Source organism: Anticarsia gemmatalis, chromosome 20 (genome assembly GCF_050436995.1).
Source record: "Anticarsia gemmatalis isolate Benzon Research Colony breed Stoneville strain chromosome 20, ilAntGemm2 primary, whole genome shotgun sequence".
Taxonomy (NCBI): domain Eukaryota; kingdom Metazoa; phylum Arthropoda; class Insecta; order Lepidoptera; family Erebidae; genus Anticarsia; species Anticarsia gemmatalis.
Genome location: NC_134764.1, coordinates 8,358,056 through 8,934,771, shown reverse-complemented (window position 1 = coordinate 8,934,771; position 576,716 = coordinate 8,358,056). Strand labels below are relative to the sequence as shown.

Genomic DNA, 576,716 nt, shown 5'->3' with positions numbered 1-576,716 from the left:
AAAATAAAAGAACAAACAACGTAAAACGTAATTTATTATCTAGTAAAAGAGAACCTAGTGTCGTTAGGAGTTTAACAAACATACATAAAAATAACAGGTAAAAAGCATAAAGTGCCCTAAGATCACGATAGTTTATAAGTATTCACAAGCTTAGAGGAGCTCTTAGAGGAGCTACTAACATTATTCTACCTGTAGCTCGATTCTCTACCACTATCGACTACCGACAACCTAGCTATCCAGAAATTTTACACAAAAGCGTATTTAGCGCCCCTACCGGGCTTCGTAAGAACTATCTTGGCAGTACATTTTAAATGTCGAAGTCTCGATACTCGACAGAAGCGACTGTAGAGAATTGCACTACTGAACTCAGATCATAATTACATCGCTGAATTAGTACTGACATCCTCAAGTAATTATTCCAAAATTATTAAAACAGTGTTATTCCAAACAAACAAAATTAAATATTTTATACACTTTCTGGGTCTATCGTAAGCGGATTTTGTTTAACAATGTTTTTTTTTTACCTATGGCTCCCACGGTTGGGCAAAGGTCTCCTTCCGACCGAAATAAGGGTTAGGCCTTGAGTCTACCTTTGTATCTGGCCAAGTGCGGATTGGGGACATAAAATGCCTTCCCAAAATGTATTAATGAACTTTTTTGTATAGGTTCCATCACAATGTTTTCTTTCGTTAGAACAAGTGATAAGTCATTTCATCTATAATAATATTATAAAGCTGAAGAGTTTGTTTGTTTGTTTGAACGCGCTACTCTCAGGAATGGACTCTGGTCCAATTTGAAAAATTATTTCAGTGTTAGATAGCCAATTTATCGAGGAAGGCTATAGGCTATATATCATCACGCTATAACCAAAAGGAGCAGAGTACCAGTAAAAAATGTTACAAAAACGGGGAAAATTTTGACTCATTCTCTCTTATGTGACGCAAGCGAAGTTGCTCGGGTCAGCCAGTAAATAACATATGTATTATATAAGATATTCAATAATTATGGTTGAGGATGTCCAGCAAATGTCCTAAAAATTATATAGTAAATTAATCTACGTTTAAATTTCTAAAAGTTCCAGACATTTCAGTAAATTCTTCTTTATTCTGCCTTTTAGATTCATCTGTGACAGCTCCTTTCATTTCTTCTAGTAGTTTTGATAATTGTGGCGATGAAAATGTTTCAAAGAGTTTATCTGAAAATACATAAAAAAATCAAATATTATTCTATATTTACTGAAATTACTTTGATATTTTTATTTAAAAGAAATGGATATGTTGTTATTTTGGAATTTATATGATCATGAAAAAAATGAAAAAAAACTCAAGGTCTCTGTGGACTTTTTTATATAGTTTCCAAAATGCATGTAATTTTTGAAAACAAATAAGGTAATAAATGTGTAATCACGTGCAATTATATGCTGATATTTATGAAATATTACTTGTCTTTTAATACTGATTAAGTATGTATGCAGACACCAAAATTGCATCTATAATTTAAAAATAAACAAGGATTCTTTTAAAATATTGATGCAATTTCACGTTATTTTGCACGCGAGACCTTTACGCCAGACACAAAAACTTGTTTTGAGTCACTAGTTAATTATATTTTAGAAAATTTTATATATCATGTTTTATAAGGTTAAGGGTCCACGAATTAATTAATATTAAATGAAATAAATGGTTGTTAATCAGACGGGTCTTGATTTTCTTCCAACTATGTAGGAGTCAGCTTCTAGTATCATCGGAATTGAATACCAGTATTTTACATGGAGCGACTGTCTATCTAGACCTCTACAACTTAGTTGCGTGGGTTAGAAAACGATATTCTTCGGTAAGACTGGTTGACAGACTTTTAAGCTTCTGATTAGTGGTAACTGCTGTCAAAGGTCTTTGAAAATGACAGCGGGACCCACAATTTAACGTGCTTTCAGAAACTCGGAAGAACTAAACTGTTCCATAAATAATACGGTCACCCATCCACATACCAACCTCGGCGAGCGTAGCTTAACCTAAAAGATGGATCCGATATTGTTACTCAGCCACAAGCTTTTTAACTAAAATACATACCAGATAATTCTTGTAAAGTATTTTCAGAGCCTCCATATTCTTTAGGTAAGACGTCACCGTTCACAAGGTCCTTCAAAGCCTCTCTCGTGCCGATGGCATGGATCCTACTGCCAATCTTTGCGGAGTAGAAAGTCTTCATCACCTTAATAAAGCCTTCGATGAACTTCGAAGCAGTTATGAACACCAACCCTTTAATTCTGGCGCCAAATCCTTGCTGAAATGAAATAAAATTATTTAAGCCATCATGCCAGTCATTGTATACTGGGACTCTAGAGGTCTCAAGTTTGATTACCAGGTAAACTGCTCCTCGTCCTTCTTAATTTAAATCAGAATATTTCTGTATAGTATTCCGGACTTTGGTACCGTGCCCGGTAAATGACAATAGGCTCGCCTGAGTTTGGAAATCAATGGCTATAGGCTCGCCCCTTATTACATGGGATTAACATTGTTAGAGGCAAAACGTGAAACCATGAAACCTTGCATGCCTAACATTTGTTTAATACATTTATTAAGGACATGCAAAGTCCCGCTCTTGGCCAGCGTGATGGACTAGGCCTAACCCCTCCTTCATTTGGGAGCAGACCCTTGTCCTGCAGCGGGACAGTAATGGGTAAAAGGGTTTTTGTATGTATAAACTTTCACTCACCGTTAACATAGAAACAAACTGTTGCATTTCAGATAGGTTCATATGCGGTAATACGTTTGCGGGGCTGCTTTCAGAGTAATCAGATACTAAAATCATACCATTATTATAATCGTTATGCTTCAAATATTCTGCCGTCTGAAAAAAATAAAAAACTGAATACAGCGTGTGAAGGAAACACTACCACTACACTACGGAAAATAGTTTTAAAGACGTCCGCTAGGGGCGCTGATCAGATTTCCAAAGATTTTTTTTGATAGCTAGCCGGTTGTCGATTCTCGCTAGTAGTAGAAAATCGAGCTACAGGAAATGTTATATGTAAAACTCTGGGCACTCGATAATAACGACAAAGTTGTGATTATAGTTGCGGAAAAGCGTATTAGACATACTAATGCATTTATAATTTTAATATTTATGAATCTACCAGACAGAAAACAAAAAATATGATTAGCATATTGATGAACTGTCTTATAAATATTATTTTTTAGAATCTTACTGATATCATTAATGCGTTTTTTGATGTTTGAATGTCTGTCTCATGCCGAAAACTACAGAACGGGTTTTCATTAAATTTGGTACAGTCAAAAGGAAAATTAAGTACAGCCCCTGAATACTTGTAACGACTGGCAAAAATCTAGTAGTATATACAGGGTGTCGAGTTAATTACCTGCACTACTCCAACGTGGTGTAGTTTTGTAAGCATATAACATATTAGACGCAATTTTTCATTTTTATTTTTGCACTATCTCGAGATAAAGGGAATGATCATCATCACGAATTCCCACGAAATGCGATGCACCACCGCAGTTCATTGACCTTACGCGAAAAATTGAGGTATTATTTTTTAGCGATAAAGGTAAGCATGTCGTGGTCTGATTCACCTGCTAGAACAGAGGTTCTGAAACAGTGGCGTAAGTCAAAATTTGGTCCGCGAATGATTTTAAAATTTTAAATTTTCAGGATGATTATTACACTTTATCTTTAATATACGAACATAGTGGTCCCTGCTAACAAGAATAATAAGAAAGTGGTCCCGGACTAAGAATAGGTTGACAACCCCTGTGCTAGAAGGATGCCGGAAATTTAATCGGCACCCTTTTTTTTATCGGTGGGGAAAAATCCCTTCGGATACCCATCTTTCTTGGGGGAAGAAAGACTGGGTTATGTGGTGTAACCACTTAAAAACCACCCCGCGAAAACCAACCATTTGATGCGTGGTTGAAGAGGAACCCTGGGACCTAAAAAACAAACCAGTGCCCCCTACATTTGCACCTAGCCTCATTGAGACCCTGCCCTGGAGAACTAATCCTCCTGCATTCCCAATAGGTGACAGATCAGAATTGCATCTCGGATCGCTTCTGATGCCCGCAACCCCCATTGCAAGCTGACGGTCATTACCGCCACTAATCGGCACACGGTAGTAGTAAACATTGATCTACCTTTAGTGTGGTTTTAAATAAATACTTACAACAACAAGTAATCTGTAGAACAATATGAATTCCGAAGCAGTCATATGAGCGCCATTATTTATTTTCACGATTATAACTCTATAATTGTCGTCGGTTAATTTTGGTGCAAAGCAGAATGACCTGTAAAAAACATATTTTAAATAGAAGAAAAAATAAATACATCCTCTATTATTTATGGCCTCTGTGGAGAAGGAGTTAAGGTCTTCACGCCGCCGCGCCGCTACCATCGCGTCGGAAGGTCGTGGATTTGATTTCTACACGGAACAATTGTGCGATCCACAAATAATTGTATCGGGTCTGGGTGTACTTTGTGTCCGCTGTTTGTATGTTTGTAAAAGTCCCCGCGACTCAAGAGCAATTCTTAGAGAGGGAGTTGTCTTTTTAAATAAAAATAAATTGTACATCAACATCGTATTTCATCAATATTTCGGATAAACAGAATTATAACAGGCTTGAAATCTTGTGAACATATCACACCAAAAATACAATAAGTCGTGATATAACTCAAAATACAACTGTTATCAGAATTGACGAATAACTTGATTACTTCCTATTATGGGTACAAAAATACTTAATCCTCTTTGTGTGTTAGAAATGAAACGAAATGTTATTTTGATACTTACTAATAAATATAAGAACTATGGTATGGTATAGTTGAAGTTGTGGCGATGTATTAGGTCGAGGAAAGTCTTTTCGCATTACAGTAACTTAACCAGGAAAATATTGAGCATCCATTTTATTGATTGCATCGCTCAAGGATCAATCCATTCGAACAAATCTATACTAATATTATAAAGCTGAAGAGTTTGTTTGTTTGATTGATTGATTGTTTGTTTGTTTGTTTGTTTGTTTGTTTGTTTGTTTGTTTGTTTGTTTGTTTGTTTGTTTGAACGCGCTAATCTCAGGAACTACTGGTCCGATTTGAAAAATTCTTTCAGTGTTAGATAGTCCATTTATCGAGGAAAGTTATAAGCTGTATATCATCACGCTACTACCAGTAGGAGCAGAGTACCAGTGAAAAATGTTACAAAAACGGGGAAAATTTTTAACGCTTATGTAACGCAAGCGAAGTTGCGCGGGTCAGCTAGTTACTTCTAAAACTTCATAGTCCAAACAAATTGGTAGAGAGTTTTATATGCAAGGTTCACGGCTGGTAATAATATTTTGAGTTACTACACTATTGTATTATTAGTGCAAATATCATGCACCACTATCTACACTTTCGAGTATTATAAGTATGGTGTTATGAATAGATGTATGTGCTTACCCTTTTTCAAAAAGTGGAAGTAGTCCATCTTTGAGACCGGTAGATACGAAATACTGCGGCATCTGCGCCCTCATGGTACAAAGCTTGTCGATTTGTTGCTTCGCTCTCTCGATTGATCCCTTACTTGTTACTAGACATACTTCTAAGAAGCGTTTACCTGCAATCAAAATATTACTTACTTAATATTTATTTTTTGTTACAACTCCCGCACTAAGAATTGCTCTTGTGTCGCGGGGACTTTTACAAACATACGAACAATGAACGCAAAGTACAACCACACCCGAAACAATTATTTGTGGATCGCATAAATAATATAATTGTCCCGTGTAATAGTCAGTTGTGCTCACCAATCGGTAAACGATCTCTTAAGCAAACCTTGGCGCGGTCATTCCATAGATGGGTGACCGCGTAGTGGTATCTGAATTGGGCATCTCCGCACTTTGGAGGGCACGTAAAAAGTCGTTCCCGGTTGTCATCAATTAAGATAACAGTCGTTCGGTTGAACGACGGGGTTCCGTCAAAGCCCTTCGGATGGCTTGAACGACTTTGACACTAGGTTGACCACTAACCATACGACAAGAAGAAGAATACTTACTAAAATCTTTCTTCATAAAGTGATCTTGTTCTTTAATCCATTTATCAAGAAGAGCAACGGCCTCTTCTCGGTCCGCTTTTTTATCAATATTGCATGCCTTTCGTATTTCTTCTACATTTTTCGGTGTAAAACTTATTAGTCCATCTTTTGGTGCCCTTATAATGTCGCAATCCATTTTTTAAAACTGATTCTAAATTGTCAAAGAGAACTCGAAATTTTCAGTTTTATTGTTCAAAAACACTTTTTGCTCTAAGTTTCTTCTTAACAATAATTTGTTTAATGAAAATATTTCCACTTAATTAAAAATTTAAAAAGGCACTTGGTGTCTACGGAGACGTCACTCAACACCTGAGCTTCGAAGACCTGTGTGCTAGTAAAAGTCTTAGCAGCGACTATATTATAAGTAATAATTACTATGAATAGTCATAAAGAATTCATAAAATTGTCTAGAAGGCCTTGAGTTGTACATAGATAGTGGAAAAACTTTAGATATTTGGTTTTATTTACATAATAAAACAATATACTAATAATATAAAGCTGAGGTGCTTGTTTGTTTTACGGCGCTTATCTAAAGAATTGCTGATTCGAAACGAATGATATTGCTTACGTTGAACAGTCCGATAATTGAGGAAGACTATACCCTATATACATGATTTGACTAATAGGAGTGGAGCAGTGCTAAAAAAGTGTTATGATTAATCCATAGTTTTATATGAGTTCTTTACTAATATTGTATTTTCGTTTATTTGTAACGAATTTGTGGAATTAAAAGTTACTGGACGGATTTTAATGAAATTTGGTGTACTGATAAGCTTAACATATAACTCGGATTACATAGGATTTTAACCCAACATTTTAACCCGGAAAATATTTTTACTAAGCTAGTAGCCTATATTTTTTTGTCATGAAATAATCATACACAAAAAGTGTATTTATATACGTTTAGTAGTTCAATAGTTTACCGCGTCCAAACAAACAAACAAACAAAACAACTTTTTAACTCATATTTTATTAAGTAGATTTTTTTTTCTCCTTTGTTACCGCTTCTAATTATGTGTTCTTCTAATGTTTAAAAAAAACTAAATAAACAATTAAGTCATTGTCATAAATATTATAATTAAGTTCATAATGCGTGCTTAAACAATTTTTTTACCCGTTAAAAATAATTATGACGTAAATAATTTGATAATTATGGTCGAAATCTGTTTATTTTAGTTTTCTATTTCAGCCTTGAATTATAACCAAAATTATTTGAGTTACTTATATAGTTTTTATTTGAACGACTTCACGGACAATAAAATACAATTCTTTTTGTTATATATTTATACATCTTTTTGTTATATAGTATTTTAAAAATTATAATATAACGTCAAAATTGATCACGTCTACTTGACATGATAAATTCTGACAGCAAAACAACCTGTTTTAACCTGTTTTGTGCAAATATTTGGCAAAGAAGCTATTTTTGTACTTATTGATAAAAATACATTAATGTGTATATGTTTTTTGGTTGCTCTTCATTTTAGATCGTTTTTGTTAAGCTGGTTTAGATCGAGTTTGATGAGGTGAATAATAATTATATTATTTTTACGCTATACTTTCTCAGATAAACTGCTGGTTCGATTGCGATAAAAGGCATAAAAACACTTGCAAAACAGGGATAAAACTTGGGACTGTTTTTTTTAATATTGTAAGCGAAACTACAGACCTCTCGCTTTCACCTTCTTAACAAGTTAGTGATCGTCACTGAACATCGTGGCTTTGACGTAATGTACTGATCACCATAATATCTTAGGAGAGTAACAATACAGAATAGTTATTATCAAATAGTTGTCAACACATAGTGCACAACTGTCCCCCAGATCAAAATCTATGATACTTTTAACGTAGTTCGCACATTTGTAATTCTTTCTTCCCAGAAGGACTAAGCAGAACAATGTGAAATGATTAAGCTACACAACTGCCACGTTTTACTTTAAAGGTAATAACATGCTAAAAACATTGGTGAAAAGAGTGACAGGGATTCAGCTAATCATTTAAATACACCAAGACCATCACATCTTCTTACTGACTTTTAGAAAGGGTACGAAAAAAGAAATTGGAACCTTCTATGGTTTACTTGCCAAGTCCAACGTCACATGGAAGCAGTGGTAGCAAAATATTCAATACGCGCAACCTTTCTCAGCCGGCTTGAAGTTAGCAGCAATAGCTGCGCAAATGACATGTTTTAGAACGAAATGATGACATTACTACCTGTGCAAATGACTAATATGCTTTACTTCAAGCTGGTCAAGATAGATTGCGCGTATTGAACAATATTCTTCACAAAACGAGTGCTATCACTACCTCATAGTGAGACAAAACGTCTATTAACTTAGGGATTTGGCCCCGAGCGCACTGAGGAGGCATTTACCAGAATTTGCGATGCAAAATACCACTGCTCTGGAAAGATGTGCATATTTCTAGAATACTGTTTTAAGCTGGGTGTAGAAAAGCGAGGAAGGAATTTTGGTTTGTTTTCTTACGCCTTTTTATACTAGGTTTAATGAACGGATGAGTAATTAAGTGACGGCTAGAGAGTTACATGCCACAAACGACCGCATTTTTTTACAATCTATATTAGAATATTTTCAACAGTAACCTGAAAAAGAAAAACTAAATCCTTTGGCATTTGAGTCCATCAACACCTGACCTAAGATTCCTAGAAATTCTTTACGAAAACCAGCTTAAAATATATCAGATAATAAATTCTCCGGTATAAAAATAGGCATTAATGTGTAAAAGGTCAACGTCCTGTGACCTTTACGAACATATTTTTTTCTATTAAATTTTGACAAGCTCCGTACTAAATTAGGCCTAATTGATCATCTTAATTGTTTACCTGGAGGCGTTTGCGGGATTTCATGAAAGTAGACGTGAAATTAATTATTTTAATAATCCTGTAAGGAAGCACACAGCCTGTGTAAGGCAGGTTTGCAAAAATTACTGAGTAATCAATTCATAGAAACACGTAAATGAAACTTAACTCGCTATTATCCCCAGGATCCCCTCAAAAAATAAAGGAAGGACTATAAAAAGGCTTATAATATGTCTTCTGGTCTAGCAGTAGGTGTCATTCACAATAACAGATATAATCTATCCAATAGGTAAATAATGCACGAAGTATGAAACCTAAAAGAATAACTCTCAAACATTTAATTGTTAAACTTGCCAATACCTGTTATAATACTAATTCGAGGCTGAGAAACCAGCTGCAAACGCACCGCAAAATAGATAAACTGGTTCTCAAGTTTAATTAAAACCAGATCACATTAAAATTCACCTCAATACAACCTTCAAAAATACAACTAAAATTTGATAAGTAGCGCAAACATTTCAAGCAGAAGCACATTGAAAAGCTAAAGTACGCCTCATACGCTGTCATATTACTTAATACCGCACACTAGACTGCAAAATATAATTAATTCTACAAAATGAATGTGCGAGCGTTTGCTTCTAACACAATTTAAGCTCCGACACACCACTTTAACGTGAATACATATTAGCACGTTTTAGAGTTAAGAGGCTGAACGATAGATGTTTTAGTTGGTATTATGAAACTTTATGGTGTCATATTTTGATGAAGATGTTAAAGTATGGCCTCGTTGACATATTGAAGCGTCGTCTTGAAATGTTAAAGCTGAATTTCAGTAGCTAGATTCTCTAATAATATCGTCTACCGACAACCGACCTGTCATCGCGAAATTTTGTATGAAAATCTGATCAGCGCCTCGGAGGGGCGTCGTAGGAAAAAAATTGGCAGTACATTCTAAATGTCAAAATTTCGATAGCTAGCCGGTTGTCGGTAGTCGATAGTGGTAGAGAATCGAGGAACAGTTGTCGAGGTATTATCAGATATCGAATATCCAAAAGCCGAGTCAGAATCCAGAGTAATTATTTTTGGACGATTACATCACCATATGTAATTAAATACTTCTTTACATTCTCTTCTCTTCTCTACATCGTAAAGATCGAAATTGTATGAGCATGGTAAAAACCAGTGCGAGTGATAGAATCACTTGACTTGTGAACGGAAAAAATATTGCTTTACTTTTAACCTTTTAGTAGAAATATTTAAATGTGTCTGCTAGGAAGTGCGCTTAGACCACAGAAGTTATATAGACTTTTTGTCTTAGGTTGAAACTTAGATTGATTTTTTCTGCTTTAAATACAATTCATTTAAATAAAATTAAATATAATGCTACGGAAACACGTTCTGCATTAAACAATAATACGGAAACGCATTCCCAATTGTGCCAATTGTATTTAACGAAGGTAATGCTTATAATGATGATTCAATTTACAGAACCAATATGAAAATGTATTTTGAAATGTATCGATAATTTAAGATGAAATTATTGTATTGTTTAATAAAGACAAATTGTACAGGAATTATCAATAAAACTGATGTCGCAAAATATTTTGCTGCATCCTGCTAAATCCGAAGCCTGTCTTTTTCACAAACATTATTGGAAATTTTCCGTGCCTCGGAAAGCACGTAAAACTGTCGGTCCTGCGCCTGACCTCTAACTGGTCGTGTCGGTCATCTGTCTATCTCAACGGACTATGACAGTGAAGGAATAGAGAGTGTACCTGTGTATTGTGCTCACATATAAACAAAGTCTTGCACTGTTGGCCAGTTTAAATAAAACTAACCACTAATTATAAGTTAACTAACTTTTAAAACGTGATAGTAAGAGTAACACGAACGGTACGAAAATTATGCTAGGAAACTGTATTGGGAATCGTTTGTTATTTTTGTGTAAAGAAAAAGTATTTGTTGTTATTACTAATTACGAAAAAAGGGCTAAAATATTGTTATTTGTCTAAGACACAACTTGTCCACTGCTAGTGACAAACCTAAAATTATTAAAATAAATATTCTTTATACAATGTAGACTACCCCTTATCGCTGTGTTCTGGACACTATAATACTCGGCTTTAAGAGACTAAATGCGAATGTATTATTAATGTTTTACTATATTTATGGTTAAATTCACGAACAGAGTACAGTGTTATCTAGTACGGACATTTAAGGTTCAAAATTTGATATCAGAAAGTGCAATGTTATAGGCTACATTTAGTTTTTTAAATAATCTGATAATGGATCAAGAATTTTGGTTACTGAGACGCAAATTGTTGTTCTTTTATTTATGAACGTGAAACTAGTATCCATGTAATTTAAGGAGGAGTTATATAATATATGTATGTATATGGTTACTATAACGGCCCAGGCATTGCCTTCAAGTCTTGTATAATAAACTCTCAGGAATGAAAAGAATAACGATATGCCTTAGAACCTTGATCAAAAATTCAATTAAAATGGATACATTTCAGGTAAACTAAATCAAAATCTAAATTCAATTCAGTGAAGCATTTCAAATATTATAAAATATTATGTTGGTATCTTCATACATCTCATGCATACGCCCCTACAAACCCGGTCTCAGCTTTAATAGCTTCATGTGTGCATTATTGATATTGATCCTTCTTATATTTTCCACGCAATCCTTTTAAGCGTATAGATTATGAGAAAGCGTAGATACATATTTGTAACTCGTTCTTGATATTAATACACGAACTGGAATTTTAATAAAAGTGATAGATGTGATTCTTGGAATTTTATTAATGTTTTCTTTTATCTGTTTTTATTAAAGCCTTCGTAATATTCAAGAAATAAATTATCTCTGAAACATATACCGAACCGCCTGATGCAATTGTAATAGACAATTTGTTTTATTATTTAACTTTACGTCATCATAATAGCAGGCGTTCTTGTGTCTTTCCCTAATTATAAAGCTCAGTTAAAAATGTGTGACACTTTAGATTGCATACTACTCAAAATAAAATGTTAATTTGTTTGTATGTATTTATTACTTGCAATAATATCAAATAACGATAGGTATAAATATTATATTTCAACTCACAAATATTTTTTACAAATATTTAAAAAATGTAATCAGTTTAAAGCTTTTTACTCGATTTAACAACTTATCATAATTAGCAACGACTATCACAAAATAGATTACGTCTTGATCATGTCTACGGGAGAGAAAATCAAAGAAATATTCACTAAAAATCAGAAAGAATCCGGACAAAGGTGTAAAGTCATGCTTCGGTAGTCAGACACGTGTAGTACGAGGTGGAGTGCCCCAGGGAGGTACACTCGGTCCACACCAAATCTCAAGACACCGTATTGAACGTTCGACATTTTATGCTGAATTTCGTAAACTGAATGGAAGTAAAAGTTATATATTATAGCAGCTAACTTATGTTATGCTTTATCGTTTATCTTAGTCACTTATAGCTTGATTCTAGAAGAAAAAGATTTTGCATGATTTAGGGTCTTAGGCTTAATTTTTCCTTTGCCAAATTTCATCAAAATCTGTTCAAAGGTTTCAATGTGAAGGCGTAACAGATAGACGGATCTTTGTTTAGCAGTATAGTTCCAATACATTTATATTGCACTTAGTGCATACTACGAGTATTAGGTGCGGTTTTTCTTATTTCGTTAGTAACGTTTTAAATAGCAAGTTTGAGTGCTGTTACGTGCTCGGTATTTTGAAAAAGGCTCCCCTTATTTTAATTTAGACAAGATTATAATACAACTATCGATATACACCTGTGCCTTTAGCGAATAGGCGTGATATTATTAAAAATAGCCACAATAAATATATTAACAAGTGTGAGATATTTAATAAGAAAAAATAAAGCTGAAAATTTTATTTGAATTAAAACTTTTAGCATAAACATAATTCTGTTAACAAGGCACGTCTAGACATTAAAATTAATTAAATTCATATTATTAAGTTACTTTAAATTATATTTTGTAATAAAATAGTAATTTAAAATTATCTCGATACATTACATAAGAATAATACGTTAAAAAAATTGTGCAATACATGTTATCCATATTTAATATCGTCCATACTAATGCATGCATTACATATAAGTGTGTGTTTGTTTGTTCACAATATACGTCGAGTCTGAATGGGTTTGAATATTTTTACAGGATAACAGTATAAGTATATTTTCAAATTTTGCTAATTAAAAATAGTCTTATAGAAATTTTATAAAAATACTATTCCGAAAAGAAATATTGCTATCAACTATTATCTAGGCCGAAACTCGTGAACTCAAAAGTTAGTATCTAATAAGATTGGTATTCACTGAATACAAGGTAATACTCAATACTATTCAGTATTACCTAGTATTTAGAAGTATTAAACCTAAAGGTATTCTAACCACTTAATCGGTTCCATATTATCCGAGGAAGCGTCGTCGATATCTCATGAATTTTAAAAGGATATTCTTAACCTGTTGCATTGTAGGCAAGTTTAAAAAGTTTATAATGATAGACATTGTCTCTGTATTTTTACATTATCTTGGTATAATAGAGTGATTCTATTGTACGTTAATGCAAGTTAATATAATGATGCAGTGCGTGCAGACTGCAGAGGTAATTATTTTTTTGAACAATGTGTTTAAATTTGTGAATGTTAGTTTCGCCAAAACCGAACGATCAATAAAGTAAACGATTTTTTGTGACGTTAAGTTATATGGACTCAATTGGTTTATATAAGGTATATTTAAAATTTAATTTAAAAAATTGTTTACGAAACAAAAAAGCTCCACAATACACCAGATTTCGTTTAATGTGAGGCCTACGATAGGCAGGCTTACCGATGAATTTAGTTTAAAATAACAAATTAACGGCCCTAGCATATTATGCAAGACTGAAGGAAGTAATGACAAAACACTCGCTACTCAATAGTACCGAGTACAGTAAATTGCACTAAAGGCTTTCAAGCACTTATAATGGTACTCGTAAATTATTGCTTTTGCAACATAGACTTCTACCATTGAATGCATAAGATTGACATGTCAAAAGGGCTTAGGCAGCCGTCTATCTGTGTAGTGTGTCTAGAAACTTTCTCCTAATGAAAGTTAGCTTTGTGAAGGACCCTTTAAGGAATTGCTATGAGAATGATTCTTTGTGTTTATTTGCAATGCAGCTAGGAAGTGTAATAGGCAGGTACTTTTATAAGTAAAGATGGATACAATTTTTTTAGTTTCGAAATCGTTCCAATGTTCTGCGTAATTCGTATTTTTTGGAAAGTGGTTTTCAATATTAGTCGTTCTCTATATCATTATTTTGGTTATATAATGACAGCCTCTACTCCACTGATACTATTTTAGTAACTTACGTTATTATTCGTAAGAAAACCACTTATATAAGTAAACCACGACTAAATAAAAACCAAGAAAATATGTTAGTATACTCTTCATATTTCTAAACAAACAGATCATTGGATCAGCCCATAAATTCTTACAAACTATCATCTTCTAAGATGAAACAAAAACCCACTATCTCGACGCTAGCAATCTGAGCTACGATAAAATAAACTTAAGCAAAGTAGGAAAGGAAAAAAATTAAAATGTACTACTTTTTCTACGCGTATCACAAAGCGAGGAGAGTGCACCACTTTGCGTCACACCGGCCTCGAGTCGCTGTCCTAGGGAGGGGGGAAATAATCCCGGGAAACGGGATAGAGGCTAAGATTCCGTGATGTTTTGGTGGTGCGGGTGGATTAATGGTTACCAGATTGCATTACATGTGACTTAAGATAATCATTTAGTAAAGTTTATCCTGGGTGTACGCAGTGTTCACGATTCGTTTGTTAAGAATATTCTTTACGACTAAACATTTCATTTCTGTACAATTATTTTACTGTTACTAATAGAACCAATCAATTATGTTCAGTGTGCTTACCAATTGGATCAAATTTAGATTCATCATATTTGGTTTTCACCGTTTTCATAAGCTTTAATTTCGAAATAGTTGAATAAACTTTAAAAAAGAAAACCAGGAACGTATGACGCGATCTCAATGACCCACTTAAATTATTTCTAAAACAATCCCGGAGTCCGGGATCTGTCGCATCACTACTGGCTGTCTCGTTCACCAGGACTGTAGGGCTCTCGACACGTCGACGTTTTTCTCAAGCTCTGTTACACCCTCTCTCACTTTTATTTTCACAGAGCCAAATGATGCTTAATGCTGTTTTCGGTTTTTTTCACCTTTCCCTTTGTTAGATGTAAACAGGAGTGAAAATTTAAGTGCTGTGTCATTCCGAAGTACGATTTTGTTTTGAAAATGGAATAGAAATTGTTTTGCACGGAAACAAGGTATTATGATTCTGAATACTCACTGAGAGACGTGTAGCAGAATTCTCAGAGGCTTGACATAATTCTGGTAGTTGTGTAGATGATAGCTGGTCCCAAATACGATTCTCAGAGGCACATCAAATGGTACAGTCTTTAGAATATTTCACTGAATTGTGGTAACGTATTGACTGTACATTCTGTTTAACTGAGGTAATGCTACCATGAAAATTAACCCACAGTACTATAAAAGCTCTATCTCTCATCCTGAAAGTGTAATAATAATTTATACCGAAAAATCAATCAAGCACTTGTCCTACCTACCTACTTATTTCTATAGATACGACAAATTATTCTCACTCTTATAGTTTATCAATCCTTCCTCATACATTGCGGCAGAAGTCGCTTGCCCAGTAATGGCTTTTAAAAGAGCTTAGAAAGAAATCACACGTATTTAGACGATTAAATAATATAGTCCAGCATACCTAAAGCTCATATGTACCCAACAGACTTTTCGAACCACTACATCAAAACAAGTTTCAAAGCAGATGCAAATAAGATTGTAGCCTCACAGTGCATGTTGTTTATTTTTCAGATACCTCGGCCACTCGCAGAGGATTCTGACCGCTGATACTAAAAGCTCATTCGTGTCTCTTACAGCTTTTCTAAAGGAAATATTTTTCTTTATTCTTACTGTTAACGGTAGCGAAGAAAGTGAATTATTGAATACTTTTAGGCGTGATTTTTTTTATCGCTACCTGTCTTCGCTAACTCCAATGCTTCGGATAAAGTAAGGCGGATTTTTAAGTCAAATATTATTTCACGAACAAAGATTTTTGACGTTCCTTGGTAGAAATTAGTTCGAATTAAATTTGGTACAGGAATTGATTATACTTACTTATAAAACTTCTGGATACTGGCTCCACAGAAACATGACTGTAACATACTTAATAAAAATAAGCACTATTCTTATTTTTATTAAGCACTAACTGACCCGGCGAACTTCGTACCACCTAAAATATGCAAAATTAAATGTCTATTTTTCAATATTTCTGAGAGATTTTCTTAATATTTTTTTCCGTAAGAACCTTCTCGTAATTAGTCAAATCGGTCCAGCCATTCACGCGTGATGCCGTGACCAAGGAAAACGGGTTTCATTTTTATTTATATAGATATATCAATCTATCGCTCTAATATTATACAGCAAAGACATACTAATTTTAAGATCCTATACTACATTTTTAATAATAAACTACTTAACAAAAGTGCATGGTGAGTCAAACAAGCGAACTTCTAATGCACAACATGTTCAAGCAAGTTGCGTCGTTAGAAAACATTTTACATAATATATTTATAAAACATTATGTTGAAACATTTTTAAGTTTTACGCCTTGTTTGTGGCTGTTTTGAGTTGTATTTGACAGAGTATATAATTTTACGTGGAGTGAGGAGACATTTAAAACATGACTCTTTCATAGAAGTAGTAGATAGTTTTATGCTGAAATAATAACAAGCTTCAGTCCAGAAATTTTCCAAATTAGAAGCTTTCCTATGTCTTAAGTTAGCTTTCAGACTGATTTATTAATTTTACCAAATTTCATGTCGTAGTCGATTTTTGTATCGACCAAAAACAGCAGGGTTAGCAATAACTTTATGAAAGAAGTAAAATATTGTTCGTACATAAAACTATTGGTGTATACGTAATTGCTGGTCTTGAGGATCAATTATCGTCTCAGAGAACCTGTTTCTTTTAAATAAATCTGTTGTCATAAAACTAATTAATAGATCAAATAACAATAATTAATTAGTAAAGGTACATAAAAGTGTGTCATTTTAGTTTTTAGACATAAGTAAGTATAAAAATAATTTGATGAAATAATAACGGCAACTTTATACACTACCGTACTTATTACCAACTTCATAAGACAGTTAAAACTTCCTCACCCTTCAGACGAAGCAATGTATTTGAATAATACAAAGTTTTCAAACTTCATCGTTTGGTGTTCACAGATAAACCTATTTGGTTAATGGAATAATAACTTCGTGCCTTTGCATTGAATTTATTTTGAATAATAAATACTATTTAGCAACATTTTTGTAATGGATTGGTTTACTGTTTGATAAATTGTCGTTCATGCATTTCATTCATCGTTTATTCATTTTTAGCAACTTTTCAGGAGAGAAAAATTCAACTTCGTCTTCCAATTATCTAGCCAATGACATCAAAATGTCAAAACTGCCAAAAAAAGACTTACGTAGTGATCGAATTTAAACGACGATTTTTGTTATTGAAGTAATTTGTTGTGGGAGTAATTTTCAATAGGGTATATAATTTTTGTTTTGGTCTTAAGGACATAGAGTTTGGCGTTTGAACATGGGAGTCTCGCCAGCTCTTTTCATTGGCTCTACCTTATTTCTATGTTTATTATAAAAGTCAGGATTTGACCTAAATCAACAAATGATATAAAAAGATAAAAAAACGTCGAATCTGGTCATAACTTATTTCCTACTTACTATGTAATTCATTAAGTTGATCCGAACTATCTACCTACCGAAGAAATATAATGTATGCAAAGAGATATTACGTCACTTCCTGCAATCTTCAATATAAACAACGTTACTGTGACAGACAGACATTGCGACGTATCTTATTAAACAAACTTGTTAGGAGTTCGTAGCTATGGAACTCCCATAATTGCATGTTTAATTTTAATTACACTGCTTGTGAGAGGGTAGAGGAATTTCGGAGAAACAGTCTTAAAGATATGCCGACAACAATAGCAGAGAGACGAGACGAAATATTATGTAGGTTGGCAGGGTAAGAAAAAAGCATTCTAAATAGTGTTTATGCAAAGGTCGGCCAGTGAGATGATAAAAAAATATACTTATAAGAGACGTGTTTTAGAATTTTTCTAGTACTTTCTAGTACAGAAAACCTTCAAGTTCGGAAGCTAATTACGTCGGCACATTGTGACGTCATTTTACTTTGAACCCAATAGATCTCTGTAAGGTATTAATAATGTTAAAATGGATAGCAATGATTTTCTAAAAAACATGTCTGATATTAAATAACAGGATAATCTACTCAAATAGACCTAAATTGCCTTTACAAAAACCTTGACCCAAAATGGTATAATTTCCGAAATTTAGCAATCGTTTTCTTAATTTCAAACTCAATTTTCTTAACCTTTTCAATTTAACAAAAACTATCTTGAGACGAGAGTTATTAATTAATTTTCATTTAATGAAACCGAAACTTGTGAAGTTCAAAGCATTCGAGTTAGTTTATAGGAAATTAATTTTGTAAAGGGCAACGTTCAGTTTATTCACTCCTAGATAGAATTTTGAACTATCTTTTCTTTGGTAATTTTAGTTATTTTCTATATATTAATATTAACTGAATCACTTTGCAGTATGATTTAGATGGTAAAAAAATTAAAACTATGTATGCGGCTATACGTATATTTCATATCTATGAATTGTTATTTTTTAAAAGGTAATCCATAATCCATATTTTATGGGTAAGTACAGAATTCTATCCAATTTAATAGTGAAACTAATTCCTTCCAAATTCGTCTGAAATTATGATAATCATGTCTGAAATCGTGCTGGAAGAATTAAACAATAAGCAAAACGAGTAGGTCGTTTATGAGGTAGTAAAGGTTTCTTATTGCGTCGCTATTCTTTTTTGTAAAAATTCGCTATTAGAATTCTTTTTTAATCATCTTCATTAACTCTGACTGGCTAAATTGATAACAACGAAAACAAAAACACACAGTTCAATTTCATCCTGCTTCCCATCTACAAACCTACCGTGATATACGTTGCTTACCAAACAAACATCCTAATATCAAAACTGCATACATCATAATCAAAAATATATATTTCAAAAACATCCCCCGGATAAGCCAGGATTCGTTCCCGTTGGAATAAATGATTGTAATAATATGTTAACTTATTCGTTGCGGGTCAGATAGGGTTGCTGATAACACAACCCTTTGTATTTTATTATATTCATCGTTTGATAACGGTGTTTAATTTGAAGTTATGTGTTGTGTACTTTAAGGACTTGTTTGTTTTGTTTTTTTTAATGTTGTTAAACCACTTGGCGATTAAAAAGAGTGTCTAGGAGTTTCAGGCCAGATCTTCTCATTGGCGCTACCTTCCGAACGGGCGGTAAATTCACTCTTTGTTTTGTTGACTATGCTATCATTATCATAAGTGTCAGCATTTTACCTAAATGAATAATTGATTTGATTTTGATTTAGTTTTTTTCTGTAACGCCATGCTTCTTACACCCAATGGTGAAGTCAGAGGTGTGAATTATTTTTATGTTTTTCTTTTACATCGTTGGCCGGCTGCTTATCCTATGTACTTACTTATTAACAAAGTAGGTGAAATGCCTCTATTTTATATACCTGGCGTGTAGGGTAAACCCTATGGTTACTATAAAGAACGTTCCGACTGAAATAAAATAGGTAAACATATATTTAGGCATCTCTTTTCTAGAGCTAAAGCTTTGTTAAGTACTATAGTTATCAGACTGATATAAGTAATACATACTTATAAATTCATTTTTAACTAACCCGATTCACAATATACTTTGTGATCAATTTTTTACAGCCTGACAAAAAGCTTTGTTTGCGAGATGTACTTATAAAAAAAGTCTTAGTACATTTTCTTCTGTAAATAGCGTATTAATAATTAATTCTCTGAATAAGAGAGCGTAAAATATAATAATATGTAAAGTAAGTAAATTTAAAGAAGTCTTCTAAAAGATCAAAATAATATACATTTCAAAGGAGCTACATATTTTCATTAGGCTCTTGAAAATTGCCAATTTTGAGTGTAAATATAAGTACGAAATTGTAACATCAACTTATTTTTGTATTATAATGAAAGTAAAATATAAAGAAATTGTACCGTTGTAAGAAATAACAGTAGTTGAAATATATTTGATTATAATAATACAGAAATCAAACAAACCTTTGTACAATAATTTGTTTAAATAAATTATCCTCAAAACGAATAGGGTTTTCTATATGTTATTTCTAACTACTTACTACTTATTTCTACTGTTCAGTAAGATGTACTTATAGTTTTTTCTGTGGTATAGCCTTGCCCAATTGTTTTTGTACCATCATTCGATAAATTGAATATACTAACAGATTTCTTTATTTGCGAAGATAAATTGGAACAGAAAAGCTAGCTTTTACCGTAGGTTCAGACATCTATGTAATATAAGAAATAGCACACTCAAATTGCCATTGGTTAAGGTTGGGATGCCACTACCATTGCGCTAGGAGGTCGTGGGTTCGATTGGCAGACGGTACTATTTGCGCAATCCACAACCAGTTCTTTTGGGTCTGATTGTACTCTTTGTTCGTTGTTTGTATGTTTGTAAAAGTCCCCGCGATACAAGAGAAAATCTGAGGGCGGAAGTTGTCTTTAAAAGAACTTAACTTCACAGGATTGTTAGACTAGCAATTCTGTAGGAAGACAGACGATTCCCTATTCCAAAACACCAAAAACAGTTTTTAAACCCATTTTAAGACGTACCTTCTCATTGGAAAAGGTTAAAGAACTTTGAATCTATTATTACCTACATCACGTACATTTTCAAATAACCCCGTGAAGATATTTGTAGAATCTCCAGATACTGAGCTACTGATTTGTCAAAGTGTTACGTGCCAACCGTTTTTAGAAAAACGTGATAGGTTATATGAAGAACAACGCTGAAAATGTACTTTTTAGAAACAAATTACAAAAGAAAGGCTATTATAAAACTGCTTTTATTTATATTTTTCGAAGATGAATATAACTTTTGCATATTGTTATGAAATTCGTATTCCAGTCGGTACTATCGAGTATCGAAATTTGACTTTAAAAAGTACTGCAAAATAGTTCCTACGGCGCATGCTGGAGGCGCTGTTCAGATTTTCAGACAAAATGCCTCGATACATAGACAAGCTGCGGTCCTGTACGACAAGATATTAATGTGAACGAAGCAAAAGAAGTTTGTAAGGATTGTACCAAGTGGCGTTCTCTGGTCTATGTTTACCCCTATGAGAAGAAGGCGTGATTTTATGTATGTAGGGAAACATGCAATTTCTTGATACCTTTTTTTTCGTCAGGGGAACCCGTTGGGGTCGCTGAAAACGTTCGACCCACTGGCTAGGTCCCCGCTGCACTGGGACTGCACAAACGGGGTATGTAGTCCGCCGTAGAGCCCACTTAAAACCTGACGAGTGTCCAAACACTTCCGCAAAGACGTGCGCCGGGTAACCGCTATGAGCTAGTACCGCAAGACGCACGCTATAATTCCTTGATACCTAGCCGGTTGATAGTAATAGAGAATCGCGCTACAAAATTTTACACGTATAAATTTTTCACACCACAGTCATCCACAAGTGTCAAATACATCACATCTTAGCTCCACTCCGCTAGTTAAACACAGTTCCGTGGGAACTCGTCTGATTTGTCAAAGAGTTTACTCCGACACGTAGCACCGCGTTATACGGTGATCATACGTGTTCAATGTGACTGCCTAAGAAGAGGAAAGTTTATGGAGTATTTCGTGAGTAGGTTTTGATTAGCGTTTATTTTTATTAGCTGCATACATGAATGAATTAGACACTACTTGCTCAATATCGAGAAGAGACAAAAACATTAATTTCAGTTTTTTTATATAAAGGCGCGATGAGGTTGACGTGTCTGCATAGATAAAAACTCCAAAATAAAAGCAGAAAAAAATTGTTTGTGTGTTATGTTTCTAACTATAAAATATTGAGGGTTTTTTATGAAATTCGAATATTCTTATAAAATTGCCTACAGGTTAAGAGCGCTGATAAGCTTCTTATGCAAAACTTTGCGATAGCTAACGTAACGTGTATTTGATCAAAACCACATTATTACTACAAATACCGGCCAACCATCCAAATCTTGACTTCTTCAAAGTTGCTTCACCAAGTTAATTATACAATTTCACAACGTTCCCGATCTGTTAAATTCAAACTAAAACCTAGTAATATACGGAGGTAATAGATAGTAGTTTTAATCCGTAGATTCCATTTTGCTGGCGCTGGACTAATGAAAATTGTTTTTAAAGTCAATCCGTTAGAAAGTGTCAGGAAGATTCGAACTGTCGGGAGGTGTATTTTACTGAGGATAGTTGATAACTGCGGGTTTGCTCGATTTTATTCAGAAGAAATAATCGGTAATTCATTTTTTTTTTCAGAAAAATATTTATGAAGATTATTACAACACAAGCAAACACTCACCCTTTAGGACTCTCGTCACGTATAAGCACAAAGAACATAATTTAAAAATGTAGAGAGTAGACATACCAACGGATTTTTCAGGAATCCTGAAGAATATAGGTTCCTTCTTCTTTACATAAGCTAAAAGAAGGTGAAAGACATAGAAATGTTAAATGAATCGTAGTATTGATATAGTTTATGCCAAACTGTCTTAGGAGTTAGCGAAAACATTTTTTATAAGACATAAAATATTTTTAATAAACTTCTAAATAAACAAATATAGACGAAATGGCAAGAATAAAAATCATATTCAATATCACATAATTAAAAAAGTCACAAAAACAGACCCACAAATAATATTCATATTAAATAATAGTTATGAGTTAAATCGCTTGAATCTGGTGTGAATCATTTGAGCAGAAAGTTTCTAGCACTGATTCAGTTTGAATCTAATGGAAATACCTTAGTTATAACATTGGAAACATTCATTCTGTTGGTCATATTTTGATATTAATTCAAAAATCTATGTTATCAACAAAACTCAAGCCTTTTTTATCGATATCTTTATATATATAATTCTTCTGTAAGTGCGTATGTCACTGAACTTCTCTTAAACGACTGGACCGATTTTGATGAAATTTTTTGTGTGTGTTCAAGGGGATCTGAGAATGGTTTAGATTCACAATTTTGTCCGCTGGACAATGTTTTTTTAATTAATTTTTAATTTATTAGTAACCTGTAGACAGGACAACGTCTGTCGGGTCCGCTAGTTTACAATATATAATATAATACTACAATACTCATTAGTGGCGCAATGTGGTTAAAGGGATCTCAATGCTTGTAAGCTAACGTAGTAGATTTGAATCTTACAAGGAACCAATGTTTTTATAATCCTCAAACTTTAATACTTTTTTATTTATTTTTCTAGAACAGCTCCAGTATACGGTTAAAAAAAATGTTCCGGGTCAATTTGCTCTCTATAACCGTTGCGTAAGTTCGTAAAAATCTTTACGACTCAAGATTTTTTTTTTTAAATAACTTGCATCGCAATTCACAAAATTTTATTCTCCATAAGATTTTTCGAATACATGTTTTCTATTTCTGGTATCTTTTGTAAAATATTTATGTCTAAGTATTTGTATCTATAAGTTACATAGATACTAAGACACATAAATCGTAAAATGTGTATAAGTGTGTTGCTATTCCAATTCTAATAGGAACTTCTTATCTTCCCATATTCAAATTTACTACTACTTTATATAATACTATCTTTGCTGTATTTTAATAACTTATTTCAACACGACAAAACATTTCTACAAGTAAAAGCTCAAACGAGAACCAAACTTCATTACTTAAATACACCAACTGCTAAGATATAAACGTTGGACTGAACCATTTTCATAATTAAACTTGCTTGCGTCATTTCCGGGAACGTCTAATAAAGGTTTAGTTGCGGTGAAAGTGCTTAGTCACTGAATTTATGTTATTTCCGGGAATTGTTTGATGCTTTTATTTTGTGGAGTAAACTTTTGATATAAATAGTATCCTTTGGTCTTTTGCCCTCATGTAGGGAAGACCTTAATCTTATTCCATTATGGAACGCTTGTCAATCCTGGTTCTATAAAAAACATTCTTAAATAAATTAGAATAGATCCGGGAATCAAACTCCACAGCTCCTAATTGGCAATCACATACAATAATTATTATGTTGCCACTCAGACGATAGAGAACACACTTTCTTTTTATCGAAATCGAAACCACAACGTATCGCAATAGACGTAATTTTATCTTAATATCCTGGATATAAACTATTTATGTGCCAAATATCATCCAAATTTGTTCAACATTTTTGTGTGAATCTAATCTACTTGAGCCTACTAATTCGTAAAAAATGTATTAAACTGGATAATTATTCATACGAAAAACCGGTATGCGTAATATTAAATTATACTACAGACGTTCCTTATTCAGCCGTTGCTTATTTCGCTATTTATTTGCGAACTCAAGGTCATTACATAATGATTTATTAAGCATTTAAGATTGACGACTACTTGGTTATATTCGAATGATTTAAATTAAATCCACTATTAAATAAAGAAATCTCTATCACAAGTAACCACAAAGAAACAAATGTTGTAGAATACACTATTGTTTTAGCGGAAATCGAACTCATATCATTAAGCTCAAGAGTAATGCTCATACCACCGCGTACCAATTGCGTCATAAACACCTCATGGTTAAAGCAGCATTTTTAAAGATATTTTTCTGATAATTCTTCCGTGTTGAAAAATATTTTAAGATTTTAATTTTATAACATTGTATCTTGTGTTATTGACTAATTACATGCCAAATTTCATCATATGCCGTAGCTTTAGTTCGAAAAAGTATTTTTATACCGGTACCACTGGGCAACCAGTGTCTAACATTAATTCCTTGATCTTAAGTTATTATAGAATACACTAGAGCTGCTTCGCAGTTATTTATAAGAAGCATTTCTTTAAAAACAGCAGTGGATTCATGTTAGTAGTGGGAAATTTCGGTAGTGATACCATCTCAATTTAAGCGCCAAATCACCATTCGTTATTTATATAACAAGTATTGTTTTCTATACGAAACTGCCATCAATTCTCCCATACTTCTGAAGTTCACCACAACTAACATCTGTATACAAACTGCCAAGTTATTAAGTTCTTCACTTACCGTCTATAAGTTGAGGGAAATTTTAATTAGCTTCTAAAGTAGCTCGCGTTTCGAACAAGTCAATCAGTGTTCACAACACACTATGAATTGACGTTCGTTTATGTGAAGGAAATTATAACGATACGTTTAAGGAAGTGTCATGTTTAGAAGGGGTCATGTTTATAATAGACTCACTAGACATACCAATAAATAAAGCCGGCCTAGTACGGAAGGGCTCTATGCCATTCTTATCTTTTAAGTTAATTTTGTAAGTACAGGTCTTCAGTTGTCGTTATCAACCTTGTCTATTAAAAAAAATCACTCTGTAGCTATCATAGCTTATAATATACAGGCTGATGATAGACGACATCTCAGTAATAGGGTCCTGTTTTTACCTTATGGGTACGGCAACCTTAAAATACATTTTGTGCTTACCTATCTATTATTTAAACCTGCTTGAAAATATTTCCAGGGGTAAAAAGTACTAAATAAGTAATCCCATGTTAATACAGGATATAAACTATTTGGATTCACTAGTGGATTTTGCGTGAGAGAGTAACAAAACTTGACTATTCCACTACTGGGAACCAGAAAAGTTTCAATTTTTCCCCCATTTTTGGACCCTTGATCTCTTGAGTGGAAAGCGAATGCTTATTGTATATATCACTCGACTAAGGCATTAGTGTATACTGTATTGCCTAGGTGGATATGTAATTGCAACCTTTAAATATTTCTCAATAGTAGCAAGAAGAAACGTGCCTGGTAATTGGGCTTTATTTTATGGGACTACATGGGACATTGTCCAATAGCGAAATGTGAGTGAATTACAGCCCTGCTTACAGCTTTGTATGTAACAGTGTCATATTATGTTTAAGTAATATAATATGCAATAATTCATCCATAAATCTCGCTAAGTGATTAACTGATCACCTCAACACTGTTCCATCGGCATCGGAAACTAATTAGTGAAATAACATCGCCTTAATGGTTGTAGCAAGTTTCCCGTTCCTTGATTACGACACGGATTGTTCCCGGCCACTTTGATTCGACAGCTAAGCGATTTTTCATTGGTCGTGACGGAAGTGCGGATGAGAAATTGGTGGATCGAATGGTAAGAAAATTTAGGTATTTAGGTAACTGGATTGAAGCACGGAGTATTTCATAGGAGCCTAAAATCAACGGCGTAAATTTCTTCCTTTTTAACCGACTTTAAATGGAGGAGGTTCTCAATGCGACTGTATTTTTTTTATATGTTTTCTACTTCACTTTTTTGTGAAAAGCTGCATTTTTAATAACTAGAACAATACAACATTACTGCTGCATAACTTTAAAATACCCACAAAAATGGTATATTCCCAGTTGTCCCCTCTACATTATCACTCCGGGGTGACAATTGGGAACTTTCTTCGTTTTCTTCCTACTTTTATTCCCAGTTGTAACCCGGGGGGACAGTGTTAGAGGGGACAACTGGGAATATACACAATAAATAACTGAAGGCACATTTGGAAATTGCACTTAGTACGCGCTATTATGTGCTATTAGTTTAATTTTGTGATGTATGAATGTAAATATAACGTTTTCAGGATCTTAGATCTTTGGTTCTCTGCCGTTCTTTGGTCTCTGCCTGTACTCACGTGAAGGAGGCTTGAATGTATGTATCTACTTGTTCCCCGGGACCTAAGAATACTTCTTAGTAGGCACAAGAATTACTAGAAAAAACAATCATCCAGGCACCTACAGGCTTAACTACGATATCAATAATTCCCTGAGGATAAATAGCGGCTTACATGTTGTTGCAATGACATTTGAATAGCATTCTTGATTTATTTATAGAGGCTATGAATACTGAAATCCCATTATTATTAGAAATATTCCACAATAAAGTTTTCCTGCAATAATGACCTACACATTCCGGCATCGTGCGTTATCAGTTCACTGAAGCGAGACGGCACTATATTTTATTGCTATCTCGCTCTAAATTCGGCCGCGGTTCGGCGGTTTCCGGGCTGTTCGAGCCACTCGTTCACTATCCGCTACGATCGCTCATTCAGTGCGCATGGCAACTTTCTTCGTTCGCTAGTACGCATGCGCGAACTGTGTCAAACGGTGACGCGACTCTCACCGCTGCTAACATAACCTCTTACTTTTAACAACAAATTCTGTTTAAATTCATACAAAATGTGGGATATTATAACGAGAGAATCCGTGGCTTTACTGCTGATAGTATTATTGGCTATTTTCGGTAAACATTTGTATCTGACAGTGTATAATTATGCAGTTGGACCGGCCATTAACAAAGTGGATTTTAAATCGAAAGGAAAATGGGCACGTAAGTAATAAACATCATTTCTTTTTCATTGTAAGTCTTAAAGCCAGTTTTGCTTGTAAAATGAAAGTGACAGGTACTTCCTAAATACGTGGGTCGCTGACCTTTAGTCATAGACAAGTTCATCAATGCAGTTTACGATCAATATAGATATCTATGAAAGATATAAGTAGTTATGTATTCGTAACATCAACCTACAAGTTTCATTATACAGTCATTAAAATTCTTTTGAATTATTCAATGTCAATTTCGTTTTAGTTAGTTAATGCCTTGAACTTTGTAATGTGACATTTTGAATATTAACTAATATTCCTCTTTTTGGGTTAATTTAAAAAGATTTTATTACCGTAGTTGAGTTGATTTCTTCCGTGTTTTAACACGAAATATTAGGAAGCAAATAAATTTATGCATACCTCATGTTATCAACCGGTTTCTCTATTAACGGGTACTAGTTTGCTTATCTGAAGAATTTTGACAAATTATTTTTTATATACTTTGATGGGCCAGTTTATATCTCAGATATTATTATGTTTATCCGTATTTCTCATAACCTCCCGATAAGTGTTGGTTAGTTTATCGCCAAGTTATGACAGATCTACTATCTATACCACTTCCTACTCAGGTACTTAACACTATAAATGCGAAAGTTCGTGAGGATGTATGTTTGTTTGTCACTCTTTCACGCAAAAACTATTGTATAAAAGTTGTTTATAATCTGTAATATCACGTTATAAGTATACCTATTAGTTGTCTCTTAGATAACCATGTAACTACTTCGTCATCATCGTCACTCATCAGGTGAAATTGGAAACAAATGCCTTATCTAATACTGAATATAAAGAATATAGGTAGGTGGGTACTTTTTGCCGCTATATCTATCAACACAGACAAAATCACAGACATGAGTAAGTCATCACAACCCGTGAAAGTTTCCTACATAGTTGTAGAGAATGTTATTGATTCAGATTTTACGTAATACCTATAGGTAATACAGTCGTCTGCGATATGACCTCGTTCTTCAACACTTCAAGACTTATACTTCCTTTTTTAATATCCAAGAATATATTAAAACCTTGAATTGTATACGGGTACAGCTTCAATAAAAACAACTTTTTGTTTTTTCAATAACTGAACAGTTTTGGAGTAAATCTAGGTGTTTATTTTTGGAGCTGTAATCACACGTGTCAATGATTTCCTTGAGGAAGATATAATATAGATTTGTTTATAAGTGTTATAAACATATATATATTGATATGGTTAAGCTTATTATTATAAACTATTATCAAAAACTTGTGAAAATGGGGCCAAGTTCTCAAAATCTGAAGTTATGGCATCGTACTTGATAATGAGACGTCTTTGGCTGGAATCCCACCCCTGCCGTAGTGACGTAAACTCACGTCTTGCAAACTCATGCAATCGCAAAATATGTCCATTTTTTTTTAAATATATATTATTTATATTTCGTAGCACATACAAAGCCTTTGTTTACATTTCGACAGGTTTTTAAGTAGGTACTTTCTTTAGGTTGTAAAAACTTTTTCTCACAGTGTTGAGAAAGTTGTTATTTCCGATAATGGTTGAGTATTCGATTCTCAGTACAATCATTAGCAGATACTTAATGTGTTAATTGTTATTATGTGTGTAATTAAAACTGTTGTTAATGATAATGAAAGTGAGAGTCGATGTTATGTCGTAAAATAATATATTTAATGAATGATTTTTATGTTACGTCCTATATAGAAAACCTAACTATTATTCGTTCGAATTAATTGAGTGAGTGTTAAAATGTGAAATTTGACATCTGAAACTGGTACTACTAGAAAAATTAATTACTTTAAAACTAAACTAAAATTTTAACCGTCATTACAAATTTACGACTAGTAATCCATGCAAATATTATTCAATAGATACAAATGCCTAACATGCCGTAAATCTACGCTTGAACGAACGCCCTGAACTTGGCCTTCCAACTTGCACCGCCGTGCGTGCTTGTGACGTCATAACGTGCTAATACTGCTAAATAGAATACCCAATAAATCGTTAGTTGTCATGATCTGAATTTGTCAAATAAGTGGTCAACGATACAATTAGTAAATAAATTAACTTTGCTAATACAAGGTTGTAAGTTTAGTTGCGTTACGCACAAGACATTATGCGGTCAAATTTTGACGCACGATTTTTATTTTTTCACCAGTAGTAGTCGTTAATTTTGTGTAGTAATCTTTGTGCCTGAATTCTTCCTAATCTTGTCTTTTCCTAGTCTTTATGTGGATAAAATCAGCACACGATTTCATTTTTTAATTTAAGTTAGTATTTCGTCTTTGCGCTTGACCTCTCACAGTATTCTATGGTCACTCTCATAGCCTTGTAGGACGGTTCCTATCAGGCTATGAGACTGATCAAATAGAAAGTGTACTTGTGTATTGTGCACAAACTTGGCCCAACAAACTCCTGCTCAAATTACTGGTTTTAATAAAATTGGTCGTTATATCAGCTAGGAAGACATTATGTCATAAAATCTATTATGGAAGTCGGTCATACGGCTTGGATGATTTTTTAACCTTATTTAATGACCGTTGTCTAGCTTCCGAATCTGACTCATCATTTGATTTTAAGTGGGCAATGAATCTATGCGGGTTTTGAGCACAAGAACACAATTAATAGTGAAGATAGTATAAGATTTAAAAGCGTTATTTAAAATTGAGTGACATTTACTGTTTTTCAGCTGATGTTTTATTCTCTGTTTTAGCTAATTAGGGGTTGATATTTTGAAATTTATCTTTACTTGGGCACATTTTTAATCGATTCTAAGATTAAGCCATAAAAAATAAGTTCAGGCAGGTAGACGATTAATATAATATCAGACAAAATCCAAATTACCGAATCGGATACGGTATTGAAGACACAAAAAATGTGTTATCACTATTTTGGTAAACAAAAATACAATTATTTTAATTTTAATTTTAACGTTTGCAGAAAATTCTTGTTATAAGGTTTATTTTAATGTTTAAATTCAGTAAAATTAAGTTATAAGAGTTACTACTGCGTTAATTCTTTGGCTAATTTATTTTATTACTCAACGCTTGATTTCCTTAATAAAGCATTTTTTTTTTCATTACATAATTAACTAGACCTTTAGCTTCAAAAGTAAAATAAATTTACTTAACTTTTTATCAACAAACGCAGTTATTACTGCATATTTACATATGCAATTGTGTTTTTCAGTCTGAAATTACTGCAGACTTACATTAAAAATTAATATTTTGAACCCAACTTGTATTGTACTTAAAAATGCAATTATTAAATAAATTATGTATGCAATGACCTTTGATGTTAACTTATATTAATTCATATTGTTCGTAATGTTTTTAAATCTGTTGTTTATAAAAGGATTTTAATTTTTTCATTTAATTTGTATTCAGCTTCTGTAAGGATAAGCGTTATCTTGTACACCAGTCATCTTTATAAGAGCTTCTTTTGATCTTCGATTCGAAATGTCGTAACCTTACTTTAATTTATTTTTACACAGAGGCTTACTCTTTTTTCGTTCAAAGTTTTGGTCAAAAATGGGTTACAATTATAACAAATTCTCGTTTTTGAATCGTCGTTGGATTATAATACTTTAATACTACGTTTCTTGAAATCTTTTCAAAATAGTAAAAGTAAACTAAAAATGGCCATCTATTTATTAAAAAAAAAAAAAATAGGGAAGAGCTTTTAATTCGACCGAAAATCAGTCACTCCTTTTGATCGCATTGATGTCTAACATTTCCGTCACCAAAACCTGTTAACTTCAAAACGTTATTTTCTTTATATTAATGTATGGTATACACATCGATGTAGTTCAGTGATATCGTCTTATCAATAACGTTATCTAACTGATAACAGCTCAGATGACTAACACAACAAGATTCCGTGACTTACATGTATTATATGTATGTATATGTAGGTAGTCAGTACAGAAGGTTATCTTAGTGTTATATGATTGATTTAACCCTAACTAGAATATAATTGCACTATCTGACTATGGTTACGTTCGCGTATAACTATCATGGTGAAAAAATATTATAGAAAATGTAGATTAGTGTGATAATTTTCAGTCAAAATCCAGTATTTTCTGAGATTAACGCGTGAATACTTTCAGATAGTTTCTTCAGCTGAAGCTTCATTTTTAGTATAGTAATAATATTAAATGCATACGCCATTAATGCTACTTTTTCGAACAATGTGAGAAAAATATGAAAGAGGCTTAATTTTCTTAATGAACAGGTAGAAATATTTAGTCCCGCTTGAATGGAAGCATCAGGGCAGCTACAAATCTATCAATTATTTAAAACACAACTTTGTATTGACAAGGGACAAATGAGGGTAGACACAACACTTTTATTATGTAAAGGGTTCAGATTATAATTGTACCTTAATAGAACAGTTTGTATCACTAAGAGTTAGTTATAAATCAATGATGAGTTATTTAGTCCGTATTGATTTAGTAATGGTACAATGAGCTCCAAAAGTAGCTGATCATGTTTAATCTTTGGAAACCCTATATACTGAAGTGTGTACATTATTCCATGGAAAAAACATTTCCCATTGATTGAAATGTTTCATTCTAACTCATTATACCTGATTTTGTTGTGGAATAATGTGCACACTTCAGTATATAGGGTTTCAAAAGATTGAGTATGATCGGCTACTTTTGGAGCTGACTGTACTGATTTGATACAAAATAATGTGGTTAAATTGATGTTAATTGGTTTTACTTTTTTACATTTAGAGAGAAAACCTCGTAAGGATAGGTATCGTATTGTAGAAATACAACGTATAATGATTCCTTTTTAGATATATTTTGGTATTCAAATTCACTTTTATAAGTGGGAGATCATACAGACTTAATAAAACTCACAATCGATAAAATCTTATACATTGAAAACAAAACAAATATCAAGAAATTCTTATAAGACGATTCATATTCACATCAATAACTTTCACTTTATCGAAGAAAAGTTTAAACAAAATTCACTTCTAACTAATTCGGACAAGGTCGAATTTACAATGACGCAAAGATCACATCACCACAAGAAATGCATACGAATATAAACCCTATTACGTGAAGAAAAGGACAGTTTTTTAAAAGCAATTATGGGAGGATTTTTAAAAGCAACAAGACAGGGAAATGTGCATTTAAATATGTACCTTTTGCAGTTAAGACAAGGTACATTTTTCTTTACCATGAAGGTACACTTTAGAGAAAGTATCGTTGATGTTTACCTTCCGTTTTGTGGTCAGTGGGGTCTTAATTAATAGTAATTGGTGTGTGCCGTTTTATCAAAGGGCTTATCTTGTTAGCTTAGTGTAATATCGGTTACAGGACTTCTTAGGGTTCATAATTTACAGTTTCTTGCTCACCGATTTATGGAAAGAGGTACTTGTCACTCATTTAAAATTATTATATGGCTATGACTGCCTCTGTGGCGCAGTGTTTAATTTCATTACGAGTTTGATTCCCACATTATTTGTGCGATTCACAATTGCTTTTTTCTGGTCTGGTCGTACTTTGTGTCCGTTGTTTCCATGTTTGTAAAAAGCCAATGAACGCTACACAAAAGCAATTATTATCACGGTTTCAGAAAGTCTTTCTTATCTCTCTCGTCCTGGCTATGCGTCCCATATGGTGTTGGGGTCAGTTTTCCTTACACTCTTCGTCCAATTTATCTTGTCATCACCTCGTCTTCTTAACGTCGCATGCATTTATGTCTTGTCGCAACACTTCTGTCCACGTGTATCTCTTTTAGTCTTTAACCAAAAACCGAAAGCTCCAGTACCTGTTTGCCGACGTAATCGGGAGCTCAAAAAGTCTTACTAACCTAATAATAAATATTTTTACCTTCAGTTATTTATTTGGTCAAATTAGCTACCACATATTTTATTCCGACTAAGGGTTCAAAATAATGAGTAATTTTCTCTGCACCCACTTGATGGTACTCCAGGCTGCCATTATGGGTGGAGGGGTATAATTTATGATATTACATCATGTTCGTCAGCTGAGCACGGTGTAGTACACATCCGTATTCCGTTCTAATATTGTGTAGTGAAGTTTTCTATATTACTAGAGGTAAGCCGCGACTACTAGTTTTCATGTTTTCACAGCATTTTTTTATTGCTGCTATACTGCTAGTAGTCATAGCCTGGTCTTGCCAAACAATATAAAAATCCAATTCAACACAATGGAGATATGTAATAATTATCACTTGCTCTAACGGTGATAGTAAACATCGTGATGAAACCTTGCATGCCTAATTTTTTTTAATACATTTGTTTAGGGCAAGTAAAGTTCCCAACCCGCACTTAGCCAGAGCGGTGGTCTCAAGGCCTAACCTCTCCCTCGTTTTGGAGGCGATCCTAGCCCTGCAGTAGGACAGTAATGGGTTAAAAAGATATAGACGAATTCTTTTTAAATGGCTAGACCGATTTTAATATATTTTTTATGTTTTTTTTGGCAGTATCTGTAGATACCCACAAAACTTCAATTCTTCTATAATTTTACCATATCTCTACCACCAAAAAGCTATTTTACCCGTATATTCCGAGGGTATCCCCACATTAGATAATGCAACGTACCCGGAAGCATTATACGGCATAGTGTGGATAGTGCTGAATCAACACGGCCTCTCGCCTTCAATTTACATAATTTGTAATTGATATCGCGTACAGTCAGCTAGAAATACATTGTAACGTGTACATTTCCTTTGGGAATGGTGGAATTTGCAATGTTATTTTTTTGGACTGTTTAAAGGTGGTTTTAGTGATAATACTAACGCTGGTAAAAGGAAGGTTAAGCAAACTTTAGCGCGGACATTACATAGATGGGTAGCCGCTTAAAGGAGTTTTAGTAAAGTTTATGTGCTTTGGAATGCACGTAAGAAACCAATTAACAGTTATCACTACCAATCGTTAAGCCGTGTCAAAGGCCTTCAGATCTTGAACAAACAAATGATAGCAATAGATTGATCGCATATGTAAATAATTAGTTGTTTGTTTGTTTGTTTGTTTGTCGTATGGTTAGTGGTCAACCTGGTGTCAAAGCTGTTCAAGCCGCCCGAGAGGCCTTTGACGTGGCTTAACGACTGTTATCTTAGTAGACAACAACCGGGACCGACTTTTAACGTGCCCTCCGAAGCACGGAGACCTATCTATGAAATGACCGCGCCAATGGTTGCTTAACCCACAGATCGTTTACCGACCGGTGAGCGCAACTGGCTATGGGCGCCTCAATAATTATAATTAGTAATTGTAACATTTGTTTCGGAAGCTCCTGACATATTATTAATATAATTTGAAAAAGCATAGTTATGTTCAAATTCAAGTTCAGAATCATTTTTTTCGTAAACAAGGCACTCAAACGTATAAGAAATAACTAACCTACATAATTAAGTAAGGCATTTAAGCAAAGAAAAAAATGGCTTTTATAGACTATAACGCAATAAAATCAGCCAAAAAGAACACATTATAAATTAAAAAACGTTTAAAAATAAATACGGAAATGTCATAATTAGATTCAGAAATTTAGCAAAAACTTTGTGCTTATATGCTGGAACGAACAATATGGCTTGTCGAATGATGATTTACTAAAAATACTCACACATTTATTACTTCCTCTGTATGCTGAAGGATACATATACGACTTTAAAGGTATTATCGGGATTTTTTGAAATTCCTTTAAGTATATTCTCAATAGTTAATAATGTCGTCCCTTATTGCATTGGACTTAGTGCTTTGATAGGCACCAATGAAGATAAAGGTCGTTTAACCACGGCAAAAGTTTTCGACTGCTTTAACACCGGGTTGAGAGCAAACCATACGGTAAATAAATAATTCATAGTAGTTACATTGCCAATAGCAGTATGTAGGTGTAAGTATTTCTAGTAGCCCGCAGCCAGAACCTTCAGTATAACATTAAAATATAGGTCGGGGAAAAAGTCTTTTCGCATTATAGTATGTATGAACTTGTAATAAAATATTTTCTCTACACAAAAAGGCTCGATATTTGGGTACCTCACGAGCTCACTGAAAGAGACCTAATGAACCGTGTACTCATTTGTGATTCTTGAAGCCAAAGAAATGATATTACAAGTCCATACATACTATAATGCGAAAAGACTTTTTCAACAAACATGTAAAGGTAGGTACTGTTTCTGCTGACTGTACAGTGTACAAACTAAGTTAGTGCAAGGCGCTTATGTTGCACTTTACCTAAGTTGGTATGTTCACACTTATTAACATAATTGTAACTTAATAACTTGGGATCTAATTATATCGATAGTAAGGACCAAGCACTCTGAAAGATTGGTCTATAGTATAACAAGTTTATTTCCAAACTAGCTGACCCGCGCCAATTCGCTTGCGTTACATAGGCGTTAAAAATTTTCCCCGTTTTTGTAACATTTTTCGCTGGTACTCTGCTCCTATTGGTAGTAGCGTAATGATATAGAGCTTATAACCTTCCTCGATAAATGGACTATCTAACACTAAAGAATTTTTCAAATCGGACCAGTAGTTCCTGAGATTAGCGCGTTCAAACAAACAAACAAACAAACAAACAAACAATCAAACAATCAAACAAACAAACTCTTCAGCTTTATAATATTAGTATAGATTAGTATAGATTAACAATTTATTTTTATGGTGTTAAGTTTGTGGACAGTTTTTTAACGATAGGCAATAGATTTATGCTGCAACTTTTTAGTTAAACTATCATTACATATTTTGAAGTGTTTGAAATAATGATTTTGCCTTTATTATTACACTTACTGTGTTACTTTTATCAAACAAATACCATTGCATACACCTAATATTGTTTATTTTTTACCTCGTCAGACCAATTTACTTTTGGCATGTTCCATAAGCTGTTTGAAGTGTACTTATTGCTTTTTAAAGTTTTTTATAATATCAAATCCTTATAGTCAATTAATTGAAAAATACCTATGTTATAGGTGATCTGGAAACAGATTTTTTGAGATGAATATCTTGTTTAAAAAATATCTCTGTCTGGTTCGGTATTGACTTTTGTAATAACATGATGTTTTCTTTGTTGCAGTTGTGACCGGTTGTACTGATGGCATCGGCAAACAATATGCTATTGAGGTAATGTACCTAACATTATTTTTTATTAATTTTCTTTGCATAATACACTCTGTCTTACTAATAAGCGTTGTGTAAGCTCTGATTAGTTATACAGCCTATGGCAGCTTCATAAAACAATGTATCTAAATAACTTTACAATCTAACTAGCAGTCTCCACTTAAATATAATTATAATTTTGTTATAATTATATTAAAATGGATATTATAACAAAATTATAATTATATTTAAATGGAGACTAAATAATGTTATAATTAAAATAAAATGACTATTGAGCTTTTTCATTATTCAGATTTAAGTAGAGATATTTTATAGCGCTTTAATGGTAAATTGAAACTTTTCTAATAAGAGTAAATTAATACAATTTAACTAAATATTATTATCAAATTATTTATTATAACATTTAGAATAGTGCATTAAAATGATGCTTTTATTAAAACTACGTTATTTTAGATTCCAATTATGTTGCACATTTAACTTAGTTTTCATGTAACCCGATTTCTGCTTTCATAGTATTGTAAATTATTTGCTAAACTTTACTGGGTACAATAGGTAAAGATCATAATTTTTATTTTTTAAATCAAATTGTATATTATAATTTATTCCATGCGGAAACCGCGTATGTCGCTAATGGTAGTTTAAGTAAATACAAAGAAAATCAATATTAGTTTTATCGTATAAATATTTATGTATGAAGGGGATTAGCTTTAAGTAAATAATATTATTGATATGTGAACCTGACCTTGTTATCTAATAGGTATAATCTTTCAGTACATACTACTAATACAAGCTGAAACTAGTAGGTATGCTCGCGTTTACAGTGACAAAACATAGTAGCCAGTAGTAGCCACTTTCTTTTATTATTCCTTTTTTTGTAAGAAAAAACGGGGAACGATTTAATTGCGACCAAAATCGATTCGCGATCCAAATTATACCCAACATGTTCCTTAACTCTATGATACTATCGAGAATATTCCAACAGAAAATCAATTTAATGATATCTAGATTTTGCAATCGCTCTCTATAAACAACAGATTCAATCAGTTTAACAGTTATAGATGTTAAACACAATTTTCAATTCAGAAATCTGTCATGAATTCATGACCAGCAGTCGCATATGCTAGCACTTATACCACAGGCAAAGTAAATTTCATTGCAAATTAGTTCAAAGATCCGCCATAAAGTAACGAACATATTACCGAAAAGTCAAGAGGAAGGTGATTAATTTTCATAGATACTCACAATCCATTACAATATTAATAATTTACCCCCGAGGGCCTATCGCGAGCCGAGTCGTTTATCATAACTGCGTGCCGTCAGCGCAGTCAATCTACACTTGATTCACGGTTAATGAGAAAACCAGGCTTTTGGTTCGTTAGTTATCTGTGTTTATTTACTATCAAAGATGGTTTAAAGCCATGGTGCTGTTTATAGGGCCCTTTGTACAGTATAATGGAAGACATTTTTCGACGCGCCTAGGCTCAATTTTACCAAGATTTTTGGGTTATGTTCCAAATATTTAAATATTTTACCCATTAATGCCCCACTGCTGGGCACGGGTCTCCTTCTGTAATGAGGGAGGGGTTAGACCTTGAGTCTACCACACTGGCCAAATGCGCGTTGGGATGTTCCTTACAATAAAAGTTAAATATATTAATGCATGTTTTATTCAGTTTCTTAGGTGTGGATATTACCTCTTAACTAACTACAAAAAAGACTTTACATATAATATGCTATAGCCATTAAATCAGTAGCTTTTTCTTGTTTTGCTAAAATACTGCTTATATTTTTTATACTATGAACAATTAAAGTCATCCAAAACCAACATTATAAAGAGTCAGTAATTTAAACCTCAAAATAATAGCTAGTAGTAAAATCATATATCTTTTACATTACTAATACAGTATTTCCCTTACAGTTGGCTGCCCGTGGCTGTGACATCGTTCTAGTCAGTCGCTCTATGGACAAACTGAAGGCGACCGCTCAAGAAATAGGTAAATAGAACGTTTAATTATTATTACCTATTTGTATAATTAATTGTATTAAGTAAATGTATGTCAGCATGACTGGGGCATTGTGGAATGGACTGATTTAGATATTGACCTTTGAACTCTGAAGTAAAGTGAGGTATCTTATTATAGTCTATTAATGGTGGAACTTTTGAGCAAAGCTTCGGATAATATTTTTGGTGTCATATGGTATTCGATTTCCTAATAAATTATGGCTTGATAACCCAAATTTTGCCGTAAAGTGGCTAGAAAAAGAACGTTTGTTTCTAAAAATATTATGACCAACTACTACAGTCAGGAATCAAAACAAGGTGGCTGGAAAAGAAATACTTTTTTATTTTTAGACTTAACCTTTTAACTCAGAAATCAAACCAGAACTTTGCTATCGGAATTTTAGGATCCCGTAAATTATGGGAACTAAATCTACAACTACACTATTAACGTCATTCAAAAAAATTCTACAGATACATATTATCTTCTTTTTTCTAAAACTTATTAGATCTAGTTCAAAAAATGTCCAGCGAGAGACTTCTGACTATACCATACTTATTTCTCCCTTTGTTGCAGAGAAAGACTATAAAGTATCTACCAAGATTGTTCAAGCCGACTTCGGTGGAGAGGACATTTATGAGAAGATTGAGAAGGAAATCGAAGGTCTGGAGATCGGAACCTTGGTGAACAATGTTGGCGTATCTTACCCATACCCAGAGTACTTTGCTGAGGTCCCAGACTGGTAAGTCATTTGGCCAATATTGGTAACAGATATTATACAGTTCAGAGTCATTACTTTTAGTTAATGCCACTTGAAGTTCTTGCAAATTGAAGGCGCAGTGAACCTGTCATCCTTCCGCAGCATCAACACAGTATAAAATTAATTGGTGCCGTTTAGTTATTTTCGAATTCACTTCCACTGAATGCTTTCTCATTTAATAATTGAGAAACTATGTATTTTTACAGCTAAAGTGACGTACTGGTTTTCATAAGGTGTACCGTTGAAATAGTTTAAGGCCAGTGTCCTCCATAGGTTACTATTCTGAACCAAAAAAACAAACGTCTGGAGTCGCGGGCATAAGTATACAAAATCAGTAGTGTAAATTAACGTATGTATCTGTATATAATATACCATTGCTTTCTACGTATATTAAACAAACATCAACACATATGAAAACACAAATAAATATATCAATCTAACACCGAATGCATCGAATAATCTTTTCCGTTTTGAGATATTTTCAAGCACTTATTCCGACTTATTCCCACCTGCCTCAGACCGAGCTCTTGTCACGACCGTCTCGTTCAATTTCACAAACGTTCGACTTTCCAAGATATTAGCCCCAGTCAGACTATTCCACTCTTTGATCGCTCCGCCGTATATTTTGAGGGAAATATTTGATTTTGCAGATACTATATTTTTAGATTTCAATTTTGAATACGGACGTGTATTTATTTTGAGTCAATATTTGGAGGATGAATATCTAATTGCATGATATGGGTTCTGTACTTAGTGGACCTGGTTATTTAATTAGTACAAATCGTAGGTATAATTCATTTTTATTTTGAATCTTAAGCAATTTATTGTATACTATGATTTGTTTGGTGCTCGAAGGTGGCAGTTGCTCTTTTTGTCTGTTCAAAAGGCTATGCCATATTAGTGGTTTATTTAACGCGGCGTTTCGCAGACACAAAAATATATAATGCAATTTGTGTGATAATTATAACGGCCATATTTGTACAATATTTTATTTCTCTTGTATGTTTATTTTTTTAATTATTCTGGAAGCAGGAACTATCTTTTAAATTGTTCAAATTTCAAGGCTTGAAACATAAGGAATTACATTTATTTTAAGAAATTTAAGCATTCAATTTAATAAAAAATATTTTTAATATTGTTCATAAAACCTTGAAGGGCGCAATTAATTTGCAGCACCTTTTAAACGCAAGGTTTACAAAAACTGACATTGGCAACTATCGTATTAAATATGACCTCAGATATCCTTAAAAATAAACTGACCTACGCGACTTATATTCGACTAAAATTCTTAAAAATAAAGGTTATAATAATATTGAAAAACAGTAACCTGAGTAAAATCTGTAATAATTTGTATAATAACGGTTAAAGTGATTTTCGCTTTGTATATTAATTCAACGTGCTAATTACTGGAACTGCAAGTTTGATTTAAAAAAATATAATTTAAGTTATGATGTCTGGTCTATGCTCAGCAGTGAGTAGAAAAGAAATGGGCTTTGTATGTGTACGATGATGATGGCTATTCATGAGAGATGATAGGTTGTCCAACTTCGCACTACCTGCACGATTGGATTTATACTGATAAGTAGAAGTAAAACTACAGGGCTAAGCTAGTAGCAATATAAAGTAAAGTTCATTTAGATAGATTTTTGGGAGGGTTTTGTTTTCCGAAATAAGAGGAATCAAGATGGACAAGTGCTGTTGGGGGCCTTTTATCTATTTCAGGTCTCTTTTGAACCACCTTCATGCAAGGTATATACAACGTGAAAATAATTGATTACGTTTGCACAATGTAACAGGTGTAGACCAAACACGTTTTCAAGATATTTTTTCTTGACTCCATTTTCCAAATACCAGCCCATATTAGTTACACTAAGCAATCACAATGACAAATTGGGTGCTGATTCGAGAATTTCGTAGAAATGTAATAAAATTAGTATTACAGTTTTTGTTCGGAGTATTTGATTTTTTCTGCTGTCGTTGTGGAAAATTCTGCTGATATTTTGTATCGAGTTTTCAACTAATGTGTAATTCTAGGTATTGAATACAATAAAATTGAGGACTATTTCGAAACTACATTGATGTATCGAATGTTATTGATACATTTTGCACGTAAATTGTGTGTGCTTTTGACAAAATTTGTTCAGATTTTTTTTGTTGTCACAAAAGAATTTTACAAAATTGTGCACTATACTTAATTGATTTTTGTTATTGGTAATACTTAAATATTGCAAATGTCAAATATTATATAAGATAAACAGGTAAACTTATAAGGAAAGGATAATCTCGGAAATAGCTTCAGAAAAAATCGTATACTAGCGTGTGCCAGCGGCTATACCCGTGTGTTTTTACGAAAATCAAGGAAGGTCTTCAACTATCTCCTTGCCAATATTTACGAAAAATTATTCTGCTGTTTTTCAGTAAAAAAGTAAGAGGCAGACCAACAATTTCTGTCCGAACAAATAAAACCTTCGGAACACCATGTCATCATCAGCCTAGCCTTTCTTCCTACAATGTTAGAGTCAGCTGCCAGTCTTCTCAGTCTTGGTAACACCAAGCAGCATATTGTAAAAATAATATATTTCGCCACCAGGGAAAAGATGATCTCTACTCTGATCAAAGCCAACATCGTGTCAACCACTCGTATGACGAAGATGCTCCTGCCAGCCATGGTGAAGAGACAGAAGGGAGTGATCATCAACATCGGATCAGCCTCCTCCATGATACCAAGCCCGCTGCTCACTGTTTATGCTGCTACTAAGGTATGTACCTAAATCTTCAGCGTATTTTAAAAGTTTTTATTGCTAAAATAGGGCCAGAAATTAGTTACAGATTAGCGGGATCCTTTAAATGGTTATTCTTAGTATGTAAATGGTTCACTCTTAACTCAAAGGTTTTTACCATAGTCCCTTCATAGACTTTTCACAACTCCCTCTTTACTAGATCCTCTTATGTATGGATGAACTGAGTTTGACATTAGCTAAAGTACTATTAAACCAATACTAACTCCTAACGGACTTAGTCGATCTTTTTAGTGCTCATTCACGTTGACTCGCGGGCGCGGTGGCGGGCGCGGTCGCGAAATATCAAACATATGGCGATGTACCGAAGTGTTCACGTACAAACCGTTCGCGCGGTCTAAGTCGCGGGCGAGCTAGCGGCGTCGCGCGCGGCCCGCGTGGCGCGCTCGCGCCAATATCAAACAAGTGAAGATGTTCGTGTGTGTTCACGTCGAACTAGCGGTGGCGGGCGCGATTCACTCGCGACGTCAAGTAAGTTCAACCAGTTTGAGCCAGTTTGAGCCAAACGCCCGCCTGGCGGCCAACGTGAACACAAATCGCCACGTCCCCGCGCTCGCGACCGCCACCGCGCCCGCGAGTTCCAACGTGAACAAGCACTTACGTAATAGTTTTATGATAAATAAAATATTGTTAGTCAGTTTTGGAGTTATTTAAATAAATAAAATAAATTTTAACCCATTACTGTCCCACTGCTGGGCAAGGGTTTCCTCCCGTAATGAGGGAGGGGTTAGGCCTTGAGTCCACCACGCTGGCCAAGTGCGGGTTGGGGACTTTGCATGCCCTCAATAAATGTATTAAACAAATTTTTAGGCATGCAAGGTTTCCTCACGATGTTTTCCTTCACCGTTGGAGCATGTGATAATTATTTCTAATACACACATAACTTCGAAAAGTCATTGATGTGTTGCCTCGGATTCGAACCTGCGACCACTAGCGTGGGAGGTGCCAACTTAAACCACTCGGCTATCCTAATTTTATTTTTACTAAACGTTAAGAATTTTCTGTTTCGGCTTAGACTACCAAACAATTGGAAAAAGCAACTTCTACATATACACCATAATAATATAGTAGTTCCTAAAACTGTTATTACACAATCCTTTCATATTATTACATTATTACAAAACTCACAAACATACTTTACAATAACACAAGATTTTCAACTAAGCTGCGAATAAACTCATACAAACGGCTACAATATTTCACCCGGTGCCGCACAGGACCTAACTACCTGTCTCGCGGATATAAAAGTCTTCTGTCATTTACCTCCAGTTGCGCTTGTCTCCGTGTAAAGTTTTCATTTTCTCCTTTGAGACCTAATACAATTCTGTTTTGTGGAGTTTATTTTATTTATTTTTGTTATAAACTTGGTTAGGTATTTACACACTTGCACTATGGCATTAAATTTTAAAAGATTATGGATATGAATCCATATGTAATGGGGCTATGTTACTTTAATTAGAGAAAATGATCGTATTAGAAATGAAGTAACTGCGTAATGTGTTCGGTTTTTTATTTGGTGATAGATAGTTTTTTTTGTTACATTTCGGATCATACAACTAGTAAACAGCAATCGGAATAATAAAAGCGCTTAAATCTATTATTTGATCATATATCTATACTAATATAATAAAGCTGAAGAGTTTGTTTGTTTGTTTGTTTGTTTGTTTGAACGCGCTAATCTCAGGAACTACTGGTCCGATTTGAAAAATTCTTTCAGTGTTAGAAAGCCCATTTATCGAGGAAGGCTATAGGCTATATAACATCACGCTACGGTCATTAGGAGCGGAGTAGCAACGAAAAATGTTACAAAAACGGGGAAAATTTTGACCCATTCTCTTAGGTGACGCAAGCGAAGTTGCGCGGGTCAGCTAGTGTATCATAAGAGCAGTGATAGCCGAGTGGTATAAGTTGACACCTCCCACTCAAGTGGTCGCAGGTTCGAACCCGAGGCAACACACCAATGACTTTTCGAAGTTATGTGTGTATTAGAAATAATTATCACATGCTCCAACGGTGAAGGAAAACATCGTGAGGAAACCTTGCACGCCTAAAAATTTGTTTATAACATTTATTGAAGACATGCAAAGTCCCCAACCCGCACTTGGCCAGCGTGGTGGACTCAAGGCCTAACCCCTCCCTCATTACGGGAGGAGACCCTTGCCGAGTAGTGGGACATTAATGGGTTAAATTTATTTGTTTATTTATTATTATGTATCTCAATCATAATAACGTCTAGGACTACTTCCTTGTCATAAAAAAAAAACTTAAGTATGTCATCACTTTTATTACTTTATGTCTTCTAAAACTAACAAATTGTCCACAGGCCTACGTCGACAAATTCACCGAAGGCATTGACATGGAATACGCCAAGCACGGGATCATCATGCAATGCGTGAAGCCCGGCTTTGTCTGTTCCAACATGTCTGGCATTCGTCGCAGCTCCTTCTTCGCTCCTTCAGCCAAACAGTTTGTCAAATCGGCTATCTCCTTAGTCGGCACCATGAAGGATACTACTGGCTATTTACCCCACGCCCTATTCGTCAACATCATCAATGGCATCCAGGCTATGTCTTATACCTTCGGTGTCTGGCTCGTCACCCGGTCCATGGAGACCAGCCGCCGAAAAGCCCTCAAGAAGTACAAAAAACAATAATTTATTTTCAACTCTATTCAAAATTTCAATAACATTTTCTGCATATCTTGTTTCTTTCGCTTTGGACGCAGCGCAAGGGTAGACAAACAGTTTTTTTAGTATCAATTTTGATATTTTTATGTTGATTATCGGGTATAATTTACCTTAAGAGAAGAAACCTATTTTTGTTGTTTTATTTGTGTATTTAAATGTGACTATTCAGGTTCACTTATAGCAGATGCTATTTTATGCTAAAGTTGTTATTCAACAAGCAATGCATTATAATACTCACTTTTTCAATACAATTTAATTCTTAATTCCTTAATTTACTACGACATTTCTATCTACTAATAGAATTTTCAACCCTTTTAATTAAGTACCAGTTAGCTTATCACGCAGAATATCAACAGACATTTTTATAAACTTGTCATTTTATCTATCAAATATGTTATCCAACACTTATCTATAAGCTGAAACTGGCCCTAATTCTAACATTCCAAAGTACTGTTCAACTTGCGCCGCGTCTCTCTCGATATTAATACCAACTGCACTTAACCAAAGATAATTTATTAGTCATTGAGAGTAATGTTTTGGTATACTGAGTGTCTGGTGTCTCAATATAATTAAGTCGATAAGGTATGAGTATAACGCAGACTAACGACTAATTTCTTCATCAAAAGTAACAGCCAAAGTATAGGGTAACGTTAAAATTTAAGTCAAATTTGTTTCTTCACGAAACTGATAGTTTTATGAAGAAACAGATTTGCCTTTTCTACACAAATGTCAAGTAAAAGTCAATGGCTTTAGCGGTGCCTTTAGATATGTATGAAGATACTGGCCGTTATTGATTTTTCGGTGACGACATTTTCAAATTTCTTCTTTTCTCATAATCTTTTTGTCGCATGTCCATCGTGCCTACTGTGGTATTAGTACGATCAAATTTGTCTTAATGTTTAACAATAGATTCAGTCGCACCGATTAATCGTTCGTCTGCGTTAAACCTTAAGGTGTTTTACTAAGTCAATGGGTACAATGAAATTGTACAGTTACTGTCTCACTTATAAACGTTGTGTAAGCTCTACAGTGTTTTGTCTTTTTCACTCATATACAGTTTCAATATAGATTGAAAGTGACAAAATATCGTATAACTAATCAGAGTTTATAAAGTTTATTAGTAAGACAGTTAGTCACTAAAGTTACCAATTCGACTAATCAAAGGCTACAGCAAGGGACTGATATGGATAATTTCATAGACAGCACTATATTTATCTCTTTCTTTTGTTCTCAATTTGACATCGATAGAAAGAGATAGAAGTATATAATTGCGAATGTTTGTGAAATGGGTAAGTCTAGAGTAAGATTAATGTGTAGTGTTAGACTGGGTATGTATAACATTTTGGATTTTAAATAAAATTGTATTTGATGATTGTGTGTTTAATTAACCCTGGTGATGGTGACAATGTAAATATCGCACCTAGATTTTAAGAAAAAGCTTAGACACATTGAAATTTAGGTTTACCACATAAATAGTTGTGTGCCTAGTAAATAGGTACATAACATGTAAATAAAGCTTAAGCAGAATTATTTTCCACAGCTAATTATAAATTTGTTGGTTTAATTTTTGACACTGTCTCAATATTTCCTAGAGAGAATTTGCTTATTAAAACAAGCCAATTATTTTTGAAATATATCTGCTAGAAATGTATTGCTTGGTGCCTGATTGAAGCTTTAGTGCTTGATAGAAGATACGATACGAGATAGATAAGCTACCATAAAAAACAAGAAGAGGCTTGGATGAGTGACGAACAAATAAATAGATGTCTGATATTAATTAAATCAGTCAAACAAAGTGGAATTTAATACACAAGCAGTTAATCACAATTCTTGATTATAAATTAATTAAATCAGAAAATACACTTTATTAAAACGAATAAGAATCACATACTATAATCAAATCTTCGACGGAAAAGTTCTTTCCTTAAGGTGCTCGCACACAGCAGTTATATAACATTGTGTAACACGATAACAAAACAATTTTAATACAATTTTTGAACATTTTTTTTTAAAAACAAATGTTATAAGTCAGTTTCTAACGTTATGCCGTCAACTGCTGTCTGGGAGCACCTTTATGTATATTTGTGTAAATATTGGTGATACAGGGCTTGAGGCAAGACATGGTAAGTGGTGATGGTATTGTTTAAGATACAAAATGTACATATCCTGTAAAAATAGAGCTTTTATCATTTATTCCTTTCTAATTCTGCAAACTATTAGAATGTAGCCTAATTTCCTCAATATTGTTTCTTTTCCAGGAAAGATAAGCTGGAGGCTTGACGATTTTCAAATACTAGAAAAAGTCGTAGGATTATTTTGTAGAATCGTTGTTACAAATAATTTAATTTTGTTATTATTGTATTTATTTAATAAAATCGCTTTATAAAATGCCGGTAGTTGTACTTTACCAGAGAGCTGAACCTTATTCTTCTCATTCTATGCTTCGCCGTCGCAGAAAAAAGTTTGACATACAATTTGTGGCCAAAAAGAGACGTCTGTCAATTTTTTTCCTCGTTTTCAGCCACTATTTTCAACATCAACAATGTCAAATTTCACAATGTACATTCACTAAATTAAAAATAAGAAAAATTCAAGAAATATGATGAAACTATTGGCTTAGCAGAAAACGATTTCAAAACAAGTACAGATGTATGAAAATCGAGGAGATGGTACGGCACTAGGGTACCATGTTCAGTGCTAGTGGTTGAACTATGGGTAAAAAAGGTGTAACTAGCTGTGGACTCAACTTTAACTTGAATCAATTGCTGATGGTGATAGGTTCTGTCGTGATTCTGGTACTACTCTTCCTAATCGTATGCCACATCACCAACGGACGGTAAAAGTATGGGGAAATCCAGAAGTGTATGCTATAGTGTTGATATATTACAAGTATTGCTGATCGCTTTCGCCTTCGTCACACTTCTTATCGTATTGAGCTGGATGTGCAAATATTTCCAAGGAACGTAAAACATTGAAGATGGGTCGATGCGGTTTAGCTGTAAACCTCAACCAGTTTCTCACCATCGTTGGATCCTTGGTGATTATATTTGTTTTATTTATGTTCATATGCCATGTGATATGTGATAAAAGCTGCTCCGTATAATCAAAGAAAAATGAGTATATACAGCATTCCGATCCCGGAGGTGGATATTGGGTCAGCTATTATGATTGGATTCTCATTCATCTTGTGGCTAATGGCTATGAGATACCTATGTAAATACCTAGAAACACTACCTCCATAAATTAAAGAAGGAATTCCAAGATTATGTGCCAACCTAAACGTTCAAGATACCCAGGTATTAATGTATTATTTTAAACAGTTCATGTAATAAACACAGTTGGCTAATACGTTGGTTGTTTTCAATGCTAATTTTGTTTGCATAATCATGAGTTGTGAATGAAATTAATTATTTTCTGGTAATCTGGGAATTGTTTGAGCACGGGTAAGCTGGTCGCAATATTTGTGGAGCTCGTTTCACGGTACATTAAGTTCTATTAATTGGGTTAAATTGGAAACTAAATGGACGAGAACATAACTACACTACTCTTTGTTAAAAAGGGATAATTTATCTGCCCATTTCCGAAATTGTTTGCATTTCAGCAGCTGTAATAGGGGGCAAAAAATGTCGGGTATAAATAATAATATAACACATGTTTTTTATAACATGATCTTACACCACACGAGCGAGGTCATCGGCAGAATTCAACAAAATTTTAAACAAAACTTAAGACTGCTTGGTCCAGAATCTATCTTTGCAATTTTATTCTCCACTGCGCAACTTTGCATGTAATTACTAAGGGGTTTCAAAATATACAAAATTCTGGTCTGCTTTGTTTAGTCTAACTGAATTTGTGTCACATACTGACATGTCAATTGGGCCAGAATTAATTGATGTTATAAGCAATTGTAACGCACTACTGATTCAGCTGAATTGCTGCTTTATACAACTGCTAAATGCTGACACTAGGCTAAAGTATTATGCTTGGAGGCCTATCTTTTGTAACATTTATACGAATACGAAAGCACTTAGAGTAAGAAAAGTATATAAATACATTTAAAAATAATTGTGTAAAGACCGAGCTCTCCACTTAGCAATGAACCTGGGACTTCGAGATCACCAATCATTTTCTACCGATTAAACACGATGCTAGTAATTCATGGCATATTTACTTACTTAGGTACAAACTTTTCATATGTCGACTGGTATCGTATCATTGACTATACTTGATGAAATTCACGTATATTTGCAAAAGTGGCGCAGTAGTTAAGGTGGTCGCCATGCCACTACCATTGCGCCGGGATTTTGTGGGTTCAATTCCCACACGGAAAAAAAATATTTGTGCGATCTACAAATAGTTATTTCGGACCTGGTTGTACTTGTTTATAAAAGTCAGTGCGATGCAAAAGCAATTCTTAGTGCGGGAGTTGTCTTTTTTAATATAAAAAAAAATATATACATATATTAAAATCTTTTCCATTGCAAAGAAAAGTAAATATATACTGGTATTTATTCGTTTAAAGTTAATTAATTCAGAGTACAAAGAGCACATTGCGTCAGTGAAAATAAAATGAGGTAAGTTTCATTGAAATTCAGTTGATTGCTTAAATTATAGAGTCAAATGGAATACTGATTAATTAAGAAATATGTTTAGAATGCTAGTTATTTGAGTACCTAATTTCCATGGAGAAAGGCATGAGGGTATAGGACTTAAATTGATTGTTACGACATTGTGTAGTGAGTTCGATTTCTTTATGACACAAATATATTTGTATAATCTATTAATGATTATATTTGTAAGTAAAATGTACTTTATATGTGTTATTTCGTTTATCGTAATCGAATTATATTTTATTTATTTGTAAACCTTTTTCTCAACGTAATTTCCTTCCATTATTTATTTCAAACACCTACTTCATTTAATCTCTGCATCACCTGGTAGATTGGCAGAAAATGCATTTGGCATTAAGATCGCCTTCATACCTTTTTTGTATAAGAAGTTTAAATAAATAAATGAATATTATTAAGTAGGTAGAGGTACATAATACCACTAATTGTATTATTATATTTTAAAGTAAAACCAAGCAAAGCATATAAAACAAAAGTAAAAAATGTCTTTTACAACGATCCATTTATATGAAATATTCAGCAGGTCAGTTTCCAGTGAAAAACAATGTCAAAACCTGTGCCGGTCACTGCATTTTCTAATTAATATTAAAATCCAATTCTGCAGTGCTTGTTTTACGTAATGTAAGGGATTGTTTGAAATTCTAGTTTTTTGTTGGAAAAAACACTGGTTGATATTAAAAAATGGAGTTGTCTTTGTATGAAGCTGTGGTGTTGTCTGCTGACCATGAGGTGTCGGGTTTGATTGCTGGGCTGTTTACTATAGAGGACTGTTTTTTAGCGAGCATTTGTGTGTCCTCTGAATTTCCAAGTCAAGCGAAACGCTAAATTATGTTTTCAATTTCTGAAGAACTGCTCATATCTAGTTCTGATTGATGAAAATTATGATAATCATATAAAATGTGGAGTGGAGATCTACCTCTATGGCAAGCTGCGGTAAATGTCACTGATCATTAAGTCTAGGGTATGATTCCCGGTCAAGTGAAGGGTTATTGGTTTCAGGAAAATTTCATTGGATTTTTTCAGTAGCTAAGTGTTCAATTAGTTTTTAGGACTAAATCAGGTAAGTCTAGATAAAAAAGAGAACATAATAGAAATCATTTGATTACGAAATACAAAAGACAAACTTACTTGCATTTCAAAAATGTCGCAGAAATATTAGAAAGTTTTGCTGTGTTTTAGAATGCATAATCATGTTTAATATTCTAAAAATATTTGCACGTTTATCTTTATCTGCTCTAAAATTCACAATTTTATACAGTCACGTACTGTACGCATGCACGTATTACAAATGGGTCTCAATCTTAATCGTTTTTTGGAAAAACGATTAAGATTGAAAAACGATTAAGATTGAGACCCATTAAAAGATATCTGGACAAAAATTCATACCTTTTATAAAAAAATTACATTAAAAATTTTAACTGAGCAGTCATAATTGACAAACTATTATTAATAGAATACCTACTTTAATTACAAAATATTAATGTTTTCAAAATAACTTTTTGCTCCTTGTTTAATTCTAAAGAGATAAAGTTCCATGCACACATGCTAAAAAAGCCTGCTGCAATTCGACAAATACTTAGCTGCATGACTGTTGACGATGATCCTGCAATTTTCAGACATATAAGATTTTTATAACCAACCAGACTATTGACTATCTCACGACCAGTCTTCTAACTGTCTCTCCTAATTATTGGTGGCACATACCTTAGTTCATATTAAATATCTTTCCGCAGTCTGAATAGTAATCTGTGACACATGCCTTACTTAGTCAAGGTTAAAAAAAGCCCAAGTTTCACCCCAAAAGATTCCACCTTTCCACATTTCACCCTTGTATAGAACGCTACACGAGTACGCCTCCCCGTGGCCCAGATGCATGTATTTTTCATTCGTACCGCAGTAATCAGGCAAGCGATCCATTTGCCTGATCAAGGGGTAACAATCGTCGTAGGACGTCGGCTTAATGATGCCTTTGCAGTTTTGTTTGAAAAAGAAAATGTGAAGGGAAATCTTTGTTTTGTTTTTCTTTGTTCTCTTTTTAGATATTTGTCTTGGATTATTGGGACAATAGATGTTTTGTCGACTGTAGTTGAAAGATGGTCTGTAGTTGTGTGAAAGATAGATTGTCATCATGGTTAGCGAACTAACTGAAAAGTTAAATTAGGTGAACATTTTGTGATCACGTGTAATATCATGCAATGAGAAAACCTATTAAGTACCGGAATCCATGATATAAAATTTTACAAACCCTTTTTCTTAAAATGCCCATAAATGATTATTTTGGAAATTACAATATTACTGTATATGATTTTAAATGTAATCTATTTTATTTGCTATATTAACAACTTACGGATAACGTGTCTAATGAATACATTGAAAAATATGTCATAGTTTTTTTTTAAGCTTATCCGATACTTATGCAAAAGGCTGTAATATTGACTTTTATAAACAAAAATGTCAGCAATTTAATTTCTTTTGTTGTCTGTATTTAAATGTACCAACGCGATATTGTATTCAAATACATAAAATAGAACTAAACAAATGTATCGACGCGCTTGCACAAAAACTGCTGATTTTCTAATTAAACTGAATACAATTGTTGGACAGGGATGGACTTGGAAGGACTATGTTATTACAAAAATAAGAAGGTTATGCTAAATTTTAGGTCAAATGTTTATTTTAATTGTGGTTCAGTAACATACTTCAAAAGATCATTTGCTACGACTTCTACTTATTTATGCTGTTTTTTTATTAAAAAAGAAGATAATATTTGAATCAGCGCGGCTTAAGGGACTTAAGATAAAAAGGCTGTTTTCAAAAAAAAAATGACGCCTGATTACAACAACTTGTGTGTTTACTAAAAATAATGTTTCCATAACCAATATTCACATAGATGAGTTTAACAGTTTAGCTTTAAACTGCCATTATTCCTAACAGACAAACTTAACTTTAAAATAAATTCATTAGTATGAGTATATTTTACACCCAACTCCTTCCCTGCAGTAACAGGGCACGGAGTAACATTTTGCATATTAATATATGTAAATAATTGTTGAATGGAATCGACACATATTGGTAGTCGGCCGGCGACACACGACAATGCACTGTGATTAGAATCAGCCGCCATTGTTGCTATTACTATTAGGTTTATTAAAGGAATTTATTGAAGAAAGGCTGCAGTAAATTGAGTTTATATTCATGGAAATAGGTATTAAACTATTCTCTTATGTAAAGTTTAAAAATGGACCCATCTCGTGGGGACTTTTACATGGTACGAAAAGCGAATAAATAGTACAAACGGACAATGAAAAAAATAAGAAACAACTTGATATATTTTGAGCCCTTATTCATGTTAATATTATAAACTTTGGTAATGTGTAAGATTTACTGCTAAAAACTGTGACTCGGTTAGAAAATATTGTTGAGGTGTATTTTAAATTTTATACGTTTGATACCACCATTCGGTTCCAAGACTTTAAAGGCTAGTAAATTACACTACAAGCAAAATAAATTCTCTGCAGCGCAGTCATCTATGCACAATATAAATAGAAAAATATTTATTATGTACATATCTATATACATAAAATCGCGTCTTTTACCCATGGGATAGACCAGAGAACGTCACTTGGTACGGTCATTATTACAAACTTCTCTTGTTATATTCACATCCATATATCTTGTCGTACCTGAAATATTTGCATATCATCAGCGATATAAAGGAGATCATCCATTTTGGGCCTTTTTTCAAAGTGCCGGCCAACAAAAAAAAGTGGCATGTATCGATAGAGCTAGCCATTTGAAGCAATAGTTAGTATGGCACGAAACCGGTAGGATCGCTTTGAACCGAGTTATACAGGTTTGAAGATTCATAATGTTCAAACATTAATTAATTTCTGAAAGTGCTGTGAAACATAAAATAATGATTGATTTTGCTAGAATTAACTATCTAAAGCAAACGACCACTCTGAAGTTGATTTAAGGTCGTAAGCACACGTATCAACTCGGAAACGGGTCGTCACCGTATCAACTCGAGCTCATCAGTATTATTTGTATGTAATTCCCTACTGTAACACACTTATCGGAATCGTTATGTGATCGCCCCGGCTCACGACCATAGGAGTGGTTCGTATGCGCATTATGCATACACCAGCACCCAGGGTGGAGTGCAGGACTATGTGCAAATTCCGATAGAAGGGCGGGCATACCTTCTAAACCGCAACATGTGTCCTCATAACAAGGGCCCTCATCACAAATGGTGCCCGAAGCACAAAATATTGTTCCACATGCCGATGAGTCGGACATAACAACCCAACGGCAACACTCTAGGTGACCTCTTACCTAGACGATGGTTTGATAGTTGCACACAATCGAGGGTGCGGCCTCTTAGGTGCGAGTTTGATTCCCCCGGCGCCTCAATGCGTCGCAACTGGACTGGTCACTGGCGACTAGCGCAAGGTCAGCGCATCCTCCCTTAGCGAACCCAAGGGGCCGCACCCTCGATTGTGTGCAACTATCAAACCATCGTCTAGGTAAGAGGTCACCTAGAGTGTTGCCGTTGGGTTGTTATGTCCGACTCATCGGCATGTGGAACAATATTTTGTGCTTCGGGCACCATTTGTGATGAGGGCCCTTGTTATGAGGACACATGTTGCGGTTTAGAAGGTATGCCCGCCCTTCTATCGGAATTTGCACATAGTCCTGCACTCCACCCTGGGTGCTGGTGTATGCATAATGCGCATACGAACCACTCCTATGGTCGTGAGCCGGGGCGATCACATAACGATTCCGATAAGTGTGTTACAGTAGGGAATTACATACAAATAATACTGATGAGCTCGAGTTGATACGGTGACGACCCGTTTCCGAGTTGATACGTGTGCTTACGACCTTAAATCAACTTCAGAGTGGTCGTTTGCTTTAGATAGTTAATTCTAGCAAAATCAATCATTATTATATGTTTCACAGCACTTACAGAAATTAATTAATGTTTGAATATTATGAATCTTCAAACCTGTATAACTCGGTTCAAAGCGATCCTACCGGTTTCGTGCCATACTAATTATTGCTTCAAATGGCTAGCTCTATCGATACATGCCACTTTTTTTTGTTGGCCGGCACTTTGAAAAAAGGCCCAAAAATGTATGGAGCGTGGATGATCTCCTTTAAGCAAAAGAATCTCCTCAATTCTGTATAATATAAAATATTTTTTTTATAAAACTTACCACATAAAATACAGGATGTAGTTTTATAAACATTTTTACTACCAGCGGAAGGCGTGAAATCTTAACACGATGTATAGCAATGAGCTCTGGGAAGCAGTCCAATCTACGCAGTTTATGTTCACTGTACAAGTTGTGTAAAACAACTGCTAGTGCTAGCGTTAATAGTTGATTGTGGAACAGAATTGTACTGTATCTTCATGTAATAGGATCTGTTGATTGAAAAACTCGAGAGTAACGGTTTCTTACTACTGACTGTCGATAATGGAGCAGGAATTGACAAATTTTGTATGAATCAGCGTCTCTTGTGCATTCCGCAGGAACTACTTTTTCAAATCAGTAAAACGCTCGCGAGTCAATCGTAAATAATTGCTAAGGGTAATAAATTGGAACCGATCTCATTTTGAAATAAAATTGTAATTAATCTTGCAAGCTTATACATTCTTAACCATACTCTTGACTCTACTTTGACCAAAATCAACGATTGCCTGGAACTTAAATGACCTTTTTTGGCTTTTTTGAAGGCAAAATAAAAACTTCACTCGACCTTTAGGCTATACTCTGGGACCCCTTTAAACTTATGGATTGATGAAGTCTATAATTTATTGCCCAATCGAAAATTATGAACACTACTAATTCCTTTTTTGTCAATCACACAGGTGACTGTTTTGCAAATTAAATCAAACACCAATAGCGTAGAAACTATCTATTACAAAGCTTAACTATACCATTATTACAACCTTAAATTTCAGCAAGTTTCAAATAAAAACTATACTAATTCCACCACATCTCAATTAGTTAGGAACCCTTTCAGAATATAAATGTAATCAGACATATTTCATACGTAGTTGTGATTGTAATTCACGAGTACCGTCGTATAATCTAGTTAATTTATTTTTAAATTAATTACACCGTCGCTAAGGTAACATTGTACGCTCTTTCTTGAACAGAATACAATTTTATGGAAGAGACAGAAGATTTTTTGTAGATAGGTTCGCTTTTATGTTAAAGTACATAGATAGGTAAAGTATAATTTTATCCATCAGTAGCACAATTCTGTACCACAATCGACTATCAGCAACCGACTCCGTAACGAGAAATTTTGTATTAAAGTCTGATCAGCGCCTCTAGTGTACTCTTTAGGAACTACTTTTGTAGTACATTTGAAGTCTAAAAGATTTAGTACCTAACGTACAGAACCGCACTACTGTAGCGCGATTTGACATTGACGCGTCGTCGGTAGGTACTATCAAATATCGAGAGTTTAACATTAAAGCCAAAAAAATTTGTACTTTGGCATGTTGGTACACGCGTAGGTAGTCAGGCTTACTTCACAAATATTCGGTTCGGCATTAATCGGACTCGAAAGAACTACCCGATCAGCACAAGCCGAAAAAGTGAAATAATTGCTTCAAGTCGGTTTAGTTGTTCGATAACATGCGAACCGAACGTGCGATCCCGAATATGTGTGTGGCAAGACTCACGGGCAGAAGCTAGTAAGCATTTTCATAACAAAGCTCATCTAGTGCACTGAAAACACACCGTTCTTTCTATATTCACGTGCCTAACAGAGTCAGTGGCAAATTTAATTAAATCCGTTAGCGAAGTAAAGATTGATGGTGCTGAGGCGTCTTCACGTAACGGCGATATATCTTATTTTTAACAGTCATCCTTGCACGGGAGAACTTATTAAATATTGTTGAATGTAATTAAATATTTTAAATTTTTTGATGTGATTTAGTTTGTGATGTAGTTTCTGATTTCCAGCTAACTGGGTTTTGTATTGTAGTATAAAAAACAAAGGATTTATAGAGTAACTTGGATTTCTTGATTTATAAACTGGTATACTGGCGTACACTTAAGAGTTGATTTATAAAAATAGTAACTAATATTTGAGCCGAGGTCGTTAAATAGTACGTTACTAAACTTCAAAACCGATGGGAAAAAGCAAATTTGGCCGACTCGATAATGGATTTCAGCATTCTAAAATCCTCTATACACTAACTGACTAATATCCTAGTGCACAACTTAAATTCTTTTCATATTCACTGAAATAGCTCAACATATAATTATCATAAAATAACATACAGAAATAAAAGCATCTTATTAAACAATGATCATCTTTAAGAGTTCATTATTTCGCGTTCACTTTGTACTCAAAAGAGTTAGGTTCTTTGTACGGGAATGCTATTATGCGCCGTCTGTTTAGGGGTGAACCACATTGCGAGCGGGAGCATGACGTTTTATACGCGTGTGTCGCGCGGGTCGTCTGCGGGTTTATCATACGAACGCTGAGGCATTTTTTCCAAAACCCATCTTTGACCGACTGGATAATCGAATCCAGGAGTCTAAAACTTTCCATTGCCTACCTGACTAATATCCTAGTGCACAACTTATATAATTTTCATAGTGACTAAAATACCTCATCGTACGTAATATTATCATCATTCATCAAAGCTATCGCTAAAATAACATACAGAAATAAAAGCATCTTATTAAACAATGATCATCTTTAAGAGTTCATTATTTCGCGTTCACTTTGTACTCAAAAGAGGTAGGTTCTTTGTACGAGAATGCTATTATGCGCCGTCTGTTTAAGGGTGAACCACATTGCGAGCGGGAGCGTGACGTTTTCAACGCGTCTGTCGCGCGGATCTTCTGCGGCACGAACGCTGAGGCATTTTTTACTATAGCCAACGTAATTATTGAGTTTGTATCATAAAGTGATCACCCACTCTAGTGTATTCCACTAAAGCTACTTTTTGAGGTAATTTAGTTATAAGCTTGTTCTTCCATAGTTACGGGTATAGAAAATTAGTATGGCTACTGTAGCAATTGCTACAGATACTAAAACCTCCTCTTTATTTTGTACTGACTCACGACCCGCGCCCGCTTTGTGCGTATCGGACGTTATCAACCGTCCTTACTACTGTTCAGAATTCAACTGCCACTTTTAGTTTCGACCCGCTCTAGTCCCGCACTCGTGCAGTGTGTGTTACCCTTTATACTTTAAAATAAGCAGACATGCATTGTAAGGTTTTATAGTTTTGAAATATATTTTTGAGAAAGAGGAATTCTTTATAGTAGATCCTTGGGAATGCGAGAAAGGATTTTTATGAAAGAAGAATGTCTATATTAAATTGTTCTCAAATTCTGAAATAAGATAGGATTTGTAGAGGTATAAATTCCAATAATGATTGTTAAGAGAGTTTGGACTCTTTTATTTATATAGGAAAACCCCAGGTCGTTTTACTTTTATCCTAATTAGAGTAGTTCATATGATTCGTCTTTTATGCAAGACTTATTTGAATGAAAAGACGGTATTGTATTTTGTTTACCAAGGAATATTAGTAGACTAGCTGACCCGCGCAACTTCGCTTGCGTCACATAAAAGATAATATAATAGGTCATAATGTTCCCCGTTTTTGTAACATTTTTTACTGGTACTCTGCTCCTATTGGTCGTAGCGTGATGATATATAGCCTATAACCTTCCTCGATAAATAGGCTATAGGCTATCTAACACTGAAAGATTTTTTTAAATCGGACCAGTAGTTCCTGAGATTAGCGCGTTTAAACAAACAAACAAACAAACTCTTCAGCTTTATATTATTAGTATCGATAAGGCAAGGAATGTTTGTAAATATCGCAGCAGTGGCTTGTTGGTATCCTACCAATAAAAGACGTAATTTTAGGTATGTACGTATAATTTACAAAGATAAACATTTTTTTCTTTTATAAGATTGTATTTGATAAAAATTGGCAACTTGTCATAAATAATTTGATAAATTATACTACCTGCCTACCTAAAATTAAAATCTGCATCCAATAACAATTGCAATCTGTAAAGGACGAAGCACAAAAGATAAAAGATAAAAAGTTAAAACGTTCGTAGTATCGATTCGGTCAGCGCTTCTACTGTATTTAATTCTGCTTTACTTTAGGATTCCGTGAGTTACTGAGGGAAATACTGGGAAAATGTCCAGTGTAAATTGCAAGAAAGACCACTGTATTAGAGATATTTATTATGGGACCACGGCGAGTGCAACCTGCGCCGAAACGTTAGGCATTTTAAGGTAAAATGCGTGTTCGCGTTAATTCCCGTATTCTATTATACATTAAACATGCAACGCGAGAGTTTAAAAGTTATGGATAGAGATAGTTTTAAATTTTTCTTCTGCAATACTGGCAATGATTTCACTGTCTTATGATGATGAAAAATATAATCAATAGACACGAAACGACGAAGATGTAATTATTTTTCGTATCACACAACCACAACTTGTTGAACAAGGCTACCTAAGGAGTTTTCTTCGGAGGGAAAGCCATTAAAACAAAAAGTATAACCATTGGTTAGCATTCAAATGGGTAGTCTAAGCTGTTTATTTATTTAATTGTACATGTATTTCAGGCACGGAACCTCTAACAATATCACATATAATAATATTTTCATTTATTAAGTTAAACTGATAAATCTTCACTAATATTATAAAGCTGATGAGTTTGTTTGTTTGTTTGTTTGAACGCGCTAATCTCAAGAACTACTGGTCCGATTTGAAAAATTCTTTCAGTGTTAGGTAGACCATTTATCGAGGAAGGCTATAGGCTATATGTATATCATATCACGGTACGACCAATAGGAGCAGAGTAGCAATAAAAAATGTTAGAAAAACGGGGAAAATTTTGACCCATTCTCTTATGTGACGCAAGCGAAGTTGCGCGGGTCAGCTAGTTAAGTATAAAATACATAGATGACTACGGATAATACTGCAGGACGGATAATAGGCAGTTATATTTTTTTATGTCAACCTTTTCCTTTCATGTCATTTCTAAAAGAGGAAAATACATTTAATATGTACGGAATTGAAAGTACAAGTAAGTTGTGTATTGACTTGACTGTATATTTTTCAATATAGTACAATTTAGAATCGCGCAAAACAGTTAGAATACAAATAAGCTCAACGAATTGTGTTTACTTAGCGGGACCAGGGGAGGTATACTGTCGGTTCTCGATTATACACTATTTTATAGTTCTCGAACGATGCTCAAAAAATGAACGCAGATTTTTTAAAAACCAGATTGACAGACAGCTACGGTTTTGATAAAAATTATTAAAATTTAACATGTAATTCTTTAATCGAAATGTTTATAACGGTAAAAGAGTTATAAAAAAGTCGACACTATTAATTTGTATTCAACGAAACTTTTGTTATAGCCTTAACTGAATTCATATTATTTCAGAAAGGGATTTTATACACAAGTCCATGCTACGGTGCTTATTTTTATAATAGTGATTAAGTTATTTCTACACAAGGAAATAATAATCAGTCTTTAAAAATCTAACGTGCACTATGGGCGCATTATCACACGTAGTAAAGCAGCAAATGTCACGGAAATCTAGAATCATTCTCGAACTCAATTCCATCGAGAACCGATAGTAGAGAGTAACTTGACTCCCGTGATTCGCAATGTTGTTTTTATATCTCATGTTTGTTTGTTATTGAATTTGATAGTTGTTGTTCAAAGATACCGATTTACTACCTACTGTTACTGAATAAAATGATTTTATTTTGTTTTTACATTTATTTTATGAATATTGGACTTTGATTGTTAGGATTCTAGTTTTTTTGTACCTACGTGTATGCATACGTGTGTGCTTATTGAAAACTTTATTTAAAATAGTGATGATTCTCCGAAATATAAAAGTCTTGGATGAAAATCTATTTTTAAATGAGATAGATAGAAATAAATTTTAATAATGTTTAGTTACATTATTACGTGTAACATAGTTAGCTAATAGAATATCCAATGTTTCAGAGAAAAAATGCTTTCGTAAGTTATTGATTCAACATTTTCACAGACAAGAATTTCATCCTACAGAGATATAATTATATCTTCTTGTCACAAACCAATAAAAAACATTGTATTTGAAACAATAAGAATTTTCTAAACATTTCTATGTACACACATAATTTACAAAACTTCAAGCTTTACCCCAGCAATAAATTAGTTTCAAAACACAATAACAGAACTCAAACTATTAATTTACACCTATTTAACCTTAAAACAAAACTAAAACATGAAAGGTAGTAAATCAATAATGCGGGACCTTTCACCGTGAGACTTTTCGTTTCGGCGTGACAGAGGCTTGGACAAACAGGTCCTTTGGGCCCAAAAGGGTCAGTTATAAGCCACTAGACGTAATTAATTTCCACTTACAATTGTTAATTTTGTCTATGGGATAGCTAGGGGTAGGTCGTATGTAGTGACATACAGATGAATAGAACGACCAGCAATTTAATTTTGCACTTTTTATATTATCGATAAAGTCCCCAACCCGCAATTGGTGGGCATGGTGGACTCAACGCCTAACTCCCTTATTACGGGAGGAGACCCTTGCCCAGCAGTGGGACGTTAATGGGTTAAATGTATTTATTTAATATTATCGATATTAACATAATAGGAAAGCGAGCGCAAATCCCCATTACCCATTATATTCTAAACCAAGATTTTGCCAATCTGGAAAACTTAAGAAAGGGAGTACAAAGCTTCGATATAGCTGAACAATGTCGTTGAGATATCTAAGCCATCTATCTATCTAAGACAAAGAATTGTCCCTAAAAGTAAATAAATATGCAATTTTGGTTCCAAAGAGTTTAGCCGAATACCAATCGGAAGCATAATAAAAAAACATTGATATAATTTCAAATCAAAAGTTCACTACTATCGATTCCTAAGCTTCTGCTGACGTACACTACCAAATAAATTCAAATATCTAGTGTTACAATTTAACCAACAGGCATCCTGCTAATCTTCCAACAATGTAATTATATGAAAAATATAATATTATAAAGTTGTAACACTTTCCCACCCGCATGTCCAAAGTGTAAATGAGGGTAGTCGAACATTTATTTGAGTTTAATTTTGCAAGTGTCGTGTATTTGAGTTGAAAGTGGTCGCAACTTTGTGCCTCAAATAACTTGCTCGCAATATTAGAGAATGCGGGTTCGATTTCGTGTTTAATAAGTGTTGTTTAAATATTAATACGGATTTTAAAAACATTATTTTAAAAGTGAAACTATGTAAAAGGTGTTACGAACTTTGAACATTAATGTACATTTACAGTGTTAATCACGTGTAGGGCCGAGTCTTCACCGAACTACAGGCTGCTTTTAAGAATAATCCTACTAATATTTGTGAAGATAAAAAGAAGGTAAGTCATTCAGTACATTATTCTTTGTTCTGACACATATATACATAGTTTATAACTGGGATAAGGCTGTAGGATACTTTTTATCCTGTGAAACAGTATCGTATCTTTAACTAGACAGTTAGTCGATAGCGGTAGATTGCAATACAGGTCAATCACTATCAAAACACAATTCCCAATCAACACAGTGTCAAAGACTATTTACCAACGTTTGACGCCTAAGGTCCTAAACTCGATTCTCTCTCAGGTAAAGTGCTATGCGAGGTAACTGGCCAACTGTTTTGTGTATACTAAATATCGTAGACTCACTGATTTAGTGAAATTTGGGTAATTTATAAGGAGTCATCAAAAATCTTATGAAATGGAATTAGCGGGATAAAATTGAACTTAACATAGATGAAGCCGGGCCAGTCCGCTATTAACTAATCTATACTAATATTATAAAGCTGAAGAGTTTGTTTGTTTGTTTGAACGCGCTAATCTCAGGGACTACTGGTCCGATTTCCATCCATTTATCGAGGAAGGCTATAGGTTATATAATCATCACGACCACATCTACGACCAATACAGGAGCAGAGTACCAGTGAAAAATAATACAAAAACGGGGAAAATTATGACCTATTCTCTCTTATTACGCAAGCAAAGTTGCGCGGGTCATTTAGTAAAAACATAAAAATGATAAAATTTATCAACGAAAAACAAGCTGTAAAATTTATATCTTGCCTATGTACCTATATGCATATGATAGATCTGATACATTTTCGCGACAATATTTTACAATTTTCACGTTTACATTTCACTTTATATTCAAAGAACATTAAATATTTGAATAACGCGGTTCATTTCTTGGAAGCAGAAAAATATTCTTGTTTCTTTGATGTAAGGTAATTACTCTGGTATTGCGGTTCGATAGACCTCACACACCTTTGATACAACTTTACAAGGAACTTTGAAATGAACTTTTCTAGAAATGTTTTTAAATAAGCAATAACTAATTTATAGTTTAAAAAGTAGGAAAGTTAGAATAGGGATTCGAAGCGAGTTTTATCGTATTGCAAATTGCACTTTTATATTTTTTCTAGCTTTTCCCTCCGACTCTATCCGCGTAGACTGTAGCTATATTCTCATAGGCTGTAATAATATACTATTTTAGTTAAAATTGTTTCAGTTATTTTAGTGTAATCAAATACTAAGCAATACTTCAACCTTTACCGCATCACCTCGTACTAAACATTTAACATAAAATAGTACAACTTTTTCGGTCTTAACCTATTTTCCATGTAATATTTCCGATAGCACCACGAAGACAGTTCGGTAAGTCGATCACCACTCGATTACAACTCGATGCAAACTCAATAACAATTCGATTAGAACTCGATTACAACTCGAATAAAATCTGAAAACTAAATCAGTAGTGGTATAATCGGCTCTTTGGTCATATTTCCGGTAGATGTTATTAAATTTTCAAAGCGTGTCTGGTACGGTTTAAGGGGATTCTAGTTTCTCGCGTCATTTATGTCGATACTCTTTATGTATTGTGTTTATTTTCTATCGGTCCTATCGTGTCCGGAAATCTGGGTGAGTTTATGAAATATTGAAGGCGATTTTTCAGTGAGTTTGTCGAATTTTCCTTTTTATTGTTTTTGTTGATTGTTTCGATAGGTATTCTTACAGAGTTATAATCATCAGTGGATATTTAAGTAATAGGTAAATTCTTTTATAGCCGCAAAGTACGATTAGTTACCTAATTCATATTATTATGAAATTAGTTGTATTTACAAAAAAAATTTGGTTGAGCATTTTAAGTAAACTAAAATGAGAAAATTTTGGAAAGGTTAATAGTTTCATGCAATCATCAGTTCATATTCATTTGCAAACTTGAAGTCTTGATCTGAAAAGCTGCCTATAACTTTCCCTTGAGAGGAAAAATGCCAGAATTTCTACAAAAGAATATACCAGCATTTGCATTAGTTTCCATTTATTAAATAAACAAACAATATAAATAATGTACAAAACAAGAGTTTTAATGAATGCAACAATAATTAGTCGTTCTCTTGCTACCGGGAACGTTGCATGAAAACGTTTTAAATTTTAATTATCTTTGCTCTGTTCGGTTTTGTGAGCTTTAATTAATATTTTCTTAGTAATAGATAAATGAGCAAGACAATTCCTTCTTTGATTAAATTGCATTTCTCTCTTTGAACCATTATTTAATCAGAAATAATTATAGTCCTTCCAACGCAGCTAAAGTAAAAGTCTGTTTTCGCATTCGTATTAAACAACTATAATGTTGTCAATATTATCATCTAAAGTTGCTCAGTATTATTCACCAATTAAAGAGTAACATATTTTTTAGTAATGTAATATTCGATTACATAACAAACTTAACATCTATTGACTACATTCATATTATCACGCCTGTTATAGCCGAAGGTATAGATAGAGTGTAATAAATTCACGTTTTGCCATTAACAATGTTAGTCCTAAATTAAAAGGGGAGAGCCCAAACTTCGAGCTACTGTTGATAAATGCTCTAAAATAAAAAGAAATAACCAATAGAATTTCCCGATCCGGGATCCAAACCTGAGACCTCACATTTCCTAAATAGATAGAAGCAAGAGATAAATATTTTCATTTATTATTAATCACCTTTAAAAGAAACTTGCCGACTAAAAATGTTTGAAATACCAAATCATTTCACCTAAAACGGCACGCAAGGAATAGATATAGATTATGAATACGCTTGCTTAATCCTGCAGAATTCATCGCTTTTCCTTACCAGTGCACTCTCAAAGATATTATGTGATTGCATTTTACGATTTCTGAAGATATTTCATATCCTTTCGAAAGTTTTAACTTTAAGAAGATATTAAAGGTGCATTTGAAGTTATTTTTCAAATGAATGGATTCTAATGCTAGTCTGGTATTATTTTTCTGTTTATTTTGCTTAACGTTAAAGTATATTTAAAGACTAAATCATGCTCGCGACTTTGTCTGCATAGAAGTCGAAAATATTCCACTGCATCGCGACCCCAGTATAAATAGTATCCTATGTTTTATTCCACGACATAATATTCTATCTTTGTAGTAGTGACAGGGTAATGGGTTTGATTCCTACGCAAAACTAATCATTTGGTTTATCTATTTGTGGTTGTTCTTTATATTATGTTTGTAAAAGTGAGAAAACGGGTTCCTAATATTGTAGTTTCTCTTAGAAAATTATCTGTAGATTCAAAATATTTAACTAGGGAAACCCATAACATGTCAATAATGCACAGTAAATTATTTACGTAAATATTAAGTTCAACTTTGATATTGGCCTGCTTCAGGTTAATACAGCAATATACTTAGAATAAACTTCTCTTTCATACAATCTTCTTAATACTTATTTTATCGAATCTATAGTTATAAAATACCGCGACTACAAATCTACCATATACATATCTACCTATATACAACATACAACGCTGTTAAACTGCGCGTGCGGTAAAGCCATTAGTCTTGCGAGCCAGCAATGGACCTTGACGAGGAGTAATGTATCAATACACAATACATAGGTAGTACGTTCGAGCTTCATGCTCCGATAAAGAGGATATCCTGTACAAAGTGCTTTGGAAGGATTGAGTTTATTAATGCAAGGTATTGTTGGGAAAAATGTTTAGTATAATAATGAAGACTTCTTATAAAAGGCTATTTTTATCACGTACTAAAAACTCGCGCCTGTTTTACCCAGGTTAAACCTCGTTAATCTTCATATATTACACAGTTATACCTACATCGCGATTCAGTCAATATTATTTATTCAGTCTATGAAAAGCGCATGAAATCCGGCTAATAGTTTTTGAGTTTGTCACGAATAGATAGACAGACACAGCGTGAGGCAACATTGTTAATATGTAGAGATGATAGGTCAGGTTATATGTACAATTACTTCCTACCTACATATCATATAATGCAGTCAGTTTAATTAAAACCAGCCAAATGTTCACGACTCTGTTTATAGTATGCAAGTGTGTGCACAATACATTACACTCTGTATTCCAACAATCTCATCGTCCGGCGGAAAGGATAACTGACACGACCAGTTAGAGATCAGGTAGAAGACCAACAGCTTTACTGGCTTAATACGGAACTGATATACTAAATTAGAGCTAAGAATTGTAATAAAAATGCCACAAAATTAAACGAAATTCAGCTGAAAATTCTTGAAAGAAAATCTCTAGTTTTTGACCCACATTTCGATAGTGAGCAATAACACTTATTAGTTCGGAAGAAAAAGCTTTAAGACAATAACAAAAAGATTGATAAATGGAATGACTGATCAAAATGAAAATAGCTTGCGTTGCTCCAAAATTGTGCTTATACATATTCTGATGGAACAAAGCTACAGTGGAGTCGATCAGAACTAATATTATCTACGTTTTTTTTATAAAGAAAAGAACTCTCACAAAAAGAATTGCTCTTGTCACACAAGACTTACAAGCATACAAATAATACAATTGACGCACCGGTAGTGGCGTGGCAACCTCCATAGTCACTGCACCTCGGAGGCCGTTTTGATATAAATCAGCAAAGAGCATCTTATTTAAGCATTATCTTCAAATTCAATTGGCTGAGCCACGACGAGAACTTATCTAAAGTAGACACTTTAGTTTGTCTTCAGTCAATAGACACCTCTAAAATTCGATCGATTTATGTTTCTGCAAAGATAATTGATTTAACTTTATCTCGTTTAATAACACCCCCGTCATCAAAACACCCAAACAAGCATACAACAATCAGAGTCTTGTATAAAAAAAACTGTCATACAATTATTCTCATTCTAAGTCTACTCCACACCTCTCAATACAACATCAGCGCAATATGCGTTGGACCTCCCGAATGTGTGGTCATTAGTCAAACGTCGGTCGGCAAACTAACTTACTTTTTTCTCCTATTATATCGAATACTAGTGTTTTCGCGTGATCCTCAATATCTGCCATATTAATTTATGGTTCTACTGTACTGACTTTGATTAAACTAAAATTGTTACTTTGCCACCTGCAAATTGGTCCTGAAATCTGAAATAAAAAGTAAATCTTTGGATTCCTTCAAAAATATAGTTAGTTAAAACTCAGATAAATTGTGCTTTCGAAAAGTTATCTTTGATGAAAACCTGAAACAATTTAATGGTTTAAGTTATTGTGGTTTTCTCTAGCGCCATGCATACTAGAAATTGTGAATGCATACACTTTTCTTCATTTACAATATAATCTGCTACTGTAAAGGGAAAAATAAGTTAAATTATTTAAAATTATAACCTAAAATCTACACACACAGACCCAAAAATGTTCTATAACACAAATATATTCCCACATCGAACATTGCAATGATGCCAACAATCCAATGAGTTATTGGACACTTTTGTCGGTACAATGGTTGACCGTTTTGAGAAATGGATTGTTAGTCCCAAACTCAAAGGAATGAACCAAAATTTTGATGAAATTGTAACAGTAGAGGTTCCTAGAAGCCTTTTTAAGGCTTGTATTATTCACAAAAGTTTGATGTTACTATTAAGGCTAGTTGGGACTGGAAATTTCCCATGTTAAATGTAAAATATAAATATTGTGTGAATAATAATTACGCCTGTTGTACTCGGAAGTAAGGCGATGTTGTATTGAATATAAGCAAATTAAGATATCCATTATTATTTATAGTTTTCAATATGTGATTATTATATATTTATGATATATTTTTAAATATGTGATTCTCATCTCAAGCACGAGATTTCGAACTCAATGTGAAAATTCCATCAGTAGTCTTACCCCCGGTTTCTGAGTACATTTAACGATAGTTTATCTATTCAATAGCCTTTAAACACATGAAAAAACACTATTGAATAGATAAACTACCGCTAAATGTACTAAAAAAACAGGGGGTTAATTGTCTGAACCGATAATTAAACTAAAGACTTAGTGATTGGCAATCATAGGCATACTCTCTAAAAAAGCATACGATGTAGTTTCCTGAACAATGAATTGGTTTACAAATCAATTATAAGCAAAAACAAACATTACTTTAAAAACGTAAAACTTTTATTCTTAGTAAAAGTGCAGGTTTTTCTTCGGAACCTATAAAGTTACGTAGCGTATCGCTCCAAGTGATATAGAGTTCTCTATCGTAGTGAGTTAAACCGATTCTTTTGTAACTACGGATTTATACTCAAACTGCGGACTTGAAATTAAGATTGTGAAGTAATTTCAGTGGAAACTGTTTCTAAATGGAGACTTTTGGGTATATTTTTAAGTTTATAAGTAAATAAATATCAAATAAATAAATATTATCGGACAACTCACACTCATTTGATTCAAAACTAAGCAGAGCTAAGTGAATTAAATTTTTTATGCAAATGCATATTGCATAAAACAACATCACACCTGTTTTACCCAAAGGTGTAGGATGTGGTGTATTAATACACCCGCTTTTCAACATGTAGAATATTAGAACCATTCTATAAGAGACGAGCCCAATGCCAAACACTGCCCAAACTACCAAATTCGACACTATACGACTCGACAGTACGAGCTACAATTGATAAAAATTCTAATAATAAAATTGAGAAAAGATCTCTCTCTAAATAAGCTCTTTGCAAACAAGGCTATCAAATAATGCTGATCAGCCGTTTACACAACGCCCAGATGACAGAGACAGTCTTCCCATATAAAATAAGATAATTGAACGTACCTATAATAATTATATTCTTATTAATAAACCAGTGTACCAAGTGACGTTCTTTGGTTTCTGCCAACCTCTGTGGAAAAAAAGGTTTTTATAATAATATGTACCTACTACTAGAGGCCGCCCGCGACTTAGTCCGCGTGGAAGCCCTTCCCGTGTAAATTCCGATCCCTCAGGAACTCCGGGATAAAAAGTAGCCTATGTGTTATTCTTGGTCTTCAGCTACCTACATACCAAATTTCATCGTAATCTATTCAGTAGTATTTGCGTGAAAGAGTAACAAACATCCATACATACATACTCACAAACTTTCGCATTTATAAATATGAGTAGGATGTAAGAACCAGCAGAATATAACCTTTACTAACGGCATTCGGCAAAACAAAGGCAATACACTAACCAATAGATAGCGATTCCTTTTAAAAGCATCGCGGAAATATATCGCGAGTGATAAATATTTATAGTTTGTTTGTGGCAGGTAACGAGTATTGTTTATTGGCGAGATAAGACATGACGAATGTGAGAGAAATACCTGTGGTAGCTGGTACGGTTATTGTAGGTAACTTGATGTTATGTAGGTAGTGTTTTCGGTGAAAAAACCTAAGTTATAATTGAGAAAGTTATTTGGAAGCAGTCTTTTTCCTTTTCTTTGATTATGAGTACGAAAGTGGTAGGTAACTGGTACCTGTGGTAGGTTTTCTGGCTATTGTAGGTAACTTGGTATTACGTAGTGTTTTTGGTGAATACCTAGGTTATCATTGAGATTCTTCTTGATTTAATTATGAGTATGAAAGTAGATAAAGCAAAAAAGACAACAGAATAATATTGGGAAAAATATCAAATCAGGTAATTTTGAAAAATAATGAAACTTTTTTGAATTATTTACATCTATAAAGTCTTTTACGTTAAGTTTACGTGAATATAGTTGCGAATATTATCATCAATTTGTATTCGTACCTTATACATGATTTTTACAAATTTGAATAATACTTGGCTTTGACAACGAGAAATGTTAAGACTAGAATGTAACATTAAAATTATTAAACCAAATAAAACTTCAAAAAATTCGCACTATTACAAAACAATACTTCGTAAATACTATTCAAGCCCTAAAATAAAACGACTCGAACCACCAGCAACAAATTCACAAAACGCCTACACAAATTACAATAGCAAAAGTTATAACTGCGTATATTTCATTATAAGTCGGTACCTTTCTGAAGGCGTTAGTATAAGGTTCAATTATAAAAATTTAGTAGCCCCTAGCGAGCCGAGTCGACCGCTCGTAATTTATGCATCCCCCACTATGAGATGGTCTGAGAACGAATCTATTAAGTTCCTTTGTTATAATGTGATAGTTTCTAGTTTATTTGCACTAGAATTGAATTGTAAAGTGGCTGCAAAAATTGTTTGTGGGTTTAATGAAATTGAATTGTCGTGTTTGTGGAGAAATGTTTTAGTATTTATAAAAGTGTTTTTAAAATGGGTTTAGTTTCAAATTAATTTGAATACCTATCTGTGTCTCGAGTAACATTTTCCCCTGTTCCCCATATTCAAAGCTACATAAATAATTTATATGTTTTTAAAAAGCCCAATTAACATCTCTTACAAACGTAGAATTGCGGTTACACGTTCAAAAATCTTTTATGGACATATTTTTACATTTCATTTTACAGCTTTCCAGATAAACAGTGTAAAAATACGCATTCAATACTGATATTGTTTATTAACCTATTGCTACATTTCGAAAGAAGTACCCATTTATTTACCAACAGACCAAAACTCAATAATTTCACCTACAGATTTTATCCACAATACAGTAAAGCTTACAGAACAGCCAGTGAATGTCCACAATACCGAAAAATGTCGGTAGAACAAGTTAGCAGACAGCATGCGGCATGCCAGAGAGTTGGTCGTAAAACACGCACTTGGCGCTACACCGATAAGCACACGCCAACAACGCACGCTGCGTTTTATACGCATGCGTAGGGCTGCTACAATATGAATTGTTTTGTTCTGAAAAATAATTTAAATTATTTGGTTAATTGTATATGTTATTTGGTTTGTTGGGAGTTCTACATAAGCTAAACGATACTTATTTAGAAATATAAATATGTAGATACCAGGGTCTTTCTTTTTTGTTGTGTATATCCTAGCAAAATACCTACTACCTACTTTCAGGGACTTAATGTATTGGATATTAGTAAAATATGAAATGTAAACTAAAGTAAAAATTCTAGTCTGCGCCTACGTATGCGATATTTTAAACCACATACAGTCATTCATTTATAAAATTGCGTACCTATTTTCCTTTGAATGTAGGTTGAGACCAAAGAACGCCTCTTGCTGCGATCCTTACAAACGTCTTTTGCTTCAGACACATCCATACATATTGTAATACAGGGTGGTTACATAAAACACGCCGGTAACACTGAGGGCAGCTGGAAAAACTATCACCACTATAAATTCCACGCTATGTCAAAGCCTTCACAAAAACTTTCATACAGTTTACAATCCCATACAAAAAACAACAGAAATTCTGCTCTAAAAAACACACGAATAAATCCTTGTAAACTTTTCACCCACTATCCTTAACCGTGGAGGTCATGACCCCACCTTGTCTATAGTAAATCAACGAACTGCCAGACCTGTGTTCGTTATGGATGAACCACCATCGACAGAACTGACCAAGATGTATTGAAAGGCTTTTTCCCTGAATCTTCCTACTTCCTGCTTTCAGTGGAGTGGAAATGGAATTTTTTGGGAGAAAAAGTTTTCTTTGAGGTTTTTTGGAAGTTACATAAAGTATAGTAGTAGATAATGCATGAGACAAAATTCTTTGCTGAAAATCCCTGCAAAGATTTAAACAACTATATTTGTACTAAACAGAATAATTATTTTTGCACGGAAAATAAGATAAACAAATTTGCTAGCTGATGTTCTGTAATCGAATCTAACTAATAATAATAAATAAATAAATAAGTTTCTCGTATAATAAACGTTTTTCGTGCAGACGGAGTCACGGACAGAAGCTTGGTTCATGTTTTACTAGAGTGAAGGCTGTCTGCTACAGTTAATAACTTAACTAAGTATAAAACTTCACCTGTTTAGTTCAAATTAACTTCTTTAGTAAATACTACGCTTGGCTAGTGCCTGTTTAAAGCTAAGTAAAAAAAAAGGTTTTTCCAAACCCGAAGAAGTTGTAATACCTCAAAATCAATCAAGATTTTGAGAATTTTCATAATGATGAAATGCAATGTCCCACGTTTGTCTCTTTTACAAATATTTTGTCTTTAATTTCAAAAATATTTTTAGTACCTTCCTAAAAATAGGTATCTTGAAAGTTGGTAGAAATACTTTACTACGTAATACAATGTTTACAATAGTACAAAGAGCAACACATACATAAAACAAAATATTACCAAAGAAACAAAAATAATACTCAAATTGCACTCGTAGCAGCCCTACACCAGCTGTCGATATTGTCCACAGAGTAAAGATGAAACCCTCACACTGTCAGCCATATATCAACACGATATCAAGTTTGCACTTCGCGACTCCCCGCTGTAATTCTTTTATTATTTATTTATTTTATTTGTGTGAAAATAAAATAATATTTACTTATTTAAATGCTCATTTTGGTGTTTTATTGTTCTGGTTTTTAAATGATTGTGAGGGATGTCGCATTTTATATCACAGAGACTTTTTTCAATTGGGCTTAAAGCAAAACTTAGAAAAAAAATTATAAAGTTGAGGAAATATAAATGACTGATATTATTAGTGGTCATCATAATGTCAAAGCTGTTCAACCTAGTGTCAAAGGCCTTTGACATGGCTTATAATAGAAATGTTGCTAAAACTTTCTTACACGGCGAGTGCAACCTGCGCCGAAACGTTAGGTTAGGTTAGTCATTTCAAGGTAAAATGTGTGTTCGCGTTAATTCCCGTATCCTATTATATATTAAACATGCAACTCGAGAGTTTAGAAGTTATGTATAAACTACAAAAATCCTTCAAACCTCACCGATTCTTTTAAAAACGACTTCAAAATCCCTAACTTCTATAAAATGAAAGCCATTTTAAAATAACATTGGATTGAAACGATTTATAAATGAATCGTTATGTGAGTGGTGCTATTAGTTCAAACGTCTTGCTCGACCGATGTTCATTGCTCACTGCATCTCACATTCATCACTGACCAACTGACCCGGCTATTTGTATGATGAGATTTGGGATAAAATGGCGGAAAATATTTGGTTTAATTTAAAAAGGAAACGTATCAGTATAAATGTAAACAGACATATTGTGAGTAAATAAAAACATGAAAAGGGCTAATAGTGACGAATGGGGCTGGAGCGTACCCACTTAGGCAAAGATCTTAGTCAAAATTGGCTGAAAACAACTATTGCTTTACAAAATATATGATTTTCTAGGATTCAAATATTTTTAATATTCGTTGTAATAGCCATGACAGAAATAAATAAATTTATCATCTGTGAAAATTTCAACTGCCTACTTATCATGGTTCATGAGATAATGCCTGGTTACAAACAGACAGACAGACAGACACCGAAGTCTAAGTTATAGGGTCCTGTCTTTCCCTTTGGGTACGGAAAGAATTCTCTCTCTTGAAAGAAAGGCCAAGTTTAAAGCTGGCATAAAATCAGTGTCATAAGTCCACAGATATTTTCAAATTCAAGCGTACAATATCACCAGCAGCCATTAATCACGATTAGGTTTAAGCAAAACTGTGTATTAACTACTAAACGGGCTATTATCGTCAGTAATCGTGAATCCCGTATCAACTACCAGTAAGCAGCAATGATTTGATTTATATACCGATCGCCAATGAACTGTGAGTATACATAGATTATGATGGTTTGCAGAAAGTTAGTCAAAGAGTTTTGTGCCTACGAAGGTAATTTTTTTTATAGTATTGATTAGTGATCTTTGTTGATTATTGTTAATGTGCTATTATACAAAAGAAGAGATAAAATTGCAACTTGTATATAATAAATATTAGACCTGTCCGTTTGCTACGCTTTAACTAGTTTTAATAAAATTAAAGACAGAAATATTAAACTTTAACCGTAATAAATATAGATTTCATTGGACATGAAAAAAGTCGCATTAAAAGCGTATAAAATTACCAAAAGATCAGTATTATCAATATATTTCCAAAAAAATTAAAGAAATCTACCATCATTTTGACTCTCTAACAGTGCAAAAGTGACTACATTGTTAATAAATAATCGTATAATTTCTTTAATCTATTTGTAAAACATAAATAATTTAATATTTTAATATAATATATAATATATAATATTATAAAGCTGAAGAGTTTGTTTGTTTGTTTGTTTGTGTGTTTGTTTGAACGCGCTAATCTCAGGAACTACTGGTCCGATTTGAAAAATTCTTTAAGTGTTAGATAGCCCATTTATCGAGAAAGGTTATAGGCTATATATCATCACGCTACAAGCAATAGGAGCAGAGAAGCAATAAAAAATGTTACAAAAACGTGGAAAATTTTGACCCATTCTCTCTTATGTGACGCAAGCGAAGTTGCGCGGGTCAGCTAGTAATTTAATATATCCTGCTACAATACCCACACGGTCGCCAAAAGTGTCAAGATACTAAGTGGTGTTGAAACTTACATACTAACAACATTTCGTAGACGATAATGCACTCGCTAAGCATCGGCTATCGTGCCCGTTCAGTAATTAATGCGGCTAGTGGTGGCAAAAATACGAGTGTACTACGTGCACTTTCTACCTTATGGAAATTGCTTGGTTTTGGGACGGTAATGCAGTTTCGTGAATATGTTAGAAGGTGTACTGTTTTTTAAAGGTTTCACAGTCTGGGAATAAGTGTTAAGTAACCTATTTTTTAGATAAAGTGGTCAAATGTATGATGTTTGTTTGTTTTTCGTATGGTTAGTGGTCAACCTAGTGTCAAAGTTGTTCAAGCCGCCCAAGAGGCCTTTGACGTGGCTTAACGACTGCTGTAAATGTATGATAATCATATCAGAAACGGGCCTAAATAATTTCTAAAATAAGATAGTAGATAAGAAAATACAAATTTTGATCTAAGTATACGGATATCCATGATTAATTCTTATTATTTTACACAAAAACCATAAAAATGTATAAAGGGCGTAATATAACAGGCAAATGAAAAAATAAAAAGGGTCATTTTTAATGAGCAAACGGAACATTATAGAAAATAGACCCATGGTATTAACTCTATCCCAGGAGCCCTATATCAATATTTCCAATTCCTACTAATGATCTTTCGTTCTATCTAAAGTCCAATAAAGAGTAAAATGTTCTTGTGTGATGAGGTAAAAAAAGGAAAAAGTATGTGTAATGTAGGTATGCACTGTAGACACAAAAGTGCTTTATCTGCTTTTTAGTGTAAGGAAGGCTGATCCCACTACCATATAGGACGAATAGCCAGGAAGAGAGAGAGAAAGAGAGAGGTTTTTTTAAAAATAGGTAGAATATGGACTGTCACTTTTGTATGAAACTTACTCTTTGTATAAAACTGTAAATCAGCAACGTAACAACTTTGTCAGCCGTTCCGTTGTACTGAAAATCGTTCATGATTCATTGCGAGAGTTTCTTTTTGTACAAAGTAAAAACGTTACAATTTTTATACACCAGTTAAATAAGTTCAATAGATATTGGTAAAAGGATTAAAACATACATGCTTCTAAATACATACACGCAGAAACAGATTTTACTTCTAGGCTCAGAACCGATACTTGTGCTTATCTTCCATAAAAATGTCTTGAGTGGGATTCGAGGCCGCAAAATTATAAAAGCTACTGTAGGTCTGACTGCAATTTAATCTCTAAACATAAATATTTTTTTAAGCAGTACAATATTTCGCAGTACAACCACTAAATCGAAAATAATCCAACTAACTTACACCTCTGTAATCCGAAAATAAATTTTAAAAAGTCTTTAAAAATATGATCACACAAAGTTATCATCGTTTGTTACGAAATCCAATTTACCAAAATTATTGGAACAGTTCTCACAAATATAGAAATTCAATTTCATTTCTAAATCTATGACTTTGAATTAAGATTGAAACTAAATGCAGTCTTAGCATTTTATTTTGTAACTTTATACTATACTCGGGGCATTACAAACGTGCGAAATACGTCATTTCTCATTTGTATCTCCTCTCGCTCGCACTTATAGATCTTATGAACAATTTATACCATTGTCACCTCTCTCTTCATCTTTTCTTTTTCTTCTCTTGTCTATGACGTAGTTTGTACGTTTGCAATGCCCCGAGCATAGTAAAATATCCTGTTACGTAGTATCCATAGTACATATATGTATGTTTGTTACTTTCACAAAATACTGAAACTGAAATGACACTTTAATGAAATTAGATCCGAAAAGAGCTTTGAACCTGGATTAGCACAAAGCACACTTTACCTCGGGACATCTTTCCACGCGGACGAAGTCACGGTCAGAAGCTAGTACATATTATATAACTATTTATATTCAAACTAACTGACCCGCGCAACTTCGCCTGCGTCAATAAGAGAGAACGGGTCATAATTTTCCTCGTTTTCGTAACATTTTTATTGCTACTCTGCTCCTATTGGTCGTAGCGTAATGATATATGGCCTATAGCCTTCCTCGATAAATGGACTATCCAACACTGAAATAATTTTTCAAATCGGACCAGAAGTTCCTAAGATTAGCGCGTTCAAACAAACAATCAAACAAACAAACTCTTCAGCTTTATAATATTAGTATAGATAACTATTTGTATTTAAATTTATTATTATTAAAATAACTAAACTGCATAATAATCAAATGCAAATAAGTATACTGTACCTACGTTTGACCATCTCCTTTAGAATCCTAATGCAACATGTTTGAGCTCTTATGATAAGCTGGGAGGTATCTCAGAGAGTACATGCAAACAATATGAATAAAACTACTCCTACCTACATCATATATGCGGATTTCAATACAGGACTATATAGGGATGGTACTTAGTAATTTAGTGAGGAGGCGCTTGTGGCTCGTTGCACTCACCGGTCGGTAAACGATCAGTGGGTTAAGCAATCTTGGCGCGGTCATTCCATAAATGGGTGGCCGCATAGTGGTATTTGAACTGAGCGTTTCCGTGCTTCGGAGGGCACGTAAAAAGTCGGTCCCGTTTGTTATCAATAAGATAACAGTCGTTAAGCCATGTCAAAGGCCTTCGGGCGGCTTGAACAACTTTGACATTAGGTTGACCACTGACCATACGACAAATAATAAATAAATTATTTAGTGATTGTACAAAATACAATGAAATTGACACTGGGTCGAACTCTTCAAAATAATTGATTCGAAAGGTCCATTTCGAGTGAATCTAGTTGACTTAAAACTTCTCATAGCCATATTAAAATAAATTTTCAAAACGTAAAAATATCGAATTTTGAACTTTTTTTGCAAATTTTAAATGTTTTTCTTATCTTGAGAGAAAGGGTTATCTAGGAAAAAATATATGCAACAAAAAATGCGAGTACTGTGGTTGATTGGTCTTAAACAATCTATACTAATCTATACTAATATTATAAAGCTGAAGAGTTTTTTTGTTTGTTTGTTTGACCGCGCTAATCTCAGGAACTACTGGTCCGATTTGAAAAATTCTGTCAGTGTTAGATAGTCCATTTATCGAGGAAGGCTATAGGCTATAAATCATCACGCTACGACCAATAGGAGCAGAGTGGCAATAAAAAAAGTAACAAAAACAAGTCTTGACTATTCTCTCTTATGTGACGCAAGCGAATTTGCGCGCGTCAGCTTGTCATCAGTAAAATTACAATGTAATAAGATAAGAGATGACCGATGTGATATTCACAGCACCTTATTCTTAACTTCAATATTTCAATATGATAAAACTATGTGGTGGTAGCCCTGTTTCAAGTAGGTATAACCGACTTCGCTCGGTACAAGAGCGGTCGCAAGTCTCATGTAAAACTGATGCTGATTTTACAGAGAGCCACAACAAACCCTGTTTGCTTTCATTTTATTTAGAAACTACAATTTTATGCAAAGAACTCTTGCATTAATTGGACGAAGAAAATCAGCAAAGAATCTTTTGAAGCACGATTTTCTATCACTTTCAAGTTTCGACAAGCGGCTAACTGTCGACAAATTTTCTATGATTTTTGATCATTGCCCCTTGCGGATGCTGTAAAAACTACTTTATATTATTGTCTAGCTTTCGATACCTGATAGTACCGTCTAGAGAAAACGCTACTGCAGGTTATGATTAATATAAAAATACTTTAGTCATATACCTAATGATTCTCTGTGAACCCTAAGTTGAAACAGTTCATAAAGTTAATAAAATAAATAACTAAATATCATTGGACGAAGAAAGTTAACATATTTAAAAAAAAAAATCAGTAATATTATAGATTTACTTTTTTGCTATAGCTAGTCGAATTATAACCACGTAAATAAAGGAATTGCGTACAGATAAACATACAAACTTCGACACTTTCAACACAAGAATAAGTACTACGGATAATGAACAATTTAACTGATGTACGTATAAAACAGTAAGGTAAACACTTAAGAGGGCCACATAAAACAAACACAAGGCCTTTTAAAATCCTACGGGTCATTATGGTGTCGTATCCTTAAATTAAAGTAAATAAATAAAGCTGTACACCACTACGCCCTTAATTTGTACCTGCTTCTGGCATTTTACCTGGATCTAGAGTCATTGGAACAGGTATAAGGTTATAGTTAAATAAATCTATAGTGTAGTTTTAGTTGGCTTTTGAATTTGTGAGAGGCTGTCGATTATTCATAGTGTTATTTATTTTGCACTTTTTATCCATTTTTCATATACCCCCTTTTCGAGCCACATATTATTATGATTAATAGACAGCCTCTAAGCTTTAAGAATTTAGTTTTTAGCAGGATTTAAATAAAAAAAAACAGTTAAATAAACAAAAAATATTACGGCAAAAACAGTGATTGAAAAGATAATAGTGTAAAAAATATAGTAGTTTCGTAACAATGTGTTTATGTCTTCTTCGCATTCGTCCTGTTTCTGTAGAGTTTCTTCTAATGCTTATGACTCGTCAATGCTACTGTACTCTAAAATATTGCTATATTACATTAATTGTAATATAATCACATTGTATAAAATTAACATTATTAACAAATGCAACAATTTTTAGAATATACAAGTAAATCATTGACATACCAACTTACTTCTTTAGGAAATTCAAACACAGAGCTAGAAGTATTTATTTTTAGATGAACATACAGTCTCAATTCTGCTTTTAAATACCCCGAATATAGCTCATCTAGTATTCCTATATCTTTTAGGCTCACCACGGTACAATTCGCTAAGGCCGTAAATCGTCATAATTGGAGGGAACCGTAGACGCACCCTGTATAGTCCTTACATGGACGGTACTGCATCTCACTCGCACTTTAACCAATACTAAAGAGTAAAAGAGACATCAACAGTTGTATAAAACAAGAAGTCATTTGCAATCATTGACAGCAATTGAAGCGATTGAAGGAATTGATCAGTGATTAATGTTAGTATGTGGGGGTGATAATTGATGTTTGTGTCAATCTGAGATCAATTGATTGTGCTGTCTTTGTGTGGTTTATTAATGATGGAAGATTACGACAGTTTTACTAGTTTTCTGGTAATTTCCTTTTCTTTTTTAGGACTCGCCTGTCTTTCCTTAAAGGTAAACACAATTCGTTTGTATGTTTTAGTATAATTACTTTAGGTAAAGATGTCATATTTTTTTATAGTAAGTCTTTTTACGCTTGCTATACCCGAAAGTGCAGGCAGAAGTGTACTGGATACACCTATAATTCACGATAAATACTATTAGTCTTATGTAATGTTATCACATTGTCCGTCCCAGGAATCGAACTTGAGATCTCGTGATCAACATAAAGCAACAGGCAATAAGCAATAAAGTTATTTATACATTCAATAATTTGAGTATTTTTTAGAAACTGTGTAATAAAACCGTATAAATGCCCAAAAAACAATTGAATGCTATCGTTTGGCAATAAATGTAATCCTCTTATAGAGATGATCGGTTCAAATCTGTTGTGTTCATTAATTGAGAATACAAATAGATTTCGTTGTATTTCAATGGTTTAAATTTGATTTATTTAATTTTATATCTTTTATGATAGACTACAGAAAAATTTAAGATAAGTCTGCGTGCCACGGATAATAAAAGATTTTGACTGTGGGTAAAAATTATATGCCTGATTAGTAATAACTTTTGTTTGGTACTTAAATCTAAAGCACTACTTGTGTACTTAGTGCATCTATCCTGATGGAGCCCGTACATGTTTGTTATATATGTGACTAAAAGAGAGCTGTAATATATAACGTAAAATTTACTTTTGTAACCCAATTTACTTACTGACGTAAGTTTATTTAATCTAAACTTTTGTAAAGACAAAATGTAACGTAATCAATTCTTTAAATTGTATAAACAAACAATAAACAAAGAAAACACACCTGAACACACTGACTTGCAAAAACTCCAAAAAAACCCCGTTCAACAATCGATGCCATCTGATTATGTAAAGTTTCTTACGCAAACCACATCGAGAGACAAAGACGTTCTTCCCAACCATTTTATGAGCTCCACACCCGAATATTTTACCGATAAATATCTTGAAGACATTCCTTTACTGTTTATCTAAATTCAGCAGATTCTGTTAAACTTCTTCCCTTTTAAATGTTAGGCTTGCTACAGACATACAGGACGGCATAAATTGGCCCAGCCGGACGGTAAAATTAAATATGTGTCGATGATTGTTTGGAAAAAATGCCGCTCGACATCGCTGCGCCTAAATAAAAACCAGCTGTGACGATTAGACCCGTAAGAACTACAAGATCGGCTTAAGTAAAAATCTAATATAGTAGTTGTTACCGGTTGACTTATTTGTTCCACAAATACTGCCAAATCAACTGATTAGATGAACCGAATGGATAACCCGATCGGCATAAATACATTTGATACAAAGTACCAAGTATCTGTTATCCCATAATATTCAATGGGACTAGGATGACACTGCGTATGTCCCATTAGTCCCATGATTTTCTGCAACGGGACTTTTCCCACCAAAACAGTGGGACTTAACCCACCACGGGACTAGTGGGACAAAAAAGTGTCAGTTGTCCTGCCACGGGTCAAATAGGATAGACCCAAATCGACGATCCCGGCCCAAATACATGTGTATCAAGCCTTACGTATATCGTCTTAGATTGCGTAGCATTCAATGTTTTCAAACATTAATGGCGGCGTTTAGGCAAATTGGCGGTTTTTGTTTCGTTTACTGAAAAGATTTCAGGTATACTTTGCTAATATTGTTTGAATTTCTGTAGTCGTTTTCTTTAAAAGGTTTAATAACAATTATAGGTATTTGTATAGGCACTTAAAGGTTAAAGTTATAGCACTAACTATGACTTTGAAAGACATTTGCAGTCGCTAAACGATTCAGAATGTTGGGTAAAGAGTAGTCTATAAAATGTAACTGTTAAGTTGAACAGTTATTTTATAGTCAGCTAGACGATTAAATGTACAATATTCGAAAATAAATAAATATTCGAACGATTGCATGTGTAACTACTTTATAAATTCCCACAAGAAATGACGCTCTGTTCCTATGGGGATAGATAGAGATCAATTGAGACGATTTGCAACTTACTGATACTTCACATTAATGATGAGTGATCCAAAACTATCAACCTAGTTATTAGCAAAAAGCAATCAATAAACTTGAACTGAATATAATTTTCTTTATTTTTCATGTATTCCCTCATAAATTGCACAGTATTTAAACCCACCATCTATTTATTACATACTTTTTACCGTAAAGTACCTATAAGATATATTGAATGTGAATAAGAATAAACACCCAAAAATAATGGAATATTCAAAGCGATTTGGCGCTTAAATCTTTAAACGTATCAGTTATATGAGAGATGCAGATGCTTAGAATATAGAATAGACATTTATCAGAATAAAAGACTGACTGAATTCCTGAACTGCGGCAATTCTTATAAACACTATATATAATGGTATTGAGTATATTGCAAATTTATCCCGTTGATTATGTTCCCATAGTAGTTTTAATATCATCGATCCCATACAAACCCTGTCCGTACAGTTACAAACATATTTAAAAAAATCTAACTTTGTGCTGTTGTTCTGAAGTTATGCACGTACATACATTTTGGTGAACCTTTTTATTTACCTATACATATATTTAACTAAACGTGTTGCATTGCATGTCTGTTATTTCAAATTAATGCATTATATTGCTTGACGTTTCAGCAAGCTAATTAGTCAAATATAGCAACCCATATCCAAATGTGTAGATCAGAGCAATTGCTGTTCGGAATGTCACATCGTCATCTTTCTTTCATCATTCATTTTCTGTGTTTGATATATTGGTCCTAGCCGGTTTCGGCGACAGCGACTGCAATTGTGGACTTTGCTAGATACTGCCGACCTCCACATTCTTCCTATCTTTGATGTGCTCGGAGGTGAGAGGCGTAACCAATCTTGGTTACGAATGTGCGGTTACAACGTCTCAAAGAAGGCTAAGACCAGGCTGATTTTGATAAAATCCAACAAATTATTTTACTATGTACTCTATCTCTTCTAGTAAGATACTGGTATGTAAGTCGATAAACTGTGATGAGAAAGGTGTGAGGTCTGAGACCGCAGTACGATCGCTACGATCAAACGATGCATATTGATGACCCTGTGACGGTGAGATGGGTACTCTAATGACACACTGTAGAGCCAAATAAATAGCTTTTTGAGAAAGTTCTAAAGTATACATTGCATAAAGTAGAGTTTAATATTGAAAATTAGTGCTTTTGCAATAAAGTATTTTTTTCATCATTAACATCTAACTTGAAGACATGAATCTGATCAGTTGTTGTTGGTATCAATAAAGTTTAAGTTAAATGAATCTGAAGACATATCTAATATTTTTCAGGAAATTTAGAATATACTGAATATTCGATTCAGGTTTTCTAAAAATTAAAATTATATAATTTTGTTCTATAAATTTTTTTCGTTGATTTTTACCAACAATGAAGATTTTTAGAAATACAAAACCTGAAAGCTTTAATTATACTCACGAAATGGTAATATATAACAATACAATAACGCTAGTTCAAAAACATTTCGTTTTTTCGTTTCGCGTTATTATACCCCTATTTTGTCCCAAATAACAAAGGACACAAATCCAGGCACTTTAAATCAGTCCTTCCAAACTACCAAAAGTTCAACAATCTTCCTATCCATGTGTATCACATACTTATAAGTTATAACTTAAAATCAACTCAGAAATAACTTGAGTGAAACTCCGTCTCTTTCATGCGTCGTGCATATCTTCAAGTTTAAGTTGTGACTTATACGGAGTTCTACTTACTTTATTATTATTAAGTTCTTAAGTTTAAGTTCGAGGTGTCTGCGAGAGTTATTCTTTTGGGTTTCAATTAATATTATAATTGTAGGAATTAAGCCGTTGAGGAAATACTTGTGTAGTTAAATTACTTACTTTAGCGATTGAAATGAATTTTAATATCGTACGCACGTATCGGACATGTGTAAGTTACTACACATACATACATGTATAATATCAAGCCTTTATCCCATAGTGGCAAGCAGATACCAAAGAACGCTACTTGGTTAGTACCAAGTCCAAAGAAAATCATTTATCTTGAAAAAAATTAAGGTGCGGAGTACTCGTAACCGGTGGTCCTGTGGTGTAGATATGAATGATGTAATGTACTCCGCACCTTACTTTTTTTCAAGACATGATTTCCTTAAATTTTTGTGGCCAGCAAATTGATTTCAGGGTACAAAATAATTTGAGCAATTTCAAAATGTGTTACGTAATTTTATACGTAGAATAACTCAAAACTAATCTGCTGCCGACGCGTCAAACAATTTTAAAGACAGTTGCTGTTGGATTCGTCGGTTACCAATCAGGAATGTAAAGTACATTGCCTACAGTCGCAGCATGATGTTGCTGCCGTGCAGTCTCCAGTTAAATTCTTCACCCTACTAACAATAGTAAAATAAAGCCAGTTTCACAAACAAAAAGCTTAAACAGCAAACAGTGGCTGTATTCTCTCAATTTCATTAACTCCCGTCATGTTTCTACAAAACAATATTTAACGTTCACACTTGAAAAACTTCTGCTTTTAATCATTTCAATAGTTTTACTTGGAAACAAAGAAAAAAGCACTCTATTACTAAACCTTATAAAGTTGATTTTCAATTGAAGGTTTTCCACGAAATTCTCTCCTTAAAATTGATTTTAACCTGTCGCTAGCGTTGGACAAAATTAACAAGCACAACGACGAAATAAAATTAGTTATATTGTTCCATTTAGTAAGATATTTCGTTGAAATTCACTTGAATCATGGTTCATTAAACCTTGTGTTATTAAGACGCTCAAATCTGAGCTTTATTTCGATTTGAGAGTGATTTCTGAGAATAGTGAGATATCAAAAGCCTGGATTTGTGGTCTGATTGGTAGTGTATGCTGATCATGAGATCTTGACACCAATACTCGTGCTAGTGTCAGGCAAAGCACTTTTTGAATTTTATTATTGTCGGTTTAATATCGGTCAAAATATTCTTAACAGTAGTTACCTTGGAGTTTGCTGTCGTGCCTGGTATACAGCAATAGGCTTGCCTGGAACGAATTGCGACTTTATATGGCAAAACGCGGATGTATTTCATACGCCTTTGTTTATACTTTCGAGTGTGACAGTCGTGATGCCATAAATTGTATGGTCATCACCTTTGATATTATGTGCAAAGATTCTACAAAAAATACGGACTCATCTTCAGATTTCACGATACAAACATTTTTCCTATGTGCTAAACCCTAATTTACACAAAACGTTTTACAATTTAAAACGTTAACAACAGTTTAAAATAAGTAGCAGTATGTTTTAATATCACAGATTCGGAGCGCAATAACAGCTCAGAAAGCTATTACAACGATGCTTGGTGCAATTTGAAGCTATTCCGCTGTGAAAATCGCCGGTTTACTATAAATCCATATAAACCCGCTACTATTTGTTCTAGAATGTTTCAGGTGTTTTGTTTTTGGAAATGTTTTGTACTCATTTTAGTTTAGGAGCAATTTTCTTTGTGGTTTTATCCCTTCAGTAGTAATTAATATCTGATATACTTAATCTACATACTTTACTGAAGAGCTGAAACGAAGATGAAACAATGGAGATGTTGGACAATCCGAGATAAAAAAAATAGTCAACTTATTTTTATAAAAGACATCCTTTAAGGTACACGTGAGTGCAATCTCGCGGAACAGCAAAGGAGATCATCCACGGTCCATACATTTTTGGGCCTTTTTTCAAAGTGCCGGCCAACAAAAAAAAGTGGCATGTATCGATAGAGCTAGCCATTTGAAACAATAGTTAGTATGGCACAAAACCGGTAGGATCGCTTTAAACCGAGTTATACAGGGTTGAAGATTCATAATATTCAAACATTTATTCATTTCTGAAAGTTCTGTTAAACATAAAATAATGATTGATTTTGCTAGAATTAAGTATCTAAAGCAAACGACCACTCTGACATGCACATAGCCCCGCACTCCACCCTGGGTGCTTGTGTATGCATAATGCGCATACGCACCACTCCCATCGTAGTGAGTCGGGGCGATCACATAACGATTCCGATAAGTGTGTTACAGTAGGGAATTACATACAAATAATACTGATGAGCTCGAGTTGATACGGTCACGACCCGTTTCGGAGTTGATACGTGTGCTTACGACCTTAAATCAACTTCAGAGTGGTCGCTTCACAATCAAAATTGCTTTAGATAGTTAATTCTAGCAAAATAAATCATTATTTATGCTTCACAGCACTTTCAGAAATGAATAAATGTTTGAATATTATGAATCTTCAAACCTGTATAACTCGGTTCAAAGCGATCCTACCGGTTTCGTGCCATACTAACTATTGCTTCAAATGGCTAGCTCTATTGATACATGCCACTTTTTTTGGTTGGCCGGCACTTTGAAAAAAGGCCCAAAATGGATGATCTCCTTTGGTAAGTAGCGCTATCTAAGTTTTGAACTCTCAAACAATTAAAGGAATGCAAACCTTTTACTATCACTGCTACCAAATAAGTAGAACTGTATTTAATTTTCCATATTTTATTAGTTTAAGCTTATATCTCTACTAGCTGACTCGGCAAACGATGCTTTGCCATATAAAACAACAATTGTGTCACTTAGGTGAATGAAAAATAGATGTTGGCTTCTCAGACCTAGTCAATATGCTCACAAAATTTCATGAGAATCGGTCAAGCCGTTTCGGAGGAGTATGGCAACGAAAACTGTGACGCGAGAATTTTATGTATTAGATATTTAATACAACCATTAATTACGTACAAAAATCAAGATTCTAACAATACTTTGACCCCTAAACAAAAGGTATGGGTGTTCAGTTAGCGTTCACCTACTATTGGCTGATTTTCCAAATTGCAACATCGCGTAATACGTTGCGTATTACCAATTTGTACCATAATATTTTCTCTTTACATGACTTTACATGTACTAGGTATGACGTAAAAGTTTAATTACTTATGGATAAGTACCAGTTAGCTTATCTGGTGAAATTCCGACTGTGGATTGATAAAATCACCGCAAATGTATGAACAATGTATGAAATTATCTATTGGGTTGGTTAATTGACAATTATTAATAAGCTGTGAAACTGAAGGCGCAGCTTTATTTATACATATAATATACTGGTTTATACATATAATATACTGTGTACTGTACGATACTGCTTAGGAAAGTTAAAAAAAGTGATTTATTAAGTTGTTATTATAAAAACTTTTTTTTCAAATCTCCCCTAGGTTAGCTAGGCTAGATTGAAAAAAGTTGACCTAATCATAGAGAATAACAATAATGCACTTATGTACGTCCGTATACTTCCCGGCTAGATATATTTTGAACGGCTTTTCAGTAATGACCTACATCCGGCCAGCAATCGTTTTATTCCTTTACATTAATTGCTGTAAAAAATATAGGGTAGATTTGTTTTTTAATCCTGATGAATGCGATGCAATGGGGTGTTGGGAAAATAATGTTCGGTTCAAAGAAAAAACCATTAAATTGTGCTGTAAAAAAATTACGTGACGTAATAAAGGATGATCAGAATGTACTGCTGGTGTTTGGGAAATTGTGACGTATGAGGGACGATCAAGTAAGGCCGGTGATGTGTTGAAGGGTGGTCAAATTGTGTCGATGACGTTTTGAGTAAGTGTGACGTATTATGGGAGGTTCAAATTGATAACGTGATATTTGTTAAATGGAAATGCATTTGGTTTTTTTGCAGACAAATAAGAGCTATTATCAGTAATTAAATTGATATCTTCGACTACGTTGTTAATTGAAAAAAAAAATTTTAAAACCCATTGAAGAGGACTATTTGTGCGATTAGGAATTGAACCCCTAAATCGACAATTACAAATACTTTCGGGTTACTGAAGTTTATACAAATAAATGGGCACTTACCATTTCATACATTTTGAAAACCGTTACCATAATACTGTTGTCCCAAATCTTCTATATTACAAAACAAGCCATAAATCCTGATTAATGAAATCACACACCTGTTTTGTGTTACCCTTGTGTATGTATCGCAAGTTGTACGAAACATCTGGTTTTTGTCAACATTGCCGCAGCGGCGTAGTCACAGTTGTCGCTTTGTGATAATTAGTGAAATGCTTTCTTCGGGGTGTTTAAAATTATTTAACCTAATTCCATTAACCTAGAGACTGTATAATACTTGTGTGACACAAATCAGAACAACCATTTGGGAATCACACAAATATCTTTAAAGTATTGGAATCAAACCCATGACATCCACATGCATTGGTGGTGGCAACCACCTTCGTTTAAACGGAAACTCTGAGTATTCATAAAAATGCTGGAATCATAAAAATGTTGGCGTCGAATTGAGAACCAACTCTTTTCTTCGAAGTCAGTTCAAATTGTCACGAAATAACGTATTTCCGTTATCAATTAAAGAAAAACAGCTTCACCGAAATGTGCATCAGACCCTCCATTATTGAACATCCCTCGTTTAACAAAACAACGTATTATCGCGTTAATCATACACTGTACTTAACCCTCGAATGATAAATCAAAACACGGCTACAGGACAATGGCCGATTAGAACAGGTCATTTTCGGCCCGGGTCCAAAATGCCCCGGGTCTAAATGGCCGTCGTAATAACACGACCTCGCTAATTTCAGCAATCAATTTCGGTGCTAATGGATGATATTGTAAGGGTTTCTTGTGAATATTTTGTTTGTATGTATGTATGCTTTTTGTTATGTGCACATTGGTAACGGAAATATACGAGCTAGAATTGAATTGTAACACTTTTTGTTTCTGTTATCTTATGGTTAGTGGCCAACTAAGTGATAAATACTTTCAATATAATACTTATTTAGTTTGCATCAGTAGAAGACCTACACAAATGACAAAAAGTACAAAATAAAATTACTTAATTAGAGCAAATTAAAAGAGCAGTGATAGCCGAGTGGTATAAGTTGACACCTCCCACGCAAGTGGTCGCAGGTTCGAACCCGAGGCAACACACCAATGACTTTTCGAAGTTATGTGTGTATTAGAAATAATTATCACATGCTCCAACGGTGAAGGAAAACATGGTGAGGAAACCTTGCATGCCTAAAATTTGTTTAATACATTAATTGAAGGCATGCAAAGTCCCCAACCCGCACTTGGCCAGCGTGGTGGACTCAAGGCCTAACCCCTCCCTCATTACGGGAGGAGACCCTTGCCCAGCAGTGGGACATTAATGGGTTAAAGGACTATGCAAAAAATCGTCCCATATCATCAACAGATGCCAAACATATCTCATTAAATACATCTCGACATTATGATTATTTTTTACTATGGCGACATCACTGTAGGATATGGGGTTATCGTGCAATAAAAAAAAATATGTTATACTTATACAGTTTTATTAAGTATTAAGAACTGAATTAAAAATGTGCTATTTAACTAAAAAAAACTCGAGAGAGAACAGCCGTAAGACGTACTTTACCCTCCCTCCTTGTTCCTCTTGTGACGATGGAGGCCACCATGCCACATCTTGAGGACTTTCCAGAACTGACTGATGATGATATCATTTTATTCGCCTTGGGGACCTACCATATAAAACTTGCAAAATCCTACTGTGCGGAACATATTCGGAATGGAATTTATTATATTGAATTATTTCGAGAAAACCAGCTAACTGATTTGCCAAGGTATAATATTCGAGAAGATAATGTCCGGTTAATTAGAGGACGAATACAATCTCGACACGTTAGATCGCGCGTTTATTATTGTTACATATTAATAAACCGAAGTGAAACTGGCAGACGTGCTATTGAACAGTGGTATTGCACATGCCTAACAGGGGCGCGTACGGTTGGAAGTTGTGCCCATATAATATCAATTATATGGTATATGGGCAAAGGTCGACATATCGACTTTAATCTACCTTCTTCTTCTTATCGTATGGTTAGTGGTCAACCTAGTGTCAAAGTTATTCAAGCCGCCCGAAAGGCCTTTGACGTGGCTTAACGACTGTTATCTTAGTTGACAACAACCGGGACCGACTTTCTACGTGCCATCCGAAGCACGGAGACGCCCAGTTCAAATACCACTATGCGGTCACCCATCTATGGAATGACCGCGCCAAAGTTTGCTTAACCCACCGATCGTTTACCGACCGGTAAATTAATATTTTTTTATTTAATCTACCAGCGGCAATGTTATCGACTATTATAATAGATGAATAATATAACGTTATTTTTGTCTGGATAATAGTTCTGTTGTTATTATGTATCTACTTGCACAATTGTTTTTGTGTTATTAATACTTAAAATGTCTAGTTGAACAATTGCTTTCTGTAATTATCGTCTAAAATGTATTTTTTTATTTTAAAATAAAAATACTTTATTTTTGTCAAAAGTCTTTTTAAAAAAAAACCCCGTCGAATTTTGAACTAAAAATTGGTACTGACTTTTCATGGGACGTAATAATGATATTAAAATTTGTCCCATGTCTGTTGATGGGATGGGACACTGCCCATACATTTTTTTGCATGGTCCTTTATTAAATTTATTATTATTTTATTACCTTACTCCATTAGCTGTGATATTATGACTTAAATACTTTAGTTTTTGTGACTGTTCAGATTGCATTCTAATAAACATAAAGACATACTAGCTGACCCGCGCAACTTCGCTTGCGTCCAATAAGAGAGAATGGGTGAAATTTTTCCCCGTTTTTGTAACATTAATACTGGTATTCTGCTCCTTTTGGTCATAGCGTGATGATATTATTATATAGCCTATGTCCTTTCTCGGGTATCAAAATATCTCCATACCAAATTACATGCAAATTGGTTCAGTAGTTTAGGCGTGATAGAGTAGCAGACAGACAGACAGAGTTACTTTCGCATTTATAATATTAGTATGGATATTATAATTAAGATAGGCCTAAGGATGTGTTTTCACTATGGTGTATCTGCGGACACAAATGGACCAATCATATTTTTTCCATTGATGCGGAGTGAACATTTGGTACATTTTAATTGGTTGATTTTCGGTCCGCTCTCCTGAGCTTCACTTTAGTAAAACCTCTATCTGTAACTATTACTTAAGTATAACTTACTTTTCTTTGACGTGTTTCATTCCTCGGTCGATAGTCCTATCGTTTACAATGGCTACGACAAAATCCATGGTCTTTGTTTTAAAGTCTTTATTTTTCTATTTTAAAGATGTTATTTTTACATTTCATACAATTTCACAAATAAACAAACAATGCGTTAGAGCACTCTTACAAATGTAATAATACTTCTATTTAAATTACGGCAAACCTTTTACCTTTTTGTATTCAAATTATATTTCTTTTCTATGATAAATTAATAAAAACACACTAAGTTTGTTATCACCTCGATAATGACATTCAAAATTAAATTATCAACATTTATAGCTGTTACTCTATGGAAAATGCTTCGAATTAAACGAAAACTGTTGAGTCTAAGTTATTCATTATATGTTCTAAAAATACTTGCTTATTAAGTTAATTCCCATGTTGCAGAGACACCATAGCTTCTGTCATACCCCAAAGACTTCGTAAGGAGCTATATCCATATTTATTGTTTGAAACGGCATTCGTTAAACCAGTTCGTGTATTTATTTTGCATCACACAATATATTGTACTCACGTCCCATATAATAGTGAGTTTATGTAAACCAAAATTTGGCGCCCAATTACTTTTCTAGACCGGTTCTTTTGATCTGACACATAATTTTAATACCTGATTGCCAGTAGAGTGAACTTTTGCATTCAATGACTTCATTTCTTCTGGACTGTACTTCAGTGCATGAACTGACATTGTTAATTATTGTTTCACTTAGTTTAACTCGAAGCATTCTCTAGTAACAGCCAAACAGTCGTTAAACAACCGTTTTAATTTTCATTATGATACGCATTAAATATACAATCTATCAATATCATACTGTGTACAATATAATTTGGCATATTTCCATTATTCTAATCATTACAACAATACATAAATCATTCGAACGCTCTAATGTATAATGTCTACGTACAAAAAATGTCTTTAATAATCAATAAATCTTAAACTATTTAAATACGCTTTTATAACCTTAGCAATAATCTTAATTTTAACACGAGTTAATCCCTATACTTCTATTTCATTTATTCGACTAATTAAAATAATTAACACATATGGTCAGTCATTTCTTTACATAAATTTTGGTAAATATGAGACTGTTTGTCAAATCCGTTCTACAGTTTCATTAAATCATACTTAACTACTATTCGGTTAGAGGAAACAATCACTTGTGACGTCACGTCAACCGACCAATCACACACTCGCATGTAAATGACTTTTGTCAGCTGTCAAACATGTAACATAAGCGGTTTGAATCGTTAAGTGACTGGTTCTTCTAACCGAATTTCTTTAGGTCGGGAATGAAATAATGCCAACCTACATAGGAGTCACTCTTTCCGGCACCTTAATCTCCCTCAAAGTATAAATAGATCTTCGTATTGCACCACCTTCATGCCGGTTGGATACATGATGCAGAACCTCTGGCAACGATTCTCCTTCAGAATTAATCATTGTATCGTCAGTCAGATTGCCGCTTTCGTCTCGTCAAGATCTGTGAAGGAACTCCGAGGTTAGAACCTTTTGGTTATTCGCTTTTAGAACCTTCTCGTGGTGCCTTAACCGGTGGACAATTTCGTCATGGAGTACATTGAAGCACATGGCAGTGAGAGCAAGACCAGTCATGATGTATATTGAGCAGAACCATACCGTGCCAGAAGACGCTCCGTTCTTCTGCGTAGCTCCAGGAGCCAAATGTCCAAAACCAATAGTACTGAGACTCATAAAGCAAAAGTAAACCCCGTCTATCGGACTCCAGCCTTCGAGCTGGTACAAAACTAAAGCACCAAAGAAAATGTAAGTAAAAATCGCGGCCAAACATAAGGAGATTGGAGCCAGGATGGAGAATCCTCGCAGAGAGACCTTGGAGTCCGTATCGGTGCAGCTCATTGAATCACAGTCTCTTAGAAAGCTTAGACCTTGAGTTTTGTCCTTGATTGAATTTGTGCTGACGCTGTGTGCTTGTGACGCTGATATTATCGTCCCAGAAGGAGACCTCACATAGTAAGGCTCTTGAAGGTGCAATGTCTGGTGTCTGTAGTCATCCTGTCTCCTTACTTTTTCTTTCCTTTCTTTACTTGTCATAGTCCTTTCATCAAGGCAGCAGTAGCCACATTTAGTACATAAGCAACAACACAGAGCTCTGCTGAACACACTTCTGGCTAGCCGTGATAGAAGAGCTCCGACTACGGATAAGTAGAGAAGTGTTAGAGGTATGCCTATGACTGCGTATCCTATTGTGACTGCCTTGCCAAGAGCTGTTCTCGGTGCTACGCTGCCATACCCTGTAGAAATAAAAAAAATCGTTAGTAAAACACTTAAGTCACATTTATTCAGCCCGGAAAAAAACAGAGTACGTTCTATAATTTACTGCTTGTTAGTACATGTATAAGGAAACTAATAGACGTTTTTGATTTCTTGATAATTGTTAAAAAAATCATAATTAAATAAATTATCGACTATTAGCTAATCATATTCGTACTGCCATTTGTCGTTTCTGATTGCAAAAAACAATCCCTGAACATTCAGCTCCTATTATTCTAAAGACTTCTTACCTATAGTTGTCAAGACCGTCAGAGAATACAAAAACGCCTTAGCGAAGTTCCACTCGTAATCGTCCACCACCAAAGCAGGAGCGGACTCCAGCGCCCTCGCTCCTCCATACTGCGCCGACACATCGGCCGCCACCCTCGCCACCAGCTTCTCTTGAAACCTTGCAATCTCCTGCGCAGCCAGCCTCGTCCAGTTCTCCTTATACAAGATATTTAATGACACAGTTATCTCCCAAATACTTTCCACTGTCTGAGATCTTAATTCCGCACTGGCCTGACTTATAGTCCCGTTTAATTTGGCCAAAGGCGGTGTTTTCTGATTCTCATTAGCTTGATACGACGTAGTTGCAAGGGTCTTCTGATGGATCTTTGCTGCTCCGCCTTCAATAGCCAAGAATATGAAGGCACCCAGCAATGTATATGCCAGGAGTAATGTGAAAATTCCCAGGTTGGTCACACAACCGGCTATGAAGCTCTTTTTCTTACTCTTTTTAGTTTTAACGCAGAGGCAGCAAGTTGTAATAACATCGTCATCGATCCTATAATTCTCAGATTTGCCATTTTTCTTATATTTCCCGTTCGCATGGTTCTTTTTCTTGATACTTTTGTCCATGTTCGTTTTCATGAATGTCGATTAGACATTTTAGTCGAACCAGAATATGTACAAGCAAATACTGATGAAATACTCCGAGAGGGTAATTGTGATGAAGAAATCCATCTGTGAAAGAAAAACTAACGTTAGTTTGTATTTTATTATGTCTCGATAAAAAGTCGAGAGTTTTTATAATGCTGAAATCGGCGAAATAAAAGCCTTACTAGAAAGAGGCGGCGGTAATAAAGGAAAAGAAACTCGCTGAAAGATAAAGTAAGATATATTAGCATATGGTGGGAAAATATGGGCCAGGGATCTTCGCAGGGTGTTTTCTTAGGGTCTTAAGATCATAATCAAAATGTGAGAACACTGTTTATTTAGGATGAAGTGCTATATCAATAAAAGTTTTATTGTTCTACCGTGTATTTCGCTTAGAATTTAATGTTTTGTTCAGAGGCTTTTCTTTGAAAAGCTGACTGTTATTGCGGAGGGAACGATATTGTTTGTTTATTGTTAGTTTCTGGCTTACGTTATTTTGTTTTATGATTTTCGGTTGAGTTGTAAATCGGCTTTTGCTAGGTTTTATTTTGCTGAAATAAAATTAAATATTGTATAATACTTAGGCTTTTATAAGAACAGACATTTGTAGATAAAGAAGCGGGTATATTCTTTAAGGATTCAAATAGTTTTTCTTTCTTATTGTTATTATCTACTTACAAAAAACTACTTGAAAACTTTCCTTTTCATTCATTTAAACTGAGGTTTAACTGATAGAGAATGCATACCGCATTAAGTCCGCCTTGTATATCTTTTGTGTATGGAATATTAAACAAATAAAAAACGAAAACAGGACATTTTACTTTGACTCAAATATTCATACATTACTCAAAAATATCATAACATTTTGTCCTTCAATATTTACTCAAAGCTCAACAAATCAACAAACCTCCATTTTGTATAACTACAACCCCTTTGTCGTGAAATGCACAAGAACATGTACAATATACCACAATGGTACAAAACAGACTGTTACAAAACAACTGTATTGATTCGAAGTCCGCTCTCCAAGTTGCTACCGTCGTTATTGCAGACCGAACGTGTTGGGTAAAGTTTGTAGGGCTGGCTACTGATTGATCATTTCAGAAATATATTTATTTTATTTATCAAGTATGTAACTGTATTATATTGGGTCGGGGAAAAAGTCTTTTCGCATTATAGCATGTATGAACTTGTAATAAAAGCTTTTCTCCACACAAAAAAGCTCGATATTTGGGTACCTCACGAGCTCACTGAAAGAAACCTACTGAACCGTATACTCATTTGTGACTTTTTCCACGTCCTAATATTTTATTTATTACATAAGTAATTGTTTTATAGGTAAATCTGATAAATAATGAAGGATGGTAACAAATATTATGTAGTGTATTAATACAATATTATAATTTTTATAATTATTAAACAAAATTGAGTTTCAAGTAAAAAAATGTTTTTTGTCATCTTTTCGGTAGTGTGTACGGCGATCATAGCAATTTAAATAATTTGCTATTGAAGAGCGAGACCTCCTAGCACAGGTATATTTTTTACTTAAAAGGAGGTCTCTATGTAACATTTATTGTAAAAGTTGTACGAGATAACGAAATAAACATTTTTTTTTTTTATTTATAGCACTACGCCTGTTATAAGCAAAGATATGCGCGGAGATTTATCAAACACACTCGCGTTACGCCTTAGACAATTTTAGTATTATAAAATAAAGATGGAGCCTATTGCCTTCTAGGTCCCGGATTGAGATTTTTATTTTATTTATGTAAATATAAATTAGAAAAAAATATACTTCCTCCACCCGGGAATAAATTACTATGATCGCCGTACACACTACCGAAAAGACGACAGAAACATTTTTTTACTTGAAAGTCAATTTTGTTTAATAATATTTAATAAAATATTATCGTTCTATCAACCCTATTCAGCAACACGTTTGTTCTCAAGTTTGAGTTCCTCAGAGAATACATCTACATTAGAGACAATTACAGAACAATATATGATGGTCCACAACTTCATAGTCCACTGCGATTGCTTGCAAACTACTAATATTATCTGCAGAGTTCTTTGGACCGTTGCAGGACAACGACTTTGAATACAGTTTTTATTTAGAATATAGCTACATTCGCTTATGTTTCTATATAATAAAGATAGCTGTATGGGTAGAAATTTTAAAGTTAAAGATTCACAAGTATTGTAAAATATAGAAATAAGCAACCGTTTTCGTGCATTTAAATGATGGTATACTTGTATCCTATCATAAACTAGCTGACCCGCGCAACTTCGCTTGCGTCACATAAGAGAGAATGGGTCAACATTTTCCCCGTTTTTGTAACATTTTTCAGTGGTGCTCTGCTCCTATTGGTCGTAGCGTAATGATCTAACACTGAAAGAATTTTTCAAATCGGTTCAGTAGTTCCTGAGATTAGCGCGTTCAAACAAACAAACAAAAAAACTCTTCAGCTTTATAATATTAGTATAAATAAATAATATATCAATAGCATTCCCTACCAGCTAAGCAAGAATAAAATGTTAACTATTTTTTTGCATAGTTGACAACGTAATGACTTGCTGGCAATGGCTGACACACTCTCAACTCTGTAACTACATTGAAAGTACTACAATAAATCATTGGCTACAGTTAGTAAAACTGTAGCCAATGATTTATTGAAATTTAATACTCCACAAATCGTAACCACAATTGAATACACCCAAAAACTAATTAACGCCATTATTCAATGAAACAGAACGATAAATAAAATCCATTTAATCACTTTCCTAGTTACAAAAGGTATTATTTTCCAAGTTGTACCATTAACTTGCAAGGTCGATAAGACTTTATTCCACTACATTAACCTGAAGATAGGATTCCTTCGAGTATTTTACGTTCGGAGAATTTTAATTGATTTATTTCAATGGATATTTTTAATGCTTTCGGTAAATTATTGGGAGACGTCTTTGTTGTGGCTAGAAGTATAGAAGATAAAAAAATCTGTAATGAACCTAACCTAACTAGGTATTCTAAATGTGAGATATTGCTACGAGTCCAATTTGGACAGTGTTGTCCAATAAATCTTGTGCTATGTATGTTACTTGCGTCCAGACTCTAAAGTCTCTCTACTCTATTTTTCTTGGACTTTTCGCAAGGTAATATAAAACAAGACAAACGTAACGTCGTATTGCTCACAAAAAGAACCATGGAATACAATTTTGTTTCTGATTTACTGATCACATTTAGGTATTGATCCACAGAATGCTCACATCTACACCACTGTAACATTTAATCTAACTTAAATCAGCCTAAGAAATACATACATACTTTAGAAATGTTCCTCAACAAATCCACAATGTCTCTACTCTAACGAAAGGTCCAAAACAAAGCACAACACAAACCATAAGCCATGAATAGCACGCTGACATCGTAGTACGTAATTGCACTCGATAGATGGCGCTCGAGTGGACGGTCGGGAATGTAGCTAACTGCGGTGTTCGTACTTGTGGTCCGCTGACTCGAGACTCGAGAGCTTCGTGCATTCGTGTGTGGAAAATCATAGATATGTATAATTGTGTAGACATCTTTTGTTTAGATATTTATTGATTTCATTCATAATTTTAAACCAGTAGCCGATACTTATACAGCTTGATCCTGACTCTATGAAACTTTATGCTTTATTTACCCCATTATTGTCTCACTGAAGGGTAAGTGTCTCCTCCCAAGTTTATCAATCAAATACTAGGTTGTTAGGGTAAAACTTCGCAAAACAAATAGATCACTTTCTATACCATTATAGTAAAGTAGGCAGAAAAGGGCACCTATTTCTCACTAAGTCCCAAAATCTTAGTCATATAATTTCTAAAAGGCTCACAATTACTTAATGCAGACACTCATTATAACAATTTACATACAAAACCTAACAACCCAATTAAAAACGAAAGAATACCAAATGCAAACCCCAATTTACCACGCAGCGCAACACAACTATCCAAAAACATTCCGAAAAACATCTCCCCGGCAAAATGCTCCATTTTAAAGTTTCAACACAACACACTTGCGCACGTATATTGAGACACGGAGGACATTAGCACCCTCAAAAACCATTTTGTGCAAAGTATAAACAAGCATTTACTGCTACTAAGAATACCTCACGGCTATTGCAAACATTCCTTACTACTAGCGACATCTATTGAGAGCAATTAGACAACTCTCGCAAAGTACGGGTCATTTTTCCAATGGACATTACTTACAAGACACAAGAATCTACTCTAGGTGTATCTTTAAAAATGCAAGACTGTGCAAGGATGTGCAAGACTGCAAGAGTATTTTCGGAATTCCCAGGGACGCGTATTAAATGGACAGTAGCAATTTTCTACCGGGAAAATTTAATATGTAGTGAAATTCGTTGGTGCTTTTGTTCGAGGAAATTAAATTGTACGTTTAGTGGCGCTTTTCGTGAAAATAGCGGTGACAAATATCACGATGCGAGCTTTAAGTGTAGATCTGTTATTTGTCATTTTAGAGAGGATGAAATTATGATGTTGTGCGAAATAGAATCATAAGTTTTTATTACTTGTAATTATTATAACTATAAATAACTGCTACAGTTTGACTATCTGAAAGATCAAGACATAGCAATACTATGAAAAATTCTATCAAATTTCCACTCGTCGAAGTAATCGATTTTTGTCTAAAGGCCGGAGTTCAAATATAAGTAATAATTAAAGTTCTAATCACAAATTTTGTATAATGGGTTTGCTATATTTTGTTATTAATGTTGTACGTAAAGACTTTTTTAATATCTAGGTTATTCAAAATCCACACAAGTTGCATTCAAAAACGAATAACGTCAAAGAGTTGGAAATAATATCCATTAGATAAGTGAAGTTGAGAATATAATAATTAATTATTACGTTTCAACAACAGTTTTGTTTCCTCGAGTGTTACATTTTCATTATTTTAACACAAAACTGGGTTGGCAGTTACAAAGTTAAATACTTCTGACAGTTGGCTTTGTAGAAAACATTATTATAGTCATGATGGCTAAATTAATTTATTATACTGTTGTATTTTGCTGTCTTGTTGAAAACATGTGTATATTATATGATTAAGTAACTATTACTCTGAAGCTTTTTAATTAATAATAATAATTTAATATTTTTTAACTAATAAATGTTAATAATTTTCGCATTTAATTGTCTAATGTAGATTTAGTTTTTAAAACTTTTAAATACAGTGGCAACATTGTTTATACCAGTCACCGAATAATATAATCATGTATCGTCAGTTATGCTCGTCTTTTTGCGATAAACTACAATTGAAACATACTAGAACTCGTATTTAAGTAAAGATAAATAACATTGGTCATCAGATTTCAAACTAAGCAAGCCTTGTACTCAGGTAACCGGATAACTGATAAAAATAATTATATACTTCTAAATACATACTTATATAGATAATTCTCAACCAGACAACAGATACTCGTGCTCATCACACAAAAAAATGTCCCGGGTGGGAACCGAATTCATCACACGCGCTGCTACGATTATTGTGCCAAGATGACCTCGCTTACCACTGCACCAATCATACATATAGTTAAACCAAAATTATATTAATACAAGAGGCCGCCCGCGACTTCATCCGTGTGGAAACCCTTCCCGTGTAAATCCCGATCCCTCGGGAACTACGGGATAAAAAGCCTATGTGCTGTGTCTTCAGCTACCTGTATACCGAATTTCATCGTAATTGATTCAGTAGTATTTGCGTGAAAGAGTAACAAACATCCATACATGCATACATACATTCTCACAAACTTTCGCATTTATAATATTAGTAGGACTATAGGTACGTTTTCTGCACAAAAACTCAGTTCCTTATCACCTACCCTTGAAAGCGGGTCACAATAACTCACACGACGAGAAGGCTATTAACCGTTCCGGAGTGAGAGCCTCTTCAATAGAGCTTTATGATTGAATATGAGGAGTATCGTGTATCTGTGGCCGATGAAACACTGTATTGTGTTGAAGATTGATTTGAACTACAGTTATTGTAAGGTGGTTGATTTAGAATGCTCATGTCATTTTATGAACGTAATTATAAGTGGATTTTGATAGAAATTTTATAAACAGAAAGGTTGTTTACACATATTATTATGTATAATACATTTTATTATGCAGACGAAGTCGCGGGTACAAGTTTATAAATAAGGAATCTGAAATATTTTTTTTAATAACTTGCCCTAACAGATTAGAGTTCAAACACATTCAGCCTATTTACTTGCCTACAGGTTTGTAGTTCAACTGGTTAGTTCGTTCAGGGGGTGACCTTTGACCAGCAGTGGAACGGTAACAGGTTAATAAAAATATATTTAAAAGTATATTATGATTATAAGTTAAGCACAACTTTATTCGCAAATCAATAGTATTACTCTTAGTACCATAGGAATACCAACTTTAAGACGTACGTCATAAAGAGCAATTTTGTATAAAGAAGAAAATAACTTAAATGAAAAAGATTTTTAGAAAATCGTTTACCCAAATGACGAATTTGCGTATTCAGTATCTTTTCTAACTCAAATGATATTCAGAAAGGATGGGAATACGATCCCTAGTATTGTATAACCAAATGGGATTACTTAAATAAATATAAAAGACGTTTTTTGATAAAAATGCTCAGGTTTATTTTCGATTATGTAATTGGGTCCAAGCAGAAAAACTTTTCAATTACGTTATGTTGAAAAATATTTATGTTAATACCTAAATCTAATAGCATATAGGAGTTCTTAATAGACTATATAATATGAATTCTTTAGAAATACATATCAGTGATGGCATAAAAAGTAGGACTCACGAATTATTTTATTCAAAATCTTAAATCGATAAAATTTAAGGAAAGCAGAAGTTTTCATTTCTTCAAAAATACTTTGTCAAGACAAAAAGCGACGGTATTGCGTTAAACAGAATTTTTGTTTGTAGATTTTAAATATGATATCTTGAATCAAAGAAATTTTAAAATACATAACCTTACAATAAATCATAACACCACAAAAACAATCGACGAACCCAAATTCAAAAACCCGAAATCAATCGTCAAAGAGGAAATTCCTTAGAAAAATTCATCAGATCCCTTTTTCAGTAATGTGACGATACCCGAATTCAATTTCAGGTGACGCCGATAAAGATTTTACATAAATCAGTGATATAATCCAATAATACCGAATTTTAGCCGCCACCTCTTATAATGTCCCATTGAAATCTCTATTTCAATTTAAATGAATTATTTCATACATTTGCGCGGAGATTTCTAAGCGAAGTACGGCGAGGTACGGTGGGGTACTGCGGGGTACTGCGGGCATAAATTTTGAATTTGATAATAAAATTTTAGTAGCACCGCATTATGTGGACTGTTATTTTATGTTATGTTGATATGGGTATGTTTGTGAATGGGTTCTGTTGTTTAATTTATTGCTTTAAGGACATGGTTTGTTGCTTTTTTTGTTTTAGGGACTTTTTTAGACTGTGTTGTTTGTTTGCAATGGTTGACAATGCTAAAAGTAATAGGCTTGCTGTGTAATTGGTTTTTTTCACAATTGTTAAATCTTGGAATTTTTTCGATTAAAGAAAAATTAACGATATTTTTTTCGAATATATTCTGATTGTAGGGCTTCTGTTGGAAGAAATGCCAAAATGAAATATGGAAAAAATATAAATACTTAAAATAGATTCACTCTCTTTTATTTCTTATTTTTGAGTAAGTAAATTAACAAAAATAAGATCATGATATTTTACACCTTTTTTAATCAAAATAAAAATTTAAATGTTGGTATAAGCAAAAAACAATAACCGTACTTATTTCTCAATTATCGAGTACCAAATTACTTTCACAAAAGTGATCATAACACCAGAATCCGAGTACCGATCCAATCAATTCCACAACAAAGTATTTACAAACTTTTCTACACGTAACGTGCAAGAGTTGTGAATCTGTACGGAACTTGGCGATTAGTTCCGGGCTTAAATCCGGCCAAGTAAAAACACGGAACTGAAGACAAGTGCTCGCAAGTTGTGCAACTTCAACGGTTGAGGGTTTCATAACTAGTTCGATGCGGTGTTTGATGTACGAAAATAGATTGAAGTTTTGGAACGATATAATATGTAATACAAGTTTTTATTTGTTACTCCCGTGTGGTTTGGGGGTTTGGCAATTTCTGAAGGCCTTTGGGTTACTATATCGTTATTTTATTGGACTAATTAACTTAAATTGACGTTGCCCTGCCTCTTGACGTCTAACCAACTTAAAAAAGAGAAGTTCTTATGTCATCTGTATGTATTTTTGGTTACCTCAAATTTTTTACTGCGATTTTGGTGTGGTCCTTTTCATTGAAAGCTAGTAGTAGTCTCATTCAAACATTGAAATCTAATAATCTTTGTTTTATCCTTAAAAATGCGTGAATGCGTTTGTATCCGTCGATGAATTGGGCATGTTGAGATTTTGCGTAAAATTGTTTTTTTTTTAGGAATTGTAGGAAAAAATAGAACGTCAAAATTAGAGTGTGTATTCAATGTTTAAGTAATACCAAAAATGTCCTATAATGCAAGTGCAATTTGGAGTTCTACAATTTCACATCAACCTGTATACATTCACTAGACTAACAACATTATACAGGCTGTTGCCGTAACTACAATTCCATCTGCACAGTACGCTTATATACAGGTTGTTCTACTTATACACAGAGTGCTACAGTCCTATATACAGGCTGTTACAATAGTACTTGTGTATATACAGGGTGTATTCTGCTTCGCTTTGCAACGAGAACACCGTATTATGCATTCAAGATATAAAGTCTATTGTGTTTTGTGACATACCACTTCTTGACGCATCCTGTTTGTTTTAAAGAGCAAATTTTGTTTTGTTTTGTGGAAAGAGTGTAGCGCAAGGTATTTACTTAATTTTTGGGTCACAAATATTACTGTTTAGTATGTGCATGCTAATTTGAACAGTATGAAATTCTTAGCAATTACATTTGAAAATATTAGTTAGTACTTCATCTGACTATATTCAGATAATAGGGATACATACCCTTTAGTTGTTAACCATTATTGGCCCTTGTAGTATATGAAATTCGCATTAAAAATGAAATTATTTATTCAATTTATTATTTTATTCTTTCAGCGATAAAAAACTGAAACAATTTTTTTCATCAGTAAGATATAGTACTTGTTACGAGTCGATCTTAAAACTTTGTTGCAATATATGCGACAAAATTGGTCAAGCTACTATCGCATATTAAGAAATATAAATCTACAAGAGTATAATATCAAACATACATTACAGAAGTAAGTCACGTCCATTTTAATATTTTACAGTTACTGTGGCTGTAAAATACGGTAGAATTTACAATGGAATATTACAACAGTCACATTATTTTTGTGACGTACTTTAAAGTGCTTCTGTAGAGCAGTATGCATGCTATAATGATGCAGTAAATGTAAAATCAGGTTATCAATTACACATATGTAGGAATGAAACCTGAGAGGCTATCACCGTACCTCAGTTGACAACTATTTTAAAGCCACTATGATGTACATTGTTTTGTCCCTTAGATTATAGTGTTTAAAGTGTTACGTCAAAGCAGCAACGGACTGAATAGTGACTATCAATTTGACGTACACTAGTTGTCAACTGAGATACGTGATAAGTCCGCTGGGCAAAGATGTTTTAATCAATATTATAGTTTTACATTATATCTTTAAAAATCGAACTTTTTTGTCAAAACATCTTACTACTTACTATATCTGAAGAACAAAAGCCATCTCTTTTTACGTGACATAGGAATCATAACTTGAATAACCATTGATTTAAATGAATAAGGAAGCTTTTAAATTTCACATTGCCAGTCGCGCTCACCGGTCGGTAAACGATCTGTGGGTTAAGTAACCCCTGTCGCGGTCATTCCATAGATGGGTGACCACATAGTGGTGTTTGAGCTGGGCGTCTCCGTGCTTCGGAGGGCACGTAAAATGTCGGTCCCGGCTGTTGTCACTAAGATAACAGTCGTTAAGCCACGTCAAAGGCCTCTCGGGCGGCTTGAACAACTTTGACACTAGGTTGACCACTAACCATACGACGAACGAACGAATTTCACATAATCATTAGCTGATTATGGAAAGATCTCTATAAATTCTTCAGCATCTCCATAATTTAAAAACTATCACACGTTCTATTCGCTAAATGCACAAGTTCCGAACACCTCACGACATACGACGTGTCGGACAAGCAGTATGGCACGCAGACAGCATCTCGTTTAATTGAACACTGACTAGAGGTGCTACGAAATTGAATCCATGACTAGGTGTAACTTTGATTTTTAAAGGTTTTTTCCGCTTTATTTCATCGGTTGGATAATTATATAGAAGTTAAGTGATTCTGATTCTTTCACTGAAGCAGATGATGATAAATTTTAATTGGAAAAAGATGTTAATGAGGTTCCGAGGTTCCAATAAACATTACATAGTTTGAGAGCTACTTTCACGGGCCATGGATAAGTCTCGGACAATCTATATAGTTAAGATAAAGTGAGGTAGAGAAAGCTGTCTAATTTCCTCCTAATTTTTATTTTAACGTCTCTCAACTGATTAGTATTATTAAAATACTTCTCAGTTTAGAGACGTAATCACTATTATTATCTCGAACAAATCTTCAAACAGCGCCACTTAGTGAAAGAAATACTGAGAATCCTCACAAACACCTATTTACTCCATTCCAAACGTCTATTGTCCCCATAACGAAACCCTAAACACAATTGAGACACAAAAGCAATAATTAATTCAACCCTTTTGACATGTTCATTGTTAAAATTCAAACCATGTTCAAATTGTTCAACCTTCCGTGGCGATCAAAGGAATGGAGATTCTTGTTTGAAATTGTTAAGTGATAAGAATTGACGTACTGCCATTGATTTCGGATTTGAGGATTTGAACTTTTTGAGTTTGAGGAATACTTTGATAATAAACGTGTGGACTTAATAAAATAATGGATGATTTTCAGTAAGTAACGGCCTAAAAAGACTGATGTTGATTTCGCAGCGGCGCGGGCGTCTTGTCAATTATTGTATTCATGCACTAGGAACTTGAGGGATAACCAAAGAGTTCTAACTCTAAAAACCTCACATGGAGTCAATATCTAAGGTCTAAATCCTCTAATGTTAGGAGCAGGTTAAATTTAAATGTTTAAGCTCAACTGAGAAAAGAGGTTTTCAAGTTTTTCTATTGGGATATTTTGAAATCTCGACAAACGAACAAATTAAAAAAAAATCAGCTCCTGATCTGAAAAAAATAACACCTAATTAAACATGCGATTACTGCAGACTGTTACTACCAATTAACAAATCTCTGAAATGATTCCTAAGTATATAATACAATTAACAGAACAAACATTCTGCAGTTAACGACTCACTTTACGATCCACTCGTCTCTTTGTCAATAACTCGGATTTCAGCGGCCATTTTTATGGAGCGTCGTTAAACATATTCTATTTTATTCTTATAGGGTCGTTAGAAAGATACTCTATGTATGTTTTGACCCTAATTGACGGGGAAACAGGTCAAATTTGCTAAGAAGTTAAAGACCGTTTAGTGACAGTTAAATTAATTGCCAAAAGTCCATATCTACCTCTTAATATATTAATAAACAAAATCTTACATGACATTCTCATCATTCTTCTTATTTTGAGGTAAATCACTTAGCGATTGTAGAAAGTGGCCCTGAGCTTTTCATAACCCATCACTCTTTTTCTACCCCCTTTCCAAACTAGTGGTCGATTCAGTAATTGTAACGATTTCTCGTTGCAATTACTGAATAGGCTTAGGTTTTATGTTTAAAAAAAGCCGTTTGGTCGTGAATTTAAATTTGGACTATTTTATTATGAGATGGGAAAGCCTACCTATATATTTCGGTGGTTGTTTTATTGGTTGTGGTATTGAGAAAATTCTTGACCACAATAAAAGAAACTGAACAATCCAATTTCAATAAAACTGGCCGCCTAATTTAAATTAATTATCCCAAACACCCCAAAACTATCCAACAGCCTCCACCGGTCACAGAACCTGCGTAAATCACACAGTAAAGCCATCAGGCCCTAGTTTATTGCCCTAATGAAGTGATATTGGTTAATTTGGATCCGAAATGTGTGTAAAACGAGACGTATGCCGTATTATTGCGTTCTATTGCTTATTGAACAAGCGATTTATTTTATAGGCTTTCGTACCGGTAAAGTTTTGGGATTGAAAAGTTTTGACGATAATTTTTGGTTATGTGATTTATGGTTTTGGGGTTTTCGAATTTAGAGGTCTTGTAGAACTGGTTTTTGTTTAAGGTGTAGTGTGTTAAATACGGTAGGATTTTAAAAGCAATAGTGTAGATGTTACAGTATCCAAGCTTTTAAACAGTTCACGAGTATTTTTTTAGAGTGTAAACTCAACTTTCGTCTACTTTATAAAAAAAACCAAACCTTAACTTTGCCAAATCTAAAATCAATTAGAATGTAATTAAAAAATACCCACAGAGTAATGTGATCATGCATAATTTCTTTTGATTTTCTTGACGTTACGGCACTGGCCGATAACGCAAACCAACACGCATGATGAAAAACATTTCTTCAGCAATGTAACTCGAACAATATACTACAGTAATACAAAGCTATATAACAGTAGATACATCTGAAACAAAGGTAACATTGATAGCACGAAGTTTTCAGCTTAACCCCGGCCTTATCAAATGAACTCTCGCCCCGGATGTTCAAAAACGATTACGACCCTTCGTTACCGGGACTCTCACAATTGAAAATATTTTAAATTGTATTTTTTGGGAGATTTTATCAAAATGTCATGGTGTATGTAAATTTTTTGATAGATAAATCGTTGGTTATCAGTAGTAATAAATTCTGATGCATGCCTAGATTATTCTGTTTTTTTTTTTTATAAACAGAAACGTCATTCATATTTAATGGACAGTGTCTTTGTGTCGTTGAAATACATGTACATAATTATTGTTTATTTCTATTGTAAATCATCGGAGTCTATACCTACGTTTTTCTTTTTCTTCTTGTAATTTTTATTTACAAATACATACATAAACATGCCCAAAGACACCAGTAAGAGTTGGTAATAAGTAGCAGATAACTTATCTGCTGGATAAAGTGACAAATATATGGAAACAACCGTAAAATTCCGCCTGATAAGCTATCTAATAGTTATCCAGAAGTAATGAAACAGTCCTTAAAACTTTTAATACCTTTTAACGCCTTACAAGTTAAAATTACTCTAATATTAAACCCTTAAAACATGACAACAAAATACACAGACAAAACCTTTTGTTTTTAAATAAAACCCGATATAAGAACACAATCTATAAAGACCACGCCAGACATCCGCGAACAACAAAAGCGTTCGCAACAAAAACCCATTGTATCGACGACATCGCTAAAATAAACGCGAATAAATCCACCCTGTTCCTTCGAAACTCGTTTTAGGGGAAGGCTAAATTAATTTTATTATCAATTTCGGTCCATTTACTCAGCTTAAGGGCATTACTTTGGGCTGTTATGAAAGTCAAATTGATAATCTCTTACCGGTTGCGAAGTCGTTCAGATAGTCTGAAAGTGTCGTTATTTTTTATAGACTTACTTATGAGGAGTCTTTTAAAATGTATGGATGGATAATGTTAGGTATAAGCCGTTATTTTTATTCCTGTGCAGTAAAAAGCTGAACTTTTGCTGATGTGCTATATAATTTGAGGGTAAGGTAAGATTATATTTATGTTTTATTGTTATTGGATATTGATGATCCATTTCTTTTTCTGGAAATTCTTGATTGAATTTTTAGTAGGTTATGATGCCTGAAGCCTGAAGTGACAGACCCGGTATATGGCAAAAAACTCGCCCCCTAAATAGTAAATGGTACCTACTTAAATTATATGGCGAAATGCAAATGTATTTTATACACTTCAAATGAAGAGACTAAAAACCTACATAATAAATTATCAATTTTGGCAAAACACATTTTTTGTACTTACTCAATAGGCAAGAAGGCACATAAAAAGTAAGTCCCAGTTGTTGTCAAATAAGATAACAGTCGCTAATTCATAATGTCAGAGACCTTTCACTTGAACAACTCAGACATTAATAAAATAAAAATAAAAAAAACAACAGACACCAACATTTTTACCACAACAAACTTAGCCTTACATTACATTCTACCTTCATACAAAACTCAAAAATAGGATCTCAAAACGTCTGGGAAAGCTCAAAAGCTACAGGATTGAAAGAGGATAATGCAGGCATCTTAGACGAGACTCAGATCTTATTGAGACTGCACTCAGCGTGAGGTGGATCCATTACTGATGCTAAACTTATTGAAATACGTGTACATATTATTGTGTTGCTTTGGTGTGGTTAAAATATTGTAAAAAAAAAATGAAACCCGAAGATTGTGGATAGCCATATTGCGGATAAAGTAATTAACAAACATATATTAATTATATGTAACGCATTTTTTTAAAACTATAAAAATATAGTTTTGGCAAAATACGTTAGAGGCGCTGATTTGTTTCTCATACGAAATTTTTTGATTTATACTGGATTGTTGATACTCGATAGTGGTAGGAAATCGCGATTCAGTAGCTCAATTTTCTACAGTTGGAACTTTTGACAGCGTTTGATATTTAAAATAATTTAAAAAATAGCACACATGAACACGCATAGCAGGAGATAGAGAGGACTGGAAGAAAATGGGGGAGGCCTTTGCCCAGCAGTGGAACAATACGGGCTAACAAAAAAAAATAGTTTTTGTAGAATACACTAGGGGCGTTAATCAGCTTCTCATACAAATTACTTACTTGTTCGTCGATAGTCAATTGCCGATAGTCGACAAAGGTATGATAATCATATCGATTAACTTTTACTTATTTACTTCAATCTGTTTAATACCAAACAGTCCCGAAAAAGCATTAAGAACAGAACTACTCCATCATTCAGAATACCAATACAGGTAAAACATTGAGTTCTGAACTAAAAGTTTGAGTGTTAAAGCGCGCATTGACAAAACTTTACCTATTTGTTATATAAATGTGGATTATTATGAATAAATTGAACGGTAATGACTTCGTGTATTGGAAGGTTTGATGTCTGTTGTTGGTAATTATTGTGGATAATAGAGAATTAATGAAATAATAGGCAATAAGACAGCAAAGATCGTATGGGTATAATAATATAATGAATGGGATAAGGACGCATAATTTTTATTTATTAGCTATTTCTTTAATACATTTCTTGAGGGCATGCAAAGTCCGCAACCCGCACTTGGCCAGCGTGGTGGACCCAAGGCCTAACCCCTCCCTCATTACAGGAGGAGACCCTTGCCCAGCAGTGGGACATTAATGGGTTCATTTTTTTTTTAGTTTGCTCGTGTACTCGGGCCGTTACAAATGTGTTAACTATGTCATGCAGTTTTATCGGACCCTCTCGCTCCCACTTACACAGTGTCAATATTCATCAGTTACAAAAAAATATAAATAGTTCCCTTTTGTATACAACTAAATGTGATTTTATGTGAAAACCGAACCCACTAAATACATACGTTGTGTACTCAAGGTCAACTTGCAAAATTTGTGTTTTTTTTACCTTTGAAAATTTTTAATACATGCATAAAAAGGGATACAACATTTTTCGACCTACTTTATACATAGATCCCTAAACATATTGTAATCAAAAATTATTTTACTTAACATTGTATTATGAACAAAAAGCTTACAATTCACGGCTGAAGTAAACTTCTCCTACAAAGGATTTCATGACATTTAAATGACATTTAAGTTGAAAGGTGAAAAGATTTGAGTTAGGTCTACTTAGCACAATCATTTATTACGTCTGAATTTCAGGCTTAGTGACCTTTTCCACCTATAATCCCCTGTTTCTGTAAGGCTTATAACGTAAAAAAATATTGAAAAGTTGTCAAATCACTGTAATTATATATCTTTTTTATATTATAATACCGTAGTGTCTGCCTCTGTGCTTCTATCGATAGTGTATTTCACTGCTAGTCACGGAGTGTCGGGTTCGATTTCGGGGTCGGGGAAAGTGATATTGGTATTTTCTTATTTAATTTAGACTATATCTCAATAGCAGTCCGAAGTTTGGTAACGCGTCCACTATATGACAATAAGCGTGCCCTTTGCTACATGGGACTGACATTGTAACGGCAAAACCTATATTTTGTGATTTCATCCACCTCTGCCTACACCTTTGAGTATATCAGGCTTGATATCTGAATCTTATCACCTTGCAAAATTTTATGAAAATTGGTACAGCCATTTCGGGAAATGAAATTTTTCATTAGAGACAGATGGATAAATACACATTAAAACTATACAAAAATTATAATGTACTTTACTATTTATATTTACTGTTATAAAGAATGCTAACAGTAAAGTCACAAACATTTTCATTCAAAACCAATTACATTGCTATCTAAAACAATACTACGGAACGTCTATTCTAAACCATAAAACACTGCGCATTTTATTATTCTTACACCATAATAATTTATGTTCCAGCTCATTATTTCACTTGCTGAAAGGAACACGGATACTTTCATGTTGGTAATGCATCGCTCCCGAGGGAAGGGAGATAATAACGCGAGAGACGCCGCGGGATTTAGTTATAGTAACCACTATCTTTGTGTGATGAATGTGAATAGTATTAAATTGTATTAGTTTTAACGCACCATAATAATGACGTTTTGGTGTTACGTGTGTATCTATACTAATATTATAAAGCTGAAGAGTTTATTTGCTTGTTTGTTTGAACGCGCTAATCTCAGGAACTACTGGTCCGATTTGAAAAATTGTTTCAGTTTTAGGTAGCCCATTTATCGAGAAAGGCTATATATCATCACGCTACGACCAATAGGAGCAGAGTACCAGTAAAAATGTTTTAAAACAGAGAAAATTTTGACCCATTCTCTCTTATGTGACAACCGAAGTTGCGCGAGTCAGCTAGTTAGAAATAATTACTTGTTCTAACGGTGAAGGAAAGCAACGTGATGAACATGTACATAATTCTATCTGTGTGCCAATTTAAAAAAAAATAGCAATGTTAATTGTGAAAAAATGGTATATTCTAAGATCTCTCGCTACATCCTTGGGCATAATTGTCGTTAAGTTAAAATAGAACTATTTTTAAACGTAAAGATAAACCTATTTCATATTTGTTTCCACCTGAGGGTAGTTCCACAAAAGTATTCAGGTCAGAACAAGAGTCCATCAATGTTTTACAAAACAGGTTAATATCATTCACAAGCACCCACAAGGTTCGTGAATGAAATGATAATTTCATTCAGTTCATTCATAAACATGCGGGAACCAAACCCGTGACCTGACCTTGTACTAACTTACTGATAGTTTATTCAATATGAGTACATATATTTTTTTAGATCAAGGTTGAAATGGACCATCCATTGGAAAGTTCAAATTGTTCTAGCCACTACTAAGTAAAGCACGCGCCAAATAACTTTGCGTGTCTGAATATAGCTGCAAGACATTATTTGCTGTATTTAAAAAGCTTTAAATAGCCTTTCATGATATTCTTCGTAACCTTATAATAATTTGGTAAAACTCCAGTGTATTTCAATTCCTTTGGGTATGAAAGACATCAAAATATTGTAAGAACCGTCTCGACTATGACAACTTAAAAGAAACTCAAGAAAAAGGTTCATAGTCCTTTCGTTACGTTCGTTTGGAAGCTATGATGCCAGAGACACACACAGTCATATGAAACTTATGTTACAACACTACTGTTTACGTTGGGTAGCAGGGGTTTAAAAAAGTTCTAAATAAAAGGGACATACTTGGGTTTAAGCCCGAATCCTTTACTTGGACTAGTTGTTAAGTACTTCGCAACTATTACTTAATTTAAATATAAGCACTATTGGCACGTATAAAAAAAATGTGATCCATTTTTTTTAACACGTATTTCACCATGGCAACAAGGCGTGGTATTTATGTTTGTTTGTAAAATAAAATGGTAACTAATATATTTAATTGTCAATACTTTACACAATTTATATAAATTATTTTTTCTGGTTTACACTCGTCAACGTGGCACATAAAAGAACGCTATATACCCAAATACACACATTTTAAGCCACCAAAACTTAGGATTAATCTAAATATGATTAAATTCTTGTGAATTTTTCGCCATGTTGCTATCTGTAAACGATTTATAGGGTAAACAACACTTGACGCGGCTTGTTTATAGATGGGCAACCGCTACGTAAGTCATAACTGAGAATCTTCATATTCCTAAATTGCAAATGTGTTTTGTCTTATTAAAACAGCCGTACCTAATGTCTTTCAAAGCCTTTCAAGCGCCTTGAATAACGTTGACACTAGGTTGACTACTTGCTACGAAAGAAAGAAACCTAAATTGTTGTTTTGTTTCAAAATTGCTTGTTTTCATTCTCTGTCATGATACAAATACACACGAAAACTATAAGCTAATATTGTATGACGAAATTGACTGTCAAATATATCATAAATTGTTCATAAAATACGGATAGATGGCTAATCCGCAATAAAGCTATCACTATGAATTTAATACGTCGAAATTGTCAAATGCATACAATAAACCTAGATCATATTATGAGTTAAATACTAAAAAGAATAGCGCAAGGAATATTACAGTATTGAAATGTATGAATTTTCAGGATTTTAGATGATTATTTTCGTAAAAAACTTACCTTCTTTCAAGAATCGTTTGACCAGAAACAACGCTTCATTTTCGTTTCAGTTTTCCATTCCAATGATATTTTCACGATTGTCAGTTATTTATTAGTCCAAAATACAGATGTCAAGGAATGATTTCATTAAAACTTCGTCACACATTGCCACTGATTGCCAAAAACCTGTCAACATATAATTGTACGTCCACAAACCGTTGCCATCTTGTTTTCGATACACAAATCAATACACGCGTCACATTTTAGACTTAGAAAGGTGTTATTTTAAATATGAACTTGGAATTGCAATTAAGATTTTCCGAAGCAAAATATTTTTACTTGGAGATCGCAAATCTGGTTCGGGCAGCCATTTTATTTTAATTGTGCGCATGCGTAGAAGGGGAGTTCACGCATGCGTAGTGGGATCGGCATGAAATATTAAAAACGGCATTGTTTTGGTTACATGTGTATGAAAAATTAATTGTAGAAATGTATGAAATGAGCAGTCTTTTGTTGGTGTGTTTCTGAGAATTGCTGACGGTCATTTCATTAGTAATGAAGAGTATTTTTCGTGGTTGTTAAATAATAAATTATTAAATACATAATGTAGTAGCAACATAAATAATTATTATCTCTGTTGCCATGGGAGTAGATATAGGCGATCTTAACATACTGTTTTATGAAGGTAGCCCCGTGGTTTTTCTCCGATAGTCTTTTGTAACAAAAAATAGGATTCATGGCATTATTTTAACCAATTTTCTCTTTCAGTCATAGGTAGGGAGGATACGAATGATGTGCTTTTGAATAATGTTGGACCTACTGTCTAAGGTAATGCACTACAATGCCTTGGGCAACGCGGGTTCGATTCCTATGTGAAATTTATATTTTTAATCTAGGTACAGATCATTATATCGTTTTGAATGCATATTAATGCTTTAATAGTATCTAAACACATTTGTTTTTTTTTATCGATATACACTATACAGGTAACATAATAATTTGAAATATAAACTATTTTTAAAGCTACGTTATCAGTTTCACTGCCTCTGTGGCACGGTCGGTAGTATATGCGACTGCGGTGCGAGAGGTCTCGGGTTCGAATCCTGGGTCGGGCCAAAAAGTCTTTTCTGAGATTTTCTGTTAAAGAATTTCTTAGAGATTGCCCGGAGTTAAGAAGTTGAGGTCGAAGACCTCCGTGCCTCGAAGAGCACGTAAAGCCGTCGGTCCTGCGCCTGACCTCTCACTGGTCGTGTCGGTTATCCGTCCCACCAAACTATGAGAGTGATGGAATAGAGAGTGTACCTGTGTATTGTGCACACACTTGGACACTATAAACAAAGTCCTGCACAGTTGGCCAGTTTCAATAAAACTGACCGCCGTAGCCGTATTCGGCTAGGAGGACATTATTATTATCAGCTTCAAATAACATTTATTCAGAAAACATTTTCATACAACGAAGCCGTAGACACAAAATACGAATAATAATACAAAAAACTTATTAATTAACCCATAGTCATTTAACAAACACCTACCAGTATTTACAAAAACTACCGCAAAACGGACTCGCAAACTAGACAGCTATTTTTAAAGTTCAACCCTTCACAAAGAGCGAAAGACGTGTAACCGCATCTGTCCGCTTTGAGCAAAGCGACGTGGGTCTCAAACGTTTACGAATGGACTGCATGAATAATTACATACATACAAAACACTTTTGTATGTTTAGGTTACGTTATGCATGTAATTAGGTGAGTGTAATTAAAAGAGGGATTTTTTTGTTTGAAAGGGGAGGTACCGGAAGTGAGATGTTTAATTTATAATTCATACTTTTTTAACCAGATGCTGTCCCAGTACTGGACAAGGGTCTTCCAAACGTGGGAGTAGTTAAGCCTTGAGTCCGCCACACTGGTCAAGAGTGGGTTGGGGGACTTTGCTAAGAAATTTTGGGCATGTGAGGTTTCATCGCAATTTTTTCTTTCAGCGTTAGAGCAAGTGTTAATTATTTCTCATACACATATAACTTCGAAAAATTATATTATAGATGTGTTGCCTCGGGTTTGAACTATCGGCTAATTGCGTGGAAAGTGTTAATTTATATCTCTGCTTAGTTACAACGTGTTATAACCCAGGTAACTGAGTTGCGGAGGTCCGAAAGGCAGTCGCTCCATGTAAAATACTGGTATTTAGCGGCAGCCAGTGAGACTGGTCGACTCGACTCCAACGTAATAATATGTAGTTGGAAGAAAGGCTGAGCTGATAATACTAATGTGAAACCCAGTAATACATAACAATTTAAATGGAAGTAAGCTCAAGTGGATTTTTGACAATTATTTTCAGATATTTCTTGTTACTTTATCTATCGAATGGGTCCTATCCTACTAAGTCTTTGGTTTGAAAGTGAATATTGTGTTTTAAAAACACTTTTAAATAAATATACTTAAAGTTAAAAATATACAATGTGTCAAAGATTTCTCCAACATTTTGCCACAGTTATTTTTACATATGAACGCCTAAATCCTGACTTAGTGTGTTTGTGTACCCATCCTCAAAAAACTGAAAGTCGTACATTTACCCCCTTTAGCTTTTATTTTAAACCTAGACCCACGATCTAGCCTTGAAACGTAGACCTAACTTTCACTAAAACCGTCTACTTAACACGTCACAACGTAAGCTAACTATGTCTCGCGGTAACAACTTTCCGTTGTCATTTTATACAAAGGGCGGATTAGTTTTAAAGTTTATTCCTCGCTTTAACTAAGCCTCACCTTTATAGGCGTAATAAAAGGAAATGTTCCGACTTTCATATTTAACAGCTCATCTTAGGAGTGATGCTGGTTGAGCTGATGATTTGTGGCAGACTGTTTGCTAATTAAACTTAATTAATTTAAATTAGTGTAGATGAAATTTTATTAGGTTTTGGTTGCTGTTATCTAACAAATGTAAATGGATAACAAATTCAATAAGAGCTTAAGTTAAAACAATTTTTTATTTAGGCAGTGATGTGCTCAGATTTGAACCTGGCATAGTAAATGTGCTGCAAAATGGCTGTATTGGAATTAGTAACATCATAAATACCCTCCTGATTGCTTATTGAGCGCGTGTTACCTTTCGAACTAACAATTAATTTAAACCTAACTTTCTAAATCATAGATGACCATATTTTCTCAAATGAATAATTTATTTGACGTTGCAGACCATCTGCCGCAAACATTCAGCTGTATAGAACCACATACTAACAGTCCGTTTTGGAATTAACCTTGAATCTCGGGTTTATGTTTGAACCAGTGACTACAAAGTAAAATATATGTTGGGCTGATCCCTTTAATCGTTTAATGTGTTACCTTTGATCTTTCACACACCAGTTTTGTCTATTACTTCCGTTATATGAGAGTGGGTATAAAATATATTTTTGAGAAACTGTTTTAATTTCCACCTGTGAGTCTTCCCTCAAACTTAGATCTTGGGCTGACCTTGCTTGAAAACTATTTGTTTATTAGATCCACGTGAAATAATTTCCCGGGGTAAAAAGTATCCTATGTTTTAATCTAGGTTATAAATTATCTTTTCTTTCAAATACGTACAGTAGTATTTTCGTAAGGAAAGAGTAACAAACATACATACATACATCAATCCATCGTCATAAACTTTCGCCTTTATAATATTTGTATTTAATAGGATGCTTTTGAGAAACCGCTACTTAACTTTTACCATTCCTCGCAATATAAGACGACAAAGATCTGGCACCAATCATTAATTCGTCGTATGGTTAGTGGTCAACCTAGTGTCAAGGTTGTTCAAGCCGCCCGAAGGCCTTTGACATGGCTTAATTTATTTATATTATCTTGATTGACAACAACAGGGACCGAAATCTTACTGAGACGCTTAGCTCAAGCAATATGCGGCTACCCATCAGTGAAATATGCGCACTGACGTTGCTGAACTTGTGATCTTTTTCCGACTAGTCAGCTTCACTAGCTATCTAATTGTATCATTACATAATTATGCAATTTAGTTACCATTGATAGGGTCTATAATTATTTAATAATATAAATTTCATTGCGAATTAGAATGTGTTATAATGTAATTGATTTATAAAATAATAGTTTAATCACTAAATGTAATTATTATTTTAATGGACGGTTGCACTTAAAAGCATTAGTATTTAAATATAATCAGTTTTAGTGTCATTACCGATAAATATGTACATATGTTATAGATCGTAAACTAATTTAATGATCTATCTATCCAATTTCATTATTGTGAAAATTAAAATATACGTAGTATTTTATTATTTTTTTTATTTGCTGTCACCCGTTACAGGCTGATTTTTTAGGATAAACCTAGCCTTGGTTCGATTCTATGTCTTTATTTATCCATGCGAAATTTCATCTGAACTGTTTGAGCACTGAAGGCGTAACTGACATACTGAATTTCACATTTATATTACTATACAAGGTTTGAACGTATATTCATTATCAATATACTTTTAATGTATCCATATAAGTTAGATACATGTTCGCATCAGTAGCATGATTCTGTACAGTTAGTATTTTCGAGCATCGAAAATTTGACATTTAAAATGTACTGGAAAAATAGTATCTACGACGCGACGCGCGATAGAGGCGCTGAACCGATTGTCATATGAAATAATTTGATAACAAGCCGGTTGTCGGTAGTCGATAGTGGTAGAGAATTGCGGTATTGTACCGATATTACAATAATAAACCGAACAATGAACTACACGAAGCACAAACTACAATGTCACACAAAACAGAAACGCGTTTGCGACGCGGAACTGATTTGCTCGCGTCAATCTACCTAATTTGACATGTATGCGACGTCGCTCCGACGTCGTGACGTCGACGTGAGCATATTGACGTGAACTTACTGCTCGGAATAAAATATAAGTGTTGGGTGCACGAAATAGAATGCAGGAGGTAAAAATAAAGTAGGCTGAGGTTTAGCTATATTTGCATTTTCGAGAGCATGCATAGTCCCCAACTTGCACTTGTCTTGCGTGGAGTGCTCAAGGCACAAAAATAAATGAAAAAAAGTATGAATTTGACATTAACACAACCTATTAAAAAAAAATAACGATGGAACGTCTTTAGTTGCGTGTCGTTTCGCAGAACTTACTTCGAATGTTTTTGACTCTGCTCTCGTCACGGGGTAAAATTGGCTAATTTTTTTGTATAAATTTATTAACTTCACGTAGCTTAAGGAGAAGCTTCACGTTTAACTTTAAATGTTTTAAATATGTAACGTACTGCTATTTCATACAAATATGTACAAATATTGAAGTTCATAATAATAATATCTTGTGCTTTCGTGGTTGATTACTAGTTAATACAAGCATCTTTAATTTTAAGGCCTTTTTCTCGAAATAGACTACATCCATATTAGATTAAGTTCCATATTCTATTAAACCAGCTAAAAATGTACATATTGTAAAGAAAATACAGTGACCCACGCCATTGTGGTTATAAATCTTGTATCGAAGTCCACCTATCCAGCTGAGTAGGGTTGCGAACTAATATATACGCATTAAACACTTCTATAAAATAGTTGGGGAGTTTTAAGAGCTTTTCATTAGGCCTAAATGTAGGTTTAGTCTTGTACAATAATTAATTTGGGAATTTGTAAAAAACGTGTTAGATTTTTCTTCTAAAACCAAAGTTGTTGACTATGCAACTCTCAACGTGAAATTTGTAAGTATAAAAACATTTACGATTAATAAAAAAAAACAAATTATGTCACTTAATGAAGAAAGTAGCAGCAGCAAAAGCACTCCTACACCAAAATACCAACATATTGCTGTATTTCAGTGATTGTGTGTTTTAAAGCACACTATCGATGCAAAGCTGGTACTGATTATAGAATTTAATGACAAGAGAATCTTACTAGAATTTAAGTGCTTGACTATCATTCACTACACCGCTGCACCGGCAGCAAAGATTATGTGTCATGACCGTGGGCCTCAATCTTTGGTCACCACTAAAATAAACATTATTTTAAAGGATTTTTATCGATTATATTATTATACAGTATCAACCCTGTTAAAAGCCTAACGTCAGCACAGGAAGAAGTGAAAAGCCTCACTTGTGTACATAAAACATGTTATTTATATCACATTATCTTATATATCTGGATATTTATGGCTAAGGTGTTGTGGTAAAAATAACTGTTAGTTCAATTAAGGAATAATATCATTTTTAATTTTTTACAATTTTAGGCATTAAATTCATAGGAAAACATATCGTAAATTCGATTCACCATTTGTTTGTCTCGAGTCTGAGGCAAGGTTGATATTTATGTAAAACTGAAAATATGGTTTGTTATTAATTATTATATTATGTTTCAACACGCTCACCTGAATCAATACTGGTCCGATAGAAATTAAAGTAAAATACTATATCTATAATCCGATATATTTCTTTGTAGTTTTGGATTGGAGTTGCGCAAGTCATCTAAAATTTACTTTCCTGCTAATTCAACGCACTAATCAACAGTTAAAAAAAATATCATAAACTGATTTGAATTTTGATCTCATAAAGTGATATGAGAATGTTGTTGATGTATAATACGTGTATTATATACAGTGTGTTAAGTAGATGTGCCGGGTGAGATCGGATCGCGTTTGTGATACAGTATCAACACAATGTTTGTGAGGTGCTTGCTGCTAGCTTTATACAAAGATAGATAGCTTATGGAAACTCCTTATAGCAAGATTTCAGTAGCGCAATTTTCCACCACTATCGACAGTCGGCTAGCTATCAAGAAATGTTATATGAACGTGTGATCAGCGCCCTAGCGGGTGACTTAGGAACTACTTTTGCAGTATATTTTAAATGTCAAATTCTCGATAGTACTGATTATTGAGAGTCGCGCTATAATAATATTATAGTTAGCATCGGTTATAGGTTATATAGGATTTAAATTTTGATCTCATAAAGTGATATGAGAATGTTGTTGATGTTTAATACGTGTATTATACACAGTGTGTTAAGTAGCTGTGCCGGGTGAGATCGGATCGCGTTTGTGATACAGTATCAACACTGTGTTTGTGAGGTGCTTGCTGATAGCTTTATACAAAGATAGATAGCTTATGGAAACTCCTTATAGCAAAATTTCAGTAGCGCAATTTTCCACCACTATCGACAGTCGGCTAGCTATCAAGAAATGTTATATGAACGTGCGATCAGCGCCTCTAGCGGATGACTTTGGAACTAATTTTGCAGTATATTTTAAATGTCAAATTCTCGATTCTCGATAGTACTGACTATAGAGAATCGCGCTATAATAATATTATTGAGTATCGGAATATCGTAGGACGGTTTGCTTGACGTTTTGACACTAGTAAACGTTTTAATCATCATTATTCAATCACAAATAATTCAGTGTATTTGTATGTAGTCGCTAGTTCATTGTAGAGCTTCATCAGATGCAAGACTTTTCCTCATTTTGGTTTAAATGATCTCATAAAGTGATATGAGAATGTTGTTGATGTTTAATACGTGTATTATATACAGAGTGTTAAGTAGATGTGCCGGGTGAGATCGGAGCGCGTTTGTGATACAGTATCAACACCGTGCTTGTGAGGTGCTTGCTGATAGCTTTACACAAAGATAGATAGCTTATGGAAACTCCTTATAGCAATATTTCAGTAGCGCAATTTTCCACCGCCATCGACAGTCGTCTAGCTATCAAGAAATGTTATATGAACGTGTGATCAGCGCCCTAGCGGGTGACTTAGGAACTAATTTTGCAGTATATTTTAAATGTCAAATTCTCGATAGTACTGATTATTGAGAGTCGCGCTATAATAATATTATAGTTAGCATCGGTTATAGGTTATATAGGATTTAAATTTTGATCTCATAAAGTGATATGAGAATGTTGTTGATGTTTAATACGTGTATTATATACAGTGTGTTAAGTAGATGTGCCGGGTGAGATCGGATCGCGTTTGTGATACAGTATCAACACCGTGTTTGTGAGGTGCTTGCTGCTAGCTTTACACAGAGATAGACAGCTTTTGGAAACTCCTTATAGCAAAATTTCAGTAGCGCAATTTTCCACCACTATCGACAGTCGGCTAGCTATCTAGAATTTTATATGAACGTGTGATCAGCGCCTCTAGCGGCTGACTTAGGAACTATTTTTGCAATATATTTTAAATGTCAAATTCTCGATACTCGATAGTACTGACTTTAAAGAATAGCGCTATAATAATATTATAGTTCATCGGAATATCGTAGCTCGGTTTGTTTGACGTTTTGGCACTAGTAAACGTTTTGATCATCATTATTCAATCACAAATAATTCAGTGTATTTGTATGTAGTCGCTAGTTCATTATAGAGCTTCATCAGATGCAAGACTTTTCCTCATTTTGGTTTAAATGATCTCATAAAGTGATATGAGAATGTTGTTGATGTATAATACGTGTATTATATACAGTGTGTTAAGTAGATGTGCCGGGTGAGATCGGATCGCGTTTGTGATACAGTATCAACTCTGTGTTTGTAAGGTGCTTGCTGCTAGCTTTATACAAAGAAAGATAGCTTATGGAAACTCCTTATAGCAAGATTTCAGTAGCGCAATTTTCCACCACTATCGACAGTCGGCTAGCTATCAAGAAATGTTATATGAACGTGTGATCAACGCCTCTAGCGGATGACTTTGGAACTAATTTTGCAGTATATTTTAAATGTCAAATTCTCGATATTAGATAGTACTGACTGTAGAGACTCGCACTATAATAATATTATAGTGCATCGGTTATAGGTTATATAGGATTTAAATTTTGATCTCATGATATGATATGAGAATGTTGTTGATGTTTAATACGTGTATTATATACAGTGTGTTAAGTAGATGTGCCGGGTGAGATCGGATCGCGTTTGTGATACAGTATCAACAGTGTTTGTGAGGTGCTTGCTGCTAGCTTTATACAAAGATAGATAGATTATGGAAACTCCTTATAGCAAGATTTCAGTGGCGCAATTTTCCACCACTATCGACAGTCGGCTATCTATCAAGAAATGTTATATGAAAGTGTGATCAGCGCCTCTAGCGGGTGACTTAGGAACTATTTTGCGGTATATTTTAAAACTAGCCAACCCGCGCAACTTCGCTTGCGTCACATAAGAGGGAATGGGTCAAAATTTTCCCCGTTTTTGTTACATTTTTTATTACTACCCGGCTCCTATTGGTCGTAGCGTGATGATATATAGCCTATAACCTTCCTCGATAAATAGGCTATCTAACACTGAAAGATTTTTTCAAATCGGACCAGTAGTTCCTGAGATTAGCGCGTTCAAACAAACAAACAAACAAACTCTTCAGCTTTATAATATGTATTATAGTATAGACTAGCTGACCCGCGCAGCTTCGCTTGCGTCACATAAGAGAATCATAATTTTCCCCGCTTTTGTAACATTTTTCACTGGTACTCTGCTCCTATTGGTCGTAGCGTGATGATATATAGCCTATAGCCTTCCTCGATAAATAGGCTATCTAACACTGAAAGAATTTTTCAAATCGGACCAGTAGTTCCCGAGATTAGCGCGTTCAAACAAACAAACAAACAAACAAACAATCAAACAAACAAACTCTTCAACTTTATAATATTAGTATAGATTAAAATTCTCGATACTCTATCGATCTCTCGATTATGGGAATTTCTTAGCTCTGTTTGCTAGTAGTTTTGGCACTAGTAAACGTTTTAATCATCGTTTACCAATCAAATGAATCATATAATAATTCAGTGTATTTAAATATAGTTGCTAGTTCATAATATAGTTTTAAGAAACACGAATTTTTACCTTAAATTTTGATCTCATGATGTGATATGAGAATGTTGTTGATGTATAATACGTGTATTATACACAGTGTGTTAAGTAGATGTGCCGGGTGAGATCGGATCGCGTTTGTGATACAGTATCAACACCGTGTTTGTGAGGTGCTTGCTGCTAGCTTTACACAAAGATAGATAGCTTATGGAAACTCCATATAGCAAGATTTCAGATGCGCAATTTTCCACCACTATCGACAGTCGGCTAGCTACCAAGAAATGTTATATGAACGTGTGATCAGCGCCTCTAGCGGGTGACTTAGGAACTAATTTTGCAGTATATTTTAAATGTCAAATTCTCGATACTCGATAGTACTGATTATAGAAAATCGCTCGTTGATGATATTATAGATTATCGGAATTTCTTAGCTCTGTTTGCTTAAAGTTTTGGCTCTAGTAAACGTTTTGATCATAGTTTAGCAATCAAATGAATCATATAATAATGTATTTAAATATAGTTAGTTCATAATATAACTTTAAGAAACACGAAATTTTACCTTAAATTTTGATCTCATAAAACGACATGAGCATGTTGTTGATGTTTAATACGTGTATTATACACAGTGTGTTAAGTAGATGTGCCGGGTGAGATCGGATCGCGTTTGTGATACAGTATCAACACCGTGCTTGTGAGGTGCTTGCTGCTAGCTTTATACAAAGAAAGATAGCTTATGGAAACTCCTTATAGCAAAATTTCAGTAGCGCAATTTTCCACCACTATCGACAGTCGGCTAGCTATCTAGAATTTTATATGAGCGTGTGATCAACGCCTCTAGCGGGTGACTTAGGAACTAATTTTGCAGTATATTTTAAAATTAAAATTCTCGATACTCGATAGTACTGATTATAGAAAATCGCTCGTTGATGATATTATAGATTATCGGAATTTCTTAGCTCTGTTTGCTTAAAGTTTTGGCACTAGTAAACGTTTTGATCATCGTTTACCAATCAAATGAATCAAAAAATAATTCAGTGTATTTATATATAGGTGCTGTTTCATAATATAGCTTTAAGAAACACGAAATTGTACCTTAAATTTTGATCTCATGATATGATATAAGAATGTTGTTGATGTATAATACGTGTATTATACACAGTGTGTTAAGTAGATGTGCCGGGTGAGATCGGATCGCGTTTGTGATACAGTATAAACACCGTGTTTCTGAGGTGCTTGCTGCTAGCTTTATACAAAGATAGATAGCTTATGGAAACTCCTTATAGCAAGATTTCAGATGGGCAATTTTCCACCACCATCGACAGTCGGCTAGCTATCATGAAATGTTATATGAACGTGTGATCAGCGCCTCTAGCGGGTGACTTAGGAACTACTTTTGCAGTATATTTTAAATGTCAAATTCTCGATACTCGATAGTACTGACTTTAAAGAATAGCGCTATAGTAATATTATAGTGCATCGGTTACCTATAGGTTATATAGGATTTAAATTTTGATCTCATGATATGATATGAGCATGTTGTTGATGTATAATACGTGTATTATATACAGTGTGTTAAGTAGATGTGCCGGGTGAGATCGGATCGCGTTTGTGATACAGTATCAACACCGTGTTTGTGAGGTGCTTGCTGCTAGCTTTACACAAAGATAGATAGCTTATGGAAACTCCTTATAGCAATATTTCAATAGCGCAATTTTCCACCACTATCGTCAGTCCGCTAGATATCAAGAAATGTTATATGAACGCGTGATCAGCGCCCTAGCGGGTGACTTAGGAACTAATTTTGCAGTATGTTTTAAATGTCAAATTCTCGATAGTACTGATTATTGAGAGTCGCGCTATAATAATATTATAGTCAGCATCGGTTATAGGTTATATAGGATTTAAATTTTGATCTCATAAAGTGATATGAGAATGTTGTTGATGTTTAATACGTGTATTATACACAGTGTGTTAAGTAGCTGTGCCGGGTGAGATCGGATCGCGTTTGTGATACAGTATCAACACAATGTTTGTGAGGTGCTTGCTGCTAGCTTTACACAGAGATAGATAGCTTATGGAAACTCCTCAGAGCAAAATTTCAGTGGCGCAATTTTCCACCACTATCGACAGTCGGCTAGCTATCTAGAATTTTATATGAACGTGCGATCAGCGCCTCCAGCGGGTGACTTAGGAACTAATTTTGCAGTTTATTTTAAATGTCAAAATCTCGATACTCGATAGTACTGACTTTAAAGAATAGCGCTATAATAATATTATATTTAGTTCATCGGAATATCGTAGCTCGGTTTGCTTGACGTTTTGGCACTAGTAAACGTTTTGATCATCATTATTCAATCACAAATAATTCAGTGTATTTGTATGTAGTCGCTAGTTCATGATAGAGCTTCATCATATGCAAGACTTTACCTACATTGATTAAAATTTTGATCTCTTAAAGTGATATGAGAATGTTGTTGATGTATAATACGTGTATTATACACAGTGTGTTAAGTAGATGTGCCGGGTGAGATCGGATCGCGTTTGTGATACAGTATCAACACCGTGTTTGTGAGGTGCTTGCTGCTAGCTTTATACAAAGATAGATAGCTTATGGAAACTCCATATAGCAAGATTTCAGTAGCGCAATTTTCCACCACTATCGACAGTCGGCTAGCTATCAAGAAATGTTATATGAACGTGTGATCAGCGCCTCTAGCGGGTGACTTAGGAACTACTTTTGCAGTATATTTTAAATGTCAAATTCTCGATACTCGATAGTACTGACTTTAAAGAATAGCGCTATAGTAATATTATAGTGCATCGGTTATAGGTTATATAGGATTTAAATTTTGATCTCATGATGTGATATGAGAATGTTGTTGACGTTTAATACGTGTATTATATACAGTGTGTTAAGTAGATGTGCCGGGTGAGATCGGATCGCGTTTGTGATACAGTATCAACACCGTGCTTGTGAGGTGCTTGCTGCTAGCTTTATACAAAGAAAGATAGCTTATGGAAACTCCTTATAGCAAGATTTCAGATGCGCAATTTTCCACCACTGTCAAAAGTCGGCTAGCTATCAAGAAATTTTACATGAACGTGTGATCAGTGCCTCTAGCGGGTGACTTAGGAACTAATTTTGCAGTATATTTTAAATGTCAAAATTCTCGATACTCGATAGTACTGATTATAGAGAATCGCGCTATAATAATATTATAGTGCATCGGTTAAAGGTTATATAGGATTTAAATTTTGATCTCATAAAGTGATATGAGAATGTTGTTGATGTTTAATACGTGTATTATATACAGTGTGTTAAGTAGATGTGCCGGGTGAGATCGGATCGCGCTTGTGATACAGTATCAACACCGTGTTTGTGAGGTGCTTGCTGCTAGCTTTACACAAAGATAGATAGCTTATGAAAACTCCTTTACGTAGCAAGTCTTCAGTACTTTGAAAATTTTGCATAGCGTTTTTATTATAGGAATTGACGTGAATATTAATTTTACTTTGGATTGCTGGACGTTTCAAGATACAGTTTGCAATGACCGCAATCACCGGATTATCTATACTTATATTATAAAGCTGAAGAGTTTGTTTGTTTGAACGCGCCAATCTCAGGAACTACTGGTCCGTTTTTAAAAAAACATTTCAGTTTTAAATAGCCCATTTATCGATGCAGGCTATATATCATCACACTACGGCCAATAGGAGCAGAGTACCAGTAAAAAGTATGATCCATTCTCTCTTATGTTACGCAAGCGAAGTTGCGCGGGTCAGCTAGTATAAGATAAAAAAGTTTGCCCGCAATCGAAAACTCTCATTCTAGCCACAAACTGATCCCAATCCTATCTACCTATATTCGATCAACGTACAGTTTATATTCGATATCAATATAACCTAGACTTCATGTCAATTCATTCTCATAGCAAATCATTTCAGTTTACGAAATCAGACAATTATCACATCTAGTGATACTCTATATCATTCCCAAATTGTTTGTGGAGGATTTGATGTAGACGTAGTACAAATATTTGTTGCGTCTTTATACCAACGAAGATATTATTACGCGAGAGATTATGAGGAAAACCACTGAAATATACTCTCTCTACATTTTCAAGTAAAATAGGCTACTGGGTCAAAAATATTGATGGTTATTAAGACTGTTTTGTCAATAAAGTTCAAGATCAAAGAATTTTGACGTTTTATAAGCTTTGATTAAATATAAAACGATTCTCCTTAAGTTTTAAGTTTGGTAAATTTGCACTGAATTTATTTTTTTTAAGTATCTTTCTATCTTTCATACAAGCAACATCAAGCAGTACGTTACGTTTTTAATTACTAATTATTATTTAATTTAAAAAATATTTTGCGACATCAGAGATCGTTAATTTTAATTATACGCTAGAGGAGCTGGGCATGACCAAACCATAGGCGGAGCGCTGATTAATTTTAGAAACGCACTCCTTTAGTCTTTTCTGATTTTATCTTCGAGCATGTGTTCTTTTCCTTAGTTTTTAGGCATAAAATAGTTAACCCTAGTTAACACAGCACAACACACTTTATTTTTTTTTTAAGTGTCAACAGAGCGTCTCCCTAATCCGAAAACAATTAAGTATAATGTTATTATTGCTATCTACTTTAAAATGTGTCCATAATGAACACCTCTTAGTTGGTTGTCAATTCATCTGTACATATAAGTATATAAGTATGTTTATCAGTTACCTGGTTACCATATTACAAGCTCTGCTTAGTTTGGAATCAAATGACCGTGTGTGAGTGGTCTAATAATATTTATTTATACTTTTTACTCTACAGTATGTAAGTATAAGAGCTTTCAATCGATACAAATTAAAGTACATTACCACATTGACAAACACATTAAAAGAACACCGAGAAACCCAACACCTTTTAAACTTGAACATCGCTTTCAATGCGAATTATTTGTATCGCTTAATGCCTTCAAAATTGAAGAGAATTTTCTATTGAATTCCATCAATATGTACGGCAACGGTATCAATTACTGATATAATGTATACAATGATATAAATAGATGAAATGTGAGTAGCTATTTTTAATACGAAGACTGTTTTCTATAAAGGATAAAAGAGTTTTTAGCTGCTCACTAGCAATCTACATGATTGCTAGTGAGCAGCTAAAAACGAACGAAATTCAGTTAAGTTCCATCATGTTTTCGTTGATTACTATCATTCTTACTGATTTCTAGCTCATTAATTAATATTCGAACCTAAGTCATTTAAACCGCTATTATGGCATCTAAAATATCGAAATTATAATATTAATTACGCATTTGCATTACACTTGGAGTAACTGTAACTGAAAAGGTAATTTAATTTGTCTTTTAATTGTGGGTATTGCTTTTTATGCAACGAAATAAGAGATGTTATTTTTTTAAAGCTGATGTGTTTTATAAATGGACCGCCAACTGAAAAGTCTGCCATGGGCCCAATGCCAAAAAAATAATTGGATAATTAATGCTACTATAAAAAATACACATGAAAATGTATAAAATTTAGGAACAAGTATCATTATAAAATTCAATTAGGTCGTTATAAAAAGCATCACAATTTAAGATCCTGTTTAAAACATATAGATACATTGTTTAACTAACTCTAAATATAACAAGTAACTACTAAATCAGATAGAATCCCACTCGTTTTTGCCTTGTGAAGTTATTTGCACACAGTCAATAAGTGCGGTCCCGCATGCCGCGATCTTATTTGTGAACCGAGTGTTTTGCACCCCTGAGTATCACTGGGACATGCTAACTTTTAGGTGAAGCTTACAGGGATAACAAACCTTTTGGTTATGTAACATTTTATTTTCTTTTATATCTATTGTTCTACACGAATACCGAGTCTTATAGAGCTATATTGACATTTCCATCAATCATTATCACATTTCTTTCAACTTGTACAAAACCTTATTAAATTATGGACTAGAACCTTTTTATGCATTATTCTATCAGTGAAAATAGCATGAAAGTATGTACTTTAATGCATAACAACAAATGTTTTTATTGATTTTTATTATTATTGATCTCAAACAGACACACGAAACACATACGAACTAAATTTGAATCCCGCTATTTAAAATACTAGCCTACAATATTACTCACAGAAACTTTTAAGAAAAAGTTCCACCATTTAGGGCAAGCAGAATTATACAAAATTTTCATAAACAAACACGCCGTCGTCATTTTAGTCAAATCGTATTTTTTCTATATAATTTTCAGCTGAAAATCTGTAATACTTACTATGCGTTACCCTTTATTTTCTATAAAGCCCGCAGTCAAACGTTTATTAGTCAAACATGAGCGTTTTAGGTGACTTAGCGTGGTCAAATATTGATACTGCACATTCACATGTTTGATGCCACTATTCATTTGAGAATAAGGAATTTTCTATTAAAATAGAGATCAAAGGAACAATTCATTTTAACTTTTGTTAAACATGTTAAAATTTTAGGTGTATAAAATACATAATAATATCACGCGTATTTGATCCCAATATGTAGTGTAGTAGTCCTGTGTTTTGTCATTAACAATGAAAGTATATTGGACTACTACTAAGAAATATTTTACTAAATAAAAATTTAAAAAGATATATCTGGTGCACTTCGCTCGTCTCGGGAATCAAACCCAAGACCTGATGATAACCAATCGGATACACCATCAACCGCGCTTCATAGGCAGTAAAAATATCAGGTCTTAAAAAAGTGGATGGTGCCAAAGCTGGGGCGGGCCTAAAGTAAGTAACCAAAATGTGAATTAGGCCTTAGAAGGATAAAAAATAGGTAACATCCATTATATTTACGTCGGTTTCGATTTCCTCAAAACGAAGTCCCAGCTATTCCCTTGTTCGGTAAGTTGGAACACGGCTTTATACAATTGTTTTCAACAAACAAATAAGTAAGACATTTAGCAAAGCTGTCAGTTCGCTTGTACCTGCGAGCTGTCGGCGGAACTTGCGCGTTACCACGCTCCAACTTTACTGATAAAAATTGTTAGCAACGGTTTACAGATGCTGGAAGTGAATTAGCAATAATATAATTGATGGATCGACTCCATAAAGTAATATAATAAAAATGTATTACCTGTACTTAAATGTGTAACCTACTACCTACGTTTTAAAACTAACGCGGCTTGTATGATACTGACATTCACAATTATATTATTAAATTATGTACTACTCGATGTTTCGGACTAGTTGCATCGATCCTGGTCACGAGCAGGTTTCTTTTTAAATTTTTCTGAATCTTGTTGCCGACGAGTCAAATCTTGTGAGTAAATTTGACCACCAGATATCAGGATTTTAGAATCAAATTTTGATGTTGAAAGAGACTTGAAAAAAAAAAAGCCATAGGTTTTACTAGACTCAAAATAAGTAAAATTTTTGTGTTGTTTTCGACGATCACTCACATTTATCTTTTTCTTGATGACATTGAGAATCTCAACTTCAGCAATAGGTGCATTTGTCCAAAATTTTCAATCTCTTCCAGTCCCATGCTATCCTGGTACTCCCAAACAAATCGTGTCTTACCTCAAGGATAGCCAGGTGGTCAGTACGACGCTTTCCTTCACCTGCCACTCATTACCATACATTAACATTAATTCTACAAAGAGTTACATTCGCAAAGATTTAAACGAATACCAACGAATATTGTGACCAGAACTTTCTTTCATTTTCAGATTTTAAGGTATTTTTTGACCCAACTCCTCTGTTATTCTGGAAGTACCTAGTCCAACTGTGGGATGATAACAAATTATTCTTAAATTTTTAAAACGGATTAGAAAACGCTCTTTACTAGGTTGTTGGACTGTTGTATAATGGGAGTTAATAAGAAATTGTTATGATATTGACAGGTCTTTACTCAATGCCTAAATAAAGAGAAACTAAACGAAAACATCTCCATAAAACGGTATGACGTTATTATTAATTATTGATAGGAGTCTGCTGCAATAAGTGAGGCAGCCTTGAGTTTTCAATGAAGAGCGCGACTTTGCGAACTTTCAAGAGCTGATTTAAAACGATACACATGAAAAGTTTCACCACCACGTCTTCTTTTACCGTTGAGGCAAGTGATAATTTCTCGAAAGTATTATTTTCTACTTTCTTCTCATATTAACTAAGGCCTTTGAACCATACATCAAGGTCGTACTATCAAACTTACTAAACGATTTCCAATCAGACTGCAGCTACTATGACCTTAAACTTTGAAGTCCAATAACTTTGAATATTGGTGGTCACCCTAACGGTCACCAGCTGTCGTCCTGACCGATATTAATTAGATTCATCTCATTACCAACTTAACATGTCATCTTGATGCTAATCACTTTAGAACTTTCATTTTTGAATTTAGTTTTGAGAGCTTTTGGTAAAATTTTAAGACTGTAACTAGATTTTTGATAATTATAGTTCAAAACTTAGGGTTATTTTCATGATAAATAAAGCAGTGATAATTAATACAGCACGTATTTTTAAGCACATTTGCCACACGAGTAGCTATATAGCGTCTCTCTCTCTCTTTCTTTCTCTCTTTCATGCTATGAATCAAATGGTAGTGGGATCAGCCTTCCTTTCTCCTCCACTTCACTCTATTCTGGACCACTATTTTAACATCGAATATTTACATCACATTAACTAAATAGGTACTGAAACCAAATGAAAAGTATTCCGAAATTTTATTATTATATAATTGTACTAAACAGTAAAATATTTATAATAAATTTAACCCATTAATGTCCCACTGCTGGGCAAGGGTCTCCTCCCGTTATGAGGGATAGATTAGGCCTTGAGTCCACCACGCTGGCCAAGTGCGGGTTGGAGACTTTGCATGCCCTCTATAAATGTTTTAAACAAATAAAATATTTAATTCGTGGAAATTGCAATGATTTAAATATATGCATAGGCAACGCATTTAGGTTATCTAATGCCTATATTTACTTATATATTTACTTCAAGCACAGTTGGATACGGAACACGATTTTTAATCCACACCAAGCATTTATTCACGAGACTCGATTGATGTCCGGTTCTATTCCAGCCGTGGTTTTTAGTCTAATCTTTTTGGATGCGGTTGAATAAAACGCTTTACTTCTTACTTTCTGCTCTGGGAAGACAGTTTAGTTTCACGTGCGTCGTTTTGTTTTAGGCTTATTTGAGTGGACTTAATATAAGATTATTTTTATAGCCTATAATTTGTATAGGCCTATTTTTTAAAACGAGCCTTTTGCCATATACCATGCTAAGGACTTTTTTACGCAAAAGCTCAAAATTTCTTAACTCAATATCTTATAGCTATTTACCTAACCTAGAGATCTTATACTAAGCTACGATCATTATGATCCAACTGTAAAAGGATGAAAGCTACTTTATAATAGTACATAAAACTTTTCTGACTACTTAAGTAATATATTTTCTGAAAACATTCCTTTCCTTTTCACACAGTCAGACATACGTCAACAGAGTACCTTAAAAGTAAATAATATTGAAAAACTTACTGAAAATAGAGTGACAAGTACTGGCCTGAAATGCACAACGTTTTAAAAAACAGACATTTAAAAAAATACCCCTCATTCTTGTCAGACCAAACATTCAAGCTGAATTGAACTCTATTATAAGACGTTAAGAGTTATTTTACCTTGTTGGAATATGTTGGTAATGATTTATAAAAGCATTGGTGTATTATTTTCTTTCTTCTACGGAAATATTCAGTTTGCATTGAAATGTAATATTTAATTCACGGTTATTGGTTTTCTACCAATGGTTTGTGGTGTTTGTACTTTTGATGCTTTTTGCTCGTAAATACGTTTTTATTTAATGACCAGCTTATGTCTGTGGCTCCGTCTGCCTTGCTCTTTTTTTTGTAGAAAACAGTAGCATGCTTCTTTAGTCAAAGAATAATAAGCAAAACTTCTTTAATTAATATATAGGTGGGCCAGGTTTTATTCAAATCGCTTGAGTCGTTTTGTATTAAAAGACACACAATAAATGTACACTTACATTTTAAATATTTATAATAGGTTTAGGGTTGGTTCCGTAGTGCAGTAATAGTGAAGGCAATCCATAAGTTAGAGGTTCGAAATCATTGAGCTTAAATATTAGGTCTAGGTTTTCTGTCAAGAATTTCTTCGTAAGTGTCCAGGGTATTCATTTTATTTTAGTTTCTTACCTTTTGAAACAAACCACAAAACCTGCCATATGCTTCATAATAAAATAAAAACCTGGATTTAAAATATACAGACATTATCTTTAAAAAACACTTTAAAAACAGTATTCTGTAAAATTTACGTGTTAATTTAAAACACTTTTACATATTGATCGCGAAGGCTTTTAAGCACGAACTGCCACTTACACAACAATTGATGACAACGCGAAGCGCATGAAAATATTACGAATAAACTATTATTTTTCATTTAATATTGCATTTTTGGCAAAAGGTTGTCGATTTTTATCAATTGGATTTTGGGCATTTATGAAGACCCTTCAGCATACTATTGAGCGTATTATTGCTGATATTTCTTCTAAAACGTTGCCTAATTATCTTGACCTGAAATTACATGGCACTTTTCTTTATTTTAAACCACCTGTACGCGAATTTGCATTTGGGCCTTTGTGTACCTTCATGAACTTCAAACTGCGCAAGGTTTTATCACAATTTTGGCTAAGTGGTTAAAGTGGTCACCTCGCCGCAATTACTCAAGCGCCGCGTGTGGTGGGTTTGAATACCACCCGTGACAAATCTTTGTGTGATGAGCACGAGTATTTGTTCTAAGCTTGGATGTTAATATATCTATATAAGTATGTTTCTAAAAATATATCAATAATCAATAATAAAAAATAATGACCGTGTGTGAGTTGTTCAAAGATATTTACTCATTTAATGATATTTATCTACAGTGTTCTCATTCCCTGTAAAAGTTATAATTTATTTTTAACACACAGCGTTGTCACTAGTGTCACGCAAAAAAGTCATTGGTGTATTGCCTGGGACTAGAATCCTTGACCACTTTCGTAGAAAACGAATGTTACCACTCAGCCGTCAATGCTTCCGTGGGCGTTTCAATGCTTCAACAGTTTATTAAATTTAAAGGGTAATAAAACACATATTCATATTTACAAATACATTTACTTTGTACAGATCTTACAACTACGTAATGTTAGCTAAGTAAAGTAAGTCGGTTGTCTAAGTACGGTGTGATGGGGGATGATTTCCTTATATACGCTTCCACTATGTCGGCGTCTTTGCCCACTAGTTTGAGGTTACGACCGTATTTCTTGAGATCCTGGAATAAATACATTAATTTTGTTGAAAAACTTGAAAACTGTAATATCATCTTTGGTTTTCACACTATTATGGTCCATATCAAAGGCGTGGGCAGATCTTAGGCTCGTAGGGAGAACTTTTTAACATAACTATGCGCACCTACAGAATAGGTACAGGTCCAGGAATAGAAAAAAAAATGTTGCATCGCTTCTTCTTGAATAATAAAAGGTCAAAACGAATCGCGTACCCTATTAACAAAGTTTTCTTAAAAGTAACCATATTTCCCGGATATACGTTAGGAGAATATTCTCGTAACTTAATATATTGCCTAGTAGTGGGGCAAAGTCTTAATATCTATACTAATATTATAAAGCTGAAGAGTTTGTTTGTTTGTTTGTTTGAACGCGCTAATCTCAGAAACTACTAGTCCCATTTGAAAAAATATTTCAGTGTTAGATAGCCCATGTATCGAGTAAGGCTATAGGCTATATATCATCACGCTACGACTAAAGGGAGCAGAGAACGGGTGAAAAATGTTACAAAAACGGGGAAAATTATGACACTCTTATGTGACGCAAGCAAAGTTGCGCGGGTCAGCTAGTTATTTATAATTTACTAGCTAAATTAAGATTGTATGAATGAAACCTCACCTTATAAGCTACATTAGTGATAAAGTCCATAGTAATAAATTGATACTCTTCATCTGGATTGAGTTGTTTAGCTTCACCGCCAGATGTCACTAGCGCCTCCATCACTTCGCCTGATGTTGTATTCATTGTTAATTTTATACCTGAAAACAAGATTCAGAGTCAAACATGGTTCTAAGGATTGGAAATCAAATAGTTAAATATATTTTGGTTTGTACTGGGTCCTTTTTGCATTTATTTTTTTATGAAAGGTACATAGCATACTGGATAAATTAATGTTTGCAGGTTTAAATCTTTATCTTTACATATATATGAAGGTCTCTTTCTAAGATGGTTAAATTGAAAAATAAGAGATCGCATCATAATACAACACTTTCTCTTGTTTAATGATCAAAAAAGCAACTGTGGTACAATACCAACACAAATATTCTCTTTACTTTGTCTTTTGCCGCTATGCGGAAATCGAACCCGAGTTCTCGTGATCATCACTTTTAACCACCCCCATAAAGCTGTCTAAAACAACAAAAAAACTCAAACACCTTTCAAAAATAAATAATAGTGTTACCAGAAATCATAGGAGTATAAGGTCCAACATAAGGGTGTGCTCTCCAGGGGTGTTCTACAGACTTTTGCAGAGCTGTCAAGATGTACCGTCCTGGCACTACCAGTGTGACGACGTGGTTTGTAAACGGAGACATGTTGATTATTGCTCCTCTTGTTATATCTGAAATAATATGGTTATTGGCCATTTAAGTGTTATCGTTCCTGTACTGCCTCTCGTTTTTGTAAAAAGTGAGTTTTATTGTTGTAAAACCATTAAGTATGAAATGTTATAAATAAAAATACTTCTGTGCTTACTACAATGAGGTAGGAGGGACAGCTTTTGTACTAAATTCATATACAGATTAAGAAAAATAAAAAAGTGATTCTGAAATCTTGTGCAATTTAAAGGCATATGAATTATATGAAAATCTTACCTCCTTTTGGCATGGAAGCACGAATCATATTTCTTTGTAGAAACGATATGCATGGCAGTTTTGATGGATACATTTCATTGGCCTGAAGAAGAGAATAATTAAAAAATAAACGTAGTAAGTAGTTGTGGGATAGGTGGAGTGAATGTTGCATACATCTACGTTTAGCCTCTAATATTGTTGGTACCATGTAAAAGGAGGGAAGGGTCTGCTTTTGCCAGAACCAATTCCAAGAAATTCGCACACACAACATATTTATTTGTTCTTATCTAAATATAGTTAATAGGAAAATATGTATACTCACACCATCCATAATAGCATCAGCAATAAGATTTCCAAGTTCACACTCCTTAGATCCACAGGGATCCATCTTGAGAACATCTTTGGAGTAACCTACCACCTCTCTCACTACTTTGTGTAATTCGTCTGCGTATGGCTGTAGAAGAGCTTTGATTTTGGGATCTGTAACAAATCAAGGAGTATTCATTTCTACTGTTAACTTGCAAAAGTAGAAACTTGTAATGTGAGAGAGAGTAGATTTTGTGAATTGAGTTTTATTAAAGCAACTATGATTTCTGTTCTAGGCATTCGCACGGGATAATGATTTTCATATTGTGTTGCGATGTAATAATTTACTATTTCTAGAAAGACAACGGAAAAAGTAATTGTCTATTGCAAAAAACTAATGACTATAGTTGTAGTTTGTCTTTTTTTTATACTGTGCTGATTTGGGTGCTATATATTCTGCAAAATCAAATTAACAACCATGCATTGTTTTAGAGTGACAATCTTCACCTGTTTAAAATATTATAAAACATACCTTCGGGAATGGACCTGTTCAAGTATACAGGCGTTCCTTCGAAATGTTGCAGATCGCCTTTGTCATCGAAAAACACGGACATATTACCCAAATACTTGGAAAACGCCGATGCCGTCACTATTAATACCTGAAGTAGGATTAAAAAGTCAATATCTCTTGAACTCCACAAACTCTAAAGTGTGTTCCCTTGATGCAAGAATCGGTTTATATAATATTATGTAGAAGTAAAAGTTAATATACCAACTAAAATGTATTCTAACTCAAATGCAAATGTTTGTTGGTAACTCTTTCATTCATGCAAAAACTACTAAACAAGCTAGCCGAAACTTTACATCAAAATGTTGCATTGATAAGCATTTTTTTATAATCGAATCCTATTTTTTTTATAAATATACAATTTTATTCAACATAGAATACCACAGAATTCGGGGAGAATTATTTAGCAAAAGTAATAAAAAACTAGCTTGATAAATAATTAAAAAATATTTCGGTTAGAATTGACACACAATACACAGATAAATAAATGGATCAAACAATAGTAAGATAATATCAGTTCATTTGATCGTTGCGGTTATCAATTTTAATTAATTACCCATTTCCCTTACTTTAATCAAACGATACTATTAATTAACTGTATCGGATGACAGCTAGTTAATTCTAATTACCAATTAATTTGGTTTGTTTCTAATATTCAGTAATTATTGATGTTAATTGATATTTAGATAATATTATGGACACGTGGAGCAAATGCTGTGGATGGTTGCTATGGTGCAGTGGTTAAGGTGGTCACCAAGACCTTAACGACCTCCTAGCCGATATCCGGCTACGGCGGTCAGTTTCATTGAAATTGGCCATCTGTGCGAGACTTTGTTTATAGTGTCCAAGTGTGTGCACAATACACAGGTACACTCTCTATTCCTTCACTCACATAACCCGGTGAGACGGATAACCGACACGACCAGTAAGGAGTCAGGCGCAGGACGGCTTTACATGTTCCCCGACACTATCAATGTAACAGATTATATATATCCCACACCACATAGCAAAAAATTTGATGTGACTTACAAATAGTTTTTTTGTGTCTGGTTGTACTTTGTGTCCATTGTTTGTATGTTTGTACAAGTCCCCGCGATACAAGACTATTAATAGTGCAAAATATGTATTTTAAAAAATGCTCTCTTAATTGTCAGTTCTGAACTGATTGCTAAACCAAGAAACCTCAATAGCCTATTGCCCCACCCGAAAATCGAACCCAAGACCTTTCGATCAACAGTCGCATTAAACAAAATTATAAAATTACATATTGGTTACTTAATTATACAAATTAAGTAAAAATTGCGAGTCTTACCTGAGTTTATCTTCTCGCAATAAGATAAAAGCGTAAGGTTCATGACCTGATCATAAGATTGAAGGGATCACGGTCGGTCGTTCAATTAATCAATTCATTTTCAATTTAAATATAAATTGAAGCCTTTTTTGCTAACCATCATTATACACAAGACTAAAAAAGGCTTAAATTAGTTTGAATTTTTTGGTTCTTAGTTACGTCGAACTTTTTTGAAATGATAACATCTGGTATGATTTGGACTGTGATAGTGATGCGGGTTTGATTCCCAGTTGTTAAATACTTGAAGTAAATAGATTACTTGTTAGATGCTTTGTATGTTTGTAAAAATTCCCGTGTTATAAAAAAAATACTAACGGCCAAATATTGAAACGATACTGAATTTTAGTTGATGCTCGAAGTTACATCTATTTTCTCGTCCTCTGGTCTTCCCTGCCTACGCGGGCATGGGAAAACAGCGTAATTTTAAGTAAGTTCATAAATTTCAAATTTATTTGCACGTAGGTATGTATATGTTACTGTAAAAGCCCGAACTGTGGTAAATCCTAAGATTTTCCGGTAAAACCTAAGATTTACCAACTCTCAATGGTAAAAGTCCGAACAAGCCAGAGTTTAAAAACTATGTTACGATATATAAAAAAATCCTTCTTCATAACTATGTTTATAACTATTTCACGGTATAACTATATACTGTGACATACTTATAAAGAAGGAGTTTTGGGCAAAGCGACATGGGTAGGTTAGGTTAGAAGGCTAAGGTGGGAGCGAGCGAAGCGAAGCTCCCACCTTAGCCTTCGTGGTTATTTTTTTTTAACCACCCAGAAGGAGGAGCCCCGCGTAGCGGGGCTCCGGCGACATCTCGACATCATCAAGTGAATATAGGTAAAAGTTCGAAAGAAAAGAATTGTTCGGACTTTTACCATTGCGAGTTGGTAAATCTTAGGTTATACCGGAAAATCTTAGGATTTACCACCGTTCGGGCTTTTACAGTAACATATATAAAATACATTTAATACATTAAACAAACATTTATTGTAAGTTAATAAAGAACTCTACATTTTCAGGTTTCAGTCATGAAACTAAACTATAATACTGAAAATTGACTTGCCCTTGATATAGTTAGTCAAAGTTACAGACAGACTGAAATTATATTAACTAGACAGACTCAAATAGACACTTTTTAGTACAGTTTTTATTCGTGAGTAAAAATCAGGGGTTTTTGTACAAACTACTAACACAGTTAGACAAGAAATTCGGATTTTAGAAACTTGAAATAAAATTAGATAAAAATTTTAAAAAGTTTTAGTGATATTTTTATAAGCAATCGTGATTACTACAGTCTTGTAAGTCTCAGTTATAAGCATTCACCTCCTATTCAGGTGGTCGATGGTTCAAAACCAAGTAATGAAGTTTCTGAGTTATAATCACTAAGAACTTGTTCGAATGGTGAAGACAAACATTGAGCGCTGAAAATGATTATTTAAATCAATTCTAGAAATAATTTAAGGCCTTCAATTAGCTTGCGTCATGGATTCAAAGCCTTATGGTTCTAGAAATTCAGGAGAAGTATTTTGCCCAGCAGTAGCACTGAAACAGGTACTTTTTTAACTAACCTTATGTCCCGGCTTCGCTTCACTTTCGACGAGTACAGGATAGGGTCCAGAGACGTACTCCTTGGAAGGTGCCTCTCCGTTCCATAACAGACTGTGAGTATGACCTCCGACAATCACGTCTATGTTCTGACCCACTTGCTTTGCGATTTCTCTGTAAACAAGGGAAATAATTAAGATATTTCAAGTATCTGAGAATCATATTTCAGTCGTCTGGAATATTGTTATCAAAAAAGTTAAAATTCTTAAAAAAACAGTAAATAACTGTTCGTTATTTAGTCTCAAACGCGATTAAAAATTATAGGTTAGAATACCCGATCGAAACGTCGGGTAAACAAATAAGGTATTCTAACCTTTAATTTTCAATCGCGTTTAAGACCGATTTCATTATAATATTATGTGTACAAGTCGCGAGAGTTTAAAATCGTTACTTATTTAGTCATTCAGACTTAAGCTGTAAAAAGTTATAATTAAAGTAGCATCCGAATTTATTAAAATTTTACTATGTTTTAAATCATTGATCAAAAATTCTCAAATAACTCATAATACATAATTATTATGTTATTTAAAAAGAGCTGTATACGACTGCTAATACAATAGGAAAACGTTTAAAGATAAGAAATATTATAATATTTGAGTTAATGTACCTTAAAGCCGTTTATGTGCCAAAGAACTGCGGATTGGGCCGTTTACTTGTCGTTAAAATAAACAAATATTATGTGGATTTGTTAAAATGAGGACGTTAATAATTATACTTTCAACTGCTTTGGTACTTTCCAGACATATTTATTTTACTTCTTTGATAGAAACTCTTAATATTATGTTAGTAAAATCCTATTACTATGCTAATTTTGAGTTTATAGCTGTAGAAACCTTCTCCTGTAATAAGAGAAGGTTATAGGTCAGAGTCTACAAAGCTAACTAAGTTCACCATCGCATCCAAGATACGGATTTTTACAAATTTCTCAGTCGTATGACTCTATCTGGAAATAAATAAATATCATTGGACAACTTACTCACGGTCATGTGATTCCAAACTAGCAGAGCTTGTAATATGGTAATAACTGATAAACATACTTATATACTTTTAAATACAAACTCGTAACGTATAACAAATACTCGTGCTCATCACACAAAGATTTGTCTCGGGTTGGATTCGAATGTACCACACGCGGCTTTAAGTGCTTGTTCACGTTGGAACTCGCGGGCGCGGTGGCGGTCGCGAGCGCGGGGACGCGGACGTGGCGATTTGTGTTCACGTTGGCCGCCAGGCGGGCGTTTGGCTCAAACTGGCTCAAACTGGTTAATCTCACTTGACATCGCGAGTGAATCGCGCCCGCCACCGCTAGTGCGACGTGAACACACACGAACATCTTCACTTGTTTGATATTGGCGCGAGCGCGCCACGCGGGCCGCGCGCGACGCCGCCGCGCCGCTAGCTCGCCCGCGACTTAGACCGCGCGAACGGTTTGTACGTGAACACTTCGGTACATCGCCATATGTTTGATATTTCGCGACCGCGCCCGCCACCGCGCCCGCGAGTCAACGTGAATGAGCACTAAGAGAGGTGATCACTTAAACCACTGCGTCCAACGTACAGTTAAATCAAAATAAAGATCCCGTCCCCAATTACGTATTATGTATCATCATCATCACCATAAAGACTTCAACTTAAAACTTAAACGATAATCCATAAAATTTCAAACTATATTAACCCGAAGGAATCTTCGTAATATGAAGATTTATGCTGGAAAGGCCACTATCGAGTTACGGTCGATTTAAATGCAAAGGTAGTGGCTATCTAGTATATTTTCAAATAAACCTGTCGGTAAGGAGTGCATAGGACGGTTCCAATAAACTCGTGAGATGTAAAGGTTAAATCACATGCGAGTTACAATGGTAGTCGTTTTCATTTCTTTGATGTTAGCAGGCTTTTTATGTGTAGAGATATATGAAATACTCTATATTATTATTATGTCGACATTTTACAGTGATAAGCCCATACAACAATGGGCAAGCCTTTTGCCTTGTAACGGATTTCTTATCAAATCCCGCGCAGAAATATTCTAATATTCATTAGAAAATCCCTATAAAACTTTTCAGGACCCATGATTCGTACCTGAAATTTAAAATATCAGTCGCAAAAACTACCCTTCAGACCACAGAGAAGCAGAAAACAAATTATTTTAGTACATAACTATATTATTTCATTTATTTCACACGCTAGAACTAAGATCTACAGTGTATTTAACTTCTTTAAAATGTGCAGTGAAAGTGTCAAGTGTGCTCTTGCCCTAAGGCGGCAAAGGCTTTACCTGACGTATATTTAGTCTTTAATATCGTCTGGTCTTTGTCTAAGAATAATGCATGGTTTATGCACCCGAGAATATATGGTTTAATATCTATGTTATGAGGTAAATGCCTCCGTAGAAACCAGCGTTGAAAGGCATTTTATATTGTGTTCGAGCCTCTTTGAAGAAAAGGTGATTTTTTTGGTTAAAGACTAGCTGAAGTAGGTTTGGTCTTTAATTATATTTCCCAATTGCGTGATAAATAAATTATGTAATTAAAAAGTGTTTAAATATGGTTAACAGATCAAAAGGTGTAGTTTTTTTAAGCCTAGGGTAGGACAATGGTTCGGAGTTCAAGTTGGAAAAACTAATGAGTATTAAAGTTTGTTTCAAGCAAAGCGTTATTGGACTTTCTCAATTCTTTGTTTGAATACCATCATTCCAACTGTGGAGATTGTTACGAGCCGTTTATTTGGCTGTCCTACGACTTCAACAGTGAAAGCAATATGGCAAACACCGATATTTAATACACTTTCAATTATAACCATTGTAACCAGATAACTAATGAACATACGTATAAACTTTATTGTGCATATTACTACTTACTGATCAACATCCAGTCCACAATGTGACAGCACCACAATGATGTCCACGCCCTGGTCCGTCAGCAGTTTGGCTTCTTTTTCCACCACAGGAATTGGGTCCAAGAACGTTACTTCATCTGCTTTGGATATTTTCTAAGACAATTTAAAACAGGGAAGAAGAAACTGTTATTATTTTTGTTCAGTCTATTTATTTAAACAGTTTAATTTACAGCAAAGTTAGAGATTTCCTGATTAAAATTACTCTATTTCCGTATGGGACTGACGTGCCGAAAGGTATTATGTAGAGTCGTCGGTTCTTCATCACCTGGAGGAACCATGATAGTCGTTTTTTCCATAGTTTCCTTGGTAAAGTGAAAAGTATTCTCGTTTTGCGTATGGCATATAGTTATCGACTATCGTACATACGCATATCATAAATAGGTAAAAACCGAAATAAAGACGCTCTTGCGTGTAATACTATGAGTACGCACACTTTGCCCACTCTAAGAGCCCTGCCTTGTTAGGACGCCATGGCGGCGTCGCTGGCTACGTATCCAAGCAGTTAATATTGAAATGTCACGTAGCCACACCGTCGCCACGTGAGGTAGGTGACATACATTCAATATTGACTGCTTGGATACGTAGCCAGCGACGCCGCCATGGCGTCCAAGTGAGGCAGGGCTCTTAGCAACTATAAACAAAATTCTAGATAAAGGGTAATTTTCGTATTTAAAAATAAGTAATTATAATGAAAATACTAATTCTACACCACCACCAGTAACAGCTGGTGATACACACCCTCACCTGTGTTCTCTGTGTAATAAGTCCTATAACTCCTATCTTCTTCCCGTTCTTCTGTACAATTACATGAGGCTTATAAGTGCTGTACAACTCTGAGTCTTTGCTAGTGATGAGGTTGGCTGCAACTACAGGAGCTTTCAGAGCTTTGATGAATGGAGCGAGGCCTGGGACGCCGTCGTCGAACTCGTGGTTGCCTAGAGCCTAGAAAAGAGTTATTATATATCGTTATATATCGGTTGATACAATACATACATAGATACGTGAAGGTGCTGAAGTGTATAACTATAGTAATATTATAAAGCTGAAGAGTTTGTTTATTTGTTCTGATTTGAAAAATTATGGTAGTGTTAGATAGTCTATTTATGGAGGAAGGCTATGTATGTATATCATCACGCTACGACCAATAGGAGCAGACTACCTATATTTTTTTTTTACAAAAACGGGGAAAGTTCTGACCCATTCTCTTTTGCGTGACGCGAGCAAAGTTGTGCGAGTCAGCTAGTTTGAAATAAAAATGAAATAAGAAAAAATAAGAACCTTCTCTTTAATAAGTCGGTTACGAATAAATAAGAGTCATAATAACAATTATCTAACTAGATGCAAAGCAAATAAAAACAACAGGTAACTTGTACTGAAAACACAAGCATAATAATCGAACTATATCTTACTAATATTATAAATTGTGCTCATGTTATGTTTAAATGTTTGAACAGTGCTACAAAACAGATTTTTATACAATTAACGGATAAATTCAGTACACAGATCATTTATAATCTAGTAACACATAGGTTACTTTTTAGCCTGAGCCTTTTTTCATGCAGACGAAGTCACACGCAGCAACTAGTCTAAACAAATACAGTAGTTAGTCGAAACAACGCATAATCCTAACATAATTCACGTACAAAGCCAGCCAAATATCTAATATTTGATCAATGGTATTCCATCAGTGAATTTCCAGTAATTCCTCCTAATTCACAAGGCATATTAATTTGCTTTGTTCAAAGTGCAAATATTTACAGGATTTTACACACGTTAATAACATAAATTTATGAAAGTCTGTTTGTCTGTTATTCTTTCACAAATCTGTATCTCTGTGTCGGTACTGTATCAGACTGCGGTCCACATGACCTCGGGTTTATTTCCCGGGTTGGGCAAAGTGCTGTTGGTGTTTTTCTAATTTATATTGGATTGTTTTCAATCATAGTCCGAAGTAAGGTAATGTGCCCGGTATTTGGCAATACGCGATTTATATAACATACAATCACATATAAATAATTATCCATGAAACTATTAAATGCAAAATTTAGTCTGCGTACTATATTTTCACGCCTAAACTACTTAACCGATTTTGAAAGAATTTTGCAAGATGGTAGTTGAAGGCCTTATACGGATAATGGGCCAGTATAAACATAGGTTTATAAAACATTTATTTTCCCAAATTACACGTAAACAGACCAGCGTGATTTAGCTAGTAAGTGATCATCGTAATTGACATAAGCCTGTTTAAACCTCATTAAGGTCATAACTTCCTATTAAATTTCGTTTTGCAATAGACAATTAAATATCTATTATTGTTCAAGGTTCATTACTGATTTCCTTTATTAAACACAGATAGATACACAGTATTTTAAAAGAAAAAGTTTTGAGAGAAAACATTATGTATACTATACATTGACATTTTACTAACAGGCGTCATGTACTCTCTCTAAAATGAGCGAGCAATGGATAACGTCCATTGAGTATCTGACTGAAATGTAGTGGATCAATGTGTACAGAATACATTGACGTTTTTCTTATAGACGTCATATACTCTCTCTCTCATTGACCAAGCAATGTATACCGACTATTGAGTAACTGTAGTGAACAATGTGTACAATATGCATTGACGTTTTTCATGGTCACGGACTTTCTCTTTAAAGCTAAAATGCGAGTGAGGAATGGATATTGCCAATTGAGTAAGTAAATATGTATGAGCAAATATAACAAAAGATTTTAAGAATGAAACGAAATATGCAAATTTATTTCAGGTGGTTCTTTTACGCAAGCATTTAAAAGTTACTTGACATACGTCGTTTCTTGCTTGTTACATATTAGAATACTAGTACATTAAAAAAAATAGATATTTAGGTTTATTTTGAGTATTTTTGGGATCAGTCCCATGAATTGTATGTAAATTTCTTATACGGATAACTTTATTAGACAAATTTTTTTGAAGTATTCAGCATGCTAAAATGTCAAAATAATTTATTATTCAGTTATCAAACAATTAAAAATCAGCCCTTAGTTGCATAAAAGTCAACACACCCTACTTGGCTACTACATAAACCATTCTGTGACAAAACCAGGTACACCCCGACAAAAACATCATCAAAAACGACCCACCATTTTTCAACCAACAGCCCAAAAACATAAACTCACATGAACATCATTGGGAATCATATTAATGAACTTCTGCGTGACATTCCACTTCATAAGGGTGTACCAGTAGGTGCCCTGGAAGTTGTCTCCAGCATTGAGGACTAAGGCATCTGGGTGCTCTTCCACTAGGACCTGGATCTCGTGGTACAGGCGAGCGAAGCCTCCGACGCAGGTGGTGTCGTTCGATTTACATATTGGAAATGCTATTGAGGTTTCTTCGAATCTGTAACAAGGGTTTTGGAGTTTAGTGCTGAGAATATGAGTGAAATGTAGTTAAAGGAGTCGTAACGACATAGTCCAGAGGGGGATTTACTATCGACTACAGATATTGTCTGAAAATGTGATCAACGCCCCTACTGAGTACCATAAGAACGAATTACTCAGTAAAAAATCGTGCCTTAGATTTATTGAGCCGCGCCCGTACGGGACATGGCTTTTTCGTTATTATTTTTTGATATTTTGAATCTTTTGATCAGATTTTTGTTCCGTGTCTGATAGTATTGTGTGTTTTCTAAAAAATTCCGGTAAAATTAGTTGTCAGAGAAATAATTTAATGAAATAAAATACTTTTTGTTTTCTACGTGAAAATAGATCACTTTAGTAGTTCAGCTCTGAAAGCTTAACATATTATTATTCACAATCAGAAAGATTTACATGGATCGAAGCCATTTTTGTATTAAAATGTATACCTATCGATTGAGTTATTAACTACAATAACACTTAGCAACCGTTGTAGAGTTTTTTCCCGGAATGTTATGAATTATCACACATACTGTATTGATCGGAACATTGTTTGTAAATCCACTACAAACAGTTTTATAAACAGATACAGTTTACTTCATAACTGTTGAACTCATCTCACTTTAAGATCGTTCGTTAATCTTGTTGTTTCTAAATTGCTGTGACCCCGTAGATTTTTATAAAATCCTACTAATCGTACTTATATTATAAATGCGAAAGTTTATGTAACTCGATTACGTCAAAACTACTGCATGTATTTTGACGAAAAAATCGAATCGTTTATAAACTGTATTTACACATTGGATACTTTTTACCCCGAGATTATTTTCATTCGGACGTAGTCGTGGGCAGACTATAGCAAAAAATATATCTTCACTAGCAGACCCACGAACATACATCCCCTATTATATTTAATCCATTATGGATTGATTTTATATTATAAGTTGTCTTTGTTTAATCTTGAGTCTCCAAGCGTCTCCACAGCTCAGTGGTTTAACGGTGAAAACTTACATAAAAATTTATTATTTATATAGTTAGGAACTTTCAGGATTCCAACATCCAGAATTAAACATTATCTGCTTTTTTTTTAATTTTACCCTAAATATTTTGTATTAGGACGAAATAAGAATGGGTTGGGTTAGTAGTAGTTAATAGGTAGGTATGTTGTACCTAAAAAATGTGCATAATAATGCCCATATGTCAGGTAGCTTGCTAGCTTGTATGTCCATTTGTATACCCACTAAGGTAATGTATACAAATACATATAGACACATGTAAGAGGTAGTTAGCCTCGAAGTTAAATCACGTGCACACACCATATTTGTAAAGAACTATGTCACTCACATTGACATGAGAAAGTTAGCTTCAAAAACTGTTGTCAATATTCATTATTATTCATACTATTGTGATTTTAAAGGTTTAAGATGACTACATACTAAAAAGGAGCACTTTCGTTTGTATTCTTCCGAGTTGAGGAAATAAAGAAAAATTGTGTTTACTAATAATGGTAGGCAAAGTCGTGAGCAAGAGAGTTTTATTAACACTACATATTTTAAAACTGTTTTATAGTATTATTTGCAATAATGTCATTAAATGTCAAGTGCGTAGTACTCGTAATCGGTAATCCTGTATGACAAGATGTTTGGATGTGAATGAGGCAAAAGAAGTTTGAAAAGAGCGTAGCAAGTAGTGCTCTTTGGGCACTGTCTACTCTACTAAATAAGGTCAATTTGGGTAACATTGACAGTGGGAATATGAAACCAACACAATTGATATAAGTTTGCGAAACTAAAATAAACCTTTATCAATTGTGTTGGTTTCATATGAAAAAATAATCGGAACTAGTTCAAATTCCCACTGTCAACGTTACCTAAGTGATTGAAAGTTACCCAGGTTGACTGTATGTAAACTCATCAAATTACTGAAGGGTTTTTCATATAGATTTCCCGAAATGCATTGTGATGCATAAGGAAAGAAACAATCTCTACTCAGAGGATTGATGCATAAGGAAATTTAACATATTTATTTCGGTTAAATATTCCCGGGAATTTCCAATGCTTTTCGGAATCATCTTAATGGCAGTCTGAAGTTTGGCAACAAGTCCAGTATTTGGCAATAGGCTATATTAAACGAAGCGTTATATGAGCTTGAGATTTTTGCCGAAAATAGTGTATTGATATAACTAGGTTCAACCCCATTTTCCTATTCATTTATCGTCCTGATAAATCAATATTAAGTTATTTATGTCCTACATTAAGTTATTAATATGTTACAAGCATAAAATTACTATTAAGAAACAGTATACCCAATCTTTCCTTGACCACAAATTACGACGGTACTTTGTTTTCTACAAAAAACCATGATTATGTTGATAAAAAGTAATTCTATATATAAATAGCAACGCAAATGAATAATGAGAAATACCCATCATCTTTTTGTGTTTTAGTAAAAACTTTAACACAATAGAATATGTTCTTGTGTGAAGTAATGATTACACATTTTATTTGACCGTGGTTTAACGCATTATTTATAGTGATTTCTATACTAGTAAGAGGGTGAATACTGTTGTTTGTTTGTTTGTCGTATGGTTAGTGGTCAACCTAGTGTCAAAGTTGTTCAAGCCGCCCGAAGGCCTTTGACGTGGCTTAACGACTGTTATCTTAATAGACTATAACCGGGATCGACTGTTTACGTGCCCTCCGAAGCACGAAAACGCCCAGCTCACATGCGGTCACCCATATAGATAGAATGACCGCGCCAACGGTTGCTTAACCCACAAATCGTTTTCACCGACCGGTGAGCGCAACTGGCTATGAGCGACTCAGGGTGAATACTTATAAACTACTAGCTTCTGTTTGCGACTTTATCCGTCTGAATATAAGCCCCGGGATAAAAACTATGTGCAATCCAGGTTATAATCTGCTTTTTTGCTGTATTTCATGGATAACCGTTCAGTAGTTTTGGCGTAATTGAGTAACAATCATTCAAACTTTCGCATTTTTACTATACAAGCACGATATGGGTATATAAGGCAAATATGATTGTAATCAATTATATGCAAGGTTATATAAAGGTTTGCTTACCAGAGTCAGTAGGATAAATATATAATATTATACATACATAAAAATTATTTATCAGATGCAAAGAATTAATCTTATATTGCAATAGCAAGTTTTACTCGCACGGCTTAACTCGGGTAAAATAAACGATTTTTGAAAAAGTATTTTGAACTCAAGGAGGACCATAAACCAAAGAGTATCTTGCGTTTCGACACCAAAAAGGACCATAAACTATCTCCATACTAAATCAAAACTTATATTTGACTCTCGATCTCTCCAGTTTCCGTGCTAAATTTCACCAAAATCGTTTCAGTTCTTTAGTCGTAAAAACAAAACAAATAGTCAGACTTTAGCTTTTATGGTATTAGTACGTATATAAGTATAGATTCTTAACTAATAATAGTCCCCGACCTTGTTCACAGGTTCAAATCGTTTTTACTCCACAATATGAACAATGAACAATCGCGAGAGTTGAGGAACACATAAATACATACAAATAAGCATAATTTGTTAGTTTTTCTATCTATACCTACAATGTCACACGTAGAAACAAGTGCAGCATCTATGTTATATAAAAAAAAAATCCCCGAAATGTAGGTCTGTACGCGCATAACTTGTGAAAAACTAGTCTAAATTGGATCTTTTTTTAAGTTTGTTACCGTCGGGACAAGGATGTATGGGATTGATGGGATCAAAATTCCCACAGGAATGGAATCATTGGAATAAAATTATACTTTGCTCGGAGACAGACTAGTCCACTTGTTTTAAATATTTTTTTTGGATAATAATTTGTTATATCTATGTATGGTGAATGCGTATTTTCACACCTAAGCAGCAGAACCAATTGTAATATAATTTACATAGCAGTATATAATGATTTGTGAACATTTGCGTGTAAAATGATGAAATATATTTTGTATTCAATAACAAAATAATAGCTTTCTCGCTACTTATGTGTTAAATATTCCATTCGTTCCTAATTATATTCGTTCCTAATTATATAAGGTGGCTTTAAGCAACATAGTTTATTTGCGTGAAAAAAATATTAAATATAATATAAAAATAACTTTTAATTCTTTCAGCTCTTTTGAATAAGTGTCAAATATCAAATGGATCTTTGACTATTGTTTTAATACATTCGTTGTCCCGCCCGCACTTTCGTCCGCGGAAACCCATTCCGTGTAAATCCCAGTCGCCCAGAAATTCCGCGATAAAAAGCCTATTAGTGTTATTCTGGGTCTTCAGTTACCTTTATACCCAATTTCATCGTAATCGGTTTAGTAGTATTTGCCTGAATGAGTAACAAACATACATACATACTCACAAATATACATATTTATATTATTAGTAGCATATATTTTTATGATCTGTTCCTATTCTATTTTAACAGCTGTTAGTATTCAGTATCGGATAAGTATGCCTTTTATTCCTATACCATTGTTCATCCAACATTTTGTAACTGATAGAATATTGTTAAGAAAGAAACGAAATTTTAACGAATATTCGTTTTTGTTCATTATAGTAAGACTCCAGACATCTCATAGGAACATTGAAAAATGGAAAATAATGTACTTATTCAGGTGTAAGAAAACGAAAAAATATGTAATGATGATATGTAATTAGTGTCAGGTAGAGTAATTAATATAATACCATGCAAATGCCATTAAGTCAATGACTGGGCCGGATAAATCCGTTTTTTTTGTGCTAATTAAGCCGAAGCAAAAAAGTATAAGTAATTATGTGCACGTGTTTGTTTTGTTTACATATTAAACACTGCGGGTCTATATGACAAGATGTATGGATGTGAATGAAGCAAGGGAAGTTTGTAAGGATCGTACCAAGTGACGAGATCTGTTCTCTGACTACCCATATAGGAGGATGGCGTGACTTTAAGCATGCATTAAACTTTTTCGTGTTTAGGTGTTAAAGAAGAAAACTCCCGCACTAAGAATTGTTCTTGTGTCGCGGGGACTTTTACAAACATACAAGCAACGGACACAAAGCACAACCAGACCCGAAACCATTATTTGTGGATCACACAAATAATTGTCCCGTGTGGGAATCGAACCCACGAAGCACCCGATGCAATGGTAGCGGCGTGGCGACCTAAACCACTGCGCAGGCTTGATATCACCCGAGTAGTGTTTTTTTCACAGAATGAAAAATATCTTCAGTACCTACCTACTTACCACAAGTGGTCGATTGTCAGACATTTTTGAACACAACAATCATAATGACTGTTCTAAGTTATGTGTGTATTATATTATTTATCCCTTGTTAAAGGTGAAAGAAAAACATCGTGATCAAATCTCGCATGCGTGAGAATTCTTTGAAGGATGCGTCTTCAGACATTTGGCCAGCATGGTGGCTTCAAAAACTAAGTATTTTTTAATCTATACTTATAATAAATCTGTAAAGAGGTCAATTCTGTACATTGAATATATTTAAAAAAAAAACCAATGGGGGTGTTTAGTAACGGATACTGATACCGAATCTGCAATTTATAATTTTCTTTTCTGTCTGTCCTCCGTCTGTATGTGTCGCTATCACGTAAAAACTACCGGATAGAATGCACTAAAATTTGGTATATGCATAGAATAAGTAGTGGAGCAACTTCTAGTATTTAATATAGGAGTAGAACCATGTCCAGTATTAGGATAGAAATTGGTGATAAGTATTTATCATTTTATTAGCCATATGAGATCAGTAACTACGTAAACCTATTACAGTGTTGTAAAATGATAATTTTATTAATACGTATCACGTTATCATATTTCTCGTCAATTAAAATGACTCAATGTATTTTCAATAAAATATCTACTATTTATATCTAAGTGAGTGTCATCTGCGTATGATTTCATCCACGTGGGAAGATTTCCCTTGAAAATGTAAATTTAATTCTATATTGTTTAGAATAAATAACTTCTTAATAAAAAATGTTAATATTTTATTAACGTTTCTATATTTCAGTTGACAGGCTGGGTTCAAGCTTCCTAAAGATCAAATTTCTTCAAAATTGGGTCAACAGTTTTGAAGCAATAGAAAAGAACACAAATACAAAACATTTCTGTTTACGTATTTTTTGTTATGATGACTTCTACTCGCGAAATTTTGATTATTGGCTAGGTATTTAAATATATTCTTTCTCGTCTATTTCTTATATAAATAAAAATAATCTACTAAACACTCTTGTCTATTCCTAATAGTATTACGCAGATGGCAATGTTCCAATTTTAGTCATCAACCCAAGATACTATTTTAAAGGAATGTAACCTTAAAAAATAAATGAAATAAAAATAAATAAAGTCTTACCTATCATGAAAATCATTATAATGCACTATATCCAACCGATACAAATCATTTCTTAAAACATTTGCACTCACAACGAAAAAACACGCACAAAATAAAAAATAACAAAAGGAAACCATTTTGAAACTAAAAATAAAAAAAGAACTAAAAAATCACAGAATTAAAAGTAAATAAATAAAGTTTTATTTCTGGACTAACATTTTTTATGTCGTTCTTATTTTTAAATCGACGACATTCGCTATTCGAAGTTTAAATATGACTGACACAGGCCACTTTGCGCCTACGGTTCAATACTATCATCGGATATTTTGCATCTACATATTGAAAGAATCTTTATTCATGAACCTTATTCCTATAATAATAAGGTTGAAAATAACTTAGCATGATTTTGACAGCTACGTTAAACTATGCAATATTTATCGTCCATTGCAGTATCGCCATTGAAAATCTTTGATTGTCTGTCATTGAAAATGGCGCGTAAACTGTAATATCACGTGCAAAAATTGTGTTTTGCATCTTAACAAGATCAACGCGGACATTTTTTGAGATAATTTAGCATGCTATGACGTATATTTATTTCAGTATTTAAACAATACCTAAATATTACGTCAATCTGTCTGTAACAATCGTTACTTTTTTAATATCGCATAAATTTTGAAAACTAAGAGAAGAGGTGTATTTAAAAAAAATGACTTTTTTATTTTTAATAAGGCACATGTCTTACGGCTTCGTCATGTGAGTTGTGCCCTTTTAGAAATAGCATACTAATTATCGCTGGCTTACGTTCATTCCGTCAAAAATGTATGCACAATGTAGTTGAATTTCAACTTTTATGGGAGTAAAAGTACTTTCAGTTTTTAATGGCCAGTTTAACTACTTTTAAGAACTTCAAGATAATTTTTTGTTCACTGAGTACCAATTTTTGCTTTACCATCAATTTGTATTTTAGAAACTAATACTATGGCTTATTATTTTTAAAACATCACGACTATTTATATGGCCGAGATTTCTTTTGGTGATCATAACTGTGATGTCTTGCAAAAAGGTCAGGTGCGTAGTACGCGTTACCGGCGGTCCTGTATGACAACATGTATGGATGTGAATGAAGCAAAGGAAGTTTGTAAAAATTGTATCTAGTGGCGCTCTTTGGTCTCATCCTACCCCTATGGAAAGGCGTGATTTTGCGTAAGTATGTATGGAACTGCTGATCCGAATTCGATGAAGTTTATCAGTAACCAATGAGCTGTTTATGTCTGATGAAAGCCGTGTCAAGCAACTAGTATAACAACAAATAGTCAAGTAAGCAACCTTTTACCTATATTTTTTCCACAATTCTAAATCTAGTATAAATCTATTTATATCAAGCAATTTATATTTAATTGGTTTAGAGGCAAGTTAACAATTTATTTACGGAAACAGTTTTTACGTTAAATAATTTGTAACACTCGGTAACTTGGTTTCACTTTCATATTAGGTAACGTACTCACATGCGTGACTCACATAGTTTAAGACGTGTGCGCAGTGATTGTCACTTTGCACTGCACGTGATGGTAGTAGATTCAATTCCGATGTAAAACTAGCTGAATAGCCCGGCTACACTCGCGTTTCATTCAATAAATTAGTTTTTTGGTGCGATTTTCACGTGGAAATGGCTAAGCCAATGCGGATGAAATTAACCAAGGTTATAAAAAAAAACATTTTTTTGATTTATTGAAGGTTAGACTTACCTAAGCTGCGATGTTTACAAGTGGCGAAATTAACATAAGCTAGTTAATACTAGTACAAACTGATGAATTAGTAAAAAGTAAAACTTATTTCACAAACTTTGTAAACTTCTTTTTAAGCCAGTAGCCACGTTACTTGCAAACAAATGATTTCGATTCGATTTGATTTGATTTTTATAAAATGACTAGCGGACCCGACAGACGTTGTCCTGTCTACACGTCCTTAATTTGTAAAAATTAATTAAAAAACATTGTCCAGCGGACAAAATTGTGAATCTAAACCATTCTCAGATCCCCTTGAACACACACAAAAAAAATCATCAAAATCGGTCCAGTCGTTTAAGAGAAGTTCAGTGACATACACACTTACAGAAGAATTATATAAATAAAGATAGTTCCTGCACGGGATTTGTATGTTTGTAAAAGTCTCTATAACAATCATTCACAGGCTTGGCAATACTTGGCATAATAACAGACCCAGAATGTAGATTAACCAAGCCCTTTTCCGTTGATAGAAACTTTTAAAACTTGATATAATTAGTTTATTATTGTGATTACAAGTTATAGTTTCTAACTAGTACAACTTTCTAGAAAGTTGACACACATAAAGGGGTTATGGCTATGATTGATTAATTACCAATAATCATTTAATTATGATTAAAGATTTTTTAGGGCTATCAACTTATTTTCGAATAATTCTGTACCAATTTCTACCTCATTGGTTACTTAGGGCTTAACAGACCTTACCTGAAAATAATAATTAGGTACCTAATATTTTAAATTATAAATAAATAGTATTGTAATTCCAATGATTTTATGGTCGCTGCCTAAGTGCCTACCCTATGGGGAAAAGGCGTCATGATATCAAAATAAGATTTAAAATCACTATACACAGCGTATACATTATTAATCACGTCAAGTAATTTAATAAAATAACTAATATCTTAGTTTTTTATTAAATTACTTCGCCTTCAACAGGAAGAAGTGTCATCATTAATATAAAGTAAATATACCTAGGTACTACATTTCAAAATGTTTTTTTTAGTTTCTTTATTTTGGCAGCAGATCGCTCATGACAAAAATAAATATGAATAAAGTCATTGATTAAAGCGTAAAATAGCTATTTAAAAATACAACTTTTAACTACAGCCCAAATACTTTCAGGCATAGCCAAAGAATATACAAAAATATTTTACTTCTCATTTAAACCAATTTATTGACAACAAACATAGAATAAAGTATATTTTTTGCAGTGCATTGTCGGTTCACGGTCTACAAGGCATGTCATTGGTGTTTCCTAAACGCTTAAAATTCAAGGATCTATTAGAATGGATGCTGTGTCATTATTTGTAATTTTTGTGCCTTTTCAGAGCATAATCAGTGCAAGCTGTGACACTAATGTAATAGTCGGGACATTACAATCGTGCGATATACGTCAGCATGGAATGAATTATAGAAATGTGTAGACACAAGATGTTTTTTTTATTTATTTTAAAAGAAACAGCTCCCGCTAACACTAAGAATTGCTCTTGTGTCGCGGGGACTTTTACAAACAAAAAAAACGGACACAATGTACAACCAGACACGAAACAATTATTTATGCATCTCAAATAATTGTCCCGAGTGGGAGTCGAACCCACAACCTCCCGTCGCAATGGTAGCGGCGTGGCGACCTAAACCACTGCGCGACGAAGGCAGTCAAAAGTTACAAGTTACTCCATAATTGTTGTCACTTACTATATAATGCGTTCAAGAACTGATTTAAAAAAACTCTCAGGCATCACGCTATTTTTCTTCACCGTGAGAACAAACGATACATATTTTAAATACAGAAATAACTTCGAAAAGTCATTCGTGTGTTGCCGCGGGCGCGAACCCTCGACCACTTGTAAGGGAGGCGCATACTTAAACCACTCGGCTATCACTGATCTATTTAACACTAGAGGCCCCCGCGACTTCGTCCGCGTGGTAACCCTTCCCATGAAAATCCCCGATCCCTCGGGAACTCCGGGATAAAGATCGCAATCGGTTCAGTAGTAATTGCGTTAAAGAGTAACAAACATCCATACATACATACATACATACTCACAAACTTTCGCATTTATAATATTAGTAGGATACAGTCCGATACAGAAATAACTTCGAAAAGTTATTCGTGTGTTGCCGCCGGCGCAAATCCTCGACCACTTAAAAGAGAGGCGCATATTTAAATCACTCGGCTTTCACTGATCTATTAAAGATTTTAAATACACATTACAAAAGATATATGTTCTCACTAACTATTTATACATAACACTTTGATTGACACAAAACCAAATAACCTAGTATCACAATTAACTGTCGTTTGATCAAAGTTTGACTGTAGTTTGTCATGTGGTACAGTAATTAGTGAATTGACGCTATTTCGCGGTATGCTTTGAATTCAATTACGTCTAACGGTGACAACTTGACATTTAAACGTTAACGTATTTTCGAAGTTCTGAGAGTATGTGATCAAAAGCCTTATTTACGGAAGGTAGAACGCACATATATACTTATAGAAGCGAAAACAAGGCGAATGCGAAATTTATTCGTACTAGTGTTTTGCAAAACATATTATGTGTTTCGAATTATTTGCTTTGGTACTGATACATATTTTATGTCCGTGATGGTGCATTGTTTAAGTACTTATCCCAGATTCTGCTTACTGTTTGAGGAGCGCGGAGTACGTAAGTCAGATCGTAGACTTCTGTATCTCCGAGAGCTCATTCGGCGTTATGTCCTCTCGCTGGTCTTGTCTCAACGGGCTACGAAACTGATGGAATAGAGAGTGTACCTGTGTACTGAGCACACACTTAAGACTCAATAAAAAAAAACACCAGCAAGTTAGCTGGTTTCCATAAAAATGGCCATTGAAGCCGTATATCAGCTAGAAGGATGTTATAACAGACATACGATACTTTTTACCCCAAAGAATCCACGCAGACGAAGTCACAGGGAGAATCTAGTACTACTACATTCACATCCCATGCACCAAGGTTTAAAAGATTAAGACCAATCTGATAAAGACAACAATTAACCTTGACTATGTCGCCCTTCTATCCCTTCACCACAAAAGCTGTTGCAATGCAATGCACTTCCGTTTACTTTATGCAATATCCTATAAATAGATGTATTTAATTATTATCTTGTGCTAGACTAGCTGTCCAGTGCAGTTCCGCTCGGGTACAGTCATTTCCTATTCTAGTAGCTAGGGGGAAAGGTTAAGGAAATACTGTCACCTTTGCAGCCCTAGTCGTTATTCGGTCATGCCTACAAGGTTTATTACATCGAATAACGGCGAAAGATTTTGTTTATAGTGTCAAAGTGCGTGCAAAGTACGTACTACGTAGATACACTCTCCATTTATACTTCTATTACTGTCTTTAGATGGTGGAATCAGACGACGAGGGTTCGATCAGGCAGCAGACCAACGGTTTCAGCTGTTTTTTTAAAAAGCAAACAAAATTGCTTGCCTGTAAATCTAATGAGTATTTGACCGAATCAAGCTTCGTACCCGCGACCTCTGCGTAGAAGCCATAGACCTATGCACAAAGCAAGTTGAGCAATACATATAACACATTAATGTTAATTTAGGTCATAATATCTCTCTTAACAGAAAGACCAAACAAAGCTTTGTTATGCTCTTTATTTTTTTGATCGCAATTTATTTATTATCTTCAGCAAGGTCTAGTACCAAGGTTGATTTCTCTTCCAAATAAACAATAATATGATCTTTGTTGCGTCAAATTATCTTTACTGATTATGTTCGTGAAAAAATTCGCTTGTTTACGACCCCTTGAACTCACGATACATGTTATATTGCTATAATTGTAAATATAATAATGCATTATACTAAAATGTCGTGTTGAAACTTTGTTATTGTGTACATAACATCATGTCTGTTATGAAGGTTTAAATTGTTTCTTTCTGTAACATATAAGGCGATCACGAATATCAACTAATTATTTGTATTATTATTATGCCCTACAATTGGGCAAGAGCTACTAACAAACCAAATGCAGGTGTCAGATTTTATATCTATTGTCTATCTAAAAACAGGGTCTGTATGGTTTTCGGTTATCACAATGTTTTACTTCACTGTTAAAACAATAAGTAAGTATAAATAATCACTTTTCTATTTAAGTATATGTGGCTTCGAAAATACATTAATGTTGTCTTGAGCTTGAACTGTAGGGCTTGACTAGAGTTTGGTAACGTGCCCGGTTAATGGCAATAGACAAGTCCGCCATTACATGGGACTGATAATATTTAATAACAATTATACAGTCTCAGATATGATATAATATGACGTTATAATTCAAAAATAAAATTATTTCTTAAATACATTTTTACAATAACAGTTTTTATATGCGAGACATGTTTCAGTATAATTCGTATTGAAACGTATTACGCATCGAGTTTATCTAAGTTCAATCGGGTTATACCTACTAATATCGTATCTTCTGTGTTTTGCCAAGATAGATCGACAATTAGTAATAAAGATACTGTACATATACTACGTCATTATTGAAGTGAGTGAATTTCCCAACAGTTAAGATAATCTTCCCAATACTACACATGCGAAAGTTTGTGACGGCTGGATGTATGTTGATTTTTTCCATCATTTTCCCATTGTTGGGAAAGGTTCTCCTTACGAACGAGGGATGGTTAGACCTTAAGTTCACTACGCTGGCCAAGTGCGAATAGGAAACTTTGTATGCCCTCAAGAAATGTTTTGAACCACTTTTAGGCGTGCAAAGTTTCATCACAATGTTTTTCTTTAGCGTTGGAGCAATTGATAATTATTTCTACACACATAACTTTCAAGTCATTGGTGTGTTGCCTCGTGTTCCAACCGTTGACCACTTGCGTTAAAGGTGTCTGTGCTTGCATCTCTGCACTTAATTAGCCACCACACTGCCTTTACAAACTCATTCATTTGTTTTATGCTTTATCTATCGAATAGGTTATCTTACACTTATCCATAAGCCGTAATAGGACGTAGGATTGTCACCCACACGAGCCCATTGCCATTCGTCTCAATCACCACCATTCAATTCTAAGACTTTTGTATATTCCACCGGTTTTCCTTCCCCATTTTCAACAGCGCGTGATCGGCAAGCAAAAATGTCGGCAATGACTTAAAGATTAATATCTTATAGGAAAAATCCTTTAGGAAAATTCATTTCGTTCACAGGACGATAAAAGATTTTAAATCGTGTTTTGATGTTGTGATTATGAATTAACTGTTTTGGTTTGTAATCGGGAGTAAGTATAAATAATTTCGGATATTTTTTGTGAGTCTTTTTTCCTTATGTAGGTAAGCATTTGTAGTCAATATTTTTCTCCCCCAAAAAGGACTTATACTTACTACCTCTATCTATACTAATATTATAAAGCTGAAGAGTTTATTTGTTTGATTGTTTGATTGATTGATTGTTTGTTTGTTTGCTTGAACGCGCTAATCTCGGAAACTACTGGTCCGATTTGAAAAATTCTTTTAGTGTTAGATAGCCCATTTATCGAGGAAGGTTATAGGCTATATATCATCACGCTACGACCAATAGGAGCAGAGTACCAGTGAAAAATGTTACAAAAACGGGGAAAATTATGATTCTCTTATGTGACGCAAGCGAAGTTGCGCGGGTCAGATAGTAATACAAATAAAGACACGTGTAAAATCTAGTATAAAAAAAAGTATAAGTAACATAAAATTTTAGCATCATAACCTCTTTAACATACAATTTTAATTTAAAACCACATTTCAAAGCATTTCTTTATCCACAAAGGCTGATGCAGTTACGTACACAATGCTTTTAGCTCTCAAATAGGGCTGACAGGCTGACTTATTATTTCCAGAACAAATAAGTCTAGATGCTTATTTCTATATGATATTGTGGGAAACTTTAGTAAGGGTAGGTATACGCGTCTTTTTAGTGATGTATCTGAATTAAAACAAGCCAATTACGCAAAAGTTGAAAAAGTATTTTGAAAAGTAGTAGTAGCGTGATGGTATATACCCTATAGCCTTCCTCGGTAAATGGGCTATCTAACACTGAAAGAATTTTTAAAATCGGTCCCCTAGTTTCTGAGATTAGCGCGTCCAAACAAACAAACAAACAAACTCTTCAGCTTTATAATATTAGTATAGATGTGGTAGTGCAGGTTCAGATCTGCAGCATATTTTGTTGAAATAATACATGTTCTGAACCCAGGGTAGGTCTCACTGCTAGACAAGGCGCAGAGTCACATAATAATCCCGGATTTCCCGGCCACGTAGCAACCCTACCTTCTTTTACAGTACTTAAAACAAAATCACTATCTCTTGTTAGTAAATTACAATGTGTTTTTTGTATGTTTGTAATATTACTGATATGGTTACAAAGATGCTGTTTAAATAATTAATTTGTTATCATTTAGGTATCATTCAGTGAGTAATTTCCACTTACAAAAAATATACACAGACTGATAATTTACATAATCCATTTTTGTGTCATTAAAAAACTTTAAGGTTATAAGTGTGATCATCGAGTAAAATATATATTTTTTATGTGAAATAACTATATTTTAAGGGAATTTATTTAATAAATATATTTTAATGGAATGTACCAACAATTATTTCATTAATTGGGTAATGAAATAATTGTTAGCACTTACCTGAGAGAAATACTACGGGGCTGTTATTAAATACATGAGATTAAGGGTTGGTTTTCTATTTACCAGTCTTTAATATCGACATAATCTATCACTTTTCCTTAAACCGAATCGGTTCAACCTCAATTTTTAGGAGGGCAAACAAAACATCACGAAAAATAAGTATAAAACGCTTTACTAATATAACGGGCAGATCCGTTGAACTAATTATGCAACGCATTATGCCTGTTTAGATTTATTACACCATTATGAGGGAGCCTATGGAAATAACGTCTTAAGACCAAAGGTATAAAATGTATTACAGATTTTAATTTTATTATAGGTAAGGAAAGCCTTATGCATTTTTACTAAACGCTTTTGTAGAAAAAATGTATTTGATTTGAAAGTGAAATAGGATCAATGTTATGTAGGTGTTTTTATTAAGATAAAACAGATTGTAGGTACAATTATAAATAGGTATTCTAAAAGATATAAAGAATACTCCTCTAACTATACGTGAAGTTTTCCGTAAAATCTAGAAGAATGTTACTTATTTCGAAATGCTATCACCTTGTTATACATATAATTAAATTTAAATAATAAAATAGATAAGTTCATCCCGATATTATTATATCAACATAGGTAGATACTAAGTAATCATAAAACACATTTTTTAAGCAGACATAATCAGTAGGTATATGATTGTAGTTAGATATTAGGTAGGTAAATGTCGGTCTTCCTCATAAACCCAAAAATAATATTCCCCTATATTTTTCATAGCTCACGTCTCATTTCTTAAAAAAGCAAGACCGTATGTGTCAAATATGAATGTAGCTCACTCTCATTAGAGCGGCACACTCGCGCCATCTGCCTTATAGCTCTGTGTACTAAACAATATGGCCGACTTTCGGCGGCAAATTATTTTCTTTTTATGATTTTGTTTTTGTTTTCGTCATTATGTGTGATAGTTATGGTTGTTTGTTTATTTTTTGTTACATTAAAGTTATTTGCATAGTATGTTTTGTTTGTGTAAAACAGTATTTATCTTTAAGACCAGCCTAATTTATAAACGTGTATTAGCAGATATATCTTACACTATACTCACCTACTATATACTACACCTACTATAAAATGGCATACGCGCTTAAACGCAGTGATATTGTGATAGGAACCAGGAGACTTAAAAATCTAAGCGCCTACCAAAAATATATTCGCAATTCACATTCATAAAGATTGTCATTACATAAGCAGCAGGTGCTTAAGAATAACCTACACTTTCTATGAAGCTAATACTGCTACAACTTTGTATTTAAATTATATTATTATCTACAAACTATTTTCCAATACCTATCATATACACTTACTTTTAAAACTTGGTAATAAATACCACATACTTCATACCTTTATAATCAAACGAAAAATTCCAAACTAAATTCTTCTTCTAAACTCTTCTTCTAACCCACTCTTTCTAGATTTCCAAGACAACTGCTTGATAAAATAAGAGTAAAAACATTTGTACAAGCAACACTCTTATTCACATCATAACAAAATATTTTCAAGTTTTTACTACATTTTCGTTCCTAATTAAGTAGATATCTAACCTCGTATTACGCCAGTATATTGTCTTAGGAATTTTCATCTCGTGTCCGTACGTACTCGTAAAAATCCACATTCCTTCCAAAATTTAATTATATGTTGTAATAAAGAACAAACTTTTTCGTGAAGGAGGGGAGTTACAAAATATGGGGTGTTTTTTAACTGTGTGTATGTTGGGCTTGATAATTTAGAGGAAAGATTACAATTTCGTGTTTTTAAGGTTATTTATGATGGTACACTATATTTTGGAAGCTGAGGACTTCAGTTTTGATATGGCTATAATTTAATTTGACTTAACTTTTTGAGATCCGCCACAATTAGCGGAATATTCCGTTAATTTTAGCATCGTTAGATTAAATATACCTACCAGGAATCAAACGAGAATAAAATCTTTATATTATATTTTACAATGATATTTCACTAAGAATATATCGAAAACCTCATATACCATAGAATGCAATGTTATGAAAAAACGGCCGTACAAACTTATATTACAACTAGCTGACCCGCGCAACTTCGCTTGCGTCACATAAGAGAGAATGGGTCATAATTTTCCTCGATTTTGTAACATTTTTCGTTGCTACTCCGCTCCTAATGCCCGAAGCGTGATGTTATATAGCCTATAGCTTTCCTCGATAAATGGGCTTTCTAACAGTGAAAGAATTTTTCAAATCGGACCAGTAGTTCCTCAGATTAGCGCGTTCAAACAAACAAACTCTTCAGCTTTATAATATTAGTATAGATATCACTTACATAAGGATTTTAAACTATCGTAGAGTCTTAAATCCCAGTAAATCAAGTACTTAATCAAAATTCAAACAACATACACGTAATAACTACAAAAGCAACAAACAAAATAGAAATTAAAACCTACTTGAAAATGGCTGCAGACTTTTAAATTAGTTGATATTTTTTATTTCTGTTTTGGCAACGCGCTCGCGAGCACAATTTCTCTTAATGGTGAATGAATATTGTATGAATGTTGCATTCATGTTTGTGAAAGAGCCACGTATGGAGTGTACTGCTGGCGACAAAAATTCTACACATTAAAATTTTCAAAAAAATCTTCAATTTGCTAGAATCGGAAACGTAATTTGAAATGTGTGATACTCATAGTTTTAATTCAAGAGTAGTTTAGGTTATTAATAAACTAAGAACCTAAATTATTTAGATCAGATACGTAGGTACTATTGAACAAAATGAAAAGTTTAAATTATCTACCAAATGTACTTTTGTGTGTTATGAAATTTCAGTGTCTTAATTTAAAAATATTAATATAAGTGGTTACTAGCCTTACAGTCACTACTACGTATACGACAAAATATTTTAAGAAAAAGATTATTGTTACTTAACAATATACAAACACTATTTTTTAGTTATTTAGGTAAGTACAAAAATAACACGTATTTTTTCGCAATATATGAACTCAAACATAAAAATAAGTTAACATCCCTTTGGAGTCAGGGAAACAACCATCAACCAGTGAAATAAAGAAAACCAGAAAAAGCGACTAATGACGACGATGTTGGCAAAACAAACTGATAACCGGAAAAGATTAACATTTACTTACTGTCAAGGGTTTTAAAAGCAAAAAGGAAAAACCTAATAAAATATAATTGTAAGCTCACTTGAAAGGAAAGATGTTAGGACAAAAGGTTTAATTCTAGTAAAATACAAAGATAAAATCTTTTCATCTCGACAGGATTGAATAATAAGATCCATAAATATAAATCCAAACTTAACTGAATCGTTTTGGTTTAGATTAGAGGTCTACCATTGATTCTCGATTCGACGTTTCTAAAGCAAGAATGATTTGCACAGTTTCATCTTCGTACTTACTAACAAAATAATATTATTAGTTTATTACTACGGTGATGACGCATCCTATCTAAGTTATATTAAATTATATATTTGATACAATTAGCAAAACAACAGCAGTGGTAGCCATTTGACGGGTGATTGACATCGGGAAGATATAAAATCTTCCCGATGTATGATGCAACTGAGTTACGTGACGTTACTGAGGTCCACTCGTATTAGTTTTCCTTAGTTCATTACGAAATTAAATCTTTAAGCAATATTAAAAGTGATAGCTAGTATTAAAATTTACTGTAGGCACGTCTTTCTCCATACTTTATAGTTAAAATCTGATATTCTGAGATGTAGCGTATAACATTCGAGTCCGGCAGTCGAACAACTAAACTGAGTACGTCTTTCGAGAACCCATAGTAACTCTCAAAACCCCACGTAAAAACAAATGTTAGTGGCGTACTTGATATAAACGATTCTGAAGGAAATTCTTAAGAATTTGTTTCCTGTACGTTGCTTTTATGTGGAAAACAAAATGCTAAACAAAGACTTATATAACACGCTCGGAGGTTTAAATAAATACGGATCTCGGATTATATCGCCGCTTCAAAAGTAATAGGGTTTGCTGATGTCCTTATTTTTGTATGTACAGTGAAGAGCAAAAATATGCATAGTGTCATATTTTCAACAATATTTCATCAATGGCAATAGTAAAATTAATTTTTAGCTTTTTGGAGTGGCCCATTGCTGAGCAAAAGCCTCCTGTTTATGGCTCTCGGTCCTGTGCAATCTTCTATTTCGGTTCCCGCCTTCTGGCGTCCAATAAGTGACTCGTTTTGTCTATCAATCAGGATGCTATTACTACTTCTTTTGTATTTAACCCTTTGAACGCCACGGTCGACTATACTCGACAAATCAGAACCTGCTCACGACGCTATATTTTTGTCGACATTTGCCGAGGAAAGCGTCGACCGTGGCGGTCAAAGGGTTGAAAGTTATTTCACAATCACTGCATAATTAACAATCAATGCAAAATATCGCTATTGAAAATGTGTACTCGTAGGCATATATTTTTGCTTTTGACTGTACTGACTGATGTTGAAGGGTATTTTTCTTTTAGTGTCTGCATTATGTGGTAAAGGATGTTATTTGAAATGTACGTCTTCCTCATGCTTTGTCGATGTTGAATTTTGTCTAACTCCCGTAGATTGACATGGTCTCTTTGCATAGTGGCAAGTTAAGTGAAGGTTTTCACTAACAATATTAACGGTATATTTTTGTAGTAAGTCTATCATTGTTTAGAGAATAATTACATTTAGTTCGAGGAAGGTTTCAAATCTTTTGTAGCGTATTATTTGCTATGTTGTATTGATGAGGTTGCCTTAACTCAAGTATTAACATTCCAACTGCCTCCGTGGCGAAGTGGTTTAGGTCACCACGCTGCGTCGGGATACGCATACCGTTGCGTCGGGAGGTCATGGGTTCGATTCCCACACGGAGCAATTATATGTGCGATCCACTAATAATTGTTTCGGGTCTGGTTGTGCTTCGTGTCCGTTGTTTGTATGCGTATGTAAGTGCGGGAGTTGTCTTAAAAAAAAGATGAAAGACGAAAAGAACGTTCAAGTAGCCGGTGGGTAATAAACCTCGATGCATGTAGTGTATCTATAGGATCGTATCTGAATAAAACACTAACAAAAATTTCCAAAATAATTTATTATCAAATAATAATAATATCAATAAAGATAAAAACAATATAATTAAATATATTATCATCAAACAGTTGCAATTGACTACAATGGCACTAACTATACATAAAAAATAATTAGGTGGTACTTTAACGTATGGTCGACCAGCAACCAAACTAGAAAAGTATATTTTAATATAGCAACAAGCTGCTTCAAAGATAAAAAATAAATACAAAAGCCACTATGCTGTACATTGTTTACCCCCTTAGTTGATAATGATAAACACGTTACGTCAAAGCATCAATGTATTGCATAGTGGCTATCAATTTGACGTACACTAGCTGTCAACTGAGATACGTGATAAGCCCGCTGTAAGGCCTGTTCCCATCTATCGCAGATGATTCAGTCAGTTATATACCAATTCCGCTCGGTTCGGCAATAATCGGCTTAGCCGGGCGGCAATACCGAATATGTGTAAATGAACCCGATCGGCACAAGCTGAACAAGTGAGTCGAGTCCATTTTGTTGTTCGATAAATATTGCCGAACCGAATATGTGTGTAGCAAACGTCACCTGCACTCCTTATCTACCATGTCTCTTGTATTTTTCAAAGACCTTTCGTCTTCTGCTTAGCGACTTGATGCTATAATAAGACATACTAATCCGGCCGTCAGCGCAAGAGTAACCTAATCCTGAAGAAGGCAGACAGAAATGGCATAAACTGTTTAGGCCGTTTTCTATTGAAATAGTAATGCAAAAACAAATTTTGCAACGCCATCCATAGCTGGCACAGCTTGCGTTGGACGCAAAATATATAAAAAACTAGCTTAATTACGCGAGCTCAAATAAGTGCCAGTGGGCGTAATCCTTACGATTTAGGCATGATTTTGAGGGGTTGAAAAATTGAGGGAGGCTGCTTTTGCGCTGACAGGCAAAAATAAACCGTGCATATGGTCTAATACTACCAACAGTATTAAGAAATTTGCGAGTACAATATGCATAATAAAAATGACTTTTGTCTGAAATAGTCAATGATATGGATTTTTCTTCAATAAAACTTTAACGAGGCTTAGCCACTAAACAATTGAGATAGTTTAACTTGACTTATAATAAATATAGTGACGATAATAATATTATTTGGATTTATGCTGTCTACAGCCTCTTACAGAAAAACTTTTGAACAAGAATCTACTAACAACATTATCTATATCAATGAAAATTAGCGCGGTCGTCCGTGTACCTGACAGTTAATTACGAGTACCAGCGATCGACTCCCGGGTTGGACAAAAACTGAATATTTGTTTTAGGCACTCGCCCCTTATTTGATACCAACAAAAAAACTAAACTGTGACGTCACTATGTCGTATTTATATTTATATTAAAACGTGTTTTTGCCATTTCATAAAAAGTAGCTGATTTGACTGGTAATCAAGTACCTTCTAAGAATTTGGTGAGTATGTATGAATCTACAGAATGTAGACTAGTTTCAGATTCTCGTTCCAAAGTTTTTCTTACTATATTAAGTTGGGTAACTATGCACTATGTTAGTGTACTTTATACTTAGCTGTCTTAGAGTTTGAAGTTCTTAGTACATACCCAGTTTTAAATTAAAGAGAAAAGTTATTTGGTGTAAATAACATATCAATAAGTAATGAAACAAATCTTCCTTAATCGTGTCATTAATTAGAATTTTCAGGATCAGTTTCACAACGTATGTATTAGATACATTATCAGGTAGAATTTATACAATTGTTACATCTGTTGTCACTTTATATAAGGTACCTTTTATGGACTGAAAAAGGGTCGGTCCTTTTACAAACAAAAAATATTACAGCGTAACTTGTTATTTGTTGAGAACCTATGATCTATAATCCAAGTTCCATCAGTTTTGACGGCCCTGTGTGTAAGATTCGCGGTCGAAATATTCATACAAAATTCAGAATTTAGTTCATGCTGATGTTTGATACAATTACTTTATTTATCAAACATCATCATTTGGACACACAGATCTATTAATTATAATCTTAATAAGTCTCTACTATGTTGCCAAACTATAGCAAATAGGTAATCTGACACTCATAAGCTGCGAAACTGGCCCTAAAACTTTTCGCATTAAGATTTTAAACTAACTATACCATACCTAAAGAAATATAATTTACACCAAATAACCCTAATATTCGATATAATTGCTACATTACAGTTATTTCAGTCAACTGTCTATGATGATCCGGCCATCAGTTTTGATGTTCAGTGGCGTATGTTTCTTGATGTACGCCGCTAGGAGCTTCTGATCGCGCCCGATGTCTTTAGCGTTCTGTTTGTTCACTTTGAACATCTGGAAGTAAAAATAATTTATGTTAAATTTTGTTTAAAATAACAGAGCTCATGATTGATTTTATATAGATTTTGTTTATGTATCGACTTTTTGTTTTATAATATCATCGAATAATGGCGTTTGATAGATGCTGTTAACGAATAAAAATTAGACGTCTCGCTCTGAGTCCACCACTCTACCCAAGTGCGATTTGAGGACTTTGCATTCCTCTTAGAATTCCTTAACCGTTAGTACAAGAATTATTTCTAACACACACATAAGTTGGGAAAGACAATTGGTACGATTGGCCTATACCCTAACCTCTCAACCACTTGTATAGTAGGTGAATGTTTAGATCACTTCGCTATCACTGTGGCTCTAGGAAAGTCCAATAAAATAGATTAAATATAACATTATTCTTATATATATTTACCGTGAACCCATCCCCTCCATCAGCCAAGTACGCAGGCGCGACCACCGCGTACACTTGTTCATCGTTGAGCGGCGTGTTGCTGCTGTCGACTGTCACTGACGTCACGCGCTCACCTTCCGGGAGACTTATGTTGTATGTCACGTGGAGACCTGGGGCAAGAGGTTACAGATGAATATCTAGTATATTAAACATATGTACAAGGAAAGCTTATATTTGTGTGGGCACTATACAGATAGAAGGGTGAGAAAAAGTGTATTAAACTTCAGTCGGTTCGACTTTAAGTTCAGCGATTTATAAAAATCGATGTAAAAAGTTGATTTTAGTAAAAAAATATACGTATATGGTACTTTTTTTTCTTGGTAGATATAACTTTTTTGCGTTTTCTATTTGCTATTACTGCTTTATTTCCGAAAAAAAATTATTGATGAATATAATTATCCTTGAATACGATTAATATTTCATGACAAATGTATAAACCTTCTGCTGCAATTATGTTTTTATTCCTTCTACCAAAGATAATTTCGTCAAAATATTCAATTTTCTCGCAGCATTTTAATTTAATACATATAAAAAATCTTACCAGCAACTTGCAACAACCAGGGTCCTTTAAACGGGTTAGTATCCCAGGCCTCAGACACGGACCTCTCCAGCGCCTCCCTCACGTACTTGCCTTCCAGATCGAACAGTTCCACTCTGTCGTTGAATGGTAGTAGCTCGAAGAGAGAGCCTTCGGTTATTTCTGCAAGTAAATAAATGACATTTGCTATGATATATGTGTGTCTATATCTTTAAGATAGTGTATGTGGTTAAGAGAGTTTGATGTCTGGTTCGAAAAAAGTGCATTTACTGTTCACAATAGCAAATTCACTTATTATTAATTTGAAAGAAGAATTTAAAACTTTTGATGTTCAATGATAACTCAATATTGGACTGAAGTATAGGCACGTAATAATATTGTACCAAAATAGTAGGGCCTCGAATTTAACGTATATTTTTTAAGATCTATTTAAATAAAAATGTCAATCAAACATTACACAGTTCAAATAACTATTTCAAATACGAAACAGCCATTTTTTTGTTCTATTATTATAACAAAGTTACGTGGTACTCACCTCCCTGCATGATTGAAGATTTGATGTTGCCACGTTGAATGAACGATAAGCACGGGCGGTCAGCTCCGGTTAATGTTGTGCCCTGTAACCATTGGTTCCGTATGTTAGTAAATATGACTGCTTCTGTGGCGCATTTGATAGTGTATGCGATTGCCGCGCAAGAGGTCTCGGGTTCGAATCTTGGGTCGGGCCAAATCTGAACTTTCTGTTCAAAAAATTGTCAGAGATTGCCTGAAGTTACGAAGTTGAGGTCGAAGATCTCCGTGCTTCGGAGAGCATAAAGCCGTCGGTCCTGCGCCTGATCTCTCACTGGTCGTGACGGTTATCCGTCCCACCGGGCTATGAGAGTGGAGGAATAGATAGTGTTCCTGTACACAGACTTGGACACTATAAACAAAGTCCTGCACAGTTGACTGGTTTCAATGAAACTGGTCGCCATTTCCGAAATTGGCCCGGACGACATTATCTAATATTAGTATAGATATAAAATTCTCGCGTCACAGTTCTCGTTGCCATACCCCTCCGAAACGGCTTGACCGATTCTCATGAAATTTTGTGAGCATATTGACTAGGTCTGAGAATCGGCCAACATCTATTTTTCATACACCTAAGTGATACATTTTTTTTTATATGGCAAAGCAGCGTTTGCCGGGTCAGCTAGTTATTACTTAAGCGTCCGTTTAAAAAGGAGTATTTCTTAGTTATCTTTAAAATACTTACATAATCAGCGAAAGCATCAACGAGCATATCTCCGAGGGTACATTCACCAAACACGCAGTCTTCGAACCTCATAGTGCGGGTTGTTTGTCCGACCGGTACGTTTTCAGCTGCGTGCACTAATTTAGCGTATGGAGCTAGTTTTTCTTTTATTTCAGGATCTGGAATATAAAACATGATTTTTTTTATTTTAAGTTATTCGTTTTACGTCTTGTTTCGTGATGACAGGAAATAAATAAAGATAACTATTTCCTAGGCTATGATTCTTTTGAAATAATTAATGTTTGCTGGCTATTAAGCCCGTGTAAAAAGATTTCAAGGGATAAAATGAGGGGAGGCGCTCATAACCAGTAGTGCTCACCGGTCGGTAAACGATCTGTGGGTTAAGCAACCGTTGGCGCGGTCATTCTATAGATGGGTGACCGCCTAGTGGTATTTGAACTGAGCGTCTCCGTGCTTCGGAGGGCACGTAAAATGTCGGTCCCGGTTGTTGTCAATTAAGATAACAGTCGCTAAGCCATGTCAAAGGCCTTTCGGCCGGCTTGAACAACTTTGACACAAGGTTGACCACTAACCATACGATACATAAATAGATAGATATGAGGGGTAAAGAGTCATTATGTTAGTCAGTATCCTATATGTGAAAGATTGTGAGGATGTATGTACATATGTTTATGAGTACCTCATGCAAAAACTACTGTAATTAAATACAAGTATTTATCTGGATTGGACTAACACAGGATACTTATTATACCGGGAATCTTTTACGACGCTATATTTTTTGCAACATTTGCCGACGAAAGCGTCGTGAGCACTTTCTGATCCGTCGAGTATAGCCGACCGTGGCGATCAAAGGGTTAAAGAAGTCGCAGGCAGAAGCTTGTAAAATATAAATTACCTTCAGGTATAGACCGGTCTAGGTACAAAGGTCCTCCTTCCCATTTCGCGTAGTCACCACGAAAGTCGAAGTACACACTCAAATTGCCCATGTATTTTGTGAAGGCAGATGCTTGAACTATCAAGACCTGAAAGTAAGAAAATTATGTGCTAATATCTTGATAGTACTATTCATTGCAATATAACAAATTTGATAATATGTTTTATTGATTCGTCTTTGTCGTGAAAACGGCTAATCTGATTTGGATACAATTTTGTAGAATGATAGATTATTTCCTGAAGAACAGGCATTTTAGATGCATTTGGATTTTTTCAGACGTAGTATAATAGCTATACGACGCCGTGTATTGCGTTTATATATATTGTATACTGTATTGCGATATTCTCGGGTTCGCTTTCCGGGTTACAAATAGTGTGACAGTGATTTTTGGGTTTTCATAAATGGTAAATGCGTTCGTGTCTACATCTCTTTGACCTGTAAGTTTAACAAGAGTAATAATACAATAAGAAAGATCAATTTACCTCATGTTTGCTATCGTGTGTATTCTCAATGAAGACAGGGTAAGGTCCAGCCACCTCCTCTCCGCTGGGCGCGGGGCCGTTCCACAGTAGCGAGTGAGTATGACCGCCCACTATTATATCTATGTACTCGCCTACGTCACGAGCGATCTCTCTGAAAAAAGCAACAGATAACTATATAATAAACGATTTTGAACTTAAGACCTAATCCCTCCCCCTCGTTTGAGAGGAGACCCTTGCCCAGGAGTAGGACAATAACGGGTTGGTTGTTTGTCCTATGTGTAATTCATTTCTATTGATATCAATCTATTTTTTTTTATATATTTACTAGCAGGGTTTTGAGCCAACAAAAGGCTATATCGGCCTCACAGGGAAGTTCAAACATATCCATACCCATCTCCTAAATATATTATCCGTATACTACTCAAACAATTTTCCTGTATAATTTAAAAAGCATTAGGGTGATATAATAATTGCGTTTTCGAGAAATCAAATCGACCTTACAATAAACATCAATAACTCGTTAATATGCTTTAACGACAATAAAATATAATATAGTTTGTCGTTAAAGCGTAATCAATAGTACCTAATCATACATCACTATAAATTTCCTTAGAACCCACTATATCTATACAAACCTACATAATATCCTTCTATGTCATTGTAATATTCAACTATTCATAATCTATACTACTTAATATTATAAAGCTGAAGAGTTTGTTTGTTTGTTTGAACGCGCTATTCTCAGGAACTACTGGTCCGATTTGAAAAATTCTTTCAGTGTTAGACAGTCCATTTATTGAGGAATATAGGCTATATAATAATCATCACGCTACTACCAATAGGAGCAGAGTACCAGTGAAAAATGTTACAAAAACAGGGAAAATTTTGACCCATTCTCTCTTATGTGACGCAAGCAAAGTTGCGCGGGTCAGCTAGCACATTATATTTATCAGAGCTTTTTCCCCATAGGGGTCGGTAGAGTCCAATGAACGCCACTTCTTGTAATCCTTACAAACTTCTCTTGCTTCATTCCCATCCATAAATTTTGTCATAGGTACAGAACCGCCGGTTACGAGTAATATGTATCTGCCTATTAGCAATATTATATAATGTGTACGTATTTTTACACGTAATGCAAAATTGCTAGCAGGCAGAGAATTTTAAACTTTACGATACAAATAAATATCAATCAGAGAGCAAATAATGTATCGTAAAACTTAAAATTTTCATCTTGTTTAAGACCCGTTTACCAATTTGTATGAAATATTAGATTTCCGTGAAAACGTAACATACAGAATTATATTCGTATTCATAATATTATCCTTTATTGTTATGACATTCTTATCATACAGTTTCAATTAGTTTCAATGAAATGTTTACGCATGTAACCTAGAGCAGAGCTATTTATAGGGTCTCTGAGAAACTTGTTCAATTAATGTAGGCAAGAGCATAGATAAGGAATAAATGAGTCAAAGGTACATGATGCTTGTTACTGTTAATAAGGATGATGTTATTATTTTCGTCTGGTTTGGATATAAAAATTATTGGATACGTATTTTTCTTTAATTTTTGTTTACTGTCTCAAATACTCCTCCCGAACGAGGAAGGGGTCAGGCCTTGAGTCTACCACAGTGGCCAAGTGCGGGTTGAGGACTTTACTAGGCCTAATAAAATGTATTTAACAATGTTGTACGCATACCATTAGAGTGAGTGATTATTGCTGTAACGATGGAGGAAAACATCGCGAAGAAACCTTGCAGGAGTAGAAATGTGTTTAATACATTTTTTGGGGGCATGTTAAGTCCCCAACCCGCACTTGGCCCTCGTGGTGGATTCAAGGCTTAATCCCCCCTCGTTTGGAAAGAAACCCTTGCCCAGCAGTGGGACAGTATGGGTTAAAAAAATCCTACTAATGTTTCTCTTCATTACATTTAATAATGATGTATGAAAACAATGATATCGCAAAAACTCATTATATTTTATTACCTTTGTTGTGTTAATTAACTTTGTAGTTATTGACGCAAGACAAATTTTACGACTATTTGTTCAGTCGTTTTGAAGCCGCAAATTATCATGTTTGTTTATTCATTTTACAGGTAATCTACATGAATAAAGTGATGACTTTTTTTACAAATGCTGCGAATAATACGAGTATTTTACAAAGAGAATGATAATCGAACGCTTTGGTTGCTAAGCATTTTGTATTCTTCGTGGAGTTAAACTATAAATGCTTACAAAGTCCCCAACCCACAATTGGTCAGCATTGACTGGACTGAAGGTCTAAACACTTCCTCGTTCTGAGACGACTTTCGGAGCTTCGGAGACTCTCGCCGAGTTGAAAAAGATAATTATATAAGAGGCAAAATATTACGTTAGTGGTATGGAAGCCCCCCAAACTATTTCATTTTATTTTGTTTTTTAGTATTCGTTGTTCTAGCAGCAACAGAAATACATCATATGTGAAAATATCAACTGTCTTACTTTCACTGTTTATGAGATACAGCCTGCTTAAAGACAGAGAAGTCTCAGTAATAGGATCCTGTTTTAACCCTTTAGGTACGACACCCTAAAACAGGTTATCAAATTCGAAACCACAAGTTCCCATTAGATCTAATTACGAAATTATTTACAATAATATTAGCACGTTAACCAAGTGTATAAACAATCTCATAATAGCACGTTATTTGTAAATAGCATCTTGTTAGAACAATGCATTCTCACGATACAGAGTAGATAAGATCTTCACGTTGTTTCAATTAATATGATGCTATATGTACTGCTAGATTGTTATCTAGGTAGGAACAACTTTGTTAGACTAGTATCTCTTTGTAAGCATATAATATACCTACTAACTTCTGCTAGCGGGTCGCTTGAGTAGATTTTCTAGGGTAAAATGTGTCCAGGTTATAAACTATCTGTGTAAGTATTAAAATTTATTTAATTTCGTTCAGTAGTTTTTTGCGTAAAAGAGTGTTTGTTACTCTCGCGCGGAGTAGTGAGTGTATGATAAGTCTAATTAAAGTTTTCTACAATGTGGATTTACGGCAAAAATAGCTTTGTTTTTAACGAATTCGACCGAATTTCGAACCCTTAGCCACCACGAGTATTTTATGTGACAAGAGCGTAAATATAATATGAGGGTGTTAACTGTATATAAGTTTTCCAATATTTATTCGAATGGCCGGAGATGACCCCAGAGCTGTACTGAAATACAATAATTTGAGCGTTTGTAAAATCAACTATAATATCCTAATTGTCTAAAAGAGGTGGGTGATTTTCATCGATGAAAATTCATAGGCATCGGGTTAATTTCTAAGTCATTTTTTTCCCCGCACTAAGAATTGCTCTAGTGTCGCGGAGACTTTTACAAACATACAAACAACGGACACAAAGTAAAACCAGACCTGAAACATTTATTTGTGGGTCGATCATTCAGTACTTACTTGTCCATATCGAGTCCACAATGCGAGAGCAGTATGATGATGTCCACGCCTTGTTCGTACAGCGCCTGCGCCTCCCTGCGCGCCGCCGCCTTGGGGTCAGTGAACTTTACCTTGCCGGGAGACGATAGCCGCTGAAAATGTAGGTTTTATTTAGTACTTTATCTAGGCTAGTGAACGAATATAGTATGTGTAAGGTATTGGATTTGGATGCTGGACTGGCGCTTATAGCCAGTTGCGCTCACGGCAAAGCAAATAATCTATGCTTTAAGCAATGTTTTGCTTCGATTGGTAGCTTACTAGTCTGAACAGAAAGTCTCCATGTTTCGGAGGGCACGTTACAAGTCCCGGTTGTTGTCAATCCAAATTAAGAAACAGATGTTAAGGTTTTCTTTATAGAAAATCTCTATGGCTGCCTAATAAATAGTGCTAGGATATAAAATGGGCCTTATGACGTCCCAGAAGACATAATAGTGGCTTATCTCCTTTTTAACTGATAATCTCAAATGCTTATTTTTTGTTTCTCAAAGTGTTAGTAGTTACATGGTTGGTAGCCACTGGTATTCAAGCCATCAGCCAGAATGATCAACCTTTTTATCATTTTCATGAGTCTTAATAAAAAGGTATTTTCATTCCCTATGAGAACATATTTTTAAGACCATTTTCCCAGACGTTGTATTTAAAACACCGTATTATTAGAAAATTACTTACTTCTTACAAAGGTTTAATTTAAAAGGTATCGCATAAAAGACAGGTACTTAGGTATCTATTAAAATAAACGTTCTGATTACAAAACAATTTGAATACAACTCCAAGTCGGTTTTATCTGTAAATATGGAAATACAATGTAACATTCCATTTAAAAGAAGTAATTACTTTACTCATTGCGGTGTATTATCTCAACAGTGTTGCCAACCCCGGGTATTTCTCCCTAAATGTAGGGAGTTATTCGGTTGTATCTTGTATTGTTACCTTTACTCATTTTTTGCGTTTAGGTAAAATTGAAGAAATGTCTTGACAAATTAAGGTAGATATTTCACGATAATGTGCTGCCAATTAATGGAATATATTACCGAATTTTGCGGAAAAATTATTGACGTCATCTTTAGTAACTTTTCGGGGTTGATTTTATTATAAATATGGACATTTCTCGGAGGGTATATTAAAGTTTAAATAGTAACACTAGTTATCAGTACGTTCCCTATCTTATCTTTAAAGAGTAACATCAATAAAACAAAACCGAAACGTGTATCATTCAATTATCACTATCTGTTCATGCGTGTCGAATCTTCCTACTTAGTACTTATTACCTTATCTACCTGATATACATTGAACAATACTACTGATAACTGATAATAATATACATAATTCATGAAATTGAAATAAGTGTTTAATCAGTTGGTATTTTACTGCCAAACCATGTTTTTTTGGCAGAATGAAGAAGCGGAAATGAGCAGGTTGGTAGCTTAAACACCTCTTCAAGGGTAAAAAAACTATAAAGTACTCGGTTTAGAAACGTTTTTTCACGATGTTTTATTTCACTTAGTATCTCCTTATACAAATGCGTGTATGGTATGTTTTTACGAAAAATACGCTGAACTGATTTTATTCTACATACATTCATTTACCTTATAGAGCATTTTTCTTTATTCATCTGTAACTTAATTCAACCCAAACTAATAACCGCGACAGGATTTAAAAAAGAGTATGTGCCTTTATTTGTCGCTTCGCATGTAAGTAGCCGAACCGCTTCAAATATATTTCGGCAGACAGTAAATGTTATAATCATTAGCTTGCAATACAAAAATAGGTAGTAAACTTACCGCCGTATCAGGCGTAATCAACCCAATAAGTCCAATCTTGCGCCCCTTCCTCTTTATGACTGTAGACGGCTTGTACAACCCCTGCAGTGAGGGAACCTCACTTGTATCCATATTAGCGGCTATGACTGGTGCCTTTAATGCAGATAAGTATGGCGCCAGGCCTTCTGGACCGTCGTCGAATTCGTGGTTGCCTATTGCCTGGAGAAGATTGGAGTCATTAATACCTGGCTAACTTAGATCTAAATATTTATAAGTCAAAGGTAACTGACTGACATATTGATCTATCAACGCACAGCCCAAACCACTGGACGGATCGGGCTGAAATTTGGCATGCAGGTAGAATGGTAGATGTTATGACGTAGGCATCCGCTATTAGGGGATGAGGTTTGTATGAAAATTCTGTCTTAAGTCATAAACCGCGCGGATGAAGACGCAGGCAAAAGCTAGTAGATACATGAAATTGTTATACCGAGGGTCTTGTGATAAAGGTAAAATACATAGTAAACACCTGAAATAACTACACAAGTGTGAAGGCCACAAAAAGTTAGGCCTTCGTACGGTCACTAGTTGGTATGGAATAACTTGATAGTACCTATCTATTGATTTCAATCATGGAAAATCTCCACGTTTGAAAAATCTTATCATACAGGACTTTCGTACAGATAGTTTTCTTTTCTTTTTTTTATTTTACACCATACAAGTTTTTTGACTACAGGTCTATCGATGTAACGAACATTTGACTGAAAAATTTATCCATACGCAGAATGCGGATGGATTTTTTTGTAAATAGTCTTAAAAGTAATTAATAACTAGGTATTAAGGATAACAAAAAATCATGGCAACTAATGGTAACCTCATACAAAAACTTTGACGCCAACTTACATGAGCATCATGAGGAATCAAATTCATGAACTCTTGCGTAATATTCCACTTCAGCAGCGTATACCAATAGGTTCCCTGGAAGCTGTCTCCTGCGTTCAAGACAACGGCTTCCGGCTTCTCTTGCAAGAGTGTGTGGATCTCCTGGTACAGGCGAGGGAAGCCGCCAATGCAGGAGTTGTTGTTGTAGCGGCATGTCGGGGTGTCCACTGAGGTTTCTTCGAACCTGGAAAGAAGGAAATATGTAAGATTTTCCCGTTTCTGATCCTTAGAAGGAAATGAGAACTTTCTATCTTAGAAGCTTTGAACGAAGAGTCGGCTAGACTTAGATTATGCATTTTAATGTTCGCAAAAGGTTGGATCTTCTTATCGTATGGTTAGTGGTCCACCCAGTGTCAAAGTTGTTCAAGCCGCCCGAAAGGCGTTTGACATGGCTTAATAACTGTTATCTTAATTAACAACAACCGGGACCGACTATTTACGTGCCCTCCGAAACACGGAGACGCTCAGTTCAAATATCACTATGCAGTCACCCATCTATAGAATGACCGTTTCAGTGGGTAACGCATACCAATAAAAGTATTTTTTAAAAGGTAGCAAGTTGTTATGAGATGTATCTTAATTATATCTTTATTTAGTAACTCTTCGCTCTTAAAGTCGATTTTTTATACCTTTTTCCTTTATATTGTTACGAGAATTTCATTAAAACTGAACTAGTTGATTCTATTTTCACAAAAGGCTCGTAAAAAGCAAGAACGGCGATCGATTTCTTTGCGTGTTGAAGGAAGAAATCAATAACTTTGCAGACTACTGACATATTGCAAATATGATGCAATAAGATGTTTACTATTGTTTACAAATTAATCGGTAATGACGTCTTCTTGTAATAAGATTACCGAGTATTTTAATAACAAACTTCATGAGTTGTCAGAATTCATTAATCTACTTGTTGTTTATTTGATTGACAATTTAATTATCATCCTTGGTTTTTATTAATCATTGTTATTGTCGCTATAAAAATATTATTGTTTTTTAGTTTTAACTATCTGTTCTACGCGTTAATTTCAGAAGCGCTATTCTCTACAATAAATTGGAACCATCGAGTATAGAGAGTTAGACATTTAAAATTTTCTGCCAAAATAGTTGCTACGACGGCCACTAGAGGCAGTGATCAGATTTTCATACAATATTTATCGATAGCTAATCGGTTGTCGATATTCGATATAGTAGAGAAGGTTCAGTTACCTTGCATTATGTATTTACTTCTGAGAGTAAGATTCCAAATCAATATAGATTCGGCTGTTTCGTGTGTAAGCGGGACAAACACAGTATTATTATCAACTAATTATTTTCATGAAATTTTATAAGGAGGTACCTAATTAAAGAAATTACAAATTCAGGCTACTTATTTTTTTCCAAAAGCGACCTTAAAGGAGTTGAAATAAGGTAGGTAGGTATGAAACTTTTGAACGCTAGCGGAACCACGTGTTCAACCAGTATTATGTATGTCCCAGTTTATTTAAACGGGTACATTATATAACGCTCTTGCTATTAGTACTATTAGCTACGGTTTGCAATTTTCGTTCTAACAAATTGATTTGCGCCGTGAAAGTGTGAAAGAGTGGATCACATTGTAATAGTAGGATAACACATTTAATGTATAGCAGCATATTAGACGACTAGTTTTTTCACGTGACTTCGTACGATTGTGTACTAGATGTACATGATACTCGATACTTCAGATATTAGGTTAAAATGTGTATTATATGATCCTTAGTAACACCAAAAGATTGACGTTTAAGGTTAAGGTAATGTAAAATTTAAGGTTTCCACCTTAAATTTTAAGTCATACATCGATCATTGTAACATAGTTAGGTTCACGACTTCTCGACGGCAATTTCAAAGACAATACTTAGAAGAAGCCTATTAAAGTTATTTTATTTCAACGCTGTCAATGGGTTTCGGATCAAACATTTGTGGCATGTCGGTTACATCACAGATATGATAATTCTAACAATTGTTATATCAATCTTCAAAACGTGCCATTTCACTATGAAGAGTAAGATTACGTATTCTTATCGTGAATTGACATGTTCTCAATGCTATCTCAAGATTTCAAGTATCAAGGTAGAACGTTGACAGTTCGTCATATCCTCAATTTCAACACCCACGAGGCTATAAACTTGATATTATTCCTTGTTCCGTGTTGGAACACGCTTCTTGATACTTTATTAAGACAATCATTGCTAACTCCAATCACAGGACAGTGTACGATTTTCGTTTTTCTTGTTTTTTTCTTGTCCTTTCGTTAAGGTACAGGTGAGGCTCTGAACACCTAAAATTTGAATCATTTTAACTCTAATAAATGACAAAGCAATAGAGTATTTAAATACCAGTCAAATCAGCTAGTCTTAGGTATAGTGACGTCACAGTTTCGTATTTTCGTTAATATTGATTAATTACAAACAAACTAATAATTGAGTACTATTTCAACATTATTGACGAAAAACACATAGCCTGACCATTTTAGATGAACTATTTACGAGTACAAGTTTAATATTTTTTTGTTAACCCAGGTACAATCCTGAAACACAAAGGTCACCGACCTTCAGGCTGGCCGAGATATAATTGCAAAAAAAACAGTCTGGTCGACCCAAGCTAAGTATCCGTGGTCTTATCTTCTACATAATTATAATTTAGTGATACCCGAATTGCACACGATAGAAACTGCACGGGTCAGCTAAAAGATAACAATTTACATAATATCATGCATGACATTTATTTTATAATCAGAGAGAATGGTAACAAGGTCGAGTTTATACAAAGTTGTACGATTTATTTTGGTATTAACGTATTACAGACATACATACATATCACGCCTTTTATACCCTATGCTTCACTACCACTGTACACTGTATAAAACACACCTTTTTCTTTTTTTTTTCGTAAGGAAAATGCATTACTGCCTGTCCCACTCCAGGGAGAAAGCGGCGGTCTGTCGGGCTCTCCCGTCGGCTAGTTTCAATTTGGGCATACCGACTAAAAACCTGACGGTGTTCCTTCAACAGTCACCATAAAGTGACCAGGACGCGGTACCTCCAATTGGATCCACTTGTATGAAGCACACCTACATTTCACCTTTAACAATGTTAAATAAGAAAATACCAATAGTACTGTGCCCGTCCCAGGAATCAAACCCGTGTTGGTCTCCAACAGCCGGATACAATACCAAACTCACGACAGAGGCAGTCTAATAAAATTATGTATTCCATTATTATCTTAAGTTTAGTAATAATTTGCATAAATTGTCGTCAAGTGCATCTTTTTTATTTGTTGTCAAACAGGTATCGAATGTAGTCCAAGGTCTATACTACTATATGTATTGCTGATTTAATAACTAATGCTGATAGTGAACTTTATGTGACGCAAGTGAATGGCCACTCGATTGTGCGGTAATAGTAGACTTTGACGTTAATATGGGTTGTAGAAGCCAAATATGAGTGGAATACGAGTAAAGCACGATTTGAGCATAAATTTCTTTCAGTCCACACTTCATTTTCTTTTTTATTTCTTTAAAAAGACTACTCCTGCAATGAGAATTGCTCTTGTGTTACGGGGACTTTTACAAACATACAAAACAACGGACACAAAGTACAACCAGACCCGAAACAATTATTTGTGGATCGCACAAATAATTGTTCCTTGTGGGAATCGAACCCACGACCTCCAGACGCAATGGTAGCGGCGTGGTGACCTAAACCACTGGGCCACGGAGGCAGCCAAACACTACACGAATTTTGTTCGGCTTGAGCTCTGATCATGCTCGGCTTCTTTAGCGAGGACCCTTTACAAATCTTACACAAGGACAAGATTTCAAGAGCTCAAATCCCAATTATTTTACTACAAAAGCCTGGCAAGTGGATTCCACTGAAGTATACTATTCAAATCAAATCAAATAATTTATCTGCTTAAATATGGTGTACATGTTCCGTTACTTGTGCCTTCTGTTAGTTTTACCAGCTGTTCCACGCACATCAGGCTACGCTATAATATTATACAGCCAACGGATCTATCAAGTCGGATCAACAAATAAGCCATAATAACAAATAATACCTGTAGGCAGAAAAATGTTACGTGCCTACGATTTTTTGTGAATGCCATGTCCACTGCTAGGCAAGGGTCTCCTATCGTAATAATTGGCTACAGAAAAGTTATTCTATCGTCTCTATGATTATTTGTCCTTCCTCAAAGCATTAAATGTGGCTAATTAATTAACGATTTTAATAGATATACGTACTAAAGAAGCATTTAATACTGCGGTTACTTATCTAAAGTTTTACGAGTAGATGACCACAAGCTCTTTTATTAATTGTTTACGGTAAGTGCTATCAACATAACGGATCACTATTATATTATATGACGTTATGTTACCGCTATTACATAGGTACATGAGAGACATACGATCGATATTGTACGTAGAAATACATTCTCTCTTGTTTGGTCGTATTGATCTTCAATGCTGGACGAGACAGGTTTATTTTAGCAGCTTTCATGGTTAAATCAGGTGGTTTAACATTTTAATGTTTGTATGAGTATCAAAAACGATTATAAAATTAATCTATTAGTTTATTTTATATATCGAGATAGATGGTGAAAATAATCTTTTTCCAAAAATTACATGTAAGTGGCAATATAAGAAGTTTGTCCGTTATATTTTGACGAATAATGTAATAAACAGCTAAACTGATTTAAATGGCGTTTAGCAGATTTTTTTATATTCGGTGGTCATTTTATCCATTACGAGCCGGAAATAAAAGTTTGTTTTTCAAACATACATTGAAAACACACAATTTACTTACTTATTTAAATAAACAGTTTTTTAGTTGTCTTCGAAAACCGTGCAGTCTGGTTGAAGCTATTTCAAAGAGCGGGTGTTATCTGCATGCTTAAATTGAGATGAATTACACTCACTTTTATTCACTATATCTACCTACCTAGTTGTATTTAGGTACATTTCATTACGTAGTAAGTGAAAGTTTACCATACAAGTTTGCTAAAAAGTACTTAGACAAACATCATTGAATTTATCGCTAGTATTCAATAATGGGGATCTTATGTCGAGGTAAAGAAAAAGATTGGTCAGTAACTTGCATGAAGGTAAACGCTTTTCTTGACTTGGACACTATTCTTGACTTGGCTTGAAAGAAAAGAAACAGGGACAGAGTGAGTGACCTTAGAACAACATTGGCAGTACAGGACTCAGGAAAAATATCAGTCACACAGCCAGATCACTAAGTTATAATAAGTCTGACAATAGAAAAATCATTTCTTAACGGATTTCCTTGCTGGTAGCTTTTTTATATATAGGTACCTACTTACGAAACATCATACGCTGTTACCTGTAAACCTTTTGACCAAATTATGTTTTAGTTACGTTTTTCCCAGTAGGTATATGAGTACCAATAAATAGTGGTTAAACACGTAAAAGTCAAAGGTTTCTGCCCTGAATATGATCGTGTGTGGGCACACTATATACCTTCACGTTTAATTGTCTTAATACATGAACATTATAAGTAGGTGGTATAGGGCTATTTAAATTTAGGTCACACATGTTACGGCTATTACGGGTGATGTCGTGACAATAATAATATCGTATAAGGAAAACCTTCGAACGAACAAATTCACAAACAATGCAGGATAAAGACCTATATGTCATCGCTGATTCAGTCAGCCTGTGACCACGGCTAGTGTAAACTGCGCCGAAATCTCAAACATTCCAGGTAAAATGCGTATATTAGTCTAGTCTTTCTTCCAACTATGTTGGAGTCGGCTTCCAGTCTCACCAGATGCAGCTGAGTACCAGTATTTTACATGGAGCGAGTGTCTGTTGGACCTACACAACCCAGTTACCTGTATTATACACCTAAGCTCTCGGTAAGACTGATTGACCGACTTTCAAGCTTCTGACTACTGGTAATGACTGTCAAAGATCTCAGAAAATGTCAGTCGGCTTTCTGAAACACGTAGGAACTAGCTATGTATAATATAGTCACTCACAGAACAACCTCGCTAAGCGTAGCTCAGAAGAGATCTATCAGTCTGCACTGCTGTTGTTTCTTAGCAACGAGCTCCTCCAAGTAAAATGTGTATTCGTGTTAAATCTTAGGTATATTCTATTAAATATAATACAAGTAAACATTTATATAATTGATTTTTATACCTTCGTATCTAATAATAACATTGATATCAAAAGAATTTTATTATGAAAACAATGTTTAATCCGTCACACTGAATAATTTTATACAAAAGTAAGTACCTACGAACTCCTTAGTTTGATTCATTGATTTTGAAATACACGTACATAGATATAGTCCAACAACTAATTCAAGAGCCTTGCAATGCAAGAATTTACTAAAATATAATTAAGATTATCCCAACCCGCAGTTAGATGACTGAAGGCCCAACTCCTTCCTCATTACGGGAGGAGACCCTTGCCCAGTAGTGGGACATTAATGGGTAATTTCTATTTTTACTTTATTTATAATTGATATTATAGTGTATGTCGAAAAGAAGCAGGCGTAGCAATGAGTGACGATATTTTGTTTATCGATCGATTATCTGTCCGCCATAAAATTTTGAACAACAGTCAACTATCATGACCATGATAAATTAATAACTTTATTATTCGCTGGCAGGTCAACAAACGACCTTTCGTAACTGCACTTGAATTAAACCTTCATGACTAACTAAGGTTGCCAATCGTCGGGTTTCTTAAAATTTGTTCCAGTAGAAAGTAGAGGATGTCTGAAAAGCGAATGGGCGAGTTTTTTGTCAAAATTTTGTGCTGTTACGTCTAAAAATTTAAAACCCAGGGCCTAATAGTGATTTGGCACTCATCTGTAGGTACTATACATAACCAAAAGTCACCTTTTTAAATAAGCCAAATCCCGCATTGTGTACCTACTAATTTTATAGGTATTGCTTATGTCTCAGATGCCTCTAGTAAAGGTTTCAAAATTCGAGAAAATCTCAATTTTTGCTCTACGTCAGCCTAGCCTTTCTTCCAACTGTATTGGAGTCGGCTTCCATTCTCACCTGATGCAGCTGGACACAAGTATTTTACATGGAGCGACTGCATCCCCGACTTCCACAACCCAGTTACCTGGTTATAACAGGATACCCTTCGGTAAGTATAAGATGGTCACCTATCCACAGAACAACCTCGGCAGGCGTAGCTTAACCTCAGACATCAGTCCGCGCGGCTGTTGTTAATCCTCTTAGCCTAACAATTATTGCTATATTGCAGATTTTAATTTGAATAAAGGCAGCCCTATGTATAACCGACATCTATCTATCATTCTGTCGGTATAACTGTTACGTAAATGGCTTGCAATTCGCTTCATCCCGAGATAGCTATTGTATCTGCAGTGTGTTGATTAAATAATCATCTGGTGTCTGTAGGTAGCGTGATCCTAACGTGAGTTTATCGGAGAACATACCTACGAATAGGGTTGCCATCTCTAAAATGGAAACCAGCCAAGACGCGTGAAAACCCCGGATTTAAGAGTCCGAAAGCCGGGCATGTCAACAAGAAGAGCAACCGCGACGGAAGTCCAGGAGTGGGGGAACGGTGAATATACTTGGTTCGTCGATTGATCGTGGTGTGCGAGCATAGAGCGTGTCTCGCGGGCGGGCCAAATTTTTGTTATTTATTATTTTTTTAAAACCCGGTCTACAAATGAAATCTTCCCCAGACGCTCCCCGGATGCCCCCTAAACTAGGACAAATCCGGGGAAACCCGGACGGATGGCAATCCTACCTACGAATAACTTATCCCTGGTTTCTGAGGTACATTTAGCGGTAGTTTATCTATTCAATAGCGTTTAAACTTATATAAAAACGCTATTAAATAGGTAAACTACCGCTAAATGTACCTCAGAAATCGGGGGTTAGTAGGGAGTCCTGTATGAAAGGTTTAGAGCTCTTGAGGTACCTATACGAAGTTCAGAATGACGATGATGATGTTCCGTGTCACAGTGGTTAGGATCCACGCCGCTACCATTGCGTCGGGAAGTCGTAGGTTCGATTCCTATACGGAACAATTACATGTGCGATCCACAAATAATTGTTTCGGATCTGGTTTGACTTTGTGTCCGTTGTTTTTATGTATGTAAAAGTCCCCGCGAAACAAGAGGAATGAATAGGACGGTGTCGTCTTAAAAAAAAATGGACATCAGTGTTCCACAGGCTTCTGTTCGGTGGCCTGTTTGATATACCTACCTACCTAGTTTATTTTGGAAACATAATGCCTAATAATTTTGTAATTCACATAAATCGTGCATGCTAAGACTCTCTAATAAGTTGTCAGACTATAAGTGGTATTTTTTAAAAGATCGTGATTTTGAATCGAGTTCAAGTTCAATAGTAGTAATCAAATAATGAGTTTTGCGATCCAGTTATTGATTTTCGTCCTTGCTAGGTAGGTATTTCTGATTAAACCTCGGCGTAATTGAAAAAAACCTTTATGAATGATAGACATTTGTATGTCAAATTGTGCGGATTAGTTCAGTTTAGCAATAAATCGTGTAGGTAGTTAGGTAGGTACCTACATAATATGAAATAAAATTTATTTCTAACCCTTCATGCTAATTACTCTCCAACTGACGTTTTTTTTACAGGATTGACGTTTATAAACCTGATTTTATCGTTAATCAATTGATTAGTGCAACTGATTTGTTTTCCCCAAAATTAGTAGAAAAATGTTAACATAAAGATAAATAAATCGAATCTTGGTTGGTCGATTTTTGCTTCCATAACATAATGCCTATAATAAGTATAAGTTAGAAAAGCACCTACCAAAATAGAATTTAAAATCTTTAATGCCTCCTTGTTCAAAAGCTACCTAAGACATGGGCATCATGCTGCTTGTTACTTGCGATCCGTAAAGGAAATTGCTTATGTAGGTAGGTACCTACCTAGTAGTCAAGGTATCTTTAAATCGGGCGCTTTTCCTCTGGATGGCTGAAACTGAAAGACTACATCTCTGTAAAAATCTCTGAGAATTGTTGTTATAAAGGTCATCGGTTCTAATCTACTAAAGAGGGGTCAGTAACCCCTTACGCCCTTCTGAAATCTGTCTACCTATGAATAATAAAAAACGCAATTAAAAGCTGAAGCCTTGTTTGATGATGAACGAGGAAAATAAATAAACAATAGATTTATCTGTTTCTTGTAATATTATTATTCAACATTATCTCTATAATCCCTCCGAAATTAATTACACACAGTTTTTTAAATATAGGTCGTACCTATTTCAAATATGATAATAAACTCTTTGTTTCAATGACAATATTCACAATGACATTGGTAATAAAAATAACCAATCATATTAATTAATTTTTCGCCGTGCAGTAATTTAGCAGACAAAAATGATCTTAAAATGTACGACAAAAGCTTACCTTGCATGAAAATCATTGTAATGGATGATATCAAGCTTGTACAATCCCTCGAAAGGTAACGCAAATCCACTAATATATCCCACAAGAGACAAACAACACAATAAAAACAACATTTTGTATCAAATATTCGAGTTACACTATTATTTAAATAAAATTTATCACATTATGGGCGCGCGCGGTCCCAACAGCAAGTGAGCGGTGACTGACGTTCGGCGCGCCAAATCGCCTCGGCCGAATCGTGAGCCCGCGAACCAAAACAATTCGCGCGCGAAATGAAATTGACGGATTTGATTGACTGATTAAGGGAGTGGTGTTATTGCAAATTACTCCATATTGATGTAATTTACTGAGTTTATTGAGTAATATTTCTTATATTATCCAGTGCAACAGGTTTCATAACATACGCATGGACTTACGAGTGTCGTAAGTTGTAAAATCGATCGCTTGACGCCAACGCCTTTCAACTGAATCTCTGGAAATCTACCTGCCTAGCTAGAACTAGGAGGAGGCAGTTTTCCTTTGTAGCTTAGGATCGTTTAGAATATTCCTATTTTTTACCTACCTAATAGGTGTAGGTAGTTGAATTTTTGGACAGCAATTACTAGGTAAACTATTTAACTACCTATTTATTTTGCTGTCTAAAAAAAATAATTAACCGAACAACAAAACACGACTCGATTCGAGAATCCTGCAATTTGCTGATCACACATACATTTGCCGCGTTTCCAATGCCTTTTCGTTCACAAACTATCCTATCAGTAAACACTTCTACAATAATGTAACATTAAAAAATGTAGCCAACATCTAATTTACTACGATGTCACGAACATGAAATAAAAAGGCACCTTGAATCTGAACTCATTAACTTAACGACCAGTAGCGCAGAACGGAGTAAAGAAAACTATTGATTTTAAGTTTGTAGGCACTTCAATGTCGTCACGCGCTGGTAAATTGGTGTAAGTACGTATAATACTTAAAAACTACTGCAATATGGTGCAATGTTTTAAGGTGGACGTCAAACTATTACCATTGCACCGAGCTCTAATGCCAAACGGTCCGACTTTTTTTAAAGAGCGTGATACCTAAATTGATTGGTTTTTTGACTCCTAATAGCCATTCTGTATAAACTATCGTTGCTAAGAGATAGGCGAATTTTATTATAATTTTTCAGAAAACAAGCATTCCCTGCAGCGATTTCAATTACTGGACACATTATATCGCATGTACAATGCGCAATAGTAACCTTACACCCCACGGAACTGTTAAAAAAACACATCGAATTTTATCAAAAAACACATAGAAACTTATTTCGTGATAAAAAAAAACAAATACAGTCCAATAACTTCAAATTCACTTTATTTACAGTATTTACAGTAACATATCAAGCATCAATACATCTTAAGTCTATAATGGCGGCCATGACAATGTGACTTCGTTGTGGGCTGATTCAGGCACCCACTTGAGATATTCGTCAAGAAGATCTGTAACAAATAAAATTGTAAAAGGGACATCTAAGAAAACGAAATAAAATTAACTTCTAATATCTTACAAGAGACTAATTTACTGCAGTACATTTTTTTAAACTACTACTCCCACATTAATAATAATTGCTCTTGTGTTGCGGGAATTTTTAAAAACGGACACAAAGTTCATCCCGAAACAACTATTTGTGGATCACACAAATAATAAATGTTCCGTGTGGGAATCGAACCCTCTTGACGCAATGGTAGCGGCGTGGCGACCTTAACCACTGCGCCACACTCTACCCAATATTGTTTGATTACCGTTTGTTTACTGATTAGTTACAAAATTTTACAAATTTACAGGTAACATAAAAACATACATAGGGTACTATTTTCTTCTTCTTCTTCTTCTTATCGTATGGTTAGTGGTCAACCTAGCGTCAAAGTTGTTCAAGCCGCCCGAAGGCCTTTGACATGCTTAACGACTGTTATCTTAATTGATAACATCCGGGACCGACTTTTTACGTGCCCTCCGAAGCACGGAGACGCCCAATTGAAATACCACTATGCGGTCACCCATCTATGGAATGACCGCGCCAAGGTTGCTTAACCCACAGATCGTATACCGACTGGTGAGTACAACTGGCTATGGGCGCCTACTATTTTCAAAATCATGGGCATCTTCAGGTATAACCTAGTATCACATTATACTTACATTGACTCTGCTGTTCCCATATTTCTCTCAACGCCTGCCTAGTCCCCGCTCTGTTGGCTATCAGTGCCTTCAACAAGATCTCAGTTCTTGGCTGCAGTTTAGACCAGCTCTTCACCATAGTGGATGGAGGGGATAACAGGGAGTTCGTGTATTTCTTTAACTTAGGGAACACAGCGCCCTCTAGGAGGAAGCGGGCGAACCATCTGGAGGAAGAAAGTTAAGTTATAGAACAATTTTATTAAGGTTTTGGTTTATTGTCTTTGCAAAAAAGGTCATTTTAATGATAACTGTTAGTCATCATAATAAGGTGATAATGGAAGCCATATTTTACGATCTTAAACTGAAAAATATTTTCGCTATCAATAGGTACTAACTTTAATATAGACGGGAAAAGCGCATACTTTCTAGGTTGAATATTAAAAGTTGTTTTTTGCTATTTTAGTATTTTGCAGCTTTACTAAAGTTGTGCAATTAACTTCATTTTGCGCCTATGTACTATTACATTTAATAAAATATTCATTTTATTCTATCTCACATACCTGTATCTTTCAATCTTATCAGGGAAGTCGACTTCAGTCATAGGTAGTTCCCAGCCAGCTTTGCCGAAAGTACCTTTGAAGTGACACTTGACTCTGCCCGACTTCTCGTCAAACCTTGGCGGAGGATCCGATAGGGGATCACCTAAAAGGTAGGTAACACGTAGGCATTAATTTGGTACTTAATCGTATCTACGCTTATATTCTTGCACTGCTTTCAACGAAGTTTTTTTAAATGGTATCTAAGTAGGTACCTACTCCGTATGTTTTTTTTAAGTTTTATTATAAGTTATGCATATTTTGAAAAATAATTAATCGAGACAACAACGGGCCTTGCATTTCATTACGTGTTTAGTGATAAATAAAACAGTCATTATGTTTAAATCGGCGTGAAAAATAGAGAACTTCCAATATTTCCCTTCAGACTGATATATGGATATGACAGTTTTATTCAAACTAACCGGCTGCACTGGCGTTGATTATTGTTTTAGAGGTCAGAACTATACGTAATACACAGTAATATGTATCGGGTTTATTGTCTGACCCTTTTAAAAGCCGGTAACATGGAAAATCGACACATGATACCGAATGCCGCGAATTCTAATGTATAATTAAATAGCTACATCAAAACGAACTAATTTAATACATACCTAAATTACACAACTGTGGTACATACACCGGCAGCCACTCAGGTTCTATAGCGGTTACATTCCTCATCACCATCTTCCGTCGTTCTTCTGCGCCGGTCTCGTACAGCTCTTGAAACACTACCCATTCTGGTATGACTTTACGAAGAATAGACTCCGAGTGGAGATGAACTGGCTCCTCGAGTTCACCGCAGTGGTATGCGTATTTGAATTTGCGTTTGTCTTCACCTGGGTAAAAATAAATCCATACTAATATTATAAATGCGAAAGTAACTCTGTCTGTCTGTCTGTCTGTCTGTCTGTCTGTCTGTCTGTCTGTCTGTCTGTCTGTCTGTCTGTCTGTCTGTCTGTCTGCTACTCAATCACGTCTAAACTACTGAACCAATTTGCATGAAATTTGGCATGGAGATATTTTGATACCCGAGAAAGGACATAGGCTACTTTTTACCCCGGGAAAATAACACATTTCCCGGGAAAATTCAGAAAATTCAACGAAGTCGCGAAATATCAATATTATAATGACATTGAATTAACAAAGTTCCGTTGCCATGGCAACTGTTTTAATGGCGGATATGCCTTAGCGCGACTTCGTTATACTAAGAGATATAAATAATTTTGAGAATATTTTTCGTGAAATAAAAGCATACTTTATATCATCACGCTACGACCAATAGGAGCAGAGTACCTAACAGTAAAAAGTGTTACAAAAACATGGAAAATTCTGACCCATTCTCTCTTATGTGACGCAAGCGAAGTTGCGCGGGTCAGTTAGTTGTCTATATAAATAAAAATAAATCACAGAATGTTTGTACGTGCATAACTTTTCAACATCTAAACCAAATAAGATAATGTTTTTTAATGTGATTGTAATGGTCGGGACAAGGTTTGTATGGGTCTGGTATATAGATGGGATTAAAACTCCCATAGGAACGGAATAAACGGGATAAAATTGTACTATACCCGGACGAATTTCGGCCAGCCCGCTATACAGGTACGCACTACTTATTTTCATCAAAATCTATTCGGTCTACTATGCAAGTGGACCGAGGCTTTAATACTATCTTCTATACGATCTACTTAATTTATATATTTTAGTGTAATGATTAATTTAATTCAACTCATTCTTCATGCTTTTCAATTAGTAAAAACTGAAACTAAAGCATCTAAACCAGTTATTTCTCTGGTCGGTCTTTTTACGATACCTTACACAGCTATTAAGTGGACAAAATACACTATAACACTACCCGACACCCGTCACTTCCAGGTCTACTAATCTTCACGGTCTTTTCCGTCTACTCACCTTCCTTAACCTCTTCAAGCGCAATTTTCTTCCCGACCTGGTCTCCCAGCCCGCTCAACACTAGCTGCCTCAATAGACGAGCCTGGTTATCATCCGGCGGCTTCATCTCAGGGTCTACTGACACGTCCACGCCCGCCACGCTTAGGTTTATCTCTGATGTTAACTGTTTACGCAGTTTGCGGATTTCTTTGATTGCCTGTAAAGGATATTGTAAGTTAGATTGTTTTGTGGGTGAGAAGATAGATCGATAGAAGATAGAAATTGTTTTTTTAGAATGGGAGTCTTCCAGTTTTGAAAGTACATAACATAAAAACCTAGAACATTTTTTTTAATAAGTAACCTATTTCTGTCCCATTGCAGGGCAAAGGTCTCCTCCCAAACGAAGGGGTGGGGTTAGGCCTTGAGTCCCTCACGCTGGCCAAGTGCGGGTCGGGGAACATTATTTACTTTTTTCCAATTGTAAATTAACCTTTTATATAACACAGTTTAATTTGAAAGTTAAATATTAATGTACCTAAATGAAAAAAAAAGATTGCAAAAGCAGTAAAAACAATTTAGGGACCCCTCATTCAATTTCGCTTTTGAAGATATTTCATAATTTATTCCATATCTTATAAGTACCTCATACAAAACCACAATACCTTTTCTCTAAGTCCATATTTAGCACAGAACAATTCTTCTTCGCCTTTAACATGTGCGTATTCCGCTGCGCCGACCGCTCTCAGTAACACACCGAGATCTCCCAGTAGCAACGCGTGGCCGGTCGCCGGCCAACTGTCCGGTTTACCTGACATCACCTACAAGAAAAAACAATAAATTTAAACCTGGGAGATTTATAAACGGCCTCTGTGGCGCGGTCGGTAGTCTATGCGACTGTTGTAAAGAGATCCTGGGTTTGATTCCCGATTCGAGTAAAGGGCTATTGGTCTTTTGTAGTTTGGATTCCGCTTGGGTTAGCTTTAGTTACTAAAATCTAAAGTCAGTCTGGTAGTAAGAGGGTAAACTATTTATTTTTTGTGAATTTCATTGATCTGTTTAACCAATATCTTGAATATGGATATTTTTGTGAAAGCAAAAGTTTTAATAAAAAATAAAAATGGTATGATACAAGAAAGAGTCCTATCATCAGTACATATAAAGAAAAACAAACAACAATCTAACGCAATATAGAAAATCTCTATATTTATTTAAACTGCCAATATTCTTTCATACAATACCTCAGGAACGGTGAGAGCTGATACTAGAGCAATGGTATAAGCCAGTAAATTCTGCTGATGACTCAACGCCAACATCTTGCCGTAGCGAGGTAGAAGCGGGAAGGCTGACACCGCTTTACCTAGTGGTGTTACTTTTAGTATCTGTGGAACAAAAACATTTTTTTTTTTTCATATTTTAGGACAACTCACACACGGTCATGATTCCAAACTAAGTAGAGCTTGTATAATTTGTATATATTATAGATACATTAACAACCAGGCTCAGAACAAATACTCGTGCTCATCACACAAATATTTGTCCCGGGTAGGATTCGAACCCGCCACACGCGGCGCTACGGTTATTGGCTATTTTTGTGCCGTAACTGAATCGCGTTTGTATAACTGAATCTGAGCCCGTGGGCGAGGGCATACAGAGCATACAGAGCGTAGCGTCTTTATCGATGCTACGCGCATTGCGAATGCATCGCTACAAAAAGTCGCCGTGGGCGAGGGGCCTAAGTTTTATATATTTAGATTTAATAATATTACTATAACGTGGTGTAGCTGTGATATGTTTAAAACAAGCCATAGCGGGTCCATTCCACTCGCCGTGGAAACCGAACTTATCAACAACGAATCATGTATAAAAAAGTACCTCTTCATCATCTTTTCTTTTGGTCTTGTATTCAGGCTTCTCCAATATTCCGAGCACTTCAAGTCTCTTCTCGGCTAAACGTATCTGCATTCTATCAGGGGCCGTCGGGAATGGGAAGTTCACCACCTAAAAACAAGGAATTAAAGGAATTTAAGATTTTATAGGGTTTCTTAGTAGGGAGATTATCAGGAAAATCAGCTATACTTTATTTAATGTGTAAAAACATGATTTGTGTAGAAAATACAACATTGTGACGTCATCATGTCGTATTTGTATAGTACCTTCTCAATGCCCATACACTTCATAGTGAGCACGAGATCGTCGACGGGTCTCCGGCACACATCGGGCGGGTACTGCTCAGGACATTCGTGTTGAAACACGGCGCTGCTGTACAGACGGTACGCGTGGCCCGCACTCACTCGGCCCGCGCGACCCGCACGTTGTTCGGCCGATGCTTGTGATGTCCAGACGATGCGCCATGCGCTTGCGCCGGTTACATGGTCGTATACCCTGTAATAAAAAATATGTTACAATCAATATGTATAGAACTCTTCCGTTACGTGACTGAATAGCTGATTGACAACGCTCAGCCGAAAGTACTGAACATAGGAAGTTGAAATTTGGTATGAAATCCCTAGGAAGTATAGAAGAGTACAAAGAGAAAATTTTTGAAAGCCCTTACCGATGAGAGGCAAAGCTGCGGGCGAAAGCTAGTTGATTATATTTTAGGAAATACGTTTCGTTTTCATAATGATACGCACGCATGCTCACGTGTCCGCATGCGTGGCAGTGTACTTACCTAGCATGCTCTTAGCCTTAGAGCATGTTAGCATGATTATTACAGGAATTATGACAGAAAAGGATTTCTTGGAGATTAAGCGAATAACTAAATATGCGTACACGGCGGTTGCTAAGCGGTTCTTTAGGAGTTAAGTATCGAATTTTAGCTCTTCTCATTGGCCCTACCGAACTGGCGGTAAATCCACGCTCTGTATCATTGACTATCATAAGTGTCAGCATTTGACCTAAATTAATAGATTTGATTTTGATTTTAGTTTTTAATTAGTAGCAAGTGCACACTCACCGCATCTTCTTCTTGCCAGTATCAACGACATATCTAACAGCGGGTATCGTGAGCGAGGTCTCGGCCACATCCGTGCTCACCACACACAGTCTACAGCCGGCGGGCGGGGCGTCGAACACTCGGGCCTGTTTCGATGAGTTCAGCATGGAGTATAGTGGGAGGACCCAGAGAGGCTGGCGACAGGATTTTATTGATGCTGTTAATGCGTCTTCTTCGGTATCTGTGGGATACAAATATTGTTAAAGGTAAGCTGACTTTAGTGTGGATAGTTGGATGTATCAATTACTTTAATAGTATAGCAATATATCTTGGAAAGTAGGCTATAGTAGCTTACTATCCATGTGATCGACAGTCCAAACATTTGTCCAAAAAAATGACGATTAAGTTGCCAAGATATCACTCATTTACCCACTTGGGTAATAGTATCGCAATGACACCGCATAGTCGGAAATAAGTTAAGCAAAGAAATTATAGTTTTATGTGCTGTTCGAATGAGGGATTCCTATGACCTATAGGAACTCCTTACCTTCTTTCCTTATCCCAAGCCATCACTGAAAATTCCTGTGCAGAAATAAGAACAGCTTTTTATGTCCTCTTCACAGCAGTCGCTTTTGTGCCAAAAAGTCAGCCAAACTAGTTAATAACTGAACATCTTAAATCAGGCCATACATTATCCCAATAATTAAAAGTTTCAGCAGTGAAACCCCTACCTGAATCACTAAGATGTCCTTCGCTATCATCATCATCACCGACAAGATCTGCCTGTCCATCATCTTCCGGCATGTCGTAATCATCCAGATTGATCTTAGGTAATGTTTTAGACTTCTGCTTAGCCAACCGACGAGCTTTGCGGGCGCGTTTCATTTCTTTTTCCACCTGAAATATACAAGTAAAAAAACAGCCATTTTTATATACTTTTACAACAAGACTTTTAAAAAGAAAAACCGGAAATTACTTTTATATATATACTTTTATATATAATATATTATCCAACGAAGCTTATATGAAATGCCAATAAACTGCTACCCATCTATAGATTGTGCGCGCCACTGGATGCTTAACCAGCAAATCATTTACTAATTAGTACGAGTGCAACAATAGAACTCCACGTCACTTCTACGTTAAAAGGCCATTAGTTCAAAATCACGCGAAGAAAATATTTGTAGAAAAAACTTATTTTTTTAGCCTTCGGCTGTATCTGTCTTTTATAAAAGTCCCCACGACCATTGTTCATTAAGTTCATGAATAGAACATATATGAAAAAATGTCGCGGGAAATCTGTTTTACGTTTAGAAAAACGGAAAGATTGATCACAAACACTGTCATAAGCATTTAAAACAGGTCAATGCCTTACCTCATCATCATCAGATTCAATATCATCAGGTTCGGAGTCTAAAGCCACATCAGCATCAGTCACCTTCTTCTTAGTGATCATCTTGGAGTAGTCCACATCTTTACGGTACGGGAATGCTGCTCTTAGCTTACGTACTAGATAGTTTACCTGAGAAAGAACAGTAGAATTAACATAACGTTAATGAAAAGTCCTTGTATCAAGTCATTGGTAAAAAAAGACTTTCATAAACTTTTTAAAAATTAAAGAAGAACCTATGTTAATTTGTTGTTGTCGTTGCATAGAACTTAGAAAAATACTGACTCACAACCTTATTATAGGCTACTTAATCTGTTCGATTGAACCTTCGAACTAAAATTATTCGTCAACGTTAAGTTTATCCAATTACAATGTCTAATACAACCAAATTTGTTTACTGTTCAATTCCCTTACAGTCTTTGTGTAAAACACGCGTAAACGTTACTGTTCACGATAAAGTCACATTCTGCGTTCATTATAAGAAGATGTTTTAAACATACATGCACGAACGTATACACCCGTATACGTGCATATCGAGTATACACTATTAATAAAAAAAGTCTTACCTCTTGTTGTCCCGTAACAAATATAAGTATTCCACCCTCGGGTAGCCTCGTGTGTATTTTGACAGCTTTCTTATACGCCTCTTTCAAATAATCACTGTATGTTCGTTTGTTGAAGTGTATCGTCACTGGGAACTGACGCGAGTCTATCTGTAATGAGAAAAATCACCTTTAGTACGAATTACTTTACAATATTATTGCTTGTGTTAAAAGGGTCAAACTGACAAGTTCCAAGACCTTAAAAACATTTTTATTATTGTTGTTGTTGTTGTTAAAAGTATTACTTCAATAATAGGTTGACTTTAAATGTTTGTGAGTAAAATAACTGCAAGATATACAAGCAACATGTAAACTACTGTTTAAGATTATCGGTCAAACGAGTTTCAACATGCCTATAACACTTTCAATGCGATTTTCATGACCTTTCAACTAAACTTAAAATATTGACAATCTATATTAATTATCTTTATTATTATTAATATTATAAATGTCAAAGAAACTCTGTCAGTCTGTAACTCAATCACGCCTAAACTACTGATCCAATTTGCATGAAATTTAGTATGGAGATATTTTGATACCCGAGAGGCTACTTTTAACTCCGGGAAAATGACGCATTCCCATGGGAAAATTCAGGTGGCGGACGAAGTCGCAGGTAAAAGCTAGTATTGCATATATCCGTATGGATATCAGGCCTCAAAAGTATAGTAAGCTCCTAAAAGGTCGTTAATAAGAGCCTAGAGCATTATATTTCGTAAAGGTACATTTTTCACCTTAATAACCGGCGGTGGTTGTTTAAACAGGGTAGTATTCTCGGTGAAGTCCTGCACCCGCAGCGTGGCGGACATGACGAGCAGAGTGAGCGGCGCGCCGCGGCGCCGGCGCAGCGGCACGACCCGCGACAGCAGCCCCAGCACGATGTCCGTGTACACGCTGCGCTCGTGCGCCTCGTCCACTATCACCACCGAGTACTTGCTTAGTAGGAAGTCGGATTGGATCTCTTTGAGCAATACACCTGAAATGGTAAAGAATGTATTACTTATACACACAAGCGCATTAATCTTCCTACATTTCTATATTTTGCTACGTCATTTTAGGGTTATAGTTGTTGAAATTGTCCAAAGACTTTTTTAGAATTAAAACTATCGTTAAATGATAAGCTGCATATAGCTTAATTCGAAGATAATGCGCGCTGTTTAGATTTGCATGTCTGAATATAGCAACAAGTTACAGTACTGAAGGCAAAACATCAACAAGTATCCTAGGGGAGGAATGTGGGTGACGGAGACGTAACCGCTACGGTGTCCTTTCGTTTATTCATACCAACACTTAACACTTTAGCTGCCAAACAACTCACTTGATTTTCAAAATCAACAAGTTAATAGACTAGGGCACTGGAAGTGTTAAATCGGCCAGTAATGCATAGGATGACCATGCTAAAGTTTGCTTAACATATTCATTTATTAGCTTGGGTAATATACAAGTCATATAAGGTCAAAATTATATTACCTCTTATCGTTCAAATATGTACAACAATTTTAAAATGTCTTACCATCAGTCATAAACTTAATCTTGGTCTGTTTACCAGCATTTCCTTCAAACCTCATCAAATAAGACACCTCCTTGCTGCTCAAACCCAGTTCATACCCCACTCGGGCAGCCATAGCTACTGTTGCCACTCTACGAGGTTCTGTCACTGCTATCATTTTATTTTCTGCGTACCCTGCTTCGTAGAGGAACTGGGGTATTTGGGTGGTTTTACCACTACCTGTGGAAAATAAGAGAAGTCTAGTTATAAATACTTATAATATAATACATCACGCCTATAACCTCTATGTGTAGGCAGAACAACATGACATACACCTGTGTTTCTCCATTAATAAGGTTAGTCTCATATAACAGAAGGCGAGCCTATTTCCATAAACGTTTAACTAACTCCAGATTTAGAATATTCTAATGCGAATTCGAAAAATTCATTAGGACTTTGCCTGACACGTGAAATCAAACAAACCTGAAACCTCTCTATCAGCAGTATATAAATAATTGGAGTAGATAAAAGAAATGACATTCACAAAAACTAAATTACCTGTTTCACCAGCAATAATCAAAAACTCATTCTCATTGATCAACTCCATGATTCTCTGTTCTTCACCCAGAATCGGTAATTTCAACCTTGCCACCTGTATCTTAGGGTCTCTTTTCACATCTATATTGACAGTAGGAATTTTTAATACTGGCTTCTTTTCTTCTTTTACTTGAACAACATCTTTTTTCTTATTTTTCTTTTTTTCCTTGTCATTTTGTTCCACAATGATGACGTCATCGACTTTAGTAGGTACATCTGCTATCGTATTTTCGACCTTATTGTCAGTAGTTAAAGTTGAATTTTCATTAACAATTTCTGGTTCATCATCATCATCATGATCACTCTCTGATTCTGTACTGTCTTCTGAAGACTCTTCTAGTCCAACAACATTAGGGTCATATTTCTTCTTTTTCAATTTATCTGCATTGTCCAGTTTTAGCAGGCGGAGTCGCTTTTTTGCACCTGCAACAGATTTTTTAGTACTAAAGTAATTATGAGATTGAAATGATATGAGAAAAATATTATGAGATTACTGACTTCTTAAGAATGTAATTAGTATTTTTACAATAAAGTGACTAGTATGCTATTATAAAAAGGAGATCCTTTCATTAAATATCTGTCACATATCTTTGATTTATCACATATGTCTATTTACAGGATAATATTATGTACAGGAAAAACAAAAACTTTCTTCTTTTTACCGCATACACAAGAAGAAGTATAAATAATATATTTCTAGGAAGGATTCCTAGGGAGAATCTGCTTTAAGCAAAGGTGATCCATAGAGTGAATAACTTAGAATATGTATTTCTACACAAAGATTAAAAAAGAACGTACCAGCGATACTACTAAACTTCTTATCCCCATTGTCAGCTGCCTCTTGTGCTGGTAGTTCTAAATTAAACTCATTTAGCTTCCGAAGTCCAATAGTTTGAACTGCAGATATTGCAGTCATATGCCTGACCTCATCTGGTGTGGCTTGAACTTGCGACAGAGATTCTAAGAGAGATGCACGCTGAAAATAACAGAAAGGTGACCAGTATTACTAGATAATTTCATTGCATTGCAAAAATAATGAGAGTACTCTGAGATATACATTAAAAAGTAACTAAATTAATAACTAAAGTTACCATTTCAGATATATAAATCTGCTTGGGGTTTAGCCATGCAGAAACATATCAATTTCATTTCTGACTATTTGATCTCTGTTTATGCTGGGAAAAAATCACTTTTTTCTTTGTATGAACTAAAAATATACCACATGCTACAATCCCTGCCAACTTATTCAGATGGCATTATGCAATTTTATACACCAAATAGTACTCACATTTTCTTTCTTCTTTTTCTTCTCAACAATCTTCTCTAAGCGTTTCCTCTGTGCTTTGGACAAGAACCTTGTCTTCTCCTTCTTCTCTTTGACCACTTTTGTCTCCCTCTTCTTAGAAGGCAGAGCCAGCAGGTTACTAGTGTCACTTGCTCCATATTCATTGGTGGAGAATTCTAATTGTATCTACAAAAAATAATAAATAAAATTACTTTTGTCTCATTTGTTCATAGGGTATTGTTTTAAAACCAAGGTAACCTGGTTTTGGAAATTCGATAGGTAGTCGCTGCATATAAAATACTGGTAGTCAACTGCGATAAGTGAGACTGGAAGACGGCTTTCAACTGAGATGAAAAGCTAGATGGATGATAAACAAGGTTCTACTTTATGGTATTAAAATATAATTAATACTGCAGTTTTCTAGCGATAGCTCATTACATTTTGAACTGTAATATTTCAATCAGAGCTTAATATTAACTCAATGTAGAGGTTATACATGCATAGTATTTTGAAATGAAATTCATTTAAAATCTTATATCTAACTAGCCGATGTGCGATTAATAAGGAAACTAAGTAATACTAAACACATAAGATCCCAAAATAAAAGTATAATAGATAAAAAATGTGCTTTTTATAACAACAAAACATGTTTGTAAAGTTTCTCACCTCACTCGTCTGCGTGTTATCGATATTTGTCTTTACAACTTGCCGAGCTTTTGCGTTATACCGCGATTTACCCATTTTTAGCAGTTATTACAAATTTTAATGCATCTATATGTTTCTTTTACGGAATTTAATTTGTTAAATACAACCACAACATCTCAACGTGTTTTTGACAGTAATGTCAATTTTTGTTTTGACATTTGTTACTTTAAACTTTTGAAATCTAGTATTTTTAGGACTGACGGTTCTTTGAAAATTTGATTGCGTACATACAGATTTATAAAATTACTTGAGTGTTTGCTTATTACAATTATTTACAAAAACTTCGGTCGATTTTATTGTTTGAAATAAATCAGCAGTGGATGCCTAAACTGCGGAAAATAAATCTTGAATAACATGCTTTGTAAACTATCCGAGTATCACAGTAAAATTTCACCTCTGTCACTGTCATAACCATGTGTTTATGTGTGTGATTTGTGAAATGATAAAATAATAAACAGCTCAAGTTTACAAAAATGAGTCTAGATACTTTTTATGAAATAACAAAACGGACTATTCCTATAGCCAAAAATGACGGACTTTATTTATCATGGCACGATTCGGTTATAAACGTTCGTACCGACAAAGGCATGAATTTCTTTGAGTACTCCTACAATTTGGCGTGCCTGGAAAAACATTTAGACTTGGTGGAGTTCTCCATACCGTCCCCAAAAGACAGCCCGGCATCGGAACTATGCGAAAGTAAATTTATTTTCTCAGAAATGAAAAACTATGATTATACTGAAATGGTCATCGACCCTTCATTTTGGCCTCATAATAGGGGCATTACACAAGAAATGACCAGTGTATGTATGTCTCAGTGGTCTCCGAGACATTTTATCGAGAATAAGAGTGTTATTGCTATTTTGAATAACATTGGTGGTGTTGAATTTTTTATGCAACAAAATTATTACAGCTGCAATAGTGTTCTCAGTCTGTCTCCGTTTATACAAGAAGGTTTGGAGTACAAGAAGACTCCTCAAAACTTCGAGGAGTTGAAGGAAGCAACATATATTGTAGAAACATCATCAATTTGTTGGGCGCCATCACTAAATGAAGACAAATCATGTTATTTTGTCACTGCTCAGAAAAATGGTGTCATATTATTTTGGAAAGTGTTTAGCAACATTGAAGTTCAATTACTGAGTAAAAACATACAATCTGAAATGTCTGAAATAATGAATATGTTGTGGATACTGAAAACAGAGACAACTTTTTTGTTAATTTGTGCCGATTGTCTAGGACAAGTAAATGCTCTTGAAATTGAAATAAAAAATGAAGTATTTCAGTTAATTAAGTCTCATGTCATATGGGAATACAAGGACCGAATGATTGCGTCACATTTACATTATACTGTAATAAATGATCAGCTTGTTCTATTCTACAGCAAAAACAGACATTTTGTAGTCCAAGTGTTAGACAGTGATTGTAAAGTCTCATCACAATATGTCAATAATATTAATGATTATAGAATAACAGTAATTACTAGTGCCATAGATGGCTATTATTTAGGTACATTAAACGTCCAAATATTTAAAATCAACATAAATGTTGAGGGCAATAACGTTAGTGTAAATTTAACCCCGGTGATGCTCAAAGATTCTTATCCTACATATGAACTGTATAGTCTTGGCTTTTCTAGTAATGGTACGATTTGTGTTTTAGAAGTGGTAGATAGACGAGTGCTATGTAGAAAAGAGATTTTCAAAATAGAGTTGTTATTTCTCAGTACGGAAACTAAATTAAATTCTTTAATGCGTACATTACTTGACAATGAATCAAGAAAGCTGACTAACTATTGGGATTGTATTGAACCTTTGCGGTACAGCATTTGTAAGACCAAGACGATGTCCGAAATAGACATTAGTAACTTATACTCAGAAGCATCAAATGATATTTATAAACTAAAAATCTATTTAATAATCTTAGTTTTCTTTATAAACACGAAAAAATCTGCGAAAATTTGTTCTAAAATTACTCTACCCGAATTATCATTAGAGACAGTCAAAGAAAAGATATTACTACTACATGCACAATCAGTTATAAATACTTTATACCAAAAATACGAAAAGGACAAAGAACTTAGCCGTATAGAATCAGAAACATTCAACGGTTGTATGAAATACTTAAAATACTGTTCAAAGCATACATCTACAGTGGCTATTTTAAATGAAACTATGTTAAATATGGTGGAGAAATTTGACTATGTTTGTCAATGTTGTGACGATTTAATTACTGAAGGTTTTTCGTGTAAAAGCGGTCATTTGAACATGCATTGCATGTTAAGTTTAACACCGATTGAAAGTGACGATTATTTAGTATGTAAGGGCTGCGGGACCATTGCAAGAACGGATTTAGATATTGAGCACCCTGTCTGTGTGTTCTGTGATCAAACATTGATTATACCTGATTAGTTTTAAGTGTAATAAAATGTAATTTATGTGAATGTTGTGTTTTAATCGAAAATACATATTCCTCTTACTTGGTAATTGCTTTTGAAAACATTTTCTTTAACCTTGATAAATATGTGCTAGGCTTATTCTTAGGCTCAGTGGTTGAAATTGATCATACCGCGAGGCATGTCGGTTCAATTCCCACGGTGTTTTGGGTCTAGGTTGGAATATGTAGGTACATCCTTCTTTTCGGAGTTCTTGATAAAGAATATTAGAAAGTAATCTTCCTTTAATAAAAATAAAATTAAGAATTCTTTAGGTATTTACCTGCTGTTTAAGGATTAGTTATACTAAGAAGGTCATCTTGACCATCAATTTCAGGGGATTTTTGTGTTATCGTATTAAATATTAATATACCTACCTCTGAAGGTCTTGAGTTAAGGTTACGTCGTCATTCATTAAATAGGTAGTAAATAGAAAAGGCATTGATTAGCCTGATCTCCGTGCCTAGGGCCTTACAGAAACTGACTGAAAAAGACGTAAGCATGCCGCTGTGAATACCTTCATAATTTGTAATATAATATTCATATTGTTATAGAGTAAAACAATTATGTAGTTAGTAATACTGGTAATCAGAAGCTCAATTGCCCAAAGCTGTGGTATCCAACCTGCGATCGCGGGATCATATCCCTCCCACCCATTGCAATACCGAACCTAGGTACGTAATCCTTACACGAGCGTCATCTTATAAAATAAACTAGCTGACCCGCGCAACTTCGCTTGCGTCACATAAGAGAGAATGGGTCATAATTTTCCCCGTTTTTGTAACATTTTTCGTTGCTACTCCGCTCCTTATAGTTGCTGCGTGATATTATACCTACAGCCTAAAGCCTTCCTCGATAAATGGTCTATTCATCACAAAAATAATTTTTAAATTCGAATCAGTAGTTCCTGAGATTAGCGCGTTCAAACAAACAAACAAACTCTTCAGCTTCATACTACCAATTTGTAAAGAAAACTCAGCAAATTACACAAAAATGTTAGTTCTTTATTAAATCCTTTTGATTGCCTTAATCCTTAATACTATCTTATTTGATGTACCAGATACATGTACCTAGACGTAATAGACACACGTATCTAATCTGTGTGTCTATATACTTATCGTAATGAAATAGTCAGGCATGCATTTTTTTCATTTTTTGTTACAACTCCCGCAAGAATTGCTCTTGTGTCGCGGGGACTTTTACAAACATACTTACAAACAACGGACACAAAGTACAACCAGACCGGAAACATAAATAAGTGTTATATTCATAATAATTTATTGTCCCATGTGGGAACCGAACCCAGGACCTCCCGACCCCGTGGTAGCGGCGTAGTGACCTAAACCAACTTAATAGAAAGTAAATATTGTAAATAAAGCACATAGGAATTTGATTTCACCTTCAAAAATCGGGTAAAACCTCGTGGATTGTGCCAAAGAATTCTGTGATCGCGTAAACGATAAGGTAGCCAAGGGCTCTTTATCTTCTTGTCATCAATAGGGATTACTATTATTAATTATATTAATTATCAAGTAGGTTAGTAGGGTTGACGGAATTCGCACACTAGTGCATACAATCGACTAGATTGAGACAATAAAGATTGATAAAAGATCGAAAAATAAGATGTCTGTTAACGTCTAGCACAGAAGACCCAATGAATTTAAACATGTCTACTGTTTACAAATTATATTTATTTCGTGCCAAGGTGTTGCTGCTTACTGCTTCTCTAAAGAAACTACAAACGAGAAAAAGAGAGTAGTATTATAAAGTTATCTTAATTAACAAATCTAGGAACTGGATGCTTACCTGTAAACCTAGAACCTCCTTCCTTTCTTCGAAATCAGTAAAAAATATTTGAATCGCTATACCATTGTTTTATTAAAACCCTTATAAGGCAGTGTTTCGAACGATTCTTTCACTCAGTGGGCGTTATCCGTTTACCCAAATATGATAGATTGGGATATGGGTAGATTTCAGATAACAAGGATAATCATCAAAGTACGTAATTAATGTCAAGTTAGTAATTGGATCAACTGATATTTATGATAATAATATTTTGGTAAAGATAATTTCTAAAAAAAATGATATAAGTAGACCCTCAATTTATCATTACAGATCAGAAACTGAAAGTAAAGGTTCAGAATAGCCGTTAGGTTCAAGTGTTTAGTGCTTTTTTAAAATGAAGATCCCACAGTTAGACCCGCAGAATGAAAAATATCATTTAGGACATCTTTTCATGGATACGATGCGAAGTCGACCTGATGCCATTTGCCAGGTAAATTTATTCAGGCTCATTCGTCCTGAAATAACAATACTATTTTTTATTTTCATTCGAGATAAAAAGAGCAAACTGTTGCATCTGCACCGTCAAGCGCCAGTCGAATATTTGTAAAAATAAAGTCATAAGTCGTTGTGTTTGAACGAAAGAAAACGTAAAAAAAATATTCGCGAATGTGAAAAGTAGCGACTCTAGCCTATCAGCTTCATTTTAACTGGACTTCAGAATATTCTTTCCTTGTCTCACAGCTAGATGCAGCCACAGGTCAAAGCGAGACGAATGCTTCAGTTCTCTCTCGATCAGTTCAACTGGCTAAATGTCTTCGTCACTTCGGCGCGAAGCCTGGAGACGTGCTGGCTCTTGGTGGAACAAATCATCTGGACCTTCACATACCGCATTATGCTGCGCTGATGAACGGCATGCCTATTGCTGGAGTGGATCCTTTGTTTAAATGCAGTAAGTGGTAATATTGCTACTGTTACCTTGATAGTTTAGGCGTTTGTGTGGTTTTACAAAGTGGTATAAGATTTTTCAGACTTTAGTAACGTTCTCTTAAGGGTGATAAAAAAAAAACAGGCTTAGATTACAGTGACTAGGATTCTTATAAATTTCCATTTACTTACCCATAAAATAAAATAAATTAAACCCATTAGTGTCCTACTACTGGGCAAGGGTCTCCTCCCGTAATGAGGGAGAGGTTAATCCTTGAGTCCTATAGCGGCAATAAAAAAATGAAAGAAAATTATATAATTTATACATTTGTCATGGAAAAGCCATTACTTTTAATTAGATACAACAACATTACGTTCTTATTATTGCAATTTTTTTAATTCGCAGATGATATAAAAGTCCACTTCAGTCTATGTGAACCGAAAGTAGCGTTCTGTCAGAAAGAGCTGCTTGGAGACTATCTTAAAGCTATCAAGGAATTGGGCCTGGACACGAGAGTGATCTGCTTTGATGAAGGAGCATATTCTATGAAGAAGTTTATCCAGGAATTTGATAAAGATGATGTTGAAGAGTTTGCGTAAGTATATTATGGAAGGATCTACCTTTTGATTCTATTGACGGGGTCAAATAAAAAAAATACGTTGTGAAACTCATAGCGTTAATTACTAATGCAGCAATTGGACTTTGTGAGAGATTTTGAACAGAACTTTATTTTTTTACAGGCCCGCAATTTTCGACCTGGACAAAATATACGCCTGTCTAATTTCTTCGGGAGGTACTACAGGTGTAATGAAACTGATAGCCTTCAAGCATAGACTCTGGGTGAACAAGTTCATTGAACTACGAGCTGTATTCCAGAAAACTGCGAAAAAGTAAGTAACGAGCATCTTTATCCCACTGCGCAAGTGGGTAGGATAGTATAAGACTCTTAAAAATTGCCTGGCAATTTCTCCAAACTCAAAATTTTTCGTATGGCTTTTCAAGGATTTTCTAAACGTTTGTTAAGCTTACCTTATGGGTTAATGGAGTAAGTAATACTAAGAAATAGATCACACAAGATGTTGGAGAGAAGGTTTTACAATTAAATTACACCACTTGAAAATTGTTTTGACAAAAATATTTGCGAGATGTTTCATATCTCCAAAATACTGAAAAGTATCGTAATCATCAAGGCGCTACAATTAAATTATTATAATTACAGCAGTACAACAGATGAGAATAAACCAGCGTTGAACGTGGCTCCAGTGCAGTGGATATCTGGCTTCCTCAACTCGTTAGCTATGCCTTTACTACACATGATCAAGATACAAACATCTGGCCCTAGAACTACGGAACATCTTATTGATGTCATCAACAAATATAAGGTAAGTAATCTTTAATTCTACACTAATATTATAAAGCTGAAGAGTTTGTTTTTTTGTTTGAACGCGCTAATCTCAGGAACTACTAGTCCAATTTCGAAAAAATCTTTAGCCCATTTATCGAGGAAGGCTATAGGCTATAATAATATATTATCACGCTACGATCGTTAGGAGCAGAGTACCTATAAAAAACGGGGAAAATTTTGACCTATTCTCTTTTATGTGACGCAAGGTAAGTTGCGCGGGTCAGCTAGTCTTTATGAAAGTCTATTAACGTTATATCTAAACTACAGGCGATTTCCAAGGCACGATTGTCGTGGGTTCGATCTCTCTGTGAGCTTATCACGTACCTCAGTTGACAACTATTTGAAAGCCTCTATGTGGAAAATTGTTTTCTTTCTTAGATTATAATGACTAACACGTTACGCTCGGTTTTGGTTTTACTTTGTGTCTTATTGTTGTGTGTGTAAAAGATTACACGACACAAGAACATTATTTGAGCGAGAGTTATTTTTGTTTGAAATAGTGCCTTTAAGAAATGTTATATATATCTAGATGGACTACAATGTAAATACTTAGCATTTTTTTTATTCCAGCCAAAATCAGTATTAGTAACATCGATATTATTGAACTCGATCTTCGAGGAGGAGAAAGAATGTGACTTCAGTTGCTTTGACAGTCTTATGGTCGGTGGCACTAAAATACCTAAAGATGGACACATTGAATTAAAAGTAAGTACAATTATACAATACGTATGTTGATTAAGTAATAATTGCTGGCTCCAGCCTATTCACCTTTATTATATTTATGTATAGATAGTCCAAATAGATCCGATTTATGTTTAGAATTTGTGTGCATTACTTACCATTATATACTACGCTGTCACCCCGCGGTGACAACGGGGAATTTTCTTCCTACTTTTATTCTCAGGCGTCACCCCGGGGGACAGTGTTAGAGGGGACAACTGGGAATATACCGAACATGTGCCTACAATCGACAAAATATTGATATGATAATTTAATGGTAATAGACTATATATCTTCTTGAAGCATTTGCAATTTTCGTCCACCTCAGGTCGTGCAAATAATATTCTACAAATTGTTGATCATTGTTTTCATTTCTTGTGTCTTGCAGAAAAGAATGCGACCAGACGCAGTGGTGATAGAAACATACGGACAGACAGAGAACATGGGACCCGTGTTTATGCCTGTACCCAGACTACCTGTAGGCAGCTGTGGAAACGGCAAATATTCCTGGCATAAAGTCAAGGTGAGCAACTCAACTTATTCTATTTCCACTGCACAAATATAGCCCTTATTACTGCTGAGACAGCCACCATAAGATCAAATTGCTACCATTTGTATCATGCAGCAATCTGTGCCGAAACGTGTAGCTACAATGAATAGGTATTGATTAAGTCATACTATGCGAATACTTTGAAAAAGTTTTTAATCGTAAGTTAAATAATGACATGGAAGGTCTATATTCATTTGGATTCAGGGAAACTATGGATCGTCTAATAGTGATACTTATCATTTCAGCTTGTAGATATAAAAACTGGAGAAGAAATAACGAAACCTAACGTGCCGGGAGAAATGCTGACCAAAGGACCTTGTTTTTCTGTAAGTGCCATTTTTTAGACATATACCGGTCCTAAGTTAGACCCTAAGCCTTATACAAAAATCTATGTGGAACATTAAACAGAATTAAGACCTTAAACAAGAATTGTCAGATAGTTTGTTTGTTTGATTAATGTTTTGAGACGAAACACATTTTTTACATTTTTTTTCAGGAATATTACAATAACCCGGAGTTAACTGCCAGCATGTTCACCAACGACGGCTGGTACAAAACTGGAGACCTTCTGTACATAGATGAACACGACAACTATTACTTTGTAGAACGTATTCAGATGATGATCAATGGACAAGTAAGATTTATATTAGTTTCTTTTGTTGTGTAGAATACTGCAGTTCCAAAATTGATGAATGTGAGATGATATCTGCAGTCGTAAGGATAGTTGATTCTCTTAACCGCTGATTCACAATTATTTAATTTCACTCTCTGCAATTTTTTGCGAGTGCTAAAAACGTTTGAAGAACATATTATCCTTTAGAAAAGTATCATTAAAATTCAGAGGCTTAGCACAGAATAACGTTCAAAAATTTAATCATGAACATGTGACTAAGCTTTTTCAAACAAGTTCAATGTCTTCAACAATACTCAAATATAAATCTGTAATTTATTTTATTGTTTAATATATTTACAGCCAAGTGCTCCCGACATAGAAGAAGTAATTCGCTCTCATCCCGGGGTGAGAGATGTGTGCGTGACGACGGTGCGAGCGTCTGACGTGGACCAACATCCTGTAGCCTGTGTCGTGAGGAGACCAGGGTCTGCGGTCACTGCACAGGAGATTAAAGACCTTGTTGCTGGTAAGGCTTTTACTTTTGTTTATATATTGTGCTGCCCAAACTAAAAAGTATGTTTCCGTCATTTGAAATCGTGTGCCATCAGTCAGTTACACAAATCTCGAAATATGAAGTTTGTCTATAGTTAAGCAAGTGAGTAGTTTTCTGGTAAATTCGTGTGTGACTTCATGAAGTTCAGTTTGTTCCGTATTCCAATTTATGGTTATCAGACAGATACGACAGAGGCTTCTGGTTTCTAATAAAATATTATATGTACTCAGACTTCTAGTCTAGGTCGCCACGCCGAAAACCACTGCGTCGGGAGGTTGTGGGTTCGATTCCCACACGGAGCAATAATTTGTGCGATCCACAAATAATTGTTTCGGGTTTGGTTGTGCTTTGTGTCCGTTGTTTGTATATTTGTAAAAGTCCCCGCGACACAAGAGCAATTCTTAGTCCGGGAGTTTTCTTTTTAAAAGGAAAGGAAAGGAATTACCTATTACCTATTAGTCGCAGTATTAATTTTTTTTAAATCTATACGATTATTATCTAAATCTCATGGTTTTTTTTTCTAATTTCAGGTAAACTACCAGAGTCCCAGCGGTTGCGAGGAGGTGTAGTGTTCATGTCTCAAATACCGACCACATCAGCTGGCAAGATCGCTCGGGCCAAACTCAATCATATGGTGTTTACTGCTCGAAGAGAATAACGTATTTAAGATCTCTACAGTAGTCTTAAGAACAATATGACGAAGAAAACGGTAATAATGCTAATTCAGGTAAAGTTAAATTAAAATAATTTAAACAACTCTAAACTTAGTTGATATAAGTATTAGTTACGTGAGTATAATAAGATTTTATAGAATAAGTATATTAATTATTAAATGCGGTAATTAAAATTAAGCCTTTTTTATTAAAAAACAATAAGTATCTCCGAATTATTTCCACTCCACACAATTTTGGATCAAAATCTGCCGCGTCTTTTGCTTAACACGCTCAAAAGTCCCAAATAAAGTATCTTAATATGTATCATATTTTTACACATTAATTTCAATTTGTCGTTTCTAAAAATGTCCTAATGTTTTTAAACGTAAAAGAAAATGGAAATAAAAAAGTAAAGTATTAATAAATATTTATATTAAAGAATAATATTAATAAACGTATGAGATTAACTTAAATTAAGCCTTGTAGAATCTCTTCGCCGTGCCGTCCCACTTGTCTGCGGTGATGGTCTGAAACAAATATCACGAAACATTAGCTAAACCTGATTTTCAGAATATTCTTACTCTTTAAAGAGTCTTAAAGAGAACTAATACCCAATTATTTTGTATTAAGAAATTACTTTTACACAAAACAATCAGCTTTTCTAATAGAACCAGATCGGCAGAAACTAGATATTTTTCTACCTATAAAATTCAAAGGCATTGGTTATTGATATAAATAGGTACTTCAATCAATTTATCATTACAAAAATATATCAGTTAGACAAAACAAAAATCCCAATCCTATTGAAAGATCACAATCTTTAATACGGCGTTGGATATAATTTAAGGAATTAATATGTTTGTCAGGATCGCGCCAAGTGGCGTTCACTGACCTCTGTCTAAGTTCCTACCCCTATGGGAAGAGGGCGTGATTTTATTTATGTACATAATATAGGTATGTTGTATGTATAAAGATTCTCACCACAACGAGCGCATCATCGCTGAACTCCCTGACGAAGGTGGCGTTACCCTTCTCAGTGTTAATCTCCTGTGTCACTTTGTTGCCGTCTACTGTGTAGGTGGTCTTGATCTGAAATTAACAGTAAACTTGCAATGAGTTACATTGTTTTAGGTTTGTTGAAATATAAGAATGCTACTTGCATGCAGAATCTCGTTGTAAAATCAATTGGGGTAACAAGATTCAGGGTTCAAAAGATTATCGTTATTATCGAGACAAATTAATTAGTTAGAGAAGTCATTCGAGAAGAGAAGATACATTTACAGATCTATTTATTTTTATCAGATTATTAATTAATTTTGTCCCCCAATCGATGAGAGATGTAGGTACACAAGCATTGGCTATAATTAGTTAATCTATACTTGGTTCTAACTGTGCGTAAACATCACGTCGTTATAACATGAATAGAATCCCTTACAGGCTAAGAGAAAGAAAAAACTTTGTTTTTTAAAATTCGGCGGCACAGGTTTAAACCTACCTACTCATACAAGAGTAGTACGGGGGTACTTACGGGGAAGCCTTCTTTGATGACATCTTCGAACTCAACACCAGACTTAAACTTGGTGACCTTGGTGCCGGCGGGAGACACGGTGGTGTACACGTACTCGTCTCCGTCCTGCTCGATCTTGGACACAGGCTTGAACTGTAGGAACTTGGCTATTTCCTCATCGGGAAGACCTGGAATTGACAGACAATTATTAATTAGATATGTTCATACGTTTAATTGAAGGTTATATGGTTTGTGTTAGACATCAGCGTTCGTATGAGTTGATGATATAAGTAAACATAACATAATATTGTCTTTATGCAACTTAATTATTATTATTGTATATTGTTTTTGTGTGCTGTTAGTCTTCCTTACAATAAATAAATGAAGAAAGTTCGTAAGAAGGGTTCGTAGCGAGTGGTATTCCTACCCCTAATTTATATTTCTTGGTAAACTAATCATCATAAAATTATTGAATTATTTATAAACTACTACTTCCGCGAAATAATTAGAAAAGGAACAATAAATTGATCGTTGTAGTGATTATGTCAATTGAAAATTAATCTAACTCTAGCTATTTCATCCAAAAACGTGTATATGAAGTTTAAAAGTACATAGTACCTATCTATATCATCAAAAATAATACACGCACTTATACCTAATGCATTGGAAAGGAAAGTAGTGAAGTTAAGATAAGCCTGTTATTCCTACAAATATCGAAACAAGGTGCGGTTTTAGGGCGCCCATAGCCGATAAATAAATTGGGGCTTACGATTGTAAAGATTACACTTTGATATGAGCTATCATGCAGTTGCACCTTTATGACCTATATAATAATATATTTTAGGTAAAAAAATTATAGACTATATTTGTAGATAATTTCGAAATTTCTCGAATAACTACTTACAATAACGATAATATAAAATCTTTAACTTTTAGAATCTTAAAAGTGTCTTTCACACTGGAAAGGCTTGGTAAAACTTTTGGACTTACAATTTACATACAAGAAATCATTGGTGTGGGTGTATGTATTGTATCAAATGCATTTTACCTTTTGTTAAGTTAATTAAGCGATTTTATTGCCAAACACCGAAAACGTTCAAATTCCGGACTATTAATGAAAAAAAAAAACTAGTTCTATAAGAAAAGATCTATACCAGTTTGACCGACCCGAGAATCTAACTCATGACTCAGAAGGCGTATATACTACCGGCCAAATATATCACTGTACGCTATATCTTAGTCCAAATATAATTTACGGGGAAAAAATAATGACGTATTGATCCAAAGTCCAATAATAATCGTTTCCTTTTATCAGTATCTATGTGGTAATACAGTAAAATATTCGCTATCGATTTAATCCTTTATAATTAAATCATAACTTTGCAACCATCTTTTATCGTTGTATAATTCTTGAAAAGTTACGTTCCCATATTCCGAAGATGATGTAAAACAAAAAAAGCTAGGGAGTAGAGCTATAGAAGTATAAAAAAAATTCTGTTGATTTTATGTTGTATTTATGAACCAAGAAAAGAGTAGCTTTATTTTAGTTTTGATATACGATTATTTGGATTTCGAAATCGGTCTAGTAAATCGAAAGCAAGACAGCAGCAGACACTTGATAGCAGTAGCTTAAGCTATAAACTAGACTCTAATAACTAAATATTTTGTGACCGGAGAATCAAACCCAGATTACTTATCAGTAGCACTTGCTACCACTACCACTGAACCGCGATCTCATATTCTATACTGTCATATTAATACTAGTATTTCGAAAGCGGAAGTAGCTTTTAAAAATAAAGTTGTACTTATGCAAGGGAATAATTCTTCCTATGGCTCTTTTACTGCTAAATTAAAAGAGAAAGATTTACCTGGACTATAGATAGGTACTGATGACGGTGAAAAAAATGAAGACTTAAGATTTAAAGTGAAATTAAACCGGAAGATAAAAAACGATGTCGGTGAAAAATTGTAGACTTAAAATTTTTGGAAGTAAGCTAAGGATATACTTGAAAGAGACTTACCGACAGCCTTGAGGAAATCACCGAAGTTCTCCTCACTCTCATATTTGTATTCCTTACCGAAGAACGACATGTTGAAGGTCTTTCACTACGTCTGACGGACAATAAATCAATGTGTCGCGACTTAAGTCCTTTTATACCTGTATCACTAATCTAACTGATAGTAAACGTAATGTGGTGATAAAATTTGTGTACTCAGCGGGTTTATCGTACTTACGAATAACTGACGATGGCGGTTGAATCATGACATTTTTGGAGTTCCGCTGTCGAAAAGGGATTGTTAGTTTTCATCTGCCTTGGTATAAACAGGGCTTGGATTAGTTGTGCTGTGTTTTGTCTTTTTCTATCATGGTTAGTTGCAAACGTGATCGAAAGGGACAAACAATAGTTTAACGAATTTAAAAGGAGAGTCAGGTAATATAATATTCAATTTATTTGTTCCAATATTAAGGAAATAAATACTATGAATTTTCAGTATCAAAAGTCATTCAGTTCATTATTTTAAACCTGTGTTACCACTGGTTTATACAGGACCAGTCAGAATGTTATGTTTCACATCAGTTCGTTACCTACCTACAAATATGCTAAGTAACTCTACCATTTATATGTGACGTGCGGATAATGTGTGTATGTGTTGTTTTTTTTTTAAACCCAGTAATGTCCAACTGCTGGGCCAGAATCTCCTCCCAAACGAAGGAGCAGTTAAGCCTTGAGTCCACCACGCTGGCCAAGTGCGAGTTGGGGACTATGGACTGTGTTGTGTGACCTATGTAGATGCCAAGCAACTCTACTATAAGGTGCCGTGTGGCTTTTGTGTGTCTGTGTTTTTTAACCCATTACTGTCCCACTGCTGGGACAGAGTCTCCTCCCACACGAGGGAGGAGTTAAACCTTGAGTTCACCACGCTGGCCAAGTGTGGGTTGGGGACTTTGGACTGTGTAGTTTAACAATTTGAATCTCATACATTATTCCATGACGACAGCATTTGTTCGGTGATTTCAGGTGCACCTTATCTCTTTATTAGTCAGTTAGTTACGGAACTATTTTCACGATAGACGTAGCTTTTAATGTATCATGTTTTAGATTAGAATTATCATCGTTGGGAATTATATTCGTTATACTGATGTAATGATTTGATTCCAATATTTCGGTGAATCAACGACTTTGTGAGTTGGCATTGACTCAAATAGTTACACGTCATAAGTTTCACGTCATTTTTGTGGGTATCTGATGATTCCTGTATAACTTAACTGTTAGATAAAGTACTATTCAATGAAATCAGAAATCATGAAATCTCATACCTTTTACACGCATAATGTTAGATCATGAAATAAATAAACCATTGAAATAAATTAAAAACTATTTATTGAGTATAAACTTAAGCTTTGTAGTACCTCTTAGCAACTCCATCCCAGTCATTGTTTGTCATTGTCTGAAATAAGAAAATAATCTTTTGAATAGAATTATTAGTGTTAGTTAACGGATTAATAGTGACAGAAGGGTCTATAACCCTAGAATGTATCAATGGGAGACAATATCATGATAATTTCATAAACAGTAGCGATCTTCAGTACGATTGTGTATCGAAAACTAATTCTTTAAATGTATTTCAGCATTAGTACATTTTTTGAGAACAACCTACAATCGAAAATGAGTGTCTTGGGAACGGCCAAGAACCAAAAATAAAATTAATCGGAATCAAATCTGCCTTCATTTTGGAAGATTATGTCGTAATATTTTGTTATCTAAATATATGAGGTGATGTATTTAATCATACAATTCTGCTAATTGAGTGAGATAACAGAGAACAAGTGCATGATCGATTGAATGCAATCAGTTCCCAATCGATTTTTCTTTTAAAGGGGAAAGGTCAACTTTGGTTCGGTAGATACGGTAAACTAGGAGATAGACTTGCATGAGGGCGGGGGAATACAAGTAGGAATAAAATTCCCAGTTGTCACCCCGGGGGACAGTGTTAGAGGGGACAACTGGGAATATACCATTCTTTTGAGCTGAGGTGATGATGTTAATTATATACTTTTTGCAAATCTAAGCGTAAGTATAAAAAGAAAGACAAACAAAAAATCAAAGGAAGTGGCAAAAAACTGGAAAAGCCCGCAGAGGCCATACTAATTAATAATATGCAGACGACTTTAGTCCAAGAAGTCACATGATTATAAACATATCGGTAGATCTGCAGATCTTGGATACAGATTGTTTAGTACATTTGGTTATCGTAATATATAATTAGGTATAATGTACGTTTCGTACAGTGTTCGATTATAGAGAGATAAATAGGTAATGAATGTAGTTCACCGAAAACGAAGTCGAAAAAAGTGTGTGATTAAAAATTGTAGGCAACGCGAAGCTTGAGATTAGATACTGCACTGAAGTTTATGGAAAGAGTTATCCAGTTATCGGTAACTCTTACTTACTTTCCAGATAAATTGAGTCCTAACTAACCACTCCGTTTGAAAATTTGTTTCAGTTTTTACCATTACTAAACTTTCTTGCGCCTTTACGAAAATATATATTTTTTAAATTGGTCGAGGCGATTTTAGTTTAGTGTTTAGCAACACGGCGGTTTATTTTTATGTATGCATCGTAAAAGTTTGTAATGCTTGCCATTATTCCTGTGTTATGGTAGTTATTGATATGATGACTAGGTCAGATTTAATTTCGATACGATGATTTATACAAGTAATATCTAATGGTATATTAACCTAACTGCAGAAACCTCAACTAATAAACTATCAAAAAACTATAGGGAGCTATTATCATAGATTTTTGGTTCAAGAAAATATTACATGAGTGTATTAACTTACCAAAACCATGTCATCTCCGGAGAACTCCCTCTTGAAGATGGTAGTGCCTTTGGTTGACTTGATGGTCTGGGTCACAGTGTTGCCGTCAACTACGTATGTGGATTTGATCTGGAAATTATACAATAACATTTGAAAATTACTTTATATTAATATAACGGTGATGTCTTGCAAAAGGGTCAGGTGCGTAGAAATCGTAACCGGCGGTCCAGTATGACAGGATGTATGGGTTTAAATGAAGCTACAGATCTTTGTAAGGATCGTAGAAAGTGGCGTTCTCTGGTCTCTGCCTACTCCTACAGGAGGAAGGCGTGATTTTGTATATATGTTATTAAAATGATGTATGTATGTAATTACTTCAATTTAGTATAGGAAGACGTTATATATGTATGTGTGTACCTGTGTGAGATTATCAGTGTATGGGTGCGCCCCGGCGCATTCGATAAAGTTAGATTGTTGCTATGCAATAGTTCGGCGTGCCTGCATTTTTATGTATGTCCTAAAAAGATTCTAAAGGAGAGCCAACTAACGAAAGAAACAATTTGAGAAAGGAGCAACGGGCCACTTTGAACTTTGATATTAACAGTTACATTAAAATGGATTTTTCTTTGAAATGTAAACTGGATCAGAGTATTTTAATATTTCAGTATAAGTTTATTACGAATCGCGCAATATGCTATTTGTGAGCTAATACTATAAAGTAACTTGGACTTAAAACCCAGACACTGCAGAAACCCCATTAAATGCTGTCCCATCTACAAACTAACCGCGTTGAAGGTTGCTTTACTGACCGTTTAGCAACTGTCGAAACAAGCTCACTACAGCTGTTCTAACAAGTACTTACAGGAACTTTCTCGATTCCAATACTGTCTTCAAACTCCACGCCGCTCTGGAAGGTGACCACCTTCGGGCCAGAGGGGTACTGGCTGGTGAAGGTGTAGGAGTCTCCGTCCTTGACCAGCTTGCCGCTGGGGGCGAAGTCGCAGTACGCTGCTAGCTTGTCCTCGGGTACACCTGAAGAAGCCATAGAGAGATTTGTCTTAAAATATTGATAGTAGTGAAAAGGTATATTTATTACATGGAAATTGTTATTAAAGGTTCCGAAAATCAAGGGTCAGTTTTACAGTCCTGAAATGACAAGCAATCTAAGAAAAACTGCAAGTTTATCTCCATTTCCCTCATCAGGCCTAAATGGTAGCTAGTTGTGAACGAACTGTAATGACTTGACTACAAAAGTTTATAATAGCGAATGTGACTGGCTTAAAAATAACAACTGTTGACTCGAAAGTCGTAGATTCAATTTAAATACGAAACAAAAGTTCTTATTTAATCTAGAATTTAAAATAATAGGTTTACCAATGTTTGTAAACGAGACATAATGAAACAACATTTTTTGAAATCCAAAAATAAAAAAGTCTAGTCCACTTACCAATGAATTTGAAGAAAGCTTCAACATTTTCTTGCTTTACACAGCTGTATTCTTTACCAAGGAAAGCCATTTTGTCCGTAATTAACCTGTTACTACCTGCAACTGACAATATTTATGCAATCCGGATTTATATAAAGGCCGATATGATAAAAATACCTAATATTACATAAGGATCTAGATTTAGGATCTTGATTTTATTATTTAATTGCAGGGCAAATAAAACATTGATAAAGGCGGATCTTAAATATGAGTGCAAGAGGAGAATGGGCATCATTGTTACGGTTGTACCTACACCGAACACACGGGCTTAGGTTTACATGTCATCTTGCTTTATAAAGAACTAGCTGACCCGCGCAACTTCGCTTGCGTCACATAAGAGAGAATGGGTCAGAATTTTCCACGTTTTTGTAACACTTATTGTTACTCTGCTCCTATTCTATTGGTCATAGCGTGATGATATAAAATATGCTTTTTTTTCACGAAAAATATTCTCAAAATTATTTATACCTCATAATATAACGAAGTCGCGCTAACGCATATCCGCCATTAAAACAGTTGCCATGACAACGGAATGTTGTTAATTCAATGTCAATATAATATTGGTTATTCGCGACTTCGTTCCCCACCTGAATTTTCCCGGGAAATGCGCATTTTCCCGGGGTAAAAAGTAGCCTATGTCCTTTCTCGGGTATCAAAATATCTCCATACCAAATTTCATGCAAATTGGTTCAGTAGTTTAGGCGTGATTGAGTAGCAGACAGACAGACAGACAGACAGACAGACAGACAGAGTTATTTTCGCATTTATAATATTAGTATGGATATGGATAATAGTTATTTTATACGAAAACGTTGTTATTTGTATATATAGAAGGAAGAAAAAGGGTGATCTTAAACAAGTCATAGTGCCAGATGGAGGCAAATAAATTAATGGTAAGTATTTTAATAAAGATTTAAAAAAACATTTTCAAAATTAAATATATTGATACTTACCTGTGTTTAAATGATACGCAGTCATACTTTTCGACTGAAATCTAAAAACAGTTTATCTTTGAAGCTGCACATTATTGTTTTTTTTTCATCTGTTCCTGCATATTTATCTCTAGAAGTTACGTGTTGGACTTTTGTTTCAATATGGTTGCTAAGGAGTCAAAAAAGGTACTTAAAATATGTTTTGATTTATCTTATTTAATACCGTGTTATTGGAAAAATTCGACATAAATCCAGGATCGCCACCAAACTAATTCAGTTTTGTAATTTGCGTACAAATTTAAGGAGCTAATATTTTTTTATTGTGTATTGTGTGTGCCATTTTAGCCCTAACTCCTTTGGTTTATTTATTTGTACTTTATTACTTTACAAGTGCAAATATCACCTGACTTTTGCCCATCCTTGTTTTATTAGCACGAGTAATGTTGATTATGGGGTTCTTATCTTATCGTTCAATTGATAAATCGCGTCAGTAGCGGTAATTTTTTAATATATCGATATTATTTTAATCATGAGATCATCTCAGTCGGCGATTGGATAGAGAGTGGTGAGATTCTTGCCTAATTATAATATAACTTATTTTATTAAAAACTAAAGTATTAATTATAAATTATAAGTAGAGTAATGTGCATTACAGTTGATCTATACGACTAGAGTAATGTGCATTATAGTTAGTCAATTTCCTACCACTATTTACTTTTACAAGCGAGTAATTGTCGTCAATTTATATTAAAACTAAAAAAACATCAGCGCCTCTAGCGTGCTCCGTATGAACTTATTTCTCAAGTATATTTAAAATGTTGAATTGTTTGTACTCAATAATACGCATGCAGAAAATTGCATTGCAGTGCATGTTGTGTTGTGTGTTGCAGTAAGTAGGAAGATAAAGAAACAAATTAAATATTTATAAAATAGTATTTATTGTAAATAAATAAATTAATAAGATACACTAAATTACTTAAGCTTTGTAGTGTCTCTTAGCTACGCCGTCCCAACCGCTGAGTGTCATTGTCTGTAAAAGAAATAACCTTTTACTAACTTTGCTAAGAGTTTAAAAAACAAAGTGATTGATTCATGCCTAATGTCCCCAATTCAATTTTCGATTTTAGTAAAATTATTTTATATTGATTATTAATTTAGTTAGTAAAAACCTCAAGACTAAAGCCCTAAACTGCGAGTCGTAACTGGAGTTAACTTAACTACAAATAAGTCTCTTAAACACCAATGCGTAGACGCGTAAAAAAATATTTTAGCATAAGCTGACCCGCGCAACTTCGCTTGCGTCACATAAGAGAGAATGGATCATAAATTTCCCCGTTTTTGTAACATATAAAAGTACCTATAATTGAAGAACAAAGTTCCGACTCAGATAACACGGCAAAAAAAGCACGTACTAGAAATACATATATCGTGACCTAATTGGCGACATGGCGCCGACAATCCGGTGGGTTATCTCCACGTTACACGTAGTGCGGTAAGTCTTAATTTTAAGGGTACAATGTCCTAAAATGTTACAGGCTTAGGTTTTGTAAGACTTTGCTTATGAAATATGCTTGTCTATAAACTTGCGTGTTCACTGTGGAGGAACGAGGTGATCGTGTTCCTCCAACCAAAGGGAGGATCCTCCGACCAGGCGAGGTGATCGTGCCTGGTGGGCCTAGGCTGCCCAACTGTTGTAGTCGGGAACTTGTATATATAGTCAGTTGCAGTGCAAACTTCGATAGCGCGATCTAGGACTTGTGACGTCAGTAACACTGCGCGTGGTGGTTGGTTGCGCGCTGGTCCCAGTAGATGTCGCTGTATGTAGCGAGCCGCTACATCACTCCCCCTCAGACCGTAGGTCGATCTTCTCATCAGTCGCTCCAGTGCCATGCATTGATGAGTTCCAGTGAGTCGGAACTCGAATTCCGCTAGTCCCAGTGAGTCGGAACTGTATGCCGCTAGTCCCAGTGAGTCGGAACTGTATGCCGCAAGTCCCAGTGAGTCGGAACTGTATGCCGCTAACTCCAGTGAGTCGGAGAAGTGCGGTGTGCGGTGTGCGGTGAGCGGTGAAGTGTCCCCAGTGAGTCGGGGCGAGGTGCTTGTTGTCTGCGGTGAGTCGAGACGAAGCGTTGCGGTGCCCTGGGTGCGTCAGAGTAGCGTGACGATGATGCCCAGGTTGGATGCCGCTGAGGCCGTAGGGTATGCCAGTCATGTGCGTGAGCGACATGTTCGTGGAGTGCCCTGGTGTGGCCGAAGATGCTGGCTGGAGTTGTACGACTGCTGCTGTAGGAGTGAGGAGTGATGAGGGTGCGAAGGTTTGCTGCTGCTGGTCTGATCTTCGTGAAGGCTGCTTCCAATCACGTCGGGGTCACCACTGTGGAGGAACGAGGTGATCGTGTTCCTCCAACCAAAGGGAGGATCCTCCGACCAGGCGAGGTGATCGTGCCTGGTGGGCCTAGGCTGCCCAACTGTTGTAGTCGGGAACTTGTATATATAGTCAGTTGCAGTGCAAACTTCGATAGCGCGATCTAGGACTTGTGACGTCAGTAACACTGCGCGTGGTGGTTGGTTGCGCGCTGGTCCCAGTAGATGTCGCTGTATGTAGCGAGCCGCTACATTCACTAAGTACAAGATGTGCGAAGTACTTGCTGGCGACGCTTGCTAAATCTCATCAATGGAATTGCTTTGAGATAAAGCGGAATTTAGCACCGTTAATTTTATTCAGGCACTGCGGCCTGCACTGTGGCACATTCTTCGTACATACTCAGACTTACAGGGTAAATAAAAAAAACCGGAGCAAAGCCACTGGATCAGTAAGGTATAAGTAAAAAATGAAAAGGTATATTACCGATAAATATGGTTCGGTTGATCGATTAATGATATTCAATCAATGATTGCAATTAATTTACTCTGAACTTCTAATCGTTTGTTTATGTTGAAGTGAATTTTTATCAGATCTAGGTACAATATAGCTAATGGTAGTCGCTTGATAACAAAACCGAATAATACAAGATTAACTGAATAAACAAAAAATTAAAGCTAAGTTTAGTTTTTGATTAAAATCTTTCGCGAGAGCGAGTTAATTATAATTTTCTACTGCTCAGACTTGAAACCCAGGTTACGCTAAAACCTGCTCCATAGTTTTTACATCAGGCACTTTTTATTTAAATTTACAAGTCATGGTTATTGTCCTCTGGGTTTCTGAGTGTATAATATAATTATGTATACTATTGTATCCTGTTTTTTCAACCCACATGGTAATTTCTAAGCTCTTCCTCATTACGGAACCCTTTCCCAGCATTGGGATATTAATCCCACAAATATTATAAATGCGAAAGTTTGTGAGAATCTATGTATGGATGTTTACTTTTACGCTAAACTACTGGACGGATATTAATGAAATTTGGTACACATAATATAGTTTATAACCTGGATTAACGCATAGGATACTTTTACCCCGAGAATTCTTTCCACGCGGACGTGTCGAAGCTAGTAAATATAAATTTAACCCATTAATCCCACTGCTGGGCAAGGGTCTCCTCCCAAACGAGGGGGAGGGGTTAGGCCTTGAGTCCACCACGCTGGCCAAGTGCGGGTTGGGGACTTGGCATGCCCTCCATAAATTTCACCGTTGGAGCATGTGATAATTATTTCTAATACACACATAACTTCGAAAAGTCATTGGTGTGTTGCCTCGGGTTCGAACCTGCGACCACTTGCGTGGAAGGTGCTAGTAGATTATATTATTGAACTCACCAGAAGCAGGTCATCACCGTTGTACTCCCTCTTGAAGACACCAGTGCGCTTGCCATCGTTGATGGTCTGGGTGACGGTGTTGCCGTCAACCACGTAGGTGGTCTTCACCTGGAATTTTACGAAGGAAAAATTGTGATCACATAATAGATTTTATCAGTGCGGCTAAGAGAGCCAGTGAATGTAAATATTGAAAGCAGTTGAGGTTGTCAAAGAGATAAAATTATTTAAAAAACTTTAAGCTAATGGCTCATTAGCAGATTCAGGATGGAGTTGCCATTCTTGTGATTACAATGAAGAGTGAAAGGCACAATTATGGTCATGAGACATTTTCTTTAACTTTTAGTGCTTTTTTTTAATGTCATGTGACCGACTTTGTTGAAAGCCAGAAGATTATAAAAATATTCACACTTATATATGATTAGGGATGTTCAGATTATAATAATATTTGGAATGCTAGAAATTATCATAGATGCGTCGTCTAAGAAAAACAACGTCCACATTGTCATATCTAACGTGTCTGGACAGTTAACAAGTACACGAACAATTTTATTACTTTCTGGAGTTAGAATCCTCGTATCAATAATAACAGTTTTTCATTATCTTGTGCAGTTTTGCTATCAAATTTTTTATTTGCAGTTCTGATTTTTTATTTATTATCTCTACTCGCCAATATTTTTGATTTATTGTATAAATTTAGGCCATGAAAGATTAAAAATAATCAAATCAATTTTCTCTATTTGGGTATCGAACTGGGTATTGCTGAGTGCGGGTGACGTAGGGACTACTTCTGCGCCATTCCCGATACAGAATATTAAGTCAGGAAAGGTAGAATACAAAATCGGCTCTGCTGAATTCAGAAAACACCTTTGAAATAAATCTTTTTACAAAATAATAGCATCCCGAAACAAAATTTAGAATGAAATTCACTTTCAAATCTCCATTAATACTGTTTTCCTAACAAAACTCCCGCTACTTATTACGTGTTAATTGTTTGCTAAAAGGCGTAATTTATATAAGCATGTTTTTATGTATTAGCTAAGTTCCGAAGACTGCCCTAATTAAAACTACGATGACAAGTTCAAAAACCAGCTTATAAGCATGACTCGTCAGAACTTACCGGTCGTTTCTCAGGTCCGATAGCATCATCAAACTCGACTCCTGACTTGAAGGTGGTGACAGTGGGGCCGCTGGCGCCCCTGCTGTGCACGGTGTATGAGTCGCCGTCCTTCACGAACTTGATCTCAGGAGCGAACTTGCTCATCTCCTCGATCTTGTCTTCGGGGACACCTGGAAGTTGACCAGAAAATTGGGTTACGTCACTGCTATAAATTGCTGCGAATGTTTGTGAGATTGAAGGATGGATGTTTGTAACTCTTTAGGGCTAAGACTGCTGAATGGTTTGATGGTAATCAGTAATAATAATCCACACAAAATGTGAATGTATTGTGGGTTAAAGCAAGTGTTGCTATATTTTTTTTATATTGGTGCCCACTAGTTCTATCGTGAAACTGTTCAGTAGAACTAATGGGAACAAATCAAATTAATTAGTTTTAGATGCTGGCATGGTTATCTTATAAAAACCATTGAAAAAACAAAAAGTTTTTTAAACCGATAGGCATTGAGTAGTGAAAATGCCATAATTAATTAACATTAATTTACTCAAAAATAAAATCCCATCGATCATGCGATTTGATCACATGGTCAATGATGATTCGTTCACAATATCAATGGTGATTCTTGAGTAAAAAGAAGAGGAAAGGAGGGAAAAGGTCCTCGCTTAGTGGGACTTTCAATAGTAAGAAAAAAATCGAAGAAATCATATTTCACTTACCGACAAACTTGAGGAAGCCATCAACATTCTCCTGGCTGACGAAGTGGTATTCCTTTCCCAAGAAAGACATTTTGATTTTGTTCACTGCCTCCGTTTGTAAGCAACTGCCTGCCTAACCATCTAACGCAGTTTTTATATTAAAACTTATTCCACTAATCTCAGCGATAATGATAAATATGAAACAACAAAATTTACAGTCACGCGATAAAATCTGTATGGAATAGTAAATTAAAAGTAACCTTTAATAAGCATAAAAATGGATTTAAACGCATCCTGAATTGATAAGGGTTACAGATTTTTTTTGTATGCAGATTGTAGTTAAAAATATTAGTTTTCAGCTTGCATTGACCCTTCAGAATTCGAATTTTTTTCTTTATTTGAGACCAGCTGACCCGGCGAACTTCGTACCGCCTAAAATATGCAAAATAAAATGTCTATTTTTCATTATTTCTGAGAGATTTTCTTAATATTTTTTCTGTAAGAACCTTCTCCTAATAATAAAAAATAATTATTAAAATCGGTCCAGCCATTCACGCGTGATGCCACGGTATATAACCAGGGAAAACGGGTTTCATTTTTATATATATAGATAATGATGGTAAAATTTAGGTTGAAAATATATTATCGTACAACAATTTAGTAGGGGGCCTTGTTTGCTAGCTGAGATATACAAAATTTGGAATTAAGATCATCTATGACCCGCAAAGCTATGCAGCTGACAGCGGTCTGTTTAATATTGGTAGCCATTTTGTTTAGGAAGTTTCAGTGTTTAGCTAGTTTGTTTAATTTGAAGTATTAATTATAACCCAGATACATCGTGCTTTTAAAACTCTCTTCTTAGTTTACACACTATACTACTTCTTATTTGTCTTTCAACTGCCTTCAAATAAACTTAAAGTAAAGCAAAAGAAAAAAATATTTTAAAGTTAGTTACAAATCATCTGAGAAGTCAAAACGTCATAAGATTTGATTACTAAATTATTACCTGAGTTAATTGATTGAGTTATTCAGTTAGCTCAAATAAATTTTAGTTTTTTTTTACCTATTCCCATTATTATAAAAACGATGATGAATAAATACATAAGGCAAAATGATACCTTGATTACCTACCACACGTACCAGATTAAGCTTACCAGATTATGGCCTTATAATAAGTCATAATTCACTAAGGAAATCAATTTCCAAACAAAAAAACTGCAATTCACAATCACGATGATGTTATAATTATTTTATGAAGCGTTTTTATCTGAAACGTTTGCAAAACCTTGTTACATTCTGCTCTGATCATGACTATACTTGTAAAGTGACATCAAGTTTATAATTGTAAAAGATAACGTAATTGAATATATTAAATCAAAATCAAAATAAACAGTCATTTTTGTCCAATTCTGATATTGTTATTGTGACTCCGGAGATAGAGTTAATTAATTATAAGTGAATTGAGCAAAAACTGTTGAAAGGAGACCATAAAAGTGTTTTTTTTTTTTTTTTTTTTTTTTCTATAAGTAAATTAACTTAGGATTCATACAGGGCTGTCATTTACGTGTTATGCAAGGGTCGCGCCTGGCGGAGGTGTGCAAAGTAAACAATTTAGAACATCATTGAGACGCAAGCGTATGCTGCTGAGGGCAGCCTGTTAACGGCTACTTACTTCATTTTCGAAAAATACTCATTAAAAACCTTACTGGCAATATCGTAGGGCATGGCTAGGTTAAGGTGGGCCCGCATCTAAGGCGGGCTGTCACCGGCTGGGACGCGGAGTATCCAATTGGAGGTACCGTGTCCTGGCCACTTTATGGTGACTATTGAAGGAACACCGTCAGGTTTTTAGTCGGTATGCCCAAATTTAAAGCCGGAACGCCTAGCCGGCGGGAGAGCCCGACAGACCCCCGCTTCCTCCCTGGAGCGGGACATGCAGTAATGCATTTTCCTGACGAAAAAAAAAAAAAAAAAAAAAAAGGGCATGGCTAGGTAGTGCGGCGCTCTGGGACCCCAAGCTAAGTAGAACCCCGGTCTCTGATCAACAATTTTCCAAATTGTGTTATATAGTTTAGGTGTAGAGGATCCTAATTTAGGTTTTGCATCAGGACTCCCGACTAACTAGCAACTCTACTGCTTACTGTACCTCGATTCTCTACCACTATCGACTACCGACAACCGGCTAGCTATCGACATTTGACATTTAGAATGTACTGCCAAAGTGTTTCCTACGACACCCGTCAGAGGCGCTGATCAGATTTTCATACAAAATTTCTCGATGACAGTTCGGTTGTCGGTAGTCGATAGTAGTAGAGAATCGAGCTACTGGACTGCAGGTACTAAACAAACCTCTTGTCAAGGCAGGCTTGACATAGTCTAAAGGCGTTTGATCACTTATAACCACACCAATAACGACATATTATTAAACGGTCGCGGGTCAAGATGTTCTAAATTCTTAACTTTCAACACCTCTGCCAAAGATCCATAATAGGTTCATATAATGTGTTCGTGTTCCCATCGTAAGCCCATTGAAAATGTTAATTTAAAAATGCGGAAAGTGTTTATTTGTGTGATTTTTAGTGTATAACGTATGTCATGTAAGTGTTACGTACAGGGATAGTTAAGTGTTGCCTAAACTAACCCCTATTTAGGGGTGTATACGTTTTGCCTCACATAAAACATTTTTGTAAAAAAATATGTCTGTTTAAGGGCATATCGCTTTTTTTGGTGTGAAGTGTATTTTAACTTGATTTGCACTGTGGGGGTTTGTAGATTAATTTATAGTTGACCAAACCGTTGGACCTTTGGTATAATCCCTGTATACTACACCTACTCGTCATGGATACATCGTAGGAGCTTGAATTCAAAGATAAAGACATATATATTTGTGGATAAGCACGAGTAGTTGGTCTAAGCCTAGTTTTAAATGTCTCTTTTCATGTAAGTATTTACAATTATTTGCTTATCTATACTATATAAAGCTGAAGAGTTTGTTTGTTTGTTTGAACGCGCTAGTCTCAGGAACTACTGGTCCGACTTGATAAAATCTTTCAGTGTTAGATACTCCATTTATCGAGAAAGGCTATAGACTATATATCATTACGCTACGACTAATAGGAGCGGGGTACCAGTAAAAAATGTTACAAAAACGGGGAAAAATTTGACCCATTCTCCTTTATGTGACGCTAATGAAGTTGCGCGGGTCAGCTAGTTATTTATAAACTCTTTCTTGCACTATGTTACTTACTTGTTACTTACTTCATTCAATTTGTTTGTGGTCCTAAGATCCATCTTTCGTATGCCAGAACGCAGGTCTGCGCACCAATTTTTGAAGCTTCGGATCGGACCGTAGATCTGCGCCATATAGACGCAATGTGCGTTTAAAATGACGCGGCAGATGGGACATTCTTGACGCGGCTCGGGTCCGGCATACGAAAGGCATATTTTCATGACAGGACAATTTGTTCGGACCGCATCATTCAGCGATATGACGTTTAATGATATACAATCAATATGGTCATATTAATTGCTTGCTTGCAGTTTCTACACTATCTGAATCAATCTAATGATATATTATATTGTGATAACTTGATCTTCGAGTAATAAAAATATTCGAAATTATAAGATTCGAAGATTATGGCTCTCTTAGTAGGTATTTCGAATTCGAATTTAAATTCGATTGAATCAGATCTGAGGTAATGTAAAATCAAAGTCCTAAATTCTAAACAAGCGCGTGGTTGAACGTTGAGTTAAAGTGAAACTAACCAAAATACCTATTAATCATAATGTAGAGCTTCAATATTGTTGCTTTTGCTTCTCGAGTTTGGATATTGTTTTTACAGATTCATTGATAGTAAATTTTAGTGTTAAATAAAAAATATTTTTTTTCAGTGAACTTTCACAAGATACATTTGTAAAAAAAACTTCCAAAAATAAATAAACAATAGTTAAAATATGTTTTGTTTTATTTTTATGAAATAAAACCTCATTACCATATTTTTCAGAGTTTATTCCGCGGCCTTATGCTATCGTAAGTTTGATTCCCACTCAAAACTTCAGGAACACAATGAGATCATCACTCTAATTAGTGTGTATTACAACTTTGTAATACAACATCGTACTTAAGTCCAAACTAATTGATTATTTGGTACAAGTCATGATGACGATGTCCAGTCTTTATCTTGTAATTAGTAATCAATCCTAAATGATAACTATGTCTGTACCGTTTCATGAGCTACTGTGAAGTTATCAATTTGACAGAAGCTTAATATTCCGGTTTGAGTTCCGCAATAGAAAATACTGTAAATTATGCTTAACATAATTTTACACACATTTTTGCATAGTATGAAGCAAAGTCGCTTCCCGCGTTTGTACCTGTGTCTCTACGAGTATGTATCTACGTATATACAGGGTGTGGCGTCAATAATGGATAGTCCTTTACCAGCGAATGGGCAACCACCCGACTGATCTTAAATTTAATATTTATCTCTGGCATAAGTATCATAGTTTTTGAAATTTCGGCCATTTTGTGTGTGTTTTTAAGAAAGCGATTTACGCTCGTACTGGCTGAAATTTCAAAAACTATGATACTTATACCAGAGAGTAAAGGATTATCCATTATTTACGCCACACCCTGTATATTGGTATGATTAGATCTTTTAAAACGCGCGGGTCCACTAGTACTTACATACTAAAAATCATGCCTACTTCCCATAGGTGTAGGCAAAGACCAGAGAACACCACTTGGTACGATCCTTACAAACTTGTTTAGCCTCGTACCTCTTGTACAGCACCGCCGATTACGAGTACTACGCACCTGACCTTTTTGCAAGACATGAGACATCACCGATATGATCTGTGTACGTATGTGTGTAAACGATTGTATGCAAGGAAAATCAGACTAATCAATACAAAATATGATAGGTAGATAGTATGATAGGTAGATAGTACTGCCTCCGTGGCGCAGTGGTTACGGTCGCCACGCCGATACCACTGTGTCGGGAGGTTGTGGGTTCGATTCCCACTCGGGACAATTATTTGTGCGATCCACAAATAATTGTTTCGAGTCTGGTGTGCTTTGTGTCCGTTGTTTGTATGTTTGTAAAAGTCCGCGCGACACAAGAGCAATTCTTAGTGCGGGAGTTGTCTTTTAAAAAGAAAACAAAGAAAAGAAAGTACGATAAGAAGATAATATGATAGACTTATAGTAAAGTATTTAAAGACTTTGTTATACACAGTTCATCATTGTGTAGTTCCGCATGCGGTAATGATTCTTTCCTCAAATACATGCATACAGGTTAGATTCTTTAAGATATGATTAAGTATCAATCAATGTCATTTCATAAATGTATGAAGTCTGTGAAATTATATCATATATTATGTAATTAGAAGATAACAACTATCTACGAACTATCTATCTATAACTATATACGAATAACGAGAGTCGAGTTAGCTATCGAGTTTTGTATGAAAACGATTGAATTTTTTTTTGGGTAAGCGTGATGCTATCTATACTAATAATTTTATAATTCTTAAGAGTTTGTTTGTTAGTTTGAACTCGCTAATCTCAGGAACTAGGTACTGGTCCGATTTTAAAAATTCTCTCAGTGTTAGATAGCCCATTAATAGGAGCAGAGTACCAGTAAAAAATGTTAGAATAACGGGGAAATAATGACCCATTCTGTCTTATGTGAGGGGGTGATATTGTGCGGGTCAGCTAGTATATTATTATTATATATGTATCTATAGCCTTCCTTAATAAACTAACTTTTCAATGCAAATTAATTTTTCAATTCGACCCAGAAGTTAGTATACTACTGGTAGCGTCTTTTGGAAGAACTAAAGATACTAACATCTCAAGCACTTTTAGGACAGAGATTTTTTTGTATAAAAATAGAAGTAAATAATCTTTTGAATATTGTTACAGGTATTAAGTATAAAATAGGAAAGATGATATTAAGCACAAATCAGACTAATTTCAATTAAATAATTTATTAATTTACAAATAAATATTAGAATTAGGCTTTGTACATTCTCTTCGCAACACCGTCCCAGCCCTCAACCTTGATTGTCTGTGAAAAGATAAGATCATCTATTAATTTCGTTTGTTTGTTAGGGCATTACTTGGGAACGGCTGGACCGACTTGAACTCTAGTAATAACTTTACATTTTTTTTCAACGACTGCGTCGGTAAATTACTACTCAGTGAAACCTGGCCGAATTGCCAAAGGATCCGGGACTTGTCTAAAAGATTTTTTTAACCCATGACCGTCCCACAACGTCTCCTTCCGAACTAAAGAGGTCTTGACTCTACCTCGCTGGCCAAGTGAGAGTCAGGGACTTTACATGCCCTCGCGAAATGTTTATTTGCAATATGTTTCAAAGAGGCGTTAGTTTTGAATTGCTGTACAGATATTGGGAAAAATACACTGACTACCAATTGTTTACAGATGAAGTTTGAGTAAACTTTTTAATTAAACTAGTATCAATTTCATAATCATATGTAGGTATTTATGACGTAAATTAACAATCAACAACAAAAGGGGATGCCTTTTGTTGTTGCTAAGAAAGGAGTTTGATCAATTCTATCCCCGAGGGGATAAAACAGGGAATGAAAATTAAAGGCAAGTTTTAATATAAATTAGAAAAGACTAATATTACATTGCCCGGCCGGGAATCGAACCTCATGATTACCTCATAATATATGATTTGATAAATACTCACCAGAACAACCTCATCGCCGGAGTAGTCCCTGGTGATGACGGCGTTACCCTTCTCCGACTTCATCTTCTGGGTCACGGTGTTACCATCTACAATGAAGGTGTTCTTCATCTGTTAACATAAGTGGTGCCGTAGTAAATAATCATTATCTTGGAGAGGGGGGTCTATAACAAATAGTACATGTAATAGATTTTGAAGAATACCTTTACGTATACGGGTATGAAATAAGTTTGTAGGGTTTCTAGGCAGTAGTGTTCTTGATTGATGATGATGACGTGTTAATGAGAACCAGGCATGTTATATGCCTGGTTCTCATTATAATGGTAATATATATTAGGTATGTAAGCAGACGATTTGTTTTCGCAATGCTTGTTTGTCGAGGACTTTATACTTCGCTAAGAATTGTTCTGAAAACTCTTGCGTTTGGCAAAATAATTCTCTTTGGCTATTTTTAATATAGCACCCTACAATTTTGCTATAATTCATTGCTTAGACAACCCCGTTTGTATATCGCCAATAGCTATACTTGAACACAAACGAGAATATATTTGTGATCATGTGTTTTTTTGACATCAAGCTCATTGACAGATTTAGGCTCTATAAAAAATTTAAACGATTTTACGTTTGCAATTGAGACAAGCCTTCATATGTAAGCCTCTGAGTTCAAATTTCTTCTACGTTATGCTTACAGGCATTTTCTCAGGTCCTATAGTGTCATCGAACTCCACTCCAGACTTGAAGGTGGTGACTGAAGGGCTACCGTCAGGGTTCTTGGAAGTGTAGGTGTACGAGTCACCGCTCTTTTCAAACTTCATCGGCGGGGCGAAGGCGCTGATCTGCGGGAGTTTGTCATCGGGGACTCCTGAAAATTAAATATTGTGTTTTTGAAGACTTTTACAAATTACCTAACAATTTTTATCGCAAATTTATGCAGGTAAATTTGGGAGTTCCCTTTTCTGTGAGGCGCTGATTCTTTTAAGGAAGCTAGCTATTTGCGAAATTAGTTTTTATAATAATTTTACTAAAAACTGAAGTTAGAAGTCGTCTGTGATAATCGTGTGGTAAAAGCTGGTCTGGTTTCAAGGCCCAACCTCCTTTCGTTCCCGAGGAGACTCTTGTCCAGCAGTCTATCAGCATAAACGTAGCACTGTTTATTCACCATTACCGTGGGTCAGAAATAAAGATCAATTATATTATGTGGACTTAGCAAATCAAACTTCTTCAGGCCATTTCAAATGTAATAAAAAACAAATGTTTTACATACCGACAAACTTCAAGAACCCATCAAAGTTGTCTTGCTTCACAAAGCGGTATTCCTTTCCCAAGAACGACATTTTTTGTGTCTTCGTCTGTTTGCCTGCTTGCCTTTGAACTGAAGTGCCGTCTTAGACATCTAACTGAGTCTTATATTTGTTTCACTAATCAAATTAATTGATGCGATAAAAGCAAAATGCTAATTCACTTTTCTCTAACATGATATGATTTGTGGTGATGAAACATAGTCAAGAGGAGACGAGGGTAATTCGGACTTGAACAGGGAAACTGATAAATAGTATGTATGTACTTGTAATAAAATCTCTGTGACTCCAAGAATCACAAATGAGTACACGGTTCATTAGGTTTCTTTCATTGAACTCGTGAGGTACCCAAATATCGAGCTTTTTTGTGTAGAGAAAAGATTTTATAACAAGTTCATACCTACTATAATGCGAAAAGACTTTTTCCCCGACCTAATATTAAAGTCTTGTAGTTTGTAGTCTTTTAGTTTTTTTGTAGTCTATCACAAATTTAATAGCTTTTTGATAGTCTCTGCTAATAATTAAGTGTCTTTTGTTGTACAAAAATTGTAAAACAATCAACAATAGTTACAAAAATAATATATTGTCGGAGAAACTAGTAGGTATGTTTACGTGCCTAAAATAATAAAAAAGGAAGAAAAATATATTATATTACATAATTAAAATGAATGCTGTAGCTTTCTGGGACTCTATTCCACAAACGACATTAGTTTATTTTTATTTTATAGTTTTGTATGTAGGAAAATAAACATTTCTAAAAGTATAGTTACAGACCGGCCAAATCAGCCCTACAGGGGCTGAAGCATCTTATAGACTAGCGTGAGATCCTACCTAGATGTGTTATAAATTACTTTTAATCTAACAACAGATAATAACAGATTTCGGTAGTCCATATTGCCCGTTTCTACTCTAATTTATAATGACGCGAGCGACACGGATAAAATCAATTAAACACGCAATCCGAACCTTATTTAAGATTAATATTTTTTAATCAGGTCATACAAATAATAGTATTAATGCCAGATGATAGATAAATGCCTGATGAAACTTTTTCAGTTGATCGTGCAGCTTCTTGTTTGTACGTAATAATATTTATTTTTCATATTAGTACAATATGTTACACACATTATACAGTAAACATTTTTTAAATTTTTAACGTAAAGACTTAACTGATCGTGATTTGAAAATTGCCAAGGTATAAATAAGTAATTAATTATTATTGTTGTAAATTCTCAATAAATATAAAATCTGATAGGTGTTTTTTTTTAATTTTAACGTAAAGACTTAACTGATAGTGATTTCAAAATTGCAAAGGTATAAGTAATAAGTACTGAATTATTATTGTTGTATATATTTTCAGTGAATATAACATTCAGTAGGTGTACAGTGTAGAGCGTAATGGTTTCTTTTACACGACTCTTTGAATCCGATGGGATGCGAAAGATGGGTAAGAAAAATAATTTGAACACAGGTGATTGAGAAAGCAATCTGTATGTAGACGAAAAAATTTAATATTTATGGCTAAAATACACTTTAACATGGAAAAAATTTACCTTAGTATATAAGTTAATAAGTCCTATCGTAATACATAACTTTGATAAAGATTTATTTACTTGTTATCAATGTAAATGGGGTAATATTATTTTCTCTCTATCTTAAAACGCAAAAAAGTGGGCCTGATTTTTAGCTAGCCGTTCTCATAAGGCTCTATCCCCTTTACGAGCTAAGTAATGGTGAATTTAGTAATTCTAACTACTATAATGTCAACGTAATCTAAATGATTGATTTTTGTTTTATATTTCTAAAAGTAAATAAAAATAACATAAATATAATATTCGTAATTTTCCTTTCCTATAATTTATACCTAATCTAATGGTTTGCTTAAAAAGGATTAGTAGAGTCCGTTTAACTAACAAAAAAAGCACTAGGATGCACTATGCCGCGCCTTCTCGTTTATTCATAGTCATATTATTTTAAACCAGAATATTGGGTTAGTTAAAACGCATTTATTTTTAAACTTTATAATATTAGGTAAGCATTTACCTAATATTATTACTGGTATAACAACGGACAAACGGATTGACCTGTTTGGTTAAACTACGCCTACCGTGGTCGATGAGTGGATGGCTAACTAAATCGGACCAGTAGTTCCTGAGATTAGCGCGTTCAAACAAACAAACAAACAAACTCTTCAGCTTTATAATATTAGTAAGTATAGACTAGCTGACCCGCGCAACTTCGCTTGCGTCACCTAAGAGAATGGGTCAAAATTTTCCCCGCTTTTGTAACATTTTTCGTTGCTACTCTGCTCCTAATGACCGTAGCGTGATGTTATATAGCCTATAGCCTTCCTCGATAAATGGGCTATCTAACACTGAAAGAATTTTTCAAATCGCACCAGTAGTTCCTGAGATTAGCGCCATCACGCTATCACGCATATCATCACGCTACAACCATTAGGAGCGGAGTATTAACGAAAAATGTTACAAAAACGGGGAAAATTATGACCCATTCTCTCTTACGTGACGCAAGCGAAGATGCGCGGGTCAGCTAGTGATTGATAATTTTCACGTTCATAACCCAAGTGGCAGACAGTGATAGCCGAGTGGTATAAGTTGACACCTCCCACGCAAGTGGTCGCAAGTTCGAACCCGAGGCAACACACCAATGACTTTTCGAACGAAATTATGTGTGTATTAGAAATAATTATCACATGCTCTAACGGTGAAGGAAAATATCGTGAGGAAACCTTGCATGCCTTAAATTTGTTTAAAACATTTATTGAGGGCATGCAAAGTCCCCAACCCGCACTGGGCCAGCGTGGTGGACTCAAGGCCTAGCCCCTCCCTCATTACGGGAGGAGAACCTTGCCCAGCAGTGGGACATTAATGGGTTAAATTTATTTAATATTATTATTATAACACAAGTTGTTTCCACTACATACAATAAGCTGAACGGTTGTGTATATTCGATATTTTTATCTTTTTGTGAGTGAGTTTTTGGCTTCAGTAATTGGTTGGTTAATAGATGACAGTAACAGTTTAACTGCTTCCTTATGGTGATAACACACTGATTAGATCGTGAACTAGATTCAGGGCTGATGAAATCACTATGATGTTCTTTTTGTTTACTTTTGTTGTGGGAATACCTGAAGAGTTTCTTATCGTAGGAAACTGGACAATTTACTCACTAAATTAAATAATGAAGAATTCCATTTTCTTTGAAAATAAAGGGATAATAGACACAAACCAAAGAGAATTTATAAAAAATAATTTATTATAAAAATATAAATAAATTAGTACATAAATCTAAGAAAACTTAAGCTTTGTAGTACCTCTTGGCGGCACCGTCCCATCCTTCGGCGGTGATTGTCTGTGAAGATAACAATATTATTTATATACAATTTTTTATCATACATAATCTGATTGTATAAGAATTAATTAAGTATACGATTTTTTCGTGACTCGGGGTGTGATAAAGATCTCTATGGAATTTTTCAATATACATAATATCTTGCCCCAAAGGATTAGGGATATATAAATTACAGCAACGCTTTACCATTGACAATATTTATCCAATGTAATAGGGGTGGAGCTTATTACCATTTACCGGGCAACTATTGAGAAATATTCAAATCTAAATTAGAAAAGACCAATAGCACTTTGTCTGACCTGGGTATCGAACCCGAGATCTCTGAATGGCAGTTGCATCATCGACCGTGTCAGAACGGCTCAGCAATGACTTTAATCTGTTATTATTTATACATCTGTGTAGCAGGTTACTCACCAGAACCATCTCATCGCCGGAGTACTCCCTCTTGAAGACACCCTTGCCCTTCTCGGAGACCATGGTCTGTGTAACGGTGTCGCCATCAACTACGTATGTGTTCTTGATCTGAAATACATAACAGAAAGGGTTTTTTATTTGAACATATTTTTAATTTATGAGGGATACAGGAAGGATAAAAATTGTACAAGATTTTTCTACAATATATTTTTCTAATCGCCCCGCATGGGAGGAGAACCTTGCCCAGCAGTGGGACAGTAACGGGTTAAAAAATTGTTCAGCTTTATATAAAAGTATCGTTATTTTGAAAAGTAAAAATATCGTAGACAGATGAATTTAGGCTTAAAACGAAGGTAGTAAGTATCTACGCTTTCGTTGATTAGTTAAAAATGATCGTTTAAAAATACAAGTAAACTTTTGACCGAAAGTTTATAGAGTAATATGTTTTTTTTTTAACTTACGGCCATCTTCTGGGGTCCAATGACGTCATCGAACTGGACACCAGACTTGAAGGAGACAGCCTTGGGACCGTCAGGGTGCTTGGTGTGGTACGTGTAAGTGTCTCCGTCCTTCACGAACTTTGAAGCGGGGGTGAAGGAGAGGATTGCTGCGAACTTGTCTTCAGGGACGCCTGGAAAAAGAAAAATAAGAATTTAGTAAATGGCAACATTTTTGGTTCATGTTTTCTAATTATTGTTTAACTAGTTGACCGCTTGAAAAAGGGAAGGTGGGTTGTACTCGTAACCAGCGGTGATGTATGACAAGATGTATGGATGTGAATGAGGCAAGGGAAGTATATGAGGATCGTAGCGTCCGTTGGTCTCTGCTTACTCCTATGGGAAAGGCGTGATATCATGTATGTATGACCGCTCGCATACTAAGCTTATAACTATTTAAGCAACATGTGGTGGATTTTGAAAAAAAATACAGGTTTGTTTTCAGGTAAAATTACATTAACATTGGTTCCTCGTAATCGTTATGAACTACGAAAATAAAATCTGTTTTGAAACGTCAAGCGAGTAAAGTTAAAATTTATAGATGATCGCGTCAGATTATTTACTATAACATAGTTTTTATTTTTATTTCAGATGAGTAGTTAAGTGCTGCGATTCTTCAAAAATGATTATAACAACTACTATGAGCAGTGATACCGGGTTTAACTGGCATTTACGGGAAAATATGAACATATGTCTTGCAGCGGGTAGAGGAAAGCTATGAATGACGATGATGGATAACTGTACCGCGATTCTCTACCACTATCGACTACCGACAACCGGCTAGCTATCGACATTTGACATTTAGAACGTACTGCCAAAATGTTTCCTACGACACCCGTCAGAGGCGCTGATCAGATTTTCATACAAAATTTCTCGATGACAGTTCGGTTGTCGGTAGTCGATAGTAGTAGAGAATCGGGCTATTGAACAAATAACAAAACACCTACGTATAAACCTCAGGAAGTCCTCAAAGTTCTCCTGCTTCACGAAGTGGTATTCCTTGCCCAAGAAAGACATGTTGACTGTTTTGATATCGCCTTTGAATGCAACTGCCGAACAAATTAACTAACACACTCTTATATTCGTGCCGCTAATCTGCACGATATGATAATACTCAATGAGATTTCGAATTTTGATGACGTGATAAGGGCTGTAAAAGTTCTAATGTTTAGTAACCTTGAGTAAGCAAAATGCATTATCAGTTACTCATCGATGCAACAAGGGCTTATTTAGGTGTCATTTGACTGTGTGTTGTGTCATTATTGAATTGAGAGTCTTGTGCATCGTTGCAAGAAGGACTTAAGTCGACGTGATCACATGATGGTATGTTATGTCTTTCTTGATTTGAGAGTGAGGTCGTTTTTTACCAATTTCATCAGGTTTTTATGCGTCAGTACTGTGCTGATGTAAGTCTTAGTACCCTATTGTAACTAAACAGTGTTTTATTTTGGGCAATTGCCTTTTTATAATATTTTTAAGAGCTTGACCCAGGTAAATATTTTGTATATGCGTCTCTTCACAAATTCTTTATTTCTAGGTTTAGTTTTATCGTATTTCTGGAACAACTCGTCGGTAAAAACCGAGGGTGAAAGATTGTGTGTTCTGAATACCCCCACGTGTCTTATAGTTGTTTTATAATTAAGGGGGACATGTACTAGGTGTAAGTAACTGCTGATAAGTAACGCAACTACACCCCTTGAGTTTTATAGAAATTTATTTTTATTTTACTCGGACATCGAAGCAGAGTCCTCATGCTTCAATTAAACGACAATTTCTGTTGTGTTGTCAACGAAAACTATTTCTTTCTCTATTTTTATTTTTTATCTTGCCCCCCACGAACCAAAATTAATCCATAGTGCGGAAGTTTTTCAAAATAGATTAATGATGATTGATGATGTTAGGTGCAACCTATTAACTTACTTATCAATGTTGCCATATCGCATGTTAGCGCCTGAACGTTTGATTGTTGTATTGAAATGGCGCGGTTTCACTTGTATATATTGCAGTAACTATGTTTGTGATGCACAGGTTAACCATAGAAGTTTTCTATTCTATCTACCTATCGTATGGTTAGTGTTCAACCTAGTGTCAAAGTTGTTCAAGTCGCCCGAAAGGCCTTTGACATGGTTTAACGACTGTTCTCTTAATTGAAAACATAAAAATATTTTTTACAATATTGTAACTTTAAAATGTTATTCATTTTATTTTTTTCAGATTGCATAAGAGTTAACTGTTGTGTCTAAGGATTAAGTGAGAATAAAACTCCACCAAATGCAAGTCGTATATGACTGAAAAACATTCCACGCTTTGTATGATGCCTTTAATATCCTTTACGAGAAATAATTAAGTTTAACTATCCTTGTAATACCGTCCAGCTCCGTGATACAAAGGGGACGAGACACAGCAAAATTTCAGCTACAGAGGTTCTGAAATCAAATATGTAAAGAAGTAGAAGTAATACCAATCAGCGATTTTCCGTTACAACCTAAGTCCTTCAGTAATTAATATTATTTTCAGTAATACAGTCCCATAGTCGAATATCGTCAATCATCTAGCAGTGATTTTCCATTGCAACCAAAGTCCTTCGGTCAATATATTATCTTTTATGGTACAGAAATGATATGGTGACGCCGGTACAGCGCATGATTATCAGTAGTTCTTATTACTCACTATATTGGGTGGGTCATACGATAAATTGGCACCTATAGAGGTACTACATAAATAATTATCATCGTTGAAATCGGCTACCTTATCATTGATAATTTCGATACTCATCATGATGGCCTTTTTACAGTTATTACTAATAGCCGAGTGAAACTAGTGGCTGTAAGAAATTACATCATAGAGATAAGATGTAATGAAATCACCATCGTATAAAACACAGTCGAATCGAGAACCTCCTCTGTTCTCCTCCTCCTCCGCTGTTTTGAAGTCGGTTAAAAAGTCGTCTTATTTCAATCGTCCGATAATTATGGTCCTATTGCCGGCCTCCCCCAAGGCTTTCCACTGTAACCGGCTCTGGCGGTCTGTACCCATTCTGGATAGTAGAATTCAAGCTAGTCATCTTTTTTTTTTAAGACAACTCTCGTACTAAGAATTGCTCTCGTGTCGCGGGGACTTTACAAACATACAAACAATGGGCACAAAGTACTCCCGACGCAATGGTAGCGGCGTGGCGACCTAAACCACTGCGCCACGGAGGCAGTCAAATCTTTTATGGGGTCTATCTCACCGCTGCCTTATAATATTATTAATACTAAACATAAGCTCTTTGGTAGACGCTGATCGTTTTGGCAATAAAAGCAGGTTAAAAAAATATTCATAATTTTATTTCTCACTCAAGAAATTTTCTTCCGAATATTTGATTGTTAAACTGTAAATTAGTCTACTATAATTTCCACTAATGTACCTGTGTCAAATATGACCAGCTGAAAGATATGGCCATATACTAAATTATATTATTTGACACAGGTACTTACATTACTTCTGTTATTAAGAAGTTGAAGGAAAACCTCATAATAAAACAATCATGAATTTGCACTTCGATCAGCTCTATAAAGATATAAAAATTGTCACCTTGCACTAAGTAAGTCAAAATAATGTCTTTAAAAATATGTAATTCTACTCATTACTTGTCATGTATATAACGATTTTCATATTTTTACCACCCCACCGACATAAAAGCTATATTAATAACAAGCTGACCCGCTCAACATTGCTTGCGTCACCTAAGAGAGAATGGGTCATAATTTTCCCTATTTTTGCAACATTTTTTACTGCTACTCTCCTCCTATTGGTCATAGCGTGATGATATATATTATAGCCTTCCTCGATAAATGGGCTATCTAACACTGAAAGAATTCGGACCAGTAGTTCCTGAGATTAGCGCGTTCAAACAAACAAACTCTTCAGCTTTATAATATTAGTATAGATATATCTTTGACAGTCTTAATAGTTAATCTTTTAATACTGTCGTCAAAACTATGTAATGATGACATACAATATTTACTAAATGCATGACCAATCATATTAAGATTGTTCTAGAATGAAGTTGCAATTAAATATGAGTGTGTAATTAATGTTTCCTCCTTTGATAAGAGGTAAAACTTCAACACGCATTTTACCTTAAAATGCCTAACGTTTCGGCGCAGGATGCACTCGCCGTGGTCAGTCAGCCTGCGACCACGGCGAGTAGCGTTAGGCATTTTAAGGTATAATGCGTGTTCGCGTTATTTCCTGTATTCTATTATACATTAAACATGTAACGCGAGAGTTTAAAAGTTATCAAGTAAAATTTTATTCTAGTATGAGTTTTGGATGTGATTTGACATTTAGTTAATACTAGCGGCTGGCCCTATGTTAGCGCGGTTGACATTGCCTTAACCTTCGCAAATTCAACTCCACCTTTCTCGAGAATCAGTCCATCTATTAGGGAAAACCACATGAAAATCCGTTTGGTAGATTTTGAGTTTAATGCCAACAGATTGACAGACGAATCTAGTGTACTTTTTTATAATATGTAGTATTTTAACTGTATTGATAATGTCCTCCTAGCCGATATACGGCCACGGCGGTCAGTTTTATTGAAACTGGCCATCTGTGCAGGACTTTGTTTATAGTGTCCAAGTGTGTGCACAATACACAGGTACACTCTCTATTCCATCACTCTCATAGTTTGGTGGGACGGATAACCGACACGACCAATGAGAGTTCAGGCGCAGGACCGACGGCTTTACGTGCTCTCCGAGGCACGGAGGTCTTCGACCTCAACTTCCCAACTCCGGGCAATTTCTAAGAAATTCTTGACAGAAAATCTCAGAAAAGACTTTTTGGCCCGACCCAGGATTCGAACCCGAGACCTCTCGCACGGCAGTCGCATACACTACCGACCGCGCCACAGAGGCAGTATTGATAATATAGTTCTATCATCATGTCATTTGCAGTAAGAGCGAGAAGGCGTAAGACGAGGGTTGCATTATTTTGGCCATCGTAAGTTTACACAGTATATAAATAAATAAATGAATAATAATAAATAAATTTAACACATTAATGTCCCACTGCTGGGCAAGGGTCTCCTCCCGTAATGAGGGAGGGGTTAGGCCTTGAGTCCACCACGCTGGCCAAGTGCTGGTTGGGGACTTTGCATGCCCTCAATAAATGTGTTAAACAAATTTTAGGCATGCAAGGTTTCCTCACGATGTTTTCCTTCACCGTTGGATCATGTGATAATTATTTCTAATACACTCATAACTTCTAAAAGTCATTGGTGTGTTGCATCGGGTTCGAACCTGCGACCACTTGCGTGGGAGGTGTCAACTTATACCACTCGGCTATCACTGCTCTCGCAGTATAAAAGACTTGTCATATACTTAAAGTAAGGCCAACCAGACGAGATAAAGAATGTAAACAAAGTTTGTTAAACCGCTTGTTTACGGTTTTTATCTCGTTTAGTTAGCCTTAATTTACATTGCTTTTTTAATACGGAAAGGACAGGGCGTTCTCTGTAATGTTTTTAACTAACTGTATACAACGTGACACGCAAAGAGTAACTCTGATTTGCAGCTTACAATTTCTGGTTCGCTATTTTTTGTCAGAAGACAATTTTTAAACCCTAATGCCAATAATAAAATGATCATTACTGTGGGATGCAAGGTCTATTTTTGTGTACTCCTAGGTCGTGCACTTACCGGGATTTGAGCCCAGAAAGTAATAGGTATAATTGTCAATTTAACTATGTCCTGTATCCATTGTTCATTAGCGTTAATGTTCGCTGGAAATTTCAAGGTAAGTCAATTTAGTGCCCAACCCGCACTTGGTCAGCGTGGTGGACTCAAGGCCTAAGTCCTACCTCGTTTGTGAGGAGACCCTTGCCCAGCAGTGGGACAGTAATGGGTTGAAAAAAAGTCAATTTAGTTCGACAACCATGTACCAAAAATATGAATAAAACAATTAAAAATACATGTGCATTTTGAATAATTTTATTAAACTAACTACAATCTCAGGATAATTAATTAGGCCTTGTAGTATCTGTATGCAGTGCCCTTGTATTGGTTGCCGGTGATCGTCTGTAAACAAAACAATATGTATTAGTCACTATTAACACGTAAATAGAAAAAAAAACTGTTAAGTACCATTGAAAAATCATTCAGCAGAGCCAAAATAGATTAAAAAAGCTCGTCCCTTAAAATGAGATAAGTTTCGCTAGTGACGTGATTCTATTATTTCTATAAATGCGAAAGATTCTTGGATGGAGTTCTGTTACCACAACTTTTTATTGATGAAGCATCAATGTAGAGAACGATTCTTTGTAAAGTACAGAACTCAGATTAATAGTCTAATACTATAGGAATAGAGAAAGGCTATTTATGATTGAAGAATTTGAAACGTATGATTCCAAAACAGTGCATTTTCTGAATGTCGATGCAACGAAATAAGTTTGTGTTATGAAACAGGTGGCACGGGCACGTTAAATTATGAATCCTGGCTGTTATTTTATTTAAAGATCTTTGACAGTCGTTAACTGTAGTCAAAAATTTGACAATCTGACAACCAGTCTTACCGAAGGGTATCGTGTATAACCCAGGTAACTGGATTGCAGAGGACAGATAGGCAGTCGCTCCGTGTATAATTCAGCTGCATCCCGTGGCTGGAAGTCGACTCCAACATGGTTTGGAAGAAAGGCTAGGCTATTTTATTGCTAAAATAGAGGTTTCATCATGTCAGCCATGATATGAGCTAATTTATATTTAGGGCGAAACAAAATATTTTGTCAAAAGAAAAAAAAGTGAAAGTTTGAAACTCAAGTAGAGAAGACTGGATGAAACAAAACGGAAATTCCGACCTAAGGACAAAGAAAGCATATTATTATGTCCTGCGATGCATAAAAAAAGCTGTGAATGATAATGATGTTATTTAAAGTGTTTATCAGAATTTGAGTAATGAAAATATTACGTACCTCAACGAGTTCACTGTCGGAGTAGACTCTGACGGTGTTGAAGGTGGAGCCATCCTCGAAGGTCTGGGTCTGAGTCAGCTTGTTACCGTCCAGGGTGAAGGTGGTCTTGCTCTGGAAATTATGAGAAGAACATTAGTGTTTTTACTCTCTCATCTCTCTCTCTCTTTTTAATTTGTCCATGGAGATTGTTGAATACAAGAACTAATTGAACTGGTAACTATTTTTAAACAAAGTTGCGGGTACAACAAATAGACATTTTCTTATTTTCAATACAACAAAATAGGTATTTAGAGTAGTAAGTAAAATGAGAGTTATAATATGACTTCGTTTCTTCTACCGACTGGTTTTGCCGGTTCGGAAAAATGGTTTTGATTAGGAAAAACTGCGATGGAAAATGCGCCGCGTATTATCGTTCGCGTAACGTAGAACACAGAAATAGGTAACACGATAAACCTTACACATACATTTGACCGATGATGCGTTGATGCGAAGAACATACAAATTAAGCTTCTTTCGTCGCATTTACCATAAGATGAGGAACTTACGTTCCATAGAAACTCTACTTACAGTGCCGTCATCAAGTTTCTCATCGAAAGTTACACCAGGGGTGAAGGTGAGCTCCTTCTTATTGGTAGGAGTGATGGTGACGAGCGTGTACTGGGCGCCATTTTGAACCAGCTTCTGGTTGGGGTGGTAGTTGATGTAGCCAGTGGCTTGCTCGGGAGTGAAACCTGGAAGACCAATGTGTTAAGACCAATGAGAATATATTTACACTATAACATTTTTACTCTCACACACATCCCAGACTAGGTCGATTTTGTTCTAAATTAAAATAGATTAATAAATTTTAACCGTGGTTAGACTACTCTTAAATAATTATTGGTAGGCTGAGCAGATAAAAATATGAGTTATTTGTACATTTGTTGTTTAATACATTTGCTTTTACTTTATCTATCGGATAGGTTACCCGATCTTTATTTAAAACCTGTAAATAAAACGAGCCCCTAATCCGGTTTTGACAATTTCATGAAAAAAAGAAGATACGTATGTAGATGGGGATATGCTCAAAAGCTAGTAGTCACTCATATTTAAAGGTCTTTTTGCAGAGCATTTTGATTGACAAAAACCTCGATTCAAATCGAGTAACGTAGTAGATATCGACTACAAAATCGTACTTCAGTAGTTTACATAAAAAAACTGCTAGTTCTCACCCAAGGAGTTAACAAAGTCCTCGAAATTCTCCTGCTTGACAAAAGCGTATTCCTTTCCCAAGAAGGCCATGTTGATCGGTTGAGCTGTGTGAAGCAAAGTGAAGCTAACTAAAGTGTGAGATGTGATGGTACGGCTATGTCATTATATATTAGAGTTCAGACCTAATCCTGTTAAGATAATAAGCACTTTTAGACGTTAATGAGACATTTTATTGCACTCGAGATTTTGCTTTATTGGTATAATATTATTATAATGTTTGTTAAAGTAAACTAGTGTAAATATTTGCTGGGAAAATTGAATTTTGTGTTTGCACTTTGAATGGGACTGCCCAGCGGGCTTATCACGTATCTCAGTTGACAGCTAGTGTACGTCAAATTGATTGTCATTATTCAGTACATTGCTGCTTTGACGTAACGTGCTAATCATAGTGTTCTAAGGGAGAAAACAATCTACAGAGTAGTGACTTTCAAATATTTGACAACTGAGATACGTGATAGCCCCCCAGGTGAGAAATAATAATATTGTAAATGCAAAATTTTGAACGCGTTGAAGTTATTGTTAGGCTTGATTCACCCATATTTGAGTTGACATTAATCGAAACACGAATATAATCTAAAAAAATGTTCGGGAAAAATGTCGCTGGAATAAAAACCGAGTTGTGACAAGAAAACTGAAGATAATTATCTAGTATTCTAGTATTGAATAGGTGAACATGTAGCAAATCCTAATAAAATAATTATAGAACTAATAACATTGCTGAAATCTTTACAAAAAAATAACATAACATAATTTAACTTAAAATTATGTGTAATAATTTAAGAGGATTTTATGGAGGTATGTAAGAAAATTAATTTAATAATTGACAAATATTACTATGATAAGACTTAATTCTGTTTTAAGGATATAATTAGTAAGAATAATATAAATAAAACTCGAGTATGTTATAACAAGTCTTGGATCAACAGTTGTGAAGGAAACATACACGAGTCCTTACATGAAAAAGGTACTATTCCTTTTTATTGGCGATTAAAAAGAGTGGCCAGGAGTTTCTTGCCAGCTCTTCTCATTGGCCCTACCTTCCGAACTGGCGGTAAATTCACTCTCTGTATTATTGACTATCATAAGTGTCAGCACTTGACCTAAATGAATAAATGATTTGATTTTGATTTTATTTCCCACTAGCTGACGCGCGCATCTTTGCTTGCGTCACATAAGAGAGAATGGGTGAAATTATTCCCCGTTTTTGTTACATTTTTTACTGATACTCTGCTCCTAGTAGTCGTAGCGTGATTATATATAGCTTTTAGCCTTTCTAGATAAATGAGCTATCTATATATTGCAACCAACGCCATACAAACATAAGTTTAATTAATAATAATATATCCTCCTAGCCGATATACGGCTACGGCGGTCAGTTTCATTGAAACTGGCCATCTGTGCAGGACTTTGTTTATAGTGTCCAAGTGTGTGCACAATACACAGGTACACTCTCTATTCCATCACTCTCATAGTCTGGTGGGACGGATAACCGACACGACCAGTAAGAGGTCAGGCGCAGGACCGACGGCTTTACGTGCTCTCCGAGGCAGGGAGGTCTGCGACCTCAACTTCCTAACTCCGGCAATCTCTAAGAAATTCTTAACAGAAAATCTCAGAAAAGACTTTTTGTTCGACCCAGGATTCGAACCCGAGACCTCTCGCACGGAAGCCGCATAATCTACCGACCGCGCCACAGAGGCAGTTAAGCGATGGCCAGGTCGATCTATTTGTTGGAAATGTAAAATATTTTTAATTTTGGCATCACAATAACTTATGTAATAACTTAAGACAGAAGGTCCTTTCAGTAGAGACTTAATACATTAATCGAGTTGGTATTAGATAGATCTCACAACTTTTTACGGCAGAGAGACTGAGCTGCGAGACTTGGAGTTTACAGGATGTTTTGATGGCTTTATTTTTTCTAATCATAACTAATTCTTAGAAAGGATTCAAACTGTTTAAGTTTATTCTGGCTTATCGACATACTCATAGGAATGTCATTAATCAGAGACAATTCAAGTAAACTGAGTTCATCATGGCTTAGCCTTTCTTCCAAACTATGTTGGAGTCGGCTTCCAGTCTCACCGGATGCAGCTGAATACCAGTGTTTTACTGATACGAATAACAGTACAAGTCACGAAACACGTTAAACACTACAGTAGAATCAGTTCTAAAGTGGCTTCAAGAAAGTAAACAGCGAACTTGTCTTACAATTTAGTTCGACAGCTTTGAGAAAAATATGAATAAAACAATTAAAAATGCATGTGCAATTTAAATAATTTTATTAGAAAAACTACAATCTAAGGATAAATAAATTAAGCCTTATAGTATCTGTACGCGGTGCCGTTGTATTTGTTGCTGGTGATCGTCTGTAAACAAAACAATATGTATTAGTCACTATTAACTTAAAAAGACTGTAACCATTGAAGACGAGCAGTGATAGCCGAGTGGTATAAGTTGATGCCTCCCACGCAAGTGGTCGCAGGTTCGAAACCGAGGCAACACACCAATAGCTTTTCGAAGTTATGTGTGTATTAGAAATAATTATCACATGCTCCAATGGTGAAGGAAAACATCGCGAGCAAACCTTGCATGCCTAAAATTTGTTTAATACATTTACTTAGGGCATGCAAAGTCCCCAACACGCACTTGGCAAGCGTGGTGGACTCAAGGCCTAACCCCTCCCTCATTACTGGAGGAGACCTTTGCCCAGCAGTGGGACAGTAATGGGTTAAATTTTTACCATTGAAAAATCAATTCGTAGTAGCAGTGCCCAAATGGAAAATGTCGGTTCTGGCTGTTGTCTACTAAGATACCAGTCAAAGGCCTCTCGGGCGGCTTGAACAACTTTTTCACTAGGTTGACCACTAACCATACGACAAACTAAAACTAAAAGCAATATGACGTACCACAACGAGTTCACTGTCGGAGTAGACTCTGACGAAGTTGAAGGTGGAGCCATCCTCGAAGGTCTGGGTCTGAGTCAGCTTGTTACCGTCCAGGGTGAAGGTGGTCTTGCTCTGGAAATTATGAGAAGAACATTAGTGTGTTTTCACTCTCTCATCTCTCTCTTTTTAATTTGTCCATGGAGATTGTTGAAGACAAGAACTAATCGAACATTAGCAAACAAAGCTGCGGGTACAACAAATAGGCATTTTCTAATTTTGAATACAACAAAATACGTATTTAGGATAGTAAGTAGAATGAGAGTTGTAATACGACTTCGTTTTGCCGGTTTGGAAAAATGGTTTTGAGTCGGAAAAACTCCGATGGAAAATGCGCCGCGTAACGTCAGAACAGGGAAATAGGTAACACGATAAACCTTACACATACAGTTGACCGATGATGCATTGATGCGAAGAACATAGGTACTAATTGAGCTACTTTCGTCGCATTTACCTGATGGTAAAAGCGACGAAAGTATGGAACGTAAGTTCCTCATCTGCTGATGAGAAATTTACGTTCCATGGAAACTCTACTTACAGTCCTGTCAGCAACTTTCTCATCGAAAGCTACACCAGGAGTGAAGGTGAGCTCCTTCTTGTTGGTAGGAGTGATGGTGACGAGCGTGTACTGGGCGCCATCTTGAACCAGCTTCTGGTTGGGGTGGTAGTTGATGAAGCCGGCGGCTTGCTCGGGAGTGAGACCTGAAAGACCAATGTTTTAAAGAGTATAGACAATGTGTAGTTACTAGTAGTTAGGTAGCTAGATCAAAATATAGGTATAAGGAAAAATAACGTGGACATCAGATTGTTAACTATTCTACTATTTTTCAGTCATACTACAAACGATGAGTTACAGATCATCTTGCACAGGAATGACCTGTTTTTGTTTGTGCTATCCACCACCATTTGACACCCAGATTATTGCCGCAAACGTTACTATATTTTAAGCAAAATTTCAGATACTGATTACCGTACTTTGAACAGGTGCAAAGAACGGAAGATTTCAATGTCTGATAGATAGAGAATTGTGTAATATTTATCACTTTTTACATGAATCATATACATAATCTGACAATGTAGATGGCCTCAGTAGTTCATTGTGTCAAGATTAGCTTACTATACAAGTGTGTCATCAATAATGATATCAATAGAATTTGTGTCAGTGAGCAAGTTCAGGGTTTTACACAATTTTATCTTGGGTGTGAACGTTTTGACAGGTTTGTCTAAAATAAATATAGAAGTTGATAGAAAATGTGATAAGTTTACGATGGGAATTTGTGTTTTTCTCACAATGAGATGAGTCAGATGTAAGAGTAGGTAGGTACTGTTGAAAGAAAATCTGAAATATGTTACTATTAAAGTTATATACGTGAATTAAAACGATCTATTTGGAACATTAATTTTTTACACCCACACACACATTCCGGACTTAGTCGATCTTGTTCCAATTTAAAATAGATTAATAAACTTAAGCCGTGGTTAGACTACTCTTGAATAATTATATTGGATGGCTAATTAGGTAAAAAAATAGGAGTTATTTGTACATTTGTTGTTTAAATAATTTGCTTTTACTTTATCTATCGGATAAGTTACCCGATCTTTATTTAAAGCCTGTAAATGAAACAAGCCTCTTATCCGGTTTCGGTAAGACTGACATTTTCATGAAAAAAAAAAATATAAAATTGCACCAATGTGGATACGTTTTTAAGTAGACAGCGTAAAAAAGTGTACCTGTGTTATATTTTTCGCTATTGGACGTTGGACTTTGAACCTAATTACAACTTATTAGTACTTATCTTTGCAACTACAGCTTATCAAAAATCACAAAAAGATAATTCAATTTAAAATGGACGCCACTGTCATTCAATTGATGGTTCGAGAAATTTCTATCACTGATATCTTATAAATTTCATATGTAGTTTATTATCATTATTAAGGACTTTCTTAGAGTCGTAAGCGCTTGAATTAAATAGATTTTTATATAAAAAGATATATGCAAATCCCCCATCTGCATATATGCTCAAAAGCTAGTAGTCACTCATATTTAAAGGTATTTTAAAGGGCATTTTAAATGTCAAAATCCGCGATTCTAATCGAGTAACGTAGTATCGACTACAAAATCGTACTTAAGTAGTTTACATCAAAAACAGCTAGTACTCACCCAAGGAGTTAACAAAGTCCTCGAAATTCTCCTGCCTGTCAAAAGCGTATTCCTTTCCCAAGAAGGCCATGTTGATCGGTTGAGCTCAAAGTGAAGCAAACTGAAGGTGTGATGGGACGGTTATGTTATATAGTTCAGACCTAATCCTGATAGATAAATAAGCACTTTTAGTCGTAAATGATAAATTTTATTGCACTTGAGATATTGTATGTTTATTGGGAAAATTGAATGAAAATTAAATGCGAAAGTTTGTAAAATTGTATGTATGTATGTTACACTTTCACGCAAATACTACTTAACCGATTACGATAAAATTTGGTATATAGGTAGCTGAGGACCCAGAATAACACATAGGTTACTTTTTTATCCCAGAGTTTCCGAGGAATCGGGATTTACACGGGAAGGGTTTCCACGCGGACGAATTCGCGGGCGGCCTCTAGTAATATTATAAATGCAAAACTTATTACGTATTGAAGTTATTGTTAGGCGTATTTGGATCGGTATTAATCGAGCTAGCCGGGCAGTACAATCGAACAGAGTAGATGAATGTTCGGGAAAATTGTCGCTGGACATCGACGCGCTAGAATGTAAACCGAAAGAATTAAACAATCGGCTTAAACCAAAACCTAATGTAGTAGTAGTTACGGGTCGGCTTTTTCGTTACACAAACACTGTCGAATCATTGATTAAGATTAATGAATATCACAATTGGCACAAGCCAAGTGCAGTAATTCCTTTGAGTCGGATTTGTTGTTAAATAAATACTGCCTAAACGCCCATGCCCTCCCGAACATCTGCTTCTTGTCTCAAGCCTTACGCTTCCACGAAAAAAGTTTTGAATGGATTTGATGAAATTTGGCATACTTACAGTTGCCAAATATTATAACCTATGTTATTTATTTTAAGCTTTCATACATCAATATATGTATGTTAGAGCGATTAAATGCTAGTGATAGTTTATACCTTTCAACCACACTTTTAACTATTCTATCTTATGTAGTGATCAAATTATTATTTACAGGATGATTCATTGTCCCTTAGGCATTATTGGTGTGCTGGGACGCGGGGTATCCAATTGAAAGTACCGCGTCCTGGCCACTTTATGGTGACTGTTGAAGGAACACTCAGGTTTTTAGTCGGCATGCCCAAATTTAAAAGCCGGAACACCTCACCGGCGGGAGAGCCCGACAGACCCCCGCTTCTTCCCTGGAGCGGGACATGCAGTAAAGCATTTTCCTGACGAAAAAAAAACCCTATTATTGGTGTAGTGATGATATCATACTATCATCTAGTTTTATCAAAATATAAAAGCATGTTATTACTTTGAACTAAACCGAAATTATAAACCAAGAGGTGTGTCATAAGGGTGTGATCATCAGTCCCAGCCAAGCCTTAGATTTTACGATATTCTCGAAAATATAGGCCACGTATTAGCCACGTCACTTTATCAAACATAACATTTTATCTTAAAATACCTAAAAATGTATGTGTCATAAAACAACTCACTCAATTTATCAGATATTTGCAACGTTCATAAGCCAACAGATAAGTCTGCGGGAGTTTATCATCGATAAGAATTTATCAATAGCGATACAGCCGTTGTATAGATTGATAACTTTGACAAATACCCTTGCTGTGACTTGCGTTTAAGTGTGAGCAATTATATTTCGTAAAAATATATTATTAATGTTTAATTTTATATGTGATGGATTGACAAGAGGTGAATTTAGGACGATGGAAGAATGTTGCTATGTGCAGCTCTGTGCATTTAGAATTTTAAATTAATAATGCAAAGAGTATGGTATTGTTTTTTTTTTCCGAAACGATCTTAATTCATAATCTTTATATATATAATTCTTCTGTAAGTGTGTATGTCACTGAACTTCTCTTAAACGACTCGACCGATTTTGGTGAAATTTTTTGTGTGTGTTCAAGGGGATCTGAGAATGGTTTAGATTCACTATTTTGTCCGCTGGACAATGTTTTTTTATTTAATTTTTATGGCAAAGCAACGTTTGCCGGGTCAGCTAGTTAAGTATATTTTTCATTAGGTTGCCTAGTTTTAGTCAAAGACTGAGCAATTTTTGTTAATGCATTTTTATAACTAATGATTAATTTAGATAACTCGTGCATTTCAGGGCGCTCTACTAATTTGTCCGACAATAGTTCTGATAACCTAAAATACATTCCAAAAATACTACTGTCGCCTGTTCTAACGCCATTTTCCTTGTAAAATACTGAAATAATATTTGTACCGCTAATCAGCTACTGATCTTAGCTTTGTTATCAATAAGTGGCACAATCTGTTTAATATCTATAATTATATCGGTACAGGTGTATTATTAAACAACAAATATAATATTATTATTATCGTTGGTTGACTGTTGCTAACCGGCCTGCTATGTTATGATTATTTCATTAGACAAACTTTGGAACGTAAGCTAAGGCTAGGTAAATACCGATGTATTTAGTCATTTCATTGTACTACTATGGTACTCTTTTGTCGCGGGGACTTTTACAAACATACAAACAACGGACATAAAGTACAAGCAGACCCGAAACAATTATTTGTGGATCGCACATATAATTGTTCCGTGTGGGAATCGAACCCACGATCTCCCGAAGCAATGGTAGCGGCGTGGCGACCTAAACCACTGCACCACGGAGGCAGTCAAAATATATTATTATTATTTAATTAAACAAAGTGTTCAAGTGACTTTAGTATCAGTTCTAATAGTGTTTGCCAGATTTTGTAAAATGAGTTTTATTAGGGATTTTCTTTAATTAATTGAGTTGGCAAGTAAATAAGGAATACTGTAAGGCTGTTTTTTGTGTACTGTTTTCTATGAAATCAGCCTTGAAGTCTAACGAATAGTGCAAACATGAAAATCACCCTGTGATTCAAATTACTTGAATAGATTTTCTAATTACAGATTAACCATAGTCTATAATTTACACTGTGGCTAAACTATATTAACGAACGGCTAATTGGTAGTAGTGCCATCTAACGTATAATCATGCCAGTTAGCGATAAAGGAAATAATTACAGAGTGCTTTCATGTGCACCCTTTAGTAGAATACGAATAAATAACTAGTTCATGCGCACGGTTTCACCCGCGTATAGTTTTGTCGGCGTCAGATCCCATGTCTCACCACACCCACCTACCTCTTTACTAAATTTTATGAATGTTGGTTCAGCGATTTAAGGCGCGAAAGCATAATACTAGCAGTTCTTAATATTACTATAGATACATGTAACTAAATCAGTGCTTGACTAATTGTGTTCATTCTTTTGACGATACCTAAATAGGTAACACGCGATGAAAAACAAAAGATAGCAGGGATTACAGGGGTAATAAGTAACCGATAATAATGTGCCATACAACAATTTATTTTAGAAACTTATAATAGAAATTTCGTTTTCTTAACGTTATATTATAATATAATCTTTGGTATTTTAAGGCACTATTTCAAACATTCTTACACTTTTGCCCTCCCATCCCTCGACAGTTATGACCTGAAATCCGAAAGAATATATTGTATTTCCATTGACACACACAGATGAGATTTTCAAAAATTCGAAGTTGTTTGTGAATATTTTTTTGTTACGAAACGTCTATTTTTTACTCAGGCAATATTTTGTTGCAATAACTTGAAAGAGAATAAGAAAAAAGAAATATTATCGATTTTAAAAAGAATAAGAAAAGAAAATATCGCTGAGTGATTTCTAAAACAGTGTTTAGCGAGGCCATAATGCCTTCCTTATTTCGGTGGCCTGTCTAATTAAAACCAGATAACTGCAGGACTGTGTTCTATAGTAGTGTGTTGCACAGGCACACTTTATGTTCCTAAACACTCGTAATCCACGAGTGCATGTAGCACGACCGAGTGCTACTGGATGCCTCACTGATCGGTATCTGTCCCTCTAACGCTGTCAACCCGGGGTGACAACTGGGAATTTTCTTCCTACTTTTATTCCCAGTTGTCTCCCTGGGGATAGTGTTAGAGGGGACAGCTGGGAATATCCCCTCTGATCGCGTCGTACAAAAAGTCGTACAAGCATGTAAAGAACTTACGTGCTCTTTGACGCACTTTTAGAGAAACAAGGAGGAATTACTTTATGGGCCGACTCGGGATTCGAACTCGAGACATCAGCGCGACAGCATACACTTCCGAAGCGCCATAGGCAATTAATACTACTCTTTTTGAACTCGCCGCAGATCAACCAACTTTAAGCAATAATAATTCGATTCACACCCCAATTTTCTTTTTTAATTAGTTTATGTTTGTAAAAAAACAAACAGCCAATGGACGTGGTAATAGCTTATTTACAAACAGACTCTTTTCTCTAAAAATGTAAAGTCTCACCTCGGTCAGAGTGTCTGGGGTGAATGTAATCACGAAGGTGGTCTTCTTTCCACTGGCTTCAACCTGAGTGTGCACCAAGTTATTGTCTTTGTCCATCGAAATCGTGGATTTCACCTGAAACATTATACAAATAAGACTTAGATGACGTCGTTATAATTAAGTACACTTTTCTTATTTTTCTTATAATACCTATGCTTTTAAATACAAAAATGTAGGCCGAGGCGAATGAAGCAGACGTTTTGTCTATTCTTTTTAATGTATTAACCTCTGTTTGAGTGATTTTAAGCTTACCAATACAATTTATTTGAAGGAAAACCAGTATTATCTCACTGATCATTGGTGAGTTTAATTCCCGAGTCAGGTCAAAAAACAATTCCTGAGTTTTAATCGGAAATCACACTCATATCTGCAGCAATAAAATGGAAAAATTAAATAATGGCTAACCTTGGTCCCGTCAGGTCGAGTTTCATCAAACTCCTCATCAAACTTGAAGGTTACGATGAAGTTCTTCATGGGGGAGAGCATACTGAGGGTGTACCGGTCACCGTCACGAGTCAGTTCACATACTGGAGATAAAGCGCTTGCGGCTTTACGCATTAGCATTCCTACTCCTGGAAGACAAGAAAAGGATTTGTGAACCTCATGAAATCCTATAACATAATTACGTAATTTCACGCCTGTTATTTAAAACACAAATGGCCAAATGCGAGTTGGACTAGCGCACGAAGAATTCCTTGCCATCTATATAATTATATAAAACTCAAAGGTGACTGACATAGTGATCTATCAACGCACAGCCCAAACCACTGGACGGATCGGGCTGAAATTTGGCATTGGCTAAGAAAAGATTTTGATAAATTCTGCCCTTAAGGGGATAAAATAGGGGATGAAAGTTTATATCAATTTTCTTTGATTTTCGATTGGTTGAACTGAAATTAACCAAGATTCACACAAAACTTTTTCACGCAGACGAAGTCGCGGGCGGAAGCTATTTATTTGTTAAAACAATAAAAATCACGTTTGTTGTATTAAAGCTCCCTTAAATATCAAATATATTTCGTTTTTTAATATTTGTTCTTACGAGGGCAATAGAAATACATCATCTGTAAAAATTTCAACGGTCTAGCTATCACGGTTCATGAGTCTAGTGATAGCCAGACAGCGAAGGATCAGTAATAGGTCCCGATTTTCCTAAAATACTGCACTTTTCATAAAAGCTTACGTGAACAATGGCTGAAATTACCAATAGCGCCCAGGTATCCTTCGAAGTTGTCAGACGATTTCAGTTTGTACTTCTTTCCGATATAAGGCTCTAGCGCTGCGACAACCATCTTGTATGTAGTTTGTCCTTTCACGATCACCACCAAATTATTTTTAAGTTAGCAAGTTTTTTAGCAACCAATTTGCTAATTCTGGAACAGAACAAAAGAAAATCTAACTTTACTAAAGAATAAATAAGCTGGAGTGTCTTTTCAAAAACGCGTATTTCCAAAAATTGTCGGATGCTATTTTATATATATCTAGTCTATATGTACCGTTCAATATAGATCTAGATATTACCTAGTTTTGTATGGAAGGCTCTTAGAAGTAAAATAATCACCAGAAATGGGTAAAATCTCCGAAAATATAACTGCAAGACACACACTACAACATAAATAAAGTACGGCAATAAGAATGCATCTGTTTTCGCATTACCGTAACAAATATAAGGAAAATTCTCTTAAATTTATCAAAAGATCTGTATCATGATTTGAATCCAGATGTCGTGTGATGCATAAAAGATAATATTAATACACATCAGCATGTCTTAGCCTTTCTTCCAAACTATGAAGTCGGCTTCTATTCTCACCGGATGCAACTGAATACCAGTGTTTTACATGGAGCGACTGCCTATCAGAATCTGATCTCCACAACCGAGTTACCTGGTAAACGATACCCTTCGGTAAGACTGGTTGTCAAACTTTCAAGCTTCTGACTACTGTTAACGACTGTCAAAGATCTTTACAATTTAACGAGCCTTCCGAAACACGGAGGAAGTCCAAATGTATAAGATGGTCACCCATCCCCAGAACAACCTCGGCAAGCGTAGCTTAACCTCACAGATCTATCCGCGTGGCTGTTGTTAACTTAGCCATTATTAATACGCATAAGCTCCACAAATGGCATATCGATTTCGAGAAAATACTATTATTTCGTGAATCACTCGACACATAGAGGTGACGTCACTTGGTTTGTATTTGTATTTGTGAAGTATGTTTATTTTGATAATTTGTCATGTGAATAAATAAGATAACATGGGGAATTCTCATCATGATGGTGAGACAATTTAACACTTTGGACATTATTCTCTAATCCCTGTATTAATATTTTACAGTTGTTTATCTTTTTTATCTCATGGCTGGTTATATTAGTAAATAGTACCACATAATAAATGCAAACAAGGGAAACAAACCAAGTAAATCAAACCCACGACCCACGAACATTAACAAAAGCGCCACGGACGTCATCTTTTTTAAATTTATACTTGTTTTTTAACCCATTACTGTCCCACTGCAGGGCGAGTCTCCTTCCAAGCGAGGGGGAGGGGTTAAATTGTATACTAGTTGCTAATAACCGAATACCTGTAAATAGATTTAAAGGCCAAGAGCCAGTGAATGCCAGACTTTGAAGCTTTTGTTTTGAAGCATCTGGACTGTTTTGACAGTTCTGACCTCTGGCCAGACAAACATAAATATTATCTTCAAAACAGCGATTTTCTCAATCTTATTGTTTTTACTACACAAGCTTGCAGGCAAGCACGCTGTCAAACTTATCCCCTTTTGCATAAATTATGAAGTACTGGTGTTTTATACGAGTGTTAAAGACATGTGCTGACAAACTATCAGCTTATAATACCGAAGGTCTGGCTGTCCCTAGCTCTTAGACATTAACAGTAGTACGATTCTTTACGATTGGAACCATTGAGTATCAACAGTTTGACATTTAAAATGTACTCCAAAAATAGTTTCTACAACGTCCGCTGGAGGCGCTGATCAGATCATATAAAATTTGTCGATAGCTAGCCTGTTGTTGATTCTCGATGGTAGTAAAGAATCGGGCTACAGTTTTGAAGCTGAACTTACCAAAATGAGTATTAGCCGATGAATGCGTGTCTGCATCTAATGTCACACAATTTATCCTTTATATGTCGAAAGCATAATATACCAGGTGTTATAATAAATCAGAGATTACTATCTATATTATTATTGATACTGATTCATTAAATCGCGTGACAGTTAAGCGAAATTAATTGGTTCATTGCATAAACAAATAAATTTGAGTAGTGAGATATCAGCTGATTATTATGATAAGTATTCTGTTGGGATAACAGGGTTTAATCTTAGAGTTCTTGCAAGGGTAGAAATTTCACGGAATCGTTTTATTAAATTTTCTTTTATTTTCCACTTTTAGGAACCTAGTACTGTACGTGATTTCTTTAATATTAACTTCTGCCCTTCATTTTTCAACTTCTTTTGAAATCGTTCAAAAATTTTAAAATAGCTTCGTGCAATACGATTTACAGTTATGTTTATTATTAAGAATTAGTTATAGTTCCTTTTTAGAGAATTAAGGTATCATTAATAACAAATAATTAGAGAAGTCTTCAGCACTGGCCTAACATTTTCCCACCCTATATTTTAATTACATCTCGAAACATATTATGTATCGTCATACATTTTGTGCTAGACAATTCATATTATATTTATATTTTATTGCATCCCACGATTGTTGTTGGCATTTTAACTTAAGATGAAAATATTATTATATTTTATTCCATAGTCAAAAGCCAGCCTAATAATAATAAACTCATTTAGATAAATAACATGAACACTAACATACATGACATCATCTCATGGACCAGTATCATTTCAGATTAGATTTGTTTGATAAAAAACGTCTAAATGTAAATTTAACAATGACTTTTCACAATGTTTAAACGATTCGGCTTAATTAGTCATGAGTTTAAAATAAGTATTGTACACACCTGTTCCTTGGCACGTAGGTATTAAAGATAAGCTATTAATTAGGTCGGGGAAAAAGTCTTTTCGCATTATAGTATATATGAACTTGTAATAAAATCTCTTTGGCTCCAAGAATCACAAATGAGTACACGGTTCATTAGGTTTCTTTTAGTGAGCTCTTGAGGTACCCAAGTATCGAGCTTATTCGTGTAGAGAAAAGATTTTATTACAAGTTCATACATACTATAATGCGAAAAGTCTTTTCCCCGACCTAATATTATTATTTAGTTTTTAAGATTCCACACCCAAAGGGTAAAACGGGACGGGGTAAACGGGTACTATGACTTCGCTGTCTATCTGCCTGTCACCAGGCTGTATCTCATTAACTGTGCTAGTGTAGTGTAGTTCCATTATGCTAGACATATTTAATGCCTAAGTATGTTTCGTAAGGCCAAAAACGCTCATTGAGCTTCAAGCTTTGTCAACTTAACTGCACGTTTGGCGTAGTGGTTAAGGGTCTCAGCACACATATGGGATCGGAAAGGGATCGTCACCGTATCGCCTCGAGCCGTTCAGAATGGTTTGTATTAAACTCCCTACTGCAACGCACACTAATCGGAATAATAACGTAATCGCCTCGCCTCGGAACAGGCTCCGAACTTGAATTCCCGCGCTTACGGCTCATCGTCCCCGCGCTTACGTTTCTCCGTCCCCGCGCTTACGTCTCTCCGTACCTGAGCTCACATCTCTTTGTCCACCCTTTCCCCTTTCCCCTCCCGCGACTTGTCTGCTAAAGACGCCGCCAAGTGCTATGGCTATGATAGCCAACTCATGTATTGTAAACCAAGACATAACCGTGCGCTACACTCAACGTTTGGATTCAAACTGATCTGGTGCCAACCAGGTCAGCCAGGGGGCGGCGAGGCGTAAGCGCGGTGTCGCCTAGCCGTAGCCGAGTTGACGTACAGGCGCTGCTGATATGCTTTCGTTACGTGCATACGGTAGGTTGACGCCTGGTTGACAGCGAGGCGAAAGGCGTTACGGTTACGATCCCTTTCCGATCCCATATGTGTGCTGAGACCTTTAAGCGGTCACCTCGCCGCAACAACCGTAGCGCCGCGTGTGGTGGGTTCGAATCCTACCTGGGATAAATCTTTGTGTGATGAGCACGAGTATTTGTTCTGAGCCTGGTTGTCAATTTATCTATATTAGTATATATTTCGAAGTATATAAGAATGTTTATCAGTTGTTTGGTCGGTCTTGGTGTTTAGCAATTTTTCGCTTTTTGAGCGGATACTTCTTTTGATCGTAGCATAATATAAGATACAGGTGTTTTGTACAACCCGGAAGTAGCCGGGACGAAAGACTAGTCTCTACAAGAAGTTAAATTCGTTATTTTAATAAACTTTAATTCAATTAGTGGCCCTCATTTCTGCCCTTTTCAATCCTATTAATTTTAGGCACATTAAATACCTACGAAATTTTTCAGAAATATATTTCATTCGTGCTCCAAAAAAGCGAAGCGACGTCTGAATTCATTAATATTTAACCAGTTTTATCGAAAATTATGTGACATTGTATTTTAATTACAGCTTAAGGAATACTTGGAAGTAGCGACGAAGCTTAATGTATAATTTGTTTCGTTAGTGGTTCAATAATTACGGGGTGCTTTCAAATTCACCCTCGAGTCCAGCCCTTGAGTTTACTGTTATTACATAGATAATAATATATGAAGGTAAAGCAAAGCATAAGGCCATTGAAAGATGGTTCCCATTTCCTGGAAAATATGTCTATATTCAGGCATCAACTTAATTAGGAGTCGCAAGTCACTATGGCCAAGATTAGTCAAAGAAGTCATCATTATTGTGACTAATTTAATTGCTGCTTGGAAATAAAAGAATTACAATTCAAATGCAGGATTTAGGTACCTACAGGAAAAAAAAGTAATTTCGTTTTTGCGTAATACTTTTTATTCTACTGTTTTCCTAACCTGGCGCAAAAGAGTTATAGAATCCTAAAACACCAGATTTTATCCGGTCACTTATAATTTCTTCGCCAAAAAAAAATTAAGAAATTTTGGCTCCGACCCGGAATCGAACCCGAGATACTCAGTGGAACGGACACAGTAAAAACAACAAGAATTTGGCATAGAATTGGAATAGGTAAATAAAAATAAGTAATATTCCACACCTCCATTTATTTAAAAACATACCTGTATTTACAGATGTTTTATTACCGTAATTATTTACAAATTAAATTATAATATTGTACTAAACCTTTATTATTAAATACTAAGGCTGACTGTACATAGACCACTATTTTAAACTTCACTGGCGCGATTAAAAGTCGTCATTTAAAAAACTTATAATAAAGTAGTTTTTGCGGGGTACGCTAGAAGCGCTGATAAATTTTCATACAATATTTTTAATAGCTTAATTAGAGTATTACTCCTACAACCTATTAGAGAGTCTTGGCATGGAAGGTTTATCTAGTTTGTAATAAACACTGCTGTGTATTTCCACAATAAAGTAATTGTATCAGACCGACAGACAGCTGCATAAGCCCACAGGTAAAAAATTATCTAAATTCTGAATTTGATATCTCTGAGCTCTGACGTTACACCTTCCATACAAGGCTTTATACTAAGTTGTTGGACTATAGATACTCTTTAACTATTGTCGATACTTCGATAGTCGGTCATGACAAAGTTCGGTCTGCCTTAAAATAAAAATAAATAGAACTGGTATGCATCAAGGAACTGCTTCGTATATTCTTACACATTTGCTATCCCAGCCGTCTGCTGTTGTGACCTGAAAATAAATAAAAGCCTTAAGTAACGTGGACATAAAACTACATAAAACTTCTTCTCAACGGTCAATAAAATATTTTTTTAACCCGTGAATGTCCCACTACTGGGCAAGGCTTTCTTACGGAGAGGCTAAACCTCGAGTCTACCGCGCTGTTCAAGTACCGGTTAGGGGCTTTGCATGCCCTCAAAAAATGTGTTTTTGACCTTTTAGGCATGCAAGGTTTCCTCACAATGTTTTCCTTCACCGTTTACAGCAGGTGATAATTATTTCTAGTACACACATAGTCTCGAAAAATCAATTATATCAGTCAGGTAATTAGCTGACCCTCACAAAAACCTTCAGAGCTTATTGGAAACCTTCTATCCAATTTAAAACGTTCGAAACCATTAGTCTTATTGAAAAAAATAGAAAAATATACATACAGTGTTAAAGAAGTTAAAATCAATTTACATATTTAGATAAAAATGGAAAGTTGTTTCCTATGAGAATTGATTTTATTGAAACACAATTTAACGCCTGTTATCGCAAATTAAAAACCAATTAATGTCGGCCGTATCCTGCATGTTATACCTAATAACTATCAAATTAGTAATGTTAGAAATTTTATTATTTAACCGGTAATATTAATACGCATATCCTCAAATTTTAACATTGTTGATGTTAGATTTACATTTTAATTGTCACTAATGAGAAGTAATTTGAAACACTTTAATAAATCTATATTTTTTGACAAAATTAAACTAGTTTTGGTTTTGTATACTGACCTAGTAATATGCCTTTTTAATATTTGCTATTAACAAAAATAATTTACCTAATAGTTGGCATAGTAGTTAAACGCAACGCCTAACTTATTTAATCTAACAATATTTTGTTCATATTTATATCACAATGGAAGATCATTACAATCTTCTATCTATGTATGTTTGTAACTCTCTCACACCAGAACTGATAAATAGATATCGATAAAATTTCTCTGTGTCAACTTCGACTGCCCCCTGTCCCGGTAGTATATGCGCCTGTTGATTATAAGGCTCGATTCCCAGGACGGACATTGTACTATTGATTATTTGTAATTGATAAAAGAATAAAATATTTATCAATTAAGCCTGGAGTTTGGTAACGTATCCGGTAAATCGCAATAGGCGCACAATAATGGGAGTAACATTATAATTGTCATACCTAAGATGTACCTATTTATTACACCCTACACATTCGGCTAAAACATAATATTATGTATGTAAGTATATGTATTTTGTATACCTTCGCCAGCCGCGAACCTTGCATACAAGGCTCTCTACTTTCTTGTTGAACTAAAGTAATAAAACGTACCACAGTCAAAGTGTCCGGGGTGAATGTCCTCACGTGGGTGGACTTCCTTCCATTAGATTCAACCTGAGTGTGCACCATGTTGTTATCCTGGTCTAAAACTACCAACGCTGTTAGCTGAAACAACAATAAATAAGATATCTAAGAATATAGAATCGTTGAACATGATTGTAAGTCGGTGTCAAAGTTTGGACCGCGGCCTGTGTAACGCGGCTGAAACGTCTAGAAATCTGTTGTAAATTATTTCGTTCATACTCGGATATTATTCGTATAATTAATAATTATTATTTCTTTATATTCGGAATAGGTATAATTGTATCAGAATGATAATACAATCTGAGAAAATTGGTGGTGAATGACAGAAGTTTGCCAAAAAAAAGGAGACACACTTCATGTTGAAGGCACGTTTGTCTAAAAAATTACCGTCAAAATATGTCACAAAGATTCGACTGTATTAACTAATACAAAAAGCATCTTTGTCCCACAACACGTAAAAGTAATAAATTAACAAAAATACACCGAAACAAATTCATAGTAATTCCGCATAAAAGTAGTAGTAGTACCTCAAAGTAGTTCATAGTAGTTGTTGTCATTAATTTAACATCTGCGAATTAGCATTTTATACAAATTATGACAAGTTATACAACCATAGAAATGTAATTTATGAACCTAACACTTTCTCTCATCCGTTCTATTACTAAAATCTTAAAAACACAGTTATTGGGCTTATCGATTTGTCAATATCCTTATTCATATGGAAATTAAGAATGATGATTTTGTAAAGTCATCAATAATTTAGACTAGTTTTTTATAACTTTTTGCCTAATTCGTTATCTTTATGAGACAAAGGCCAACGTATAAGGTCCACGTTATTATTAATAGTTCCAAACGGTTTGTAAACCTTATTTTTAAACAAATATATGGAAAGCCTGTTTTATACGGATTAATGGCTTTAGTAAAAATCGCGGGCAGGTCAAATACAATAGCATCCTTTTCTAAGTCGGTAAAAGACAATGATTTGAATCAGGCAAACTTTTTCAAATTTTATATTCGTATAGCATACTAGATCCTTTTAAGGAATTAACAATAGGTAAGTACAGTTTACTTTGGATTGCCTAGTTGACAAGCGTGCGTTCTTTTTAATTATAAAAATCAAACGCCATTATACAAATATTGTCGTCTGTAATAAGCCCATAAAATCACTATTTGTTATCGATCTGATGCAATTTACTACCAGTAAGTATTGCTTACGAGTAACTGTTCAAATATTCAACAAACCAATTTGTGTACATTGCAATAAAAATGTCAATTGCCCACTTGAGGTTCAGTTTATTATTCAAGATATTAGAAATATAGGATCGGTTCTGATTTAAGTATACTTAGTTAAAAATTGGGTATATTTTATAGTTTTTTTAAATCCGCCCTGGATAAAAAGACTATAACATATTGCAAGTTTTAAATTAGTTAAAGATCATTTAAAAAAAATCTAACACGTCGCCTAACCTAACCTTTACACCTACCTAGTCTTTGGAATTCTGCTTATAAGATACATAAGATTTTCCAGGTATTTTGATTCATTACAATATTCATCAAAATATATGAAAATACATAACAGAAATATAAATGAATATAAAGTATGTATTAAAAATCAAACAATTAACCCACAGAGTTTAATAATTTCAAACAAAATTCATTGCTTATTTTCCTGACGTAAATTCACATATAATGGTAAAGAAACACCCTATACTTGTATTATTTGCTTTGAACTACTTAACAACCCACTCATTGCAATAGGGTAGGAATCAAATACGGCCTTGTACGTAATTTAAAGGCACTATATATAAACCTTGCGTCGAACAATTCTCGGAACTTAAACTTGATTTTTTAAATCAAAACGCATTACGGAGATTTTGTACATTGGAAAAATTATATCCGGGTGCTATTTTGAGGACGCAGGCTATTTACTTATTAATTTCCGGTAACTTTTGTAACTTTCCTACTTAACATATTTGAGAATATATTTCACAGATTTATTTCGCGGAAGTAACTAAATGGAAGCAGTAACAGGACGTACTAAAAAGACCTTTAAATATCATATCGGTGATGTCCATGTAACCGTTGCAATAACGCAAGATGTATGAAGCAAAAGTCGATCTTAAAATTGTGGTATTTGGTCTTTTTTGGTTTTTGTCTCTTTTATGCATGTACGTATGACTGTAAATTTATTAAATTGATATGATATCCAGATTAACAATCTTCTTACCGTCTATGATAAAGCTTGACATTAACTACGCCACTGTCTGAACAGGTATTACATACCAAAACTTTCAACCACTTCACAACTGGGTATAAAGTCCTATCAGAAAAGCTGGCAAGAAACTCACTACCGCTTTTCAGTCGACAAATCATTAAACAAAATACTACAAAATTGATCCTATTATCGTTTACATAGCCAGTTGCGCTCACCGGTCGGTAAACGATCTGTGGGTTAAGCAAACCTTGGCGCGGTCATTCCATAGATGGGTGACCGCATAGTGTCATTTGAACTGAGCGTCTCGGTGCTTCAAAGGGCACGTAAAAAGTCGGTCCCAGTTGTTGTCTACTAAGATAACGGTCGTTAAGCCACGTCGAAAGGCCTTCGGGTTGCTTGAACTACTTTAACACTAGGTTTGACAACTAACCATACGATAAGAAGAAGACTTGGAGAAAGGCATGATTTTATGTACGTATGTATGTATTGTCTCTCACCTTGCATCCATCAGGTCGTTCCTCAACGAACTCCTCGTTGAACTTGAAGCTGAACACAATAGTCCTGAACGTGGTTGTCATGGTGAAGGTGTACTGGTCTCCATCGCGAGTCAGCACGCTGATTGGTGACACGGCGCAGGCTGCTTTACGAGATATCAGACCCACTCCTGGAAATGAGAAGATGGTTTTTGTGAATATCTATTCTTAGGGAAATAGGGTATTATAATATGTCATCAAAGATTGCTTTGGAAGTCTAAATGGTAGTGTTTAAGACTGTTGATCGCGAGGTCACGGGTTCGGCTTCCGGGTCGAGCAAATTTTTTTTTAGTTTTTTGCTAATGGATTATTTTTGTAATTTGTATTTGAATGTTCTTAGTTTTATTACAGCATGGAGTTTGCTAACAAGCTTGGTATAATAATATGGTTGTAGGCTTGTCCCATATAACATGGGACTAGCATTGTTAATGGCGTAATACGAGTGACACCTTGGGGTACAGATAATATAATTTTTTATTATGTTTTGAGTTTTATCTTGGTTCTCTTATCGACTTATCAATGTATAAAACAAACGCAATACTTAAAAATAGAAAAGAGGAATCATCATATCACCATACGTTATGAAACAACTACAGGACGCGCGACTTCATTCATTCGGGTAAAAAAGATTTTTAGGCAAAAAAAGAAAGCCAATAAATAAGTACCCAGATCTCAAACTATTCTAATTACTAAGCCTTTTACCCTATAGTCCATTTACCTTTTTTATTAACCCGTACTGTCCTATTGTTGGGCAAAGGTCTCCTTCAAAATCTTCCACCGGCTCCCGTCATCGGCTACCTCACGCCAATCGTCCAGATAGGTGGCCAAATCATCGCATTATGAATCTACTAGGCCTTATTTCCTATAACGGAATATTTTTTCTAGCAAATTCTTCCTTTGTCAGAACCTCACCACTACTATAATGTACTAAATATAAACACTAATAAAACTGTCTACTTCAAGCCATAAAAATAACATAAAAGCGGAAATTATCAAAGTTATGTAGAAGTAAAAAACATTCTCAACAAAAATAACATTTTTTGCTAAAATTATCAGCTGATCGCAATTTTGACGGACGATAATGGCCTAAGAAAGTAAATATTTAAACAATTCCGTTATGAACTAAATATGAATACATTAGTGATCTAACTTCATATTAAAAAGTAGTAAAATTCGCTATAAAAATGGTAAAATAGCGAGATAGTGGTCTATTTCCCATCATGTGTTTATTTTATGGGGTAATTCGTATTCAAATGCTTGTATATTTCGCGAATTAACATCAAAACGACCGACAACAATAAATAAATGAGTTTTCTGTAGCATAATTTAGCTTGTAAAAAATAAGTTCTCTCAAATTCCGCAAGGGCAGTGATCAATCTTACTTCTTATTAATATTATAATTGCCAAAGTTTGAATGTTTGTCACTCATTCATGCCGAAACTACTGAACAGATTCTGATAATATTTGGAACACAGGCAGCTTATAACCTGGATAAGACACAGGATACTTTTTAACTGGGAAATCGCTTGCGCGAATAAATATTTAAGAAAAAACTAGTTTGCCATATTTTTTCCCATAATTACATGATATCTGATTTGTTACCAGTAGGTCAGTCCATCAGTCCATCGATGAGTCAACCAAAGAAAACAGAGAGAACAAACCACTATGTTATGGTAAATAAAGGATGTTTTAAAACGCATATAAACTCGTATGTCAGTTCACAGTTTACTACGTCCACGACATATTTACACAGATCTTTAGCATTTTGTTAGACTGGAACCAGGAACCATATAAGTATATTGATTGTTTGAATGAAAAAAAATGTTGTTTATTACATTTCTAGAGGATATGCAAAGTCCCCAACTGGCTCTTGGCTAGCCTAACCCCTTCCTCGTTCGATAGAAGACCTTTGCCCAGCAGTGGGACAAACACGGGTAAAAAATATATTAGCTTAGCCTTTGTTCCAAGCTATGTTGGAGTCAGCTTCCAGTCTCACCAGATGCAGCTGGATACCAGTGTTTTACATGGAGCGACTGCCTATCTGACCTCCACAACCCAGTTACTTAGGTTATAGCACAATACCCTTCGGTGAGACTGGTTGTCAGACTTTCAAGCTTCTGATTACTGTTAACGACTGTCAAATATCTCGGAACTTGATATGTATACGATGGTCACCCATCCACAGAACAACCTCGGTAAGCGTGGCTTAACCTCGGAGATCGATCCGGGCGGCTGTTGTTAACTAAGCCACGAGCTCCTCCACGGGTAAAAAATATAAATACGAAAAATAACCTTAAAATCATAAAGACTCTTTACCCCTATAAGTACTAAGTATATTGAGCAGAACTAAAAATATTTCTTCGTCACTTAGCAATCACAATACAATCACTTACAAGTACTATGTCATTGTTATTGTTTGGTTTTTATGTCGTTTTATTAATTACCTTTAACGTTCATTGTTTATTCAAGGCTAGTTATTAACTAAGCCTGCTTTTATAGTTCTATAGCCATTGTAATGGGCTAAGCTGATGGAAAACTTATTGGTAACTACTTAGCATCTCAACTATATTTATAGTTTTGTCTTTAAGTGTCAGTCTGTTTGTAAATGTCGAAGTGTTATTGGTTCCCGTCTGTATATAATTCCAAAAAAATCGATTTCAAACGACATGCCACTTTAATATTTAGGATATTCCTCAGGTACTTGGGTTGTCGAGGTTCGAAAGGCAGTCTATGTTTATTAATAATCAGCTTTATGTTTAACTAGCTGACCCGCGCAACTTCGCTAGCGTCACCTAAAAGAATGGGTCAAAACTTTCCCCGTTTTTGTAACATTTTTCATTGCTACTCCGCTCCTAATGACCGTACCGTGATGTTATATAGCCTATAGCCTTCCTCGATAAATGGGCTATCTAACACTGAAAGAATCTTCAGATCGGACCAGTAGTTCCTAAGATTAGCGCATTCGAACAAACAAACAATCAAACAAACTCTTCAGCTTTATAATATTAGTATAGATATACTGGTATTAAGACGCATTCAGTGAGTCTGGAAGCCGACTCCAACATAGTTGGAAGAAAGGCTAGGTTGACGATGAGCTCATTAACTATTCATCTAATCTGAATAATATTGAATGAAACCAGATAGGTAGCATTAATTTTCAATAAAAGATATTAATTGATCGACCCACTAAACAGATTTCATCGATGTCGGTTCAGTAGTTTAGGCATGAAGAAGAAACAGACAGACAGACAAAGTTTGTAATATCGGGAATTTTGTTGAATATGTATTAGGTAATGAATTTTCACAAAAAACGACTGTTATTCAGGTAACAGCTGTTAGTAATGACATACTAGTTATTGTAGGATTTAGTGCGTGCAATACTAGCTAACAAGTACCAGTTACGCATAACTGCCTTGTTATTCGGTAACAGTAAACCACGTTTGATGGCCAGGCGTAGTAGAATTTGGTTTAAATGCAATCAAAGTCAAATTATTGATTAATTCAAAAAATGCAATGAGTGAATCTATTACTGTATTATTTCAAGAAAATTTTCTCAGAAATTCATTGGCAATTTTTTTCACCATGAATTTTCCACCCGCACTTAGCCAGCATGGACTAACCCCACCCTCGTTTGGGAAAAGACCCTTTCTCAGCAATGAGGCGGTTACGAGTAAAAAAAGAAACCCAACACTCAAATCATAATACCTATATATCGTTTTTCATAAACCGTGCAAAATCGGAATGTCAGAACTGAGAGTCTCGAACTCTTGAACTCGGGAGTGTTTAATGATTCTACCCATTTTGCTTTAATTTTCTATTGCTTTTATCGTTTATATTCATGCCTTGCGAAAGATTAGCACTGAAAATGCTCTTGAAACTGCTCCTAATGCTTCTGAAGTAGTTCTTTTGCCCTATTTATATACGTGCTAATATTTATGTACGACATAATCGCTACAGATTGAAAAGGCTTTGGCAGATCTTTGTATATATTATCAGTAACTTTATCTTAGGTAGTTCCTATCAGCTCCTTATCCATAAGTGGAAAATCCGGTTCTATAATATTAGTCTAGACTATTATGAAGTACCAAATGTATTAAACAAAAAGCGACTAGCTATTATCGGTCACATTCTGATTAGTTGTATCAACATTATACTAACAAATTAAGTAAATAGCGTTTACAAAAATATTCAGTTTACGTATAAAAGTCACTAAACACTCCATATTTGTATTCTGGCTATTTTTGACCGTATAAAGGTCATTATTTGACTTCAAACAATCGATGTACAATATGAATACAATACATTTTTAATAAGGTTTATAAACTATCCCGTTTTTTTTTTATTTCCATAGCAGGCAGAATAGGTACGTACTAAGGTAACTAAAAAATAGTTAATTATTAATATCATTAACTTAATTTTTTAAATTCCTAGAGTAGGTAGAGTAAGAACAAAATTTAAATAATAAGTATTAATGTAACATCCCATAATCAAACGCAAAATGAAATTACGCAACTAAAAGAAAAAAATATTCGCCGCTTACGCACATTAACAAAAAAATCGATTTAATAAAATAGTCGATCAAATCAATCACAAAAAAAAAACCGTAAAAAAACACAAATCGTAAACTTCCGCAACAAAAAACCGTACTTACCGATAAATTTCAGATACTCGTCGAAGTTTTCCGATGATTTTAATTTGTATTTTTTCCCGATGTATTTTTCTATAGCTTCGGCCATATTGTAGTGTGTTGTGTTACGCGTACAGTTCAATACTAAACTCAAAGTAACTGATTTCTTGCTGCCAATTTACTTGGTCGTGTTAATTCTGTAAACAAACAAAACGGAATGATTTATGATGGCATTGAAGTGAATTTAGCAGCTCTAATTAGTTTATTGAACCGAGTAATTGTGGCAGAGGCTACGCTTGCAAAGTTTAAAGATAAATTCTAGATATGAATTGTTTAAAACTGCCTATAACGTGGCGCGATCGGTAGTGTATACGACTGTTAAAAGGGACAAAGTGCTTTTGGTCTTTTCTAATTTATATTAGAAAATTGATAAATAGTAGCCCGGAGATTGGAAACGTATCTGGTAAATGGCAATAGGCTCACTCTCTATTACAGGGGAATAATAGAATTATGTAAGCTTTTATATTATCAATGGTTTTTGCAAATCCATAACAAGACTGATCGCAAAGAAAATAATTTGTATGTCATACGGATCGCAAAAAGGATGAGTTTAAATAAAACAAATATGTTTTTATATGCCAGTGGAACGGGATTTCCTTGTAGGTAATAATTATGACTTTTTTCCTAATAATATGACTTTAAAAAGAAAACTCCCCGTGTTGCGGGGACTTTTACAAACAAACATACAACGAACACAAAGCACAACCAGACTCGAAACAATTATTTGTGGATCGCAAAAATAGTTAAACCGTGTGGGAATCGAATCCACGACCTCCCGAAGCAATGGTATCGGCGTGGAGACCTAAACCACTGCGCCACTTACTCCTCGATCATTGTGTTGCACCTATGGAATTTTTTTTTGACCATTGCTTTTCCACATATCCTAGGGCTGCTGTTATAGCCACCCGACCACTCTATATGATTTTTTTTTTAATTCCTTACTAATTATTTGTCGTATGGTCAGTGGTCAACCTAGTGTCAAAGTTGTTCAAGCCACCTGAGAGGCCTTTGACGTGGCTTAACGTCTGTTATCCTAGTAGACAACAACCGGGACCGACTTTTAACGTGCCCTCCGAAGCACGGAGACGCCCAGCTCAAATACCACTATGCGGTCACCCATCTATGGAATGACCGCGCCAATGGTTGCTTAACCCACAGATCGTATACCGACCGGTGAGCGCAACTGGCTATCTATTTGACTCAGCGAAAAATCTAATCTAGGAGACCAATCCTATGTTCATGCACTTTGTCATACATTCTCAACGGAAATGACCAACACCTGTGTTACAAATGTATGTATGTATGTATGTATGTATATAATCAATAAGTAAATACCACACACATCGCATTACGCACTCATTATTGTAAAGCATACCTACATAATTAAACAATTGCATACATAAATAAATTGCTTAGTAATTTATAATTACGGTTGTTATATTCCAAAGGTCTATACGGTTTAATATACATACGTATAGGTTAAGTAGACATAGTCCCTATACGCGTCTGTTTGTCTAAGCGTGATAACCTTAAAAACTCCTGAAACTATTTTGACTAATTAACAGTGTATCTATTACTCTGCTTACATACATTATGATTAAATTTAAATAAGTAAAGACATTAAGATGCAGGCATATAAACACACTACATCCCAATTTATTTTACTACACATAGGACATAGGTATATAGGTATTCGGTCACAAGTAAATATAAACCTAGTCAAATAATATATTGAAAGAAAAACGAACCAGAAACCCCATAACTGAAAACCGTATTCAAGTATCAAAGATAAATTAGCTTTACACTTCACACAGCTCCCGAATACACTTTTTCAAACATGTATTTCAATATGGACGGGACTACTGAACATGTTTCGCTCTAATAGATTAAAAACTACAATAAAATTGTTATGGCAGTTATCTGCTACACTGGCCTTGAACCATGGGTCGTTATGCTATTACACTATGACTAGTGCCTACATTATGACTATTATGAATTACGTCATAATTTGGTTTGTCTTGTTAGTACATAAATATATTATGTACATACAAAACAAAGTCCACTACGCGTGCCTGATCGCGATAAAGTAAAAAAACTACTGAAGCTATTTTTATACGGCTGATATGGTATATCTATAGATAAATAGATTGCTTACATAGTTATTGTGGCGGTCATGTATGACAAGATGATGAGAAAGTTTGTAAGGATCGTCCCAAATGGCGTGCTTTGGTCTCTGCCTACCCCTATGGGAACAGGTGTGATATTATGTACATATTATTGTAATTGTCCAACTGTGTCTGTCTGTGTGTTTTTGGTGATCTTAAAAACTGATGTAAGCATTTTGATAAGATTTTTATCGATATTCACACTCCTAATACAATCCTTATCAGTTGTTAGAAATTCTCCATACAATATTTCTCTATTTTGTAGTCTGCTCGAGATTAACTCCAGAACTACTGAAGCGATTTTCATGCATTTTCCACTTATAAATAGAGTAATAATTAAGGTCTTGTGTAAATTGCTTGAATTTTAATGACTGTTGATGGCAAAATTATAGCGCTGTATTCGGGCAACACAATGTTCGCCGGGTCCACTAGTCCACTAATTATATAAAAAGTGCTACTATAGTTTCCCTTGTTAACTATATACATATGTATCTATCGTTACATGTAATGTTGGATAAGAATATAATGTGGGCTATCATTATAAGCTACTAAGATGGTTGTTAGCAATGATATGCTATTTTCAATGGTAAAATTATAAGTGCTTGACTATTAATATACGACGATAAGACACTTCATTTTTTGCAGTTCTTTTTTCAATATTTATTAGATTTTCCTGTTTTGAGTTAATTCGTCAGTTTGTTACGCACATGATCATAAAAAAGATTTGGTAATGATTTATAGATAGAATGATTTACAAGTCACCATTACTTCATGATATTAATTTGGCTAATTTTATTGGACAATACGCATAGTCAGCGAATATGCATTCTAATATCAACAATAATGACAAAGATTTTTAGTTTATGCGTTGATTCTGACGGTAAAAAAAAATCCTGTGACTTTCCCCAACAATAGAAATTGTTTTAGCAGTTTTCATTCACATGATTTCGTCTATACACACGCACACGCTTACACGCAAGTGCACAAACACACACACACACACACACGCTTTTATATACTAAACATTATTATGAGTAGAATATTATATTTCTAATAGTATATACTAATATACAGGGTGTCCCAAAACTCAACGATAATCCGAGACAGGATGAAAGGCCAAGTCATACCGGCTATAGGAAAAATAAAAAAAAAATTCCATATCACTTAGTTCAGCAATAATAGACACTTTTCAAAAAAGTTGAAAATCCACACCCTTGGTCGCATTTTCAAGTCCTGTGATCACCAATGTCACAATTTCGCAGTGTTTTTTTGAATTTCGTGATCTTAATTAAATATGCTATTAATCGTATAACAAATTAATGCACAAAACACTGTTAATTTAATAAAAAAAGTTAGGTTTTAGTGAGTCATCTTTTTCAAAAATATCGTTAGTCAACTTTGACGCTTCATACTGAAAAAAAAATGTACTACACTACCCTTGGCAAGTTGTTTCAAAAGTTGGCGCATTTAATCAAGATTTCAAAATAGTATAACACTTGCCGCTTTTCTTGCCATTAAAAATGTTATTTTTATTTGAACGAAGAGTATCCCCGCAAATGGATCGGACGCAGTGGTACAATTTTATGGCATCCTCGTTCCCCCGATCTAAATCTAGTAGATATTTTTTACTGGGAATGCATAAAAGAAAAAGTCTATTCAAAATCAATACAAAATCTATCAGAACTTCGCCAGAAAATTGACACAGCGTCAGATGAAATAAATGCAAGAAATTATGCTTGACTGGTGAAAAAATCTTTTGTACGTCGTTGCAGAGCCTGTATTCGTGCCAGAGGAAAGCAATTATTTTTAGTAAAGATGTAGTTGAGTCAGTCCATAACATATTTAATGTAATAAACATAATAGGTTATAATAATTAAAAAAAAAACAATGAACGAACCATCGATCTCATTTAATTATTCTTCTGAAACTAAAGTAATTCTGAATTGTTTTCCTCTAGCATGAATTCAGGCTCTGCAACGCCTTACAAAAGACCTTTGCACCGGTCAATCAAAATTCCTTGCATTTATTTCCTCTGACGCTGTGTCAATTTTATGGCTAAGTTATGATAGATTTTGTATTGATTTCGAATAAACTTTTTCTTTTATGCATTCCCAGTAAAAAATATCTACTAGATTTAGATCGGGAGAACAAGGAAGCCATAAAATTGTACCACTGTGTCCGATCCATTTGCGAGGATACTCTTCGTTCAAATAAAAATAACATTTTTAGTGGCAAGAAAAGTGGCAAGTGTTATACTATTTTGAAATTTTGATTAAATGCGCCAACTTTTGAAACAACTTGCCAAGGGTAGTGTAGTACATTTTTTTTTCAGTATGAAGCGTCAAAGTTGACTAACGATATTTTTGAAAAAGATGACTCACTAAAACCTAACTTTTTTTTATTAAATTAACAGTGTTTTGTGCATTAATTTGTTATACGATTAATAGCATATTTAATTAAGATCACGAAATTCAAAAAAACACTGCGAAATTGTGACATTGGTGATCACAGGACTTGAAAATGCGACCAAGGGTGTGGATTTTCAACTTTTTTGAAAAGTGTCTATTATTGCTGAACTAAGTGATATGGATTTTTTTTTATTTTTCCTATAGCCGGTATGACTTGGCCTTTCATCCTGTCTCGGATTATCGTTGAGTTTTGGGACACCCTGTATATATTTGTAGTTTTACACAAATATCACTGACATCAGCGTTATAATATATTTCAGTCACGATTTAAAATCAAAGATAACTTACTTAAACCAAATCAAACCACAATATCCCACAAACTAATTTCTATCACTGACCGATTGACCAATCACTTGATATCACAATAATTATCATTAATTATTCGTTTTGTCCACTACACACTTACTACAGGTCTCCTACGTATGTATTGCACAATACAATGAAACAATTCATTTATCAATTATTTATAGAAACTTGTTACAATTTGATGTTTTGTTCAATAATCTGGAAATGTTTGATCGATTGTGCGATTTCAATGTTAGAAAAGCTACTATGAGTTCTCGAAACGAGATGATTCGAGTTTTTTTTAGTGTGCTGATTTTGTATCATATCATCATCATCATCATCTCAGCCGGGAATCGTCCACTGCTGGACAAAGGCCTCCCCCATCGAGCGCCAATAGGACCGGTCCTGGGCCGCCCTCATCCATCGGACTCCGGCAACCCTTACCAGGTCGTCGGTCCTATATTATTTGTATCATATATCAATCGTTAATTAAACTAAATTGTAAGGTTGGAAAGAAGTGTGTAAACAAAGAAGCGACGCAACTAAATTAAACTATAAGTCTTAAGTGAGACATAAGATAAGTGATCTACTGATTAAAACCAGCGTCATAAGTGAATATGTAGAAATCATTAGATACGTTACCGTTTAATTCACATTTATGTAAAAAAAATTACTAACATCTGGATAACAAAAACTAAAATCAAACTATTTAGTTCCACATGCATTTAAGAAGTTTCAAAAACTTTATGCAAGTCTCGACCCAATTGCCCTACAATTCAAATCACACTCTAGAAACACAGGTATTCAAATGATACGAATATTGTTATCGATTCGAGTTCAGTTAGTAGTGACATCTAACCTTGTGGTCGTCTGATTACGTATTTACTTATTGTGATAAGATTTGTCATGTCTACGTTAAACCACTTGTGTAGGCCAACGACCGTAGCACATATTCAAAGTGTTTATTATAATAATATGTTTATTTTAATAAATCTATAAAACCTACATAGGTACGGATGTATGACACTATGTATGAATGCGAATGAAGCTATATAAATTAGTAGGGTTGTACCTAGTGGCGTTATTTGGTCTCTAACCTATGTACATAAGTATTATAGCCTAGCTGACCCGCGTAACTTCGCTTGCGTAAAAGAGAATAGGTCATAATTTTCCCCGTTTTTTTAACAATTACACACTACTGGTACTCTGCTCCTGTTAGTCGTAGCGTGATGATATATAGCCTATACCCTTCCTCAATAAGCGGGCTATCTAACACTGAAAGATATTTTTAAATCGGACCAGTAGTTCCTGAGATTACCGCGTTCAAACAAACAAACAATCAAACAATCAAACAATCAAACAATCAAACAATCAAACAATCAAACAATCAAACAATCAAACAATCAAACAATCAAACAATCAAACAATCAAACAATCAAACAATCAAACAATCAAACAATCAAACAATCAAACAATCAAACAAACAAACTCTTCAGCTTTATAATATTAGTATAGATTTCAATTAAAGACACACACGGGTCAGTGATGTATTGCAAAAAAGTCAGGTGCGTAGTATCCGTAACCATCCTGTATGACAAGATATATGGATGTGAATGAGGCCAGGAGAGTTTGTAAGAATCGTAGCAAGTGGCGTTCTATGGTCTCTGCCTTAGTTGCAACGCCTATGAGAACAAGGCGAAGGCGCACATAAAAGAGAATGCGTCATAATTTTCCCCGTTTTTGTAACATTTCTCTTTGCTACTCCACTCTTATTGGTCGTAGTATGATGATATTGTATAGCCTATAGCTTTCCTCAACAAATAGGCTATCTAACGCTCTTCAGCTTTATAATATTAGTATAGATTATGTATGTTTAGTGGTACCTTTAGATGAAGCGTGTAATTATAATCTTTGTACTTAAGACCTTTATATAACTCGGGTTTTTTCTTGTAACTGGTTTTATTTGTGATGATTATTTATCTACATAGTCTATTATTATGTAGTTGGTATAAGAATAGGTATGTCTTATCTGAAATACAAAGTTCTTTATAAAGCAGAGGAAATGTTATATATAAATATAGGTGAATAAGTAAGTAGACGTTTAAATTAATAAAATCTATACAAAAAACATATTAGAGAAATCGAACCCAGGTACAACAACCAGCGCAGCAGTAAAGCTGACGTCAGACAACCAAAGTTCAAAATGGTTATTTAAGTCCTTGGACTTAAATAAATTAAAAAAATAACTTGCAAAAACAACTTTTTTGAGAACCAAAGGTCAATAAACAATTTCCGTGTTGTTAAAAACTTTTAAACTCTAAAAAAATCAGGATTAAAAATGTAAAAAATAAAAAAAAATGATAAAAATATGATTAAAAATCTAGCTATAGGTACTTACAAAGTATTCGAAATTTACTTTTACCTTACATTGCTTGACGATTCGGCGCAGGGCGTGAACCGTGGTCATAACCAGGAGAACACCAGAGGGTACAGCAACCTTTGACGCGGATATTTCTTAGACGGGTGGCCGCTGACCGTCTTCGTGCTTCAATACAATAGCACTATATGTCCTTAATATAACAGTTTTTTGAACCCTAAATAGCTCGGCTTGAACAACTTTGTCACTAGACTGACCACTACACCTCAGGATAAGTAAGTACCACAAAACCACACCACAGAATAATATAAATACACTTTAATTCACTCAAAATCCATTGCACAGTAAGACCACCGTGTTAGAACTAAAGTAAAACTGTTTATTTTCTTTATTTTTTCCTTTGATCGTCCACGCAAGTGATAATGAGGTGATTTTTAAAACGTGCATGAGTGTTACCTGCTATTATTGCGTGCCTTGGATTCGAACCCAAGCCTCGGCCTTGATAGGCCGATAGACTAGCTGTTTAAACTATTCTGTTGTAATAGGTAAAGATGTTTTGGAAAACTATTTTCTCGAACTTTCCAAAATTTTAATACCCAGTTGATATATTTATATTCTTTGATATCATACCAACTTCGGATTACTATTGAGACCTTCCTAAGAGTAATTGTTGCATTTCCACCTGGCACACTTTCGCTTGATAGCAGCGATTGATAAATAATCAATCCATTGGTGTAACATTAAATATTTACTCATAGAATTTACTTCGTGTATGTAATCCGTTTGAATTATACTCGAACGATGTGATTCACGGGCGGCGATCGATTGATTGTTGTACTGGCTGTACTTACACCCCAACTTACAATAAATTATATTATATTTTCCCATAGATGAACATGGTAATCGTAGCTATCTGGGATTTTGTGACCACATCAGTAAAATAGTACATAGTGAAGGCGGACTATCATAGACCAAGGAAAAAACCAAACTAAGCAGCTAACTATTACAAAATAAAGACCACAGAACGCATAATAATAGTTCATACGACGTTTCATAAATCAAAACCGGTTTAAATGTACTGTTTGCCAACTTAACAACTGCAATTTGTAATGTAGCTAGTTTTCTTGTGTGTATAATGGCAATTGCGATCAGCCATGTCAGTAGATACTAAAACGAGTTTAAACGACATTAGGTATACGTATTTGCAAGTACTTTTAGTATTATAACTAACTAGCCGACTCGCGCAACTTCGCTTGCGTCACATAAGAGAGAATGGGTCAAAAATTTTCCCCGTTTTTGTAACTTTTTTACTGGTACTCTGCTCCTATTGATCGTAGCGTATATAGCCTATAGCCTACCTCGATAAATAAGCTATCTAACACTGTAAGAATTTTTCAAATCGGACCAGTTAGTTCCTGAAATAAGAGCGTTCAAACAAACAAACAAACTCTTCAGCTTTATAATATTTGTATAGATGTCAACTAACCTGCTAATCTATTGCAGCTATTTTTAAATATACTATCTCTGGTATTTGCAAACAACGGCCGAAATAGATACTTTATTAAATAGTAAACTTCATAAAGATAATGGTTTGACGACGATCATAAAAATAGTTCATATTATGGATGTATCACATAAGATGTGTTTTATTTGTTTTTACCTTTCTCTGTGGTAACAATTCATGATTATATGTATACCTAATTCAGTTTCACAATATAATAGAGTAAGGTCATAAGGTGTCTTTATTCAGTTAGTTACCACAGAGTACTTAAGTTCCACTAACGCCTATACCGTTTAACACACAATAAAACACGTCGATGTTGATTGCTCTAAACTTTTTATCAGGCGCTAAGGAATAAATTACACCAAAAAGAATCATTTACGTAACTTTATTTAAAGTCTAGTAATCACAGATACAATATTTATCTAAAAATATATTATCAAAGCAATACTAATACATAAAAATAATGATGTCCTAATCAAAAATACTTAGGAGAACTTACACACGGTCATATTTTGATTCCATAATAAGCAGAGCTTGTACTATGGATTCCAAATTGCTGATAAACATACGTATATAGGTATTTCTAAATAATTATGTTTCTGAATTGAGATACAATTAAGAGGAAATCTTACATTGCTAAGAATATGATGACTTTAAGTCAGAACTTACCTAATTTGTGCGGAAATCGTGGAAAACTAACTATAAATCTAGCAGTACACTGCCATAACACAATTTTGAAATATAAACATGTCAAAACTGACATTAATATTCCTACTATATCGCTGTCACAAGCATAGACAATTACTTCAATTAATATTATAACCCAAGGATTCATAAACGCGATTGAAAAATGACAACTAAAGAGTAGAATACCTTTTATAATTTGCAATACAATACACGTTGCATTATAATATTATGAGTAGATACATACAAGGCGAGAGTTTAAAATCGTTAATTATTCATTGTTTATCTATGCTGCAACTCTATGCTGAACACTAGGCAATTCGATCTTTGAAATTAGCAAAATTGAAGTCAAGAAAAGCAGTTTTTCTTTCCCTCTTGTAAAGGGGTAAGTTATTAATAAAATATTTATATACTTTCCTAGTTCTTTTTGTTCCTATTATAATATTTTGTGCGTTTGTTCAAACTTGTGCTATTTTATTATTAAAGGTACTATTAGTACAATTGTTATTCTATTCTCTAGGTAGTTCTAAAGCCATTTGTTTAAGTTTTCTCCTGTGGACTTTTGTTGAAGCAGTCATTGGTATAGCATCAACGAATATCACTCCACCTCTCAGTTGTTTCGCGTCCGAAAGATTATCTGTAAAAAAATGTTTATTTCATTAATAAAGTGACAAGTGCCACCGCTTGTTAGCTGCGTGAGTGGTTTGTCGCGCGGTTACAGTTCCTGCAACCGCCTGACTGACTGTACGCACTTATCCGCCATGAATTCGTTTCACTAATGGGTAAGGGAGCTAAATGCTTCTATTTTCGTTCCTCGTTACTTTTCCCACATAAGAAAGTATACAAAAACCTTTTTCGAATAATTTATTAAACAGAATATAAATGTCTGTGACACTATAAACTTTTTCATTTCAATAAAACATAAGCAAACGTGTACGTCCCTGAATAATATATGTAAGAACTAACAGGTGAAAGACGACACCCAAGCGATTAAAACTTTACTGAAATAGCAATTAATACCGAACGATAAAATAGTTTATTTCAACACCTGATAAATACGGTCAGCAACAAAAGACGCTGAACAAGTTGAATTTTTCAGTACCGTAAAATATGAAAAATACATGTAACACCTGCAGAAAAACAATTGAGATTGATTGAAACAGATTTTGTTATAGTACATAAATACCACAATATAATGAAGTTTCATATAATTGTTGAGAGACATTTGTAGTTGACTATACTTTAGTAAATAAACTGACACTTAACCTTGTAAAGCGGACCAACAAACAGCACTTAAAACTTTACTGGGACAGTTAATTAGACCTATCATTATTACACTGTATTTAAGGTTTGGTGCTACTAACAGTACTATATTAGGATTGACCTTTGCCTTAAATTGAATTTTGTATAAGTTTAAGTAATAATTTTAAGGAAGTATTGTTATTAAACTATGTTTGCTTTTATCGATGTTAAAGTATACGCCATCTTGCGGCGCACCACTGCACTACCGTGCTACGACAGATCCTGAATCGCGATTTCAGTTTACACCATGGTGAATTATAACTTATATTCTTCTCGCCTTGTAAAATATCGTGTGCTGCGTGTAAGAAGAACATTTAATCAAGTATCCAATCTTACCTCTGACTATATCCTTGATCTCATCAGCAGTGAGTTCATAACCCGGTCGCGGCACGACGCAGGCGACGGGCAGGTCCCCGCACTCGGGGTCCGGCACCCCCGTCACCGCTACGTCCAGCACGCCAGGGTGCTGCCGGATCACTGCCTCTAACTCCACCGGAGATATCTAGATGGCAACAGACAAGCCGTAATCTATCTCAAACTAGCAAGATGCTAAACGTTTCGACAAAACATCAGATCAATTTTAGATAAAGTATTGTTTTAGGTGACCAGAACTTGTTGAAACTGTGGTCCTCATTCAAGTAGATATACTCCATGTTCTCCGAGTAAGGGCTTTAAGACAAATGCATATGGGGGGCACTGGAGTGTTTTTTAGGTCCCAGGGTTCCCTCAGTCGCGCATGTAACGGATGGTTACCGGGGCGGTTTTTTAGTGGAATCACCACATAACCTGCTAATTCCTCCCCTAGGGATAGCGGGCATCGGAAGGGATTTTCCCGCCGTTAAAAAGAAGGTATCGTCCTTTCCATCTCCACTTATGCCTGAGTCTTAAGACGTCTTCAACGATTAGTCAGAACATTTTTTTTTCTTTTTAACCCACTTCCACTTTCAATGCTTTACATATCCCAAAAAATCGTTTGATTTTTTGTCTCGAAACAATAACGAGAAACTGTTTTGGAACTCAGGAGAAGAAGTAACGGTACCGGGGTTCTTAGGGGTAAAAATAATTGATAATGACATTTAGAATATTTCTACCTGATTGCTATTATACTTCAGCAGCAACTTGATTCTCTCTACGAAAAAGAAGTTCCAATTCTCATCCCGATAGAAAGTGTCTCCAGTCTTGAACCAGCGGTCTTCGGCAAACGTCTCGTCCGTAGCTGCTGGGTTTTTATAATACTCCTGTAAAAAGAGTCTGTGAAATTAGCCGCGATAAGAGATAACAGTCCATTACTATAAAGGTATTTCTGTCACCAATACAGCAATAAAAGTAAAATTTGGTAGCAAAAGGGTTTTTGTTTACGGCTAATCCAGCCATTTCTTGCAACTGTCAACAATTGACGACCGAGTAGAATTGAAATTTGTATAAAAATATGATCGGTGCTAGCGTAATCCGAAAATACTGTTTTCTCAAATAATATTAACTATGAATTTTGTTTTTTACCTTGAAAATTCCAGGTCCTTTAAGCCATAACTCTCCAGGAACATTTGGCTCGTAAATATCTTCTAACGTCTCCACATTTATTATCTAAAAGCATTCAGAATAAATAGTATACAGTTTATTAATAAATAGTGTAGTATACTAAAAAAAAGCAAGCCATCAAGTCATCCATGATATCGTAACCTGTAATTTTTTGCCCAACGCCATTTCATTTGTACTGTACCTACCCGATATTGAAAGCATCCAAGAGGTTTCCCACAGGAGCCTGGAGCGGGATTATCTCCTTGAAAAGCCACACTAGACAATTCACTCATTCCGTACACGTTTAAAACTTCTGTATCTGGCGACAGCATCTACAAATTTAAAGAGGTATTGTAGCATATAGTGGGAAGGCCTTGGGGAGGTTAATCAAGCTATTGTCCGACTACTTAGTAAAGAGTTAGTAACCACTCCATAGACAGGTATTTGAACTGGGCGTCTCCGTGCTTTGGAGGGCACGTTAAAAGTCGGTCCCGGTTGTTATATACTACGATAACAGTCGTTAAGCCATGTCAAAGGCCTTCGGGCGGCTTATACAACTTTGACACTAGGTTGCCCACTAACCATACGATAAGAAAAAGATGTGAGATTTCCTTATAAAGTTTATCTTCACTTTATCAATGCTCAACTTCGAAAAAGGTGCAGCCAATGCTTTAACTGATGTTACCCTTCTGTTATTTGAGGAGGAACCCATAACCAGCAGTAGTACCAATTTAGTTTTATAATCCTGATATACTTCTTCTTCTGCCGTATGGTTAGTGGTTAACCTGGTGTCAAAGTTGTGCAAGCCGCCCGAAAGGCCTTTGACGTGGCGTAACGACTGTTGTCTCATCATATCAGACAACAACCGGGACGGACTTTTTACGTGCCCTCCGAAGCACGGAGACGCTCAGTTCAAATACTACTGTGCGGTCACCCATCTATAGATTTACCGCGCCAAGGGTTGCTTAACCCACTGATAGTTTACCGACCGGCGAGCGCAACTGGCTGATAAAGGTATCGAAGTATATTCAAATACGAAACTTTAAACCACTGCCCTCAAAATATAAGTACTTCTGTCCTATTCAACAATTGTCCTAACAAGTGGTAATTAACAACAATTACTGCATTGATATCTGATATTGAATTGTTGAATGACCCTACACATCGCAGATAAGATTGCACTGAAATGAGTATCAATTTAATACCGCGTAGAAACAGATGTTATTGCAATCTACATATATACCTATGTATATACCTTAGTACTTGCACTAAGTATAATTTATGTTGATTTATTAGCTAGCTGTGCTACTGCTAAAGAGATTAAACCGATCATTCAATTCTCGTAGGTCAGTGATGCTAGGTAGTAGGTAGCTTTTTGTCATTAATGTCATTCAAATCATTGTTCAACTCAAAAAGAAAGCATTAAAATGTGAAACGTACAAAACGATCTGCTAGTTGTTGTAGCAACGTTTTAATGTCAGACCAACAAAAGATAGTATGGAGCATGAAAGCAGTTGTAAAATTTGGGGACATTATCTAGTTATATGTATAATTAAGTCAGATTATCAACTATGTTTCCACTTGTCATGTCGGAATGTATTTACCAATTTCAGTAATTTCAAAATATAGTTTAAAGTCAACTGATTGCTAAGACCAATAAACAAGGAGAACCGTCCATTATTTTCGTAGACCCACAATTTCTTCTTCTGTCTTCATACCTTGAACTCATCTATCAGGTCTTGCGGCACAGCACTACCTCCAAGCAGAAGGAGCTCCAAAGAGGTGAAGTCGCACTGGTCTCTGTCTCCAGGCTTCATCAGCGTCGTCATCATGGTGGGACTGAAGATCGTGAAGGTAGGCTGCGTGCAAATTTCATAATTTATTGCGTTAGAAAGAAAAATATACCTACTTTCACTCAAGCTTTGTACAAAGTGACATATTTATGTACTTTTGTTGGTTGTTTTTTTGCACAAAGAGACACAATATTATTCCTGGAATAAACTACTTATTAGCTTATGTTAGCCTACAGGCTAATTTAAAATTCTGTCTTTAGACATTTCTAGTTGTCGCTTAGGTTAAAATATTTTTTTCTAGGGTAAGATTTTCCCAATTCAAAAACTCCTTAGGGCACTCAAAATGTCATTCGCTTTTGATGCTTAAAAGAGTTTACGCTAAAGCACTAACTTAACGTCTAAGTTGATATACCGATAGGCGTCTCATTGCCTGTTCTTGTAATGACAAAGATACAATTTTTCAAAATCAAATAATGGCAATCGTAAAAAAATATATGAGTCACATTAAATAACGGCGTAAAAAGTAAACATTGCAAAAATCTTACCTTATAAGTATTAATCAAATGATAAGCATGTTCTTGTGTCATGGCCGCCGAGGTCTGTAACCTACTGTATCTCAGTATCGGCGACATTACAAAGTTGATGATAGCAGTCAGCCATTGTAGAGGAGATCCGATTAACGCCAGGCGAGTTGGTGCTGGGAACTGGTTGTGTCTGATCCTAGATGGCAGAATTCAGGAATGTTATCACAGAAATTGAACTATTTTATTGTTTTTGATCCAGAATCAAACAAAGTAGTAATTTGACATGAAAGAATACAAGAAATGAAAGTATAAATGAGTCATGTTAGTTGATGTTAGCTTCGCCTCATTACTTTACCGTAAGGTGCTACAAACGTAAAATAATGTAGCTAAGGGAAAGTTTAGAAAACTAATGGGAATTAGGAATTAATTATCATCATCATTTACAGCCCACTTTTACCTGATCTTGTGCCAAATTCATCTAGGCTTTCCGAATCTCAAATTAAGTAAAATAAATAATTAATAACAATTTAAACAAGCTGTACACACAACCAAGACCCATGCTAGTAAAAAATATCGGTAACTAGAAACACAGAATATTACTTACCAAACATAAGGAGTACTGCTCGACAGATTTTTGTGGGTAACAGCAGCAGCTTTGGGCAATCCCGTGGTCCCACTGGTAGCTATGAGAAACGCTATTGTTTCTTCAGGATCGAAGTCCTCTGGCCTATAAACAGTGGAAGTCATTAGAAACTCCTTTCTACCTAGATACATCTACCAGGCACTTGCTTTATGCCTAATTTCGTCAATAACATAGTATTAAATAACACAAAAAAAAAATTTTGAGTGCATTTTTTCGACTGCTGAATCATGTTGAAAACTTTCGGCTTTGATACATTTACGAAGAGTTGGAGTCAATTTAAAGACGATGTTTGGTGAATCTTGCCGTCGTTAATAGTTACGGTTATTTCTATTCAATTTAAGGTTAGTGTAGGAACGTAGTGGATTTTAGTTTATTTGTACCTTGTGTATGTTTGTAAAAGTCTAAGCAACGCTAGCTTAGTTCTTTTTTTGCCTGAGTTGTTCTTCTTATTACGACTTTTTCGAAACGCTTTTTTGTGTTCATCATCTCAACCAACGTTCATGTTCCATCAAAAATGTTACATTACACATTATTGCGAAATATGAGGAAGTATTCAAGGCTTCATCAAATTAAAATTATTATGGAAAAAACATATTCTTATTAGCGTAATGATGATTGCGTTGAAATAGTGTAAGATGGTTTTTTGAAAATTCCAGCAAAAACGTCAGGTTATGGTTACTTATCTTAATATTCTTAAAATTCTCTTTTTACACCCGTATTTATTATAAACAAGACCAAGTAATTATTTGAGCAAAAGTGATGACATACGCAACGATTTTTTATGGATTTTATGGATACTGTTCCAGTGGTGGAAGCCCAAAGAATTTACTTTTTTAATTCCCCTTCAAATCGACCATAATCTTGATAAGTACTTACTTGAAATCTTCCACAGCAGTATCATCACCATTCTCCATGAACTCTTCAAAACTGAACAGATAGTCTCCCTTATCGAACGTCACTATTCTTGAGTTAGCGTTCAAGTTGTTCAGCGCCACTTGTATGTCTGGAGCCTTCTCGCTTTGACAGAAGATTATCCTTGGTTGAGAGAGTTCGAACGTGTGTTGCAGTTCCTCTAAAATAGATTGGTGGACGATGAACCAAGTTGATAAAAATATGGTAAGATTTAACAGGGGCAAATGTACACAAAAGACTGAAAGACTGATATTTCTCTCACTTCAAAATAAATGTTATTAACAGGAGAATTTAGGCTCCCTCTTTCAGCAAAACGATTGCACTGATTTTGATGGAATTTAAACGCAGTTTGACGACTTTGATGAAATTAACAATGGAGATACATATTATTATGTTTCTAAATAAAAAATATATGATCTCAAAAGATCTCTCGCAAGTATCTCTCAGGCCACAGAAAGGACAAAACTTTGCAAATATCGTCTGGTATAAATACTGCTCCTCAAGCTATTTAAATAGAAGTCACAATTCATTTCTAAAGTATTTCCTTCACTCTTACTCACGTATAGTCAAAGTTCTATCCACAGCGGCCACAATAATCCCAAGATACAATGCAGCATACAGCGGTATCGCCACATCTACATGGTTCGGGGCCATGAGAACTATGACGTCACCAGTCACCAGACCCATGTTCCTGAAGGCTTGTGCGCAACGAACTGTACGCTGAAGAATTGAATCTGAAGTTTCTGATTCGTCTGTGGCTCCATCGATCTAGGTCGAAATAAAAAAAGGTAAAAAGAAGTGGAGACGTTTAAAACTGATCAATGGAATGTTGATTTAGGATGAGACTTATTAAAAAACTAGCCAAGATGAGATAAGCCGTTCATTACACAATCAACACAATGTTTTTCTAAGGTCTCCCTATAAAGGATTAAAAGAATAAGAGAAACTTCTAATATTCTAATACTATTAATCTTCGATAAAAGACCTTAACAGTTTACTTTTCTCAAAAAAAGCCTCATTAGCAATGTATCAAGAAATACAAAACAAATCGAATTTTGGACGCCAATCACCCGTTGTGTGAGTTACGGCAACTACTTTATATATATTATAAATCTTCTCTAAAAAGTCTTAAATGCATCACGAATGTTAAGGCTTCTATACTAAGTTGTTAAACTAGGTAGAATAAACTTATTTACCTGCACCACAAAATCCGGGTCATCCTTCAAACTCCTCAAGATCATCTTGCCAATATGGTGTCGATCTGATGGTATACCTGACTCTGCTATGATGCGTGACGTCAGTTCCCCCATGTACCAGTGAAGGGAGTCATTTGTCATGCGTTTTAGAGACATTTTGAGATATTATCTGGACTGGTTAGAATGTAAATCTGAAAAAAGTATTTAAAGTGATTGTCTTGACCTTATTGTATGTTAAATAGATACCATTTATTTTTTCTTCATCTTTCATTTCCATGTCCTCTTCGAGAACAGTCTTCTTAAAAAGTAGTCCTCTTAATAGAGTCTAAAACCTAAAAAGCAATTGTCTACACTGACAGCTGTTTACTGCCTGACTGTTTAGTAATATTTTAGCTAATTTAAATTATTGTGCAAAGCTTAAGCAAAGAATAATTACAGCAAGAAAAATCATCAGCTGGTGCTGATGACTTTTCTTGCTGTAATTTTAGATTAAACTTTAGATTAAGTCCTTAGATTAAGCCTTTGACTCAAGTGGTCTTTTGATAGGCCTTGGATTAGACTTAGTATTAAAGTAGAATTCACAGAGATTCGCTTTAAGAAAGACCATCAAGAAACTCAATAAAGAGCTACTTGACCGAGTGTTCAAGAAACCTTATCCAGGAAACAATTATCAAGTGAATAATACTATATACTACATAGGTGCCTATTTTATCAAACAAACATCCATTAATAACATTTATCAAATGTCATACACGCACTGCATTCATATTTACACAACGTTCCGTCCGTACTATCAAAACAGCAATTAATTTAACCATTACGAATATATACCTTAAAGCTATTAGTATAGAGTCTAATTTCTTTTGAAGTAAATGCTATCGTGAATGCACTTTAAGACTTTATGGAATTAACAATTATTTGTAATGACATGAGTTATGGAACCTTGTGTATGTAATGGTCGTAGGTCGATTATACCCTAAAGACCCATTCAGACTCTAGAATGGTCCACTAGGCTAATTCCCGATAGCTCGGCACCGGTCCTAGTTTCACCAACAACTTAGTAGAGAGTCTTGGTATGCATGCAAGATTATACCTAGTAAAGAACCCTGTGTATATCCTAGGTAACGAAGCTGTATTAAACAGGCCGTCGTTAACTGCAAGGGCCTGCGGGTCACACAAGTACTTAATTCCAAATTCTGAGTGTCTCCACTACCGTCAACCTTGCATAAGGTTCCCTACTAAGTTGTCGGACTTTAGTAAAGAAGAACGCTTGTTAATATAAACTAGTCCTGTAGGAGCATTTATTCCGATAAATAACTGGTTATAAGTTACATAGAAATCGATCTGGCGTAACTTTGACTTGTTTTGAGTGAAATTTAGTTCACATTACAGTTTGAAAAGTCGATGTCCTAGATACTGAAGAGCATTAATGCACACTCGAGTATTCTCTTTGAATACGTCAGTTTTAAAAATGTCTCATTCGTTAATTTTGGTTAAGTATTTTTCGAGACGATGGCTGAAACGAATGACGAACAATGAATGACAGTTGCATTTGTTTTAATACCTTATGTTAATATCAGCTGGCATGGAAAACATAGTATATTATCATCTTTTATTATATTATTATTATCAATGCAGTTGACTTAACTGTTTTAATTGTAAACATTTTGAAGAATAACACTATACGATGCTTAAAGAAAAATGGCAATAAAATAGTCCCGAGTAAGAATTTACTAACAAAATATATTTGTTTCCTAACCCCTCCCACATTACGGGAGGAGACCCTTGCCCAGCAGTGGGACATTAATGGGTTAAATTTATTTTTCTGTAAGATTTTGGAAATTCGTTTAAGCGTCTATGGTTCCGAGCTGGATTTTGTAATCTGAACCTAGTATTTAACTTATATAATTACTCAGTGATTGTTAATATCTATGAAGAATAAAAATACAATTTTTTACTTATTTATAATTTTTGTACGCCGCGTGTATTGATTGTGTATAATTATATATTGTTTTAGATCAAAGGTGACAATATGATGGATGCAATCAAGGAAAAATATAGAAAACGATTAGAAAAAAGTATATTTAATTTAGTATGTGAAATAAAAGGGTCACATTTAAAGAAGAAAATATGGATATAAATAGTAGACGCAAAACGGTAAATCACTCATGCTGAGTTACTCACAAAATTCTTATTAAGAAAAAATAACTTTATATACTTATACTCATTTTTTAATTTATTTCTTAGTAATTCACAAACACATCATATTTTTAAATTCTTAACACCAAAAAAAAAAACAAAGAGTCACTGACCAAATTCTTTCTTCAAATTGAATCACGAAAACAAAACTCAATTAAATATTCTCGCCAGTATTCTCCACTTTTTTATTTTTAATCCTTTTTCAAATTCAAAATCACAAATGAAAATTCAAATGTCTGTCAATATTTCAATATTCACTTCGTATTCTCTTTTACAGTATCACACATATCAAATGCACAATTGCGAATGGAGTGCGATCTACTATAAGCGTAGTATATCCATTAATAATATACTAAGAACCTCATTATAACCAGTAGTAGATACTGTTCCGATAAAGGTAGTACGACACTCGGTAGGAAATGAAGACTGTATATTTTAAATCTATCAATATAGGTTTAACTTAGTGGGAAAACATTATAAGCTGTGTTAATGTAATATAACATTTTCCATTCGCTAATTAGCTATTTGACCATTTTGGGACATTATTCGAACTCTAGAAATTAATACAGAACTTGGACTAAATAACATTAGTAATCAAAGTCCAAATTGTTTGATAAAGTGAAGGAAATGAATGCCTTAATTGATTTATAACGTCTATAAAACATAATTCTTCTGGTCTTTGAAGACTCGTACCTTAATGTCAACGGAGGTAAGTAACCTATCAGAAGACCGAACAATTGATAGGTAGGTACCCATAATAGGCCGCATCAGCAATCAATATTCAATAGCTGATGATAACATATTTTAAAGTAGTAATTTGCAAGAGATGTTTTCTCAACTCATAGCATCGTGCAAAATATTGACAATATCACATCTTTTCTCTATTCGTTCAACGTGTCATCTCTCTTAGAGGTTACTTTCAGAAGAAATAGCTCTTGTTTAACCCTAAGTCTTCAGCTACCTTATCTTAATTAAAAAGGTAAAATAACACTTGAGTGAGAAAGGAGCCTAACAATTTTCAAAGCTGATGATCTTCATATATGTACATAAATCACTTCAAAGATTTACAAAAAAAACAATTAAATACACATTACTATAATACGAAACATGGCGGATTAAAATAAATACTTAGAATTGAGATAAACTAAACATTTAAACTACAATTAATGGTATCATTAATAGGTTAGTAATCGTTAGTCAACCTAGTGTCAAAGTAGTTCGAACCAAGGCCTTTGACACGGCTTAACGACTGTTATCTTAATTGACAATTATTGAGACGGACTATTAGCGTGCAATTTGCAGCATCGCTCTTCTTAAGTAGAACTAAAGAGGACACCCATTAATGGAATGACCCGCCAATGATTGCTTTACTTTCTGATCTTTTATTTACCGCAATGTCACCAGAGTCTTTTTTTCGTTCGTTTAAGTATGTTCTAGAGCTATTTAAATGCACTCCTAGGCATGCAAGATTTCCTAATACCTGTTTTTATACCGCGCAATGAGAGGGATTTATTGATTACATATAAAAGAGGACGTTATCAGTTAGTCTGTATTTTTTACTGTTTGTCACCTCGAAACTTTATAGGAATAGATTTCAATGTTTCCGTGTGGTCTTTGATCTGTACTTAGCATCATAAGAAATGCTTCAAAATGCGTAATCGTCTTCATTGTTGTCATGGTCATGTCATATTTTAAAATAACTAACTACTTTATATTGTTTTCAATTCATATTTTCTTTTAAAATCCCTGCAGCCCTGCTGTGCCTGTTAGCCCATCATCATTTAGGAAAACTACTCAAACCACTCAAGAAATATAGGATGGTGTCAATCACAATTCAGAACGGCGGTAGGCCCTTGACTTACAATTGAAGAAAATTGTTCTGCCATTTTGCTATGATAGCAAGATTGCACTCCATTGCATAATCTTGCATACATACAATATCCGTCCGAATCAGACACCGAGCTGTTTGTTAGTTAGTATAAGATAGCACATCTTTTTCGATTTATATCGAAACTGAACCTTACATCACACTTGCCATGGAAAAGTTGAACACCATGGTCAAACGTAAACATTATTTATGAACCATTCACAGTTAACTTGTTTTAACGGTGAATTAAAACAGTGTGTTGAAACTTTGCATTCTCAAAAGTTCTTTAAAGGTATACAAATCCAAAATATAAAAATAAAGGTTATCTATCTTTTTTTTAACCTAAATTACACGCGGTCCCGCGCGTGTCATCTATAAATCAGTAAACGACGCGCAGGTCCAGTATACCGCAAACCTTACCCCAACAAGCATCGAATGTCCACCCATCTATTATGTAGAGCCTATCAATTATTAGTGCCGTAATAGCGAGCTCTTTGAACTAAAATGACAGGCTACGCTGTGTTCGAAGGGCGTAGATATTAAACGACAGTTACCTTGTTATTTAGTCTGAAGTACTACTATATTGAGGCTTTGATTCTTTGATCGCAGGTTTATATGTTTTTACCTCTAGATGTGTAGATTTATAGTGAACTAGCTGTTGCCCGCGACTTCGTCCGTGTGGTTCGTGACAAAGTATAGAATTTTCATACAAACTTTCATCCACTATAATAATATTATCCCCTTAGGGGTGGGATTTATCAAAACCTTTTCTTAGCCGATGCCTAGGTCATAACGTCTACACGCATGCCAAACTTCAGCCCAATCCGTCCAGTGGTTTGGGCTTCTGCGTTGATATATCACCATGTCAGTCAGTCACCTTTGAGTTTTATACACATAGATATATAAATATAGATATTATAGACTGTCAAAGCATAACTCTGCTCTCATGCTCTCACTGTCAGGAACCGACTACAAGATAAAAGCAAGTCTTTGCAAATTGTATGTAACATCTTTTTCCTAACCTAACCCTTTTCTTTTCAGAGGAAAAATCCTTTCGGATACCCGACTTTTCTGGGGGAGAAAGCCGGGTTACGTGATACTGCCACTAAAAAACCACCTCGATAACCTTCTCTTGATGTGTGGATGGAGGAGCTCTGGGACCTATAAACTCATTAGAGCCCCTGACTTACAAGCTGGAGAGGGCTTTGTACCTTTCTCCTCTACTCCGAAAATTGTAAAACGGTGCCCATTAGAGAGCTTAAAAATTTGTTGAGCTCTACTATGTCTCGCTAAAGCGATCTAAGTTCCGCCGTTGCAAAGTGACAGCGCTACATGAATTTATAGCAATCCTTTTCTCACGGTAAAACTTGGATAGTTTTGGAACGTCAAAGTACAACGCTCTGTTAAAAATATTCGCGACGAATATATTTTTTGTAGGACTGAAAAAAATCTTTTCTCTATGTGACTATTCTCTGGTGAGCTAGTAATTGATGCTTGGATAACATTAGTCATGTTTCAAGGCTTAGTAACCACGTACAATAAACTGTAATTAGTTTGTTTTTATCTGGCATGTTGTGATGTTTCATTAATGATTATTTAATAGGTAAATTACAGCAGATCTATATTAAATTACATTTTGATTATCATGATCTTTTAAAGGTATATGTATAATTTATTTTTTAACTAAAAGCCGCGAGCATAAATTTACGTGTCTAGCTTAAAGATCTTTTGAATTTAGGATTAAGGTAACCAGTCGTTATAAATTTAGATATACAGTACCTACAATTTTTCAAATGTTGGGCTACTCCTTAGAACATTCCAACAAATATTGGATATTGAAATAAAATCTGTTTAACAAAAACAAACTTGTTATATTTGCGATATAAATAATTTCAAAGCGTACAAATACTCGTAGTTATAAAACATTTATTATTTTATTCTCTTTCTAAAGTTAAAGCCAGTTCTTGCACCTTCTTTCTGTTTATCTTGGAGGAGCTGGTGAGAGGGAACTCCTTCATGAAGATCACGCCACCTCTTAGCTGCTTGGAGTCCGTCAGAGTTTCTGTAAAGTAAAGAAAAAAATAATATATTCAGAAAGCGTAAATTAAGTAACTGCACGTGCGGCGCAGTGGTCACCTTGCCATAATAACCGAAGCGCCTCGTGTTAAGAGTTCTAATTCCACCCTGGACAAATATTTGTGTGATGAGCACGAGTATATGATATCAGCCTGGTTGTCAATGTATCTATATAAGTATGTATTTAGAAGTACATAAGTATGTCTATCAGTTATTTGGTACCATAGTACTGCTTAGTTTGGAATCAAATGACCGTGTGTGAGTTGTCCGATGATATTTATATTTATTTATTTAGTATTTATGGGAATTCGTATGTAAGATTTATGAAAGTAGACATTATTCTCTTATTATAAGGCCTTCAGATCAGCTACCTTGGACTCGCCGATGTTAAAAGAAGCTAGTCTGCGAACTCCCTAAGAACCACATTTTCTGCCATTACGAAGGCTTTTAAGATTTTCCATAACATTTTCACGTTCTGCTACCTTTCACAATGTCCTTAATCTCCTGAGCAGTGACGGTGCTGCCAGTCTTGCGAGTCACACAGGCAACCACCAGGTCTCCGCACTCCTTGTCCGGTATACCGGTGACGCACGCGTCCAGGACTCCAGGGTGCCTTCTGATCACCATCTCAATTTCTACTGGTGAAACCTAGGAGAACAAGTTTCTTTAAACTTAAGCAAGGCACCAACTAATGATATAAAACCCTTAGTTCACAGGGTTTTGATTGAAATCGTATAAATGAGTAGACTGTTTCCTCCATAATTTCACCAAATATTATTCAAAGTAACGTAACTAAAAGGTAGGTGATAGTTTCTAGGCCACTAAAAGGATCCTTTAGTAGCAAATGAAACCATTAATGTTTATCGGGAGTCATTTTGGGTACATTTTATGCACGATTGACACAGGAATTCCATATGTATACGACAACAGCTTGGTGACGGTGAAATATTGTGCATTAGACGAAAGAATCTGTATATAGCCTTATGATAGTGTCTTTTTTTTATATTTTGATATGTATTCAACAACTAACCTGATGGTTCTTATATTTCAGCAGCGATTTCAATCGTTCAACAAAGTAGAAGTGATAGTACTCGTCTCTGTAGAATATATCACCACTTTTCAACCAGCCGTCCTCGGTCAACGTCTCCGCTGTCATCTCTGGGTTATTGTAGTAACCCTGGAAAATGTAACATGGTTAAAGTATTATCTGGAACTGTTATTATGTTGGGTACCATCTAGTTAAGCTATTTATGAAGTACACCCATTAAAATCCCGGCTGGAGTAAACTAAAAATGAACGAGGGACTTCCGAAATAATGACGGTTTAAACCTTGAGCCCATTACTTATGTGACACTTATAACTTGGAAAAAATCGAAAATTTATGATACCCTGAACTCTGGCTAATGGCGAGAAGTTTATACCATTTTACTACCTCTGCGTATAGGTATAAATGTTAAAGTTGTTATTAAATTATAAATACAATTTAGTAGAAAAGACAAATCATAATTTTTGGCACGAAGTACATACTTACTATAGTCATACCATAGTTACTTAACATAGTCTGCAACAATTACCTGGAAATAAATATGAACAATGTTTGGACAATGGAACAACTCATTACCTTGAAAACCTGGAGTCCTCGTATCCATAATTCTCCAGGAACCTTGGGTTCTGTTACATCCTTTTTAGTAGTTGGGTCTACCAGCTAAAACGGGAGAAGAATACAATAAGTGGAGAAGAATCAACAACAGCATAAATCAGAAGAGCTGAAAGAGTACAACACTTTTTACCCTACTGCTTTAAAAATAGAGAATTATATTTAATGATTGTTTATCTGTAGATTTCTAGACTGCTCCAATTAATTAACCACTAGAAGGGGTCTAACGTATCGCATACGAGTAGTAGTAAATAGTAGGATAGGATATTATATTTAAATTGATTGATCAAGACCAAAAAAAGGTAACTGGTTCTATAAAACGGAATACTAAGAAAGCACGATACAAAATGTTCTAACTCTTATTCCAATAGTATTAAGAACTATTTTTGTATAACTTACCCGATATTCCAAAGCACCTCTGGCACAACCAGAAGATCCTTTAGGCGGTGGGTAGTCGTTCTGAAAGACTATTCCAGCAGCTTCACTCATTCCATACAAACCGAAGACTTGATCAGACTTTATAAGTGTCTAAAAAACAATTTTTATTTAGTACAAATTGTTAAGAGTCAGACTGAACGCAGGTCTTTGACAAAATGGCTTATTTATTTCTTTACCTACTAAAATATATGAATGTACACTTTAAACACGATGTTTCAAGGACTTTATTGTACAAACGAACTAGAAGGCAGACTATACTATTTCTTTTTTGTTTTTTTAACAACTCCCACACTAAGAATTGCTCTTGTGTCGCGGGGACTTTTACAAACATACAAACAACGGACACAAAGTGCAACCAGACCCGAATCAATTACTATTGGATCACACAAATAATTGTTTTGTATGGGAATCGAAACCACGTCCTCCCGACGCATTGATAGCGGCGTGGTGACCTAAAACACTGCGCCACGGAGGCAGTCGACTATGCAACTTAATTTTATTTCGCTTCAGGATTTACGCGATCATGCACATAATATCTTAGTTTTCTCGACGTTTAAACCAGGTTATACCAACAGTTAGCAGAAAGACCATAATTGCGTTTATTGTGGTGTAATATTACACAAAAACGTATGTCTCTTGTTAGTTAGACTAGAAAGAATAACATGAAAACACCATGGCAGTAATACTATTGATAAACAACCAACAACAATGACTTGGATGACGTAAATAATGTTGTGAAATAGCACATGAAACACACAATCCTTCAATAACCTAATACATTAATAATACAAACACATAACCACGATTCGCTGTTAATAAATATTAGTCCTATGCAATAGCGGGTGATCCAATTGTCATTTACCGCGCACATAAGCAATATCCGATACGTTGATGAATGAATGAAAAAACTATGTATCCAGACCGCAATCTACATGCTTCTGGTTTCTTTTAGCGAAAAGTCCAAGACGAACCACTAATCACTTTATACAGTCGCTCATCGCAAGTTAAGTCCAGTATGCCTAACACTGAACTACTGAAATTATGCTGTTCATTGTTTCCTCCCTTAGATTATAGTGATTAACACGTTAGGTTAAAGCAGCAATGTACAATGACCATCAATTTGACTTACACTAGTTGTTAACTGAAATACGCGATACGCATACAGGGGGGCTATCACGTATCTCAGTTTACAGCCATTTGAAAGCCACTATCCTGTCCATTGTCTCCTCCCTTATGTTATAGTGATTAATACGTTACGTCAAAGAAGCAATGTACTGAATAGTGACCATAGATTTGATGTATACTAACTGTCAACTGAGATACGTGATAAGCCTGCAGGTTTGGGTAAATGATAGTTTAGAGCGATGAGCGCAGAGCGCGTGATATTTCCTTCCGAAACCTTTGACCTCGTGTTCTTTTGCACACGATAACTTTTTCACGTGAGTGACTATATAAAGTAGGCTATTATTTGTATAGATCCGCGGCTTAATGATACCAACCTTCACCGTGTCAATCAACTCATCTGTCACGACACTGCCACCCAAGTAGACGTTTTCGAGGCAAGAAAAGTCGCAAAAACCAAGCTTTGTGCAATTTGTGATCATATTGCTCATGAAGACTGGGCTTGCGACTGCGTATGTAGGCTGGAAGGTGAGAAAAGAGAGATGAAAGGCTCGCCATGCTGAGCTTCAAACATAGCGCTGACATTTTTCCCGATGATGAAAAAGAAACGAATCCTTCGTTTCTTAACCAGCCACTGCTTTCCCGCGTAGATGATCTTAGGTCCTGATATGATTTCCCATCGACGATTCCTTCAAGCTACTTACTTTAAACTGATCACAAAGTTCTGGGGAGACCGCGCTACCCCCCAATACAATGGCATCAAAACAACTGAAGTCACATTGATCACTATATGGCAGTAAGTTGTTCATCAAAACTGGACTGGCGGCTGTGAAGGTAGGCTAGAAGAATATTGGGAAAGGAAATTATGAAATAACTTTAGTAAGAAATTATATGATCCTTGGGTCTGATTTGGAATCAGAATGTTTAAGGAAGGTCTTCAATTCTTCTTTGTATTTTCTCTATCTTCTTATATGTCGTCGATAACTGTAGTTTTTGTGGTTCCTAAATATTGACCCTTAAGAAATATTCTTAGTAGAAACAGTTTGAATATCTGCTTGGTAAGAAAAGCAAATTATTTCGTTGGTGTCTTGGAAAAAATGGTTCCTTTTCATACGTTTGAAGAATTTAGAATTCCTCGAACGCATGGAGAATACTAATACCAATTAACAGTCAGCTATTTTGAACCGTAAAAGTTGCTTAGAATTAAAATTGTTCGAAGATCGATGCGACGAATTCTATAACCGAAATAATAGATCTTAAATCAGCAAAAATATACCTTATATGTATTAAGTAGATAAACAAAATGTTCAGGAGTGATGGCAGCTGATGTCTGAAGTCGTGTGACCCTCAGGATCGGAGAGAAGAGGAACTGCATACCCGCTGACAGCCATTGTAGTGGAGACACTACTAGTGCCATTCGCGTAGGAGTTGGGAACTTCGTAAACATAAGCCTGGAAGATTGGTGATCGACTGAGAACTTACGTAATAAAGAAGATAATTGACTGAGACTTTCCATCATTATTCTTTGGCTTAAGTTTTTTATCCATGGAGACAATTTGCCAATGTATTTTACTACGTCGAGGTACCAAAAACCGAGCTCGACTCCGTGTCGTTACTCGAATCATAGTTACCCGGTGGTGTGCCTTTCCAGTGTATTTGTGAGAATAATAGAAATAAGTAAGTAAATCTGGGTTGTGGAGGTCAGAAAGGCATTCGCTCCATGTAAAATACTGCATCCAGTGAGACTGAAAGCCGACTCCGACATAGTTTAGAAGAAAGGCTAGGCTGATGATGATGTTTAAAGTTATGTTAACCGCTATATATAACTCCTGCGTAGCTGGCTATTTTCTAAAAATACCTGAATGATTTTTTTTTAAACATTCTTACTGCTACTTTTCTGTGACATTAGCTATAAGTTACCATAAGTAGGAGATGCCAATAAACAGGTTCTGGTGGGTCAATGTAGCTGCCTTGGGTGTTCCTGTCGTGCCGCTAGTAGACGTCAGGTATGCTGGTGTCTCCGCAGGGTCGAAGTCTGCTGGTCTGTAAGCACATAAATATTTATATACTTAGGTATATCAATTTAGTTTTTTGATTCTTTGATGTCAAAAACTATGTTGCTCCTGCCACTTTTTCTTTATTTTATTCGTGAAACGTGACTCTAACGTGAATAATACGTTATTTTGTTATAATATTAATTAATGATTTTTCTCTACAATATCTGTCCATAATATCCAATGTTTTAAGTTTTAACCTTTTATATATTTTATTAAAATGTTTGATGTGCCTATATCTTAAACTAGCTGACGCGCGAAACATCGCTTGCGTCACATAAGAGAAAATGGGTCGAAATGTTCCCCGTTTTTGTAACATTTTTTACTGCTACTCTGCTCTTATTGGTTGTAGCGTGACGATATGTAGCCTATAGCCTTCCTCGATAAATGGGTTATCTAACATCGAAAGATATTTTCAAAACGGACCAGTAGTTCCTGAGATTAGCGCGTTCAAACAAACAAACAATCAAACAAACTCTTCAGCTTTATAATATTAGTTTAGATGTGTAGTAAATACTGTTAATGTAAGATGGTAATAATTAAATAAATAAATTGTTTTTTAACTTTAAGTAATTACTTCATTTAGTATACGCTAGAGGCGCTCTAAAGGAGGTGTTTAATATGGCAGCGAGATAGTGTATATTTAGAAAATGCATATCGAAATACATGTTGCAACAAATTATCGCAATTAAACCGTGATTTACTTTATCAAGCACTTGCTATACAAATTCATGATGAGTAAACACTCTACTATCTGCTATATTTATACTGTTAGATAACAATTAAATACTTACTGACAGTAAATATATTAGGTAATAGATAAGTATTTTGCATTATGTCATGATTATAACTTTTATTGTTTAGTGATACCGTTAATATTTAAATCTGTTGATAAACAATGGAAAAATATGGAAATATTAGGCGCTGTCTCCACGGGCGAGAGAATCGCGACGAGTCCGCCCTTGTATCGTCGGACAATCTCCACGAGCGAGCGATAATTCCGCCGCGTATCGTCGCGAGTCGTAACGGAATCGCAGAGATTCCGCGGCGACTCGTAACGGTATCCCCGCGTTTTCCTTGTTTAAAAAGCTTCTCGAAACAAGAGGCAACATTGAAAATAAATGACGCTGCATTTGACAGCGCGCTCGCTGCGCGCTCGTCGCGATCGCGCGGCGGACCCGCTGCTTGTCGCGGCCGACTAGCGACGATGTATTGACGTTTCGCACGCTCGTTGCCACTCGTCGTATCGCGGCGATATTATCGCCGTGTGGAGACGGTTCCATAGAGAGTGTATATAAATACGTGGCACGACGATAATATCGCCGCGATTCTCTCGCTCGTGGGGACAGCGCCTTAATATAATACTTTTTTACTTATAATTAACCTCAAAATTCAGTTAGTCAGGTAGACGAACAGATTTTTGTTGTTAATCACTTTTAAAATAAAACTCTTTTCTTTTATTATTTGTACATGAAAATTGTCTAAATATGCAAAGAATGTTGTATTCACTTTCAAAGTAATATCCATGCGAACGAAGTAGCTGACAGAATTTATTACTACATATAGGTTGATTTGGATGATGAAGAAATGTAAATAAAAATATAGAACAATACGCACCAAATATTCTAATCTAAAATCCAAATATTCGCACTAACTATTTGAAAGCCACTATGCTGTACATTGTTTCCTACTTTGGACTTTAGTGATTAACACGTCACGTCAAAGCAGCAATGTACTGAGTAGTGACCATCAATTTGACGTACACTAGTTGTCAACTGAAGTAAGTGCAGATAGCCCCTCTGGAGACGGTATTAGAGGAGACTACTAGGAATACACCGTTGTTGTTACGTTGCTGTATAAATCAGTGGTTCTCAACCAGTGGTCCGTGGAAGTCAAATTATGGTCCGCGAATGACTTTAAGATTAAACATTTTCAGGTTGATTATTACACTTTATTTTTAATATACTAACGAAGTGGTCCCGGCTAGCAAGAATAATATAAGAGTGGTCCCGGACTAAGAAAAGGTTGGGAACCCCTGGTACAAAATAGTCCTACTTACAGAAAACTAGCCACTGCATCTTCATCAGCAGTCTTCAGCAGTTCACCAAAGGTGGTGTGTTGGCTGCCATCGTCAAAGGTCACGATCTTGGATACCAGTCCAGCAAGTTTTAACGCTTCTTCAATCGTAGGCACCTTCTCGCTTTGACAGAAAATGATGTTGGGCCTGGTGACGTTGAAAGTGTCTTGCAGTTCCTCTGAAAATACGGCATAAGCTTTTATGAGACAATACTTCGATTAAAGAAACTGGCTATGTATGTTTATCTGGGGGCACGGAAGTGCCCCCGCAAGTCGAGCAAAAAAAGCGGCACGGCCGTAACATCCTTTTCTCGAAGCAATTCGGGCTATTTTTGACACCCCTATAATTTCGTTGTGGATAAAACAAGAAGCCTGGATTTTCAGCAACTAATCAGTCATTGTATAAACTCGGTATATTTAAAATTTCAATCAATTTGAATCCGTAGTTTAAGAATGACAACTTGTTGAAATTTTGAATTTTGTCACTCACTTCTTCTTCTTAGCGTGTCGATGGCAAACAAATTATAATATTAATTTAAAATAGTGTATAACACTTTCTGTCTTGCTATACACTGCCAGCCCAGTATTCAGCTACGTGTATAGCGTTTTCTGTACAGCTCGTAAGGTCCTGGTATGAGCAAGAGTCAGGGCACTCCGGGCATGACAACATGTGGGCCATGTCCTCTGTGGCTCCACATCTACAAGAAATATTTGACCTGTCGAGGAAACCCCACTCACTGATTCACTGACTCACTGACTCACTGACTCACCGATCATCAAAAGTCTAAGGTACTTCTAGCAGACTTAGAAGCTTAAAATTTAGAATTTAAATAGGCTTTAGTGTCTGAATCATGGGAAAAATTTAATATTTTCTAATTTCGGTCCAGTTTTCTAAATACATCAACTGCAACAATAACTTTGTAATCCTATATAAATGTATAAGATTACAAGGTTACATTTGCAGTTAATGAATTATTATTACTGTAGAAAATAAAATAAATAGGTGTAAATAGGTACCTACTATATAAGGCATAACGGGAGGGGGTAAAGGGTGGGTGAGGGTGATTAGCCCATGAACCTAACAACATTCCCATAGGAAAATATGTTGAATTATGAAAAAAAAAACGTCTTTCCATACAAATTGGACTTATGTTCGCTCTACAAAAAGAAGTGAGATGCCATCAAAAACATTCTGTAAAAACCTCAAGTCTCGCCGTAAAAAGTTGTGAGATCTATACAATACCAAGTCGATTAATCTATTTAGTCTCTACTTAAAGGACCTTCTGTCTTAAGTTATTACGTATGTTATTATCATGCCAATTAAAAAAAAATACCTTTAAAACAAATAGATCGACTTGGTCATCGCAAGAAAACACAAATTCGCCATTAACATTTCAGGAGCATTAACTTCTCGTCGTGCTGTGTAGTGTGATACATACTAATAATCAAATCATGCGATGGCCAGGTCGGTCTATTTGTTTAGAGGTATTTTTTTTAAATTGGCATGATAATAACATACGTAATAACTTAAGACAGAAGGTCCTTTAAGTAGAGACTAAATAGATTAATCGACTTGGTATTATATAGATCTCACAACTTTTTACGGCGAGACTTGAGGTTTTTACAGAATGTTTTTGATGGCATGTATATGTTTCTTTGATGCAACCAAATCGTCAACCAGCGCGAGCGGCCATCATAGCTTGTCCAAATTACCAGAGGCGTGAAAAAAACAAAAGTATGGTAAATATTGTAGACAAGAATAATGTCACAGCTATTTATCAAAGGAGGCCTAAAAAACTCACTGCCGTTTTGAAAGTCTTTGCCCTGCAGAAGAAATGTCGGGCTAAAGGTAAAAAGCCTTACTAAATAAAGTCGCTCTCCTCGTTTTTAGATTATTTTTTAAACCTACTACCCTACTGACCCACTGTTGTGCAAGGGTCTCGCGCCAAACGAGGGAGGAGTTGAGCCTAGAGTCCCCCATGCTTGCCGAGTGCGGCGATATGATTTAAAAATCAAATTTTCAGGATTTATTCCGTTTTAAATAACGAGCTAGGTCTACTCACGGACTCCCAACGTGGTATCAACAGCAGCAACCATGATCCCAAGATACAACGCCGCGTAGTGAGGTATACATAACTCCAGGTGGTTGGGACCCATCAGTACCATGACGTCACCTTTCTGAAGACCCAGGGTCTTGAAGGCGACGGCACAACGAACTGACCTGTTCAAGGCTGAGCCGTTTGTTTCTGATTCGCCTGTTGCTCCATCTATCTGGTGGAGAATGGGGATAGTTTTGAAATTAAAGAAAAGGAGAACCTTTAAATTGAAGAGAGAAAAAAAGGAAATCAAAGGCTAATTTTCGAGATACAAAAAGTCGCCACTTCCTTAATATTCTGTTCTGTCCCATGTTCAGCCAAGTTGTGCTAAGGCTTTAATCATTTCGGAAAAATATTTTCAATTATATCACATAATCATACAGCAAAATCTATGCGTAAATTGAGCCTAACCAAGCATAATATTGTTGTTTCTCTTTAAAACTATCTGTTAAAAAAAGTTGACTTAAATGTTAAGAAATATTAACATATGAATTTTATAAAATATGCAATTACAAGTCATATCACGTAAAGATTCAAACCTGCATAATAAAATCAGGGTTTTCCTTGAAGCTGTGGTGTATAATCTTGCCGAAATGATGTCTGTCTGTCGGGATCCCGGTCTTCGCCACCACGCGGGCACCCAAATCATTCAGGTAGAAATGCACTGAGTCGTAAGCGGTTTTGTACGACATGATGGTGGTCTTTGCTTCTGAAACAATAAAAAAATAAGTTGGTATGTTGTTTTTCGTTATTTGAACCAACATTTGGTACTTGTGATACTAGTCCTTTGTCTTGTTACCACTACCATTACTTTTTTTAAAGTCTTTATTTCATAAAACTTATGGCGCTGGAACTGTATATGCTGAAAAACTTGGTGCTAAAAGTTTCACATTGAACTTTGATCCTCCTCATTTTTTTATTTTAAGAAGCCGGTTAAGGAGAGGAAAGCTTTGCATCTGTTTGTTTATTAACTTATTTCTTAATTATGTTTTAAGTTACGTTTATGCGTGTCGTATGGTGTGAAGCCCCATTTTTCCAACATGGTAGGCTTTCCCTCATTTAGGGGAAATTACCAATTAAGATCAAAGAATATTAAGCTGTTTCTTTTTTCAAGGAACAAAATTTTCCTTTAATTCTTATCTAATTTATTTATTTGTTTAAAAGTAATACAACAGGTATAATATACATAGATATAAATCAAACAAACGAATTATCTAATCATTACAAGTGTAATTCTAAATTAAGTATAAATACTGCAATACAAATATGACTTGGTATAATTTGTATCTGGTCACCTAAACACGGGTCCAAAGTTTATAAAGGCGATATACTAGGAAATTAATAAAACTAAGTATTGATATATCTATAGTATTCTATAGCTGTAGTGATAAAACACTTGACAGTATGATTGTTTCTGTGTACCTATCTCGGAAAAATTTAAAACCTCTTTCATTAATACGAAGTTACATATTTTTTGTGCATAAATATGTAACGTTACAGCCGATTGAGTTAAAAAATGAGGCTATACAGTTTTTCGTCGTTATGTACATTAGAGTTTACTATAATATACATATAATTTACTATAACAATATTACTAATAATAAAACAGAAGCACATTAGAAATAATCACTTGCTCCAACGTTGAAAGAAAACATCGAGATGTAACCTTGCATGCCTAAAAATTGTTGAACGCATTTTCTGGGCATGCAAAGTCCTTAACCCACACCTGGCCAGCGTGATAGACATGAGGCCAACGGCCAAAGGGTCTCCTTGGTAGAATTCCAGAGTATACAGCAGGGTTCTGTGGGTCTCCCACCTTTACCCCGCAGTGATTTTATTATTTTATTTTTAGCAAAAATATCGCAGTAATTTCAATGAATATTCCATGTATTTATATTAAGCAAATTGTTGCTTATTTGTTAAGCATGTTACATTGTAATATCGTCTTTTCCCATAATAAATAAGATTGTTATCACAAAATGTATGTGTAATGTCTTCTGTTATTATTTGAATAAAAATTAATTTTAACATTCAACACGTACACAAATTGTTTGAACAGCGAATTAATGTAAGATAATAATGCATGATGTTTCTTAAAAAACAACTCCCGCACCAAGAATTGCTCTTATGTCGCGGGGACTTTTACAAATATACAAACAACGGACACAAAATACAATCTAACCCAAAACAACTGGCTTGTGGATCGCACAAATAATTGTTCCGTATGGGAATCGAACCCGCGACCTTCCGATGCAATGGTAGCGGTGTGACGACTTTAACCACTGCGCAACGGAGGCAGACTTACCTCCGTTTTTTTAGATACATTTATATTGAGGTACATTAGTGTTCCTACACGGGTTATAATTTTATATTTTACGATCCCATTGCTTGACGAGAGTCGCTTCCCATAGAATATGAGGCCGTGACTCAGACACAGTAGGCATTCACGACAATAAATTTGCAAATGAATTAATGATCGATTAATTATTGCTTTCCCGCATTAATTAATAAATACATTTATATTTTTATATATATTCATTTTGCCCCAGATTTTATACTTTAAACTGGAACAACACATTTACATAATAAGAATTGTAAAATATTGTTGTGTTTTTTTAAACATACGTAGGTACACTGCTACTTCATCGGATGAGTAGTTGGGAGTTAGATAAAGTGCCCGGTACTTGGCTATAGACTCGCCCCCTATTACATGGGACTAACATTGTTAATGGCCAAAGGAGGGTGTATTTCATACACCTCTGCCTATTTTGGGTAAACCACAAGGAGGTAGGAGGTTAGGTACACCCAAAGGAGTGACGTTTTCTTTCATCGCTAGAGCAAATAATAATTATTTCTAATACTCACATCCTACTGATATTATTAATGCGAAATTTTGTGAGTGTGTATGTATGTATGGATGTTTGTTACTCTTAACGCAAATATTACTAAATCGATTACGATGAAATTTGGTATGTATGTAGGTAGCTGAAGACTCAGAATAACAGATAGGCTTCTTTTTACCCGGAGTTCCCGAGAGATCGGGATTTAGACGGACAGGGCTTCCACGCGGACGAAGTCGCGGGCGGCCTCTAGTAATAAATAAAATAATATTTGTTACCTTAGTACTCGAATAGAACAGCCACTTATTTCACAAGGACGCAAAAACAAGCTAATGAATCTGATTAATAGATACTTAATTTATTTAATTGAAAGATAAATCATAAATCAGAACTTGCATTTTTCCTGGATGGAAGTACAGAGAAAAATAAGAGCTAGCATAAATGTGCAGTAAACCAAGTTCTTTTTTAAATACGTCCAGTAGTTTTTTCGTGAAAGAGTTACAAACATACGAGTCCATACACCCTCACAAACATTCGCATTAATAATATTTGTATGAAAAACTTAAAAAAAAAAACAAAATCAAGAATATAAAACTTACATGTTATTTACTTCTGAAATATTGTTTTTAATTTAAAACTAATTAACTATTTATTAATAGTGTATATATAAAAAACAATTAAATTATTTTTATCGCGAAGAAGTGTACACACACCTATCACAACCCACGAAATGCGTCACTAAAGCATGAATTGAAGATTACAATATAAAAAAGATATAAATTGACAGTACGAGTCGCATTCACACGTTAAAGGGCCCGTACAAAATTAAACAATGGCGAATACCATTGCGTTGGGAGGTCGTGGGTTCGATTCCCACACAGAGCAATTATTTTTGCGATCCACAAATAATTGTTTCAGGTCTGGTTGTGCTTTGTGTCCGTTGTTTGTATGTTTGTAAAAGTCCACGCGAAACAAGAGCAATTCTAAGTGCGGGAGTTGTCTTTTAAAAGAACAAAGAAGAAACACTAATGATGCCCCTCTAGCCAACATCCGACTACTGCGGCCAATATAATTGAAACCGGCCAACGGTGCAGGACTTTGATTATAGTGGCCAATTTGTGTGCATAATACACAGGTACTCTCTCTATTCCTTCACTCGTGTAGCCCGGTGGGACAGATAACTGTCACGACCAGTGAGAGGGCAGGCGCAGGACCGACGGGTTTACGTGCTCTCTGAAGTACGGAAGTATACAACTTCCTCACTCCTGGCTATCTCTGAGAAATTCTTAACAGAAAACACTTTTTAACAAAATAGATTCGAACCCGGGATCTCACGTTCACTACCGAAACGGTATTTATACGCATGAAAAACAAGTTCAGTGAACTACAAAAAACAATACGGGCTTTTTACATAATATTTTGCATACTTAAGCAAAAAACGGTTTTCAAGAGCATAGGGAACCCCAATAAAATAATATATTTATTTTTATCATCATTACATGCTGGTTTCCTTATTGCACATTTTCAGTTTTCCTCAACAGTTACTGAGCAGTATTTAGTACAGACAAGGTAAAGCTACGATGTCAAGGTTAAGTGTCGGATGGGTGACCATTTTTATTTCATGATTGGCACGAAATGACCCCCCATCCCACGCTTGGCCAGAGTGGTAGACCCCGCCCTCGTTTTGGTAAGAGACCTTTACCCAGCAGTGAGATAGTATTAAGTTGAAAAAAAAAATGAAATTGTAATTATTGCACACTGGAACATTTTATTAGGCACTCATATGATACTAACGTAAATACAAAACTGTGACATCAGTAGCTCGATTCTCTACTACTATCGAGTACCGACAACGGGCCTGTCATCAAGAAATTTTGTACGAAAATCTGATCAGCGCCGCTGACGGGCGTCGTAGGAACTATTTTGGCAGTACATTCTAAATGTCAAACTTTCGATACTCGACAATACTGACTGTACAGAATCGTGCTACATTTCACCGTATTTTTATACAAAAATGTGATTTTGCCATTTCTTAAAGAGTAGCTGATTTGACTGGTAGTCAAGTACTTTATTGATAAATAATTAGTATTGATACTAATGGCTTATTGTACTATGAAAAAATAATGACAAATAGGCAACCTTCATCTCTGCTTTTTCTAGGCTCAGTCAGGGATGAACAAGATCAAAAGCAGTGTTCCCACAGTCTGATGAGGATTATTCTTGTCTTATCTTTTTAGTAACAACCTGCACTTAAAACTTTTCTTGTGTCGCAGTGACTTTTACAAACATACAATTGACACGTAATATTATTTGTAATTTTTTAATTTATATTATTTGTAGGTCGCACATTTCGACAGCTTCCGCGTATAAGATCGTAACACCCTTTTTTATCGAAAATTCATTTTTTACTCTATCGTAATTAAAGGTATGAGTTTAATAGATCCATGAAATCAGAGGCCAACAATAAACCTTTATAAAACTAGTTAATTAAAAGCAATTAATATTATTTTATTCATGAAGGTGTCGTTTTTTTTTTCTTCTACTATCGTCTACCGACAACCGGCTATTCATCAAGAATAGTTGTATGAAAATCTGATCAGCGCCTCTAGCGGGCGTCGTAGGAACTATTTTGGCAGTACATTTTAAATGTCAAACTTTCGATACTCAACAGTACTGACTTTAGTGAATCGCGCCACTGATAGTCGTCGGTAGAGAATCACACTTCTGATCCCAATCTGATTGTTTTTCTTATCAGTTCAATGACAGTTATATTATCTCATATAGTAATAATCATCGTACTAAAGTTTATTTTATTTCAAGTGACGATAATAATATAATCTTTCGCGATGATCCTCTTGCTGGAAGTAACGGATTATCGTATCGAATAAAAATATTCATTAGATCCTGATCAACTAATGTCTAGCTATGTTATGACTACTTATGACATAGCAATAAATATTTTAACGTGTCATTCTAATAATAACATGCACTATGCATGTGGAAGTTTGTGAGGATAGATTTGTACTTATATGTTTGTTCACAACACACACACACACACACACACTCACACACAACAATTTCAACTATGGTGGAGTCGGCTTTACGTGAAGAATGCAGTTGAATATAGGCAGTCGCTTTATGTAAAATACTGGATTTTACATGAAGCGACGGCCTATCGGACGTCCACAACCCAGTTACCTGGGTATATATACGTATTCAACTGCATACAGTAAGACAGAAAAGGCAAAAAGGAATGGTTTCCGGAAAGGCTAGACCGAGTGTGCTAAAACTACAGTGAAAACTAAGCTTTAAAAACAGACAATGAGAATGACAGGTTGATTAATTTGACGTTTATAAACAATAAATTATTATAATGACATAATAGTATCTCGAAGGCTGAGAAATTATTTTTTTTACATTACTTACTTCTCAAAGATAACACAGTCATGCCATAAGAACGTACGGTTTTTGTGTTAATCAGATATTCGTATTTCCGTCTCCTTACATTTTATATAGACTTTAAGGCGCTCATAGCCAGTTGTGTTCACCGGTTGGTAAACGATCTGTGGGTTAAGCAACTGTTGGCACGGTCATTCTATAGATGGGTGACCGCATAGTGGTATTTGAACTGAGCGTCTCCATACTTCGGAAGGCACGTAAAAGGTTGGTCGCGGTGGTTGTCAATTAAGATAACAGCGACTTCGTCCGCGTGGAAACCCTTCCCGTGCAAAATCCCGATCCCTCGGGAACTCTGGGATAGCCAATGCCTAAGACTTCAGCTACCTATTACCAAATTTCATCGTAATCAGTTCAGTAGTATTTGCGTGAAAGAGTTACAAACATCCATACATCCATTCTCACAAACTTTCGCATTTATAATATGTATTAGTAGGATAATTTATTAGCAATTCATAAAATTATTCTTCAGCATAATTTGAAACGTAGTACGTACTCATATTTTTATTGGTCTGGACTTCAGACATTGTAAACTAAATCTTGATAAAATCCGTCTACAGCGCATATTTGATAAATACCTGATAGGAACGAATCAATGGATTTTTCCAGTTTTCTATTGAAATATAAGTAGGTACTTAATTTATAAATAAAATTTTAACCCATTAATATCCCACAGCTCGGCTAGGGTCTCCTCCCGTAATAAGTGTTGGGCCTTGAGTCCACCACGCTGGCCAATTGCGGGTTGAGGACTTGGCATACCTTCAAGAACTGTTTTAAAAAACTTTCAGGCATGAAAGGTTGCATCATAATGTTTTCCTAAACCGTTGGAACAAGTGATAATTATTTCTTATACACACATAATTCGACAAGTCATTGGTGTGTTGCCTCAGGTTCGAACCTGCAACCACTTGCGAAGGTACTAACTTATAGCACTCGGCTATCACAAAAGGTAATTAATATTGTTACATTTTTACAAGATTATATAGTTAATTTTTTGTCACGGTCAAAGGCTACAAATAATTTGTCACCTTATAGGTACGAAACATGAAATCTTTTCACGCAAAGTCGCGTGCTAAGTGCTAGTAATTCAATAATTAAAAATAGGCTGGGATTTAATTTAAAACTAATTATTGTTAATATAATGATAAGAGAAGGCCAGAGATGACGTAAAAAGACCTCACCTTGTTGGTGAGGATTTCTATAATTAATATCAATTTTTGTAATTTAGCTATAAGTACCTACAGCTAATTAACGTAGAGAACTGGCTCTGTGGCGAGTATCCAACTGCTGATGATGAGGTCTCGGGTTCGATTCCTCTGCGTTCTTATCCATCTATACTAATATTATAAAGCTGAAGAGTTTGTTTGTTTGTTTGATTGTTTGTTTGTTTGTTTGAACGCGCTAATCTCAGGAACTACTGGTCCGATTTGAAAAATTCTTTCAGTGTTTGATAGTCCATTTATCGAGGAAGGCTATAGGCTATATTTCATCACGCTACGACCAATAGGAGCGAAGTAGCAACGAAAAATGTTACAAAAACGGTGAAAATTTTGACCGATTCTCTCTTATGTGACGCAAGCGAAGTTGCGCGAGTCAGCTAGTAAATAATACTCGGCTATTGGTCTTTTCTAATCTATATTACAATATTTTACAATCGTAACCTGGGGTTAGTAAACGTCCCCAGTAAATTACTATAGGCTACTCTTATTACTTACATTGTTGAAAGCGAAACGAGGGTGTATTTCATAGACATCTGTCTACATCTATGGTCATAACAGGCGTGATTGTGTATGTAATTGCAGTTGGTTCAAGATGTAGATGTGAGCGTTACTATAGTCTAACAACTTAAAAAAGAGCCTGACATGTCAATAAAACTCACTGCTACAGTTTCAAGTAGCAATCAAACAAAATTAATAAAATAGATAACTTGGTAACCGGCGGTGCTATATGACAAGATATGAAACGATGAAAAACAAGACAAGGGCAGTTTGTAAGGATCGTACCAAGTGGCGTACTTTGATCTCCGCCTACCCATATGTGACGAAGGAGTGATTATACGTATGTAAATGTAAACAAATACATATTTTTAGACAACCCACCCACGGTCACATTCCACAATGGTTACCATGGCAACCAGTTAACTAAGAAACGTGCTTAAATACTTCTGCTGATAAATTTACAACCAAATGATGCCCCATTTCACCGTGGTTACCATGGCAACCAGTTACCTAATAAATATACTTATATACTTCTAATACATACGTCTACTGATAAAATCTCAACCAAATGATGCCCTAAAACTACAAGTACTTAGATAAAGGCAGGTTAGAATTAAATTGTTTAGACGAAGATAACGTTATCGAGACGTTTACGAGGAAAAAATTATCTTTGTCATTACACAATATTTTGTATATAATACTTAACTTTAGTATATATACAGTATTGTCATCAGTAGCACTGAGCATCTCGGACTCAAAAGTCTCTTGTTATTTTTTCGCTAGTTTAATATAAAAAATATAATAGTTTGGAGAAATAATAAAGTGAAATAAATAAATTAAATTAAACAAAAATATTTTTTTAATAAATATCTATAATACTAAGTGAATAAATAAAAATAAAACATAAACAAAAATATTTAATAGAAAAAATAAGAAGAAAAATTATAATAAGTGAAAAAATTAAAAGGAAACCTAGAAAACAGTTTAAAATAAACAAAAAATATCATTAAACAAGTACAAATTACAAAAAAATACGTGATTATTAATTAAAATGGCGGACCAGTATTTTGGTAATAATTTCGTCCATATGTACGTGAATGAGTTGACATCGCGAGTAGTGGCCAAGACTGGTATACCGAGTGACAGGTTTCACCTCGGGAAGATCATTCTTCAGAGCTTGAGAGATGACCCTGAGTTTGTGATGCAGGTAATTTATTAATTATATTACTTAGTTACTAGCTGTCCCTACGAACTTTGTACCAACTAACGGTTGATTCCTTAAATTTTTGTAAGATTTAAATTTTTTTAAGACTCATCCTCGTACTTCAAGGAATATTTAAAAAAAAATCCCGTAATGAGGGAGGGTTTAGGCCTTGAGTCCACCACGCTGGCCAAGTGCGGGTTGGGGACTTTGCATGCCCTCAATAAATGTATTAAACATAGGCATGAAGGTTTCCTTACGATGTTTTCGTTTACTGTTGGAGCATGTGATAATTATTTCTATTGCACACTTAACTTCAAAAAGTCATTGGTATGTAAAAAAAAAAGTATTAGTGAATTTGTGAGATTTCTGCTTAGCTACTGGGTAAGGTTCTCCTCCCGGACTGAGGGAGGGATTAGGCCTTTAGTCCACTACGCTGGATAAGTGCGGTTTAGGGACTTTGTATTCAAATGTTATTGCTATCTTATTTGTACATGACTATGCTTTAATTACAAGTGAGAAGTAATTGGTAAAGATCACGCTATGTAAGAGTAAAGTCCAAATTATGTTTGAATCTCTACGTTTGAAAACTTAAATTGATCGTGTATTTTTTTAAATACAATATAACATTTAATACTATTTAAAAGTTTTTTCAATACCTATAAGATTTTGTACGAAATGTAATATACATATTTTTTAATAGGCTGGACTGTTTACGAAAAATTATCATACTTGTACTCATAAAAGATTTATCCAAAATGCTTATATAAAGGCTTTTTTTGTCAATAATGTTGAAATAGTAATTATTACAGTCTGAAATATTATTTTAAACACTCGTTTAATCTCAACGAAAAATCCGAAATAGTGACGTTACTATGTGGTTTTTCTACAATTTCATATTTCATAAAGAGAGTAGGGTAGTACCTAGGCTACTAATCAAATCAGATACATTTCACAAGTAGACATGTACCCAATTATTTATAACACTGGACCCCACAGAACCCCAGTATGACAATAAAAATATTCAGGAGGACTTAATAACACTGTTTAAACTAAGAAATTAACTCCAAGACGCCATGATCTATCTATATCCTATCTATTAATTTTTCTTCTCAGACGGATGGTGCGACCGGTGAATCAGAAACCAATTCGTCAGTGCTCAAGAGATGCATCAGATGTGTCACCAGCCTCAAGAAGTTGGGTGTAAAGAAGGATGATGTACTGGTTCTTCTGTCGCCAAACCACCTGGACCAGGCTATACCATTCTATGCTGGATGGTTTATGGGTCTTCCTGTGGCTCCGGCGGACAGGACTATGGGAGTTTGTGAGTATATTTATTTGTTATTCTGTTACTACCTATGCGTATATTTTTGCGTACCTCTGTTGCTGGGAGGTACTGTATACGAATGCTGATCAGGACGTGTCTCTCGACTCCCGGCTAAGTGCTGGTAATATTTGCTAACTAATCTATTTTAGAATATTTCTCATTAATTACAAGGAGTTTAGTAACGTGCCCTGTAAATGGCAAATCGCTCTTTGTCACATGAAGCCGCGTCCAGACTAAGCGTGCTGCCTCGCGAGGCAATATCTCAGTCTCTTTTCTTTAAAATCGAAATGAGCGAGACCGAGATATTGCCTCGCGAGGCAGCACGCTTAGTGCGGACGCGGCTTCAGACTAAAGCTGTAAATGGTTACACAGGGGTGTATTTTATACTCCTTTTCCTCCGGGTATGACAGGCGTAGTATATATTATTGTATGTAATAGTATGTATGTATTATTGCACGGGGATCATAGTAAATCATACGTAGGATTGCCTGTAGACACTGGAACAACGTGGCACGCAGTTAACAGTTATAGGCTGATGATGATGAAAAGTAAATAGTTATCGCGAAATAGAATCACGCACATTTGCCGTGATTTGTTCCTAAGGTTTTGATTATGTTACACCTGTATCCACAAATATTACCTATTATGTTGTCCAAACTTCTTATCACGGCCAAGCAATACTAGTCTAATCGAGTTATTTGAGTTAACAATTTATCTATTAACCCCCGGTTTCTGAGGTACATTTAGCGGCAGTTTATCTATTCAATAACGTTAAAACTTCATACAAAAAAAAACGCTCTGTCAAGTCAGCGTCAGAAATATGTACCTATAGACTGTTACATATTGTTTTTTGTTTTGCTTTGTGGCGAGAATATTTTAACGTCGTTTTTCGCACAGCTAAGCGACTATGTTGAAACAAAAAAAAACAAGGCATATTCTTAAAACCACAACAGAAGTATGACAAGCATTTTAATTTGTGATGCGAGCGTCAGATCAGTCATTGCCGTCTGCAAAATAACATCGTGAGTTCGACCTTTGGATCTCCAAAAACGACTCATCCTATCTTTTTATATCTATTTCTACATACATAGATAACATCTATTAAATAGATAAGCAGTAATAAACTTAAGATTGTTATCAAAGTTCTACTCACTGGTTTAATAGGATTAGTTATAAATAAAAGTCTAATCTATTTCCTGTCGAAAGACTAACTCATCCTCGCTTAGCCGATTAAAATTATCATACAAGTTGCATTTTAGTGCAGTGATAGCCGAGTGGTCTGAACTGAAAATGAAAGGCTCGAACCCAACAACAGTGGCAACACACCAATGACTTTTCGAAGCTATGTGCGTGTTAAAAATAATTATGACTTGTTTTAACGGTGAAGGGAAACATCGTGAACCTTTAACCCTTTATATTTCTTGAGAGCATGCAATATATGCACTTCGCCAGCGTGGTGGACTTAAGGCTCAACTTCTCCCTTATTCCGGGAGGAGACTCTTGCCCAGCAGTGGGACAGTATTGGGTTAGATTATTTGAAGGTTTTTAAAGAGATGTAAATATGGTTGATTCACTACACATAGATAAATCTCCTATCTATCTATTTACACCGTTATTGCACAATTGTTTTTACTCCAATTGACAATGACTACCTTTGATATTCGATAAAAAGTGCGTTGTAATAAGTAACTAAATAAATAAGATACTGTATGACAAGATGTGTGGATGGATGTGACAACGCAAAATAATGGGCTCGATCGTAGCAAGAAGCGTTCTTTTTCTTTCTGCATACCCCCATGATCAAAGAAGAGATTTTATGTTCGCCATAGCCTCCTCGGTTCTGGCTGGATATGATAATAATATACACTACAACCTTCCTCGAGTGTCGCTCTATATATTGGTAAAAACCATATGAAAATTCGTTCAGTACATTTTGAGGTTATCGCGAACATTTGAGATGATCTATGATTAAGATGTAGTGTAAGATTACATTTGGTGATTTTGTAAGATGTATGTATGAATAGTAGTTAATTTTTTACTGATTGTTTCAGATGAATTAAAAGGTTTCTTCGACGTAACCAAACCTAAGGTAGTCTTCTGCCAAAGTGAAAAGGTCCAGGATATACAAAAAGCGATAGAACTGTTGGGACTGGACACTATAGTCATCTCGTTCGACAAGAGCCCTCATAGTTTGAGCTTCAAAGAAATGATGGACAAGCACGGCGAAGATATTGATCCTGAAGAATTTCAGTAAGTATTTATACTTTCATTAATTCGAAAAAAAAAGTATACCAAGCAAAGATTCTCAGACTATCGACTGCCTCTGTGATCTCTACGGTAAGGTTTACTACTGTCGATCACGAGATCCCAGGTTCGATTACCGTTTCAGATAAAATGCAACTGATCCTTCTTAAAATTCACGTTATTAATGCCTCAATAGTAGCCAGAAGTAACCTTCTGGTTCTTAGTAAGTTTAAAGTATTGCATTCAAATATTTACGAATGCTAAGAAAGCTGAATAAAGAGTTTCTAACAAAAACAATGACAGGTAATTAAGTTTAGCAGTTTTTGATAAGTTTATCTATTCAAAGTCTTGATAGATTTTTCTAGCGTTTGTTTCTAATAATACGCCTTATTTTTTCAGAGCAGTAGATATAGACCCAGAAGATTCCATTGCGTTACTTATTTCAACGAGTGGCACCACGGGACTGCCTAAAGCAGCTTCTCTTACCCACAAGAACCTGGTTATTTCTGGATCTTATCCTTTGTAAGTTTTACATTACTTTTATTATTTATTTATTCCTTTATTTCAGGCAACTGAGGCCTAAAGATATATATTTATAACTGAATGCTTGACCTAGAGGTTCACGTGGTCACCTCGCTGCAATAACCGTAGCGCCTCGTGTGGTAGGCTCGAATCCTACCCGGGTAATTTTTGTGTGATGAGCACGAGTATCTGTTCTGAGTCTGGTGGTAAATTTATCTATATGAAATTATTCTTATTTTTTCTTTTTTAAATAGACAACTTCCGCACAAAGAATTGCTCTTGTGTCGCGGGGACTTTTACAAACATACAAACAACGGGCACTAAGGACAACCAGACTCGAAACAAGTTTTTGTGGAACGCACAATTTTTTAAAAAAATCAGTGTGGGAATCGAACTCTCCACGCATGGTAGTGGCGTGGCGACTGCCTTAACCACTGCGCCACGAAGGCCGTCAAAGCCTCCAAATTTAGCAGTATATATGTACATATGTTTATCAGTTATCTGGATACCAAAGTACAAGTTCTCCTTAGATTGAAATCAAACTACCGTGTGTCAGTTGTCCAAATTATATTATATACTTTTTACAGTTCTTTCTTCACAAAATTCCCGTCACCGGTCACCTCCGCGCTAATCACCTCTCCTTTGATGTGGCTCTCCACCATCATTCACTACATGCTGGGCCCTTACATGAAGTATTCAAGGATACAAAGTTCTGCGGAACCAACTCCTGAACATCTAGTCTACCTGATCAAGAAATATGAGGTAAGACGTTTGGTAAAAAAAAAGTTTAAATTTATTTCCTGTTTATGCTTTGTGTCAACCTAGTGTCAAAGTTATTTAAAGTCTTCCCAAAATGACGAATTGAAGACTGTTATCTTAATTGACAACAATCAGAACCAACTTTCTACGTGTCCTTCGAAGCACTGAGATGCTCAGCTTAATTTTTTACTACTATGCGGTCACGCATCTATAGAATGACCGCGCCAAAAGTTGCTTAACCCTTAGATCGTTTACCGGCCTGTGAGCGCCTCCATATGAGTTTAATTCGTTTTTATTAACAGTAAATTCTCTTGTTGTGTTCCAGCCGAAGTTATTAGTAAACAGTCCCACGATGCTTGCCACGATCGTAAAGGAGGCAATTGAACAGGACTATGACCTCTCAAGCTTCGATGTTATTTTCGTTGGAGGTAGTGCGGTACCTCCAGAATTGGTGGCGCAAATTAGAGTAAGTACTCCTAAGTCTTAACAAAATAATTACCAAAACGTTAAACTATTTTCGTGACGTGAAAGAAAACATCTTGCGAAAACTTTGCATACCTTAGAGCCTAACGCTTCCCTAATTTCAGGAGAAAACCCGTGCTTAATATTAAAACAGTGATGGAATATAGCGCAACTTGCGCTTTGCTTCAATACAATAACTTTTTTAAAGCTCAGTCATACTAAGTTTCATCACTATGCTTTACTTTACCGTTAGAACAAGCCTCATTTTTGCCTTTAAAAATCTCTCTCAACTTTTTTTAAAACCCGTTTTGCTGTTTAATTTACAAACTGCGATAGTTATAAAACTTTTAAAGGCACGGTGTTATAAAACCATGTTTCATTACAGAAAATGACTCCTAGAACAATAATAAACGACACATATGGCATGAGTGAGTTGGGCTCCTTAGCGTTTCAATGTGTGGGCGCACCGCTCGGCTCCTGTGGCAAACGGAACGGACATCTACAATACAGGGTGAGTTACTTATACACCCTTTGTATAATATATCTCTCTGTATAGAAACAGAAAATATAAAGTCTGACATCTTATAATAATCCCGTTTAAATAATTTATATAACCCGCGGGATATTGTTATGGGGTATTGTGGTAACTGAGTTGTGCAGGTCAGATGGGCAGTCACTATATTTACTGATATTCAGCTGCATCCGTTGAGGATGGAAGTCGTCTCCAACATAGTTGGAAGAAAGGTTAGGCTGATGATGATCAACAATCTGATTTCTTACAGTTGCTTTATCGACTGGCAAGCGTTTGACATTTAAGAAATAATTTTAGCAAATTACGCTAGGGGCGCTGATTAGTTTTTCATACAAAATTCGCCAGTAGCTCGATCGCTAGCCACTCGTTAGCCGATAGTCAATAGTGGTAGGAAATTCATTTTGTTACTACTTACTTTATCATCTATGTGCTGGGAAAAATGGTTGCCCTCGTGATCTTAATTTATTCTTCTCGGTCTTTTGCCATATCTTAGGAGGCTGAGATTAATTAAAAAAACCAAATTATTTTATGCTTCGGTAATGCAAATATTGGCAGTTATTGTCGAATAAGATAACCCAAGAGGAAGATAGCTCTACGATTGACAAAAAGTCAGATCAAAGGTCTTGAACTAGGTTACCTAACTAAGGAAACGTAATAATCATAAAAATGTCAGTACAGATAATACATAAGTGCTTAGCTATATTACTATTTCATATCGTACCTATGGTTAGCGGTCAACCTAGTGTCAAAGTTGTTCAAGTCGCCTGAAAGGCCTTTGACATGGCTTCACGACTGTTATCTTAACAACCAGGATCGACTCTTAACGTGCCCACCGAAGCATGGTGACGCTCAGCTGTATTTAAGCTGAGCGTCTACATGCTTTGGTCACCCATCTATAAAACGACCGCGTCTAGGGTTACTTAATCCACAGATTGTTTTCCGACCGGTGATTGTAACTCATAAAAAATGTTGTTTAAATTGATGATAGATGCTTATTGCCAGTTGCACTTATGGGTCAGTATATTTAAAATGAGCTTACTTGTTTCGAAGGGCACGTAAAAATACGGTCTAAGGAGGTTTGATACCCGGTTGACGACCATTTCTTTTTCTCGATATAAGTGCGAATTTATGTATTATGAACGATAAGGAAATGCAGGTGGGCTCAATAAATTCGGTTATCTTAAGACAATAAGCTTTTTTACTTATTTTTATTGTTTATAATCCAGCGACTGCAACTGCCAGACGACAATGAATGGGCCTAAGATAAACTACTGTATTATATTACTACAAAGTAAAGACTGATAAGAGATTTCAGATTAGAGAATAATCTCGCAACTATCGGTATAGTCTTATCACGCCATACAAAGAACGCCACTTGGTACGATCCTTACAAACTTCCTTTGCATGACATCCATACATCTTGTCATACAGGACCGCCCGGTTACGAGTACAACGTACCTGGGGGTCTATCACGTATTAGGTCGGGGAAAATTCTTTTCGCATTATACTTAGTATGTATGAACTAGTAATAAAATCTTTTCTCTACGCAAAAAAACTCGATATTTGGGTACCTCACGAGCACACTAAAAGAAACCTAATGAACCGTGTACCTCATTTGATTCTTGTAGCCAAAGAGATTTTATTACAAGTTCATACATACTATAATGCGAAAAGACTTTTTCCCCGACCTAATATTTTAGTTGACAACTATACGAAAGCCATTGTGCTATACATTGTTTCCTCGCATGGATTATAGTGATTAACGCGTAACGTCAAAGCAGCAATGTACTGAATAGTGACTATCAATTTAACGTACATTAGTTGTCTGTGTATGTCTTTTTAGTCTTAATATTTTATTTATTTTACAGCTAGTGGATGTAGATACGAAGAAAGACGTTACGGAACCCAACAAGTGTGGTGAACTGTGGCTGAAAGGACCTGGCGTTTTTAAGGTACTGTACCTACCTTGGTTTAAGTAATTTTAGACCTGTGTGATTTTTTTGTTCAAGTAATGTTAGGTGATTATTATCGATATGGCCAAGATTCGCACATGTGTATTGGCAAAGATAAGGCTACCGTTTTCACCGACACCCACTTCTTACAAAGCTTTACACACACTATTTTAAACACGACTACGTACAATAGTCCCACAATTCAGTAGCAGGCATGGTTTATCTATTGGTTAATTATTTATTTATATTTTCATAATTCTGTGTATATTCAAAATAAACTAACCTCACCAGACCAGCGAACCTGAAGAACAGAACCTGAGGTTCTAAATTCTGAATTTTGTATACCTTCGCTACTCGCGGAACTAACTCTCTCACACAAGGCTCTCTACTAAGTTAGAGTATACTATTACTTAGCTTGTTGCTCAGTCAGCAACTCGCAGTATTGATATTATGACTATTAACTGCCTCCGAGGCTGTGGTTTAGGTCGCCACGCCGATACCACTGCGTCGGGAGGTCGTGGGTTCGATCCCCACACGGAGCAATTATTTGTGTGATCCACAAATCATTGTTTCGTGTCTGGTTGTGCTTTGTATCCGTTGTTTGTATGTTTGTAGAAGTCCTCGCGACACAAGAGCAATTCTTAGTAACTACGGGAGCTGTCTTTTTAAAATATATGACTGTTCAGTTGTTCACTACTCGGCTATTAAAACAATGTATGTATTATTTTGCAGGGTTACTACAACAACCCAGAAGCGACAAGAGAATCGTTCGCGTCCGACGGCTGGTTCATGTCGGGAGACATGTTCTACAGGGACGAAAACTGGAACTTCTTCTTTGTCGAACGAATTAAGTTGCTGCTAAAGTATAAGAATTATCAGGTATTTTTACATTTTTTTTGTGTTTTAGTCTAGGCTCAATGATATGCCGATTTGGGGGAATAGCTTTTCTGTATTCTTACGTAAATCTGTCAGATAACTATCAGATAGAATTATGTAGGTAATTTTCATTTAGAGATTTCAGGTACGTATGTATTCAAGTAATTTTTGCGTTTTCGCTGATGCAGAGTTAATTAAATGTACATATTAGTTACCTACTTACGAGGAGCTCGTGACTTAGTTTACAACAGCCGCACGGATCGATCTCTGAGGTTAAGCTACGCTTGCCGAGGTTGTTCCGTGGATGGGTGACCATCTTAAACATATCGAGTTCCTCCGTGTTTCGGAAGGCACGTTAAATTGTGGGTCCCGGCTGTCATTTTCGAAGATCTTTGACAGTCGTTAACAGTAGTCAGAAGCTTGAAAGTCTGACAACCAGTCTTACCGAAGGGTATCGTGTTAATACCCAAGTAACTGGGTTGTGGAGGTCAGATAGGCAGTCGCTCCATGTAAAACACTGGTATCCAGCTGCATCCGGTGGGACTGGAAGTCGACTCCAACATAGTTTGGAACAAAAGGTTAAGCGAATATATATATTAGTTACCTACTTAGCTCGAACCGAGAATCGAATTTGGGGCCTTCGTAATCGCATGTAATAAGCTATTACTCAGACCACTTAAGCAGTGAAACATACAATATATTCTATGCATGTAACTACATAAACAAAACACTTTTCCAACTAGAAGCGAGACAAGATTCAATACAAAATATTTTTTTAGACCTTTGTTCATCATGCTGTCAATACTGCCGTCGTAAATGTAAACACAGTAACTTAAGTTACTGTGTTTATAGTTTGTTTAGTTTTTTGGAATCAGGAGACCGCGGGCTATTTGAGAAAGTTTTCGGTTTGTTTGTACGATGGATAGTTACCGAAATACATTAAATAAAAACACAGTATTTTTACAAAAAAAACATTTTTTTTAATAAAAAATACAGTATCTGTGTTATTTTAAATTAAATAACAGTATCTCACTACTAACTGTGTTTTTTTAACGTGAATAGATTTACTTTTTTTTTTATTTTGCTTGATTATAACACGGCTTCTTCAGTTACTGTGATTGCGTATAAAATATTGTTCAAAGATAAACAACAAATACTTGAATAAATCACAGTATCTCATTTACTGTATTACTGATTTTATACGTATTTCTAAGAAACATAGTTATAACACAGTATGTGCATACTTACTGTGTCGTAATTCCCCTAATGTTAATATCTTTACAAAGTTACAACACAGTAATAGGTAAAACTTGGTTACAACACAGTAACCGTTGAGTTACCGTGTTGTAACTTAAAAAAATAAAAAAATATTATATTATTACCCTAGCTTAAAACACATTATCTAATTTTATTATTTATACAATAATAATATACTAGATATATATATACAGAATCAAAGATTTAACTATATACTAACATTAAAAGTTGCATGAAATAATATACAATAATTAGTATCTTCATGAGAGCAAAAATTAACCATTAAACTTCAACCGCGTTTTTCTCAAAACGCATATTTTGAAGTTACTGTGTTTAGATTTACGACGGCAGAATAGTCGTTCTATCTAACAACTATCTCTTATCTTGCAGATATCTCCGGTGGAGTTAGAGGCAGTGATCCGGCAGCACCCTGGCGTGCTGGACGTGGCGGTGACGGGGGTGCCGGACCCCGAGTGCGGGGACCTGCCCGTCGCCTGCGTCGTGCCGCGACCGGGGTATGAACTCACTGCTGATGAGATCAAGGACTTGGTTAAAAGTAAGTTCGCTGTTGCCAGTTCAATAATACAGTAATAATTAGGTAGCTAAATCGCTGGCTCGACATAACTTTAGTCATCCAAAGTTTAATTATGAAATTCAGTAGTTTTTGAAAATATATTTTTTTTAAACAAATGTAGCCTATGTTAGATTTCAGATCATCAATCACAAAGTGGGTACAATAAAACCCGAAACAACTATTTGTGTATCGCATAAATATTTGTTCCGTTGTGGGAACCGAACCCCTGATCTCCCGACGCTCGACTAGTGTAGCTGTAGTTGTGGAAACTATTACCACTGCGTCAATTAATATTTATTAATTGCTTTTTCAGATAAACTATCGGACACGAAACAACTAAGAGGCGGAGTACTGTTTCTCAAAGAGCTGCCACTGACTCCATCTACCAAACTGCACAGGCGAAAAGTAAAGGAAATCGCGATCGAAAGCTTAGCCAACAATAAGAAGATGATTAATTGTTCATAAGTTTACATAAGGTCTAACCCCTCCATAATGTAGGAAGAGACCCTTGCCCAGCAGTGGGACAGTAATGGGTAAAAAAGTATTGAATAAATTATGACCTTTTAATTTTAGTTTGATTTTAAATTTAAGAGAAGATGTAAGAATGGGAATGAATCAAAATAAGTTATTAAGGATTGACAGTGATGAATGTGACGGTCTCTGCCTGCCGCCAAGGGAATAATGTGTTATTTTTTGCATGTCTTTGTGTCTGGTCATAAACTAATCTTGCTAAAACGATTGCAAAATTATATCATTTCGATACAAAAAAAAATTTAAAATCGTTTAAGTCAATTTGGTTTTCTTTCATCTTATTTAACGCGGTATATCTGAAGGTATAGACAGAGATATATTTATTTTAATATAAATTAGAAGAACCTTATAGCAGTTGGCCAGACACGGGATTCGAACCCGAGACCTAGTGATCATGTCGTATGTATACACTTCCACACAGAGGCAGTCAATTTAAAATTCTCATATAATAAAACTGCGTTATACCAAAATATACAAATTTATTAATAGTAATAGACAATAATTATTTAAAACAGGGCTGTGCCCTCATAAACTTTGTGACACAAGAGCCGTCAACAACACAACCGTAACGGACAAACATACAATTTCATTAAATTTAACAAACAAACGTCATATTTTTATAACTGTGCTATAATTTGATAGATTCACTGAGCCTCTTAGAGTTTTCTTTTGGAGATTCTGGAAGAAAACAAAACAAAATTGTTAGCAAAATAAATTTATATTAGACAGTTACAGATCGTAAGGATTCGTCATCAATTTTATTAAGTCGCTCGAATTTGTAATAATTTTTGACAACCGTACATTTACTGACACTATAGTCTTTAAAATATAGCTTGATTAGAATGACAGATGTCAAACTGTTTTGACTAGGGTTGTAGAAGTATTGATCAAAATCGATAGCGAAAAAATCGAATCTAAAATAATTATATTCGATTCAATTATTTTTGAATTAGCTTTTTACGAATTGTTGTTTTGAATCTTATTGTTTAAGCAAATTCGTATAGGACGACCAGCCCTACTTTTAACACCGCACGGAGACCTCTCCTAGTTTAGTATTAATTAGGATCAATTAAATAAAACAATGAAATTAAAGTTAAATAAAATTAATTTATTCAGTTACTGGTGCAATTCTGATGATAGGGATGAAGATGATAGTAATATAGGATGTGCAGTTAATAGTGCGCATCCTAAATCAGTATCATCCTCGTCGCTATCATCAGAATCGCTGGAACAATCTTGGAGATTAATTATTAATTCTTGGTCACGAATAGTATCAAAGTGTAATTCGCGATTAACGATTAGTCAGATGATTTACTCTTATCTATTGTGTCTCCTCACTAAAATTTTTGCAACATGACGTAGCCTTGTAGAGAGGTTGAAAATTATTAGGTTTATTTTTAAGACTAAAGAAAATAGTACTGATTTTTAGTTTAAAGGCTGATTGTATTGAATTATTCTGATTTCTAATTGAGGATCTTTATTTAAAAAATAGTTATAATGCTAGACAAGACAGATTTTTCGTGTTTCAATTTGTAATACTCGTTAGACGTCGCTACAAAGTTGTGTGCTCTGTTTTGCTTAGAACTGTCATTTTAATCAAGCTATATTTTAAAGAGTATAACAACTAGTCTTGTCTTTTGAAGACTATAACTTATCAGACAACTGACTAAGGATTACACAAATTATTTGGTCCGAGTAGGAATCGAACCCGCCTCCACTAATGCAATGGAAGGGACGAGGTGTAAAGTTTAGCCACTGCATTTCATAGCAGTCTAAAGCTCTAGAATTCTATTTAAGTTACAAATAGACAACGAGCTCGAAGCGCGTATACGTATATATACGTAATAGGTATACGCAGACTTACATTATTCTTTTATTTAAGTTATTGTTGACTCACACACCAGCATTTATAGCCTTAACGCTGGTGTGTTATAATAATGAAAAGTAAAAGTTACCTTTTTAAATATATTAGCCATCAGTAAGTTAGTCTTCTTGATATTCTCCTTCTTCTTATCTTCTTTCTTCTGTACTACTTCTGGCAATGTCTTGTAAATCTTCTCGGAGTGCTTCTTCATTTCACGTTCACTTATAAATTTTGGGGCAGCTGGAAATACATAAAAACACATTTAAGTACATAGCACGATACCACTGTCGTTGAATCCTTTCTTTATTTATTGAATTTAATATAGTCATAAATTTGTATCTTCAGTTGTCATCATTATCTATGAGTAGGGAACACACAGTTCAACTTGAAATGAGAATGGCATGTTTTTTCGGTGTCTTCATCAATTATCATCATATCTTAATCATTAACGTCAATATATACGTCGATCTGACAGACGTAAGGGCAGCGGGGATTTCGTTTTACTATAATATATTTAGTAATTTTTTAAACTAGAAGTCAGGTATGCATTGCGGAACCCGAAAGCGACCTTAAGGGACCAATTTCAAAACTAGTATAATTAAATGGAAAAACAACAAATCTCGGCAGATGACGTTGATTTAGGAGTTAAAAGGATTTATAAGAAAATTCATAAGGTATTGGGCGGGCGACCCATAACGGAATTGGTCAGAAAAGGCGTAAACACTCACTTTTCTTTCGTCTCATGTCCAGGCCGATCTGTTGCGCGAGTCGTCTCAGTTCATCCGTACTCAACGTGGTCAGGTCCGGCTCACGTTCGACATGCACTGACAACAAGTTCCTGTGGGCTGCGCGCTCGTTTGCTCTGAAATACACCATAAATACGGTTATTTATAGTTTTAATAGAGGCTCTCCGCTGAAACACCAATAGTCGCGTCAATGGTTGCTTATTTACACTGGTCGTTAACCATGGAATGCAACTGGCCATGACCTTGGTAAAAGTTGCTGTTTCTTCAATAGACGGCAGGTAGTAAAATTCCAACAATTTTCTTTCATTAGGGATTAAAGAGGAGGTCTAAACTCTTAACTAAATCTAGAATAGCGGTAATAAAATTTTATTTTAGATAGCAAGTTTAGATTATAAGTATCATTTAGATTAGTTACTGAAACATTGTGTTCAAGTTCTGCCTACAGAATAAATAAGCTAAGAATTGCAAACAAGACACATAATACTTTTGTGTACAAGATTACATTATTTACACGATACATTTTCGTGAATCTAATTACTTTATACAATCATAACTTAGCAATAGAACTCACCAATTCTCGTGACTTGTCTAATAGTGTGCAGACTACAAGGGTTACAAGGATTGCAATAATTGTCGTTGCAAGGATCGCAAGGATTTTGATGACAATGTCTCGAATAGCAAGGATTTGGGTCGCAGTAATACGTATTGCAAGGATCGCACGGGTCATAGGGTTTGTTGCAGTTCGGTAAACCTAGAAATTGTTAATTTACTGAGTGTAGTAGAATTTTAAATTACTTGTAATTTTTTCTACGACTGTTGCATTTTTGTCGGCATTTTATATACTTACTAATGTTTACAGTAAAGCTAAGAAGTGCAAGAAATTTTAGAATGGATAAAAAAAACAATTAATTTCTACAACGGCAATCAAATATTACATTTTAATCTAAAAATAGTGACTAATTGGAACGAAATAGATTTTCTAATCAACGACGTCAGAAGCGCAAATGAAGCTTAAAAGACACTATTTGACTACAATTTAATGTTTTAGACAGTCAGAAGTAAAAATATTATAAATTAACTATTATACATGGAGGCCATATAATTTACAAATATTTACATATAATTGGACTATATGTACCTCCACAACAGGCGTTATTCCCAATAGATCCCGTACATGAGGGGCGATGTACTACGATCATTTTCAAATGCGGGGAGCCAGAGTCTTGACGTCTGCGAGGAAGGTGAGCTCTATGCTTTATAATACCCGAAAATGTACACACTACCGAATTTTAGGGCAATTTTTGTTGATTTCTAGGGAAAAACTTAGTAAAGAAGATCAATTGGATGGATTTTACGAGAAGTGTTTGACAGAATATATCGTATTTTATCGTTTAGAACTGAAAATTATCAACTTTGAAAATCTCTGTCATTAATTAATAATGAACGATTGATTAAAATCTATATTTTAATCATAAACCGTTTAAAATATAGATTAAAGTTGATGCTTTTCTGTTCCAAAATAACTACATAAAGAGTAAAAAATCACTTACCGCATCTCATTGATGTACTTCAAACAACTTTGCCTTTCAGAGCACTTCTCGACGAAATCCGGCCTGTTCTTTTCCAAATACTCTCTCACTGTATACTGCTGAGCTCTTCTTATAAAATCATCAGTACTAGACCAGTCGCTCTCTTTCGGACAACTCTTAGACCTTTGACAACGATTCCTGTGTCCTTTTTCAACTTTATAAACCGTTTCTTTGCAAGTCTCCGTACATAACTTATCTTTGCATTTTGGGACTTTTACAACCACGTTCTTCAGTTCCCTGTTTGCATCACAAACCGTTTCCTCACTCATCATGCTTTCCGATGTCTGTAGAATGAGGTTGTAAGCGACACATTTTTTCTGCAATCTGTCTACAGTTTTTGACCTTTTGCATTTGTGTCTACAGCCGCAATGATGGACTTTTTTACACTCTTCACAATTGACAGACGTACTGCTGGAAACCTCGCATTTCTTTCCACATTTCGACCTTCTTAAATGATATTTCTCGCATTCTTTTCGTATTTTGTTTAATATTTTACATGCGGCGGAATCTGAAGTTGATGGTAGGTCGGTAGAACAAGGAAGGTCTGATGATTCGGTGCAATTTTTACTGTTAGACTTTGATGATAATTGAACGCCTTTGTCGCGTTTGCTACAGCAGTCAGCTTCTGATGGACGTAAAGATTTCTTAGACTTGCTTCCACAGGCTTGTGTTGTAGGTCTTTGTGGTTTTTTCACGTCACGATTCGGCGAAGGTGACGGCTTGCGTATCGGTTTATTTTTGTTACTAAAAGGAGATTTTGAAGAAGTTCGTAAATATTTCTTAGGTTTGTCATCACAGCAGTCTGGTGATTTAGGTCGTTCATATCTTTTAGGGCTAGAATCTTCGCAGCCTGAAGCTTTAGATCGCGGACTCTTCGCATTGTCACTTGAAACTGGTGTTTTGTCTTTTTCATCGCAACAACTAGGTGGTTTTGTTCTCGCACTGTCTTTAGGAAGACTGTCACAGCAATCGGGATCGGTACTATCATCAGTTTCAAGTAAGTAATTGAGAACAGTCACGATTTCTGTAAAGCATTTCTTCTTTTTAATCTTCATTATATCTCTTTTAGAATACCGTCTTGTTATGTCTTGTATCATGTTGATAATCGGATCTTTCAAATCATTATCACCTGTCTCTTTCACACACTGGCAGTCTTCGCAATTGCAATTACTGCAAATTTTCTTCAATTCGGGTTCCTTATTGCACTGGCAAGCGTCGCCGGAGCCGCAAAATTTACATTTGTCACTTCTGGGACTATTTTCTTCCGAAGTCGGTACCTTTTTATTACATTTGCATTCACCAACACAGCCACATTTACCACACGCTTTTTTCTCATCAATTTTAGGTTCTTTTTCTACAGTATCCGTTTGACAGCTAACACCACAACCTCTCGTGCTATTTTTAGTTTTTTTCGATTCATCTTCCGACAAATCTTTTTGGGTGCCTATATCCTTTTTGTTATTCTCTTTATCACTGCTTATAGGAATTCCTAAACTAAACATTGTTGTACCGGTATCAGTTTTAGGTTCTCCACAGCGCTTAGCAGGGGGTGTGACGGGTCTAGGTGAAGCTAAGGGTACTGGAGATCCTAGACCCTTCTCCGCAGTACCAGTCTGAGAACAAGCGCAAGGGTTTTCTAAATTTCCCGTATCGGTGTTTGCTCGACGAAGCGGCTTTTTATCTTTGACTTGCACTACTTTTGGGTATGTATTTCTTTGAGGTGACCTTGTAGACGTAGGTTTTGACAAACAAGATTTTTTAGGGGATGGACTTCTTCGGCCGGGAGAACTACGACCGCTCATAAAACTTCTACCACTCGAACTCCTACCACTTCGATCAGATACAGTATTATTTTTAGAACTGTTAACGCTAGATTGACATTGGGCAGATTTCGCGCATTCTACAGCAACACAAGTATTTTTATCTGCTATAGGCACTTTTACAGTTCCAACACCTTGATCAGCTTGTTCTTTAGCCTTCTTAGGTCCTGTAGACGCTAAACTCACCATGAGAGTCATATTAGTACCTTGTATCGGTATAGTGTAATCATTCGCAGGTTTATCAGGTACTGCATTAGAATTTTTTGACTCTATAATATTGATATCCGAATCTTTGATCATTCCACTGAAATTAGTTTCATTTGATTTTACTCCACAAACGTTTGTATTATTAGATCTCATGAGTTTATTTGATTCACTGTTAGTGTATACGTCACTGAATGTCTTTATTCGATCATTGTCCGAGCTAGATTTGTCAACTTCCCTATGTTGTTCACAAATCAACTGCGCGCAGTTGTTCACTATAGTTATATCGGATAAAGTCGGATCAGCTATCTTAGGATTAATACTTATTTCTGTCTGAAGACAACGAGTAGCTTCGTGGATAACGATAACATTATTCCTCTTTTCGGGAGCCACGAGACATTTAGTAGATGTCCCACACAGGTTTATGCCATCGGGATTGCCTTCGCTATTCGTACAGATCATTTTAATCAGTAAATTCGTTTGGGAAGACTGCGAACACCTTCTAGCATTGGAAGTTTTGTCTGAACTACAACTGGTATTGTCTATTTTGACTGGAGCTCTTAATAACTGAATACCGTCTTCGGAAGACTTTCGTGAACTGCCACATTGCGTATCAATAACATTGGCAACATCTTCGAATTGTATACCACGATTTGTTAACTTACAGCACTTGTATATCATGAAATCTCCCGTGTTATTTGATGAAGCAGGTTTTTCTTTGCACATACAAACGTATTTTATATCCCCTGTAGTTTTGTCTGGTATCATTCTGGCAACGTTCCTGGGTGATTTATCACGTTTGGATTTCTCATTACTACTGAAGTAAGGGCTGTCGTCATCGTGGTCAGGTTTTTTAGGACATTTTCCGCATTTCGGGCAATTAGAACCCTTCTTTTTTGTTCTCTCACATTCCTGGCAATAGGCACATTTTAACGGTACGTCTACCGCTGGTTTTTCAATAGACCCGCATTTTAAATTCACTTGCACAGAGCTATCAACATAATCAACTTTATTGCAAGGAGAATGGAGCGGACAACAGCAGTAATGGTTTCTACTCGTACCAGCTTCTATATCTCGATCAACTTGCATTTTCTTCTTCAAATTCGGCTTCTTCTGACATTCAGAATGACAGCTAGAAGAAAGAGTGAATACTGATTGGCTTCTTTGGTTTCTAGGCACTCCGACAAACCTGTCCAAGTCTATATTAGAACTAGGACCTCCTTCCAACTTGCTGGCATCACCCGACCCATCGTCATAGTTATTTCTTGTCAAATCCTTCATTAAATCTTTCAATCTGTTGTTTATTTTCGCTTCTTGTCGTACAGGTATTTTGATAGCGTTTTCCGAACCACCCAGTTTCTGTTTCAAAAACATTTCCTTGTCCCTCAAATGTCGTTTGTAAGATTCTTCACGTTTTAATGCTTCTAAGTACTTCATATATAGTTCTTCCGAAGATGTTTTGGGGAGAGCATTGTCTGATGATGTCTTCCCTCGACTGGATTCATCAGACTCTGTATTAGACGTCACCATTTTATTTAAATTAGTATTTTTATTATCTTTGTCAGTAGCAGTGAAAAGATTTGGGACACTCTGTGAGGTTGACGCTACAACATTCGCGTCAAATTTCTCCATCCGTAATATTGACTTTCTCGGCCTTTTCTGTTTGCTATCATCAGTATTATTTGCGTCTGACGTACTCGTCGTACTATTTCCTTTCACATCCATTTTCTTTGAGCTAAAACTGAGCCCAGACAAAAATTCTGTAGTAGATTCGTCATCTCTATATTTAGAATTTAGTAATCTTTGCACTATCTCTTTGATCAACTTTTTTTTCATTTCACCATCGTCGTATCGCTTTTGTAAAGTCACTTTTAAAACTTCGATGCATTTTTCTAGATCATTAGTTAAGGAATGTTTTGATCCTTTACTAGAATCAGTAGTTAGACCACCACTGGACTCTAGACTGGACTTATTTCCTGCTGTATTGTTATGTTCTGCTCTCGGCTCATTGTCGCTATTAGCTTTCAGTTGATTTTGGTTATAAATATGTCCAGGCATGTATTCAAAGCTTTCAGCTTCTGACAACTGTTCTCCACTTTTCTCTTGGGAAGGCAGCTCTTTGCTCTCATTACTCTTCTTCTTCGGTCTCACTCTTCTTTTAACAACTTTCGACTTCTTTCTTCTCAATCTCTTTCTTAAAGTATTCAGACTGATCATGACAGGTATCTTCTGTGAATTTAAATCTATAGGCTTTGGTTCGTCAATTGAACTGATTGATTTATCTTTGGTTTTTGGCAATGATGTTTGTATCTCCCTGTCCGTTCCCAAATGAGGTGTCATAGCAGTTTCCGTAGTCACTTTTTCAGGCGACACGTTGACATCTTTTCGTACATTATCAAAGGTAATCGCACCGTCTTTTTCAACATTGAAAGATATATGTTTTGTAAGATTAACATTAATTGATTGGGGCGGGTTTGAGTCTGAGGTATGTGGTACATTAACTTCAACTAAATCAACATCTTTTTTGATAATTCTAGTCATTTTTCTTCCACCACCTTTCTTCATTTTGGATTTGGCTTCACTGTCTTCTAATGGGGTAGAATGGCAGGTAGGGGGTCCAATATCTTGCTTCGAATCGTTATTAGAATACTGTTGTTTTAGAGCAAGTCTTTCTAAAGTACTAAGGCTCGATGCAGAAGTTTTTCGATCACTCTCATTGCCGTATCCTACGTCGGCTAACGAGTCCCATTCCAGTCTCCGTTGGGACGTAACACTACTAGTGGGTGACAAAGGCTTGTGCGCCGACAAATCTAATAAAGGATCGAAAGCTGAAAGGGAAGTGGGGCATTTTATTATGTATGTAAAAGGGGAGCAAGTGGCCTGAATGACTGACTCAATTTCGTTGCCTTTAGAAAACCATTAGGGTCATTCACACCTTACCCAAATTGGATGTTATGTCAATATGATTGATGTTTTAATTCAAGAAATGTTTTTGACAAGTTCTGAGAAATTTAAGTGTATCATAAGACCGCGTGACATCGCTTGCATGTCGCGCGAGGTCGTGAGTTCAATTCCCACACGTAACTGATATAATATGTGTGATCTACATGGAAGCTTCAAGCCTGAATTTTATATGTTTAGAAAGATTCTGTGATAGATGTTTAAATCATAGTGTGGTATATAATAATAAATGACATATTACTAAGACACTTTTAAAATACATATCAAGAGCTAAAAGCTGCAAAACGAAAATAAATACGACCATATTTATGATACACTAGAGGACGCCCGCGACTTCGTCCGCGTGTAAATCCCGATCACTCGGGAACTCCGGGATTAAAAGAAGCCTATGTATTATTCTGGGTCTTCAGCTACCTATATACCAAATTTCATCGTAATCGGTTCAGTAGTATTTGCGTGAAAGGGTAACAAACATCATACATATATACATTCTCACAAACTTTCTAATTTATAATATTAGTAGATTTTGGTGAGGAAAAGTAATATTCTAAATAGAGTGTTAAGAAAACTTACATTTTTGTGAATGATTATCATCAGACTTAAGAGATTCATCATCAGTCTGTCTGGAGATGTCGGCTGGAGCCTCCTCAGTGATGATCGGTGGAGATTCTGTTTGAGGTGAGTCAGTCTTTGTTCTTGGGTCATCGGACTGAAAATCAAGAACTTAAGTTATAGTTGGTTACTTTTTTATACTATGGGGGGTTGATGGTTTTTGTAACTATAATATAATGTAGTACTGACAACTCATGTTGTTAGTTAATACCTGAAATCAGATTTTTTTTTCGCAAGCACCTTTAGTTTGAAGACCCTAAGCACTTCATGTAATAACTATAGGTAGTTATGGACAATTAAGCAATGTAATAATATAAAAGCACACTTAATATTCAAGATTTAACCAGAAATAGATAACACTTTTTCACTTGCCAATCATTAGAAAAAGAATTATAATGCAGCCCTTATTTCTCTACTGATTTCTTTGCTCTCAGTCATCCTATCTCTATAGCCTCCTTTATCAATGTAATAAACACAATTTTTCCATACTTTTAGCCTACAAATAACACAAATTACCTTCCAATTCCTTTGTCTAACACAAGCTAAAAATTCCAAATGCTTTATACAAGAATGTCACAGAAAATACCACCTCATTCTATGTAAGGAAATGAACTGTGGTTTTGTATACAAAGTTTACTAACTGTAGTTAAATGTTTCAGTTTTATACCAGTTCAAGAACAATAAACTACCCCTGTTTATAGCTAGGGGTGAGTTTCAAGGCTGTTTCAAATAGAGCCGTTTTAAAATGTGGCTTTGGAAATGGTTATGTAATGCCTATTGTGTTGCTTTTTAGTTGATTTGAGGATTGTATTTCAGTTTTTAGTGCTATGCTTGTAGATTAAATTTTGGAAGTTTTTTATAAATTGTTTTTTATCAGTGTTTTTTAATAAGAAAGGAGCTTCATTTTGATATTGTTTTAATTGCTATTAATGTAACAACATTATGACATTATTTTTGAAAGAATAGTAAATAAGGCATCCGTAATAACCATTTTTTTTAGAAAACACTCAACTTCTTAGACTTATTCACATCTACCTACAGAGGCTAGTATATAAATGTTTACACTCAGTAATGTGGCAAAGAATTTTACATAATGTATATTGAATGACTGTATTTTAATAATTAATGTTAATTATTATGCACCTAGTGATCACTCTTGCCATCAAACTAAAAGCCATTGACTTTATGTTGGGCATCTAACACTACAACTAACTTACTTAGCAAAGTTGGCCTTGAACAATAAAATCAAATATAAATTTGTATAAATGGTAATTAAGAAGGTTGTTGTAGCTCACTAAAACATTAACATGTAGGTTTAAAATGTTGTGGGTTTTGAATAAATACAGATTTAACACCAATATTTTGAAATACAATCATATCAAGGTCGAGTCTGATAAAAACTGATTATTACTGCATTCAGTAATTTAAAAACATCTTCGAAGAGTCACCAACTAAGTACTAAAGTGAATGGAAGGCTTCTTAACGATTTTAAAGTAAGAAAGATACACATACCTGTGAGCTATCAGGCATCGAACATCGTATTGATATTCGACAAAGTTCCTTGGCGGACGAATCACTTCTACGCCCGCCAGAATCTGACGAATCATTTTCACTCTTCATCTTCCTCCAAAACAAGCCACTGGTGTCTTTTATATCACTCTGAGCCGTGGATAACGAGAAGAACTGCTCCAAATCCCTCTTTCTACCAAACTTCTTGTAATAATCAAGAATCAATGCGTTCACAGCACATTGTGAATCAATATCCCTGGTTGAAGTACTCGCGGCGCCAGCTTTATCAACCTCATCGCTTTCCATTATTCAGTAAACTAAACCAATATTGAAAACGTCTGATATAAAATTGGCGACATCGTAATTTTTGTTAACGGCTGGAGGTGGACATTATTCAAATGTTTGACGTTTTCAATAAACAAAACAAAAGACGGCTTTTTAAAAAGACGCGTTGACTTTGAAATCTAGGTTTTTGGGTTAATTTCACGGATACGTAATGGCGTTTTGTTGTTCGTTAAAATTATTATTTTAAGCAATCACATAATAATGTTGGAAAAAGCCTTATTTTATAATAACAAGGATCGAAACAATTTAAAATACAATACATTTTTAACTTAAATGAGTAACTATTTACACTAGTTTTGTTTTCAATTGAATTAAACGTATCTGTTGAGCTGTCAAATGCAGTCTGACAATTGACATTGTCAAAATCTAATGATTTGTAAACTGAGGGGTGTTTCAAGCTGATAATTTCTCCGATTAATTAAAAATACAGCAAAAATAATTATCAATATCGGTAATAACTGAAGACCACCGAAAATGTCCAGACAAACATCCAGGCTTGACCCCAAGAAAGTTGTAAGTAACAACATAATAAATCTTTGAAAATATAAATTACGCGTACGTTTCACCAAGTTATTCCTGATTTTCTTCAGAATTCCGAGTTGCTGACGCTTACATATGGAGCGTTGGTGTCACAAATGCTGAAAGAGACTGAAAACTCGGACGATGTTAATAAACAATTAGAAAGAATAGGGTATAACATGGGCGTGCGGCTTATAGAAGACTTCCTTGCTCGCACGACGTCTACCAGGTGTCTGGAGATGAGGGAAACTGCTGATAAGATACAACAAGCTTTCAGGTATAATCTACTTTATTATGCCCTTATTAAATTAATGAGATTTTTCACTGTCATTTGGTAAGTTCAAAAGTTACATTTTGACTTAGATTTCTTTGTAAATGATAGTTTTGTAGGCTGACTTACTATTTCCTATTATTTTTCCTGCTTTTTGTGTTAGGGTACTTTACTCACTTGTAGGCCTAGGGTGCCCAAACACATCATAGTTAATCACTCAAACAATATAGAACAAAACTAAAGCTTAATTAAGTAAAACAGTCAGTTTCTACATTTTCTTCTGTTTAAAAAGTTTGAATGAAATGTTTCCAGATTGTATCTCAACATGCAGCCAACAGTAACAAGCTGGAGTAGTTCTGGAGATGAGTTCTCTCTAGTCTGGGACCAATGTCCGTTGAGCGAGTGGGTAGAGATGCCCAGCAATGGGCTTAAATACTGTGCTCTTATACCAGGAGCCATCCGAGGAGCTTTGCAGATGGTCCAACTCGATGTACAGTGCTGGTTTGTGCAGGTATGATTATGCATAGCTACCTAATCTAGTCTAGATTTTAAATAAACAAAATTTAAGGAAAATTTTGTGTTAAACGCCATCTAGTGTTGCAGTAACGTACTATGGCTAACTATGGTACGTTTCGGTTTCATTTGACTTACCTAGTTCACTTGAAACACAGATGGCGCTGTTATTTATTTTGTATTAAGACTATTTTTTAACTGTCCCGACTTTCGTAATATGTTTTCATAGTTCTTTCGTGCTTATTTCGTACATATTTTAATTAGTTATAATTATATTTTTCAGGATCAACTGAAAGGTGACGCAGTGACTGAATTACGTGTGAAATATATTAAGAGATTAGAAGACGCAGTACCGGCCGGAGAAGATTAGAATTATTGCAACTATTTTTATTTTATTCTTATAGAGTCCACTTATTTGCAAGTTTAATAAAGTTAAATATTTTAGAGTATAGTGTATTCAAAGAAAATAAAAGATTTTCAAATAGTACATTATGTACAATGCAAGTTATTAAGCAACATTTGTATAAATCTTGCTTAAAAATCATCTTTAAATAGAAAAAAAAAATGCTAAAGATATATGCAGACATGCAACCTTTGGTCTCTTCCTTGTGATAACAGACATAAAATCACGCCTTCTTTCCATAAGGGTAGGCAGAGACCAGAGAACGCATTTTGTACTATCCTTATTAAAATTCTTTAAGATAATAAGACATGCTAATTGCATAACAGTTGTAGTGTTTTAAGCTATTGTCAAATAAATAAGTTGTATTTGCGGCATTGTTTATGTTTTATCATTGTCATTATTCACGAAAATGGTAATAGCATACTTGCGAATGAAACCCAGGGAGAGAAGTAAAAAGTAGAGATTGTAATTGAAAATTATTATAAGCAAATATCTATGTTAAAAGATATCTGCAGCGATTTGTTATTCCTGATTTAATAAAGAATTTGTATTATTTAACATTAAAATCATGTGTTTTACTTATTTCTGCTTTATTAGTAAAGAAAATCCTGTTTGCGTAGTTAACGAGAATTTATTGAACTTGTACTCGTAAAAGGTTTATCTAAAATTGACACTGCTAATTTTTGTTGTGAATAATGTTGAAATTTTACTACACTGAAACATTTTATTAGACACTCATTTGATATCAATGAAAAAACGATACTAGTGACGTCACTTCGTATTTCTAATAAAATGTGTTTTTGACATATCATAAAGAGTAGCTGATTTGACTGGTAGTCAACTAACCTATTTTCAAAAAGAGTGCTGGCGTCATGCAGGTCGCACATTCATTGAGAACCAAAACATATTGTATTGAACTTACTCAACGTGGAATAAGTACAAGACATAGTAAAGTGTAGAAAATAATTACCAGCCAATCTCCACATGTGGTAGAAATGGATTCGAGTCTACCGATCGCCGACCGGCGCGGCGCTCGCGGCGAGTGACAGGTGAGTTTTGAGACATCCTTACCTATGTATTGTATTTTGCTATAATATAAGTCCATATAGGTAGTATAAGACTGACAAAATTACTTACGTCAAAATTTTAAGATAATCAAAATATTAGATAGAAATCCGATAATCCGAAATGTAGTTTCGCTGACGTACGCGAGAGGCGCTGCTCGTTTTCCACAGTCAAATCGAGTTGACATCAAAAGTATTACTAGTCCAGTCATTATAGTAAGTTCACCTCGGAATTCGAGATACCCAGCTGTAAGTCTGTAAATACTTGTATATTGACACCCTAAAAGTTGTCTCAAAACCTACATAATATGGTAGGGTGTACGCAACTATAAAATTTCAAGGTCCAAAGTCCCAAAAACCGGTTTTTTGAGCTTTTTTTGTAAATATCTCATTTCCTATGGAATTTTTGCATTCGTATTCATTACCAATATTGTACAGTATAAAATTCTCTACAAATTTTGTTTGAATATTTTTTTTTACGGTGAACCGTTTTCGAGATAGAGGGCGGAGAGCGCGCGGTCACAGGATCATTTCAAGTCAACCGGTGCCTCCGGTCGAAGATGCGCCATATATAGTTGATGAACTATCGATAAATCAATGATTATAATAATAAATAAATTTAACCCATTACTGTCCCACTGCTGAGCAAGGGTCTTCTCCCGTAATGAGGGAGGGGTTAGGCCTTGAGTCCACCACGCTGGCCAAGTGCGGGTTGGGGACTTTGCATGCCCTCAATAAATGTATTTAACAAATTTTATTCATGCAAGGTTTCCTCACGATGTTTTCCTTCACCGTTGGAGCATGTGACAATTATTTCTAATACACACATAACTTCGAAAAGTCATTGGTGTCATCATTTTCTTCATAATTATATTAAATCTATATCTTTTCAATAATACTGATTTATTTGTTTTTTTTCATCATGTAAGAAGTTATTAATATTAATTAGGTTAAAATTCAAATATAGTGCCTATATTTTCATGAAAAATTCTGCAATTACATGGGCAGGTAAGTGTTGATAAGTTAATTAATACTGAATAAAAAGTGGATAGGTTATGAAAAAAATGATAAAAAATAATTTAATAGTTAATAGAAATTGACAAATATTTATTAATCATTGATTTATCGATAGTTCATCAACTATAATATATATGGCGCGTCTTCGACCGGAGGCACCGGTTGACTTGAAATGATCCTGTGACCGCGCGCTCTCCGCCCTCTATCTCGAAAACGGTTCTCCGTAAAAAAAAATTCAAACAAAATTTGTAGAGAATTTTATACTGTACAATATTGGTAATGAATACGAATGCAAAAATTCCATAGGAAATGAGATATTTACAAAAAAAGCTCAAAAAACCGGTTTTTGGGACTTTGGACCTTGAAATTTTTTAGTTGCGTACACCCTACCATATGTAGGTTTTGAGACAACTTTTAGGGTGTCAATATACAACTATTTGCAGACTTACAGCTGGGTATCTCGAATTCCGAGATTCTTACCTAATTTAAGCTTAATTGACTGCACTATACATATTTTACACTGTAAACTTAACTCCGTGAACCAATAAATTTAAATAACGAGGAAAAACATCACTACATGTTATAAGATAAAGGAAAAACAGCATTAATTTTCACATTATTTACTTGCAAATACAACAGAAATTCAACCTTAAGTCAACAATTTAAGGTTTATAATCAAACAAAGCTTGAAACTATTGTGTTTTATTGTTTCCCGAAGTGACAATGGAGAATGTTACCTAATTTTGATTTCTAGCACTCCATATTCTCGTTTAAAAATAAAAAATACTGGTGAAAGAATTACTTCGATACGTCAATTAGTTTTCGATTTATAAGTAAAACAAGTTGAAACCGCACGACGCTAGCTCTCGGTGACGGTGTGACGTCACTTTACACTTGCTCAGTCTGGCTCACACAGTCCGCTTGCGGTCGCGCGCTAAATGCGTTGCAATTATTCCTAAATACTTTTAAAAATGTCCAATTCAAATACTAGGAAATCATATGTTGTGCCTAAATGTAATTTAATTTTATGTAGGTAAGTAAATAAGTAAAAATAAATAACTTCATCTTATAATGAAACAATTTTTTAACCGGATTGATCGCGAGTTTATTGATTTTACTGTGGCAGGAAAAATGTAAAATCAATAAGTACGCGATTATTTCGGTTAAAAATTGTTTCATTATAATATGCAGTGATCGTAAATATCTAACATATTAGTTACTTATATGTATAATATACTAGAAGCGGCCCGCGACTTCGTCCGCATGGAAACCCTTCCCGCGTAAATCCCGATCCTTCGGAACTCCGGGATAAAAAGTAGTCTATGTGTTATTCTGGGTCTTCAGCTACCTATATATCAAATTTCATCGTAATCGGTTTAGTCAAATTTGCGTGAAAGAGTAACAAACATCCGTACATACATACATACATATGTACATACATGCATACATACATACGTACATGCTTACATACATACATACGTACATACATATATACATATACAAACATACGTACATACGGTGACATACATACATATGTACATTCTCACAAACTTTCACATTTATTATATTAAGTAGGATTTTGGGGGCAACAAAACCTCTATTTGTTTCACAAAATAATTCGCAACCATTATTCCATTTATTTTAGGTAGTTTATCCGATTGCCCTTTTTCAAATCCTTTATCCATTTTATTAATCGTATAGTATTTACTATTATTATAAGTTATTTTATACATAAGCGGACGAAAACACAACAAAATACTACCCAAGCTATACTAAGACTACCAAAATACTAAGCGGGACGCGGCCCGCGCGGCGCGGCAATGTAGTATGACGTCACAGCCGCTCGCGCGGCTGCTAGCGGGACTCGATATTTTTCGAAATTTTGAATGCTTATAAAATCAAAACTATTCGGTATTTTTGCCTCAAACAAAAACTAGTTTATATGTATACATGCAGGCTATACTGTGTCAAAATTTAAAGCGATTTGGCATACCTAGTAACATTCTCCATTGAACTTGGGTAGGTACTTGGGAACATACATACAGTTTTCCACTTCGATCCCATATTTTGTCGATGGTCGCGTATTACACAGAACTTTAGAGGAGTAGCCTGGCACGAAATCTTGCGGAAAAGTGTTCGAATTCGTATGGATTAGCGCGTTCAAACAAATAAACAAACTTCAGCTTTATAATATTAGTAGGTAGGTACCTACCTACCTATAGATCCGAAGTCTAAACCTAAATGTGTGTCGGCAATACGAACCCTTGATTTCATATCTATCGAATATCGCTATCGAAGTGTTATTCGTACTTAGCTACTGGTACAGGGACCAAACGTAGAATTTTGAGCTATCTCTAACTTAGGTAGGTAGCTGTGGGAATGCTTTCCATTTCGCAAGAAAACCCGTTACCAGCAGTGGACCAGTTTTTTTTTATTAACGTCTAAGTACTGTCCCATTGTTGGGCAAAGGTCTCCCCCAAAATCTTCCCCGGCTTCTGTCATTGGTTGTCCCACGCCAATCCTCGAGATAGGTGTCCAAGTCATCACACCAACGTTTTCGTGGCCTACCCCGACGTCGCGGTCCTTCAGTGGGCCAGTAATAAGTTAAATTAATTTGATAACTTAATCAGCTTTTAACTTCCGAAACATGTAATAAAATCTAGTAGGTACTTAGAAACTTAACTTATTTCTATTTAAGTAAAACACTATAAGCGCATAGGTACTATATTATTTCGTGACTAGAAATAATTAGCTGACAGTCTTCCTCAGGTTACTTGCTAATTAAGTACTCTTCACTACAGACCGTGATTGCCTAATTAGGCATAGGACTTTACAAGCACTTACTTAATTTGAAAAACAAATGAAGCCATATAGTTGTAAGTATAGATGGCGTAGTTAATAATGTATCCGAACTATCCGACTACTGATCATAATGTCTCTGGTTCGATTTCCAGGCAATATTGTACAGTTTTTTTCTAATTTGTATTATTTCTCAATAGTAGCCCGGAGTTTAGTAACGTGACAGGTATATGCAAAAGGCACACAGGACTAACATTGTTAATCGCAAAACGTAGGTGTATTTCATACACCTCGACTTAAACCTTTGTGTGAAACTGGCATGATATTACGTATCTTGCCAGTTATACACACGTATTTATGTATCTAAAAAATGATTCTTCATAATTTTCCATTCACGAGTATGGAGGTATCCTGCTTGAAACAAAAAGACACGCGTAACCAAAATCCATTTTTTTAAAACAAAACAAACGCATAGATAAAAACTACTTTTTTATACGGTGTAATATCGAGAATGTCGATACGTTTCTGCTCTGTTAATTGTGAACAACGGCGGGAACAATGGTCCAATCCAATCAATACGATGTTGAGAGGGACTGAGAGGGTGCAATCCTATTGGCAGGGGATAATCCGGAGTGCAGAGTGAGAGCACACTTCGGGACATATGGCACTGTTGTTTTTTATTTGTATTTGTGAGAAAAATAACTAGTTTCAGTCCACGAATTTGTAAACGTGGAAAGACTTTCCAAAGTAAGAAGTATCCTCAAAATTGTTATGTTGATAAAACGATACCTATCCGTCCTTAAAAAGTCGAAATTGTTTTTCAAAAAAAGTTATCATTTGATAATATAATAGAAAATTATTTACAGCTCATCAAGCACTTTATACTATAAAACAATCTTGTCGCCGCGTCTGTCTTTATATTTGCGAAACCTTAAAATGGTAATCTACTTAACTTACTTTGATGATAGGAATTTCACCAATAGATACACCTACTCCCGCAAAAAGGATTGTTTTATTTTACTTTTTAAGCGTGTGAAACAAGAGCGGGCTGCTAGATTTTATAATCAGTTTTGTTATTGTCATGCTTCCCATTAATAAATTAAGGCCGGCACGAAAAGACAGCACATAAAAAAAGCTAAAATAAAGAATATTTTTCACAAAATATTTTTCATAGAACTTATGTACAACAACCGTATGTACCAGGCCACCAGAACATAGTAGTAGCTAGTTAAAACAGATGGAAACCAGACAATGAGTTCGTTAGTCATAAGTGCCCTCTTTTGGAGGGCGTCACTCCAAGCTCGTGGTGGAAAACATCAACAAAAAACATACACAACATTTAAATTACCAATAACTCTTATTACTAACACTTAAGGTCTATTTTCGCTTGTGTTTCTGTTTTATTATTGCAGTTAGTTTGGTGTAATTTCTGCTGTAAAGTACAGCACTGAATAAAAGTGCCTATCTACCTCTTTTTGATATGGAAATCTTAAAATATTATTTTTTTACTTACATTCTTGCTTAGGTACTTTGGAAAGTTAGTTCGTATGTTGTTAGAGATAGGTTAAGGGAAAATAGTGTCCTGAAAATAAATGCCTAAACTATTATATGAACCTTACGTACATGAGCTAGATTTTGTAAATAAATGTCTAGATGAAATTATTTTCCAACTTCACATAATATAGTTAAACTTTACCTAAGTAATAATAAAGTTTATCAGTGTAATTTATTTGTTTACAACATTTATTTATTTAAAACAAGTTATATCGTAGTTCTATACTACAATTTCGCTGACTAGTTATTTGCACATTAATGCTGAGAAAATACATTGCAATCATTTTCATACACAAAGTTTATTTAATAGTAGATATCAATTAAAGGTAAAAATCAACGGCTATAAAACTAATTAAACAGTTATTTCAGCGGTAAACAGCTTCACAATACCTAAGACGAAAGGTATTTTTTCCGGGAAATACTCAGAAAAAAAACACATAGGAAACCATCAACAGAAACTTGTTTACATTAAAGAATTTGAATTTTAATATTAGAAATTAGTCTCATATTCAATGATTCATTACAAAAAATCCCTTTACGTGTTAGTTATTGTTTTTTTCCTATTCAGGAATTTCCCAAAGTAGGTACAAAATAATACCTTAGGAAGGTCAACGACAACGAGAAAAGGACGCGTTAGTTCAGAACTTATATTTATACTAATGTTATATGTGAAAAGGTGTTTGATTGTCTGTCCCTATGCACGTAAAACAGTTGAAGCGATTTTGATGAAAGTTAGCAGGGTGATAGATCATAATTATATTGTCAAAGAACACAATTTAAACTCTCCTCTCTGTGGCGCGGTCGGAAGTATATCCGACTGCTGACCACTTGGTACCGCCTTCAATTCCTAAGTCAAACATTGGTCTATTTCTTATTTAGTTTATTTAATTTCAATGAATTAGTCTGGAGTTTGGTAACGGTCCCGGTATATGGCAATAGACTCACCTTTATTTTTTGGGACTAAAGTTGTTAATGGCGGAACGGTATTATTTCATATAATATGTCATGTATGTCTTCACCTTCGAGTATAGAAGTCGTGTTATTATCCTACTAATATTATCAATGCGAAAGTTTGTGAGAAGGTATGTATGTATGTATTTTTGTATGTATGTAAGGATGGATGTTTGTAACTCTTTCACGCAAATACTACTGAACCGATTACGATGAAATTTGGTATATAGGTAGCTGAAAACCCAGAATAACACAAAGGCTTATATTACTTACTTTTTATCCCGGAGTTCTCGAGAAATAGGGATTTACGCGGGAAGGGTTTCCACGCGAAAGTAGTCGCGGGCCGCTTCTAGTGTATGTATAATTACATTTAAGTACAAATAAAACCTAACCGGTATTGATAAAAACAAAAGTAGAAATCAACAATTAATTTACTTAATTCGTAATGAATATTCATATAGGTAGTTTCTTATGTTTCTGTTGGGTTATTTACGAACACAAAAAAACTAATTAATATCTATTATTTTTTTATATTTAACACATAATACTGCTTTTAGTTCTATAAAATTATCTTATTTTTAACTACTTAAAAAATTGAGGTACAGTTTGTAGATCAGATAAGAGGATGAGCAATAAGAAAAGAATGGTTAGACCATCGCCTACAATAGGGCCGCGTGTTGGATTTTATGCCTAACTCCTTTCGCGTTTCTTGAAAAGATAGCGAGGCTCAGCGGTGTGAATGTGCCGTAGCGTGATTGTTATAAAATTTTGACACTTATGTCACATTAATATGAAGAACAGTCGAAGTGATCTACGAAGTGGTTCCATCTCACGTGGAAATCTTCAAGAACTTGCTGTTTCTCTGGAGGTTCAAGTGCACTGTACTTTAAAGAATTGAGTGCGAGGGTTTTGAGCATGCGTAAGTCAGCGTGCCTGCTGGCGACGCCGGTGAAGGCGACGTACCAGTCGTCGGAGAGCGGGTCCGCCTCCCAGGCGCCCGGGTCGTCGCTGGACAGCACCACCGGCAGCCCCGCCGCCAGGAACTCGCTCAGCGGGTGGTTGCGCACGTCGCGCACCAGCGACAGCACCGCGTTCGACACCACGTTCACCTCCAGCGCCACGCCGCGCGCCTGCACCTCGCGCACCACCGCCGGGTGCTTCAGCAGTGCGTACGCGTGCCCGAGGCGCTTAGCGCCCAGCAGCACTGCGTCTATCAGGTTCTCGTCAGTCCCACTCCCGTACCAGTTAGTCTCCCCCGCGTGAAAGAAGAAATTCACATCTGTAACCTTTTTCAATACCGGAACAAACTCTAGTAAAGGGTATCCCATATCTTCACGACCGACTAAGTCAAAACCAATAAACAAATCTGGCACTTTTTTCCTGGTTTCTCTGAGAAATTGTATGTTTGAAGCAACTGCCTGTCTGTTTTCTGATCTAGGAGGTGCGTAAATGATCTTTGCTCCGCAAAAATCTGGGTGATCTTTGACAAATTGATTTATTACTTTCTTGTAAGTTTTAGCGGTAGTTAATTTATCGTGTGTGGTCCCGTCTAGTTCGTGAAGAGTTTGAAGGCTACTTCTCAGTTCAGCGTACATTACGTTTTCATTCCTCAATGCTGTTAGAGCATCATAAGTGTACTGCTCCCACACTGGCCTATACGCTATAAGGTAGTAGATACTACTGAAGTAGCGACCAAAACGAGTCCAGGTCTCATTAATGCTTGGATACACAACGTCAGGGTTTTCCACCACCAAAGTAAATTGATCCCTGATCATTGCATCGAACTCAGTAAGATTTTTCGAAGCTTTTCGCGCGTCCTTCATCAGCTGCCAGTGACCATCGCAGGAGATGTTGGGCATCTTGATGGAGAATCGGAACTGGATCCGTTCCCCGAAGCACACGTACAAGTGTTCCATGTAAGTAATGTTCAGCATATAGTCAGGTCCCAGGACAGACATGTCGTGGACGTGAAGCACAGCTCCTTTAGGCATCGCCTTAATGATGCGGTACACTTTAGACTGAGGGATGGCGTCTTTGTACTTGAAGAAGTGCTGCGAGAAGTTGTAGTGTTCAGGGTGAAGGTAGCCGTAGTCGAGCTCGTGAAGCTTGTGTCGCATGAGACAGTCGTTGAGGCGGCTCTCTGCGGCGGAGAGCGAGGTGTTGCCGCCGAGCGCCAGCCGCGACTCCAGCGCGAGGATCCTGGCGCGCTGCTCATCGTACTCGTCACACTTGGAGTACGCCAACACTGTCCACACTAACACCACTAACACACGCATATTGAACGCGTGCGATCAAACTCAACGATGAACGACTACTGACTAATACAAGGTAATGATATGAGACTTAGTTGTGAAGTAATTATGCCGTAATACGTTGATGCATGTTTTACTATGATAATATTATAGTGCTTTAATTTCCTCAATGTTTACCTACTATGTCTATAGTCCCTGAATTTATTCTACTTTATTTGACTTCTTTATTATTATTAGACGTTTTGACGATGCGAATTGCGATGGATGGATATTTGTTGGAGGTTGTTCACGCAAAAACCTGTGTATAACCTGGATAAGCGCATAGTGTAATTTAAGGTCAGAGTAATCTTTTTCCCTGGTCAAAGTCACTTACAGAATGTAACACAGAAAATTGTGTAAGAAACTTGTTATTTTTTTCATTATAAACAAATTACTTATTCAGTCATTTAAACGCCTGCGTCACATAGATGGCACTCAAACACAGAACATCACGTAACTAATTTAGCATTATAAATTTTATCTTTCATCGAAATCGATGCAGCAAACCGTTAAGATGTAACAGTCAGACAGACAGTCAGACATTTGATTATTAATATGGTTTTTCTACTTACATATTCATACACTGCACTCACACAGAACTTTTAAAAGAGCAGTCAAATAACTTCCCACAAAGCTGTATTAAAATAAATACACAAAAACGACAAACTCATGGTTTAAATTACAGTTTTGCGGCTCATAAAGGGTTTCGCTTTCAAAGCGTCTGCGTTCAAAACTTAAAAAAAATCTTTTAAAAAAGGAATGCGAGCCGCCATACTGGTTTTAAAGGGGTTGGGGATGTATTAAGTGGCACTTTAGAGTGCCGCCCTAGGCATGAAAAAAAAATATGGCGGCCGAGCCACACATATTGAGACTTACGCTTTAATCTTCTAATTGCAAGTACTAGTGTTGATTTGAAAGATGAAAAAGTATTTTTTCTTTTTAGCTAATGTTTAGGCTTTTTTCATTTTACTTTAGCTAAAGTTATAATGAAAAACAATGTTCATCGCAAATGTGTTTATTGACCCAAGAGCACGTGCGTGTGCGTGTTGTTACTAAGTACCTAATTGAAATACTCGAGCGCTTGTAATAGTTCAAGAATAGATTCATAAATTATTTAATCTCTCTATTTATAGTACTTAACTGGCCGTATTCTATTCTTAATCGTCGATCTATTGACACAAAGCAAATATGAATTAAACATTTATGGTGGTCTAACTTCATAATTCAACAATACACGATATAAATTGATATCACTCACTGACTTTATCGTATGTCAAAGGTCATTTACCCGTCAGTCGTCATTCGTCGTCGGAGTGCGTTGCACGCGTTCAATATGCGTGTGTTAGTGGTGTTAGTGTGGACAGTGTTGGCGTACTCCAAGTGTGACGAGTACGATGAGCAGCGCGCCAGGATCCTCGCGCTGGAGTCGCGGCTGGCGCTCGGCGGCAACACCTCGCTCTCCGCCGCAGAGAGCCGCCTCAACGACTGTCTCATGCGACACAAGCTCCACGAGCTCGACTACGGCTACCTTCACCCTGAACACTACAACTTCTCGCAGCACTTCTTCAAGTACAAGGACGCCATCCCTCAGTCTAAAGTGTACCGCATCATTCAGGCGATGCCTAAAGGAGCCGTGCTTCACGTCCACGACATGTCCATCCTGGGACCTGACTATATGCTGAACCTTACTTACATGGAACACCTGTATGTGTGCTTCGGGAAACGGATTCAGTTCCAGTTCTCTAACAAGTTGCCTAACGTATCATGCGATGACCACTGGCAGCTGATGAAGGACGCGCGTAATGCCGCACTTAACGTTACTCAGTTTGATGCTGAGATTAGAAAACATTTCACTTTAGTGGTGGAAAATCCTGACGTTGTGTACCCAAGTATCAAGGAGACTTGGGGTACGTTCTTGGGCTATTTCGGAACTGTCATACCTCTACTGACATACAGACCGGTCTGGGAGCAATACTTCTATGATGCCTTAAAGGCTTTTAGAGATGACAATGTTATGTATGTAGAAGTGCGTAGTGTATTACCAAATCTTTACGAGTTAGATGGAACAGTGTACGACCAGAAAGTAACAGCGAAAGCTTACAGAAAATCTATTAACAGATTTGTCAAAGATCATCCAGACTTCTCTGGAGCAAAACTCATTTTTGCACCTTCGAGGAAAGTGAATTTGCAAACTCTAAACGACTACATACGAGTAGCAAGAGAACTAAAAGCTGATGTGCCAGAAATATTTGCTGGGTTTGATTTAGTTGGACCTGAAGATATGGGTAACCCTCTCATAGATTTTGCTCCAGTATTGAAGACGGTGAAAGATCTAAATTTCTTCTTCCACGCGGGGGAGACTAACTGGTACGGGAGCGGGACTGACGAGAACCTGATAGACGCAGTGCTGCTGGGCGCTAAGCGCCTCGGGCACGCGTACGCGCTGCTGAAGCACCCGGCGGTGGTGCGCGAGGTGCAGGCGCGCGGCGTGGCGCTGGAAGTGAACGTGGTGTCCAACGCGGTGCTGTCGCTGGTGCGCGACGTGCGCAACCACCCGCTGAGCGAGTTCCTGGCGGCGGGGCTGCCGGTGGTGCTGTCCAGCGACGACCCGGGCGCCTGGGAGGCGGACCCGCTCTCCGACGACTGGTACGTCGCCTTCACCGGCGTCGCCAGCAGGCACGCTGACCTGCGCATGCTTAAAACACTCGCACTCAATTCTTTAAAGTACAGTGCACTTGACGGTCCCAATAAACAAAAAGTAATTAGTGATTTTCATTTAAAATGGAACCATTTTATAGATAATTTTAACTGTTCGTTGTACTGAATGTGAGTGATTAATGTGGTATGTTTGTAAACATGGTGTATGGTTTCAGTGGCGTTATCACACGTGTGTAGTGTGTGCCTCACTGAGCGTGATTCACTGATAGTTGACGATCGTATTACGGAGTTTTGGTACAATAACATGACTTTTTCTGAATAACATGTTTTACTTATTGCGTTTTTACGTAAGTCCTTGACATTCAGTTCATTTAATACAAACGTAATGCCAGATAGGTATGTGAAGTTAGAGATAAATATTATGCAAATTACTCTGAAATTCGTTACAAATATTTTGAATACTCAATTTTGATAAATATTTTGACTGTTAATGCGGAGCGACGGGAAATGAAATAAATATGAAATCTGAGAAATCAGCAAATGTCATTTTAAGCACAACATTACCTTTAATGTTTTTTACCCTTAGTTTGTGTATGTATAAGGAAATATTATGTATAATAAACATAGTTTCCTTTTATAAGTCATGGAGCTGGAATTTATATGTAACTGCGAGTCGAAAATAATTTCTATTCGGTACGTGTAATTATTGTAAGCTGACAAAACATCCTCTTAATACCCTATGTGTAAAAAGTGTGTAGTTTTTGTTAATAAGTTTGATGTTTATCTACTTAATAAATAGACTGAGTTGTTTATTTGTTTACCCTTTGTTAGATCATTAACCGTGACATAATGTTTTTAAATAAAAACTAAAATACCTAGTTCTGAATGTGATTTCAACACCCGAATCTACCTTGAAATGAATTGATAGATTATATTATGTAAAATGCTGAACAAAAAACATGACCCTCCTTTACGTGGTGTAGTCGGGCAAAAAGTAATAAAATTTTGCATCCATTTATAACCGAATTTTGAAAATGAGGTCTTTCCGATGAGTTTATTCACTGTATGTAATTTTTTTGGGAATGTAATACCTATATGTATATGAACTTGTAATAAAATCTTTACTCTACTCAAAAAAGCTCGATATTTGGGTACCTTACGAGCTCACTGAAAGAAACCTAATGAACCGTGTACTCATTTGTGATTCTTGAAGCCAAAGAGATTTTACTACAAGTTCAACATACTATACCTAATGCGAAAATACTTTTTCCCCGACCTAATATGTCACGTATCCTTCTTAATTTATTGCCAAGGAGGTTATGACAGGCTTAGTATTTAAACATTAAGCGTAAAACTTCGTAATTAAAAATAATGTAAGTACGTAACGTAATATGTATGTCTATGTCTCGCCGGTCCACACTACACGTGTAAGCTAGATTCCTAAGCAAATTTCTTAGAATTATAGGTAAATGTTTACAAACAAATTTGACACCGGTCGCGCAATCAGCCTAACGTTTATAATAGGTAGATATTATATGCAACCTTAGCGAGGACATTCTGCAGATGGGTGACCGCATTGTGGTATAAGTACAAGCTTCAGAGGTACGTTAAAAGTAGGTCCCGGTTGTTGTCAAATAAGATAACAGTCGTAAAGACATGTCAAATTCCTTCGGGTAAGAACAACTTTGGCAATTTATTGACCACTAACTAAACGATGAATTAATGAATAAGGTACTCCTATATTTTTACCTCGGGGTGAAAAAAACTGCAGCGTATGAACGGAGTGCACAGACACTAGTTATCAATGTCATGTTGATATGATTGATTGTCGAAATAAATGAATCGTGCGGACCTTAATGGATACGCCTTACAAAGGGCGATGTCTTGCAAAAATGTCAGGTGCATAGTATGCGTGGCCAGAAAACTCCCCCGAGTATCGTAGTAGGGGCATATGGGGGGACGGCACCCGTGTGTTGGGGTTTCGTCCCACACTGTGGACGGGTCCACATTGTGGACGGCCGCGTCGGGGCCGCGGATGTGTGCCTAAAGGCGTTCCCGTGGCCTCGGCACTAAGCGGCGAGGAGGCAACACCTTGGTGGTTTAGTGGGTAGGCCTTGCCCTTCTGGTTCGGAGAGCCCCACATACCCCAGCGCTCCCCCGCGTAACTGGCGGTCCAGTATGACAAGATGTTTGGATGTGAATGTAGCAATGAAGTTTGTAAGGATCATATCAAATGGTGCTCTTTAGTCTTTGCCTACCCCTATGGGAAGAAGGCGTGATTTTATGAATATGTGTAGGTATGTATGTACTTTTTGTCCATTGTTTGAATGTTTGTAAAAGTCAAGTTGTGTCTTTATAAAAAAATATGAAAAAAGATATGATAGCCATATATCGTAACCTCAATGTATTAAAGATATTTTGAGGCTAGGCCTGTGTTAGCAACTAAGCAATATTTTATCTATTCAAGTCCTTTTACAATAAATCGGATTAATTGTTCTGATTTTTCACCCGAAGCAGAAACCCATCTGTTTCATAGTTCGATTGTATGATAATTTTATATCGAAACATATTTTTTAGATAGCATTTATCTTACTACGTAGCAAGATAATACCTCAATCGTTTTTGAAATCGGACAACCAAAATGTGGATAATACAATATTAACTATGTTATGGCCCCCGATCTGCCTGTGAAAAAAGCTAGATTTCCGAGATAGTATCGCATTGTCAAATACCCAAATCTTTTAAGCAGTTTGCAGATGAAGGAAAGACAATGACAAACACTTCTACATTAATTTTATTATGTAAAGATTTAAAAATGATGCTATTTAGTTATTGGAATAACTGGGTATAATATATTTAAAAATCAACAATAAAAAATAATGAAAGAAAAAAATGCTGACAAACAAATAAAATTCTAGTTTTAAGAACTTGTTTTACCGTTAAAAATATATCGGTATAATTATATATCGGTATATACTTAGGTATAATTCTCAGTTCTTGTTATCAACAGTGGTCGCTACCGGATACACAGACGTACAAATACAAAATAACAATATACTAACCAGTAGTCACAAGTTCATTCAAACAGGACAACACGTTATTACACGAACTGAAAATAAACGTGTTAATACACGAACTAATTGTAAAAAAAAGTTAATAAAATCATACCACGTGTTGACCTTATCTATTACAAAATCGGTTGTAGACACGTACGATATACGTCACTTACCAATTCATTTATCTAAGCATTTTGATATAACCAACCAACCTTGCAAGACAACGCTTAGTCCGGCTTTCGATTTCACACCGTGACCATGCGAGTTTTAATATTTATACTAGCAAATATTCTCCTAACTTCGGGTAATCTCGACAAAGTGCAACATGAAAGAGACAAACTGTTTAACGAAGAGTTACAAATGATGATAGGTAGTGATATAGAACTGAGTGATAGTGAAATCAAAGCAAATGAAGTAATTATGGACTTGAAAAATGAAGAATTGGAGCATGGGTTCCTGCACCCCGGGAACTTTAATGTATCGAAACACTTCTTTGAATATAAGGAGTCAGTGAAAAAGACTAAGTTGTATCAATTGATCAAGAATATGCCGAAAGGAGCTGTGCTTCATGCTCACGACACAGCAGTCCTCGGTCCAGATTATATCCTCTCACTAACATATTGGAAAGATCTCTTCGTGTGCTTCGACGGCGATGACATAAACTTGTTGTTTTCGAGAAACGTCCCGAATACAACTTGCGGTACAGAGTGGCAGTTGATGCGGGACGCGAGATTCTCTTCAGGAAACGTGGAGAAATTCGACGCGGATTTAAAACAGCACTTCAGTTTAGTGATCGACAATCCCGAAGAAGTGTACACAGATATTAATACGGTATGGTCTATATTCCAAAGTTTGTTCGGAGTTATCGGCCCGGTAGTGACTTACAAACCTGTTTGGGAACAATACTTTTACGATACATTAAAAGCGCTGAGAGAAGACGGTGTGATGTATTTCGAGGTAAGAAGTGTTTTACCTCAGTTATATGACTTAGATGGTGTTACATATGACTCTGTGGCCACAGCGGAATCGTACAAAAAGGTAGTAGACCAATTCATGGTCGATTATCCTGATTTCTTCGGTGCTAAATTAATCTACGCGCCTCTAAGACTGGTCGAGAAGAAAACTGTTAAAGAGTACTTGGAAATAGCAAGAGAGATTAAGAGAAGAATGCCTGGGTTTTTAGCAGGGTTTGATTTGGTTGGTCAAGAAGATTTGGGCAGGCCCTTGAAATCTTTTATGTCGGAGCTGGTTGAAGCAAGTAAGGAGTTTGATTTGTTCTTACACGCTGGTGAGACTAACTGGAGTGGTCTGAGCTCTGATGAGAATCTATACGACGCCATAGCCTTGGGAACAAAGCGAATCGGCCACGGATACAGCATAATCAAACACCCAGTCTTGATGAGAGAGATTAAGAAGAAAGACATCGCTTTGGAAGTTAATGTGGTGTCAAATTCTGTATTGAAACTTGTGTCTGATGTTAGAAACCATCCGTTGGCTGCGATGCTAGCGTTAGACTTGCCTGTAGTCTTATCAAGCGATGACCCAGGCCTCTGGGAAGCGGAACCTTTAAGCCACGATTTCTACGTCGCTTTTGTAGGTGTAGCAAGTAAACATGCAGATTTGAGAGTACTGAAAAAACTAGCTTTAAATTCTTTATATTATAGTACATATCCGAATAAAGATAAATTGGTACATGACTTCCAAATTCGTTGGACTAAGTTCATAGATTCTGTTGTGCGAGATAAATGGTGATCAATCTCAAATGTATGATGTTTTTCAGGACCTATTACTGAGACTTCGCTGTCTGTCTGTCGACAGACTGTATCTCACGAACCGTGATTGTAAAACAGTTGAAATTATCAAAGGTGATGTATTTCTACTGTCGTACTACAAATACTAAGTAACCGAATAAAATAAGCATTTTAGTCGGTTCCTATGCAACAAACGCGATATTTTGTGCTGTTTTTATAAATAGTGGTAAGGGATCTTTCGTGTGCGAGTCTAACTCTCACGCTTTTTTTGATGTTTCTTATTTATAATAATATACAATTTTATTTTTTTATACCTTTTGTTTTATTTTTAGTGTTGTTTGTGAGATAAGTTATTAAATGTATGAGATAATGAAGATATTATATTGATGTGTTTATCTGTAATACAATTGACAGTAACAAGTCACAACCAGTCGTATATTTATGATAATTTGTAAGCAATAAGTGGCATAAATATCGCTTTGATATATACCTATGCAAAGATAATATATAGGCCATTCTTCTGCCTAACCTTTGCGGTAAATAGGTAATGTTAATGAAACAGGCGTAGATACTTAAAACCTGTTATAATTTTTAAATAAAGTAATAAATGTTTCTGGTTATATATGTATAACACACGGTCATCTTATTCCAAACCAAGCAGACCTTTTACTATGCCAGATAATATTGCCAGATAACTGATAAATATACCTACTAATATACTGTTAAATATATCCCTGTCCAGTGTTGGGTCAATCAACTAATTTTTTCAATCAATTGATTATTCATGACTAATTTAGTCATGAATTATTTAGTCATGATTGAATTAATCATGAGTAAAAATAATAATCATAATCATGATTAAATAAATTAGTCATCAATCATTTAATGATTAAATGACTGATGACTAATTCATTGTATTTTTGTATGATGATTAAACTAAAAAAATTAAGTCAGGTGACTTAATTTTAGTTTAATTGAACACATCTATAAAACTATAACTGATCACCACCTTAAGTTGACTGAAAGAAAATAATTCCATTATTTATAAAATTTGATTTTCAAAACGCGTAGTTTTAAAAAGCAATTTAAATTATTTTAAACTAAATTAGCCCGAACTTATTTTTGCAAATGTGTACCTGCGTAAATTAAAAAAAAAATAAACCGATTCTTTTGTAAAACTAGCTTTAGTTAAAAACCTGTGATTAGCAAATCAACATTCATGGAACGTAGACTTGAAAAGCTTAGTTTTATTTAACTATTATTTTTAGTCATTAAAATTTTAGTCATGATTGAATAACTAACACTAACACTAATTAATCATCAATCACGACTCATGATTGAATTTTTTTAGTCATTATTCATTAGTCATGAATAAATAATTTAATCTTAATCATCAATCAAACTAAATTTTGCCCAACACTGTCCCTGTCCTTTGAACTGTCGGAAAATTCACCTAGGTAGGTACCTACTGTATTTTGACAACCATAAGTGCCTATATTTGACATAAATGATTTGATTTTGATAATTATGTAGATAAAAATTAACATCCGAATCCATAATTTTAAGTGATATTAAAACGAGTAAAAATACATTTTTGTCTTTTAACGATTAATTTCTGAAATTGGTTTATTTATCAAAGGTTAGGTAAAATGATGAGGAAAACATACTAACGAGCTTGAGAAACAAAGTCAAGAAATACCTGGGTATTTTGTACCTAACTCATTATTTACAAAACCAGTTGTTTGTATTCACACAGCACCTTCCTTTATTAGTAGCTAATAATAAGATTATAGGGAAAACCAACAAGCAAGTGAGTATGTTTTTAAGTATATTACAGAAGGTAAAACGGTAGTCTTTCTGTCATCAGGTTATATCTCATGAACCGTGAAATTTGACATTTGAAATTTTCACAGATGATGTATTTCTGTTGCCGCTTTCACAAAAAATGCCTTAAAAATACTTCCAGGACCTATTTAAATGGTCCATTGGTGATAGGTTATAACATGATACCCCTCGGCAAGACATTATATACATAGTTGTCAGACATTCAAGTTTCAAACCTTTGACATAATTTTACATTCGTCTGGCAAATTTAAATTTAAAAAAATAGCGAATACACAAAGAATCGCCATTAAAGGAAAAAAATCCTTTTGACATTTCAGCTTTAAATGCGATAATGAAATAAATTATTGGCGGCAAAAAGTTACACTTACGAAGCAGGAAAAATCTATAATTTTATTCACAGATTATTATATTCAATTGTGTAAAATTGCATAAAAACTGAAAGCAATTTTAACTTCAGACCGGATTTAAAGAGTAATTTTGCTTCAATAATGCAAAACGTTATTTAATTTTTTTGGTCATATAATTATATTTTAGATGAGTATTTTATTTCTAGTGTACCTAGGCATAATCATGTATGTAAATGTTAGTGACTATTAGAATATATTTTTAGCCTAGTCTATTTCAAAATATTTTGCAACAAAAACTCTTAATATTAAAAATAATTATTACAAAACTTTACGACGTTGTCTGTCGACAAAGTTTCAAAAAGTCGGAATATACAAAACGCACCAATTTTTTTTTTCTGTGGGTTAAATATAAAAAAGCTGTAATTGGAATATGTAATTCAAATAAATGTAAAAATATCCACATGTCAAACTGACTGATATATAAGTATTTAGATAATAAAAGAAGCATGACCGTTACTAAATAATACCTATATTATAGGTTTTTATCAGAAACATAGGTACCTACCGAGTGTTATCATGTTATGAAATCATTTTAAACTGATAAAAGGTTATCGTGTAATAAAAATTATCACTTTGTGAACTCCCTGGCGTTTCGATTGTTGTCAACGAACTGTTTTATTGGCTCTGTCATAATTTTTGTTGATTACGGATATTTATTCATATTTACTTTTAAAAAGCTTGACTTTTATATAAGTAGAAAAGCCCGTATGTGCTAAAATGAGGGTAAAACTTATTTATTTATTTATCACACACTTACATCTAACATTACAGTGACTAAGACTAATGCGTTAGAGAAGTTACAATATATCATTCTTATTTGCTAATATTATAACTTATTACACAATATGTGGCCTTTGTGAATTTGTTCAGAGAACATAAAAATATATCGTTCCGATCAGCTAATAATTTTGGATAATACCCTGGTCTGTGCCCGCATTGTTTTTATTTTCTTCTTAAATAAGATACATTCTATTACCCTCAAAAATATATCATGATCCTGTTCTGTTCAGTCGTTTCAGCCGGAAAGAAGGGAGATAAACACACTTTACTTTTTTCTCTCAAAAACATGCTGTAAAGGGAATTCGGCTAATGTTTTTACAACCATAGATAATGGAATACATATTCTTCTATTTTCTATGTTTAACCAACCACCTGTCTAACGTCAACACACCTTTGAAAAAGCCATTTTTGTTTGTTTAAAAATAACTAAGAAATTATTTATTAATAAGAATTGAATTCTGTTAATCAAGTGGCTACATTTAGAAAAATTACTTATTAAAGCTAGGAATGTGTAGTTATCAGAAAGTAAACGTATTTATTAGTTTCTGAACATTCATTAATTATTAATAGACACTGAAAAACACCGGCGACTATCAAAGATTTGCTGACATGATAATTTTAATATTTTAATTCTTTCGATTATATTATTATCTTTTTATTGTAAATTTTATAATTTGATATGTTAATGCTACTGATAAATTTATAATACAACTTACGTTTGTAGTTGCTGGGCAAGATTGTGTAATTATTTTGTATGATGTCATTTTCGCTGAAATGATCATGTCCGGGAATCACCTACACGTTTGAAATTAAGTTTTTTTATTTATTTTTATGTATATCCAACAAAAGATATACACAGAACGAAAACTTTCACTTACAGCATACACAAAGTAAGATTACAACTACAACTAAGCTATGTTACCAAAAATAAAAATATCAGATTATAAAATTATTAACAAAAGATAGCAATACAAAATAAAATATAAAAAAGAAATCTTTCTTTCTTAGAAATTAAAACAGACTTAATGGCATAATTGAAGCACATTTTTTACACGTTAAGATAGAAACACATTTGTTTTCGATGAATTGATAGGCAGATTTATACGCGTCACCTATATTTGATACCAAGGAAAATACGAAACTATGACGTCACTACACCGTATTTCTATACCAAAATGCGTTTTAACACTTCATAAAGAGTAGCTGATTTGACTGGTAGTCAAGTACCCTATTAAAACTGAACTGAAAAAAATATATTCAGAGAAGTAATGCAATCGTAATTAATCTGCATTATGCGTGTTTAACTAATTATCACAATCGTTTCGACCATCTTGGCGACATAAACCTATCATCAAAATAAAAAGCAAGCGAACCCGTGTGGTCTATATGTGTGGTAGTAAATCTTAAGGCCCACTTGACACCAATTAGTGTGAACGCTAATATGCTCCGGGCTTAACGGTCCGCGTTAGATGTGTGAACTAAGCTTAATTAAAACTAATGTTTTTGGAGAAAGGGTGTAAGACTGAAAAAGAAATTCTTGTGGAAATTTTTAAAAGGTTTTGTAAAACAAATTTGTTTGTTACTATTTAAATAAACTAACTCAGTTAAATTTAAAAGGAAGTCGTGGTTTCTTGTGGGTGTAAGAAAGTGTGCAAATTGTGTGCAAGAAAAAATTTGCTTTTATTTTTCTGTAGGTGTTGCAACCGTACATACGGTATCACTTTTTGTATCAAGCCAAAAAAATATGTTTGCCTAATTTGTCATATAGTTGAACTTAATTAAAAAAATGGCTTGATTTCAGGGTAACAAATAAAAATATTAACTACGTGCATTTAATGATAACGTAAAAGAATACTGTTTTCTATAGTTTCAATCATATAGGCGTTTTCATGTTCAAGAAACTAAAATATCGGTCTTACACCATTATCCCTCAGTACCACTAATTAGTAGGTCGACAGAGATGCAATGGGGCGCAACTGCGAACATTCACGCCGTCATTACTCGCACGAGGGCGGGCAGGGACGAGTGCCACTCATGTCGACCGTAAACGTACCTAATTGTTATATTTATAACACGACTCTGTCGACATGTCACGATGTTTCGTGTTGTTTAAGTTTTTTAATACACGAACTCACAACAAAATTAAATATTATTATTATCCGATTATGCATTTAAAAACGTCGATACATAAAAAAACATGTTTGTTGTATAGGAGTCGCCTTAAATATTTGTTTTTATGTTTTTTGATGTATTGGTTGTCAGAAATGTTACTCTAATTTCCAGGTCTCCTTGAACAAAAAAAAAATAACAAATATGTACCCTGTACCTACATGTTCATACAAATAAGCGACACAGTGTAATAACATCGATTTTAACCAATAAAATAAGTTCCAGTTCCACCAATTCTAGGTATATCTATCAGATAGCTTTTTCTTCTCTAGCTTATCAGATGTCAGTTGTTCTCTTTTATAAGTATTTGAGTGCCTTATCGTCACGTCTTTATAACGACCAATGATATCATTTGCTAAATAAACTCATAAGGCGCTGTTTTTGCACGTCAGTTGTTTTTGTGCAAGTGTCATTATACAATTAGAACCAAATCAAATTACTTTGATAACTCAACAAAAAACCTGAAAAGATTGGATACAAACATTTAGTGAAATCATTCAATACCACTTAATTTATGTAGCAAAAAGTATATGATATTTTACAACTCATACTCGGTCATTGATATCAAAGCTACGCAGAGCTACTAAATTGTAGAGACACTTTTGAGTCGGGCTAGTTCAGCTAGACTTGAATTTAGTGAGGCCTGGCTTTTGTTTTGTCTTCACACTACGAGAATATCATAATCACTTCACAGCTCTGATACATAGAGTTATTTACTTAGTATTACTTTGCAACTACCCCTAAATACCGGTAGGTATATCCATCCGAATAAGCCCTTAAAATATAATATCTATACTAATATAATAAAGCTGAAGAGTTTGTTTGTTTGTTTGAACGCGCTAATCTCAGGAACTACTGGTCCGATTTGAAAAATTCTTTCAGTGTTAGATAGCCCATTTATCGAAGAAGGCTATAGGCTATATAACATCACGCTACGGTCATTAGGAGCCGAGTAGCAACGAAAAATGTTACAAAAACGGGGAAAGTTTTGACTCATTCTCTTAGGTAACGCAAGCGAAGTTGCGCGGGTCAGCTAGTAAGTAATATTTGTAGAAACTGACCTAAAGGGTGGGCGAGTTTACATATACGAAAGACGAAACTATCTTTGCTACTTGAAATTCTATGAATACACTCATTTTCTACTTAGGTACTTGCCATGCAGAATTCTCGGGTTCAAATATGAGTCAATTCCGAAATTCCTGCGTTTTTCCGCGCCTAGAGAAGTAGTAGTAGTAAATCCATTGATTTTGCGCCTGTCCGCCTACTGGTCTTGTCGGACTTTCCGAAATCTGTATTTCCACGGCTTGTTTATATTATATAGTTGTACTATAGTTAGTAGCAATAAATCTAAAAGGGAATTAACCGAGCTAAAACCTAAAGACTTGGCCTGACCCTAGTGTTATCAAAAGTATGCGTTTTATGCAAAAGTGGTTAAACCAGCAAATAGTGTTGTTTCTTATTGTAGGTAAATGAAATTTCAAATTTAACTTAATATTTTTTTTACGAAAATTAATATATGTTAATTATGGTGTTTGCATTGTTTCCAGACGTTTATTATTTGCTATTTTGTGAAAACATAACGTCACATTTCTTAAACTTGTTTTCGAAATTAAAACGCCTGAGCAAATTGACTATGTACTTAATATGTACCTATAAATAATTATTAAAGTTTCAAGATGATACAGTTGTGTAAATTTTGGGCACATCTTACTAACATTGTGAACCAGGCATTTTAAGGTTAAATGCGTGTTCGCGTTATGAATGCGATAGTTTGTGAAGATACCTGTGCATGGATGTATGTAGGTACATATGTTTGTTACTCTTTCACAAGAAAACCCTAAAACGGATTTAATGAAATTTAAATCCCTATTTCCTTTGGTCACGCCATCACGTCATCTCGCGTGAACGGCTGAACCGATTTCACTTATTCTTTTTTATAATATTCCTTGATGAACGGGGATGGTTCTTACGAAGAAAAAAAGAAAAAAAAGATATATTATAAGATTCATTTCATTTTGTTTACTATAAATAGGCTGTTAGGCGATACAAAGTTTGTGGGATCAGCTAGTACCTAATAACTTTAAACTGGGTCAATCCTGGGGATGGCCACATAGCTTCAAAACGGGACAATCCCGCTCAAAATAGGACGTATAATCAAATTACCTATTCATTGTTTCATAGTAATGATACCTAACGATTTGCCTTCCACTCAGTTAGTCGAAGGGACCATACCCGATGGCCTTTCGAACTATTACGTGTATTTTTATTAGACGCGCGGCTAGCCTGATGTTTGATCACTCGTTTCAAATTCATACGAAATATTTTTTGAAAAAACTTCCCTTTATTCTGCTCCAAGACATAATCGAATCCTTGCGAAATTTCATTTGAATCACTTAAACCGTTTTCACATTTTCATATAAATGGGCGTGATATTATGTATGTATATTGAGCACTCTGAACACCAAAGCACTTTTTTAACTCATTAGTGTCCCATTATAGGACAAGGGTTTCCTCCCAAACGAGGGAGGAGTAAAAGTTAGGCCTTGAGTCCACTAGGACTCAAGGCCTAACTTTTAAACGTTTAAACTCATATATAAAAACGCAATTGAATGGATAAACTACCGCTAAATGTACTCAGAAACCGGGGGTTAGCTGGCCAAGTGCTAACTGGGGACTTAATAAATGTGTTAAACAAAATTTAGACGTGCAAATTTCATCACAATGTTTTCCTTCACCGTTTCAGCAAGTGATAATTATTTCTAATACACACATAACTTCGGAAAGTCATTGGTGTGTTGCCTCGGGTTCGAACCGTCGACCACTTGCATGGAACGTGCCAACTTAAACCGCTTGACTCTCACACTAATGCATTATCGATGACAAATATAAGTTAACCCCTTCGAGCCTAGGTTAATATAATATTAAATCATACTATCAATGATTGCACTATATTTCATAACAAACATGAAACGTCATAACAAATAGTTCATAATAATATAAACACTTTCATAGTATTGCTACATAATATTATTGTGGATAATATAATTTTGTTGTTCTAAGAAGATATCTTTCCGATTAGTAGTCTTAGGCTTAATTTTCCATTGACAAATAATTTAATTCGGGGAATTACTACGTCAATCATTTAAAGGCTAAACTTGAAAAATAGAAGCAACATCTAGTTATCTACTTACAAACGTACATACAAACATACATACATACATAAAGTCACACCTTATCTACATATCTTCGAGTTAACTTAGCCGTAATATTATTATAGGTAACGGTAAATGCATTAGTACATAAAAGTTGTAATTACAAATAACTGACTGAATCTGCAATCTGGGCAGTCTCTAGTTCGATTCCCGCGTCGGGGAAAGTGCTATTAGGGCTTGTCAATTTTTTTTATAATATTCTCAATTTTGGTAAAGCTCCCGGTTATTTCATAAGATAAACATTGTTAATGGGGCACCAAAACGCAGGTGTATTTCATACAAATTACAAATATACCTTCGGGCACAACAGGTATTCCACGAATGCAATTACTCAAAACAGTTACATAATTTTCTTCGTTTGTTTGTCTAGTCAATCTCGGAAACGGCTGATGCGATTTCGATAGTTCACTGGCAAATATCAAATTTTTTTTGTTCTTGTTTTCAAAATACACAAGCTACATCACACGGATCAAACAAATAATCATATTATTATCAAGTAGCTGACCCGCGCAACTTCGCTTGCGTCACATAAGAGAGAATGGGTCATATTTTTCCCCGTTTTTGTAATAAAAATTACTGGTACTCTGCTCCTGTTGGTCGTGGCGTGATGTTATTTATAGCCTTCCTCGATAAATGAGCTATCTAACACTGAAAGATTTTTTCAAATCGGGCCAGTAGTTACTGAGATTAGAGCGTTCAAACAAACAAACAAACAAACTCTTCAGCTTTATAATATTAGTATAGATTTGGTTGTACAAGCTCTGCTTAGTTTGGAATCAAATGACCGTGTGTGAGTTGTCCAATAATATTTATTACTAGCTGACCCGCGCAACTTCACTTGCGTTACATAAGAGAGAATGGGCCAAAATTTTCCCCGTTTTTCTAACATTTTTTACTGCTGCTCCGCTCCTATTAATTGCAGCGTGATGATAGCCTATAGCTTTCCTCGATAAATGGGTTATCTAACAGTGAAAGAATTTCTCAAATCGGACCCGTAGTTCCTGAGATTAGCGCGTTCAAACAAACAAACAAACAAACTCTTCAGCTTTATAATATTAGTATAGACATAAATACTCGCTTCTGGTGATTTCTTTCCGCTACGTCTACTAAGGTCAACGAACGTAAACACCGAGTTCAATCTGACACCACATTGTTACTCGTAACTTGATGATAATACTGACAGTTTGTCACTACAATGAATAATTAGAACCCACACGGCTTATGGAAGTCTCGGATATACTATCCGATAGATAGTGACAGTAATTGTTTGGAAACTTGAGCAAATTCAATTGATATAAGTAGTTTATTGAAAAGTTACGTTTAGACCAGAGGTTCCAAACCTTTTCTTAGTCCGCCACCACTTTTATATTATTCTGGTTGGCAGGGACCACTATGTTAGTATATTAAAAAATTTTGGCTTCCACGGACCACTGGTTGGGAACTACTGGTTTAGACTTATGTTTTTCAGAAGACGTTATTTTTATTTTCTTAATAGTGTCGGTGTGTGTCTATAGATGCTTAAGTTTAAGTTTATGGTGTCGCCCTTGTAAACCGGCCTTGACCCCCTATTTCCAAGATAGCGGGCGGGGAACGAGGGTGGAGACCTAGACTAACCTTCTATAGACCCCCGATACCTATTCACTGAAACTATCATACTATCAAACTATGAACTAAAACTGTGGCTTAGAGTCCTATTAGTAATTCTTAACTACAAATAAAATGTGAATTTATTTGTACAGTCAGCTCCAAAAGTAGCTGAACAACTTCATATTTTCAAATCCTCTGTGTTACGTAATTAAATAAATAACTGACCAAAATCAGGTAGAATGAGTTAGAATTAAACATTTCAATCAATAGGAAATGTTTCTTCCATGGATTAATGTGCACACTTCAGTATATAGGGTTTCAAAAGATTGAGTATGATCAGCTACTTTTGGAGCTGACTGTACAATTTTTTTTTACTTCAACACTTACAAAAAATTGACTGTACGAACACCCATGGTCAAATATGATTGCTTGAATAAATACCTAAGTAATTTTTGCAGACCATAAATAAGGTGCCAACGACTTTTAGCACTCGATCAATGCTAACTAACGGAGGTGCGATTTTCTGCCATATTGGCGGAAAATCGCGCGTCCGTTAGTAACAGCAGTTATAAACGTTTACGCCTCTAGTGGCTACTGAAAAGAATACTTTTTATTTTAATAGTATATTTTATTTTAGTAATATTTTAAATCTTACTTATATTATAACTGTTACTAATAAAACACAACTAGCATACGATCTCTGAATCTTTTTCAGTGTCTTTATAATTTGTGTGTGTCAGTAATTTGTGTTCAGTGTCTTTTTTTGTGTACGCGAAAAGGCGAAACACGAATAAATCAGAGCTTATTATTTATTAGTATAATGTAACTAAGGCAATAATATGTCGTTGCGAGTGCCAAATTAGCTGTGTTTTTTTAGAAAACAGCTTATGTCTATTTTGAGGTAATAAATTGAATAAGAACTCTTAAATTATTGAATAAACCACATAGTGGTTTACATAGTAGTGCGTATCGAAACAACAATTAAAACAGAATAAATATCAATTTTAACACATAGCAAAATTTTACACGCGCAATAAGTGAAAGTGTATATGAATATATGTGTTATAATTGAAACCCGTTTCTACATACAACGTGTCTTACCTAGCTACAACTAGTTTTTAGTTCTTTGTAAAAAATAGAATTAACAAGTTAACAGAATTTACCACTGATATAATAGTCGTTCCATGTAAAATACTGGTGCATAGTTGGAAGAAAGGCAATTGCCTTTAAAGTTTTAACTAACGCTAGAGAGGCAGAATCATCTCTTATATTATTCTCTCAATCTCTAAATCTCAATATTTCATATCGTTAGTCATCAAAAGGCAGAACCAAAGTGCATGTAGCAATGAAATAGACAGCATGCAGCATGCATGCAAGCAGCAGGCATGGTTTTTGTCACAAATCTGGCGCTGCAGGGTTTCGATAATCCTATGCCACGCCAACTCACCTTGGAAGCTCTTCCCAAGTAATTTAATTCTCCTTTTAACTCTTCTTTCACAAGAAATTCTAAGGAGAGTCAAGGTTAGGTGATGTAGTCAACGTGGGATAAGTTTATTAGATAAGAATAAGTCGACAGCACTTAACCTGGGATAAGGACAAGACAAATAATGAAAAGACAGTCTTTTAAAAAGGAAACAATTAAACTTCTTCATGTTATAAATATACTTTTATATATTATTTTTCCTATCACTAGATAATTATAATTACACTTAAACTAACAGATAGACAATCATGCCTTAACGCAGGCATTTTGTAACAGCCGTTTGCAATAACATATCTTCGGTAACGGCCTGCTTAACCATAGATTAGTTAACAAGATAAACATTTTTTCAATTTTTGTCTAAATAAATATTAAACCAAAGAAGAATTTACTGGAAATAGAGAAATATAATATAATAAACGGCCCGTGTAGCTTACAATCAAGGAAAAATGCATGTAAGTTTGCGTTAATACCCTTCGGTACTAAATAGCTTTAATTATTATTATATTTTATTTATTCTTCAGTAATATTTTTGACTATGGCCATGTAATTAGTATTACAGTTTTTTATGGCATTCATACATTCATAAACATTTAACTACATAGAAATAACAAAGGTATTCACACAATTATTTGGCCCCAGCGATACAATCAGTACAAGGCACGCTCGAACGCAGTAAAAGCTATATAATAGATAAAACATAATAATATTGTTATATACTATAGGTAACTACTCAGTTGAAATATAATAAAAATATGAAGGTAATTACTGGTATAAGTAACGTTTTAACACACATAAGGTGCCTACCAAATATTTCGGAAGTATAAATAATAATTCAGTTCTTATTTGTATTGATTTGTATGTTTGTAAAGTCCTCTTTGGGATCTGTTTTGTTAAATAACTAGCAAAGAATCTTGTAACATCTCTTTCGTGATACGGGATGCTTTAACATACAAACAACGGACACAAAATACAACTCGTCACAATTTTTTATAGACCACACAAATTTTTCTACGAATCAAATTGAACTCGACTTTTTTCGACAATGGCATCATCGTGTTTTCCTTATAAATATCATGTTTTAAGAGAGCACAGAGACAAAAAAAAAATAAGTTGATGAAATCATGATTTCAAAAAGAAATAGGTTATATAGGTACAATTATATAAACACAGCCGAGATTGTAGATAACAATTACTATTTGACCGCAAATAACCGTTTGCGGATGTTTTAAAAAGTTCAATACACTCAAAAAACCTCATTTTTAATACAACAGCGGTCATACAGACAATAACTTGTAATAAAAATATCCTCTAAGACCTTTAGCTTTGTAAAATAGTTTGATCTTTGAAAGATTCACTAGTAATAATATCAGATATAAACTTACTCCATCTATCGCTAAACACTTTCGTTAATCTTGCTTTACCGGATTCGTCTAACGCACTATAATTTATAGAATTAATTGCTAATTGTTTTAGCATTCTTAAGTCTGCTCGTTTGCTAGCCACACCCATAAAAGCGACGAAGAAGTCATCGGACAGAGGAGTAGCACTCCACGCGCCAGGGTCATCGCTTGAGAGCACTACAGGAAGTCCCATAGCCAGGTAAGAGGCTAAGGGATGGTTCCTCACATCATGAATCAAAGACAACACTACGTTAGATATCACATTCACTTCCAAAGCAATGTTCCTTTTGATGACCGCGTTGAGTAAACTTGGATGTTTCGTCAACGCGTAGCCGTGGCCAATTCTCTTCGAACCAAGAAGAATAGCGTCCACCAAATTCTCATCAGTCGATGTCCCCAACCAGGCTGTTTCGCCAGCGTGCAAGTAGTAATCAACATCTTTTCTCGCTTCAGTTAATATAGGAATGAATTCTGTTAGCGGCTTGCCTAAATCCTCTTGACCGACTAAATCGAACCCAGCAATCATTTCAGGTAACACTGCCTTCACACTCCTAGTCACGTTCAACGCTTCCATAACTTGGTCCAAACTCTTAGCTCTGTGCTTCGTTATAATCAATTTAACACCAATAAAATCAGAATGGTCCTTAATAAAGTCGTTAGTTACTCGTTTGTACAATTCCGCCAAGTATATTTTATCATGTTTCGTGCCATCCAGTTCGAATATACCGTGCAGACCTGACCGTACTTCGATATACATAACATTGTCTTCGTAAAACTGTTTAAGAGTTTCATACCAATATATTTCTCTGGCCGGTCTGTAGTTTATAAGGGCTTTTATCGCGTGGTACACTTTGTCGAATCTTTTCCAGACAGTATTGATATCCACTTTATCGTAATCTTCGCCGTCGTCTCTATAAAGTGTAAAGTGATTCTTCAATTGTGCATCAAAAGCCGAGGCGTCACCGGATGAGTTTCTCAGATCACTAACGAGTGTCCATTCAGCCGGGCAAGGTCGCTGCGGGGCCGTCTCCGAGAATTGTAGAGTTAAATCTCCGTTTACATAACAGGCGTATAAATGATCTAAGTACGTCAGTTTCACTAGTACACTGGGATCTAACATCATAGAACTGTGAACATGTAACGCGGCGCCTTTGGGCATTTTGCGAATTATTTGGTACACCTTCGAGCTCGGCAAGTCCTTCTTGTAGGAGAAGTAATGTTTGGAAAAGTTGAAATGTTGTGGATTAATGTATGATTCATTTAATTCTTGCTCCTTCCATTTCATAAGGATATCGTTGGCTATATTTTCTTCTTCGGTCAGTATCTGTTTCCCTCCCACGGCGATCTGGGCTTCTTCCTCGAGTAGTTCGGTCCTCGCCCTCTCATAGTTCTCGGGGAGAATGTACGCGTTGATATTGATAAGTGTTATCACGAGACAGTATGCCGAGAGTGTATGCATTTTGAGCGTGTGTCGGTCACCGCGGTTGGTTTAACACTAACCCGAGTTATGTGACGTACGTATATATAAGTCGATTATCGTAAAACTTTAATGATTGTTGCTCATAGTTTCATATCGCGTTAGACTCGTATAACAGTTTTACGTTAAGAAAAATGATAGTAGGGTTTTTGTGATACAATCTCGGTTTGTTTTTTCATTCTTATCAAGTGACAGTGAACTTAAACTATCCATTTCTGTTATCAACAAGTTATTATTATCATTCAGTGACGAATGAAACCTGTCGGTAATTGAATTCATACGTATATATGAGATATACATTAAACCTGTATAAGACTTCCGTGTCCTAAATGTAAAGCAAAAACGTAAATGTAAATGAAAAAAATAATTGATATCCCATTAAGTTATAATTAATTTAATTAATTACAGTCATCGTGTTAGTAATTTTAAATTCGCATCGCTTATTATGTACGCGGAATAAATATCTTCAATATCAATATTATTTGCTTGTTTGTCAATATTTTAACTACTAAACTGTTCAGCCAGTTAGTTACTACGTCAGTTGGTTTGCGAACATGGCTTGTAATACAGTGTGTTACCTGACCGTAACGTCAAGAAAATCACCATAAACAATGTATGATCAACGAATTATCAAAGACCTCCGTGACGCAGTAATTGAGGGACATACTACGCCGCTACCGTTGCGTCGTGGATTCGATTCCGACACGGACCAAATATTTGCTTGTTAATTGATAAATGTTTCGGGTCTGGTTGTATTTTGTTGTTTGTATGTTTCTTAATGTGCCCGAATGACAAGACTATTTCTTATTCCGAGAGTTGTCTTTAAAAAAGGGCTATATTTTTTATGTTTTAAGAATGACAAAGCGAAAATAACATCAAAATAACATCTCATAAAAAATATTTACGTCAGGTGGTGAAACCAAAGACACTTTTTTACTTTAGTCCAACAATTTAATAAAGTCGCTTATAATGCAAGATCTATCTAGATTATAATTCATAGTTATTTCTATTACTTGAAAACGAAGCCGTGTTGACCTAGTTGCCTTTGATAGAGATTAGATACGGAAATCAAGTGATAGGGATGACTGGAAGAAAATGGGGGAGGCCTTAGCCCAGCAGTGGGACAGTACAGGCTATTAAAAAAATGTGTATTACTAAAATAAAGTAGCTGTATCACACAGGCAACAAGGTTCTTGCCTCCGGATCACTGACGTACCTAATAAGTTCAGAATTTCGTATATTCCGCCATCCGCAAATCTTGCGTATAATGCTCAGTCGCTCAATACTAATTTGTTGGTCTTTATGTAAAAAAAATATGTATAATAATATATAGATAACAAAATAAACACAATGGTTCAACTTTACGGTTCGTTTAACACGTTTAGTGTGTCAAAATAATAGAATAGGTTACATCCGTGGAAGAATCGAGAAAAAAAATTACTAAATTGATGACTAAGCGTCACTAAAAAATAACTAACGCTTATTTGAAAGTTCAATTCACACTTATAACGTGGCGGATAATTTTGCATGTCTGAATGCAGCCACAAGGCCGATGCAAAAAAGTTAAATTATTAAAACAAGAGGGATTTGGAAAGGAGTTCAACACCCATAGTTGAAGGCGTAATGAACAGCGATCTTGTTCATCCGCTCCGAATTAAATATAAATCTAATGCTATGTGTTTTTATACGTTATGTAAAAAGGGCCTCGAATTCGGCGTGGCTTATCGTTGACAGTTTCATAGGACGCAAGTAGAGCACGCATTTGTAAAGATTTCGGGGAGAAAATTAAAGGTGCGTCAGACGTAACAACGAAGGTGTCGTTCCGTTTCATCACCTGCACTTCTCTTCTTAATCTCAAAAGAGATTAATTCTCCTCCAATTCTTCGGTATATTAATCAGCCATATGTTCAAATAGACCACTAATAGCAGTAATGACTCGTTGCATTTCTTAGAATAATAATACAAAGTCTATCACGATATGAACCATGACTAAGCGGCAAATGCGGCCATTGACCACCTTCGAATGCTTCCAGAACATTCTCAATTTGCAACGCGATACAAAAAAGATGCAATGTCAAACGTCAGCGAGAGTGACAGCTGACAGCCAAGGCTACCAACATTGAGTAACCTTTACGTAAATAGGTGTGTTGGTATGCAAACTATTCGTTAATGGAGCCCTGATTTTACTGTCCTTTGGTTAAGTGAAACGCACTTTTTTTTCGTGCTGTTATGAAGAGAAATCTATATTTATCTGGAGTCCGACAATTCAGTAGAGAGTCTTTGTCTGCACGATCTATCTAGATTATAATATAAAAACCTGTGTATTTCTAAAATACGGCGGGCAGATCCTTGCACACAAAGCTATATACAGAAAGTAGTTGGACTGTAGTACTGTTTACAACAATAGCACCTTTGTATGGCAGCCTTTTCGAATGTTATGCTTCTATTAAGCTAAAGATAAACGTACTGAAATGATTTAGAGCTTTTAATAGGCTTAAATACTGAAATAATTTAGAAGTATGATACCTGGGTCCAATATGGCCAGCCGCAAAGTATGGCCGCATACAATTATACTTATACTTTTCTCTTATGGAGAAAACCTAAGCAAAGGCAACAAAGTAAAAGGTGAAGCAAATTATCAAAAAATAAACGGTTACGGTTTACAGTTAAACGTTTTTAAAGTACCTACCTATAGGAACATTAACGTCATAACAATGCCTATTGTAAAAAGTATTACTGAAATGAAATAAATACTAGGATTTGAGTTTTAAATTTCTTGTAAATTTACGTGCGTTTTGTCATGTCTTTGCAATGGATAGTCACGATTATTCAAATAATACGCTCGTAAGTTTCAATTATTTTTATACTCAGTAGTCTGACGCTTGGAGGAAAAACCTTCTATTCATTTAATTCTGATTCTTTGATGATCCCAATAAGGTTGTAAAGAAATCCGTTCTTACTCATAATAAGCAGATACTTCACTGCCGAATCAAATAACTATTAGGAAGGTATCAGGCGGTAAATGATCTGTGGGTTAAGCAAACCTTGGTGAGGTAATACCATAGATAGGTGACCAGACCACATAGTCGTATTCGAACTGGGTGTTTAATGATGGCCACCTTTCAGTACATTGCCGCTTTGACTTGATAATCACTATAATCTAAGGAAGAAAACAATGTACGACATAGCGGCTTTCAAACAGTTGTCAACAGAGATATGTGATATCTGATGAAATTTTCACAGTCGCTCTCAAATATTTGCTGATATTTTATTTAACAGGTAGGTAATCCGATATTTATCCGTAAGTCGTTAACTGGCTCTAAGGGCTTATAAGGAAATTAAAAGGGTACTATTTCGAAGTACAAATGAACGTATAAATAGTTTTACAACATAAGTCATGCATATTCACAGAATTAACAGATATAAGGGTCTTTTACGTATTTGAGTTATTGGAAATATTTATATGCCTGTTAGTGATAAAGTTTATTAAGCAGAATTATTAAGTAGGTAAATATTGTCTTAACAAAGACTACCAACAATATAAACTGCTACTTTGGCGCAGTTGGTAGCTAAATCGACTGCGAATCGTGAGGTTTCTGCTTCGATTGCGTGTCGTGCAAATTGCTATTGGTTTTTTGTAATTTATTTTGGAATGTTTCTCGTTAGTATCACGGAGTTTTGTAATGTGCTCGGTACTTGACGAAATTCTCGCCCCCTATTACATGGGATTAACATTGTTATTTGCGAAACGTGAGTGTATTCCATTTATCTCTGCTTATACTTTCGGGTATAACTTGCTGGGAATCGAACCCAAGTCCGAACTACAACGAACGACTCTACTAAACTAGATATATATACAATTGCGAATAAAAGCCCACAATGGTCCGAGGTCCAGTAGCGCTTCAAATGTACCGGTCAGTACGGTTCAAGTGGAAACTAAATCAACTTGAACGACCACTTGATACTGTTGCTGACTTTATTGTAACGAGTACGAGGTAAAACCGGTAGATGGCGGTGTTATAAATTTGGTATTTTGTTTAATAATTTTCATTTTACTAGTATAGAGTTATTATATTTGATAAAAGACAAAAAAAAATGTTAATATGTGTCAGCTTAAGAAAAGCAATCCAAAGCACCGGTGGTTAATTAATTTATTTGTGACTTAGTTACAATAAAAAAATATAACCCACTACACAGTAATTGTAGACAATAAAAAAGAAAAAAAATGACTATTAACTAAAGTGTAAGAAATAATTGTTAACAACATACTCCCACTGCTGGGGTGCTGCTGGATATTAAGCCTATAAATAAGTCTAATAATCAAAACCTCTCGTTTTCGTTTAAACACCCGATCCGGATAATACTTTATCCCTAATCATAGTTAATGCAAAAATCGGTCTATCTGTTACTAAACCGACTTCATTAACATTTTCAAGATTAAACAGGTAATTTTTAATATCAAAACTCCACCCTTTAAGAGGTGGAGTTTTGATGTCTTGACGTCTGAAGCCCTTATTTTAGGCGCTTATGGGGTTTAACTAAGATAATAACATATTGTATCGATTACATACTTACATAGGTCACTTACACAGGAAAGTGGACAATATTCGTCGCAACGCCTGGACAAATAACTAGTGTATTAAAGTTCAATAGTTTATCAATATAAATGTTTTATCACAGTTGTAATAAATAGTAATTATAACAAGTTACAAATGAACTGTAAATTAATGTATGTAAGACGCGTTTATTATTAGATGTTTGTTCTAAAATAGATATTTATCACGTGCACGTAGAAATAGAATGATCAGAGCGAGATATTTTGAACAAGCTAGTTACCAGTATAAAGTTTGTAATTAGGCTGGTTTAGCGACTCTTATTATATTTTCCAGGTCCCTTTCGTTTTTCTTTTTTTTACTACATTACTGTCCCACTGCTGGACAAGAGTCTCTTTCGAAACGAGGGAAAAGGTTAGGCCTTGAGTCCACCACGCTGGCCTAGTGCGGGTTGGGGACTTTGCGTACCCTCAATAAAATGTATTAAACAAATTTGTAGGCATTGCAAGGTTTCATCACGATATTTTCCTTCAACATAAGTTTTAATCCATGCCAGTCCCACTGCCGGGCAAGAGTCTTTTTCTGTAATGAGAGGTTAGGCCTTGAGTCCACCACGCTGGCCAAGTATGGTTAGTATAGTATAGTTTTAAAAGACTTCTTAGCATGCTAGGTTTCATCACGATGGTTTTCCTTCTCCGTAAGATAAATAGTCATTATTACACACATAAATTCGAAAAGTCCTTAACGTGTCGCCTTAGGTTCGACTCCGACCCCACGGGAAAGCTTAGACTACTCAGCTATCACTGCTCTTATAATATCAAACCATACACATACTAATTTCATAAGTACGGAGGTCTTTCTTTTACTTTCACAGCTAAACCAATTTCGGGGTTTATAAAGACCTGGGATCAAGCATAGGCCTACTTTTTTCTAACCCCTCTCAGTGCTGAAATAAAGATTGCAGGCGAGTTAGTAGGTACATGCATATCTACTAGAACTTATAAAATTCATAGTGTATTGAGTAAGTTAGTGGGTTATGCCATTGTAAAACAAAATATTAAAAACCTCGCAATTTTTGAAGTTTATCTACGTCATTTATTTAAAAAAAACAGTTATTTTTAACAGTTGACTGGAATTCGGCACCTTTGCTTTCCACTACTAATCAGCAGATGTCGCTACGATACCAAACGAGAAAGGTTTTGTACTAACAACGCCATCTATGAGCGAATAGTGCGCACTCAAAACATTTTTAAATGAAAGCTTTCTTTAGTACGTACTACATACATTATTTACAGGATGATGGAATATGGGTATAGGAACAAATTATTTAACTGTTTCTTTCAGAATTAGTTAGAACGCGATGTAACCAATAAAAAAAAACTCTTATTCATAGCATTCCGTTTCGGCAGTTATTTTGTTTGTTCTATTATAAATATTTAATTTGGTTTATTGGCATAAGGACTTATTCTAAACTGGACAGATGCACATTATCCTAAAAAAGAGTTTTCTTTCCTTTAGCAGGAGAAAACTCAATTCTAGAGATTTAACTGCTTAGCCTGTTGGCGATCCCGGCTTGAACTGAATTCCGCCAAACACTATATACTACTTGATAGAAAAATATTTCTTTAATCTCATTAACTAAACTGCTAATTTACCAGGTCGTGCCAATAGTCTAAATACTAGAGTGAAACGGATTCAAACCTTAACATTATTATAAGCTACAAACCACTACAGCCACCCACGAAAATCCTCTCAAACAAACCAAAGTCCTTATCTTGAACAAAAATCAACGCGATACTGTCGTCTCCCAAAAGGTGCGTCACGATGTCGTAATTTTTCCATACAATTATGGTACTTATGTGTTTGTAATAGGGACGCTATCGGCGTGTCATCGGGGTCAAGTCGTGACGGCTGACGTGACACGAGATGCGTTGGGACAGAATGAAAGCGTGACGGAATTGTTCGGACTCTCGTGTCGCCTATAAAGATTGTTTTTGAAGAAGATTTTTTTGAAGATTTAGTACACTAGCCAGGGAAGTGTACGAGTCCGTCATTCTCATAAAATGTTGAAATCAAGCGTCAAGTATATTAGGAAACAAACTATTTAAAGAAAAGTAGTATTCATTAGAGTTAAAGTAGTTTCAATCATCCAGATATCACAAAGTTAAAACGTCCTAAATGCTTCTTACTTGTAAATAGCGCGAAAATAACTTAAAATAAAGGTAGTAGAACAATTTGACACAAAGCTTTTTTGCTACAGTTCTATCTGAAACAGAGAGGAATTTGATGAACCAAGGAAAAGTGATTCAACTCTAAAATTAGTAACTAAGCATTTGCAACTCGCTTCTTATGCTACGACCAAACAATCTTGATACAAAATATACATAATGCAAAAATAATTTAAGGATTACTCCATAATAGAGCACAAGCCAGACGGCTTCAAACATAAGCTTATAACACCAAAAAGCGGCTATCTTATTAATAAATACCCCATCGGATCAAGCTGCCCACTTCCCCTAAATATACCGAACAATACATACATTCATTCATACATTCGCTCCCCAATCATTCGGTCAATTTGACAATAGCCACTGGCCCCTATTTTCAAAATATTTGCCTGTAGACCAACACAATTTCATAAGTGCTGCGGACCCCAAAAATGATGTCAATTGAATAATATATCCTGCAACAATTATGGAATCAAATCAATTTGTTTTGGGATGGGAAAGTTGAAAGTGCTTGATTTGAATTGGGGTGATTTAGTCTGTTGAGAGACGGTTAACGGGAAATGCAATAATCTATGTTATTCAATCTTTAACCCGCACTTGGCCGTCTTGGTAGGCTCGAACCTGAATCCTTTCTTCTATGAGGAGATCTGTGTAAGAAAATGAATAGAATAAAAATGTTACTGATTGTGTTCTGACTGAACATAATTATCTGGGTAGATTAAAACCTTCTTGGGGTATTACTATGTGTTTTAACAGCATTTACTCATCTCGTCCTCAAATGTTCTGGTTACATCACCGATACCTCTAATTAAGTCAATATTTTCTAGTATCTTACACAAAGTTTTAAAAAATCAATTAACATAGATGAAAAGCATCACAACTGTTGGACCCGAAAGTGTACGCAAAGGTCTATCAAAATTACCTGCGTTTCACACTTCACAACTACTATGTTTTAAGGGGCAAGACTATTGCCATATGTCATTGATGGTTAATATATTGAAAATAATCTAATACAAATAAGAAGTCACTGCCCGATCTGGGAATCTAACCCGAGACCTTTATACACCAGTAGTATAAACTAGCATTGCCCACAAAGGCGGCAAAAAAATTGACCACCATACATTTCGAACTCATAATCATGGTCAAAAACCTTCCTCAACCGCAAGACCGAAAATATATTTAAATCATTATAACAAGGTTTCATTGTATAATTAATTCATGAAGATCACTCACAAAACATAACGGAACAGGACCGCAATCCTTTTGTGTATCAAACAGGACATGTTGCAAACGGGAGCCTCGAATTAATCTTTTTAACTTTACCAACTTATATTTACACACCAGAAACTGTACTTAAAACTCTTATTGTCTAAGAAATATGGTTCAATTTTGTTTGCAAGTTGTAATGTCGGGTGGTGATTTCAATTTTGTATTTTTTAAGTTACAAATCAGTCAGTTCTTTATCACATACGCGTTCCAAACTGTAATTCAACCTTTTGTTCAACACAATAGGGTTTAAAATCGCGTGTGTGATATTTTTTTAAGAAACTCAAAGGTGGTTATTCTTTAAGTAACAAATCGGTTCAAAATGCCTTTAAAAGGGGTCGTTTTTTCACAATTATCGTCTCATTAGAGGTTTTTTTGAGAGGATGTGGTTCTCTGATCGCTGCGTCGGTAGTCTGTCACGCGAATCTGATGGGTCACCTTTATGATGTCACTAGACAGCTGGTTAAATGCTGTCTGTGTGTTTGTATGTTGAGATAAATATTAGGATGATGATAAAGGAAGTGGGCAGGTACAACTGTCTGAAGTTGGAGGTGATTTTAGTAATATTATAAATATCCTTCTTTTAGTGTTGGGTGGCTAGGACAACTACGAAATTTTAATTTCGTATGAAGCAAAGGGTTCTTTCATTTTGGTAAAATTGTCACATCTAATAAATCTATTATCATACATACACAATAGTATTGTGACAATGTGTATTGTCGCATAAAATCACGTCCGATAGGGGTAATGGGGATAAGGGGATAAGGGGGTGATGGTCTCTACCAGAGAACGCCACTCAGTATGATCCCTACAAACTTTCCTTGCTTCATTTACGTATCATGACATGATAACCTTACGCCGATCCGTATTTTTCCGTAGCTTTCGAACTTAATATCATTAATGAGAAAACCGTTAAAGTGTAGTCAACTCTCGCTTGCAGCATCAAGCATAACAGAAGTATAATTTCCACTTTAAAACCGTGAAAAAACAACAATATTATTTCAAAAAGCCATCAGGAGTCAGTAAAACGTACATCTCAATCAACACATTTCATTTGCTTTACTTAGCATGCAAATATTGACAGTCGGCGGATTACAAAGGGCGCCGCTCGCTTTGAACTCGCCGCGACATCACCTGTGCTTCAATTTATGGCGGCTACCTACCGTATTGTGGGAGTCTTGTCTTTATTGAGAGTAAAGACACTGATGAATGGATTTTTGGGTACTCATTCCGTTTTTGAGGTTTATTTTAGATAGGCTCTTTTACTTTTGGCTGCCACTTGATTTGTGTTAGCATGGGATATGTACAGACAGTAAAGAAGTTTAAGGATAAATTAATTAAATAGTTTTATGTAAGATAATAAGTTAAATTTAGTAAGGTAGTTAGTGGGTGGGTGTTAGTGAAGTAATTTCAGCGCTGACGTTCAGAAGCTTGTGATATTTAAGTTAAACTTTTTGTCATTTAAGAAAAGTTAGGTAATAAAGATTGAATGGCTAGGTACAAGAAAGGATTATTAAAAATTATAGACCTTCGGGAAGCCTTGACATGCACGACTTATCTAGCCATCAGCCGTCAGCTGCATAAGCCTGTGGATCACTGATGTTCTGAATTCTACGCATAGCTTACTGTCACCAGCCTCGAACCTTGCATTCTAAATTCTTTACTAGTGGGCAAAAAATTATTTATACATCCGTAAAATTCATATCCATAGGGGTAGACAAGGACAAGAGACCGCAATCATTGCAAAAAAAAACATTTCAAGGAAGAATGAAAAAATTGCGACCCCAAAAGAACTCATCAAATTGTCTCCACAGAAAATTGGCAAATAACCTCTATACCTTCACGTATCGTTACGCCATTAACAATATCTTCTAAAAAAACACTGACATTTGTCAACTATAATTTACTTGTGCTATTAATTCTTATAGGGGTCTTTTATTCTTGATCTAATTGTTCCTGCAACTGTCTCCAATATGGTCGATAGACAGGTTGTACGTTGAATCGAGTTTAGACAAAGAGGTAATTATGGAAGTGTTGTGAGACAAAAGGTACGATTTTTTGTTGTTTCAATTGATCGTTACTTAATAAGAGTATTAAAGAGTTCGAAGAATAAAGTTTTTGGGTGACTTAAAAATGAGGAAAAAACATTAGCGTTTTGAAAATAACAAATAAATTCATGACAATATTAACGCCTCAAATGCAAAGAATGAATTTAATATAATAGTTGATCATGACGACACAAAATAACAATATCGTCAGTGCATGCTCGAAAAGGAGAAATCTCTAAAGTTAGCACTCAGAAGTTACACCTTTTTCACTCGTCTAGGTTTTCATATTTACAGACTTATATGTGTGTCAGAAAATTAACAGCACAAGGATATTTTTCACGTTTACGTTAGGTTTGTTCGATCTTCACTCATGTCCAGTTTTGTAGTTTTAGGTTGGTATTGTTACTAAACAACACTACAGTATCTCTAAATATGAATGGAGTCTTTTTTACCCAAAATACGCCCAAAACACGTCCGCTCATCAAATTCTCACAAATACAAAAAAAATACGAAAATTACAAAAAAAGCTTAGCACGCGATCTCATTATGGACAAAAAATGCCCACTTGTGGGGTGATGTTTTTGTGGGCATAATTAGTAATTGGCACGTTGCGTGCGGCAAGCCTGCGCATGCGCAAGTTGGTACAAATTGCGGTCTTTGCGGTAACATATGGTCATATGGTGTCTAACGGTTTGTATTGTCTTCGGTATAATGGTTACTTTGAATGGTAAAAGATATGGTAAGTGGTATTATTGATATGATATAACTCATTTTCGATTTTTTATAATTTTTTTTAACACATGTGAGAAAGTTTGACCTTTGTACAGCAAATTAAAAAAACAACTTTGGTGTTAATAATTTGTCTTATTTCGTGCATTAAAGTTGGTTTTGTTGTAGCAAGGTCCTAAATTGTAGCATAAATATTTGTATGATCCTTAGGTGTAAGGTCCTTTTTATTCCAAAATTCCATAGCGTAGTTGTTTTACATTAGAATTTGAAATTAATTCGAATCAGTCTCTAAACATACTTATGTACATACATTTCAATTCCTTTAAAAGTTGACCTTGCTGTTTATCACTTAATTCCTATATTTCCTTCTAAGTTTTCTACTATTTATACTAATAAAACAGATTTTCATTCATAAAGTTTCATCCACGACCATACATGTTCTACCTACCCTCATTTAACCCCTCATACATCTGATTTCCGAAAGCAAATTGTATCAAATCAAATCACAGTAACGAACATCCATAATTCGATTTTATTAACCAGACTATTAAGCCAGCAGGAAATACACCCTTCTCCACTCTATTTTCAACCCTGTCACTTTAATAATAGAGTTTAAATTGGGGTGTTTTTGCTGTGCAGTTATTTGGTAACCGATATGCCTTGATTACGGCAAAAATCGTGGTTTATTTAAGCTTTATGTGAATGTATTTTCCTTTCTACTGATAAAATTATGATCTTTTATTCAATTTAATTTGACATACTTAATTGTGAAGTCTTTTTGTGAAAAACGACAACTAACTAACTAAGACAACTAGACAACACTCTTTGATCTGTAAACTCCTTCTGTTAAATGCAGCAACCAGTAAAGACAACTAGAACAGAAGAAGCTGAAATTATTATCACTTGCCTTAAGAAAACCCTTATGGTAAAAAATAACTCACTCTCTATCTTTCTTAAAAATAACTCCCGCGCTAAACTTTGATATTGTGTCGCGGAGACTTTTACAAACATCGAATCTGCGACCTCTCGACGCAATGGTGTCTCCGAGGAAGTCAGAGCAACTCTCATTGTAATAGTAATGGACTTGTATTATTATTATATCTTTGCCTGTATCCATGGGACATGCTAACTAGAACTAATTTGTAGTAACCTGTACTTGTTATAGCCTGTTTATCTGTTAGTTATACCTCAAAACATACTGAACATATTTCGATAACATTTCCGCTATTATAAAGCTTGTTACGGTATCATATCAGTATTTATACAACAAATCACACAAATTGACACACAGTTGCTGAATAAAAGCTGATAAATTATCTGATAAATATCATTTGGACCCCTTTACACAGATATAAAGATACACTAGATGTGAAAAACATGAAAGGAAAACAAATTATGCGATTAAATCAGTTTTTATTATACATACACTCATAAAATCACGCTTCTTTACCATGGGGATGGACAGAGACCAAAGAATGCCACTTTCAAACTTACTTTGCTTCATTCTCCTAAAAATTCTAATCTTGTTATGCAGCATCGCTGGTTACGACTACTACTATCATTTCTATACTACAAGTTTTTTTCCGTCTTGTTTGTCGAAAATAAGCGCCTCATTTAGATCAATATCAATATAAAACTTGTTTAACATAAGGATCATCTTACATCAATTGTTCCTGTATAAAAAAGTAACTACTGCTTTACTTTTACACCAAAATTAAATGAAAAAAAGAACATAAAATCATGAAATCACTGTTAAGAAACCAGAAACAACAGGATTCAACCCAAAAATCTACACTACACGAAACCTCTTCCATTATCCCACACGTGATACCCCATATCGTCGATACAAACAATTCATTGATCCCACAAATACACAGATACATCGGCAATCGCCCGGCTTCGTTCACAATTCAATAAGGGTTGATTCCACTGATTGCAATCAACCCCGCGGGGTTACGTGACCAATCCGACTGATTGACTTCCATTTTGTGCCTGCAAGTACGCTTATGACGTTATTTTTTAGGTGTTTTTGTGTTGAACTTGATGTTTTAGTAGAGTTAAGGTGCTGGCACATTTTTGTAGGTAATAATTGACCGTCGCGGCTGCTAGAATATCGTCTTTTTTCGTATTTTAGCCACTTAAGGAGTCGATTTTCGAATAAAGGCAAATTTAACTACGCTGTTTTAGAGAGATATATAAATTGATTTACGTGTAAAAAGCGAATATAGGTTTGTCTGTTGCACTTTGACAGTTAAACGCATTTTTATAAATTATTACGCGGGATCGAAAATAAGCTTACTTACAGATAATGGTCTATCATATCTATCGAGATCTAAAATAGGAAACGATATTTCGTACAAGAGTAAAGCCGCACCGATTAGCTTAGACAGTTTTCACATGGGATTAATCATAGTTACGTAGCTTTTCCAAAAAATCCCCCATTATAGATCATAAAAGGCTTAAAGCTATAAAATTTCAATCTAGAATTACTGATTTATGTGAATATTTGCCAAAGTTAACCACCCGAAGTTGAGGTGAGCCGCTAGCTATTTCTAACACACTCATACATTTACATTCAAAGCGTCCATACATTTGTAGTGGTTAAGATGTATGGCGTTGTGCAGGATATAATAAACTTCATAACTCGAAGGTTTTACCGACGACATGGGATGTTAATATGCCGAGCAGTTAGGAGCTAGAGAGACGAGAAGTGGCCTTTTAGAAACGTGGTTACTTCAAGTACTTAAAATAATGATATTCGTAACACAATTTAAGTGATTTTTCGTAAAGATTGCATATTTTTTTTATTTATAATTGATTTAATTACGGTAAGCCTAAAATCACTTGTGCATAGTATTGGGACAGAAGTGCACCTAAAGTTATTTTACAAAATATCAGTATTATAATTTGCTAAATTTTGTTTCTCTATTTATGTTACAAGCTCTAAGATATCTCTTTAATAAATGATATAATCGATTAAATAAATGACATCATATGATTAATATATAGCCTATGGCCTTCTTCGATAAATGGACTATCTAACACTGAAAGAGCCTTCCAAATCGGACCAGTCGTTCCTGAGATTAGCGCGTTCAAACAAACAAACAATCAAACAAACTCTTCCGCTATATAATATTAGTATAGATTAATTATTATACTTAACTAACTTTCGTGATACAAAAAGCGGCTTACAGTAATTTGAAAAGAAATCATCCAACTTTGCTTTAATTAAAGTCTTTTTAAAACAATCTGTTTCAGCGATTAAGTGCAATAATAGTTTTACTTGTAATTAAATTTACATCCTATGTCGTATCTAGTGTTAATATTTTAAAGCTACATTTCACAATGAATGGTTCAAGGAACTAGCTTACAGGCGAATGCGTTTTTCTTATACTTACAACATGTTTTATGAAAATCTGTCCAGCCGTTTCGACTCGTAATACTAAGAAACATTCAAACACATTCACGCATTTATAACATTTATAGAATTTTGTTGTTATTCAATAAATAAATACTTATGTAAAACTACCGGTAAGAATAAAATCTTTTTGAAAGGATGAAGAAACTAGAAGTCTTTTGTTGAAATAGTTGCGTACTCATATTGATCGTTTCAACGTTATTTTCTTTTTTTAAAAAAACTTTGTACGTATATGCGATGCAAAAATATGTGTGTATTCATAATGTTTCTCTACTAATCAAGAGCTTAAAACAATTCAAGCCTAGATTTTATGTTTTCAAACTGCAATCGAAAGTCGGTTGTCAAAAAACAATAGCAAAGTCTTCGACATTGATTAATCCCTAACATTGAATTGAAAGCTTACGAGAAATGAAACAAACACATCAAATTTTTAAAAATTTTCGTTTATATAAACAGGGCTTAATTTTTTTAAGTAATTAGACATTTATAACCACATAGCTTAAAAAGACAAACTTTATTTCCTACGCGTAACTCAGAAACTAACCAACTAATCATCAAAATTCTCTCACTAACACTAAGCCACACTAACCTTAACTAAACTAATACAACTTAACACAGAAAATAACGAGAAAAATGCAAGGAAAGTCGCAGTCTGTACTAGTATTAACATACTAAAGTGGGAAAAACCCCCACCAAGGTTTCCATCGTTGTCACACCATTGAACAGCAAAAAACTAGCACCGCAAGTTTCATTACTTGTGGGCGGGACTTTAATACCTCTGATATGCTAAATGGGACTTTATTTATATACTACTAAGGTATATTTTGTTCTCTGATCCGTTTCTTTGTTTATACTTAAGTGCAGTGGTAAATGTCGATAGTAAAGAAAATTGTATGGATTAAATTTTATTAAGGGGAAATATTTTTCTTGAATAATTGCGTGATGGATAATCTTAATATAAGCTTTTATTTTTACATAAACGTACATGAAATCTTGCCTTTTTCCCATAGGGGTAGGCAGAGACTAAAGAACGCCACTTGGTATGATCCTAACAATTTTTTTTTTGCCTCATTGACATACGTACATCTTGTACTATGCACCAGATTTTTTGAAATTATTAAGTATTTTCAGTTGCTCCATGTAAAATACTAGTATTCAGCTGCATCGGTTGAGACTGGAAACTGACTCCAACATAGTTGGAAGAAAAGGTAGGCTGATGATGATGTAATGACAATTGACAAATAAATAATACTTAATTATTACAGCCATATTAAAACAGCACGACCACCAATACCGATTTTCCCGATTCGTATAAGAATCATAATTACTTTTAATAATGACAATCACATCGGAACATAAAAGTTAATTAATATTATCACTGCTAGCCATATTTATTATAAAATAACCCTCAATCATGAGACCCTGACCAGTTTTGACCATATATATCCAGATTTTTAACCACAAGAAGTACCATATGTGCTGTAAGACTATTTAAAAGTGAAATATTTAAATGACTGCCTTTAGGGTTTTCAGTAATGTACCTATATTGATATTGATACGTAATACAGCATCTTTTTTTCAGAGTTTCTAGTAACATAATATGTTCATAAAAAATTATAGATAGTAGAAGCGTTTATGTAAAGCATAATTAAATAGAGGCGGGCTCTTCTATCGCTGTATAACTTTATACAAAAGATAATTTTAATGTTTAAACAGAACATATTATGACAATACTCTGTCTCTCATTTCAACCTAGAGATAAAGACAACATTTCTGCTATTTATTCGTTCTTCGCATGGTTAGCGTTGGTCAAAAGGTTTTGACAAGGATAAACAACTGTTATCTTAATTGACAACATCCGGGGCCGACTTTTACGTGCTCTTCGAAGCACGGAGACGCTCAACTAAAATACAACTATGCGTTCATCCATCAATAGAATACCCTCGCTGGAATAGCTTAACTCACTGACCCTCGGTTTCTTAGGTACATTTAGCGGTAGTTTATCTTTTGAATTGCGTTTTTTATATGCGTTTTAACGCTATTGAATAGATAAACTACCGCTATATTATGTACCCAGAAACCAGACATAACGCCTAATGAAAAATATTTCTTGATCAGCACGTGAACCGATAAAAATGTTCCCCAAAAACACAGTACTACGAAAGTACACAAACTGTGTACATCAATACACAAATACAGTGTACTGTGTACTTATAATACACAGGTCTAGACGACACCCCTCGCCAAGTGTCTGAGGATATGAATTATTCATTCTCACCGCAGTACCGTTTGTTTCTATCTATCTTATATATATATTTAACTAGATTACATTGATATTGTTTGCCTTATTTTTTAACTAACTATTTCAGTCGCTTCATGAGTATTTTTAGTACAGTAGCACCGTTAAATATAGGTGACATAACAGCGGTTTGACGATTATTCGTTCAAGATCGGTTTCGTATATTCTTATTCTATCTCCTGTTTTAGATTTTTGGGTAAACGCAGTAAAAGGCTAGGTTGGGTAACTAACGCGCAAATGTTTGTTATAACGTTTTTAAATCCTGATGTTCGAACACTGATCTCCATGATTTCCCCGTTTTTCAATTCATTACCAATGACAAATATACCTAGATTTAGGTTTCAGAAAATCCAAGTTATACTTAGTCTTTGACTATCCCGAAAACCGAACCCAAACTTGGAAAATCGTAATAATACGGTTGCCCTGGTATAAAACATGTATTTTGAATCACAGAACCTATGTTATATGAATGCTGAATAGCTTCAAAACAAACAAAATTAAAAACACATTCTTTCAATAGAAATGATGTCTCCTTTCTTGTTTAAGAGTAGAGCCTTAAGTCACCACTCGGTGCCCTACGTATGAATAATCAAAACTCATAAACACTTCGGATTTCCACCCCCGCTCTTAACACTTTGTATATGAGGGATGATGGTACGACGTTAATTTTTGAAGACAGTTGCAATACGCCATACGCATTTTTCTACCCTAGATTTTTGAGCAAGGAATTAGGATTTGTAATGATACCATTCAACGAATTGTTGGACGCATGCTGAAAAATGTTCTAGTTGCAATAGTAATATGAAAATATTGTATGTAATATAGCATTGTTATTATGAGATAAAGTCTTGCTTGTTGTCCAAGACATTTTTTTTCTATATTCAATTTATAGATCGTTATTGTGTTTATCAGCCCATATTGTCCCACTGCAGGGCAAAGGCCTCCCTTCCCTCTTTCCATCTATCTCTGTCTAAAGCTATTTGGTATTTGGACAATATGGGCTGATAATAATAATAATAATTGTGTTTAGTAAGATTCTATTCCGACAAGACCGGCGGCAGCGCCACGTAGACAGCTCGTGTTAACTCAACTTCATATCCTAACTTCCAGATATTAGATTTACTAACCTCCGGTTTCTGAGTACATTTAGCGGTAGTTTATCTATTCAATAATGAGTTTTTTTATGAGTTTAAACGCTATTGAATAGATAAACTACTGCTAAATGTACCTCAGAAAACGGGGTAAGAGTTTCTTGTCCTGAATCTCAGCAACCAGAATCGAACCAGTAACCTCTACGGAACAGCCGCATAGTGCTCTACCGGTGCACCAGAGTTACTAAAAAAATGTAATCTACAACACTAAACGGGTACATTCAACCACACATATCCTCAACCAAAAATATACTAAATACACCCGTATACTCCCATTCCTCGCATTCTAGTTTATCAGTCTATCTTCAACCTACAAATTGCGGCGCTATGGTTGTTGCCTCGATATAAATCTTCTATTGAAAGAAACCCCGTCGCCATTCACGGGGTCTTTTCAACGCTTGCAGGACAAACAGACAGTTGGCTGTATGCAAACACTCCTTGCCCTGAGATCAAAGCGCGATATCATAGAGATCCCGGTTTAATTTGGCGCCAACTGACAGGACGCCATTTTTTCGCGGGATTCCGCTTGTTTTTTTTTTACGGCTGATGAGGCATTGATCGTAGTTTGGAGTCTTGAATTTAGAAGCTTGATTGATGTTTAGAATTTAATTTGTCTTCGGTGTAAAATACTCAAGTAAAGTATTCAACCTAAAAATAATATTTATTTATTAGATTAAGTCCAAGTTTTGCTTTGTTATGTCTATAAAAAAAGGAATGAGACTATTCAAAACCCCTATATAAATATTACGCGCAAAAAATAATACCTATTACACGTTCTATTTAAACTGTCGATAAAATTGCATATTTCAAACCCTACTACAAGTATATGTAATACTATTATTACGTTCGTCTTAAATGCTCACGCTGCGTGATGTTTTGTAAATAATGTTGAAAATTATTACCTCACACAGTTTATTATTTACTCATTTGATACCAACGAAAAAACAGTGACGTCACTACACCGTATAATACCGTATATAGAGTACTAAAATGTGTTTTTGACATTTCATAAAGAGTAGCTGATTTGGTTTGTAAGCGGTCTGGAGCACATGAAATATATCTATTCCTTTATTTTCTGAATTTACGAACACACAAAACAATTATTTTGGAATTCTGGACACGATTTGACACTTAAATTACCTATAAACAAAACAAACCCCTCACCAAACAGGGTACCAAAATTTTAAAGTGCCGCCATACTGCGTTGCCCTTCTAAACGATAATAGCAGTAGAACAATGTGCCCTAAATCCCTTCTTTATGGCACATTACTTAGATTAAACGTTTTACATTTATTGGACACCATGGCACTGTAATGGAGGGTTGCCACGGTATTTTAATTGATTGGAAAGTCAAGGTTAGGCCGATTTTATTTTGGTGGTGTCATGGGTAATATTATTACACAACATTTTAAGCTTATTTTGATACTTGAAGGCTGTGATTTGTATGTTTGTAGAATGTCCTGCTATTTAAGATGTGGTTTAGTTTATTACCAACTATACTCTTTAAAATATAGCTTGATTAAAATGACAGTTCTAAGCAAAACAGAGCACACAACTTTGTAGTGACGTCTAACGAGTATTACAAATTGAAACACGAAAAATCTGTCTTGTCTAGCATTATAACTATTTTTTAAATACAGATCCTCAATTAGAAATCAGAATAATTCAATACGAAAGCCTTTAAACTAAAAATTAGTACTATTTTCTTAGTCTTAAAAATAAACCTAATAATTTTCAACCTCTCTACAAGGCTACGTCATGTTGCAAAAATTTTAGTGAGGAGACACAATAGAAAAGAGTAAATCATCTGATTAATCGTTAATCGCGAAGTACACTTTGATATTATTCGTGACCAAGAATTAATAATTAATCTCCAAGATTGTTCCAGCGATTCTGATGAGAGCGATGAGGATGATACTGATTTAGGATGCGCACTATTAACTGCGCATCCTATATTACTATCATCTTCATCCCTATCATCAGAATTGCACCAATAACTGAATAAATTAATTTTATTTAACTTTAATTTCATTGTTTTATTTAATTGATCCTAATTAATACTAAACTAGGAGAGGTCTCCGTGCGGTGTTAAAAGTAGGGCTGGTCGTCCAATACGAATTTGCTTAAACAATATGATTCACAACAACAATTCGTAAAAAGCTAATTCAAAAATAATTGAATCGAATATAATTATTTTAGATTCGATTTTTTCGCTATCGATTTTGATCAATACTTCTACAACCCTAGTCAAAACAGTTTGACATCTGTCATTCTAATCAAGCTATATTTTAAAGACTATAGCTGACCCGCGCAACTTCGCTTGCGTCACATAAGAGAGAATGGGTCAGAATTTTCCACGTTTTTGTAACACTTTTTACTGTTACTCTGCTCCTATGAGTGGTAGCGTGATGATATAAAATATGCTTTTTTTCACGAAAAATATTCTCAAAATTATTAATATCTCTTAATATAACGAAATCGCGCTAAGGCATATCCGCCATTAAAACAGTTGCCATGACAACGGAATTTTGTTAATTCAGTGTCATTATAATGTTGAATATTCGCGACTTCGTTCGCCACCTGAATTTTCCCGGGAAATGCGTCATTTTCCCGGGGTAAAAAGTAGCCTATGTCCTTTCTCGGGTATTAAAATATCTCCATACCAAATTTCATGCAAATTGGTTCAGTAGTTTAGGCGTGATTAAGTAGCAGACAGACAGACAGACAGACAGACAAACAGACAGACAGAGTTACTTTCGCATTTATAATATTAGTATGGATCACTTGTCAAATTATTTTTAATTTCCTTACGCAGTGAAAACAGGGTGGAACCCTTAGTTTATCACGCTGGCTAAGTCAGAGGTCAGGAGTCTTTGAAAACTAGTATAAGGAAATCAAAATTCAGTTCCCGTGATATTATCATCCATTTTTTGTAGGAAACTAGATTAAACTTTGTCTGCGTAAAAGTAGCCTGTCTCTTTTTTCGAGATGTAATCTATCAAGCTGCTAAATTTCATCTTTATATTAGAGTAATATATGAAAGACAAACATATATTATTAACAAACATTGCAAAACGGCGATAATGATTTGAAAAGCACTGTCTTTCACTATCAGCAGAGACGATAGAGATGTAAGTGTACTCTAATTTATTTACTAATTTTCGACAAAACCGGACTTAAACCCTTTTTCCCTAAAGGCACCGACTTGAACTCCAACTATCCACAGAAGCATTTCCAGTTGAAAGTATCTACCAATATTGCCAATATATGGTATTCTAGCATTAGATAAAATAAATACAAGAAGCCGTAAAAGTCTTGAAGCTAGAAAAACCTTGCTATATGAAATTATACAGAAAGAATTTACTGTTATTATTTTCTTTCTCTCTTCATTTTGTTAGAAAGAGCTGATGTGTCTGTATCGGGTATCGAACCTAAGCAATAATATAACATTACCATACGTTAAGGCACATTAAGCATAAGAACTCAATTTGTGAAGTAATTCAATACACCAGCATAAGTTATCTGTGCTGGATCGGGTGGATATGAAGTGAGGAAATACAGGATATAATTTTTGAAATAGAATGAGTGTTTTCTTTAGAAATACTTAGTGATTATATTTAAATGAAAAGTGACTAAGCAGCAGCTCTAAGGCTTGGATAGGAAACCAATTAGATTTTTTTTGTAAATTGTTTAGTTTATAGGCAATATTTGTTTTATTTCTTTAAGACGGCCAATGTAGTCAGTTCAAATCTATATTCCACAGTCTCTTATAATAAGCTAAAAAACGTAACAAGTTGATCGATTTTCAAAACATCAGTTTGGGTAACTAGAACTATATTGTGAGCAGACAGGCTTTAATTTCTGAATCTACTTGTACTCGTATGACATAAAAAAACTATAGTACAAATCTATACTAATATAATAAAGCTGAAGAGTTTGATTGTTTGTTTGTTTGTTTGTTTGTTTGAATGCGCTAATCTCAGGAACTACTGATCCGATTTGAAAAATTCTTTCAGTGTTAGATAGCCCATTTATCGAGGAAGGTTATAGGCTATATATCATTACGCTACGACCAAAAGGAGCAGAGTACCAGTAAAAAATGTTACAAAAACGGGGAAAGTTTTGACCCATTCTCTCTTACGTGACGTAAGCGAAGTTGCGCGGGTCAGCTAGTTTATCATAAAATTGTGCAACCCGATTTTTTTACGATGGATAAAGCGCACAACTGTCATGTGTATAAACATTAATTCCACAGTAATAAATACCAATACTATCCCAACTTTCCCTACAATATACGACCCCTAGCCGGTCAAAATTGATGGGTTGCCGTCATTCTATCGGCCGTCAATCACAGTAATATAATGACCGCGGCGTTATGCGCTACCAATTGATGCTTACTCACTTATTTCAATCTAAATCAATATGAATTGTGATGAAATTGTTATTTGTTTGTGTATTTTTATAAAGAAACTAGCTTCGAATTAGATCGCGTGAATAGATTTCCCAGTTTTCTAGGTATAAACTATCTGTGTACTAACTTTAACCCAAATCCGGTAGATTTTCGTGAAAGAGTAACAAAATGTACATTGTACATACATCCATCCACACAAAGTAGCTTTCGCTTTTATAATATTTTCGTATTTTCGTTGGTATCAATGCCTAAAAAAATGTTTAAGTCTGTAATAAGTAAAATTTCAGCATTACTTACGAAAGATATAACATAACCTGAGCCTGAGCCGTTTTAGATGAACCTTTTACGTGTACAAGTTTAATCATTTTTCTTTAACACAGTCAACTACCCAATTCCAGTAACTATTTTTACTTTGTCACAAGCGTGCGAAATAAAAAGTAATTACGAATAGTTCGCGACGCGATGATAGAGCAAATCTAAATAACACCCTAACCCAGCATCCCTAACCATAATTTATAACATTCGCAATCTCCGCCACCCTCTCGCGTCACTTCCGTTTCTAGCCGGAAGCAGGCGGCCGCCATTTTGGCGAGCACGCGGCAGGAAGCGCGGCGCACGCGCAACGACGATGTCACTTCCGTTTTGTCTATGACTTTGGGATTTTAGAGAAAATATTTTGAAAATCGCTTGGTCAGTTTGTTGTTGAAATTTATTGTTAAATGTTTGTATTGGGTATTGATTTATTGGGCTTAAATAACCCATTACTGCCCCACTGCTGGGCAAGGGTCTATCACGAGTAGAGGGTTAGATGTCAGATGACAGTTGATTTATTGTTATTGCTAATTTCATTTATTTCTTCTTGTATTTCGTACCTACTGACAAATTTATTTGTATTACCTATTTTAGGGTCTAGCGGGAGAAGTAAACGAATAACGATAATATTATTAAACCGAAAGTGTGTGAGGCTGGGTGTAGGTTTGATGTATTTGTTACTCTTTCACGCAAAAAACTATTGCACGGGTTTGATGAAATTTGACGTGCAGTTAGTTTATAACCCGGTTTAACATACAAAATACCTTTTTGCCGGTCCCGAATCAGTAACATTATAAATTACGAAAGTTATTCTTTCTATTGCGATTGGATTTTCACGGCTACACTATTAAACAGCAGTAGATCAATAATATCTTTAAAAAAGCTGCTTGTAGTGGCCTTTTTAGCCCAGCCTGGTGGTCTATCGAATTCCATACACACCTTAGTCAACAAATATTAATATTATTCGATAACTTTTATGGTCGTTTCATAAAAACTTTATTCTTTTATGGTTTTGAACAAACCTTCGCATGTAATACGCGCATTATTAATTATCTGTGGTCCTTATATAGAGTGATACATGAACTTTGAAATATACGTTATTATAAACGATTATGAAGTTAGTTTTTTATTTGAAATTGTATATGGATAGGTTTTATTTTATAGTACGGTTTTTAAAGTGATTTATTGAATAGGTAAGTATTTATAACGTTGATGGTCGTTAATTATTTATCCTATTATTTATAAATGCGAAAGTTAGTATGTCTCGATGGATGTTTGTTATTAGATAAATAATTGTTTTACTTTTTCGTCTATCGTGCTAATGCTGAAAAGATTAATTTATTTCGTAAGAGTTGATTCTAGGAAACATTGTTCCGATTTCTGTGTATCTGTTACTGTAAAAGCCCGAACTGTGGTAAATCCTAAGATTTTCCAGTTAAACCTAAGATTTAGCAACTCTCAATGGTAAAAGTCCGAACGTTCTTTTATTTAGAACTTTTAAAATCATTTAATTGGTGAATCTTAGGATTTACATAATGACACGGTAAAAGTTGATAAGCTAAGCTAAGGGACTGAAATATAGAATGCAAAATTAAACATGTTTTTATTAGACCATGTTCAAACAAACGAAACATTTCTATTTCACCTCTGCCTATTTCTTCTATAACAGTCGTTATAGTTAAAGTTCTCTAACTACAAGTCCATTGATATTCAAACCTTTTAAGGAGCTGTGTCAAGCAGGATACGCTGATACACAATGATAGCCTGATTGCTGTTCTAAGTAGGAAGCACACAGTTTCTAATCATTGGACGGCCTCCGTGGCTCAGTGGTTAAAGTGATGGCCACGCCACTGGAAGGGCGACGGAAGGTCGTGGGTTTATCTTCCATATGAAGCCAATGATTGTATGATTTATACAGTAGTTTTTTGTCTGGGGTCACTTTGTATCGGTTGTTTGAGTGTTTGTAAAAGTCTCCGCAACTCATGTTTCAGTCAGTCACAGTTTCATAGTGCGCAAATCGTCGTATTTTTGAAAACAAACGTTATTCTACGGTGTTGCAACCTCTAAAGTCACTAAATATTTAATTTAGAGACATTCGTAGGAATCGTGTTCACCTATACTACTAGATATATACAACAGGAGATTAAAGTTTAATAAGTAAACGTAATTTTAGCACTTTTGCAGAATGTACCATGAAATGCAGCCGTTGCCATGGCAACCACGTGAACAATTTACTTTACGGCAAATAGAACACCTGATAATTTACCAACTAGTTTCGCAATCAACCTGTCCTTTTGCATTACTAAAAGCGTTGCCACGGCAAATTTCCTACAATTACAGCATACCAAGTTTTTAGTTTCAAAGAATGCGTCTAAAATGCCATAGCCAACAGCTTTCTAGCCATAAAAAAGTATAGAACGACTTAATAACACTACCAATGTGGTTTTTCCAAAGAAAAATTAATACGAATGTGGTCATAATTGCTGCTAGGGCCTTAGTTCTTAAGTAATAGCACTTGTAGCGCGTATCATGGTTATAGAGAGTTAAATTAGTTATGGTACATGGCCCATGGTTATGGGCGAAAAATTCATCGTTGATTTGTAGGGAATGTAGGGTGGGGACTGTGGGTTCCGTATTTTTTTGTTTGTTTATTTTATGGGTGTTCAAAATTAAAATTCTACAATTGATTTTGTTAATATTTATTGTTTTCGGTTTTAGAGTTTAAGTCACAAAAAACTACACGTGAGTCGAAATAGAAATAGCAGATAGTAATTCCGATCAGATTGTTGGGTATTTTTTTAAGAATTATATACATTATGCGTCAGAATAAAAATGAACATAGAACGATTATTGCAATGTTATGTCTTTGCTTTATGTTAGTAACGAGTTTCAATATGTAATAGTTTCTGGATCAAATAACGAAATAATCGTTACTTTTGCATACGAATAGATAATAGTAATATTTTGGCCCAATTTGCTACTCATACTAATTCCCAAAACGATCTTAACGAAGGTTTAAATGTGTACAATAAGACTAATTATTTAGCAAGTTATCCCTCGCCCAGCAGTGGGACAGTAATGTGTAAAAAAACTAATCATGCGCAAATATCTGCCGTGTTTCGGTAATTACATGTGAAAATATACCTTTTAGCCCTTCAAACACTTCAAACTCACTTGTCATTCATACCCTTGTCTTAACTTACAAACTAACAAATTGATTTCAACAAAACCTTGTAAAAACCGTCACGCATACAAAGAACTCTAATAAAAAACAATTCAAATGACCAGTAATACGTTTATAATGACGCTCTAATAGATTGTATTACGGCAAATATATAATTAATTACATATAATAGTACGGTACTTGATAACTTTGCATATTTACACAGAATAGGGGACTTTACGGAACAGTAATGTGGGAGAATAACTGTTTGAAGAGTACATAGTAACTGTTTTGACGTAGATTGTGCCCGTATAGAGTTCTTGTAGGAAAACGCGAGAAAGATCATCATCAGCCTAGCCTTTCTTCCAACTATGCTCGAGCCGTATGTATTAGGCTACGGGAATTATCGCAAACACGCATTTTATCTTGAAATACCTAACGTTTCGGTGCAAGTTGCAATCGCCGCGGTCGTAGGCTGAAGAGCTCGTAATGTTAGTTCTGTTATCACGTATATTGTGCCCGTATACGATAAAGTTCTTGTTAGAAATCCCGAGAAAACTCGTCATCAGCCTAGCCTTCCATCAGACTTGCCTTTTTTACAACTATGTTGGAGTTGGCTTCCAAGCTCACTGGATGCAGCTGAATACAAATATTTTATATGGTACGACTGCCTATCGCGTCACAACCCAGTTACTTAGGTTATAACGCGTTACATCTCGGTAAGACGTGATGTCAGACTTTAGAGCTTTTGACTTCTGGTAGAGACTTATCTTTCGAAAACGGTGATTTCAATGATTATCAGACAAGCAGGAAAATGAAAAGACCAAAATAGTCTTTTCATTTTACTTTTGAATTTAGTGCGAAAAAGTGTCTTTCTGAAATACGATGAAATTTTTAAAGTTTCAGTTTTGTGCAGTGTGACCTCAAATTTAGAGAAATAAAAAATCTTAAATTGTATCAGTAATTTTTACAATAAATTAAAATTAATTTAACTCCACTATCAAATTAACATTGACATACAAACTACAGCTCTATTACCATAAACTACAAATTGAATTGTAGACCGAAACTCAGGGGTAACAAACATTCGGTAACAAACTGTTTGTTTGTCCATCTCGTGGTCAAACAAGTAAAAATACGTAACGAAGCGGTAATCGGATCACTAGTGGTCAGTTTTGTAAAGTTTCGATGGACAATCAACTGAGCTAACAGATCTATGTCGTGAGCAAACAGGGGCAACCCTAGCTAGTGTGTGTGTGTGTGCGTGTGTGTGTGTGCGTGTGTGTGTGTGTGCGTGTGTGTGTGTGTGTGCGCGTGTGTGTGTGTGTGTGTGTGTGTTCGTATTTGTGTTTGTGTTGTTGCTGATTATTTTGTAGTATTTGTAGTTGCGAAAGAAGATTTATTTGTGAAAATTGAGGAATTTAACTAACTAGTCTGTATTGTATTTCTTTCTATGCATTTGGTGCATTATATAGTTACTTATTGATTTTTTGTAGATATATTTTACATGTGTAAAAACTTTTACAGTTTATTTAGGTTAAAATGTTTAAGAACCTCCTCCTTTTGTTGAAGTCAGTTAAAAACAAAACAATAATTACTTCGTCAATATTATTATGTCGAACCAAAATAAAGAATATTAATTTATGATTAAACTAAATTAAGTTCTACAATTAGACTTGAAAAGAAAAATTGTTAACTTTGATATTATAAAAAAATAAACGTATTGAATCAAATACATTTCAAGTCCGGATCGTAAAAGTAAATTCATATCAAGCAATCCATTATTTAAATTACAACGCCAACTTTATTGAGACCCTTCCCATATCAATGTACTAAAAACAAAATCTGCATACAAAAACCGTACAAACAAACCGACTTATCCTTCAAAACGCGCAATTAATTTCAACGAACAACCGTCTAAAAAGTGACGTGCGCATCCCTAAAAATAAAACCGTAAAACTAACGAGTACATCACTATTCATCGGTTTTATCAAAAAGGGTTTTAATCTCACAAAAAACATGAGATTGATATATCCGTCTAATTTGACTACGCATTTGTACTTTCAATAAATCTGTCATATCGTATGGCTCCGGCATTGTGCAAACGGCTAACCTAAAAACATTCTTTAGAGGCTGAACAGAGTGTATTTCCTGCGCATAAAATGGAGTACTCAGATCCTGCCAATTAAAAATTTTAAGTGATGTGGGTATATAGTCTTAAATCAGTATATTTTATTTTAATTATGGTAATCAGGATGTCCTTTTCAATGGTTTGTTTTTATTGTATTGTTGTTAACGCAATTGAGATTATTAATTGAGAATTTAATTGAATTTCGTGGTTTGTTTAGTGTTGTCGTTTTATAGGTTAAGTTTGTTGTTGAAAAGGTTATGTTTGAATGTTTTAGAATCTTAAAAAAAACTTATATTTGTTACGTACTATTTTCGGATAATGTAGTGATTCTTCAACAGATGTTACATTTATAAATCTAATAAAATAAATAATAAACATAGTTTTGAAAATAAAAATGGTGGTAAGTGCAATATTTTATCGGTTCGAGAGTTTACTTTTGCCTTTTTTTTTCCTTATTCTTCATTATTCTTTTTTAATGAATATAGACAGATCTATAAATTGGTAAAGATTTGAATCGGATTTTTAAAATAACAGTCGCAATTTTCTTTAAACGGATTTTGAACGATTCACAGTTTCGCTTGAAACTGCACACTAATGAATACTAAGCCTATAAATAGCAAAACTAAAAAGAAAGAGCGATTCAATGCCTAGCGAAGGCAATAAACTAGAGTACACATAATGGCTTGAGTGACAGCTCGTCGGGATCGCTCGGCAATACTCGGCAGTAGTCGGGATATTCCGGCGACGCTTCGGCGGACCTCGACAATCATCGGGAACGACTTAGTTGAGAGATTTAACTGCGAATGGAGATTGGAAAATGGATGATACTTACTTTTATTGTATTTGTAAGGTTCAAGTTGTAAGGGTGCGTCCACATCTGGCGAATGTGCCGCGAATGTGCAGCTCGCGAGCCGTTTGCGAGCTGCGCGCGTACAATTTTGTTCGAGCGCCGCTCCTGCGCCGCCCGCGCGCAGTTCACGCGCAACCTAAGCGCCGTACGCGATCAGCGCGCGGGCGGCGCGCTAGCGGCTCGCGTCTTCCTTCCACCCGCGTCTCAATCCCCGCACCCCTAACGCCGTTGTCTCTTTTTTTTCCTTTTTATCAGTAATATAATAGCTAATGATGCAGCAATTATATTAAAAACACTAGTGTCGTCCGACATCTTCGAAAGTACTGAGCCAGTAAATGGAACTGTAAGCGCGAGGATTGAGTACGCGCAGATCGCGCGCCGCGCGCACGCCTTTATACGAGCCTTGTATGAGTTGCGCTAAAGAGGCGCACCAAACTATTGCCGTGACTGCACGCGCGCAGCTCGCCGGCAGCTCGCAAACGGCTTGCGAGCTGCACATTCGCGGCACGTTCGCCAGATGTGGACGCACCCTAATATTAGGATTAGTAATAAGAGGGTTTTTGGTTCGATTTATGGGTTGGAAATAGAGAAGGGTTTTGACTGCTTTGTTGAAAATTTATTTAATTTTTTGCTCATTATTGTGCCACTGCTGGGCAAGGGTCTCCTCCCGAACGTGGGAGGGGTAAGGCTTTTAGTGTACCACGCTGGCCAAATGCGGGTTGGGGACTGTTGGAACTAACTACCTACCTACCTAACTGAGTGAGTGTAATATTAGTAATTAGGCATTTCATCTTTACCGAGAAGAGGCCTTGACCACGTTGACAAGTGGATAGTGTATTATTAAAAGCTATTTTCCTTCACCTAGCTATAAAACAAGTGATAATTAAAAGTTCTTCATAATAACTAGCTTTTACCCGCGACTTCGTCCGCGTGGGAACGATCCTTAAGATAGACAACATATACATACATAAAATCACACCTCCTCCACATAGAGGTAGGCAGAGCTCAGAGAAAATAAAAACAAAACTAAATAATAATCTGGGTTATAAACTATTTATGGCTTCTGGGAATACAAGAACTCAAGAAGGAAGAAAATTCCCAGTTGTCACCCCGAAGGACAGTGTTAGAGGGGACAACTGGGAATATACCGGTAATTTTTCAAAACCTAGTCGGCAGTTTTTGCTTGAAAAACTAACAGACAATCCATCCATCATAAACTTTCGCATTCATATAAGTACTTCTTATTTTTAATGAAATATAATTTGAATTAATGTTAAGTATAATTGCTGGGTACTTCTTAGCACTAGGACAGGTGGCAGGTCTTCAAAAAACCTGTTTATCTGTAAAAACTGGTCGTACTTAGTCTTTATTGTAGCACTAACTTTTTCTCGCGAGTTTACCGCCAATGTATTAATATACATACATATATAAATTCACGACTTTTCTCATAGAGCTAGGCAGAAATCAAAGCAGCGGGAAGTTTGTATGGATCGTACCAAGTAGCGTTTTGGTACGATCCTTTCAAACTTCCCTTGCTTTTTTCACATCTATACATCTTGTCATACAGGACTATTTTGTCAATTTTGTAATAAGAAAAAACTTGGTTTATTTAGATTTTTTTATATCTGTAAAATATTTCTTAATTTAGTCCGTTTCCATCTGTTGCAGATGATCCTGGCGGCATCGTGAAGAATCATTTACGCAAAGGTAAGTTTTTAATCATGCTTAAAAGACAATTTTACAGTTTAACGGTGGTTTTCAATGCGCTATCGTCAGTAATAAATTCTTCAGACTACAGTTTAGTAATCTATTTATTTAATTTATTTCTAAGTTAACATTTAAGGTAGATAATATAATCATAGAAAGCCGTTAACTTGGTATCAATAACAAGTTTAAACGCTTGTCTTCAAACTTGTAAATACATTTCGCAATAAGATGTACTGACGCTTTACCACAGACAGACAGTCGTATAAATCCCTATATTTATATAAATAATACCGGTCTAGCCGTAAAGTGTCGCAGTAGCCACCATAAATAGCAAGCAGGGTGATATCTTAGCGCACAATGAACGTTTTAATTCAGGAATTGTGGCTATTTGATTGTGATGAACGAGATGGATAGATGGGGAGTGGACGCAGTGAGAGCGGGATGGAAGATAGAAAAATAATAAAAAGTTTACAAGGTCAATTTCTAGGTTTTTGCTTCCCAGAAATTATTTCCGTCCAGGCATCTGGACCTCATATACAGTTGCGAACTCCTGTCAGTAAACGATCAGTGAATTAAGCAACTTTGACGCAGACATTACATGAATTGGTGGTCGCTTAGCATTATTCGAGTTGAGCGTCTGCATCAAAAGTCTGTCGATGTCAATTGGAATAACAGTCGTTATGCCGTACCAGAGGTCTTTGAGGGCAGTTTGTATGACTTTAGCACCGAGCTGACTACTAACCATACGATTAAAAGTTAAGTAAAGCGGTCGATAAATGTGATGGTGTTATTAATTTTATGTATGGCTTTCGTATGGCTAAAATCATTCAACAGTATTTATTCTATTACTTGCTAACTCGCTGTCACTGAAGTCTTACTACTAACATAAAGTAGTAATCTACAATTCGAATAAGACGAGCCTACGATCCAATAATTTGCGTAAACCGCGGAAATTCTGTGTGAATCGACTTGCTTCGATCAATTTCAGAGGAAATTTATTAACACTCTTGTGGCTGTAAATGAGCGATGAAAGATTAATTTTACTTTGAGTACACTACTCTAGCTTAAAAAAAATTCTACGATTTGAGAAATTACAATAAAATAAGTTAATGTCTTTGGTAATAAGGGCAGAAACTGGCAGTTTCATATTAACATTAGAAATATGATCGAAAAATTTTCACCAAACAGTCAATGTATGAAGACATAACATTTACGAAGAAGTTAACAGAATCAGGAGTTTAAACACAAATTTGGTACTACCTTAATTATACAATTCTGACCCAAACCTTGACATACAAAAGCTCAAAAATAATTCCAAGCCATGCAAACTTAAAACTAATGTCTTTGAAGGAATAAACGAACAGAATCCTCAAACCAGTCACATTTAACCAAATATTTACGAAACCATCGACCTTCACCGAGCAATTTATAGTAAAAACCCTTACAGATTTCCGCACCACTCCGAACCAGACATTCACAGAAATGGCCAGTAGAAAAACACGTTTATACGCGTCATTAAAAGGCCGTGTCATCTGCCAAACACATTACATCTCCCGCCGTAATTAAATGGAAAAAGAAATTTAGCTAAACAGAGCATAAAAGTAAGAGTAACATTAAATGTTAGGGGAGATACTGAATGTATGTATGCAACGTCATTATGGAGCCACCGGAAGCTGCGTCAGGCGGCGCGTGCGTTACAAATCGCTACTTTACTACTTCCGTTTTAGTCAGTATCTTCCCAGACGTCAGAGAGTACGGACGTGTGCTGCCCGCTAATATTTTTCGGTCACGCGTGGCGTACGCGTTATGAATATAATAATTTGTCACCAGTCCCCTTGCTAGGGGGATTACAATAGTTCGCTATCCATTTTTTGCTGGTCGACACGGTAGATTAAGTCTGATTTGGGGACCTATGACTTTTAGTTGTATTGTGTGTAAGTATGACGAATTTTTTGGTTTTATGGAAGCTTAGATGATGTAATTGTATAAAATGATTGTTAACTCAAATTGTCTTCGTTGTTTTTTCCCTAGGAGTTAATTTTCAAAACTTTGTTCGTCAGTATAGTCGAGATTGTAGCAAGTTTCTTTTTACTTAGAGGAAGGAAAGATATGCGTCTATTTATGAGATTTTTGATTATTTATTTACATTACTCAGGATGTCTTATCTCCTTACCAAGCGCAATCGTCCGTTCGTAAATCACAAAGAAATAAAAGCACATACGCTTATACAGCAAAACCTCTTTAGCACATCATCGTAAACTTACTGATTTACTTTTAATTAGTACAGTTTATTCCCACGCAAGTCCATATCAAGATAATTTATATCCATCAAATGATAATTCAATAACAAGCACATGTATCATAAAGTTTATTGATGGGGAACATAAAAAACCACTTCATACACAAAATTGTTTTTACCGACAAACAAACAAGCAGAGTAATAAATTTTAAATGTATTAACTGAAATCTCTTTTGGCAAAACCAGTTTATGAAGACCTCCAAAGGTCAACATTTCCCGAAGAAATTTCTCACAAAATTTGTCTTCTTGATAGTCGGCAGGGGTCTTGCTATTTTGGTGTTGTCCCCTTTGCCACGTGTCTTGAGCACCCTTTTGCCAAATCCGTAGCTTTGCTTGTACCATTATAAATATTTGGATTTATAACGATTTCCTTTTACAATGCGATACGAATATAATTGGTGTTTATTTATGAGTTGGTCTAATTCGATTTGCGGTGAGATTTTGGGTGGTGAAATATTGAATCATTTGTCCTTAGGGAGTCTTGTTGTTGAGTGGGAAATGTTTCTTTATAACTTTAGATGTATTTGAGATTTATTGTATTTGGATTTTATTCCTTTATCCAGATGCTAGGTGTTTTTTTATTAATATTTGGTAGGTTAGGTATTAGGTTATTAGGTATACTTCAAATTGTCAGGTCTTTTTCCAATCTACATTTCTTTTTGTTTTTTTTCCATATCTCCAAATTACATTTCTTTAACCCGCTACAGCACCACTGCTGGGCAAGGGTCATTTTCCCGAATGAGGAAGGGGTTAGACCTTATCACCACATCATTTAAAAAAAATATTGAATTATCTTTGTAACAAAAAATATTTTACTCAAAACGGATTGTCGCTTCATAAATACATAACAAATGTTTCTACAACTCACATACGGATACAAAAGCTCTCAACTAAACTAAAGTATATGACTTAAAAGCACTTTATCTAGGAACTGCTGTCATCCCAAGTACCTACTCAAGTTACAAAGGGAAAAATCTAACACATCCCTTTAAAACACGCCACCATTGGCGGAAAACATCACATACTCATTGTCACTAAAACACGCACACACACAATAACACACATAACTGCAAACACACACATAACAACATCAAAGCGACCCGCGATGGTGCAAAGAAGCATTTTTATAAAAAAAATCCAATCACCTAAGTATAGGAGGGGGGGTGCAAGGGGGTGGCTCACCCCAGAGGGATGAAGACATCACGCGAGTGCACATAATTCATTGATACTATCCTTCGGTAACTTAATGTTAGTGAAAATAAGCGGTGATTGTTGTACCGTTGACAATGCAATTTTGTGTATGAATTTTGAAGAAATTTATGTAATTACTCAGGACCTAAATGTTGTATGACGTTTTGCATGTTATGCAAAAAGTCATATTTGTAAAGGAAAAACATGGTTTTACAATAATGTGGCTAATTATTGGAGTGTAATATTGCTTGAAAAAAATAAGGTAATAATTGGATTTATCATAAAAATATGCTATCGGTAGATGAGTTAAATAAATAAATAATAATCCATGTAGAAAATAAAGGATCTTTTCCAGAGCTTAAAAAAACATCTGAAAATTGTATGTAGTTACGGCAACTACACTAAGCAATGCATAAATCTTTTTGAAACAAAACTGCTAATAAGAGAAAACAAGCAAAATATTAGGTCGGGGAAAAAGTCTTTTCGCATTATAGTATGTATGAATTTGTAATAAAATCTCTTTGGCTTCAAGAATCACAAATGAGTACACGGTTCATTAGGTTACTTTCAGTGAGCTCGTGAGGTACCCAAATATCGAGCTTTTTTGTGTAGAGAAAAGATTTTATTACAAGTTCTAGATACTACAATGTGAGAAGACTTTTTCCCCGACCTAATATTACAAGTGTCATTGATTTGCCAACTGTACTATAATGTCATGGTCAGGATGCGTCCTCCCCTGCACTGATAGTGCAGACACGCCGATGTCAAACATAACTGCAACTATCTGTATTGACATGTTACTTAAGATCCATGAGATGAACTATGATTTTATGTACCTAGCTCTTTTACTAGCTAACAGAAGTATATTATTATGATGATTGGTGTCTGTTAAACTTGTGAACTTGTAATTTGGTAAACCTACGTAAGGAAAATCGTTATTTTTATTTATTTTAGCGACTCTAATATGGAAAAAAAATGTAATTAGTATCGATATTCGATCCAATTGCATCAGTCGAAACGTCGGGTAAACAAATAAGGTATCCGAACTCTTAATTTTCAATCGCGTTTGTGACCCGATGTATTACCTCTATAATGTTAAATGTACAAGACACGACATTTTAAAACCGTTAATAAATTATTGTAATAAGTAAGTTAGTAAATAATTGTACTACATAGCCCAAGTTTTGAAATAAAAAACGCAAATAGGAAATCAACTACGTATTCCATAATGCGTTTAGAACAATGTACGTGACTACATGACACACATTTAAGCAATTGTAACAATTTTGATTGTCTTCTAAGTTTTAATTTACTGTTTCATTTTTTTGTACAAATCTTATGTGACTACATTTAAGACATGGATTTCAAATAATGGCGCGCAAAATTTTACCAAAAATAAAACAATATGGCTTACAAACTATTTTGTATGAAACTAATTTCAAATTCACAAATTCGCTAGCTAGTTATCAATATTTACATTAGATGTACAGGATGTGGGATGACAGTATGGCGTGGCGTGTCGTGTGTGGACATGGTAATCGTCGGCGGCGGCTGACTGCGTCACATTATCACCTGCTTGCAGCACAATGACGGCTGTGGAGATCATTTGCGATCATTTCACAAGGATGTTTAGGTGAAGTTGGGAAGAAGAAGGGATTGCTAAAGAAAGGGAGTAGGGAAATCCTGTTTGAGCAGGTTAGGATTCATAATTTTAACTGTTACCACAAAAGCTTTCAACATTTTTAACATACTAGCTTTTACCCGTGACTTCGTCCGCCATGCCTTCCCATGGGAATGCGTCATTTTCCCGGGGTAAAAAGTAGCCTATGTCCTTTCTCGGGTATCAAAATATCTCCATACCGAATTTCATGCAAACTGGTTCAGTAGTTTAGGCGTGATTGAGTAACGGACAGACAGACAGACGGCTTTCTAGATTTGACAGTATTAACACTCAAAATGTACGTGGTAAAATTTTGATGACATGGCGGCTATAAATGAGTCCTGCATTCAAGGACTTTAAAATATTAGAAACTTTCACACAATGTTTGAAATTGTTTTAAAGTTCTATATAAATCTATTATTTTATCCAAATTATACGAAAAAATATATTAAAAACTTTGCGTAGAAAATTAACTTAAAAGTAAAACAGTTCGACTCCACGCATTTATTCTAAACACGAAACTCTTGTTCGTGATACGAAACCTCATTATCGAGTTGGTTGCTCGTTTAAAAAATATAAATAATGATCGCGGACTCAAATTGAAGGGTAATCATAACCCGACTGTGATTAACCCTAAATATAGAGATTATACCGCTCTCTGGGTGGCGACGGGTTTAAACCCGGGTTACGTGTGTTTGTTTCACGATAAATCACCTCTAGTGTGGCGTTTGAACCCTCCTTTATTTCCTGTTATGGGTTAAGTAAGAAATTAGAAGCAATTGATATAAACAATGATTTGTTATTTGAATTGAGATAGGTGCGTGTTCAGTTAACTACTTAAGAGTTTTGTGTAGCTGTTTATCTAATTTTCTCATACATAATATCTACTTTCCACGGGTCAAAACAGTAATAGGCTGGTGAATGAGTAAGTGCTCCGATAAAATGATATGATGTAGTTTGCACGTTCGTAATGGCCTGAGTAATATAATTGTAATAAAAAGTACGATGAGATGTATGGATGTGAGTGAAGCAATGGAAGTTTGTAAGGACTGTACCAAGTGACCTCTGCCTATCCCTAGAGGAAAATGTGTATGTTTTAAAAAAGCGTGAAGAAAATTTATATGATTAGTTTCTGCGCAAGCTTGTTCAAGCAGAAATTACTTAATATAGGTCTTCACTGGGATGTAAGTAATCTATCACTTTGCCAAAAATCCAAATTGGGCCGACCGTTTTCACGTGAAGAAAGGATGAAAAATCTATCAATTATAAGCTTGGATAGAACAAAAATGTAAATTATGTATTCAATATGACAAGAAACAGCAATATTAGCCAGGTTGCACAAGCAGTTTCACACGCCAGACCTCACACTTTCCTTATTCCTGGAGGTAGCCCTTGTCCAACTCCTTCATAATCCCGGGAGGAAACACTTGCCCAACAGTAGGAAAGTAACGGGTTAGTACAATATGCTTAACAAACAAACAAACAAGCTCATAAAGACATAACAATATACCACTTAACGTGAATTGCTTTGAAAAAAACGTTACTCAAATTGTAGTTAGATATAATTGCAATAAAACTCGTACGGATTACGGACGACATTAAAAACGGTACGTTATGTAAAATGAGACATTAGAGCATTAGCCGATGGGAAATGGTCACGAGTTGGCAATTTGATGGCAATCAATAGCATTGATGTAGGGAGACCATTTTTTGAGGTCAAATCCGGACTCTACGAAAAGTCCTTTGTGGTCTGAATGATAGTGTATGTGGTTGCCGATCGCGAAGGCGCGGGTTCATTTACAGGTTGGTCTCATTACCTATTCCGGAGTTTGATACCCTCATTTGCTATGCCAGTTTCATGTAGGGCGAATATTTTGTCAAATACCGGACACCTTACAATATACAATATAATACTCTGAGCTACTATCTGGGGGCACGGAAGTGCCCCCGCAAGTCGAGCAAAAAAAAGCGGCACGGCCGTAACATCCTTTTCTCGAAGCAATTCGGGCTATTTTTGACACCCTTATAATTTCGTTGTGGATAAAACAAGAAGCCTGGATTTTCAGCAACTAATCAGGCATTGTATAAACACGGTATGTTTAAAATTTCAGTCAGTTTGAACCAGTAGTTTAAGAATGACAACTTGTTAAAATTTAGAATTTTGTCACTCACTGATTCACTGACTCACTGACTCACCGATCATCAAAAGTCTAAGGTACTTCTAGCAGACTTAGAAGCTTAAAATTTAGAATACAAATAGGGTTTAGTGTCTTAATCATGGGAAAAATTCAATATTTTCTAATTTCGGTCCAGTTTTCTAAATACACCAACTGCAACAATAACTTTGTAATCCCATATAAATGTATAAGATTACAAGGTTACATTTGCAGTTAATGAATTCTTATTACTGTAGAAAATAAAATTAATAGGTGTAAATGTACCTACTATATGAGGCATAACGGGAGGGGGTATAGGGTGGGTAAGGATGTTTAGCCCATGAAACTGAACAACATTCCCATAGGAAAATATGTTGAATTATGAAAAAAAAAACGTCTTTCCATACAAATTGGACTTATGTTCGCTCTACAAAAAGAAGTGAGATGCCATCAAAAACATTCTGTAGAAACCTCAAGTCTCGCCGTAAAAAGTTGTGAGATCTATATAATACCAAGTCGATTAATCTATTTAGTCTCTACTTAAAGGAGCTTCTATCTTAAGTTATTACGTATGTTATTATCATGCCAATTAAAAAAAAATACCTTTAAAACAAATAGATCGACTTGGTCATCGCAAGAAAACACAAATTCGCCATTAACATTTCAGGAGCATTCACTTCTCGTCGTGCTGTGTAGTGTGATACATACTAATAATCAAATCATGCGATGGCCAGGTCGATCTATTTGTTTTAGAGGTATTTTTTTTTAATTGGCATGATAATAACATACGTAATAACTTAAGATAGAAGCTCCTTTAAGTAGAGACTAAATAGATTAATCGACTTGGTATTATATAGATCTCACAACTTTTTACGGCGAGACTTGAGGTTTCTACAGAATGTTTTTGATGGCATTAAGAATATCCAAATACAAAAAAAACAAATGCTTAAATAGCATTTTATTTGACCCAGGTATCGAATCCAAGACTTCGTAAAGAGCAGTCTTATACACCCTCCAGACCACAAAAACGGTCAAGGGATTTATTTCTGTTAGGAAAATGTATACACCTTCTACATTACTACCATTTTATATGATTGATATATAGAATATTTTAACAAGCCTTTTAAGACCAAAGATAATTTTAGTTTTTTATTTAAAACTGTTTTAAAGGGTAAGTAAAGTACTTACTAGGCACATCTCCTAACCCGGAACTCCCAGATATTTTACCCATAAGTGTGGCCACCCTACAAATACCACCCACAGTCAAACAACACAGGTCTCCCAGAGTTAGGGGTAATTATCACCCAAATATGACCACACCAAGACTATGGGAACTTTCGAATTAACTATTGCTATTACCCTACTTTATAAGTATGAAGATAATAATTTTCGCTAATATTTTTTTAAAGTAAAAACGATAAGTATAGCTTTTGTGGTGTACTGCTTCATTGCTAGAGCAATGCTGAGTTTGAAATGTATTGTTAGAATGTCCTGTGTTCGATCTTGAGTCGGATAACTGATTAGTTGCTGGGTAATTTTTAAAGGTAACCTATCCAAACGCACTAACATTTAATCTATAGAGTCTATTCTAACGCATTAACGTGTGTACTAATAGAAACGTTAAAGTGTGTTCATTGTTCAGTATGTCTGCTTATATGTCCTCTCTTTACGTGAAAACGGCTTAACTGATTTGGATTACGTTTGAGCAGGGTGTTAACGATATGCGTAACGCATTTCCCCACGGAAAAGAAGAGTGTTAAATTATATAAGATATAATTAGATAAAAAGAACCTGAAATGTAAAAAAAGAGTCTTTCAGGACTTACCCTGAAAAACTATCTTATTAATCTTACCTTTTAAGTTCAAGTTTCAAGTCAAAAAAGGCTGACCTTTTTTAAAGCAAGTAAGCCACAGAAACTCAGCAAAATTACAGTCTATTTTCCATACAAAGTAAACATGGCAAGAACTAAACCAGTTTGTTCATCATACAGGTTATGTTGAAGTAATAAGTCATCGAAGCCACCTAGTCGGTGGTGCTGTTAGCTAAAGCCATAATTATCACCAATGGTGCCCGTAAATTATGGGAATACTACGTCGACGCGACTGCTAAATATGTTGCCTTGTTATGATAGACTAGTGTGGATGTACCTTTATATAAAAAAATACCCTTTAATGTCTCATTACTGGGCAAAGATCTCCTCCTGTAATGATGGAGAGGTTTAGGCCTTGAGTTCACCACGCTGGCCGATTGCGAGTTAGCGACTTTGCTTACTTTCTAGATGTGTTCTGAAAAATTCTCAGGAATGTGAGGTTGCATCACGAAGTTTTCCTTCACTATTGAAACAAGTAATAATTTATTTATATACACTTTCAAAAAAAAAATTCGCTTTACTGTAATTAGAAAAACGCGCTTGAAGGGATGAGGATTTAAATTACCCATTGGTGTCACACTGATGGCCATCGTTCTCTTCCCGTAAAATAGGTGAAGGGGTTTGGACTTGTTTTCATTAAACTGGAGCGCTTTACACATATATTATTATTTGAGTTGCCAAAATTATTCCTTGATTTTTTTGGCCATGGATAATCAATTCACGAATGACCGACAAGCGGATCTACCACATCCATACTAATCCATCTCACCTCAAAATTGGTCTCAATGAAAAAAAAGCACCAAGTCTAAAAACTAACAAACAGAATATCACGGAGCTGCCTCGGGGAGCCGAAATTTAATCACACATATTATACAGTTATGACAGACACTCTCATGTATAGTGTGTTCACAAAACCGTTTACTATTTTATTATTAAGCTCTTAAGTCTGCTATAACTGCAGGGTATAACTGGCGTGATTTTATGTATATAGTGTTTTTATTTTCCACCCTGATGCTTGAAGTTTGTAGGGATCGTAGCAAGTGACGTTGTTTGCTCTCTGCTTATTCCTGTGGGAAAAAGACGTGATTTTGTGTATGTATCCACTATCCAGGTAGGTACCTAAGGAACATTTTGTGGATTAAACCTGTTTAGTTAATAAAATAGACATAATGTTAGTGGCTATAGTTAGTATAATTGTATTGCGTTCAGCTTTTAATTTGGAAAGTAGGTAGTAGGCGTAGGAGCTTAAGTTATTTTGGTTCTTTTCAGATTATATTTTTGTTATTTTTAGACAGGTTTTGTATCATATTTTGTGTAAGCATATCAGCAAGCTCTGCAACAGATTTAATAAATTGCGAAGATATTTCGAGCTTGGTTATCTTTTATTTCTCACAACATATTGAAGTAATCTATATACATGAAAGTTTCAAAATAATGTATTCATTTTCTTTAAGAAAGTGTTAAATTCTATAAGAATAGAGCATTGAATGTATGAAGTACCTAGCAAGTTATGTTTATCCTTTATTAAGATCTTTAAAAAATCTTAAAATATTAAGTCGTTTCTATACAATGACTAAGTATACTTCATACAAACTACACCAAAAGCAAGCCTACAAACTAAAGCCTATCACGAATTTCGAAACGTTCTGTATGTGTACTCATGAAATAATTTATAACATACACTCGCCCTGTATAATTAGGTCTGCTCAGACCGTTGATTGCTTATTATATTGATGTTTCAATTTTATACTCATTTTTATGGTCATCGACCAACTGTGGGGGGTGACCACCCAAGACACGCTTCATTCCTTTCACTCTACTTACAATATCCATAAGTCTATCCCTTTCTACTTAAGCTCGAGTAAAGTCTGGATTTTTTCTCTCCCTCTTTCGTGTGGGAGAATGTTTTTTGTCTCGCTCTCGTAAGTGATTATGGCCAGTGAAGAAAGTTACTCGTGACCAGTTATAAGGAGTTTGTATAAGTAGTGATTTTGATTTGATAGTGACAGGTGCTTCCTCATTGGTTTCCGATTGTAAAATTATGTTAGAATTAGCTTAGAAATGTACAATCAGATATAGTTTTGCTTGTTGGGTAGTTTTTGAGATTGAAAATAAAATTTGCGAAAACAGAACAAGAAGTGGACATAAAAGTTAATGATTTTCACTTTAGTCTTTTTAGGCGATCCTACTGCTAAAGAAAGTATCTTTCTTTCATTTCAGAACTTATGTCCTCACAAATAGACTGGTAACAACTTGTAAACCTAGTTTAGAGAACCTATTTTAATGTGTTGGAGTAATCCTTAAAACCTGCCTTTCAAACCTAGACAATTATGTTAATACCACAAAAATAAGACTAATACATATTATTATGATTAATATCATAAATGGTAGTCAATACGGTGTTTAGGTCATTTAAAAATATTTGACATTTTGATATAATAAATATGGCCTGAGAGTCTTCTTTAGCCAGAATACTATTTTTTCCTTTTGCTGTTCTCTGCTTGTCATTACAATAATCAAGTTAGTCTGGATAGCCCATTCAGATCGATCTAGTTTTATTGCTTCATCAACATTCATACACGTCGTTCATTCTCGCGGGTTGCGAGTACTATGCACTTGTAGTTTTTATTTATTACTCGGTCTAACGGTACAGTAAACCATCGTGAAGTATTGCTTACGTTACACTTAAATTGAACAGGTCTTGAAGGGATGAAAATGTCCCAATACCTACTTAACGTGGTGGACTTTATACGAGACCAGTGGGTCGTTCCAGCTTTACCCGTGATTATCTTAACAAATTATATAATTCACTAGAAACTGGAATCGCTAGCTGTTTGCAAAAACCACATGAAAAATCTTTCAGTGCATTTTAAGTTTACCGCAAACAGACAGACACACAGACAAAAGCGGCAAAGGTACTTTGTTTTACAATACCTAGTGGTGATGATAAGATCCTTGTACAACAATACATTAAATATAGATGAAGACAAAGATTGTTGATAGAAAACTCCAAACAAACAAACTAGCTCGTGTAAAACAAAATCTATTAAAAAGAGAGCCTTAAAACTCATTCAAAGTTCTATAAATCCATTAAGTCTTTAGGAATGTTTAGAAATGCCTGTGACAAATTCGTGTCGGACGTCTTCTAATGAATTTGTTCAACATTCATAGTTTATTCTGTTCGGAATTCTGTCTGTCGGTTTTTTGGTTATTTTTAGTTTAGAATCGAGTTGAATCGATGTCGCGACTATCGATGCTTGAATCTCGTTTGGGAAACTGTGGTACTCAAAGTTTTGATATGAAATTGAAAGGGTATATCTTTTCAGGAGGTTATTAGGCTCAGTGCATGTAGGTATTTTAATTCAAAATGCTTACGTTTTGAGATGTATAAATAAGTATCTCAATTGTTTTATAGGAATGCTAAATTTTTACAAATAATTACAAAATTTAATGATGCTTCTAAATTCTGACAGACCAGCCCGACTGGACCAGAAATAGAAGATGAGATATTAAAATCACCATCACACATCATACGTCTACCTACTTCTTTTTCATAGTTCAAAGAAAATGTACACCCATAATAAAAACTTAATTATTTTTAACATACTCACTTCAACCACTATATTCTCTTCGACAAATAACAACAAACTTATCACTAAAACTTTATGACACCAAATCATAATCCTGCAATAAAATACAGCCGTATCTTTAAGCTAAAAGCCAATTAATGATAACGACTTACATAATTGAGTTTTGATGAACAATAAAAGTAATAACTAACCTTTTCCGTGAGTCAACTAACTGGCAAAGTTGTTTAAAGTGTTCAAATATTTTTATACAACATTGATGCCTTATGACGATGTCAATATGCTATCCATGGATAGATGCGCTTATCGTTAGTTAAATTTTGAAAGATTTTTACAACTATACAACTGAAAATGATTTAATCTTTCCAGAAAAGAATATTAATACCGGTTTATTTCACTTATCTTCAGAAAACTTTAAATTGATGTTACTAATGTCAAAAATTTACCTTTTTTAAGTTTCTGCCTTTAGAACTTTGTTAGACATATCGCTTGATTGATTTTGATTTTCCATAAATTTATCTCTCAAATTCGACAAATAAAGAAATTTGCAATAACGGCAAAAAGACATCCCCGGCTCAGCTCAGATTAGCTCTCAATCTGAGCAAAATGGGGTAAACTGGGATAAGTTGTGAACCTATTGTAGGTTCACAACTTATCCCTGGATCGAAACCTGGCTCAAATATAATCCCCAAACAAACTTTGAGTAACACACACCATTCAGAACACGGCGCCTGCGCATCGTTTATAAATCACCGCCATCTTAAGATTACAAGATTAACTCAACTGTTAAAAACATAGATCCCTCAGCTACCATTACAAGCGCTCATTGATTTGACAATCCAAAAAAAACTAATTAAACCATAACCTACATCCAAAAAATAAAAAAACTTAAAAAAAAACATTTGACGTTTAAAAAAAGTATTGACCATAGATGAGGTAAAATGTCAAAGTTTTTTTTTTAAAGTATCATGATGCCTTTTCGTTCGGAAACCAATTGGAAGTGATAGGTAGTGAAATAGATACAAGAGGTTCTATATTTTAGTAAAACGCCGGTTGTAGTCAAAGAAATGGTATCGACATGTTTTTAATGTATTAAGTTACTAGATAGTATTGGATTAAGTTAATTTTGTAAAACACTTGTTTCGTGATATGACACGGTAAATAAAGGAACTTGATCTTTTTGTAACGAAATGGGATTATTTTTTGTTTGTATACTCTATTTTTGATATGTTGTTATTTATGTTATCTTTTCAGGAAATATGACAGGCATTGATCTGTGTAACTGTTCAGAAAAATATTTTTTAGGGTAACTTTAGCACTTTTGTTACAATTTTTAATCTAAAAATGTTTAACGCATTAGAAATATACAAATTCAATTCAAAATATCATAACAAAATATTTGAAAAAGTCATACAAATTCACAGCCTGCTCTCTCTCTAATCGTCTAGTTGCTTCTTTGTTTATTTTCATATTGGTGATTTACTGTGTGTATGTTTTAGCAAAATACATAAGTATAAATTTTCACTTTTGGGAACTTGTAACTTTTGTGATAGTATAGCAATCCCTTCACTAACGTTCTAAGTTTCGTAGTAGTAACTACATACTTCTAAATTAAAGATAACCATATCTAAGAAACTCAAATTACTTATATGATAAATACGAGAAAAAAAGCCTATAACATAACAAGAAAACCACCAAAACGCGTAAAGCCAAACCAAAATGTTCGCCTCAAACACTCTTAAGGCGAAAATTGGACAGCTTTTTCAAATTTGGTCAGCGCCAAAACTGAACCATGTTGAATAACCAAGCCAGCGTAGAATGAGCCACGGATGAAGAGCATGGGTGGTCCACTAAATAGGAAGCTATAAGGTCAATTACTAGTTGACAGGGACAATTAGAGGTATAAACAGACGTTGAGCGAGTAAGGAGACTGCATACTGAATTGTTGTGTAGTGTGCAATTTTTTTGCTTGAAGGACAATGTTATGCGCGTGTTTTATTGACGGCTTGTCTGTTTTAGCCCGAAAGTAAGCAAGGGTGTGTGAAATATACGTTTTTTTCTACTAAATATTTTGTCTCGATTAATACAGAGAGCGTGTTACTTTATATAATAAATCGGGCAAGTTACGGGTTTCTTACTACTAATGTCAATATTCTAAAATAAACTAGAAACAAGCGACAGCACACAGCCCGAAAATAAAAATACAGAGACAATTTGAACTAAAGATATAGCTTTTAATACTCTTTGATTAACGAACGAGGGATGGTCTTTCAACCCCTAGTGAAACAAAGTGCACGGAGCTGTGTGAGATTAGGCATACTTATCGAAGAATTAAGACAAAATAAACTTAAGTTTCCGATTACAGGCTTAAGACTACCAATTCTTAATTATTATTGTTGATTTTTCTTCAACAACTTAGTGTACAGTCGCCATAAGGGGTGCCACGAGAAGCATGCGACCGGCATCCATCTTGAAATTTTGCAAACGTCACTCCTTTATGTTATGGCGTTCAATTAATGAATACTTCGACATTATTCATTAAGGTTTATGGCCACATGACCATAACAATTAGAATAAATGTTAAGCGGGACCAATAAAAATATTTTTAAGGGAAAAATTTAACAAAATAATAAAAGATGAAAGTTGGTTCCAGATTATTTGAAAGTTAGTAATATTATATTGATAATAATATGCTTAAAATATAAAATAAATAGGTTTGTGATAACCTTTAGTTCCTCAATAATTAATATAATTAATACGGTTATAGTAGTGTGTGATTTTTTGTACCCATGATCGTCCCACAGCTGGGCAAGGGTCTCCCCCCAAACGAGGAAGGCATTAGTCCTTAAATCCAACACGCGTACACGGATATAAAAAAATGCTCTTAAAAATGTAATAATTAATTATTGAAAGACCTAATTGCAATCATACTTATCATTAAATATTTCATCACCTCGCAAGCATAATGTGACAACCGTCAATACTAACATACTGGGCATACATTATTGAGCACAATTTCCCGGCAGCCTGCGTACTTGTACATCAACAGCAGTCATTACTACCGAGTGTTAGTTCTCACGGGCTTTGCAAGGGTGTATGTATCCAGTGACTATGGAAAATGGTGTAACTGTAAAAAGAGCACTATTACAAAAAAAAATAAACAAAATCTTAACATATAACTAATAGAATACGGGAATTACGGGAAGAATAATCTTGTATTTTAACTCCTTATTGACTTAAAGTAACGCTTGGAAAATGTTACTACAAAAATAATTACTCTCGATAAAAAATTGACATTATATATTTTCACGGAGATTTTCTTATGTAATTAATGTTGGTTGATTTCGTGTCTAATTTGACTTAGGCTTACGTTATTTTGCCTGACCACTTTTTCAGCAGATATTAACTTTTTATCCATGGAAACACACAAAACATTTAGTAAATATTTTTTTGTAGAAATCTTACCTAGATCTGAAGCCAAACTAAAAAGCTATCAAAACCACGTCCAAATTACTGCTCCAAAGTCAAACCACTGCGCCACACTTTCAAAAAGATACGAACATCCTCAGTAATCGAAATTTCCCATTTAGTCTACTCTTGTCCCGCGGGTGCGCTCGCATGTAATAACAGGATACCCCTACTTGACTCCAGTGGGAAGATTAGCAGCTGACATGTTTGTCTTTGAGTTTTCTTTTCATATGAATTATTTTGATGTTGGTATAACTGAGGCACGGTAATAAGCCTGTTATGTCGGAATAAAGATGTACGGTGATGTTTATTGTTTTATTGCTATATGTATAATCATTTTTTGTTGCTATTTTGGTCTAGGTGATAGTGTATATGGCTGTTGATCACGAGGTTTGATTTTCGGGTCTAGTCGAATGTTATTGAGCCTTTTCTAATTTATATTAAAATATTCTTAATAGTAGCCCTGATATTCTTAATATGCCCGGTGTGACAATATAGATAATACCTAGGGCATTTTGACCCGCTAGACGGCTGTGTGGCGAAGTAAAAATAATATCATTATGATTATTCTAAACGGAGTATAACATCTTTTAATATAATATATCCGGAAATATATAACGTGGCAAATCCTATCTAAAATGTATGTAAGGAAGTAAAACTCTTGTCAAAAATAATTTCTCAAATTGATCCAGTGATTTCAGAGATACCTCCTACCAAACTAGTAAAAATTTCTCCCTCCAATATCACCAAACATATATTCTTCTTTCAATTCTCTAGAACAGTCCATTCTCTAAAAGATCCAAAAATCTCTATCGAACCAATCACTATAACAATTGTATAGCGCCACAATCCGGGTAATGTAACTGAACATTCCCGGGTGCGGAGCAATGCGGCCTGTCAAAAGCCAATGTCGACCCCTAGCCACCCCCTAGTGGACAACGGTAGGGGTGGTCACCCCACTGGACGTCTCGCAAGATCGTTTACTAGTGGCACCCGATTGGAATGTGTGAGTTCGACGTGAGTTTTTCGAATTAATTTTTTTTTTAGATATAATTTGTCACTGATGGCTTTTTTGGTCTAGACAGTAGTGTGTAAGACTGCTGATCTGCTGTTCGATTCCCGTACCATGCAATAAACTATTTGACGTTTGCTTATACAAATTGAGGCTCAGAAACCTTTTTGTTATCATTGTATTATCGATTATTTACTATTAATTATGAATCTTCATTCATGTAGGTTTTCGAAAATTCAAATTCTTTTTGTATGCAACGTTTCAATAAAAATGATAAACAGCAATTACAATAATAATTTCGAAATTATTAGTAAGTGCATTGACGTTCAATTAGATACTATAAGCTTTCTATGGAAAGGCAAAATTATAAAGCTTTTGAACAAAGTAGTAAAGACAAATCGATAGAAATTCAAGGATTTATCGGTATGTGGTAATATTTTTTAAATTAATAATTTTTATTTTTTTGTTTATAAGTTTATACTTATACAGACTAAAAAGCTCTTATAATTACTTTCTCATTTGTACAATACTAGTACTAGTACTACAAATCTATATTGGGTAATTAATTAAAATGAAGGAAAAAAAAAAACTATAGAAGCCTTTCATGGCCCTTACTTGTTTATAAACGACAAGAAGAAGAAGTTCTCAATTCGTCTATATTCTTTAAGAGTAAGTAACCGTCTTTCTCACTTGAAACTCACTTATAAAAAAAACAAATAGTACCACAAAATCGGACATCCAAAGGTGTCATGGAGACGGGCACCCGCCCGAAGGTCTAATACAGCTCCGAGGCCCCTTGCAGGCACGGCCCGATTGCCCTTAAGTGCTAACCCGACTTGAGACGAAGAGGCCGAAATTAGCACTTGAAATACTCAAGCCTTAGATATGAAATACTCTTGTTTCTTTGTCCGAGATCCCAAGGTTTCTATGTTAAAGGTTTTTGTGAGTAGGTTGAAAGTGCGTGCAATTTTTGGTAGATAGCTGAGTTGTGCAATTTTCCACCTACAGTTAAGATGATGGTTTGAATTGGAGATGACCAATTTGCAAGTTTTATAAGTCGTCATATTGAAGTAATATCGCGCCTGATATACCCGAAAGTGTAGGCAGAAGTATAATATATGATTTACACCCACGTTTCACAATTTAGAACAAACGAATAATAGATACTTTGCCCAGTCAGTACCGACTGCGCCACAGAGGCAATTATTATTAGTTTGTAAAACTCATACATCAAGTCGTGTGTTAAGTATTACCTTGAAAAATAAAATATAGTTCATTCATATAGGTACATGAATTACTTGTAATTATTTTAGTCTCCTTATCCTGTGCTCGGCGAGTGTGGCGGAAGTAAGACCTAGATGAGTGTTCTCATGTAGAAAGGCCTATGACTAGCTACGGACCCTACCTGATAATAGAAGAATGGATAGTAGAAGAGACCTTACATCTTAAATCGCGACACCACATGGGGACAGGCTGTATCAACAAAACTGACATAAGCATATACAAAGAATTTTTGAATGCTGATAAACAGGGCCTTGAGCACTCACCAATAGTCGACTGGGTTACCAAAAATAATTAACTTGTACTCATTAAAGCTTCATCCAAAATGCTCATACTGTAAAAAAATATTTCTTAAGTTATGTTTATATTAAAACGATTACAGGCTGAACCATTATATTAGGCTATTGATACCACTGAAAATACGAAAAACTAGTGAAGTCAAGTATTGTATCTTTATACTAAAATGTGTTTTTGACATTTTAAGAGACTAGCTGATTTTGACTGGTTGTCTATTGTGAGTTGAGGTCAATCCCAAAATAGACCCGTATTTGCTTGAATTTGAACTGCTATTTTCAAACTAAAATTGCTTACCAAATCACCTTTCAAATCACATCTGAGTATTCAAACAAGCGTCTGAATAAAACAGCCCCTATCGATTTCTCCATATTTATCGTATCAATACCACGAGGACCCAATTAAAGTGCCATAAACCTCTTATTAGTCACCCCCTAACCCCCTCCCCCTTTCTACTAAACCAACATGGCCGGAGAATTGTCACCTAACGTTTGGCAAACTTTACAAAATTAAATTCAATCAAATTTGAACTTTATTACAACTAAATAAGGTGTTTAGGAAGTGAATATGTAAAGTTGTTTAGCACCTGAAGTCTTATTCTTCAAACTAGTGTGCCATATTACCCCGTTCACTACTAGATTTAGTATCAAGCGATTTTCAACTCTAGTAGCTAGATTCAGGGTTGGTTTTTCTTTGGGATTTATTTGATTGTTAGTTTTGTTGTTTTAAGTACGTAAAGGCGTGACATTGACGCCCCAAAGTATTGTAGAATTATACATGAAGGGTTGAAACAAGTGGTGTGTTTAAAAGAACGGGGTTCTTTTATTATTAATGCGAAAATGGACGTAGTATGAGCTTGTTCAAATTATACGGTCGCGAGGAAAATTTTAATGCTTATTTACTGTGCGTTATGGAATTTCCAGGTTAAAGAAATTTTAGATTTTTGTTATTTAAATTATATGTAAGAAATCACGCTAGTTCGTGCCTTTGCAGGCAAAAGCACGTACATGTTTGTTTTTATCGTCGATGCTGTTTTGGACTTTGCTTTCTTAACACCACCTATTTGTAACGTACATGTATTCGTTCGTATATGTATGTATAGGGGTAGAAATATATAACGTGTTTCGTGACAATTTATGTACCGACAAGCTATCCGTATATGGACTTTCTTTGAAGGAAACTGACCTCTCTTAGCCTTAATCAACTGGTAATGCAACGAAATTAAATAATGAAGAGCTATTCTTTTTAAAGTGCCCAATGTCCGTCTGATATTAAGGTATCGGGGTCAAATATGGCCATACGCCATTATTCCAAACGCGTAATATTTGTAACGCGACCATATTATTGTCGCCAGTGTCGTATACTGTATCTGAACAACGTACCTAAAGTTAGTAAGCTTGATGCTAGTCGCCTAGTGTCGGTTAAAGTGAAACATGCATTAAGTTTGAAATTCTTCTTATCGTATGGTTAGTGGTCAACCTAGTGTCAAAGTTGTTCAAGCCGAAAGGCCTTTGACATGGCCGTGCCTTCCAAAGCACGGAGACGCCCATTTCAAATACCACTATGTGGTCACCCATTTATAAAATGACCGCGCTAACGGTTGCTTGGCCCACAGATAATTCAGACCGGTGAGTGCAACTGGCTACGGGGCTACAGACGTCTCAGGTTTGGAATAATGGTATTACGTATTTTACGGTTGGCCATATTTGATCCAGGTACCTTACATCATAATTTATTTACGTAAACCTATTAATCTTTATTGAAAAACTTTTTGGTCCGTCATTACCAAATCAGGCAATAAACTTGTCGAATCGCATAGCGAACTGTCCGAATCAGTCACGGTCATTACAAATTTAAACGGGCCAATGAGAAGCGTTTCTTTACGATCGCTAGCCAATCAAAAGTCCGCGGTAGATCAAAGAAGCGACGCGTGCGCATATAATCATTGATGATTGTGTTAATTGATGTATTTATTTGTGTATGTAAAGTTGTATGATATATGGTCGGTGGTCATGAGAGACCACCACGGTTGGGCAAATATGGTTGCTTTATTGACCACCTGATGGTTAATGGTTATGGGGAGTGCTGTAATATGCAGGGAGTGCTTCATCTTTAGTTTAAAAGATTGGTGTGGTTTAGTAATCGTATGAACAATATAAGCAACACTCATGTTTGATGTGAGGAAAAACTATAAAGATTTATCGAGAAAAATGTTTGAACTAAACGATTGTTTTTACAAACTTTGTATGACACATTTTGATTAAAATTAACTGGACAATAGTCTACGTCATACTTAGTTACAAGTTCAATTTACACTAGTAATTATTATTGCTAACAAAGTGTTTCCAACTCACTCTCAATAAAAATCCTTTTTACACATACTACAAAAACCTCCAAAAAACCTGAACACACAAAACAAGTGGAAATAACATAAAATATATCAAATATTAATAAAGAAACTCACAAAATAATACATTTTGGCGAAGGAGCATCGTCGGCTGAAATAAAAACAAAATGTCTGCCACGACTGAGCCACCTATAATAAGCCCATTGTTTTATACAAATATACTATATTGCGTTTATAAATCGGATAAGCCTACGGCATAGGGTGTGGGGTGGAGCTGACACGGGTTGTTGTGTTGAGAATTTTTGGACGAATAAAATGTTTTCTTGTTTTAATATTTTTGTGTTGTTTTATCTTTTTTCACGTTCATATTGAAAGGATATTTGTGTACATGATTATACATTAGCACACTCAATAAAGGACATCGCTTTGTAGTTAAGCATCTTACAATTGTTATAAAAACTCTTTCAGAACAACATTGTTACTTAAAATTTTAATGCTTACGCGATGTAAAATATAGTTAATTTCTGACTATTGAAACTGTTTTAAAATAATTAAGAGGTCACCCACTAATTATATTATCCATAATTCATTCTATTCCATGACGGCTACCCAAAAATAAAAATACTTATAAGAGAAACCACAGCAATAGGCGATCTGTTGAGTTCATTCTCCGTTTAAAAACGATCACAAAATATTTAGCTCAGATAGCGACTCTACTGCACTTGTATCCACATATTGGGCAATAAGAGGATCGCCCGCGCCGAGTGGCGCCAGTAGCCTCCATTTGTATTTATTTATTTATACCCTGTCCTTATTTATGTATTAATTCATTTTTGTATACAGGTTACATGCTAGCGATGTTAGAAACTAACGTTAATTCACTTGAATGTATGACTAACACTGGCTTCAAGTAGCTTTCGGCTATACTTGGGGTAAAAAGTATCTGTGTGCAAATCCAGGTTATTAACTATCTGTGTACCAAATTTCGCTAAAAATAACACAGTACTTTTGGCGTAATAGAGGAACAAACAATCTAACTTTTACATTTATAATGTTTCACGCCTTGCATGCCTAAAAAATGTCCTAAGTGACATGCAAAGTTCCCAAGCCGCACTTGGCCAGCGTGGTGGACTCAAGGGCTAACCCCTCGTTCGGCAGGAGACCCTTGCCCAGCCTGCAATGGGGCAGTAATGGGTATGGAAAAATAAACATGTCAAATAAACCACTACTTACTCCCAGTCTTTCTTAGGGCATAAATAAATACCTTAAGGAGAAGACTTCTGTGAATAATAGCTACTAAATAAACTAACCAAAATGTATCCAAAGAGACCAGAAATAATTTTAATGTTCAAAATAATTCACTAACAGTTTATCAAAGCATGCCGTGAAATATAATTATTCGCATGCGCAGGAGTTGACTGTGTGACCGTGTCGATACGCATGTGTGGAACACTTTAATTGAGTATAACGTTCTTGGTATTTTGAGAAATACGGATTTTGAGGGTATGGTAAATTGTGAGACATGTAAAAAATAAGCAAACTTCTCATAATAAAAAACAACTGATTACGAGCTTTACACATTAATGAAATTGAAATCTTGTAAGTTGCTGTCTTTGTAATAGAAGTCCTAATGGGACTTTGTAATAGACTTACAAAATTGCATAACTATTTATTTTTTTCTTAACATGTTTAATTGTCCTACTGCTAAGCAAAGGTCTTCCCTTTCCTTCCAAATCACCCTATCGGTGGCAAGTTCCGACCAGGCCTTCTCAAATGCGTTCAACTAATTCAATAGGTAGGTAGTCCATTAAGAACTATAAAAAGTACTTAAAATCAAATCGAGATTTAGATGAGATCTTGGTCAAAGATGTCAGAGATTTTGTTTCTTCGTCCACACAGTATGAGTTGATCCAATAAACAGTGCTCTAAGATACAGATCCGATGAGCCATGTTGGAAGACGCGGCGCTTCTGCATACAAACGTATGGCGCTCACCCACACCGTACGACATCGCATTCCTTTCCTGTGAATGCCGATATGATTGGTCTAAGTTATACGAACCAGCGTAATTATAAGACTATAAGATTGCACCTCGATTCTATACAGCCGGTACTGTTGAGTGTCGAAAGTTTGACGTTTAGAATGTACCTACTGCCAAAATAGTTATTCATCAGAGGCGCTGATTAGATTTTCATATAAAATTTCTCGATGACAAGCCGGTTACCGGTAGTCGATAGTAGTAGAGAATTGAGCTGTCAGACTTTCAAGCTGTTAGCGCCCGTCAAAAATCTTTAGAAATGAGGGCCAGTACCCATAATTTAACGTGCCTTATGAAACACGGAGGAACTTGATATGTATAAGTAGTCATCCATCCCCAGAACAACCTCCACCATCCATCCACAGAAGCGAAATTCCTTATTACATTACTACTCAAGGCAAGCAAGCATCTTGATTAGACAACTAGTCGATTTAATCGAATAATTAGTTATATCAAGTGGATACTAACCACTTTACATATGAATTGGAATATGTTATTGAAAGACTGTAAAGCCTACACTAATCCACACAGACAACATCTGCCTAACTATGGCAGCCTAGTGACAGTCAGACGACCAGTAATGAAGTCTCAGCAATAGCGTCCCATTTATACTCTATTATTATTTTTTTTTACCCTAAGATTAAGAAGATTTTTACTACTTAAAAACGATGTTTATAAAATGCCGTCTTGTAAAAGAAATGTTAGATATAGATTCATTGACTTCGGTTTTCTATGCCCGGTTTCTGAGGTACATTTAGCGGTAGTTTATCTATCCAATAGCGTTTAAACTCATATAAAAAACAGTTTGAAAATTCCGCTAAATGTGCCTCAGAAACATTGACATTAATCTAGCATTGTCTTCACTTGTGATCCATTCCCTCAACACACGGGCCTAAGTCCCGCCGCTTGGTCGGCGCGCCTGCGCTGTAGTACGGCGGCGCGCGCGGCGACGCGTGTCGTTTGATGCGCCGACAAAGGCGCCGCCCGTGGGAGAGCACGTGGCGATCCTCTACCGGGAACAGTACTGCAACTAACACGACTGCTTCTTAATAACTAAGCCCAAAGGGTGCCGAACGTTTCCCGTTATGTATTCTTTGTAGGAATGTAATGTACTGTGATGCCTGTCCTGTGGCCAGTCTGAAGAATGTTGCTTTCTTTTGATAGATTTGTTTAGTGTCTTGGTAAAGGTGTATCAAAATCAAAGCATTGATAAGTTAAGCTTTAAAATGTAGTTAAACCTAACTAACTAGTTCTTTATTTCAAAGTGATCAATAAATTTGGTAATAGTCAAGTGTTATAAACAGGGAAGTGTTGTAATTTGTGTCCATTGTATGTTTGTTAAATTACCTAAAGCCCAGAACTGTGCTGGCATCACAATTTAAAAGATAACTGAGAAAATAAAAACATAGCATAGTACTTAGACCTAAAGTTTAGCGATGAAGTGGCTAAGATGGTCATTGGTCACCAATGATTCTCACGAGGAACAAATACTTGAATGACTCACAAATTTATTTATTTATTTATTTTTATTTATTTATTGTACTTTTACAATTTACCTTATTCTATTAACTAATTTATACTCGCCAAACTTATTAGTTTAACGGCGAGAATGCGCTCTTACTGACTAACATGACATACTTAAATAACTAAACAAACAATAATCAGTGACTTAAAACAAAATAATAAATATCAACAACAAAACTAAAAATCAAATTAACATTTCAACCAACAAAATTAGATAAACATAAAATAATGCTTCTTATATAATACGTATTATGTATGTATCTACTTATTATATGTAAGTTTATAATTATATTAACATTCAGTCTTTCAGTAGTGTAGCTTTAAGTTTTCTTTTAATGGTGTAATTACTCAGTCTGGGAGTCTGTCTTAACACATCAATCTTATTAAATACTTTTGGTACTATATATTTATTTGTACGCTCCCCATAATAATTTTTTATTTTAGGTTTAATCAGTCTTTTTTCTCTAGCTCTTCTTGTATTATATTTATTTTCTACAACATTTTTGTAATCATCACTAAAATAATTCTCTAAACCTATTAAGTATTCAACCTTTTTATCAATTGGTAGTATTTTACATAGTGGAAATAACTTTTCATATTCTTTATTGCACATGTCTTTTTCTTTCTTACTGACTAGGTATTTTATTACTCTTAATTGTAAGTTCTTCACATCCTTTAAATACGTAATAAAAGTTCTCCCGTACACAATAAGGCCGTAAGAAATTAACGAGTCAGCCAGTGCATAATAGACAATTCTTAATGTGGTCTTATTAAGTATTCTATCCAATTGATAAAACTTAGCTAATACAGATCTCAATCTACTACAAACATCTGAAACATGTGTTGCAAAGTTAAAGTTTTTATCTATTGTTAGGCCTAAGTATTTGAAGCTATCGACATACTCAATCTTTTCACAATTACATTGATCCTTATTTCTATGTAAACAGTCATATGTGTGTCCAATTATGTTCATACTGTCTCTATTAACGTGTTTTGCTTCCTGATTATATGGAGAATGTATATGCATGCATTTAGTTTTGTTGATATTAAGAATGATGCCATTATCGTGTGCCCATTTAGTTATATTTTCAAAATCTACCTGGATATAGTTTTGAGCCTGCGAGATATCTTTTGATGCATAAATGACACACATATCATCTGCATACATGAACACTCTACAATGAATGACTACGTTTGAAACGCTATTGACGTGTATAATGTAACCTACCGGACCGAACACTGAACCAGTTGGCACGCCCAAGCTCACTACCGCGTCATCCCCTGTCGTTCCATCGACCACAGTACGTAAAATAATTGTTGCTGTCTGATAGTATTTTTATTTCGTTGTTTGTATGTTTGTAACAGTAACTGTATGATAAGTCTAGCTTATATTGTGAGAGTAATTGAAAAAAGTCTATAAAAGCTCTGTTAATTGCGTACTATTTATAGTCTAGTTATAGTTTCGCTATAAACATCTACTTGCGACTACTAAGCTGTTTCAAAGACATTTACAGTACTTTATATCTTCTGCATCACAAAATATGACACTATAATATTGAAAAACTATAACAGGAAGGGATAATTTCTACCGAACAAGTAAACTCATGTCTAACTGGTTTGCTTGAGTTATTGATCGCTGTATTAGGAGTACAAATGTACGTGATAAACAAACGGACACGTTGTATTTTATGTAAATTGTCTTTGCTGTTTCACCTTATGGGGAAACAGGATTTTGTACCTTGTATGCAGTTTCTATGGGCTCTTATTTTTAGTACTATTATGCTGTTGATACAGAGAACTAATCTAAATAATAAAGTTAAAGAAATTATACATACCTATAACAAGATGCCTATATTAAAAGATATGATTTAAATACCGGTAGACCTAATTTTATAAAAATCTGTTCAGCTGATTTCTGCATGATTCGGTAGCAAACATACAAATCTTCATTTAATTTGTAACTTAGTTAGGCTTTTGAGGTTAAAACTGTACGACTTTAGTCGATTGAAAATATTGTTTGTTTCGGTGAAAGAAAGGAGGTAAAGAAAAATAATAAGGTAAGCTGACCGCATGAAATATATTAGGTCGGGGAAGTCTTTTTGTATTATAGTACGTATGAACTTGTAATAAAATCTCTTTGGCTTCAAGAATCACAAATGAGTACACGGTTCATTAGGTGTCTTTCAATGAGCTCGTGAGGTACCCAAATATCGAGCTTTTTTGGTGTAGAGAAAAGATTTTATTACAAGTTCATACATACTAAAATGCGGAAATACTTTTTCCCCGACCTAATATAATAAGGGCTACATTAAGATAGTTCACTATGCTAACTGAAAGTGCAACTGAACAACCCTAGTATTCAAGGATCTTATTACACCGACAAAACTATCTAGAAACATCACAATCGGGACCTCTCCAGCGTGGGAGGTACTCTTATCACGCTATCACCTCCCAAACCTATCATTTCTTATCATTATATCTGTTACTAAAACTATGTCGTCATCATTCATTACTCATAATCATGTTAAATACCGCGGTGGCGCCTCTTTCAAGGGATCCCAATCCTAATTTAATTTTGGACATAAAATTTATCAGCACGCCTTGTACCGATAGATTTAATTATGTTTAATCTTATCATCTATAAAAGTTTATTATTTTAGGATAGCTACTAAGTTAATTAGGGGTGGCACTTAGAAAATAAGAATCTACGTTTTATTGCCTTTCTTTGCTTGTACTTTACTTCTTGTAAGGCTAGGTTAGTGAATGATTTAGTTATTCTACATACTTTTAACAAATATTTAACCAGTAAGATAAGTGTGAAATAAATCTTTTAAATCCGAAAAAACTTCCGGTACGTAAAAATAAGACAAACTACGAAACTAGGCAGGAAACAACACTCAATTAAAGTTGAACACTGCAATTTAAAGCTTGTATATTAAATATACGAGTTTTCAAAACAAATAAACCCAACGAATCAACACAAAACTTCACCTCAAAAAAAATCAATTTCCCTTCATAATATCGTGTTGTTGACAGCCCTGGTCATTCGGGTGGTCCACCACTGACGCGCCGGCAGCATCCCGCTGTGCATACGCGCTTCATCATAAAATATCTCATACTTGTCGAAATCGAAAGTATTCATGAAATTATCCCCCTTTTATATGTTGCCGTGGTTATTTTCTGTGTGGTATTTAAATTGTTTCAGCTATGGTTTAAATGATTGATAGGGGGATTTTGGTGGAGATTTTTGTATGTTTGTAGTCTGTTGTGGACGCTTTATTCTGTGTGAAAAGTCTGATTTGTATCGTATATTAAATATAGGGATATTTTTTTGAATTGGGTATAAAATATTTTTTCGACATTTTATCGAAACCATTTTGCCTGGTTACGATTCACTATGCTGTTTAAAACAACGCCAGCGGCTTATCAAAAGGCTCAAGCTAAATAACTTTTATAAAAAGACGATGATTGTGATATTAACAAAAAAAAAGATGATTGAGAAGTATAGGATAAAAAAAAATGCAGCATTATTGATCAAAAGCAAACCGAGTTCGTGGATAAAATTCAATTATTATCATTAATAATATCAGAGTAACAGCAATTACTGCAAACACGCCTCTTATATTAAAAAGCCGATAATACAAAACGTTAATATTAAAAATAAAACATTTTCCCTCCAAAATGGCAGTCTAGTTAATTAGCAGGCTGTTCTGTCATGTGACCTCAGCCACAGCAAATTGAATCGTGGTCCTTTAAAAAAAATAAACGTCAGAACGTTGGCGCCAACTTGCCGCGATGCTCTTTATTTGAATGTCTGCCGTTTGAGCTCATTCTTTTTTTTAAATTCTTTTTTTTAATGAAATGTTCTCGCGTGTCCGCGTTTGCTTCTTGCTGGTTCGACATTTTGTCATGTCCGATTGTTTTTGTGTTTTTCGAATCGTTTTTATGAAAATGCTTTCGATTGTTTTATTTCTTGGTGCGCCTGCGTTGGTGGTTGAGATTTTACAATTTATGTTAGAATACTAATCGAAGAATTGTAATACTTTTTCTCGTTGGTTTCGAAAAGAGGCAGAAGTTTTGATTGAAGTTTATTCATTTTAAGTTATTTATTAAAGTTTCACTACCACTAACAAAACTCTATCGTAGTAAGCGATTCTCATTTATATTCATAACTTCGATATCAAATTATATACATAAATTACACGCCGGAAAATTTTTGTAAACATACAAAATAACAAAATAATTCTGCAAAATACACACCAATACTAGAAGTTCATTTCATTTTTCGTTAACGTAACACAAACAAAGTGATTCGTCAGTCAATCGTCTATTTTCAGACGCCAGTGGTGACCGTTGTAAAATATTTCAGACTAACTTTTTACCAAAAAGTAGTGATATTCATCCAAGTTCAATTTACGAGGAACTATGTGAGGTTTCTTCAAATGGACAAGTCGAAATCTTATTTGTCAAAGTATTCTAGTAACTGAAAATTGTCATTTCCAATAACATTTGTACTTGCCAAAAACGTCAGGGTGCCCTTTAAAACTTTACAAACGACTCTAACAATGGAGCTACTCTTGTTGGAGAGTTATTGATTCGTCGATAATTTATTAAATTTTGTAATTCAGATCGACATTAGAAAAACATCATCATATTTCAAACGATTTCAGCTACAAAAATTCACCCTGAGTTCCATTTGAACCTACTGGCCGTGTCGAAATTTTAAAAACATTATATACTGCAGCATTATATTCTACTGGCCAATATAATTGCGTATCGAGTAGCCCAAAAACGTTAAAACTGTGTAATCTAAGTAAAGGACAGATGGCATTTACAAAATTGCATTCATATTGGATCAGCAAAATGGACTTAAAATACACAATACAATTCTCTTCCACTTTATTTAATCTGTAAACGTTTAAATGCACGTTTAATTTTAATCTTGCATTGGCCATTTGCAATTTGGCTACCTGAAGATTGCGTTTGTCACTAAACGCATCACAGCTAGTTTACCGATGCAGAAACTACACGCGAAAAGTACCGTCTCATTATATTCTATTGGATTGCCATAATCTTAAAAAAAAAAAGGGCGAATGGCGAATGCTCACGACGTTTGCGCATTGTGTAATTTTTTTGGCGGGAATTATTTAAACGTTTTTGGGATATTTATTTGTTCGTATTTAATTGTCAAAGGGATTTTATTCGCAATTGAACGAAGGTAAGATGTCGGATTTTACAGAAGTATGCCGTTTTCCGTCTGATTTGTTGCGTCACGGCTCTGTAGGTAATGAGCTTAGATTGAAACGTGTAACGGTACAAAATTGTAACTTTTTTGTCGTGGATTTAAAGGCTATAGTATATATAATTGTAGCAATAGTCCAGTTTAAGCTTTCAGCAACTGAGTTTCATGAAAATACTTGAGAATTAAGTAGCAGTATAATATAAACTAGCTGACCCACGCAACTTCGTTTGCGTCACGTCATAAGAGAGAATGGGTCAAAATTTTCCCCGTTTTTGTAACAAGTTTTACTGGTACTTTGCTCCTATAGGTCGTAGCGTGATGATATATAGCCTATAGCCTTTCTCGATGAATGGGCTATCTAACACTGAAATAATTTTTCAAATGGGACAAATCGTTCCTGAGATTAGCGCGTTCAAACAAACAAACTCTTAAATTTTATAATATTAGTATAGTATAGATGTGTGTATTTTAATTCAATTCAATTCACGCAATGTCAATGGCTAAGCTATGTTTCTAACGTTATCTTGGGGTGATTCACAACAGCCTAAGCATTTATCTGAAGTATACACCAGCACAATATCGAATACAGTCCTAAATTACGCAGAAATGTACTTTATTACACGTGCTGAGATCCCTAGGGAAGTTTAATCTGTAGCTTAGCGTTCAAACAGTACAAAATAAGTAGGTAATAGAAATATAGAATAACAAATTCACATAACAACTGTGAACATCCCACACGCTAATTTCGATCATGTTCCAAATAATCTCGGCTCGGTTTTCACCGCAACAAAATACCAAACTAAACCTCCACACACAATGAGAGTTCGATTCCGAAACTAACTTCCAAATGACGGTATAATCTCTCGAAAGTTCCACCGATGCCGTTTTTTTAGGGTTCCGTAACCAAAGGGTAAAACGCGACCCTATTACTAAGCCTCCGCTGTCTGTCTGTCTGTCTCCAAGCTGTGTCTCATGAACCGTGATAGGTAGAAAGCTGAAATTTTCACAAATGATGTATCTCCGTTGCCGCTATAACAACAACAACTAAAAATTTAAAAAAATATGTTAATGGGGTCCCCATACAATAAATGTGTTTTTTTTTCGTTGTTTTTGGTACGGAACCCTTCGTGCGCGTCTCCAACTCGCACTTGGCCGGTTTTTTATTTTCAAATGTTTTTGAAGTCAACGATTCGAAACTAATTGAAGTGACATTTCGGTAGTTTTGTAAAGCAACGTCCATCTTGTTTTGCGGGAAAGGATAGGTTGGTCTTAATAAGGTTTGTCATTTCAAGATATATGTGTGATAATTGTTTGCGGTTTCCGGTTGGTAGTAATTAGTTGTAACTGTCTAATGTGACAGTCTTCCTTGTCGGTTATAAAATTGATTCAGTAAAAAGCCAGTCGCAAACGTTGATAAAGAAAACAGCTAAAACGTTGTTCAGCTGATTATCAGTTTAAACCTACCAAAACGTTCTAACGAAACGTCGAACATAGTCACAGTCAAAATTCAAATGTCCGAGTACTTAAATTGTATATTGCTATTTCTACGACAATAAAATGGAACTCCAATTAATCTGTGGTTACACATTGACCGTATAGATCTTGCTAAAATCAGCCGAAAATTGTTATGTAATATTACTATTTTTATTATAAAACGAAACCTAAATCAATTTGAAATTCAAATTTAGTATCAAGAACTAGTACATTATCAAATGAAACTTTTTCATATTGAAACTAAAATATTTTCTACAACAAACGTCGAAAAAAACCTCAAAAATATGAACACACCTTAACTTGAACATTACATAACGAACAGAGCTAGCAATTATATCCAATTTGTGCCGAATTTGAACGAGCGAGTAACTTAAACTTTCCGTGGCTTTCAACCGAAATCGATCATAAAATAAAACCTCTAGGCTATGTTTTATAAACTAGGATATAGCAAGCCTATGGCTATTTGTTTTACATGAAAAATTCGTGACTAAGTGATGAGTAACTGTGAATTAAGTGAAATGACTGTTATTATTAGACGATCAATATGTTAGCGTGTAATTTTATTCAATCTATGACTATTATTGGTAGTATAATATTTTCATTCATTATTATCAATACTTATTATAGAGGTAAATAGAGTCACCTCGATGCGTCAGTCTACGTCTAGTCTAAAGTCAAAAATTTCTGATTGGATTTTTGTACGGTTTTCACTAATAGATAGAGCGATTCCTAAGAAACGTTTGGTGTATAATTTTTGGTGAATATTTATTGTAAAATTATATTTACACCCGGGTGAGCCCGGGCGCATAACTAGTTAGGTCTAAACTGCGTCGGTGAAGGACACTGTTTCAGACTACGACTTGCTACAGTTTCTTCAAATTTCATATATTCACTTGTCCCAAGTCCATTCTGGGAAAGTGTCTAAATTGTTTCACGAAATAGCCAATAACTGGAGTCCAATATGCGGCAGTCGGTTATTGACTCAAAGGGTAAAAGATAGATAACGTAGACTCGAGATAAAATATTGAAAATGCACAAGATACTTTTCTAATGTCCCGATAATTAAAGTACCCTCTACTCATAACAAACTATGTGTAATTTTGCCTAGATTTGATAACTTATAAAACTGTTACAGCAATTCATAGTATTTTCACTACGGACGAAGTACGAGCTCATTATTATCTATGTCCTATATTTTTCAACTATATCTTCATGCTAGATTTCCTATATACTTTCAAACATGGCGAAGATATGTCACCACAAAACCTACCTGAAAATCATCCCTTTATACTGCCCATTCCTAAAAACTAGAGCGATCTAAACTATAAGCCTCTGTGTGACGTCACCCCCTTTTAACACGGTCCCTGGCTGCGCGGGAAATTATCCGGAAAATGGCCGGGATACGCACCGCGTAGGTGTAATAACCTCCTTTCACCCCCCCGGGGAAAAGGTTTGAGTGAACTAGGCCGTATGGTGAATGCTTGTGCCATTATGTTTTATTTTAGACCTGTCATTGTTGTGTTCTATTTTTGAATGTGACGTAGCTGTCAGTTGATATTGACGTTTGTTTTTTTGTGACGTGCTTTGTTGCTGGCAAGCTGGATAGAAGTTTAGATTGGTCGGTAATTGGATGAATTGTCTAACAATTGATTTGGATGGGTTTGCAATATTTGTTGAACTAATTCTTTCTATAATAACAGTGTTTGAAAATGAGAACTTCCAAATTCAATAATGTTATAACAACAAGAATGCCTTTCCTTATTCATTTATCCTTTAACTTTCGTTCCTGATTTGGTAAAGATAAATATTTTAGTTCTTAAAAGAAATAAAAAAATCTACAAGTAGTAAATTATAACGACAAACGCTCGGGCACCTAAAAACGCTATAATAACCTAAGTAATACGTTATCATAAAGAAAGCATTGTAATCCACAAAACTGAAAACTTTTTTTTACAAAACATACAAAATCTACCCACACCGACCCATTTTCCTCACCTACGCACTAAACAATACACTTCACAATAAATGTTTGAACCATCCAAGTGCAAAACACTTCAAATAAGAAACTTCTCAAAGATTTCGCCCAAAACACTACCTGCAGGCGCTATCTTGGAAGTAGGGGGTGAAATAGGGGGCGTAGAGGGTTGGGTAGGGGGTGCTAAGGTGAAGAGATAATTCCTCTTAACTGTACAGCTAGATAAGGGTAACGCGTTAAATAAAAGTAGATTTGTCTGAGATATATCTTGGGTTGAATTTGGGGTAAACGGGGTGAAATTATTTTGGTATATTTTTTATTTAGTTTGAGTTTCTTAATGTATTATGAGATGTTTAAATATGGGTGGACAAATACATGGGGAGGGTCTCAAGTATATTTTTTCTTAAACAAGTTTGGCCTTTTAGGGGTACATTTTTGAGAAACATAAATTGCACATACTCGATTCCTGTTACAGCTGGGATGGTTTGCCTTATTACAGTTTTCACCTGAACTATTCAGCATTTTAATGACATTGTGCAAGATTAAAGATATAGAAGACAGCAAATCAAACATAAGCAACCTTTCCCCCAAAATCAACATAAAAGGGGTTGAAAAAAGGCATAAAATACTTAATATTTTTACACTAAGCTAGTCAACAATATAAAAATCGTTAACAAAAAAACAACACAACAACAAAAAGACTATCAGAGTCAACTGAGATCGGAACTGGCGACACTTACAAGTCCATATTTCAACAAGTTATTAACTCAACTCGTCTTAATTGCCACTTCCATTATTTCAGGAGTTTCAGCGATTAAGAGTTGAGTCTTGGAAGTTTTCTTAATGGGTGAGCAGAGGTCTTTATAAGGGGTGGTAGTTTATTAACTATGATTTGTTGCTAGAGATTGTATTGTGGAAAGATTTGCTGTGGTTTTTAGGAAAAACTTATAATGGGTTTGTAATTTAACAAAATTGAACCATAAGCTCAGCTATCGCAGCTATGTAACTATTGAAATTTTTATATGTCTGAACAGATTGCCAGGAAATCTGCGTGATTACAAAGATTTGAAATAGTTATAGAAATTTGTAAAACCTTGATTTTTTGTTTATACCTTTGTGTCTTTCTATTCAAAGCTGGAAAAGTGTATGCAATCGTCCGTGTTTTGTCATTTACAATAAGGTCTAAAAATTTGGACATACAATGAGATTAACCTACAGCAAAAAAAAACTAATACTTTTCCGACCGACCGAGGTATCGAACCCAAGACAACGTGATCATCAGTCCCATACACTAAGGCTCAAACTAAGGCAAGGCCTGTATCTATTATTCAATTAAACAAATTTCTCTCAACAACGTCAATAGATAAAACAAAAACATAACAATTAGAAAATGTCCAATGGAAAGTTGCAAGACGCACGACTGCAAGCACTGTCCATGTCCCTCGTACAATCGGCGCAATGATACGTTGAAGTCGCCCTGACCCGCCCACCCTCGAGATCTGATGTCGAACAAAGCATGCATGTTTCTACCTCATAGAATAAAATTACGTGAGACGTAGAACCGACAGGGTTATTTTGTACCTACGACTAAATATTATTATTTATTTTACCTTATATTAACAATTGTGGCGCTTGAGGCTTAGTTAACAAAAACTCCGGTCGATCTCTGAGGCTAAGCTACACTTGCCGAGGTTGTTTTGTAGATGGGTAACCATCTATATACAGATCGAGTTCTTCCATGTTTCGGAATGCACATTAAATTGTGGGTCCCGGCATTAAATGCTATGCTGATATATACCTTATATTAACAATTGAAATAATTTTATTCAGCATGTTAGCAGTGAAACCCTTCATGTCTGAGACTTTTTGAAAGCAGTTCTTGAATGGATGCAGAGTAACTAGTAACTGGCTAGCGTTGTGGACTCAAGACCTTTTTTTAATTCCAGGAGGAGATCCTTGCCCAGCTATGTGATTGTGGTGAGTTATTATAATTATATAGCAGTTATGAATATGGTGTGTAGTGAATTAAGCTAAAATTCGCAGATAAGTCAGTGGGAGTTTTTTGCACCCATACAATAAAATATAATAGTCATGTAAATTAACTATTTTACCAACATAATTCATATAAACTTTCGTTGCGCGCTTTTAAAAAGAAAACATCGTTGAGACAATATCAAAGTTATATATTTTACACAATTAATAGTGTCATTTCCCAAAAAGCTATTAATATGTTAGAATCTGTCAAGAATATAATTTTATTGACCTATTTTATGTAACTGAAATTAAAAGTAGGTTGCAGATCTCTCAACTTGACCATTATTGATACTTGATGTCACACAAAGCATGCATTGTAGTACTTCAAAGACTATATTAAACAGTCGCAGAGGAGACAACTACTTTATAAAAATAATACTTACAAGATTCTATTTGTAGAAAGCTTGGGAAATCATTAGTTACGCATTATCAATTGAGTCGAAAATATATAATCAATCTGGGGGCTATCATGTATCTCAGTTTACAACTATTTGAAACACAATATGATTTACATTGTATTCTTTGTTAGGTTGTAGTGATTAGTGAGTTACGTTAGAGCAGCAATGTAACGAATAGTGACCATAAAGACGTACACTAGTCTGTCAACTGAGATAAGTAATACAGGTTTTCTTTTAATAATTAATAAACACGTTATTATAATTTTTAACTACATACTATATGTATAAATAGAAAAGAACCTTAATTTGCGTCCTAAAATTGACCAAAACACTTTTCACCTCAGCCAATAAAATAACCAAACAGAACATCGCACAAAACGGCAAATTTTCTGCCTCTCACGTATCTATGACACACACACGTGCACACAGACACACATGCACAGTAAAGGGGGGAGGGTGGGGGGTCCGCTGACCCGTGGCGCCGCCTCAGATTGTTACGGGCAAAGAAACACTCCCTGAGAATAGGGGAATGGAGACGAATGCAGATATTGCAAAAAAATAATTTTTATATTGCTGGTCTTTCTTGCTGCTGTAAAGATCTATACAGTTGTAATAGTTTCGCTGTCATAAGCTCAGGAACAATCCGCTTAAAAGCCGTAGGAAAGAAACAATTTTGATGAACAGGTGATTGGATGATAGTAAAAAAAAAACAGACGCATTTACTTTCGTTTCATTGATTTAAAAAGTCGAAGACTCAAGACTCTTAAATGTTGTGAAATTAAGTTAAATTTTATTTTGCGATACCTCCTTTCTAAGTAAAGTATTCACATATTGCTCAAGGTAAAAGGACAGAGTTTATCTCATTTCAATGGCCTTTTATCGATTCAAGACTTACTATAAATGAATCGGTATCTTCTAACATCCCACTACTTGACAAAAGTCCCTTCCGCTTTTTCACACCCTCAATCCTCTGTAATATCCCAAAGCTCAGTGAAAGCGTTACTCAAAACTTCTAAGAATACAAAATATATATTTCTAAATAAAATTCGTCTCTACATATTTATTGTGCCACACAGTACACATTCAAAAGGATCACGAGTTTCTTGTGCCCCACGCCACTTTCATACCATATCTTATTTTATATTTTTATTTATATAATCTTGTATTTTTACAACGGCGACTAGACTTGCCCATTTTATCCTTAATATTATAAACGCCTTGCGTGTTTGTTCTTTTGTTCAACGTTTAAGAAAATTGGTGGAACTTTTGGAAAAAATGTTAAGAAAATTGTGTTAGGAGAAAGATAAGGAAAGCAGGCTCCATAGAAGGGAGAGAGAGAGATACACACATTGAGAGATTACACATCATTACACATCATTTACAAATTACATAAAATAACGCTATTTCTTTATTGTTTTGAAACTTAAAAAAACGGATTAATAGTTCCTTTACAATTCATTACAAAATCAAACAAACATAAGGTAAGAGTTTTTTGTATAGATAAAGTACAAAAGTAAAGTCACAGTTTTTATCTAGTCTAGTTTCGTGTTATTATTTGAGTACGTGTCAGCAAAACCTTAACGACATGAGTACCAATAAGTGAATATGATGTTCAGTATCTATGATCAGCTGAATTCGGTATATTATAGGTTTTATTTGATAATGTTATAGAGTACTGTCTGAATAATACACATAGCTATACAGCTTTGAACAAGAAATATTATCTTTATGGCACGTTGGAAAAATTTGAACTATAGCGAATGAGGCATATGAATGTTTAAAAAAAAAGGCTCCCACTTTTTATCACAATCAAATAATTTATTTGCTGAAATATGGTGTACATAGATGATAGTATATGAATTGATTCATTTCGAAGCAGTTTATTTAGCCTGCTCATCGTTTGAATTGGATTTTGTTTTCACTCATTCCGAATAGTTAAAGATTTTTGCGATTTCATCCTCTTGGAACGATGTTTTAGGTTTCAATGTTTCCTATATCTACATCAATTCTAAAAGCATTACTTACCCCCGTTTCTGAGTAAATTTAACGGTGGCTTATCTGTTTAATAGTGTTTTATATGAGTTTTGACACTATTGAATAGATAAACTACCGCTATATGTACTTCAAAAACCGAGGGTTATTCACTCGAATTATAAACTACACAAAATGACATCAAAGTCCATCCAGTATTTCCGTAAAAAAGTTAACAAACATACATCTTTAAAGTCTAATATTACTAAGCCTAGTCTACAACATAATAAGAACACACATAATGTCAAAGAATACAGCCGTTAGTGTGAACACAAACACACACACACACACAGTTAGTCATAGACAAGCGAGTTGCAACGACATTAGTCAATGTCGCACACACTGTACAGTCGGGGACTGTTCTGTAATTAATACAGTGCTTTGAACACTGCTCAGTCCTTTACAGTGATGTAGGCGTGATGGTATTTAGTTAGTGAAGGTTATGGTTAGGTCAAGTTGATTATGATAGCGTTATGTTTACATACATAGATTATATCACGCTCTTTTCCTGTTGGGGTAGGCAGAGACCAACATTAAGATATGTAATTTTGTAACATTCTTAAATGCTTCTCGGAAGGAATGATGACTTAAAAATTTGTACATTGAATAGAAAATAGTTACCCTTCCTAAAAATGAAGCTGAAAATTGTACATTTTAGCGCTAATTTAAGTAAGTGTTTCGAAAAAAAATCTTTTTTTGATGAATATAAGGCAACTCAATAGGATTTTTCATTTTCTTTTGATTTCTGCCATTTTATCGTTGCGCTAGGCTTAGTTTTGCTGACCATATTTTTGATACGCAAAGGCTCTATTTTGATAAAGGCTGTGAGATTTCGTTCAGGTTCGAAAAAGTGACTCAACCAAACCCATTCTTGTCTACATTGTTCTCCAAAAACGACGTGACTCATAAATTTACAGGAATTGGTTAAGTATCAGTTGAGAACAATCTAATAGGCTATTGTTTATCTAGGAACCTATTCCAAAGTCTTCAGACAAGCTCTTTCTGATTTCTGAAATCTGGTTAAAACAATTCCCTGGACTATTAGCAGGTGTGAAAACTACGATACTTAATTCCGTCAGTTTTGTTATCTATTTCTTCAAAAAAAAAGCAAATAATAACACCATCGAACTTAACAAAATACCTGAAACCCACCATCCAACTGCTAAGAAATGGTCTCCTCAGAGAATGAAAAACAGCTTAGGAACTATATGCAAAGCGGAATCATCATGTTTCACAGCTTTCCTTCTCATCCTTTTTACCCATTTCAGAGTCTGATTATAATTATCAGTGGTGTTTATTAAGTGTCTCTCAAACGAAAACAGTAAAATCAAATCGCATATTGTCATTGTAACAAGCGTGTGATATAGAACAGTAGAATGTGGCTGAATGTGGCTGAACGTGGCTGAATGTGGTTGATCGAAGGTAGCCGATACAGAGTGGAGGCAGAGGCGCTGCTCCCGGCGCCTGTAGCCGGCGAGAGATAAGCACTGCCGACGCCCGACCCAACGAATTATAGCACCCCTGATACACCGGCACGGTGGAGTAGGGGAGCAAGATGCTTTTGTATAATGAAAATGGAAGGAAAATGTGTAATTCTTTAATCTTTGTTGGTAATTAAACTGATGGCTACTGCTTAAAGTTTGTTTACTTTATTAACTGGTACCGAAGTAATTGAAATAGCTGATGATTTTTTATTGTTTGAGGTGTTATTTGAGGATATATTAATGTAAACAAGTATGTATTTCAGTGACAATTGACAGTGCTTATTAAAAAGTAAAATTTTGTAGGAAAAGTGCAGGTATCACAATTTTGGCAAATTGTAGTCCTACTGGTAATCCGTACTGTCAATAAAATTTTTCAAGATATATCTATCTTTATAATTTTCACTTCTACACTCATAAAAGTAGCATGTTATTGGTTTTATACACATTCAATTCTACGACTCTTTCTTTTTCTTTAAAGTCTTTCTTCATCTACAACAATACAAAAACAATAAGCACCGTTACTCCAGCACCACACCGCGAGTCTTAAGAGGGTGCCGGGGTCGAGTCCTCCTCCGGGCCATTTGTCAGTGACAGGACGTCGCGCGAGGGCAGTAGGGGGCTCAGTAGGGGGAGGGAGACCACCCACCCCCTACCACATTCCTCCGCGCCTGCGGCTTTACCGCGCGACTGTACCAACGTGTTGGCCTTAAATTACCAAGAATGGTTTAAATTAAACTAAATGTTCAGTCTATTATAAATGGTGGTTTACTTGAGGCAGGAATTCCTTGGTTTGTTTTGCAGCGTGACATGGTTTTTGCAATTGCCTTATATGAAGTGAATATACTTGAAATACGGTTATTTACGTCTTGGTGTATTTTTTCTTCGACGTTTAACATATAAAATTGTAAGATTGGGCTTAAAAACTCTACATTCATAATTATACTTTTGACTTTTATCACATGGCAACGACTCATAAAAAAAATACTTATGTACTACTTATAACAGGCAACTTATGATAACAACGACAATTTTGCGCCTTAAAGTGGTATTTTGGAAGATTTACCTCCTGTTTTTCTACTGTCTTCTTACAACATTTTATAAAATTTGTTTAGCGGCTTAGCCGTATAAGCACAACAGACAGATAGACATACTGTCGCAGTAATAATACTAGTATGGTTTATTTTTTACCTTTAACAAGCATCAATGCCTATCAAATTACATGTTAAAAGAGTACGCTTAAGTTATTAGTCAAATCCACTTAAACTTATGACCTTTTCAAAGTAGTATTTCTTCATACTTTTTGTAGTTTATCAATTAAAATTAATATATATTTGACGTTTTAAATAACAATGAAGTACAGATATCCTTAGATTGTTGATGTACCCGAAATACTTATTTTCGAAGATCACACCAATATTTATTAGTTGGGAATTGAACCCACGACTTTTCAAATGGCAACCGCTTATACTACGCAACGGACGAAGTATATATTTTTTACAATTAAACGACCGCTCTTAAGAAATGATACTAAATGATTACGAAAAGTATCAACTTTCTTCACTCCTAACTACCTCATTTCAATCTTTACTTTGTTTGGCAAACGTTGTCACGTTTTGACAAACGAATCATACACTTTATTTACACCTTATTTCAACGCTATTTTCCCTTACCATAGCTCGCTTTAAACTTTGTTATAGTACATAGTAATTTTGCTGTCATTGTAAACTCTATGTCGAGCAAATAGAGTTGAAATTAGCTTGGGTTTTGTATTAAGTTATTTTGTATGAAGGTACTCAGTCGGTGACAATTTAATATTAATTAAAGGTTTGTTTCTGTTAAATATTGTTTTGCTTAAAGATTTAAATGAGAAGGTTGACATTGGGAGTTATTAATTTAAGCTTAAAGGGGTAGAGAGCTTTCTTTGTGTAAATTAAATAGGTCTAGAAAATCACACATAAATGTTGTTAACGAATAGAAACTTTTGATTTCTGTGTAGCTGGTATCTTTATCAAAAGAAGCAACGAAAAAACCCAGAAATTCAGTCAGCTCGTGTCCATAGATTCATCTAGCTTGTGCTGAAACATCAAGCGAACCGAGTTAATAAGCGCATGTGTTCGTTCACTGCTGTATAATATTAGATAGCAATCATATATTGCGAAATAAATAACAATCAAGCAAAAACTGAATCTTAAAAGAAACAATTTTATAAAAAACTAGCTGACCCGTGCAACTTCGCTTGCGTCACATAAGAAAGAATGGGTTAAAAATTTTCCCCGTTTTTGAAACATTTTTTACTGGTACCCTGCTCCTTTTGGTTGTAGCGTGATGATATATACCCTAAAGCCTTCTTCGATAAATGGGCTATCTACCACTGAAATAATTTTTCAAATCGGACCAGTAGTTCCTGAGATTAGCGCGTTCAAACAAACAAACGAACAAACAAACAAACTTTTCAGCTTTATAATATTAGTATAGATACAGCATACTATACCATAACTGCATCCTCCCAAAAAAAAATATCCTCAAAATTTACCGCGAACTTTCCTTAGCCCACCTAAATAATAGCGCGTCCGAAATTCCGTGGCTATCATGTAAGTCACCGATAGCCTGGGATAAAGGGCCATCACGCTGGGGGCAGCCCGGGGGACCAATTTCAGAGGGAGGGGGGACAGTGTAATCGTCTTAGTGGACTTGGGCGTCGTTATGTGGTAGGCTTTTGTACGTGCGTGTGTGTGACTGAAAAAATGTTGCGCAGCTATGTGTATGTTTTCTTCTTGAGAATTAGAATTTTGTATGTTTTACTTAGAGCAGTTATATTTTTGAAAGATTTCTTATTGAGTAAGACACTCATAATAAAATGAAAAATTGCGTGTTATTGGATGCGTTCTTTAAAAAACTAAAGACACATTCATTTCGCTGCATTGATTCAGCGTAATAGATTCAAACCATTAATCTTTTTAACGCATTTTTGCCCAGTAATTACATAGCAAATAAATTAAACAAAAGTAGTTTTTTTCATATTCGAGTCCCTACACCCGTCAGCAAAATAAACTCAATTTTTATTACTAAGATTACTAATACCATAATAACAAATAGTCAGATTTTATAGTACCGTTACTGCGAACGTTTGTGTGTGTGTTAGAGTAGGGGTTGGAGGGTGGCTAGGGGGTGTAAGTGTGCGTTTTCACGCGAATTATGAGTCTTTGTTGAGCTGTCGGGATACTGTTGTTTTTGTTTTCGTTTTGAGTGTATTATAGAGTGCTGTTTCTTAGTTTTGCTTGTAAATATTTTTTGCTAAAAGTGTGATGTTAGAAATCATCTGTTTTGTGCATGAGTCAGACTTTAAAACAAAAATGTTGCTCGTCTTTTTAGAGGTAATTTTTCAATTATGTACAAATTTGAAAGCTCTCGCAAAATTAAAATCAGATCATTTAATAATTAAGGTCAAATATTGACACTTGTGATAGTCGTTACAATTACTGAATCTTACACTAGCTCGAAGGGGGTAGAGCCCTATGAGAAGAGCTAGCAAGAAACCCACAGGCAAATCGCGTCGTCATCTTCCAGTGCATCATGAATAGATACCCAATAGGTTCGTTTTCTAAAGTTCTAACTTCGGGTCTCGATAAGATCTTGCACTTAAAAATAATAAAGAACTAAATAATAAGCAACCATCTTATTTACTTTATTTATGTAAAGTACTTGTCACATCACGACTAGTGGCACGACAACGGCGACTAATCGCGCGATCGTTGTATCTGCGACATTTATCTGCCGCGCTGGCGTTCCGCTTGAGACGAACTCAAGACTCACTCTATTTTGAATCCACTCGTAAATTATACTTAGTATTTAGTTCTTAGATGTTTTTTTTTGAGTAATGAAAGATTCGGCACGCTTGCTTAAGAAATGATTTCCTAGGTGCTACGGTGTGGTTTAAATGGACAATTGCACTATGAACCAATTTTTTTTGAGATACGATTAATTTTATAACGGTCTGGATATGGTCCTACGGAAATAAGTAACTTTATATTTACAATAACATTATTTAACGCGTAAGTAGTTTTGGATTTTGGCTTCTATAGACAAACAGACTATAGATAAGTTCTTATAACATTAACTACTACTAAAAAGGAAATCTTACATTTTAATGCTTTTTTACTCATCACACGGCACTGCCTTCTTAAGTTATGGTAAAAAATATTTCTAAATAATAAGAGTAGCCTGAATTTGTTCTTAAGTATCTCCATTCTAAATTTTGAGAGTCTGATCAACAATTTGGTATTGACAGCTTAACAAACAGACACTCGTATTAATATTATTAGTATGCAAAAGTATGGACAAAGTACTTGTATCTCCCCTGGCACTATCCTGGGTGTATTTAGAGTGTTCCGGGTAACGCTGCCCACGGCGCGACAGATACGAGTCGTGATACGTGCCACTGTGATTAATCGCTGCGACTGCTCTGTCGCGCTATTTGTGGCCCGCTCTATACGAACGTAGGGTGAGTGATATTATCTGTGGTTGAGTGTAATGTACAGAGAAATATTGCAAATGAAATTGAATTATTTTGAATAATATCGAGCTATTATTACCTAAATCGTGTACGAAAAATTATATTTCGTGATTGTAAGACATTTTTTTAAGCTGAATTCGAAAATGTCTTCCGGCTGTTGTAAATTTTTAGTCATAAATAATTTTAATTGCTGCTCAGGATTAATTTAAAATCAGCCCTGGGGTTACATTTACTGGTAGCTGCTATAACGGTATCTTCACATGACCTTTCATTTCGACTGCATGCATAACCTCATATGCATGCATAGACTCAATAACATGCATAACTCCTTACCATGCACCAATCCGGCTGCATAGATCTGACAGTTTCAAATACACCAATCAAATTTCAAATATGGAACGTTCTATCGACATGTAGCTACATTCACATACAAGTGTCAAACACTTTATCTTCGGTCATCAACACCTACGAAGTGGTTTGGAAACGTCCACCAATCAGAACGCAGCATGCCGACCCTTCACGCCGTAGGCGCGAAACTCGACACCTTCTAGAACACATTTAAATTTTAACATAACTACATTAAGAATTTCATTTGATTATCAACTTTATGCCATACTAATAAAGTTGAGTTCTCCTTGTACAGTGAGGTGTGAAAATTGACGCCTATGCTACAACTATAATCAGAAATGTCATTGGACTTTACGCCTGTAAAAATAAGGGCTAGTTTCGTACGTCGATTTGAGATGTATTGTTTAAGGGATAAATGCGTTGCATTCAATTTTGTTTCATATTAGTGTGGATTAGGAGTTATTTTGCTTTGCATTTGTAGGTGTTAAATTTAACACCTAGAGTGCTATTTGTGGATACGGAGACTGTTTGCTATTGGTCCGTTTTGATATTTGAAGTTATAGATAATCTCTGACCGTTTTTGTGTTTATGTGCAGTTGAAATTATGTAGGTATGAAGGTGCAGGATTTTGGTGAATTTAAGTACTTACATTTTTTTATGTTTAATTACAATGTTTTACCACTTTTAAATAGTATTGCATACTAATTTCCATATTACGTAGTTAATTTTAATACTTATCATCTACAGAGCATGGAATTGAACCTGGGCCTCTACGACTCGACTACAAGAATAATGGATGCTAGTCTTAATATGTAGAGGTATCATAAAACCTGAAACGAATATAATTCTGGAACAAAAAGTAGAACAGTCTTTTTTATTGCTTTAAATTTTGAACTAAGTACGACTGCACTTGAAAAATCACGCCATACCGAACACTAAAATCTTAAAAAAGTTTTCTGATTCAAATCTCAAACTTCGAACTACAACTTCAAAAAAAAAAAGATAATCTGTTTCAAAATTCAAACTTTAAACTACAACTTCCGAAAAAATATCTCACACGCCAACACCAAAATTAAAAACATTACATTTCGAATATCGAAACATAATTAAAACGACAAGAACGCGAGTTACCAACATTACCAACCTCCATCAGTTTTCCCGCCACATCATTCCGCGCCATTGGACATTTGTTTTTTAATTTTCCCACAACATGGCGTCTATGGCGGCATCATATGTCCATTTCCTATCGTTTTACATCGCCTGTGACGTGGGGTGTAACGTATTCATTTCAAAATGGATGAAAATATGATTGTATTTTTTGTTGTGTTAATCATTGGTTGTTAATGATCTGTTTCCTGGTTATTTGTTGTAAATTATGTTTTTTAATCATGTTAACAAGATGACTGTATATTCTAATGGCTTGTTAAAAAGTATTATAGGTTATGATGATAAGTTGATGATTTTTTTATATACGTTTGTTTGCCGACAATACTGTATATGGAAAAAGTTTCAAGCTTTTTAATAAATAAGCTCAATTAAGTATCCAATATTATTATTGAATGTTAAATAAATTGAACTAGGTGCAAGCTGGTGTCCATGAGTGCTCGTAGCGACTTTATAACGCTAAGATCTCTACATATTTACTTGATTTAACTAGTACTATAATCAATAATTATTATTTGACAACGGATTTTTTATCGCCACATAACTATACGTTTACAAAAAATAACCCCATCTAATATATTGTGCCAACTATGACAAAAGTTGGATTCTATTCTTTAAAATGAAAATGAACTCTTTAATTTCAATTTGATCTGCAAAACTCACCTCTAAAGTAATCCCAAAGGTAATTTCGATAGTGTTTGATAGTTATACATACACATAAGTATGTTGGTGTGTCGGTGCGTCTCGTATAAATAATGTAGCGCGGCCGGGACGCGCCGCTCGCTGCGGTCTAGGCGCCGTGCGACTAATACATGTGTAGAGTCGATGTTTGCACTAGATTCTTTTGAGTCTGGGCTTGTGTTTGTTTGTGGTCGTAATTTGAGTGTTAGAAGATGTTATTTATGGTATGACTCGGTAATTAACGCTGTTAGTTGGCCTAAGCTAGTGCACCTTGCACTGAAAAGCCAATCTCATTTAAGAAAAAATGCTAGATTGGCTTTCCGTGTTAAATTGTACGGCGTTTCTTTGTTTACATATTATTTGAATCCTCTTTTTTTATAAGAAAAGGAAGCTATATGAATTAATTCATGAAACTGAAATTACTTTACTTCTGAAGACATATTATAATTCCTCTGAGTAGTATTACAAAATCATTTAAAGTAACTAATTAAATCAATTTGCAATTATACTTTAGCCAATACACTGGCAGTCCTAAACACAGACAATTACAAACTTTCTCATAAAACAAAACACAGTAAGCCGCTCTACGCCCCTGTCCCGCGGCTTGGGTGGCGCCGGCCGCTATAAAATTCGGACAGCGGCGCGGAATCCCACAGATTCCAACTTAATATTAATTGTCGATCGACTAACCTCAACACTCCCCCCTCCGCACCCCCTCCCTACACCTCAAAACACCTACCACCCCGCCACCCACGACAGACATGGGAAAAACTTTAATTTTTTTATTCTTATTTTGAATATGACAGTTATTTTTTTGATGTTGGTAGATGTGTATCTTTTGTCTTTGGTTTGTAAATTAATAGTTGAGTGGGTTAATAGGTTTGTATCTTTTTATCGGGCTTGTTTTGTGTCAGTTTGTTTGCCGCTTGAAAGCTTATTGGTCTTCAAGTTAATAGTCCATCAATATTAGCCAATTCAAATACTTTATTTATCTCGAAAGATGCAAATGCTATGGCTATATTTAGTTTTAGTGCAACAACTAAACTAATGTTAATAAGTAACGAAAATGTCTTTTGTAGATTTGTAAACAAAGCAATTACATTTTAAGAAAATTTTAATTTTATCTAGCTTTGCATAAGTTGTAAAAATGGACACTTGAAACTTTGTATGTTCTTTTAAAAAATGTTTAATACTAACTTAAGAAGATAATTGGACGTAACAAACAACCGGAAAAACATTGCTCAGCTTGCAACCTGTCCTCACAAACAATCCCGTTTCCACGTAAACCAAAATTAGTCCACCACAAATAAGAATGACTAAATACGGTCCCAAAAACCGGTAATTTATCTCCCATTCAACAGTTCACATCACTACATCAAAAAACCGTTACTCTTAGCCACCAAGTTGGCCATCACTAGTAATTTCACCGATAATTTACGATGTTTTAAACGTTGTGAGACGGTTTTTTTATGTAGCAACACAAAGGAGCTAAGTAGATGTTAATGTTATTTGATTTGGACTTGCCTACCGTTACAATTGTATGAATTTGATGGTGTAAGGGCTGACAGGCGAACGATTTCTGAAGAAAAATGTCTTATGAAAGTAATTTTAAAGCAGCGACAATAACATTTGGAAAGAAATATAAAAGAACAATCAATCATGGGTGAGTTATAAATGTCAATATTTCGAAACAAAATTGAGATTTGGACAAATTAAAGTTCTCTTAAAAATAACTACAAATGTAAGCGTCTTAGGATGGAAAATGAGGTACTTATTTCTGAAGATTTTTACTTGGGTTTTAGTTGTAACCATGAAAAGATAATAGCTATAATTACAAGTGTATCTATTGTGTACTTTATTATACGTTTAGTCTTTACATAATCACTATTACTATTACGATAACTTCCAAACAATTTAATAATATTTTACTGTCATCAACTTGCACAACAATAGTAAAATAAAAAACCGTCTTTGCATGTCAAATAATAATTCTAAGACACAGCCCTACATTGAAGTATCGGCTCCTTAGCTTCAGCCGCAAAATTATAGTAAAATCGTATAATTAGGGCCCCAACCGTAATTCCCACTTGCGGTCGCCACTTCCTTCCCTATTGTTCGTTCCCGATTCCTACTGTTCGACAGGATGCATCGAGTACTCGTATTTTAATCGATTTCGATATTTTGACAGTTGCGGTTGGTAGACGGTTTTTTAAATATGTGAAATTCTTTTTTTTCTTTCGCGTGGGTAGTGATGCTCTTTTATTTTTTTGCAATTGTTTGAATTATGAATGAGGAATTGAGGGTGGAGGTAAAAAAATGACAGGCGAGGTACCCTTGTTACGTTTTAGAAAAAAATAGATACTGAGATTACTGTTAGACCGAAATAAAGGAATATGAATCCCGTGAGCAATTGTAAGTCAAAATTATTAAACCCTTTTTGGGATTGATTATAAAATAAGAGGTCTATTTTAGATGAAATACAATAAATGTACCTACTACAATTTTAACAATGACGTAATTATATGCATATTGCACTGAAAAAAAGAACGAGTTTTGTATTCGTCACTTAGTTTTTTGTCCTACCTTTTACGCTTACTTAATGCATATTAATTAAGTACAAATACCTTATAAATTATAGAGTGTTTCTCACAAAAAACTAATTTAAATTAGCAACCATGCATTTTAATTAAAACCGGTTTTGATCAAAGTTTTTATTTTAAACGTTGACAGAGTATATTAAGTACTAAATAGTCTATTAATTTGTAAAAAAAGATGGCTGCTTTTAAGGATATGTAATTATTTCGTATCGATTAAATGGCACGATGGGCTAATGTGATGTAATTATGTGCTGTTATAGGTTCGATTACAAGGTCGAGTAATTTTTATGACCCCATAGATAAGCCGTTCGTTCGTGAAGTACGAGTACCTATGTACATATGTGTTAGATACTGATTAGTGCTTAATAATTTCTCTATGTGCTAATTGATATAATTTGTGAAAATACTTATTGAATGAACTCATTGTAGCTATTTTTTTATATCTGATATGAGAGAGGGGTTAGGCACTAAGTCTACCACGTGACCTAGAGAAGGTTAGAGACGCTGCATTCCTTCAAGGACTGTTTTAAAAAACTTACTTTTCTGACGCCTTTTACCCGTAGCAGTAGGCAAAGACCAAAAAACGCTACTTAGTACGATTCTTAAAAACTTCCCTTGCCTCATTCACATCCATACATCTTGTCATACAGGACCGCCGTTATGATCTGCAAACACCACCATAGTCTTAAAAGACATAAAAATAAAATATTTTCAGTCAACAACTAAAACTTTTAATATTTTACCACAAATATGTCCGTTTTCATTAGAGCCCGCCCATTTTGTATCGTCACCTGATATACGTGTAAGTCAATACTAGAAGCCAATGTGTTTAATCCTATTCAGCTTTCAGTTTTGGTGTAAGCAGTATACGTGACGTACTTATACTTATTACAGTGCTAGAGTTTCTTTTCAAAGACTTCTTGGGGTAAATAGAATTTATTATTTATTGTGGTACACGTAGCAAACAGTATTATAATAATCTATAATAAAATGTTCTATATTGTAGTAACAAAGGCTAATATGTAAGCTATTTTTGTACGTACATGTGTACTAAATTTCATCAAAATTTGTTCAGCAGTTTTGGCATGATTGAGTAACAAACATCTATCCAAACGTTAAATCGTTCGCATAGTAATGTAAAAAAATATCTTTGGAGTTAAAGATCATAAGTTCCTTTGGTATCGGAAATATCGTAGCAGAATAGGACTGGATTAAAATAAAGTTGTCTTAAAAATCTGTTCAGGCTTTTTTCCAGATTTACGAGGAATAACTGAAGCAGCCAATAGTTTCACGGAATTCAGATAAAATTTACCGTGTTACATACGTGCTACAAAGAATTTGTAAAAAAAACTTCCTGAGCTTTCGTTTTATTAGTAAAGAACGAAAGTCTAATTATTTTATACTTTTATGTAGGTTTCAGATTTGAGCTCAAAGGCCATCAGTTTTAAATATAAACTTATATTATAAGAAATAAATGCAAGAATAAAGGAAACACACACCACAGAAACATAATATAAAATAGGCATAATGCAATGTACGCCATTGTCATTTAAAAAAAAAGTCCAACAATACAAACGTATTGAGTGACGACAGATGGTAAATTCATTCGATTTCCGAAATCTGTGTTGCTAGCGTAAAAAAAACGTAATAATAGTGGGAAAATATACCCTGTTTGAGTCCTTATTAATTTTAAATCTACGTATGTCGTTGACAAGCCACAATCATATGTTTTTGTAAGTAAATATGGATTTGGGGTTAGTAATGTCATTTATTATCGGTTCGTTGAAATGTATTGTAAATGGAACGACGACAGATCGCTTTCGTAACCCACTTATGTGTTGTTGGTTTGATGTTAAAATACTGTTATGGTGGATATTCAAAATTATATTTTAAACCACTGGATTAACTAGTTATTAGGTTTATATAACTGTTGTGGTTGTATGTGAAAAAAAAAATGGTTTAATAAATGGTGAAAGTATTTGCCAATTTGTAAATATTTTTACGTGTATGTAAAGTTATTTGTAAACTCTCGTAATTACCTCAGTAGGTAGTTATATCCTCGAAAAAAGTAAAAAAAATGGATGTGTATTCCTCATCCTTCACTAGTAGATGTGAACTACTACTGCAGGTAACTATTTCCAAAAACCATCTTGGATAAAGGCAAATTTAAATATTTAAATTATAGCCAAAGATTGAATGAACTGTCGGCACATCTACCTACTATTTTCTTAAACTAAACAAGCAGGTAATAAAAAACAAAATAAATATATACCTCATAACACAATAGTCGAGATTTCTTCACACAAACACGTTCAAACGCCTATCAATTTCAATGGCGGTTACGTTTCCGCTGGGTTGCCACGGTGAAGTGTCAAATTACCCCTAATTATCTGCCATCGAGGGACCGGAACGAAACACCGGCTGACATCGACAATTGAATTATTTTTTTTAGAATTACGCTTAAATACAGTGGGCAATAGAATTTTATGGACAGCCTTTCTTTCGTTGTCTATTAAATTCCATGTTATTTGCATATTTTAAGGTAAATCTGATGTATTTAAAATAATAAAGATTTCCCTTTTATGTTGTATGTATGTTTTAGTGCGTTAATTGTTATAAAGGTGTGTTATTATGAAGATAGACGAGCCTTGAAGATGCGTATAATTATGGTAAATTATGTATTAATTATACAAATGTTGAGTATCAATTGAGTACAAGTTTTTATGGGAGATATGAAGAATATTCTAGGTGGTGCGTGACTTAACTTTTGGAATGGCGAAACGAGAATCTGTGGAAGTTATCATTTAAATTCGATTATGTTGGGATTAGAGGTAGTCCAAAGAGAGAAAAATCTATATAAATATCAAGACATCTAGATTCTTATGAAAGACAAAATTATAAGTGAAGATTTTCTGATCGTATTTTAATGTAGGGATGGAGTTTCGTTCCGTGCCTGGTATATGACTACATGCTCACGCCCTCGATTAATAGTAACTTACAATATAAATAGTAAAACATGATTTTCGTACACCTCTGCCTACATGTTATATAATAACAGTCGTGGTGATATAAATAGAAATAGATTAAAAAACTTTTTGTGCAAGTACTTAGGCACGTAGTTTACGTAGGTTTCAATAGTCAAACCATGGTAAGCAGAAGAGAACGCTGACTAATAAATCGTCATGAACAAAACTTAGAAATATAACAAAAAAAATATAGTAAGTAATTTACTTAGACGCGGTGATAACAAATAGTACAGAATTGAGACTAAAACCTAGCTTTCTGCAATTCTAACACAACAATAAATTAAAGAATAGATAACATGGAGAATTTTAGTTTTACGTCACTGAATTCCAATTTGGTAGTTACTCAAATAACCGAAATAATAATCAACAATTAAATAAAAAGCTTAAATAATAAAAACGTTTAACAACAGGACCTCCTACCTAAAAAATACGAAAGAAAAAAATCTTAAAAAAATCGCCCATGAAAATGTATTCAGCCATCAAACGTAGATATAAAATAAATAATCCACGATATTAACGATAACAATACCGTGTGTAGCTCTGCAAAGATCTATAGATCATTTTAGCTCGATCCCTATTAGCCTGGATCGAATTCGCCCCGCCTTCGTCGAAGCCCAGTGACCATTAATTGGCCGCAGAAATCGATGTAGGAACGCCCATAGTATATCTATCTCTTTCTATTTCATTGATACGCGTATTGTTGTCTCCCTCGCTCGGGTGTCGTCAAGCGGCGCGCGTCTTATTTGTTTTATGCGCGAGCGCAACTTCAGACGTCACAATGCGAAGCTTCTTAAGAAAAATACGGTCGTCGTTGTGTTTTTATTTTTGCCTTTATCCGCCAGTGCGATATTTGTGCAGAATAGATCTTTTTTTACTCTTTGGAAATGTCTAATTTGAAAGTAACTTAGTCGGCAGGTTTGTATGAACTTAACGTTTTTGTAACCAGTTGACAGTGTTGTAGAATTTAGAAAGAGTGTTTAAAAATATATTTTTTTACCAAATACGTTTTAAATTTCATTAGTATCAATATTAGACAATATTACCTATCTATTTACAATTCGTAATTATACCCTTCCTCTTCAAAACGCCCTAAAAAAATATGGAAAAAATGCATCAGTAAAGTTTCGTGTTGCATATAAAATCAGTTTCCCCCTACTCGCCGATAGATGGCGTGTTTACTAGCGACTATCTTCGCACACCGTTCAGCGCGTTGAATACATTCATTAACATCTAATGAACATGTTACTAGCTATTAGATTGTTTGTTTTTTAGAACTACTATAGTTGTTTTTTTGTTTTTTGTTCGCACTTGGCCAGCGTGGTGGACTCAAGGCCTAACCCCTCCCTCATTACGGGAGGAGACCCTTGCTCAGCAGTGGGACAGTAATGAGTTAGATTTATTTTATTCATAGTTGTTTTTTTATAATAGGGTGAATGACCCATTTCAAAGAGGATTTAGTTGAAAACTGTTTTTGATTAGACAGTGACAGGTTTCAAGTTCAAACTTTATCTATTGCGTGTATTTGTTAGATGCGACGGGAACTTTTTATATTGATTTAGATTTAGATTCTTATTTGTTTTTTTTCCTGTATTTGCTTAAATACTTGATAACGTAAGTACCAGTATCTAAATAAGTAAAGTCATATACCTATTTCTCTTTTCGGATTACGGAACGGAACAGCAACGAAACTAGATATGTTTTTTTTTGTTGGTCCTAAGAATTATTGAAATTATTCTACAAACATTCTGCAATTCCCTATCAGTAGTAGGTAGTAGGTATATTGTAGAACAAAATTAGATGAACTTTAGCCGGAAAGTAAATCATTTAAGGAAATAAAGTCTCGGATATTAAGTAGTATTATAATCTTTTTTGGCAATTTTTTAACTCCACACAGTAGTAAATCATCAATATAAGATTGTAAAAAATATATCGACGTTAAAAAAAAGCAATGCGTGAGTTTCTTGCCGTTTTTTCTCACGAGCAAACAGCTATTCTGAAATAATCACAGAATGTTAACACATGACTATTTCAAATACTTTGTACCTATGAAGTTTACTAAAATAAACGATATTATGAATTTGAATTGTATATTTTCATAATAAATACTTATTAACTTATTGATATATCATAAAACACACTTCTCTATTTCTATAATAAAATAAATGAGTGTTACATTTTTCAGCATAAATATCTAACATTCATAATACATATATTTCTGCCACGAAGCCGCAGGGTAAAGTTAGTGTTTAACGAACAGGTGCTGTTCATTTTTTGTCCTTTTCTTTTTGTCATATCAATTACTTATACTTGTCAATCATAATTATTACTACTACGCATTAAATATTCATACTTATAAGTAACTTATCTACTAATATTATAAATGAAAAAGCCTGTCTGTCTACGCGTTCACGGTTAAACCGTATAATCGATTTTTATTAAATTTAGCATGGATGTTTTTATGCCGCTCTGGCCAGGTAGTCAAATAATAATAAAAACACGAAGTTTTGGTTAGATTATCAGGAGAAAAATTTACAGTTATTTTCACCAAATTATCCGCTACTTAAACCTGCTTTTAAGATACACGTACCTATTCGTGAACAAAAAAGGTGGTAGAACATGACTTCCCTACTAATATTATAAATGCGAAAGTATAAGACATTAATTCAAACAGCTGAACCGATTTGGATTTAAAAATTGTGTGCAACGATTATTCGAGATCTGAAAAAAGAACACAGGATAGTTTTAACTGGAAATATGCCAGTTATAAGCTATGGTTCACACAAACAGCAAAAACAACCAATACACTGACAAGATAAAAAAACACACATCAACTTGAAGGAAATCTTGAAAAAAACCCCGTCGCAAGTCCTTATCAGTCAAAGAGAAGTGTAGTAAAGCCGCTCACATTCGCCGGCTTGTGTTGCACACGCACCGATGGCCTCGTATAGCCGTCGAGAGGCTTAGGGAGACGGTGATGTAGGTAGCGCCACCCTAACTCTGTGAAAAGGGTTATGTAGACTTGCTATGTATTATAGTTAATTTAATTCTCATATATACTTAATATAACGCCTGTTATGCTTCAAGGTGTAGGTACGTTTATCAATAGTAGCCCGAGTAATAGAGGGCAAGACTGTTGTCACCGAGCACATGACTTAACTCTGAGCTACGTATATACATAAATAATATGACGCCTTTGTTACCTGAAGGTGTAGGCAGAGCTATAGAAAATACATCTACATATCGCCATTAACAATGTTAGTCCCATGTAAGAGGCGAACTTATTTGTCACACACCACAACCAAACCCGGGCTACTATTGAGAATTTTTCTCATATAGATTACAAAAGACCAAAGCACTCTGTTCAACCCAGGACTCAAACCTATGTCCTCATGTTCATCAGTTGTATACTATATCGTCCGGACGACAGAGGCAGTCACCCATCCATACTTGAAAAAAAATTACCCATCTCGGAATCGTACCCAAGCTACACGTAACAGCAATTACTAGTAGTACCATTAATAACTAGCAACAAAGTAGCTAATACGCTTCTAACTAAGTAATTATTACTATATCATTGATATAAAAAAAGTAAAAAAATTACCACTTTTTGTCCAGTCGCTAATACATATTACCCACTGGGCATTTGACAGCTGATTCTAGATATGAATTATAAATTTAACCCATTACTGTCCCGCTGCTGGGCAAGGATCTCCTCCCGTAATGAGGGAGGGTTTAGGCCTTGAGTCCACCACGCTGGCCAAGTGCGGGTTGGGGTCTTTGCATGCCCTCAATAAATGTATTAAACATATTTTCGGCATGCAAGGTTTCCTCACGATGTTTTCCTTCACCGTTATGATAGATATGAATTACTGCTGTTTTTTTGTATAGTGTCAATTTTGCGACATAACTCAAGCTGTGTTGTCGCTAAATTGATATGTTTCATCTTTGTTGCTTAGCTAACGTATACTTTTTATTAAATAGCAGTATTAATTTTTACAAGCCCTTCGAAAAACGGAGACGTCCAGTTCAAATACCACTATGCGGTCACCCGTCTATGGAACGACTGCGCCAAGGTTTGCTTAACACACAGATCATTTACCGACCCGTGAGCGCAACTGGCTATGGGCACCTGGTTATAAAAGCCTAAAACACCTACTTTGTTAGCACCGTCAATAAATTCTCATACTGAAAACCTCACCCTAACAGTGGGACATAAATAAGTTAAATTAATTAGTTCCTAACTCTAAGCAATCAAAACATCTTTAACCCACACAGCATCAAATCATCTTATTTACTTCAAATATACCGCTAATAAAAACAAAGAATTATATCAATAATAAAACCATTTGCGGGACCGAATTAACTGACAAATATAACATAGGACTTTTGCCAAACGAATATCACCTTTATTACAATATGATAAGAGTTAAATAGACTGTTTTGAATAAGGTGGTTTGACCACCCACGCGTTTGAAGTGTGACTCAGATTTGAGTTAATTTCAAGGATATGAGTTTATATGCATTTTTTGGTAAAGGCTGTAAAGTTCTTGTTCAAATCAATAGTCAGTTGATAACCAGCACTGACTGGTTCGTCCTACAAATTATGAGTTTAGACTGATTCTTTCACTCATGAAATACGCTTAAAAAAGTAAATAAATAAATATCATTGGACAACTCACACACGGTCATTAGATTCCAAACTAAGCAGAGCTTGTACTATGGTAACCAAATTACTGATAAACATATTTATATAATATATAATAATATATAATATTTATTTTGCTAATAGCAAAGTTTCCAACCCACACTGGGCCAGCGTGGTGGTCTCAAGGCCTAACATCTCCCTCATTGCGTTAGGAGACCCTTCGCAGCAGTCTTCTTCTTCTTATCGTATAGTTAGAGGTCAACCTAGTGTCAAAGTTGTTCACGCCGCCCGAAAGGCCTTTGACGTGGCTTCGACGTTGCCCAGTAGTGGGACATTAATGGGTTACATTTATTTACTATTTTGTTATTGCAAAAGCACGCACACATATTTTAAATCAAATCGGGAACCCTACAATGAATTTTTGCAACTAGTTGATCATAAAAAGTGCTCATTCCAATATACCGAGCATGATAACATCAATATCGAGTGCTTGTCATTAACGTCGTCATGCAGTCACGTCGTCATGCTCGCTGATCGTTACACTAATAGACAATTATACGGTACTATTGAGTATTAAATTATTTATTTTTATTTTTCAGGCCATTTTTTATTTAATTACGTTTCATTGAGTTGTAAAGATTGATTATCTGTGAATTTTATTAGTGACTAGTGGAGCCGCGCGGCTTCGCTCAGGAAAAATAAAAGTTTACTTTCAGACACATTTTTTAACACTCTAGAGGATGATTGATTTTGATCAATCTCGTGAAGTTCAGAGAGCGTTTGCAATGTATCTAAGCGCAAAAAATATATTATTTATGATTTCGCATTAGAAATCTTGAAATCTTATGTGGTTCTCTAATATATTAATCTTCCTATTGAATAACTCTATCTTTTAACAAAAACTGAATCAAAATCCGTTGTGTAGTTTTAAAGATCTAAGCATACATACATATGTACGTCCATCGTAGTATTCTGTTAAAAATAAATAGTTATTAACGAAAGCATTCGCGTGTTTAAGTAGTTGAGAGCTCGCAACTTAAGGCAATACTTCAATGATTATTTTGGAAATATTGTGCCTGAATTAGAAATAATTAATTATCACAGCAAAGAAAACCTTCACGAGGAAACTGTATGAAGAGAAAATGCATTTTTTTAATTATTACTCCCGCACTCGAACATGCTTTTCTGCTATAGGCACTTTTACAAATATACATATTTAGGATACAGTTTACTAGACTAGAAACAATTATTTGATGACTGTCGTTCTGACTGATATGTTCCTTATGGGAATCGAACCCACGTCCTTCCAACGCATCAGTAATTTCTTGTCAACCACGAACCCACGACTCTCCACCGCAGTTATAACACAGCCACCACTATAACTACTGCGCTTACCGGACAATCGGAAAACACAAATATTTACCTAATCACCAACTAATCTTTCAAGTCGGCCTTAAAACATAATACAGTGAAATTAACACAGCGATTAAACCTCAGTTAAACATGCAAAGTTTTTAGTATTGATCAATGTAATTATTTGTTGCGTGAGACTTAATTATTAGGCACTTCCCTTAGGCAGCGGGCACACTGAAGGGACTAAGGGAGTGTACATAGAGACATCCTAAGGTATACTGAGACATCTAACAAATTTAGGTATTTTATTACATTTATATAAACGTACAAAACCATTATCTTAAGGTTGGTGTTATTATTTTATTAAAGAAATAATAACAAAAATCTAATTATTTTATACCAAAGGAAGAGGAACAATTTGCCTTCAAATCGGTCTCCTGTAAATTACTAAAAAATGTCAGTTGACATGATCAAGTTTTGCGTCAAATATACACTGAAGATATAGGCAGAGAGTGCACTGTCGAAACTACTGGTAGAACGGGGGGTACTTTTGAATACAGGGGTTACTTTAAAATGGAAAGAAATGGGCAAGATTAAGGTCGTACACTATTTTAAATGCAATTTTTTTTTAAAAGCTATATTTAGTATCAAGAACCGGAAAACTGAACTGGTGGCCTTCAGAAACACGGAGAAACTCGATATGTATGAGGTTACCCATCCACAGAACAACCTCGGCAAGCGAAGCTTAACCTCAGAGATCACGCGGCTGTTGTTAACTTAGCCACGAGCTCTTCATAAGTCCTCAAGTAGTTAATCAAGATATTATTATATTACATAATATTACAAGTTCTATAAGTTATTAGTGTGTTGCATAGGTTTACTACTGACCATACGACAGAATAGAATAGGTAGGTTTTGTAGCCTCGGAACTTCTACGATACGAGGGGCGAATACTTACTATTTTTTCCCTGTCTATATTATTCATATTTAATTACACCGTGAAGACACCTTTCATAGCTAGAGGTTTTTTGATACAAGTCTTGAAGGGGTGCAAAAATTCCAAACCCACACTTGACATTCCTTTTGGACTCAAAACCCTTCTTCATTCCGGGAGAAAACCCTTGCCCAGTAACGGAATATTAACAGGCTGTTTTTTTAGTTTAGAATGTTTTTTAATTATGGAAGACCTTTGCCCGGCAGTGGGACGGTAATGGACGAAACTTGCTATCTAATGTATGAAATTCTCGTATCACAATGTTAGTTACCTTACTTCTCCCAAACTCTCTTTACCGATTTTTACCAAATTTTATATGCATATTCTGAAAGCCAAAAACTGAGCCTTTTTTTTATACCCCTAAGTGATAAAGGTTGCCCACCCCTAACATATTAGGTCGGGGAAAATGTCTTTTCGCATTATAGTATGTATGAACTTGTAATAAAATTTCTTTGGCTTCAAGAATCACAAATGAGTACACGGTTCATTAGGTTTCTTTCAGTAAGCTCGTGAGGTACCCAAATATCGAGCTTTTTGTGTAGAGAAAATATTTTATTACAAGTTCATACATAATATAATGCGGAAAAACTTTTTCCCCGACCTTATATATTTTAAAATTGATATGGCAAAACAACGTTTGCCGCGTAAGATAGTATTTTAGATTATTTTAAAGTCACTGAAGCTGGTTATTCATTAACTGTACTTACCCATATAGTAAAAAGTGTTTATAGTTTCTTTCCAAGCATACGTGTCAATTACATTCAATACAATAATGAATTTACATACAAATGTAAGAAATACGCAATTATCATACACTTTAGACTTGTATGAATATGTATGATACAATTATTGTATGAGAGATCACACGAGACTCACATGACCATCTCATAATGAAAATTGAAGACTTTTTTTGTTACTTCACGCACTTCATACTTAAAGGTGCAGGCAGGAATGTTAAATACACTCACTTTTTTCTTTTGGTCCTATGTAAAAACGATGAACTTACAGTCAAATACTATTATTATTTCAAAGGAGATGAATTTACAGCGCCATACTATTACTATGTGTTGCTGTTCACTTGACTCGGAAATCGAACCCCGACTAGCAGCACATTAACAAGCTCCAAGCAGTTAACATCCCACAAAAAAAAGATCTGTTAACACTTCCCGAGAGTCGAACCTTTGACCACCAGATTGGTCATCACATACTCTATCGCTCAGATCATAGATGCATTCCACATAGATAACTTATTACTTAGATTTATTTGCAGACTTTGAGCAGGACCCCTCTCTCATTTCCCACCCTTACCCAGCAATGCTTTTTACTCTGTATAAGCAAACGCTATAATCGGTAATAGAAACAGCTTGCAAAAGTCTTAGGTTCGAATCTGAAATCGGAAAATACGGTTACTTCTGAGTACTTACTACTACTTACTCAGCCATAAAATTTTAAAGTCTCTTGTCAAAATTTATATTACATTACATCAAAACATGAGAATCTAACTCGTAACCTCTCATTTCTTAACCAATAGCCGACCGTAACTTTCGCAACCATTAATATTTCTCAGATACCAAAACTTCTAAAACACCAATTCGACAAAATACCCCAATTATATACATTTTTAGTCACGTTCACCATTTAATGACTTCATCAAAAAAAATAAAATAAAAAAGTAAAACACTCGGGCACGCGAACTAGTGCCGTACCTAATCGATCGACACAGCAATTAGACGGTTTATCGATACAATAAATATTTTGGTTACATCACTATTGATTGGGATGAAAATACCGGTTTTTCGGTTGTAAAATCGGTTAATTAAACTAATTGATGTTTTATAGGTCTTTTTCTAGATGTTTGGAGCGTTCTATAAAATAATTTTGTTGTTTCTTTAAAAGACTGTTGGATAGATGGGCCGAGTTCAAATTTGGTGTTCCTCTTAAACTAATTACATATTAATTAATTATAAAACTATATTGGACGTAATTATTCTAATTATATAGTTTTTCGTCATAAGTTGGACACTAGGTTTGATTTCCATACAATAATTGGTATAGGAACTAATAGTCATTGAGGTCTCCGTTTAAAGCTTTTACATTCCATGTTACCTTTTTTCTAAACCATGACCGTCCCAGCGTTGGGCTGTTGGGCAAGGTTCTCCTCCCTAGCTAGAGAGAGGATAGGCACTGAATCTACAGAATAACTGTTGAAGAAGAATATAAATGTACATATGTCTGTCATCGTGTCGTCACCTATTCCTCAAAAATCACAATCATCTTATAACACAAATGTAAAAAATACCAAAATAAATCTATCGATTTCGATACAAAATCAACACAAACAAACTCACAAATATTAGCAAGATTTAAACCACCCTCAGACACGAACACAATACTTATTTGTAACCAAAACACCACTTGAATTTTAACATCCCCTCTTAAAAGATTCATCTCGATCGAACCGCACTTATTCGTGATACAACCCTGTCTAAGTGAGAATATCACAAGATATCCGCGACAATGTTTGGTAAGACGATAGAGGGAGTGTGACAAGGTTGCATTTCATTTGGGTTCAGTAGAAATGTTTGTTTGATGATATCTTATAATATACTAGCTTTCTACCTGCGGCTTTGCCCGCGTGGTATATATTATCACCTTCATCGGGGGGAATTTAAAAAAATCCACTCTTAGTGCTCCTCTACATATAGTAAGGAACCTTCATACCTCAACTTTCTGTGCGTTGTCCATCAGTCAATTCGTCACTCAGTAAAGGAAGAAGAGCTCTTCTGCTCCCAGGTGTGATAATTTCAATAACAACAGAACAGATGTTTTGTCAAACATAAACGACTTAAGTAATGTATTTTTTCGAGATAAAAATTTCACCCTAAGTCACAATGGCGAAACTTATTGACTTACTTATTCCTTCAAGTACTTTTATACCTTAACTCATATAAAACTATATACTAGAAGAATAGTAATATCATATACTTTACCGATATTCATTTACAAAAAAAAACAAGAAAAATTTCATCGAAAATTCACGATTTCTTCGTACTCTTAGCAAACAGTGGCGAAGTTATTCACAGTTCTCATAACACAATTACGTTCGAAACAATGTATCTACTTAATAATTAATGATTTCTGCTTACCCCGTTAATTATTACATATTGTATTTCAACATTAACATAAATGTTAAGAAACGTGTTCTCAATTGTAGTCAAAAATCTACTTTTTGTACAAATTTGGTTTCTGTGTGGTACTTGTGAGGAATGGAGGTCTTAATATCAGCTTCTGCCCGCGACTTCGTCTGCGAGAAAACGTTTCCTCTGGCTATAAGTATTATTTATGTTAACATAGTTTACAAACTGAATGTGTATCTAAATTAGTCCAGATCCGTTCAGTAGTTTTTGTGTGAAAAAGTAACAAATATACATCTTCCATATCAATCTTCATAAAACTTTCGTAATCATAATATTAGTAGGATTAAAGACTGATGTCCTCCCCCAGCATTAATGACAGAGAGATTGCTGGAAAATCACGGGTTTGGAATTTTCAGGACTCCAGGCGTGTGAAAAAAATGTATGACCTTTTACCTTTGACCATTTAAGTAAGTGGCAAGTAAATGTTGAATACATAACTTCGACAAGTCATTAAAGTTTAGGGTTTAGCTCTAGATCGTTCCGAAACACTCGATTATAATTCCTACAATTATTATATTTGTAGTAAAGTTTACATCTTAAAAGAAAATCACTGAAATTCTAAACAATTTAATTCAAGATACGGAACCTTTACTCAAGACATCGGTCTCCGCTTGTCGATATTTAAAATAAATCAGTTATATCATTAGGTGTGAGTGGGAGGGCGCCATCGAAGCTTCCCTCTTGATACCCTCTTATTAACATTCAAGAATTTGACAAGATAACGAAACATTTGCGTTTTCATATTGTTTGAGATTCTTTTTCGTGGTTACACTGAATCAAAGATGTTTAAACTTAAGTCTTTGACACGGCGTAATGTCTAAATAATTTATTTATTTTATTGCAATGATCAGTAGCGTGATTCGGTACCGTCTATTAAGTGTCTATAGTTTAACATTTGCAAAAATAGTCCTTACAGCTCCCCATTGCTGTTTCTAGATTCGCTTCCCTTACCACATAATATTGACGTTTAGTATACATCGCTGATTGTTGGCAGCTCCTTGTATGATTAATTAACAGAATAACAGTGAGTTTCCCGCTAGTTTTTCTCATAAGGTCTTTCAAAGATAGTAGCAGATTTTATGTGACGACACTTATGATAGTCGTTACGACTATCATAAGATCATAAGACCTAAATTGATGAATCATTTATTTTTGATTAAGAATGGATGTTGATTGAAGATGCACGCACGTAGTAATTACTCCTTTACATCGCTGTCCACCGGGAATCGTATCCAGCATACTGGCAGCATTGTCACATTGCTTGTCAATGCTTCTTCTTCTTGTCGTATGGTTAGTGGTCAACCTAGCGTCAAAGTTGTTCAAGCCACCTGAAGGCTTTTCGTGGCTTAACGTTTGTTACCTTAATATATTAACTTAATATGTCAACCGGGACCGACTTTTTACGTGCCCTCCGAAGCCCTGAGACGCCCAGTTCAAATACCACTGTGCGGTAAAGGTAAAAATAAAACTCCATACATGGGTGCCCATGTATGGAGTTTAAATTTAAATTAAAGTTTATAATAGTGTCCAATGTCTCTAGCATACATTCCATACACGTTCATACATTACAATGTAAGCAGATAGAGTCGTTGGCAAGGGCTCGTGCCAGCTCTGGCTGTGAACCGCAGTTATTAATACCGTGCCAATTGTTTACTGTGCGTTATGCTTTATCATACTGGCTGACCTGAAACATACACATAGAGTAAGAAAAGAAATGATTACCCGGGATAAAATGTACCGTGTGTGATTCCAGGTTATAAGCTATCTGTGAATCTAATTTCATAGAAATCCGTTGAGCAGTTTTGACATAATTGAGTAAAGTACAAAATGAAATAAAAGTCTGACTTAAGGTTAAGGTACTGTTGCGTCGTTAGGTCATTGGTTCGATTCCCACACGGAGCAATTATTTGTGCGATTCACAAATAATTGTTTCGGGTCTGGTTGTGCTTTGTGTCCGTTGTTTGTATGTTAGTAAAAGTCCTCGCGACACAAGAGCAATTCTTGGTGCGGGAGTTGTCTTTAAAAAACTTGAAATTGATAAGATTTCACGGTCACACTAAAACGCTTGAACAATTTTGATGTAACTTAGAAGATAGTTGAGACCCAAATTGAATGATATTTTTTCATAATATTTGTTTTATATAAACGATACACGAACGTAGCTGAAGCAGAACGTACTGATCAGTGATATACTTATAAAGTACTAAATGAGAATTGCCTAGAATAAAGATTATATTTGCTTCCGCTGACTTATGAATTGAAACCACGAATCATAAAGCTTATTTATTATTTATATAAGATATAAAATTCTCGCGTCACAGTTTTCGTTGCCATACTCCTCCGAAACGACTAGACCGATTCTCATGAAATTTTGTGAGCATATTGACTAGGTCTGAGAATCGGCCAACTAATCTATTTTTCATACACCTAAGTGACACAATTTTTTTTTTATATGGAAAAGCAACGTTTGCCGGGTCAGCTAGTATTTATATATTATGTTTGCATATATTTTGACGGCTTCCGTGGCGCAATAGTTAAGGTGGTCACCACGCTAGTGCGTCGAGACGTCGCGGGTTCGATTCCCACACGGAATATATGTATGGTTGTACTTTGTGTCCGTTGTTTATAAAAGTCCCCGCGACACAAGAGCAATAAAATTCTTAGTGCGCGAATTGTCTTCTTGAAACATTAAACATAATTACTTATTCACATTTTTCAGTATATGCTAAACCGACTGATATTATAAGTAAGCACACAAATAGTAGAAAAAAATGATAGTTACTACAACTACTATAATATTCATAATCTATGTTCAATCTGAAAGCTTATTTCAGGAAAGGTAAAATAAACTACCTCAAAATACTAGAAAACGACTGAAAAGTAACAAAAAATTCTACTCACTCCAGCTAGCGAACAAAAAGATAAAACTAAACGTAATTAATTTACAACCGATCAACATCTAATTAATACAATTATCTTTAATAAAAATGTACGTTTTATAAAACCTAGCGAAGCGTAGACAATAGTCCTTCAAACGATTAACAATAAAACGGTACTTATCAACTAGGAATTAATTACTATCCCTAGTATAGTTTTTACTAACATACATAATATGCCTGATGTACCTGAAGGTAAACGATCTGTGGGTTAAGCAACCCTTGGCGCGGTCATTCCATAGATGGGTAGCCGCATAGTGGTAGTTGAACAGAGCGTCTCCGTGCTTCGGAGGGCACGTAAAACTTCGGTCCCGGTTGTTGTTAATTAAGATAACAGTCGTTAAGCCATGTCAAGGGCTTTTCGGGCGGCTTGAACAACTTTGACACTAGGTTGACCACTAACCATAAGACAGAACAAGGAAAGGATGAGGTTCGAATAAGATCGTTAGGATACAAGTTTCCAAGGAAAGGCGATACAATTGCTATAACACCCAGGCAAAGTAGAGCCACGCCGTTAGTCTTTAAAAAACCCTAGTCTTTGAATATACTGTGTACAATATAATGGTATTTATAAACAAGGAATTAATAACTACTCCTTGTTTCGCTTTTACTTGGTAATATTTAATTAGCAACGCTTAGAGGCCGATGATAAGCTCGTTATGTAAATGCGTACTTAAAATGAAAAAAAAAATCCCATTAATGTCCCACTGCTGGGCAATAGTATCCTCCCGGAATGAGGGAGGGTTTAGGCCTTGAGACCACTACGCTGGCCAAGTGCAGGTTCCGGACTTTGCATATCCTCAAGAACTGTTCTAAAGAATTCTTGGATGCTTGGATGGTTTTCCGTCACCATTGAAAAAGTGATAATTATTTCTAATAGTTACACTTCGAAACTACGAAAAGGTTTTTAAGTTGACTAAATAAATACGATTGATTTTTTTTTATCACAAAATACAAATTCTGATGTGTTTCTACAACCGGCGAACATATTGTATGACTAGAAGAAGGAATATGTATGAAGTAAAAGAAACATCATACCAAGTGGCACTTGTACTCTACCTAACCGCTATAGGCTTAGGCGTAATGCTATTGTAAGCATGTGAATAAGAAAACAAAACTAAGAACGAAGAATAGTTTTGTAAAGTTTTTATTGACAGCTACTCGCCGCCAGATGGCGCTTTAAAAACTATATTTTTATCAGTTACACATTTCTACTATAGTTTAAAGTGTATTATAAATATTCATCTGTTACAAACAGTTATGTAGTTTTCATAAATAAAATTGGAAGTAAAACACTGTAATTACAAGTTTTAGACACGAATCTTAAAGTTGTGTTACTACGATTCTTCGCCAAATGAATTTTCGTTCCGAAAGGCTTCAATTCAGTAGTAGCATATTACCTGATTAAATTGAATATATTTGTTGTTAAAAAAGGGAAAAATTACGGCTTTAAAGATATTCAGTTTTAATGTCTTTTGTAATGTAAGAAAATAAAAAAAAACCTAAAAATATTCAGGCACTAAGGTTCGTAATTTCTCGATATTGTATTGGCGGTGCTATATCAAAATCCTGAACATACAATCACTGTTTTTCAGTTTTACTAGTGTTTTAGTATTATTGAAGAACATCTTTCACTAATTCACTTTAACAATTAATATCGCAACAAACAGTTAAGTTCACTATTTATTCAAATCACGGGGATGCCAAAAAGAACGTTTCGTCTAACTTATTACATTTCGGCAATGCGTTGTCACATTTACTTATCGACAAATATATAGATTTGATATTGAAAAAATACAATCTACGCCTTGTTTCTCCTGGTTTTTCATAGATTATTCTACTCTGGTAGATCGTAAGGTAATATTAGATTACCTTCCTGAAAATTGTAGCTATCATATTCAAAGATTTTTGTCAAATACGACTTATAGATCCTGAGATTAGGCCGTGAATTACCTAGATACTTACTTACTATGCATACGATACATATCTCAACTTCTAATATAGCTTGGTCTTATGTATGTATGTTTGTTCATACTTTGCTCAGTGGCTCTCGTCTCAGCGGAAAAGCCGCTAAGTAATTATTTATATTAATTAAAATGGATGCCTCTCTGTGGTGACACATTTTTCATAAAGTTTTCTATTTGCCGCTCCGAGTTTTCACTCCCGCGTTTTACTATTCTATACCACTGATATATGTAAAGAGAATATTTTAAATATAAACATATTTGTTTAGCATATAAAATACGTGAACTAGCTTTCCACCTACGGCTTTCCCAAAAATCCTTTCTTAGGCCTCTTCTACACTTTCTAAGGAATCTTCATGCAAAAATTTAAACTTTCTTAGCTCAGTAGTTTCGGCTGTGCGTTCTCTATCAGTCAGTCATTCAGTAACGGAAGAGTTTTATATAAGACATTTATATCGATTGATAAGTAGCGTCTACCCACGTGGAAAGATAGGCTGTTCAAAAAGCCTATGTCTTAATTCAGCATATAAACTTTGTAAACTTACTATGAACATTTTCATCAAAACCATTGAGTAGTTTTGTGTAATTGAGTAACAAAAAGAGTTATCAAGAGAATATCCAAACTCTTGCATTTATAATATCATAGTACCTATAGAAGTTATTAGTTGAGAAATAATGCAGACGCAGGTTCAACGTTAACGCACACATTTTCGAAGTTATGTGTATATAAGAAATATTATCACTTATCCTAATGGTGAAGAAAAACATCGTGATGAAACTTTACATGCCTGAGAATTCTTAAGTTCAGTTCTTGAAGGAATACGATGTTCTGTATTTGCCTTTGTATCCATCTAATTTTGAGGGATAAATACATAATAATAAGATACTAATATGGTAAGTTTTAGTTCTTTATATATTTCTGTAAGTTCTTAAATAATGCCTTATGTAGAGACGAACGCGTCGGCGTAGCGCGTCTTAAGTTTTACTAACAAGCGAATTGAAAAAATAAGGCGACTACTATTCGATTCGTTTGCACGATAAGTTTAATCTTTTTCATACATCTATGTATCATATTTTCACTTTTGGTAGAGCAAGCAAAGTAAAAATAAAGACTTACATTTCAACAGTGTTTTTTTTTTTAAATTAATATAATTAATAAAAACTCGTCATGGATAGTGATAAATTCATATTTATTTATTTCTACGCCGCTTTATAAAAATTAAGTCGTTTAGGAATGTATTTAATAAATCGATTTGTAAAATATGAAATGTAGAGTCCCTAAAATAATAAAAATCATTCCACGTATAAAAAATATTTTTTTATTATGCCTAGTTTTATATCATTTCTAGTATAGCGCAAGAAAAATATCCAAAGTAAATATTTAAAAAAAGTCTTGAAAGTATTTCTTAACTTTAACAGTTATTTAAAATAACTACGTAAACTCTACCGAGTCACACTCGTTTGTTTGATAACTGTTCTGTAGGTAAGAGGTAGAGCCACTATTTTCTCTAATTTTGAGATTTTATCATTGTTATTATCGTTTTTTAGGCATTGCTCTATTTTTTTAAGATATTATTTGCCCGAAGTAAGTATGTTAAGCTAGATTTCTTTTGTTTGTACGTAATGTAGAGATTGGTTTCGATTTAAATTATGAAGTCTATTTTTAATATTTAGTTAAACCTAATAAAAAGTATACGTTCTAATTCCGTAAAACGTAACGTAAAACTCTTTCAACTCTCCTCAATTACAAATAATAAACTACTTCGAAATTTCAGCGAAGAAACGCAAAGAAATCGCGAATAAAATGTTATACGACGAAATTCGTTCAACAAAGCGAAATAATTGCACGAAGTTTGTTAAAATTTAGTTAGTAAATAATAGAGCGCCCGCCGCCAGTTAAATACTGACTCACAGACGTATACGTGACACTCAAACATCGTGAGCTAGCAGCGAGACTGTAATACTAAGACACGTGAATAAAATCCACACGACTTGCGAAAATGTATGTAATAAACACGAAGCTCACACCTTATTAACTAACAAACAGATCGACGCCGCCGAGGAATCTCACTAGTCTCTCGCCGCCAACCGACGCTCACACACCCAGCACCCTACATATAAGTTGATTAACTAAATTGTATTGTTCTCCCGACGCCCTATTACGATTTAGATAAGACTATTAACTACAGCCGCTTACGTCTCTACCTAGAGCTCAGCAAAAATACAGCCCGCGCTATTTTGACGCGACTAAAGTACGAGTAGCTTCTGAAGTACGAAGACAGTGTGAGAGTCGGATCTGAACAAACTTAAATTAGTTGTAGAGTCAGACGCAGCAGTGGGCAACAGAGCGCGAGCAACAAAACCGTGGCTCGGGAAGATGTTGCATCGTGTCGCGCCGTGTCGCGCGTCGCGGGCCAGCGCGAGCGGCGCGCACAAAAGATACGCCGAGCGCGTAACGAGTTCAATTGATGAACGAACGGAAACGTGTCCAATTAGAAGGAGGCGGCGGGCGCGGGCGCGGGCGCGGGCGCGAGTGCCCCCGCGCGCCGCATTAACCAGATTAGCGGAGCGGTGCGCGCGCGAGGTGTGGCGGCGCACGGTGGATCGAAAATCGGCTCTAGAAGACATAGAATCTCGATGTCTTAAATGTAATTTTTTTTGCTCGAAATGACTTCTGCTGATCATTGCTGTTCCAAAAAATGTTATATGAAGCAATTCTGTGTACAAATGGATGAGTTATAATTTTTTTAAGAAAATTTTGTATGGAGCTGACATGAAAAATGAGGATATCTCTGGAATCGCAAGGTTGGCCGTTATATCCTCGCACACTGATATAGTACTATTTATTTGTGAATTTTTGACATACTTTATATCGCGGCATCACTTGCGATTTTTTTTTTAAAAATCGTCGAAATTTTCAAAAAATATAATTTGCTTATGATACATTTCAATGCTTAAAAATGGCTATACCAAGCGTAATTTTGATATATTTTTTTAGCATAGACCAAAACATACTAAGAAATCACAAAGGCGCTTTATATACCTACTTATTTGAACTGATATGGTTACTATGTTATCTTGTCTAGTGCCTCATATCCTCATTAGCTAATGATCACATTAAGGTAATCACTCCATATAAATAAAACTTAATAAGTACCTATATACCTGATGAATTAACTAGTTAAAAGGATACGTACCATAATAATTTGTGGTACACGCTAATTTAGCAATTACTGCAAGATTACCTTAATGAGAGTAATTAGATAAATGTGATACCATCATTAGTCAATAACAATAAATAGTCCAAAATCGGATTCTTAAGTTCAGTTCATTTAGAACATTTCTACCAATAACATCTATCCTACCGTGTCTTGTGTACAGTAACACTACAGTGATCTTTAATAATGGAAAGCATCATTACAAATTTGGATTTGTTTGTTATTCTGAGCAATCAGGATGATTCGTCTTTCGATCATGAAATATTGTTCAACACACTTGCTATTCGACTGGGCTCTAGCCTTTCAGATGAAGACAGTGTTACCGTGAAAGAATTTTGTCGCAGATTTGCACGGGCAGTTCAAAAGAGATGGGTACGATCCCACAGGAAAAGTGAAGTTTTTAGACGTGACTACAGTAATTGGCTTGAGGCAAATATTGACTGGCCAAACTGCGTGCAAACCAATTTGCTCATTCAAGAATCAACAAGTGAAAATATTTCTATAGAACCTGTACCTGAACCTGTACCATCAACTTCAACAATGAAATCAACTTCAACGATGACAAAAAGATCTCGAAAGCCGTTTGAAGATCTAAGTAACAAGCAGAAGAAGAGACGATCTGATGAACATACAGGCGTTGACCCAAATGAAGTAGCATATTCAGCTGCAGCACTTTTGAAAAGAGATGGTCGCGAGGATATTGCATCTGTTATTGAACATATGCTCGAAAATCCAGAAGCAGCGGCAATAATTAAGGAAATGTTGAAAAAACCAGCTCCTTCAACATTATTTTCACCAGAAAAAGCGCTGGGTTTGCTACTTTCAATAAAACTATCGAAATGGCAATATATCACACTAAGGGAAACGACTATTAGAGAAGGTTCAAAGGAGATATATCCGTCTTACTATAAAGTGCAAAAAGCTAAGCTACAGTGCTACCCTCCGAAGACATTTGTGACTGTAACGGATTCGTCTGCCAAGATTGCACTACAAGCGTTACTAGATTTAACAGTGGCCAGAATATTTGAAACTATTCGTAGTCCTGATGCGATACAAGACAAACAATTGATATTAATATCAAAGTGGGGATTTGACGGTGCATCTAATCAAAGTAGATATAAGCAAAACATAGACAGTGTTCAAGATGATTCCAGCATATTTATGACCTCTTTGGTTCCATTAAAATTGATTGCTGACGGTGATACCCTATGGTTGAATCCAAAACCCTGCTCACCTATGTATTGCCGTCCAGTCCAGTTTAGTTTTACGAAAGAAACCAAAGAAGTTGTCATAAATGAAAAAACTGCAATGGATAACGAAATTGAAGCTCTCGTTCCCTCAAAATGTCAAGGACATGAAATTAATCACCAATTAATGATGACGATGATTGACGGCAAAATTTGTACATATCTCTCTGAAGCTAAGTCAAATGCGGCCTGTTACTTGTGTTTGGCTAAGCCCACAGAAATGAATAAATTAGATGCCATTGCGTCAAAAACCGTTTCTTCTGGTGTGTATGAGTTCGGATTATCATCACTTCATGCCCGCATTAATGTGATGGAATGTCTTCTACACATAGCGTATCGTCTCGACTTCAAAAAGTGGTCTGCAAGAGGAGAAGGCCATCAAGAGTTATTGCATTCACGAAAAAAACTCATTCAAGATCGATTCAAAGATGATCTCAACCTTCTAATTGACATCGTTAAGCAAGGATCAGGGACAAGCAATGATGGGAACACAGCAAGGCGATTTTTTGAGTTTCCTGATAAAACCGCAGCAATCACTGGATTAGATGAAGATCTAATACGCAGATTTGCTGTGATTCTGCAAGCTATCACATCTGGAGAGATTGTAGACGTGCCGAAATTCAAAGAATACGCTAGAATAACCGCTGTAAAATACGTGGAACTGTACGATTGGTACCACATGTCATCAACCGTCCACAAATTGTTGATTCACGGAGGGGACATAATTGCAGAAAATGCTGTTGTACCAATTGGAAGTCTTTCGGAAGAAGCTTCAGAGGCCCGAAACAAAGATTTTAGGAGATTCAGAGAGCACCATTCGAGGAAGAAGAGTAGACAAGCATCAAACGAGGATATCCTCAATATGCTTATCGTCTCTTCTGATCCTCTTATTTCTTCCACAAGGCCAAAATTAAATGCCCACAAGTGTCACACATTATTTAAAGAAACAGTAGAACTACTGAAACTTCAGGATCAGGAAGCTCCGACAGAGTTTATAGACGTTATGTCTATTGTGGAGCCTGATTCTGAAGTGGATTCTGATGGTGACGAAGTTTAAAATTAGTTAACCTTTTTTGCTTATGTTAGGTTAGATTAAGTAAAGACTTATTGCTGAGTACATAATATATATTTTAATATGATTTTTAAAATCTAACAACAATAGTTATTATGCACTTATTTTTAATAATTTAATAATTTCATATAGGTAATGAAATACTATTTATGGTAATTGACTAATCACGTTTATTTAATTACTCTCGTTATGGTGCGTATCCTTTTAACTAGTTAATTCATCAGGTATATAGGTACTTATTAAGTTTTATTTATATGGAGTGATTACCTTAATGTGATCATTAGCTAATGAGGATATGAGGCACTAGACAAGATAACATAGTAACCATATCAGTTCAAATAAGTAGGTATATAAAGCGCCTTTGTGATTTCTTAGTATGTTTTGGTCTATGCTAAAAAAATATATCAAAATTACGCTTGGTATAGCCATTTTTAAGCATTGAAATGTATCATAAGCAAATTATATTTTTTGAAAATTTCGACGATTTTTAAAAAAAAAATCGCAAGTGATGCCGCGATATAAAGTATGTCAAAAATTCACAAATAAATAGTACTATATCAGTGTGCGAGGATATAACGGCCAACCTTGCGATTCCAGAGATATCCTCATTTTTCATGTCAGCTCCATACAAAATTTTCTTAAAAAAATTATAACTCATCCATTTGTACACAGAATTGCTTCATATAACATTTTTTGGAACAGCAATGATCAGCAGAAGTCATTTCGAGCAAAAAAAATTACATTTAAGACATCGAGATTCTATGTCTTCTAGAGCCGATTTTCGATCCACCGTGCGGCGGCGGACACCTCGCCCGCGACGAAAAAACAACGCGGCGCCTCGGCGGGGCGGAGCCCGGTCGAGCGGGGCGCGCGCGCGCCCCTCGCCGCGCCATTGGGCGGCGCGCGGCGGGAGGGGTGTCGCGCGCGGCGCCGCCGGCGGCCAGTCGTTTGACGCCTGCCGCGCGAGCGGGTGTCGCCACGGGACGAGCGAGTGTCGAGCCGCCGGCCGGCGCTTATGGACGTTGCATGAGCGGGCGCGAGCGCCGCTGGAGCCGTCGGTCCCGCCGGCCGTGGAGCGCGCGCCGTGGGCCCCGGGCGGCGCGGGCATGCGCTTCGAGGGCGCGGAGCGGCGCGACGCCGTCGCGTTCCACCCGCTGCTGGCGCCGCGGCCGAGCGACTTCTCGGTGTCGGCGCTGCTGACGGCGGGCGCGCTGCCGCCGCCCCCCTACTTGCCGGCCGCACTGGCCGCCGCCGCCGCGCTGTCCGCGCCCTGTCCGCTGCTCAAGCCGCCGCCGCCGCCGTATGCGCCGCTGCCTCCAGACGACGACGGCGTCGTCGACGACCCCAAGGTGACCCTCGAGGGCAAGGACCTCTGGGAGAAGTTCCACAAGCTGGGCACCGAGATGGTGATCACCAAGAGTGGCAGGTCAGTACGGAGGCGCGCCGCCGCTCGCTGCCGGCGCCTGTGTCGTGGTGACGTGCCAATGTGTGTTGTGTGTGATATGAACCGGCAGTAGGAGCGTCTCCCGCGGTAAGTGACCTCATCACCGGCGCCTGTCTCTCGCCCCTAGTCCTCCCTGTGGCCACAGTGCTCCCCGGCACGGCTCTACCGCTCTACTCGGCCTCACCGAGCGCGGCCGACACTCACATGGGCTTGTTTACCAAAACAATTACAAGTTAGGCCTTTTTGCGCGCTCACTCGCGGTCCTAGCAGTTACCCCTCGATCACTATGAGCGATAAATAATGAGGCGAGCATTCTGGAGTGAAAACAAATATCAAAATAATGAGAGCTAAATACATCGGAGCTATGCGTCCGTTATTTCAGTAACTCCGGCTCACGGGTCACGCTATTACGTCACATTGCTTAAATAATTGCCACCAAAAGCAACTATAATTTTCAACGTAGCTAGTTAATTAATTAGATTTTTTGTTCTGAAGAAACCACTCGCTATGTGTGTCACATTACTATACGTTACTCATGACAGCTAAAATAACTTTGTGAACGACACGAAAAACTTGTGAAAACTTTCCATATTTACAAAATAAAGTATAATTTGTTTGTTTAACGACGTACGTGTTCACGGAGGAAGGGTTGACACGACATAGGCGTATTTTTTCGCCAAAAACTAGCATCCGTCGGTACGTGTTGTCGCATTAATTACCGCTCGACAGACAAAATGCTCGTTTTATTGTAATATCTAATTTATTCGTGGGTGTTTGTTAAAAATATGTCTTCCTAACTTTGGCGATGTAGTTGTGAAATAGAAATACATAATTAAGAAGTTTATCGTTGTAAGTTTTACGACAGAGATTTAGGTTTGAGCGTTTACAGAAAAGACTTGTTTAAAATGAGCACATTTCGTATTAAAAAGCAAAATAAAACGTTCTTAAACGAATAAATGTTTACTTTTAAACTTTTCGAAATGTTTCAAACAATTTTTTACGTTACTACAGAGTTCATTAATGTGTTTTTCGACGAAACAAGATTCAATAATGAGCCGCGAGCCAATGATTTATTCACGTTTTATTCGTGAATGTTTATTTTGATTAATACCTGTGTAAAATGCATGTGACAGGCAATTCACAATGGTTATGCAAATAAAACAACCAGTAATAAATGATATTATGCATATTAATGCCAGCTTTCATGACATTGCGATGAGCTTCTACCTATTTATTAAAGATAAACAGGTATTCTTGGATATTAAATATAATAATAGTTTAAAAAAACAAACAATTTAAATTCATAACATTTTTTAAATTATTTTTAGAAAAAAAAACTTTTAACGCGGGAGTTATTTTTTTTTTTGAAGCAAAGGTATCTATGTCCATACGGCCTATGGTCACTTTAACTAATAAATGTAACAAAAATCTCTGTTGTCGTGTTAACTAAGAATTATAGTCCAATATGTATAGTGCGTGAAGTTTTATGTGTTTTAGGTACCTCTACATTTCGTACCTAACATGTAATAAAATAACTGTGACACGCACATCACTACAAATTTATTTGACATGAACACTGACACGCGAAAATTTTCAATGTCCCGACACTATAAATAAGATTAAAATGTAATTTTATTGTAGCACTATAAAATAAAGTATTTTTGTTTGATTAAATAAGTTTGCAATACCGAGAATATGTCTTTTTCGCGCTTAAAATTAAATGAAAAATATATATTATAAACAGGTAAGATTTGTATGTATGTTTAAATAACGAATTCGCTCAAAAAGTACAGTACCGATTTAAAAAATTCGTTTCAATGCTACAATATCACAGAATAATATAGGCTATTTTATTTGCAAGAAAAAATAAAGTACCCCGTAGGACGCCGGGGCGGGCCGCTAGAAAAATTTAACATAGGTAGATTATTTAAACAACAAATATACTTACTAATTTATAATAATAAAAAATAAATAAAATATTTAATTGCAAAACTTTGTTCCACCACACCACATTACACATGCATCATAACATTTGTTTGCAGAAAAGGATACAAAAAAAATCTTAATAGCTATGAATAACAGCAAAGAAAAGTTTCATAGGTAATGTTGACTATCATAACTCCTGATACTAGGCAACGAGCCTACCCTGTAGGGAATTTGTCAGCTTAATTTTATACATTATTATTTAGGCAACAACTTTATAAAGATCAACAAAATCACAAAAAAAATGCTTGGTAATAACCGTTTAATCCCTAACAAACATAATATTACGTCTTTTTCCCATATTGGTAGAGGCCTACCAATATGGGAATGAGATATGATGTATATTCTGTGTTTCACAAGATTATACATCAAACTAATCAATTTGAAGTTCGATATTGTGATGTGACCTATGTTAGTTACTTTCACGAAAAAACTAGGCGCATTTTAATGAAATTTAGTACACCGATAGCTTATCTACAACTTACTCCTGCTTTCAGAGTACATTTAGCGGTAGTTTATCTATTTTATATTTTTTATATGACTTAAAACGCTATTGAATATATAAACTACCGCTAAATGTACTCAGAAACCGGGGGTTAGACTAACAAAACGGTTCTTAAACCGGAAAATCTTTTCACGCGGTCAAAGTTAATAATAAAAGTATTGTGTATGTTTCTTACTAACGTTATAAATAGAAAAGTTTTGTGTGGTTTCCCAACAACTTAATACAATTGGTAGTAAACCTTCAGTAGAACATTATATAATGATTTATAACCCAGTTGTAAACGTAACCGAAATAACATTATGTACATGAATGAAGGACTTCAAGAATCGTATTGTAATGCCACTCACACACAATTTAATCAAAAGTGATTTAGCATTTTAGTAAGAATTATATTCTTTTGTTTCCAATGAAATATGGAAGGTCTAAAAAACCGTTGTTTGATATTTTATCTCCTTGTAATACGAAGGTTAATAAACTCGCTTGTTTATCTATAAATTATAATATCTTAAAATATTATGAATAATTTTATCGTTCTTCCATTCATATAATTTCAAATTAGGTATATTTTAAGTTCATTCTAAAATCGTAGTAGTTCATTCAATAAATCACTTGGATACACAAATACATTATTTGGAATTCGAATAACAAATATTGGCCATACCAAACTTGAACGACAAAATAAAGAAATCGCCGAATATGCGCTATACCTTAATTTAAAAAAGACATAAGTTACAATACATTTCTTCAATCTTACACTTTTCTTCCGCTAAGGTAGAATTATGTTGCTCATATCTCCCAACTTTTGAAAATAGCACACTACTATTATTTTTTCACGCTGATTTAACAAAATGTCGTCCAGAATAAAGATAGTTTCCAAAACAAAATACCGGCAAAGGAAAACGGGAAGAGCCAAAGGGTAACACTTAACTACATCAAGGGTTAAAATACATTTCAGCCCCGAATTTGAGTGAAAAGTGAGACATTTTTGTTGTGAGCACTCCCGTGAAACCTTTCAAAGAAAAAAAAATATGGCCCCAAAAAACTTCCTCCGGGAAGACTGGGGAGGTTTTTTTTACTTATTTTTGAAGGGATAGGAACTTTCTGGAAAATCAGCGGACAATTTAAGTACTTCGGAAGTTCAAGGACTTGTGATATTGTTTTTATTTTTGACACAAACTGTATTATTGGGAACCCTTTCGTTGATTGGTGTCCTCCTTAAAATTATAAGTGGAATTTGTTATTCTTTCTTACAAAGAAACACACTTTTGGAGTAAGACAACTTATTTATTCAGTGAAAAATGATATTATAAACAAAGAATAGTAGTTTGTGAAGTATTATACCAGTGATTTCTTTAAAGTAATCTATCTTCGGGATGCTTAAATCAGTTGGTGTTAAATTACCTTCAGCAATCTAACCGTGAAAGCGTAACCAAGAATTTTAGCATTCAAAATGATGTATGTGTATTTAATAGAGCACCGTCTTACTACTACGCTTAGGTCCTCATTATTTACAAATAGTATAAGACCTTTACCGTTCGGCTAAGAGTGATTTCATACAACTCAAAAACTGGCAAAAACGTGAGTTTTCATTACAATGATTTCCTTTAAAAATAATTTAACTGGAAAACTCTTCTTCTCTTACTGCTAAAACTATGATAGTACGAGATCCGACCGCGTGATTTATACATTCACATGTTTGATTAATAAAATATAATTTTTATCGATATTTATAACTAAACCAATGCAGATCCGCAAAGGTGGCCATCCAAATTTGGCCGCAATTAATTTTAATTAAAATGTAATTAATTATTTATTGTTGAACAATTACGTTCACTTGTTTTTGTTAAAAAATATATTTCATTAGAAAGAAATATACCTGAGATACCGAGAAAGTTCAAGGTGCCATCCCTCACTTGGCCGCAACCTAATGTCAGCCAGGTGTAAACAGGTATAATTTCGTTAAATATATACGTTCATAATGTATTGTCATGTTATACATACCAAATTGAAGATTAATTCTTTCCCTACATGATGAGATATAGGTGCCTATGCAAAAATGCCCGCAAATAGTAACTGCCAACGATTAAAGATAAATAAAAGCGAGAGAAACTTAAGATAAACACGTCATGTCGAATAAAGATAGAGCATGCCAGTTGCTTGTCGTTTTCATGCTACTGCGCATGCGTCCATAGATAAGGTGCTCAACTAGTAGCGCGCGTATTTGCTTGGAGTTTAAAATACTCCAAAAATTAAGCAGTAAAAATAATATGTCATAATAATTAATCTACCAAACTAGTGTTTTCAATATTTTTTAATTATATTCAACTAAAACAATATTTTTTAACTGTGAAACGTCATTTTAAATATAAAATTTATCTTTTAAATAAATTTTTGTTTTATTACAATTTTCAACAATATTAAGTTTCGATTATTTTCGGTCTTCATAAAAAATGTCATAAAAATTACTATCCAAACCAGTATTTTTTTTTTTTTATTATATCCAACTCAAACAATAACTTTGAACTGTAAGGCACTTGTCCCACCAACAGCGAGTAAACGATTAACTATCGACCATTTTCTCGCTCAAGAAACGCACAATAGATATAACATTCCGTGTAAATAAAAGAGATGCATAACAAATAGTTAATCGCTGACTGTTCACACTGCCGGCGACGACTCGCTTTGGCGACTTCCCATTTGGTAAACCTCAAATTATACCTACTAAAAAGGTGCGTTTGGTAAACATTTCGTTACTTCATACATTTAATCCTATTTAGTAAACTATGTTAGTATTGTTATTTTTGTACGGTACAGTCGGTGTGAAATTAATGTTGAAGTGTTTAAAAGTTTGAAAGTCTTAAGACAAAATCTCGACCATCAAAAAGAAAAAAGAAAGGTATTCGTTGAGGTTTACCAAATGGGAACTTTACCAAATGGCAAGTAGCCCTCGCTTTACTAGTTTTGTTGCTAAGCGACAAGCTGTCAAAAATGGACTCGCCCAACGATTAGGACCACGAAGTAATAAAAATAACTGGAAGAATCACTAAGAAAAATATATCAAATAAATTCATACTTTACTGCTCGTTAATAGAGTTTACTTTTGTTTAGTTTTAATGTCTGTTCGAAAAACAGACTCGAGTGAGACTTACTTTTAAGGGCCTTTGTCCCTCTCTAACAGTTTCCACTGTATAATGTTTGTAACTTATGGTGGTAATTTTAAGATTATTACTGAATTTAAATTCGGTAATTGTTGTTTCATTAAACAGAATTTTGGTATAAAAACAATCAAAAGTAGTTTTACACATTATTTATTACTCTTGATGCACACTAAGGACAGTTTGTATCTTGAAAATGTTATAATTGTTAGTGATCCTTCCAGTTAGTACTAATTCTTCAATGATTAGAACACACGCCGAGAGAGCAACAAGCTGTCATTGAACAACTACGCACTCGCTCCCCGCGGCACGCCAACTCGTTACTCGTTCATCGTCGGCGGTGGGACAAGTGCCTAAGACGTTAATTTGAATCTACATTAAAATTTATCTTTATACACAAATGTTTTTCTTATTTTTATTTTCATCAATATAAAGTTTCGTTTATTTTCCTTGAATCCTTGATTAAAGAACTGAATTAAAAAGTTTAAGTTCAAGCTTAAGTTTCTCTCGCTTTTATTTATCTTTAATCGTTGGCAGTCACTATTTGCGGGCATTTTTGCATAGGCACCTATATCTCATCATGTAGGGAAAGAATTAATCTTCAATTTGGTATGTATAACATGACAATACATTATGAACGTATATATTTAACGAAATTATACCTGTTTACACCTGGCTGACATTAGGTTGCGGCCAAGTGAGGGATGGCACCTTGAACTTTCTCGGTATCTCAGGTATAATTCTTTCTAATGAAATATATTTTTTAACAAAAACAAGTGAACGTAATTGTTCAACAATAAATAATTAATTACATTTTAATTAAAATTAATTGCGGCCAAATTTGGATGGCCACCTTTGCGGATCTGCATTGGTTTAGTTATAAATATCGATAAAAATTATATTTTATTAATCAAACATGTGAACGTATAAATCACGCGGTCGGATCTTAGACTATGACAATACAAGTTTTCTTCCCAATAATTTCTTTAATAAAAAAGACCCCTTTCTGTATTAAAAGTATGATAATTTCTTATCCACAAAATTAGGGCTACAAAATCAAAGGTACCAGTGGCTAAAAACAATCATATCTCGATTGTCGAACAGAAAACTCAGAAGCAAATGATCTCTCAAGCACATATAATTATTATCGACGTTTTAACCGTCTCTTATCAACCATACGGTATCATTACATACTAGCTGTCATGTTACAAAATGACATGTTACAACCATAGACAAATATTTGATTAGATGACGTGTTTTTTTTACTCTATGGTTGAAATATGGCCGCCTTTAACACGGCTCGCTGCAGTTTTTTTTTTAATTAGGCGGCAATTATTTTTTCTGTTTGTTTTTTTTTTTAAATGAGTTAATTTTTACGCTGACTTGTTGAGTTGTAACTGTTTTTTGCTGTAACTACAGATTTCTATAATATTTGAAGATAAAAATCGGAAAATTAGAATTTTATTTTTGCGTCCATGTTGAATTTTTGACGCGGGAAATAAATGTTTTTTTACACGTGTGAGATGTAAATTGTAGTAATAAAATAACATTGAATGAAATGCACAAAAATATTGACTAAAGTGAGCACACAATTTAGCACTTCTAAAATATTTTTGCTATAAAACCTGAATAAAACTAAACTTTATTTCGGACGGTTTTTCGGAACAACGCTTCTAAAACTGTATTTGCCTCTTTTATCGTGTTTTTCGGGTCGCTTTGAAACAAAAAGATTTATTTGAACGACATAATTCATAGATTTTTATTTTCTACCATGGGTTTTTATAAAAATCAATCGTATCGATTCTCAACCAATTTTTTAAATAAAAAATATTACTTCTAAAGGTCGTCCTCTGTTAGTGGCTGTATGTATGCAAAAACTTCTTTGCCTATACCACCATAAATAAGACTTTAAAAGTTATAAAAAAACTTTTATCTTTTAAAATTTCGCCTACACACTTTCAAATATCTTACTCCATTTATATCTAAGTCAAACTACAAAATTGTATGCTCAATTCAATACAATTACGCCACAGCATATCAATAATGTGTATTTTATAAGCAAAGCACTAAAATTATAGTACTAGTTATATTTAAAATTGATCATAATCGTGGTCGACACGGCGGACACCGTTATAATCACTTAATAACTATATAAATACATACAATATATTATGTATGTATGTATATCTGTATATTAGACTAGTAGAACCACGCGGATTCGCTTGCTTGTTATAATTAATTTTAGAGTCTATCGGAAATCAAATTTGAAAGAAATCTTCACTGTTCGAGCTGATATTAAGTAATAAATTTTGTTAAAGTTTGGTAAAGTGATAGGTTTTTACCCCGGAGAAGGATATAGACGAATAAATACTTAACTTATAAACAACTAAAACAAAGGAGAGCGGAGCCAGCATAAGCTTACCAATATAACTTCCTATCTCCCTAGCAAGTTGTTGTTGAAATCGTCTCAGCAGTTCTGGAGATTACAACACAAAAAACAGAAGTTTTTATTTACAGCTTTACAATTAAAATATAACTATGTATCTATGTAAATTTTCATTGTACATACAGAGATATGATAAATGATAACTTTTCATAAAAGACAGGTGCGGCACTTGTATTCAAGCAATAAGCATGTATGAAACGATGTATGAATGTGGATGAAATACAAAAAAAGTATGTACCTAGTGTATGAAACTTATGTGTGGTTACTTGTTTCTCTTTTGAGCAAAACCGTTCGAATCTTTTTTGGTAATATTTTACACGGATAGATTATTTGATTAAGGCGGAAAACTTTTTTTACCCTGAAAATTTATCCGCTTATTGATCATGAGGTTTCGGGTTCGATTCCCGTGTCGGGTAAATTACTTTAAGTTGTTTTTAATTCCTGTAAGATATTGATTTGAGTTTGGTAACAAGGTGTCCCTTATAACAAGGGACTTAGGTACGCTGTTTATTTTGAAACATATGTGAAAGAAACATCTGTCAAAACTTTCGAAAATAACAGGCGTGATATTATGTATGTATGAAATAAAATTTAACATACATACATACATACAGACAGACAGACAGAATTGCAAGTAGAATATATTATTATTTATAAATATAGCCCACAATGTTGCATTACTATCTCACATTATGCAAACAACATGTCCGCTACTTCACATTTATATGAAGTATTTAATTGTACATCGTGTTTGAGTTCATTTATCTTTGTTGTATTGTTATGTGTTATAGGGTAGGCAGAAAACTGTCAATGTGTGAGTTGGTTTTTCAAGTGAACATAGCTAGAATAGCTTAAGGAATTAGGAGGAAAGATAGGTTTCGGTAGTCTGTAATATAAATTTAGTTATAAGAACGAGTTTTTAAGTCTTTAGTCTATAAGAAGGTGGTTAACTTATTTATGCTTCAGTTTTGAGCACTGATTTTTCTGTAATTTGTAGCATAAATTGAGTGATAAAAACGAATTTTGAAGTCTTTAGTCTAGGTAGAGGCTAAAGATATATAGTTAACTTATTTGTGCTTCACTTTTGAACACAGATTTTTTTTTAATATCTGATTTGGTTCCACGCTGGCCAATGAGCCGGTTGGGAACTTTGTATCCCTTCAAAACTGTGTTAAAGAGCACTTATTTATGTTAAGTTGTATCATAATGTTTATTATTAAATTTACTTCACTCTTTTTACAAGTGATAATTATTTCTAACACACAACTTTGAAAACATATTCGTAGCACCTTGGGTTTTGAGATCACCACGCTTGTCGCACTGAAAACTATATAATATTTGGATACATAAAGTTCATATTGTTCATAAATAAATATACTAGCTTCTCTATATTATACTAAACGAACAGAAAATATCAATACAAGCAGGAAAATACTTCAAAATAATATTTTTTCCAATAACATTCTATGTCAGTAAAATAAAAGGCTCGCGAGTAACCGCCACTTGTGCCACGAAAATTACAGGTTTGGTTCAAATTACTGCATTATACGTATAGCATTATGCAATTGTACTAACAATCGAGTCTTTGAACGTTATAAAATGAATACTAATATTATAATGAGACTGTTTATTTGTTTGTTTATTTGTACACAACTAGCTGACTCGCGTGAAATTTGGAAAAACCAAGAAAAAAATTATGAATAAAAAAAATGGGCAGATATTGTCAAGACGGATGAATAAGTTGCAGGCAAATGCTAGTACTAGCAAAATAAAGAAATTTCACCCATTACTGTCCCACTGCTGGGCAAAGGTCTCCTCCCGAAATGAGTGATTAGGCCTTGAGTACACCACGCTGATTTCGATTCCTGTAAAACTCTTTATAAACTTTTAGGCATGCAAGGTTTCAGCATGACGCTTTCTTTTACCGTTTCTACATAATTGTATAAGAAAAAATCCCACTTTTTAACCCATGACTGTCCCTCTGCTGGGCAAGATTTTCTTAAAAAAAATAGCGAGCCTAAAGTTCGGGTTGGGGATATTGCATACCCTCAAGAAATGTCTAAAAGAATTTTTAGGCATGGTTTCATAACAATTTTCTTTTGCATCTCAACATAATTTTAACGAAAGATATAACTGCAATGTATATGAAACAATGCGCAATAAAACAAGTTATTAATAAACTCATATTATTATTATATTATTGACACTACTACCAATTAAAATGGCGTCGAACAATTAGAAATAGTATCATCACAAGATTTATAGCTGACGTACTATTAATTTAAGTTCTAAAGGTTAAATTACTCTTTAGTGGGAAAATGGCGCCAATGATAACTAACATACAATCATACATACATATTATCATACAAATAAATATAATAAATAATCGTACTACTCCAGCAAGTTTCCTGTAAGAATAAGGGAGGATTTAAGCCCTGTATACTACTTTTACAATTGAGAGTTGGTAAATCGGTTTTCTGCGGAAAATCTTAGGATTTACCACAGTTCGGGCTTTTACAGTAACATATACATACACAACGCAAGCCTCATAATTGTAAAGACTTTAAAACTATAACGACTTTTTCTCTGAGAGTAATGAAATTCTCTACCTTGGTTGAGAGTCGCCTATAGTCTCAATTACCGCAGTACTTCAGCTATTTGTTTGTCTAATTAGTTCTAATCCCTCCATTGCTTTCTAGGTTTTTCAGGTCTCAAATAAAAGTCTAGTAATGCCTACACCAATATAGCTCTACCAATAACGTCTTTAGCGCAAAAATCGTGTGTCCACCATAAAACCATGAATGTACGAAAAAAATACATGCGGCAAAAGAGTTATGATGATACAAGTACGCACAATAATTACCAGATCCACGTAAACGAGCGTCGTACATCGTTGTCGAGGGCCATAGGTTTCTTTTTTGCCCACGAACTGAACGGATAGAGGATATTAAATTACCTTCGCGTGATTTTTTATTAGCTATAAGTATTTTTTACTAGTTTACACAATGACTTAAGAGTTACTACATATTAGGTCGGGGAAAAGTCTTTTCGCATTATAGCATGTATGAACTTGTAATAAAATCTCTTTGGCTTCAAGAATCACAAATGAGTACACGGTTCATTAGGTTTCTTTCAGTGCGCTCGTGAGGTACCCAAATATCGAACTTTTTTGTGCAGAGAAAAGATTTTATTACAAGTTCATACATACTTTAATGCGAAAAGACTCTTTCCCGGCCTAATATAATCACGCCTGTTTAGGCAGTGTGTGAGATACACCTACAACCTATTGCCATTTGCCGGGCACGTTACTAAACTCCGGGCTACTATTAAGAAATATTCTAATATGAATTAGAAAATACCAATACTTTGGCCGACCCGGGTCTCGGACCTGAGACCGTGAAACCGTAGGATACGCGACCGATTTATCAAAAGATTAAAGCGCAATTTCCATTTAAATAGTAATTTATTAAAAACGCTGACGCTTTTTTCACAATTTTGTATGATTCTTGTATGTAATAAAATACGATATTATTGTGGAAATCCTAACTTCATTCTAACCATAATGAATTAACACAATTAAATAAAAAAACTAAACAATACAAATGACGTCACAAACATAAGTAAAAAAGTAAACGTTAATTTATTCTTCCAAAGAAATACATTCGATTTCTATCCTCCATCTTTTTCTTGCTTACGTGCGACCCTGTGCGTGCGAGAGGGACAGATATACAACTTGTTTAGTCGGCTACTTGGTAAGTAATTAAGTATGGACTAGTGCGATTATTGTGGCAAGGCGTTCATAAATTAATAGGACAGTCTTCATGAAATCTATATAAATAAAATTTCATCAGCGAAATGTATTTAAACCTATAATTTTTGAAGAACTAAATTGGATAATTAATTTGTATGGGATCGATGGGATCACAATCCCACGGGAATGGGATCAACGGGATTAAATTGCGCTATACCAGGATGGAGTCGGGCCAGTCCGCCTTAGTATAAAACGAAATCGCTTGTATGCTTGGATCTTTAAAACTACACAACGGATTTTGATGTGTTTTTTAATAGATAGAGTTATTCAAGAGGAAGGTTAATGTATCGAAATTGTAAAGGGTTATTTATTGTAAAAAAACGTTTAAAACCGAGCAAAGCCTGGGCCAGCCACTAAATACATATAAGACTGGGTGTTGAATACAATTGTATATATTTACATGAATACAAAAAAGTGTATAATTTTAATTCTAATTTGTAAGTGACGGTATTTTTTAGTTGTTTAATTAAGTATGTTTTTTTAATTTTAATTAATTTGAAGTTGACAAGTGCTTTTGGAGGTTGTATTTAGTAATATATTATACTGTAATACAAAATTTGAAAAAGATTTTTTTTTTTTTACTTTTTATCGTTGTATTTTCGTACTTCAGATAGGGTGGTTGCACAGATAAAAAATAGCTATAACCAGCTTTCTAACTTGTTCACTAATATCTTGTCCTTACCATATACCGAAATGTCCAGCAAATTGGATAATAAGTCTGGTTGACGACATCGATTTTCGATAAAATAAAAAATGAATTCCCAGAAAAAAAAATGCAGCGGTCGAATATAATATAATAATACACTATGTATTATATCAATATTATTTGCACTGAACCATTTTACAAATTAATACATCAAAACAAAAAAATGTAATCAAAAACTTTCAGAATGAGGACCCAAACTGTTCTAGAAAGTTCAAAATCATGGTAGCCCTAAATCCAGACCAGTCTAGACTGAAATGGGCACAGCTAGACAAGTATTAGCGACAGTCGCTAATACACCGGCACAGTTTAAGTGCACCTTTACTAATGATTTAACAGGATTTAACATGTTAATGTCTGACTTACCGTTTGAGTGCTGGCTTTCGTGAGGTAGTTGAGATAGGGAGGTCGATTTTTGGGTTAAGTTTAGTATGAAACTTTATAGACTTTGCTTCGGTTCGAAATAAAGACTTTGATAGGTATTTTTTTTAGGTTTGTAGAGTAATTATAATAAAATTTAGTTCAGTCTATTTCTGTCCTACGGCTGGGCTTGGGTTTTCTATAAATGAGGGAACCTCCTCTCGGAATGAGGAAGGGGTTAGGTCTTAAGTCTACCACGCTGGGCAAAAGTGCATCATTTTTACATCCTATCAAAAGCTATTTTGAGTTACAGTTGTCGAAGTTATTGCCAGTATCACTGCGACTAAGTTTAAGGTCTGAAAGGTGCTTTTAAAAACCGAAGATTATTATTGAAAAAAAAAGTAAAAATCTTTATATAAAAAAAAAGTACACGATAATAAAAATATTATGCAACCTCTTTGGCATTAAAAATTTTGACACACAATCCTACCAACCTAACAAACACTAATGACAGGTAGTACCAACCTAAGCACACATTCGCGTGTCATACCCTCCCAGCGATAATGTTGTGTAATTAACACAACGTACCGGCTCTAACATTAAATATAATTGGCGTTTCATTATCTTTAGATAAACACTCATGGCGGATTTGTTCTACAAGTACAATAAACAAACATATATTTTTGTAGTGGTTTGTGTAGCTACCCATCCGAGTAGTAGAGAGTTTAAGCATAAGGTTACATGCCAATACCTTTTCAAAATTATGTATGTTATATTAGAAATAATGATCAACTAAATTAATGGTAAATATAACACCCCTATTTTTGCGTCGGAAAAGAAATTTTCTCAAGATACATCTTGAGGAAACCTTGCATGCTTGAGAGTTCTATAAACAGTTCTTGATTGATTTGGTTCATCATGGATTCTCTGAACCTTTGACAGATTAATCTGTTATTTTTTATAAATTTATCTCCCAGATAGTCTATTTGTCAATATGATAATATAAAGAGGTACAAAACTCTGTTCTCTCTCTCTCATCGTATGGTTAGTGGTCAACCTAGTGTCAAAGTTGTTCAGCCGCCCGAAGGCCTTTGACGTGGCTTAGCGACTGTTATCTTAACTGACAACAACCGAGACCGACTTTTTACGTGCCCTCCGAAGCACGGAGACGCCCAGTTCAAATTACCACTATGCAGTCACCCATGCATTTCTGTTCATGTTCAACTAATAAAACAAAATTGATTTAAATCAACACAACAACTAATTACAGTAAACATCAGTTAATTAAAGTACCTACTTTGATAACAGTATCAGTGTTTACAAGTAGGTGTCGTCACAAAATGGCGACCACCGTGAATTTGTTCTGCTTGGCTGGACAACGCAGCTGATTTTATAAGGACTTGCTAGAACCTAGCCCTGTTTGATGTGGTTTGAAAAATATGTCAATTTTAACACTAAAATGATTATCTTCTTATATTACTGTTATTTGTTAGTTAAGATTGTTTGCTATACTTAAGTTTAGGAGTTAGAAAAATATACCGAAAAATTCATCAACTTTTTTTTAATTTGGTATTTCTGGAGTTGGTTATTAGACGTTTAATTAGCTACAAATGAACGACAGATAAAAATAAATAATTTCCATATAATATTCTCGATATTTTTTTCTTTTTAAATCCAGATTCTTTACAACGCACATCTGTATGTTTTACTTTTACACCAAAACATCATAACTAATTTGAATAAAATTTGGCAGGGTCAGGAATATAGTCTATATTTTTCCTCAAAAATACCTGCAAGCGTAGCCTCTAGTTAAAAAGAAACACCTATTTAATATACACAGCTGTCGTCTCTTGGAAAGAGTTTTCTTTCATTCTCAGATGTCGGAAAATTGTTACAATTGCTGTATTCACGCGAGTGTATCAGCACATCGGAGTGGTGGCTAATTAATTGTTTTACTGCATGCCATAGTATGCTCGCTTTTGTTAAGGTTAGTATAGATTGATTGTGCGATTACGCAGAGCAAACGCGTTGAAATCTTCGTGAGTTTGGATAGATGTTTAGTTGTTGAGTTGAGCGTCTTTGAATCTGGTTTTTAACTGTTTTTATGTCAATTTTTCTTTTTCATTGTGTTGGATAGAAAAGTCTTCATGACTCCCTGGTTTTCAAATATCTCGTTGGTAAATTTCATTTAAGAACCCACCAGCTGGGTTAACTTAAAATGGTAAAATAGACAGGCTTTTACTTTTATATTTTAAGTAAGTAAAGATTAGAATAGTTTTTTTTTTGTATTTAGTGAGAAATATCGTATCTAGTTAGAAACAGTTGTGTGTCGCACGTTTTCCGCATGATCGTGTGAAACTCCTTAACTTTCTCAGCAGCACATAACATTCCCTGACACTGAGACCAAATAAAGACAAGATTTATCTGTTGTTTTATACAGAGTGATGTTTTATAGCACAAAACTTTTAAAACGGAAATCTGAAACTAGATACCATTAGAAAATCATAACGTTTAGTTCTAGGATCTTTTCCCTATTATATCTGTGATTGAATTTGTCAAGGTATTTTGTATACAAGGGAATGACAAAGCTACATTTCTTTATTTCGGGAATTCCATGTATGAACAAACTTCTTAATTTTAAATTTTGTAATCCTCCGTCACCCGTGCACCTTGCGTCCAAGGCACTCGACTAAGTTGTAGTAATTAACAAATAACATGAAACTCTAGCTTTACAAAATTTACAAAAAAAAGAGGAACAATTAGCGAGGACTATATTAGGATAGAAGTTTACTATATTTTTATTTCTTTAAGTATATCTAGTAAGTTTTTTATAAAGCCTAATTTGATGGCTCTAGCGCTGCGTGGGAGATTCTAATTGGATTTCGATGTATGAAGTCTTAAAATCTTCATTATATTAATTAATATTATTAAACCAAGATAGGAAACTTTTAGGCGACTGAGCCAATTAATCACGTTCAGAAAAACCGCCTAATTGTGATATAACGCGAATTAAAATGGTCATATTTATAATGTTAACTGGTTGTGTGATCCAAGTAGTAGATGATTGCAGATCTCGAAGATTTGCAGGCTTAATTCCAGAGTAAAGCAAAGTGCAATACTAGGTGTGTTCCTCTGGGATGCTCACCCCAAATTGGGGTTAAATTTAAAATGTCTTTATATGTCTTTATTAGATGTATAACATATGTTTTTTTAGATGTCTTTATAAAAGCCCAGAGTTTGGTTACTTGCATAGTATTTGGCAGTTAACTCACGTCCTATTGACAGACCAACATTATACAACGAAATGTTAGTGTATTTGACATCTCTGTCTACACCTAAGAGAAAAAAAGTAGTAAAATATATTTACCTTTACCTACAGATATAAAAATCAGACTAATAATATTCAGAGAAAGTAAACGTGACTAAGAAAATGACTCAACATGAAACAATCGCGAATTTTAATGAAATCGTGTCAATCTAACCTCTGAATATAAAATGTAGTTAGTACGGTTGAATAAAAAATGATTACAATGACATCTAGGAACATAGGTACCGCAGCCTCGCGTGATTCAGGCTAGACTTGTGCTAGACTTTTTATCTGTCCGCAAGGCTGAAATGTAGGACGTTTTTGTCGGTCTTAGAAAATGGCTTCCCTAATTTTTATTTACGTTTTTTGTTCAAAGATTTGATTAAAATATTATAATTTTGAGTATATTTTGCGTTAATACAAATAAAATAGTAGTTAGGCCATTACTGTCCCACAGCTGGGCAAGTGTGAAGTGTCTCTTTCGGGAATGCAGAAGGGGTTTGGTTTCAGTCCACTAACTGCGTAACTTTGCATTTCTTTAGATATATATTTAGAAACTCTCAGGGGTGCAAGGTTTCATCACAATGTATTCCTTCATCGTTAGAACAAGTGCTAATTATTTGTAATAGGTACATTCACACAACTAATGATAATATCAGCTCTATTTTTAAATTCATCAATAAATTACAGACGAAAACTATTTCTAAATAAAAATAAAAAATTAAAAATAGTAAAACTCTAGGTGGCTTCGTAAACGCGTTGCACAAGGGGAATAGGTAATGCAGTCCGTTTGCGGAGGCAGCGACGCCTCGGGTGACGTTTTCAAATGTTTAGAACGAAATAGGATGAATGTGGTGTGCCTTTGCCGATTTTTTAAATTCGAATGTAATTCATTTGACATGTTTATGACATTTAGGTGATATTGCCACTTTGATTTTTTTTTTTGGAAATGAATCTTTATTTAAATTATGGTTACGTTTTAATTATTATAGTAATTTAAAAGCAAGTAATGTATTGGCTATGTACTTATATAGTAGTACAAAAGTAAGTTATTGTGAATAATTGTTGTTTACTTCACTGACTATTCACCTATAAGACTAAAAAACGTAACGAAACATTAATAAATCAGTAATCTGAACCAAGTTTCCTGTTTTATCCAACACCAGTCACGCGTAAAATTGTATTTGTACTAACATTCATGAATTCCAACGATATCTTCACAAAAACAGTATTATCTAACTCAAACGCTATTTTCTCCGTACAATTAATATTAAAACTCATTTGTGCGAAACCTGTCTTGACTCTGTCAATATTAATTAGAGCTAGCAACACTACTAGTTGTTTATGTAGTGTGAAAACTTTTTTTTCGTTACGCTTCGGTTGGTAGCACTGGGTACCGATTCTATGTGGCAAATAAGTACAATACATTAAGTTGTAAACGTTATCATTTACTAAGAGTTAAGAGTATAGAACATTAAGTTGTTACTTTGTCATTTTCAAAAGATAAGATGTAATTACTTAATAAGAAAATTATAGGTCTTGAAAAAGCTTTTTGTAAAAACTATAAATTCCACACTGCACTTCCACTCTTGCACAATTTAAATGGCAGAAAGTCTCAAATGATAAATAGAAAAAATTACAAGATGTCATAAAATTAAGTGTTTCAAATGTTCGTATTCATAAGTGTATTTAAAATAACTAGTTCAATAACCTTACTTACTAAAAAAGAGCCATTGTAAAACACAAAATCTGACCGTTTATGCCAAATTTCTGTACCACATCTAGCCAAATTAAACTAACAAACTTCATTATGCAGTTCATTCACTCAGTCATACCTGAGCATAGACTAAGTACGCTTTAAGTCTATGGTACTGAGAATTATTTTCCCGCCTTTCCTCTATCTTATCGCTGACGTTTTATACTTTTTATACGATTTCCGTAAATAACCAACACCGGCTGTTTAAATATTTGAAATAATAGTAGCGTGTGCTATTCCGTAACGGGGCAATAAAATTTTCTTAAATTAGGTTTAAAAATTAAAATTACGCGTTTTTAATGTTTTTTTTTTGTTTATCTAACAATTATTGCGTGGAATGTGGTTGCGTTCTTGTTATTTGATTATGGAACGAAAGTTTTTTTTATGGTAACACTTTTTAAATGCTTAATTGCTTGTGTGGAGTTCCTCTTTCTCTCGTGGAATATTAAAAGTGAAACAACTATTTGTGGATCACACATATCTTATTATTTTCTGCGTGGGAATCGAACCTAGGACCACCAAGATTAACATGGTAGATTTGTATGAGAAGTAATTATGAGTGATATCAGTGAATCAATTAGATTTAACGTGATTATTCGTATTACATCTCCCCACCGCACAGATAAGTGAAACGACAGAGTTTCTGCCCGCGCCCTCGTTCTCAGTAGAGGCACCACGATACAACGAGTTTCAGGACCTTTCTGAAAGAAAATGCAATATAACTTATTTGAAATTTACGTATCATATATGTATTACAAATCTTATTAAAAAAAAACTTAAAGGTAAGTTAAGAAAACCATTAAATGCCATTTAAAAATGCATAATCATACATCTCCGCATCGCTTTCCTCGGCGAACTCCGGTCCACTGCGTGTTTAGAAGACTGGCAGCATTCCAATTCAACGTGGCAATACTACCAGTCTTCTCTTCTGTAAGTCTTGCAGCATTGCCATTTAATGTTGAATGGCCATGCTACCAGTCTTCTAGGCACAAAGTAGTCTGGAGTTTGGTTACCTACCCAGTATATCGCAATATGTTCGCCTATTACACAGAACTAACATTGTTAATGGCGAAACGCGGGTACTTCATACACTTTTGAACAAATACATTATCCATAATTTCCCGTACCGTGTAGAGACCGTTTTGTTGCGGAGAGGGAACCGAAACCACGATTAGGGGACACGATACGACGCTCTCTCGTTAATTACCGTCGAGGAAATCTACATCGTTCATACATATTCTGTTTAATCTTATTTTTCACAAGGTTTTTAAGGTATCTTTAAGCTATTTTATGAAGGTTTTTTTATTGTGTTTGTGGACCAGTGGTTTACGTATCGGCCCAATAAGCACAGCAATTAGTTAAATATATGAGCAGTAGTGTATACGACTTCTTACTACCATATCCCCAGGTTCGATACCCGAAATGGCAAAGTGAAGAATATTCTCATGGTCCAACTTTTCAAACGTGCTAACATGCCTTTCTGTCTACACCATCGCCTGATTGCGTCTTTATCCCTAAGCTAGTGAACTGATTAGGATGAAATTTTGTACTAATCTCTTTTGAACCCCTAGAAAAAGTAATACAAAAACTATGCTGGAATATACTCAGCGGGGATGGAGTCTTCTTTTCTGATAGAATGGTACTTTAGAAAATAATATATCAGTGTATAACTAAAGTAATTAACTATCATCCGGTGCAGTATAGATAATTATCAATTATCATTAAGATCGTTAGTGTTTTGCAAAAACTGTAAGATGCCGTACGATGCGACACTTTTACTAGCTCCATTGAGAAAAAGCGGGCAAGTGCGAGTTGAAAACTCAACGCGGTTCCGTAGAATTTATATAAAGTAGCTAATACTCATGACAGCCTTTGTGGTTTGCTTTACCCAGTGCTTGGACACTGCTGCAGCTCTTTATACTCTAACAATTAAATAGAGAACCCTGTGTGCAAGATTCGCGGCTGGTGAACGCTTACAAAATTCAGAATTTAGAACATCTTTAACCCGCAAGCAGAAGCTACGTAGCCTGTTTAATACAGCTTCTTTATTTTAAAGACATAATTTTGGTAAAAATCGCATACATACAATGAATTGAGTGTAAACGTAGATTTAAGACAGTATGTTTACAATCCATCCCTCTACCAACTACAGAAAACTTGACAACTATAGAAATTTTGACGCACACACAACACGACAAACAAACATACAGATCTATAATATCAACCGTAGGATAAGAAGGCTTTATCTACGGAACCCCAAAACCCTCAGGATACCCTAGACGCATTCGGAATACCAAATCAAAACGATCCAGATCTCGTCTCAGTTAATTACACTTCTTGTGCAAGGGCATCCATCTTGTTTTTAGTCACACATACTTACTTACAATGTATTGTACGATGACGTTTAAGTTAAATCCGAAATTATAAATGCGAAAGTTTATGAACAGTTTGTTACTTATTAGCTCTTAAACTACAAAATTGACTTTTAAGGAATTTGGTAGAATTTTTGCATCGAAAAATCTTTTTGCGCGGACGAAATCGTTTGCACAAGTTACATGCGAAAGTTTATCTGCCTTCACAGTCAAACAGGACAAGACTAATTTTGATGAAATACAACATAAACAAAGTTGAAGGACGGGGAATAAACATTTTTTTTTTCAAATATTTCCCCTTGAACTGCTTAAATAGGCGATATTTTTTTACACAAACGGAGCTTACCAACTCTTCTAGTTTACTTTTTACTATTTTCACGTTAAAAAAGGACAAACAAACACACATTTATAGTACATAATCTATTTTATTATATTCTGTTAGTAGTCACAATACAAGGTCTCCCCTAATAAGGGCCACGTGCCAACTGAACAGCTGAAACTGTCACATATATTATTTAAAACATGCTCTATAATATACTGAACACGCATAGTAATGCGCATGCGTTTATTTGTTCACTTATTGTTTAATGTAGATGTAAAATTGTTTTCGAAAAAAAATATGGAGATAGTTGAAAAAGTGGGGAAGGTTTTTGGCGAATTGTTTGGTGTAAGATCTTAAGTCGGAAATACTGGACCGATTTTGATGCAATTGTGTTTAGCGATAGTTCAAATATTGTGAGAGGGAATTGCTAGATGATATAGCTTTCATGTGATTTTCGAAATGAAAATGAATACCTTTAGTTAATATTGGGTCTGAGGCTTTGAACAGCTTAATTTTTTTTGCTAAGTTTCATCAAATTCGATTCAGTGGTTTACAACCTGAAAACTTAAAATACAGACTTTTTCATTAATTAACATAAGTAATCATTGTTTTATAAGTATGTCCGCAGGTAAAGACTTTTATTCTAATTCATATAAAAAATAACACAATTTTAAAATTAAGTTTCACTAGTTTACGGTTTCATAATATTTTTTATTGCGTTAATTTATGTGTGTGCATGTGCTTGCTGTTGCGGGCGTTGTGATTTATGATCGGTTATAATTACCTATGAATTATAATCATTTACTAGAAATATCGGACAGGAAGAGCAATAAAAATTTAAATAGGATTATCCGTTCTTAAAAAAATATTTACACAATTGCTCTAACGGTGAAGGAAAACATCGTGATGAAACCTTATATGCCTAAAATTTGTTTAATTCATTTATTGAGGGCATGCAAAGTGCACAACCCGCACTTGGCCAGCGCAGTGGACTCGAGCCTTAACCCCTTTCTCGCTTGGGAAGATACAGCCCAGCAGTGGGACAGTAATGGGCTTAAAAAAGAAATCGATTATTTCACGATATCTCAATTTTAGCAGTCCAAGCAAATAAAGCTCGCTTATACCACTGCTGAAAATCTTTCGGTTATGTTTTTAGATATTTGCTGTTATTTTATTCATCAGATAGATTACCTTACACTTATTTCTAAACTGTCAAATTGTCTCTTAACAGCATGTTTGAAATAAAATGCGTGAAAACAATCAAAAAGACTATTTAAAAAAAAAACTAATTGTCAATGCATAAAAAAAAAAAATAACGAAATAAAATTCCAAATTATAAAAATATTCCGTCAAGTTAGTCCAAAAACTTTTTAAATTCACGTTCCATTACAGGTATTCTCGGCGTCGTGAAACTGTCGTGACACGTTCCGTACTCACTATACTCTATTCACCCTTGCACATTGATTGAAGACCCCTTTAGTTTTACGGCGCCACTAATTAGGACGCCCGTATAAAACGACCTAATGGAACTTACCTTTAAGATTTATTTAAGCTTTTTTACTGTACTGTGAAACGTGAGTGATTGTTTGTTTATATTTTAGCGATAAACTTAATTTTATATAGGTGTATACTTGGCTATTTTTAGAACTATTTTACAAGATCTTATAGTTTTGCTCGTAACTTAATGTCGACTCTTTTGAATAAAATTATAAAATTTAATTAACTTTAATCTATAATGTTGATTGGAACGGTAACAATATTGTTTTTAGCTTTGTTTTTAGCTTAGGGATTTTCAGGACTATTAATAAAATCGTACTAATACTATAAACGCTATAGTTTGTACGAACCGATCGCGATGAATGGATGCATAGTTATTTGATATATTTTCAGACAAAAGCTACTGGTTGAATATGAAAGAAAATTAGCATACATATCTGTATGCTAATTTTCTTTCATATTCAAGTATAAGTTTAGAACCTAGATTAACACTTAGGATATTTTTTACTCATGCAAAACCTTCATCTTCTCCTTTTAATTGTAGGTCGAATATAATAGATAAAAGTCCGCTATTTAGTCTTAACAACTCCCCTAAGCTAAAAATAGCCTAAATTAATTCTCCCAAAAAAAACATCTTCAAAAACCTCCATAAATTATCTGTTTAAGCGACAATTAGAGAACAATACTGTAGCAAAAAGAGGAAAAGGAGTTAAGTCGTACTTTTTGGAGGGTGTCCCTTGAAATTTGGGCACTTTAGCCGCGGGAAGGAGGGCTGAATAGATGATTGACTCCGACGAGAACACTCTACTTTTTGTTTGTTATATTTTTTATTTTTGTACTTGTGACGTTTTGTTGTTGCAGATCGATGTAATTATTTTTATAGGTTTAAATTCTATAGTAGCAGAATATGTGGGACGTTTTTTTTATTTTATCTACGATAACCTATTGTAAATTTAAAAATCAAGCAATAAAAGATAGGTAATAATTTTACAAGGTATTAGTTTGATGTAGTATTAAAAAAATATAAATATAAATAAACTATATTTTTTAAGGCTTTAGTCGTTTAATTTAAACAAACGTATTTAACATTAAAAAAACTTTTTTTTAACGCCCTAAACGAGTCCAACTCGTGGGCAAAGACCTCCCCTATATTATAAACATTACTATATTATAATCTGAATTACGCAGAAATGAACTAAATGAGATTTAAAATATTATTAGTATCGATACCATTATAATAAGGGTCTTTCCACTTAAATAGTTAATACCGATTTGTATCTAAAATATAAATTTCAAGGGGTCGCCCTCTCTAGGGATTCCTAGTATAATATGATTCCACAGACGCCGTTTGATATATCCACACCATAGAGGATTTACCACGAATCATAGAGTTCATAGAAGATTATAGAGTGAAAGCAATCACAATATGGCGGAATAAAAATGACGCGTAACGAAAAATATTTTTAAAACTTGTGTATTTTACAATGCAAAATGCTGGTTATTGTTTGTAATTGTATTTATTTTTATTTAAATTTATTAAGACTAAATGATTTAACTTTAAAGATAAAGAAACATTTCGAATAAACAATTAGTTTTTAGTTAAAATAAATGTAAAAAACAATGTCTTCAGACACCTGACGTTAATTCTTTATACCTTTTATTTAATTACATCATAATTATAAATACAAAATTTAATTTTCCAAAACCCGTGACATTTAATACCTACCAAAGACAAACGCATCATTGTTTTTAAAACCACAGATAACCAATACGATTTACCGCCATGACCCGAGAAAACTAATATAATTTTATCAATAGAGTCTTTCTGTCTATCTTTTGACCTTAGGGTCACAAGAATGGGTCTTTCATGATCCGCAAAGAGATTCCTTGTATCCTAATCAGTAAGATAATGACTTTTAAAGTGCCGTAAAGTTGTATGATTTATTTAAAAGATAAGGTTTGAGACGTTCAATGTTTAGTGGCGTCTCCATATTGAATAGATGTTTGTTCGTGACTAAGGATTGATTGTCTATGGATTCGCAAGACTTCATTGATTAGTATTGATGTAGTGAACATACTAAAAGTTTACAAAGTAGGAGACGAAACTAAATAAACATATAACAATGACGGCGTCGGCTAAACCTTGGCGTGGTCTTTCCATAGATGGGTGACCGCATAGAGGTATTTGAACTGGGCGTCTCTGTGCTTCGGGGGCACGTAAAAAGTCGATCCTAGCTGTTGTCAATTAAGAAAACAGTCGTTAAGCCTTGTCAAAGGCCTTCGGGCAGCTTGAACAACTTTGACACTAGGCTGACCACTAACCATACGATGAGAAGAAAAGACTGACTCATATCGCAAATTCAGTAAAATAAAGTCTTAAGCGACCTAATATTTACAACATTTTATGACATTCTTTACTTAAAAGAGCGGTATCACTTGATTTGACCACGTTCTTTACTAACCAAATGTAACCTTTTAATTTCTAAGAACTAAAATTAAGGTCTCGTCCATTAATGTTTTGTTTTATGACAAGGATTGCATTGGGACTAAATTAATTTATTAGTTTATTACCATTAAATTGAGTTACAATTGATTGAGGTAAAAAAACAAATACAAAAATGTTGTGAGATTTTTTTGTTTTTACAAATCATTACAGAGCTATTAGATTTAAAACTATAAATAAATTCATACGTATCTTTTAATCGCTGTAAAATATAGAATTTAGAACATCAGCGGCTAAGGGGCCTATGCAGCTGACAGAAGGCTATTTTGAAAGGTACTTTTCTTTAAAATAATAACAATTTAGTAAATCAATCTAATAGTTGCAGAGATAAAAACGTTAAAACAATTTTTTTTTCAACCTGTGCCTTTTTGATTGTTGAGTAAAGGTCTTTCATACTTAATAAAAATGTATTTTTCCGTTTGGGAAAGTAATAACACAGGTTGATTTAACAAATTTAAAGCAAAATTAATTTGCAAAAATTGTAGTAAATCACAATATCTGCCTTCTCCCATGGGAATAAAACATATTTTTTATGTATGTATGTATACATACAAATATAGATAGTAATACTAGTATATTCACGGTGCTTCGCCTGAGATAAACACGTAGTACAGTAACGTTCACTGGAGTATGACGAACGTGGTCAGAATGTAAACAAACCCTTGTTGTTTTACTAGTATCGATAGTGTTTTATATAGAACTATGGTATTTTAATTATAATGTGAAAAAATACAAGTTATGTAGCTTTGAAATAAGAAGTTCTATGACTGGTTTTTGAGAAAGAAAGCTTACGGCATTACGACTTATGCAAAAAGGAAAAAAAATAAGTATAGACTTTCCATTTTCAAATTGTCTTCTTTTGTGTTTTGTTTTTTTTTTATTAATTATATTTTGTAAAATTCGTATGTATGTTTAACCTTAGGGTTGTACATTTTTTTTAAGAAATAGTCTGAATTATAAATATATATTTTTAGCCGTTGAAATAATAAACTTATTGCTTTATAGGCATAGATAACTTAGTATGATTTTAATTTCGATGTCAAAGTAAACTACTCTGAGGTTATAATTTCCATCATAAGATAATAATTACCGAAAAATGATATTGAAGTATTTGTCAAGTTTAAGAATGAAAATAGATACCTCAAGACAAATTTTCAGACTGCAAAAAGTCAGCTTATAAAGTAATACCTATTGATATACAAATCTAATACATCTATTACAAAATATGGACATAGGATGTCAAATAAACGTCCAGTAATTGAATCATTCATGTTTCTCCTAAAATAGCCTAGTGGACAGCTAAATTGTCGTACTCAATTGAAAACTCGCTTGGATATTACTGGTTTTAACCGGATTTATTGTTTTACATTTCCTTTAGAAGTTACTATTTCGAAGATGATAGAAAGGGGTGAAGATAGAGTTTATGTGTCAAAAATGTTAGTAAAAGAATAAAACTGGTTCTGCCGACTACTTAGTGTGGTGTAGAATTAGGACAATAATGATGTTTGCTTTTCCCTAAAAATGCTTTTTAGGTGAATATTGTTCGATGTCATGCAAAGGGTTTGTAGTGTTCGTAACTGGCGGTCCTGTATGACAAGATGTATGGATGTGAATGAGGCAAGGGAAGTTTGTAAGGATCTTACCAAGTGCCGTTGTTTGGTCTCTGCCTACCTCTATAGGAAAAAGACGGGATTTTATGTATGTATTAAGTACAATTTTATTACTAGATCAAAAAATATTTTGCACTAAATAGCAAGCCTAAGCTGAATGATTTATTCTTTTTAAATCAAATCTACGGTCTTCAAACCAGTCATATTCGTGAAAATTCCAAATTTAAAAATCTCAGAAACATAAATAACATCGGAGACACAACGTCTCCTAGAACTACTAACAATTGCAAATGAACTAGGAAGATAATCCGACCAAATTAAATATTCTACAAACGTATCTAGTTTGGTTATACACGGCAGCTGTCCGAATTCAGTCGGGTAAGATGTATGAGGCGACGATTGTCGAACATTAGGCGAACGTGTTTTTTTTTATAATTTAGAACAATTGCGCCGAACCGGACTTTGTTAGGACATTGTAATGAATTAGAAGATGTCTTTGTAATGCTAATTAATTAAATCTGTAGACTTTTGAAGAGAATCCCACGCTAGGTGTAGATTTTATATCTATTTGATTAGGAGCATTGGAAATTCATGAATAGCTGTTAACGGTAAAAGAAGAGTGATAGCCGAGTAGTTTAAGTTCCGCATCCCACGCAAGTGGTTGATGGTTCGAAGAAGAGAAGAAGGTTAAGAGTTCTTTAGAGCAGTTCTTGAAGGTATGCAAAGTCCCCAACCCGTATTTAGCCAGCGTGTTGGGTGCAAGGCGTAACCCCTCCCTCGTTCCGGGAGGAGACCCTTGCCCAGCCGTGGTACATTAATAGGTAAAATTTATTAATTACTAACCTTATCTAAGGATATCTCAAAAAACATTTCCATTTCAATGTAAGAACAATGTAGCCCACAATATTGACCCAAATACCCGTGTACACAATTATAATTAAAAAGCAACCAATACCAAAAAGGCTACAACTCATAAATTTCATAATTTAACAATTAAATAAATTAAAAACTTAACATGTGCCCAAACGGTGCATATTAAGTAGCATAAAAAAAAACATTAAAAAAAACGGAACACCAATGTAAATGGCGGGACACATTTGAATAAATTAAAAGCTTATTGTGAGAAAAATTTGTCTTTTCAGCCTATTTAAACGCAAATGTATGTATGTGTATTTGTTCGAACGTATCTAGGAAACGGGTGGGCCGCTTTTTATGTTGTTCTTTTATAGTTTTTGCTTTCGTTTTTATTGGATTCGGATTACCAATGTAGTGTGAAGAGATATCGTGTAATTTCTTGTTAAATGCATGTAAAAGGCGAAAATTAGTTAGCAGGAATCTTGCATAATTGTTGCTACGTCTTGTTATGTTTGTTGATTATTATATATTTAACTTGATCAAGCTCTAACCTGTGGATTAAAATTGCAATTTAAACGCAGTTTAGTTTGTATAGTCATATGTTTTCTTGTCTAGGATTAATCAAATACGGCGAATTTGACGGCCTCTGTGGCGCAGTGGTCAAAATGGTCGCCAACACACATTCAGTTGCTGCAATGGGTTCAATTCCCACACGGACCAAATATTTGTGTGATCCACAAATGGTTGTTTCGGGTCAGATTGTACATGTGTCCATTGTTTGTATGTTTCCTCACAATTTTGGGTGCGTGATGTATCGTATAAAAATGACTTAAATGACTTGCATTTTTGTTTACATCTTTCGAGATTCTGCATATCCGGTTAGCCCCAATAATCTCAGTCAAAACAAAGAAGTTTACTAAACAAATAAATTAGCGTCACCATCACCCAAGTGGCTCATTTTCCATATTCACAGAACTAACGCGTGACCGGCATTTTGTATTATTTTTAGTATTTTTCTCATACACTACCTGGTTATTTAGTATGCAAACCGATGTCGCCCAGTTTCCCATCTCGTTGTATTACGTGGAATGAAACGTTACAATTTTAAAAGGAACTTCTTAATTTAGAAGAAACACAAGGATTTCTTGCGAATGTTACTGGCTGATTTAATTGTTTTTCGACGAATTTATTGTCTATGCGTTCTGTTTGAATACCGAACAGGCGGTTTTATGTCGATTACAAACACTTTGTTACTTAATTTAGTTTTTTGGTGATTTGATTCTTTGTTTTTCTCACGATTGAATAGTTGTCGTTAAGTTAATCATCTACCATATTGTACTAAAACATAGCCTTTACATAAACAATATTTTAAGACGCGCTTATTGCATTACAAAAACTGGGAGCGCGATTCTCTACAGCCGGCACCTACTATGGAGTATCTAAGGTAATCTATATCTATAGTGCTGCTTAGAGGCGATAGTCAGATTTTTATACAATATTTCTCGGTAACTGACATGTTGTCGATAGTCGATAGTAGTAGAAAATCATGCTACTGTTATCATGCTCTTATTCTCAATATTTGCCAAAACTCCACTTTGCTCTACGTACCGTAGTTCATACTAACTTTTATGCTGTGTAAGTCCTAATTCGTTCAAGTAAAACAAGTCTACCGAATTGCGTGTATTCTCTTTGGAAGCTAATTTCAATGGACGCCCGACAAAAAGTATTGTCTGCCGTTACTCATAAGTTCATGTCGCGTCGAGTTCTTTCTCTCCAATTCACTGCTATCTGATGCTTAGAGGATGATGCTAAAAGACACGTCCAGAAAAAAACTGCTGAAATATAACACCGTATTCGAATTATGAACTACTTTTTTTTTGCCAAATACCAGGATAATAGTAAAAAGTCATAGAGTGTAAATTTTTTTTCGTCAAGTGCGGACATAATAATAAAAATTAATAGAGCATATGAATTTGAAAAATATATTCCGTTTTCTTTTGATATGTATTGATAATGTGTTAGCTACGTGGTTTTTGTATGTTTGCAAAGCTCCGATATGTAGCCACTCGGCGTCTCTCAAGCGAATCCGATTAGACAAATAACGTGCTATAAATATGCTTTTTATAACACAATTAGCTTTTGCGCTGTATACTTGAAGACTATTTAAGTATTCTATTACACGTCCATTTAATAAGCTCAGTTTTTTATCTCTCTATGCACATTTAGTACACAATAAAATCTTTCCTCAAACTACTCTCCAGACATTTTATTTGGCACACACTTTCGTTCACTGTTCTATTAAACTATTTTACGCACCATTTTGTACACATTTATCATCTCTTTTTATCATATTCCTTTCTCTTTTTTCTCCGAGGCGCTATTGTATCGAACCCTAAACGACATCAGCCTGTATCCGCGTCTGCATGGCGCCGACGAAAATTCTCTTGACGGTCGCGATCCCGCGATACGGACCCTACATGTATTATGTATAACAAATGGGAGACATCCAAAATAAAGCATATAGAACGGGAGCGTTTACATTCGGCCCTGAATTCGCCTCCACGTGGACACATTCCCGACATTTCGTCGTAAGCAAGCCGCCATCTTAGTTTTTTATTTTTTTATTCCAGCTATTGGCTCGCGACGCGATTTTTTCAAATTTAATTCCTTGGAACTAGAATGCTTGCGTTCTTTTTTGATGTTCGAAATTTAATTTCGTAATGTGGTAGATGGCTTTGTAGTATTTAAGCGGCCAGTTGTGTCTAAATAAAGGTGGACCATGTTTAGTCGATTTATTCGTTTGAGGATAAAAAGTTTGATTTTATCGACAAACATTGACTCGTTTGGCGTTTAGCAATTAGTATTCGTTTCACGAATCAGTGCATCAACGTACTACTATTTTTTCTACGCAAACGAAAACAAAATCCGCTTCAAGTCATCGTACCCACGGCCGTAAACGCCAAACTTTAAATAGACACGTCTCATTTGTTTTTTTAAGCGTACTTCTCACAAATCAGTGCACTTACTCTAATAATGTCAAGCCGTACACAGCCGTCAACTCGTAAGATGTAATAAATGTGTTAAATTCGTATACCCGTCACGTTTGGTTGGTTCTCACCATAAGTTAATAAGTAAACAGATCACGTAAATAGATCGTAGAATGTGTGAGTTCAGCTAATTGCTACTTCTAATTAATTGCTGCATGATTGTTACGTAGAGCTATTAGTGTTGCGCGTGAGGACTCCGTTTAGTCGACTTTCGAAAGTTTACTCGATTAGCTATAATCGGTTTTAGTAATTTTGTCACGTTTCCAATTGGCCAGTTAGATTTATTGGGTGGATTTCTTATTTTTAATTATGTAGATTAACGGGTACGGTTACAATGTAACGTTTTAGGATTGCGAAGGAGTGCTGTGAATATAAACAGCTTTAAGTTTCAAAAGTAAAATCTTAATGCTTATTTTAAGTGACTAACACCAAGAAAAGTACAACGCACAAACATTACAAAAAACATTTTGTTAAAAAACGTTATCTCGTTTACAAATAGCCCTATTTTAAAAACAAATAACTCAAAACTTTATTATGAAGCATTTCAAGAATATCATTATTCATCTGTTATCGCACAATCTTGAAAACGCCTCTGCGACTGCGACATGACGGGGACATGTCGATTTTTTGTCGCACCGACTAATCGTCACTTGTCGCCGATCAAAGGCCCGCTTTATGCTTTTTTTAAATAAAAAAACTACCCAATGTTGACGTGTCATTATTGATGTTTTGAATTTGAATCTTGTTCGATTGTTTTACTTTTTTATTTTTAAATCTTAACGGTTGTCAGTTAGTAATGTGGTTAATTTGGACTGACAAGGAGTTAATTTCTGACACTTGTTGCGGTGTACAGCTTGTTTGGTAAGAACTTTACTATTTTTTATCTCTCTTGTTAATATTTGCTTGTTGTTAAGGCTTATAAGAACTCAAAACTTAAACTAAGTTTGACATCAGATAAGCTAAAATAAAATATTTGTAACTAAAATGCATTTTTTTTTATTCAATCTTGCAATCTCCTTCATCGCAACAACGTTCCAATTTTAAAAACAGTCATCAGTGATCAAATCACACATAAATTCGATTTTCAAACCGAACATCTTTAAAAACCTGTACTGCCAACATTGACCCATAATACAAACATTTAAAAAGATAATTTAGAACCAACATTTGTGGCCAACATTGGGCGAGTTGTTTGAAAGTTTTTAAGGGAGTTTCGTCCAACATTGGCTCAAGGTTAATTTGACCAATGCAGCTATAAAGGCAGGTGCACACTGTAGTTTTTGTGAGGTCCGTCCGGTACACGGTCCTCATATTAATTAGGTCTTTGTAATTAAGCTTATATTATCGTTTTTATTTCGGTAACGGGGTAAGAAGGACTGTAGGATATCGTACTGCGGTTTTTACTTGATACTTGTGATTTTTATCTAAGACGTTAAGTGTATTTTTAGTCTTCTGTAACGATTAACTTACTGAAACTTAAATAGCATATTAGAACCAGACTAATAAGGCAAACATTTTATTTTTCTTATTCTTAAAAATACGTAGTAAATAACCTTGGGAATCGAACCTAAGACCTCGCACATTTTCAGAAGATAAACCTAATTATTACATTTACTACAAATGTATAGATACCGTAGACGTACTCAAAACATCACAATAATTGTCAACGTCCCTTAAAAACGTGTAGGTACTTCAAAAAAAAGTTACACAAAATCTTTAAGAAAAAATCTGCACGATTTCTAAACGAACTAAATTCCAAATTCAAAAGCTAGAAAGTGATAGTGATTATTAAAATGGCGGCCACCCGGTAGATGGCGCCACCGTTGCGTCGGTACAAACTACGTGTTTATCTTCATCTCGCGGCTATGGAGCCGAACGATTATATCTTTTGAAAAAGAATTATGCTCAGCTTCTTAGTTTAGAGTTGGGTAATTGTGTTATAGTTATTTTAACGTTTTGTAGGTTATATTCGTTTAATGTAATTTAGTTTTGTTGTAAATGTGTTAATAGCAATTGGCTCGTTAGTGTTAGAAACATTGAATGTAAAATTTTGGGTTATGATTTTTAATTCAATATTAATTATCAATTAAGAATTTTTTTTTACTGTTTAGGAAACTACATTTTCTAAAAAAAACACTTAACTAGCACCGACCTCTTTAGTATAAGTTCTGTTCACTATGTGAGAACCAAACCCAAGATACATACGTCTTAGGAATCCACTATTGCCATATACTTACCACCATACCGTACTAAACTCATCTCAAAATGTCCACACAAAATTGAATTAAAATCCCAAAAATTATCAAGCTGACCGACTCCACAGCATCCCAATTCTCATCAAAGCTACCGTCCCGATAAACGGATAAAAGAAACGAGATGACACAGCTTTTTGTTAACCATTATTTACGGCCGTTTTTATTCTAACTAAGTATACCGACTTTTGTCTTAAATCAGTCCATTACATGTCCCGCTTTAATATGATGCTTAGCTTTTATGGGACACCTTTATTTTAATGTTCTTTTTTTAAATTCAAAATTCGATTCTGATAGAATAATAGGCTGATGTTATGATAGTCTTGACTTTTTTTTTTCTTTTTTTAAACTAGGATTTGTTTGAATGAATACCTTTGCCTGTGATTTAAAAAGTTTTTTTTGGCGCGTAAATTACCTGTTTTAATTTTTTTTAATTACCTATATGTTTAATTTAAAATCATAATTAGTGTTATTAGTTTTATGTAGACTTTAGAGAGACTTCGATAATTCCTATTTTCCCAGACTTTTTACTGATATCGTCAACTAACCCCAATGTGAAAAATGGAGTTCTCTCCGGCCGATAACAAGTCGAATAGTTGCTCAAAAAACAATAATTCGATCAAAAAGTACACTTTGAACAAATTCCTCCTTTTTGAAGACTGTAAGTAAATAATTTAGTCGTTGGGCTATTCTTAGAGACTTGCCTCGCTTCAATAATTGCTAAACCCCCGTTTTCTGAGGTACATTTAGCGGTAGTTTATCTATTCAATAGCGTTTAAACTCATAAGAAAACGCTATTGAATAGATAAACTACCGCTAAATGTACTCAGAAACCGGGGGTTAAGGAATTCTTAGGCATGTCACGTTTCATCACGATGTTTTCCTTCACCTTTAGAACAAGGGATGATTATCTATACTATACTAATACTAATATTATAAAGCTGAAGAGTTTGTTTGTTTGTTTGTTTGAACGCGCTAATCTCAGGAACTACTGGTCCGATTTGAAAAATTCTAAATAGTTTTTGTGTTTTTCTAATATGTAAGTAACATGAGCGTATAAATTCTCATGTTATTTAATTAATTAGCTTCAAGTCAGATGGTGTATGGAATTTGGTTTATCTTTATAGCCCATCTACTAGCGTAGGATGTGCCCGGACACCGCGTTACGCCATGATGTAAAGTAGTTCTAGATGTGATTAGAGCGCATTTACTTCGTAATACTGAGCGTACTTTACAAACCAGAAGCTGTAGAGATTTTTTTGTTTTACATTTTGTGTATGAAATGTTTTTGTTAATAATATTTTTGGTGTTTCACGTTATCATAAAAGTAAATGTTGATTTAAATAAGTATGTTTGTGTCTACCCAAAATAAATAGTAGATGAAAATTTACTAAAAATATTTTCAAATATCACTAGTGACTGCACTGACTGATACACTTAACTATAAAATATTGATATATATCATTTATAAGTTGTTTTCACGTTGAATTATTAGCTAGGTTATCATACTCATAGAAAGACAGTTGAATGTCGCCAAAAGCATTTGACGAGACTAAAAATATACGGCTGTAATTAATAGGAACACTTTCCATTATCCCTAAACCCACGTTACGTATAAAATTTTACAAATACATTACATTTTGGTATTTTAATTTGTTCAATATTAAAATAAATACATATGTTAGAAGCACCTTGTATGTTAATGCGCCGCCATTTTCTACTCAGCTGTTCTATTGTTCCATTTTCAAATTAGACCTAGTTGTTAACGTGTGTTGAAAATATTTTCTTTTTATTTGCAAATGTCATTGGCTGTATAATGGAATGATTCGTTTTTAAATCGATTATTTTAACTGTATAGTTATAATCTTTTTGCTATAAAAATGTTGACAATGGCAGACACAAAAATATTAAGTTGATAATCCACAGAAAACTTCAAAAACGTAGTCTTTGATTTCATGACTAAATAGCCGATTTTCATGAAATGTTGTATAGAAGTAGTTGAAGACTTATGTTCTAAAACACTGGGCAGACGGAGCCGCAGGCATGAACTAGCTTTAAAGTGTGTTTGAAAACTCTGATCTCGGGATCTAACTGACGAAATTTTAAAAATTATCATTTTACTTTATAATGTCAACATGCTTTGTTTGTATGTTTGTAAAGGTTTTGTTTCATAGTAAGGAAGTAATAACATTATTAACGTTATAACAAAGAAAAATAAAACTGCGTTAATTTCGTAGTCATAAATTATATTGATTTATTATCATTAAGGTTTTTAAATATATTTTTGTAACGTTAATTTCCTCGACTATTGTTTTAAAATCTCTTTGTTTTACTCAATTTCCTGGTTAAAGTAAAAAAATAAATAACACTTACTTAAAAAACCACAGGCGCTGCAAATGTCAAAATATTCGTTATCTGGCACTTGTCGATAACCCTAAAAATGAGCTGAAAACTTACATACATAAAGTCTTGCTTTCTTCCTATAGTGGCAGGTAGAGGCGCCCATAGCCAGTTGCACTCACCGGTCGGTAAACGATCTGTGGGTTAAGCAACCGATGGCGCGGTCATTCCATAGATGGGTGACCGCATAGTGGTATTTGAGCTAGGCGTCTCCGTGCTTCGGAGGGCACGTAAAAAGTCGGTCCCGGCTGTTGTCTACTAAGATAACAGTCGTTAAGCCTTGTCGAAGGCCTCTCGGGCGGCTTGAACAACTTCGACACTAGGTTGACCACTAACCATACGACAAACAAACAAACATAGTGGCAGGTAGACACCAAAAATCGCCACTTGGTCCTTATAAACCCTAATATAATCCTAACCCCTCAAACGTCCGTGGAGACTAACAAACTTTAAAAAAAAATCCTTTCTTTGCTTCCTTCACATCCATATATCTTGTCATACAGGACCGCCTAAAATTTAACTAACCATTAAACTTATCTGTATAATATTAGAAAACTAAAATAATCTTAAATATCTAGCCGCGTTCGTTACACCATTGCAACTTACCTCGGAAGCCTTAAAACTGCAACACCGAGTATCCGTTAAAACAACCAAGAATAATCTAGCCGTCTCTTTCTTTTCTATCAGTTTTTATCGGACCTCTCACTCTTTACACCCTTTATTACGATGAGCGAATCTTAGGAACTTTTAATGGTGACTTTTTGCACAATCTTTTTAAATAATTTGATAACTCACTTGGGCTTTAAAAACTATTAAAAATATGTCCTTTTTGATATTGTATTCTTAGACATATAGAAATATTTCCTAAGTAGCTATAGACCAAAGTTGTTTATCCTAAATGTAATTTTTAACCCTACTAAATTTCAACTAAATCAGTTAAGCCGTTATACAATCAAAGCGCGATTGAATGACAGAAATACTTTCGCTTTTATAACTCTGATAGACACATTTGCATCGAAACGAAACGCTTGAAACTATCAATTTAAAAAAAAATGAAATATCGAAAAAGAAAATCAATCTTAGTCTAGATATAGCTCATATCTTAGTCTAGATTTTGATGTATAACAAATACCTATAAAAAAAGCTATAGCAACATATTGAAAAAACTACTGACCAATGTTTGAGTAGATGTAGCTTATATCTTAACCAATACACTACAATCCATTTCAAAATATTGCGCAAATCATTTTACCGTGTAACTTCGCGGCATTATTTCCCCATTCGCATTAATTGTATAAAATTAAACGAACAAGTATCGGAGGTGTGAAACTGACATGTGACAACGATGATATATTGTGGTCAAAAGATTGATAATGACTTTACTGCCTTTTGTGTTGAATATTTATTGGTTTAACATATTAAATTAACAAGTAGTTTTGTAAAATATGTGGAATTTATGACAAAAAAAAATGTGTTTTCTTGGTACTTTTAGTTGAATTTGTCTGTTTACAAACTTAACTTGGCTAGTGTGGTGTACCTTAAGTTTAAATCTTTCTCTCATTTTTGAAAAAGACCCTTGTCTATACCAGTAACTATCATTGTGTCTATGATCAACAGCATATGCATATTTTATTGTAATGAAGTAGTAAAAGTGTCTAATATTATCTACACAATTATACAATTATATTTAATTATATTTTATTGTTGACGTATGTATGTTTAGCGGCTTTTTAAAGCTAGACTTCACTCAGAAGTAGGTACCTATTAAATAACAATAATTTTTATCAATTTAAAAATAAAAATTAAACTGAATTTTCTAGCAATAAGAAATAAAGCCTCTAAAGCAATTATTGTGAAGAAAACACCCCTGTTTTCCTGTCAAACTTGATATAAATTCGCATAAATTATCTTCACCAATGACCGTAATAAAGCTATCAATCAAACCAATATTACCTTCAATTCTATATCAAATGAAAGGGTAGCTTTCAAGTGTTAGGCCTGAACATGACGTCAAATTGACATCACTGTAATTTAGGTATTGTGACTTGCGACATGACAGCCAATGATTACGCAAAACAAAACGATTTGCGCAAAAGAGAATTTCAAATTGAAACTATCAATCATTGTTCATTGTTTGTGCTTTTTAATGGAAAACTGACATTTATTTTACTGAAAAAGGAAATTATTTACTATAAACAATAAATTTACTTGTCGTAGATTGAAAGTTTGGCTATCTATTATATAAAAATATACAAGAATTATCGCGACTGTTATGTTTTCACAACCAAATCAATGCAACGACTTTGATAAAATGTTGTGCGGTGCTAGTTTAAAACGCGGGGTTAAACTAAGGCTAGTTGTTTTTCAGAATCAACCCCTAAGATGCTCAAAAAGGAATGAAACTGCGCATACAGAGCGGTTTGCATCAGCTAGTTAAAAATGTAGTTTAGGCTATGAGGGAGGACACAGTGTAGAGTCATATAAATATAAAAAGCTCTAGTTATCACAAAAATATAAGACTAAAATCAGTTCTTTCAACATGAATGAAGTAACGTATCGAGTATCAAATAGCCGTGCGGCTGCGAGCGAGAACACTTGTATAACATTACCGCAATGATCTACATTATACTGAACTGTTTCACAGTTCCTATCAATCAACGTTTATTTACACACATTTACTTAGCCTGAGTAAGTCCCACTGCTGGGCAAAGGCAGACCCTTCGCTCGGCGGCTTGTTCTCTGGCAATCCTTCTAGGAATCTAGATCGTTTTGTGAGTCGTGATCAACTTTAGCCCTTCCTCGAGACATAGCTCGATGGGGTATACTTACATCTTGAGCTAATATTAGCTAATCTCTCTGGGTACAGAACCAATCACGTATTTTTTGTAGCCAAAGACCAATTCGTTTTTGAAATTAAATTATCTCTTTACTGTCTCAATATGCAATGTTACGCCTTGATTCCACCACGTTGGCCTAGTGCGGTTTGAGGATTTAGTATCCGTTTAAAGAGTCATGTCAAATTCTTCACTTTTGGGCGGTTTGATCAATTTAAACATTATATATTCATTTATTTATATAAACTCTAGGTTGACAACCGGACCATGTACAAAATAATAACTTCACATCTTCACGCTGTTTTCCCAGTCATTTTCCAGTAAAATTACCTTATCCTATACATAAAATTCTCATAATTATTCCTGTCGCCACTAATCCATTATATATTGTAATAGGCTGATTGACTGATGTCCAAAGTCAAAAGAACCATAAACTATAAAACATTTATAGACAAACCTGTTTGACATTGTTACCATAAATATTAGCTGGCTTTTTACGTTTCTGCCTTCGCCTGTGCTAATAAAAAATGCAAAAAATCTATTTAATTATGCATAGATCGTTTTTTTATTACAATTTCATTAATAAGATGTTACAATGATATATTGATGATGGAAGTGGCTTGTGTGGCTTTTCAAATAAATAAAATTTAAGTACGCTTATATAGAGACTTCATAATTTGGAACTAAACTGTTTTTCCAAAATTCCTATATGATTCAGATCTTTCTGTCTTCCAAGTGGTCTAAATAACTTTGACAAGATATTGATGACAAGAAAAATACAGTGAAAAAAATATTTGGCATCATTAGAAACGCGCAAATTAGTATGATCAAAAGAATTATAGGCATGTGGCAATGTGACAGTAATAAAAGGACACTGACATAACGCTATACGCATGTTCGTAACGACCCGTGTATAGTTCTCTAGTCCATTGATAACTCAATCAATATAAAACCAAACGCAACAAAACAAAACAAAAAAACGCGAATTTACGCAAAAATCAAAACAAAAAAAATCCCGTAAGCGGATGTTCGCAGATTTCAAAATTCACACCGAGTTTTACATCTAGAGTCAGATAAAACGGTGAAAACGTTTGACCTCTCGCTCTTACTCCATACATTAGAGCGAGACGGGAGATTATTTGTGTAAATCCATGATCTGTATGCGCGGGAGTGGTTTTGTAAGTCGCTACATCTATCACGTTTGTTTGTCTGTATGTTCGTCACGTTGTTCGTATAAACTAGAGGCTAATGAGACAATATGCTTCGATATAGTTACTTCCTTGATGCAGTTTTAATCGTGATCTCATGGATAACCCTTAGGCTTTATGCATTGTGATCCTGAAAGGATGGAGACGGGTTACAATTTGTTAGTTTTGCATGTTTATAAAAGTCAACGTATAAAGACTTATGAATATTTTTTGTAAAAATGACATGCAATTTTCGTGCCTACTATTTAATATGATCGATGATCTATTTTTAAAGTGGTGGTTGTCACACTTCTTGGCAAGTCTTACCTCCCTATCGAGGGAGGAGTTCGCCTTGACTCCACCACACTGGCCAAATGCAGGTTAAGGACCAAGCATGTCCTCAATTTCGAATTCATGTCCAAATTTTAGGCAATTCATAATAATGTAATTAGAAGATTAAATTAGTAATTATTCTAAAATGCTTAGTTTTACTGCCTTGCTTATATTTAGCAGTAATCAAGAGTCGTTAAGAATTAATATTACTTCTAACCGTGTAGTCATCTATGACCTACGTGTAAGGGCAACTTAAAGGGTTGGAAGTCATTGCCCTTTCTGCAGGAACAAACGGCTCGCGTTAACTTGCAAATTTTCCCTTAAAACAACAAAACTTTGTACGTGAGACTGCAAATAAATTTAAAAATAAGGTAAATACAAAAGTTTAAGGAAATTCTTATATTTTCCGCGTTCATATCACACACACGATGTTTCGTCAAATTGGTCACTAACCTTAAGGTGCTGGTAGCGAACTGTTCTGAATTCATGGTCGAAAGCAGAAATGTCTTTAAACTTTAAGAAACTCCTAAGTATCATGCTGTCTTTGTCACTTTATCGTAAATCATAGCGACAGAAATACTTTTGAGTATTAGGTACTTAGAATTGAACGACATATCTGCTTTTGATTGTTAGTTTTATGTTTTCTCCCTCTAGGTTGTTATTTGAAGAAGCTGCTATAGCCAATAACTTCAATTACAGACAAATGTTCCCACAAATGAAGTTCCGCGTCTCTGGACTAGACGCGAAGGCAAAATACATCCTTCTGCTGGACATCGTCGCAGCAGACGACTACAGATATAAGTTCCACAACAGGTAGACGCACATTCATTGCCTGCCGGAAAACAACACCATCCTCGTCTTCACATACTAGCTTGTCAATGTAACACCGACAACTCGGCTTCCACGAAACCGAGCTGTCGGACTGATATCACCGTTGATTGGAGATACTCAATATACTCATTCCATAATATTCCGTTACACGCTGTTACCATTTAGCTTGTGATTCTCCCCACGCAACGCACTAGTTCCCATCACCGAACGACTCGATCTGTTCGTTAATTACAACCCACAATTTGTACCAAACACGCTCAATTTAAGGGCAACGACATCGCGACAACTGGACACCGACAATCCGCCGACGATTAAGGATTCAACTCGCATCCAATGGGTAATATCATTAAAATATCTTTGTCTCAAAACCCGCGGCGATAATGTAAAAAGCCGCGCCGACACCAGAGGTGAGAAATACCGACGCGACTCGTACTGTCCTCCCAAATTATCCAAAATTGGGGCTAAACTCGCGGCAACAATCTCCTTGGGAGATCTCCGCGGCAAAAAACGTGAGCAGTGTTCCGGGTGTCGGCCGAGTGACCGCACTCACCGAACTCACCGAACGCAACGTAGTGATCGGAGTCACCGAGTCACCCGTGTCGCGCTCATCCCTCACCGGCGCGGCTCAAATCGATAATCATCGCAGCTGATCGTACATTGTTTGATTCCCGATGACAAGCCGCGATAAGGTTCGTTCCTCCGGCTCAAGTCGCTCGACGCCGGTGCCGCACGGCCGCAGGTTCGCCAACGTCGAGATGCGTCCGATAAACTTCGATTTAATATCCGTTAATTAATACGACCCGAGCATTCCGGCCGAAAATGCGACTGTGAGTCAGCCGTAAACCGATACAGACGCCGACAAAGGCGGCCGCCTAGCGCCGTTAATATGGTAATTAATTATTACAAATCTTTCGTACATAAATTACTTACCAATTACGAGAGATGTTTCTAAACAAGATCCAGACAAGTTTTTCATCGCTCGCTGGAGTATGCGTGTAAAGTTCTCTTGTAACAGCGCATTTGATCACGTGCGCCGGTCACGATGTTCGCGACAGCGCAAAACCGCACAATGGACGCGTACCGAACCATTTTTGGTCGTCTGTGGCGGAAACATGGCCTTTTTGTACCGCGGGAATACTTTGTGACACCTCATCGTGAGCTGATTAGAAGAATACATTCGTGTCACATCGTCGTCACGTTAGCGCACACGCCCCGCGGTCGCGTCGCGCATAGCTCTACTCGGCTCTCACCGCACTCGGGGAATCGTTTACACACATTGTTATGAATAAACGTAATCAGCGCGGTACAAGATCACAAGCTAAACCACTCCACTCTTAGTCCGGGAACATAAAAAGTGAAACTAGTCCAACGAGATGTCTCACAATCGACGTGATGTCAAATCGTTGTCGCAAAAGAACGAGTCCCAACCCATGTTTTTCTCTCGTATTGCTTGCAGACGTATGTTTCCTGCCTACAAAGTTCGCGTTTCTGGTCTTGATAAAAAAGCAAAATACATTTTGCTAATGGACATCGTAGCTGCCGACGATTGCAGATACAAATTCCACAACAGGTATAAATAAAGAGATGGAATTAAATTAAAATAAGAAAATAGTAGACAGGACAGGGTAGTTGATCTTATTTTAATGTAATTCGTTGACACAAATGAGAGGCAAGAAGCATGCGTATGGTTGCAATCATGTGACATTAAGATCTGCGTGGCACGGACGCCACCGGGGATAGGGAGCGCCACTTTTTGTAAACATTACTCCCAAAATTCATTTCGCTCTCGAGTTGGATTTTGCGATGGGAATTTGTCAAGTCCCCTTTGATTTACGACCTTTTCGTTGTACATACATTATCATATTCTGAGACAATTTACATATTTTACTTCGACATCGCACTTTGGGCACACGTCGAGTCGCACGCAGATCTTTCCATTCACATTGTGTTGTTGTCAGTAGATTTACTAGTAGCGCTAGTACCACTAGTCGTAACAGCATGTTATCCATCATCGTATTGTATACTAGTGCATGTTTATCGCTTTCTAATCGGACGGGAAGAAATTGCTTCAATAAAAACTATTTCGCCATAATTATTTGATGATTTGTTCGTACCAATAATCAATCAATTAATGCAATATTGAAACAAAGTTTCTAAATTTGATGAACTATTAAAGAACCATGTCAAACGTAGTCCCACTTTCTTACTTTGTAATTGAAGAATTTTTTGATTGGTATAATTGGTCGATTATATCAATTAGAAGGTTTTCCTTTACCTTGATCGTTTGTTCTCGGAGTCGGTGGATGGTCGCCGGCAAGGCGGACCCCGAGATGCCGAAGAGAATGTACATCCACCCGGACTCACCTTCGACGGGTGAACAATGGATGCAGAAGGTCGTCTCCTTCCACAAGCTGAAGCTGACGAACAACATTAGTGACAAGCACGGTTTCGTGAGTATCGACTTTTTTTATATCTCAGGAACGTGAAGGAAGAAACTGAACTAAGTTTTGAGAAGTAAATTATTTGAAACAATGTTTAACTGTCATAAATTGCTAATCTCACACAGATGATTATTTAAATTAGCGTTTGCTGGCGCACAATTTTACGAGTTACGTTTCGCCATTTATTGCCATTGATTACACGTAATTTGGAGATGATATTTTGTTTGGAGATCTGTGAGATGTCGACAAAGGCCTCGAGACACAGACGTCAAATCCAGCGTGTAATCTCAAAAGGTTCTACTTCAACCTTCACTGTTCCAGACCCTTACAATAGTTTCCACATTATGCGCCTTTTGATCGAAACGAACAATCAATTACACACGAAAATTGTTACCAACAATAGTATTAATATCGCATCCGAAAAGTAGCAGCGGCGGCCATTTTTTGTTGCTTCTTCAACAAAAAGTTTATAATGTGGGTGATATTATAATTAAAATGAGGTTGGGTTGGACCCCTGGGGGTGTCTGCGGGGGCCCTTTGTCCGTGTTACGGTTATTACGGCTATTTACATTGGGTGCCCATCATCTTGCCTTAGTTCAATAGATTATCGCCCGTTTGAGAGGCCCCTTACGATCAGCGCTTCACGTGTTTAAGGAATAACATGTTTTTTATGGTGTGTTGATAGGTCCTTGTTTGTGTGACAGCCTTAATTTTTGGGGTCGGTTTTACTCTTTTTATATTTGTTTTATTACGTTTTGCTTTGCATTCGCTTGTGATATTACGACCTTAAATGTTTGCAAAAACAGAAAACTAGTATTCATGTTTGCTATTCTCTCATCTATGTAATTAAAACTGTCAATCAACAACAGATTTAAAGTTGTTCCAATCCTAATTTATCGCAAAAGGAAAGCCACCCAAAACCCAATTTGGAGTAAGAAAAAAAAAATGGCGCATTCGAAAGCGCTACTGTCAAAAAAGGCGGGAGTCTTTGGTAACTTACACTTGACCGTTTACACGACTGCGATCCAATCATAGATAACACGACTGTTTTTTTAATTCGCTCGATGGGCGCTTGTTTTTTTTTCGTTCTTTTTTTATGTCAGGCCCTTTGTCTTTGACGAGGGATCAAGGTAATTGAAATAACGATGGTCTCGGAGTGGTATGCGTAGAATTTTGACAACAGCTGACTGCGATACGTAGTGATGTATATTTTTGTATTTCTCATCTGTCGTCTTATGAATGTGTGTTGAAATAATATTTTAATGGTACATTTTTATGGCCATTGTTTATTTTTGAAGTATGAAGTTATTTATCATTTTGTTTATTGTGTCGCTTACATATTAATATACAGAAAATGCATAATTAAACTGGAAAGCTGTTTACAATAAGTAACTCTACTTAGACACAAATATTATTATTAAATTCCTCCTACTAATTATATTTGCTTACAAACCAATAATTATGGCGCATCCCCATAATTTAAAAAAAGTATCATAAAAAAATATCGTAAAACCGCTTGACATGATAGATGCGTTTTGTTTTAACGTTTTTTACGGTTTTTGTCCCTCACAGTGACGGGACATGCCGATTTTTGAACGAACAACGATTTTTCATACTGATACTATCGATAATGGTTCGTAACTATTAATTTGAAATATTAGACTGTTTAGAATGTTTGTTATTGTTTTTATAAGTTACCGTTAAGTTCAAAATTCTAACGTCATTTATTTTTTATTTGACAGCATGATACGTGTCAAATTAAAAAAAATGTGCAATATTTTTAATCGAATTGCCATTATTGTCCCATTTTTCGGCAGTTTTGACATTTTGATGTCATTGGCTAGAGAATTGGAAGATGAAATTGAATTTGTCTCTCCTGAAAAGTTGCTCAAAATGACTTACGTGGTGATAGAACTTAAACGACGGCACGTTTTTTTATAAACGTCACTTTTGAAGAAATAAATATAACTGAAAATGGATATAGATTACTAATATTAACTAAGCATTTATCTAATACCTATACATGTCATGTTAGTAGAGTTCTTGTAAAACTATCAATTTATTATAGAATAATTATACATTGAAATAGCAAGTTAGCCTTCGTAACTAAACACGTTAATAGCACTTGATAACTTAATCTTTGAAATTACAAACTACGTCTATGTATTTATAATTGTGGACATTTATATTAGCATACATTTAATTACGTTTAGTTATATTACGAGATAATCGTCTATGTATTTACAAAACAATTTTAATAATTTCTTCAGTGGGTCACAGTAATAGAGAAATCAAAGAAACCGACAATTTTCATTAAACTTAATCGACTTTTACGTTAAAATCAGCCAAGTGCGAGTCTGACTCGAAAGGTTCCGTACTATCATCTAAAATAGAAAATCACGTTTGTTGTATGGGAACCCCCCCCCCCCTTTTATACTTACTTTATTGTTATTTAAAAAAAAAATGAAATGTAGTATACCTACAAGTAAATATTCTGTGAAAATTTCAAGCGTGTGCCTCTTACCCACAGTTTTTAAGGGTAGTTTCTTAATATTTTTAATTTTTAGTATTTGTTGTTATAGCGGCAAAGGAAATACAATGAATTTCGTGAAAATTTCAACTTTCTAGCTATCACGGCTTATGACTTAAAGACAGAAAAACAGACAGCGAAGGCTTTGCAATAGAGTCCTGTTTTACCCTTTGTGTACGGAACCTTAAAAAACATCTATAATGAAGTATACATTTGACAGATCGTATCTCTAGCCGCCATTAAAATTTAAAAACAAACGTTAAGGCAATGGTCGTGAATCAAACAGCCAGTTGGATATATTGGCGGCAATCGTGGTTATTTACAGCCCCCCTTAATTTTATGGCGTCTACACACGACGCCACGGGATTGTAACGATTAATTCTTGCGATTTTTGTGTCGTAATTTTGACGGCTGATAAAATTGTCTTGTTTATTAGACGTTTAAATTATATTTTGTATGATTGAGATTAAATTAAGTAACTTTTTTTGTAACTGTGTATTGCCAGGGCACAAAAAATCGAATAGAGAAGATTAAAACAGGGTGAACAAATAAGGTATTCTAACCTTTAATTTTCAATCGCGTTTAAGACCCGTTACATTATATATAATATTTTGAGTAAGATATTCATAATTCTTATCATAATGTAAGGAGGCGCTCATAACCAGTTGCTCTCACCGGTCGGAAAACGATCAGTGAGTTAAGCAAACCTTGGCGCGGTCATTCTATAGATGGGTGACCGCATAGTGGTAATTGAACTGAGCGTCTCCGTGCTTCGAAAGGCACGTAAATAGTCGATCCGAAGTCGGTTGTTGTCAATTGAGATAACAGTCGTTAAGCCACGTCAAAGGCGTTTCGTGCGGCTTGAACAACTTTGACACTAGGTTGACCACTAACCATACGACAGTACAGAGAAAAGAGATCATAATGTAATGGTAAACTATCGCGACTTTACATATAATACAACCAAAAATAAACAGCTTCTAAACCACAAAAGATTACCATTGCAACAATTCCTATAGTAAAATAATTTCTACGTCGAAATTTCCAGTCTTTCCTTTTCAATCGCATCGACAATCGGTCCATGTAAAAACGTCCTAATATCACATTTTATAGTTCTGTTAACAGTTTCACTGTGGCTTTAACGCATCCACTTTGAAGTCGCAAAAAGCGTTTAATTGTATTATTGGCGATGCATTTTATCAATCAATGTGTTTAATGAGTATGGCTGCTATAAATGCATCAATCTGCCAGCTTTATAACGTATTTTATTTCAAGTGCTAAAGATCTTAGTGAGAGGTAGACTATGAGGTTAAGGAACCTTTGCCACGGATTGTAAAAAGATGGGTTAGCGATGGAAGAAAAAAATGTTGCCGTCAAATAAATCTTGGGTTAATTTATAGATACGATACAGCTAGCTTTTTGCTTGACCAATAGCAGTTAAAACTAATTTGCAATTAAAGAAGGTACTTAAGCAGACTTTATTTTTTTTCCTATTATTATCGAGTTTCTCTATTGGCTCTACCTTTTCTGGACTGCATCACTTAGACGTAGGAAAAACAGTAAAGCTGTGACCGGCTAAAAAGTTTTTGTACATAAATTGACACTTTTTAACTAATACAGCTGTCAAGAATGGAAATTCTTCATAAGAAAAGCTAAGTGCGAGTAGTTAAAGAAGAAATCCAATTTAAAAAAAAACTGCATTTTTCCAGCTTTTAAATTCCCAAAAAGACGTCAGCTAATAACATCTTGATATCCACACAAACAATAACGGGGGTTTATTCTAAACATCTTTTATCACTCGACATAAAGACGGGTAGTTTTAATACACGTTTTTCTACAAATTGTGTAGTTTTTCGAGCGTTAAATTTGCTTCAAGTAGTCCTTTGTATAGACAGATGTGCGGTAGATATTATGTCGATCGCTTTTGTAAACCAGTTTTTGTGAAACTATTATTTTCTGGTCTTAGTAGGCAGAGATTATAAACTTTACGGTATATTTTTTTAATCGAATTAAAAAGTGCAATGTTCGTCAACTAGATCTCATACAATATTTTCGCTACTAGCTAGGAAATCTTATTCTTTTGCTGAATGAACATTTTATTAATAATTAATTGCAGCATCTTAGTAAGAAGAATATTAAAATGTTTTACAATTGTTAAGATCTTGTTAGTATTTATGATGGATAGTAGTAAAACAGGCTGTGATTTGTGTCCAATTATAATTTCTAGACTATTTGCAGTGTCAAGATTAAAATTTTAAACAAATAATTGATATCGGACATCGATAAATCTACAGAAAGTAACACACACAAAATCAAACGTATGCTGAAGACAACCCGTTCAAACAAACATCGTTTGTACAAAGGACGGCGGAACTCATCCAAGCAGCAAAGGGCATATGCTTGATAATTTATATACAAGCTATTGATCAAAGGTGTCCTTTGGTAGCCATCGAGGCGACGAACACCCGAATTGTTCGCGAAGGGTGATAAAATCTTGCAAGGGTCTTAACGCTCCGATAGAATTCTAGTAGATTAATTATGTCATTGGTTTTGAGAATAGGTACCCTTTGGATGTTAAGGTATTTTGTTGTATATTATTTACTAGGGGTCAATTTTGTTCTGAAGCTGAATATGTGTGAAAATATTTCTAGAATAGCTAGAATATTACTCATTTAACTGGTATTTTTCTAAGAATTTCGGCAGATGATGAGTTTTTTTTATTCTAGTATGGTGAGGGCAGAATTAACTAGAATTTTACCGTATACTTTTCAACGGTGGTAGACTAAAACTAGTCTATTCTCATACTCCTTACAAACTTCCCTTGCTTCATTCAAATCCATACATCATCAGTCATACAGGACCACCGGTTACGAGTAGACTGATATCTATACATATACAAAAATAAGACATTTTTGCAAGCTTACTTATTAAAATTTAGAGTATCGAAACTCAAGATTATTTTTTTACTTTACGTAACGCCTTCTTAAACAATATCAAATTAGTACAATTGTTCATTTAATTAAATCTTAGTCTATATTTAAGTTGCGTCAACCGAAAGATTTTTTACAAGATTTCAAAGAAATTAAAAGTTTTTTACTTTGTGAGGTTTCTACGGTGGCAAAAAGCAACTTCAAAATCAATCCAGTGGAAACCTTTTAACTCTTTTTACTTAAAAACTCTTAAGATATATCTAAAAATGTTTTTTTTCATACAAGTAGTCCTAAGCCTTATTCGTTAAAAGTGCACAATGGTGGTTCAAAGTTTTTTTTTCTTAACATGTCTCATAATCTTTTGCGAAACCCGCTCGAGTTAATTACATTCGGCGCCATTGTAACGTTTTAAACAATTTTAACTTGATTAAAAATCATAAAAGTCTGAATCGCTTATAACCTCTTTGGATTTGATTTGAGATGGTCTTTTTTTAATGACTTATAGAGGTGATGCCAATGTTGTATGCGTTTTTATGTGTCACTTTTATGTCAATGTTTCAAGTTATTTTTACTTGTGAAGTAGTGGGTATTAACCTGCTTGTAAGCCTCGAGTTGTCGTAGGTTCGAATCGTGTCTTAGAAACTATTGACGGGAACCCTCTTCTTTCACATGCCTTTAAACTTAGGTATAGATTTTCCGAATGTGTCTAAAACGATGACTAAATAACCCCAAAAATGAGGTCCAGGATTCTATTTCCGTATCAATTAGTCTTTATTCTGTTAATATGTTTAAAGTAAGTGGCTGTGAAATAAGTTGTTTAAATTGAAAAAAGTTGGCAAGTTTTTTTATAAGCTTAGTACTTTTGTAAAAAGCTAAAATTGACTGTGGACAGATTTCCCCTTGCCCATTAATGTTTTATCTACAAATATTGAACATGTAAGGGGTCTACAAATAGGAAATAGCATCGCTATAATGTTACTTGTCCATTTGTCACCTGACCCCGCGTGGGGTCACGTTAGTGTAAACACAGCCGTTTTTCAAACGATACGTGTGCACACGCCCTTATGTCTTGTATCTAGTTTCAGGGCTGGCAGGATGAGATATTATAGTCGTAATTGCAAAAGATGTTGTACTAAAGTTAAAAAAAATATCCTTATAGAAAACTAGCCCTTAGAATAATTGGTGAAATACTATTACTAGAACATACAATTTGTCATACACGCTATTGTTAGTTAACAAAATTCAATTTAAAACTTTTAAGCCACAGTTTACATTTAAGTGTCAGATAACCTGTCTGCCAAAAAAAGACTGAATCAGATAACCTATCTGCTAAATTAAGTAACAGCAAAAGTACAAAATCCTAAGATTTCTGTCATATATTAAGTAGATATTGATAATTGCTAAAACCTTGCAATTTTTTATACAATTTCACAAAAGTACAGCTCATAAAAAGGGTGTTAGCAACCCTAATTGTCGGTCAGGATTAGGGCTTCGGTGACGTAATCGATAGGCGAGTGGCATAATCCCGGCGCGATGGCGGGACACCGCGCTCTTACAAACATACAAACATATACTAAGTACTTGCTATGTTGCTGTTTTAAGAGTTTTGACAGGTGGTGACAAAGAGAGATCTAAAATTTGATATTTGCTTGAAATTTAAGGGTTGGAGAAATTTACTTAAAGTTGTGCATAAGTATTTTTTTGCTTTAGATTTTTCATATAAACTGTTTCGTTCACTTTATTTACTCCACTAACTTACCAACTCAATCTCCTCTTCTTTATCCCCGATTCGAGAAATTAGCACTTTTCTTTGGGTTAAAAGTGTTGTAAAGGAAGGATTCTGTTAAAATTTGCCTAAAAACTTAATCCCGATAGTTATCACATACACATGTTTAAATGCAAGGCTCATCGAAATCGCACCTATCATTTTAGAAATACAACTAACTAACAGAATCACGACTCTACCTAGTCCGTTTCCACAAAAAGCGTGCAGGTCCAACATGTGCAGTTCACACGTAGATACAGTTAATATTTGCGATGGATCAGACTGATCAAATACATACAATGTTTCGCCACTTCACTTGATCCACTACTACTGAAACTCACTACTTATTCACTTAATTTTACTGGTATTAACTTTACGGTTTATGAATAGTAACTATGCCATTGCAGGGGTAGTAATTTAGACCCGATTTATGCAATAAGTTTTTATAATATGTAGGGTTTCTAGACATGGATTGAAAAAAACATATAATTGCTGTATAGTACAGTGTCTACCTATGTTTCATGACCTATGATGAAACATAGAATACAAATATTAAAAACCAAATGTTGTACTTAATGAAATCTCTTAAATACGTATGGATATTATGCCAAACATTCGGTGTTCTCGTAAATTAACTCTGTACATCTACACATTTAATGTCCCTAAAGAGTGCTAGCTGGAATAGTATACCAAGTCATAATGCAATAATTCTAATGTACTAGCAGAGTTCCGGAATAATGATATAGCTGTAAAATAGTGCCAAAATATATAAAAACAAACTCGAATGAATCTCACACAAAATCGAGAACACATCGTAGCCACTAATCTATTTGCGGGCCAGTATTTACCCAGTACCCTTCTTGGTACAAAAACCGACAATTGATACGGCGGCTCTTTGACCAAACTAACGGCGCAAATATTTGAGTTTCGCACTTACCACTATTTCGATGTGGGGGGACGTTTGCTGATCAATCGATTGATAGACGGTTAAAACTGGCCCTACGATGTGGGTTGTTTGTGAAAACGGCCTAAGTTGTAGTTTAAGTTTTGTACTTAGGCCGATTTCACAAATGACCTACCAAATAGGGAGACGGGAGGTGAGCAAACTTAAGCGGGGCTACCTCTTCGATGGGTAGCCATGGTATTCAGGGAAAACGTGTTTAATTCAAAGGTAATTGTCATTCCTTTTTTTTATTAAACATTTAAAATCAAACATTTTTTTTATCAAACATTTTCAATTATATTATCTACTAATCTTTACCAGCGACTTCGTCCGCATTACAAGATTTTCTAAGGTTCAAAGTTTTCTCTGTGGTAATTAAAACTATACCTTAAGTAACGGTATGGATTTTTTTTATCAATATCAATTTAGTAGTTTTAACGTGATTGAATAGCAATAACGCTGAAATAACTAACAAAATTTTGCATTTATTATATTAGTTGTATTAGTATTTCATCCTTGCAAAAGCTGAATAAAGTAACTTTTCATAAAAAAACTTTTCAAACCCGGGACCGCATGATTAACTACCGTGCTCACCACCTCAAAACTAACGAGGCGTATATTATTAACTAAATATAATGAATTAAACGTGTAGGGCCGACATGCTAGCTATTATAATACGACAATTATGGCATACTATCAAATATTATACAGAGATCAAGCTTATAACATTCGCTATAAAAGCTCTAACCATATACTTCAGATAGAGACATTTACTTATTGTTTATAAGCAAGTACTACTTAATGAAATCTGACTATCTGAAATATTTAGTTGTGACGAACAGCTAGCCACAGTCGGTGAAAGTTCGCCAAAAAGTAAAGCAAACATATGAAAAACGTATGTGTGTGATATTTGTTACTATTTCAAGAAAAAACCCACGAACAAATTTTGATGAAATTTGGTACACAAATAATTTATCACTTGGATTAACATTTGTTTTGCCGGAGTAATCTTTTCACCCTTGCATAGTCCCGGTACATATTATATATATATGTTACTGTAAAAGCCCGAACGGTAGTAAATCCTAAGATTTTCCGGTATAACCTAAGATTTACCAACTCGCAATGGTAAAAGTCCGAACAATAATTTTATTTCGAACTTTTACCTATATTCACTTGATGATATCGAGATGTCGCCGGAGCCCCGCTTCGCGGGGCTCCTCCTTCTGGGTGGTTAAAAAAAAATAACCACGAAGGCTAAGGTGGGAGCTTCGCTTCGCTCGCTCCCACCTTAGCCTTCTAACCTAACCTACCCATGTCGCTTTGCCCAAAACTCCTTCTTTATAACTATGTCACAGTATATAATTATACCGTGAAATAGTTATAAACATAGTTATGAAGGAGGATTTTTTTATATATCGTAACATAATTTTTAAACTCTGGCTTGTTCGGACTTTTACCATTGAGAGTTGGTAAATCTTAGGTTTTACCGGAAAATCTTAGGATTTACCACAGTTCGGGCTTTTACAGTAACATATATAATAAATACACCCTTTCCGAAGAGCACAGGCACTAAAGAACATCACTTGTCACACATACATATTTTCATATTTTACCATAGCTTGTTCCCCATACGACCAAGTGGCTCAGTAATGGCGATAATGTGCGTGACTATTTGTGTTTGAACCAACACCTATTCGTTACTCCGCCGCTAGTGACGAAATAACACTATATTATACCAACCACGAATAAGTTTTATAACTGAATATATTAACTTACTTTGTTAAGGGAATTTGTTATATTTGAGTACAAAAAATTGTGGTTTTATCGCCATTTTTCGGACTCAAAGTTTGTTTGTAATATCGTAGCTACTAGTGATATTTGGTCTCTGCCTAACCCCTGAGAAAATAGGCGTAAAGATATGTATGTTTTACATTAAAAAAAATGTTTTTCTAACCATCAATTTTTACCTTAGCCTTAGGTCTCTGACCTATTGCCCTGATCGTGATAAAAAGTGCGATAGCATGTTTATGTGATAGAAAGGTTTTTAAAACTTCTCTTCAGTTTGTAATACTATATCTCGCTCTCAACAAATACGTCCAAAATCAAAATCAAATCATTTATTCATATAGGTCAAATGCTGACACTTATGATAGTCAATGATACAGAGAGTGAATTTACCGCCAGTTCGGAAGGTAGGGCCAATGAGAAGAGCTGGCAAGAAACTCTTGGCCACTGTTTTTAATCGCCAAATGGTTTTAACCTTAGAATCAGGTCTTAGAATTAGGTCCTTAGAATCAGTCTTATAATTTTCAAAATGTGAAACTAAGTCAAAAGTACTTTATTTAGTCCCAAAACGTTACTATATCTACATTCTACATCCGAATCCCAAAATTATTTAAATGTAATCACATATTAAAACAAACAAACCACCATTTTGTTGAAACGCACATTAACTCGACAATCCGGCAATATTTTTTCAAAAACATTCACGAAAATCGTAAACACCATTTACATCCGGTATACAGTATGTTACTATGTGTTACTGTGTGTTACATGTCCGACAGAGATGCTTACAGTTTTTATTGGCTGTATCAGACGTATTGAAAACGAATAAATAATTCAACAAAGGAACATGTACAGTAGTGGATCGCGTGAGCGCCGTGCGTGCGACCGCCATCTTGTTACCCAAAAATTGGCGGCAAAATTGAGAAAACGACACTTCTATGTTACCACAAAAACGAATAAACTCACACGAAATTTATGCAAACGACAACGCTACGGAAGCATTAAAAAATAAAACAACAAAATTATTCGGAAATACTCGGAATGATTCTCGGTGCGGCGTAATCAAGTCGATTTTATGGCGAGCGTCAAAGTTTGCAATTTGATGTGTCTATTAAATACTTTGCGGTTCACTCTGACTTAGTATAATGATGCGGATTCTTTCAGTTTTGGTCATAAATAATAGTTAAGAAACTATTTGATAGCGATCGAACGAAACTATTTCGAACTAGGGCTCATATTAAGATATCAATCGAGACCATAAAATGCGAAGTATTGACTGCAAATGCAATAGACAAAAAATTCAAACACGAAACTTTTTAATGTTCGACCGAATAGCTTGATGATCGAAACATTCTTCCACCGACACCTAGCCCGTAAATAAAAAGGGCAAAAATAAAAAAACCGCACAACTTAGTGAACACTCAAACTTCACTTTTATTTTACGTTTAGTGCCAATAAAAACGTCAGCGGGAACATACTTCCTAAAATTCGAGGTTCACAACTCACGGAAAAGTAGCAACCGTGTGACAATAAAATGTCCAATACAAGTGGCATTAGACTCGAGCCTTGAAGATGGCTTCGAAGCACGCATCTATGGGAAATCACCAGGATAAAAAGACCTGCCGCACCTTCGAATGCTATTTAGTTCTGGCAGTATTTCTCGCGTCGTAGAGTTCAAGTGTGTTTGGTCATAATAAGGCATGTCGGTGTCTATATGTGGCTAAGGGGAGGCCAAATCACCTATTATTAAGGGGGGTGCCAAAGTAACGGTTTCACGTGTTGTGCTGTTTTATGTGTTACGTTCGAATAGAGGGTTTGATGGTGTAATTTAGGTGTAAAAGCACATACTGTGGTTCTTATGTGAGGTGAGTGGGATAGGTTAATGGATGCCGTTTCTTTTCAGCTGTTAGAAGGTAGATTTTATAAGTTTATTGCGGTTGATGATGAATAAGATGATGTGTAGGTGTTAGTAGTTATAGTGAAAAGTATGACTATCAAGTTTTTGAAGAATGATGAATGATGAGTGACAAGGAATTGAATTAATGGCTTATTTTTTGTCTAACATGTTCCGTAATCATGACCTTCTTGCGTCATATGTCTGTCGTGCTAGTTAATAATTAACAAATCCTTAGTATCTCGTGTTTTGTAGAGCCACAGTCAGAGAAACGTAATATACCCACAGAAAATGTGCTCCAAAAAAATATATTTTGCGTCAGGTTTCCTCCTGAATATTGGAGCGAGGCAGCCACAGGGGACGACAGGGGAGCTCAACAGGGAAATGATACAGAAACTAGGCATGCCTCGCAAATATTCCAAGTTTTGGAATCCTATGAATTTTGTATTTGAAACCTTTCGACTAGGCCGTTACACGATCAAAGTAGATTTTTTGTGGATCAAAGGATGTGTTTGGAAAGGTTGGTTATACCTGTGTGGGAACTGTTTTAAAAATAGATCCGGCGGTTAGTGACAGATTTGATATTAAAATCTATGCCAATATTTTTTTTTACTTTTAACTTAATTCTTGTTTTACCCGATGGCGTAGGAAAAGGTGTATAAAAATACATCCACGTTTCGCCATTTTGGTATAATGTTCTTTCCATGTTATCTTGAGTTAGCCTGATGCGATATACCACGATACCAAACTACGGGCTTCTATTAAGAAAATGATTAGTCAATATTTTGTATAAAAAATTCATACTTTTTTTGTTGGTACTTGTATTTATTGCAGAACTGACAAAACAGACAAAAACTGCATATAAAATTGATTATATTATTATTAAAATTTTACTTGACTGCTAATCGAACCACGCTGATTATATGTACGGTAGGTACCAATTAGCTTCTCGCACCACCCAAGTAGCAGTTCCCGGTACTGTGGCCCGAAAATGTCAACGCGCTTACCCCATAACTCAAACAGAACCTATGCATAAAATGGTCGTGTACCCTTCGAAGACATGCTATTACCCTCGCAACTAACCTTCGCAGTGGCACCTCATAAAATACGACCAGAGGGCTCAATCCATCATGGCTTCATTTACATGCCAGTTACATAAAGCTGTCAAATTTGAGACATTGCAGTCCCCATGACATGAGACTATCGACAGACTTATCTGTCAGTTGAAATATTCCTCGAAAATTCTTCGAAAATTTCCCAAGGTCAGCTTTTAATGAGCCTCATTTGTTTGACGTTTCGCGTGATTGTGATTGAAAAAAGAGGGTATTACGAGAAATAATGTGACCTTTACTGTGACAGAAAGATAATATTTTCTTTTTGTCCTTATCTAATGGATATGTATTAAATAAATAGGGTCGTGTCGTCCCATGTTGTTATTTCATTTAGTTCCAAATTGTATTTTTTAGCGATCTTTCTGCCTACATTGCCACAAGAAAAGTAAAAAATTGCTTTGATAATTGAGTTACTTCTACCACAGCTAGCTGTTCTACGTTACCAACTAAATGATTTGCTTCTAGTTATTTAGATGCCCTGAAATCTTGGTCTAAAATTGAAAAATATTTCAAACCATTAATTTACTTTCGTCACTGCGTTTAAACATTACTTTACAATCTTACAAAACAAAAAACAAACCAAACAATAAAATACAAATACAATAACTCAAAAAAATACAATTTCATTTTGCAAAAGCCAAATTAGCGGTGAAATATGTGACGTCAGTGGAAGGTAGTCTAAAAATATTTCGTTTATGAAATTTGAACTCGCGATACGGCGATAGAATAAAATACATTTGAAAAGCATTGAAAAGCATTCGTGTCAAGATATCGGTAACACCCGTATCGTTGTTTTTGAAATTCAATTTTTGACTAACGGCATTTAGCGGTGTTCGTTTTAGTTTATTTTTCATTGATATTTATCGCGTGTGGTTTTTGTTAAACGGATCGAAATGTGCTCTATTTTTACCATCAGCTGTTGCGAACACAATATCCAATTTAATTACTATTAAATGACTAACCCCCGGTTTCTGAGGTAGCTTTAGTGGTAGTTTATCTATTCAATAGCATTTAAACTCATATAAAAGAAAATGCTTTTGAATAGATAGGGTAAGTAAATTAAATAAATAATTAAAATAATTTACATTCATGCATAATATCATGCTTGCCATACGCGACGGTGCAAGCAGTGGCATACACCCTCGTTTAACCATTAACAATGTTAGTCCTATGTACTAAGGGGTGAGCCTATGTTTATTGTCAACCATAGAAAAATGTATTAACACTAACTCTCGGAAACATAGATCAAATCACGCCATTTTTCATAGCCCCGGCTGATGAGCATTGATTCCCATAAATATGTATAAAAAAAACATGTCACTACTTGCTCACAAGTTTTGAAAAAATAAGCAAATATCCCTCTTGTATGAAATTCAGTAAAGTTGCAAACATTCCTATTATATTTGTATGATATCTATCGGCCCTCGCACCTGTCTGACGAGACGTGAAAACGTCAATTTTACATTTCCCGCATACTTTGCCAGCGAGTGTATTTGATATACACTGTTTCTTTGTTAGGGCTGCCGTGTGAAATATTAGCAATATTTTGTGCAATTTTTAAGTGCTTTCGATTTCGCTTTTATTGGTCATTTTGTAACAAAATTGTACAGTATTGTTCATTTCACACACTCTTACTTATGCCCGGTTTCTGAGACACATTTAGCAGTAGTTTATCTTTTCAAACTGTCATGTTTATGCTTAAACGCTATTGAATAGATAAACTACCGCTAAATGTACTTCAGAAACCGAGGGTTAGTAATACATTGTCTTCTGCAACAGTTTGGAAAAAACTAAAAAACATATTAGTTTTAAAATTGGAGAAAGTCCCTATTTAAAGCTAATAAAGTCGACACAATTTGAGAAGAATTGCATTATAAGTGACGAATACTTATCGTGGTATCTGAAGCAAGCGACATTAGAAGGAAATGCTCTAAATCTCACAGTAAATAGAGTGTAAATAAATATAGTTTTTAGACTGAAACTTACAAAAAACAATTTTATTCGGGTTAACAGTCTTCATTTCATAAGAAGCTTCGAAGTGTTCACAACTGCAACTGAAAGTTATATTTGCAATAATTTCTTAGTAAAAAATGTATTTTGTTTGTATCTATCTATGTACTGAATTTCAGTAGTATACTTTTCAATGTGTAACAAATATTCTCAAGAAATATCACGCTTATATTCAATTCTTTCTGCTAATTTGTTCGCGTGTAAATAATTCCAGGGGTAAAAAGTATCCCATGTGTTAATAATAATCTACGTTAAAAGTTATCAGTGTACAGAATTTAATTAAAATCCATCCAGTAGTTTTCAAGAATCGCAAATGAGTACACGGTTCATTAGGTTTCTTTCAGTGAGCTCGTGAGGTACCCAAATATCGAGCTTTTTTGTGTAGAGAAAAGATTTTATTGCAAGTTCATACATACTATAATGCGAAATGACTTTTTCCCCGACCTAATAATAAAAGTAGCTGTAGTAGGAGGTAGAAGACTTCGTTGTATCAACCCTATAATAAGAAAGTGAAGTGAAGGTGGAAAAAGAAATGTTTAGCGACACTTCGGTACAATATGAAGAGCGGGAATATTTGATATATTTTAGTTATTCCGTGCCGAGATGTCGGCTAACTTTCATATGCTTTTTGTATCTTTGTCTCAATTGAGTAGGCATTTTTATTAACTTTGAAGGCCTCTCACCTGTTTTGTTTTTGGAAAATAAGTGAATTGTTTTTTGAAGAAATAGGTGTGATGATTTTGATATCCGATTGCTTTAAAGTTTCTGATAATACATTTTATTTTTAGTGTGTTAAAGACTTCGGAGGAAAAGAATTAACTAGATTTTTTCTAAAATAAGGCAAATAATGTAATTGAGACACCCGGATTGCTACCTTGAGGAGTGGGTTCGAATCCCAAACACTTCTCTAAACGTAAACCTTCGAACTTAACTGGAGATCTTTATAAAATGGTCTTTGTTGTTTAAAATAGACAACAATCATTTAGAAAACAGCCTTAGCTTTTGCCTTGCCATACAAAAATTACTACGAAAATTAGTCTATGGCTTAATTTTTTTTTTTTAAACACTATGATTAAACGTAACACTAACATGTTCTCATCACCATAACTCTTAGTTAAAGCCTCTCAGTCATCGTAGGGCGGGCGTAGGGCGGCGCCCAACTAACGGCCGTGGGCGGGAGAGATTGATAGCGGTCAGGTCACCAACTGAATATGTGATTAATATTATCAATTATCCTGAAAATGTCATCTGTCTGTCTAAATGTTATGTTCAAACGGCTAAACTGATAAACCGATTTTGATGAAAGTTCGTAAGACAAAGATACAGACCCAAACAAAAGCTATTTTCAGTAAAGAATGTCCGCGCGAATCAGCTAAGGCGGAGAGTTGCAAATAAAAATTGGGCGTCCATAGTAAATTTTTGCGTTCACTGATAAGCAATAAGAGGGATAAGCGACAGCAAACATTCAATAGATGGGTAACCACTTATTTGTTTTAAATCTGTGCTTCGGAGAATCGGAGAAAAGAAAAAGACGGTCTCGGTTGTTATGTTCAACTAATAACTCCGAAATTCCAACGCTGCCTAAATATTTCCCTTCAAAAAGAAATTTACTTTTTACCGAAAATACCCAGAACGATCAAGCAATGACATTTTAAACACTCCCATTCCAAATTATAAAAACCCACACGAATTTTCAAAAGCTTTTAAATCACACCTATAAGCATTAATTAAATCAATTATTTGGAATCCATTCAAATCTCCCGTCACATCAGACTTCTAACAAATTCCCATGTACCACGTGTTTCCATTAGCACGATCAATAATCGAATAAAAAACTTACTAACTCGATATCGACTAAGACCGGTAGCTCTTTAATCCCTTTAAGATAATCGACTAAAGAGTATCGAATGAAGTGACATTCCATGTACGCAACACTATAAAATGATTCGATGTTTTAAAACTAAATGTCGATATTTGAAAAAGTTCTTTGGTGGTCCCGACGGTAATGTACATTTTTAAATTTTTGACATTTCAATTATTTAAAAAATGGCCGACATTTGAATGTTTATGTTTCGTTTTGAAATTGATTTGATATTAATATTTAGTTATGCTAAATATTGGTTAGTTTATTTATTATTGTTATGTGTTGATGTAAATGTTAGTTCACAATAATATGATTTGATGCAATAATCATAATAGAACTTATTATCTTTAGCATAATCAAGTTAGACCAAAATAATCGCCTAACATTATTTTCTTTGCTAATATCGCATTTCACTCGTCACCAAATCGTATTGGAAATAATTATGTATGTAGCCTCAATTTAAACATCAGTCACACACAAAAAACTTATGAAAAAAGCAGATTCTTTTGTTTTAAATAGGTATATAATTACATAGCTGTTAATTGTTTTTGACATAAGTAATATAAAATAACCTTCACAAAATAAAAAAGGGATCTACTCTAAAAAAAAAGCACCTAGACTTCTAACAAATAGGTAGCTATTTGCAGCAAATTTTCTTTTCGTTTAAACAAATTGAGCACTTACGCAAATACCTAATTACACCCCTAGATTTTAAATCCGAATATCCGTAAATCCGTATCCGAAGTGCAACCGAAACACCTCCACATTAAGTGATATCAATCGGCAAACAAATTAAGCCGCACTTTCGGAAAGCATCCTAAAAATTCCCTCAGGGACTGCCGACGCCAATTTAAGTATAGCACTTCGAAAACAAAACTACACATCTCTATTCCATTGACATAAAGTTCAAATTCGTTTGGCAAATTGTGTCTAAACTATAGAACCTTATTTTAACTGCGTAAGGTTGAAATTCGCTTGGCAAATTGCTTCGGTGACGGTATTTTAAGTTTGTTTTATGCATGTGTGGGTGTAATGTATAAAATAAAACTACACTTGTTAGTGTGTGTGTGTTTTAAAAAGTTGATAACGTTCAATAAAATGTTGGATTTAAACGCGTTATCGTATTGAACGAATATTGGTGGTCGATGTTCTGAAGCTGTGGAGACGCTGTTGATGATACATTTTTTTAAATAGATTTTTTTTATATTATAATTCAGTTTACTAGTCTTAGAAGTAACTATATGATTAATTAAAAGGTTGATAGGGTAACAAATAGTATTATTAAAAGTTTCTGTGTCTACTTTGTAAATAGTTGAGATTTGGTAACGTGCCCGGTATTTGGCAATAGAATCACCCTCTATTACAAGGGACTAACATAGTAATAAGCGAAAAGTGAGTGTCATACACCTCTGGCTTCCTCCTTCGGGTAAAATGGGAGTGATATAAAAAAAAAACCTTTTTTAAACGCAAACATTTTATGTACTACAAAGACTCCAGGAATTTAAAACTAAAGTAAAGTAGACTGTGGCACATTTTCTAAAAAAAACTACAAGTTTTCCCTTAAATTACAGTCATAGTTTTACACTCAACAAACACACTACAATAACATAACTACCTTAAAAATCAAAATATCATAGTTTAAAAACATCAGTACTCAAAAAAAAACAAGTCTTAAGTGGCAGACCACCGCGTGAGTGTGCTATCAAACCATTACGACACAATAAACTGATATCAGCGGCTACCGCGGCGAGATGAAAGCCCACTGATAACACTAAAACACTCATTTGTTTTGTCACCCTCGGACCTTCACGTGATCAATGTGGTGTCTACAGATTGTAATGACGTAAGCGACGTGGGATTGCTTTGATATTATGGCCTTTTGTGTTTGGGGGTTTAGGCGGAGGTGGCTTAAGTTATGTGAAATTTCAAATTAAAAAGTATTTCTATTTCTACTCAAAACTTTACAAATTATAGATGAAAATGTTTCTCAGGAAACGCTCTATCTAATGGGAAGTTTATCACACAGACAAATAACGAGTGGGATTAATTTTTAACTGACCTCAAAAAAAAGGACAAGATTCTCATTCGGCCGTATTTATAATGTTGTATATAGTAAAGAACTTTCTATTATTATATTTTTACCACCTACCTCCTGAACGGATACTTTTTTAATGGAAATAGTTAATGTAATAAGTAACAATAACAGCATAAAATATTTCCTTTCCCCCGATCACCCGAATTTCTTGTCTCTTGTATCTATATTCCGTCTTCTGCCCAACAGCTTGCTGCTACATTCACACACACAAACTTGAACGTTCATAAAATAAACCTGTTATTTTATTTACTTAACTCGGTATTTAAGCAAACATACTAAGTAGTAGTAACAGTTAATTTAATGTGAGGAATGCTTACAAATCGTATCCTGCACTTAGCAAGCTTGATGGGTGAATTGTTTAGTGCAGTTGGCAACACTGCGCCTGATCAATTATGTCTACTTTGTTTGCTGGTAACATTAGAGTTGATACATTGGATCTATACAGAATAACCTTAAAGAATTTTTTGAGGTTATGTCAATTTCCAGTAAAAAATACTACTATTTGCACTATCTGCTATTTTAATATTTTTGAATACTTTAGCTGAGTTGATGACTTCGCTCACGTGTTTTTTTCGAAATATTAGGCGTTAATTTTGTAAAAAATAACTAGTCCGTGCTTCAATCAAGATTTTCAAGTATCTCCATGCTGAATTTCATAAGTCTTTAACCCTGCCAGTGTGACGGACACAAGGCCCTCCCTTAATCTGGGAGGAGTCCCTAGCAGGGAAAATGGCGAAAATTTTCGAATGGTTAATTATATTTCTTAAAATTTTATAAAAAACGGGTCAATGGATTAACCATAAAAGTGTATTAGAAAGATTCTCGTATTTATAATATTAAGTTAAATTCTTCTGACCAAAATACATTTTACTACGTTCTGTCGTTCCTACGTGTATTTCAAAATGTATGTAAAAATACATCGAGCCTTTTAGCATCAAACAAACATTTTTACTTATTTCCATTTACACGGCAAAATGAAAAACATTTTCAGTTAATAGTAGTAAATAAAAAAGTGCTTGCGATTAATTGAAGGTGCAATTTGTAGCTTCATGTTTAAAAAAAATATCGGTTTGAATTTCGAAGACTGTATGTTCTATATTTTAAATGATATTCGATTCTCATACTTTTATTGGAATAGTTGTAGATTCCGTTATTTTTCAAGTTATTTTCTAGGGTAAAATAAAAGTACTTAAGTCAGACTTGCGCCGAAATGTCAAGTAAATTAATATGCATGATCGTATTTAGACCTGTGTAATACTCCTAATACTATAAATGCGAAAGGCTAGCGGTCTGTTCTGCTTTCACGACTAAAATGCTAAACCGATTTTGATGAAATTTAGCATGGAAATATTTGCAAATCCAGTTACTAACTATGGCTTTCCTAAAGTCAACTCTTGCGCAGTAGAATAAGGGGATGAGTATGTTAATGTGAGCAAATCAGCGCGGATTTACATGTATTAGATAGTTATTCAACGACTGTAAGATATGAAAGGGCAGAAGGTGATAGATAAGTAATTAACTTGATTTTGCAATACGGTGTTAGTTAATCAAACTATAAATTGTTAATTATTATTAATTTTCTAAATGTTAACGATAGCCGAGGCAAACTGTTAACCTTACATGTAAGAGGTTAGGGTTCAACCTTAGGGTTTAAACCTCTGACTTGTAGAAGTTACTTGTGAATTCACGGGTTCCGTATAATTTCTGTAGAAAAAGATACATCAATAAAAATTAAGGATTTTGCATAGCTATGCAAAATATAGAGAAAATCGCTTTAGCTGTTGCTGACACACAGATTGTCGTATTTATGATATTAGTAGGGATATTTGTTAATTATAATATATGATATTCTTTGTTGGTGAAGAAAAACAAGATGAAAATACTTGTATATCCAATTTATGGAGGGCTAAACAAGAATATTTGAAACAAGTGATTTGAATCCTAGGATTTTTTTGGCCTAGGTTTTAAACTCTCGCCCTCTAAACAAGAACGTTACTATACCACTACTTCGTATATCAAAAATATTTCCAAAAATTCAAAATCATATATAGAATGAAGATATAAACTCCTTACTTAAAAAAAGGTTCGGCTTATAACGGTGTAATCGAAGCGAATACCGGTAGCCTTTTGAAGCCGGCCGAATGCAATACAAAAATACATTATTTCGATACAAAATACATAAAAAACGTATAATACTTTAAAATCTGCGATTTGCAGCCACTTATGAGTTTTATTTGACCTTTTTTTTGAAAGCGATAAACTCTCGTTATTGTGCTTGCGTATAAAGGAACGTGTATTTGGTCATTAAGATGTAATTTTTATTTTGTAATCGTATTAAAGGACGGCTTGTGTAGGCTTCCTTTCGGATAATCAAATTTATTCGTGAGAATATTAGAGCCGTCAAATTAAGTTTCGTGTTGCATAAAAATTGTCCGTTCAAAGTTCGTGGAGGAAATCATTTGAAAAAACGAAAGAAGAAACATTGATTTTATTTTTTTTCCTTTTGATTTATTCATTTTATCTCTGTAACTATAAAATTGATACCAAAAGTAATTTTAAGTAGTTTAAGTTAAAGTAATTAATGTTTCTCTAATACTTAATTTAAAATAAAATAGCATACGTTACTCATAAAATTACATAAATCCTGTACATAATTATAACAACCTCTGCCTATCGCGTTGAAAATAAGGCGTGATTTTATACACATGTGCAAAAATATTACATAAATATTTATAAAAATACATAGATTAAACAAATACTAGACACGGAACCCAGTTACAACAGCAGCGGCAATGCCAAAGGAAACCTGACCGAACATGGTACAATAATTGAATCGCAATAATTTCGTGCGAGCCCGATACACGGCTTTAAAGAGCTCTTTATACTAAACAAATCGGCTTCCTTTGAACGAGCGGGCCGGGGGCATAAACGAGTGATTTTATTCGTCGGATTGACATCAATGAGTTTTAATACAGATATGTAATTTCTGAGGTGTTGCGGTACTTGTTTGAGATTTTGAATTATAATTTTCGGATTTTTTTTTTGTTTTTCCGCCGTTATTTTTTTTGTTTTTGTGGTTGGATTAAGATGTAGAAACTAACGGTAATTTAAAATTACAATGTACCTCTAGGTTAATCCCCTTTTTCATTCGAGTAAGGGTTGCTTTTTTGATATTATAACGTATAATACTATAGTAGTAATACGTAGGTACATACATAATTTCCGTAGTGGCCAACCTAGAATCAAAGTTATTCAAGCCGAAGTCCTTTGACGTGGCTTAACGACTGTTATCTTAATTAACAACAACCAGGACCTTTTACGTTCTCTCCGTAACACGGATACCTAACACGAACACTATTTGGTCACCCATCTATGAACTGATCGCACCAAGGGTTGCTTAACCTACAGATCGTTGACTGACCGGTGAGCACCACTGGCAAAGGGGAACTGCGTGTTCGCATTAATTCTCGTATTCTATGTATTATAAATTTAACAAAGTCTTCAAATAAAAGCCATGTCGCTTCTCCAACAAGATCTTACTTAATCTTTGTCTCAAGTATAATAATAAAATGTATGAAAGATTGTCGTTGGCAGCTTTCATTTAAGTCCTGTTTTGTCTTAACCTACACTAAGATACTTTGGACGTATTATTAATACGGTTCCGTATAGAAATGTGTAATTAATTTGCGATTTTATTACGATTATGGGCCGTTAAATAGTGAGATATGTTTATGTACTTAGTTTAATAAGTGAGACTGGCTGAATACAGATTTTTTAGTGCAACAATAATATAGTTGATGTAACTCTTCGAAATAAATCCCAATTAGTTCAGCCGTTTTGACTACGACTCTACTAGGAAAACTGTACGATCTTTACTTGAAAAAAGTACAGATACTCTTTCAGATTCATAGTATAACTATACTAGTTTCTGCCCGCAACAGAGACCACGTGGAAGTCGAAAATATTCCACAGGATCCCGTCCCTATAGTAAAATACATAGTATTAAAGTATATATAGGTACCTACTATATCCTGACTCCTATGAGGAAAATATACCTATGTTCTTCCTTGGACTATAATTTATCACTCCGCTAAAGTTTTATCCAAATCGGTACAGCCGTTTCCTAAAAACCCACTTCAATACTTTTCTATTCTATCAAGCATCATATAATACAATAGTTATCTAAACCATCAAGCTGTAGTTTTTGTAACACAATTGACTCATGTTCACTCATAACATTTATGAATAAAAAAGAAACAGTTATAATTATCATATTTATAACACGACAACATATAATTTAATAACGCAACAAGCCATTTGAACGAAAAAACAAAAACAATCTAATCAAAAACGTTTATGAAGAGCTCCTATAGAAACATGAAGCACGCGATAATTTGACATATCATCACGCTTGTTATTCTCTAAGGGATTAGCTTAATTATATTGCATTTTGCAAGTGGTATTACGTCCCGTGTGACTGAAATAATGTCTTATCTATTGGTGTTTCAAAATAAATTTAGTTTGTCAAATGGTTATAACTATTCGGTACAGTCTGAATTGTTCTCAGAAATACAATCTATCGCTTTGCAAAATTTCATCAAAATCGGTCCAGCCATTTTGCAATCAAAGTGTGATAGAAAGTTTTTATCTGAAAAATTGTGCTAACTAATTGCGCTATATCGTTATAGGTCTAGAGCGGTCTAATAGATACGGCTTCGCTGCAATTGGGAAAAATTGGTTAAAAACAGGAATTCAGTTTGAAAAAATCAAAGCATAAACTTATCTATAAAATCCAATATTTTTTATTCTATGAGTGTAATCGAATAGCCCGCATCTTTAAGGCCCGCATACACTGAGTGCAAAAACTGACATAATTGCATAACGTTCAAAGAAATTATGAACACAATTTCTTGTACTCATTACTATAACAATTATCGTTTGTTAAACACCTATTATGGTGATGTACGTTTTTGTATGTTGGTAGTAAGGTCAATGTGCAAACTTTTTGCTAACTGTTAGGTTGGTAACACGTTCGCGTGAGCACGACAACCTAACGAAAATATTTATATGATTATTTATAGAATTGAATATTTTTCTTGCACTGCAATAAGCCGTAGTAAAGACAATTTAGCCCTTTACTGTCCCACTGCTGGGCATGGGTCTCCTTACTTGAGAAGCGGTTGAGTTCTCCACGATACTCAGTACGGATTGAGGTCTTCCTATTTCTTCAAAAACAGTGTTAAAATCGGGAATGTTTTTAATAGGGCTAAAGTTAGTTCTTGTAACCGACGGTCCTGTATGACAAGATGTATGGATGTGAATGAAGCAAAAGAGCAAATAGGTATCGTAGCAAGTGGCGTTATTCTTTCTCTGCTTACCTTTAACAGAAACAAGGCGTGATGTATTTATAAAGTCACTAGCTGACCCGCGCAACTTCGCTTGCGTCACATAGAAGAGAGGTCATAATTTTCCCCGTTTTTGCAACATTTCTCGTTCCTACTCTGCTCCTATTGGTCGTAGCGTAATGATATATAGCCTATGGCCTTCCTCAATAAATAGGCTATGCAACAGTAAAATAATTCTTCAATTCGCACCCATAGTTCATGAGATTAGCGCGTTCAAACACACAAACTCTTCAGCTTTATAATATTAGTATAGATGCAAAACTATCTATCATTAATTGCTTTGAGTAGGTTTGCTATTTATGAATATAAATAACGATTAAATATAGATAATGCTTTTCTTAAGTAAATAAACGAGATAGATAGGACATTGAAAACGGCCGTTATTAACTAAAGTATTCAGTAGAAAACTGTGCCCTATTATCTTAAATATCAATAATTAGTGCTTTATAATTAACATAATTGATTTGAAGGATAATTATTGATTGATTGACATTGCTACATGCGATCAAATAATAATTGATTGTACCCTGAAATCAATGATGATTGTAAGATGATGGTTTAATTAAAAAACTGCAATAAATATACAATTTAATAGGCCCTAATGATGTTGATTTTTAATATAATAGAACGTGTAATAACTTCCCATTTTGTATTTAGTTAATGCAAGAAACTAAATGAAGTTTGAACTCATTATGCTCATACTAAAACTATACAGTTCAATCTATACTTAATATTATAAAGCTGAAGAGTTTGTTTGTTTGTTTGTTTGAACGCGTTAATCTCAGGAACTACTGGTTCGATTTGAAAAATTCTTTATATCACCACGCTACGACCAATAGGAACAGAGTACCAGTAAAAAATGTTACAAAAACGGCGAAAATTATGACCTCTGTGACGCAAGCGAAGTTGCGCGGGTCAGCTAGTGATTTAATATAGCAAAATTTCGTTTGAAAATAAAACGCAAATGGGCAATACTTATGAATGATTTTATTGTGATAAAATAATATACAACAAATGCGCAGTTTCGCCCTTTCAAATTAAAACTACGCAAGAAATTATTAATCGAGAGTTATTTTATGTCTATCAGAACTCACACTATAGTAAAATAAAAGCAAAATCAGCTTTTAGAAAAATAGCTTCATAAAATACAACACAAAAATGCAAAACGTCAGCCACGGGCTTCATAACAAACCGTCGGCTTTAAATAACTACATTTACGTTTAAAACTATCACAGTCCCATATTCCCAACATCTATAGGTAAAGGGACCACCAGAATCGAACCCTTATCTATTTAATAGCCGGCCTTTGAACACGTTTTTAAGTTAATTGAGGTGCTTCCGAAAGTTGCCGAGATTAGCCGACAGTTTACGAGTAGCGACAGATAAACGGGAGTCGAAGAGAAATGGCGCCCGTGGGAGTCTTACGTTTAATTACTGGAATTTTTTTATGTTTAGTAAAAGGATTGGTGTGATGGATTGAAGAGATGAATGAATTTAACCCGTTACTGTTTCATTGCTGGGCAAGGGTCTCTTCCCGGAATGAGGGAGTGGCTTGACATTGAGTACACGGTGGCCAAATGCGGGTTAGGATCTTTGCATACCTTCAAGAACTGCTTTTAAGAATTTTTAAACATCACAGTAAAGAAGATAGTCGAATGGGAATAACTTGTTACGTCGTATTTTTCATTATTATATTATGTATTAATACCGTTTTTGACCATTCATAAAAAGCAGGTATTTAGGCAAATGCTCTGGATTTTTCTAATGTCTTGTTTGAGCTGCTTCTTCTATAAAAATCACTGACAAAAAAGACAACCTAGTTAGTTTCTGAGGTCTTTACTGAAGTTTAGAGTTAGTAGAGTTAGAGTGACGCGTAGCAGATGTACGATGGATGCAACTTAACCATAACTATAGATAGAAATGCTTTAGGCTAATCCTTATTTTTTCAAACAGACAACGTTACTCTCATAAAAAATCGCTACATTTTAACCAGCAGTTTCAAAGACAACAATTTAAAATTTTTGACACCCCAAACCCTCAAACCCTTTTCAAAACAAACCAATCGCCTTTCACTTAACAAATAGTAATACAAGATTATTATTATTAATAATATCGGCCATTACTGTGACGTCATAGCATAAGACTTAATCCTCGTTCATTGTGTCACCACCCTATTATACCACCCTAGTTTAAAAACTATTTTGCGGTTCCAAAACTATTTATATGACTCTTAATTCAAAGTAATAAAGTGCAAATTTGATTGCACTTTTGACAGTTTGGTTCCAAGTTAAAGTTGTTTTTATACGCTAGGGTCATAGACGAAACGTGTTGTTAATGTATTTTTTTAAGTTTAAAAAATTTGTAGTAAAATATTTCGTTTAACCGTTATTTTATTGAAGATACGAATATTTTAATGACAAATTGTGAAGTTATTAAATTGAATTAAAAAGCTATGAACTTGAAATAATATCAATTACGCAATATGGCTATTGGCTATAATGGTTGCCAATTATGGCAAAATTATTTATGCCTGTGATTTTAGTTAAAAAGCATCAAGGTGTCAATATCCTTTTATGCTTGTCTTAGTCTAAATGAACTATTTTTATTACCTAGCCAAACAGAAATAAAATTATTGATAGCGTATTAAAATATGAACCAATTTAATTGACAACTAAGATGGCTGATATTTTGTTTAATTCGATTTAAAACCATTTGTTTAAAATTCGAATTCAAGAGTTCGGTACTTCTATGAGTATCGACAGGGGTGACAATCAGATTATCGTCGCTCTGCGATTGGTCGGCTGGCGTGACGTCACAGGCCGTCCGGTCCCGCCTACCTACGCTTAAATTACCGGATCAGAATGTCTAGCACTGGCCATGTATAGGCTAGTTCAAAATCGTCATAGGAGACTGGTGATGCAATGTCAGTTACATTTTTAAACGATTTCCTTTATGGGATAGGGTTGTGCAATTTGTTTGGCAAAATCAAAACAACCTTTTTGGTGACAATACTGCTATTCTAAACTGTAGTGCAGTGGCTACTACAGGGTTTCAGGTTTGATGCTCAAGTTAAAAACGTATAAATAACAAAAACTGCTAATAAATTTCAATGTGCACTTTTTCACTCCTAAAAATCTTCTAATTAATTGCTCGTGTTTCAGTACAAAAATAGGCCACTCATTATTAGTAAGTATATTTCTGTCTCTGTAACTGTTAACTACATCAGTTTATTACTAATGTAAGCAGAATAACAAATAAAATCATAAAATTACTGCTAAAACCAAACAAAATTATCATATTAACTTGGTTATATTATCATAATAGGACTAATTCGGTTCAATCAGTAGTTTGTTTATCTTCATGTAAGGTGCGCTTCGGAAGTTACCGATTCACCCACTCGATACAAGAAACCGATTCTAAGAACAATTTACATATCGATTATCGTAATTCGAATCGTTACTCGTTTAAAAACATTGCGGAGTAACCTTATTTCAATAATGAGTGCATTTGGCGGTAACAATCTTATTCTTTTTTCAAATTGTTCATTGTTTGGTGTAGACTTGTTAGGTTGGTTTAAAAAAGTATATATTTTAGATTGCAAACAAATATATACTATACGCTGTGGTTTTATTTTTTATTTGGTAAAATTTAAAATAAAAATATTCAAGGAAAAATTTAGGTAGAGTCAATCCAATAAGAAAAATGTACAAACATAAGTATTTCACTTTAAGCACTCCTTCAAGATCAAAGTTTAAACAAACTAAAGGGAAATCTTAACGAAACAATCTCTCATCATTATTCAGGCAACAGCGTCAAATCATTCTGCCAATTTTTTTTTCCCGCCACACTACATGACATAAACAACTTTTTTTTTAAACCAGCCATCAGTATCTACTGTCATTCTGCCAAACAAAGTATTCGACGAACAATCTAGACAGTAAAAAGTTCTAGCTAGAAAGGTTGTTGCATTCCTCAGCGGGTTTGGGCCACTGTGGGCCGTAATTGCTGGCTGGCGCCTGTCTGCCTTCGTGTTCCTTTTTTGACCCCAAGCCTTTTGGCCTTTTTTTCGTTCCCCGTTTGTTGGTTTTGGGAATTAGCATGTCTTATTAGCATAACTGGCTGATAAGAAATTGATGTTTTAACAGCTTACAGTTGCCGTGTTCTTATAAGAAATTGTGATTGGTTGCGAATATTCTTTGCACATCTTAAGTTTTCAGGCTATACTATTGTTTCAGTAAAATTGCTAGAACTATGATTTCGTAGTGGATAGGTCTTACATTTTTATTGCTCTGCAACTAATATTTACAGTAAGCTAGACAAATAACCGCTCACAAGACCACCAATTTGGTGGTCGCCAATCTCAAAAAGCAGGTTAAACTCATAAATCAAACCGGCCAGTTAAGCAGACTTGAGATAAAATATGCGTCTGGCTGGTCACCGAATCGGTAATATTGTTAACAAGGAGTAAAATAACCAAAACGAGAATTATGCATCATCTCGGGAATTTCTCAATAAGAGGTGTGTAGTAGGAGCGCGTGGGGCCGGGCCGGGCGCGGGGGGCGGGAGGGTGCGGGAGGGCGGCCGGCGCCTCGCTCGGCGTCCCGCTCGCGCGCTCGCCGTCTCGGCCGCGGCGCGGGTGGCGGCGCGCGCGCACCCACACCCCGCGCTCGTCGCGGGCCCCGCACGATTTTCGTTTAAATACAGAGCTCGCAGGCTATATCATTAATCTATTACGAGGCTCGTACCGTGCGCTCGTGTATGTGAGGTAATTTCTCGTTTTTTTCTCTCGTCTCGTCTCCGATAGAATTCGTTGTCGGCCGCGGTGAAAGGTAACGATGGTATGAGAACGATATTCGGTTTTATGGCGCTTAATTAGCGTTGATCTTTCGCTCTGTCGGCGTCTCGTCGCCGTGGAGGGCTGCCCATATAAGTCTACGGTTCGCCTTTATTGGCCAATATCTCGGGACGGGATCGTAGATACTTCAACTAGATGTCATGGTGAGGGGTATAAAAAAGGTTTTATCATTACGTCGAGGCTCGTGCTCGGCTCTCGCGAATAATGCGCCCTTTTGTTGACTTTGTAGTGACCCGTGTGCAGCGCGCAGGAAGGTTGTGTGGCGCGGCGCCGCCCGGGGCGCGGACGCCGGGTGCGCAGGCGCCTCCATTCATATTTCCTACAACCAGCCGCTAATTACAGCCTTCGAAGGCTCCACTCTTGCGCCGATCGTCTGCTGATTAAGTTCTTCACGTTGTATTATTTCGGTTTTAATAACATATTTTGCCACGTATTTGAGAATCAGATGGATCTATATAGAGTATGTATAGTGTGGCGTCCGTCGGGTCTAGGCTACTGCGAGTACGCATTAGCTCGCCGTCGAGGCCTGCAATTTCACATAAACACAGCTCAGAGAACAGTAAATTAAATTCTGATGTCGTGGAATTAAGTTGTAAACCGTTGTTTACTTTAGTATTACGAGAGTGGTCCGGAGCTGGTTCTGATCCACGAGGAATGTGCCGAGATGCTATGAACCATTATGGAAGTGTTGTTGATGATACTAATCTTTGATGTTTCATCACAGTTGATGCTACAACCAAACTATATCTATAGAAAATAATAGTCTTACTTATAAATCAAATATAGCTGAAATATGCCTAAAATAGCCTTTCATAAACTTAGCAATGATAGTTTTTTGTCCTATTAATAAACTGGTCCTAAAATTGCTCCTTGCAGCAGTCCTAACTACGAAAGAAAGAAATAACTAATATGATCAACAACATTCTAATTATACCTATATTAGATTTATCATATCCAATTTTAAGGAACTTATGCAGTATTTTTAATTTAACTATAAAAGCACTTTAATCCCACAAATATTAGAGTTATGATATCAAACGTCTGCACCTGTTTCAATAACGAAATAACGATGATAAACAAATTTCACCCAAGTATAATATTTTTTATACAAAACATACTTTTGTTCTGATAAATATACTTTGTTACAAAAAATATCTTAATTAATAATCACCGAGAAATGCCTAAAGGCACAAACAACCAATTTTAAAAACTTACATCCACGTGCCAAAAGACCGTTACGCAACATTTAAAACAATATTTTTTCATTATAATTTATTTGTGATATTGGTTCGATAGCCTCCGGTAGGTGGGTACGAGTCTTTTCACCTGACGGCTGTATCAACAGATACAAATCTTTATAAATACAGTCTCTCATTTGATTTAGTCATAACATTTAATTATATCTAAATGTGTAGGAAGTTCCGGTTAATCTTAAATACGATGACAGTTAGTGTAATTAAACTGAAAAGTTATGTCTGTCTTTTAGGACGTTTTAATGGTAGAGTCCATTCATAATGTTGATATATTTTCATTCTACCATAAAATGTCGTTATAACTTTACATTTCTAGGCCCAGGATCTCGTCTTCTCTCGTCGATTCTCGGTCTTTGCTTCTCCCTATAGGAACAAGGCATGATTTTATGTATGTATGTGTAATGTATATTCTAGGCCGAGTTTCACCACTACTCAGTGTCTATCAGGTAGCTTTTCAGTTGAAATTGCTGTTTTCCTATATTTGCTATTACTTTATTCAGCAGACAGGTCACTTAACACTTAAATATAAACAATTAACTGGCTCTTTCAAATGACTTTATTCTACAGCTACGCAAACCGATGTCAAAATCAATCCAAAGTAGGTAGTAATCAAACAATATAGTACAAAGTAACCCACAACAAAAAAAAACTAACCCCCGATTTCTGAGGTACATTTAGCGGTAGTTTATTTATTCAATAGCGTTTAAACTCATGTAAAAAAACGCTATTGAATAGATAAACTACCGCTAAATGTACTAAGAAACCGGGCGTAAAACCATCATCCTCAAGACCCAATCGATGGCATCACCACGACAGGGAACATAACGTCATCAAAATTTAAAATACCGAGGCACGTAAATCAATACCGACAGCTCCACTGTTTCCCCATAATTAAAGTAATTTAGCACTACACTCGCCTTGTCCAATGTTTGTTTTGCGGGCGAGAACACAACACGACCTATTATTACCATCTCGTTATACTTTTTAACGTGCAGAGGACGCCAACCTTTGGGTTTATGAAGAAATATATTTAGTTGTTAGCTTTTTGTTTGTGTTGTCAGTGTTGTTCTGTGTTTTATTGTTTTTGGAGTTGATGATGTCAGTGTTAGTTTTTGTTCTGATTTAATTGTTTTAAGATGACTAATATTCATTATTATGACACGAATATAGTCTTATTACATCTCCAATTAAATTTTCCATCACACGATGACTATTTACTCGCCTAAACAGTTAATTTACAATGTCAGTATTAATTTTTGTTACAAATATTACATTACATTAAAGCAAGACCATACTCTCATTTACATTTCCAAAACGGTAAATAATAAAAAGTCTACAAGATGGTTTGCAAACGCTCAAATATTTGGATTATTTCAGGGAGCATTCGTATATTTTCATGCCCTTGTCTATAATCAACTCTTATTCCTTCATCAACCTTCAATAAAACTAGTCAATTTCCAAACAATAAGTTCAATAAATAATAAATAATAAATCAATATATTGATGTCGACCACACGTTGCGCGCGCATGTAACAGCATTACTGTGATCGCCGGCGGCGCGGGCGCAACTTCGTAAAAACGTGTTGTTATTATTAATAAGATCGTTCATTGAGAAACCTGCGTGCTGGGCTATGAACTGTTCTTAGAAATATTTGAGGAGACCCTCCACGTTGATCACTATAGGTATTTTTTTATTAAAAATGGCTTTTAGACTTATAAATTTGACTTACCTAGTGGTCAAGCCTTTCAGAATAGTCTATCTCGAGAAATATGGGCCTCTTTCTGAAATGGTTAAGCCTTTATTTAATCAAAAGGTGGCTTAGGCTTAGGCTAGACTCAACGCCTAACCTGAACTTAACCTCGTCGATAAGGTTTTCTTCCTGAAACGGTTAGTTCTTGAGTAGAGTCTAACACGTTGGATAAAGGCCTCATCCGGGAATGAGTAATACCTTCATTACACTAAGTAAAGTGAAGGTTAGAAATACTACACTCTTTCAATATTAACATTGGCCGCTATTATTTTTGTATGTAGTGTATACTGCTGCTACTCTAAAGAGTTCCTATATCTGTTGTTTAATTCAGAACAGTATTTTTTTCAGGCATCATAATAAATAAAAAGTAAATTAATAGGTATGATTCATAAACTAGCTTTAATTATACGGTGGAGGTTTCATAATTTAGTCCCCATTTTTGTTAATAAATATAGAAAATGTCCCTTTACCAGTGATTGCAGCTCTACTCACCCCGAACGGGAGAGAGCATGAACAATCAGGCAGAGCAACAGTCAGGCGATATAAGCCTTTATTCTTTACATACTAAAGTACGTTTTTCTCCTTCGTAGGAGCTCATCTATTGCCAAAGCCAACGGATGTTGTCAAAGTTGCTGTGGCCCAACCCGGCCCCTAGTGCGCCCCGAGAACCCCACTCAGATCATTTGGTTAGTAGACATTTTAATTTTATTAGACAAAATAAAATATATATGGTTTTACACCAAAGGTTGACGAACTCTGAAACCTTACATCAAAAAACTATGAAAAGTAGTTTAACACCAAAGGTTTACAACCCCTGAAATACTAAGGTTAAAAAAAATACTAAATTGTATCGAAGGTTGACGAACACTGTAATTAAAAACTTACATTATTTGAAAGTTGGTCTGTTTTGCGAATATTTGAATGCCTAAATTCATCAAAAACAAGATATAAAACAACAGACATACATAGAGATTTCATTAAAATAATAAAAAACTAGATAATATTTTAGTTAAAAACTCATTCAATTTATGCACAAATACAGCCCACATTCCAACAATTACAGTATTTAGTTTTTAACAGTATTTGAAAAATTAAGTTATAACAAGCCATCTTTTTATTATAAAACTAGTCATAAGTAAATTACTTTAATAACTAGCATGAAGTCATTGTTCAATTATATTGAAAATAAAAGCCCAATTTGTTACAACACGCACGCGAAATAAATACACCGCCATTTGTAAAACGACGAACACTTATAAAAATGTTGACAAATAAGGCAAGGACAAGATACACAGGCCATCCATAGATTCTAGTTAAATGTGGCATAATCTATACATATTTATAAAACTCTTCCGTTACTAACTCATTGAGCGTAGACAGTTGAAATTTGGTATGAAGGTTCCTAAAGAAGTGTAGAAGAACACATAAAGAGGTTTTCTGAAAATTCGTCCCCAAAGGGTATGAAGTTCCACGGGCAAAACCAGGGCGGAACTGCGAAAAGCGGCTAGTTCAAAAATTAGATCGAGGCTATGTTATGATTCAACAACCTTTAAAAAAAATACATATTTCGACTATTTAATATTACGCCTGTTATACCCGAATACTGTAGGCAGAGGTATAGAAATACATCCGCGTTTCGCTGCTAACTATTTTAGTCTCATATAATAGGGGACGACCCTGTTACGCGTGCCCTATACCGGGCCCGTTACCAAACTCTGAACAAATATTGAGAATAATCAAATATCAATTAGAAAAAGACCTTTGACACTTTGTCCGACCTAGAAATCAAACCCGGTTAGCACTAGTCAACAGTCGTACAGTACACAACCAACAACGCCACAGGTATAAAAATTTACAAATAACATTGCTCAATAAATGTTACCACATAAAAAAATCTAAAGCATAAACTAAAGTCAAACTAAACAACAATAAAAATTGGAACAGCTATAACCTCAAAATGTAAAAGTGAAATCTTCATAACAGTCAGAAATTGACTTGGGATGCATTTATTTCATCATTAAATCATGTGGCTCGTTATTCCATTGCTCGTCGGAAACGCCTCAAGTTGGGGTAGGCAGAGGTGCCCACCCACAGCACTCAATAATGATATTAAACTCGATGGGGCAGTATAAAGTACCATCTCGAAAATAATCTTTGAAACGAATCAAATTATAATCCGACATTACGAACGCGAAAGAATGTGATTCTGAGTTGATGTTTGTTTTGCAACTACTGGACGAATTTGTATGTAATTTAGCACACATAAACTATGATATGTGTGGATATAGAATACTTTTCAAGTATTTTATTCTATTTTATTTAGCTATGAAAACGAAGAAGTATAAATGTTGGTAACACATTACCAAAACTTCTTCTAAAGGCAATTTCTCTTATTTCATTAAACTGAGTTATATATTGTATAGTATACTGGAAATCCTTCTTCAGGCATATAGTAAGTAAGAATAGTAATTATATTGTAAAAGTTTGATCAATGTATGAAAAAGTGTGTGCTAATCTTTTACGCATAAACTACTAAAGCTAAGTTTTTTTCAACATAATAGATTTCTGTAACGCGATTAATAGTTTGTTGATTTCAAATCCTATTTTAAATTATTTTCCTAAAGCCAAGCATTTAATAAAACATCCAAAAACAATTTACGGGTATCCCATTTTGTTTTTTCAAGTCGAGCCTTCTCACGGCAGGTTTACATAGTTAAGTTGTGTGTAAAGGGACCATAGACCCTACTAGACCCTACCATAAATAATAGAATCATTAACAGCTGTCGTTATGACGTGTTACGGTTTTTTGCCGCCAAAATACTGATCACAAACTATGGGCGTAACTAGAAAATGTTTAGACGGTTATTTTTTAATTTCCGAACGTAATCTATTTATGCGTTGATGTTTTTTTTTTGACATGTGTTCCGTTTTGTATTTAAAATACTAATGGCGTTAATTTCCGTGTAAAATCGGATAGTAGGCAATCCGAAATCAAGAGTTAATAATATATGGATATTGTAAAACATAATATAATTACACTTCTGTGCTACTTATTGGATTTCGCTGACTCTATTCATTATAAACATTAATTTATAATAAACTATTTCCAAACTACATTAAAATTGTGGGCTGCGAAACTTCCTATCTAATACCTTCAACAATTTAAATGGTCAAATAAACACCAACTTTTTTTCATTATAAACCCCTTTTTAAGCCTCTGCTGGGCAAAGGCCTAAAGATAATCTAAAAATATCCTATCTACAGCCTAAAAATAGCTTCTTCACTCTTTTATCATCAAAAATTCACAGTTTCAAAATGATTCAAACATCTTGAATGTGTTAACGCCTTCACGATATAATTTCGTTGAGGTCCCGTAATAATGAGACTACTATACCTGAGGCTGGCAACATTTAGGAGTAATTTTCGCTACACAGATTATTATTAATGGCCATATCATCAACACGTGTAGGGACTCCATACATCACGTACAAATGGAGACGTCGTATATCTTATTTATAGGTACAAAATGTACAATCAGAAGCCGATATTTTCATAGTAACATAATTTTGAAGTTACGTTACTTTCAATTTTGTTTAATTTGACTTTGGTAGGAAGAAGAGGCCCTGTGAACGATCTGGGCATACAAGTAAATCGGTCATAAGCTTGCAAAATATTGGCTTATTACCGAATTTCATACCCCAGTCTTCCTATAGGTTAATTCTTTCTGATAGATTTACCTAAAGCTCCAGTCAGAATGTGCCATTGTTTAAGCCTGATACCCATTACAGTACAACCGTTAGTGTTAACGTTGAAAAATGTATGATAGCAGCTCTTGCTCTAACGGTGAAGGAAAACATCGTGAACCTTGCATGCCTAAAATTTATTTAATACATTTATTGAGGGCATGCAAAGACCCCAACCCGCACTTGGCCAGCGTGGTGGACTCAAGGCCTAACCCCTCCCCCTTGTTTGGGAGAAGACCCTTGCCCTGCAGTGGAACAGTAATGTGATAAAAAAACAGCAAATATTTTGTTCTCAAGCAATCATTTTTGTCCGTGCATAAAGACATTTAGCTCAATATGAACCAACGCCTAACCATCGATGAACTGTCCAAAGAAACCTTATTTCATGAGCGACAGTCGAAGGCACTAGCTCTAATTTCTATTAAATAATAACATAGCTTTAACCTTTTGTACAAAATCATAAACTATCCATAGTAAAGATTCAATATGGCCACGCTAACGGCCCGAGGCGCCAGCGATCATCGACACAGAGGTGTCTGCGCCCTAATTATATACACTCGGACACTTCACAACACAAATATTTGTTATACAACACACAAACAAAGAAAAAACAACCCTATTTTACATACAAATACAGTTCAATTTCAAAAATATGTAATGCATCTTGTTAAGAAAACATCACAATGAAATTACAACTTAGTTTTCATAGAGCTAGAGTTGATTTTTGTGTAGTGTTTGTAAGTCGTTAATCTAAAAAAATATGACCAGAATTGGCGTAAAAAAGTTAATAATGAAATGATTATTGGTTTGTTAGAAACAAAAGTAAGGATTAGTAATAAATACTTAAATTGTCTGACAGATGTTTGTTTGTTTTATATTGACAGTTGCTCGATCTACCCATTGATAATTGGGTTCGCTCTATGGTTATTCTGCCAATGAGGTTTTAATTAGTTTGAATGCTTGGCTGTATAAACTCTATGATCAGGTAATATTCTATTTTCAAAATGCATTCTTTACGGCATGTTTTTTGGGTAGATAAATTAGGAAAGGTTGGTCAAATGGTCTTAAAAACTAATTAAGTTTTTAGTCGATAACTAAATAAGTATAAGGCATTTTTGTCACACTGCTGGGCAAGTGTACAGCGACTGTCTCTTGTGAGGAAAAAAGGATTAAGCTTTGCCATGCTGATAAAGTACTTGTTGGTCCTGTTGCTTAATTCATTGGAGAGGCTGACAGAAACTGAAAAATCTTATAAAAGGCAAAACTAAAAGAGAACTTCTTATAAACTATTAATATTATCTTATATACAATAAACTACACCAAGTTTTTGAAAATTATATCTTTATGACCTACGTAAAGAATAGATAATAACAACAAATAAATATCTTTGGACAACTTACACAATGGCCTTAGGCCACGCTTACCATACTGACAAACATACTTAAGCACATCTTAATACAAAAAATCTGTCAAAATCGCGACTATTCAAAGGTGACTATTTAGATCAATAGTCGCCAGTCACATTTACAGTCGCAAAGACGGTTAGTTTAATAGCAGGGTAGTTCTCTCAGTTAAGTCGGCCGATCAATCACTGAGCGAATCAATTAAGGGCGGTTTGTACCCCCGCGAGGGTGGATTAGGGTTAGATTGAGCTGTTATCTACGAATTTTGAAAGCGATATTTAAGTTGAGTTAGAAAATCGTTTTGTATTTTGAAGGAAAACTTTATTATTATTGATTGACTGCATTTTTTGCGTAGCGTGTAGAGAAATAGCGCAGTTAGGGTTGATTTTTGAAAAATAACCTTTTTTGTCCTGAACTAAGTCTTGCTAAAATCGATTGGCGGTCAATATTCTGAAAGCGCAAGTCTTTCTGCAATGTTTTCGTGGCTGAAAACGCCACTTGTTTTTGCTTTTAACAATTTACTACCGCTGTGGTAAATTTTTCAGCAATTTTGAAGAATACAGCGGTCAATATTCTAAAAGCGAAAGTCTATCCGTTATGCTTTTACTATTAAATCGATTCTAACCTGTTTTATGAAGATAGTTTAAGATCTGGGGCGAAATATATTCAGATATTTGTCATCCTCACCTAACTGCAAAAATTCTTGAGCATATACTCTCGACCTTTGAATAAAGGCGAATTCTTGTATCACTCGTTTTCGTAGTATGTTATACATGTTTAATTTTATATTCGATACGTATCCGGTGAACCCTGAACACCCCATAGCCCATGGGATTCGCTATTGATCCCGAAGTAACGACAGTCGAAATATACCAACATCGATTTATAAAACTTTTACTGAAAGTTTCGTTTCTAGAATTTTTAGAGAAAATATAATAATTTTGACCGATTTCCTGTGTGTAAATGGTGGTTAATTATCTCGGTACCCAATTAAATTCCTAGCCTAGTTGTTGGCTTTAAGCCACGTGAACTTTTTAGTAATTATTTTCTACTAACTTAGCGTACATGAGGGCTCCATTCCTCTATATTCCTTATTCTCTTAGCGATGCAAATATTATGACACCATAACAATTCCGTGTCAAAGAAAACCCGCTATAATTGTCACATATCCATTTAAAATAATGTGTTTTTAAACCTTCCATACATTTAACTGTAAAAGTACTTAAAGTATACACCTATAAAAATCCCTTTTACCTATTCAAGTATAAAATTACTCTACCAATTTAAAAGAGCTACCGTATCTAACATTTTATAGGAGGAGAGAGCTCAGCTTATACTAGTGGTTGTATGAAAGGTCCATTTTACAAAGAGCTCTAGCGTTGTACTGTTTATAGGGAGAGAGAGGTCTAAATATACTGGTGGTTATAATTGTGAGGTGCCACCACTTTGGTCCACATTTTAATGCAGATTGAGGCGTTAATGGAATCTCTGTGCTTTAATGTTTATAAATATAAGTTTTTAAACACTAGTTTTATGCTCCGGCTTTTGCTGCGTCGAACAATTTTCCTAGCAAAAAATGTTTGAAATCAGTAGAGCAATTCTCTACTGTCGGTATTATCGAGTATCGAGAGTTTGATATCTAGGATGTACTGCAAAAATAGTTTTTACGGTGTCCGCTAGAGGCGCTAAATAGAATTTGATACAAATTCTGTCGGTAGGTAACCGGTTGTCGATACTCAGTAGGAGTGTTAAATCGTCTCTGAGATTTCCAAAATTAGTACAGTAATAAATGTAGCCTATTTCAATCCTACGGCTGAGTAAGGGTCCCCATCCGTAAATAAGATAAGCGTAAGGTTCCGATTTCAACACGTTAATGAAACTGGAAGACATTTTTCATTATCATCTATTTCTGGATTTGGGATTTTATTAGCGATATGCATTGAAATCCGAATTTTAGTGTTAAAATAGAACATATTCTCTTGTTTTTCCGTATAGGCCTAGGTAGGATATACCTATGGCCAGAGGCAGTAAAATAAAAAAACTTTTTCACAGTCTTTACACAAAACAAAACAAATTGATTTACAATCAAACGAAGCCTAACCTAAACAAAGGTTAATTTACAATTATTTACAACTATAATAAACAACTTCGACCATCATAAAATTAAATGATCAATGGTATAACGCCACCTGCCGGCGAAAAGAGGCAACTATACCAGCGGCGCGCAAACGCAACACATTTCAACACACGGAGAAAAATAAACCTTATTTATTTCAAAATAAGTGTGAAAATTACTTTGAAATTATAAATTATCACACTTTGAATCTATTATCTCTCGTATTGATCTATTAATTAATACTAATAAATCAATTTGGGTTGCTCTGTAATTGGAGCATCCATTGTCAATGTTCGGAATGAATTATAACGTGAAAATAATTCCAAAATGGCGACTGTTAAAAACAATTTGTTGCTAATGAAGTAGTTTCTTTTTAATTTGAAACTGTTCTTGAATATTAAATATCAATTTAGTGGAACACCTGGTTTTGGTCAAGTATAACGAAATTTTAACACGTTTAAGGGGAATTTAAACCCAATATTTTGGAAATGTGGGTCATATATTTTATTTTCTTTATTGTTATATGATTCCAAACTAACCAGAGCTTGTACTATGGTAATGAAATAACTGATAAACACACTTATATACCTCTAAATACATGCTTATATTGATAAATTGTCATCCACAGAACAAATACTTGTGCTCATCACACAAAGATTTGTCCTGGTTGAGATTCGAACCAACCACGTACAACTACGGTTATTGCGGCAAGATGACCACTTTAACCACTGCGCCAAACGTGCAGTTATAGCACTTATATTAAACTAAAAGTAATACTCAAAAGCCATCAATATCGAGCACTTAAAACTTTACACTCAAACTAGAACTCACAGCTAGAACTCAAGTAGTTATATGTCATGTGACACCTGCACAAACAATCACGCGATACATCTTAAGATATCGTGTAACTTCAACAAATAGATCGTGTGGACTCAAAATATAGACTTTTGCTTCTTCGTATTGTTTTTCAAAACTACTTGTCGGCTTCTTGGTGTAAATTTTAGAAAACTTGAAGTAATCCTAGTCTTTACTTGTCCGAAGTGCTTTATACTTTCTGAGGACTACTTTTCTCTACTTATACTATTGTTTGTGAGGTTGTACATATAAATGTATGTTTGTTTTTTCTCGTTAAAAGTACTTGACAGATCTTGATGAAATGTAGTACTATAGATGGTTTATAACAAGGATTAACTAATAGAATATTTTTTTCTCTGGATGTCTTGTTTCTTGTTCATATGGATAAATTCGCAGGCAAAAGATGGCATTAGGTGATCTCTGTTCCTATCATCATGTTATATTATGTTATGCCTTTTCCTTGCATCTCTCGAGATTAGTACTAAAATGTACCTAAGATTTAAGCTATCGTTCTGCTAAATTTCAATTGAAAACAGCCGTAAAATTATAGAAGTATCTGACCGGCCAGAGCGGTGGAATCAAGGCTTAAATCCTCTCTCATTCTGAAAGGAAACAGTACCTAATAGGTGCTAATCCATACTCCATACTTAATATTATAAATGCGAAAGTAACTCTGTCTGTCTGTCTGCTACTCAATCACGCCTAAACTACTGAACCAATTTGCATGAAATTTGGTATGGAGATATTTTGATACCCGAGAAAGGACATAGGCTACTTTTTACCCCGGGAAAATGACGCGTTTCCCGGGAAAATTCAGGTGGCGAACGAAATCGCGAATATTCAATATTATAATGACACTGAATTAACAAAATTCCGTTGTCATGGCAACTGTTTTAATGGCGCATATGCCTTCGCGCGATTTCGTTATAATTAAGAGATATAAATAATTTTGAGAATATTTTTCGTGAAAAAAAGCATATTTTATATCATCACGCTACGACCAATAGGAGCAGAGTAACAGTAAAAAGTGTTACAAAAACGTGAAAAATTCTGACCATTCTCTCATGGACGCAAGCGAAGTTGCGCGGGTCAGCTAGTAATATTATAAATGCTGTCTGTCTGTCGTCTGTCTGCTACTCAATCAGGCCTAAACTACTGAATCAATTTGCATGAAATTTGGTATGGAGCTATTTTGATACCCGAGAAAGGACATAGGCTTATATATCATCACGGTACGACCAAAAGGAGCAGAGTACCAGTAATTAATGTTACAAAAATGGGGAAAAATTTCACCCATTCTCTCTTATAGGACGCAAGCGAAGTTGCGCGTGTCAGCTAGTAGGTTATATAATGATATGTATTCATCACTTTCGTTAGGCTGCAAAAAATAATGCAAGACGCAAAATAATAGGAAACTAGCTAGCGTCTTTAATCAAAAGTGGTATTTTCGGACTAGGTACTTAATAAAATTAGTCCTAGTATTAATTAAAGTTTTGCCAAAGGTCAATAGTATAATAAAAAGCGCGTTTCATAAAGCGATGAGAGATAGTTGGAGTGTGTATCTATCGTAAACGTATCGAGAACAACTTACGTGGCTCGATGCTGCGAGTATGTTGTACTTGTTTAATATGCTAGTACTTATCCAGTACTTGTGGACACACAAGTGCCTACAAGAAACAATCTGAAGGGACATTTTGAAATGTTTTTCTTGTTAGTTGTTAGAAGAAAGTCAGTGATTGTGTTTGCTTTAAGATTTAAATGCGTGATAGCGTGAGTGTTTTATCTAATATTAATCATAAAAATAAATGTGTATTTCAGTAGCTCAATTCTCTACTACTATCGACTACCGACAACCGAACTGTCATCGAGAAATTTTGTATGAAAATCTGATCAGCACCTCTGACGGGTGTCGTAGGAAATATTTTGGCAGTACATTCTAAATGTCAAAATTTCGATAGCTAGCCGGTTGTCGGTAGTCAAAAGTGGTAGAGAATCGAGGTACAGTTGCTTGTACAAAATTTTACCGTAAATCTTACATTGAGAATTCCTTTTAAGTAAATTATATACATGTGGTAATCACGAGACACGAAGGTCTTAAAGTTATGATTTGTTTTTATATTTTTTAACGTAAACTGAATTTAAATTATCTTTATTCTTTTGCTTGATATTTCGGCAAGTTTTCATCAAATTGACTGTTGCAAAAATAACTTTCCATGATTCTTCCTTCTGCAAAACTTAAGTGTTAAGTATGATTCGTTTTTAATGAAATTTCCTAGTTCTACCCATAATGGTATGTAATATTTTAAATAAGGGTTCATAATATACATAGCCAGGGCTTTAATTAATAAAATACATATCCATTTTATATAGAATATGAACCTGGGACCAAAGAATTCAATAACAAATATAATTGTCGGTCGCAGTGCGCGCCAGTACAAGTCCTGGGCGGCACCTGTGTCGGCGAGATCAAAGCGGCATCGCTTTGTGCGCGGGCGCTGGAGGCCAATATTTATTTTAATTTAGTGTTCGCCGACGAACGGTCGTTAATCGCTAATGGATTAGCTCCCGAAGACCTGAGTATGAATTTAGGTAGTTTATTTGGCATAGATTAATTGTTTTTATTTATATCAGACGTTTATTATGTATATCGGACTGTTTTGACAGTTTGGTTTTTGTTTGTGAAAAAAATTATGTTGATTTTTGTTTTGGAAGACGTGGTGTTGTTTTTTTTTCTTTGTAGGCTGTTTCTTAGTCGTCATTTTGATCATGAAATAGTTCTTTTTGTAATGTAGACTTAGTAAATGGATATTTTGTAGTTCTATCTGGAAATATCGCGGTCGCATTTGAGAAGGATTCATGACGATTAAAAAGTAACGAAATGCTAACACTGGGACTACAATTTTGTTACAAAAAGGACCCAGCATTCAAATAGTAGAATGTTTTCCTGTTATGACATTACTTATTGGTCTTACTTATATTCTCGGAAACGACTAAATCTGTTTCCGACAAAATCACAAAAGTCGCTACAATTAGTGAATCTACCACTAGTTGAAAAAGGGATGCAGATTTTTATCAGTAGGATTAGGATCACGACCACACATTTCAATCACTAAGTAATTTTGAATGATGTTGTTACAATAATTGATTATAAACAAACAATCTATTTGAACCAGCCTAAATTCGATTTCACACTTAAAAAACTGATTTACTAAATAACTCAGCTCAAAAGCAACTCGAAGCTGCCGCATTTGATCCAATATTTGTCCATGCTTTTTGTAGTAAGAAGGGCATTAGTGAAACCCTTTTATTTGTTCAGTACTAAGTTGGTTTACTCGTCAACAGTTGGGCGCAAATATTGGTTGTCGGTTCTTCTGAAGGTAATCGGAGTTTGTCCTGGCTTTTGTCGGCAGAACCAAGGATCAGGTGTCCGCCGCTACTTTGACGCTTCGTGTTCCAATAGATTTGCTTTTCTGAATCGTTAACGATGTTTTTTTGCGTTTTTTCGCCGTACTTTTGCGGTGGTTGGGTTTTTCGTGACTTTTTTATGTAGGTAAACTTAAGTGTTGGTATGTTTAAGGCTGTTTTTCTCGTTTAATCCTGAATTTTGAGATTAGTGTTACTTTATAGGTAACAGATGTTCTATTAGGTAAGGTTAGAATGAAAATAGAATTGTCTCGGACTCCACATGATTAATGAAATGTGATGTTATCAAGGAATGACGTGAAGTAATCTAATATATAAAATTCTCGCGTCACAGCTTTCGTTGCCATACTCCTCCGAAACGGCTTGACCGATTTTGATGAAATTTTATGTGCTTATCCGGTATCTATGAGAATCGGCCAAAATCTATTTTTCATACCCCTCAGTGACACTTTTTATTTAATTTATATGGCAATGCAACGTTTGCCGGGTCAACTAGTAGGTACATCATACAAACTTCCAAACTGTTTATTTATGTCAAAGAATGCAGGACAAAGATGTAAGGTCATCCAGAGACATAAGACACCCAAAGAATTGTGTTCGGAATGTGAAGAGTGGCGCTACACCTACATCATATACCACTACACGTCTAAAACATAATGCATCTTACAAATTCAATCGATACTGCATAAGCTTTGCCGAAATCTCGTCTTTGCCTCATCGAATTCCGAACGTTCGCAATAAAAAAGTTTGTATAGACTCGAATCACGTTTCGATGGCGTTCTCCGAATTAAAATTACAAAAAGCGCGACCGAGACGGCAGTCCCAGTCGGTATGTGGGAGAGAGCAGTAATGTGCAGTATACACGCCCCTGCAGGAATAAAATTCAAAATAAGATTTCAAAGGAAAAGGAAAAACAAACAAGGAAACAAGGTTGGGGTTTGTGGTGCGTTAGAGTGAGAGGGGTGTATGTGTGTGCGCTCCGCCGGCGATTGGTTAGTTGATATGAGTTATGGCGCGTATGTTTGCCGCGCGAATTAGCCATTTGACGCGGGCGTGTGGGGCGAGCGCCGATGCGACCGTACAATACGATACGTGTGCTATATTTTAATGTACCGCGCTGAGACGCGATACTTTACATTATTAATTACTATTAAATACAAAAAGGAAAGTTATTGAATTCGTCGGCCAATTGATTTATGTTTTCATTATTTTTATATCATAATATAATTCTGAAATTATTTCTTTTTTGCTTAAGTTTATTTACAAAGCATATAAAACCATTAGAACAATATTTGCTGTATGAGAACAAGAAATGATACTTACAAAAATATCTGAGAAATGTCTCTATCACTTAAGATGAATCTGAAATGCGCACAGCGCCATCTCGCGGCGAATAGCGTAACAATCTAACGCCATACTTACAAACCACGATGCTTATGTTAAGAATAACTGTTTTATTTCCTACATGAGTTATTTTTTTATGAAAAATATTCATTTCATAAAAAAACTTGTATTGTATAACACAAAAGCCATGTTAGATAAGTATAAGAGTACCTTCCTTATCTAGAACTAATCAGGAACTTTGCTAAAGTCCTATTTATTCTCCTGATACATTTTTTATCAAATTTGGTACACAGATTACCTATCAAAAGCCTGAATTAACACATAGAATAAGTACTTTAAACTTGATGATAGTTTCAATCCACAAAAACGAAATCGCGAACAGATTGTCTGACGGTCAATTTCACAACTTATAAATAAATGTCAGTTATCCTATCTACTAGATAAAATGACAGCTAATGTATGAAAACAAATGTCAGAATTCCATCCAATAACCTATAGGTACAAAAGTATAAGTAAAATTCCTTTACAATCTCAAATACTTTGAACAATCATAAAAAGCTTAAAAACATGGATATTATAATTACATTACTAGTTAAAAGTAATAATTAATCAAAGAAATATGAAGTTAATTGTCAGAACAACTGCGTCCGTGTCGAAACGATTTGCCGCCAATACGACTGGCGCCATTTTAACTTTTACTTTTTAAACTAATTAATAAGGATGGGCTGTTGTCGATGGTTTAAAAAATATGAAAACTTGTGTCGAGTATTTTATTTGATTATAAAGCTTGTAATCTTCATTATTTATGCAAATTCGACATTTTAAATTGACTTATTCCACGTGTGTTTGAGGAAGAATTGTTTGAAGTAAATAATAGCAGATACTACTTCTTGTTTAAATAAAATACTTGCTGAGTGACGGCCTAACCAATCCTCAAATTTGGAAGGAGACTCTTGCCCAGCAGTGGGACAGTAAAAGATTTAAATATATTTACCTATAAACAAATATTTTGAATGTGTTACACACACACCTGTTTCTACGATTCCCACAAAATACAAGCTTCTAAAATGTAATGTTGTCAAATGAATAATTTTAACAGTTTCTGGAGAACTAAATCACACGTACTCCAATTTGTATCTTCTTCATAAAAAAAGGAACATAAAAAAACGAACGATTAACCAGATGTCGTCACTTATCCTAGAGAGGGGCAATTATTTTTAATCGTAACGATACATTCGATGCATCGATACGGCGCCGGACCACCAAGCAATCGATTTACATATAAATTTGTTGTCCAACCGTAAAATAAAGAAATTGGTCGAAGGTTGGTAATTAAACTCGGCGTATACAACTATAATTTTATTTTAATGTTATCGTTTTTGTTATAGCCGTCCGCGTTCGTTAGCTTAAAAAGAGACGTTTAATGCCTTCGTTTAGTAACTGATGAGATTGTTAGTGCGTTAAAATAGATATTGTTAGTAGTTGCTCTTAATGCCGCTGTTTAATGGAATAATTCGTTTACAAAGGCTTTTGTTTAAGTGTTTTGGGATAATATATTTTACTGCTTGTTACCTTTGCAGTTGGGAAACTGAGGATGTATTCTGTGAAGCCTTTTTACACCGAGAGACCTTCACACAGAGAAACAATAATATCTATCTTTCATGGTTGGTTTTCTGTCCAATATTACGCGAATTTGGAAGTGCTAAAATACACACTAAATCGCGAATATGTTTTGCAAAAAAAATCTCTCTGTAACAATTAAATTCTTTGATTTAACATCTAATTGTCGTAAAATAAATAGCCATAAAAGTTTCTGTTTGTTCATCCATTCAAGCAGAACATAATATTTTAAGAAAGCATATGGCGTCACAGATGGCCCTCCTAGTGTTGTTCTAACATCGACTTAGATCGTAATCGATTACGCTAATCGGCATGTTTATGATTATCGATTTAAATGTTATTGTAAATGCGACATAATATAAAATACTAGCCATTCCTCGTTCGCCTGCTTTCCATACCTACTTTTGTCCTAAGATTTTTTTGGAGGAGCCTGTGTTTGCCTGTGTATTTGTAACCAAATTTCATCAAAACCGCTTAAGCGTGAATCTGTTGCAGGCAAACAAACATTGGCATTTTAAATGTTAGTCTAGAAATAAGTATTTATTTAAAATAACCTCAACAACAATAACTTACTTTGTTTAAATTGCCAAATACACAAGTGACAGATTTCAATTCCTGATCAATCATTATTTTATTTGCTCCCATTCCAAAAATGGATCGTCTCAGTAACGCAAGCGTTAAGGTACTAAATAAAGCTTACCAATATAGTGTCAACAATTTTCGAGATAAACTGCACGCGACAGACAGAAATCTGAGACTAAACGGATGTTGTCATAATCAATTGCTGGAATCAAATTAAAGCAATTGATGTAATGAGCAGGCGCGGAGGGGAGACACAATTAGTTAATAAAAACGCTTTACTTCAATAAAAATGTCTGGTTATAACAGATTTTGTGCATTTTAAGGCGTAAGGATTGGTTTTGATTTTGAAAATAGTTTCGATATGCAATTTCGTCCGCGTGGAAAGATTTCCCAAGAAATATGTATGAATTCAAGTTATAAAAGGAAGATTATTATATCAACAATGACAAAACAAACTTTCATGTCTAACCTACATTGGTGATAAAAAAATATAGGTAGTATTAGAATTTGGCCTTTATTAAAAACACCAGAGTCTTTCTGTAGTACTTTCAGCCCCAAACCGCTGATGCCTGATTACTGAGTACATTAAACGGTAGTTTATCTATTCAATAGGGATTTTTTATGTAAGTTTAAACGCTATTGAATAGATAAACTACCGCTAAGTGTACCTCAGAGACCGGGGGTGAGACATGCTTTTATAAATTTTGCATAGACATAGCAGAAGTTTAACGTAGGTAGGTTTATTAAAAAAAAACTATCCCTCAAAAGCTCAAATTGGGAATGTACGCGAACGACGCCGCATAGTTAACTAGTATTCACATAAATATATATCAGTAGTTTAACTCAAGCTGTACAATTGTTATTACGATCGCATACCATCTAGATATGCGCCATTGTTGCCATTTTAAAAATGTATGTCTGTATGTAAATCAGACATCGGTACATACATCAATATGCATGAATGTATGCTATTCTTCTACACTCAGCTTTATAATATCACGCTTTGTTCCTTGCAAAGAGGAAGGCAGAAAAGATTGACTCCCGCTTTCTGAGGTACATTTAGTGTTAGTTTATCTATTCAATAGCGTTAAAACTCGTATAAAAAAACGCATCAGTTGGCGCAGTGGTTTAGGTCGCCATACTAGTACCATTGCGTCAGGAGGTCGTGGGTTCGATTTTCACACGGGACAATTATTTGTGCGATCCACAAATAATTGTTTCAGGTCTGGTTGTACTTTGTATACGTTGTTTATATGTTTGTAAAAGTCCCTGCGACACAAGAGCAATTTTTAGTACGGGAGCTGTCTTTTTAAATGTTATCACGGTTTGTTCCTTGCAAAGAGCAAGGCAGGAAAGAGTAACCTCCGGTTTCTGAGACACATTTAGCGGTAGTTTATCTATTCAATAGAGTTTAAACTCATATAAAAAAACGCTATTGAATAGATAAACTATCGCTAAATGTATTTCAGAAACCGAGGGTCAGTGCCGTCCACACGTAGAATTCACGTTACACTCGTTTGGACTCAGCTTAAGATTGTTTAAATTAAGATATAGTTCGTGCGTTTGTTAATGCTTGAATATAACAAACTAGTGCTGATTTTCACGACTTACAGTTTAGTGATTTAAATATTGCTAAATGTACGCCAGAAACCGGGAATGAGAGCGTTATAACACTCGTCTGGACCCGGCTTTAAACTGTCATGACGTAGTTCGTACGTTTGTAATGCCTAGTATAGTAAAGTTGTTCGATTCACATGAATAGCTTGAAGGTATAATTTTCACCAGTATTCTGTCGTATTAATAGTGTGTCCACACGTCAGTGAGTGTGGGGACAGCGCCGCGAGGGTGACATCATAACTAGTCATTTCGTGACCACCGGGTCGCGTAACTTGTCATTACGATAGGGCTAACACTAGCAGTTTGTAGATTTATTACTATTTTTGTATTTCCTCACGTAAGAAGCTATTCACCATTTTAAACCATCGCGACTTGTACACATAATCTTATATATAAAATTTCCATGTCACAATGTTAGTTACAGTACTCCTCGCAACGACTTTACCGATTTTAACCAAATCTTATATGCGTATTGAGTAGGTCTGAGAATCGGCCATCTATTTTTCATATCCCTAAGAGACACTATTTTTTTTTTATGTGGCAAACAACGTTTGCCCTGTCAGCTAGCAATATTATAAGAACAACTACAGCTAGTAATACTATTTTCATGTTACAAATGATCGATGTTTGATACAAAGTACACGCGATACAATTATTATTGAATGCCACAAATATTTGATCTACATGGTAGTTTTATATTAACCACCTGAACTGCTATGCCAAGTCTACGACCCGACAACCGAACTCAAGACCTTGTGATGAGTATGGCTTATTGACACTTTAATCATATCTTTTACTGCCTTAAATCATCCTAGCCTTTCTTTCAACTATGTTGGAGTCGGCTTCCAGTGTCACTGGATGCAGCTGAATACCATAAATTTACATGGAGCGACTGCCTATCGGACCTCCACAACCCAGTTACCCGGGTTATAACACGATACCTAGACTTTCAAGCCACGAGCTCCTCTCTATATCTTTAACCTTATAACTGCTAAAATAAAACTGCTGAAATAACTTTTCTTTCCCCTGCCAACCCTACACGGTATTAAGTAATATATTACCACGTAATTCGCGGGCAGGTCCGCGTGTTACAACATGTAGAGTTCACTTCGCTTGAATACTTGATACTTTATCTAATATTAATAATAGGCGTGTCTGTCTGTCGCTAGTTCTTTAACAAGTAATTGTAGAGCAATTGTTACAATTGTACGTTTGAAAAGTTTATTATTCTTTTATACATTTTTACATACATACGTAAAATCAGGCATTTTTCCCATAAGGTAGGCAGAGACTAAAGAACGCCACTTGGTACGATCCTTACAAACTTCCCTTGCTTCATTCACATCCATACATCTTGTTATACAGTAACTGTCATTTTAAAAGTAGTTTCTTATAAAAGCCTTTTTTATCACCACGCCTTCACTACACATTGAATGTAGCAATAATGCGATTTAAATCTTAAAATTTTAGAGCAAGGATATTTTTGCCAATCGGGAAATCGACTCAAAAACCTACTTAAGTCATGCCAGCACTAATTTGTAATACTAAACTTATTTAAAATGCTTCACTAAAGTGTTATCTTTGAGCAAAATATGTTAAATAAGTTTTTGTGAACCGAAGACTAAAAGTCAGTTTCACAGTTTTCAGAAAACCGTTTAATTCCTATCCAATAGTTAAAAAGACAGCAAATGTAAAAGCAAATCTGAGGAAATTCCTTCTGAAAATCTAAAACATACTTATTTAGAAGCGGCAAAATCGGCCTTAACAGACTGATCCCCAATTTCTGAGGCACATTTAGCGGTAGTTAATCTGTTCAAACTGACATTATATGTACTTAAACGCTATTGAATTGATAAACTACCGTATGTACCTCAGAAACTCGGGGTAAGAAATACAATAGAAAACGCAACCATTTAATAAATAGCTATTCTTGTACAAGCAAACCCGTAGCATGTAACTATCACAGTAATAATTCTATTACAACCAAGAAATTCCAACAATTGCCATCGATCGTACAATTATCTACGCAATTTAAGGTTCATTTTCCTTTGCCGGCGATCGGGGCGGCAAGATCGAATGCGTTCATGCATCATTCATGCGCGCAAGCAATAATGACACTTAATGACACGGGGGTTCCTTTTAAACACGGGTCATTATTATAAAGATAGTTCGATACAAAGTTAATGCTGATTAAAAATATAATACTGTGATTTTACGCGATTTGACGCAGCCGGTGTTTTATAGGTGATATAGGTATATTATTTAAGAAGTTAGGTAAATACTTAGAAATATCTATATTACTTTTTGTTCTTGCCTTATTTTTTGTGTGAAGGAGTAACAAACATCAATTTATTAAACCACCGATATGTAAATATTATTAATCTTAAACAGGAATTCTTGCGCGCAATGAGCATGAATTTTTATAATAAATACTCAATAGTTTTTCGTTGGTTACATTTTCCGTGATCGCAAACTCTAAGTGCTCATTCACGTTGACTCGCGGGCGCGGTGGCGGGCGCGGTCGCGAAATATCAAACATATGGCGATGTACCAAAGTGTTCACGTACAAACCGTTCGCGCGGTCTAAGTCGCGGGCGAGCTAGCGGCGTCGCGCGCGGCCCGCGTGGCGCGCTCGCGCCAATATCAAACAAGTGAAGATGTTCGTGTGTGTTCACGTCGAACTAGCGGTGGCGGGCGCGATCCACTCGCGATGTCAAGTAAGATCAACCAGTTTGAGCCAGTTCGAGCCAAACGCCCGCCTGGCGGCCAACGTGAACACAAATCGCCACGTCCCCGCGCTCGCGACCGCCACCGCGCCCGCGAGTTCTAACGTGAACAAGCACTAAGTGCTCATTCACGTTGACTCGCGGGCGCGGTGGCGGGCGCGGTCGCGAAATATCAAACATATGGCGATGTACCGAAGTGTTCACGTACAAACCGTTCGCGCGGTCTAAGTCGCGGGCGAGCTAGCGGCGTCGCGCGCGGCCCGCGTGGCGCGCTCGCGCCAATATCAAACAAGTGAAGATGTTCGTGTGTGTTCACGTCGAACTAGCGGTGGCGGGCGCGATTCACTCGCGATGTCAAGTAAGATCAACCAGTTTGAGCCAGTTTGAGCCAAACGCCCGCCTGGCGGCCAACGTGAACACAAATCGCCACGTCCCCGCGCTCGCGACCGCCACCGCGCCCGCGAGTTCCAACGTGAACAAGCACTAACAATGAGGCGATTTTCTACCAGATCAGCGCCCCTAGCGGATGTCATATGGACTAATTAAACAAAAATAATAATTTTAAGGTCAACCTATCGATAGTAAAGCAGTAGAAAATCGCGATACCTTTTTCTAATACGAAAGATAAATTTAAAATGCGCTAATGTGGAAACAATTCCTTCATAACGACCCAACTTCGCTGTTCGACCATTTCCTAAGCTGTCTGAAGTGTGTGACACAGACGATCCTGAACTCGATGCACAAGTACCAGCCGCGGTTCCACCTGGTGCGGGCCAACGACATCCTCAAGCTGCCCTACTCCACCTTCAGGACGTACGTCTTCAAGGAGACGGAGTTCATCGCCGTCACCGCTTACCAGAATGAAAAAGTAAGTTAATTGTTTAATGTACTCTTGATTTAAGTATAAGGTATAGTCGTGAAAGAATTGAATTCTTAATCGATTGAGTTGTATTAGTTCGGGAAAAAAGTCTTTTCGCATTATAGTATGTATGAACTTGTAATAAAATATTTACTCTACACGAAAAATCTCGATATTTGGGTACCTCACGAGCTCACTGAAAGAAACCTAATGAACCGTGTACTCATTTGTGATTCTTGAAGCCAAAGAGATTTTGCGAAAAGACTTTTTCCCCGACCTGATATTTAAATGACAAATGTGGAATGGACATCTAACTTTTGTAGAAGACGAATATTTCCATTACATCTACTACTTGAATACTTCTAAATCAAATATATTGCTGCGTTTAAAGTAACTAAAGATTTTCTAGTATTACAAAATTAATCACCGGAACATTCATAAGGTTAAATTGTACCATTTTCTTCTTCATTTGCCAAATCTGACGGCCAAATGAAACATCCCTCAACTATTTATGAGTCATTTTGCTTAATCAAAAGTAATGTCTGTCCTTATCACTTGGACTTGTAGAGACAGAAATAACTTTAAACATTATTTAGCATTGAAAAACATTCGTACATTCGGCTGTTACACCACGAAAAATCATTAAATACCGATTAAACTTACTCCCAATTAAAAATAAGACTAACAACACCTTCTTTTCAGATAACACAACTGAAAATTGACAACAATCCTTTCGCTAAAGGGTTCCGTGACACCGGCGCGGGCAAACGGGAGAAGAAGTAAGTACCTAACCTTTGATGTTAATTGCCACCCGAGGAAACAATACCTCATATCATTTATATTGTATACAGCACAATGATGTCTTAAGCTTGTGACGTTTTGTTTAAAGCAGCTTTTTAGCCTGCTTTTGAGCTTTTTAACTAGGCTGTATATGCTAGGGTAGAGTCGTTTATGTTCTGATTATGTGCATCCAAAGATAGTTTTGTAAAATGACATTATTATCAGTTTAAAATGTCACTATTTTAAGCTCAAAAGTATTAAAGAGTTTACAAGCTATTAGAAGATATATGTACATTCTCGACTTTCTACAATTACCTATTGTCTCTAATACTATGTGAACGGTGATTTACGTCAAATTAAGTCATGAATTATACTTGATGATAAAATAAACTAAATTATATGGTTTAAAAAGTACCTAAGTTTTCCTACATCATCATTAAACTATACTTAACTTATAACTAACATCGTAAAATACATGTAAAATATTGTACTGTATTGATTTAATATTAATAGCAAATAGAATACCAGAAATTGCAAGACCCCTGTTCCAAGCGAAAGGAAAATCATTCAAATATTTCCGAAGAAGATAAACTACAATTCTATTTGTATCATAACAGTAATGACTGCGTCACATGTTCACTTCCATTTCCCAAGAAAATAAACATGTTGATTGTAAACGAGCCCCTAACAAGCATCTAATATATTCGTTTGTTACACACACACAACCATTCCTATATTTTAATACTTAATTACTTAATTTATTGCCTTGTAAACCAGAAACGGTAAAAAATCGTTTATAATCCCCACTAGGTAGGTGGTCAAAAGATAAATGAAGGCGCAAACGGACTATTTAAGTAAAAAGCTAACTGAATTATAGTATCTGTGAATCTTGAGAATTAATTAGAGCGGGAACTGTCGGCGCCGGTGGATATTCAAATTAAACCAATCGGGTGCCTCCTTATTCGTGTTCGGGGTTTAAACATAACGGTTAAAATGGTGGAGTCATTCTTGGCGCTTTTTTCCAGCGTCTCTGGCGTGCGAGGGAGAAAATTGGATTTCCGCGATAAAATCAGCTTTAGACGGTTTTTTTTTCTCTGTATAATTTGCCGCCGACTGCGGGCTGGTTGTTCCGCTAAGTTATTTGAATTCCAACAAGAACTCAATTAGTAGTTGATACGTATCTGTTTGGTGCATCGTTAGCCGGATTAGTTGGAGATGTGCGCCATATTGTTTGTGCAATTGAAATTGTACGATATACTCGTTGTTTCTAGTTTAACTGTCGTGAATGTTTGTTTTAATTTAGTTTAGTTTCGGACGACATATTATTCTGACTGCAGTGTTAGTGAAATGGTAGTTATAAATAGCTTTACGTAGTAGTAAACTATTTCTAGAGTACTCCTACTAGTATAATTGAAAGTTACACAGGTTGTATATTCGTATTGCTCTACAAAACTATGTAACATGAAACTGAAAATAGTAAAATGAGTTCCCGAAGCTCCATTTTCACGTTGGAAACACGAAGTTGGAACATGCCATAACCGAAGACGGATAATTCCGTACTGAAAACCGATGAATCGATTACGAGCTGGTACCGGAAGCTATCTTAAATGCTTACACATTGCCGGACTGTCCGTCCGGACCGGACGGCGGCGGCCGCCGGACGCTGCGGGCGAATCTTCACAAAATGGCCGCCGGAAGTGGCGGAAACGTGAGCGTTTTGACAAACGCCGCGCTCGGAAAAGCCGACGGTGCGAACACATGCCGCGCATAACTCACATCCGTACATAGGGCTGTGCTGCGGTCGCAATTAATATTGTATTGAAGTGCCTTAGAGTACAGGTAGATGTTGTTACGATAGCTTTTGGAGATAGACAGAGCTTTTAGCTTACTTCAACTGTATTTATATTATAACAGAAAACTTCGTCATCTATAAATAAGGCAGTGGAATCTCATACAATACTTATACGTACAAGCTTTATAAACCTACTTTCAAATACTGCGACCTCACAAATTCCTAAACAAACTTTTAATCAGTTTTCCGAATCTATTCTCTTGACCAATCACAATCACGACAGCTAAACCTTACCCGTATTGTCTCTTTCAAATGATTTAATTGCTCCCGGTTTGTGAGTACATTTAGCGGTAGTTTATCTATTCAATTACGTTTTATTTATATGACTTTAAACGCTATTGAATAGATAAACTACCGATAAATGTACCTCAGAAACCGGGGATTAATCAATCAGTAGCAGCCCTAACATGTACTCTATAAAGCAGGTTATACACATACCGTTAGTGTCCTTTGATATCGCTCGCCGTGTGTGAGAAAACCCCTTTATGTTGCCTACTAATTAAGATGCGGTCCTTTTGAGGTCACTCTTAAAGGTGTGGAGTGGATATCGAGCTGTTAAATTTTAAACGCTTTGGGAATTAAAAGGTTGAATTCCTTAGTACTTATTAAGTAGTAGAAAAAGTCTTTTCACATTATAGTATGTATGAACTTGTAATAAAATCTTTTCTCTACCCAAAAAAACTCGATATTTGGGTACCTCACGAGCTCACTGAAAGAAACCTGATGAACTGTGTACTCATTTGTGATTCTTGAAGCCAAAAAGATTTTATTACACGTTCATGCATACTATAATGCGAAAAGACTTTGTCCCCGACCTAATATATTGTAACTTGGTACCTAAATGATGCATATGTTTTTAAGACGATGACATTTAAGTTTTCTTATTATTTTTATTATAAGTAAGGATATTGAGAGTGGTTTTCATACTCTCGCTACTTTTACTATTATACTAGCAGATGGGCGATCTGAAACTTATTCTTAAGCAGTAAATAAGCAACAATTTACAAAAAAAAGTCAAAGTTAGTCGTTCTAAATTCGTTCCTTATCTAAAAGTAAAAAAGTAAACCTTTTTTCCGACACTAACTGCCAGTGACGTAATATCTTTAAAAACAATAAAAACAAAAAAGAAAATACGTATAAAACACCGGCCACATTATTTTAAACAAAATGTATCGTAATTTAAACAAAGAGAATCAAAACACTGTCTTATAACACGTTCATGGCAAGAATAGCAATGGCTCTGTCCCCTCGACCCCAAACTAACCGCGGCGCTTTAAGGGATAAAAATTTGGCAAAATTACAAGGCAGGCCACCCCTGTCGCAAGTTTACAATGTAACGTGAGCACCCTAATGCGAACAGTTTAACTTAGGGCTGCCACTAACAGTTTAATGTAATTTAAATTGTATTTTTTGGGTGTTGCAATTTACCGATGGATTGTGATAGAGCTTTTTCAAGTAGAAATTGGGCTTAGAATGCAAGTATCTAGCTGTGGTTAATTTTCTTTGTGATAAAAGGACCTATAAAAGAGCTGTTAATTTATAAATTACACAGAAGAAATCTTATTGATGTTCTTCACGTGCCTAATAATTGTACCATAATCTGTTTTATGTTTTTGATCTAAACGTGAAATTTCATTGTAACGTTTAATATTGTATTGAAAGCATCGTCGTTCTTTTAATATCTCTTATAATAAAGACTTTGGCATAGCTTTAAAATCAAAAGGGGCCGTTTCAATGTATTTTCATATATATGTATAAACTTTTCATATGATGAACGATCATACACTGTATAAATAAATGGTTAAATATATTTGTAAAGTTTTATAAAATCTAAATTCATCAATATTTTCACCATCAAACAGCGCCAACCCTGAAACCCTAGGGGTGGCACAAATTAAATTCTATCAGTTGACAATGAGACGAGTTAATAAAACGAATTTAGGCGCGGAACCCTCGCAAGACGGACCATATTTAGGGATCAGTAAAACAATGAAATGATAAAGAGTTATTTGTTCTGGGCGACAGAAGGCAAATAATTGCTATCCTTTTTGTGCGTTTTGGGGTGAGTTAAACGGTCCGCTCGGAGGATTTTATCCTTTCTGTTGTGGTTCAAATATTGTACGCATTTAGATGATATGTTGGGGTTGAGACAGTTAGATAAAAGAATATGAATGATGTCTGTTCCGATTAATGTCAGTTTAGAAATCGAAAGTTCGTTTTCAGTGTGTAAGTACAAAAATGTGTAGATAATCTGAAACCACTGCTGAGTATTTACTTCCTCTTATAAATATTAAAATTAGTATGTATTCCTCTGAATGTATACCATTTTGTACACATATCTTGAGTCGCTTGAGATATCAAAACGAGTTAGTGTGTGAATCGGGTTAGCAATGACAGAAAAATACTAAATCTATGAAGTTAAACCAAACCCATACGATGCGACTGAATTCAATGAGTACAGTTTTGTAATCTACAACATTAGATAGATATTGCTAGCGCCTAAAAGCTTTAATTTTCTTCCAACAATGTGTCAAAATATAAGAAAAATGACTTGTAGATTCAGTCACCTTTAAAACTTATTAGCTAACACGGTAGGGGCGTCTGTGGCTCAAATTTCGGCGATCATTAGAAGATGATTAACCTTTCGTGGCGAACAGGGGTCGTTGAGGACCATTACTTCAAATGTCAAACGATTCACACCCTAGTGGTGTCATTTTAAAAGTATTTTTTTGAACTTTAGAAAAATATATATTGATAAGTATAGTGGTTGAATTATTCTGATAAAGTCTTAGTTTTGACAAAGACGATAGTTATTAAATCAGCAAATATGGCTAGTTTATTCATAGTAAGTTGTAATATTGCAACCAAGAATAAGATATTTTCTTACCAATGCTTATTACTGACATCAATCAGGCAAAAATCTGGTATTTACGACTGATTTGTAATTCTTCGTGGAAACTTCTTTAGACCTCAACTTTTGACCATATTTTGGCCACTTTCATAGTTGTATGTAGCATCTATATGATAATAACACGAGTAGTTTGTCCGTGTACCGCAGACAAGCGCTGCTGACGGCGCGCTCGGACGCGAGGGACGATGATGACGAGCGGCCGCTGGACGTGGGGGGGCCCTCCAGCCCTCCGCCGCCGCCCCCCACCACGCAACACAACACCACCTGTGAGTATACACACATTACTCTTCCATAGACAGGGAGTACTATGGTTTCTTTACAATCGTCTTTTCAAGAAAATGTTGTCACCGATCTTCTGTTTCGTCGTACTCCAAATTGACTATGTTAGGTACACATAGTCAATTTGGAGTACGACGAAACTCCCTGTCTTGAAATTAGTTTCATTCAAAGTCGGCAACTATCCCGAAGAATGCAGTACTGACCAAACCTTCTCTTCCAGCATGGTTCAGCTCTAGTGGCGGCGGTGGTGACTCAGGAGCTGAAGAGGGCATCGAGGCGGGCTCAGACTCGTCGTGCTCGGGCGGCGCGAGAGCACCCTCGCCCCCCGCCGGTCCCTCCCGCCCCTCGCCCGCGCCCGACGTGTCCCTCGGCCCCCCGGTGCAGCCCCCGCTCCTCCCATACTTGTATCCGCCGAGCCTGTACCCGCCACCGTTCTTCCCGCCGCACCAGATGCCGCCGGGCCTGCTGTTCAACCTCCACCCTCTACTGCAGCAGTACTCGTTGCCGCCTCCGCCGCCGGCGCCTGGGCCGCACGCACCACTAGGTAAGGCGCACAGGTTCGCGCCGTACGCCCTGCCTGGTCTAGGGTCCGCGTTCGAGCAGGTGGCGCCCCGCGCGCGCTCGCTGAGCTCGTCGCCGGCGCGCGCGAGGCCGGGCTCGCCTCCCGCGCGGGCCGCGTCCGCCGACCCTCCTCCAGAGCCGAGTTCGACGACCCCCGCCACTCCGCCAGCGTCAGACCTGAAAAGCATCGAGCGCATGGTGAACGGGCTCGACGTGGAGACCCAGGACTGACTGCCGCGCTGTACATACCGTGTATTTATATGGTGGTGCCACCCCCCTCCCCCCTCTCGCCTCGGGCGACGTTTTGTATCGTTCCTATTTTGTTTTTCTTTCGAGTTCTATTCGGGTCGATAATCGTATACTGATTGTACATAGTTAAGCTTACATTAGGGATCGTTCACACAATGTAAGGCTCCTCGTGGACGGACGGTGTCGCGATGAGACGCTGTGGCTCTTCATTATTTCATGTTGCCATAATCTTTCTACCTTTTTATATGCTAGACATACTTCCTATGCAATGAACATCGTACAAGACAAATTAATGTCAATCTATGAGCTGAAATGTAACACGAAGTGGACAAAAGACAATGGAGAAGGAAAACAATCAAATAAAACTAAATAAAATATCGGAACAGTTTTGATTATTACACAACTTAATTAAAGGTTCATCTCCACTTTATATATTTTAAACTTCTCGATAAAAGTACCTTTGAACGCTAAACAGTTAAGCGCAGTGTCGTCGCGACATCGTACCGACCACGGAGCCGTCACGTTAGCCACATAGCAACACCGCAATAGCAATAGTTTTAAATTAATACTCTCATTTCGATGTACAATTGTAGCAGCGACGGCTAAAACATACATGAATCAGGTTTTGTGCAAATTACAAGGATTTTTGCGCAAACCGCAAGGATTTTAGTGCAATGAATCATACTTTGCGCAAGTCGCAAAGTCTTTTGTGCAATAATTATATCATTTGTGGACATATTCCCTATTAATTTATATAGCTACAGATATTGACGGTGTATCAACAATACGAACTACTTGTTTAAAGTCTTATGCAGAACATTGTGGAAGATTCTATAATCCGGAGTAAAAATATTTTCGGACTAGTTAATTAAGTATTTTATTTCAAAATAAGATATACCTATAGAAACATATTTTTTTACGCCTTTTGTTCAAAGTTGTCAGATTTTATTTTTTCTTATGTATTTCATGTAAAATCTTGTAATATTTCACGTAATTTTATGATTAATCAAATAGTTTTGATTAGTTTTGTGACCGTCGCGGCTACAAACGGTAACATCGAAATAATTAATTTTCATTTTCCACTTCGAATAATTAAAATATAATTGATAATATTGCTTTATTTTGTAAATACATTTTGTAAGGTATATTTACGTGTTTACTAATAAATAGACATATTTTGAAAATATGTTTTGTCAATTGTGCTGTGAGATGGCGCGAGTTCGATTGTTGCTTTTGTTAAAAAATATATCCCATTTAATATTCAATTTTAAGTACAAAATATACTAAAATTGATGAAAAAAATCACAAATGTTAACTAAATGTTGGTAATGTAAGCTGTTGTCTTCGATTGGCGAAATATTTCAAAAATACAATTTCTGATAAAGCAACAATTGGACGCGCGCAAAAAACGATTGATAATTCTAACTGTAAGTTAAAGTTTGTAATATATAGTTAATAAATATTGTAGTTAAAAATACAAAATATATAATTATAAAATGAATATAATTTTCCATGGAATTCATTAAACTTAAGCAGCAAAACATTTGGAAAGTATTACAACGTTTTTTTACATAAAACAGTTACAGTAACCGGTGATTTGATTGCAATAAGAATTGTTTTTGCCATTTTTCTACAAAAAAAATAAGCTTTTTGAAAATGGAAGGAGACTGTAATTTTGCAACAGTTGTAATTAAAAATTATTCATTAAAATATATAGATAAATCTATTGACAAATAATTGTTTTCTTTTGACACCCAAGTCTAAGATAATTTCCCGATTTAAAAGTTGAATTTTCACAAGGAGTGTCACCAGTCCGTTCCTTTATCAACTAAGTAAATACTTTTATAAAACCACGTCACATTTACAAGCCAGTTATATCCTAAAAACATTTCGCAGTAAGTATTGTGTATAAATATTTAAACGGTATTCAAAACTAGGTGACCTGCGCGGCTTCGCTCGCGTAAAAAGTTTCGCCCAAACTGAGTTGGGGTCTTCAACTTTTCTTCATGCCGTGTTCATTTGTTCTCAATCATTAAGCTAGAAAAGCCAATAAAAAATAGCCATTCACTATCTTATCACCCACCTCTGCCTACACCTTCTGGTTTAGCGAGTATGATATTATGTATGACTAGCGGACCCGCGCAACTTGGCTCGCGTCACATTAGAGAATGGGCGAAATTTTTCATCGCTTTTGTAACATTTTTCACTGGTACTCTGCTCCTATTGGTCGTAGCGTGATGATATATAGCCTATAGCCTTCCTCGATAAATGGGCAATCATACTCTGAAAGAATTTTTCAAATCAGGCCAGTAGTTAATGAGATTAGCGCGTTCAAACAAACTCTTCAGCTTTATAATATTAGTATAGATGTGTATGTAGGTACCTATTTTGTACTATAAGAAACGTTTTTCATTTTTAATGTCATCCGACTAAAGCAAGTGAAATAGTGACGCCACACACTAAAACGCGCCCATGTTATCAGTATCACGGAACTATATAACTACATATCTCGGGATGTGAAGACACGAAGCTCTATAAAACAATGATCTCCCATCTTAAGTGTGGTCGTAATGTTATTTTACACAATTACGGCATAACAACGTGCGTATCACCGGCTCCGTATAATTGGAGGTTCTCCCAACACTATGCGAACGCTTAGATCACATCTAAGAGCTGTGATGCTCAAAGTTATTCAGACTTACTTTACTTAATGTATGGCTAAATTCTGTACAGCCATCGGTGGATATTTCCTACTGATTTTGTATTGTACTTACATTTTTTCTTATTTTAATAGAGTAAGAATTTTTTTTCGGGTTTGAATTGGAGGACAGTAAATAAATGCAGCAAATAATTATGTACCTATACTATAGGCTAAAATTTTATTGAAAAATTCAGTTAGATTAATTTTAAAATGATTATATTCTTTTAAGAGCTATTTTCAATATTTATCTGCGAGATACCAAGGTTTGAAATACTTTATGAACAGCTGCCAATCTGTCTTTCTGTTTGAAAAGGTTGTCTTTAGAACAGCATAACCGACTTTATGGGATAGTTACTAAAAAGAGGAGAGGTTAATGCGAAAATCAAAGCGACATTCATAATTTAAGTTAAAGCGGTTTAAATA

General features: G+C 34.9%; 24 protein-coding genes and 1 pseudogene across 34 annotated transcripts; 7 read left to right on the top strand and 18 right to left on the bottom strand.

The window, feature by feature from the left end:
- Positions 1-16: 16 nt before the first annotated feature.
- On the bottom strand, positions 17-6,430 carry LOC142981612 (uncharacterized). Its single transcript, XM_076127631.1, has 6 exons — positions 6,044-6,430; positions 5,449-5,605; positions 4,181-4,301; positions 2,716-2,850; positions 2,070-2,283; positions 17-1,195 (listed from the first exon to the last, which is right to left on the bottom strand). The coding sequence occupies exons 1-6, from the start codon at positions 6,216-6,218 to the stop codon at positions 1,050-1,052; spliced, it is 948 nt and encodes a 315-aa protein (XP_075983746.1). The 5' UTR covers positions 6,219-6,430; the 3' UTR covers positions 17-1,049.
- Positions 6,431-27,215: 20,785 nt separating this feature from the next.
- spidey (hydroxysteroid 17-beta dehydrogenase 12 spidey) lies at positions 27,216-47,282 on the top strand. The gene is made up of 7 exons (XM_076127608.1): positions 27,216-27,514; positions 36,606-36,652; positions 38,568-38,643; positions 39,226-39,391; positions 42,000-42,168; positions 44,531-44,844; positions 47,152-47,282. The coding sequence occupies exons 1-7, from the start codon at positions 27,364-27,366 to the stop codon at positions 47,171-47,173; spliced, it is 945 nt and encodes a 314-aa protein (XP_075983723.1). The 5' UTR covers positions 27,216-27,363; the 3' UTR covers positions 47,174-47,282.
- A 43,256-nt stretch (positions 47,283-90,538) lies between these two features.
- LOC142981814 (potassium channel subfamily K member 18-like) lies at positions 90,539-112,798 on the bottom strand. The gene is made up of 3 exons (XM_076127931.1): positions 112,454-112,798; positions 93,038-93,752; positions 90,539-92,767 (listed from the first exon to the last, which is right to left on the bottom strand). Exons 2-3 carry the CDS (start codon positions 93,657-93,659, stop codon positions 91,971-91,973), a joined length of 1,419 nt encoding a protein of 472 aa, XP_075984046.1. The 5' UTR covers positions 93,660-93,752; positions 112,454-112,798; the 3' UTR covers positions 90,539-91,970.
- A 20,557-nt stretch (positions 112,799-133,355) lies between these two features.
- On the bottom strand, positions 133,356-151,872 carry LOC142981703 (apyrase-like). Of its 2 annotated transcripts, none has more exons than XM_076127777.1 (11): positions 151,615-151,872; positions 145,004-145,226; positions 142,583-142,786; positions 141,807-141,937; positions 138,913-139,063; positions 135,955-136,081; positions 135,439-135,596; positions 135,138-135,219; positions 134,726-134,884; positions 134,164-134,303; positions 133,356-133,532 (listed from the first exon to the last, which is right to left on the bottom strand). In XM_076127777.1, the coding sequence occupies exons 1-11, from the start codon at positions 151,728-151,730 to the stop codon at positions 133,407-133,409; spliced, it is 1,617 nt and encodes a 538-aa protein (XP_075983892.1). In that variant the 5' UTR covers positions 151,731-151,872; the 3' UTR covers positions 133,356-133,406. The 2 variants fall into 2 exon arrangements, with proteins under 2 accessions (XP_075983892.1, XP_075983893.1); XM_076127778.1 differs by having other exon boundaries at positions 142,589-142,786.
- A 13,219-nt stretch (positions 151,873-165,091) lies between these two features.
- On the bottom strand, positions 165,092-186,898 carry LOC142981626 (apyrase-like). The gene is made up of 11 exons (XM_076127660.1): positions 186,678-186,898; positions 177,223-177,445; positions 176,341-176,538; positions 174,521-174,651; positions 171,078-171,228; positions 170,557-170,683; positions 169,662-169,819; positions 168,942-169,023; positions 168,410-168,568; positions 167,830-167,978; positions 165,092-167,417 (listed from the first exon to the last, which is right to left on the bottom strand). Exons 1-11 carry the CDS (start codon positions 186,788-186,790, stop codon positions 167,292-167,294), a joined length of 1,617 nt encoding a protein of 538 aa, XP_075983775.1. The 5' UTR covers positions 186,791-186,898; the 3' UTR covers positions 165,092-167,291.
- A 1,116-nt stretch (positions 186,899-188,014) lies between these two features.
- Positions 188,015-200,443, bottom strand: kz (putative ATP-dependent RNA helicase kurz). Its single transcript, XM_076127783.1, has 19 exons — positions 200,279-200,443; positions 199,616-199,798; positions 199,126-199,303; positions 198,289-198,750; positions 197,755-197,970; positions 196,976-197,217; positions 196,209-196,355; positions 195,628-195,774; positions 194,984-195,149; positions 194,274-194,493; positions 193,471-193,699; positions 193,190-193,315; positions 192,556-192,696; positions 191,980-192,135; positions 191,339-191,534; positions 190,042-190,266; positions 189,395-189,536; positions 188,856-189,058; positions 188,015-188,158 (listed from the first exon to the last, which is right to left on the bottom strand). Exons 1-19 carry the CDS (start codon positions 200,351-200,353, stop codon positions 188,082-188,084), a joined length of 3,531 nt encoding a protein of 1,176 aa, XP_075983898.1. The 5' UTR covers positions 200,354-200,443; the 3' UTR covers positions 188,015-188,081.
- A 4,487-nt stretch (positions 200,444-204,930) lies between these two features.
- LOC142981895 (luciferin 4-monooxygenase-like) lies at positions 204,931-210,013 on the top strand. The gene is made up of 11 exons (XM_076128034.1): positions 204,931-205,026; positions 205,278-205,485; positions 205,867-206,056; positions 206,202-206,351; positions 206,684-206,843; positions 207,437-207,571; positions 207,975-208,109; positions 208,382-208,462; positions 208,633-208,785; positions 209,110-209,275; positions 209,833-210,013. Exons 1-11 carry the CDS (start codon positions 204,931-204,933, stop codon positions 209,958-209,960), a joined length of 1,602 nt encoding a protein of 533 aa, XP_075984149.1. The 3' UTR covers positions 209,961-210,013.
- A 357-nt stretch (positions 210,014-210,370) lies between these two features.
- On the bottom strand, positions 210,371-213,642 carry LOC142981536 (fatty acid-binding protein 1-like). The gene is made up of 4 exons (XM_076127531.1): positions 213,484-213,642; positions 211,484-211,650; positions 210,937-211,044; positions 210,371-210,482 (listed from the first exon to the last, which is right to left on the bottom strand). The coding sequence occupies exons 1-4, from the start codon at positions 213,551-213,553 to the stop codon at positions 210,429-210,431; spliced, it is 399 nt and encodes a 132-aa protein (XP_075983646.1). The 5' UTR covers positions 213,554-213,642; the 3' UTR covers positions 210,371-210,428.
- A 1,186-nt stretch (positions 213,643-214,828) lies between these two features.
- LOC142981562 (fatty acid-binding protein 2-like) lies at positions 214,829-218,763 on the bottom strand. Its single transcript, XM_076127563.1, has 5 exons — positions 218,724-218,763; positions 217,732-217,833; positions 217,147-217,316; positions 216,306-216,413; positions 214,829-214,912 (listed from the first exon to the last, which is right to left on the bottom strand). The coding sequence occupies exons 1-5, from the start codon at positions 218,746-218,748 to the stop codon at positions 214,859-214,861; spliced, it is 459 nt and encodes a 152-aa protein (XP_075983678.1). The 5' UTR covers positions 218,749-218,763; the 3' UTR covers positions 214,829-214,858.
- Positions 218,764-219,621: 858 nt separating this feature from the next.
- Positions 219,622-224,415, bottom strand: LOC142981748 (fatty acid-binding protein 2-like). Its single transcript, XM_076127846.1, has 4 exons — positions 224,290-224,415; positions 223,576-223,745; positions 222,459-222,566; positions 219,622-219,732 (listed from the first exon to the last, which is right to left on the bottom strand). The coding sequence occupies exons 1-4, from the start codon at positions 224,357-224,359 to the stop codon at positions 219,679-219,681; spliced, it is 402 nt and encodes a 133-aa protein (XP_075983961.1). The 5' UTR covers positions 224,360-224,415; the 3' UTR covers positions 219,622-219,678.
- Positions 224,416-230,239: 5,824 nt separating this feature from the next.
- Positions 230,240-232,370, bottom strand: LOC142981745 (fatty acid-binding protein 2-like). The gene is made up of 4 exons (XM_076127842.1): positions 232,253-232,370; positions 231,678-231,850; positions 230,992-231,099; positions 230,240-230,339 (listed from the first exon to the last, which is right to left on the bottom strand). Exons 1-4 carry the CDS (start codon positions 232,320-232,322, stop codon positions 230,286-230,288), a joined length of 405 nt encoding a protein of 134 aa, XP_075983957.1. The 5' UTR covers positions 232,323-232,370; the 3' UTR covers positions 230,240-230,285.
- A 3,172-nt stretch (positions 232,371-235,542) lies between these two features.
- Positions 235,543-244,853, bottom strand: LOC142981893 (uncharacterized). The gene is made up of 9 exons (XM_076128033.1): positions 244,736-244,853; positions 244,092-244,255; positions 243,525-243,635; positions 242,587-242,634; positions 239,979-239,997; positions 237,517-237,618; positions 236,534-236,703; positions 236,073-236,180; positions 235,543-235,658 (listed from the first exon to the last, which is right to left on the bottom strand). Exons 1-9 carry the CDS (start codon positions 244,803-244,805, stop codon positions 235,605-235,607), a joined length of 846 nt encoding a protein of 281 aa, XP_075984148.1. The 5' UTR covers positions 244,806-244,853; the 3' UTR covers positions 235,543-235,604.
- Positions 244,854-247,040: 2,187 nt separating this feature from the next.
- LOC142981815 (fatty acid-binding protein 1-like) lies at positions 247,041-250,035 on the bottom strand. The gene is made up of 4 exons (XM_076127932.1): positions 249,882-250,035; positions 248,259-248,422; positions 247,685-247,795; positions 247,041-247,144 (listed from the first exon to the last, which is right to left on the bottom strand). Exons 1-4 carry the CDS (start codon positions 249,949-249,951, stop codon positions 247,091-247,093), a joined length of 399 nt encoding a protein of 132 aa, XP_075984047.1. The 5' UTR covers positions 249,952-250,035; the 3' UTR covers positions 247,041-247,090.
- A 3,216-nt stretch (positions 250,036-253,251) lies between these two features.
- Positions 253,252-257,462, bottom strand: LOC142981595 (fatty acid-binding protein-like). The gene is made up of 5 exons (XM_076127607.1): positions 257,372-257,462; positions 255,493-255,661; positions 254,694-254,860; positions 254,250-254,363; positions 253,252-253,398 (listed from the first exon to the last, which is right to left on the bottom strand). Exons 2-5 carry the CDS (start codon positions 255,578-255,580, stop codon positions 253,339-253,341), a joined length of 429 nt encoding a protein of 142 aa, XP_075983722.1. The 5' UTR covers positions 255,581-255,661; positions 257,372-257,462; the 3' UTR covers positions 253,252-253,338.
- Positions 257,463-260,430: 2,968 nt separating this feature from the next.
- Positions 260,431-274,931, bottom strand: LOC142981664 (fatty acid-binding protein-like). Its single transcript, XM_076127710.1, has 5 exons — positions 274,779-274,931; positions 269,822-269,994; positions 265,135-265,301; positions 262,390-262,503; positions 260,431-261,060 (listed from the first exon to the last, which is right to left on the bottom strand). The coding sequence occupies exons 2-5, from the start codon at positions 269,904-269,906 to the stop codon at positions 261,001-261,003; spliced, it is 426 nt and encodes a 141-aa protein (XP_075983825.1). The 5' UTR covers positions 269,907-269,994; positions 274,779-274,931; the 3' UTR covers positions 260,431-261,000.
- A 4,094-nt stretch (positions 274,932-279,025) lies between these two features.
- Positions 279,026-289,728, bottom strand: LOC142981663 (luciferin 4-monooxygenase-like). Its single transcript, XM_076127709.1, has 12 exons — positions 289,541-289,728; positions 287,229-287,419; positions 286,593-286,800; positions 285,997-286,192; positions 285,082-285,204; positions 284,499-284,673; positions 283,879-284,019; positions 282,367-282,492; positions 282,143-282,226; positions 281,734-281,880; positions 280,979-281,144; positions 279,026-279,977 (listed from the first exon to the last, which is right to left on the bottom strand). The coding sequence occupies exons 2-12, from the start codon at positions 287,382-287,384 to the stop codon at positions 279,850-279,852; spliced, it is 1,650 nt and encodes a 549-aa protein (XP_075983824.1). The 5' UTR covers positions 287,385-287,419; positions 289,541-289,728; the 3' UTR covers positions 279,026-279,849.
- A 3,416-nt stretch (positions 289,729-293,144) lies between these two features.
- On the bottom strand, positions 293,145-306,384 carry LOC142981691 (luciferin 4-monooxygenase-like). 2 transcript variants are annotated; one of them, XM_076127763.1, is made up of 12 exons: positions 306,253-306,384; positions 303,353-303,522; positions 302,781-302,988; positions 300,701-300,896; positions 298,508-298,630; positions 297,864-298,038; positions 297,292-297,426; positions 295,427-295,555; positions 294,992-295,075; positions 294,401-294,547; positions 293,853-294,018; positions 293,145-293,356 (listed from the first exon to the last, which is right to left on the bottom strand). In XM_076127763.1, the coding sequence occupies exons 2-12, from the start codon at positions 303,503-303,505 to the stop codon at positions 293,229-293,231; spliced, it is 1,644 nt and encodes a 547-aa protein (XP_075983878.1). In that variant the 5' UTR covers positions 303,506-303,522; positions 306,253-306,384; the 3' UTR covers positions 293,145-293,228. The 2 variants fall into 2 exon arrangements, with proteins under 2 accessions (XP_075983878.1, XP_075983877.1); XM_076127762.1 differs by lacking the exon at positions 297,292-297,426 and adding an exon at positions 296,965-297,108.
- A 5,175-nt stretch (positions 306,385-311,559) lies between these two features.
- On the top strand, positions 311,560-323,100 carry LOC142981785 (luciferin 4-monooxygenase-like). The gene is made up of 11 exons (XM_076127889.1): positions 311,560-312,034; positions 313,145-313,352; positions 315,407-315,605; positions 315,999-316,121; positions 316,709-316,883; positions 317,206-317,346; positions 317,728-317,853; positions 319,743-319,826; positions 320,559-320,705; positions 322,350-322,515; positions 322,847-323,100. The coding sequence occupies exons 1-11, from the start codon at positions 311,879-311,881 to the stop codon at positions 322,996-322,998; spliced, it is 1,677 nt and encodes a 558-aa protein (XP_075984004.1). The 5' UTR covers positions 311,560-311,878; the 3' UTR covers positions 322,999-323,100.
- A 426-nt stretch (positions 323,101-323,526) lies between these two features.
- Positions 323,527-334,800, bottom strand: LOC142981556 (uncharacterized). Of its 2 annotated transcripts, XR_012959939.1 has the most exons (7): positions 334,373-334,800; positions 332,822-332,957; positions 327,225-332,115; positions 326,813-326,904; positions 326,246-326,425; positions 325,657-325,790; positions 325,029-325,168 (listed from the first exon to the last, which is right to left on the bottom strand). XR_012959939.1 is itself a non-coding variant. In XM_076127555.1 (6 exons), the coding sequence occupies exons 1-6, from the start codon at positions 334,673-334,675 to the stop codon at positions 323,674-323,676; spliced, it is 5,682 nt and encodes a 1,893-aa protein (XP_075983670.1). In that variant the 5' UTR covers positions 334,676-334,795; the 3' UTR covers positions 323,527-323,673. The 2 variants fall into 2 exon arrangements, 1 of the variants encoding a protein (XP_075983670.1); XM_076127555.1 differs by lacking the exons at positions 326,246-326,425; positions 326,813-326,904 and adding an exon at positions 323,527-323,742 and having other exon boundaries at positions 325,020-325,168; positions 334,373-334,795.
- Positions 334,801-335,065: 265 nt separating this feature from the next.
- Positions 335,066-336,794, top strand: Bet3 (blocked early in transport 3). Its single transcript, XM_076127506.1, has 4 exons — positions 335,066-335,227; positions 335,305-335,510; positions 335,817-336,015; positions 336,301-336,794. Exons 1-4 carry the CDS (start codon positions 335,189-335,191, stop codon positions 336,385-336,387), a joined length of 531 nt encoding a protein of 176 aa, XP_075983621.1. The 5' UTR covers positions 335,066-335,188; the 3' UTR covers positions 336,388-336,794.
- A 7,300-nt stretch (positions 336,795-344,094) lies between these two features.
- Positions 344,095-346,101, bottom strand: LOC142981551 (adenosine deaminase-like). Its single transcript, XM_076127549.1, has one exon. The coding sequence runs from the start codon at positions 346,079-346,081 to the stop codon at positions 344,591-344,593; it is 1,491 nt and encodes a 496-aa protein (XP_075983664.1). The 5' UTR covers positions 346,082-346,101; the 3' UTR covers positions 344,095-344,590.
- A 1,108-nt stretch (positions 346,102-347,209) lies between these two features.
- LOC142981729 (adenosine deaminase-like) lies at positions 347,210-349,632 on the top strand. Its single transcript, XM_076127825.1, has one exon. It carries the CDS (start codon positions 347,367-347,369, stop codon positions 348,918-348,920), a length of 1,554 nt encoding a protein of 517 aa, XP_075983940.1. The 5' UTR covers positions 347,210-347,366; the 3' UTR covers positions 348,921-349,632.
- A 2,236-nt stretch (positions 349,633-351,868) lies between these two features.
- On the top strand, positions 351,869-353,872 carry LOC142981797 (adenosine deaminase-like). The gene has a single exon (XM_076127906.1). It carries the CDS (start codon positions 352,069-352,071, stop codon positions 353,560-353,562), a length of 1,494 nt encoding a protein of 497 aa, XP_075984021.1. The 5' UTR covers positions 351,869-352,068; the 3' UTR covers positions 353,563-353,872.
- An 11,340-nt stretch (positions 353,873-365,212) lies between these two features.
- Positions 365,213-367,956, bottom strand: LOC142981733 (adenosine deaminase 2 pseudogene; annotated as a pseudogene).
- A 103,316-nt stretch (positions 367,957-471,272) lies between these two features.
- Positions 471,273-575,329, top strand: bi (T-box transcription factor bifid). Of its 8 annotated transcripts, none has more exons than XM_076127359.1 (8): positions 471,273-471,952; positions 513,496-513,609; positions 514,336-514,489; positions 547,263-547,358; positions 566,811-566,969; positions 567,663-567,739; positions 572,633-572,769; positions 573,003-575,329. In XM_076127359.1, exons 1-8 carry the CDS (start codon positions 471,288-471,290, stop codon positions 573,572-573,574), a joined length of 1,974 nt encoding a protein of 657 aa, XP_075983474.1. In that variant the 5' UTR covers positions 471,273-471,287; the 3' UTR covers positions 573,575-575,329. The 8 variants fall into 8 exon arrangements, with proteins under 8 accessions (XP_075983474.1, XP_075983475.1, XP_075983476.1 ...); XM_076127360.1 differs by lacking the exon at positions 513,496-513,609 and adding an exon at positions 511,908-512,021 and having other exon boundaries at positions 566,823-566,969; XM_076127361.1 differs by lacking the exon at positions 513,496-513,609 and adding an exon at positions 511,908-512,021 and having other exon boundaries at positions 572,651-572,769.
- Positions 575,330-576,716: the final 1,387 nt, after the last annotated feature.

Coding starts and splice junctions, on each gene's coding strand:
- LOC142981612 (XM_076127631.1), bottom strand. CDS start 6,218: ATGGATTGCGACATTATAAGGGCACCAAAAGATGGACTAATAAGTTTT. Junction 2,284..2,715: donor AGTTTGTTTCTATGTTAACG/GTGAGTGAAAGT, acceptor ATTTCATTTCAG/CAAGGATTTGGCGCCAGAAT. Junction 1,196..2,069: donor TACTTTACAAGAATTATCTG/GTATGTATTTTA, acceptor ATGTATTTTCAG/ATAAACTCTTTGAAACATTT.
- spidey (XM_076127608.1), top strand. CDS start 27,364: ATGTGGGATATTATAACGAGAGAATCCGTGGCTTTACTGCTGATAGTA. Junction 36,653..38,567: donor GCAAACAATATGCTATTGAG/GTAATGTACCTA, acceptor TTTCCCTTACAG/TTGGCTGCCCGTGGCTGTGA. Junction 38,644..39,225: donor GGCGACCGCTCAAGAAATAG/GTAAATAGAACG, acceptor CCTTTGTTGCAG/AGAAAGACTATAAAGTATCT.
- LOC142981814 (XM_076127931.1), bottom strand. CDS start 93,659: ATGAAAACGAACATGGACAAAAGTATCAAGAAAAAGAACCATGCGAAC. Junction 92,768..93,037: donor GACGGTCTTGACAACTATAG/GTAAGAAGTCTT, acceptor TTATTTCTACAG/GGTATGGCAGCGTAGCACCG.
- LOC142981703 (XM_076127777.1), bottom strand. CDS start 151,730: ATGGTTTCCTTTTGTTATTTTTTATTTTGTGCGTGTTTTTTCGTTGTG. Junction 141,938..142,582: donor CACAGAGAACACAGGTGAGG/GTGTGTATCACC, acceptor AAATTGTCTTAG/AAAATATCCAAAGCAGATGA. Junction 136,082..138,912: donor AAGCGAAGCCGGGACATAAG/GTTAGTTAAAAA, acceptor ATCCTACTTCAG/GTATTAATAGTGACGGCATC.
- LOC142981626 (XM_076127660.1), bottom strand. CDS start 186,790: ATGTTGTTTTTATTGTGTTGTTTGTCTCTTGTGGGATATATTAGTGGA. Junction 169,024..169,661: donor TTGATGCTTTCGCTGATTAT/GTAAGTATTTTA, acceptor CAATGGTTACAG/GGCACAACATTAACCGGAGC. Junction 168,569..168,941: donor ATCTTCAATCATGCAGGGAG/GTGAGTACCACG, acceptor ATTTACTTGCAG/AAATAACCGAAGGCTCTCTC.
- kz (XM_076127783.1), bottom strand. CDS start 200,353: ATGGGTAAATCGCGGTATAACGCAAAAGCTCGGCAAGTTGTAAAGACA. Junction 199,799..200,278: donor ATAACACGCAGACGAGTGAG/GTGAGAAACTTT, acceptor TATTTTTTGTAG/ATACAATTAGAATTCTCCAC. Junction 190,267..191,338: donor GCTTGAAGAGGTTAAGGAAG/GTGAGTAGACGG, acceptor ATTTTTACCCAG/GTGAAGACAAACGCAAATTC.
- LOC142981895 (XM_076128034.1), top strand. CDS start 204,931: ATGAAGATCCCACAGTTAGACCCGCAGAATGAAAAATATCATTTAGGA. Junction 206,352..206,683: donor TTCCAGAAAACTGCGAAAAA/GTAAGTAACGAG, acceptor TAATTACAGCAG/TACAACAGATGAGAATAAAC. Junction 207,572..207,974: donor ATGGACACATTGAATTAAAA/GTAAGTACAATT, acceptor TGTGTCTTGCAG/AAAAGAATGCGACCAGACGC.
- LOC142981536 (XM_076127531.1), bottom strand. CDS start 213,553: ATGTCGTTCTTCGGTAAGGAATACAAATATGAGAGTGAGGAGAACTTC. Junction 211,045..211,483: donor TCATCAAAGAAGGCTTCCCC/GTAAGTACCCCC, acceptor TGTTAATTTCAG/ATCAAGACCACCTACACAGT. Junction 210,483..210,936: donor GCGATGATGCGCTCGTTGTG/GTGAGAATCTTT, acceptor TATTTGTTTCAG/ACCATCACCGCAGACAAGTG.
- LOC142981562 (XM_076127563.1), bottom strand. CDS start 218,748: ATGACTGCGTATCATTTAAACACAG. Junction 216,414..217,146: donor TTGGAATCGAGAAAGTTCCT/GTAAGTACTTGT, acceptor TATAATTTCCAG/ATCAAATCCACATACGTAGT. Junction 214,913..216,305: donor CCGGAGATGACATGGTTTTG/GTAAGTTAATAC, acceptor TTCTTATTTCAG/ACAATGACAAACAATGACTG.
- LOC142981748 (XM_076127846.1), bottom strand. CDS start 224,359: ATGTCTTTCTTGGGAAAGGAATACCACTTCGTCAGCCAGGAGAATGTT. Junction 222,567..223,575: donor TCGGACCTGAGAAACGACCG/GTAAGTTCTGAC, acceptor GTAAAATTCCAG/GTGAAGACCACCTACGTGGT. Junction 219,733..222,458: donor ACGGTGATGACCTGCTTCTG/GTGAGTTCAATA, acceptor TTTCTTTTACAG/ACAATGACACTCAGCGGTTG.
- LOC142981745 (XM_076127842.1), bottom strand. CDS start 232,322: ATGTCGTTCTTGGGAAAGGAATACCGCTTTGTGAAGCAAGACAACTTT. Junction 231,851..232,252: donor TGGGTTCTTGAAGTTTGTCG/GTATGTAAAACA, acceptor TTTAATTTTCAG/GAGTCCCCGATGACAAACTC. Junction 230,340..230,991: donor CCGGCGATGAGGTTGTTCTG/GTGAGTATTTAT, acceptor ATCTTTTCACAG/ACAATCAAGGTTGAGGGCTG.
- LOC142981893 (XM_076128033.1), bottom strand. CDS start 244,805: ATGGCCTTCTTGGGAAAGGAATACGCTTTTGTCAAGCAGGAGAATTTC. Junction 244,256..244,735: donor GGACTTTGTTAACTCCTTGG/GTGAGAACTAGC, acceptor TTGGTCTTCCAG/GTTTCACTCCCGAGCAAGCC. Junction 236,704..237,516: donor GGACTTCCTGAGGTTTATAC/GTAGGTGTTTTG, acceptor TTCTTTTTCCAG/GCGTCCCTGAAGACAAGTTC.
- LOC142981815 (XM_076127932.1), bottom strand. CDS start 249,951: ATGGCCTTCTTGGGAAAGGAATACGCTTTTGACAGGCAGGAGAATTTC. Junction 247,796..248,258: donor AGAAAGTTGCTGACAGGACT/GTAAGTAGAGTT, acceptor CATAATTTCCAG/AGCAAGACCACCTTCACCCT. Junction 247,145..247,684: donor CCGACAGTGAACTCGTTGTG/GTACGTCATATT, acceptor TTTTGTTTACAG/ACGATCACCAGCAACAAATA.
- LOC142981595 (XM_076127607.1), bottom strand. CDS start 255,580: ATGGTTGTCGCAGCGCTAGAGCCTTATATCGGAAAGAAGTACAAACTG. Junction 254,861..255,492: donor AGGATACCTGGGCGCTATTG/GTAATTTCAGCC, acceptor CTTGTCTTCCAG/GAGTAGGAATGCTAATGCGT. Junction 254,364..254,693: donor CTCGACCTGACGGGACCAAG/GTTAGCCATTAT, acceptor ATAATGTTTCAG/GTGAAATCCACGATTTCGAT.
- LOC142981664 (XM_076127710.1), bottom strand. CDS start 269,906: ATGGCCGAAGCTATAGAAAAATACATCGGGAAAAAATACAAATTAAAA. Junction 265,302..269,821: donor CGAGTATCTGAAATTTATCG/GTAAGTACGGTT, acceptor TCTCATTTCCAG/GAGTGGGTCTGATATCTCGT. Junction 262,504..265,134: donor AACGACCTGATGGATGCAAG/GTGAGAGACAAT, acceptor TTGTTGTTTCAG/CTAACAGCGTTGGTAGTTTT.
- LOC142981663 (XM_076127709.1), bottom strand. CDS start 287,384: ATGTCTCTAAAACGCATGACAAATGACTCCCTTCACTGGTACATGGGG. Junction 286,193..286,592: donor GGATAGAACTTTGACTATAC/GTGAGTAAGAGT, acceptor AATCTATTTTAG/AGGAACTGCAACACACGTTC. Junction 284,674..285,081: donor AGCAGTACTCCTTATGTTTG/GTAAGTAATATT, acceptor TCTGCCATCTAG/GATCAGACACAACCAGTTCC.
- LOC142981691 (XM_076127762.1), bottom strand. CDS start 303,505: ATGTCGTACAAAACCGCTTACGACTCAGTGCATTTCTACCTGAATGAT. Junction 300,897..302,780: donor TGATACCACGTTGGGAGTCC/GTGAGTAGACCT, acceptor CCGTATTTTCAG/AGGAACTGCAAGACACTTTC. Junction 295,556..296,964: donor AGTTGATTGACACGGTGAAG/GTTGGTATCATT, acceptor ATTGTTTTTTAG/ACACTTATAAAGTCTGATCA.
- LOC142981785 (XM_076127889.1), top strand. CDS start 311,879: ATGGCGGACCAGTATTTTGGTAATAATTTCGTCCATATGTACGTGAAT. Junction 315,606..315,998: donor ATTGATCCTGAAGAATTTCA/GTAAGTATTTAT, acceptor TTATTTTTTCAG/AGCAGTAGATATAGACCCAG. Junction 320,706..322,349: donor TAAAGTATAAGAATTATCAG/GTATTTTTACAT, acceptor CTTATCTTGCAG/ATATCTCCGGTGGAGTTAGA.
- LOC142981556 (XM_076127555.1), bottom strand. CDS start 334,675: ATGGAAAGCGATGAGGTTGATAAAGCTGGCGCCGCGAGTACTTCAACC. Junction 332,116..332,821: donor TGATAATCATTCACAAAAAT/GTAAGTTTTCTT, acceptor CTTCCCTTTCAG/CTTTCGATCCTTTATTAGAT. Junction 325,791..327,224: donor AAGTACATCAATGAGATGCG/GTAAGTGATTTT, acceptor GGTGTATTTCAG/AGCAAACGAGCGCGCAGCCC.
- Bet3 (XM_076127506.1), top strand. CDS start 335,189: ATGTCCAGACAAACATCCAGGCTTGACCCCAAGAAAGTT. Junction 335,228..335,304: donor GGCTTGACCCCAAGAAAGTT/GTAAGTAACAAC, acceptor GATTTTCTTCAG/AATTCCGAGTTGCTGACGCT. Junction 335,511..335,816: donor AAGATACAACAAGCTTTCAG/GTATAATCTACT, acceptor AAATGTTTCCAG/ATTGTATCTCAACATGCAGC.
- LOC142981551 (XM_076127549.1), bottom strand. CDS start 346,081: ATGCGTGTGTTAGTGGTGTTAGTGTGGACAGTGTTGGCGTACTCCAAG.
- LOC142981729 (XM_076127825.1), top strand. CDS start 347,367: ATGTCAAAGGTCATTTACCCGTCAGTCGTCATTCGTCGTCGGAGTGCG.
- LOC142981797 (XM_076127906.1), top strand. CDS start 352,069: ATGCGAGTTTTAATATTTATACTAGCAAATATTCTCCTAACTTCGGGT.
- bi (XM_076127359.1), top strand. CDS start 471,288: ATGTCTTCTAGAGCCGATTTTCGATCCACCGTGCGGCGGCGGACACCT. Junction 566,970..567,662: donor CCGCTTACCAGAATGAAAAA/GTAAGTTAATTG, acceptor CCTTCTTTTCAG/ATAACACAACTGAAAATTGA. Junction 567,740..572,632: donor GCGGGCAAACGGGAGAAGAA/GTAAGTACCTAA, acceptor TAACACGAGTAG/TTTGTCCGTGTACCGCAGAC.